Below are 561,112 nucleotides of genomic sequence, written 5' to 3'. Positions count from 1 at the left end.
TTTTGGTTCTGGCCTGGACAGTAGAACATCCACCTCAGTGACCACCAGTGAGATGTTTGTCCATGTGTCTCTCAGGACGTTCTGTAGTTTCTCCTTGAGCTCTGACACAGCTGCTGTCACATCCTCAAAGTGTCTAACAGGATGGATGTTGATGCTGTATGAGTGTGTAGACTCACTGAGTGATGGCAGTGAGGGGTAGTTGAGGAGAAACTGGTTGTGATCCATCTCAGCGTCTTTCCTCTTCAGCTCAGTGATCTCCAGCTTCTCCTGAAGATCTTTGACACGCATCACTTCAGTTTCCTGGTGGGATCTGATCTGCTGCTTCACCTCAGCGGTTCTTTTCTGGAGGAGACGGATCAGCTCGGCGTCTCCACTGTTTTATCAGCAGAGCGGTTGATGGCCACCTGTTGAAGCAGCTTCACATCTTCCTCCCTGTCCTGGATCATCTGCTGGATTTTTTTTCTCATCTCTGTGGAGTGCAAAATTCACAGTCCACATCTTCAAGTCCAGCATAGTGAGGATCAGCTTGCAGTCCAGTCTTCTTCGGCTTTTTTTCGTAAAACAAACGAGTTGCCAAAACTCGGCTGTCTAAAATGTAATTTCTCCACAATATCAGATGATGAAATAAAAGAATTAGTTCCCCCCAAGTACAAAATACATTTCATTTTCATGACATAATATGCTCATAGAAACATACTCGAGAAGATTGACAAAAATCAGTGAAATGGTTGAGTGTGTTTAGTACGGTAGCTTTTTTTTCCTTCCACATTCTGAACTTTGAGTTGATCCATTACATAAAATCCACTACAATAATTACAAATGCTTTTATTTGTGGTTGTAGTGTGTTTTGTACATGGCAGCTTCAAACATATCCACATTGTTCGATGGGGGAAGTGTCACACCCAGGTTAAAAGCTACCTAACTGGATCTTTTTCTGCAACAATGTAAATATGACGAACCAACGTGTCCACATTCCATCATCTGAGGAAAACACAAGCAGTCAGGCACCCTCATCATGCTGTGTGTATATATAAATAGCTTCTAATCAGGCCTGGGTGTCAGATTAGTTCCCATAACCTTTTGCTCATCTCACGGTTATTGTGGCAGTCTTCACATGGGTCAGCTCTGTCTGGGATTTCCTCTGCGACACATGTGTTGCTTTCAATTGTCTGAGAAAAACACAAACATTTGTAAAATAAATAAAATAAATGGATGGACAGACTCATTCAATAAATTAGATTATTATTGAAAAGTCCATTTCCGGAACTTTATTACTAAGAGAAACACGTGATATCGATTAATTACACACAAATGGATGTTTGAAAATCTTAATTTCTGTTCATTTGGATTTTCCACTTACAGTTAATGAAAACATGACATTTAAAATTAGTGTACATCAAACCAAAAAAAAACAACAACTAGCTGTTTAAAGTCTGTTATTTTCAACATGCACTTTTAATCTGACGAACGAGACATATATTCTAATTTATTGAATAAGAAATGTTTTTGTCCTCATATTTTCCGGGTAGTAGCTTCTTATAAGATGCTACCACTTGCTGCTTAATTAAGGATTTACAGGTTAAATTGCCGTGTCTTCTAGATTGTTAAGTTCCACACAGTAAGAAAAAACAACAGGAAATCCGTATAAAATGATGAGCTTTCAACATAAAAGCTTACAATTTCATTGCACAAAACACACATAGATTTTAGCTTAAAATGACCACAAACGACAGGTTATGTTTTTGTCTCTGAGTGAAACGCGTGTATGAGGCTTTTTCTTTGCTATTTTAGATGAGTTACATCTGAACCAAGCGTAAACACTTTTATTTTGAAAGCCCAGATAGAAAACGACGTAACTGTCAGATTCTTATCGAGCTAGCTTGACAGCCACGTCACCTCCTCTTCCCAGCTTTTCTCTGGAACCATCATTGCTCTCTCATGCTAGAAGTGTGTTCTGGAAATAGCGGACCTTTTTACCTGTTTACATTCGCATATTTCAGACAAGCGGCCAACAGAGCCGTCTAACGTCAACTGCGAAGCTGCTAGCTTGTTTTTTTCCTCTCTTAATCTGCTCCGAGCTTATTTTCCCTTTGTGGGTCAACAACTCAGAAGTCAGTGTTGTGGGAGTTTGAAGGCCTGTGAAGACTTTAGGTGTAACAGTATGAATATCTTTCGGCTGGCAGGTGACGTGTCCCATTTGGTGGCTATTCTCATCCTGTTGATGAAGATATGGAGGTCCAAATCTTGTGCTGGTGAGCTACCTCAGGCATAACTGATTTCTTGCTGTATAACTGTATGTGTGTTTGCAGTGTAAATGCTTCATTTCCTCTTGATTTGCATGCTCACCATAAAGCCTTTTGTAGTCATTAAAAATACTAATTTTATGGTTGCCGTTTGCACAGTTACGGTTGCAGTTACGTTTACTTGTACGTGTGTGTAAAGGCTACGTGGCAGTGTCAACAAACCACAGTGATCCGCCTACTTTTGCACGCTGGGGTTATCATTAAACTCAATTACATCGACTGTTAATGCAAATAATTAGCATGACGGTGCTATTATCCACTGCTGCTCATAATCGACCTTCCTCTGTCTCGCAGGCATCTCTGGGAAGTCTCAGGTGCTGTTTGCGCTTGTTTTTACCACCAGGTACCTTGACCTATTCACAATCTACATTTCAGCCTACAACACAGTCATGAAGGTATGTTGGAGAACTCACACTGTTTAGGTGTGGGGGGGAAAAAGTAACAGTGTTGTTCTCCTTTAGGTGAGCCAACATCTCACCAAACGTCTACATGTACAGGTTCATTTTTTATATATTAGAGTAACATGACTCATTACACGCACTGTGATGTATTCCAAGCATTTATTTGTGTTCATTTAACAAAAATCTGCATGAGACCAGTGGGGGGAAAAAAAAAATACAGAAAATAAAACGTTAAGGTCTTCACCGTCACAGGGAAGAGTATCGTCCAGCAGGCACTCAACAAAATGAGACTAAAGAGGTCTTTGCTAAAGAAGCAGGCTGTTTATAGAGTGTTGAATCCAAGCATGTGAAGCTAAGTGGATGGAGAAAGAGTGTGACTGAGGTGTGCATAAGAAGTGGGGATGACTGCAGCCTTGAGGGGACTGTGAAGCAAAGTCCATACATAGGTTTGGTGGGGAGAAGATGCACACGACGTGTTACAAGAGTTCATCCCACACATACACACACACACGCACACACACCCACACACACACACACACACACACACACACACACACTCACATCTCCATCAACATATTGATGCAACGTCTAAAACATCAAATAGCCCAACATTTAGTGCTTCAGAAGATGTCCTTACTGTGATTGCAGTTCTCTGGCCGATCAGTGATCGTTAAAATGGCTGGCCTGCTGATTCCGATTTCCAATTTTTGGCCGATACTGATTTTATTTTGAAAGGTTGCTAAATGTAACGACTGAGTTGTGGGGTGACTGTTGTTACCAATGCATATGCAGATGTGAGCTGGTGAACGCGACTGTCCCCTTTCACTCTCACGGCAGAGCGAAAGGGGACAGTGGCCGACTTTCGGACCTTTGTGGAGGTAGATAAGATCAATAGAGAAGATCGGTTTCTTATGCAAGTATTGGGCAATTTCCCACAGTTGGGGAACTGTCTTAATAAATGATTGACACACAGAGTGGAAATGGATGGAACTTGAATTATCAGCTACCACATGTGTTAGCAATTCAATGAGTTGAGCAGCTCTTTTCTGTAGTAGTGATGCGAAGCAGGTAGCTTTTGCAAAGCAGCAAGTGATGAATTGAAGGCCGCATCTGTACTCATCGTTTGACTCTGTTCTCAGGTGGTGTTTCTGGCTCTGTCCTATGCTACGGTGTATTTGATCTACATGCGCTTCAGGAACTCGTACGACTCAGAGAATGACACGTTCAGAGTGGAGTTCTTGCTGGTTCCGGTGATCGGCCTGTCCTTCCTGGAGAACTATGCCTTCACTCCACTAGAGGTAAACGAATACGAGTCCGTAGATCCTGGAAACTCTTTTTTTGTTGTTGTTTTTTTTGGGGGGGGGGTTTACATGGTGAAGGTAGAAACAGACATGTGTCCCTCTCCTCGATCTTTCCTCCAGATCCTGTGGACCTTCTCCATCTTCCTGGAGTCCGTCGCCATAATGCCCCAGCTCTTCATGATCACCAAGACGGGCGAGGCGGAGTCCATCACCACCCACTACCTGTTCTTCCTCGGCCTCTACAGGGCCCTGTACATAGCCAACTGGGTGTGGCGCTACCACACTGAGGGCTTCTATGACCAGATCGCCATCGTGTCCGGAGTCGTTCAGACCATTTTCTACTGCGACTTCTTTTACCTTTACGTCACGAGGGGTGAGGAAATCGCACGCCGAGTTCAGTCGCCTGTCTCCCGAGGGAAAAAAAAAAAGAGTGCGTTCTCACAGCTTGTTGTCTCTTTTTGCAGTTCTCCGAGGAAGAGGGAAGATGAGCCTGCCGATGCCGGTTTAGGTTTTACGTCAGTGCCTGCCACAGTTCAGCGTCGCGGCAGAATCCTTACGCCTTTCCCTGTAGCTCTACTTTAGGAAAAGGGACTAAAGGTCTTATATTTGTAGACCAAAATTAAATCGATTTTTTTTGTTTTGTTCTGTTTGTTTGACTGGTACTTTAAGTCTGTGTTCGTGCATAATCGTATAAGTGCGTATGCAACAATGCGCTACGGATGTGTCGTTCTGCTTTGTCTTGAGATGCAAATAGGACGCGAGATGCTCATTGCCGGTGAGCGCCATGGTTCTCTACAGATTACAGCGAAGAGAGAGTGTATTTTTTTTTTTATTTGTCCCAACATTTCCTTTTCAGAAACTGCTTTTGACTCTGGAGCTCTTTGAAATAACCAGCCTGGTTTTTGTACTAATGACCTTGAATGTCGAATGCATGTAAACAAACTTTTAGGTTGTTCCAGCTGGTGTTTTGAGCACTCAGGTAGACCGTAGCTTTAAACTAAACATCACCAAATGTCCAGTCGTTACATGTGAGAACCCAATGTTTTATTTCCTCACAGATTGTATCCATAGGCACTCCCTGAATAACTTACTGAATTTACTATTGCCAAGTTTGTTACAGTTATGGTATTTCTTGTTTACCTTGTCTTGTGTAATTTTGTTGTTGTTGTTGTTGGGGAGAAGGGGTTAAAAAAAACGGGCTTAAAATCATATTGTGTTATGAAAAGCCAAAGAAGCTGCAGTGTTTTACTTTAGCTAAACTTTCTCGTTTCTATTTTAATTTCAAAAGTGTTAGTCAAAGAAATCAGAAATCCAAATTTTCTTTCTTTTATTACGCAAGGAATTGTCTTTACTCAAAGATCTGGTCGTGTTTTGTTTTCAGAAACATTTGCACTGCTTCCCAGCCTTCAAGTGCTCTTAAGATGAAAGTGTTTGATGTGATCAACAGAACGCTGTTGTGGGTTTTTCCTCTCAACACGTCGCATCTCTGCAATAAAGGTTATCCATCTTGATTCAAAGACTCAAACCAACATGTTGTCGGCGAGTCTGTCAGTGCAGCAGAGTTTTTTTGTGTTTCTGCAGTACCTTGCTGCCTTCTTTCACCGCTCCTTCCAGCACTTTCGCAGCTGATTTGATGGAGAGCGGCGACGCCGCCAGACCCATCGCCTTCTCCACCACCTTCGCCTTCTTCACTGGTTTGCTTTTGTCCTTTCCCATGATGCCTGCGCCCTCTGCTGCTCCTCTGCCCAGGGCAGTCACCAGCTCGCACCAGAATAGCCGTTCGGCTCTCTTCCTGGCTTCCTCTGCCTCTTTCCTCGCTCTCTCCAAGTCTTCTGCGTTCTCCTTTCCTTCAGCCTCCTTGAGAGACGACTGAAGTTTGGCTCCTCTTTCCTCCAGTATCCTCTCCCATGCCTCCCTTATTGTACTCTCAGCCTCCATGTACATCACATTGCTGTAGCAGATGCCTGCGTTGTTTGAAACAATCTCGTCCATCTTTTTAAGAAGGTTTAAGACTTGCTCAGGGCACTCCGATGTCCCTTCTTGCCTGCTGTTGTCAAAGACGTGATACCCCCCGTGGCAGCTGCTGACAAACCCTGACAGCTCCGGACTCTCATCCAGGAAGGACTCGACCGATTTGCCTCGGAGCTGGTCGCCCCAGGTGAATAGCACCATGGTGAATCTGGATACCTCAGCCCCAAACATCGCCTTGATCCACTCTAAGGTCTCTCGCTCCTCCTGGGTGTACCTGCCTAGCTGCAGGGTCACCAAAAACACGTGGGGTCCTGGGGAGTACAAGCCGACACTCTGACCCACCTCGGCCATGACTTCCTGTGGGGACAGGTCTGTATGGAAGAACCCTGGGGTGTCGATTACCGAGACACTCCTACCGCCTGCTGTCCCGGTCTGTCTCCTGCACCTTGCGGTGACGGAAGAGGGGGACATCTCAACCCAGAAGGCCGGTCTACCCAGGATGGTGTTTCCTGAGGAGCTTCTGCCCGTCCCAGTCCTGCCCAGCAGTACAATCCTCAAAGGTTCGGTCTTTGATTCGAGAGATGGCCGACTGGCTGAAAAGGAAGGAAACACACAAACTTTGTTGATGCTTTCTTGCATAGTGTCCCCTATCCTGCATAGCTATTAAAAAGCCATTACACAAGTTGTTCTATGCAGTAGCGGTAGGTTCTGCACTGCACGGTAATATGAGCTGCTGTGCAGCGAGCATCCAAACCTCCAGAGCTCTGGTGGAAGATAAGCAAGCAAAACAATGTCGCAAAAAAGGAACTTCTCCTTCAGGGAGAGAGGATAGAATAAAGACAAGATAAAGATATGTTGTTTTTCTTGGTAGATTAATGTTTATGAGAAAGATTTATGGAGCTGCTAATAGAAACTTGATAGCGACCTGGAGCGGTCCGGTTCAAGCAGCCAAACATTTATGCTACAATGTTTGTATTTGTGTGAAACCGAGTTTTAACTTTAAATGAGTTGATTCTTGTGGTTGGTTTTGTATAGTTCTGAGGCGTGATTGATAAAGTTTGGTAATTATTAAAACTTTTCAATGTCTGACATTGTGTAGCTAAATATTTTTACATCAGGCTACATGGCTGCTGCACTAATACATCAAATGAGCTACTCTATCTGTAGTTGGCAATATATGTTAGTTTGCTGCTGGGCAGGATTATTTACATATCTAAAACAAACTTTATTCTTACACCAGCTTCTAAGTTATGTGAGAAAGACTCCTGGTATAAATTACATTTTTAACTATTGTAATTACACCTAAGAAACATGAATTTAATCAAAGAATGCCGTGAATGTGTGTGCATGTAATTCCATCTTAGGTTGGGCTGCACCGACTGCAGTTTTCTGGCCGATCCCTGGTTACCGATCTTCTAAAAGCCTGACATACACGTCCAGTGTAATTTAACGTCACAGTCAGAGCTGCAGTAAGTTTAGCAGGTTTTTGAATGATTTAATAATCTGATGTGTTTATTGCAGCCGGTCCACATTGTTAGCAGAACAAGAGGGCCCCCAGGAGGCTTGGTCTTTCCACAGATACTTTGAATCAAAGCAAAAGTTTAAAAAGATTAGATATGCAAGTTGCAGTGGGTGTCTTTGTAATTTATAAGGCTTGTGTAGCAAGTAGTCCTGTAGAAGTGCTTCTTCCGGGTTGTTTTTTGGGCGGGGAGGGGTGAGCTCAGCTCTCTCAAATCCTGACTGGGTAACGGCAGATGGCTGGAAGCAGTGATCCAGGTTTTGCGGGGAGGTTTGTTCCTGCTAAAGGGGAGTTGTCCTTCCTTCTGTTACCATATGCATGCTCAGTTTGAAGGACTGCTGCAAAGTTAACGTGTCAATGCAATCATTGAGTCAGTCAGTCAGTTGAATCAGTCAGGCCCTTTAGAACATATTTAAGTTATGGGTATAATAAACTGAACTGACAATTTATTTCTGTGTATAAGCTAGATATAATGTTAACAGTGTTTTGTAAAGTGCATTGACGTTACATTTGTTGGAAATAGGTGTAAGAAAAACCCCAATCAAACCGACTGAAAGACTTACAAGTAGAGTCCTGAAGCCAACATCTTAGTTCAATATGGCAAAATGCATAATGATTAGGAAAGTATCTCAAAACAGGAAGGGCTGATGTTGACGTTGGAATTGTTGAAATTGCGCAGAAATGGTTAAATATCCCGAGGTTGAGAAGTAACCTGTGCCAGTGTGGGGCGGGAGGCTTGTTTTTATATTTCTGTTTCATTGAGCAAATTAACGACTCAATTTAATAAAATAAAAATAAAAAATTAACATTTAGTTAGTAATAACGTTTAATAGACTGAAATGGGGAGGGTGTGAAGTCTAGAGAACAAAGAGCTCACCTGGGGAGCATGTTTTATTTACTAAATTTTATGAAGCATTACTGAAAAATATTTTTTTATATTTATACCACATTACCTAAGCAGCAGTGTTTGAACCACACTTCCAGTAGGACAGAGCGAGATTCTGCCTTGGTGCAGTACGGAGGAGGACACTTACCTTCTTGTGACGCAGCATTTTCAGATGACATCCTGTCAGGACAATGCAATGCAATGCAAAACCTTGACTGTGATTATTATTCCTGAGCGGATAGTGAAGAAAAAAACGTCAGGTTGCCCGTTTTCTTGCAGTGACTCTGACGTCCTCCTGGATGTAAAGAAAAAAAAGAAAAAAAAAAAAAAAGGTTACATTTTCATCCGGCGTCAGAGCGCAGATGCAGCAAGGGGGAGCGGATCTCCACACTGACGCACAATTTGAGGAAGTTATTGTATGCACTAAATACTTACCGATGGTGGAAAATGCTAGAATAATTAAGCAAAAGTCTATTAAAGCGACGGAAAGCAATACGATATTTAAAAACAATTTTTTGGAAAAATTGGAGACGGTCTGTAGTTTACTTATTTGACCACTAGGAGGCACTGATCACTCACCGTCGGAATTCCCCGGGAATCGTCGAGATAGGCCACAAGCCATGTTGGTGATCCCAAATCCTCACTTGACAAACATTACTCACAGGATATTGGTCATATAAGACCAATAACCCTAACTATATCTAGTTGGTGTCGTTTTTCTTCACACACCAGCTGACCTCTTCCACACTAGGTCAACATCAAAGACGCTCATATCCCATTTTACGTTTTCCTTTGGGATCTGTGTAGTAAAAAATAAATAACTAAACAACACAACTTTGGAACCATTACTGATGCGGTTAATCAGCCTCGGCGGGTGAAATATCCCCTCAGAGACACTGTTTTGTTTGGTGAATATCGCCCTCCTATTGAATATAAATGATCATTAAAATACCAGAACAACAAAAGTAACACTGCGAGCCCGTAATGCCTAAACCTTACACATGAAATTCAAAGGAAATGCTTTTATTTGACTGAATTGAACACAGCTCAGACAAGCACCAACAGAGCTTTGTCCTGTAGTGAGCAAGGAATATTCAAGTCAGGATTGCTACTGTAGCGTATTATTATTGCTTTTTGTACATTTGACATGTAGCTCAAGAGAACTGAAGTTGTGCTCATAGGTTTACAAACACTGACAAAATATGGATGACAATACAAAAACTTTTTCCAACACTCGTGGTCTTGCCCAATAATAGACAGATTTCTAGATTCATAACCAGAAAAGAAGTTGTATTAAGGTATCCGTGCTAGAAGGTAACTGAACTGTATAAAACAGAAACGGGACATGAAAAGTGGAAAAATTAGGCATTCAGTTGAAAGTAATCCAAGGTCAGGCAGACCAACAAGTTATCCGACATGCAAAAAATGAAAAAAAAAAAAAAAAAAATTATAATCTGTGCCAAACTATTACTGTATTTATATTTTTTTAAATAAAAACTTTGTTTTCTCTTTTTAAAAAACGTATCAGTATAACCAATACCTGTTTAAATCAGGATCTGTTTTAACACACACACACACGCGCACACGCACACACACATACACACGCACACACACACACACACCACTTTGCCTGATGTAAAAAAGGCTGCAGGGTTGAGTCACCAGAAGGAAAAGGTACCACTGCAACAAAACAGCCTGAGGGCAGAACCCGGAGCAAAAGCCAGAACTGGTGCTGGTTCCATGAGGGTGCAACACATGGCATGAAATGTGTTCTGTAAACTTTTTTATCAGGGTCACTTGGTTAGTTCCTGTTGTTCTAATGATTTAAAAAAAGAGCAAACACAATTGTCTGATACCAAATGACTTCGTCAACCACTAAGCAACACATGGTTTTGTATTTTTTTGTCATATTCAGAATGGAAATGTATGAGTACAAGTTCACATGCTAGAAAAATGCAAAATGAAAGTTTGAGAAATGTGCAAAAACAAGACCAACTTTCTGTTTATACTCATCAAACTGGGTGCAACATATATCACAGAGACTAAATCTTACAATATATACTCAAGTTAGGGCTGGATAATCAATCAATAACAAAATAGATAGATATAGACACGTGATCAGTATCTATAGACGTGATGTCTGATAGAATGTTCAATAATTTCACTGAACTCCAATCCAGAACCGCACAGCATTCTGGGGGATGTAGGCAGAGGAAAAGCTTTAGTTGCTCAACCTCTCACGGCCGGCTAAGCAAGGTCGGTGGCATCAACTAACTCCCTCACTCATTCGTTACCTAGCAACTCACTCACTCTTTTGTCGCCTAGCAACAACCTGTTGAGTAACTTGCGCAGCAGCAGTTTCAGGTTTTGCCACCGTGCCTCATAACTGCATAAAAATAAAAAAATGGCGTAGAATGAAAACTGTGGATAAAACAGGAAAGGCCATGACAACAGTTTGGGAGCATTACAGATATTTAAAACAAAAGACTAATCAGTAATTCTCGATTACTGATATGAGCCCTAACATCATCCAGCCCTAACTCAAGTTTTTATATACTGTGAATAAATACAATGATCACAAAAAGAATAAGTGAGGTTTTTCACTTCTTTATCGAGTGCTGGAGCGCAACTGCAACTTCAAGCTGATAAAGTTTAATATCAGGATGAACTGGTGGATGGTCTGTCCCACTCCACCAGGTTTCTCACTGGAAGTGATGCTCCCTTACTTGGAGCCTCCATCGTCTGTCTATCGTCCCGAGGCGAGGCGCGCCCTGAAAAAGGCGTGGCGCTCTCTGAACCATTTACAGTGGCACAAGAAGGTGTGACTCCCGCTCCGTTTAACACAATACCCTCACAGTGCGTCTCGCTCTCAGTGTTCGCCTTCGACCGACTCTTGTCGTCAATCTCAAAGAGAAAGTGGGCGTTTTCCTCCCCGATCCCAAGTCCAAAGTTCTCCAGGATGTCCATTACAGACGGCGCGGATGGAGCACAGGGGTTCTCTTCCTCAATAAGACTCAGCGCCGGCAAGATGTCCACCAGCTCCGCCGCCTCCATCGGCCGGATGACGTCCGTGATTCTGGGGTTGAAGTCTGCGGTGTCCAACACCGTGGCCTCTAGCTGTGCCACAGCAGCAGAGTTACGTCCACTGTCCATTAAAGCGCTGGTGAATCCGTCCTCCGGCAGGCCGATGCCGGACAGGTCCGCCGTCGACCGAGAGCTGATGTCAACAGGATACCCTCCCTTCACGACGCCTTCCATCACCCTGAGTGCAGCGTCCTCCAGGACCGCCGGGATTCTTTGTGGAGCGCAGACCTCGGCGGTAACTGGTATGGGGACAGCGGAAGAACTTCCTGAAAAGTGAAGAAAGAATCAGAAAGGCGTTAGGAGTGAGGACGGATCTCTAGACATTCGCCCAGGTTTCAATCGTTTGCCTCAAAAAAACAAAAAGAAGATTTTTCAAGACTTAAAATATCTGAAGGTTTTCAACTTAGTTCATATGCTAGTCATGCTAACATTTTAGTTTATCTTCTTAGAAAGTCCCACAAAGACCAACAGCTGATTAAAAAGAGAAGTAAGGGACAAAGATGCTTGAATAGGACCTTTACTACAGAATTTTTTACTGTGATGAAACTCTTGTGCAACATCTTCAATCTTTAATCCTAAAAACGGTGCTAAAAAGATTAAATGAGGCATGCTAACCACCCGTGGTGGTGCCATTACCTGCTACAGATCTTTGTGTTTGGATCCGGCTGGGCCACTTCAACCTTGCAGTCAAGCCGTCTTCCTCTTCCTCACCATCAGGACAAGGCGGTGGGTCCCCCCCCATCACCAGGCCCAAAGGCACTGCCCCAACCCACTGCTTGGAGCGGACACACTGCAGACAGTCCATTATCCATCGGGCGTCCCTCCACACCATCTCCAAACGCTGCAGGAAAAAAATATTTCAATAAATTTTACCGTTGGCCGACATCCAGGGAGTCGGTTTCCTTCGGTAAATGCTCATCAATTACACAACAAAGATATTTAAGACAATAATTAATTTTTGATTGACTTGGCTTTTATCCAGCTAGTAATATAAAAAGGTTGCTTTTTTATGCTCTTACACGAGAAAGGTCGGTGAGGTTGTTGAGGCGCTCCCGGGCTTCCTGCACCTCCTTGGTGTCCAGCGCTTCACGCAGAGCCTGCTGGGCCAGGTGAGTGTCCAGCTCCAGCCTCACCCAGGCCTGGCAGTACTGACTCAGGAAGTCCCGCTCGTAGGTCCAGAAGTGAACTGGATGATGAGTCACACAGCAAACAGAAGATTTGATATTACGTTTACCTGAAAGCTTGAATAGTCAGATTCTTTCCCACAGTAATTTGACTTTTCTTTTTTTGTTGTTGTTTACTGGAAATATTTTTCCATTTCTGTTCTTTAGTTCGTTTGGATATGGCACAAACTGATCTTGAAGTGGCATTTCCATAAAACGAATGACTGCCTTTTGTTTCATCAAACGCAACAACACACTCATGCAGAGGACACAACGCTTTTCTTGCAAGATTTCCTTTGTAGCTCCATAGCTACAAATAGAAGTCCCACTTGAGACATTTATATTGCAAAAAAAAAAAAAATTAAATTAAAAAATCAAGCTTCTCTTTATTATCCCTGTAGTTTTACAGCCATCTGCAGAAATACACAACTCAGTCAGAAACAACCAATCAGAACCAGGAGGAGGTTCTTAGCGCTGTCAATCATACCATGAACGCTAAGGCTGGTTAGCATGTTCACAGATGATGGCTGATAAACTGTTTTCCTGGAACATTAAGTCGTTTCTCCACCTTTTAGCACATTGAGCAGCGAGTACAATTGGGGTTGATTGACAGCGATAAAACCCAACTCCCGGTAACAAGCATAGACTTTTAAAAAAAATAAAAGTTACACACCGCAGCTTTAAATAAGAAGCGAATCACCTAGTCTGCTCTACCTCATTCAAAACAGCTCCAAGCCAAATGGGTTTCCCCTCTTACCCAGTTCAAAGATCTGCAGGGGCAGAGTGACGCCGGGCTCTTTGGTTCCCACCAGAGGCCAGTAACTGGAGCTGAAGTCCTCACTGGGAGGCAGGAGAAGAAGCATGGAGACCTTCCCACCGAACTGCAGCAGCTCCCGTGTGTACACGCCATACTGGTAGGCCTGTGAGAACCACGGTTGCATAAGCAAAGATGAGGAATGTGTCTTATTTGTCAAATTAGAAAGGAAACATATTAAATCCTGGGTTAAAAGTATATAATATTACTACAATGGGATACACAAGAACCCTAATACATGTGTGTAACTGTGAAGCGACAGGACAATTAACTGTTTCGCAAGTAAAACTCTAAAATGTTTTTACAGCCCCTAAATAAATAAATTGTAACTGTCTCCCTACAAAGAGGACATAAGTTGCAGAGTTCATTGGTTGTAGATATAAATACAGATTTTCTGTGGCGTTTCACCTTTATGGTTCACCTTTCTGCAGAACAAAAGTTCAGAACTACAGCTATAATGTAACACTTAACAATGGCCTAGTCAAAGTTCAGTTTTTTTTTTTTCTCCCCACCAGGGGGTCTTTTTGTGGGCTCTAGTGTCCCTTATATGACAGTAGGCTGACAGGAAAGGGGGAGGGAGAGGGGGGAAGACATGCGGCAAATGTCGGCGGGTCCAGGAATCGAACCCGCGACGAGTTCCAAACGTGGCCTCCAAACGTGGGTCGCGCTATCCCCCACGCCACCACAGCACGCCCCGTCAAAGTTCAGATTTAAATCCAACGGATAATCTGTGGCAAGATTTAACATTTCATATCTTTAGATGCGCTCCGTCCAATCCCACTGAGTTTGATCCGTTTCGTAATGAGAAATAAAAAATAAAAATAAAGTAAATTTCTCGGTGTGTGAAGCTGGAGGGACACGTCCCAAAAAGCTGCAACAAAGGTTGGTTCTATACAGAGTTGGCCACTTTATCTATCACATAAAACCCCATCAACATTCACACCTGCATCCACCTGGCTAATCTTAGCATGTTTACTAGAAATGAATGCTGTTGCGAGGCAGTGCAAGGCTTTAAGAAAGTCATTTTTCGATGAACGTTTTTGTCCGGTTTTACCCTGTAGAGGGGGATGTTGAGCTTCGTCAGGAGATGTGTGACTGCGGCTCTCAGAGACCTGACAAACTCCTCCACTCCGCTGCTCTCCGCCGAGCTCTCGTCCTCGCCGCTCGGCGGGCTCTGAGCGCCGCCGCTGTGTGCAGCGTAAACATGACTCTGGAGCCAGGCCCACTCCTCTCTGTGGCCCGGCGACAAAAGGAGAAGAAGAAAACAGTGGTTAAATAACTTCCGAGTATTGTTTCGCTGTGAACTTTAACAGCACGTCCCTCGGCGTCGACGGCGTCACCTGGTCACGTGGGGATTCTGTCGGACCCGCGTGTGGCAGAGGAGGTTCGGCAGCCGCTGCGGCACCAGGACCCTGATCTGGTCCACCGAGCTGCACAGTTTTAGGATGCCCACATACAGGCCGGGCTGGATCCACTGGATGCTGTGCCTATGGAAGGACAGCTTGTCCTGGAGAGCGGGACGTGTTCGATTTCCAGCAACTTAACACCGTTCGTCTCCGTTTTGGCCAAACACAAACTCACCTTCAATTGCTCAAAGAGCGTATCCATGGCAGTGGGCTCGGGCAGCAGAGGGGTTCTGCTGCGGTTCCTCTCCAGCCGGTCCAGAGGAATCCAGTGGAATGGAGGGTCAGGAGGGCTAACATACAGAAACAGAGCAAAACACTTGGATGTTTCAGCGAAACCCTTGTCATTTTCTTCCAGGAACAACAGAAATGTACGGCAAGCAGAGTGAGAATAAAATCAGACTTTGTTGCAGAGTCAAATATCTTGCTTTCAGCAAATGTCCTACACTGAAGTGTCAAACACTTTTCCATTTTGGGCCATGTAGAGATCATGAAGTGATAAAACTACCCAATGAAAAACCGCTACAAAAAAACTATAAAAACTCATCTCTTTACTCGAAGAGTACCTCTTGAAATTTCATAATATTTAACATCTTTTCACATCAATATAATGTGGCAGTATACAGAGAACAAAAATGGTGTAATTTGACTGATAAGACTGATAAGATTTATAAATAGAGTTCATATAGACATGACTGGCATCCGAGTGAGAACTGTTGTTGAATGAAATATGCAGATTTAGCTTTGTCCCAAAAATAGTTCCAAAAAGTAGACGTGAGGTACACAGAGTTTGTCTTGTCGACGTTCCGTCCTTTACATTTAAGCACTCAGTTATAATCTTGTGTCCTTGAAGAGTCTAGAGGGCCACGTGAAACCTTATAGCGGGCTGGATTAGGCCCGCGTGCCTTCAGTTTGGCACGCATTTTAATACAGGCTGCATGAAAAGACTCTGTCTCACCTTGATGGAGGATTTGGGAACTCCCTCAACGTCACTATTAGCACATTGCCCTGCCTGTCTTTCAGTGGCTCGTAGTACACCTGACCCAAATCCATTGTTCCTAGAGAAGACTGACAGCAGACACAAGAGCAAAAGGTAAAACTGGGGATGTTAAGGATTAGTGTGCGGTAAAACTCAGCCTCGGTGCTTGTGTAGATTGGACGAGCTCGGCAAAGAGACGACAAGGAGAAAGAAGGGGGGAGGAGGAGATGTAAAGGAGGTAATTAAAATTGCAATTAAGCCAACATGACGGCGCTTATCTGGAGAATAAGAGGCTTAACTTCCTACCTGCAGCTGAGAAACAGCTTTTAAGATGTTGTGCCGGTTCTGAAGGAGGGAGGAGGGAGAGGAGTGAGCAGACGACAGGCCCTGCTGAAGCCAGGGCACCTGCTGCCACGCGCAGGACAGCTACGATAGAAAATGGAGGGATAAGCTGGTTGTTTTAGGCATTCAAGTTGCAAAAAATGGCATGTGCAGTTTTCTACGGCCATCATGGGCGTGGACATAGATGTTTATGTTCATATCTTGTGAGCCTGTTATGAATTCAGTCTTTTGCACACTTGTTGTTTGTTTGAGATCCGCTCACCTTGGCAAACCACAGGAAGTCCTGGGTGATGGAGGTGGAGCAGCACTGGATCTCCACCAGTGGGATCTGATCCTCAGCGGCCACCAGGACGTTGTCCTTGTGGTAGAAAACGGTCGCCAAGTACACACCCCTGGTAACGTGGAGGACCACAGTTAAGACCTTCACACATCACTCACATGAAAGTGGAAATAAATGAAAGTAATTTCACAGAAAAAGTGAGTTTTGATTTGTCCGGTCTTCTGGTTGTTTTAGGGGGGAAAATAAGCTCATTTCTGAGCTACAGAAGCCTTAATCTGTCAGGGTTCCCCACAGTGTAACATAAGCCTGGCGGGCCACCAGGCTTTACTTGTGTCCCCACCAGGCTTGGCATTGCTCATTTATTTACAAATCTGGAATAAACGTCCAGAAAACTGCAAAACAGCTGAAACACTGACTTCCTTTAAATCTCAACCAAAAACCCACTTGTTTAGAGTCGTATTTGAAACGTAATCAATTACAAATTTATTGATGGAATCTGACTTGGTGTTGTGTTTTGATTGTTGATTCTATGTTGCATTGTGTTTTTTGTGTTTGATTTGATGTAAAGCACTTTGAAATGCCTTGCTGCTGAAATGTGCTGCACAAATAAAATTTGATTGATTGATTTGATTTATTTTATTAATGCCTTTTTTTTAAGACTCTTTAGTTGGTGTTTAGTGATCATTTCAAATTTCTTCCCAACATTTTTTATCTCAAAAACATGGTGGCCGGCTGGATGAACAGCTGCCCCCGAGCTTAGAAAGTCCTCTGGCGGAAACCCTTTTGTGACAATTGCTCTTTTCAAGCGTTTGGGTTCAGCCGGTGCAATCTCTCTGCACGGCTCTAATTACATCCCAATTTAACCGCTGTGCCTCGTTACTCTCAAGGTGAGCCGGGAGAGGCCAGACGGACGGGGCCCACCTTTGCAGGAGACGAACAAACTTGGTGGCAGAGTGGAAAAGCTGCTTGATGCCCCGAGACATCAACAGGCGCTTGCTGGGACTCGCCGACTTCGAGCTGTCTGTCGAAAATAACAAGAGGAGGGAAATGGATGTTTAGCCAGGTGGCGATTGAGTTGTTTCTGAGACACGTTGCGCTAAATACAACGGGTCTGAAAAGGACGAGTGACGGCTGCCGACTAAACGCAGCCAGTGTTGGTTGTTAAATAGAGAATAACCAGGTTATATGGATCGGAGCCAATGTCGTTGACCGTTAGCTGGAGGATGGGCAGCAACAGTTCATTGCTAATGTGTTTATGTGTGTGTGCTCCATGGCAACAAGCCAGTGTCATTGCCTACAACAGAGAGCTGCAGCCTTTATAACCCAAACAGACATTATTGCCCTCGGACTGGCTAAATAGAAATTGTTTAGAGCTGCAAATGTCGCATGAGCAAATGTTATCATTTTTCATAAATGTCTATTCAAGAAAAACTGTTCTAGCATTTAAATAGCCGCAATTTTGTTTCTGTTTTGAGATTTTAAAGGCAACAATTTTGCAAGAAAGTGTGTGGATACATTTCCATCAAAGTCCAATGTTCTGCTTTTGCTCTTTAAAGTCGAGCCTGATTCTGAAGTCGTACATCCTTTCCCAACCCTAAAAACACAAAGAAATATGTAAAATATTTTCTTAAGAGTTACTTTATTGTTAAAATGTATGGCAATCATTCTGTCAGAAAAACTGAAAAATCCCTCAAACCTGAGAGGAAGATCCATTTTTAAAAACATTAGCTGGTTCTTTATTACTTTTTGACAAAGTTGTTCTCCACATCCGCTCTGACCTGCTTCTCCTCCCTCCTACTGCAGAAAAACCTCCCCACAGGATGATGCTGCCGCCCACGTGTGTCCCTGTGAGAATTGGTGTGTTTAGGCCGACGTGCAGCGTTAGTTTTCCACCACACGGTGCTTTTCATGCAGGCCATTAGCGCATCTCTTTCCACTTTGCGATGGTTAGTCACGTAAAACACAATAACGTTTGTGGTCCTAACATAAAAACATGTGAAGATTAAAGGGATATGAAAACTTTTGAAAAGCCTGGCGGTCTACCGGTTATGTGTTTTTGCCAGCTTTAACAATTTGCATGATTGAGTGCCCATTGTTACCTATATAATATCCTCTGTACTGGGATTCTTTGGCATCTTCCAGCAGTTTCCTCACAAGGCCCTCGTGGTTCCTGAGCGGCGTCTTCACACCAACACACTCTCTCCAGCCTGCATGTAGAAAAAAATAAAACAAATCATCTCTTTCATGCAGCTGGGGTGGGAAAAAAAAAATCATTCAAAAAGCAAGAATTAATTTGCTGCCAAGTCCTGAATGCTGCTTTTTTTCCCCCTTCAAAGATAAGGAAGCGTTAGCGCTTGCATGACAAAACACCTGCATGCTCTGAAAGTTTCTATGCTTTTATTTTTTTTTTTTTAATCCTGAACTTCTCTGTAAGTTGGATGCGAATGAAACTTATCTACCGAACAGCTTGGCGCTGTTAAACACTTTAACTTTTCAACTCAATTTGGGGGGGGAAAAATAAGACTGTGCAGCGATCCTGGAGGCGTAAATTGGAAAGAAAAAAGCGAGTATAAGGAGCAAGAAGGTTGGAGAGAGGGGAGGAAAAGATTAACTCCAACTCAAGGGAGCGCGGCTACAGGGTCCACTGATTCACAGTGACGTCCTCGATTCTCTGTGTTTTAATAATTCACGCCATCTGCCAAACTTCACTTGTTTCACCCGGAGCTGGAAGTCAGAAAAACCGAACATTTTAAAAGCACTGCTCCGTAGGGGCGTGCTCCGGTGGCGTAGAGGATAGCGCGCCCCACGTTTGGAGGCCTTCAGTCCTCGACGCGGCTGTTGCGGGTTCGATTCCCGGACCCGACGACATTTGCCGCATGTCTTCTCCCCTCTCCTTCCCCCTTTCCTGTCAGCCCACTGTTGTTTAAGGGACACTAGAGCCCACAAAAAGACCCCCTGGTGGGGAAAAAAAAAAAAAAAAGCACTGCTCCAAGGTCAGAGGCGATGGCGGTCCTTCGGCCTCGTCCTGCGTACTCACTTGACGGCGCGGCGCTGACCGGAGCCGAGCTCTGAGGCGGGCCCCATCCTTTCACGTTGTAGGCGCTCGCTCTCACGTAGTAGTGCGTTCCCTGTGTTTGGAAGAAGCAGCAGAGCGCCAAGTTATCGCCGTGCATAAACCTGGCGAATCAGGACAGAAAGCTCTCTTTGCCATTAATTCATCTCGTCGAGCAAATGTGAGGCTGCGGGGAAAACGTTCTCCATGTGAGACCGGCTTCAATGAGTCGCTGCATATTTTTATCAGTATGCTGTGTGTGTGTGTGTGTGTGTGTGTGTGTGTGTGTGTGTGTGTGTGTGTGCTGCTTAACTCACTGCTGTCAGTCCGTTGATGATGTAGGAGGGGTTCCTCGTTTCTGTGACCTGGGCCGTACCGAGGACACGTTTGAAGCTGACCGAGGTGCTCCACTCCACTGTGGAGGGAAAAAAAAATAATAAAAAAAGAAAGAAAGAAAGAGTCTCACTAACAAAATTCTCTCTGGCTTTGCTCAGAGCTCCAATGAGGGAGAACAAAGGATTTGAGTATTTACAGTTCAAAGAACATGGGCTTAATCTACTCTTGGCAGGAGGATAGAAAGCAGCTGCAAAAGTAACGCCTGCTCTAGATGAACGAATAAAAAGGTTTTTTATCTTTCTTCTTTTTCTTTTTTTTTCTCCTTCTTCCACGCCAGCTTGGCAGTGTGTGAGATTCTGATTTTATTGAACTGATGTAAGACTCCATGAAAAGCTTTTTTAGTTTCTTTTATTATGTCCCATTGCAAATGATTTACCGTCCCTCTCGCAATCATCCGTCTGTATCCAGTAGTGGTGGAAAGATGGGACGCAACACATCCGCTCTGGTCTAAAAGGACTTAAAACAAACCTGGATTATAAACGGATTTCACAATATCATTATTTATGTTAAGAAAAAAAGATGAAGGCCTTAAGCCCACCCTTGTTGTGAACAAGAATTTAGGAGGAAAAGTAGCAGTCGAGTGCTGTGAATCAAATCAGTGATCACTGATCATGAATGAGCGTGACGACCGCTACAAAGTCAGGTTTTGTTTTTTTTTCTTCTCCTGAACATACAGTGTTTTTCTAAATCAATGCCAAGGCAGAAAGACACCAGAAATTATCTAAGGAACACAAACGCTGTTATCCATCAATCTGGGAAGAGTCATGCAGTCGTTCCCAACGTGTTTGAACTTCAAGCAGCAAACATTGGAAAATGTTGCCAATCTTCCCAGGAGTTAAAAAAAACATCTAAGCAAATTCACCCCAAAGTAGCACTGTTCAAAAAAAGAAAAAAGACCAACTAACTCCACAGACATCTTAAAGTTTATTAGAAAACACTAAATCCTTGTTTTACAAAATTTCTGCAAAATGTAGGGTGGCAAAGTTGAACCTGTGTTATCATCCGTTTTCTGGAACATGCCGAAAGCGGATGATAAGGTACGACTTTGTCGCAATAACTATGTGCAGTAGTAGCATTAGCAACACCGAAGGGCTCATTTTTACCAAGATGCCCAGCAACGGTGGCTCGTGAGGTCCAAGAAGACGCACATTTCCCGTAGTTTGTATTCACACCAGACGCGAAGCACAGTTACAGCCTGAGAAACACGAACGCTGCTCTTGAAAAACATTCCCTTGCTTTGATTTGTACCATTAAACTGCGGCACACGGTATCTGTATTTTTACACTTATTGGTGCTTGTTGATGCTTTCAGTGAATGAATGGTGGGGAAAACAAAGCTATCAATAATGACAATAAGGACAAGTTTGAGGCGTTTTAAACCTCATTAACTGGAATTGATTGTGACAACAATACATCTAAATTCCTGTCATGAGAAGAAACTTATCACAAGAATTGATAAAAGATATAATAAATGACCCTGACCAAGCACTGCAGCATAATTATGAAAGCCATGTACAACATATCCGTTCACACCCGTCCTGCCAGTTGTCCAGCACGGCGGTGGCAGGGTGAGGATGTGGGCTTGTGTTCTAGGTACCTTGAGGTCATCGAGTCTACCACAGCGTAGAAAAATACTGTTACCAGCAGATTTGAGAAGGATGAACGGCCTGTTGCCACGGCGACCGCCTCTGGCAGTTTGCTGCAGTGGAGCAATGTGTTAACACGCTGCTAAGGTGGAGAGACATCAAGAGGTTTAGGAAAAGCAATTCCCGAAAGACAGTCGCGAGGTTGTACCCGGACAATTTGACGTCCATCTTTCTACAGTGAGAAACATTTATTCAAGAGTGGGAAAAACATTTAAGACCGTTGGCAAGTTTCCCAGAACTTCACATCACCAGCAAATTCACCTCAAGGTCGGACACAGAGAGCTTAGAGAAGCTGCGAAACGCCCGGGGGGGGGGAAATATTAGAGCCTCTGTTAGCATCTTAAATGTTAAAAGTTCAAGATGTCACAGTTATAAAAATAACTTCTTCTTTTTTTTCCGAACGACTGAAGGAGAACGCCTCTTCTCTCTAAAGGATATGGCAGCACAACCTAGATTTGCAAATCAGTGTTGGAACGAACCAGAGGGCTGAAGTACAGATGTAGGTGTTGTGAATCAGCATGTCAGCTCAGAGCACGGTGGTAGAGTGGTGATGACGCGGGCCTGTTTTTGCCTGCAGTCTTCGAGTTCACCATGAATGCGTTGAAAGTTTTATGTCAAGAGCATTTAAGATAAAACGTTGCGGCCAGATTCTGCTAATAAAATGGAACTGAATCCACGAACCATCATCAGCTGAGTCGTTTATGAACAGCAGATATTTTAGGAGTTGTTATTATCCGAACGCTAAATAATGACTACTAATGAATGAAGTATGTTATTTTTCCCCACACACAGCTTCTCCGTTTCGGCTTTGTTTTGCCAAATAAGTTATGACTATGGGAAAATGCGCTGTGTGTTCATCAGGGGTGCGCCGATTGCAGTTTTCTGGTCGATCAGCGATTACCGATCTTTTAAAAAGCCCAACTTACCGATACCGATTTTGGCCGATACCAGTTTTTTTTCTCTGAAATGTTGCTCAATATTTCAAGATAGTTGCTGAATCGACAACAATGTTGTTAACGGTCAATGTGTAGACATGACCTGGTCGGCCAGTTTGTCGGTCAAACTTCTGTCACGGGAAAAAAGAAAAGCACGGTGGTGGATCTTTAGACCTTTGCCCAGGTTGTAAAAATCGGCCCATCACCGATCTCCCAAAATTAAGGAAATCGGCACCGATAAATCGGCTGGCCGATAAATTGTTACACCCCTAGCGTTTATGAACATTTTGAGTTAAAGCAACTTAATTTGCTTCGATAAACTCCCACAGCTATCACCACCTACCTTTGTAGCGGGTGATGAGCCCCATGCTGTTACCGTCCGGCTCCCTGATCACCACGCACAGAGAGGAACTGCTGGTCACCAGTAAGGACACATGGCTGGGCGGGGCTGGGAGCTCTGGGTGGGGCAAGATTACACAAGGTCAATCAACATGCATGGAAAACAGAAAACAGAACTATGACGATTGACTTTGCGTGTCCTTCCCATGCTCCGGCTTCACGGTCCAAAAACATGGCTGGAGATGGGAACCGGCACGCCCCGTTGTGTGTTCATGTTAAAGTCAACGGCTCGCTTCGGATGAGGCGTTTTAGTAACACATTGTTGGAGTTTTATTAACTGAATCTACAGTCAAGTGAAAATTATTATATTTTTGCCATATGTTTTAAGCCAACCGTCCATCAATTCATCTAGAAATGTATAGAAGAATTACACACCTACCTATTAATATAAATGTTCTGTAATATTCAAGAGTAAAAGATTTTTCTTTGCAGGGTTTGGGGCCTGGAAGGGCACCGAATTCTCCAGCCCAGGGGCCATTATGCGTCTAAATCCGGCCCTGGATAGTAAAATTCATGATGGACGATTATGGCCACGCTAAATACAATAGACACAATAAAGTAACAAAATTAAGCTAATAAAGTTGAAATAACATGAGAATAAAGTCATAACTATTCTATTCCGACTTCATTCTATTTTCTTCTTTTCTCTCAATGCGGCCCCAACGCTCTGCCGCATAAATCCGTCTCAAATTTAAATGAATAATTTCACATTATTACCTCCAACTAACGCAAAAACAAATCTTCCTCCGAGGCTCCCTGCGGTTCTGAAACACAGCGGGAGCCGTTTGTTATCGTCTCACCTGTAGCAGTGGCTCAGACTTTCTGCTTTGCGATCAAACGTAGCCGCGCTCTCCCCGCCGAGTCTAGACAAAGAGATTTATATTTCGCTCACACTCGGCGGCGACCTGGAATTGAATGGATTCCCACTATGTCAAGCACCTTGGGCCACATTTCATGTATATTTTAGATTTTAAACATTCTGCCAACGTTCTCTTCCCCCGGAGATTTGCGATGAGAGTTCGCTTAGTTTCACCGCGCACAGAAATAAGACCCGGGGCCCTAAAGGCGGCAATAAAGAGATCTGGAGATCCTTAAAAGAGAAACGAATCGAGCTCTAACTGAAAGCGTTAGAGTCGGTAATAAATAGACATAATGACAAAACAACCCCCGCAACCATTCGCGCCGCTGAAGGGGAAACAGAATTAAGACATAAATGGGTTTGTGTGAGAAGCAAAAAAAGCGCAGGAGCCTTGAGAAACTTCTCTTTGCAGACTCCTTGCTCATAAATCCCCAGGCATCAAGGTTTTATTTGATCCACGGAGCCGGTGGAGGGAGAGCAGGGGCATGGCAACGAGAATCTGGACAGGCTGATGACGAGGGGCTCGCTTGGACGTTTAGGTGAGATTACAGAGGGAGACTATCAGAGAAAACTTAGCAAAAGAGCTGAAGGAAAGAAAAAAAATACATATATATATATATATATATATATATATATATATATATATATATATATATATATATATATATATATATAACTTGAGCAAGACAGTGGGCTGACTAATTGATCTCAGCAGCATAGTCAGCAGTCGTGGAGGGCTTTGTAGATTAGAACTGGAGTAAAAAGACAATTCAACATAAAGATTTCAAGCCTCGTCAAAATATCTGGCGGGAGATTTCATACGACGCATTTTTAAAAACTTCGCATCCATCCCCTTCAAAGACGAGCCATGCAGAACTAATGCAGCGGTGCACAATGTACATCCCAGCTTCTCCACTGTTCACAGGGAGGGCATTCATGGCTGTTTTGGAGCCGTCTTCCTTCCTTCCTTTCTTCCTTCCTTCCTTCCTTCCTTTTTTCGCACTTCTGTCACACACCGCCTCGCTGGAAAGACTTTGTGGCACTCACGTTAGCGTCGCCTTGAACGAAAGGCCGGCGAGTTAAAGGTCGTCTGCTTTAGCGAAGGCGGTCCCATCACCTTGCTTAATAATTACAGCAAGATACCGAGGCACTCCAACTGATTCACGTTTCGTGGGGCGGCAACAACAAACCGGAGTTTCATTCATTGGGGTTTTATTTCATTTATACGATCGATCATCACAAAGTAGAGAGAAACTGTAAAGTAGACTGGAAATATAGTTGTTCCAGTGGATATTAAGGAACTGTTTACTTTAAACGACCTCTTAAATGTCACTGAAAAGTGACTTGTAAGTTAGTTTCGTCTCATTTCAAATGTACTGTAATGTAAAGGATTATAAAACAGACAAAAAATACTCAGTTAAATGTGTTTTTCCAGTGCGGTTGTCCCGTACTCCGTTATTAGAACTAGATGAAATGTTCAACGCTTAGGATGTTGTTTCATAACCCAACCCTGTTTCAAACGTCACCACAGTTGTTATTCTGACCGATGCAACACTGAGTTTGAGTTTGGACAGAGTTTGTTCACTGCTGTTCTCTAACAAACCTCTGAGGCCTTCGTAAGAGAAAAGCTTCGTCTATATTGAGATCAAGCTACACAGATCAGAAGCCAATTAGTTGCAATAGATTAAGGAAGGGTGCATTTTTCTTCTGTTTATATTCAGTCCCTTATTTTTAATACCAGTAATCGACAGCAAAAATATGCATAAAAAAACAACAACAGAAGAATCTCTGTAAGTCGCATCGAGTCATTTTTTCAAGTTTGAAGCCAGTTACGATTTTCCGGTCTCTTTCTTTTGCTCAATCGGAACACTTTGTCTGTTGTTACATGTCTTCATTTGCGAAGTAAGCATGGCGTTTCAGCCTCCTGTTCAATAAAACACGACCATCCCGGGCATGGCGCTCGGGAGCAGCAAGGGCGTACCGTAGAAAGGCGACGACGATTGATTTGCAACAGCAAAACTAAATGAAGCAGAAATGTCAAACTTTAAACGGAGTCCTCTGTAAGGCATGAAGGGAGCGTTTGAAATCAACAAATCACGGAGGAAAACAGGACAACGTTTTACGGATGCAGATCCTAAACGTGAGACAACGTAAAGCAGAAGCGTCAAACTCATTTGACTCGTTCTCACCGTATCAAAATTATGAATGCTCTCAAAGGGCCGGTGGCGACAGAATATATGAATAAAATCAATTATCAAGCTGTTAAAATATTAATAAACAGCTGTCTCTGCATTCGATAAGCACTTCCTAAAATAAATAATACTGAACATGTTTTCACACTGATGTCTTTTGGCGGCATACAGATGAAAACTGCTTAAATTGATAAAATACTAACGAGGCACTGTTTTCTTGAAGATAACTTGAAGAATTTTTTGCAATCGCTGCGTTTCCTTTAAGTAAGAAACGCAAATAAAGTCACACGTTCAATCTTGTGCACACAATAAGTCATTAAAAAACACGCCAGCCCTTCATCTACTTCCTGTCATCTTCTTCTTCGTGGTTTGCGCCAGCGGCAACCTCATCCCAGTGCCACGGCATTTTATTGAAAAAAACTAGATTTTTTTTTTTGAAATTGCCGCGGTTCTATTGAGCAAACTTATTCTCGAAATGTCAAACTGCACAATTGCATGGTGAATGAAAACTGATGTTTGTCGATCTCACAAGAAGAGTCCTATAAAAACACACTGAGGTCTGCGGTCACAACATAACAAAAATGTCAAAAGGCTCAAGGGGTTGGGAGAACTTCACAGCTGATGAAGAACCACGACAGCACTGACCCGTGTTCTGGAAGTTCTCTCTCATCCGGCAGTACAGCTGCAGCCGCAGTCTCCAGAGGCGGCTCTGTCCCTGGACCTCCGCCTGCGCCTGGGGGCCCGCTCCTGTTTTCCTGGCCAACTCCGACTTCCTCTCCTCCATCCGTCTGCTCGCCAGATCCACCAGGGCGTCCAGCTTGAGCCCCCAGTCTGCTGGCCGGCACACTGGGAAGTAAGGCAGCCGTTAATCCGGGCCATCCGCATAATTTAGTAGGGTGAGAAATCAACCCTTGCGGAGGTTTTTCGTTTTTCGTGCTCGTTCTGATCAGTTAAAGAGTAAAACTTACAAATAGGGTTATGCCTGGCGCCTGCCTTCGTCAGCACGTGAAGAAGAGGTGAGTTGTGGGTAAGCGCGGCCACATCCAGAGGAACCAACCCCTGCTCGCTCACTCGGTTCACCCCTTTTTCTTTATCTCTCTCCCAGTCCGTCTCTTTCTTCTCTCCTCGCTCCCACAAGCTCGATCCTCCTCCTCCACAGCTGGCATGATCTTTGGACAAGAGGCTCTGCACGGCCAAAGTGTCCTCGTTTTCCACTGCCTCCCACAGGGTCTTGTACTAATGGGGCAGAGGGAAGAAGGGTGCCCCACGGAAGAAGGCGCGAGAAAGAGAAAGAGAAAGAGGGTTCAGATGTCGAAGGAGATTTATTTGGCGAGGTGGAGGGAAGGGAGTTGCAAAGAAAGAGGAAAAAGAACACAAGATCCATAAATCAAAGCGGCCAAGGACGACAAACTCATACGCCAGCCTCATGAGATAAAGAAAGCCGGGGAAATTGAGTTATTACTGAATAAAAGCTGGAGCTGTGGATGAAAGAAAAAGTGGTGGTGATTTGTTCAGGAATATTTCTCTCTTTAGAGAGAGAATAACTCTGCAAAAAAACATAAAGTCTTACCAGGGATGTTTGTTTTTTTTTGGTCGTGTTTCAACCTAAAACATTTTAGTAGATTTGAAGTGAGACAAAATTAACTTAAAAGTAACTTTTCAGCACAATACTGAAGCTTATTTCCTATATACAAGCTAAAATGTCTTGTTCCACTGGCAGATTATTCCACTCACAACTAGAACGTTTTCATGAATATTAAGAATTTATTTACTCAAATAAAATCTCCCATATCTTGCCGTCACTTGTTAGTTTTGTCTTACTGCAGTGTATTTGCACTAGAAACTTAGACCAAAATCACTTAGTAAGATTTTGTGTTCGTGCAGTGAACGCACCGACTGCATGTTCCTAAGCAACTGCTTACCGAAAACAAACTGAAACGCAGCGGAAAGACACAAATGCAGCAGGCGCAGTCATAACTCTTCACCGTATAACTGGTGGAAACCACAACGCCTCCTGCGAGCTCCTCTGCACACAGTCGACTTAGTCAAAGTGCAGCGGCCGCTTGTCTCGTCTGAGCGACAGGAGGATTAGCTTTGTGCTTCAAAACAAATCTCCAATCAGCTATTCCACCTGAAAGCACCTTAATTATGGTGTTGCAGTGAGAGGTTAACAGTTTCATTTTAATTTGAGGTGTAGGTGGGGAAAGACTCATTAACACGGTTCGAGCATAATCCTGGCTCAATAACGCTCCTCCTGACAAATACACAGTCTAGTGAGGAGTTCATTCATTAAAGGGGCAGTGTTGTGAGTTTTCCATTCTATAGCACAATCAGGTTACAATGTTACCCTGATTTGTTATAAAAATGCTACATCGGGCGTGCTGTGGTGGCGTAGGGGATAGCGCGACCCACATTTGGAGGCCTTCAGTCCTCGACGCGGCCGTCGCGGGTTCCATTCCCGGACCTGGCCGACGTTTGCCGCATGTCTTCCCCCCTCTCCTTCCCTGTTCCTGTCAGCCTACTGTCATATAAGGGACACTAGAGCCCACAAAAAGACCCCCTGGTGGGGAGAAAAAAAATAAAATAAAATGTTACATCAAATATGACTTGCAAGAACATTGACTTTGTAATTTAATACTTTGAAATTGGGCCTCTGTCTCTTTAAAAACTCCGGCCCTTTCTGAAACTCCACCTTCAGGAAGTCACCACAACATGGCTACTTTATTAACCCTTTAGCAACGTTTTTAGCAGCGTTGCACTGAGATGTAGCTCCTGCAATGAGCTCAGCTGATGAGCAGTTCCATCAGGTGTTTGCTAATTGCTGCTGGCTAGTCTGAAGGAGCGGAGTGGGGCGGGGCAGAGCTGCTCTGTGAGACAGAAGCTTGGAAGCTGCAGCTTCAAGGAGGAGCTTTGTCCTTGAAGGTAGATCCACCTGAGCTTTTTGCACGGCTGAATGGTTGCCACGGAAGATTAAAGGAGGTACACATTCGTGTCGCCAAATGCAGCACAACCAATCATTAGATTTGGGGGGAAATTACTTTTTCACCCAGTTGAACTGCTTATATGCTCCCCATAGTTAAGTAAAAAGCAGATCGTTTTTCTACAAAAGGTACAAAACAGTTTCAGCTCTTTGCCGATGCTAAATATGGTGTGGTGGGGTAGAAGAGAGTGCTAGCATCTTACAGCTTCTGCAGGCTTGCTGGTGTGTTTGGGTGCATGCACCTCGGCGGCGACGGACGACTCTCCTCCCCTCAGTCTGACAGAGAGATTCCTGTAGATTCGCTTGGGTGAGACGGGACCCAGGGACCGCCGGCGTTGAGGTGGGTTCCTCATGGATACGGACATGACAGAGGAAACCAAGAGATAAGAGGAGCCGTTGGGGAGGGGGGAGGTTGCAGGAAAAGATACAAGCAGAAGAAAAGGAGCTTAGTTGTCAAAAATGTAGGAAAATAAAGACGGGAGTTGTTGGGGAATTGCAAGGAGGATTAGAAACTCTGAGAGGAGCAATGGGGGAGATTGACAAAAAAAAAAAAAAAAAAGCCAGGAAAATGGTGAAACGCAGGAGTGAAAAAGATGGGAAACACAAAGAGAAGAAAATAAAACAGAACACTCAGTGAGGCCAACTGATTCTCTTCTCAATGAAGACAATTTTCTGCTAACTTGAGTGCTGAGTATCGGCTGAGAGCTGTTATCCGAGCGGGATAAATGGGCGCGAATAATGCCTGTTCAAAGCAAATGAAAATAGCTTGAAGGATTCAGCCTCTCTGCCTGTTCTGTCGTTTGTTCTCCTCTTACCCTGTTATGTGACAGGGCTTTTCTTGTTTTGTTTTTCTGGAGGAAATCTTCCCAAAGCGACAGGCTCGTCGTTTTAATTAGCAAAGATTTGCAAACTCCCGTAAACACATAATTCCCTCTTGTTGCTACGAATTTAAATCTCCTTTATCTCCTAGGCGTCTCAGCAAATCGTGCGGTGCAAAAACTTTCTTAAACTTGTCCATGTTTTGTCACAGTGCAGCCGCAAACCTTAGGGAATTGATGAGACGAATCAAATCGAAGTGGAAGGAACATTGTGAGTTTTGGTACTCACTCCCCTTTATTCTGATCTCCAGATATAACTAAATGCCTTCAGAGTCTAATTAGTAGTCAACTTCTGTGTGTTTCTATCTCAGTTTGAAGTTCTCTGGAGGCTTTGGAAGCAGTTTTCTTTTACACTTTATTTAACCAGAAAAGACTCAGTTTAATTTAAAATTTCTTTTGCAGGCGGTGTCCTTGCAATCCTTATGAGAGAACACAATGTTTCTTTTTAATCTATTCTCAAAAAGAATATATATCTTTATATATCTGCAGTGAAACTCAGTGATGGCAGCATCATGCTGAGTGAGGCAGTCAGTTTAAAATGGAGGTGAAGACGGATGAGGCTAAATAAAGACTTGACACATAAAACAACAATGAAATGGTTTAGATTCTATGTGCAATGATGGCCTAGTCAAAGTCCAGAACAAAATTTTTGAAATTTACCATTTCTTTTCTTAGATGATGTTCTTTAAATCCAGTTCAATTCAATAATACTTTAATAATCCCAAAGGGAAAAGTAATGTTGCTGAAACTCATACTAAATCCAGATCCTTCGAGTATTTATTGTAACAATTTAATGTGTCGTAAATCTGACTGAACTTCAGCTTTTACTAAATTCCCACCTGGAATTGTTAATTCGTTTGCAAAACGTCTTCAAAGCAGCGTGTCGACGATCCCATACCATCTTCTGTTTCGATCTGCAGCTTTCGGTCCTTATGAAACACGCTGAAGTTGAACGTGGCGAAGTGACAAAATGTGAGACGCTAATGACGGCGCGAGTCTGCAAACCATATTATTATCATCCTCGAGTTCTGGTGCCATTTTCCCTCTCCACCTCCCAGACCCCTCTCTTTTTCAGTCTCCTTTTGTCACGCCGTTCCTCCTTTCATCCTCTCTCCAGTTTGGAACCATTTTCGCGTCGCCTCGACTCCGTTTCAAAAGCACGCCGACTCTGAAGAGCATCTGTCTGACGGCGAGACAGTCGCGGGATGTCAGACGTGAATAAGTGGATCTTGTCACCGTCGCCATATCTCGTCTCCCTGATGAACCAAGTCTTTATCCACCAAGTGGGGAACCGTCCTTGGGAGGAATCAGATACTCCCGTGGTGAAATCTAATTCAGCCAGAATGACACCACATCATCGTCAGGCCCGTCTGGGGCCTGGAGTGTGAGGGCCTTATCGGGTGTTACTGGAAGACTCTTCCTCTGTTTGTTTACTGTGTCCTCCAGAACTCACCAAAAGTGCTGATGAGACGTTTGTGAGAGGAGATAAGCTCCTGTTTAGTGTTTGTCTCCCAGATAAAACAAGACAAAGTAGGGCTCTTAGAAGCTGGAAGTTGCCCTTTTAGAGAATACGAGAGGAGGTTGGCGTGAAACACTGACCTGCTTAGAGAAATGCACCACTGACTCACTGCGGGCTTGTTGTTTTTTTTTCTTGTCAACCTCTCAACTTGAGGGGATGTGGTTTTTCTTTTGCTTTGCTTTTTTCTTTAACCTCTCACAGCTCTCTGACGCAGACCTGAGAGCGCGGCGTGTTCGCGGGTGGCCTTTCCGGTTTGTCAGACTGCGAAAGTGGCACTCGAGTTCAGCGATGCGTGGAAACGTGACGAATAATGTTTCTCCTCCCGCAGGAAGTGATGCTGCGCAGTCGGCTGTCTGAATAAACCACAGACTAGCCTTGAACAACGTCAAAAGCGTCAGGATGTAATTGACTTATTGAGGCCTGAAAGTGAGCTTTCAGAATCAGTGGCATGTCTGTGTCAGAGGTCATAAAAGGGCACAAAACAGTGGAAAAAAAAAACAAAAAAACAGAGAAACAAAACCACACCAACTCCTATCTACAGAGTGGTAAACCCAGGGCCGCAGGATGTAAAGGGTGGTAAGAGTGCTAGAAAAAAAATCTAAAAATAAATATACTGGATCTTATGAAGTCTGAAGTTACTTATTGTGATCTCCAGTCAGCAGGGTGTGAGCATCAACCATGTTCTCCACTGTCAAGGAAATACGGCCAACATGTAAGTGATACGGACTGTTTGACTTCACACAAATTGGCATTTTCAAAGACTACATTAGACTGATGCAGTAATGGAAAATACATGCAGCAGTCCAACAATAAATTATTTATTCTACATTGACTCTTGTGCAGTTTGAGTTTGTGAAAGCTATGTGCAAAAACAAAGAAAAGAAATTAAGATTCTTACCTTTACCTAAAATGTTGTTTGAATTTCATCTTGTCTGACTCTTGTGAACCAAATATTGTGTATTTTTCACTGAACACAAAAGAAGAAGAAGAAGCTGGCAATACGGGAGGCAGTCATTCAAGAGAGAACAGCCAAAAACATTAAATCTAGACATTTAAAGTAAGTTCCTGTTAAAATGTCAGCTTAAGACACAATGCTCTGCTGGTTATTAAATTAAAGGTTTTTTACAGACAAGTCACAAAATTATCGGGTCTTAATTTCCTGAAGACAAAATAGTGGAGTTGATAATGACTTGATTCACTGGAAGATTATTTCACTTGTAACAAGATATTTCTCCCTTTTTATAAGTGAAATAATCCGTCAACGAAACAGAATTATGTTGTTTTCATCAACAGTAGGAAGTTACTGACTTAAAACAAGCTCCTATGTTTTTTTTTGAAAAGTGACTTGAAAGTGGTTTTATTTCAAGTGGGTGGAGATATTTGCACAAGAAGCTAACTTGATTTTGTGTTTTTGCAGTGTATTGTACAGCTCTGCTGTCAGGGGTCGTAATCTGTCTTATTTTATAGAATCAACGGGTCCAACTGTGGATCTCAATCCAATCCAAAATCAGTAGAAGAGTCTCATTACTTTTAATGTCCGTGTCTTCTGTAACTCATTATAGTATTTAAGTACAGCTAAAAACTCAGAAAGAAATGGTTTGTTAACAGATGCAAAACAGATTTAGAAGGGGATAAAAAGGTAACCGAAGGTTCAAAGGTGGGTCAGCGTGAATTTTAGTCAACTACTCTGCATGCAATATTCAAAACATCAGTTTACAAATTTCAAGATGGCACCGACTCAATGTAATGTTTTGATTGTTGATTCTATGTTGCATGACTTTGTGTTTTTGTGTTTGTTATGATGGAAAGCACTTTGAAATGCCTTGCTGCTGAAAGGTGCTACAAACTCAAATTGAATTTGAATATTTTGCATGAATTGGTCACTTCAGGCTGCTTTTGACAAAAAGAAAAAAGAAAATCCAACACCGTCATGGACCTCTGTTGACTTTTTCAGCTATTCCTGCTCAGAATCCCTTGTCACCACTGAGAAAACCAAGGTGAAAGATATTTGTCAAACACTGGTAAATCGTGACAACAAGCTTCATCTCACAGGCAAACACCATGCTATATTTTTTTACTTTAGGACACAGTGAAGTCCTTAATTCATTGTTCCATGAACGAGAGCGAGATGTTCCAGTTAACACGCATCATAACATAATTATGTTGCTACAATTTCTGGCATGAAATGAGACTCTGATCAGCTACTGGAACCTTCTGTCTCTCTTTAACTTTAAACTGAAAATCGGGGGATTTCTTTTTTTTTTTTTTTTTTTTTAGATCAGCCCTCTGGTTTATAGGTCATCTGCAGCAGATCTCATCTAAGCAGTAATAGTTTTCTCAGAAAGGAATTGATTTATTTGCGTTGGAGCTGCTTCCTTGTGAACACTGTGCTTCATTGTTCCAGCATATTGTTAAATTATAAGGATTTAAATGCCTAGAAGTTGCCATGGATACCACATTAAGACCTGACAAAATGTCTTGGAATGATGGTTGTTGATGAAGAGGACAAAAGTGTAATTTAACCCACTTGTTCACGATTGGATAATAATCAGCCATTTAAACACAAATAAAGTTTTGGACTTTCATACTGATTACTTTTTTTTTCAAAGCTCTTTGAATCTTTTTTTTTTTTTTTTTTTTTATCGTACACATTTACAAGAGCTCTTAACTTTCTTTCAGGACCATGTAAATAAATATTTACATTACTTTTCGGTCAGACAAATTACATATTGTGGTGCAACGTCCAACACTGGGTGCTCCTTGAGCCAAGAATGAAGTCCTAACACTGTTTTAGAAACTTTCATGAAACTCTTGAGCCAACCAGGTCAGAGGAGTCTGCCGGTGAGGGAGTTTCACCCTCGCATAATATCCTGTTCAACGCTCCAAACGCGTCTCTTACCGTAAGCGAATATCTCCACTTCGCTTTGTCTTCCGTCCGACGCCGCAGCGACGCTACGACATAGTTTTCGTTGTTTTCTCAGAAACGTCCGCCAGCTGACCGGATAAAATCCATCGTTTCTCTGAGTTTGCCCAGCGGTCTGAGAGGCGCACCTGACTCGTTCCCCGAGTGTGAGACTGAATATTACGCGACGCCCCTCACGCGCGCACGTTTCTCCTCGTTCCCGCCCACTTCCTCGAGACATACCTTAAAAGTTTTGCCCAAAACAAATACTTTGAGGTCGTCTTAGTCTCTTGTTATCTGATTTTGTAACACCGCGACGAAGTCCCGAGCGTTACTTTTTAATATTTAGTAAGTTGATGCGGCTTCTGTTGAGATGTGGTGTTGATGCAGCGCTCCCCTCTGGCGTGGGGGTGGGCGGCATGTCTGAATCCTTTTATTTATAGACCAAAAACTGCAACGACACAAGGAGGCAGCCTACGTCTTCTTACGGTACGTCTGAAGGCCCAGAGGAGAAACCGTGAAAAGTCCAACACAGCCTTAAGCCTGTAAAGTTAGTCGGAAGGATAACGACTGTGAGCAATATTTTAATTTCATTTATCTTGCCAGAGATTCTCAATTATGCTTATGAACTTTGACTGGACCATTGTAAGACATGACTTTATTTTGGTGAAGACTAAATTTTTTATCAAAATATAGATAAATAATAATAATAATAATAATAATAATAATAATAATAATAATAATAATAATAATAATAATAATTGGGCTGCACAGTGGCGCAGTTGGTAGAGCTGTTGCCTTGCAGCAAGAAGGTCCTGGGTTCAATTCCTGGCCTGGGGTCTTTCTGCATGGAGTTTGCATGTTCTCCCTGTGCATGGTGGGTTCTCTCCGGGTTCTCCGGGTTCCTCCCACAGTCCAAAAACATGACTGTCAAGTTAATTGGTTTCTCTAAATTCTCCCTAGGTGTGAGTGTGTGTGTGAATGGTTGTGTGTCCTTTGCGAACTATGCGCTCTTGTCGATGTCATTTTCTATAACAAAAAAATTTGAAAGTCCCTCTGAAGAGAATGCATTAAAATGAGAAACAAAAGTAAAACAGTTCTTTAATTGAAACAGATTTCTTCCAGAAGGTGTTAACAAATTAGAGTAAAGTTGCTTGTGTGGAAATAAGCAGATTTTGTTTAGCTGGTCCAAAGGCAAAACGACTCTTAGGGTTGTAGAGATCACTGATCCTTGTCTTTGAATCATCTTTGACCAGCTTCTCTGTTCCAGATGAAGAAATGGATCCCCACAGCATGATGCTGACACCACCACTAAGTTTTACCGTGGCGATATTCTTTGTCTGATTCTTGGTGTTGATGATGCTCTAATGTTCAGCACTAACCACCTGAGGTAGAACAGCTGCGTTTTCAGTGAAGCCAAATTACCCACAGGTGTACTATTTGTACCAGGTTTGTGATTTCTGAAGGCAATTTGTTTAATTTTATTTGGGTGCATTTGAATTTGGGTGAACAAAGTGGGCTGAATAAAAACAAAAATAAAAAATACATGACACACTTTAAGATTTTTATGTGTCAAGAGTTTCGAGACCCTTGCTCTATGGTTCTTTAATGACTCTTGTAGCGACTGTCAGGAAACTTCATGGTATTTCAGCCTGAGCTCAATAAATGTGCAACATGACCGCATTTAATGGGAAACGGTAAAGGAGCTATTTTAGGATTTTTCGCAGAGCCCCTACATCTGCATATGTGGTGGTACTTTCTGACTGTTTCACACTACAGACCGAGACACGTGTGGGCGTCTGGGGGCTCAAAGGAAGCGGTTGAAAGCAAGTGTTTTTGGAGACAAAGGTTAATGAGTGACACGGAAACTGTCTCCATTTTAAGTCCTTCAAAAGAAGTGAGATTTTTTTTGCGTTCTTTTCTCTGACGACCTCCCTGAATGCTGACAAATAAAATTGACAGACGTGACTCACGCTGCCTCATTCTCTCCTTCAAGAGTCAGTAGCTGGCCCGACTCGTAGCTCTGGTCCTTGCTAAAATGGAGGCTTTAAAACCAATTACCTTCCAACTTCTTGTCAGGAGTTTAATACTCCTCTCAGTCATGGACTTCTTTGACCTCCTAATTTAATTTGAGGCCCAACACGGCCCACTTTTTGCCTCCAATATGTTTGCTGGAGCACATCACATTTGCTGAATTTAACAGACTGAAAAACAATTAGGAATGAGCTTCCTGCTAGACCATTTGTGCGTGTGCTCATTTGCTAGGCTGACACAAACACACACACACACACACACACACTGGGCTGCGTGTTTCCCCACACTGACGTGCCGAGCAGTCTGCTAACAGAGTGGGGGATGGACAGAACTGGTCGTAGCTCATTCTCGCCCCCACACACCTATCAGCAGTTTTCCGCTTTGCTGCTGAGAGGATTCTGTTGTCATGGCGATGACCAAACGGTGGGCTTCATGGGTAATGCAAAAAAAAAAAACAAAAAGAAAAAAAAAACCCTCACACCTCATTTCCTGAAACTCAATGGCCGATATTTAACAACAGATGACAGAAGAGACTAAATAAATAAAAAATTAGAAACGTCAGTGGTGATGTCAGAATTTGAAGGCACTGCTATCGGCTTTTTTTATTGTTTTTTTGCCTCATTTACCTTAAAAGTTAGAGCAAAAATATGCAAAAGGCATTGTTTGTGCTTTTTGTAATGCATAAATTAAGTCCAATGGCAAATATGCCCGCAACATGTACAAAGTAATTGAAAATCAGTCGTGAGTTGGTTTTCTTCCCAGAGGAAAATTAATACCACACATTTAAAAAGATCAGCCTGCCGAGTTAATGTCTCAGTGGTAGGTTTCCTCTCTTTAATCGAAGATAAGTGCATGTCATCCAAAAATTGAGAAAATCACTCTGAGCTTCAGATCAATTCAAAGCATAGATACCATTTTTTTTATATGTTAATAAAATATTTCTAATATATTTTACATTTTAAATGCATTCCAGGCCATATCAGACTTTTATAAAATCCTGGAAGCAAAGACCTTCCCTTCATTTGACCTTCTTATCTCATGGGAAGAATAAAAGGGACAGAGGGATTTAATGTTCCCTTTTTCACATGTGTTGTTTCCCGTTGCATAACAGGATAGCAACACAGAATTTCCCCCACTTTTCTCTTTGTTGGAATGAAAACATTACTCGCCTCCTGCATCCCTGGTTCTTAGGTAGCTGAAAAAATACAAATCTAGCTTTCCATTCCCCCCTTTCTCTCTCTCTCTCTCTCTCACTCTCTTTTTCCAAAGGAGTCTCAGGGCTCTGTCAGGCAAACTTGGATATTTGGGCTCTAGAGCCGCCTGGATCCCGGCCCAGGCTACATCTCAGTATAACAGCAGACAAAAGAAAGATGTTGCTTGCCAGGTTCAATTGGGTTCTCCAGGGGAGGATAATAGAACAGTTTCTTTAGGCTTTCTCTCAACAATGTTCACAGAGGGGGGGAAAAAAAAGAGGGGGTCGAGAAAGTTGCAGGCGGACAAACAGGTGATGCTGATGAAAACGAAACTGGCTTTTCCAGGTCTTACATGCACTGCTGATCGGAGTGTGGGTTGGAGGAAACAGCGCAGGTTGAAGAAAAATGAACTTCACATTCCTGGAATGCTGCAGAGATAACCAGATTTTAGACCTTCTTATACCTCTGAGTTGGCCAGCTGACATCCAGTATGTGTGCTACTTCATTAAGGTGGAGGCAATGTGAAATGTCAGCCAGGGTGAAGATGTGAAAATTAAGAGAAAACCACTGACTGAACTATAAAAAGGAGTCTGTTTTCAAATGAAGCATCAGAAAATCTTCTAAAGTCTACAATCCTCAAAATATATAATGCAAGTGGAATTTAATACACTTTAAGCATAAAAATGAGCAAAATTGGCATAAAATGAATAACTATTTGCTTTTTTCCTCTGGTCAAGCATTGTTGACCAGAGGAGAAAATGACAAGTTATGGCACATGTTTACCTTTGCCTCATAGGGTCCTCCTTTGACGATCCTATGAGAGGAAAGAGATGTGTTGCATTAGGTTACAAAAACTGTTAGCTGATGCAATCATCTTCCCTCATAATTCATTCACTCTGGTAACAGGGTCGCCCATGTGGTGAGAGAAGATACTTTTGGCAAACAACTCATGCAATGTTTTTGCAACCTCTGTGCTGCCTGCTCAGCACTCCTCTCTCCTGGTTTCGGCTCTGGCTCAGCAGCAAGCCCAGCTCCTGTTGCTTCCTGTGTGAAAGCAGCCAAATAGGCCTCAAAAGCGTTGCCAGGTTGTCTGATTATGATATCAAACCACTGCTTGTATTTTACCTCCTTGGTCCTCAAGTGAATTTGTTCCTTTGATGGAATAATGACAACTTGAATGAGTGATCAATGCTAGTACGCTGTGGGGGAAACAAAACAGCTTAAAAAGGCTTACCTGCCATGTTCTGCCTTCTACATTTTGTTTTTTACAACCACCATCTTTAAGCTAAGCAATATATCATAGCATGGCTCACTACCAACTTCTAAACCTTCTCTTTCTCTCTTTTGTCAAAATTCCTCCAAGCACTCTAACTTTATTTGATGCACCTTACTTGTCCAAAGCCAATTGTTTTGGATTTCTTACTGCTGGTACTTGAACTCATCCACTTTATAGCTTGACTATTCCACCTGTCTTCCTCCCATTCAAACCAAATTAATCTGTCTTGCTTTCATTCTCCACTCCTGGCTTTCCTGCATATGCCCCTTAATCTCATTGTAGGTCACAACATCATCTGCAAACAACATAATCCATGGTTTTTCCCGGCTGATGTCATCTGTTACCCTGTGGACTACTGTTGCAAACAAGACGGGGTACACGGTTTGTTCCCATTGTATTTGGGTAATTTATATTCTCCACTGTGTTTTCAAGCATTATGTTGGACTACTTAACGATTCATGACACTACGTTGTAATATAGTTAAAGTTCATAGGGTGTAAGATATCACAACAGATTGTCAAAACTAAAAGTGTCCTTTACATCAATGCAACAAGAAAAGGAGTGGAAACTATTTATACAAGAGTTTCTTAAACTTTATTGAATAAGACCCACTTACTTTACTGCTTGTTTTTTCATTGGTACCATTGTGGTAGACATTTTAAAGCAGCAGTAGCACAGGGCCTGGGCACTTCTTGTCATGTAATGTCATGAAAAATGATTAGCATTCATTGGAAAAATGTTCGATTAAAAAAAACTTAATAGAAGTTGGAATTCAAAGTGGAAAATTCTGAGGTTTACCATTATTCTTGACGGTAATGTCCAACATGGCTACCTTGTAAACTGCAATAGGTGCTGTGAAAAGTATTATATTTGCACTTCATATTATCTTGATATTTCACAGACACATTATTTTATGATCTCATTTCGCAGACATTTTGCTAGTGTACTTGAATGTGCAAGATAAAGAAACATGCCATGCTAACAACTTGTATTGCTAACAGTTAGACTGATGACCATTAACAAATCTCATAGAGTTTGGAAAGTTGAACTGGAAGATGATCAAGATGGGTTTGACATCATCCTGAATATTCAAGCTCCAACTTAGCAGAACAGCATGATTAGGCACAAGCATTTGTCTGTGGTTTGCTCTTGTCCACCTCAGTTCATACAAACTCTTTTTAGGTTTTTATGAAAATATTATTTGCAACTTGTTAAACACAAAACGTCTTTTTGGCTCCACCAGTGGAAGTTGTACGACAGAACGGTGGTCTTAAACATTTCTTCTTTTAACAATTGCCTTATGCTTTGAAACACCAGTTCATTTCCGGTGAGCAATAAAAAATGCAGTACATAAAAACAGAGTTAAATGGAAACTCAAACAAAATAGACTGTCTTTTTTTTCTCTCCAGCTTACAGTCTTTTAATTTGGTGCTTCCAACTTGTTATTGTTATCTGACACTGAATCAGAATAAACATTTCCTGTTTAGGTCATATCTGTTCACCTAAACCTATGTTAACAAGTGAGATTTTCATATATATATATTTTAAAGACTTTCTTCATATTCAGAACAGTATATTTTCTCAGAACTTTGCAGAAATGCCTTTTATGACTTAGAGCAAAAAAATTTAATATCAATTCATAAACTTCTACTAATAGTTTGTGTAATTTTGGCATATTCCTCCTGACTGAAAAGGAGTAAATCAATCAGGTGTGTAGGCTGCCTTGCTCAGAAACATCTTTCAAATGATGTCACAGTTGTCTACCTGACATGCTGGCCAATATAAGCCATGTGTTTGTGTGCATTAAAATAAATTGTGTTGGCTCCCAAGTGGCGTACCAACAGCGTCCTCTACATGGAATGGAGGTTATTAGTATTAGAGAGAGTGGTCCAGAGTAGATCTCTCAGGTCCTTTTCTACATGCCTTATGACTTTCTCTCTCTGCCCCTTTTATATGTGAATGCTGTAATTAAACGTCCATTGTGTCATAAAACCCTTACAGATACACCTATTTCATCAACTCAAATTAATTAAAATCATGTGGGCATCCTATTCAGTAATCTTCCTGTATACACTTCTGAATTTAGAGATAATAAAAGATATGTCACTTGTTATTCTGACATTTAAAGAGTGAAAATAAAGTTTATGATCCTAACTGACCTAAAACAGGAAAAGTTTAGTCTGAGAAACTGATAAAGAAAAACAAATGGTCTGTCATTGTCTGCTGCTGTCAATAAAGTTTTGATTTTCCCGCCATTGTGTTGACAGTTTAAGCTAGCGCGCGAGTGGTGCGTTAGTTTAAGCTAGCTTATTAATTGATGCGTCATTCACTAATTTAACAGGTGTTGGTCGTTTGTAGCGATTTGTTAATAAAACTGAGTGCAAAGAAAAGTGAGCGGGAGTAATTTTGTGTTTGAGAGGCATAATTAACACGAATATTACTTGGTATTAACATTATAGTCTGCGGAGACAACAAACGAGTCTCTTGTTTGTTTCGTCAATCTACCCCTTCTTTTAACATGAGTCATGTAAATTGGTAGGTGAAACAACAACAATGGCGAGCACGGATATTGTTTATGAGCAGGTTCACTTTAGACATGATCCAAAGTGGAGCGTCCGCCTGCGGTCTGCTGAGGGTGGCGAGCTGGTGCTCTGTGTGGCCTGTGCTATTGAAATGATGGAGACCGAAGAAATGGCCGTAAGTATCACGCCGAAACTGACATTTAGCGATATTATGATTTTGTATTCAACTTTTAAGATGCTGATTGCATTTCCACTGGCACGCTGAGCATTTACACGTCCATAGTTGTCTATTTAATGCACTCTACGTGTTTGTTGCAGTCGGTGAGGAAATGTTTTGCCTTGTCGAGTATAAGTGGCATCCTGAAGAGCTCTGCGGGGGCTTTGAGAGAGCTGTTTCGACAGGACCACAGAGTCACTCTGCATTTTATTACCAAGTTATTAGGTGAGGAAAATATGCATCAGCACATTAGAGGGTGAAGAAAGGTATTGGAAGATTGTTCAAGAAACTTAGAATTTATATTTTAAAGGGAGATACGATGATGTAACCCAGTTTATTTCTCACAAGTGGGAAATTTAAGCACTCTACATAACACGAGTAGCAGAAATAAAACGCAGCAGAATTAAAAAAAAAACAGCACCATGTAGATAAAAATATATTTGTCATCTCTCTGAATGACAAGTTGTTTATTCACCTTTGGTGCTTTTTTATTTTGAGTATTCTTAAGCTACAGAACAATACAGTGCCTTGCAAAAGTTTTTATGCCACTTGAACATTTTCATCACACTGCAGCCCACACATCTCAATTGGCTTTTATGTTTTCTTGTGATAGAGAAGTGCTTTCACAGTTAAAGTTTTAAGCACATACATTTTGAAAGGTTGATATTCGACTTCTTAAATATAGTCTATCTGGGCAATCTCATTATGAATACAGTTGACAGTTGTTTTTTTTAAACCTTTGTCCCTTTCATGGGGAAAAATTAGTGAACATGTCAGACCTAAAGTTGTGGAGAAGTGTAAAGCAAGATATGGTTCTAAAATAATATTACAGTTTTATTTATTATTATAAGACTCTCTTTAAATTCTCGGGAATCCATCTGTGAAAAAACATAAAGAAGATGCTCTGGAAAGATTACAGGAAACATTTTGGCCTACATGGGAAATACTAAAGGTGATAGAAAATAACATGGCACATCCCCCTCCTTGAACACACCACGTCCATGGTGAAACACAGTGGTGGTAGAATCATGTTGTGGGTTGTTTTTTTTTCAGCATGGACATGGAGACTGTTTTGAGTTGTTGGGGACGTGGGGGAGAGGTTGAAGCTAAATATACGACAATCCCAGAAGAAAACCTGCTAAAGGTGGTAACACACTTGACACCAATCCTAAAAAAATTATGGTTTCATCAGAGTTTATTAAGGTGTTTTAGAATAGCCTTAAATTATTCCAGAATCTGCATCAAGACTTGAAAGTAGTTGACAGTTATTGAACTTTACCAAGTGGGTCTGGAAAGTCTGGAAAGACTCAATAGATTTACTCAGTAATGCATGTCTCTTCCACTTCCAGTTATGGGAAATATGGGGGGAAAAAAATCAAAGGATATTAATATTTTTGCAAGGTTCTGTTAGAATAAACACTGACTGTTGTGAGCTTTGTACAGAACCTCCCATTGCCACTCACCATCAGTAAGCAGACCTGCTTGTTTTGGACAGCCTAAAGGCTTGTGTGTCTCTGCGTCTCTGGAAATGTCGCTATCACTTCCTGTTAGGTCTTATAACATGAATCAGTTTTTTTGGGGGGGGGGATTTTTTTGTTTTATATTTACTATGCAGACGTCCCCTGTTCTGCACACTCACAGCCAGCTGTTTAATAACACAATGTGTGTGAAAAAATTCACTCTGAGCTTTATTGCGATACTAGAAAAGAAAACTTGTGGCTTTGTTGTGCATTTTGCTGAACGTTGCTGAGCACAATCTTATGTTTTTTTTTTTTTTTCCTGACAGGTGTATTAAATACGAGATCGGAGAAGTGTAGTTGTCTTGTTTTTGGTTTAGATTAAAAATAATTATAACCAGGTTCTCCTTTTCTTGTTTCTTTTGCATATGAATTCAAGTTGTGAGATTTTTACTGAACTTCTAACAGTAATAATGTAAAAATCACACACTAATGTAAGAAGTCCTACTCTAAAACGTAACCAGCTCACTGGTTTAAGTTTTAGGGTTGTTTTTGTGTAGTTTTCTCATGCATACATGATCTCTTGCCTCACACAATCCAAACATGCTGCATGATTTATTAGATTTGAACTGACTGTAAGAGCATTGCTACACTACACCCACACCCACGTAGACTACAGTAAAGTATGGCAAAACTAAAATGACTGAGAAATATTAACATGAAAATAAAATAGAAAAATTATTAATCATAACTGAACGGATAAAATGTGGTACACTTTGTTAAAATAAGATACAGACTTGGAAATTTGTGGACAGCCACCCAGTCCATGTGCAGTTTAAATGATCATCTTCAAATAGTAATCTAAATAACAATTATAAATTGCTAACGAAGGTTAAAAGCAAGCCTGCTTCATTGTGCAAAAGATTACAATGATGGGAAATTATTGTGATTCTCTTTGTAATACTTGTGGAGTTTTGGTTACATTTTTTATGCCCGTCCTGTTTCCCAGGTATGCTTCAGACTGAGGACCCAGTCACGGTGGAAAAGGTTGACCAAGGTGAAGGGATTCCTGTTTATGCTTTGGTTAATATTTTTGTGTGTTTCTCCACATGCACTCGCATACAAACACATCAATATTGCATGTGGACATACACGTTGCACCCACATCTAAACCCCCATAAACATAAGGACAGACTTTATGTCCCACCATGCAGGGTCACCGGCAGTAAATAAGGTGACCTGGCTCTGCTTTTGAATACTTGTTAGAACAATCTGCAGGTAGATATTTGTTCATTTTTGTTTTCGAGAGAGTTGAAGTACATTTTTTCCTTTAAATTCAGTGATTTATGTTGACAGCAGTGTTCACACTTCTCCATACCCGTAAAACCTTTTGAAGATATAGTATTAAAACGACAGATTTTTGCAGTATGAAAATGTTTTTGTAAGAACTAATGCATGAATAATTTCATGGCTGCTGTCCCAGAATGCCTCAGGGACCACTTTATTATAAAAGCTAGTAAAACCGTAATGACTTGATGTTCATTCCCTCTTTCCTCTGACATTTTTAAATTCATTTAACTGAAGACAGCCATGACTGTAACATTAGACGTATTGTTAATGAAATGCTCCAAGCAGATCGAACATCTTGGTGACAGCTGGAAATGTGCAAAAATGTTTAAAGGTCTCTTCACTGCTGTTTATTGAATGAATTCCTCTCTGATTCATGTCCGTGCGTTTGCATGTGTGTGTCAATCAGTGCTGGTTCAGCTGCTCCTTGAGTTTCGGAATGAGCTGCCACTTCACTTTGTTCTGGATGAGCTCCACAAGCAGGTAAGCCAAACACATTTATATTCTTCCAACAATGCGCTGCTACTTATACAGTAAGTGTAAAATATGCAGGGACAGGAACACGCGTCCTAAAGTTTTACACGACACTTCTGGAACTGATATCACATCCACACCAGGCTGCTTAGCAAGCAGAGTTCTTGTCTTCGTCTCGCTGCTGTTGTGTCACCTCAGGGTTGAGGAGATAGTTGAGCAGCATCATTGTGCAAATAGTTAAGTTATTTGTGCTGCTGACGACAGGAAGGTTTAACACCTGGCAGTGTTGGCAGGTCCCATAAATCTTAGGAAAATACATCTTATTAGAAAAATGTTTCACGCGAAGAGCTCCCTCCTTGGACTAGGAATTAGACAATTGTTTCCTTTCTGTCTTATCTGCACTTGATGTAATGTCCTGCCACTCTTGTGTAAAGATTAGCACTTTCAATAAAACAAATGTTTAAATGGAATATGTTTTTCTACTTTAGTGTTGAGGGAATAGAAAAAAAAATGCTCATTAAGGAGATGTAGAGATTTAATGAAAATTTAATATCAGAGAAAAGTAACCAACATAAATGCAAAAGATAATACTTTTTTTTTTTTTTTTTTTAAGGAAAAATCTATCCAAACCCACCTGACCATATCTGAGACATTTAATTGTCCCCCAAACTGCTGGGTGTCACTTTCTGGATGAACTTTCCTCCTTTTGTTTTTGCGGATGTGTTTTATCCAGCCACATTAATGTTTTTAGCAAGAAGAGATTGTTTAAGGCCAGATTAAAGTTGCTATAAATTTGGTGTTATGTTTTTTTCGTTTTCTTATTTTACGTAGCTGAATGGCCAGCTCAGTGCAAAGAGTCTCCTGCCGACGTTCAACTTCCTGGGGAACCTTGTGAAGACGGTGCCCAACGTGGCGCACAGCTTTATTACTCAGTACGGTAAGGCCCTGCAGCTCAATTAGATTGTCCATTTAAAAAAAGGCAAAGGGTTGCAGATAAGAAATTAGTTTTAATAAGATTTTTTGTTCATACTCAAGACTTTAGAATCAATATAGTGAATGACAGAAGTGTAATTATTCCTATTTTTAAAAAACCAATTTGCTGTTAAGGTTGTTGTTTGGTGATAAGATACCAGATGTTGGAGTAAGAATGTGTCAAAGATCTGTCTAATCATAGCATAATGTCTTTACTTTAGCTTTATATGAAAGCTGAAGTAATAAATAAAGTAAAAGCTTTTACTCTATAAGCTACTGTATAAAAGCTACTAGATAAAGTAGTAGCTTTATCTAGCTATCTAGCTACTTTATCTGCCACAACACAAGCTCCCGTTCTGCATCATCAGTGATGCTCAGCAGACCAATAACAGTTCTACATTTGTTTGTTTAATATTCAGCCGTTGTTGGATTATTTGTTTGTATTTCTATGCTAGCAGTAAAACTTTAATCCTTTGGACAAATGTCTCCTGCAGTAGGCTGATGATTTTTTTTCCCCCCGCTAGATTTTCTTTCTGTCTTTAAAAATGCACATGCATGTTGTGCTGATTTAAATTCTGCTCCGCTGTTTCCATGAGTTAATGTTTTACCATTTTACCTTTACTTATCCATGATGCTTTATTTTAATTGAAAACAGACAGGATATATCAAAGACATTCTTGTTGATGATATTATGATGTAATGAAAAATATTCTAATATTTATGCTTCAGGAAAACCAAATAATGCTGCTGTTTCCACATTTGTTACTATCATGTGATATAATGAAAACAACTTAGATACTTGCAACAGAATGTTCTCATACTTGAAGCCCATCTCTCTCTTTATCTTTTTTATCATCATCACTGTCCTGGAGCTTTAGCTTCCTGACCACTGCTGTGAATTAGGTGTAAAAACTGGTCAAATATAGTATTGGCAAACATAATGTGAATGCATAACACCTGAAATATATAGCCTACCCAATATTGATCCCGAGCTCTCCGTTTGCAATATTGCACACTTTGAAATTGCTGTGATGGCTCAATATATTGTCTGGCTCTAAATAATCTCAGGAGATTAAAAAAACGTCTTGGTCTCATTGGTGATGTTCTTATTACTATTATAATTTAAAAAATATTGACCTATCTTCATTTTCTCTGTCTGGTTCAAACTAGAAATTAGATGAAGCCATGAATTGGTTAGACGTGTTTATTTACCACGGTGTCCAAAAGTAGGAAATATCCTCAAGATAATGTACTTTTTGTTTCCAGTGATAAATTATAATTAGCCCCATTTTTCTCAAAACAAAAACTAAGTGAGAGTGGAAAACTAAATTTATCTAACTCTTTTCCTTGCACCTGATTTTGACCACTGACCTCCTGTTGTGGCAAAGAGAAATTTCTCCAACCAGGGTTGTGTAGAGCAGTGGTTCCCCAACCTTTTTATTACAGCGGACCGGGGTGCATGCGCGTTGTGAGGATCGTCGAACGGGGGGGGGGGGGGGGCGCGCGCGCTGTGAGCTGGCGCAAGACTCAACCCTCGGCATCCGGTGTACGACTTTTCAAAATAAAAGCTCCTCCAGACTCCATACATAGAACGGACATATTTTATTAGTTCTTGCGCGGCCCGGTACCAATTGGTCCACGGACCGGTACCGGTCCACGGCCCGGTGGTTGGGGACCACTGGTGTAGAGTATCAACAAACAATGATAACACAATAGTGTTAGGCTTGTAACAGTGGATTTGATGACTCAAGGTTTACTCAACAGGATGCACAATTAAATCACAGAATTACAGAACGGATACACAATTAAATCATTTCTTGCTTTAATGACCTCATAAACTGACCTTTGCAGCTGTTTGGAGTGTGATGATATGAACATTTAGTATTATAATCACTATGTACAAATCTCAATATTATATCAATTTTGTTTAAATTATGCAAAAGTGTTATTACAGGCAGACGTCATTCACTCAATGAAGTCAGCAGGCAAGAAATGCAGGGCAAAGATCAGTGCGACATAGAAACAGGGTACCAAGAGCCAGGCTGAAGAATCCAGCAAGGAGTGAAGGAGAAAAATGTTAAATACTAGGATCTTGATTATGAGGCAAATTAGGAGATAATGGGCCAGTGCTAATTAGAAAGAGGGTGCAGCTGTGAGGAGAGAGCAGAAGGCAGACTGAGGGAGAGAGAGAGATGGTACAGAGAAGCTAGGACATAAATTGAAAAGGCATAAAGAATAATTAAACACAACAGATTAAACCTAAATGAATAAACAACTAAGAAAAAGTAAAGAGAGAAACTAAGAACAAGAAAGTGAAAAAGCAAACACCGAAGAACCAAAACAACAACTTATTTTATTTTCCATTGGTTGCTAAGCAGCCACAAGTTATCAACCACTCATCTCCTCCTGTGTACAGTACAGACATGTTCAAAAAGCCTTCCTTGAGAAACTTTAAAGTCTGGATTATAGCCACTCATCTGTGATTACTTTATTACTAAACCTCGGAAATGTTATTATGGTAATCAGTAACATTTTGCTGCCAAAATGTAAAAAAAAAAAAAAAAAAAGCTACATTTTATTCATCTAACTTTCCTATGCGATACATTGTTAGATCCAGAGCTAGAAGATAGAGTACAGTATTGAGAGCGAGAGAGAAAGTATTGCACCTGGCCACCCTTGCCTGACATAACAGTGATTAAATCTCTGATTCAACCAGTTACACAACCTCTGTCTGCTAATGGATCAGTTGTCAGGGGGCATTGTTAGCCGGGTTCAGGCTTGTGGATGTTGTGAGGTGTTTCGTCATGGCCGACTGCTCGTCTTTACACTTACGAACAAAAGTAAGACCTATTCCAAAACACTGGCATTAGAGCCATTATGTTTTCCGTTTTGTGACCACCTTCTGTCTGTATTCCTAAGCAGACACAGGTAGGACTGCTTTGCTAAGTTGCTGATGTTAGATGTGGGCTGCCATTATTGACTGTGTGTATCTGTCTGCGGCCTGTCACTCAACACGTCTCTGTGGGCCTGTTTGGGCTAACGACAGCAGCGAGGCAACGACAACAGAAGCCCAGCGCTCCCAGCAGATTTCATCCTTTTTCCGACGCTCCGTCTGCCTCCCAGCCTGTAAAATTAACTCTGTCTTCTGGCTCTGATGTCGTTCCTCTTCTGTGTAGCTGGTGGAGTCGTTTGAGATTGAGGAAAATAAACAGAGATCCTACAGAAAGAACAAAAATTGATTTCAGGATATATTTGAATACAGACCCACAAATATAGAAAGTGCATATATCCTTTCCTACAGTCTCTTGTTATTCCAGATGACACATTAGAAGCCAGCCCTCCTTAAGGATGTCTTCAATAACTCTCTCTATTTATTCCTAAAAATAAGCTAAAGGGACTGCAAAAAAAAAAAAAAAAATGGACTATTGAAGTGCACATAATTGAATGGAGATTAATAAAAAACTGATTAAAGCTGTAAAAAGATGAAGGGAAAATGAGATGGAAGAGAACAGACGAGATCAAGATGAGCTTTTTATTTTTTTTCTTTCTTGGAGCTACGGATTATCAAAGATTCAAATTTCACAGGCTTGTGGATGAAATACTCCAGATCAGTGAAGGACACACAAGCACAAATATCAAATATGGTTTTAATTGAGAAGAGCAACAAAAGGGGGTTCAAAATTATATTACATTTAAAATGTGTGTTTTATACAGTAGATTTGCGCTGCTCACAGAGCTCTTATCTAAATGAGGATTTCTCTCAATTTCCCTTAAACATCTCAGCAAATACTTATTTGTTTTTGGACGTATTGAAAACCGAATAACCTCAACAATAACATTTTTACATCGACATAAAACACTGCAACAGTGCAAAACTTCAAATCTACATACACTTAAATCTGTTTCTTTGCTCCATAAATATTCGCTTAGCAGCTCTGTTTGATGCAGCTTATTCAGAGGGGTGAAATGAGTTTACTTTGTAGTTTTGCTTGTGTCATCAGCCCTCCTCCCCTACAGTAAGATCATTAAGGCACATTCTAAAAGAGCAAGCCCTCCAGCTTGGGAATTGCTGGTATTTACACTAGAAGTTGAGAGTTCAAAAGCCTCGTGGAGCGTCAGAGAAGGGTCCAATTAAATATTCTGCGGTGATTTGTACACAACAATAAAGCGGCACCTTTGAAAGTGGCTCTCTAGGGTAATGGAGTGATATTTCAGAGCACAGCTTGGCAGCAAAGCATGGAAATTAACCTTTGCTTCCTCTGTTGACAAAGGCAAAATAAAGTCATTTGTTTATCCTTTCATGTTGTGCCGACAGCTGTTTATTTGTTGTGGAGCGTACTTTTTGAACAGCAGTGTATTACTGTCCTCTTTCTAAAGGTTTCACCCGCTCTGTCTATATACTCCCTCTTCCTCCCTCTTAATGCCTGGCTCTCATCTTTGCTGCCTCATATTTCTTAGTTTAATCAAACATGTCCTCTCCAGGCTCACTTGGAGTTTGATCTTCTTGACAGAGCAGCTGGCTTTCAGCTCCGCTCTTTGGCTCTGTCATCTCTTTCTTTCTTGTTTGCTACTTGCAGAGTCTGTGTTGACGTCTTCCACCTCTCTCTGCGCCTGCATGGATGATGTCTCTGTCCGCTGCCTTTGCTTGTTCTTTTTGGGAGTCTGAAAGGCTGCCTTTTCTGGCAGCCAGCATACCTGGAAGTTGTGATCCGAAAAGACTCCCAGTCTGGTAGAGATGGAGGGCTTCATACCTGTTCTACCCTCTCTCTCTATCCTGTCTGCTTTTTCAGTTTGTCTTTAAGAGAAGTTTTATTCCCGGTATTTGATCCTTGCCTTTTTGTAGTAATATTAAAAGTATTATTATAGTTCCTCCTTCATGCTGGAGTCTTTACACAATGTCCAAGACTCGGTATTAAGACCTACATACAACAAATGGTTGAGAAAACGGTAACTTGGAAGCTCTGCTTTGTGACTGGTGCATCCTCAGTCTGAGTGTTGGCCGTAAATGTTGTTAGAGAGGCAGCGCATGCAGTCACAGCCACATGCTCTGTCAGCACTATCACTAATCTCCTAAAGAGTTTTCTGCAGATAGCCAAAGGAAGCAGCACTAAAGCAGATGGCTTGTGTGTTAACTGTGGGACAGCGTAAAGATCATCAAGCTAATCTACTTTGAAACATAATATTTACAAGCGTTTCTCTCAGTTTTCTGATTCGTATCTGTGAACCACTCTTCAACAGGCACGTTTTGTACCGTAAAATATTATGTAACTTGTTCGTTACATTTGTAACACAACAAATGCAAATCTGATGCACAACTCTGTAGTATGGTGTAGATTTTCATCAGGACAGGTCATTAGCAATAACAGAATATGCGGTGAAATCAGAACTAAAAGACAAAGTATAGAAGCTGGTTTTTAAGAAATCTATAAAATGATTACCAGTCTGTCTAGCTTAGCAAAGACAGGTTGTTCTACAGGTTAGCGCTACCATTGAGAAAGCTTGGAAATACAACTACGAGATTTGACTGACTTCACTCTTTTTGCAGTTTTGTCAATTACTTTTAACAGTTTTTTTCCGTTGTTCATTAGTTCCCCTGCTGGATCACCTGTGCTCAGCTTTGGCATATCCGGACGAAGCACTGAAGACTTCAGTAGTGCATGTTTGGCTGCAGCTGATGCAGACATCAGGAGACGCCGGGGCACAGGACCTGCCCATTGCCACTAGGGACAGATTATGCACCCTGCTGCTGCAGACGTTTAGCAATGCTAGCTCAGCGCAGCTCATTAAAAACTGTGCAGGTGAGAAAATATTCACACTTCTTGAACACACGTTAGTAGTTCTCTGAGGTTTACGTTCACACATGTTGGACATTATTTTTAGGGTAGAATGCTGATAATTACTCCTAATAATTGTTTTAATAATATTCAGAAACAATAATTAGATGCTTGAGGTTATTGTGAATTCTCTGTTTTTTTATTGCCTTCAACAACCTTCTAAGCTTAAAGGACTTGGTAGAGTAATTTTAATCGGTTTGTGTATCAGGATGGGTCAGGGTTTAGAGCGTATTTAACAAGCTTTTATAGGGTAAAGGTATAGCTTTAGGGGCTGCACAGTGGTGCAGTTGGTAGAGCTGTTGCCTTGCAGCAAGAAGGTCCTGGGTTCGATTCCCGGCCCGGGGTCTTTCTGCATGGAGTTTGCATGTTCTCCCTGTGCATGGTGGGTTCTCTCCGGGTTCTCCGGCTTCCTCCCACAGTTCAAAAACATGACTGTCAGGTTAATTGGTCTCTCTAAATTCTCCCTAGGTGTGAGTGTGTGTGTGTGAATGGTTGTGTGTCCTGTGTGTCTCTGTGTTGCCCTGCAACAGACTGGCAACCTGTCCAGGGTGAACCCCACCTCTCGCCCAGAACGTGGCTGGGGATTGAAACCAGCAACCCTCCCGACCCCATTAGGGACAAGGGTGAATAGAAAATAGATTTTCCAGTTTTCCAGCGATTAGTCAGCGACAAAGTTCAATGGTGGAGGGTAGGAATTGTAAATCTGGCCTGACACCTGCTGAAGGAGAAGGATTTTTATCTTCTGATGCTCAAGGTAAGACCCAGAAAAGTTTAGTCCAGGACCCAACGGGACCTCAGGTAAGCAATCTGGATTATCTGAGGACATTACACAACGAGAGCTTGATTATCGCAACAAAGGCGAACAATCAGGCGCCAGGGGAGACCTGCTGCGGTTTTGATGGGATGATTAGACTGAGGTGAGTTAAAAGCACAGCCTGGCTCTTCTAGAGAATTAGAAACACAGGAGTAGGAGCCAGGAAGAGAGAAAGAGGTGAGCACAGAAAACACAAGATCATGATAAGCAGCTGGCTTGTCATGATCTTCAAACAAAAAGTTAGAATTTTGAATTGTTCATCATTCATTCTGTTTGAATGATCTTCAAACAAAAAATCGACATCTTCAAACTCCACTGAAATCTGGGTCCTTCATATGGACACACTATACGCCTTCTGGGGAAAAAAAAGCTTTGAGATCGGACAAGACTTAAGTTGAGCAATTTAGTTGCTATGGTAGAAATGCTAGGTAGGGGGAGGAATGTGTAGCAGCAGGCTAACACCAGGCCTCTGGAATGAACTTCATAAATTCAATCCAATTACAAATTGCTTTGCCTAAAAGCTATTTCATGGCAAGCAAATCATCCAATTTAATGAACTCGGATCAAATATCCAGACAAAAAGACCTTCTGGGTGGCAACAAAAAGCTTCAAGTCAAGGTCTAATTTGCTCATGGATATTTAACCAGACCTACGCTTATATTCAGTAAATTAGAGTATCATTGAAATGTTAATTAATTTCAGCAACTCTGTCCACTCAGTGAAACATATAGATTTATTACACACAGACTGATGTTTTCAAACCTTTATTTCTGTTAGTTATGCTTTCCCTCTTATACCTAATGAAAACATGACATTTAATATACGTCAGATCAATAAAAAATGAACGGAAATTTGAGCTTAGTGAAAAGTAGGTTTAATACCTGCTTTAATGTCATTTTCAAATGCTATTATTTATCTGACAATCAAGCCACATGGAAATGCATATTCTGATGTAAGTGCACTCAAGTTTTGTTCCCATAAGACAAAAAAAAAACACAAAGTGAAGTCAATTCTTGTATCAAAATCAATGCAGCCGTTTGCATTATGGAAAACTCAGGATTTAAACTTTGAATTAAAACTCTATTTATGGATCTGGTCACAGCAGATGATGCAATAATTTTTCTTCAGAGTTCATGAGCATTCCTCTAGTTTGAAGTGTTAATGCTAACTCTTTAGTTTCAGGGTTAGGAATGTGTTCGTCATCAGTCCAACTGAGATGCTTTGATTTATATGTCTAACATGGCCTGTTTGTGAAATGGTGTGTAGATTAAATAGTTTATCAGAGTTTACGGACTTTGGGATGTGTTTTGAGTGATAATTTCTCATACTTTTGAAGCATGTCGTCAGAGTCCGTTGTATCCTTCGTCTGTTAGGCCTGCTCTGGCAGCTGGTCAAGTATGAAGAAGCCGTGTCGGTTCTGATGAGCAGCTCAGGCGGTCCGCTCATGTGCGACGCGAATGAGGACATCCTCGCCAACAACAGCCAGTCCCTCATCCAAGACCAAGAGCAACAGCCTGCTGACCACAGCCTACTGCCTCTCCTGTTGAAAAAGGTCTGTCTAAACATCCTGCTCCCACTCCCAAGACCTGAGCTCTAACACTGACTATCGTCATAACAACAAGCTCTAATCCTGGATTAATGCTCCTTTGACCAGGGGTTCAGTTTGGGCTTTAGCCTACACAAATATTTGTGCTTCACGTCTGGGAAATCGATGTGTAGATTATATTTGGGTGGATGTTCTCAGTGGTCGCTCACAGTTCATGTCGTCAGCCGGTAACCTTCAACCACCATTGTTTTGTACGTTTCGTGTAAATCATGTCTCTCATATTAAATGAATATTCCTATAACAACACAAGTAATCCTACTAAATATACTGTGACTTCATTCTTCCACCTCCTACGTCAGCAGCGGTCAGATAATAAACTGTGTAAAACTAATGGGATGAACCCTACATGTCATCCCCCCCCTTCAAATCGGCTTGTGAGCTGCTGTTTGGAAACCTTCATTTCAGCATTTATGACTATAAAAATCACCAAAAGTCGCAAAATGAAAAGCTGACTCATCAGAAGTGAATGGTTTCTGCAGCTATGCCACGTTGTTGATTCATTTTCAAACTACCAGGAGACTCGGGGCTTCTGTGCAGCTTTACAAAGTGTATAAATGGAGTTTGCTTTCATATTCTCCAGATGACTCTCCAGGGTGAATGTGTAAGAAGAAAAACGAGTTGATTCTATTTTCTGAAGGATATAAAATTTCTTAACGTAAACTCTGTAAGTGATGAGTCATTTTCACTCTAATTATAAGTAATTAATGCAGTAATAAACACTTATTACTTAAGAACTTCTTTTTTAATTAATGGAATATGCTAAGGAGGGGGTCATTTCCTCCTTAGCTGGACATGTTTTTTAATGTTAGTCAATGTTTTACAGCTGGCATTAAAACGCTGAATCTGGTTTAATGTTGATTTATTTAATCTACAGCAACTCAAAATGTACATGTAAAAAAAAAAAAGGTCATACCTGATGGATCCCAATGAAAACATTTCACTTTCCAGTTGCTGCTGAGCGGTGACGAGGCGCTGCAAGTGACCAGTGCGAAGTGCATCGCTGCCATTTTGGTTCATTCTCCCAGTCAGTACTGCGCTCTCTTCATCAAGGCTGATTTACCAGGTGACACACAGCCACACTAGACATGAAACCAGCCATTCGGATGTTTTAGATATTCAGTCCTTCTTGCGAAAGGTTCACGCTGATCTCGTGTTTATTTTATCAAAGATGAAGAAAATCAAATTTAAGGTTGATTTAAGGAAAGTAAACCTTGTTTGTTTTACTTATGGAAAAGCAAATAAAGCAAACATCATATGCTTGCTACTGATGACATTTGAAGCTATTTTCAGAAACTTGTGATCTGCTTTTGGGACAAACTTGATTGGACGACTCGACCTGTGCAAGTTTGCAGGGGTTTTGAATGTCCTTCTCCATGAACTGGTTTCCATACAGTTGAATTGATCGTTTTATATTAAAATTTAAGCCAGACTCTAAAGTTGCTAGGTTTTTCTTTCCGAAGACCTTAGGCAGCTCTTTTGATCTCCACATTGCGCTCACCGTCACCTCAGCTGATAAGAGCAAACAGAACCAAATGTCAGAGTTGAACCTGTAGGAGGTCTCAGTTAAAGCGCTGAGTAAGGCTTTTCCTGTCACTTGCATCCTTATGAGCTTTTAGCCACTGAAGAAAAATGTAGCGGGGTTCTAATGTTACATTTAGCAAAATGTTTTGAAAATTATTCAACTTTATTTGTTTAGTTATATTGAAACGGACATTAAATATCTGTAGGTCCAAACAAGCAAATTTTGAAGCTGTATGCTTTTTGATTTGTCTCCCAATTCGTTCTTGTTTTTCTTTTACTTTTCCAGGTATGTTTTGCTAAATAGGCTGGTTAAGATTGCAGCTTTTTATTTATTTTTTGCATACCTTACATACAAACATTGTCGGAAGACGTCTTTATGAACTCAGTCGGGTGAACGGTTTTACAGAGTCGCAGAGTGACTGTACGTTTGGTTTATTGTGCCTCCGTCTCTCTCAGGTTTTCTCTTTGACCGTCTGGCCAGCAGCAGCAGTGAGATGCTGCTGTGGTCCATCTACAGCTGTTTGGTGTTGCTGACTGAGGAGCCGCTTTTCTTCTCCCAGTGCCACTCCGTATACGGTGAGACCCCAGACTCAGAACTGTGGAAACCCCAAGTTTACATACACAGAATAAAATAAAAATAAAAAAAAACACATCTACTTTTTTTCCTCACTGTCTGAAGTTGAATCGGAACAAACTTTTCTTGTTGTGGTATTTAGCAAATAGAAATAATTTTGGTCATTTTAAATGGCTTAAAACAAGATGTGTGGTTTGATTTAACTTCAAATTGTAAGAATAAAATATGGATGTGTCTTTTTATTCCATGTATGCAAACTAATGATTCCAGCTGCGTACATATTTACTATGAACACGTTTTTCTCCCACAGAAGTGAAGCTCGGCGCGCTTTGAAATTTGATCCCTTTTCTTTGCACTGATTCATGACCTCATTAAAACGAGATGACAGGGCTTTTTCATATTTTAGCTTCACTTCTGATCATTGTTCTTTTGTCTGTCGGATGAGAGAGAGTTTAAACGGATTAAAAACCAGTTTTCAGTTTTGTGTTTAATCACTATGTTTGCATATCTAAAAATAACTGACGATTGATCACTGACGGAGATACGGGCCATTAAAAGCTCGTGCAGAATCGTGTCGCTTTGTGAATTTTTTTTTTGATTGACAAAAAGTTTTAGTAAATTCCCCAATGTGGGGAATTGTGTCTATTCAGACGGATGTTGTTAAAATATTTTAAAAAATGTGTCTTAAATGTAGCTTTGCAGTGAAAAGAAACTGTTATTAAGTGTATCTTTGCAAAAATGGTAACACAGTTGATTGATTTAATTATTCTATTCGTTTCCAAACTTGTTTTGAAGTTGAGTTTTATGATTTTCCCATATTTTTATCACACCTGCTTTCATCTTACAAACAAGACCCCACCTCAGAGTTAGCTTTATTCTTCCCTTTTTAGCCATCAGGTAATTACATCTGTAATTTTAGCACATCTGTAGTTTCACTTAATTGTACTTTAAATAATCTTATTTATGTATTCTGTTTTATTCCCATTTAAAAGGAGTGTTTATTCTAATTATTCGATTTAAATACCAATTTTTGTATTTATTTTTTCCTTTTTTGATTGTGATGTCTGTTGTAAGCTTCTTATCAGATTGTAGGATCTGTGGCTTCTTAAAATTTTGAAGTCTATCTCTTGTGTTTCCTTATCAACACAACTGCCTTTCCTTTGTCCTTCAGAGAATCATGACAGACCTGTGAAGTTGACAGGTTTGTCCTTCAGTGCGACCTTTGTTATCTTGCCTGAAGCTCTTTGAGTTGATTGACTGGAACAGTTTACCAGCCACTTGCAACTGTAAAATGCAACCTGTTGCAATTTAAGAAAACCTAATTTCTTAGCAGCAGTGACCAGCATCCATCCATTTGTCCATTTTCATGAATCCTACATTGTATGAAAGTGTAAATTCGATGATTACATTAGATCTAGTCCAGTGGAGTGTAAACATCGGCAAATTTAAGCTATAGGCGGGCCATAAAATTCATTACATTCAAAATTAGTTTGTGATTATTTTTTATTTTATTTTATTTTTGTATTTATTTCACCAGGTGAGTTATTAAAAACAAAGGTCAGAATAGTGACGTTCTTATAACGGCACGCAAAGTATCTTCAAGTTCAGCTGTTGTGTGTTTCTTAATGTTACATATGTGTATGTTCATGACCTTTTGTGCTCTTCATGGGGAATTAAAGTAGAAAAAGAGCATTGGCATTGCATGAAACCATACAATGCCCTTGGCAGGTAGATTTCAACACTTGCATTGCTGAAAGCATATGTTAAACATTGAAGTGTGAAAAGTAATCATTTTAAGAGCAGCTTATTACATAATGCATATATAACACTTTGTACTTTTTGTGCTGTGACAGGGGTAGGAAAGGATTTCCCTCTTAGTTTGGCCCTTTGTGCTTTTGCATCTCTTTAGTGTCTTCCAGAGGGCAAAGTTTAAAACATACAAGGGTGAGAGGTTCTTTAATAATGTTTTTTTTTTTTGCCCTCATTATGTTGTGTGATAGTAAGAAAGCAGAGGACAATCAGTTCCTATAGCTCTACTTTTCGTACAGAGGGTCTGGGCACTCTGCTATTGAGAAACAATTTCTTCCTGGAGGCGTAGCCTCTCTGCCCATGACGTATGTGATGCTCATACATTACATACTGTGAAATTTCCTGCACTGTGAACAACCATCCTCCACTGCGAAGAGAGAATTGGCAAGCAGAACAAAATGGCTGTTGATGTTAATTCAGTATTTGGAAGCACGGTGAACTTGGACCGAACGGCTTTGTTCATTTCCTCTGCTGGCATTGCTAAAACTTCAGGCAGACTAGAATTTTAAAACGGTGAAGATCAAGGTCATCTATAACAACTTCTCCTGTTCGCCCAGTAGAACTTCCACCGGAGAGAATCAGAGTGAATGGGAGAAATCTCAAACTGAGCTTTGAAGGGAGATGAGAATCGAGCGCAGGAAAGCTAGCGGACATACAGATACTTTTTCTTCATGTGACCCTTTCAAACAAAGTGTCATCTCCACTCATGGAAAAAAAAAATCCCTGCATGCGTAATATCTGCCTATCCACTTCTTGATATTATACTGATATTAGATTCTGTTGCTAGATCAGTAAGAAAATGAGCTCATTACTGCAGCGTCCATGTAGCAGTAAATTAGAAACACGGCTCATTGCCGCTGTGTAAAACGAAAGAAAACGAGGGTCGCTTTCTGGGTGCATAATTTCTGCTATTATTTAAGGCTTTGTCACATATTTTAATGTAGGAAGTTATTGTAGTTGATGGTGTGTAACATGTACAATGTCAAAACACTTGAGCAAGATGCTGCTGTTGTTTGGTTTGTGTTTGTGTGCTAGGCATCGAGTCCCTGGTGCGCAGTCTTAAGGAGGCTTTGCAGCTGAGCAATCTGGAAGCACCGAAACAAGGTTTTCTGCTCCTCACTGAAATACTTGAAAGGTGCGCCTTTTACGTTATTGTGACATGAATTTTGGATTTTGGTTACCAAAAATACAGCTCCAAAAGTTATTGATGTGTTTAACTGTAGTTAAATCAGTATGTTTTATCACATAACAATATGTTATCCATTTAATTAGGTGTCTTTTTATTGCCTGAATCAATTCAAGGTAGGTCAAAAAAATTTTTTTAGCTAAAAATAGGAAAGTATAGAAGCTTGGTAGTAAATCAGCAAAAGAGAAACTTTTCAATCACCTCACAATGAAAGTAGCGACTTGGAGACTAAATCAAAAGAGTAAAAGGCAAATTTGGAGTAAGATTGAATTTCTATCCTTTCATATGAACTTATAACTTTAAATATCGGTACAAAACAAAATTTGGTTAAAATGACTGATTGTAGTAAAGCACAGGATGTAGAACAGCACACCCAGTGCTTCATGTACAAATATTGTGTGTTTAAACTCAGAAAACGACATTTACAAACAATTTCAGCTGAATAAATTCTCATGAGGGAAGCATTGGCAATGTCTCATAGAGTCTTAAGTTCACATATCTAAAATTAAGGCCTTGAAATGTCTTAAATTCACCTGACCGCCTTTCCAAAAATGCTTTGTTGTATTTATGCATCACTTATAGTTTATGCATTTATTGAAGGAAAAAGCTTCCTGTTGACACAAACAGGTTCACCATGTACCGTGTGTGCAGTCAGTAATTGCTGTTTCATTTGGGAAACCAGCTCTTGCTTCATATTGCAGCTTAATATTGGACTCTTCAGCTTCATACAATTGGAGCTTGATGAGACTGGACGATATCCAGATAATTGCATCCACAGAGTTGGCATTGCTCAGCTCAGGGTTGATTGGCAGCGTCCCGACAGGTCGGGCACATCCCCCCCGAAATGCCCCAGTTGCCAGTTAAACCAGATTACTAATCATTTCCTCTGCTACTGATTATATAGTTTCTCTCAATCGGGCAGCAGCTCAGGACCGCTGTTGAGTTCACATTGAATGCTATCTTGTTCAAATTGCTTCTGGGTTGATGAAGTTGACCCATATTTTGCCAATGGGCAAGTACTAATTTCCACCTTTGGTTAACATTTGCATAAAAACTGTCTAGTCCATTATTGGTCTGGTTAATAAAAATATCCTTTTATGTACATGCAATGACTTTCCAGTGTTCTTATGTCTTTGCATAATGTTATGTTTTGAGTGATTTCTTACAGACTTACTTATATTTTTCACTTTTGACAGTATGTGAATTACTCTTGGATTACTTGCCCAAAAAGTAACCATGAGCTGTAACTCCAGCTGCTCCAACCGGCATAGTGAAGCGACTTCTTGTAAAACATGTTAAGTACGGTGCACTGTTGAGTCTAATTGGATTTAAATGAACTGTCTGGTGTCCGCATGATGAAAATGTGTCACTGACTAATAAAACAGCGTCCTATTTTTGCAAGGTTGACATAATTTTAATGGAATGCCACCGGTCACATGGTAATGATAGAGGAGATAAAAGATTTAATAATCCAAGAGTGAAATTTGTCCTTTAAGAGCTACGTTTAAGCACTGAAGTGCTGAGCAAGCCAAAACGAGTGTGTATATGGGTGGATGAGGGTGTGTGTGTGTGGTTTTTAACAGAGTTTGAATTTAACAGCTCGATGTGAAGTTTTTGGTGTGTTTGTACACGACATTGTACATGCCTGTGTTATTTAGAATGTTCTATGTGACACTTATCGTGGCAACAGTCCACAGATGTCATGGTAGACAAACTTTGGTGATATTTGTAACGTTAAGAGGTCAATGCCGTTTATTTATTATGTGTACTCTGCTTAGCCTAGAGGAAAGAAGACAGTGCGCATGGATAAGTGGGCGCTAGAGACAGAAAAATGCTGCTGATGTCCACACCGCAAACCTTTGAGCAACACTCCAGAAAGGAGATAAACGGGATGTCCGTGGATCCTTAAAGAGACAGTGTCATGTGTTTTCCAGGCACATGGTGTTGTTTTGTAGCGTAGTCCATTACATTGCTTTCATTTGTTTGAAAAATGCTAAATGTATTTCAAATATGACTTGAGAGAAATGTGACTTCATAATTGAACGCCTTGAAATTGGGCCTCTGTCTCTTTAAAAACTCCTGCTCTTTCTGAAATTCAAGATTTCGGAAGTCATCATACTGAAAAACTGTAACTTCAAGGAGCTCAAAAAGTCTATTTTACATAAAATAACTTAAAATGTCTCATAGAGTCTTAAGTTCACATATCTAAAATTAAGGCCTTGAAATGTCTTAAGTTAAAGACAGTAAGTTAGTCTTAAATAGGTTTATCACATGTCTTAAATTTTGACGTAGCAGGACTATTTAATTTCATATATACTGTGTAGTTAATTTTTTCTCAAATAACTTTTCTGTAAAGGGAATGTGCAAGTCGTGTGCACATATATTAATTGTGTTCTGTAACTTGTGGCGGTTGAGGCTACCACTGACTAGCTAATAATAAAACCTAGCTAGCAACGTAGCTGGCATTTTTTGTGTCTATTATGGAAAAATGAAAGTTTATCTTAGTCTTTTCCACTATCTCATGTCCATTCTATGCAAAAAAGCTTGGCACTACTACATTATAAGATAAGCAGAATTCTTTAGTCATGTAATAGATATTAAATGTTATTTATAATGGTCTTAAAAGGTCTTAAAAAGCCTTAAATTTGAGTTGGTAATACCTGTAGGAGCCTTGGACAAATACATCCTCCCTTTTCTGTAACTAGACTGCAATGGAAAATTATGTCCAAAATAAAAAGAAATACCAACCAAAATGTACTGTCTTTTGCTATACTCTTTTATTACGCTGATGTTCTAAACGTAGGCAGCACCACAAGCTGTACCGACAGTCTTGTTGTGTGTTTATGTGTGCGAACAGACAGCCACCAGGCGTACATCTGTTCCCCAGTGCTCCAGGGTTCGTGGCGGTGTCAGAGGCGGTGAAGGCCGGCGTCTCCTCCTCCTGCCTGCTGGTCGCCGCACAGGCTGTCAAAGCTGCAACCGCTTTGTTCAGGTATAAACACCCAAAATGTGGACATGCGTAGAAATGACACGCATTTTGTCAAGGAGGTTCATATCGCTACATCTACCCTTGAAATACTGTTGTATTTTTTCTTTTTCTTTTTTTTCTGCCTTGCTTTTTTAGAGCATGCGTTATATTTTTAGTTAGTTCTAACTTGCTTATGGTTAAGATATGCATGAATAATGATAGTCCTGACTATAAATCTGTGTCCTTAAAATCTCAACAAAGCCAGTTGATAAAAGTGCTGCAAATTAGCGTCTCCCCTCAGCTGCAACGTATCCACAGTCAGAACTGAGACAAAACAATAGAAACAAGGACCAACAAGGCGGAAGGAGGAAGGACCAAAGTTTATTTTGCCTGCGCTCAAAATAAGTAGGATGGAAAGAAAGTTAAATATCTCCAAAGCTCACCTTTAGAGGCATGCAACAAAAAGTGGCATCTTGGGGATGCACACTCTAAGTAATAATTTATTTTAAGGCTTTTGTTCGTATCTCTCCCAGTAATAGTGGAGAGCGCTGTAATTTGTCTCTTTTTGGCAAGTTCAGAGGGAGTTAAAGTAAAATATGCTGTACCTAATTAAATTGTATTTCCAGGGTATAAATATGCGTGTTCTGCTAAGACCTGCACGTTTTCTTTTTCTTAATTTGACTCATTATACAGGCAAATAATCCCTCACCAAAGAATCGGCCCTCAGAAACGTCAGATTTTGAGATTTTATCTGGAGTCATTTTACAGCACATCCAAAACTACATTGAAAGTAAAATGGATATTTTTTTCTTTATTGTTTTTGTAATTCTTTCTCACTTTTGCCAAGGTGAAATCTTTTTAATCCACCAAGACCTCAGGAAAACATTCTGCTTGGAACCATTTGGTGTGAATCTGTTACATCTGGTATAACAAAAACCATTTCAGATAATAATAATAATAATAATAATAATAATAATAATAATAATAATAATAATAATAATAATAATAATAATAATAATATTAATAAAAACCAATTTGTGAGCTTAAGATCAAACCAACTCGAGTTTTACAGCAAAACAGGAAACAGACAGTAAATCGTAGCGTTGTCTGTTTTCTATAGTCTGCCAAGAACTTTTACAGCCCACATAAATCATAGCTAATGCGCGGTGAAGAGGCTGTTCATTAGTTTTCATCTGGCTTTATCTTTGCAATCCATCTTCTTAAAGAATCAGAAGTTGCTTCCTTAATCAAAGGAATGTCTCTGCCTTCTTTAGACTCAACCATCAGTCCAGACCAGTCCAGTACCAAGAGCTGGAGGAACTGGTAGAGGCCATCACCAGCAGGTTCCCTGAGCTGATTCTGACTCCCCCTTCTCTTCGACGCGGCATGGCAAGTCACACTTTGTTTTTACCTGCAAATGTAGAAAAGGAAAAGCCACAAATCCAATCTTTGGATAATAATTGCACAAACTGTTTATCTGTTTTGTTATTATCCGACTCGTTATTGAGTCTTCGACATTGATATAGCAAAATAACTTGATTCAGAGGGAAGTAAACTTGTATTTTTTATTTTTTTTTTACAAGTCTGTTCAAACTATTAAGGTGCCTGTCTGTTCTGCTCATAAATCTCTACATCATTATGTTTATCAAGCACAGTCAAGGTCGCTGTAGGTACTGTAATGATTAATTTGGTAAGTCGGTATGTTTTGAGTCTCTCTGTGAGCGCGTTAATGGCAACAGATGTGAAAGAATATATAATTGTGTAAAATAATGTAATAAGTAAATCTTTTAAAAGAGTCTGCTAAATAATTCCTTACTGGTGTATTTTTATCTCTGTTCTACTATCAACATAAATGCAGCACAAAACAATATTAAAGCAAAGATAACGATAATAGTAATTGACTCAACAACAGAGATTAATTAACTAAATAATTACCAATACAGATTGCAAATACAACAAAAGAGAAACATGCCAGATTGTCAAGCCATGTTTCTTTTTTTTTCTTTTGAAGAAGATACTTGATCAAATTAAACTGTCTCCATTACCTTCACATTTAAAAATGCACCAGCAAGTGTTTTTGGTTGGCTAGTCGTCTGTGTTTGCCCCTGCAAGGTTTATGTATTATTTAAATTTTTTTTTTACTTACCAGAAAAACCCCCCCAAAAAAACATATAAAAATATAATTTTACCAACTGCTAGGCATTTTACATGCCTCAAAGCTTGTTAGGTAGCAAGTACGTGTTGCCGTGGTTACTTACCTTATTAGGAAGTAAAACATCTGTTTAAATTAATAGTTTTATCGCTACATTGCCAACCCATAACACATCACACTTTTTTATCGAATACAAGCCTTACTGTGGTAGAAGTTGTATTGAATTATTTTCGAGGACGCTAAAGGATAAATCACATTTCCTTACACGAGCAAGAGTTTGTTCAACTGGGTAGAAATAAGCTCTGCAAAAACAACACACTGCACAAATACAAATTTGGCATAAATACAACTTTGAGATTTTACGCTTCTAAATGCAGTCAGGGGGGAAACGTATTGTACGACATCCAGAAACGAGGAGACGGGAATAAAAAGGAAAGTTGTGCAAAAAGTCCTCATTAGGGATCTGGAGTCAGGCGAGGTGGGCGTGGCAGGCACAGAGGAGGCAGTGAGGACGTCTGCTGGTTGTGAGGAGCCTTACAAGTGAAGCTGCAGAGATAAGTAAAACCTTCTGGCGTCTGAATATCGCAAACGGACAAAGCAAAGTTTTCCCAGTTTGTACTTCTGCAAACTGCAGCCTTGTATTCAGTTACAGCCCTTTTACTTCGAGGTTTGACTTATTGCGTATTCATTCAACTGTACTCCTCATTCTTCGGTTGTATTTAGTGGATATTTAAGCTACTGCTGAATTTCTCTCAACCTTGAACCGGTTTGCCCTTTGACCTCTGAACCATCAAGGTTTTTTTTTCTTTCCTTCAGAACATTTTCTGTGAACCTGATAAACGGTTGTTTCAGGTTAGGAGATGAAAAACTCACATCTGATGAACGGATTTTCAATCAGAACTCTGTTAAAAAAGTTTTTCTTTTTTACTAATACAGGAGTAAATAACCTAGAATATCAACATTCCTTGCTTATAAGCAACACGGTTAGACATAATAATAATTATTAATATTGTTTGAAGCTCTTTTTTGTTTTTTTTTGTTTTACGGTGTCTCTGTTACTTTGGTTTTGACCCACCTCTGTTTTATGTTGCAGGGAAACAAACAGAGTTCAGATTCCGGCAGCCAGACCTTTCGGTCCAAAGGATTTCTGCTCCAGGCTCTGATCTGTTTCCAGGCAGCCTGCAGGTAGCAAACTGCTCAATGAACTCAATAAAAATAATTAGTGCAGACCTCTGATAGTAATTTAACAAATTGGCAGCAGTTTGTTCACATAAAACTCTCTAATGAATGTTTCTAATTTAGAAATGACGAGTGAAACGTGTTATTAGATTTTATATTGAATTAGATCAGATAGTTCTCTGTGTAAAAATAAAATACTCTGGCATTTTTCTGTGCATCATTTGCGTTTTCTGAGTCTCAGCCTCTCCTTCGTTCCCCGTGTGCAAGCTGTGCTTTGTGTCTGCGTTTAAACAAAAGTCCTGTTTACATCGAAGGCTCGCTGAGGAGTGTGCGTCAGAGCCGGCGCTGATGAAGAACCCGTTCACAGCCCCTTATAAACACAGCGGCGCTCAGGACTCGCTGGAGTCCGTCTGTCAGTGTCTGCTGCGCTGCTGCGACTCTGTGTGGATACCAACCGTTCTCGTAAGGCGCAAAAACACGATTACAGAGCTGATGTCTGAATGATGGAGCCCAAACTTTGTGACAGTTTGTAAAAAAAAATTTAAAAAAATGTGCGCAATACTGCAGATTTGGAAATGTGCACGGAAATTGTGAAAAGTGGCATGGCAAAAAAAACACAACACCACATGCACCGGTTTATCTGCAGGAGATTTCCCTTGTTTGGATTTGATAATCAGCTGGTTTTCCCCCCAGTTCATCCAACTGCATCATCACTAAAAACTCTCGTCTAGGCCTGTCACAATATACAATAAATCAACTAATTGCACGATAAATTAAAGCGAACTCAATAATTTTCATTTGCATAATGTAGCGTTTCTCTCTTTCTTTCTACCAAAAACTGGACGATAAAAGTCTTCACTCTGGTGCATTGGTTTCCTCTAAGAGACAATAAAGTATATTCTATTTTTATTTCAGCTAAAACCTTCTTTTTTTGGTTGAAGGACAATTTTGTTAATGGAGACTCCGTTGTTTCTGTTTTGTTTATTTATTTTGATATTCAAAATGTCTTCCCGTTCCAGTGTTAAATATTAATTTGCTGTTTTTTAAGTTTTGAGAGTGAACTTGCATTATAGTGCCATTGCCATTATATTACTTTAAAATGGTCTCAAAATGACAATCGTTTATTGCAATAACTTCTTGGACAATTTATTAATCTGTTATTATGACCGGACTACTCTCATTACTTTCTATCTAAATGCAGCCCCTTTTTTAGTTGAAAAAAAAAGAATATAAAGGTCAGGAAGATGATTATAAATACAAAAGAAGTTGCAATTCCTTATTGTTGGTTTGAAATTTAATACCCAATCAAAGGAATGTGGCGCTCTGCTTTACATTTATGTTTTATAGTTCTTATAAAAATGAATCAGAATTGGAAACGGCGGGTAAAATATTAAAGGTCATGGCAGCAGCAGCCTAATTGGTTCATTTCTGGATCTCGGTCTTGTTAATAAAACATGGCAGCTTGTGAATGTTTTTCAATGTCTGTGTCGTAACTAATTCTGTTCTTAGAGCCTTTTTGTGTTTCACCCCACAGAAAACATGCGATGGTCCGCCTAGCGCCCAGATTCTGGAGTCGCTCTACTCCATCCTTTGTTCGCAGTTTGTCCTCCTTCCATCTCTAATGCCGCAGTTTGCAAAAAAACTGGGTGAGCTTTAATAACTCTGTGTGGTAAATGTAAGATGTAGCTGTTTTTCAGACAAATATTTTGTTTTCAAGTAGCTGTAAAAGTCCACTCTGTAATGTGAAGGACGTTAAAGGTGTGCTGACCTTTGACATGTAATATGATTTATATTAATGCCTATTTAGAAGTATTCACCACCGTGGATGTTTTATCCTTTTCATTGCTTTTACAAACAAATCATGATCAACTCAATTTGGCTGTTTTGACAAAAGAAATTGCAACAAAAACCCTTTAATTTAAAGGCGAAAAATCTAATTTCTGCAAAATAATAATTAAATAAAAATACATAACATACAATAGTTGAATACTTCTTGCATGTTTTTAAGGTTGTCAGATGTAAAGTCTAACACAACGTCTTACAGTCAAGTCAAAAAACATTTGCCTAAATAATACTATTTATAACCAGATTTACTTTAATTCTGGTTCTGAATATCATATGTGATGTACGATCACTTAATAAATCTTAGTTTCTGCTAGTTTGTGTATTTATTCATCTTGAAAGTTTTGCTTCTTCAAACTGAAAGTTCCTCTGTGACACACACTGGCCACTTTATTAGGTTCACTTTGCTGTTACTAGTTTAACCCTTTATGCTCCAGACCTGCCGTAATTCTTTGCTACATAAATTCAACAAGGTGTCAGAAGTGTCACAAACCGTCACGGACCTTTTTTGGCACAAATGTCCCCCGTTCCTTCTTCAATACGACTCTGTATTGGATGGAGATCAGCTCACTGTGGAGGAAACTGTAACTTATTGTCATGGTTAGGAGCCCATTTTTAAATGTTCTGCATTTTATCACGCGGTGCGTTATGTGAACTCCATCAAGTTGTATTTGCCGTGTCTAGACGGCTGAACGAATCGAGTTGCTGCGCTGTGATTGGCTGCTTGGGGGTTTTTGATAAACAACTGAACAATTGCAGCTAATAACGTGGCTTTTCAGTGTTCATATCAAAGTATTGAATTAATATAATTTACTTTTCTTCTTATGGTGACCCCTTACTGTCTGACAGAGGCGTATTTTTAAATTAAACTTTAAAAAATGCTAAACTTGTTACAGAGCTTTAAATATAAGATTAAATCATGCATATGAAAGCAGACGCAAAATGTTTAAGTTTGATCTTAATTGTTATGCAATCTAATATTAACTTCTAATATTGGCGTTTATTGTTGTGCCTGTGTAAATGGCAGCAGAAACCTTAGTACTTACTGCTGACCTGCTTTCATCAAAAACTAAAAAGAAATTCAAACTGAACTGTCAATGAATACAATCAGACTTAATTATTAAAAAAGACGTTGGTCACCAGAAAGGCAGCATTGAATGCAGAGAAGAACCAGCCGTGTTCTGCAGGATTGATGTAGAACATTTCCATAAAACAGAAGGAAAAAAAAGAAGAAAAAAACCCTTAGCAGAGCGTTTTTTCACCACCATGTAGCATTTTTAGTGGACCGCTGTGGCCATGTTTCACTCTGACCATTCAAAATGCTTTCAACTTCAAAACAGCGTTTATATGTAAAGTATGAATGCTACATGTACTACAAACCTAGTTGGATTTATCCTACGCATTACTAATGCAACAGATGTCTCTCTTCATGTTTTTAGATGTTTTTCTTTGTAAGTTTCACTCACGAAGTTTGGTTTGGAGTAATATAAACTGGTCCTTTTTAATTTTACTGTCTTTCTGAAGGCGTTTGTCATTTTGATATTGCGAGTCTGTTGGGTACGTCTCTATAAATGTAAATATAAATATACAGATGCAGTTCAATTATGAAACCCAGAGCAGTTTTACCCAGAGCCTTCAGGGCTTTCAAAAGTGTCAAATTTAATCATCCCAATTTTAGACATCAGGAAATTGTAAATAAGCTCAGATTTCTCACACAAGGTCTCAAATTGATTCTCTTTACATGTCAAATTTAGTTCATTATTGCTTCTACCATTGACTTTTATTTCTGGCGTCTGCGTATGCTGGCCGCAGTATTACATTTACAGGAAGCAAACAAGATCGTCAGAAGGAATTTCAGCTTCATACTGAAACTATTTAAACTGGCCTGTTATAATTCTGTTAAGAAAATAAAACTGAAACATTCCTGTAAGGTATTTATGATTAAGTACTTCAGAGAAGGCATATACTGAACAAGGTTTGGCTTGGAGGAACAATTGACTAAAACTCAACAGCCCTCTTGATAGTTTATCGGGGTAAGGAACTATTCAAATCCCACTTTAAAAACAAGCGTTAGTGGATAAACTTGTTTTCTTGTTTGCAAGTTAAATACAACAAAGTGGAAGACATTCTGTCTCACAGGAAGTAAAACGTAAAGACACAAGCTGTCCTAGAAGTCATCCTGGAGTCCCTGGAATAATTACCGTTGTGGGATAATTGCTCTCCTCCTCACCTTCTCACCCCTCCAGTGTCTTCTGGTTTCTATCGGCTGGCGGTGGAGCACAAAGCCCTCCTCTGTGCAGGAAACAGGTACACCCACAGAATACACAGAGACGGGGGACGCTCATAAACAGCAATTAACAAAATGACTCCGTTTAGACGTGGAGGTGTTCATGTTCTGTGTCTTCAGTCAGAACACAATTGCAAAAAAAAAAACGACTGTGAAACCCGACTACGGATTCTGAAGTAGCTTTTTCAAAAATGTGTTGCACCTGCAGTTTTAATGTTCCCCGTCTCATATGTCAGGATATTGACTGTTATTTGCACGTGTCTGGGGCTGCACGTTTGTGCTGCTGTGTGCGACGGCGGTTGTGGATGAAGACGGCTTCAGGCCCCCCTGCTCTGAGCTGTAATGAAAGTGAACGACACTCTGTCTGTCTTTCATGGCGTGAAAGCACATCCTGTCCTTTGTCTCACAGTTCTGTCTTCCATACACCAGCATTTCATGGGGTATTTCTTAGCTGCCCTAAAAAGAGACAATGTTTCTGCTGTTGTTTTCTGCTATGATTGTCATGGTTGTTGCATACATGGTTGCACCACTGGGGCTGCACGTTTGTGCTGCTGTGCGACGGTACTGAGAATGAATGTGGTTTTCAGGCCCCCTGCTCTGAGCTGTAATGAAAGTGAACGACACTCTGTCTGTCTTTCATGGCGTGAAAGCACATCCTGTCCTTTGTCTCACAGTTCTGTCTTCCATACACCAGCATTTCATGGGGTATTTTAGCTGCCCTAAAAGAGACAATGTTTCTGCTGTTGTATATATTGCTATGATTGTCATGGTTGTTTTCTGAGTTTTGTCAACATATATATATGTATATTGTATATATATATATTCTGAACATAATATATATATATATATATATATATATGTATATATATATATATATATATATATATATATATATATATGTATATATATATATATGTATATATATATATATATATATATGTATATATATATATATATATATATATATATATATATATATATATGTATATATATATATATGTATATATATATGTATATATATATATGTATATATATATATATATATATGTATATGTATATATATATATACATATATATATATACATATATATATATATATATGTATATGTATATATATATATATATATATATATATATATATATGTTTTAAGAAAAGTGTAAAGTAAATGTAGATGATACTGACTGTCACTTATGTGGCTGCTGGTGGTGTGCAGCGCCTTGCAAAAAATATTCACACCCCTCGAACTTTGCCATGGTGTGCCAGCCTGCAACCACAAATTTAAAAGTGTTTTATTGAGATTTTCTGTGGTAGATCAAAGCAAAATGGCGCCTAACTTTGAGGTGGAAGGAAAATGACTTATTTTTTTCTACAAATAAAAGAATTTAAAAGCATGGCGTGCACTTTACCTCCACGGGATAAGTGGTTTGTAGAGCCATTTCTAACTTTATTTATCTTTTTTTAAATCTTTTGTGGGCTCTAGTGTCCTTTATTTGAAAGTAGACTGAGAGGAAAGGGGGAAGACATGTGGCAAACGTCTGCTGGGTCCTGGAATCGAACTTGCAACCGCCGCGTCGAGGACTGAAGGCCTCCAAAATGTGGGTCGCGCTATCCCCTACGCCACCACAGCACGCCCAGGGTGTTTGTTTTTATTTGGCCGTGCTGCTTTAAACACACTTTCACTTCTTCTTTTATGTTATTTTTTATGAAGCACTATTACTGTTACACAAATCAACACTGCTTGCCTTTTTCTCAAATCGTGGATTTTCCTTTTTGTTAAACTCTGTGGCTGTTCCAGTCGATTTATTCGCTCATATATTTCTGCAGGTTTGTTCTGCATTTATCCTTCTGCCTCTGAAAGCTTAAACCCCTTTAAGTAAAATATTTGTTGTGAACTGTGAACAGTTTAAGGTAGGATAGGCATACGTTACCAAAATCTTATATTCTAGATTTGTTTCTTTTTTCAAACCTGTTGTATAAATAACAAAAAGCCCTTCTGTTACCGTCCCATAAAACCTCCACTTCTTACATGTTTCACGGAAGGAATAATATATATATTTTAAATATAACAATATGGTCATATGTGTGGATTTGGTCTCTATTTCAAGCGGTAAACGACCCAATAATCAGCTAAAAGGATCTGATAAAAAGCAAGAATATTTTAATATTATTATTGTGGCTCTTGGTAAATCTTTTCAACACTTCTTTAACACTAAATGTGACGTTTACTATGTACAGTTCAACAGAAAAACAAAAAATCTTTTTAGACTTGAACTTCCTTTGTCTCACTGAGAAAGAAAACTTGGCAGTGAATTGTCGCTTCTTTGCTACCGGAGTAAACAAAGAATACAGAAGACTATAAGTGTGACTGTATATATGTATAAGTACATTCAGGTTTTACTGGTGTAGGTGTAGAAAAAAAATAGAATAGATATAACATAAATAACATAATGCTATGTATATACAAGAGGCAATAAGAAAAACAATATTGAACTATTTAGATGTTCAGTAAAGATATTGAACTTGGCTTAGAAGAAACTATTTCTGCGTCTGGCTGAAATTATTATGCTGAAAATGAGAAAATAAATGGTGGCATCGATGTTCACTCCCTCTAAACTAAAACTCTGGATTCGGTCTTTCTGGTCTCACATCGGACAGTTTTATTAGTTTAACTTTCATGACATTCCCTCATTTAGACCCTTCTGCTAATGCCGCAGTATTTAGGTAAATCTCATCTGATCTGTTTTTTATGTCTTTTTTTTTTTTATGTCTACTTTGTTGATTTATTGGAGTTTGAAGCTCGGTTTACTTTGTAAATAGAGGTTTCCACAGACTGCGTGAATCCTGCGTGTTTTGCAGCTGTCTGATCTGAGCAGTGTGCAGGCTACATCTGAAAATACAACCTCTTTCCTGTCAGCCTGCTGTCATATATGGGACACTAGAGCCCACAAAAAGACCCCCTGGAGGGGAAGGAAAAAAAAAAGGTGTTCACATTTATGCTACCTGACTTCTGCTGCTTGTTGAAAAATGGAAAGCTTGGAGAAATTCTGATTGTAAAACCGTCTTTTCATAGTTTCTTTAAGGAATGAAACTCAAAACATTTCTGTCGGTAATCCAAAAAGTGTTCACTGGTCATAAAAAAGCAAATATTTGCACGTTTGTCTCCAGTAGTTGACTGAAGCCTCACAAAAGGTTAGGTAGGGTGACTGGAATCACATGTCAGATGATTTCATTACCTAGATGTTGATACCTTATGTTTCTTTTTAATCAGTTTAAGATCTAGATCTTAATTGTCTTAAATTGAACGTAGCAAATCTTGCCGCAATCCATTTTGAGTGTCAATAGATGGATGTAGCCACAGCAACAAAGATTGGGTGAAAGTGTTTAAAAGAATTTAAAAAGCTGTCAAATGTTTACATTTACATCTTTCCGCCGTGTGTTACCTTTATTGAAGCACCTGTTGTTGGCTGCTCTTTCAACTCTTGTCAACCGACTCTCCAGGGACCAACACTGACTGCTCACATTACGGTTCCTCTGCGATACAGATATTGATTCCACACATCCATGACAGCATTGTTCTCTAAAGAGACAGATATTGACCTAATTTATGGTTTCGCCAGAAAATATTGGAAAAGTGACAAATCAGCACAACCTCACGGGTTTTCCTATCCAGGACTTTAGTGGTGCCAGTCGTCGTGGCAATAAGCCGCGCTGCATCTGCAGGAAATAGGCCCTCAAAGGTGTTTCTGCTGCACTCATAAAAAAACATTTTTTTCCTTTTTTTTGTTTTGTTTTTGGTCATAAGAATTCTTTGTGGTATTTTATTTCTCATCCCCAGATTTTGAGGAGGTGGAAACTCTTCTGCAGTGCAACCTGTCCTCTCTGTGCTGTCACCTGTCAGACTGGCCGTCTCTGCTGTGTGAATATCAAGAACCCAGGGCTGTCCAGTACTGCCTGGTGATGATGCTCTTCCTGGCTCTAAAGCAAGGAGACAGGTAAAATTATTCATGGTATCGACTGCAGCAAATAACTGTAAAAGAAACTAAACCATTTATGGCTTTAATCGTGTTTTGGAGACACTTTGGGGATGTGTAATAGCATTTTTTTTTTAGGAGCGCTTTCTTCTTCCCTGTCCTTGCGGCGTGCAGGATTAAAGAAACATATTACGTTTTCCTGTAAATCTATTGAGCAATATCTTCTTCTACATGGTGGGAGAGTTTTTATTTTCAATAGAAAATCTTTTTTTCTTGCATCACAAAGCTTTTCTCTCCTTGAAAATGGTCGCCAAGGAGAAGAGTGAGTCCACGTTGGCGCTCCTTTAGCCATTCCTACCACATGCTGCAAACTGCTTCTGCGAGTCGCTCTACTGTTGCCACACCAGGACGTAATCCACACACAATCTGCAGCGCAAACCGCCTCGTGTTTTATTTAAATGTCACGAACAAATAATTATTTCAGCGTAACGTGACAACCGCCTTTCTTATCCAGTCTCTTGTGGAGAGTAGTTTGATAAGAAAAGCAATGGAAGTTCAGACTGGCCGCCTATAGCCACATGCAGTGTATCTGCACTGCTACAAAAGGAGCCTTTGATCAGGAAAGTCATTTACTGGCTGCCGAGTTTCTCTGGGGAGAACTATATAAACTGTGCTGCGGGAATCAATTGCAAAAGTACAGTGTCACCAAACTTTGTTCTGCTCACTGCCAGTGGAAAAACATTCATCTTCGCTGTAGTTTATTGCCAGAACTTCTAAGTTACACAAACCTTAATGTTGCTGAATGTGCCCCAGAAATTAGAACTTGGGCCTTTATTATTTATCTCCACAAATACCTTTTGGGAAGTTTCCACATGATTTTCTATTTTACAAGTTTTTCTGTTTTAAAAAAAAAAATCTTTTTTTATGGGACTCTGCTGCTTCTGGTTCAAGATGTTTTTCTCCACATGTGAGATACCGCATAATGTTTTATAACCTAACCAACTTCTCCAACACTTTCTCCCTGACCTTTGGTCTTCATGATGCTGTTTATTGACTAATGTTCGCTAGCAAATAGCTTCATAGAGCAGCTATTTTTAAATTGAAGTTAAATTATGCCCCGATTGACTCTATTTACAGTTTAGGTCAATTTTTTTAAGGCAATTGTTGGTGCTGGATTTTATTTTGAGGTACCGGAGTCAAGCAGAGGTGAGTTCAACTGGACACTGAACATCTCAGACATTTTAATTATTAAAGAAAAAAAACAAGAAATTTGAATTTTTCTCGCAAGCTATGTTTCCAATGACCATATATTTGCACAGTTTGAGGTTTCAAAAATAAATTTGCTTCAAGGAGAAAGGCCAATTTCGAAAAATCTCCTATATTGATAAAAAGTTTTTTGGGGTTTTTTGTTTTTTTTGGCCAAATCAAAATTGGTTTATTTCGTAAAAGTGCAAAGGAGACAATTTTTTTATCACACGAGTGACATGATCAACAACTGAATGTTCCCAAACTATAAAAAAGACAACAGGAAGTAGTTGGATTTTCGTGGATACGGCTTGTCTCATCACGTGAACAAACTTAATCACATATGATTCTAATTGTGTTTCTTATTTAACGGAAACACCACACATTGCAATTTATTTATTTTTGTATTTTTTCCAGCATTTCAGCATGTATCAAAGTTTTGCATGACATCAGATACGGAAACGCAGCTACATTCAAACACTACTTCATGTCACCTCAGGTTTCTTTACAATATTCCTCTTAATGTGACGAAATTTTTAAAAAGGTACAGAGTGCAGATAGGCTTGTAAGGGAGTGTAAAAAGTGTAAATGTTGTTTATCCACCTTGCTTCAGTTGTAATTCAGTGTTGCCGTATCTGTGAAACGTTATATGCATGGTTGACATTCTCAAGGTGGAGTTTAACAGTGCAGGGTGAGATGCACTGCTACGTTGCGTCAGATCAGGTTTTTATTTCTGCCACACTGCTACAGCACACTCACTGTGTTTTTAAGTAGATATTTTATGCCCCTCAGAAATGTTTGTTTGTCCTCTTAAAAGTTTTATCTGTCTTTCTGTTGATCTGTGGGTTAGCTTTACCTCCAGGGTAGGGCAATAAAAGCCTCTCCTTGCCTTTTTTTTGTGATCTCACCAAGATTTACAAGTAGGAGATCCACATTTTATTCTGTCTCTGCTTACAGATCAGAGTGTCTGAAATCGTCCTGCCTGGATCTGTTTTTGTGTGTTTCTGTCTGACAGAAACCAGTAGAGGAGGACGTTTGTAGCCTTTTCACACACCTGTGTGTGCCAGCTGCCTGTAATCTCACAAAAGTCCAAATGGAGGCTGTAAATGTGATCCTGTGAGTTGGTAGGTCGTGGCATTGCTGTGTGTTTGTGTTTGCGACACCCAGGCTGCTCCCGGACCAGGCCGTGTTCTCCAGTGTGGTGGTGCTGCTGCAGTCGGTGCAGGAGCAGGGCGACTGCGTCCTTCCCCGCTCTGTTCTCCGCTCTGCCCTCTACTTGCTGGCAGTGACCCAAGACAGGAGCCCGAGTCTCAACGGGGTAAGTCCGATCAGCTCACCAAACAGAGAAGGACACGCGGTTGCTCTGCGACAGCTGCAATGCACAACTTCATCAACCTCACTGTTTGGCGTTGTTGCACCCTTTTTAATAATGCCCTCACTGCTGAGGAAACGAGGCTTCAAGCTCTCGGACGTACACAATTCAAATGTCCGGGTCCGTAAGACGTGAAAAAATATTTATATTTTGCTGAATTATTTAAAATATGTTTATACATGTAATGTGTTCAGATGAAAACATTGCATGTATTTTTAAAAATTTAAATGTGCAATAAGTTGGTTTCATAAATTTGCCCTCCCTGAAACTGATTTTTAGACGCAAAGTTTGAGTTTTGAGTTGAGTGTTTCACCTTCTACCAGCAGTGTAGCATTAAACCCAATTCAGCTGTTCTGGTAGGATTTGTTTTGTTTTGTTACAATAATTTATTTGTGTCCTTGAGCTGAAGTCAGGGTGCAGAGGATCAAAAGTATCTCACTATCCTTTGTTGCCAGTGATGATACAATTGCGCAAATTGGAATCGTAAAAATAAATTTGCCTCCGCTGCGCCCCGAAACACAATCAATTAAAAAAAATTAAAAATTATATTTTTCAATTAAAGGGTTTTGCGCCAGGATGAGATTGTTTTTTTTAGCCATATTTAAATTTGTGTATTTTGCAAAACTGAAACGTAAACACTTCTAAACAGTACTAACAAGCTTATTTACATGTACCAGAGCCCTCACAGGTATTGCTCAGTTAATGAAAATTTAAGTTTGTCATTCGAGTTGAGTCCAAAACTCTTCTCTAAAATCACCAACTACAATTCCTGCTTCTATATTCTTCGCTCCCCAGTATAAGAGACAAGTCGCTACAACCCCTGAGAAGATGCTGACGTCGCCTCTGACCACCAGCTTGTGGGTTTTTTTGCCAAAAAGAAAAATCCTAGCGCCGCTAAAATCTGATGATAAAACATCCAAAGGTGTAAATACTTTTTAAAGGCACTGTAAATGCAAATTTGCTGAAGAGGCTAGATTTCTTCTGTTGTGAATTTGAGAATAACAGTTTATGAACAGTTTATTCAAACGTAGGAACGATAGAGCTGTCAACTTGAGTTGATTCACACATTCAAATGTGTTATCAACCAAAGTAGTAAAGATTTCCACAACGCGCTCTCTTTAAGCCACTACAGAATCTAATTAATTATTAGTAATTATTTCCAGTATTTTTTATCTGCTAAGCCATTATTCCACTCCAACAATTGCATTTTCTAGCCATGTCAAATAGTCTAAGCTATAAATAGACTCCCGTTTTTTTGTTTTGTTTTGTTTGGTTTTTTTCACCAACTCAGCTCTCACATTCTAAGGAAAATATTTAATCACTCTGCTTTCTTTATGAAAGCTTCAATGGCAGCCAGCGCTGTTTCGTTGTGTCCAGGTTTTATCAGAACGACAGTACCCAGACTGACGGATTTCCTGCGCACAGAGGCAAAGCTCAGCAGAAGCTCGATCTCTCTCTCCGAGATTTAATGTAAAAATCATTAAAGTGGAAGTCACGGGACGCTCATAATCCAAGATTAACCAGCGTTATCCATCTTTATGCACAAAAATCTCCCCGTGCTCTCCATGATCCGGCACCCGTCTTAATCTTTAATATATTTTATCTAATGCTAAGCAGAACAAATAACATTATCTGGAAATGTGTGCTGCTTTATTTCAAAGAGCATTAAACAGCTTTTCTGAAAGTGCTCAGAGGTAAATATTTTCTGAAAGATTAGATTATGTCATATCAACAGGGTCGATATTAAATTAGGCTGTTCTGACTCAGCTTGGTTTAAAAGCAGTCTCTCCCTGCTTTGTATATTTTTCTCGAAGAAAGCCCTGTGCCTTCATCATGCTTCTTTTCGCTGATCTTTTTTTTTAGGCTCATTTGAAGACGGTTAGCAAAGCGCTGTTGTCCTGCCAGAGCTTCGCCTCCCTCTACAGCCACCACCCTGCGCTGCTCCACTTCATCTGGCGCTATCCAGAGCTAGCGCAGAACTATGGAGCCCTGGTCCTGGAGCTCTGGTTGGCCAAGAAATCGCAGACAGCAGCAAGGCAGGACACGGTACATACACGATGCTACAGCTGCATCTAATGATTGTTTTAGTTAGTGCTTAACCTATCAATTAGTCACGCGATTAATCAGATTTTTTTTAAAAATCAGTACACTCTGCAGATTTTTCATTTAAGCCTTTAAACCTTTAAGTCCTAAACGTAGCGCCGGCGGTTCAGCCACCGTAATTCCGCCACATTTTTCGCTATCTGAACATTTTCAGCTGGACCACTTTATGAGTTTTGGGTACAACATATTTACAAAGGTTTTATTTTCATCTCGAATCGAAAATGTGACTTATTTTTTTGGTACAGATTTGGCTTAATTACTTATCTGAGTGTTATTTTTTTTTATTGTGTATACTTCAGTCATCAATTAATCGATTGCGAAATTAGTTGACGATTATTTTGAATAACTTATTAATCACGATTAATCCAATTAATCGTTCCAGCCATACTCTATATTGTAATTAATAATAAAACAACCTTAATAGTGAACCTTAATTTCTTTCCGGATCTTGCGATCGGAATAATGAAAAGTTTTTTGGGATATTACTCCTGTTTGCAGGCAGGTGTGCAGCAGAGTAATGTAAACACAGGAAGCCAAACACATCAGCAGGAGCAGAATCAGGAGCCAGACTGGGAAACCTCAGAGCTGCTGGCTCTTATGGAGAAATACCCAAATGTGATGCTGACCCTTTTGGTGAGACTAAGAAATTATTGTTACAGTTTAGAAATTTGTAAACCTTAAAATTAGCATTTAAAATCTATCCCGTTTTCCGCAGGTGCTATTGTAACTTCTTTTCTTTACTGCAGTTATTTATTTTTTTTAAAGGTGATGCTTCTGCTGTTTTGCCTGTGTTCATACAGGACATGGTTGTTGTCGGCGGAGAAGCTCCTGTTGCAGAACATGTCCTGCATGTGCTAAAGGTTCTTTTGCTTGGACAAAGAGAGTTTGCGACAGATTTGTGCACAAGTCTTAGGCCAGCCCTGCTGCAGGCTTTGCAGTGGATCAGCGTGGACAACGTGGCTAATGGGCCGGGACAAGGTCACGCTGCAGCAGGTACAAAACGTAATCCAAAATCACGGGTATAAAGATTTGCACAGCCATTATAGAAATAGAAAGATGGCTATTACATCACAATAAAAGACCATTTACTAGCTTGAACAGAATATTGTAAAATATATTGGATTAAATCTATAAAACAAAGCAGTCAAATGAAATTGAATTATCCCTGCAGAAATAAAGTTGTCCTTGCTTGTAGGGCACTGATAAACCCAACAGATTAGTTCATTTGAAATTTATCCGCCTCAGTTCTAGATTCTCTCTTTCTGTGTTTCTTTTAGAATGTACACACGTTGGTAAAATTTCATCACTGATTCAAGTTTGCAAGATAATTTCATATTTTACTCAGACAAACTCCAATTCATCTTCATATATGCGTCAGATAAACAACTCCGGACTGGACTGACACGCATAATACTCACACTGTCAGGTTTAATTAGTGGGTTTCTTCCTACAGGGGATATTTATTGCTGTAGATAAAATGTATTCATCGCTCCACCACTCAACGAACACGAAAGGATTTCACTCATTGCTTCAGGGGGAGGTTTAAATCCATTCATCGTAAGCGAGAATGTAATATTAAATATCGACTTGAATGATTTTTTTGTTGTTTTTTTTTTTGCTGTGGTCTGATTATGCAGCATACATAACACATAGCAAATTATTAGGTCAAGTGTTTGTGCACTGATGCAACCAGATTGTTGGTTTTCCAGTCGATGTGTCCATAAAGTGACATTTTCATGTAGAAATAGTTCTGAAAATGTTTCATTCTTGAATTTTAAGTCACACAAAGCCGACATCTTGTAGTGATTTGAATTTTTCTGTGTGTTTGTTTTGGTTTCTGTGTTTTGGTGGAGTCTCTGTGTTGTCCCGTCTGCCCCTTGATTAGTGACACCTGTCTCTTGTTTCCCCTGATTGTCTCCCTGTGTATTTAAACCCACCTGTGTTCCTTGTTCCTCGTCGGGTCCTTGTCAGGTTTTGTGTCTCGGTTTGTTGTTCTCATGTCTATTGGACTGCCAGTCATGAGCTTTCAGCCTTCAGCTCTTTCTGTGCTGCCTGGACAATGGATTGTGTATTTCTTCATTAAATTCATCATTTCTTCACTTCAACCTGGATCCACCGAGTCTGCCTCACCGCAGTTCATGACGGATCTGTTTATTTAGTTTGATTTCTTCAGTTAGTTTGTTGGATGAATTGTTTGTTTTTGTTTCAAACATCTCGTCCTTAATGACGCTCTACCTCGTGTCTCTATAACCTTTATTTAAAGAAGTGTGTAATAATGAAAATGGTTAATTGGGGAGTGTTAACTTTCTGAATCCACTCCGTATTTTGACATATTAAATCGTCCTAACTACTAGCATTAGCATAGGTTTTGTCACACTGTGGCAAACTTGAGTAATCTTACTATGGTTCTATCTGGAAATATACATGACGTTGGCACTAAAATTGGTGATCATTTTTTCCCCATGTATTTATTGGGCCGATAAAAGTGGACCTATAATAACAAACAATATTTCTGTGTTTTCAAAATTTATTTCTTTTTTTAACGCAATTAAAATCACAGGTGAATAAGTTGTTCACGCGAGAAACGATTAAGAAACATGCTGCGCCTTCTTCGTCCTACCACTTCCTGTCGTCTTCTTCGTTGTTTCTTCCAGTAGCAACTGCCGGTCGTTGATCATGTGATTCTCGTGGTGCGGAAAAAGTGCCTCCATTGCAGTTTAAAAACCACTTCATCCCGGCGACAATTTTTTTCTGTCGATATACGGGAGTGGCCATGTTTCTGTTAAGCAAATTTGTTTTTATAATTCAATTGAATTTGCACAATTATATGGCCAATAAAACACAACCTTTATAGCAGGGGTGTCAAACTCCAGTCCTCAAGGGCCGGTGTCCTGCAACTTTTAGATGTGCCTCTGCTGCACCACAGCTGTTTAGAATAATTAGGTAATTAGCAAGGCTCTGGAGAACTGATCTACACAAGGAGGAGGTAATTAAGCCATTTCATTCGGGTGTTTTGTACCTGTGGCACATCTAAAAACTGCAGGACACCGCTCTTGGGGACTGGAGTTTGACACCCCTGTTTTATAGGAAAACATCACATTTAAGACAGAAAAACAAAGGTGGGTGTGAGAGCATTTGGGTTGCCATACAGAAATGTGACCCCAAAGACACACAGGTCACAAAACGTTCTGAAATAATTATAAGGGTGGCATGAAGTGCATGTGAGAATAAAACCTGGAAAGGTGTCTGTAAGGTCAGAAATGAAAATAAAAACTTTACTCCAGCTCCGACAAACCTGATCCAAATGGTTCAAGTTCAAACGTCCAAGCTCTGCAGAGTAACGCTTAATGAACCAGCATTGGATTCAGGTGTTGAGTCAGAGAAAGGACTAAAACATTGACTCTTGATCACCGACTGTAGAACACCACTGAGCTTTGACTTATCAGATATTCTGTGAACTTGAGCTGCAGTTTTAAAGCACTATGCCAGTCGTGTAATGAAAAGTAGAGAGGCGGCTGCTGGAGGGAAAAACACACACACACACACACACACACACTACAACTTACTACTGAGCCCTGCCGAGACAGCAGCAGAGCTGTTAAGTGATCTCGAAGGTAGTTTGGCACGGCGTGTTTTTGCAAAGCTTAATGGAAAGCACTTAGTTTAATTATTTTCAAATCTAAAAGAAAAGTCTTTGAAAAAAAAAAAAGTAGCTGCGCTGAGTTATGTTTATGGGATCATTTTCCCTGGCTCCAGTTTTCTTTACAAATAGTGGCTAATTATTAGATACAATGTTTCTTAAGGTGTTTTCAGGTATATTTATGCTGCGTTCTCTCCTGTATCTTTTAAATAGGTCATTAGAAAACATTTAAAATAGATGTACACAGAGTTAAGATTAATTTAAGTCCTAATGCTTTACTAAAATATTATGTTGCAGGTGTTTACGGCTGTTTTAAAATAAAGTTTGTAACAAATATTCTTCCATAACGCTTTGAAGAGCATTGGAGTGTAATTAAGAACAAAGCTATTGAACATTAATGAAAACGTAGAATCATACATTTTAACCTGCTGCCATCATCTCAGTAATCTCAAGTTTAGTCTGATTTAATGTCACAGTAAAATACCAAACATTTTGTCTTTGCAGTGTATGTAACTATGGAAAGAACATTATTGAGCTCCTCAGACACACTCGTTGATATTTTTAGTATTAACAAATAACGCTGGGGAAAAAGCAGATTGTGTAAAGTAAACATTTAAATTCTGTTTCGCTTTTATTCAAGCCTCTGCTGTTAGAAGGGGGGGGAGGCAGAAGTCTCTTCTGAAAAGGTGAATAAATTCATTAAAATGATTTTCCTGAAGTCTTTCTTGACTACCGTCGGACCAGACGATCATCAATTTCATTTATGTAGCATGGATTCCCCTCTGACAGCAAAGCCAGTGTGATGTAACGCACTTGTTTACCTAGATAGAACTGCCATATTGATTTAGTTTCTTCAATTTCAGTATTGCTCTGCCTTCAGGGCGGAGATTAAAATTTTTTGTGCACATTGTTTATTTGGAAAAATAGCTTCAGATTCACTGTTTAAACAGCATAACCTCGTCGTTAGGTAGACAACAGTGGATCAGATCTGGTTAATATGAGACGGCTCATATTTTCATCGCATTACCGACAGAGGCCGTGTGTTTTCTCTGAATTACTGATTTCCAAATACAGAAAACAAACTTTGTGGAGGCAAACTGATGCTGCGGAGAAGGCAGTTCTTTTTTTTTTTTTTTTTTTTTTAATTAATAGTTCTCACTTTTTTTCTTTTTCCCCTCCAGGGGGTCTTTTTGTGGGCTCTAGTGTCCCTTATATGAGAGTAGACTGACAGGAAAGTGGGAAGGAGAGGGGGGAAGACATGCAGCAAACGTCGGCTGTGTCCGGGAATCGAACCCGCGACGGCTGCGTCGAGGACTGAAGGCCTCCAAATGTGGGTCGCGCTATCCCCTACGCCACCACAGCACGCCCGAGAAGGCAGTTCTAATTAGGCGCACACCTCCGTGACATTTTCAGCGAGCCTCCGCAACTGGCCTCTGCATCACTGGAGCAGGAATCTCCTCATGTTGTTTTGTGAACAACAAAATAACAAAACACGGTTTGAATCTTAATGAGGTATCAATTAGAAATTCAAGCAAAAACCATCACATAGGAGGCGCTTACGAAACGCTAATGTTTATTCAAGCAAAAAACAGCACTATTTTTTTTCCCATCGTTTAAGCTTCGGTTGTGTGGAAGTTGGACAGATACGTACTGCGCCCTGAGAGGATTTCACTGCAGAGTTTATTTGACCAGGTTAATGAGAACAGCTGAAGGGCAGAAACAGCAGCAGGCCAGCCGAGGCTTCAGCAACTGTTGCTGCTGTTAGCCTCTGACTGCTCTCTGCTCGTTTAGCGTCTGCGGGGAATTAAAGATAGCTATCTTTGCACATGTTCAAGTACAGTTCAATGTAATTTGCATTAATACACGCTCTATATTAGCTCCCATGTGGCAGCATCTCCAGGGGAGATATTTTAGTGCAATGCTCTCCAGCAATAAAAAAGAAGAAAAGACTGCTGGCCTTTTCTGTGTAACCGCTTCGTTTTCTCATCTCTTCGATTCCTTCTTCCTCCCCGGATTGGGACGCAAAGTATTCACTTTGCTCGATTGCAAACCGAAACGTGATTAGATCCAGATGTGAATTTAGGAGTTTTCTCCAAACTAAACTGTTAGTTTAAAGCCATATTCTGTCCTTTTGGCTTTGACAAATGCTCTGAGAACATCCTTTGGGCTAAAGAATGAGTTTATGCTAATTCTAGATGAGAAGTGGAAGTCTTTAAGCTTCGCTGGTCTCTTGTCTTCCTCACACAGTACTCCGCTTTCTCATTATTTGTATGCCTTGTGTTTTATTTTCCCCCGTCTGTGTCAAGCGGCCAGCTCGCTCCCCGTGGTTCTGAAGCTGCTTTGTCTGACGCAGGCCAGTGACCCGCCTTCATCCTCCATCTACAGCAACATGGAGGGAGTGTGTTTCAAGCTGCTCTATCACGGTGAGATGGAAATGTAGCGTTAATAACTCCCTTTGTCACATTTACCTAGACCGTCTGCGTCGTCGTCTAACTCCCCGCTTTTGACGTAACGCTTCATGAAAGCGCAGAAAAACATTTTGGGTTTCAGAGGAACGTTCCCAGAAATACAGCAGAAGAGATACTAAACTAGTTTGTTTTTGTAGATTATGGAAGCATAAGTGTACAGTACATCAACAAGTAAAGTTTATGATGTTCCTCTTTTGCTTTCTCGCATTTTGCTGTGTCATAATCACAATTTTTACAGTAGTTTGTTAGGATTTTATGGAATTGATTGGATTTTCTGTACTTTGTTAGAATAAAACCTTTCCTTTCGAAGGAGGTTGCCACGGTTACAAGAATGTTGACGATTATCGCATCGATGTTAATTCTCAGTGCTGTGAGAACCCTACTTTGAACACAAATGCATCTCCGTCTGAATGCAAAATTCAAAAGCGCGTTCTAGTTGGTGTTGCCGTGTTACAAAAGCCAAGAGCAAATGTTTTCCGCGTATCCTTCTCGTTTAGCTCACTTCTTTAGTTTCAGTGAGTTCATGAAACGAGTTCATTTCCCGATGGTTTTCTCGAGGTAGCCTGCACAACGGCATGCGCTTGAAGAATGAAATCGAGATTAACACACACCAATCATCGCAGAATCTCGAGAAAGCAACGTTTGTTTTCTCGAGACTGACTCGTTGTCTCGAGGAAACCATCGGGGAAAAAGGAAAGTTTGTGGTTGTCGCATGACAACATGTGACCAAAGGGGCGTAGTCAGTTTTTAAACACTGGTGCTAACACGGCCATCTTTGCCACAAAGTATGTTTCACATGGTGTGTTTTATTGTTTTTATTATTCATTGACACATGTTTAATTGTTGTGTTTGTGTAACAAATATGATTACTTTTAAAATTGCAGATTTTGTTACAGAGGATTAACACACTCATTAAGTTACTCGGCCTATGAGAACGTAATTAATTTTGTTGATGGGCGTGTGTGTGTGTGTGTGTGTGTTTTGTGTCAGTGAGTAGCCTAGCTGGGATGCTGAAGCCTACTAACACAGAGAGCCTGCTGCCTGCCTTCAACTTCTTGCAGTGCTGCCTGAGTCTGTCCCCAGCACACAGCAGTGACCGAGGTGAGGCACCTTTCTGTCTGAGTCGGCTCCCGTTTATTTCTGTTGCTGTTTCTCTTGACGTCGCTTCGTTTATAAGCGGTGCCTGTTTTTTTGTTATTGTTTTTTTTGTTTGTTTTTTTTACCCCTGATCAAAACGTCAAGACTGAGGAAGGAATTATTCGCATTCTGTACTGGTGGCGTCTAACCAGGTTAATGGTTAGAGTTCCAAAAACAAAATGGCAGCAAGAGAAAAAAAAATAAAAATAGAGTAGATACATTTTGGCGTTAAACTCGTTAGGGATTCACACTGTCGTGAATCCCCGATGAGAATGTGGAAAAAAGACTTTCTGTCTTTAAACACGGAAGGATTGTTGCACTGACAATCATTTTAATCTTCTTAGCTGTTTCAAGGGGTTGTTATGGTATGTAAAAGTGATGTAGCAATGTGAATAAATGTTGCAGTTTAAGCAATGGCTTGTGATAAATGATAATAATTAATGTAATAATTAAAAAGTCTCGCTGTTTTTCCTGTTTGCAGCAAAACAGTTGCTTCTGGTCAGTTTCTGCTGTTTGATAGTAAAACTTAGTTATAGTTTAAAACCGAAACCACATTACCACCTCTTTACCTTATGAAACTGTTCATGCTGCATTAAACAAATGTCACTGAATATATTACAGGTGTAGACCATGAATGCATAGTAAATAGTAATTAGTTTATTCTTATTGCAGTACAGCAGGGGTCACCAACACGGTGCCCGCGGGGACCTTGTCAGTCGAACCGTTCTACAAATACCCACTGTCATTAGGCAGCACTGCCAAAGAAATTATTTAATTTAATCTTTTTACATCGACGTGATAACATTTGTTTATATTTAGAGTTTAAAAAAAAGGAAATGATAAAAATGTTTAAGATAAGTTGCTTTATGTATAAAACTCTTTCCTACGGTTGAAGTTCAGAACTACGCGAAGACGCCTGCAGGATTTTATCGGAGGGCAACAGCGCCTGCAGCTGTACAGCTGTACGAACTCTGTGAACCTTGAGATCTTTCTTCAAGTAAAAAAAGAAAAGAATAATTTCTGGAATTTTTATTATTTAACCCTCTTTACAATTAACAAAATTGTGGAGGAAAAAAAAGCTCTATTGTGCCAAAACATCTTGTACGAAGCGCACATCTGTGTGAGTCTTTTTAACGCTTTAAATTCTCTCTATATATATTTTTTGTTTGCTTTTTTGTTTAATGGTTGACCAAAAACCATTAAACAATGAATTAATCTCCCTGCTGTTTTTTTTTTTATACCTGCTCTTTTTTCTTCATCTTGCATTTTGAAGCTTAATGTCCAACATGGTTTTAATTCAAAGTTATGAAACGTTAAAGCTTTTTCCCCCGATTTTAATATTCATATCAAGAATCCAAACCCTACTTAATAAATTTCTCCGTCCTCTGCGATAGGGTTTCATCGTTTCATTATTACACCTCAAAAAATTTGAAGATGGAGAAAAATTTCAAATTTTTAAGATCTCATTTATTATATAGATTCATTAAGCATTAAATACTTTTTTTTTTTTTTTTTTTTTTAATTTTGACGACTACAGCTTCCAGATAATGAAAACCAGAAATTGTGTTTTCAGAACATTGCATAGGATCAATAAAGAAATGACACTATATACAGAAATGTTTAAATTATTATTTAACTTATCAAACATGCCGCTATGTGATTGATAAACTCTTACTGCATTGCATGACTGCATTAGACACAAATGTTACAAAAGACTAAATGGTGAAAATGCTGGGTTTTTTTGCCGTGTTACCTGCGTCCTTAACTCTGATACTGACTTTTTCTTTTTTCTTTTCTTTTTTTTTTTTTTTTTTGCTAGTCATCCAGAGTGATGTTGATAAAGTTGCACCAAAACCTGCCTGCCTCTACTTGTCATGAACAGCAAGAACATTTTTACCTGCTCACACAGAATCATGTTGATTAATTTCCGGCTTTCCACAGGAACTGAAAAAAGCTCCTGTTAAAATTGAAATGGATAAATAAAAATGTGGCTTATCTCCCAAAAACAGATAAACTGAAAATTTACATATCACAATTTGATTGGGCTCATGCATTATTTAACAGAAATAAAAATTTGGATGGTTTTTATTTTATGCTGAATATTCTACATCCCAACCCTTTCTGACAAACGGTCCAGCGGAAATAAACATCAAATTAGACAAAACAAGCTTTATGGATTATCATCAATCTCTGCATGATGATTATGGAACAAAAACATTTTAGCAATTTCCCAAAACTCAGTCAGACAAAAAGTAATTAGTGCCTCAGCTCTGAATATTTTTTTAGTTTTTATTTGATTTGCAGATGAACTGCAAAACTTTGTTTGCAGTTTTGTGCTCTGCTCAGACTCGCACGGGAATCCAAACAACCCAAATAAAAAAATAAAAAAAAGTCTTCACTGAAATCAAAGACAAAACAAATATGTGAACAAAATTCCACGTACACACACACACACACACCCACGCACACGCACACACACACACACACACACACACACACCATTTGATGTGATTGGTTACACAAGTTGAATTTCCCTGCTCATGCCCCCACGGAAAAGAAAAACCTCAGCAGAGGTCAGCAATGAGCTGCATTGTGGTTAATAAGGTGGTGCTTGGTAGCAAGAGAGCAGGGATCCAGATGGGAGGGAAAGTCTTATTATGCCAGGAGTATTTTTTCTGTATTAGTGCTTCTGCTGCTGCAGCCTGTCGGTTTTCTCTCTCTGCTGCTGCTTCATGTGTGGTGAGTTCAGTTGTTTCAGCCTGAGGCCAGTGAGTGTTTGAGCCGATGGTGTGGCGCGCTGGGATCTTACCAGATTCCTGTTTGTGAAATGGAAATCTTCTGCCAGGATGAAGCTAACCCACACACACACACACCACGGTACTGCTGGGCCATGTTTTCTATGACTACAGCACAGATTTGCTGCGGCATCATTTTTGATAAGCTTAGGCGATGTAAAAACTACGACTGGGTCAGCTGTCCGTATCGATGTACGCTGCAAAAAGATGTCGTCATAACTTTTCAAGGATTCAAAGTCCTATTGATGAGATTCCAGAAAAACAGCAGGAGTAAGTCTTTTGTTTTAGAGAAACTGCTCTCTCTCCGTTAACGTAACACTATTTTGAAATTACTCTTAGCTCAACCAGCCTTCTACAATCAGCTTGTTACACTTTATAAAGAACAGAACTATAAAATGGTTCATTGTACAGGGGCATCACAATAACAATAAGAAAATAGTTCAGATAACTAGGGATGCACAATATTATCGGCATGGTATCGGTATCGACTAACATTAGATGTAAAATTTAATTTAAATTCTGCCATTCCATCAAAAATAACCAGTATAAATGGTGGTGGTTTTTATACGAGAAACCAGTGACGATGAAGCCTGCAGCACAGCACAGCGTCTTGACTAAGTGTCCAGGTGAAAATGTCAGCAGTGTGGAAGTTTTTTTTAAAGTGTCAGAAGCTGACAGCAGAACTGCTATTTGTAATGACTGCACAGCATCACTGATGAGAGGAGGAGCAACAACAAAGTCCTCCAGCACTTCGAACCTAATTAACCATTTCAAGAACCACCATTCAGATCATTGCGATGAGTTTACGATGGCCAAAAGGGAAAGTAAGAGATTAGTTAAAAACCTCACCAGCAGTCCATTCTACAAGCTCTGGATCAATATCGGTATTGGTATCAATTATTAGCCAAAAGAGTTTTAGGATATCGGCATATCGGATATCAACCAAAAGTCTTATATTGTGCATCCCTACAGAAAACAATACTTTTATAACATCAATCAGTGTGTTTTCTTTCAGCAGTTATTGTACAAATTGCTACTGTTATGTTTCTAATCCACTGCATTATGTTAAGCATTTTAGTTTTCAAAATTTGTCCTATTATTAAAATCCATATATTAGGGGTTAACAGATTGCAGTTTTTTTGGCCAATCATAATCTTTGAAAAATCTGACCTGCCGATTCTGAGCTTGACTGATGTTATTGTTGGGCTCTGGGGTTGTTTGAGTTTGGTTTTGGATTTTTGTCTTTTTTGCTGTCCCTTAGATTTTTCTATTTAGTTTGCCCTGTTTTCCACTCCTGTTCTTCCTTTGTGATTCTAGTTATGTTCCTTGTTTCTAGTTATTCTAGTTTATCATCTTTCTTTAGTCTAACTATTCTTTAGTTAGAATTAATTCCTATTTCCCTGTATTCTCTCCCTTGCTCTCCTGTGTCACTTTCTCTTTCCCCCTCCTCAGCCTGGCTCCTGCTTTTGCTGCTCACACCTGCAATTAATTAGCTCATCAGCCCACAACCTTCCTAGTATTTAAGCTCCTCTTTGTCAGTCACTACTTGCCTGTTCATCTCGTTACTTTCTTTACTTCACCACTCCTCATGGTCCTCTGTGATCTCCTCGCGTCTGATTTTTCTTTTTGCAATTTGGTTTCTGGTTTTTGTTTTATTAACCTCTAGAACCCGACAGACCCACCGGTGGGTCCAGCTGCCATGTGACCTCGGCTCGCTTAGGGTGTAAGAGGTTAAGTATTCTCAACTATACTTCGTCTGTCGCCTGTTGCATTTGGGTCAACAATACACCACGACAGCTATAAGGTCACAATACACCTTCAATCATTGTGTTGGTCTCACAACACAATGAAAAGTTGCTAAGTTGGCAACAGTGGGGTGACTATTGTTGACCACATGCATGCAGACGTGACCTGATTTGAACAGTGGCTGATTTTTAGACCTTTGCGGAGGTAGATATGATCAGTTTCATGTGTAAGTATCACCCAGTCGGACAAAATGTACTGAAGGTTGTCGAGATCAGCCTACAAAGGCACAACTTTCCTTTCACATCTGCATTAATTTCGTTCTAGCGTCTTCTTTTCTCATCTCTGAAAGTTCACATTTTACATACAAAAAATGATTCTTCACTGTACTCAAAGCTGTATTTTTTTTTGCATTACATAACTCTCCCCTCACAGCCATGAGTGGCTGAGATTAGAAACGATCACTGCATCGCCTCATCTGGCGCCAAAGAAAATTCATCACCTTTTTTCACCGTCGGTAGATTGAAATCTTAATGCTGTCTAGTAGTTTGAAGGCAGAGAGGTTACATTGTAGGAATATCTGCAATAAATTGAAAGTGAAGTTTTGTGTTTACTCTGTAAAAATGGCTGAAAATGATCGGAAACTAAGCTTGAGCCTGGAAAAGTATGAAGGAGCCATGATTATGCTTTTAGATCTGCTTTCAGTGCCGTCTGCACGAAAAAGAAAAAGGCCCTGCTGGTCTGGCTGCGTGAAATTGGTGTCATAGAATTTGTCAAGTGAGCGAGGAAATCAAAAGATTGTCCTAAAAGGTCTCTACTTATAACTCTGGTGCCCAAATGGTCCAAACAGGTGGCCTGTTGGTTTTTATTCATGTTCTTGGGGATTAAATGTCTTATCGCAAAGTCCCCATTGCTCTTCTTTGGGAAAATTAAAGAATGATTTGTGCTGGTTTTTCTTTTCCATCAATACAAAAGGCCACAAACTGAAAAATATTCAGTTGACATGACCTCTGTGTGCAGCTGCATAACATAAAATGACAAATCCCCTGAATGGTCTTCTTTCCAGCGGTCTCCGTGTTGCTCTCCAACGGTGCACTGATGGACCAGCTGCAGACAGTCGTCTCTTCCTCCTCCTCTTCGTCTTCCTCCTCCGCTCCGTCCCCCCTTCCGCCCTCCTGTCCTCCTTTGGCTCTGCTGTGCTGCAGCCATCTTCTCCTATCCTCCCTCATTACCTTGCAGCGCGTTCACTCCACTCAGGTACACACCGCCGCTCGACTCAGCCCGGCTCTTGTCACAACTCCGGGGCTGAACTTCACACAAAACACAAACAGTCAAGGGCGAGACACACAGCACTCGAAAAGTGACTAAAGAGCCGTCTGTGGCTGTGGAGCAGGGAACAATTGCATTCATTTGATATGTACCGCTCTGCAAATCTGCGCCGCTTCATTCTGTTCACCATGGAGATGTAATACATTCTTGAATACGACAATTTTAACCTTAATCCTTAACTCTCTGATTGCCTCACACTTACATTTTTTCCCGTCTTTCCTCTCTCTCATATTTATCTCTTTTTTTTTAAGGTTCATAAGAGTGTTATTTGGAGTCTGGACACGGCTGTGCACCGACTGTTTTGCCAAAAACGAAACACAGACAATCTCCTGCTGGGTAACGACGATGTTTTTAATGTTTTAAGACTAATGTTTTTAACCCTTTTTTCTTTTCTTGCAGACAAAAAGGTTTATCTAAGTGTGATTTTCTGGAGAATTTACTCATTTTTGATTGACTCGTGTGTTATTTTTGTTTTTGTTTCTGTTCATGTGTGCAACCTGCCACTCATCAGCTGCGTTTCAATAGATTTTGAAATTACGCAAATTGGGATTATGAAAATAAATTCACTAAATCGAGACGAGTCAAACTCAGGTTTTTGATTAAAAAGGAAGGAAAAAAAAAATTGCGCTACAATGATGTGGTTTTTCCTTCTGCATCAGAGTTGGTGCAATGGAAACTTATTTTTTTTCCAGACCTTTTCACACGAACAAGCTTATTCACGTGTGATTTTAATTTAATCTCTTTTTAAATGAAAATATTGTGGGGGGGTTTTCAACAACAGCAGAATGTCAAGAATGTTTTGCGCACATTTGTAATGGAGACACAGCTAATGACACACACTTTAGTGTTTTCCCATACAGTCTGGTTAGCACAAGTTCTCCCAGAGTGTGAAACATTTTTACATACTGCCTGAATCACAGGATGCTAATCTGGCTCTCTTACCTCCAGTTTGCACAAAGTTCTGCAAACTTCCTGTCAAAACTTCATCTTTAGCGGAGTCTCCTAACCCCATGCTTGTTTTTCACAATCACTCATCATATTAAGTGTCCCACAAACCACTGTAGCGCTGGTAGACGGATCATCCCTGCTGCTCCTGTGTCTCTGTCTGTCAGCTGAATAAGTAGCCTGTCAGGGTCACTGTGATTTATTGGCTCCCGCCTTCTGCGCACCGATCTCTCTTCCCCTCCCTCTCCGCTCGCTCAGCCTCCTCTTCGTCTCACCATCTCAGTTTTTAGCTCCCCAATGTTTGCCGTTCCAGCACTGGTTTTTTTTAAAATCTCTGTCTTAGTTTCCTCTTTTGTGCGCACTAATTAGGGCTCCTTCCTCAGGGCAATTAGATCTGGGTGTTCATGGCGTCAGTGTGTTTCAGATGGTTGGCCCCTTTTAGTTTGGATTCTTCTCTTTTAGTAGCAGTTTTTGGGCTTTTTATGCTCTTTATCCTCCTGAAGATTTGGTTATGTCTCTCTCTGTCTCTCTTTCTCTCTCTGCACTCAGACATCTTCAACTCGATGCCTGAGCTCTCCGACACATGTCAGTTCAAAAATAGCTTTGATTTGCCTTTACTTGTTTCCACTCTGCCTCAGTTTCTGCTGCTGTTACGTTTTTCCAATCCTCCAGTCAGTCAAGAACCACTCTGCGCTTTTACAACTTATGTTTGCTGTTTTCTTTTCATGTCTGTCTTGTCTTTGTTCATCAGTTTATTCATCAGATCTTCTGGAACAAACAGTGAATGAAATGGTAAAAATAAAATTTCTGGCAATACTGTCAGTTTTTTATTTTTATTTTATTTTATTTAACATCATTAGGTGAAATTTATTCGTGCTACAATAAATCGAAATTCCTATCATTAGTCGTTTTTCACAATAAATGATAAACGATACGATTACCGAGGCGATTCATAAGGTGTGGACGGCGGCTCAAGTCAGAACTTGATGAGTTTTCACACAGAGATTTAGCCACAATATGGCCTCCAAATATGTTCACCCTCTTCTAAAACAGAGACTATATTAGAATACTGCACTGATGCTGTAATTCATGCAAAAGGATCCCCAGCCTGTCATGAATTATTGTGATGAGGTGGTGAGGCAGACACGATGGAACCAGGTTGCAGTGAATAAATGAAGATTTAATAATGAAAAAACAAGTCAAAAGTCCAAAACTCCTGGCAGCACAGCTGAGCGGAAGCAAACGGCTCAATACTGGTAGCAAACAGGATAAACGAATGGACACAATGACAGCACGAGCAAACATCAGACGTAAACTAGACGTACACTGGACGAGGGACCCGGACGAAGACAGACACACACAGGTGACACTAAATACACAAGAGGAAATCAGGGAACGAGATACACCTGGGGACTAATCACGGGGAGACAGGACAACACAGAGACTCAGACACACAGGAAACTAGAAATAAATACACAGAAAAACACAGAACACGACAGTACCCCCCCCTTAACGGGCGGCTCCCAGACGCCCAAAAATGGGAAAACCCAACGAGGGTGGGCGGAGGGGAGCTGGATGGGGGGTCCAGAGTCCATAAAACAACGAAAAACTACCCAACATAATTGGGCGGAAAACACAAGGGTCCAGAGTCCAAAACAAACAAAACAAACCCAACTGGGTAGGCGGAAGCACCGGGAGGCGGGAACCACGGAGACGGTCCGGCGGCCGTCCGCGGCGCAGGAGGCGGGAACCACGGAGACGGTCCGGCGGCCGTCCGCGGCGCAGGAGGCGGGAACCACGGAGGCGGTCCGGCGGCCGTCCGCGGCGCAGGAGGCGGGAACCACGGAGGCGGTCCGGCCGCCGCAAGGGCGCAGGAGGCGGGAACCCTGGGCGGCGGTCCGGGCGGCCGCTCAGCGCAGGAGGCGGGAACCACGGAGGCTGTCCGGCGGCCGTCCGTGGCGACGAGGAGTCTCTAAAGCCACACGGGGGCGGCGACGAGGAGCACAAGGAGTCTCTGGGGCCGCACGGGGGCGGCGACGGGGAGCACAAGGAGTCTCTGGGGCCGCACGGGGGCGGCGACGGGGAGCACAGGGAGTCTCGGGGGAAGCACAGGGAGTCTCGGGGGAAGCACAGGGAGTCTCGGGGGAAGCACAGGGAGTCTCGGGGGAAGCACAGGGAGTCTCGGGGGAAGCACAGGGAGTCTCGGGGGAAGCACAGGGAGTCTCGGGGGAAGCACAGGGAGTCTCGGGGGAAGCACAGGGAGTCTCGGGGGAAGCACAGGGAGTCTCGGGGGAAGCACAGGGAGTCTCGGGGGAAGCACAGGGAGTACCAGGAGCTGGGGGCTCGGGGAACTCACTAGGCGGCTCGGGTGCGCCGGCAGGAGCGGCGGCAGAAACGGGAGCTAGGTGGCGCTGCTGGAGCGGGCGGCAGAATGGAGCTGAGCGGTGCGCCCGGCTGGAGCGGGCAGAATCGGGCTGGTCACGCTGCTGGAGCGGGCGGCAGAATCGGGCTGGTGCGCCGCTGGAGCGCGGCGTAGAATCGGAGCTCGGGTGCGCGCCTGGAGCGCGGCGGCAGAATCGGTTTCGGTGGCTGCCGGAGCTGGGCGGCAGAATCGGGAGCTGAGGCTGGGCTGGCGGAAAGATTGTCCGGCTTGGGAGGCAGAGGTTCGCCGGCCATGACGGCCAGAGCTGCCTCACGCTCCCACTCTACCTCCCTTTGCAGTTCCACCAGCTGCGGGTGCGGAAAGCGTGGAACCCAGTACTCCAGCAATAATCCCAAGCGAATAGCAAGACCAAGCCGTCTACAGTCGGCGTTGGGCTTAGCTTTAACCTCGACATATTCCTTAATGGTGTCTGTTAGCTCCTGTAGCTCATCTGCTTCCATGATGGAGGAAAAAAAAATAAATAAATGTCTGCCTCACCGTTCAGCTTGGTCGGGTCCTTCTGTCATGAATTATTGTGATGAGGTGGTGAGGCAGACACGATGGAACCAGGTTGCAGTGAATAAATGAAGATTTAATAATGAAAAAACAAGTCAAAAGTCCAAAACTCCTGGCAGCACAGCTGAGCGGAAGCAAACGGCTCAATACTGGTAGCAAACAGGATAAACGAATGGACACAATGACAGCACGAGCAAACATCAGACGTAAACTAGACGTACACTGACGTAGGACCCGACGAAGACAGACACACACAGGTGACACTAAATACACAAGAGGAAATCAGGGAACGAGATACACCTGGGGACTAATCACGGGGAGACAGGACAACACAGAGACTCAGACACACAGGAAACTAGAAATAAATACACAGAAAAACACAGAACACGACACAGCCAAGTCTTGAATGCACACACTGAACAGTACACGGAGATGCTTTTCATCCGCTGTGAGCTATATCCATTGATCTATAAACAATGCATGAGTCTCACTTTCTAAATTAACCTGCTGAAATTATTTATTGAAATGCACCATTTTTATTTATTTATTTATTTATTTTTTATCATACCACTTTCTCATTTTCCTCTGTAGTCAGCTACCTTCGGATGCTGCAGGCTTTGCTTGATGCTGACCTGGCGTCACCAGTGGTGTGTCTGAGCACCGGTCCTGGACTAGTCGGGCCCCGGCCTCTGGAGCCTGACGATGGAGCGCTGTACCCGCTTGGCTCGACGGGGGCCCAGTGCCTCCTAATCACTCTCAGCGGTCTTCTTATGCAGGTGCTGCACAAACATGTGGAATCACATTCATACTTGCAATATTCATGTTAGCAATATCACAATCGCAAATGAGTGCTTGAATGCTATTATTATGCTGTAATTCAAATTCTATATGCAAACTGTTCATGCCAACACTAAATATGACCTGCTGTCTCCTAGTACAGAGCTGTACAATATGTCTTGGATATATCATCATTGCAATGCAATGTCACCGTGGGCTGCATGAATCTCAAACAGTAAAAGTGTCACACTTTGCATACCAACGTTCTAGCATGTTCTAAGTTTATTTATTTTGCACCTTTCATAGATTAGGATCCTCAAGTGCTTCACAGAGAACATGATTAAATTAAAACATTAATAAAAAGACAAAGGGCAAATTAAATGATGCAAATGATGAACCTGCTAATAGTTTAGGACCCGCTGCATTTGATCCAAGTGATAAGTGTGTTACTGTAGTTTAGACGAGAGGAAATATAAGCATCAATAACCATCTCCATTGTTTAGAAATGGGTCTAAAATCATAAACTGTTATGAACAAGTCGTTTTAAGAGACATTGATTGGTTGAAAATAAAAGATTATTTTTCAAGTTCAGTTTAAAGGAGTTATTTTGTAACAAGTTTCTAATTAGTTTTTGCCATTCAAGCAATTTAGTTTGAAGATTTTCAATTTTTTTGAAGTAGCAGTACAGCTTAAATCAAAGAGACAGGAGATGATATGAAATGTTAAATAGATGTGTATCTATTCACCCAGTTGAACAGATCATAAAATGAAAACAAAAGAAAAATGGAACCAACACATGGCCTTGGAGAACCCCACAAATTATATTACTATAGTTATTACAGTCTGGTGTGTTCTGGTTTATATACTGAAGTTTATGTAAAAAAAAAAAAATATCTAAACCACTATAAAGCATTTCCACAGATGACCACCAAACATCAACTAACTAACTAACAGTCCTGTAGTCAAGCTGGTGTTATTAATAATGTCAAAGGTCACTGACCGAATTGGACATCAGCTGGTTGGCCGCAGCTTTTCCCAGCATTTTTTAAGTAAGAGGTCATTTAGAAATCAGCTTGTTTTCATTTGTTGAGACGAGTCCAAGCTGCGTTTCTTCAGCATGTTTAGAAGTGAAGGGAACAGAGCCGGTTTGGGAGGGGCAGATTAATAACATCCACAATGCCGGAGCCAGTTAGACCAAACACTTTCAGGAACAAAGAGTTTGAGGGGATATCGACTGGCCTTGAAGAGGTCTTCATTTTGTTTTAGGATGATGCCGATGTTGTGAAAATGCATTGAACGTCTGAACAGTAAAGAACATGCAGCTAGAGCTGTAGTGGAATAGATCAGATTAAACTATGTGTATGCAGGGTTTCCTCCAGAGTTTTATAAGCCTGGCAGGCCACCAGGCTTGAATTGTGCCCCCACCAGGCTAAGGATTGTTTGTTTATTTGTTGTACGTTTTCTTTTTAAACACCAGCTCCTGTAACCACTGTGTCTTCGCTTCAAATTGCAAGCGAAGACACAGAAGACCCATTTCTCATGCAAGCTCTAGAAACGCAAAGATGATAGAAGCTATAAATGCACATCACAGTTTTTAGATTTTTAAGCACCACAAATACTTTTGCAAGGCCTGTATGTGTCGTGTAATACTGTGTCTGTGCTGCAGCGCACCAACTATTGGCTCCTTATCTCCCCTTTGTGTAAAAGAATAAATAAATAAATAAAAGCGGTAGCGCGATGGTTCAGTGCTCTGTGGTCTGCTGCTCTGCAGCTGATATGAGTAACAGTTCCCAAACCTCTCCTCTGCTATTTTGCTCTCTTTACTCTTGGGTCTTTGGTTCAGCTGCAGAAGGGAAGCGCCGCAGCTCCTCTCTTCTCCCTCCGTTCATGTTTGCATCCTCATCTGGCTGAAGGATTTGCTCCAGGCCCTTTCCCTTCACTGACTTTCGTCTCCTTCTGCCCGACCCGTTGACTCCTGTCTCTCTCCCTCTCTGACTGTAGCTTAGGTTATAACTCCATCTTCCTGGCCTACTTCTGTAATTTTGGACACCATGCAGCGCTCCCTGTCAGCCTCTGTACTGTGGGAGAAGCATGCATTATTAAAACCTTGCTCAATCACTGTCACCCATGTCATCTTGTTGCCCCTTCTCTGTCCATCTGCGAGCATGTGTCTGCGTTTATGTTTTTTCTTCTTCCCCTTCTGCGTCTGTTGCTCTATTTTCTTCCAAGTGAGCTCTCATTACTGGTATTGCTGTGACAAAATGATTTTATTTCTTTCAAAATTTGCAAGAGCTGCCTTGCTTTACCTGCTTGAAGGATAAAATAAAGTCCTCTCTACTGTTTTGTCCAGTAAACATTTGCGTTTTCCAGGATGCGACTGCTTAAATACCCAAGACCGTCTGAGCTATTTGTTAAAAATCTGCCGATTCAGTTTTTACAGCAACGCGGTCTCTCAGGAGAGCTGGCGAAACGGAGAGATTGAACAACTCGCACCTTTCTGCATCCGCCAGACGGCTTATCACAGCAATCTAATGACAAATGTAACTGCTGAAGACACATCAGGCCGTCACAGCTTGCAATTTGTCATTGTCGCCTCACTTTCTTACTGTTGTCAAGATGACATATGAGCGTCGTGACGGAGCGCTCCCGACTCCCTTATGCGTTTCCTTTTGTGTAGAAGAACCCTTTCATCAGTCCAGACCGGTGCTGTGATTAAGAAGTGGTGCTGAGCGCGGCCGTTCCTCACCTCCGCAGTTTCCTTAAAGAACTGTGGAAACAAAAATATTTTTGTTGGGTTCAGAAAAGATTTTCGAGTCAGTTTGTTTCCACAAAACAAGAAGAAATGTAGCTTGTACTTCTTTTCTTTTTTGTTTTTATAGTGCCTCAAAATACAGGCACAAACTTCAGGATATTTAATTTGGATTTTAATTGATTGATCAAAAAACTAAGAGACTTAAGTTAATGGACATTGATGTGTTGGTACAATCAAAGTCCTGATGTCTGTTGCAGGACATTGAAATTAATGTTCATAGATGCATTTGACTGAGGTTTAGGTGTTTTGCAAAGCAGAATAAGGAGGAAAGATATGTCTTCAAGACTTAGCACAAAAGATTTGTAACGAAAGCTGGTTCTTTAAAGTACGAACACAGAAAGGCTGCAAGAAATTCACAGATTATGTCAGATATTTTGGTAATTTGCATAATTTTCTTTGCACTTCACAGTGACCTCGATATCGGTCCGTCAATCTCATAAAATCCCCAAAAGACAACTTGAAGTCTCTGGTTCGCAGCAGTTTTTTGTAAACATGAGCTGTTGATATTTTCACATGAGTTTTCTCAGTAGATAAGTCATAATTTCAGCTCTCTAGTTCTGTATTGTTGGATGTTTTCCTTCTCAGAAACACGAGTTGCTGCTGAGAGCGTCGGTCAACTGTCTGAGCTCCCTCCTGGGCTTCCTGAAAAGAAAGAATCCTGATTTAGGTACAAAACAGCTGAAATAGTTTATTAATAAGTCATTGCATTGAACTTATGACATGCAGCCCTCAAGTTCTTCTATTCAAATCAATATATATGTATATATATTATTCCTGTTGTAGACACTGCAGCACAACCATGTTTTACAATCTTTGATGTTTTAGAACATTTTAGGCTTTTAGTTTTCTGTGTTTGGACTGTGAATTTTCATTTTCCTCTTTTTTTGGTTTGTCTCCTGTTCTAATTAGCCAAGCAGGCGGTGTGTCAGCCTTGGTCTCAGTTCCTCCTCTACTGCAATTTCAGCTCAGGAGAGAAATGCCTTCTGCACCCCGCTCTTCTCAGACTCCTCACACTTGTAAGATATTTCCCACAAACGCTTCTCTGATCATATAAATTTAATGTGCATCGTAATGTAAACGTGTTTACATAACCAGAGTAAATGACATCGTGTTACGTAGGTTAATGCAAGAGAACTACAGAAAAACTCTTGAATGTTTGATTCAGATATTGGTGGGAAGGAATAGTTGGAACTACTAGATATCTCTAGTCCTAAAACAAACCAACACATCTGAGATTTCTGTCATGATTTAATTGTCTTGGGAAAATAAAGTGCCACCTTAATTGTTCACTTTGCAGACTCTCCAAGACATTGCAAAGTTTTTTTGTGCGATTGTAATCACACAAAAAAACTTTGTTGTGCTTCAAAATTACTGATTTTGCAGCACATTTTTCAAAAAGCTGTGGCCACTGTTGAATATTTTTATAAGCTTTATTTTTGCAATAACATGTTTTCAGTATATTTAAAGTCCGAAAAACAATTTCAAGTACTTTCTTGAAATAGCACGTGTATCCTTCCCCTGGTCTTAAGAGACAGGGTCATTTTGGACCCCAGAAGTTTGTTAGTCTGTACACTGTTCTGCTTTTACAAGATTTTTTTGTGTGTGGTTTTGGGTACTGACGGTCTGACGGGACAGTCCCCAACTTTGCCACTGTCTGACCGTGACATTTGCCGTGTTCCTTCTGAGCGTTACCCTTGCAACGCAGGAGGAATGATACAAATAAAATCATGACCCGAGTAGTGATCAATGTGCGAAAGAAGAATTCCATATTTGTCATTTAAGTTAACATGAATAATATAAGATAATCCTACAGATTAGACTCAAGACGGCTCATGCAAATAAAAGAAAAAGGCGAATGTTACCGCTTGGTGTAACACGTGCTTTCAGACCCAACAGGCTCAGTAGCTGAGATAACTCACCGTTTTTATGGTTACTATCTTGAATAAATAGTATGCAACACTGCAAAAATGTCAGTTTTGTTCAGGATTGTTTAGGTGTTTCAGTCCTTATGTTGTTAATTAGTGACACATTCAGTCTGCTGCACGGAACCATGACCAGTTTCAAAGAACTTTGTGCTGTGGTGAAAGAAACAAGAACCTAATTTAATGCATTTTGTGTTGCATTAAATTAACGCAACACAATGCAAATAGTGGCCATTTGCAAGACAAGATGGCCACTATTTTTAAATCCCACCCTAATGTACATTTCATAAAATATTAACTAACCTATGGTTGCCTGTATGTTTCAGAGACGACTCAGTTCTTCACAATTCGAAACCTCGTTCTCTTGCTGTGCCTGCGGAGGGTTCTGTTTTTCTGGGGGGGGGTTTCTGATTGTGTGCCTTGTTTGCAGTTGTTGCAGTACGGCAGCACAGCGGTCCTGTGGGAGCCGGACCTGCTCCGTGTGATTGATACTGTGGAGAGGAGTGGGATAAAGGAGCTCAACCACGAGGCGGCACAGGCGCTAAGGTTGCTTCTTGCACAGGTGAGCTGTGTGCACAAATATTGTGAGGATTCTGACAGAATCCAAACAGGTGGAACCGTTATAGACCGCCATTTTCTCGCCGTGGAACCTCAAAGCAGCGGCGCGTCGTCGGCCAGCAGAAATATGCCATTTATTGCCTCGGGGTGTTTCACGTTATTTATGAGCGCAGATTTATGGAAAGATCAAAACTAGTCTGAGGGCAGTGATTACGGGTTAATGTTTGTGCAATCTAATTGCAAAACCGAATTATCACAATGGGGCGGTAATTACCTGAGCAGCGTGTCGCAGGTGATCAGCTTTTCAGAATAACTCTGTCAATACCGACGCAAACAAATAAAGAAACCAAATGATGTTGAAAAGGGTCTTCTCAAGTATGATTACATTTATTAAAGATAATGATGCGGTTATGTCCACAGCAGGCGAGATAGAGATGTGTGCCGTGACACTGGAAACTGAGTAAATTTGCAAAGGAATAAGTTACGTTTCCTTTTTCTTCCTGTATAAAATCAGTTAGAGCCTTTGTTTGGCTCTTTGTGCATATTTTGTTGCAAACAAAAGAAGATGCACAACAAGTACATTATTCTGGTCACTAGCCAATTTTCCCAGTGCATGTTTAGTTAACATAAAAGCCTCACACTTTATGATTTCAATCTGAATAAATATAAATCAGTTGGGGATGCCCCTGTCCACTTTTTCAACTTCTGGTACTGATATAGATTTATGAGCTTTTGTGCTGATCCGATACAGAAAAATAGAGCTGAAATGTCTTAAAACGTTTGTTGTTTTTAAAAAAAATAAAATAAAAATACAGACATAAATGTACTGGTTGGTTGTACAAATGTATTTGATAACTCTGCACCGGTAGAGCACATGCACCATTAGCTTCATACTCTTGGTCAAACATGTGAAAACAATACAACTTTGATTTGTTCAGTCAGTTCAGATAGGAGTATAACAGTAAAATAACGACGAAACTCAGACATCAGGTTAACTAACTTGGGCAAAAATGTAAAAAAATAAACTGCAACAAACCTTCTTTTAAATGATTCAGAAAGAGCACTTAGGTTATCTAAATATAATGTAAAATAAACCATAAATCCTGACGTCGCTGAGAGCACAAAGGACAGAATTAGACTGAATTTTGTTCAGTATTGGTACAGATAGAGATATTGGCATCATATCGGTGCAACTGTAATTTTTGGGAGACATAACCAATTTAATTGTGTCATTTTCCTATATTCATCCCGGTTCTGACACGAACGTCCACCGCAGCTGGCGTCGTTTTGCCACGTCACTCAGATTATCCTCGCTAAAAAAACGTGCCGCCTAAACAGCATCCTCGTTGTCATCCTTGTCAGCTTCACAGCAAGGCCTGCTGGGATCGCTTGAGCACGTTGCAAAATGCAGACGGCGTCAGGTCGAATAGATTGAATCTGAATCAGAAATGACCAGAACTGCATTTGGTATTCAGTAAAGAGCTCAGAGTACAAGAGTGACAGAATGATGGCATGACGGCACATTCACTGGAGCAGCTCCCAGTGAGTCATGAACTATGTGATTGCATGCAAATGCGTCAGGCTGTCTGTGCCTTCGCGTACTGTTCCTTTAAATACATGTTTATATTTCCAAAAGCTTTGATTGATCAGATTCTGCAACTCACAGCTTGTTTTATGTTTTCCGCTGCTATCTCCATTAGTTAAAACCGACACACCTTAAGCTTCACAGTCGAACGTGTTCACAAATGATTGCTTCGAGCCGTGGCATATCAGTCACCTGTGTGTCTGCGTGCTTTGAGGACATTGACCAGTTTAACTCTGGTTTGTTTACCAGTCTTCACTGGAAGACTACAGAGCCTCACAGTCAGTGTGTTTCCATATGACTAATTGATTGGTCCAATGCCTCGTCTTTGGCAGCACATTTGGCTTTATCAACGTGATGGCGCTTGAAAGATTTTCACTCACGTCTCTGTTTGTTTCATTTGTTGGATACATTTGGTGATTTTTCACCTTCTTGCCTTTACTTCTACTCTGATTCCCTTTGCTTCCTCCATCTGTTTCACATTCAAAATGATATTATGTAGCTTTAATCTTCCTTTCTTTTTCGTCCGTGCCTTTGAACATCTGACCAGATTAAAACCCAGAACATGTGATTTAAAAAATCGTTTCCCCTCTAATTGGACAAAAGAGCCGTTATATAAGCAGCGGTTTTTTTATTCCTGCTAACCTACGATGGAGTAATCAGTTTTTGTTTTATGAAAGGTTTAATATTTAATGAGTGCAGACAGTTTAGGAAGGCAGTCTGTTATTCCAAGTGATGTTCAAAAGCCTCAGTTCTGTTTTCAGCAACTAGTACAAAACACACAAAGCAGTTTGTTACATCAGCTTCGTGTTGGGAGGTGGAGAACCTGAGTGACGTTGGCCCCGCACCTTCTTCAAATCAGACAAAATTGGTGTCAAACGTTTGTGCTGCAAACTTTTTTGTTTGTGCCGCTATCATGAAAGGTCAACCAACCTCCCCCCCCGTTCTTCAAATCAAGTAATTTGGCATCAATCAACTCGACTGCATTTGTGCCGCTTTGGCTTTGAAGAAATTGATAAAACTTTAAAGGTAATCTTGATTTTGTAAAAGTGTGGGGGCTGGTCAACTTTTTGACCTTTTAAACTTTCATTAATATCTTCAAAGCCAAAGCGGCACAAACAAAAACCTTTGCTGCACAAACCGCCACAAACGTAGTCGAGTTGACTGACGCCAATTTTATCTGATTTGAAGAAGGGGCTGGTTGATCTTTCATGACCTCTGGAAACATTTCTTACTATCTTTAAAATGATAGCGGCACAAATAAAACATTTTGCTGCACAAACATTTGACACCAATTTTGTGCCACACAACGTTCCCACATCCTCTCAGGTTACAGCAACAAACCGACACCAAGGGGTGGATAATAGTGAAAGAAAAGAATATGTGGTTTCCCAACTAATTTTTGAGTTAAAATGTGAAAGAATCAATTTTCAAGTGAACTTTGACTGGGCCATTCTGGCATATTACCATGCTTTGATCAGTGTAGCTCTGGCCGTGTCGGGTCGTTGTCCTCCTCTAAGCTCAGTTCAACTTTCCTGTCCTCAATGAATCCCCGAGTTAAAGAGGATCCCAGTCTTCAAAGGTCTGTTGGTGTCACTGGTCTCACCTGGCTTTAAACTTAAGATCTTGTCGATCTTTTAGATCCAGAGCAGCGTTCCACTTCCTACGGAGGACCACAAGCTGAGAGTGAGAAAAATGGCGGAGTCGCTCGGACCACAGGCATCTGCTGAGAACCGCAGCGTGTCCAACATTTTGTATCCTGAAGTGAATCGAACTCGTTCACATCAAATACTGTCGGACAATCCAGTAGGTGGTAAACGCTTCCTTACACAGAACCTGCAGAACTCCTAAACGAGACCCTGATTATTTCTGTAAAATGTGAGTTAAAACATTTCATTTCATTTTGGGATCAAGAAAGTATTTTTGAGTTGAATAAAGAGCATATATACCAGTTATATGCTCAAATTAAACAGGCCCATACTGCAGTTTATGTCTAAACACTTCCTTTTAGTGGATTTTTCTTGAAGTTTCTTTAACGTTTGTTGAATTTTTCAACATAATCGGCTATGTTATCCCGTTCGTCAGCACTTTTTCTAACACATACCATCACAGATCTGATGTTTATTCTTTTTTTGACTATTATTCTGAGACAGCTTACAGCTCCAAAAATGTGAATGTCATGAAAAGCTTCAATGTTTTCAGAAAGTAAAACTCGTGCTATATAAATTCGATACCTCTGGTGATGAGCCATTCGTTTGATTCAGGTGTGTTGGAAAAGAAATTCATCTAAAATCTGAAGGCCAGCAGCTTTTGAGGAGGTTTTTTTTGTTTTTTTTCACTTTTGAATTTTTTTTTGACATTGAATTTTGGCTTTTGAGTATCTGTAGGCTATAACTACAAAATTTACAAATACAAAAAATGAAGGCTGGAAATATTTGACTTTGTGTGATAAGTCTGTAATATGAGTTTCACTTTCTGAAATGAGAGACAAGAAATATTTAACCTTTTCATAATTTGTTTTAGCTGTACCTCTACAGACTTGCTAATACAGATTTTAATCTCATGACTCTTTTTGCTGCTGTGCTAAAGAAATCTGACCTGCGATAAAAGAATGCAAATGATTCACAATAAGTTAAACTCTGTGATCTGTGACAGAATATCTACGTAAATAAGTGTTTGTGGGCTCATTTTGGAGAAAGTTGTTTCTTGTTTAAAGCGTTTGCTGCTAAATTATTCACATCCAAGCCTTCGACCTCTTCATTGACCCTTAACTCATCCCGTCAGAAACGTCGGTGATGTGTCCCTCTGTATGTCAGCGTTCTCTCTGAAAACAGCCTGATTTTCTGTTATCTTTTTTATTTCTAAATCTCTTTTTTTTCTTCTTTCCGGCTGTGTTCCTCGCCGTACCTCATTTGTCCAACAGTCGCTCAGCAGATGACGATGAGGGGTTTTTTTTGTTGAAGGGAGAAGAAAAAATAACAAAACGATCTGACATTGTCTGTGCAGAGACGAAGGCCTTCGCTGCCAAAAAGGAGCAGATGTTGGTGTCGCTCCTGAGAGCAAGAAATGTCATTTTAGAACAGAAAATATCCTTGGTGACATTTTTCTGCAACAATTTGCTGTATTTGCTGCTCGTGGATTGTTGTTTGGGTGAAATAAACCATCGCTGCTGTTGTTCATGACTGACTGCTAATACCGGCTTTATTCTTTTTTTTGTTTTTTTGTTTACTGTACATCTTCAGCGACTCACGGAGGCATTTATAAACTTTCTTACTGTTGTGCACTAAAAATGAACGTCACGTGAATGCAAAAGCATTCATTCCTCAAACGTTTTCACATTTTGTGTCACATCTAGGGACGGATGATACGGAGCAAATATTTTATCAAAAATATTGTTGTGGCATTAAAAAATAGTTTAGCAAAAGTAATATAGTTTTGCAAACACTTGTTTATAACAATAAACCACAACTCCTATCTTATTTTTTTTTCTTCAATAATGATAAACAATGCAGTAATTATCTCACCCTTAATTACAACCTTCTACTTATTTTATTGGGATTTTATGTGAAACGGAGGGAAACTGATTCACAGTTTTCCTTTTTCCCAAAGAAGTGGGGTTCATTCGGATTCAGCCCCCTGGTGGCAGCATTTGGTGGCTGCCTTCTTGATGGGATTACACCTGCATGTTTTTGGGACATGTCTCTACCAACTTCACACTTCTAATGACAAAGATTTCTGCCTTTGCTTCTTTGTAAACAAAGTGAAGTTCCATCTTCAATTGAGATTTATTCGTGACAATAGACTTTCCAAATGTCTCTTCTCAATTGGATTTAGGTCTGAACTTTGAGCTGAAAGGTGCAACTCTTTCCCAGTCCGAAGCCTTTTCCGACTTCTAATCATCCCTGTCCATCTCCTCATCGACTCTTACCAGTTTCCTCATTCCTGCTGAAGAGCAGCATCCCCACATCATGACCCTACTACCACCATTTTTCACCTTTGCGAGGGTGCGATCAGGGTAGCAATTTTCTAGCTTTGCCCACTTCTCCCGCGCTTTAGATTATTTACTAAAGCAGACGAAATCATCTCAGAAACCGCCTGAAGCCTGGCTCAGTGGAAAAGTTTTTTTTTAATCTTTAAGCAAGAATAAATAAAGTGTTGCCCTAGTGCCATAAACACAGTTAGAAATTAAAACAAGCACATTCATGTAACAGCCCTCTCTGCTTTCCCTTTGATGCAGCTGTTGCGTAATAAAGACTAAGGCTATGATTAGGATCATATTCAAAATGTATGTGCTGGCCTCACAACATATTTTTTTATTTACTCAGTTTAAAGATTCCTACACCAAAATCTCATCCTAACTCATTATTATTCTGCCTGCAATAGGTCTTTTTGTCCACTTGATGGCAGTGCAGCAAACCAGCTCTACTGTGCCAATGAAGCTTCAGCTCATGAGTGGACCGATAGGAGGAAAAAACTTCATTTATCAGCCAAAAGGCATGCTCAGTGTTAGTAAACATGGATACTAATGATGAAGCATATCTTGAGGATTTTAAAGTTGTCCAATTATGGCTGGCACAATAAATAAAAAAATTAAGCCTCATTATTATCGCTACGGTTGTTGTTTTTCCTCCCTCTTCCACATACGGAGAACAGAGACGTTTTGACGAGCATCAATGGCGTACAGGTCGGATCGATGCAACCTGGCCATATTTGAACAGATCCGATGCATATAAGATTTAGGACCACATGTTTACGTGCCCTCGTCACATTTGTTAAAATCTGATCTGTTTTGTTCATATAGTGATGAAAATATTAGATATATGATTGGGGCATAAGGGCAAAAAATAAAAAATAAAAAAATCAGATTTGGATCACTTTGTGACCTGCTAAGGTTTGTTCACTAATCATGTTCTCTAACAAGACGCATTCACAAAACAGCTGAATGTAATCAATTCATTGGAGCAGGGTTTTTTTTAATTTATTTATTTTAGAGATATTAAAAGAAACCAAATACAAAAACACACCGCACTTTTCAGATTTTTATATGTGAAAAAAAAAAACTTTAGCATTTAAAATTCATTAAAGATTTAGCGAACTGTAATATGATAAAGCAGGAAAAAGTTCGCCTACTTTAGCATGGTGGCAATAATTTCTACGTGGCAGATAACAGCCAGAACTCATCCCTGTTGTGCTACAGTTTCCCCAAACCGGTTTTAAATTTACTTTAACTCTCTCTTGATCTTTTGTCGATCCTGTCTTTAAATATATGCCTCTCATTTTTGTATATTTTATTATTATTTTTAACTTGACTAATTGAGACGTCAACATGGAATGAGGAAACTGTGAGCCTCTTTCGGTGCGTCTGTGTAAACCCGCCGTGTGGAAACCTTCTCCTCCTCCTCCTCCGCGTTCAGCGCCCGCCCGCCTGCCCGGCCGCTGTCATTCGTCCAAGTCAAGCCAGCCGGTGCGATCGTGGCGCTGGTGGAGTGGAGCGTCGAGAGCCGCATGTAAATGAACCGCCTCCGCTGCTGTCACCTGAGGATCGAGTCGGGCGAACCGCATGTCCCGTCTTCCGCGGCGGCTCCCCGGACGGACTCCTTTGACGCTTTGTGCGGGGGATCCGAAGAGATTAAACTGCGCTGCCGTGGAGCAAAACGCTGCCCGCTAATCGCTGCTTGTCCTCGGCGCTCGCCGTGCCTCGCTACAACACGGTGAGTGGACCTCGGGCTGCGTGGCTGCAACGTCCGGAGCTCGATCCCTTCTTCGTCTGCTTTGATAATGTTGCTTCGAAAAGCCGCTTAAATCCTTCATAAAGTCCTATTTGAATATTTGTCACTATAATCGCATTTTTTTTCCTTTCGTTGTTGTATTTTTGTTGAGATTGAAACTAATGAATATGTGCCCCTAGAGTTGGGTCAGAAAAGGGGACCGTGTAATCAATTAAGCAATCTAATTAATGGTCCGCGTGACACTGTTTATTCAGACACCATCATCACGCATGTCCGTGGATTTGCATGATTGATGACGAGATGAGGCGTCTTGGATGTGATGAAGAGAGAGAGAGAGAGAGAGAAAGATGAAGTGTCAGTCCTTGAGCCTCATGCCTCCCACAGCAGGCACGCAGCCTGAGGGGGAGCAGCAGCATCTCCTCCTGCTGCACATCCAGCTGTCTGTCTGATGAGCGTCTTGCTTCTCCATTCACCTCAAGGGTCAGCGAGCCTCATGAGATAGATGCTGGAGAGTCCTTGTCAAAGTGCATCAGAGCGTAGCCGTGTGTTGGATATTGTTGTATGCATTTCCACAGCGCAGAGCAGAAGCACGTTTTTACAGGCTGGTTATGCCTAATTGACAAAGCAGAACTCTTGAGTCTCCCACACACGAAACCCAAACTTGAGTCTGTCAGCCCCGGGAGGCTGTTGTTTGGCAGAGAAGGAAATCTACAGCCAGGGAGGGAGATTCATGTGGGCTTACATGACTTTGGCGAGCTCTCCGCCGTCTTTAGCCCTCCACATTGCCGGGGCACCTTGCCAACTTCAGAGCAAATCTGAAACAAGCCCACCTGGATGCTTGAACATCAGGAAAAACCATTGAATTCTGCACTTTGCACAGGAATGTGTGTTAGACAACCTGGATTGGACCCAGCGAACATCAGCCATCCTGTATAGTTTGTGTGCCGGGCGTCTGTTTTAAACCGTAAAGAATGAAAGGCGAATCACGCCGCAGGACACGTTTATGGAGCTAGAAGTGCCGAAACCAATCATCATTTTCGAGAGGCACAGTGTGTGGTGTGTCACAATCTCTGTTATATTGGTCTGGGTAGATCCAATAACCCCCACCAGTAGATTTCCTGATGACTTGGATAGTGTAAAACTATCATCCTGTGTAATTAGAGTTTCCTGCTAACAGCTAATGGCTGCGTTTGTACTCTGTTTCTGTGCGACCCGCGCCACATTAGAGATGATTGATCTGGTGTTAATGTCCTGCTTACGCTACTTATTAATGTCTCAGCACTTTGTTCTGGCTCTGATAGGCTGGGAGCCCGTGGACGCACATTACCAGGATTCCTGCACAAACTCAAAGTATGTGAAGAAGAATGATTTTATGTTTTCAAAGTCTGGTTTGAAAATGGAAAATTACAAAAACTGTTTGTTTTTCCAAATCCTTCTCAAAGTGTAATAGAGTAATTTTTGAAATATTTTAAATATAAATAGAGTTTATAAATATATGATCCTTTACTTCCTGCTGTGATACATTTATGTAGCTTTTTCTAGGTTGGTCATCTTAAAATAATAACACACTCAAACCTTCATTATTAGAAAATTAATTGGAGATCTTTAATCAACCATGTTCTCCAGAGAGTTCAGTGATATAATGAAACCAAATGTACTTGACTAGTTTATTATCTTGCGATAATGAACGAGCCAAACTGTTATCACTACATTTGCATCAAATGGTCCAATATATTACTCTAAATCAAGATGAAATATTGAAATGAATTATGACAAAACGAGCTTGAGTCCTTGCTGTCTTAAGAGAATGACACGATGAAACTGTAATCACAACAAGATTTAGAAATAAGGAAACAGAGATTGTATTTGTGGAAAGTCAACTCATTAATATCACAGCAAAGTTCTCTTTAATACTTGTTTCTCAGTAAAAAAAAAAAAAAAAAAAAAAAACAGTAAACATGAGATAAATATTGCATTACTGCAACTTATCCCGTCTCAAGATTATGACCTAATCAAAATATTCTCATCACATAACTGTCTTCATCTTATTATCTTGAAATAATGAGACTGGAAATATAAGGTCACCATGAAAATGAAACTATTATGGTAACAAAAACAAAGATAATACAACAGTACAGCTACATTTGGAACCAAGAGTTGCACATCTCGTTATATTGAGATGATGTAATAAAAAGGTAATGAGTTAAAAGCTTGAGACCTTACTTTGAGAAAATGACCTAATTGAACTGGTTTTGTGATCTTAAGATATGGAAATTTGTCAAACTTAAGAGATCCTGATCTCAATGTAGTGGGATAAAAAAAAAAGAGAAAAGAATCTCAAAAATGTCAGAAGAATAAAATGCTTATTCTTAATTATAGTTTAAAATTGTTGATTGAGAATCAAACAATCCGCAAATTCTTACAAAGTTGCGTCTCTTATGAGAGGCTGTGGGTTAGGAGGTGAAATATCTCTCAAGGTTTCCCCAGAACATTTGTTAAGCCTGGTGGTTAGGGCGCTGAGACAGTCATTCATGCAGCATCCCACAGTTTTTTGTTTTTTTTTTGTAGCTAAAAGCTTTTTTAAGTTGACAGGAAATGTGAAAATATCAATTGATAATTGTGTGCTATTGAAATATTGGAAGATTAATATCTGAACGCCAACTGTAAAGTCTTTAAAAAACTTAACTAAGCCGTGCTTAGCCTGGTGAGGGCACAAGTAAAGCCTGGTGGCCCGCCAGGCTTATAAAACCCTGACCATTTGTACGCAATGTGTGGTGCTTTTGGACGCTGACGGCACACTCATACTAAACCCCAATCGCTATAAAATAATACAACATATGACATTAAACGTTTTTATTTTTAATGGTCTGAAATTTGAGTAAAATGTTTGGAAGTTGATAATTAAAAATGTGTAGGAATCATGCAGGATTTCCTGATTGTGCCAGTAACCGTCCTGGTTTTGGTCAGAGGTGAAGGCGAAATATTGAAGCTTCCTCTCAGCACTTTGGGTCGTTTAGAGGAGCTTTTCTCAAAAAGCTTGGAGGCTGTCCAAATAATAGTCCCTAAATGAGCAATTGTCTTCACTCAGCTTTCTTCAGGAACTCTTGTTTCTGCTGACTGCGAAATAAAAAACCTTCTCCTGCTCTTTCATCTTCGGATGAGACACTCGAACGACGCAGAAATAGCTGCTAAAAAATGAAATTCTCACACTCGCATCTCTAGAAATAATATCTTGAGACCTTCTTCAGAGTTGGAGCGTTTGAGCAGCTGCCAAGCAGCTGTCAGGATGCGTCAGGAGCCTCCTGTTTAACAGAAGGCAGCTGTAGGGGAGGAAATGATTACCGTTTGTCTGTGTGATCAGCTCTCCGAAGACGGAAAGTGTGACTTTTTCCTCATTGGTCTCAAGTGAGACTCTCAAGGGGCATTGCTAAGTCTGAATTAACATTCACACCCCGAGACATTTGCTTACTTCCTAGTGCTTCAGATTTGAGAACAGGCACCCGAGCTTGTAGAGGTTAACTCAGTTAGAGCAGAAATCAAGTCCCACTTGCTCATTATCTTCTTCCACTGATCCATGTTGCACTTGCTCTGCTCTCCGTGTCTTAGAGGAGGATGAAATATTCACCAGGAAAGCTGTTGTTTTCCCGGAGGAGCCCCCATCTTTACCTCTCATGCCCTGTACCGCTTCCCGTCCGCTCAACCTTTCCGAGCCCTCTCGCCGTCCTCCTCACGGTCTCGGCGCCCTTGCTAAATTATGCATGCGTTATGTGAATTATATCCTGTAGTTTTTCATCGAGCATTGTTCAGTCCTCCTTCAGTTTTCTGCTAATGGTGTCTAAAAATGAGCTTCGGGATGTTTCCATTTATTGGTTTCTATTTTTAGCGCTCCTTCTCGTCTTTATCTGTCCCTTTCAAATGTTTTTAAAAAGCTCCAGAGGAGGAAAGGAAAGTAGGAGTGGCAGACGAATGAAAGTGTTATATAGACCCCGTGTTTTCAGTGGGGCTTGAGCCGAGCAGGAGTCCGGTGCAGAGATTGTAAAAGTTCCTCTGGGGATTAAGCGAGCGACAGACATCAAATGTGTCTTAAAAGGAACATAAGGGACCCCGTTTACGAACGCCGGCTGCCCTCTGCTCCTCCATATTGACCGTATATCCCCTGTGTGTCTCTCTATTACATGTTGTACAAGTATCAGAGGAGTTAGGGGGATGGGCCAAGTGCTTTGGGAAAAGGAACGAGATATCATATCATCGTCTGTCATTTCAGTGACGTTTCCAGCATGTTTAGAGGGTCCAGGACTTGAGAGATGATGAAATGAACTAACGGTGGGTTGTGGTAACCTGTGAATGTTTTACCTGCAGAGACAACAGAGTTGACGTCGGTTTTTGTGTAGCTTCAAGGTGCACTGCGCAGGAGAGTCGAGGCTGCATTGACTTTTTCTAGTTTAAAGAGAACAAAAAGCTTGAAAACTTAAAAACATTTCCTTTCTAGTGCTTCTGCACATAGTGAAAATGATTTGGTCCTCATCAGCCTGAATCTAATCACATGTATATGATTCCAGTTAGTCGTCAATTTCTAAACAAAACCGAGGAACGTTGTGTGAAAAATGAATTATATCCTGCTTGTTTCCACTAGATTTAGAAGGGAAAGTTTATGGATGCACTTTTTCTTTTGGTCATAGCAGATTTGTTGCCACCTCTGTAGAAGCACTTGCTGTTCTGGATCAGGTGGAAATACTAAAACACATCAGCTAGTAGTTTAAGGAAACAATTTTTAATCTGGCAACAGTCACAAGGCCATTTCCAACCAACCTGAAGTTCCTCATGCTACAACGACAATAGTCATTCACCAGTGGGAAACATTTTAGGCAGCTAGCAGCCTTCCCTGGAGTGGATTTTCCAGCACATTCACACCCTGTTCAGGCTATGCGGAGCGTAGAGAAACTGTAAAACACCCAGGAGATGCGAAGGCCTTGAGAATTTTTCAGTTTTCAGGCTGAAAACTGGTCCAAGTTTCCAAATTTTTGGCCAGTGCTTAGATGAAAAACCAATCTTATCCACCAACCTCCTTAAAGGTCTGAAAATCAGCCACTGTCCCTTTTTGCTCTTTTGTGACACGGACCCGCCCACCAGGTCCGGCTTTTTACTAGGACGAAAGCCTCTTTTTCTCTCAAAAGAATATGACGGCGCAATTTCATTTTGCATCTGAATTAGTTATAAGCAGAGGAGAGAAGAAACCAAAGTAGAGATGTTCAATGTTTCATGAAAACCAAAGTTTCCAGGCACAGTGGTGGAGCGGTGATGATTAATTAACTCTGGAGATAAACGTGATAAACTTTTGACCCATCCAAAAGTCAAGATTTTCATTTCCACAGTTAACAAAGCAATGTCGTAACAGAAAGCTTTTTCACAAATGGCTTTTCTATTTGAGCTTGTTCTGTGTTTAGTAAATAATGACAGTTGTAGTACGCCTTAATGTGTAAGGAAGGTGTGAGACTAAAGCTGGACTGAGGGTTTTTCCCGGCTGCCTCTGGTTCCACGGAGAATTTTAAAGTTGCTACATTATGCGAAGGAGCGAGAAAAGCCATTCCAGTTAAAGTGGAAAAACATCCGAGGCAGATTCCTGTCCTGTGGTTTAAACTGGGTTGGCTGGTCATGTGACTTAAGGTGAGGTCTTTGTGCTAAACTTACTGAAACAACCCTTAAAGTGAGAGATGCAGCCGTTGCTCAACAGCTCCTTCTCCTCCATAGGAGCGCTTCTCTGCTGCCCCCTGGTGACCATGAGGAGCGTGAGCGCTGTGGTCCTGGCCCTGGCCGCCTTCGCCCTCGGCTCGGCAGACCCCGACGTGCAGAGACCGCGACACGACTCCAACTTGGAGATCTGTATCCTTCTGATCGGTGTGCAGGGGAGGTGGGGGGGGGGGGGGGAGAGAATCCGTGCTGCTTCTGATTCTCCCTGACCTCCTCCTGTCAGACAAGCGGCTGTTTGAGACGAAGAGGAAGGATCAGCTGAACGCCCTGAAGAACCTCGTGGAGCTGAACGACATCAACCAGCAGTACAAGATCATAGACATCATGCTCAAGGGGCTTTTCAAGGTGGGACCTCTTGCGTTTTCCTCCGGCGTAAGAATGCACCTTTTCTAAGAGTTCAGATGTCTTCTTTTTTGTTTTTGTTCGGACAATGCAAACGCCTTCCACACAGTCTTTTCATTTGAATGGTAATTCAGAGTCCTTGCGGCACGATTTCACTCCGGGAGCTTTTTTGATTTACAAGTCTACTTCCTCCTCCTCGTCCTCTTCCTCCTCCTCCTCCTCCTCCCAGCAGACAGTTATCTGTGCATCCGCACAAGGACACCAGGCGCAGGCAACCTTCGGTGGCAGGAAAACCATTGTCAGCACTTTCACACCACTCCATGTTAGCGTGATGGAGTGTTTCGCTGATGCCAGTCGGTGGATAGAAAGTATCACGTAGAAATACCAAGAGGGGGGAGAATTAGCATTAGATTAAAGCGGCACTGTTTGTGACGTGGAAATTATAGGAGACTCAATTTGTATATTGTTTTACGTTAAAACTCTTTAGCTCCTTTCGTACAATCACCTACTTTAGCAACTAAGATCTGTGGGTCTTTTTAGATATTTTTTTTCTACCATCTTCAAACTAAATTGTTGCCCATTCTTCTCAATCTCAGTCAGATTGAATAGAGAGCATCTCTGTTCAAGGATTTTCCATCCTTCCCAATTGACTTTAGGCCTGGACTTTGACTGAGCCATTCTGTCAACTAAAAAACTGCAGCTCTGGCTAGATTTAGGGTTGTTCTCTAGCTGGATGATGAACCCTTTTTCTCACCGACTCTGATCAGCTTCCCAAACACTGTTACACAACGGCATGATGCTGCCACCACTTTATTTTAACCTCGTATTTGTGGTTAATCGTTATTGCCGTTATTTTTAAATAAATCATACGCTTATCGCAGGACTTGCCTTCATTGCTGCATGTTTTTCCTCATATTGTTTTGCTCGGAGTGCATGATTAGCAGTTATCCATTAAGTGTGCCGCACTTTTCAGACTCTAGTTACCGGAACGTCTGGAAAACGATTCCCTTTTCCTTCCTCTCAACAGTTTTGCTGAACTGTCACATAAAATCCCAGTGCAGCACGTTGGAGGTTGTGTTATGTTAATCATCCATCCACCCATTTTCTGTTCACCCTTATCCCTGATGGGGTCGGGAGTAACGTTACTCAAATGTGGGAAAACTGGAGGGCGTCTGAGCTGACTCTGATCTGGGTCTCTTGTCGTTAACCTGCAGGTGTTGGAGGACTCCAGACAAATCCTAGTGGCGGCTAACATGCAGCCTGATGACCCCTTCCCTCTGGATGATAAGATCAAAGAAGGTCTGACTCACTTTTTTTTAGTTATTATTATTATATCCGGCCTACGTTTTTTTTTTTTTTATGCTGCAGCTTAACATCCCACGTTGCGTCAGCGCGTTTAGCAACCTGGGTTTTTCCTCTTGCAGCTTACTCCCATGTGGTGGAGAACACGGCGTTCTTCGGCGACGTGGCGCTGCGCTTCCCACGCATCGTCCACCACTACTACGACCGCAACGCCGACTGGGGAGGGCTGCTGCGCTGGGGGCTGAATTTCTGCAACCAGACCGGAGTTTTCACAGGAGGAGCCCACCAGCATGTCCTCACACTCGTACGACACATTCACACACACACACACACACACATTCACACACACACACACACTCCCCGTTCTGTCACACACTGTGTCTGGCAGTGGCACTCCTGTCAGAATTTGCTAACGTTCTGGAAACTTGTCCGTGTTTCAGTTTGTGGCTTGTTTTTGCTTTGTTTTCATTTTGAAGTTTCTATTTTTTTTTTTTTTTAAACGTACTTAACTTGTTAGACGTTCCCGGGGGACATTTTGAAATGAAGCGCGCCTTTTTGTCGCTAAAAGAAACACCGGCATTAACTTTGACTTGTTCCCATGATGCGCATAAGACTGGCCTTTGAAGCAGAGACGAGCGCCGCTGATTGAAACGGTGCCCCTCTGATTTTATGTTAATTAACTCAACTCTTTCAGCAATTTGAATAATCTACCGAGAGGATTACAGAGTAGATTAATTGGGTCAAAGCGGCAGTTTGCTCCCTGAAAGTGTGAGTTCCACCCCACAGTGGTGCAACAGTAATCCCACGTTCAGTCTCTTCAGTGAAGAAGTGTTTCATCTCCTGATTCTCCTGCATCATCACGTCTTTTCTGTTCGTCTCTCAGATGTCGCAGGAGCTGGGAATCACGGAGAAATCCCCAGATTTTATAAATCCATACCGCACAGAGAGAGACGATGTGAGTATGATGCAGATATTTTGCCCTACATTTATCATTTTTGGTTTGCTCTTGATTCTGACACACTAACGTCTATTTTCAATATAAAAATTTCTTTCCTTTTTATTACAACAATATTTGTTTGTAGGGATGTGCTTCATTATTTTTAAAAGGATATATATCTATATATATATATAGATATATACTTTTTTTTTTCTTTTATCAGTTGCAAAACTGTATTTTTGGCCTCCCAGATCAGTTTATTCAGCTGATAAATCTTGGTTGACCCTAAAAATTCTGAGTTTTTGCGACTTTTCAATGATGTTGAGATTGGAAGCGGGACTGAATGAACTGCTTCAGCTCCTGTTTCCTTTGAAGCACTTACTAAAACATTTCATATGAAGTTTAAGGAGGAGAAAAAGAGCCAAATTATCAACGAGTCAAATCAAAACAGAGAGCAATCACGCTAGCGTTAAGCTAGCGCTGCACCAGAGAGATTTTCATGAAACATTGTCTGTAGGACTAAAGAAATATACACAAAAAAATTACTTAGTTTTCAAACCTTTGACTGTTAGTTTCTTTTTTCCCCTAATTGAAACAATAATTGTCCTGTGTGCATTTTTTTTGTGCATTGAATTCTTGTGAAAATTAATGTTTTGAAGTCATTTCAATTGTAACTTCATTACATTTTTCCCTCATTCCCTGACGCTGAAATCCCTTTACAGTTCGATATTTTATTGTTTTTCACGATGTGAAGATATTCTTTGCTTGCTGTAAATGTAAGCACAGAATTACATTTACAGCAATGTAATTCTGTAACATAACATTGCTGTAGTGTTACAGCAATGTTATGTTATTTGCATAAATGTGACATGGAAACATTAAGTGTATTATCTACAAAAGAAATCATTTAATTGCCAAAACTGGCTGGTTAAAATAAATTTAAAAAAAAAACAACAACATGCAATATTTGTTTTCTATTTTTGAGAGCTAGTGCTTTAATAATGGCATTCATATTAATGTATTGATGCGTAATATTTTTATGGCAAGTAGAGGAGTTTATTTCAGTGCTTCAAGTTTGTAATTATTTTTAATCGAAGACTTAATTTCTCTAAATTACATTAACATTTCTTTAATTCATGGAATTTTACGTTTTAGACTGCAAGTGCGTCATTGCATTAATTTTCTTTTTTTTTTTTTTTTAGAAAAAATATTTTTTACACATTTTTTTAATAACAAAACCTAAAAGAATATTTTTTGAATGTCGGATGAAATCAATCTGACTCGATGCCCCCGTGACGATCTGTTTTAGCACAACGTTTCTCAAGAATAAAACAAAAAGCTGCACCTTTCATACCAACACGGACCCCCTCTCGTCCGCCCCCAGGTTCTTCACACGGCCGAAGCTTTCCAGAAGATCCTGAGGGAGGAGGAGAAGAGGAGGAGGAAGGAGGAGAAGAGGAAAGAAATCCGGAAAGGGCCCCGCATCTCCCGCTCTCGCTCCGAACTATAGCGCCACCCCTCGGCGGTGGCGAGGAGCCAGAGAACCGGAGCGGGAGGATCTGGAGGAGCGAACACAGGAGTCCACACGGAGTGACCCGACATGCAGACTGCGGCGACGGTGAAGGAAACAAACGCTGCCGTCCATTGTACCATACAGAAGTGAAGGCGCTCCGACGTAAAGGACGGAGGAGCCGTCGCTGTGAAACACGATAACGCGTTTATTCAGAGGTTAGTCGGGTTCTGATCGAGGCTTGAACATCAGCGCCGATGTCTAATTGGAGAATCTAACTTTGTACTCCAGGAGGATTCTGGGAAAACAACGGAAAGTCAAACTTACAGAGGCGGACGGATTTATTGGCACGCCTGGTAACGATGTGGAAATGCACCTTTTATCCGACACTAGAAAAACCTAGTTCATGCTCAAACCTGCTTCCAATGAAAATCCCGAACTCAGTTTCCAGTTAAAGTCCGGGCATTTTTACATTTTTGATGTTAGAACCTTAAAAAGGCGTTTTCTTATTCACTCCCAAACAATTGAAAACAGTTAATTGAAGTTAATTGAAATTGATCAATTTTTTAAAAAAATCAAAGTGTAAGAAATTCTTTGTGTTCTTGTTTTGAAGAGATCACTACAAGCACCAATATCTGTCCTCTGTTGGTTTTGTTAAATAATTATAAACTGAATAATAATATTTAGCAACATTTTCTTAGTGCTAGATCATACTGCTGCATTGAAAAATATAAATTTAGAGCAATATACACATCTTTACCAGGTGAGCCAACAGATTTTCCAGTTTCCTGCACTGTATTGGGTTATATGGCAACTGAACTTTGGCATATTATTCATTTAAAAAGTTTACTTCAGAACTTTACAAACCCCTAAATGTATTGTCTGGTCCAGATCTAATGTGTGTAAAACCCCATATGCTTTAAATATGTGTCGTTATTTAAACAATTATAAATTTGACCTCATTTAACCTTGGCCTGTTTTGTAGTGGGAGATGAGCTCAACTACTTTGTCATTTTTTTTTTTTCTAAAAATGAAAAATCTCCCTGTAATTGCTGCTTAAAGTTGTGGGGACGGCTCTTATTTTGCTTGCCTGAAAAAGAAACCTTTATGATGTTTTTATTATTTTGAAGGGGATCGCCTACATTTGCATTTTTTTAATTATTTACCTTGTATTTGTTTATGCTTAAAAGATTATTAACATTTCTTTCTTTCTGTTTCATCAGAATATAAATTTTGGGCCTTCACCTTGTCTCTGTTAAACATGTTTCTTGTTATCTTACCTGAGAGTTTTCCATAATTTAATGCTTTATATCTATGAAACTGAAGGTCGGTGTGATTTTTAAAGTAGTAGAGCGACTGTTATAAAAAGTTATATGTATATTCAGAGAAACGATATCATTGCTGCAAGACCAACAAGCCATTTTGTTAAAGACATATGAAATAAAGTGATTCTGATATGTTCTAATGGAGAAGTCGACAGGCCTGTGTTGTGTCAGATTTCAGAGAGCAGCCAACAGAGGGCAGACAGCTAACAGCCTTCTGAAGCGAACAAAGTCCAAATGTTGGTGTTTCAGACTCAGGCTGACCTCTGACGGGATTCCCTTAAAGGTTGGAAGCCAAATAATAAACTACAGGAGGAAATAACACTGCTGTTAGCCTGGGAAATGTTTCCGCTGGAACATGGAGCGAGGTAAGATGATAGCCTTCTATGTTAGCAAGATGCTAACAGTAGCGCGAAGATAATCTGATCCGATGATAAATGTTTCCTCTTTTGGTTAAACGTGATTACTGCTTTTTGATTCGTGACGTTTCGCTTTTGTAAGAGTGTTGGCCGTGATTATAAATCGGCGCTGACGGTTTTACATGACGCTTCTCGACATTTCTGTGCAGAAAGTTCCTGAAGAGCCAGAAACATGTCACTGTTTACAAACAACTCTGCTAAATTGAAGTAGAAGGTGATTTTCGACATATTTACCGGGCTACATACATCGTAGAGAGATGAACGCATTTACAAATCCAGGGCATGTATTGCTACGTCGTAATCAGGTTATAAATTTATAAATGTAATCCAGGCCCGGCTCGAGTTAGAAGCAAACTTTGCGTCTGAGAAAGTTGCACAGATACTAGAGAAATCCTTCCAGCACTGAATGTTACTTAACTAGAGCAATAAATCAAGGCTAATTTAATAAACCTTCTTGTGTATATAGTCTAAGCCATTTTCAGACACCCTACACTCAATGAAAATGTTTTAGAACTGCCTATTTTAAGAGCAATTAAGATATTTATTTCCAGCCTTTAAGCTGCGACCAGTCATTAATTATTTGTATTTGGAGCAATGGCTCAATCACTCCACTACGTGAGAAAACAAGTCACTGCAAAGCAATTATGTAAACATTTTTAACCGTTTTCAGCGCCATCAGCGGCCAGCATGTATAACAGGGTGTTACTTTAAAAATTATTACACATGTGAAACTTGTCAAAATTGGTTTATTTATTCTTTAAATTCAATTTGGTCGGTCAAAAAAAAATATTTTCTTCTGAAAATAACTTATATTTGCTATGTTAGTTATGCTATGTTGCGATGAACAGTTGGTGGTTACCACAGCAACCAGTAATGGCTTTTTCTGTTGCTAAGTGTGGTTTGTATTAAGTTCAGCTCTATATTTTAGACAAATTTGACTATATTCAGGGTTTTATGTGTAATTTTGCTGTGTTTTGTGCATGTTTTTTACTGTTACCACATTTAATGTGCTTTTTAGCTGGTTGTAATTTTACAGCTCTTAACCGCTGTCAACTGTTCACTCAGAGCTATTGCTTGGTTTATTTAGGGTTATTCATTGTATTTTGTTTAATGTATAGGTGCTGAAGCTTCTGGACTGATGTTAATCACCAACTTGATGTTTTTTTATTATTAGGTATGTTTTAATTTTAGATACAAAGTAATATTTCAGGTAAAAAAAATTGTGTGATAGTCTTTGGATGTTATATGTGTGATTTCACATATTTTTCCAGAATAGACAAAGGGTATAAAACAGAGCAACAAACACTGCTGTAATATGTTCATTCTTACTGTTATCTGCTGAAGTCTTGCTCTTTCTCACTGCCTTGCAGCCAAAATGAACCACAGACATGTCTTTGCATATCAGTCCAGTGTTCTTTAAAATTGTTTCTTACATAACTCAGCTTCTTTTAACACTTAGTGATATTGAAAATACCTCACTCAGTCTTCTTCATTCAGTAAGAGTCTTCGCACTGAAGAGTGTGGTTGATAACAACTAAGTCATGATAATATGGGATTTTTTTTTATCACCATTTATGGTGATCCAAAAAACTTAGGGTTTTTGAGTTTCCTGTAACCGTTTGAGGCAGAGCAAACTGAAAATTGTCTAATTCTCGTCGCCACCCAAAATCTTAGCGCACTTTTGGGTTGAGAGATGGAGATGTATTCTTCATTGCTGCTCAAATTCTACATTACCCAAGGCAGTTGTTGTTAAATGAGTAATGTTAATAAATAGTAATTTAGTGTAATTACCCTTCCTGTTACAGTATTCCCACCTGACAACAAGAACAGAGAGACCGGTGAAATGGAGGAGGACGTTGAAGGTACCTGGGGCGAAGAGCTCCGACTAGTCCTTGTCGGAAAGACCGGGTCTGGAAAAAGTGCGTCTGGAAACACCATCCTGGGCTGCAGGCAGTTCCTGTCGCAGATCAGTGCCAGCTCTGTCACCCAGATCTGTGAGCTGGGCATTGCTTCAATGGAAGAAGACGCAGAGCAGGAAGGCAACACTGTCCCGCGGAGGAGGAAGATAATGGTGGTTGACATGCCAGGGTTTGGTGACACTCACCTGAGTGTGGAGCAGACCCACGCAGAGATAGCCAAATGTGTGTCTCTGTCAGCTCCCGGTCCACACGCATTCCTCCTCGTGGTCCCAGTCGGACGCTACACAGACAATGAGAACCAGGCGGTCTGCCAGTTGGGTGACATATTTGGAGCCGACGCGGTCTCAAACCACACTGTAGTTCTGTTTACCAGGGGGGACGATCTGGACGGGGTTGGGATCGAAAAGTACCTCAGAGAGACGGCACCTGATGGACTTAAAGCCCTCATTGAGAGGTGTGGGGGTAGATACCATGTACTCAACAACAGAGAGCCAAATAACTCGGAGCAGGTTAGAGAGCTGGTGAGGAAGGTGGATGAAATGGTCAAGCAGAACAACGGAGGGTTTTATACCAGTGCGGTGTTTCTAGAGGCAGAGGCTGCTATCACAGAGGAGCAGAACAGGATGTTGAGGGAGCGAGGGCAAGCAGAGGGGGAAGAGGGATTGGAGGGATTGAACAGTAGCAAAGTTGCAAAACGAAGAAAGTGTGAGTTGCAGTCGGATGGGGGTGATAAGGATTTTAGGGTTGAGAGATGGACGGAGGAAAGCAGGAGGAACCCCTTCCGACTCCTCAGAGACCGGTTCAGAGGCAGGAATCAGGGCATGGGCAGGATGAGACAGGCTAAACATTCATCCTTGAGCCGCCTGAGGAGGGAAGCCGCTCTGTCTGCTAAAGTGCTGGACAGGCTGAAGATCCTGGTGGCTGCCGGGGCAACAGGCATGGCGGTGGGGGCCATGTTTGGGGCGGCTGCACCTCTGGCGGCGGCAGCAGGGGCCTCTCTCGTAGGGAACTCTGTTGGTTTTGCCGCGGGACAGATGGCAGGGATGTCTGTAGCTGGAGGTACCAGTGTTGGGAAAGCGGTTGGGGCCATAGTGGCGGCGGCCTCTGGAAAAACAGCAGTGGCTCTTGGGGCGGCGACGGGAGGGGTCCTGGGCGGCTCAGTGGGAATTGTCGCTGGCGGCGAGGCCACGAGTTCCCAGGAGGGCGTTTTAGATGCCCTGGGCCAGGTGAGCGTGATAGGAGCCTCTGCTGTGGGAGTGGCAGCTGGAGTGGGGTGTGCCATGGGAGCTGGAGCCGCTTTGGGTGCAGCTGTGGAGGGAGCAGCGGCCCTCGGTGGAGCAGAAACTGCGGTGGCTTCTGCAGGAGGCGGAGCTGCAGGAGCTCTTCTGTGCTCCGCAGCCTTAGCTCCAAGTGTCCCACCGGGGGCTGTGTGTGAAGTAGCGGGGCCTGCGTCGGCGCACTGGGGTACTGTGGCAGCAACCACTCGGATCTTAAACGCAGTGGCTGAGATCGGAAAAGCGGCAGCAGGTATTGCTCTGGCTGGTGGTTTGGTAGTGAAGGTGGTGAAGGAGAAAGTGAGATCTGGTACCAGCACTCAAGAGGCCAGTTATTCAGAGAGAAAGTCATATGAAGTCTACTGGAACAAATAAACTGGGACTTAATCTAGAGTGCAAAGCCTGTAAATTAGATCATCTTCATGTAACTGTCCATTGTGATGCAGTGGGATATAGTGTAGCCTCATATTTCATACGAATTAAAAGATCCAGCATTTCATTGAAAAGATAAAAAAAGGGAAACGGAAAATCTCGACTGCAGTCCTGAAATCCGCTTTTCTGTTTTTTGCACCATTTCTTGTGCCTCTGCTCCTTCCACTGGAACCAAAAGCAATTACATTATTTTTAGTAGTAGTAGTAGAGGTGACATCACACCCGCTGTAGTAAATGATGAAATAATTACACAGTTGGTGTAATAAACCAGCTTTTGCAACCTATATTAGCAAAGAGCGCTGCTAGCAGTAAAAACAGCTTACATACTTTTCTTAACTCTGAGATATCCAAAAGGCTGCCACCATTTCTGCATCCAGAATTGTTAATAATACAGGGTACAAAAGCCAAAAAGAAAATAAAAGGTTTGCAGGTAATATCCTTTCTATTACATGTGAAGGCCTTGCTCTCCTATAAGACATGTTGTAAAAAGTACAGTTTTTACTTAAAGCTTTCTTTGACAGAGTTTTGAGCATATTTCTAATCCTGAAAATATTTAATTTTTCATTGGTCTCCAACAACTTCTACACTGAAGAGTGGGATTGATACTGAAACCAAAAGCACTTGGGTACAGTGGTTTGATTTAAAAAAAAATAAAATAAAATGTTGGTGCATTTCGACCTTTGACAGTGCCGGAAGAAAAGAAAGTTTTATTTTATTTACTGATGTGTAGTTTTCAGTAGTGTGTAGCTTGAAATGAAACAGAAGCACTGAAGGTTCATAAGCGTTTTAATAACTGAGGATTCCTCACTTCTAGAAAGCAGTGGATGTTTATTTTGTGTGAGATTTCAACTGGTCCTCATTTCATAATAAAGTGTTTCAAATACCACAAATGTTATTTTTCATTAATGTGTGTATTGATTGTGTTGTTTTGTTTGATTAAATAATTATAATCTTTTTATTCAACTTTCTTGAGCTTATTACAGGTTGAGAGTTTCTGTCGTACCGATGGTATTAAACAGTAAGGATTTTTCTAATTTTAAAATTCAGCAAATGTTTTTCAGTGCATTAATCGTTTTTCTTTTTCTGCTTTGTGTACGGTTTTATGTGGCGAAGAAAAATGATGCGTGGAGTTCAAAAGTTGTTTATTTAAAAAAGAATAAAGATCTGAAAAGCATAACATGCATTTCTTTTCTGCTACCCAGTCAACTTTTCAAAAAGCTTTGCACATTCAAACTGAATTTAATTTTATGTCTTTGCTCTTTCAGTTTGGGTGAAGAGCACTTCTTAACATCAGTTGCTACTGGTTGCCAATTCCATTAAGTCTGGCTTTAACTGGGCCATTTTGACACTTTAAAATGCTTGGATCTAAAGCGCTTCCATAGTAACTCTGGACGGATGTTTTGGTTACTGTCCTGCTGGAAGCTGAATCTTCTTCTCAGTGTCGAATTATATTTTGCAGCAATTTTTGGATTTAGTTGTTGCAATCTCCATTTCAAGGCAGTTAAATACACGAGGACACTATACTCGCACTCACACAGGTTTGTATTGTGATGTTTTTATTGCCTTTATATAGATAGATAATTCGTAAACACGGGATATGGAGTACTAATAAAATCCTCAGATTGTCAGTTGAACCAAGCTAGATGTTTATTTACTCCCCTTCGTTATTTCCAGGGTGGTGGGTTTGACTCATGCGCCGGGTTTCTTTATAATAAGAAGATAGGGGGCGCGGTTTATTCAAATGACACACAAGCTTCTGATGCTTGACGTACTATCAGACCACAGTGAATGCGAGCCTTTCATTGGCCGAGGACGGCTGGTCTCATGACAAGAACGGCTGATGCCTAGCCAATCAGGCCTCGCTCTGGGCCACCGAGTGTGTTTGTGAATGACGTAATTAGCGTAAAACAAGATGGCGTCGCCTTGGAAATAATTAGCTGTTGACGAGTTTGTAGGCGGTAAAGTCTGCCTGCCGTCGGGCTCCGGTACCGTATAGAGGTTTCTTTTGATAAAGTACGTGTCGTCAGATTAGATAAGACCGCGGAAGGCGTTGTGAAGCGTCCAGGTGGAGCCCACCAATCTCTTGTTTGTTTTGTCCTCCGACCCTCCGGTGACAGCCGGAGAGGTGAGCCGCTGACAAACAGGATGGATCCTGGAGAGTTCATCTCTCCCATGGAGACCATGGACTCGACTTTAGCAGAATTAGGGGACGAATTCACTTTGGGAGACATTGACGGTGAGTAGACCCACCGCTGTCAACACTGTTCACGGTTGTTTACTAAACATTGGCCCGTTTCCATAAAGTCTGCCCGCTGTGGACATCCTGACGACCCACCAGTCTGATTCATGACAACCATGATTTATTGTCAGAAGTATTAGTTTTTAGTCCTAAAGTTGGAGTTATTTTAGAATATATACATATATATTTGTGAACTTTATTATTATAGAATATATTGGCTGCATTTTTGTACTTCCTGTAATTATTCACTGTCTTGAAGATATTTATACACTGGTGTCAGTTTTCACTCTAGAAATGAATACAAGATCAACACATACCTGGGTTTATTGTATTATTACATTTTTTAAAATTTTATTTAATGTAAGAAAAAAAATCTGGGGGAACACGAGATTAATTTAAGAGCTTTTGAAAATAAGAATTTAAAATTAAAGGCCACATCTAAGAAAACAATGCCGTATGAAATGTTCTGGATTGTTGTTTCTTTCCTGTTTTCTGCACATCTGCAACCCTTTAGTTTTCCCCTCTTCCCTTCGCCAAGCTTGTTCTGCAGTGATAACGCTGAACTCTGCAAGCTTGCACCCACTGAGCAAATTTGGCAAAGAGGAAAAGGTCTGAGCAAATGGTGGAATGCTGATCGGTGCAGCGTCAATAGATTTCCCATTAGGATGGGCAGGTTCTTGTCTGCCGTTGTTTGGAGTCAACTATTTCTATTCTAGCAATGGGAGTTTTAGTTTTCAAAAGTAACTGAATATTACTTTTGTAAGATTTGCCTGTATTGTTTTTTGTTTTTTCCTCAAATGCTTCAGTAAACAGTATGCATTAATAACATTCTTGTTGTGTTATAAACATGTGACAAAAATAATACTGAAGGGAGGTCGAATCTAGTCATATTTATTTCAGTCTTGACAAGAGAAATGTGATGCAAACATGTTCAGTGAGACTTTGTCTAAAGATCTTTCAAATAAAGTAAACCTGTTCCTTTAACTCTGTTCTATCCAAAGTTAAGTATGTCGTGTGGGTGAAGAGAAATAATTTTTTATAATTATCATTATAATTCATAAATCAGTGGCCATAAAAATACGTTCCTCATCTTTCTTTCTTTTTTATTTTATCTTTATTGATTCTGAAGGAAGTGTCATTTACATGACCTTAGGCCTCTACATCACAAAACTAGCGTCAACATTTGAAGTAAGGTGGACAAGTAGACCATTGCATTATAACAGTCAAAACAGAAATGCATCTTCACTTCCCAGAGAAAAGATCTCATTATAAAACTTATTTTCCCAGTCCTTTCTGAGGTAATCCACTGAGCCGCAGAAGGGCGTGTCTTTATTTATTTGCAGAAAAAAATAATATAATAAATGCAGACGTTAAGCAATAGTGCCCTCCTTCAGCATTTCAAGCCTTTAGATAAGGCGCCCTCCTGATCTTGTCTTGAATGTGCTTTATTTGTTGTTCATGGAGCTCAAGCTAACACAGCGTCACCAACGTCTGTCTAGTAGAAGGCCACTACAGTTTTCCTTTACTTGCAAAAAAAATGCATTTTGTTATTTGGAATAAGGCCGAAACAATTAATCGGGTTCATTTTGATGAATTGATTATTGAAAAAAACCCTGAACTTCTTTAGTTAATGATAAATTGGTAACTGCAGACTCAAAAAAAGGCCCTTTGCCGAAACCCTCCCCAATATATTCAGAGCAGTAGTTTACCCATTACAGCTCGTTGGTACAGTTATGGGCGACATGAACCCATTTACCTTTGTCTGTTTTACCCAAAGCTTCTCAAGTGACGTAGGTTTATGTTTACTTGATTCAAATCCACTAAAAGAATGCATTTCTGGCAGTAAGATGCTTATTTACTTATTGATAAAGCAATTGAATTATTTATTTTCATCTTTTTAATTTACTTCCTATATTGTATTTTTTTAAAAAAGCTTGAGTGGTTAAATGAAAAATGTGTAGAATTTCTTTTCTTTTATCAAATTAATCAATGACTAAAATAATTTTTAGTTTTCGCCCTAGTTTGGAAATATTTCCACCCATTAAAACCACTGATATGTCACAAAGCTGAAGAGTCACTCATATGACGTTGATGCTGTTTCAAACTACTGTTGGCAAACAACGAGTGACGTGTTTGTCAAACGATTACAGGTTGGCTACCAGAGCAGATAGCCCTGCTAAGCTTAGCTACTAGCTTAACCAGGTTGCTATACTTGTTAGACTCTTTGCTGTGCTTTAAACTACTACTCCTTTTATCAGGTGTTTCTATTTCTCCTTAGGCTTACCAATGGCAGTAAAAATAAATGAATAAATCATACAGGAAACATTCTTGCATCTTTAATGAGCAGTGTCACTATGGCAACACGGTCATTGTTCAAAATGGGATTCAACATCAACTTGTTTTGCCTCATCAAAAATAGCTTGATGAAGAAGGAGGATATCCACCATCTAAACAAGTCACTTCCTGTTTTGAGGGGAGGGGGGCGGAGCTAAAGTGATGTCAGCAAATGACCGTGTTAATGCTGTTCTTATTTTGACTACTATTTCCACCATAGGGATAAGTACTGCCAATCTGCTGCCTACATGGCATCTATGCCGTCTATTCCATGGCGACAGATGCCATGGAAACAGAAGGGGGTAAATAATGGATGCAACCTTTGGTGTAGTGCGTTCAGATTCTGAATGCCCAAACTACACCAGGCCATCTGGATGGACATTTACTGCCCTTATGCTCACATCTCATCTAGATGCTAAAGCGGTTTTGACTTGAAGAGCGAGAAAAATATCTGTTCATCACCGTTAATCGATACCAATATTAATCATCGTCAGTGTGGCAGTAAAACCTCTCTCCAAGGAGTGTGAAGCGCGCCTGACGGTTTTACAGATTCCAAAAATCAACAAAATGCTACAAAAGCCAGAGAGTTTAGCTCCCACCATGATGGGAAAGCTTATTTTTCTGCATGCAGAAACATCTTTAAGGGTTATTATATATTATATTTTCAAACTCTGTCCTCTGAATTTACCCTGCTTATGGTCTTAAATCATAAACTTGCATGGCTTTGCAAGTGTGCAGCAGCACAATAGCTAACATAAAGAAGTCGGTCTTCATTTGATCCCTTTCAGCTGCAGATGCACAGCAGAGTTGGAGGTTTGGGGTGAGACAGGATGTCTGCTGCTTTACTGACACACTTGAGAGCATTGAAAGTAGGCCTGTCGCGATAAACGAGAAATCGATTAATCGTGCGATAAATTAAAACTATCTACGTCATTTTAATTATCGCCGTTATCGTCTCTTCCAGCCTTTTTCTCTTTCTGTTGATGACGCTAAATGAAAAAAGGCTCAACTCCGCTGCTCTCCACTGACCCTCCCTTCCTCATTTCCTTAGTGTAATGCCCAGTGCACACTACACCATCTTAGTGCTGTCGGTCGATTGTCGGCCCATTTTCAAAATCTGAGATCACACATTAGCCGACAGAAATCCTAGGTATAACGGTTCCAATGGCTGGCTACAAGTCCAGCTAACTAATTTTAAAACCAGGCATTAATCAATGCTTTACTACAATCTATCAGCAACGCATGTGGCTCTAGTGTCAGCGTAACGTCCTGACTGAATGAAAATCATTAGAACCTTTTTATGTCACGTTAACGAAGAACAGCTGAAAAGTTACCGGGTTCATCAACGTAGCGATTTCGCTCCAACTCCTCCCCTCGTTGTTTCTATATTCTTTGTACAAAATGTTTTATAAACATTAATGTTGTTTCCACATATCATCTCCAATGTCCGCTGGACTTCGGGTTGCGCCGTTTCAGCTGTTTGGGATTCCCCTCGGTAATTTCCCCTCAGAAAGCAGGAGGAGAATCTGCGCTTTCTGATTGGCTACCTGTCACATTCAACAGGCTGCGGTAACGATCCCAGTGGGGAAAACCCCTGATTTAGATCGGAGGGACCACAACGATCTACCTTAACACACCACACACTACAGGATGATAACAAGAGACAATCTTAGTACGATAAAAGTTCTAAGGTTGTCATAAGGGGAAAATGTTGGTGTGAACTAACGTGTAGTGTGAACTATTGCATCAGGTAGTCGCTGTTCCATCTTCTCTATTTAAATCTAATGATTACTGAAGGACAATATGGTAAACAGACTTTATAATCTGAACTCTTTTGGTTGAATGCAGTATTTATTTACACTTTGGCTTTATGTTATTTCTTTTTTATTCAAGTACATTTTTGCTAATGGAGACTGAGAATCAATTTTATCTTTGGTTGTTTTGTTTATTTTGTTTATAAGTTCCAGTGTTGGGTGTTCTTTTTAAAATAAAGTGCATCCATCTTTGGCAGGAAATCACATGCATTATTACGTCATTTCCATTAAATCTGTGTAAAAAGGTCTTCAAACAATACTATCGTCTATCGCAATAGTTTTTTGAGACAATTAATTGTTCAGCAAAATTTGCTATTGTGACAGGCCTAATTGAAAGTTATTTTTAGCTTGGTTTTTCTCGGTTCATGGAGTAAGCACAGGTTTTATAACCTTTTCTTGTTTTCTAGACGAGTTTCTCATTTCTAATCAAATCAGCTGCACAAATAAAACGAGGAGAACATCTAGAGGTTTTACAGAATCCGAGTTTATATCGCAAATCTAGGTTATATGTGTGTGAAACTTTAAAAAAAAAACAAAAAAAAAACTACCAAACAATCAGCAGGACAAAGGATCCAGCTGATTGTAAATTAATAACAGTCCGGAGATCGGCTCTCTGTCTGCTGGACCGAGTTCAAGGTTAGAGAATGCTGGTGACCCTGACATCCTACCCATCAGCCTTCAGTCAGGGAATCTTCACATGACCTGCATAAAGCTGCAGGTCCATAAAGGCAACCTGTTGCAATAACAGCGCGTCTAATCCAGTTCCTTCAGGGCTCGGAGGAAAACTCCAGATATTTAACTGTAAAGGGAATCCAAGATGTTCACAATTAGTCCCGTCACTGCAAATGGTTTTATCAGAGAAATAAATCGTCCCGGAGAATATTGCGACAAACGACAATATCGTATTTTCAAGTAATCTAGTGATGACGGCACAATAACGCGAGCTTGTGCTCTGACAGACCAGTGAATTTGAATTATGCGGAGAACGTGTAAGACTGGAAGTGGAAGAGATTTTAAATATCCAAATTTAAACACACAACCAAAACCATAAATAAAATGGTTTACAAACTCTCTAAACAAAATAGACCTTTAAAAAAAAAAAGTTAATCAAAATGGAAGCTATTGAGGTCGTTTTAATTCATCAGGTCCATTCGGTGGGTTTTCTTGCTTTCTTCTTGAATTCTCATCACCCTGTTGTTTTGGCATTTTAAGCGTGACACGTCCCCATTTTTGACCCATCAGAAGTCGTTTGTCAAATCTCTCATCACACAATTTAATAATGAGTTTCACCTGAAACTATTCAGTGAGTTGTGTCGTATTAGCAAATGTCTAAATGCAGATCTATATTCTTTCAAATAGCATGTTGTCTTGTCTTTCCCATTTTCAGGAGTAGCAAATAGATAGGATATTGCATCTTGTGTTTTTGCAACAAGGAATCAGATATAGTTATGGGTTACTACTAGGTAAACGTTCTTAAGCACAAAAATGTATAGTGTAAAAAAAATAAATAATAATAATTTCAAATAAATTCAGGGTTTCCTTGATGAGCCCTGTAGCAGGGAGCCCAGCAGTTCACCATGTTTTTGAGTTTAAAAAAATGTTTAAAGTAACTGAAAATATAGATATTAAAGTGTCATTGGAAGACAATATTAACAATACTTCAACACAAAGTAAAAATAAATTACAATAAAAAATAAGCATGTAATTTTTCACTTCAATGTCTAAATTTATTTATTTTTGACTTGTCAATTTATTTGCTGGAGTTGTTGGCGTAGAGACGGTGAACGACGTTTAGCCTGGCGGCGGCTCAAGTCCCCGCCAGACTTATAATGACAGCCTGTAGGTCATTTTGCATAAATAAATAAAACTAAATTTTTTTTTACTGCATAATGTTTTTTTATCCCATTGAATAAATGAGGTTAGATATATCGTTATGTACTATCAGATATGTGGATTATTTCTGGCATGCGTTCACATATTATAGTTACACAACAGTCTCTATCTGCCATCTGTAAGGGCCATCTAGATTAGCAGCGTTTTTCAAGGCTGATTGTTTGAAGGCTACTTTCGTATGGATTTATGAGCTGAACAGTAGCGACGCTTGCAGAAAGGTGCAGATTCAAGGTCACCGCTGACTCTTCATCTGCCTGCAGGAATTAGAGATCTTAATAAGACGTTTTATTATGTCCATGACATCCATTTATACGCATGGTTTCCCCCAGAAAGCTTGCTAATCCTGCTGGTTGAGCGCCAAGGCAGTCATTCATCCCGCGGCTCGTCGAGTTTTTGAGTTACTTTTTTTTTTTTTTTTTTTTTAAGTTGACAGGAAATGAGTTATTGGAAGATTAATATCTGAACAGCAACAATAAAGTTAAAAAAATGCAAACATTTTAAAAATACTTAAATAAATAAGAAATGCTTAGCCTGCTGGCGGCACCAGTAAAGCCCGGTGGCCCGCCAGGCTTATAGAACACTGGGGGGTGGAAACCCTGATGCAATTAAAATTCAACTGTGGTGGATTTTTATTCTTTCTTTAAAATCTGGGACATTCCCTCATTTGTGTCCCCACAGAGATGCTGCAGTTCGTCAGCAACCAGGTGGGGGACTTCCAGGACATGTTTGAGGACCAAATGTCCGTGGGAGTCTCTGTCGTCGGCGCCCCCCAGCAGCCGGCCGTCCAGGCCCCGCCCACTCCCCAGGCCCCAAGCGCCGCAGCTTTCCAGACCTCCACCATGAGCCTCGTCTCATCCCAGACGCTGTCTCCTCAGACTGTACCCCTCACGCCCCCCCTGACCCCGGCACAGACCCCGTCCCCCACCACCACCCCGCCGGTGCAGCAGCAGCAGCAGCAGCTGACCCGCAACCCGCCGCTGCTTCAGCCGCGGCCCCAGGTGGTCCAGCCCATCCAGCCTCAGCCTCAGCAGACGGCCCAGGCGGCCATCCAGGTATTTAAACATCCACCTTTTATTAGTTCTCCAGCTTGAAAACAATGTTGAAATGTTACGATTTTATGTTTTTCGTGACTATAGATGCACACCCAGGGGGTTCCCCTCCAGACCCAGAACTTCCCGGTCCAGACTTTGGTTCAGACCCACACCCAGACGCCGCTGCCCATCCAGACGCAGGCAGCCCAGACCGTGATGATCGCCTCCAGCGGGTGCCAGTCTCGTTTCATCCAGAACCCAGTCATCTGCCATCAGAGTCCCGCTCCCAGTTTCCAAGGTGATCACACAGCGTTTGTTTTTTTTATTTTCTTTCTTCTTCATGGTTCTCTCCCTCCCTGCATATTTTGAAAGCGTCTTTGTTTTTCCTCCAGTCCTCCAGCCACAAATGCAGAGCATCATGACATCACCACAGCTGCAGCCAGTCACCATTCAGCATCAGCGTGTTCTGACCCCAACGGGTCAGACCATCCAGACTCTCTCCACAGCGCCCACTACAGTCCACACCATGCAGCAGCAGATGCAACAAGTACCGGTCAGTGAGACCTCACATCTACTTGGGTGTTTTCAATCCATTGTTTGTTTTTTTGGCCTTTTCCTCTTTCTTCCAGTTTTTACTTTTAATTTCTTTCTTTTCTTTCTCTTCTTTTTCCCATTTATTTGTGTTCTATTACTTTGTACTTTTTGTGTTTTTATGATATAAAGCACTTTGAAATGCCTTGTTTCTGAAATGTGCTCCACAAATACAATTTGATTTGATTTTGATTTCCTTTTTTTCATTTTTTATTTTCTTCCTTTCTTGCTTTTTTTCCCCTTACTTTCTCTTTTCTTTTTCTCTCTTTTGCTTTATGTTACTTCATTTTAGTTCTTTTTGTCATTTTTTTTTGCTTTTTCCAATTTTACCCATTTTATTTTCTCGTTCTTTTTTTCTCCCTTTTTCTCTTTTTTAATTTTTTTCCTTTTTCTTTTTTCCCTTACTTTTCCTTTATCCTTTCTAAAGTCTCCATTTTTTTCTTCTTGTCCGTTTTTGCTTTTAATTTTTTTTTGTCCTTTTTTCCTTCCTCTTGTCCTTTATTTTTTTATTTTTTTCCCTTCTTTCTTCACTCTTTCACATTTTTTCTTTTTCCTTTCATTTTTTTCCCTTTCCTCCTTTGTTCATGAAATCAATGTAGAAACCCTGCATGGAAGCGAATGTTAAATCTTCTTCTCCTCTTCTTAGGTTCTGGTCCAGCAGCCTCAGATTCTTAAGACGGACTCACTGGTCCTCACGACGCTCAAACCAGACGGGACTCAGGTCCTGTCCACCATGCAGAGCCCCGCAGGAATCACCACCCTGACCACGCCCATCCAGAACACGACGCTACAAGTGCCGGTACGTGGAGCGGCCAAAAATCCTCCCACGTTCTCTCCGATCGGTGATGATCGCTCCAGCATCATGTCTGATTTCTGTTCCCAGACTCTGATGGGCAGCAACATTCTGACCACAGTTCCAGTCATGATGGGAGGAGGAGACAAGCTGCCCATCAAGCAGCTCCAGCCAGGCTCCGCCCCCTGCGCTACCGCCGCCCGACAAAGTATGGAGCAGAGCCCGGTGTCGGCAGGAGCGGCAGGGCAAGGAGTCGTGGTGAAGGAGGGCGAGAGGAGAACAACCCACAACATCATCGAGAAGAGATACAGATCCTCCATCAACGATAAGATCGTGGAGCTCAGAGACCTGGTGATGGGCAGCGACGCCAAGGTGGGATCATAAAGCAAAGCATCTAGAAAACACGTTTCAGTTCATGCAAGCTTATTTTGCCTTTTACCCCCAACAGATGCACAAATCAGGCGTGCTGAGGAAAGCTATTGACTACATAAAGTACCTGCAGCAGGTCAACCACAAACTACGACAGGAGAACCTCTCCCTCAAGATGGCCAACCAGAAGAACAGTAAGGCTTGGTTTATGTTTCCGAGTGTGTTTGACCATCTGCTTGACAGGGAAGCTCATGTCACCATCTGGACCTTCTTATCTGTACGGTAAATTCACAGGACTTTAGAGTAGGAACAGAGACAAAATGAAGCACCTCGGTCCATCCAATAGTCAAACGAAGCATTTCATAAAAATGCGAGACATAAAAGATACAACAAAATGACACATCATAAGCAAATCCATACCTAGTCATAATAAACGAGCTTGTATGTGGTTAGGAAGCCTTTGGCATCACACAATCTTTCCTGTCTAACAGCTGGTCAAACCCTGAATCATGTATTAACCCACGTTTTGTTGACATTTGGACCAGTCGTGTCCTGTTCCAGTACTCGTGAGTCGCTTTTCCGTCCGTTTTAGACGATTTCCTCTTTCAATTGGTGCTTCATTTGAATTGTCTATTCAAATGAAGCACCAATGAGAGACTGGTGGCACATCTCGGTTGTTTAATAAAAGTTCTGACTGGTTTTATCCAGTTCAGATTTTTTTTTAAGAACTACAAACAACATTGTTCAAAATGTTTTTCCTAGCCTTTGTTCCTTGAGAGGCGGCTGTTTAATTTTATTAAGAGCAGAGGTGATGTTACACTGTGTGTGAGGGGAAAAAACTAGTTTTACTAGGTTAAAGCAAAGAAAGCATGATGAGGAGCTTACTTCTCGAGCTGCTAACATGTTAGCGATTAGCAATCATCAAAAAAAGTTACGCCTGATTGTCTTCTGTCAGTTTTGTAGACCAGAAATCTTTACTCAGACATTTCTATAAGTCTCAAAATTTGCAACATCTGCTACAAAAGACAGAGATTTCAAAAAAAAAAATAAAGATTGTCCTTCCTTTTACCAGCTCAATCCTTAATTAGCCTACATAGTTTAAGGCTTATAGCATCTTGAGGATCAATGCTTTGTGCCCCAGAGCCTGTGATCCTGTCCGAAGACGTCGATCTCAAACAGGAGGGAGTGATGATGTCTCCTCCGGCCTCGGATTCCGGCTCCGGCTCCCCGCACCAGTTCTCTCCATACTGCGTCGACTCTGAGCCGGGCAGCCCCTTACTGGATCACCATGAGGTAAAGCACGTGAGAGCAGGATTAGTGGAACGCTGAGTTGTTATCAGGACCGGTTTCATTCAGAGTTTCGTCGTTTTTTGTTGCGTCTCCAAGGTGAAGAGCGAGCCGGACTCTCCCTCCACGGTGGGAGTGATGGACCGTTCTCGGCTGCTGCTGTGCGCGCTGACCTTCTTCTGCCTGTCTCTAAACCCACTGCCCTCTCTGCTGGGCTCAGAGGACCCGGGTCGCCACGGCCTGGCGGCGGCCCACGTCCCAACCAGGACGCTCGTCTGGTTTCCAATTCACACACAGGACTTCGGTGAGCAGCAGTCGCTCCCGCGAGCGTCAAGAGTTTGTGGCATAAGCTAAAACAACTTCATTAAATCTTCTTGTTCTGCAGCTTCTTGGCTGCGCTGCCTGTTGCCATGGGTGATTGTGTGGGTCCTGAGTGGGGTGGGGGCGCTGTGGGGCTGTGTCAGGGTGTTGTACCTGTGGGAGCCTGTCACACCCCTTCACTCGCCCAAATCAGTGTCCTTCTGGAGGCACCGCAAACAAGCAGACCTACATCTCAACAGGGTGAGTAGAGAAGGCAGAAGGAATGAGTTTTTAACAGAGCAATATTATAGAAATTCAACTTTTTTGAGCTTTACATCATGTTATAATGTTATTCCCTCTTCAAAAACGTACCTGGAGTGTGGCCTTGATTCTTTCATGCATGCTTGAGAAATCCTTTGGTCTCCCGTGGCAACCAATCAGCTGGGCAAAACGCCTGGATGGACTCACAGAGCAGCCCTCCCCTCAAACTCCCATCTCCCACTCAGTTCCTTCAGACTAGCCAGCAGCAATTAGCAAACACACAGTGGAACTGCACATCGGCTGAGCTCATTATAGCAGCTACTTTTCAGAGCAACGCTGCTAAAACGTTGTTGAAGGGTTAACAGAGGAGCCATGCTGCAATGACGTCCTGAAGGCGGAGTTTCAGAAAGAGCAGATGTTTCTTAAAGAGACAGAGGCTCAATTTCAATGCGGTAAATTAATTTTCTTTGAAGTCATATTTGACATACAGTCTTTTTTATAACAAATGAAGTCAGCATAGTTAGTTGAATGGTATAAAATGGCACTATGTGACTGAAAAATACATAATTTGGCCCCTTTAATAATAAAAAAGAGCACCAGTATTCAAATTTCTTGAACTTTTTCTCTTGTTAACACGAACTGTGTTACTATTGGGGTTTACGTGATAGAGCAAAACAAAGTAGTGAGTTTTTGTGACGTGGAAGAAAACCAATATGTGACTCTCAACATTTCTGTGATTTCTGTGCAGCATTAGTTTTTATTCGGTTCCATTGTGTCAATATTGATTTTCCTGCAATTGCAGCTGCAAGTCTTTTGGCTAGAGCCGCAGTGTTTGCTCATTCTTCTTTGCACAATAGCTCAACTTCATTGGGTTTGGACCAGTATCATGTGTAGACATCAGTTTTCAAGTTATGCCACAGACAGGTTATTGGATTTAGGTGTGAACTTCAACACAATATGCTTCAATGTATAAATAAATTAATTAAATACTTCTTTTTTTTAATGAAGCAATATGAAGTCTTTGCACTTCACAATTATGCGCTACTTTGTGTTTGCCTGTCCCAAAAAGATGTTTGTGTTTGTATTGTGAAAACATGTAGAAAAGTCGGGTTTATTTATTCCACCTACTGCTTCTTCTCGTTTTCTGTCGCTTGTTTCTGTTTTAATGTCTCGACTTGGCGTCCCAACCCACATAAGGAGGCCTTAGTCCTCAACGCGGCCGTCGCGGGTTCGATTCCCGGCCTGGCGACCTTTGCCGCATGTCTTCCCCCTTCTCTCATTACCCACTTTCCTGTCAATTAACTATCAAATAAAGGCCACTAGAGCTAATAAAACCTTAAAAAAAAAAACAAAAAAAAAAAAACACTAAGCGTCTCCTTTTTCCGCTTGTTCTCCGTTGCAGGGAGATTACACAGCGGCAATGGCCAGCTTGGAGACGTGCCTCTCCGTCTTGACGAGAGCTCTGCCCTCCAGCGGTCTGGACCTGCTTTGCTCCCTGTCCTGGAATTTGATCCGCTACTGTCTGCATCGTCCGGTGCCTTTCGGCTGGCTGGTCCACCAGGTCGGGGGGAAGCACGAGGGGGAAGAGGCGAGGACGAGCGCGAGAGACGCGGCGTTGGTTTATCACCAGCTGAGCCAGCTGCAGCTCACAGGTCAGGGAACAAAGTGAAGCGCAGAATCGAATTCGGCCGATAAGAGTTCATTCCCGACTATCAGCAGGGAGTTCTCAAAAAGTCTTACACTCGCGTATCTAAAATTAAGGCCTTGAAATGTCTTAAATTCATTCAGTAAAAAAAAACAAAACAGAATCTTAAGTTGGCCTTAAGTACGTCAATCACAAGTCTTGAATTTTGTAGTGGCAGGACTGTTTACTCAGAGACTGTGGTCGAAATGTTTAGCATTAGCTTCAGCTAATTTTTTTGTATGTGCTTAGGGGTTTACTTCAGTTTCAGCTCATTTTTTAAACATCTTTAGCACTTTAGCTTCTGCTAATTTGGTTACATGCTTAGCAGTTTAGCTTTAGCTTCCTAACTAGCTGTTAATAGAGCTTTGTTAGCTAGCTAGCCTTTTTGCGTCTGTCATTGGTAAGTGTAAATTGTCGCCAGTTGGTCAGACAATGTTCTAGTACAGCATATAACTGTGAAAAGGCGTCTTCGTTGTGTTCTGTGACTCTGGCTGAAATTGTGAGACAGTTGTCTTAATTTTTACCTCCAGTTTCTGCATATTTTTTTCTGCATTTAGCAGTTTATTGTTAACAGAGCTAAGAGTCCTGTTTAGCGGCAGAGTGGCTAAACTGACAAATATTCTCTGTTGCCAACTCTTGGCAAAAAAAAGTTTGACACTACTTCATGAAATGTGCGATATTCCGTTGTGCAATTCTGTCATGTTACAGGTCTTAAATTTCAGTCATCATGGTCTTGAAAAAATGTCTTAAATGTGAGTTTATGAAGCCTGCAGAGACCGTGGTCAGCAGCGTCCAGAGGGGATAAGTGTTTGTTTTTCTTCTCGCCTCTGTAGGGAAGCTGCCTCAGCGCAGCAGCCTGTGGGCTTTGTCTCTGTCTCTGAGCGCCGTCAACCTCAGCGAGAGCGCCCACGGCAAGATGGCGCCGGCTCAGTTCGCTCAGATCTATGTCACTGCAGCGACGGCCCTGCGCTGCGTCCTGGGACACCATCTCACGTTCCTGCCGGTACGTCTCTTCTTCTTCTGTCTTCCGACCCAAAAACAAAATGTCAGACAGGAACACCATTCTGTCGTCCGTCTCCCAGGGTTACCTCCTCGGTTGCGCAGAAAGCGTGGCCAACCAGTCAGAGACCAAGCAGATCCCCGACTGCCTGCGCTGGCTCTTCACGCCGCTCGGCCGGCAGTTTTTCCTGAGCTGTGATTGGTCGGTGAAGTCGGGCAGCAGCGATGAAGTGTTTACTTCTCAAAGAGACCCAGGTTCGATTCTTTGTGCCTTGTTTTTCCGCCTCTCTGACGTCATGTTTCTCTACTCACCTGTTTTCCGTTTTTGTTTCGTTTCTTCTTCGCTTTGCAGCCGACCCCATCGCCCAGCTGCACCGCTGCTTCTGCAGGAAGCTTCTGGAAAGAGCCGTTCACACCCTCATCCAGCCGCAGAGCGACGCCGACGCAGGCAGCTGCAAGAACAACTTGGGGTGAGAAAGAGAGAGCTGCCGTCTCTCCGCCAGGAGGCTCTAATCATGTGATTTATTCGTTGTGTATAATTGCGTCATCTCATTTTTTATTTTATTTTTTTTCCAGGGAATTCTCAAATGCCCTGGAGTTCCTGGAGTTGCTGAACAGCTGCACAGAGGACTCTCCTTCCCCACCCACCCCCTTCTCGACTCCTCCCACTTACACCGCCATTCCAGGTTTGAACGACATCCAACCAAACTGCACATAAAGAATCGCGCTGAATATGTACTTGGACGACACAGCAGGAACATGACCGTGTTTACCGTGTGCTTCCTTTAATATTCCTCCGTCGGTTTCCTCGTGGCCAGTGGGCGACCCGGTGAGCCGCTGGTGGGCTCTGGTGCTGAAGGCGGCTGTTCATTGGCTGCAGGGCGACGATGTCGCAGTGAGGTCCCTGTTGGCAGAAGCAGAGCGGATGCCAAGAGCTCTGCTCATTCTTGAGTGAGTATTAGAAACCGGCAGGATGTGTCGATTTTTATCAGAGTAATCGTTACTGAAATAATCAGTAGTTGCAGCCTCAAACTGTGTAATTTTACTGTTTGGTTTTGTGGTTTAAATATTTTGGATATTTAATGTGCCTTCCAATTCCAGCCTTGAATGCTCTTTGGAAGGTTTCTTGATCCTTGAGGGGCTTTTACTTGCATTTGAAAATTGTCCCCAGTCAACATTCTCGTTCCTAACGTGTCGGTCTCCGCCGTTCCAGCCACCCGCTGCCCAAAGCCGTGCTGCTGCTCTGCAAGGTGGTCCAGATGAGCCTGTCTCCTCTGAAGGGGGACGGCGTGGCGGCCTGCCTGTCTCACTGCGACCGCTCCAGCAGCTACCTGCGCTCCAGCATCTCCGTGCCGCTCGGCCCATCTGGGAACTGGCTCAGCAAGGTGCGGCGGACCAGACCCGTCAGAAGCTCTCCACCCTCTCCTCCGCTTTCAGATTTAAGCTGCCGCTCGCCTGGTTTTCGCTTGTTTTTTTTTGTTTCTGATTATTACGACACAAACGCACTGCATGCTGGGGGGGTGGAGAGGACAGGCCCGTCTGGGGCTGTGGGTGTATGGGTGTATGGGGGTGTGTGTGTGTGTGCACAGTGTGGGTGGAAGGAGGTGGCTGTGGTGCATTGTAGTTGCATTGCATGATCCTCTGAGTGCAATGTCTCTGCAGTGCAGTACAGAGGCCTCTCCGATCCGCGCCACGCCCCGCCGCCCCAACGCTGACAATCAGTGACACAATGGCTGCTTGATTTCTGCCGCGCATGCCGGGGTTTGGTTGCAGGAGCTTCTGGTGATCTGGTTTTCTCTATTGTTTTTCTTTTTCTTTTTTTTCCTCCCCAAATTTCAATCAAACTTCTTTATATGTATTTTTTTTTCCTGATGTGGATGTTTGTGGTTTTATTTAAGGGGGTGGAGCTTCTTGTTTGTGATCTGCTGCTGACGTTACGGACCAGTTTATGGCAGCGTGGAGGCAGCAGCAACGGAGAGCCGGGTCCGGCCCCCGGATCCCAGCTGGCAGGTTTCCAGAGGGACCTGAGCGCACTCAGGCGGCTCACACAGTGCTACAGACAGGCACAACACAAGGTACACACACACACACACACACTGCTAGCTCCACCTCCATATGCACGCTACTCCCTGGATTAAAAAGGACTCAAAGCAGTTTGATGCTTTTACGTCTTCAATGAAGTAAAACTGACTATGATTTTATTTTTTTTATTTTTTGTTCCGGTTGTTCTGTTCAGGTTTTTCTTCATGAGACCACGGTGCGGCTCATAGCTGGAGCCAGTCCCACCAGGACGCACCAGCTGCTGCAGCACAACCTGCGGCGCAGGACAAACGGCTCTTACTCGGCCGGTGCGCTCACTCACTCACGCACACACACACTCACACACACGTTGGCTACAAGACTAGTGACGTACGACGGTGTGTTTGTGGAAATTGTAGAAAGTGGAAAAAAAGAGGAGTAAATTTGCAAAAATTTTCAGCTTTTAAAACTCAGTAGTTTTCTTTTTTTTTTTTTTTTTCTAGAAAATTTCAGATTGACCTCAAAATCTCAGAGTCTTTTTTTTCTTCAAAATGTTCAACTTTATGAGTTCAGAAATTTCCTACTTTTTTTTTTTTTTTTTTTTTTACAGAAAATTTGAAATTTTCTCAATTCTTTCTCACAAATTTACTTCTTTTTTTTTCTATCAATGGTATGCTGTCGTAAACTGAATTATATTTTAGCACCTAGAAACATATAAAACAAATGTATTATTATTATTCATGACCTAATTTAGCAGAAAAGTTTCCAAACTTCACGTTTATACTTAAGTACTTTTGAAAGCACCTGTAGTTTATCAGTAATTGACACAGCTTTTTTTTTTTTTTTTTTTTTTTTTGACCAGCAAAAAAAAAGATTTAAACTGATTCCTGTTTAAATCTAAAGCCAAACTAATTATTTCTCTTTTTCCTCCTCTCTGCCCTCGTGCTCGCCGTCAGATGGCGAGTGCGTCGTCGGGGAGCGGGAGCGAGCTCACGCCATCCTCCTGGCCTGCCGCCACCTGCCCATGCCCCTGCTGACCCCGCCGGGCCACCGGGCCCGCCTGCTGGCCGAGGCCAAGCGGACGCTGGAGCGGGTGGGCGACCGTCGGTCGGTCCAGGACTGCCAGCAGATCCTGCTGCGCCTCAGCGGGGGAACCACCATCGCTGCTTCCTGAGAGCAAAAAGAAAGAAAGAAAGAAACAGGGCTGAAACTTTTGTTTTCATGCTGAACAACAACAAAAAACAAAACAAAACAAAAAAAAACACGGAATAGGGAAAACGGCTGATAATGTAGGGGGTGAAATGAATGATCCCTAAACATTTTCTAATTTATTGTTACAGTGCTACGGCTCCACCGTCTGGACAGCAGTGGTACTGGCAGCCTCCTTTTTAAACCATCGAAACTCAACTTTAATCCAAAAACAATCAGGAGCTACATCAGAATTTAGCTTCTTTATTCGCAAACAAGCCCACAAATGGATCCAGAGGAACAATCTGGATCCAGAAAAAAAAAAAACAGGATAATGCATCACAGCTGATGCCATGCAGATCAGCTTTAGGAGATGAAGTCTTTCAGTCATTATCGGCGCACGTTGATGAGTGGTTAAGTCGCTGCCTCCTTTTTAATTTGCAAGCTCCCAGAGAGCGGAGGAGGCGCACAGACCGGCTTGTTTTAACTGTGCAGTGCCGCGTGTCGCGTCGTCTTAATCTACCTCAAAACACTGTGCAGTGGCAGCACCGTTTCATGCAGCAACATAGGAAAATGAAGCACACGAGTTGGGCTGAAATTCGACTCTTTACTTAACTCAGCGGACCCGTTGAACTCGGATCGTGGGATTCGGCAGAACGAATTCCTGTGACGTCTGCAGATGTCGAGAAAACGAATTCCGTTTCGATAAAACACAATTGAGCAGATTATTACATTCGATGTGGTAGTTGTATATAAGTTGTACATAGAAGTAGATTCTGGAAGACAAAGTTCTTTGCTTGAGGCGACGCACGTTGACGCGTCGGTGAGGTGAGGTCAACCGTCTGAGCCTTCCGGCGAATCGCGTCGCCGCGTTCTCTGGAAGCGAGGACCATCTGAGGCTCTCAAGCAAAACAGCCTTTATGTTCTGTACAAAGCAAATATTTTCTTATGTTGTATCAATTTAAAAAACAAATCGACGAGTTGTATCTTTTTAATTTCTTTTATTGTTGTTGTTTGATTAGCTTTTTACTTGTAATTATCGACGTTTTTAGTTGTTGTTGTTTCTTCGCTCTGGATATCTTATTTAATGGTTGTGTGAGATAAATGCTTTTGGGCGGTCGGTTGTTATTGTTTTTGTATCTGTGAAAGCAGCATAGGGGCCAGAAACTGTAAAATCAAGACATTTCTATTGTTTTTATACAAATGGAACCCCTTGTTTAGTCATGGAAGGGTTACTTCTTTCAAGCAGATGTTTTTGGGGGTTTTTTTTAAAGATGTGCAAGAATAAGGATAGGAAATTCTCCCTCTATTGAAAACAAGCTAACATTTAATTAATACTGAAAATATTTTTGTGTATATTTAGTTAACTTTGCCTGGTAAATGGATTAAGCGAAAGGCAATGGCTCAGCTGAGAGTTTTCTATTGATGTAATTGTTACTTCCCCCCACACCCCTCAAGATGTTTTATTGTTTGAACAGTTTTTGTTTCATTTTATTCTTTTCTAATAAAACAGCAGAACGTTGTACAGCCAGTGTGGTTATATTTTTATTTTGGTGCCTAAATATAAATGTATGAAACGCACTTTAAAAATCTTTTTTCTGTGATCCACGCATCATTTTCCTTCCACTTCAGCTATTTCCTGCTGAGCAATAACATAAAAATCACTATGAAGCATTGGGCTTTGAGGATGTAATGGAGAAAATTATTAATTGGGTTATGAAAGCTCTTTGCAATGCGCTAAAGAGAGGAAACATTGTCACTCGGTTTGACACTGTGGTGGGTGTTGGTAGGTGTTACTCTCGTAACAGTCGCTGTGTAAAGTTCAACATTTTTTTTCTCTCTGTTTCGGATTATTATTGTGGACCAACCTCATTAGCATTTCTAAGACATTTTAATTTCCTGACCCAATATGAGCCAGGCTTCAGCTGTTTAAAATGCAAGCCACAGCTTATGACTGAGAGACGAAAATAAACCCTAATCATCAAACCTCTAACAACGTGCCAAACAGTTGGTATGAAGTGTTTGCACATAACCTGTTGTTGAGTTAAACCAAATGCGCTTGAGTGCATTTTGGCCAAATATGTCGGGCGTGTAACTGTTTAGATGACGTTTTAACCAGGTGATTGGTTTTGCTCATCAAATATAAAATTTCAACAACAAAAAAGACACCAATCATGGGCTAGACCATGTTTCCAGTAAAGTATCAAAACTTGAATTTAGCTCAAATAGTTTCAAAAAGTATTTTTGTAGTACTGTTTTACAGTGCTACTACAAGTATGACGGTACTTGTTGCGAAAAGTTTGACAACCATTAATCTATACTTATTACAGAAATGTAATTTTTCGTCGTTGTTTGATGACGTGTCGCGACTTGGCGGACCACAGACTTACATGCGCGTGTTCCTTACCGGACATATTTTAAGGACGGAACCGTGAACTCACGTGTACAACATGAAAAACCCAAAACACAACAACACTGCGTCAAAAAAGGCTAAATTCAAGCCTGGCTCAAAGAAAAGAGAAAACAAATGCGTCGTGATGTTTGACGACAAGGACAGACAGTGAGTAAATATGACGTCAATACCTGCAAATTTTGGATTTGTTAGCCAGCTGGCTAGCATGTTAGCTTAGCATGATAGCAAGAATGTTCTTTTTTTGTTCTTATTAACTCTGCCAGCGGGAACGCTGTGATAAAATTAAAGGGAATAATGTACATGTGGGTGAATACCATGGACAGATGTGACGCTAAAACCCACAAGCTATCTTTAGCAAGTTTGACTACTAACCAGCGTTATTTTCTGTTTTTGTTCTCTCATCAGGGACTATCTGACTGGATTCCACAAGCGAAAAATAGAAAGGAGAAAAGCAGCGGTGCAAGAAATGAAGAATAAAATAAAGGAGGAGCAAAGCAGAGTTAGAGAAGAAGTAAGTGTAATTAAAGAAAGAAAAACAGAAAAAACGTTGGGTTGCAGCTTTTCAGCTCTTATTGTTCTCTTTCAGCGTCATAAGGAATATATAAAGATGTTGAAGGAGAGGGAAGAAGCTCTCGGTGAGTTTTAATGGAAGTATAATGTAACTTGTAATGTTTATTCTTTTATTTTATGTTTTTGTTTCAGTCACTTGATTTTCTTCTTCTCTGTGTCTCCTGCAGCGGACGCAGAGGACGAGCTTGAAGACGCGGTGATCAGCACCACAGAGTCTGTTCAGTATGACCACCCGAACCACACCGTTACCGTGACAACCATTAGTGATCTGGACCTCTCCGTAGCTCACCTGTTCAGACCTGCGACAAGTGATGTAAGTGTTTTACGTACTTCTCTGTGCATGACATGATTTATTTAGCTTATCGTTGGGACTCTAAAGTGTGTTTGTTTGTGATTTGAAGGCTGACGAACAGAGAGAGGACGACAACAAGGAGGAAGAGAAAAGACTTGCAATGCCAAAAAAACCGAGGGACTTGATCATGAACAAAAAGTAAGTTGAGCTTATTGAAGTTGGTCAAAATTGGTGGGACAATGGTTAGAATTGTTTCTGCATTTACCAGATTTAGGTGTAACCTAAACATTTTTAAAACATGTTATTGATTTGAATCTAGAGGAGGCTTGGAGATCATCACCAAAGATAATTATCAAAAATGCAAAAAGATGTTCAGCAATAAGAAAAATTCAAAAGTAAAAACATTTCCCCATTGTTTATGAAAAAGTGAAAAGCTTTTGTTGTTGTACTTTTGTAATTTAATACAAGTAAAACCATATATATATATATAAATAAATAAATATATATATATGTATATGTATATAATTATTATTTATTTACTGAAATGTTACATTTGTCTTCTTTTGAGAAGTTGAGTTTATTACCTATCAGAAATAAGCTTCTTAGTTGGATTAAAACAATTTATCAAATACTCCTTTCACAGTATTTACTCCCAAAAAAAAATGTAAGCAGAAAAGCTGCAATTGTGAAAATAAAATTACATATTTTTAATCGTAGTTTACTATTTTCTATTTGGTTTCAGGCTTAAGGGGGGAAAATGGATTAAAAACCAGTTTTATAGCCTAATGAGTAGATTTCAAGTGGTAATTACGCATCATATCATTTTTTAATTGTCCTACTATTTACAATGTGACAGAAATATAACACTGATAATTGGTAAAAGTTTTTTACATTTTTTGTTAATAGCCTTCTTTCAGGTTGCTGACCGGCAACTGGGTGATGGACACAACTTTGTCCAGCACTTTAGCATCTGCTGAGGAATTTAAATGTAGGAATGACATGATTTAACATTTTAGTGGTTTTAAAACAAACTTTTCCTTTCTCTTGTGGTGGGGAAAATGTTTCACTGCTTTATACCTCTGCCTTTATAGCATTGTTTATGTATGCTCAGAGAAATTTTCTGTATTTCTTTGTTCCCTATAACAACACACCCATTATGTAATCTGCTAAAGTCATACCTGCTGACCCTCTCTCTCTCTTTTTTTTTTTTTTTTTTTTTTTGCTCGCTGCAGGATCCGCTCCCTTACGACGGCGCTCAGCGTGTGCACCAGCAAGCGGAGGAGGAAAGGGAAGCAGGAAGGCCGAGACAGACGAGGACGCCGGCCAGACAAGAGACCTGGTGTCACGGAGGGTGTACACAGAGGCGGGAGGACCAGCAAGAAACAGAGGCGGAGACAAACGGGGAAGAAGACGGACCATCTGGACTAAATGTTGTTTGTGTGTGTGTGTGTGTGTGGGGTGGGGGGGCATTTTATGTCAGAATCAGCTTGAGAGTCTGTGTTTTAAACTGATGTCCAGCTGAATTCTCCATTTTGAATTCTCTGGAAATATCTTGTATATTTTTCAACAGTTTTGGGTTTATATATATATATATATATATATATATATAGTTCACAACAGTTGCTGTATATGCTTAAAGTTTTGTCAAATAAAGTCGGTTTGTTCCGCTTGGGATTTGGTTCCTCTGCGTACTATTGTTTAATTAGGAAACCCGATGCTGTAGTCAACATCCTCTGCGGTGCATCAGGAAACAGAGCCTCGGCCGTGTATTTCCTTCAAGCTCACTAACACCTTTTTGTATGTGAGCGTAGTTTAAAATATCGCCATGTTTAGGCGACATTTACTGCTCAACGTGGCTCTGTAATGTACGTTAAACGCCCCCTAACTCACTTGTGTTTACTTATTTACGTTAACCCGAGCCGGGCGCGTGCCAGCTGTCACTCGCCCGCGCGTGTCATTTCGCTTTCTAAAGCCCATGATATTTAATACAGCTGAACGCCCTAGTGCGGGGAACCGGCGGGGGCCCACTGGTACCATGTTGGTTCTGGGCTCGTGGGCGCTTCGGGGTCAGTGGTGCGATAAGCGAGATCCACCATGGATGCTCCAGTGTCAACCTCCGTCAGAGCAGCCAATCGGGTGGATCCGATGTTAGCTTGCCCCGCAGTTTCAGGCGGGGGTCCGAGGTGCATTTCATCCTCAAATTCAAACCGCACGAACCCCTCTCCTCTGGTAATTAAAAACATTTTTTCGTGTCTTCTTCGTTGGAGGAAACGTTTCTAGCAACCTAAGTTTTAAATTTGTTAAAAACTGCTCAGGTATGTAAACATTAACTGCATGACTGTGTCATTGTTTGTGCATTGTGGTTCGAGAGCAACATCTATTGTTATATTTTATGTCCATTTACCCATTCTTGTAACTTGTCAAGGGACTGCAGATGCAAATTAGCTTTTGCAGTAATCTGGTACAGCTCATCAAATTGTAGCATTTTTTTAGTTGTACAATGTCGCCTTTTTAAATAAAGTTAATTATCATTAATTAAATTTTTTGTCACCAGAGACTGGAGGCTTCGGTGTGTAAATTAATTTTAATTTAAATGTAGTGTCAGTTCATTTTGAACTGAATGTTCAAAATGAACATTCAGTCTCATTTTGAGAGACTGAATGTTCTCTCAAAATGTACAGGTCTATCCTTATGTTGTGGATGAACAATGAAATTAATCATTCTTTTTATTTTATTTTCTTTATTATTATTATGAGCTTTTGCTCTTTGCTCAGCCACTACCGAAAAGTAGTTACAGTCCTGTAAGAAGATATGAATTGAAAATAACCGATGGAATGTACCAGATGATTTCTGTTTATCTTCTATAGATTTTTCACTTTTTTGTTTTCAATTGGACCATATTTTTCTTTTTGAGAACACCTGGAATGCAACGATCGAGCAGGCCCCCCTCACCTCCTCCGGACTCAGCATGTCCCACTCCAGCGATGAGCCCACATGCCCCAAGTTCCAACCCAATATCTTTGACCCCTCCCGCTGCCACGAGTGCCTGCGCCAGAGGCACCTGCACACAAGCGCAGGGGAAAGAACCGAGCTCGAGCCTCAACAGAAACCCCTGCCTGAGGATGGGGATGCAACTGGGAAAAGCTCTGGACTTGGAGGTGGGATCAGGCTGAGCAGAGCCGCGCTTCTGACGCCAATCTCTTCCCAGACAGAGGAAAGAGACACCAGCAGCAGCAAGGTAGGGAAGGACTCTGGGTAACCTGGAGAAGAGATGCTTTGTGTAAAACCAGAGTACAACGGGTGCTGACTGATGAGATTAGTCTAGATTGGAGGAAAGCCGGGCAGGGGAGGCTCTTTTCAGGTCAGAGGTCAAGGCGGCAGAAGGGTAAAAGTGCAGTTAGATGAAAATCAACATAGTGGATTGTTATGTCTAAGATCTAACACATAACAAAATATTCTTGTTTTTTTTGTTGAGCTTAAAGGGATGTTTTGTTAACTGAGAAAGTGTGAAAGTACACTGACAAATATGAAAATAGATTATGGGCTCACGCAGCAATCTGTTGCTTTTTAGCAAATTAAGAAAAATTTGACTCATTATAGAAGAGTTAATAATGTGGAGGAAGGCAGCAGCTGCGGCTCCTATTATAAATGAATGAAGTTGGATCACTTACTGGCCTCCAGGGAAACTGTAGCCTTTTAGAAAGAGGCGCAACGTACAGTAAGCAGGAGCAGGATGAGCCGGACTGAAGCTGTAAAACTGCCTGTTTACTTCTACTGCTGGCATTCGCAGCAAAAATTACATCTGTGGTTGGTTTTCATTAAATCAGGATATTATTATTTTTAAATAGTGCCAGCTTCTCGGTTTTAATAGCGGTTTCCTAAAAGACAGCACTGTGACAAATGTGATAAATGGGTCTATTTTTTATCCCTTTTAACAGAAGGCAGTTGGAGGAACCGGTTTTAGTGTAAAAACGTTGGATGTTGAAAAATTAATGAGGAAAGCCACAAGTCTGATCAAGTTACAGTGTAACCCTGATCAGACAGCAGCGTGAACATGTGAGTGTCTGACAGAGAGGACTGAGAGGAGAATCTCTACCACATTCTAGGAGATGGAGTCAGTCAAAAATATGTGGAGCTGCTAACTTCGAACTCATCTATACTTCCACATCTATCATCTTCATCACATGTGTGGGGTTTTGTTTTACCCTTTGCTTGAAGACCCAGCCTCAAAGATCAATGTCTTTGTGAGTGGGAGCTAGGTTTCGACTTTGTGATTGGTCCATTTCTTCCAATCAGGAAGACTCTGACAGTGTTTCAGTGGTGAGCAGCTGCTGTGATGTCAATGGAGGCCAGGCGCGTAATGGGGAGACCTCTCTGTGCATCCTGAGCCCCGACTGCAAGTTCTACATCTGCGAGGACGACAACACCACAGACAGGTGAGAAACCTTTACAACCGGAACATTTGGATGAGCCAGAAATGTTAATTTTGGTTCTATATGTGTAATTTTAGTGCTCTACTGAATTAGGTTTAGCAGCTAGTCATATGTAATAAAACACTAATTCCACATTCAAACATTACATTGCAACATTTTTGGTGTGTCTTGGTTGTGTTGATGTTGAAGTCTCGCCATCCCACGTCTACATATGTCGGTCTTCCAAACAGCTGTCGTGACCAGAGTGAAGAGGTCAGTTGCTCTGTTAGTACCGACGAGGAGTACTTGCCGATTCGACGTCACCCCACCAAACTCAGGATGACCCGTCTGGACCCTCCACCTCACCGCCCCAACCCTCGGCAGGCCTGGATGGAAGAAACACGAGGTGGTGGCAGCTTTAGTCGAGGCTCAGGTGCTTTCAAAACTGCTGACATAATTCTTTAACAAGTCGATTTCATAAAAAAGAGCTGTGTGTTATGTATGAGTGACAAGACACTTGAACGTCAGAGAAAAGGATCACTTGATCGTTGATGTAATGTAGTTGTGGATATTATGTGAAGCAGCACACCGAGTCCTTAGTACACCTATGACTTACCTCACTTCTTAATCTATATCCAGTTACAACCAGAGGTGTCTTTTTCTTGCCATCCCCTATTGGAGTCACCAGCTGAGGTGTCGGGGAGTAATTATCAGTAATGGAATGCAATACACACTCAGTGGCAACTTTATCAAGTAGACCTGTTGAATGTATGGAATCCAGCCAATCACATAATAGCAACTCAATATATATAGTCATCTAGCATGGGGAAGGCAACACATATGCCTTGTTAATGGGAGAAAAGGGCAGAGTGGTCCAAGATGGTGTCTACGCCTTTATGGCTGTAGTGTAACCATTCTCAAGTGAGTTCCTTTACTCCAGTGGCCTTTACAGTAGTAAAAGGTAAAGAAGTGGTATGATGGTAAAGTCATCAAGAAACTACAACTAAGTTGTTTCAGTGTGAAAACAACAAACCTTGTCTGGAAGCAACATTTTCAATAAAAGCTTGTTGTTTTCTTTCATTAGCTGGATACTCATAATCTGAAGTCTGTATTTGTTATAAACCGAAAGTAGATTCCTCATGGTTGCAAGTCACTGATATCGCTGCACGGCATGTTTTCTTAACATTGTGTGGCCTTGCTTTACATACAACCACCAGATCTCTGTAAAACAGCCGCTATTGATAAGCGGTCCAACAGCCACAACAATATGGGGCAGTTACGAAAGTTAAACTGCAGATAATAAATTAGCCATGAGGTATATATGGATGTAGGTTTATGTTCAGAAAACCCTGGTGCCTGCACTTTGTTTGAACTTTATTTCATTCTTGTCTCTTTCTCATGACTTCTCCTCATTTCCAGTTCTCTCAAACTGCAAATGCAGTAATCACCAATTTTTGTGTTTCTTCCAGAATTAAAAAAAGACAGAGAGAAGCGTGAAAGTGGCTACTACTCCCTTGGGAAGGCAGCTGGTGCCCGTTTTACTGAAAAAAGCCCACCCACTCCTTTCCGGCATTTTGAAAGAGGTCATCCCATCTTTAGTCACAGAAACATTGAGCCAAAAGATAGTATCCCCTTCAGAAATCCCAATCTAGGTGTTGCCTCAGAAAGGCCGATACCAGAAGTGCTCAATGAGGACCTTACTGTGGAAATCCCTCCCCCAGACCCTTATGAAGTTGCAGTTGAAGTTGAAGCACAAGTTGGGCCTCGATCTCCCAGTCCTACTCCTTTTAAGATTGCGGAGTCCCTGGCTTCAACTAGTCGAAAGGGTTTAAGTCGAACAAATCCTCTGAGTAACATCTCTTCCTATCAACAGTCAGGGCGATATGATTCCTCAAGGCAAGGCTCAACTCTCCAATCTCGCTCTTCATCCCCCTCACGTGAAAACTTGCAGTTGAGACGCAGCGAGTCTAGCAGCATTCGCAGCAGAACAACCTTTGATGGTGGTGGTTGGTCTCAAGGACCAATGCAAGGATCACAAAACCCCTTACAAGGAGCCCAAGCTCGACGTTTTGAGTCGGGAACTCTACCAAAAGACTTCAAATCATTTGCTTCTTCTTTCAAGTCCCAGTCTAGTACTGTTTCTGATTTTCGGAGTGCCTTAAAGAAGACAGAAGCAAATAGTTCTTCAGCAGGACTAGTTAGTGACAAAAGCAGCTCATCACCTTCGAGGAGGGTATATAATTCTTCTGTCCAAATGTCTCGCAGCACTGATGCAACCGCTAGTTCAACACATAATACTTTCTCCCCATCTAGAACTTATGATCGTTTTCAGGAGAGTCGTGCTTCCTCGCCGCCTAGGAGAAACTTCAACTCCTCAAGCCAGTCCCTACGAAAATCTGAATCAATCACATCCCTAAATGATCGTAGTCACCATCGAAATAATGGTTCTCCACTATCTTCCCCACCACCAAGGGGAAATTTCAACTCCTTGAGCCAGTCCCTCCTTCATAAATCTGAGTCAATCACATCCCTGAATGAGCGTAGTCACAGGAGACACAGTGGCTCTCCAGTATCTTCCCCACCGCCAAGGAGAAATTTAAACTCCTCAAACCAGTCCTTACGAAAATCTGAATCAATTACATCCCTAAATGACCGTAGACACCATCGAAGTAATGGTTCCCCAGTATCTTCCCCACCACCAAGGGGAAATTTCAACTCCTTGAGCCAGTCCCTCCTTCATAAATCTGAATCAATCATATCCCTGAATGAGCGCAGTCACAGGAGACACAGTGGCTCTCCAGTATCTTCCCCACCGCCAAGGAGAAATTTAAACTCCTCAAACCAGTCCTTACGAAAATCTGAATCAATTACATCCCTAAATGACCGTAGACACCATCGAAGTAATGGTTCCCCAGTATCTTCCCCACCACCAAGGGGAAATTTCAACTCCATGAGCCAGTCCCTCCTTCATAAATCTGAGTCAATCACATCCCTGAATGAGCGCAGTCACAGGAGACGCAGTGGCTCTCCAGTATCTGCATCGCAACCAGGGAGAAATTTCAACTACTCAAACCGGTCTTTACGTAAATCTGAATCAGTCACATCTCTAAATGATCGTAGCCACCATCAACGTAATAGTTCCCCAGTTACTTCTATGCCACAGAGGAAAAATGTTACCTCACCAAACCAGTCCTTCCTTCGTAAATCTGAATCCATTACATCTCTCAATGATCGTCATCACCATGGGCGCTGTGGCTCCCCAGTAAGAGAAGGCTATGGGATAGAAGGACAGGCTCAGCTGCGCAACCTAATGACTAGAAATGAACTGGATGGTCAAGAGTGTGATGTCGCCATTGTGTCTTCGTCTAGACATGATTCCGACAGACCAAGACAGTCCATACTTCGAAAGACTGAGACAAGCGGCAGTCGGGGTTTAGGCAGCCACTCTTCATCTCCTTCTAGGAGAGGTCACGAAACTTTTGCTCAAGGAAGGGGACACAGTGGTGGGTCATTAAATGACCATGTTCTTAAAAATCTGAACTCCTCACCTTCAAGGCAAAACCTTCATACTCCTTCTCAGTCTCAACGACATAAAACTGAGTTTACCAGCTCTGTCAGAAGCCGTGATACCAACAGTTCTTTGGCTTTGAGGGGAAACTATGATGCTTCTGACTATCACTCATCTGGACATATGCGAACTGGCAGCTCATTTAACAGCAAGAATCTACACTCCAGCCGCTCCCCCTCTCCTTCAAGAAAAGGCAATATTGACCCCCCAGGCTACTCAATCCTCAGAAGTGCCACCAAAGGAGACCCCAGTGTTTCATTTCAGAGCAAAAACACAAATAATGAAACAAAGTATGACTCCCATTCTTCATCAAACTCATGGCGTGGATCTACACATTCAGTTACACATTCAGTCCGCAGCTCCTCTGTTTCTCGACCTGCCTCACCATCTAGACAAATCACAAGTAACAACAGAGCTGCCTACGTTACTTTGGAATCATCTGGAACCTCTAGCAGCATGAGATCTAGGGCTGGTAGACATGGCCATGATGATCACCATCCACCTCCTCATGACAAGAGGTCCTCTCACCGTGCACGGAGCCCTTCTCCTCCACCGCAGATACACATTCAGACCCACACCTCCTCGCAAAGCTCCATAGAGTCTTCTGAGTCAGGCCGGCTCTCTGTGGGATCAACAGGACGAAACAGGGAGGAGTACGCTGCGATAGCTGACCTGCCAAAGGTCAAAATAATCCATCAGAAGGAAGGACCGGGCCACATGGGACGGCCACAGAGTCAACAGCCTGTCCGAAGACAGGAACTGTTTAAACCAGCCAGGTCAGACTCACACTGCACACACAGAGATGAAAGATAAACAGTTTGTGTTTAATTCTTGTAAGGGGTAAGAGCACTACATTTTTGAGCCAAACTGCAGCTATACTTTCACTCTATCTTTCATATCTTATGTGTTTGTGCCATTTCAGTCACTCCCTGAGCAGGCATCCCTCCATAGAGTGGGATGATCCTGGCGATACAGATAAAGACTGGCACTATGGGGGCAGTGGATATCTATCTCGAGCTCACTCCACCACATCACTGCAGGTAGGCTGCTTGAGGGCGTTGTGAGTTATATTAAGGGATGAAAAGACTAGTTTGTTACAGTAGCTTACAAAAGTATCCATGTCTCTTGTACATATTAACATGGGTCATGTTACAAACGCAAACTGAAATGTATTTTATTGGGATTTTATGGCATAACCAACACAAAGCAGGACATAGATCCAATCTAGAAGGAAAATTAGATATAATTCAGGAGTTTTACATGCTGAAATCTCTAAAGTGTTTTGTACATTTGTATTCAGCCCCCTTTTGTAACCTAGAAACAGTCCATTGTTATTTCTAGGTCATAAAACAATATCCCAAATTGGAAAAGTTTGCCAATTACAGAAAAGTAGTGAGAAGGGTTACTACCTGCCATGTAAGGGACGCATGCAAATATGTGGGGTATTGAAAACTAACCCTGCACATCACTCTGAACACACCAACCTCTCAGTGACAAATCATGCTGTGGGGATGTATTTCTTCGGTGGTGACAGTAAAAGCTGGTTAGAGTTAATGATAAGCTGAATGGACCTAAATAAAGAGCAATCCTGGAAGAAAACTTGCTAGAGAATTCAAAAGACTTTGGACTAGTGTTATAGTCAAGACCACATAACTCAAAATCGAACAAAGGCTAGACCATTGTCATAACCATTACTGTAATCATAATAATGGAGTTGTTACTGCAAACATTTTAAAGTTTTAAGCTAACCATTGGGAAGGCTCCAGACTCATTGGTTGCACTGCTACAACCCAAACTTTCATGTTAGCAAACCGTCAACTACATACCTTTTGTCCAGGTAACCTGACAAGCTAGTAATAAGTTAAACAGACAAACCAGATGACTCAGAAGAGTGTACATGTTTAGCTGAACGTTACTGATTTGGAATTGGCTGCAGGCAGAGTGAGTGGGGACGATAAGTGAACACCTGTCGTTCTTTCTTTCTGTGTGTTGTACAAAGGAACGTACATTTAAACTGGAGTATATCTGTCTCTTCTTTCTTCATCCCAGTGTAGGCACATGGGATGACACTTTCAAAGTAAAAAACTTTACTGGCTGCATTTGAATGCAGGCGGTAATATCACCTTTAGTCGCTTTGAAAAAATTATGCTACAGCCAGTGTCTATGGCTGGTCAGAAGGAATTCATAGCACAACATGTCCAATCTGTAATAGGGCGTATGAATACTTTAGCGAGCCTCAGTCCAGCAGGAGAACAGTGGATGCGATTGGTTTTGGAATAAGTTTTTGAGTCCCACTGTGTAATGCGTCCTTCCTTTTGCTCAAGGTAATCCACAGCAGTGCAACTGAGTTTGAGCATTGTTATTTCCACCCCCCACACTCATACTCCCCAAAGTGTGTTAATGCTTAACCCACATCTTTCCCGTATGCCTGAGAACGTGGAGCTCTGTGATGACTTTCTGTGTTTGTTTGGTCAGACATTGATTATTTTTGTAACTCCAAGCCGCTCTTATCCAGAGATCAGGCAGTCCCACGGCAGATGAGGGCTGTTTGTGGAAAAGTAATCATCACAGGTCGGAAGAAATGCAGGTAGGTGCTACAGCCCGCATATTGAAAGTTAATGTCTGTGAGTCACCTCTGTTGAGCCATACTAACAGTTAAGTTTTTTCTTTTTGTCTATCTCTAATTGTTATTATGCATGAAATAATCCTGCACTCTCTAGAACATTATTTTGTCTCCTAGCTTGTTTAATTTTTCTGCAATATTCACTCATGGTCTTACATATTTCTATTTAGTTTTAGATATAATTGTAGGTTCATGTTATGCTCCTGTTTAGCAGCTATTTGTTGTGTGTCTGTAGGCCTTACCTACACCCTACAGTCATTTCATAAGACTGACTGAGTTTTGTCAGTTGTGGTCTGCTGGGGCATGTGTTGAAATTCCTGAAATTAAACCAGTAGCTACAGAGGGTGGATTTTAGAGGGGGGGAATGCCACTTCAATTCCAAGCTTAGGCTATCAGGAAAATGTGGCTTGGTCTGTTCTGTGCGTGTGAAAAGAGATGATTACTGATTTTCCTTGTCAAGAAGATGTATTGCTGTTGTGAAGACTGCTAGTTGAACACTTTTTCTTGCAGTGATAATGGGTTTTTTAGTAGGCTTCATCTGGATTAAAACATTATTACAAGGCTTGGTCACCCCCTCAAACTCTCTCCTCCCTCCCCACCTCCACATGATGGGTCCCTCTAATCCATTTCTCACAGATACAACACTGGGGTCTGCATGTTTTCTTAAACGAGCATTGCGGATCCGCCCAGGAAGTGGCAGACAGGGCAGAGACAGAGAGCAGCGAGTAACGACGCATTGAGCTGAAGGAAGGATCTTTCCCCCGCTTATCGGAAAGTTTAGACATGGTTCCATCTGAACTGGAGCATTTAATCCACATTTAGCGCGACAAATTCGCCCCTTTCTCTCAGACCACGGCCAGTGTCGTCGTGGGAAGATTACGGCACTTTGACTGGAGTTAAAAATGTGGATGAATGGCGGGGTTTTATCTGAATTTGCGTAACGTGCGCGAGACCGAAAGGTGCTTTCTGCACGAGACTTAGCTGAGACGAAAAAGAAAGTTTTTCTTGTGAGGAATTAATACATTTCCGTTTTTATTTCTATTTTTTTAACTTTCTGGATCCTGTTATCATGACGGTAAGTTGTACCCTCCTAAAACAAGTCTATGCTTAAAGAAGTTTGTGTTTTCCTGTCTATCTTTCCTTCCTGAATTAATATAAATGAAATAAACGTTTGCTGCGAAGTTAGCCGTGTTTAGCTAACTTTTATAAAACGTTGGTGCTCTTTTAGCTTCTTGTAGCTAGCTGCTTTTTCTGTTAAGCATTGGTTTAACACAGAGGGGTGTGTTAAAAGTTTATCGAAGTGGCTTTTATTTTCTCACTGCTCAACTTGAGTGGCGGGGGCGAAATAGTTTTATGTTTCTCTTTCCTCTATTTACCCTCCATTTGTTTACAGTAGCAGGACGTTTTATTAGCCGTCAGCACGTACAGTCTGACAGGATTCACGACCAGCTGTGACACATGCTCTGTGTTTTCCTCTGGCCTTTAGGAGTGGGTGGTAGGCACTTCGTCCCTTCGCCGTTTCGTACCTCTGTAGCTTTGAGCGTTACGAACCCAACAGTTTTGTGTATGAAATGAAGCCGTCTGCCGCGGATCGTTTATGCTAGATATGTCAGTACGATTTTTAACAGACTTGTAGGTCAAATCAAATCAAGAGCATATATTTGATAAGCTAACAGCATCTTTGAAATCAAATATTTTTCGGTAAATTAGTATCAATATACATTACAATAATTTTAAAGGAGTGACTCAAATCTGAATGTTCATCGGAAACATATTCCCAATTCCCAGACGTTCCTTTGCAGCCCTGAACACAAAATCCAACATGGCGGCTGCATGTTTAAATGCAGTAAATAAAAGTCTATTTCCACTTCTGAGAGTTTGCGTTTTATGAAATGTTCACAGGCATGAATATATCTGTTTGTGAACATACTCCTTTTGGTCTTGTAGAAACAGGAGAATTTTTTTTTGTGATTTAAAATAAATACCACCTTTGTACAGCTTTATACTTGTTTGGAAAATAAATCCTTTAGTTATCTGTTAGCCGTTGGTCCTCGATTATTATGATTGTGGTTAGCATTACTAATATCTGTCTCCATCTGTAGTTAGCAGTCTTAACTGTGAGATTTTCAAAAGCCTGACAACATTTCATAATCCCTTCAAAAAGATAAAATAGAGCAAATTTATTTTAATACTCTGACTTCCTGTTATCAGCTGTCATCTTCTCTTGTAGTTCGCCACAGTAGAAAATAGTTTCCTTCTAATAACCGTCTTGCACATTTAAAACCGAAAAAGCTAACTTTTAAGTCTTCTTAGTGTAGCAGCTTCCACATGAAACTTTTGACATCCATCAGTGCGACCTGGATGATTTCTTAGATGATTTCTTAGTAGATCTCTTAAAAGAAATTCACTAATACTTCTTGACCTACTGGCAAACATTGACACAGTTCATGAAAAGTGTTCCCAACTTTGAAAAGAAAATATGCAAATTTGACAGTAAAACATCACACTTATAATCAACCACCCTGACCAGGCGCCTGTCACAATAACAAATTTTGCTGAACGATGAATTGGCCCTAAAGTTATTGCGATAAATTATAATAATGTTGTTCTTGCACGTCTTTCCAAGTAACAGAATGACAATGGCATAATAATGCAAAAACACAACATCATTAAAGATCAACAAACTTTAAATTCTAATTAATATTTCACACTGGTACTGGAAGACATTTTAAATATCCAAGATTGAATATTTAAAAAAAAAACCTAATTCCCTGGAACAATGAAGTTTTTAGAAATCAATTTAAAATTAAATTAAGTGACAAACTTGCTTGGTTGTGAATTCGCAAAGGGGCAAATTGACCTGGAAGTAAAACATGACAGGAATCATGTAAAAACAACAGACCAACGTAACAATTTAGAGAAATCCAGAATGATTGTTATGATGATTTGTTGTTTCTCTATTACCAATATGTTTTCCACACAGTCATGGAAACCCGATAACCTAAAACTAATCAAGAAGTATTGGCTCTCCGACCCGCAGTAATCCAGGAACTGTCATCACAATGAGCGTTCATTTGGATCCTCCTGTTCTCATTGTGCGCAGAGGTAACCTATTTAGCCGAGCCTTCAGGACAAAACGGCCGAGACAATACTCCTTTATGGTGACAGGATGGAGGGGTCAGGAAGAGTGCATGACGTCTCTGTAAGCTGGAGTTATTTTTCCGACCCGTTTTCCTCCTATGCGAGCAGAACCTGCACGCACACGGGGTTATTCCTAAAATATGCTTCCTCTGCCATCTGCTTCCTGACCCTGCATATAGGCAAGTGTGGACTAGTCGTGAAATAAATTTATGACGAGCGTTGACACGTCATGAGTTGCACGTTTTGGTAGTTTCACTTTATTGCCGAGAGCGAGAACGCGCACAAAAACGTTAAGTTTGTGCAGCTCAGGTTTTCGTCAGCATTTTTTTTGCCATGCAGCCATTGTGCTGCCATTGTGGCTCACTCAAAGTGTAGGAGTAGTCTTAAAGGTTCGCAAATATTATGAGGGCGTATGATAATGAGGAAAACATTGTATTTGTTCTATGCAGGCTGTTTGCAGTCGTTGAATGGTGAAATTTGTTGAATGAAAGAGAATCGGTTGGACGGATGGCTAGGTGGCGCTGTGGTGTGTAGGAATATTAAAAGGAATTGTGAACAAGAAATCTTAATTTATAGACGACAAAGCTGAGGAGTTGGTGCTTTACTTTTTCACATTTTGCCACAATACAGCTACAAACATTAGTGTACGCTTTCTTTAATTAAACCAACACAAACCAAAGCATAATAGTGAACTGTAGTTTTTTTTTTTTTTCTCTTTCTTTACCAGTAAATAGGCCTGTGACGATAACCAATCTTGCCGGGTGATAAATTGTCCCAGAAGTTATTGTAATAAATGATATTACGGTTGTTTTGAGACCATTTTTCTCGTTGTAATGGTGTAATAATGCAGGAACGCATTCTCAAAGGTCTAGTGAACGTTTAACGCCTGAACTGGAAAATATTTTAAATATCCCAAATAAATAAACGGAACAACAGAAACAACAAAGAAAGTAAATTATGAAGTCTTTGTAAACAAAGCAGAGACTAATATGCCAGACTGAAGACTTTTGTCATCCAGTTTTTGGCAGAAAGAAAGAGAAACGACAAATCATGCAAATTGAAATTATTGAGTTTGTTTTAATTTATCGTGCGATTAACTGATTTATCGGAGGCTTACCAGTAAAATTCTAAGAATGTGAAGCATAAATTTGTATCCAGATCCTCTTACTCTGATTCCTTTAAGCCAACTGACCAAAGTCGTGACTTAATGGTGGAAGAGGTCTCGTCTGATGAGATTCCTCTTTTCAATACTTTGTAGAACTAAGAAAGTCTTTTGGGATATATATTTTTTTTAGTAGCTTTACACATCTAAAGTTTGTTTTCTTAATCATATCTAACTTTAAAGTTATCTTGCAGAGTATCTGTCTGACCACAGATTCTTAGTTTGATTTGATCATTTTAACTGTGCCGTTTCATTGTGGGGATTGTTTGTTCATGTGCATTGTTAGTTTTTCTCCACTGATAGCATTTGTTGATCAATAAATGTAATTTTAGTCGCGTCTGAGCGGGGTTTAACTTGATGACTTTTGAAAGTTGTGCTGGTTTTTATTTCGGGTGCTGGAGTAAAAGAGGCTGAATTCAAAGTAATTATAGAATCCAATTGTTGTTTATGTAAAATCCATGTATTATAATGTTTCCACATCATTAATACGCACTTCTTTCTCTTGGACTATCAAATAAAGTACACTAAAGTAAAAAAAAAAAAAAGCACTTAAAAAGGTTTGTGAATACCTTTGCGAGGCGCAGTGGTTTAACAGCAGGAGGCCAAACAAATCGAACAAAAGCTTAAGTGTAACAAGATAAGCAGACGGCCTGGAGTGTAAGTTCTGCAGAAAACGGCGTGAGTAATCCGAGGAGATTTGAACTGAGGAATGTTGATAAGGAGCGGAATGAATGGATGTTGCCTAATCCTAATCTGGGACCATCGCTGCTCTGAGGCCTCCTGCACATGTTTTCTTGTCCTGCGCTTTGGGGGTGGAAAGCAAAAGCGGAGGCTGCTGCTCTGCTGCGGCGCGCTGCAGCAGAGCAGCAGTGTGTTTAGTAAACAACACGCTGACGTGAAACCACTCAAGCGGAGCAATGTGTGTGTGCAGCAGCAGCAGCATCAGGCTGTCTGGCTCACACTGGTTTTACCACCATGTCAATGCTCAAAGGACAGTTAGACAAGAACTATTTTTGATTAAAAGGTGAACTCCTCTCCTGGAAACTAGCTGACGTCCTTTGTGGCTGCATAAGTCTGCAGCGTGGCACGCTATTATGTTTTACTACAATAATGGAGTAAACCTGCGGAGGTGTGGACGCAGGTTTACGCACCGTCCTTTGACACGGGCTTGTGTTTTTCTTTGTGTCGTCCTCTCTCTTTCTTCTGTTCCCTTTTTGTTTCCTTACGTGTGAAATCTACTCTGACTTGCTCTTTTAATGCGCGGCTGTTCACATGAATGGCGCTGACACACAAAGACGTCCGTGTTTCCTTCCTGTAAACTGCTGCGTTCAGACGAAGGGTAACGAAACTGACGCTCCGCCCTCCTGTTTGCAGCCCGACCTCTTGAACTTCAAAAAGGGATGGATGTCAAAACTGGACGACTGCGGAGAGGTGAGATATTCCTCCTAGTGTCACTTCATTTTTCTTTTCTTGCTTTCTTTAACTTGCTTTGCTTTTTCTGTCCTTAGTGGAAGAAGCACTGGTTTGTTTTGACAGACGCTGGGCTGAAATATTACAGAGACTCGACTGCAGAGGAGGCATGTTCTGTTGTTCTTAGTCGAAAATGTTAGCAGTAGCATGTTGGAGTGAATAAATGTGGTTTTGGTTGGACAAACCGAATTGTTTCCCTGCACAGAAAGACGACGTGGATGGAGAAATTGACCTGAAATCTTGCCTGAAGGTGTCTGAGTTCAACGTGGAGAAGAACTATGGCTTTCAGATTCAGGTAAAAGTCCACCGGTGGCCAAGCGCTCTTTAAGACAGCATGCTTCTGTTTTCTTCTTCTTCTTCCTCTTCAAACTGTCCTCATCAACTTTAGCCACTTATTTCTTCCGTTTCCTACGTTGCACTTCTTGTCCTGTCTGTCATCTCCATCTCACCCGTATCTTTTCATGTCTCGTCGTGCCGCAGACTCGGGAGGCTGTCTTCACTCTGTCGGCCATGACGGCCGGGATCAGACGAAACTGGATCGAGGTTTTAAAGAAATCCATCCGGCCCAGCAGCTCTCCTGACCTCACGCAGTAAGTTCCAGCAGATCTGGTGAATACAACATCTCATTTGTTTTACGTTTGGTTTGTGGTCATCATTTCTAACATTTCAAAAGAATGCAGTAAGTAAGAAGAGATAAAATCAGGGTACAAACGGGCAGGATGTGCCGAATTGACCAGTACCTTTTGTTCAGTAAGCAATTATGGCCTTTGGGGAATTCGGGTCAGAGGAGAGCTGGCTTTAAGAGAAAGTTGTGCGAAGTTTTGTTCGTAGTTGTGGGGTGATGCAGCGTTTAAATGTGAAATGAATGTGGCTAAATGCAGAGCAGGCATGAAACTTGTTAGAGATAAAAAGAGCAAACAAATCTAAACGTACATATGCATGCATATTTATGTGTTGGGCCTAAATCCAACTGAACTGAGTCAAACACCACAATTCACCTCCAGATCCTCTCTGTCCTGTCAGACGGAGTTATTTTCAAAAAGGTTCAGGCAAAAAGACTTGCAGCTGTAATAGCAGCAAAAGTTGATTCTATAAGTCAGAGGTGTCAAACAAATTTTCATTTTGGGCCAAATGAAAAAAATCACAACGTTCTTAAAGGGCCGGTTGTGTCAGAATGTGGAATGTGTAAACTGTGTAAATGTGTAAACCTTATTCTAAAATTTTAACATTCTAGTAAAAAAAAATCAAAGACTTCTAATCTTAGTTCTGTCATTTGTTTTTTAATTAGATTACCCGACAACAACAGCGACAAGGAGAACTCCCATAAACGCTTCCCGTCGTCTTCTCGCCGCCCCTCGTCGCGCCACGCCGACTCCCAGTCAGAGACCCCGAGCTCGGCCCATTCTGCCGAGCGAAGGTTCGACTACGTAGAACTGTCTCCTGTTCCCGCCTCCTCCTCCGCCCCTCTCCCATCCAGTCAGCGGGAAGCAGGGGAGGGGCAGGGCCGAGAGCACAGCCAATGGCAGGAGGAGAGGAGCACGTGCAGCCAATGGGAAGCCGTTCTGTCGCGGAAGGGCTCGGGGCTGGGATCGAACCAGAAGTCCCACCTGGACGACGAGATTGAGAGGAAGTGGTCCGAGTTGGAGCGAATGCCGCCGAAGGACATGAGCTCCTTGTCGTCGATGGGATCGCGGACGTCTAGCCAGTCGGCCAACGAGGCGCTGCAGAGGGAGGTAGTGTGTGGAGAGGATTCTGTAATTTGCAAAGTTACTAAAATGCAAATTAACCCTTCATCTGCGTCGATGAAGCAAAGCGATTCTTTTTCAAGCGTTTTGTGCGTTGTACAACTTTCTGACTGGTGTGTTACTTTCAGGAGAATTTTCCACCTTAAATAATGTGCATAGGATGTTCAAGTACATGATTGGTCTCAGGAGTATTAATGAACTGATGTGGAAGATGCTTCTGAAAAGCCAGGCTGCTCTGTGTTTGCGTGTTGTGATGTGCTTCTTAGCATGAATATATATATATATATATATATATATATATATATATATATATATATATATATAGATATATATATATATTTTTTTTTATGCGACCATCAGGTGTCAAATCAGCTGGCTTTACCTCCGTTTTCATCTCTCTCGCTCTCTCAGGTGGCGTCACTGAGGCAACAGCTGGATAAACTACAACAGGGGGGACGGGAAGGGAGGAGGGGTGGAAGTGTGAGCGGCGACTGCGGCCCTGAGGCGCCGTGCAGCCGCAGCCTGGCGGCCATGGAGCGCGCTCACAGACACGCGCTGGAGGAGCTGCAGAGGCAGCATGACCGCCAGATGAGGGAGCTGGAGACGGAGAAGGAGCGGCTGCTGCTGGAGGAGACTCGGGACACGGCGCGAGGTCGGTCGCTCGGTCAGGACGCTTCAGAGAGAACGCTGCCATGTTGGCTACGGTCTCTGACTGTTTTATAGGTTTATTTGGATGATATTTACATCACAACGATCAACTGGTCATCACAGCCAGCTAGCGATTGTAACATTTAACACAATCGTATAGGGCTGAAACGACTAATTGGATTGACTTGCGATTATTGAAATAAAAGCCAACTAATTTAGTAATCAATTAATCGTCAACTAGAGTATGCAAACTCAAAAAATGTTTTTTCTCAATAGAACAACACATTCAGAGCAGTAATTAAGGCAAAACTGTCCAAAAATGTATATATTTTGCAATTAATGTGGCATAAGTGGCATATCTTTTAGCTTCACCTGGATCAAACTGTAAAAAAATTTCCAATTGAACACCTTTAACTATCTATTTATTAATTGGTAAGGAATCTATAACTGATCATACACAAAAGGAATGTAATGTTATTGCATTTTAGGCACAAAACCCCCCCCGATTTTCCTATTTAAAATGGAAATTAAACATTTGCTTATTTGTATCTTTTAACCTATTCCTAACATTGTGTAAAAACTACACTCAAAACATCTGCAGAAGCTTCTCGCGCTTTAATCCGATTAATCGTCCGATTAATCGGTTTCTAAAACCAATCGTTTGTCACAGATTCTGTTTAAACTATTTGTGAAACCTTTTGTTTTTGTGAGTTGTCACTTCTGGCAACTGACAGCTTCAGTATGTTATACATTTTAATAATGGTAAACACAAAAATTTCTTTGAAAACGTATTTTGCTGCGGTGCAGCCCAACGTGAGATCTGACATTTTGATATTTTGTTTGCTCGTTCAACCGAAGCCAGAACACAGACGCTTCCAGAAGCGACTGGATCTTTTCTCCCCAGGCGTCTGGAGACTCAACAGGTTCCGGTTGATACAGTTGCTACTGCTGGCATCGTGTTTAATTTAGTTTCTCTGGCGGGGACAATGCATATTTAACATCTTGTGAATTTTTATTTCTTGTTTGTTGAGTCCTCAGCTGGTACCTGTCCCTTTAAAAGATTTTAACTCACTGACCTTTGCAGGCACTTGGTTGCAGTAGATTTATTTGACATGCATCCGTTATCCAACACAACTCGGTCAAATGACTAAATTCCCTCCTCGGCAGTTTTGTAATTGATTCAGACGTCGTGGAAATGAAACGTTTGGAAGAATTTGACTTGGTCACCAAGGAAAGAGCATCCCATTAAAACGCAATAAAGTTAGTAGTTGCACAGTGACGTGAAAAAGCTCAAGAGGCATGAATAGTTTTTCAAGGCACTGGACAATTTTGCTGGTGAAAGTAGAAAGTAAGAGCGTCAAAATACGAGCAAAGTGTCTCATAATATTGGAAAACATGCCACATTTCTGTTTTAAAAACATGTTCACGACCATGTCAGATAACTAGACTCAAACTGTTGGCGGCCATGGTGAGAGATGTAGTCAGTGTTGCTCTAGCTCATGGCAAAAGTGGATTTCCAGTGGCTTTATAGCGAATGTTAAGCCTGTGTTTGTGTTTCAGTGATGGAGGCTTTGAAGAAGAAACACAAGGAGGAGCTGGAGAGAGAGGTGGAGAAGGTCAGGAGGCTGAGCAGCGGGAAGTTGGACTCTCTCACTCTGCAGACACAACAACAGTAAGACACTTGAATTAACACCCATTTTCCCACTATAATCTGCTTCTGTTTTATCTCATTTCTGCAGAACTAGATCATAAATGTACATTCACTCCTGGCAAAATATTCAGTTGCAGTTTGCTGTAGTTGTACTAAGAGGCTGGATTTGTGGCGAGCGCGACACTCCCTGCTTGTTGAAAGAAATCCATTAGTAAAGTGGACCCTGCTGGACGCTGCCGGGCTCCAAAGGAGTGTAGAAAAAATTTGGCCATGGATGAGTTCCTCTTAGCCGTCTTCATGAAGGGCGTTCAGTGGCGGTTTCTGCATTTTTGCAGCTAATCTTGTCTTAACTGCTGGCCATTTTCAGCTTCCTCCTTTTGAGGTTATTGGTTGCGAGATGCAAAGCTTTACGTCTTCTACAGGAAGTGCTTGAGGGACGGAGAGAGTGTTGCTGCTGTTAACTCATCGATGGGGTTAGTGGAGTCTCTCAGAAAGCAAGATTTTGGTTCATACGTAAACAATAACGTCTTACTTAAGGAGAATCAGTTTCCCGTGTGTATAATAGATGAGCAGCTTTACATTTTCACATTTCTTTTTTTTATCTTTTTATTTAATTTCTCCTACTTGCCGCTGCAGGGCTGAGATGCTGGCCTTGCAGAGAGAGCTGGCCGGTCTGTCGGAGCGCTACTCTCAGAAGTGTCTGGAGCTGAACAAAGCGGACCAGAGAAACGCCGAGAGAGAAAGGGAAGTCAGCCACAGAGAGAGAGACATGGAGCAGCTGAAGAAAGAAAACGTGGTGAGTTAGCAGCTGGGCGTGCGAAAGTGATCAGCCGTACGAAAGTGATCAGCCATACAGCAAGGCTGGAAAAAAAAAAACCAACCCTTCATTTGTGAAGAACTGAAACACAAAGAGGAAAACTGATAGCACGGAGCAATGTGATGCAATAATGGTCATACTCCCTGAACACATCTGTTTTTTTATGGAATAGTTCAGCACAACATAGTGTGTAACTGTGAAGTTGACGGAATGGTACGTGGTTTTCAAACTGTTTGTTTCATCCAGTCTGCTTTGAGGACGTCCTTTGGATTCGTAAAAAGTCTTAAATTGACGCATCTAAAATTCAGTCCTTCAAAATGTCTTAAATTTATTGAAAAATGTAAGTTGGGCTAAAATATGTCTTAACATTTTGTAGTGGCAGCGAAACTATTTCGTCTTTTATATTCTATGTCATTTTCTTTTTTTCTTGTGCGAAAGTTTGAGTCACGCTCAGACATCTTCATTGCGTTTTGATACTCAAGGCAGTTGTGGCTATGGGTGACTAGCTGCTGCTAACACCCTAGCTAGCAAGCTAGCCTGGGTAAAGCCAGCTAATTGTTTTGTGTTTTTTTTTGTTGTTGTTTACATCCACAGATGCCACCAGTTGTCTGGTTGATGTTTGGTTTCACCTTAGACTCATTTCTGCTGCCGACCTGTACAATTTTTTTATTTTTTTATTTTTTTTTACGATTTTCTTTCGTACATTTCTATCATAGTACGAGTTTTAAGTTTAATATCGTGGTCTTTAAAAATCTGAGTTGGTGAAACCTGCAGAGACCGTGCCCTTTGACCTCTAATCCAGTAAGACCTGCTGCCTTCATCCAAAGAGCGGCGAGAGTCCAAAGTTGTTTGGAGTTGGAGCTACGCAATATAGTGAATTTTTTTGGAATATCACAATCGCACAAAACTGCTTGAATAAAGTATTTGGTGGAATATTGTATTTCAAGGAGCAGGTTTTGATGGTGGATGGACTCTACCAGCCTTCATGTTCACGCTTTTGTGCACTTAGCGGTTTGGGAAGCTAAAGCTAATGCAGAGAGAGCGGAGGACAAACGGGGATTAATTGTAACTTATATTTTTAGCAATAATATCATAGAAATTAAATATTTTTTCTAATATTTTGCCCAATTAAGAGTAAAAATAATTTTTCAGATGTATATTAGTCAGGTTTTTATTTACAATAAAATAGAAAACCGTGTATCATTGTCTTCCAATTCACAACTATGCACCACTTTGTGTTGGTCTATCACATAACATTATATTAAAAGCCAACTTTAATTTGAATCCCTGATGGATATGAATGTGTTTTTAACACCATGTGCTGCAGCTCCGTTCCTGCACCAAAGAAACAAAGTCGGGTGTTTTGTGTTGAAAACCTGACCACGCCTTTTTCGTTCTCCAGGAGTTGAAGGGCCGCTTGACGGACGAGATGAGCCGAACGCGATCCGCGGACAGAGGCTCAGCGGACCACAAAGACAAGACGTCCTGCGAACTGGAGGTACTGTTGTTTTGGAAACCGAAAGTGGACTGCTGTCTGTGTGCATCCTCCTCACGCTGCCAGTCGAACTCTTCATGTGGTCTGCAGGTGTGAAGAGATGCGAGCTTTCACACAAACACCCAGCTGCATCTGCTCTGTGTTTTGTGTTTTTGTGGGTGAACGTCAGAGGCGTTCTGTGTGGCTTTAAGTTGCTTTAAAAGGGAGTTTTGAAACATCTTCCCTGACCAGTCCATGCTGGTTTTGTTTTACTCTCCAGCATCTGTGGTGGATTGAGCTCCGCTTCTTTCCTCCCAAACAATTTCTTTTTATCAGAGAGACGGAGGGAAATTTTAAACAATTGGCTACAGCTGGGTGATGGAGCTTAAAAAAAAAAAAACTGAATCTGTTTTTCCCCTCACTTTCTTCTCTAAAAAAAGAAATGACAGAAAAGTAGCTTTTACTGTGTGGCTCTGGGAGTTTTTGTTATTTTCTGAAATAAAGATCCAATTTTACTAGAACACCAACTTAAAATTGCGGAAATATTTTTTTTAGTAAGAAAAACCTTTGATAATTATTATTTTGTTATGTTTTTGTCTTGGAGTTTCTATAAATTACTACTTAATTTTCCTAATCTCAAGACTGTATTCTGGTGATATTAAGACTTTATTCATATATTGTCTCATACGACTTTACTCTTGTATTGCTATGAGTGTATTCTTGTAATATCATGACTGTATTTTAGTAAAGAAAAAAAGTAACTAATCTTTGCCTGGCCTTAATATTTCATCATAGAGTTGACCTGCATTCAAAGTCCAAATAAACAGGAGCTGTAAAAAAAAAGCGCTTGTCAAACAAGATGGCCGCCCTGGGCGTCACTGACGTCCCTCTGAACTGTGGAAATGTAAGGAGCGCTTTGGCGGGACGGAGGGGGTGGATTCCAAATTTTCCAAAAATTACTTTTTCAAAAATATCAATAAAATTGATTAATCGCTCAGCCCTACCACGACGTGTTCCACACGGTTTAGAAAGAAAAGTGCTTTAAAAATTGAGCATGCGCATCCAGGTTTGGAAAGTTCTATATCTAGTATGACCATTTCAGTCAAAAAAAAAAAAAATAACAACAACAAAGGTTTCAAATGAATCATAAAAAGCCCCAAATTAATAACGCTCATGCTGGTTCTTTTATGTAAACTTCTGACCAGAACTGTTATATTTTTCCTGTCTGTTTTTTTGGGGGTTTTTTGTATGTGGGAAAAATAAAAAGCACACTCCTCTCTGTCTTCCAGGTTCTCCTCAGAATGAAAGATAACGAGATAGAGTATCTGCACAAGGAGATCAGCTGTCTGAGGAATGAGCTTCAGTTTCTCAACATGGTACCGTCACTCGATTTACCTCTGAAAAATACTGCACAACGTTAAACTTGATGCAGACATCAAACCGCTCAGACAGAGGAACCCTGTAATTTAAAAAAGCACAGCTCTGTTTTTTTTGTTGTTTTTTTTCTGAATGCTTCGCTGTCGCAGCCTGAGGCCTCTCTGAAGATGACGCCATTTTCTTTCTCCTTCCCCCCTCCTCTGCTCATTGTTGTGCAGGAAAAGCATCTGGCCTGTGAGCGATATGCAGAGCTGCACGGAGAGCTGAACGGGATGAGAGGCCGCACGGAGCGCGAGATCCAGAGTCTGAAGGAGCACCTGAGGCTGGCCATGGCCGCCCTGCAGGAGGGGCAGAAGCTGGGCAACAGCCTGGACCACTGACTAGCCGCCGGGCTGGAGTCGGACCGCAATTTTTATTTTTTATATTATTATTATTTCAACCTTTCTTTGTTCCCGGACTTTAGTTTTTCAGCCTGCAGGGCGGCTGGATCCAAAGGAAGTACCCGCGCAGAACTTTTACAGCCGTGCGTCGGAACTCGAACGCGTCTTCCAAGCCGATTTGCCAACGAGTCGTTTTGTCGGCTTCATCACACTGGGCCTTAATTTGTACTTCACAAAACAAAATAAAAAATGAAAAAATGAAAAGTGCACTTTTCACTTTTGGTTTTGCTCTTGGGAGTGCTAGCTTGTACCGATGTGCATTTGGTCTTACAACTGGAATATGTGAGTTTTTTTTTTTTTTTTTTTTTTTTATATTTCGTTGTCCTCTGTAGATGGTTTGTACCGTCTTCATTTTGAAAGCGGAGGTCAGACTCTTACTGGGGTTTTTTTTTTCTTCTGTTTTTACGAGGGTGGTGCACTTTCTCAAGAAACGAGCTTTTTCATATTCGCTGTTCTTTTTATTCCTGTTTTGTTTGTAAAAGCGAGTTTCTGGAGAACACATTGGGATTCTAATATGGGGGGAAAAAAATAAATAAATTTCTAACTCTTGCAGACTACATGGGAGAATTTGATCTGATTGTTGAGGAAAACTCAGGCTTCTTTACACAAAGTTGACTGTAATCTGTAATTTCCACAAAATATTGATAAGCCATGGAGGAGAAATCCCAAACTTTTCTGTCTCCGTTTATCATTTATGAGCATTTTCTGCTTTGTGCCACCACAGCAACAAATAGCAGGTGTTGCATCAATGAGCCATTTTTATTTTTTATTATTTTTTTTTTTTATAAATATGTATATGCTTTTCTTATTGAAAAGAACTATTGTGAAAAGAGCAACTACCTAATTTTTGAAAGCATTTTCTTATTTAAGGCCTCCAGGGTTTTTGTAAATTATGCTCATTTTTGGAATCAATAAAGTTGCTTTCATGGAAATCCATTAAAACGTTGCAATTTTTTAAAAAAGGGAATCGGTACCTGCAGTGCCTTCCAAAAGGGTTCACCTTTTCCAACTTTCTTTTATTTCCTTGGGATTTTATGAAATGGACTAGCACAAAAAGTACTGCAAAATTGTGAAGTGAAATTAAAAATTATACTTTTTGTTTTTTTTTGTTGGTATTTTTGGAAATAAAAATCTAAAGTATTTTGTGTTGTTGCGTTCAGCCTTCTTCATTCTGATGAGCCTAAATACCTCATGACCCTAAAACACACCGACTTCAGGGTAAAATGTGGAAGCATCATGCTGTGGGAATGCTTCTCCAAGTAGGTGTACAAACGCAACAAGTTCCATTGTCATTATTTATTGAACAAAATCAAAAATAGCAAAACAAAGTTCACTCCATGAACCACAAATCGTTGCAATACCTTGTAGATTTTTCTGTATTTTCTGTCCAGTTTTCTCTGTTTTTAAGTCCTTGCCACGGCACTAAAACTGAACTTAAAGGTCCAGACTTTGACGAGGCCATCACAAGTCCTTGATGGTTTCCTTTGTCAACTTTTATATTGTAGATATTTATATACATTTATGTAGATTTTATATTTTCACATTTGTTTGTGAAAAGCATCATCTGTTGGACAGATGGGCTTATGGTTGACTTTAGAAAAGGTTAGTAGAGGATTTTGCAGATGACTTAAGAACCCGGGCTGCGAATAAGTCCTAACCATCACCCCTCCACCTCCATGTCTTTACACTAAATTTCTGCTTGGTTTTTGCCAAATATCAGACTGTATTATCGACAAACATCTCTACTTTAGTCTCGTCAAAGTAGGGATACAGAATATACCAGCATTTACATTGGTATTTGTCGTTTTATGACACTACAACTGGAGCCAAAACCAACCTGACATTCAATTGACTTACGATACTGAATAAGTCTTTCAGTACTTCCTGCTATGATGCATCAAAACGTTTTGATAATCCTCTTGTAAAATTCTGCAGGGAATAAATGCTGTTCCGTGAACCTTTTGAGTATCTAAGTATTCATTTGTTTTAATAAATACAAATTATTTATACAGTATTGGAGAGTTTCATAACTAAAATTACTTTTATTCGTTTTCTTTCCAATTCATCTCGACAGTCAACTGGCCGTGTCATGTAATTAGCCGTCTGACCACTAGAGGGCAGCTGCGCTCTTTTCCTCAACCTATGAGAGCGGAAACGCCTTCAACTTCAGCAACTGTCATGGCGTCCACCGCTGCGGCCCGAGCAGCAGCTGGTGCTGCCAAAGTGGTGAAACCCATTCTTAGTCGTGACTTGAACGAGGCGAAGCGCAGAGTTCGGGAGCTGTACCGGGCCTGGTACCGTGAGGTACCTAATACAGGTACGTGGGCCCCGTCGTGGAGGCTGAAAGCCGGGTGTTGAAACGGCGGCGGTAGCGTCAAGGTCGTACCTCTGTGGAGCTTTAGATTATTGTCGAGGTTAACTGGACCTAAACCAGGACGCGGTGTTTTCTAAAGCTTTGGAGACATGTCGGCAGTATCTCATTTTAATCTGAATAAACAAGAGCTGCATGCCACTACTTACACGCATGTAATACTGCTAAAACAATAGAAAGTAGAGCAGGAATGCCAAGTGGAATTTTGCACACCAAAATGCTACGTAGAGAACAAAGCAAACATGCTAAACTCTGTGTGGCATAAAACTATCCGTCACCTGTCACACACCATCCCCATGATGAGACACGGTGGCAGCATCATACTGTGGAGATTATTTTTTGTCAGCAAAAAACTTGTTGGAGCCTAGAGCAAGACGTAAAGGGGCAGTATTTTATATTCTCCAGGCACATAGTGCCATTTTATAGCATAATTAAATAACTGTTACATTAGGTTGTTTATATGACTTAAAAAAATGTGACTTCCTGATTTAATGCCTTGAAAATTGGCCTCTGTCTCTTTAAAAACTCTTCTTCTTATTATTAATAATGACTTTGATGGTAAACTTTGTTGATTACAGCATCCTGACGTATGCTGACTCTGTGTGTCTGCAGTGTCACTGTTTCAGCTGGACATCACGACTCGCCAGGGCAGAGACAAAGTGCGGGAGATGTTTGACAAAAACAAGCACGTCACGGACCCCCGCGTGATCGACATGCTGGTCATTAAGGTAAATGTGACACTTCATCAGCCCAACATGGTGCCAGTGCGCAGTCTTGACTCGAAAGTGGATATTGGTGACATTTGAGTCGGTGTAGATGTTCGCCCCATTGAACTGTCTCTCATTCACGCCGCAGGGCAAAATGGAACTGCAAGAAACCATCCACGTCTGGAAGCAGAAGACCCACGTGATGCGTTATTTCCACGAGAGCGAAGAGCCTCGAGCGACAGACTTCCTGTCCAAATTCTACAAAGGACACGACCCTTGAACTGTGTAGCTCACCTCTGACCCGTCTTTGCTCGTTTCCAATGTGAAAGATGTTCCCCTTTATTGTAAATACACACTTTAACTCTCACATGCTTCCACCTGTTTTGTTTCAGACTTGCTGAGTCATATGAGATCCAGGTAAATTAAAACGCGAGTGTTGTTTTGGTCTTGTGATCAAATTGGTGCGTACTAGGGGTGCACCAATAAATTGGCCCCATTTCCTTAATTTTGTGTGGTCAGGTGATACTTGTAGGAGAAAACCGATCTCTTCCACCTTCCCAAAGGTTTGCAAATCTATGAAAAATTGCCGTCAGGCCAAATTAGCTTTTTAAAGATCGGTAAAGGACCAGAAAACTCCAATCGGTGCACCGCTAATGCATAATACTTGAATAGGTTTCTCTTAGCAAGTTGAAAGGAAACAAGAGTCGGCCTGATTTAAGGGCAGTTAAGATTTTCCCTTTGATTATTGAGAAGGGTAAAAATAATTGAAGTTTTGCCTATTCAATTGAATACCTGTTGGTTTTGGAGCAGGGGCTTCTTGGTTGATAACTCACTACTAGTTGGAGTATAAACTTGCATTTTGAAAGTGGCATTGCTCCAAAATGGCCAACTTTTTTTTTTAATCCTCTAAAAAGGCAAATGTTCAACATTATTAAGTGTGACAGCTTAAAAACTGGCACTTGAATGAAGACGAACGATTGGGCAGGCCTAAAGTTATAATCTAGAGGAAATGGATATGGAGACGATTCCAAGTACGACCCGACTCTGGACCTTGGCTGTGCTTCTGGGACTAGTGGATCCAAACCATCAACAGAAATAGTTTTATTGAAAAGGTTGTACGTTAATTAGAAAACTAGAGGAACTACCTGGAGTTAAAAGGTTTGATTCAGTTTTCCATTAACTCTAACAGGACATTGGGGGTGAAGTACAACAGCTGGCGTTCATAAAGAATCTACTAATCACAGAGGAGTTGGTTGTGGTTTTAAGATCTAGTTGGAAATGGTTGAATAGTGACTTTGGGATACAAGCACAGTTCTGTTAACACGGTCTTACTAACAAATTAATTTTGAACATGTCAGTAATTGACGTTACTCAAGAGTGGCAATGTCCCAGGAACGATTAGGCCTTACTTTTGCCTTTGCGCTAAAACGTTTGGACACCACATGTCTCTGTAGGCCGCACTCATCCTTTCAATCTTTCATCGTGGTTCTAATTTCTAGAAGGTAACTGCAATCGAATCAATTGAGTTTTGCTAGATTTTTCTTTTTATTAAGACTCTTGTAGTGCATGCAAATACAGTACGATAGGAAAGTGTAGCGGCAGTCTCGTGTATGTGAAATAGGAGCAAAATCCCTGAAACGAGTGCAGGCGGAGGTGATTTAGGGTGACGGCAACAGGACCTCCAGGAAGGCATTTCTCTACGTTGGTGATCACTGACACTTGGTAGCGATAAAAACGTCAATCATCTGCAGAGAAAATGAGACGTAAGAGGTTAACTTAGGATCTTCACATCGGACTGAACATGAGCAGAGAGGAACCCAGAGTTACCCGATCAGTCATCGTCGTCGTCGTCCTCCGGGACGAATATGTCGTGCTCCTCCAGCAGCGCCGCAAAGCTCTTGCTGATCTGAGTCCCCACATACAAGAAGGGAACCACTACCAGAACGATCCGGATAAGGCCGAAGGGGGTCTGCCACACGACCCCACCATAAAAACACTCTCATTAGTTTAAATGGCAGCTGTGAGACAGACCTCATTACAGACTCATTCCTCCCTTCAAGGATTCACAGTTGTCTCTCTCTCTCTCTCTCTCTCTCTTTTCCTCCTGTGTTAATTTCATAACCGGGCTTCTTTCTTTTATGGCACGCCATGTTCTCAACAACAACCGCTGCTCTCACCTTCTTGGGTTTGGGCAGAAGGGCGCCGCTTGACGTGCACACGGCCGTCCGGCTCGGCGTCCCGGTCCGCCCCGGCACGGTGGAGGGACTCGGCGGTGAGAGGGGGCCGTTTCTGACAGCTGACAGCCTGAGCAGGCGACCGAGGACAGCCGAGGACATGTTCACAGCTTTTTGGCAGGTGATGCGGCAGCAATGCGGAAAAAGACCAGAAAAATCGTTCTGCAGATTTCGCTTTGCAACACCGCCATCTGGCGTCGATAGGTGAGAACTGCACCCTCCTGTTTAACAAAATATGTGGTTTAAGCGAGCCGTAATCGTAGCACCTTTTAAGAGTAGTTTAACTGCACCGTAAATGTCACTTTTAAGTGAGGAATATTTAAGAGGGACAGTAATGTTACTGGAACACAATTTTTGGTTAAACAACCAAAACATTTTATAGTAAAAAGAGACTTTAATGGACTCAAGCTTCCTTGTTCTTGTGTTATTTTCTGTCTTCAGATTCTGCTTCGCCTAAGAGCTTTCCCCTAGTACTTTTTACCCTTCCTTTGTAATTAATTTGATGTTTACATTTTATTTCAACTCCATGTTGTAAGATAACAATAGTCCTATATGAGAGAAACGTTTTACTACTACACACTTCTGGGTTTTAGCAACTTTGTACAAGACACTTCACCCCTATAAAGCTTAAAAAACACAAAACAGAATTTCTCTCTTAAATATTCACAAAAACAAATAGCAGTTTCAACATACTTTTGCATGTCCAAAAACAACTTTGTAATAAATTTGACTTCCTGCTATAAGTCTCTTTCAGCTGCAAACGGCTTTTTGTTCTGCTTGTACTCTGCAGATACTCAGTTTCTGTCCCTATGATTTCCCATATCCATTTTCAGAAGTCCATGTCTTTCTCTATTAAAAAAAATAAATAAAAAATCTCAAAATTAGTAAATTTCAGTACCACTTTTATTCAGTGTACCATTTCCATGCATACAGAATTTGATGTTTGTTGCTAATAATGCCTTAGCAACGCCCATACAACAAGTATTTTGTCAGTCACCGGAATGTCAGGCGTTTTTGTCCCCTTTGGGCTTCCATGTAACAGTTGCAAATGCCTCCTCCATTTTGTGTACAAACTAGTAGCTTAACTGTGCGTGCAGGTAGGATTGACTTCCAGTTGCGTTTTTGTAAAACCCCCAGCTTATTCCAGCATGTACTAAAACATCGCTCCATTGAACAATCCTTAGAAGATAGATAAAAGAAAATAAATAATCTGCATTAATAAATATTTACAGACTCCCGCTAGTAAAACTCGGTGTTGAGGAGAAGGCGAATGATAGAAGCTGCGTGACAACAAGTTATTGGTAGACATGACCAGTAAATATGGAAGATCTATAAACAGAATGTCAATGCATTCAAATGTTCTGGCAGCAAAAAATATCAAGTTTTAACTACAGAATAGAGTTGTTCTGCTTCAGTTAAATGAACACTAAGAGGAAAATAAGTTAATTCCGACATCAAGAACAAAACAAATCAACACAAAGACACATTTTTACGCAGAAAAGAAAGATTCACAGTAACGTATAACTTCTTATTAGAGCTAACAGAATGTAAACGGCTTTCAATGTATTGTGACCCTTTAGTGCAGAAGAAGAAGTAGTGCTGACGACTCATGACGTTCCAGCTCTATATCACTACACACACACACACACAAAAAAAGCATCCAGTTATCATTCAGTGTCAGTATATAGATGAAAATGTAAAAAAACAACAAATATCATTACAGCAAAGTTACCTGAGGTTTGAAGGAGAGGCGCCTGAAAAACGCGTTCACCTCGTGGGCGGTGACTTTCCCGGCCGCCTCGCTTTTCTGGTTTTCGCCCAGCTGGACGATTTGTCCCGTCTTGATGGCGGCTCTGAGGCTGGTGCTCTCCACTATCTGAGCGCTGGTCTCCGAGCCGGTGGAGGGCCGGGAGGACACGGTGATGTAGGTGGCGTCTTTCAGATACTCCAGGTAGCTCACTGCCAGGGAGAGTGATGGATGTCGCATACTGGAAACATTTTCCCCCCCCCTCCAAGTTTCTACTGAACAACTTCAACTGGTTTCACGTTCTCAACCGACAAAAATAAACCCGAGTGTGAACTGTGAAGCAAAACTCGGTTAAATTGGATTGAAGGCATTTTTTTTATTTTGAAAAGCAGTTTTGTCCAAGTCTTGTCAATTTTCCTCAGATCTGAACTTTGACTGGACCGTTGTAACTTGGTTAAGTGTTTTATTCAAACAAATGTGGTTTCAATGCACCAAATGTTCAGCTCTGGTTGTTTTAATTGTTTAAGTTTTCCCACAGCATGATGCAGCCACCGCCATGTATTCCAGTGGAGGTTGGTGTGTTTAATGTGATATAATATATTAATTTTATAAGCACACACAGCATTTGTGTATACAGACAGACAGACTCTACTTGGTAATTATTTAACTTGAAATGGATGTTAAAGGAATCAAAGCAAAGGAGCATGCCACACTTTTAAGACTTTTATTTATTTTTTTAAAGTAAACATCCATTTCAGATTTATGTTCGACTTTGTGTTGGTCCATTACATAAAATCCCAATAAAATACATTGAGGTTTATGACTATAGTGCAGGGGTCTGCAGCCTGCGGCTCTGGAGCCACGAGTGGTTTTTAATGGTTCTTAACATCTTTCAACTAAAAATGATAAAACAGTTTTAGAAATGGATATATAGAACAAATGCAGGTTTCAGCTATTTTACACAGAATAATTGCAATTTCTACAATAGAATGACACTGAAAAAAATACCAGTAATTTTTCTTCATCTATTTTTATTATTCGGATGGAAACTATGTTTAAGAACGTGAAACTGTTTAGAAAACGTTTAAAACCTAAAAATAGGAGCAAAAAAATAGTTATTCTTTAACAAATAAACTTCCTGCAGTGGACATTTATCAAAATGCGTAAAATGTCTTTTCTTTTTTTGAGAAGGGTTATGTAATATTTGCAGCTCAAAGTGGGTTTCATTTAGTTAGACTGAGGATAAAAACGCCTCTTTGGGCTGTGAATCTTGCTGACCACTGCTACAATGTGACAGAAAGATTTTAACCGGAGCATGAACGCTTCTGCAAATTTGTAAATGACTCCATTGTAAAACATGAGGTGAAATGGTGAGCCACCTCGCTTCGTCTCACCTGCAGATGTCACCGCTGTGTCCGTGGTGCTGCTGAGCTGCAGCAGCGCTGCAGGATGCGCGGGATGCAGCAGGAAGAGCTTCCTGATGAGCGGCTCCGCTGCCGCCACGCCCGGCGCCATCTGGACACAGTTTGGCACAAAGTCACGCGACACCGTTTTTATTAGTCCTCCAGCAGACGCTCGGTCTCGGCCGCAGAGGCTCACCGTCGTCCTGGGAACGTTCCTCTGGGCTCTGATTGGCTCGCTGGCCCAGAACAGGAAGACCGATTGGCCGGTCGAGGTCGATATGGCGGACGCTCCCAAAACGAGACGAGGGCACACAAACTCAGCCTTCCAGAGGGGCGTCCCGCTCGCCCCGCTGATGATCAGCGCCTAGCGGAGGGAGAGCAGGGCGGGACAACTGTGGGTCTGAGTCGAAAAAGAAAACGCCTGACATTACCGAAGAGTCACATAAGCAGATATTTACCGTCATGATGCCGTTTGCCGAATGCTGGACAAAAAGGTCCAGGATTCCATCGCTGTTGAAGTGACCCAAAGCTGGCTCGCTGTGGGGAAACATTAAATTTTTTTTTTCCCCTCTTATTACATTCGTACTGAAGCTATTCAGCACATTGATTAAGATTCAATAACTTCAGAATAATTTGCATCGACAGAAGCGGAAATGTTTCATCATTTTTACGCTGCTCAGACACTCGGAGGTGTGCGACCTGTGAATCGAAGCGTTGCTGAAAGTCCACTGCTTGTGTAAGTCGCGCTGCCTGAGCACGGACAGCGTGCTGGCTCCGTAGAACAGCACCCAGTCGCTTCTGGTCGAGTTCAGGTTGGAGACTGCGTCCAGACTGTTGCGGTTGTTCCCAAAACCGGCCACCAGGGGGAGCAGGAACTCCACACGCTCTGATCCACTAAAAAGAAGAAGAAGAAGGAGGATTTAGGACATGAGATTACTCCATTATCTTGAACATGGATTATGGTGCATTAAGGACATTTTGGATAGAAAAAAAAAAGGTAATTTAAGCAGAAATAGACTCTGAAATTTTGAGATTAATTTCAGAGATTTTCTAGAAAAAAAACTTGGAAATGTCTGAGTTTCAACAGTTGACAATTTTAGACTTTTGAAACTCAGAAATGTCCCATTTTTAAAAAAATCTAAGATTAATCTCAAAATTTCTGCGTTTCACTTCTTTTTTGTTTATTCTATCTGCGATGGCCATAATACGCCGTCGTAAATACAAGACTCCCGTGTCACTAAATATCACACGTCATGTTTCTCAAACATACATTTTTTTTCCCTCTCAATATGTAAATGCACTCAAATTAGAGCTGGGATTTTTTTTCCTTTCTCTTTTAGGAGAGTTTATCTTAAAACCTTAAGAGCTCTGAGAAGCAATAACTGAACGTCGTACCTGTAAATGGAGATAAAGGAGGAGGAGGAAGTGGCGTTCTTCATGTTCTCCCAGCTCATGTCCTTCCTCAAAACAAAACGCGTTTCGGGCATTTTGTCCAGCGCACGAACGTAGATGTCTTGCAAAGAGATGGCCTGGATGTTACCTGGAGACAAGAATCACATAGATGATGAAGGTGGAACTCAATCGGTTTCAGTCGGTGTAGCTGTGGTTGAGAGTCCGGTCTCGCTCTGCCTCACCCAGTCCAAACAGGATGTAGTACGCTCCTTGCTGGGTCTCGTGCAGCAGCGGGCCAATGAGCTTTCCCTGGCCTTTAAGGTTGAAGGGGACGGGATGTCCGATTTTCTTTCCCGTCTGTCCGGAGATCAAAGTCAGCGACAAATCCAAAGCCTGAAAATGAATATTAAAAACGCACGTCAATACAGAAATAAGTCGAAACAAATCGTCATGATTCAGGTCCGTTTAGCTACACGGTGATTGAGAATCGGGGAAAATGGCAGGAAGAAATAGGGGGGGAAAAAAAAAAATAAAATCTCTTACAGTTGCACTCATTTTTAAATGAAATGAAAGCTGAATGTGAAAACGTCAAACAGTTGGCGTGTTTTTACCTCATCAGCAGGTAGAGTAGCTAGAAGCAGATCTGGGACGGAGTCACCCTGGATGTCAGGAAGCAACACTGCCTGGGATTCAATGTTTCTAAGGGCGACCGACCACAACTTCCTTCCTAAAGAGAGAGAGAGAGAGAGAGAGAGAAAAAAAAACCCCATCTTTGATCACATATTAGGAGCTTGAGCACTATTTCTTTTTTTATTATTAACAATTTTTATTGAGAAGGCACATTACAATACAATTATATAATTGCGCCGAATACATTCACATTGTTACATGCTTCCTCTATTTTCTAAGTTTAGACAAGAGAGAAAGAAAGAAAAAAAAAAAAAGGAAGAAGAAAAAAAAAACAAAAAAAACAAAAACAAAACAAAAACAAAACAAACTTAAATGGGAGCGGCGGGGCAACCCGAGTACCGACCAATAATGGACATATCAAGTTAGAGCATAAATCTGAATGACAGCAAGGTTTACGAAAAATCAGACACAACAGGTTTAACATATTCTGTCCACTTTGACCATATCTTGTAGAAAGCATCTCTCTGCACATTAATGGAAAAAGATAGTCTCTCCAGTATATAGATCTCTTTCACTACATTTATCCAGTCTTCAGTTGTTGGAGGTTCCCGTTTAAGCCATTTTCTTGTGAGGGCCTTTTTGCTCCCGGCCAGTAAAATGAACAGAAGTTTTTGATCGTTGTAGTTCAGTTTGTCAACCGGTATGTTACATAAAAATATGCATTCAAAAGTTAAAGGAAAATTAGCCGTGAAGATGTTCTGTAAATGATTATGGATTTGAGACCAATATTGCTGAATGGTTTGGCAATCCCAGAAAATATGGAAATGATTGGCGTCATCCCTTCCACATCTCCAGCAGGTAGAACCCCTTCCCTGGTATCGTTTCTGCTTTGGGGTTATAAAAAATCTTATAATATTTTTCCAGCAGAATTCACGCCAAACCTTCGATCTTGTTGTTGTCCATGGAATCTTACAGATGTGGCCCCAATCTTCTTCTGAAATTGTCAGGCTGGCTTCTTTTTCCCACTTCATTTTAATGTAAACAGTGCTGTCCTTCTTACATCGCAGGATGGCGTCCATATAACCTGGAAATTGTTTTACCTGGTTTTGATTTAGTTAGTAATATAAACGTTTCCACAAATCTCAAATTATGTAAATGTACTTTTAGCTCTTTATTAAAATAATTTCTGACCTGTAAAAATCTAAAAAAGTCATCTGCACATAAATCATGTTTTCTTTTCAGGGTCTCAAAGCATTGGAACGTCCTTTATGGAGAAAGGAATAGTAATTAGTTAGGCCTTTTGAAATCCACTTCTTGAATCTATCGTCCTGTTGATTTGGGGAAATCCGAATAAATGGCGCACCATCTTAAGAGTTTAGAGGCATTTTCTAAATCACAAATTCTAATTGCGTTCCATGCAGATATCATTACTTGTGATATTGGTTCATCTGCCAAATTAATTTTACTCTGTAATTTTGTGTCAGCTATTATGGCTTTAATCGGCATTGTTTTGACCGTTTCCCCTTCCACATTTTTCCATCCTGCAGTGTAATCCGGACAACACAAACATATCAAAGGTCTCAACTGAGCTGCACAGAAATATTCTCGTAAACATGGAAGCCCACAACCCCCTTTTTCCTTTTTTAATTGTAGAGTTTTGTATTTGACTCTGGCTTTTTTCCCTTTCCAAATGTATTTGGACAGCATCTTATCCCATTCTACAAATTGTTTTGACGGTATCGGAACTGGTAGGATTGAAATAAATACAAAAGTCGGGGGAGAATGTTTAAATTAACTGACTCAATCCTGGAGTGTAGGTCTAAAAAAGGTATGGCATTCCATCTTTGGATATCTGACTTTATGGCTGTGTTCAAGGGGGCATAATTGGCTTCAAACATTTCATTAGGGTCACGGTGGATCACCACCCCCAGGTACCTAATACTATCTGCCTCCCATTTCCATTTATAGCAATTTTTAATTTCAGCTGGTGGATCATAATTCACCGTTAGAGCCTGTGTTTTGTTCACATTAACCTTGTACCCTGAGTATAGACCGAAATCTGATAAGATTTTCATTAACTTGGGGAGAGCCTGAGTAGGATGAGATATAACAAGCAACAAGTCATCAGCAAACAATGCCAATTTTTGCTCTCCTCCAATGGTCCTTATTCCAGTTATATCCCGTCTTTGTCTGATCCATTGGCTCAATGGTTCTATAAACAAGGCGAAGAGGAGTGGCGACAGACAGCAGCCCTGTCGAGTACCTCGCTCGAGTATGAATGATTCAGTAAGGTCTCCATTAATTTTAATTCTGGCTGTTGGTTTATCATACAACCCAGATATAGTATCTATTATAGATTTATCAAATCCAAATCTCTCAAGGACCTGGTATAAAAAGGGCCACCTCACGGAATCGAATGCCTTTTCGGCGTCTAAACTTAACACTAAAGTCTCTATTTTTTGTCTGTGAACCTGGTTCATAATTGAGCACTATTTCTATTTATTAAATAACAAATATTTAATATTTATTATATATTATATAGATCTCAGTAGTTAATTAAAAATTTCCAGATTTTTTTTTATCTTCAGTTGTCTGCAGAGTCCTTAAATTAAATTTTAAAGGCTAAAGTCAAATTTTATCTTCCTTCAAAGATTACAACCACTGAGCGTCAAATTAATTTACATATTCTATAATTCATATGGCATTTATATTTTTATCTTGTTCTCGACTGCGGATTTTTTATTTTAAATAAACTTATGTGGGGAGGATGGAAAACGTGAGGGGAGAAAATGACTTCAAAATAAAAGCACGGATATAAACAGCTAACAAGTGGAAGAATTCTTCAAGTTGAAAACCAAAACTTCAACACAGAGTGTCAAAGTTTATTAAACTGAAAGTCTACAAAGCAGCCAAGTAAATTACCGTTTTAGAATTTCTATGGAAAATGTAATTTAGGCGACGTCAAGTCCGCTAGACGTTTTCAAAGTTTTCAAACACTGACGCGCTAAGCTAAAAAGTAGCTGCACTGTTGGCGCATTAGCAAGATTAGGAGAAGTGTGCCCACCAAAATCTGAAGATCTTACATCCAAGTTAAACAATGTAAGTTTGTGGGATCCATAAAATGACAAAATACAAAAATAGCTTCTTTTTTTTTCTTAGGTGATTCGTCGGTGCTTCATGAAGGCGATCCTAACCTGTGGCGCCGTTGACCGCCATGAGGTTGGACTTTCCGATAATGAGGCAAACAGGCGACGGTTGCGTGCTCAGCTGCAGACCGCACTGGAGGTACATGACGGGCTCGTTCAGAACCTCCCTCCACAGCACCCGGCCGCTGGCGGCACAGACGGCCACCGCGCTGTAAACTGGAACGATAAAATCCTTTTTAGAGGGGGGAGAAATAAAACAAACCCAAAACATCCTTTTCACAGAGCTTACCTTTGCTCCTTTGCGTTGCATGCGTGCCGTTGGTCCATTCAGTAACGCCCAAAAGCACGTCCTCCACCGAGTCGCCGTCAACGTCCCATAAAGCCAGCGCGGGCGGAGTGACGCCTGAACAGCGAGCAAGGAGAAATGTTAGCCTACTCCCGCTAAGTCCACCAGATGCTCTAGCTGAAGCTGGTTTTATTTTTATTTGAAGCCTTTTTAAGTGTCGGGATGCAGAGAAACACAAACCATGCTGTATAGTCACAAGTGACTAAATATAAAAAGAGACGTGGCAGTCTAGACAGCAGGACTCCTCAGTAAGTCTTAAGTGCTGCTTTAGGTGTTTATTTCGCCCTGATTTGCCGACCTGCTATTAAGTGCATGTGTATGTTTGACTGTACACTACAGCTTCCTGAGTCATCTATACCTCCTGCGTCTCCCAGCGCTCGTTCCCACCGCAGCTTCTTCTCCAGCTCTGCCTTCTGGCAGGGAACCAGGAACGCACACAGCAGTACAATCAACATGGCACAGGCAAGAGGCACCAGGAAAAACGCGCTCCGGATCGCATTTTTCGCTCTCTTCCTCTTCTCCTCTGCCTGAGAGCTGTGGGAGCCCAGCCCGGCGGCCCCAGACGGCCCGGCTCCTCCTCCCCGGTCCTCCGCGTTCCCCAGCTCCCCGCGGCTCCAGTACTGGCCGCCCCTCAGGTCGTCTCGGCTCCTTCTGGGCTTGCCGGAAACCTGGTCCGTCCACTGGTCGTCGTCTTCTTCTTCCTCCTCCTCCTCGACCCGCGCCCCGTCGGTGGCGCCGACGAGCCTCCCCAACCTCCCATTGCGCAGCTTGGAGGAGCCCGGGGCCAGGCAGCCGTCCCTGCCCAGGCCGTTTCTGGGGTAGTTGAGCACGAGGTCATCCTCTTCGCTCTCGTCGTCGCTGTCCGCCTGGGTGAGAGGGTCGTACTCCCCGAGCTCTGAGCCCTTCTTCCCTGCGGGAACAAGAACAAAACTGGATTGGTTGCTATGACAACACAGAGCACTCATAAAACCAAGGAAGTATGCTCTTCAGGGTTACCATGGCCACTCGTACAATGCTAGCAGATGTTCTTAGTAGGTCAGCGGTCTTCCATTTCACTTTTTTGCATAATCGATTGGATATTGCATTGAGAATTGATCAAAGTTTGTTGGGGGTTTTTTTTATAACCAACTCTTGCCTTAAAGGCTCCACAACCTCCTGTCTGTGTTGTTGCTTGGCCTTCATGATGAGGTTTGTTCACGAGCAAACCTTTGACGGCTTCAGAGGTTTCTTTGTTTTTCAACAAACAAAGAAATTCATACTGAGATTAAGTTAAACAGATTCAACTGTTTACTTACTAGGCGGCTTCTGGAGTTGGCTTTTATTTAGGAAAGCAAAGGAAGACTGAATATGAATTTCATTTGTAAAAAAAAACTAATAATAATAATAATACATATACATAGATATATGTCTATATATCTATCCACTACCTTACTGGTGGTGGAGAAGGAATGTTTGGAATTAGCACCTTCAGGTGTAGAAACTCTGTTTTTTTCCAAATTGCAGGAATGTGCCTCCAAGTAGTCTGTCACCACCGTCCTCATGCAAATTCTGTTCATTTTTAGCATTACTGGCATATTTGTTTATTTTTCACGCGTCTATATTTGACTTTAAATACTTTATTTATGCTGATGAAGAAGCTAAACATAGTCTGAGACTATCTTAACCATAGAGCCATAGCACAATAATAATTAAAACAACAATAAAGTTATATATATTGAATGAATGGTAATTACATATATTAACACACACACACACACACACACACACACACACACACACACACACACACACACACACATATGAATATATATATAAAAAAAATTATATATAAATGTATTTTGGTAGCACACCGTCTGTAAAATTTCATCTTCTTCATCCGCTGTCTTATTTTCTATTTCTGCACGTAGCTGCAGGTTTTTCGCCGGGTAAACATTAGCTTACATTAGCTCGCTGTCAGCTAAATGTAGGACTGAAAAATAAACTGGTTTCCGCCATATGTAGCATCGTCATTATTCACAAAAATGTGATGATACAAGCCAGTTTACGCTTAACAAAACCAGTGAATGAACCAAACATTCGTCGTGCCTATAATTATAGGAGAATACACCAAACCGTTTACAGTGTTACCATTAGCGACCTGTCGCTTTCTCTTTTTTTTCTCTGTCACTCTATGAAATAAGGAGGAATAACTGTCGCACATCTCACCAGGCAGTTTGAGGGCACGGGACAGAGCTGCAGCCATTGCTTCTCCTCTCCCTCTCGACATCGACGCAGAGCAGCGAGCACGATAAGCAAGCGCTGGGACCAACCAGCTGTGCTCAAATGCATTCTGGGAGTTGGGGTTTTTCCTCTGAGGCTGGTGTGGCGCGTTTTGTCCTGCAAATAACCCAGGGGAAAGTAAGACAGACTGAATAATTAGTGGGGTTTTTCCATTCAAATTATATAACTAAAGTATGTAAATCCTTTTATAGTTATTACAAAATCCATGTAAAAAATACAGTCATATTGTTATATAGCTTTTATGTGTTCATTTTCCCCTTTGAAATCAGAAAACTGAATGATCAAAGTTAAAGTAATATAGATAGTTTATTTGAAATGTCTAACAACAACTCACAGCTACTGGTATGGCTTCTGGGTCCTGATGCCCAGCTGCATTATCGGACTTGTCATTCTAGCAAAATGAGATATAAGAGTTGCATGATTTATATAACCATTAAATCTCTAAGATTTTATTTTCAATATTTCGCTTTTCACATAGATTTGGTGGCGGGGAAGGTCCTGGTCCCGCAAGGCATCTCGCAAAGTAGGCGAGTCACCTAAACGGGCAGACCTATGCCCTTTCAAAAATTCCTCTCGTATTGTGAACGAGGATACGGGCGTCACCCCGCATCGTTATTTTCCTTACTCATCAGTTTAAGGCATAACCAATGGAGCGTCGATTAGCAGCTCTAGACATCTTGCCATGGCGTTCTCAGTCAGGGTGCGGAATGAAGGCGACCGATTGGAGAGTAATTATGTTTGCACGAATATCTTGCAATAGGCGAAGTAATATTATTCAAAAGCAATGTACTCTGATAAACATAAAGCAATCTATTTGCCTAAAAAACGTATAAATGCATAAAAAGGGGGCGCAAAGCCTTGTGGGTAATTCGAATTCTTTTGGATTTCGTTGAGAGTAACCAATAACAGATTATAAAATAATAAAACGGTCAATTTTAATAATTAAAGGTACGGTATCCTTAATGTTAAAGTCCATGATGGTAAAATGAATAAAACTGCCAAGTCTAAACAAGAATTTAGTTTAGAGACTAAATTCAGAGACTCATTTTCGTCCTTTTTGGTCTAAAGCGGTGTCCATAATGATTGTCAAAAGCTTCTGTGACGCGCACGCTCAGAGGTTTTAGTGTATGAGAAAATGGCTGACGTCTCGTTGGATGAAGTTATACGGCGGCGCCGTATTAACCAAAAGCCTCCACCTAATCGGTACGTAAAATGCAGTTGAATTTTAAATTCAACTAATGAAGGATTTATGTAGCTTTTTGGTGCAAATGTGAAAGAATACCGTGAAAATAAAGGTGCAGTTCGCTAGCTGTTACGTGTGGCAACTACGGTATGCTACATGCTAAGCTAATTAGCAACCACTAGCAGGAGGCCTTTAGAAATTAAGCGTTTACGTTTGAAAAACACGACGTAGTCCAACGTGTTAACACCTAAATCTATTGGTGAGTGCAATAATAGCCCACTAGCTCATTATTGTGTCACGCCTACTTCGTGTTCTGCTTTTATCTTCTCTCCTTTCGGTTAGCTCTGCTAATATTTATTCCTTACGTCGAATTGTGATTATTCTACCACTTCTTGAACAAATGTGGCTCCCACAGGTTCTGCTCTGTTTGTATACGAGCTATATCAACAGTAATCGCTTTCTACAACGTAACCACTGTACACTGTTAATTTAAACAAAATCAAACTTAAATTACATCCAAACATTGCAGAAGTCAAGCAACCTGAATGTACATTACTAGCGCTGTTTTAGAAGGTAAAGTTAAGTACAAGAAAATTACGCTATATTTCAAAACGACATTTTTTTTTTTAACTTCTTATTTTTGCTGTTTTGGAAATATACATACATTCGACATTCACACTCCCTCCAGAAAAAATGTGCAGAGCATCTAATTGGACAAGAGCAATTAAATTAAAATGACAAATTTGGATAAGAAAATCTAAAACTTGAGTGGCGTGATTTGGTCTGGAGAAAATCTTGAATTAAAAGTATTTTTCCATGTCTGGATAAGCGATTGGTGTAGAGCAATATTTGTACTTGCAGATTTTATTCTTTATGTGATTGACCACGTAAATAAAATCACAACCTATGAACCTAAGCATACTTTATGTGTTGAACCAGACCTTTCATTTATTTGTCTTTTTGTCCGTTTTTTTATAATCTGTAAAGTCAAGACTGCAAAAAACCAGAAAAATATGTAATCACAGTTCTATTGCCGATCAGTGAGTTGATGTCGATTCCATCTGTCCCACATGCTTTCTTTTTTCTTTTCTTTGTTTTTGATTAGTAAATTGTCCCAACCACCCCCTTTGTCAGTCAGTGCATCTCTTTGTTTTTCTTTCCAGCTGCTAGTTTTTCTCTTAGATTTACATAATGTTTGTGTCCATTAGGCCCGTGTTCGGACGGCTTGGGACGGGAGATGGAAAAAATTTCGACGCCAGGCAAAAAATCGGGCAGAACGATGCAAGGCAACGCCTAGGAGGAGGACTTGGAGGAGGAGGAGCAGGTAAGGGGTTATCGTGCCTCCGAGTCTAAACAACAAGGCGAACAGCCAAAGATTTAAGATTTCCATCTCTGCCCAGGTTTCCAAGTGAAGGACGCCAGAGAGAAGCTGGTCCAGAAAGACGCTCGGTTCAAAATCCGCGGCAGGGGAGGGGCGGCGGCGGCGGCGGGAGGCGTGCAGGACGCCCGGCAAATGATCAACTCGCGCAAGCAGGGGCAGAGTCAGAGTCAGTTCGGCTCCTTTGCGCAGACCACACTAAAGGCGGCGATCACGCAACAGCTGCAAAGCAAGACCGCCGTACCGCAGATCCAAATCCAAACCGGCAACAACCTCGCCAGTGCAAACGCCAGGCAGTTCACAACTACCATACAAGGACTGATTCCCCACGTCAGCGCGACACCGCAGCTGAGCAATAGCGTTCGGGTAATGGACGCCCGCGACAGGCTGAGCCTCAAGAGGAGCATCGGAGGAACACAGACACAAACAGCTGCAGAGCCACCTCTAAAAATAACTAAGACCATCCAGGTGAGGATGCAGAAAGTTGTTTTTCTTTTTTTTTTCTGTCTTGTTTTGATTAATCCTAAAAGTGCACGATCAAGCTCTTTTAACGATCACCGACTCGCTTTTCAGCAACGTCCAGCTGTGACTTTAGGGGGAATCCGTGCGATGACGCAGGTACGTCTGTTTTCATTTTTCGACAATACAAGATTTTCTTTATCTCCAGCGTCGGTTACGGCTGTAAAATGTGCTGCTTAACGAATAAATCTGTTCCTCTCAGCCGGCCGTAAGTAACCTCGACAGCATCGCCAGCAAACAAATAAAGATAACGACCGCCAACAACATGCTGCAGTCCCGGGTGAGACGGTCTTGCAGTTCCTTAAACTTTTCAATGAAGCGTTTTGATACGTCACCTGGTTCCCACAGAAGCAATAATCACAGAAACCCCTTCACACAGGCTGGCCCTGCAGGGTCCATGTTCTCCATGACGGCCCCCATCACTAAGGTGGTTAAAAATGATGCCTACACGGCCCCGCGGCCCCCGGTCCCCGTGGCCCCCACCCGGCCCACCACCAGCACGGCGGCCGCTCGTTCCTCTGCTGCAGCGTTGCAGCCCGTGTCCAGGACTCTGCAGCAGAGCGCGGCGGAGACCAGCACCGCAGCACCAACTCCTCCTCAGGTACCAACTGCAGCTGGCGTCCACATGACTGTTCTCATCCTCCTCTGACTTGTCTTCACTTTACCAATTTAAGTTTCCTTTGGGGGAGAAAAATCTGTGTATAATGATTAAGTTGCAACAAACATTGCATCAAGTGTGTTTTGTTTCCTCTATAACAAAGTGGATCCCTGCAAGTCTAGCTAGATTACCACGGTAACAGAGGCGGTTTTTATTTTACATCTCCCTAAGAATGAGGAAGAAAAAAAAAACCCTAGACATTTGTTCAAAAGTTATTGAATTATCCCGATTGATTAAATATCTTGTTACAGTGAAATCATTCCTTGACTGCTGCACATTCAGATTTGGATCTTAATAGAATTTAATTTTTCTTTTATTCACAAACCTTTGCAGTCCAGTGTCTAATGGACATCTTGCTTACTTATTGTCGTTCTTTAACAGTGTTATCTTTTGAGAGTGGTGGCTGCCGCTTATTTCGTGTACAAACAGCAACAGAAGGAGGAAGGACGGTGCTGTGATTCCTAATTCAACTTGCAGTTTAATAAAACTCTCTCTCTCTACAACTCTATGTTAAGGTCGCATAAACTTAGGGAGTAGGTAAGTTGTAAACAGTTTTTTTTCTGTCTTTTTAGCCTGCATTCAGCCCCTTGGAGGGGACTAAAATAACGGTGAGCAACCTTCATCCGCGGGTTAGCGAGGAGGACATAATGGTGAGTCCATCCCTCTTGTTTGTTTTTCCCTGCGGTCTCTTCTGTTTGTTGTCCTCTAACGTGCTCAGCGCGGCTCTCCTGCTCGTTTTGTCCAAAAAGGAACTGTTCTGCGTGTGCGGCGCTTTGAAGCGAGCGCGCCTGGTAAAGGTGGGCGTGGCCGAGGTGGTGTTTGTCCGTAAAGAGGACGCTGTCAGCGCATACAGGAAGTACAACACTCGCTGCTTGGATGGTGAGTGTAATAGAAACCCGTTGGTTCTAGAACTACTGCAGCCGGGATATTTGGGTTGAGTGGTTTTGTTTGTTCTCCTCTGCCAGGCCAACCCATGAAGTGCAACCTTCATATTCAAGGAACCGTCATCACCTCCGATCAGCCGATCCTGCTGTGAGTCGTCCACTTTACTAGAACTCTTCCTCTGCTGCATTCAGTCAGCAGTTTGACGTTTTCATGAGGTCCATTTTATCTGAAGTTAACATTTGTATTTGAGATCCTATTAAATTGATGTGTGTCAGACCTAAGGACGATTGGGTCTGTCACACCAACAAACTTTGCTGGACGATAAATTGCCCCAGAAGTTATTGCAATAAATGACGTTGTTGTTTCGAGGCACGTTTTCAAGTAATATAATAGCGATGGCATAATAATGCATAAACACTATTTCAAAGATCAATAAATAAAATAAAGATCTCATCAACTTTTAACACCGTTATTGGAAGGCATCTTAAATATCCAAATAAATGGAAAAACAACAAATAAAATAAATTATGAATTATCTGTAAACCACAAAGAGACTAAACTAATGGGCCAGACTGAAGACGTTTCTCGTACAGTTGTTGGTTAGAAGAAGAGAAAACCAAAAAACAAGTCATTTTTGAGCTTGCATTAACATATAGTGTGATTTATAATACTCCTAGAGAGTATTTGCTCAACCAACTAGGGGCTTCTTAACACAGCCATTCATTTTTAATTCAGGGTGTCAGAGTAAATGGAGTGAAATCAAAAGACAAGCCAAACTATTCAGATTAAAAAATTTAGAAACTGTCGTATATCACAAAATTCCTGAACTAGCTCCTAAGTTTTCTCTAGAATTAAATGTGAATGTGTTGCTCCTGCTGAAAACAATCAAGTCGATGTAAATAGTCGTGCAGGTGGACGAAGACAAAGGGTCTGTTTTCTTTTTTTGTCCTACAGGAGACTCAGCGACACCCCGGGCGCTGGCAGCAGCAGCGGCGGCAGCGGCACGAAGAAAGACGGCCTGCCTCCCTCTCTGTCCCGTCCCAGCGGCCAGCGCGCCTCCTCTCAGCCCACGGCCGAAGTGGACCCCCAGACCATCCTAAAAGCTCTGTTCAAGTCCACCACACAGTCCACCTCCACCACCGAGGCGCCCAGCTCACAGACCACCGCCTTCCGCATCAAGATATAGAAGCGTCAAGATACAGGCAGCCTGCAGTCTCTGATGAAACTGGTTTTTACACATTTCATTTCATTTGAGTACTCGGAACAAGGGGGCAGCAGCGGGGGGGAATAAACGGCTGATCAGCATATTCTTCTGTTTTTGGTTTTGTGCAATCAGACGTTACCTGGACCAGAAGAAGAAGCTTCGATATTGTGAGTCGGCATAAAGAGGGAGTGTGGGCTGCGTTCTTTCTTGAAATCAATTATTCTAATTTTTTTTTTTTTTTTTTTTTTTTTTTTAACTCTGCAGTAACCTGCAGTTTCCAAAAGAGAATAATTGATTACCGAAGTTATTTTAAAGAATCAGCGCCATTTAAAGAAACGCACGCATATACTGGGTGTGTTTAGATATTAGGACGTCCGTCGCAGTTGGATCTATCCACTACAGGATATTTCTGGTTTCTTTAGCAGTCCCTCCCCACCCTCCCCTCCCCTCTCTGGGACCTATTGAATCCATAACAGTTCTGCTTGTAAAAACATAATTGCTACATGTAACACAGAAGCAGGAAGTAACCAGTACCATGTTTCCATTGGATTTCCAGTTTGTGTGGAATTCAGTGCTGTTTGTAACAAGTTTTTGTCCTGCTTGTTTAAGTTTTGGAGCAGAATTAAAAATAAATTTGTGGTAGTACGCGCTACATTCTGTTTATCAAATGACTGTAAATTACTTTTAGGTTGCTCTGTCAGTTGGGGTTGTCGTATCCGTTTGTGAAATGTTTCCATTAAATATTTAGCTTTGTAGATCTAGTCTGAAGGGTAACTTCTTTTTTGTTCTGTCGATTTGATCACAAAAAAAAAGCATGAAAATCTTCTAAAAACATGGAAAGAGGTTGCAGTTGAGTAGAAATATTCTAATATTGTACACTTATGCTTTTTAATATCTTTACATTTATAACCAGATGTCACAAAGATATGTATACAGTGCACCAGGGACACTTCCCATAAATATCCTCGCGTCATTTGACGTTTTATGTTGCACTCAAACACACGTGAATCAAAATCATTTTCGTTTTGGGCCGTATCAAAAGTCTCAATGTTCTCAGAATCTATCGATAGAAGCCATTAAACTGTTAAAATATCAATAAATATCTGCTGGTTTCAGCCTTCAATAAGTGTTCCTTAAAATGAAATAATAGAACACCTTTCCAGTTTATCCTGAATGGTTTTTGTTTCTTATCTTTAATCAAAATCACAGATTTTGTGGTGTTCAGAAATATTTGTAAGGATTTTTTTATCATATTGTATGACCTTAGACGTGACTTCTTATTAATCGCCGCATCGATCACAGACTGCGACTTTACAAAAAGTAAAGCCGACGCAGCAGTCAACTTTAAATACTTTTGGACAGTTTTTAGAAAAAAATTGCAGTAATACATGGGGGTGGGGGGCAAACTCAAATTTGGCCCCCGGGCCTTGAGTTTGACACATGAAGCATAAAGCGACAAAAGCTGAATTATGTGATGTCATCGTACCACATCCATGGTTTTAACAACTTACAACATTGAGGAGTGCTATTTAAACTCCCCTCACCCCCATTTTATAAGTTTTGTTACATCAGAAATATATATCTAACCCACAGAAGTCACACCAACACCTCAGGACAATTTAGAGAGCCCAATTAGCCTAGCAATCATGTTTTTGGGCTGAAGAAGGAAGCTGGAGTGTCCAGAGAGAACCGTGAGGTAAGAAAACATCCCAAAAAAAACTCCTTGCTGCATTTTGACAGTTCTTCCAACTGTGCAACCCCACTTAGCATATTTGTCATCCAGAAAAGTAACAGAGTTTTTTCTTTTGAAATATTGAAAGAAATCCATCACAAAGTTTTTATGGTGTAACAGGAAGTCCAAAGTAAAAGTGAGGGATAGGAATAATATGAAACTGAAGAAACAATGTTTTGTTCTCATCATTTCTCACTCTAGATGGTTGGTGGAGGAATGTGCTCTAATTTCAAACCAAAAATGCCTCTTACGAGATGGCGGATAGGAGAAATGGACTCAAAATTACCAGGATGTCTCATTTTTTCAAACTTTAATCATCATCTCCAATTAGCACCGCCAAACAAGAGTCAATAAAAGAAGGAGATTATTGGCAGTGAGAATCTGACAAGGTCAGCGGTGTCAAAAGACATTTTCAGTTTACGCCACATCAAAAAATCTGAATGTTTTCAGATTTTTTAAAGGGCCGGTTGCTCCATATTGATAAAACCCATCAAATTGGTAGGATATCAATAAATAGCTTTTTCAGCAGTCGGTTCATTTCTTAAAATGAAATTATATTGAACATCTTTTCACACTGATCAGTTCATCCAGGTCTGTGCGGTTGTTTTCGTGTTTATATTTTTGGCAATCAAAATCACAGTTTGTTGTGATAATTTAGAAATATTTGTACGGAATTTTTGCAATATTTGCGCTAATATATGATGTTAAATGTGACCTTTTTTTTTGGACATCAAGTGAGCAGCAGCACTTAAACCCAAATTTTTTTGGGCTAATTTTGAGCAAAAAGATGAGGGTAAAATCAGAAAAAAAATATGGGGATTTCTTGATTTTCTGTGAATTTTGTGGAGTTTTGTTGAATTTCCCTAAAAATGTGGCACCATTTAAAGGAAATAAACAAGATTTCAAATGGTATAAAATTTGTTACTATTAATCTTACGAGAGTCTTAATGTCACAAAATATAGCTGTTAATGTTTGAGTATATCTGGACAAACGACACCTCATACATTTAACAATAAGTAAAACAAAACAACACAAAAAAAAACAGTTCAAGGCGAAACGTTGATGCGCTTCCGGTTGAAAGGTCACACAACATGGCGCCGTCTCAGAAGAAACATGCTACAAAACAGGCGTGTGTTACTCCTGAAGGATTTGCGGGTAACTATCGTTAATTTATTCACAGTTATCGAGTCCAGAAGGACAGTATTTAGATGTCTTCTTTAACCAATCCGTGTCTTGTTGTTTGAGTCAGTGTTTACGGACCAGTTTGATGGGAGTTGGTGCTTCCAGTTGCTGATTGTTTTGGTTCTCCTCCCGTCTCTCTGCAGTTCTGCCCTTACAGTTTAGCCCCGACAGCGCAGCGCGACATTCTCTGTACGTGAAGGAGCACAAAGTCCGAGCAGAGAAGACTTCCTACAGGCCGCTGGATCGGACTTTATTTGTGCTCAACATCCCTCCATACTGCTCACAGGTGAGGTGTTCCAGCTCCCAGCATTCAGTCTGGAGCAAAAACAGGCCTAGGGTTTTAGATATAACCAGAAAGGCTAACATTTTCCACTCCCCGTTTTTTTTTTTTTTTTTTTTTTTTTGTTTTGTTTTGTTCTTTAGAGTGTCACCAAAGATTTGTTCTCCCAGTTTGGCGATGTTGCTTCAGTAGAGCTGAGGGATGTCCCGGGTCCTTCTCAGGAGTCTGGACCCAAACTGCCCACGATCTTCAGACCAGCAGCCAAACAGGTCAGCCTGCAAGTTTTTCTATCTCTTCAGCTTCTGAGATTAAGAGCAGCCGAGTTCATTGTGTCTCCATTCATGTCCTCCAGGGTTTCAAAGTCGGCTACATTGTGTTTGAAAGCTCCTCCAGCATAACGGCAGCTAAATCCCATCCGCATGATGAACCTTTGGTGGTCAGCACAGAGCAGAAACCAGTGAAAACTGGAGTACAGAGTGAGCTGTCCTTCACATTTCACATTACGAACACACGCTGAATAGTTTCAACAGATTTTATGCGATGGGCGAATCCAAAACGGAAATGTGTTTGACTGTGAATGCAACAAAAAATTGTCATTTTAGGAGTTTTTCTGTAATATCCACAACAGGCTTTTGAAAGCAGCCAGCTTTAAATCATGCCACACATATTTCTTCACTTTCCTCATTTATAGATTCATTTTGTTCTCGAATTTTATTTATATATTTTTTTTTTCAGTTATCCTTTATTTAAGCAGGTAAGTTGTTTGAGAACAAGTTGTAATTCTGACACTACCCAGCCAGAAGAGCTCACTGTTGCCTTGGTGAAACGTGGGGATGCATTTCTGGTACACGTGACACGCGTGTGTTGATTGGTGCGTCTCCCCCATGACAGAATGGATCCAGCAGTACACAAAGTCCATCATCCACCCCGACAAACTGCAGCAGACGGTCGACTCGTTCATGCAGGACTACGACAAGCGGCAAGAAAAGGTAAAAGCGGCACAGCTCCTCCAATCGCCGTCCGAGCGACTTAAAAACCTGACGCTTCGTTTTTGTCGCAGGAGGCAGAGCGGCAGAGGCAGGAGGCTGAGAAGCGGCAGGAGGACGAGGAGGGCTGGGTGAAAGTCACGAGAGGCCACAAGGGCGCCAAGGCCCGCCCCCACAGCGAGGCCGCCAACCAGAGGACCCTGCAGAGGGAGGCGAGGAAGAAGAGGAGGAAGGAGCTGATGAACTTCTACACCTGGCAGCACAAGAACACGCAGAAAGAACGTGAGTCCGTCGTATTTTAATGGCGCCGAACTAAGGAAGCGCGTTGAGGTGGAGGAGTTGTTGAATCGTTTCTCCTTTAATCCGTTCCCAGATATCGCCGAGCTGAGGAGGAAGTTTGAGGAGGATAAACAGCGAATCGCTCTGATGAGAGCACAGAGGAAGTTCAAACCGTACTGAAGCAAACCGCTTTTGACTCAGTTCACTGCTTTTCTGTTCTTAGGTGAACCATATTCTTGGAATTTCATTAAATAAACCCGTTTGTATTTTCATGGCTGTCAAACTATCAGTAAGCAAGACTTTTGGGGATTTTTTTTTTTTAAATGAAGGATCGCAGCAAGTTGAAGAAACAGTAAAGCTTGTTATAGTGCGCAATCCTTGAATCACCCGTGGCAACCACTCAGCTGTGGACCCCCCCTTAAAACAAAAAAACACCTAGGTGGACCTAACTCCGCCTTTGAGGCACAACTCCTCCTCAGAGCTGCAGTTTCTGATCTCTTAATATACTTTTACAAAGTGTAGTAAAAGGAAAATGATGCAGTTCAATATGATGATCAAAAACCTGCATGTTTAGGATGAGTTCTATTAATTTTATGAATCCTGCTTCTTTACATAATTATTTCTAGAGGCTCCTCACCATGTGTTTGACATTCTGCTGGAGCTCGCTCTCTGATCTTAACTTTGACTTGCTTTTATCAACTCCAAACAACTCTTTATAGATGCCACATTTCTAAACCAATCCTTCTTGTTGTCAAGGAAACACATTAGCAGAAGAGTGCAGTGATGCAATTTGCTCACCCGTGGCAGGCTAGTGGATGTAGTGCCGAATCATGTTTGCATAAATCTATAAATCAGAGAAAAAGGAAAACTATATACACAGTTTTTCTATTCTAAAAGCTGTTTTTATCTTAAGCATTTTAGTTATGTCCTGCGTAATTGCAAATGGTACTTTATCTACGCCCAGATTGATTTATCCAGTTCATAACTGCCTTCGTACAACAATGGACACAATTAAGGTTCTTTGGATCAGATGCCTTTGAGATCTTAAACCCATTGCGTCAGAGTTTCTCACAAACCAGAAACCGTGTAAAATCTCATAACTGTAATTTTACGATTTTCATAATTGAAAACAAAATAGAAGCCCCAAGGCTGAAATAGTGTACAAAGCAAGAATGGAAATGTACTTTATTTTTAGACAAGCTGCAGAAGTTCATTTCCTCTTCTTCCCTAAATCCTCAAAAAACACGATTCAGAAGAGAAACTTAAACTTGGAGTGAAGTAACAAAAACAAACTCATTGCAAATAATAATGCAGATAAACGTATTCGGCTTATTTAAGGTCTCGCGCGTTGGCCCTCTGCTTGCAGCCGCATCTTTGGATGCTTGACCAAAGCGCAAACGGCAGGATCAGCAGCAGGGCAGCTCCAACGCCAGACAGAACATACGCCATCACTCTGAACACTAGGAAAGGAGGAGAAGAGCTGCATTATGATGCAATCATAAATAACATGCGGAGCGTTTTATTTGAAATATTTACCCTTGCTCAGTTTTCCACACTGAAGGTCATCCAGTTCTGCGTCTTCGTGGACCAGTTGAAGCGGGCCTACGGATACGAACTGGACCTGACGGGATGCAGGAGTGGTCTGCCTTCTCCGTCGCTCCGCATCCGATGCTGCGGAGGTACAACACAGTTAAAGAACAGAATATATATATATATATATATATATATATATATGAAAGTCATACTTACAGATGATAGTACAACGCTGGGCACAGTCAACATCTTCTGTGCAGATTTCCACCCAACAGTAGAAGTACATCTAAAAAGAGCCACATTCATTAGCATCGCTCGTATAGATGTGTAAAATAAGCTTATTGCAGTAACATTATCCCTCTCTAAATGTCCTTTAAAAGTGTATTTATATTTAGAGGGAATTAAATGATGTCAATTCAGCAGCGATGCACCTCATTCATCCTCTTAAAAAATTTTATTTACACTTTAGTATTTTTAACACTTCTAAAGGAAATTGACGATTTTCAACTAACATGACTAAGACTCACTTATTGTAGCCACGGGCCGCTAGTCTGGGCTAGCCATAGTTATCAAAATTAGGTGTCCGCACATCCTTAAAAAGCCTCACATTTGTGCCTCTAAAATTAAGGCCTTAAAAACATACAACAAAGTTGGCTTTAAATATACTAATTAAGACCTTAAGTTTTGTTGTGACAGTATTATTTAATCTCGCAGTTTGTTGTTTTTTCTTTTTTTGCTGGCCTATTCTCTCAGGCTAATATTTGAGTAGCAAACAGACATCTTCACTGTGTTCTGGCGGCTGAGGCTAACAACAACTAGCTGCTAAAATACCCTCAATAACCTTCTAGCTTGCCGGCTTTTTTTGCATCCATTACGGATAGGTGAAAATCTTTCCCCCGTTAGCTTTGACGACGATCATTGTTGGTTTATTTGCGTTGAAAAGCCATATGAGGCTAAGCGCACTCTGTGCTTGGACAATCAAAAGACCCCAAAATCTTTTAAGCTAGGCCATGTCGGGGTTAGGAGAGCTGAAACAGACCTCCGAAATTTCAGGATTTGCTATGTTTGATTGCAAAATCTCCCAATAATCCCCTGTATTGTGTTAAATTTAGTTTAAGGCAGCATCAAAAAGGTCTTATAGAGTTTTGTAAAGGCTAAGAGCATGCTAAAGCCAGTTTTAAAACAAAAATATCCAAAACTAAATGCGAGATTAGATTAGGGTACCTGTTCCACACTTGGTTTGCCGGTATCAGGGTCGAAGAAGGCAAAAGTCTTCACATCAAAGCGCCTGACCTGAGAGTAGGTGGTGGTCTTCCCCTGGTTGTCCACAGGGACAGAGCTTCTCATGGTGTCTAGAGGGTTAGGACATCTGTCCAGGGGAAAGAAAAAAACCCATTAACCATTCCACTTTGACATTCCAGCATGATTGTCAGATTGACACATTGTAGGCCCTACTAACCCATCATGGAGGAGGGTCCACACAGAGTGCTTAGACACGGGGTAGGCAAAGCAGTCTCGCACACGCAGCGAGAGCACAGGATCAGGGGACGGTGGGACGATGGAAATCTCCACATTCACCGTCTGACGCAGCGGAAGTTTTAGGGGAAGCCGATCTTCTGGGATAAAGTTGGTAAAGGAAGAATCTAGAAAGAAACCAAAGTAGGTCAGAAATGGGTTTTCAGCTGCTGAATCTGCAAAAAAAAATAAAAAATACAAATAAAGATTCTGGTACCTGTAGCCAATCTCATCTGCACCCTCATGGCTCCCCGTGCCACTACCGCCGGTGGATTGGTAACGGTATACCAAGACCTCAAGTCTTTTGCATGTTTCAGATCCGATTCTTCATATTCACATTCAACCTGCAGACTTAAAAACGACTCCAACATCTCATCAGCTCATTTATACCACCAGAAGAGAAGGAAAGGGTAAGCAATACCTGAAGGGTGAATGTCTTTTCCTCTTTTTGTTCTGCTCCTCCACTTCTACCTCATAAATCACCAGATTGCCAACTTTCTAGAAGAAAAAGCAAATACTATAGCCTCCATAAAAGGAGTCAGTTTGGACATTTAAAGTGAGAAACTATTTTAAACTAAAGCCAACATAAGTAGTGCTGAATTTTAAAGTGGAAGGAACAGGGTACATAGGAAAAGTCTGGCATTCAGTGCCACGGAAGCACATATGGCTGCAATATTAGCTGCCGATCTTGTGGGTTATGTCTAATAGCTTTACACAAATTGGATGGAGAGAATCTGAGCAACAGTTTTTTTTTTTTTTTTAGATCTGGACTCAATGTTTAGGGACATAGTCCTATTGGAAGATTTTTTTTTTTCCTGGAGCCTCTACCAGATTTTCCTCCAGGACCGTCCAGCATTTAGCTCCATCCATCCTTCCCATACAGTTCAACAGAGACGTTGGAGTTTGCGGATTACATATGATTGTTGTCCATTAAGACTGACGGGAGAAACGGTTTGAACTTCCTCCTTCTACATCGTTGGAAATGAACGTTGGGTATGAAATGAAACCAGGTTGAGGCGTGATGGGTTACCCTCATCTTCGCGCCGCAGTCCATGACTCCCATCTTGAAGACGGCAGTATCTGAAGTTGAGATTGCGGGCAAACAGTGAGGCTGATCCTTGACCACAAGGCTGCTGGGGTTGATGGGTGGATGGGTGTCCGTAGCCTTTACCGTGAACACAAAGTGTCCGTCCAGAGAACACGCTAAACAACAACAACAAAAAAACGCAACTCAGGGAAATAGTTTGGTAAAATATTACAATGGGGGGTTGTTTCTCTTTTGTATGCGCTACAATCTATTAGAGGTGAAATGTTCCTTGTACCGTCAAGTCTGTAGTAGCAGGCGGTAGACTGAGCGTCGTAGCAGCAACCCAAGTTTTGGCAGGCGCTGCTGGTGATGCGTTGGTGACCACAGTTTAAACGCAGGGACTCATCAGCGTGGCATTCACCCAGGGAAGCTGGAGAAGAAGCTAATAATAATCAAGCATTCAATGTTAAGATTTAATTTGCCTTTTTTTCCCCTTTTTTTAGAGCTTGCTTTTTCACATTTTTAAAAACACAAAAAATTCCAAGACATACAATATTAATTGCACTTTATCAGGTATTTATGGCACAGACTAACTCAAAGTGTGAGGAAGAAAAGAGCTGGGTTACTCCTAAGTACAACCGATCCAGTTTGTCGGGGAAAACTGTTCGCTTGAACACTAAACAGATTAGAGTGCGACAAGAAGAAAGTCATGTGGGAAGAATTTAACAGTATCCATTGGATCCTGTTGATGATTAGGTCAGAGGTCACTCACACGACATTGGCTGGGTTTTCTGACTGCTTCTCTTGATCAGAGGACAGCTGATGTTTACTCTGATCCACTGGTTCTCTCCTGTCAACTGGACCAGCAGTGGGATCACCACTTTGTTGCCCTGCAGAGGGAAAGGAGTCAAATATGCAATGCACAGAGGTTTTGGATTATACTTTCTTTACGTTTTATTTTTATAAATTAAAGTTTTACCTCTATCCTTGCATAGCAGCTGTCATATCTGCTGAAAAACGAGAGGTTCTGGTTCTTCTCTTTGCCCACCTTCACTCCACAGGACCCCTTAGAATGAATTAAAGGGACTCGAGCACCTGATACGTCTAAACGTCAACAAAGTAAACGCAATTAAGAGAGAGTATTTCCGGGGGGTGAAATAAAAGATGAATTAGAAATAACTTTGAGATATTTTAAACTAAATGACTGAAATGGGCAACAGTCGTGATCTCACCTCTGACATGCAGTTTATTCGTGACCAGCGGACCAAACACCGCTTTAATCCCACGGACTGAGCAGGTGACTGCAGGTAAAGCCATCTGTGCGTTTTGCACCCGCTTTTCCTTCCCCTGAGAGCTGGAGACGCAGCAACAGCGCTGCGCCATCAATATCAAAACTAAAGAAACCAGTCCGCCTTTCATGTAGTTGTAACTCATCTCCTTTTAATTTGTATAGTTGTTTTTATCTTTCTTTCTTGTCTCCGAGGTTCCCATGTGTTTGTGTGACTCTAAGTAAAGGTTACGCAACTCGTGGTAATTAGCGTTAATTAGTCCAGCGCTTGTTTCCTCCTCAATCAGAGGAGCAAAGAGCTTTATGTTTCCATCCTACCGACGTTTATTTGATGAAGTTCAGCCCGTCACGATTAATTATGTTTACCATCAGAACTGTAAAATGATATACTGAATAAATTCAGTATATTCCGTGGCGGAACGTTTTAAACGGCGCACAAACCTGCTAAGAAAAGAGGTTTACCAACTACTAAGTATTAAAACAGAAAGCTAACATGTCTGTGAAAATGAAGAAAAATAAAATAATAATTGTTATAATCATTTTTATTTGAATCAAAATTGGCAACTGTAGGCTACATCTAACACGTAGCATATGAAGATAAAAAAATTAGCACGAAAATTAGAACATTTACAATACAAAGCAAAAAGATAAGAAAAAATACACAAAGGATGGATATTTCAAAATGTGTCTTTCAGTATCAAAATAGCTTATTTGAACCAGCTTCGTGGACCAAATTTAGCTCCATACAATGTCGTACGTTTTAAGGAAAAAGGATCACTAAAAAAAATCCAAACAACTTATTTTCATCATTAACAGATAATATTGTCATGTGAAAACTTAATTACTTAATCTTAATGCCACGACACAGTTGGATCAAGTGTTCCGTCTAAGTCCCAAATTATTTACAAATACATTCAGAGAGAAGCTGTGAAATTATTTCCTTAGTTATTTTACAAAATGTCCTAGATTCATTTAAGTTATTTCTATATTTTTTTAATTAATTGGTTATATATATAAATATATTTGATTATTTAGAAGTAAACTTCCTTTTTGGCAACCAAGCACTTTGTTTTTAGTCCAGATCAATGGTCATTTAATATTTATAAAGACATCATTCCAATGAAACTGACAACAATTAACTACAGGACAATAAATTACATTTCTATTTTTTCTAGAATGTACATTTTATTACCTTTTTCATCCAAACTATTAATGCCAATACAATATCTTTTCTTAGTGGTGCATATATGACCCATTTCCGTTTGTTGCAACTTAACAAAACTGTGAATCATATTGAACTGTACAATATGATCAATATGATTCAAATTAAACCGCAATATACAAATTAATATACAGTCTGTACTGTATTCTCGCACAGATGTTGGAACATTAAACATCCTCAAAAACTCAACATGTTTATGAACTCACTTTTTCATCCACAATAGTTGGGGTACAAAGTTAATATTATTTTTAATCAAGTGTTCAACAGATATTTGAAGAACATATCTGTTATTCACGGATAAGTAAAAAACAAACAAGAAACACCCACAAAAAAACAAACAAAAAAGAAGCAAGAAAACTTCCAGAATCAGGTCACGAGTTTCCAGATGGTGTGATGACGTAAGCGTTGTGTCATCCGTGAACGTTCCTCTGTGACGATTCCAGGCTTTAGCATTGACCACAGGCAACAGGAGAAGTTTCACACGGCTCCTGAACATGGCTCTAAATCGGAACCATTCGCAGAACGGCGGAGTTTTGATCAATAACGGAGAAAGGTACGTGTTTTATGGGGTTTCTTCTGGGTTTATGTAATAAACTCAGCAGCTGTCGCCTCGTCTTGAAGCTTGTTGACATCTCTTCAGGTGGAGCTAGCTCACGGGACAACATTAGCAAAGCTAGCCCGCTAGCCAGTTGCGCTTTCTTTTAACAGCGCGAATTTCTGTGACTTAAACTTTACCTTTTTTAACAATATACCGAAAATATAATGCTGTCTCTTTTTTTGCCCCTACGTTTTTGTGAAATTTAGTTTTGCTTTTGGCTAACTCATTTCGTTAGCCCGGTCTGTCATAACAGGAAGTAATGGCTGCTTTTCTCATGTTGACATTTTGTTACATCAATAACAAACTTGATGTAAGGCACCAACTTGACGCAACCTCGGGTTACAAACCGCAAGTACCGAATATCGAAAATACCGAAGTTACATAAAATGTCACAGAACTTTAGCTTTATTTATTTATTTATTTATTTATTTATTTATTTATTTATTTATTTATTTATTTATTTAATCAATCTCTAAAAATACTCAAAAGCAATCTCTACCACAGACTTTACCAAAATGAAACCAAAACTCCGCATTTTTTGAAGGGAATATAAATTGACACTTTAAAAGTCATAGTTCAAGCTGGCTTACTTGCTTTATATTGAGATGTTAACTACTGTGAAATTTTGCTGAATTTAATTTATTGTTTTATCGATTTATTTATTTTTTGTTCTCTGTAAGATGTCTTTTGGTTTTAGAAAGGTATCATCAAATAAAAGTTATTATTGAATATTCAAAGTAAAGGAAGATTGGTATTCACTCTAAAAAAAATCATAGCTGTGCATCTCTAATCAATCTGAATGTGTTAAAACAACAAAAAAGAAACCGCATTGAAGTATACAGCCCTGACGTTTATCTAACTATTATGCTAAAAAGTTGCATCAATGTACATCTTGTTGGATGATGTGGTTACAGTCCAGTTTGGGCTAATTAGCCGGTGCATCTGTGGAGATTAGTTCAGTCTAGTAATATTCTAGAATACATTATATATGGAAAAAATATCATATTGTTTTCTACAACTCCAACGATTCACAGTAAGGATATTCACTGTGTTTGAAAGTTGTTGTTTTTTTTGGTTTGGTAATTTGTTTAAAACCTTTTATATCTTCTTTTTCCTGTTAGTGTCTTAAGACAATGTAAGAATGTGGAGCTGTCATTCAGTGATGTCTCCTGCAAGACTGATCTGCTGAAGGGGACCAAGAAAGGCACCATTTATCTAACTCCATACAGGGTAACTCACTTTTGTATAGTTAACATGCTTAGGATGCTGCTGTGATCCTCATGTTTTTCACACAATTTTATTTGTTGTTATTCACCTTCTCAGCTGATGTTCGTGTCGAGCAACAACAAGGACTGCTTAGGCTCAGCCATGTTCCCCTACTATCTGATGAAGGGCTGCAGCATTGAGCAACCAGTGTTTGGCGCCAACTACATAAAAGGCACCGTGTCGGCTGAGCCTGGTGGTGAGTGTCTTTTTTTTAGCAGATAGGAAACCAATGATAAATTGGATTAATGTTGTGGTTAAGGGCTTCTCTAATCAAAACTGTTTATTCAGGCGGCTGGGAAGGTCAGGCTCATTTCAAGATGTCATTTCCCAGCGGAGGAGCCATTGAAGTGGGGCAGCATATTTTCAAACTGGCCACAAATGGTTTGTATTCACGTAAATGTTCTTTTTAGTTGTTTTATTCCATTTTGGATGATTTCAAGCTCATAAATAAAAAGTGCACACAGTTTAAACCTTTGTTTGTTTTTGTGTTCTAGCATCCCGTGCTGCTCCGGCCCAGAACGGGGCTCCTGCCTATGGTTACCCCTCACCCGGAATGGTGAACGGGTACGGTCCTCCTCCACCGGCTCCTAACGGCTATCCTTATCCGCCCCCTCCCCAGCAGAATGGATTCTACCAGGGTCCTCCACCTCCCACTGCTCCTGGCAATATGGGCTACCCCTATCCAACAGCAGCAGCAGGTACAGATTTTAGTGTAAATATTGTACAAAATTGGTAAAGTTGTTTCTAAATGCTTTATAGCTTATGAACATAAGTGGTGGGCGTGCATCTGTTGCCATGCTCATGGTGGAGGAAATTTTTGGTTTAGCACTTTAGCGTTTATGCTAACTTTGAAAACATTTAGTGCAGTTAGCTATTGTTAAACAGTAACCAGTTTAAAATCTTTTAATTGAAGCCCTTCTGGGGTAAATTGGGGAAAACTAGCAACAGAATTGGCAATACTCAAAAAAAAAAAAATAAAATTGAAGCATAAACCATACAGGTGCATGTGCCTGTAGCAAATTTGAGATGGTTGGAATCAGTGTACCGTATTTTCTGCACTATAAGGTGCACCTGAAAACCTTAAATTTTCTCAAAAGCCCACAGTGCGCCTTATAATCCGGTGTGCTTTATATATAGACCAATATTGAGCCACAAGAGGTCTCGCAACTACGGTAACCAGCCGCCGACTTCATTTTATCCCGTAGAAGAAAAAGGTGCATGCTGGGATATATGACTGTGCGAAGTGTATCGTTTCATTTCCATTTGTGTGTTTGTGTAAAGACCCCAAAATGGCTCCTATTAAGAGATACGCTTACGATGCAGAGTTTAAACTCGATCAGTCACGCAGTAGAACACAGGAATAGAGCAGCAGCGAGTTGTCAGAACACGGTTTGTCATCTTTTACGGTAATAAAGTTTGACTGACCTATCTGACTGTTTTGTTGACATTCCCTTTAGCGCAGCTCCATCTAATTGATGCATAACGTAACCCCAGCCTCTACTGTGGCATCTATTCTATGCGCCTTATAATGTGGTGCGTCTTATAGTGCGGAAAATACGGTAGTTAAATTTAGTGCTTTAGCATTAGCTTCTGCTACATAACATGTTGGTATAGTGCTTTAGCGGAACTGAGGTTCACAATTGGTGCTTTAAGGTTACCAAAGCTAGCTTTTTAGTTGGCTGCGCCTACCACTGAATTTAACGATATTTCTGCCTTTTTTGTGTCAGTTTGGTCTGCCGTGCCTTGAGAAAAGATATTCACACTCCTTCAACCTTTTCACATTTTGTGAGGTTACAGCAACAAACTTTGACGCATTTTAATGGGCTCCTGTGTGGTAGACTTCTACAAAGTAGCACACAAAGTGGAATGAAAATTACACATAAAATTAGGATTTTTTTTGCGATGAATTGATTTTTTTAAACTAATTATCAACTAGTTTAGTGATAGATTAATTGCTAACTGGGGTTAATCCAAAAAAAAAGAAAAGTCAACAGATTGGCCAAGCAGAAATGGCTGAGCTTTTCACACATTGATGTAAGTAATATGTTTTTTAAATGCAGGTGCATCCTTTGCTACAAATGATCAAGCATACACCAAAGGGTTTTATTTTCCTATTCTAAAAAAGGAATTGAATTATTTGTTTATTTGCATATTTTAATGTATTTTATTTCAGCACAAAAAGGGCTCAAGCAAAATGCAAAATTTGCCAAATATTTTAATCTGATAAATTGATTAATCATCAGAATAACTGATTAATCGATAACTTAAATAATCATTAGATACAGCCCTTGATACATCTTGTCAAATTTGTGTGCTGTATAATCTGGGTCTCACAATTGTACACATCTTTATCTTTTTCCTTTTTTTTGTTCCTTCCGTTGACCTTCTTGTCTTTTTTCTGTTCCAGGAATGTACCCGTCAGGATTCGACTACATGGCCCCGCCCCCTCCTTACCCTGGGCCACCTCAGAACTGGACTCCAACCCCTCAGAACTGGACCGCCCCCACACCTCCTGCAGGTCTGTTGGTCTCTCTCTCTTTCTCTCGTTTTAAGCCTGTGCCACTGCACCCATCAGATCTCATCTGTCTTTTTCAAGATGAATCATTTTGGGGAAAAAATAAAAAGAAGGGCCGTTAGTGTCTCATGTGTTGAACATCATAATTACAAAGGTTAAACAATCCTCACATGCAGAGCTCTCAGCAAACGCTCCCCTCCCGTGCTCAAACGCAAGGACCCATTGTTCCAGGGTGACACGTCCTTTCGTTTTCGGTGGACGTTCAGTCGGACGTTTCCCGTCCTGCTCCTTGGGGACTGCGGCTTGATTCTGTCTGGAGGATTTTCCGGAGCTGTCATTTAAGATTCGTGTGACTAACCGTGCGCTCCCCGCGTACAGTGTTTTGAGCTGTAGCGTCTGTACCCTGAACGCGTTCTGTGTTCACGACTGTCAGCATTAATCTTCTTGTCTCTGTCACGTCTCGTTTCATGCACAGGTAACTCGAAGGCGGCCGAAGCGGCAGGCAGCGCGTATTATAATCCCAGCAATCCGCACGCCGTCTACATGCCCGCGGTAAGCTTCCGTAGCAGCGCGGACGTAGTCAGTCGTCCGTTTTTTTTTTCAGGGACGCCACTGAACTGTTTTTAAAATTTATTTTTTTTTTACGTCCACCACAGGAGCGGCCTCCACCGTACGCACCTTACCCGAACTCCCCCGACAAGAAGAAAGACTGAACACCTTTATGGCACTCCTATTAATTCCCCAAATTAGATTCCGAGGCGAGTGAAGTTGATGGGAAAACTGCTTGGTTGATTAAAAACTGAAGGCTACCGGCACAATCAGTGATCTCTCGGCGTAACTGTGTCTTTGATATTCTGTCATTATTAAAACCGACCATCTTAACTTTTACTTACATTCTCAGATAGGAAATGCATTATTTCCTTAATCATTTCCAAACACCAAAACAGCCGCTGTTTTATAAAATGTAAAGTAAACTTATAAACGAAACATTTTCTGCCGATTTGATTACGGTTCCTGGAGAAACTTCCACACCACAAACCCTCTTTTTATAGCATCACAGCAAATACTGAGTTTTCCTTTCTTTTTGTGTGTGTGTGTGTGTATTAACATATAGCAAATATCAACAACTTAATCTATTATGAATGTGTCCTTTGTACTCATTTAAATAAGATAAAATAGCTTAATTTTCAGCTCTTGTTCTCATAATGTTGTGTTTCTTTAAGATGGTTTAAGTTGATAAAAAGCAGTGCAATGTTTGGGCTAAAGAGGATTCTTAAAGATTTTGTATGTGTGTGCAATCTCTGCTAATCCAAGCTAACACCAGAACTCCAGTAATTACACTAGTGCAGGTCTATGTGGCCTAGTTCAAGGCTGATGAGTGATTGCTGCTGTTGATTCTTCTGAATGCAAAGCGTTTGTTGCTGGTTAAGAGTGTTATGGGGCCAGCAGGCTATATATCTTACTTAGTGTGCGACAGTTGCAGTTTGTTTGATGGATTATTTGCACACAGATGTAGTAAGTAGATACTTTACCCAATTTAACCAAATGTCTGTATTTTAATACCTTTTTGCAGTTCCCTTTCTTTCTGCTGAATTTTGTTCCAATTAAAATCTAATAAATGATTCATTTATTAAAGTTAATGGTTTTTGGTTTTTTTATTCTTACACCATCTTAATTTAAAATAATCTTGAGTTTTTGAACATCTTTCAGAATAGTTGCATTTTTTTTTGTCACCCTCTGCTTTTCTTTTTGGTTGTTGTATTTTAAGTATGAACTTGCAGCCCTTAGGTCTTTTGCAACCTCTAATATATTTTCTTCCAGTATATCCTCAGCATGATGGCGCCACCATCATGGTGTTGCAATGTTTTGTTTTCTTTTTTTGAAAATGGGCCTAAAAGTAGGAATCCAAACAATTAATTGACTTGTGAATAATTTCCGATTAATGCTGTACTAGATTCAAATCAGTTTCAATCGATTAACTATTAAAAGTGCGCTTAGACATTTTTTCTAGTGTTGTGGCCGCCATCCAGCAGAGGGCGCCGTTTAAGCGGAGACGGTTGGTGCAGGATTAAACATGGCGGAGCCCTACCAGAACGGGAAAGAGACGCTTGGGTAAGTATTTAATACAGCTGACATAAAATGTTAAAATGTAATGGTGTTTTTTTTTTTTTTTAAATTCAGCATATTGTGAAAAATGTAGCCCTTCGTGTTATGCAAAGACGGTTAGCCTTCTTGCTACAACAGAAACCTCGGGTTTTCAAGAAAATGGCCGCAAATCAATTAGTCGTAAGCCGTTCGACAAGATCGATCAACTTTAGATTAACTCATTACTGTATAACCTAAACGTTAAATGTTTGTCTTAATTTACCACAGCACTTGCTGTCTTCCCCAAAAGGCTTATGTCAAAATGCAGACAGGATTTATCCTTGCCATTTTCTCCTAAATACGAGTTTCCCTATTTTTAGTAATCAAACAATAAGAGATTTCGACTGGCTTTGTGTCGCACAAATGAAAAGACAAGAACAGCAAATACAGACTATAACTGAACAGTGCTTTTATTTATGCAATTAAACACTGCAAAGCCTTAAAAATGAAATTCACATCGACCACAAAACCCCTACATGCACAGATGGATCACAAAACAGTAGAGTTTCACGAAGTAAAAATTAGCTTATATCTCATGCACTAAAACACAAAACTCTTCACTGAAAACACAGGATATTTTTAGACAAATATATCAAAGTATTGTGGCACAACCAAAGGTCTCCTCACAGCTGCCATTCCTCTGATTCAAAATGTTTAATTCCACTTAATCGTTAAACTTTACAGTATGTTAATCAAATATAAGAAGCTTGCTTTTGCAACAACTTTTCTTTATGTTTCCAGTTGTTACTGTCATTTAAAGATGTGCAAATTAGTACTCAAACACATGGGAACTCTGTTGGGATTTATCACCTTCAAGAAACAAATACAAGTCTCAAACTATATGTATGTTAGTGGAAGCTAATTTAGTTTCCAATATTTTTTTCTTTCCTTTCTTTTGGTCATTCTTATGGTAAATACTGTTTTTTTTAAATGTAGGAAGCGTAGATACAGAAAGTGTCGCTTCTTCCAGCTTCATCTTGAGCCCTTTCTCTGTTTACAGCTGTAGGTGAAGATTCATTTTTTTTTCCTTTTTTGGAGGACTAAGCATCAGATGGGACTGAGTGGCCTTTCACGGGTCCTCCTGTAGAAACCAAACTTCATTTCTACGTCCGTAAGGCTTGAGCGGAGGGTCGTAGCTGCAGCAGAAGTACTGCTTGCGCTGAAAGGGCGTGGTCTCGCCCAGGGCGCGCGTCAGGCGGGAGGCCTCGGTCCGATACTCGCTCTCCCCAGCGAAGCCGCCAAACTGTCTGCAAAAACGGAACAGAACGGGTAAATTTCAACTCGCAGTCACTTATAATGTCTTCACAGTTGCGGCGGATTCAATGGGAGTCAAAAGTGTAGTATTTTGCGTTGCCTCTGTGTAAGAACTGCAGCTTCTTTGTTGCTGTTACTGTACTCAGTCCTGAACATGAGCTGGGAGGTATTTCAGTCCAGTTCACTGTACAGAACAGCTTTGTCTCTGGGGCGTTGGTGCATTTCCTCAGTTGACCCGCTCATGTCATCTCTTTTAGCTTGAAGTCAAAGACTTTGACTTGGCCTTTCCCAACATTGTCCTTAAGCATTTTGGAAGAGTGACTCGTGCAAATCTCTATTTTTTTTCGTCTTTTAGAGTGACCCGTGGTCCTTACAAGGTTGCATTCATAGCATCGACTCTAAATAAAAAGTGAATAAAGTAGACAACATTGGATCACCTTCCATACTAAATAGGTTAAACATAATGTATCAGCTCTTGTGTGTTGGATTGAGCTTTCTTAATCCAGTTTACCAGCTTTTACAAATATGTCTTGCAAGCCTTTACAAACAACTTGATTTTGTCAAAAATAATAAACATTATTATAAGACATACTGTCACAAATGGCACATACAGCGTGTATACAGTCATGCCGGGCCGCTCCTCCACCACGATGGCGCTGTCGGTGGGAGCTGGGGGTTCTTGCTGGTAGGCGTTGGGGATCCGGATGCCCACCGTCAGACGTCGGGAGAAAACGCCATCGTTCCGGGGGTACACCGTGATGACGATGGGAAATGCGATGCCCATGGCCTCACCTTAGAAAACGAAATGTAGATTTGAAATATACGACTTTATTTTAGCAAGATGCATTGATGTTTCGTTAATGTAAAGAGGGGTTTGGTTGGTTTCAAGTGTTTCCTTTTCTAACCTTGCTCATTGTTTCCACCGATGTACGTCAGCAGTTTCCGGACCAGCTCCCCAATTACTTGCTCATAGGTCCTTCCTTCTGAGTAGACGGCAGCGTACTTTGCCGCATCGTACCGTCTCACCTCAAAGCCCACTCCGTTCTGTGGAACAAAGACAAACAGGAGAATGCTAATAGTTTGTGGAGCAAACAAAGTGGTGCCCTTCTGAAACACAGACGATTGTGACACAAATTTTTGTTTGTTTTTGCCATATATTCCTCCAAGTCTGGGATGTATGGAAGGGTGGTGAGAAGAAAGCCTTAAAAAAACGTTCTGTTTGTACTTTTCTCTACAGGAGACACAGCAAATATGTGGTGGAAGGGACTTTTGGTCTGTTTTGACCAAAAGTATAAGCTGTTTGATTGACATGTAAACATTTTTTCTGGGTAGAAAAGTATCGGTGTACGTCAGTCGTGTCCAATACATTTTGTCCTGGGGGCCATGATTGGCAATTTTAAACTACTGGCGAGCTGCAAAGTTAATCGAATTAAAAATGCAAAAACTTTATTTGTTTTGTTTTACCAGCTCAACAAAGAACAGTTTTTGTGAAATTTGTTTATCATTAAAAATCCAAAACATAAAAAGGGATCCGGACTGTTGCCTTATTAAAAGAAAAAGAGGCAATTTCCAAACTTTATGGTTAGCAATGGTTTTTTTATTTTTATTTGTTGGCCAAAATTGTTACCACTTTTGGCTTGTGGTCAGGGGCCAAACAAAATCATTTGAAGGGCCACAAATGGCCCCCGGGCCATGCTTTGGACACCATCGACGAACATCATAATGAGCACACAATCCTCATGTTGAAACCTGAGCAGGACTATTTTCTTAGATACACTGGAATAGATTAGATGTGATCATATTTACGCCTTAGAGTGGCCTAGTCAAAGTCCATATCAAAATCTAATTGAGAATCTGAAGTAAAACCTCAGATTGATGTCCAGTCTGACTGATCTGTTTGTGTCAAGACGTGCGAAGCTGGTAGAAACACACACCTAAAGTATTGTAGAAATACAGCGTGTAGCAGGAGCCTAACAACAAAAGCACTCCACACTTTTCAGATACATAGTTATTTGTTTTAACAAAAAAAACGGAGCGCAAGCATCTGTTTCCTTCGAGTTCACAGCCACGCTCGACTTGCGCTGGTTAATTCCCAACGAATTACTTCGAAATTTGAGGTGACAAAATACGCAAAAAGCTCAAGGAGTGGGAATACTCTGCGCAAAGGCCACACAAAACCCTCAGTGGGCAGACCCACGTGAACCGTATTCGCCGCGATCCGATGAAATGTCCCGTTCTGCTCTGCAGGGTTCAGTGAGCTCACGGGGGCTTCTGGGCCAGAGATGTGTGTGCTCTTACGTAACGGCGCGGCGCCGACATTAAGGAGACACACAAACATGTGCTTTAAAAGCAGGCCACTATGTTGGGTCAACGTGGAGCGCGGCTCCTGCTACACGCTGTCGTTTTCGAAGTATTCCACATTGTGTCCGCTTGGAATTTAATCGCGTCATGTTGCAGTTTAATTTCTCCAACGCTTCGAAAATGAACTGCCGGCTGCTGCGGATGATTGTTGGTTCGCAGTGTGACACCTGTAGCACAAAATGAAAACAGAGAAATTATGTCTTATGTTTTTACTCGTGCGTGAGACGTTTGGGATTATTTTCCTCCCCCATGAGCAACCTGCGATGCTAAGAGGTATTATTCAGATAATGGGATCTTCATGCCATAAAATAAATGTGTAACTTTCAATCCTCTTTCCCAGTCTCAAGCAGTTTCTTTTTTAATGAAGCGCTTCACCAAATGTTCCTCCAGAGGTATTAATTCCAGTTCTGAGGCAAAAAAGGGTAGCACTGTGCTGTATCTCGTGTCAGATCCACATGCTCCTGCATTGCAATTAAAGAGTTAGCTTTGAAGAAGTTGTCACTTGGGCCGATGTTAAAAGTTGTGCGTGGCTGACACGAGAGCACCGGCCTCTCTTCTGTGCAACAGTGCAATTAATTTGTCGTGTGCATGCAGGCTGTGTGAGCTTGTGCATTGTAATTAGCCTCTGCCTAAAAAAAAGAAAAAAAAGTGCTTACACCAAAATAAAATAAAAAATAAGAAGAAAAGCTCCATGACTCTGCTGTTTTGGTTTTAAAATCGTGCTCTGTGCTCATTAGCTGAGCTCAGTTTCACCCACTGGTGCTGCTGTTGTTCAGCCTGTGAGTGTGTGAACGTGCCCCACCTGGCGTCTCCTCTGGAGCTGTCGGTTTTAATTAAAGGTGTCAGACAGATGCTGCTTTATGCAGCAGAAGCCAGATCTTGACACGGAGCGTACAAAAAAGGCGTAAAAATTAACTTTGCGTCAAAGTTTGTGTAAATATATGCACACTTTTCCGCTGACGTGAAAATGTGCGGCAGCCACGCAAACTTTTTCTGTGGACAGTATAAAACGACAAAGTGTCGAAACTCACCTAAGTGCACTAAACTCTGACTGCATTCAGTGTTATTTAGACCAAGAAGAATCGAACCCAATATTTTAGGGGTTTTAAAAAAAATGTTTTTAATATTTTATTGTTTAAACAAAACAATGGAACTGTACTGCATTTATCCTCAGACAATAACCTAACACACACAAAATAAAGAAAGCAAAAAGAAAAGGATGCGAAAACCTCACTAAAAAAATACATTTCCTCAGTTTTGTCTCATAAATATGTCTTTAATCTTTAAATCCCGGCTGAACTCTCTGCTGTTCAAACAGGCATTTGCACAATCTCTTTATTTTCTTTTAATTATTATTATTTGGATTTTTTTACTTTCTTTAAAACGTATTATTTCTATTTTTGTGAAGTTACCTTATGTTCCCTGAAAGCACCTTTTAAATAATATATATAATTACTACTATTATAAATACATATACTGCTACTAACAAGGACGTTGCCATGGTTACTGCTTCATGTGGCGGCAGACTTCCGGGTATTTATACTAATTTACATATGTACTTATGGAGGCGACAGGGCGGCCACGTGCGTTCGCATGGCTTTATACATTCAAATTTTTTTGTGTGCCGCGCTTTTCAAAATTTTTCCATACGGCAAATTTTAGTCACTCTTTTATGCAGGAGGCCCCTGGAGTTTGAAGATGTCGGTTTCTGGAACAAGATTTGTGCCAACATCTTCTTGTGTGCTTGAGTTTTGATTGTTCCTGATAATCCAGACCAATTTCCTTTCATCAGAGGAGAACAATTTGGGTAAGATGATTTAAACTCGGACACTATTAGTCGTTCCAACAGGACAATGATCCCAAACACTCATCAGTACTGGTCTTAAAGTGGGTAAAGCTGGCTGATATTAAGTTTCTACAAGGATCCCGACCTCAACTCTACTCAGAGATGATGTGCTTTGCTTAAAAAGCAACATCAGATCAATGAAATAAAACTCCGGTGATAATAAAAGTCAGCTATCCACATGACGTTCATCTCCTTGAGTTGTGTATGTAAACTTTTAACAGGCATTGTGTTTATGTCTAATTTTGACGACCACCAATTAACCTCCTCCTCTTTGGACTGTGGATGTTCACACGTGCCATGTGTTGCTGAGTTTTCAAAGTCCCTTTGTTCATTTATCTTGCGAACAAAAGACAACTTCTGAGTGGGAGACGAAGAGATAAAAGCGGATTCCCGTTCCACATGAGAGAACACGGCCCGTACTGACACACACACTCACTGACAGACAGATCTGTTTTGACACTTGTTTCATGCTGCAAAGCAGCATGAAAACAAATATCAACTATTGGGCAAAAAATAACATTGATGTTTGTAAGAAAAGCATAGGGATAAAAGCTGTCAAATACTGTACAGGGCTTCTTAAGCAATTAGGATTCAAGCAGCTTGTTTGCTGCTTGAAAAGAATATTTTTCTTCACAGCTGTCAAGTGGTTGTTGGTTTTTATTTCGATTTCTTATACATCCATCCATCCATCCATTTTCTTACACCCTTCGTCCCTAATGGGGTCGGGAGGGTTGCTGGTGCCTATCTCCAGCTGCGCCCCGGGCGAGAGGCGGGGTTCACCCTGGACAGGTCGCCAGTCTGTCGCAGGGCAACACAAAGACATACGATTTCTTATACAGTAGGTAGAATATAAAGTCTGCATTGAGAATGTTAAGGTTCTGCGTTTAGAATACACTTACATTAGTTTGCCTTACAACCTAACCAGATATTTATCTAGTGTGTTAAAATTAACATTTTTTTTAATTCACTATCTAAGATTGCATCAAACATTTGCTCAGCTCCTTCAGACTAGCCAGCAGCAATTAGCAAACTCCTGCATGAAACCGATCGATCTGCTGAGCTCATTATAGGAGCTCCTTCTCAGTGCAATGCTGGTAAAAATGTTGTTCAAGGGCTAATAGAGGAGAGATGTGGTTACTTCTTGAAGGCGGAGTTTCAGAATGAGCAGGAGTTTTTAAAGAGACAGAGGCCCAATTTCAACGTGTCAAAATTCCTTTTAAGTCATGTTTGCATTTTGGTAACAGCGGAAGTTAACATTGCTACTTGACTTTGCTACAAAATGTGACTGTTGCTGGAGAACATACATCCTGCCCCTTTAAAGCTTTTTTGTTCAACGTCGTCGGATCAACTCTCAATGAGCTGCGTTGAGTCGCTAACATATTAGCATATTTTTTATGGCAATTCAATAACTCTAACCATCTTTCTCACACATACTGGAAAAATATTCATCTCCACAGCGTGACGCTGCCACCACAATGTTTCAGGGTGGGGATAGTGTGTTAAAAATGACATCCAGAATAATCAGTTAAGCATAACGATCAAAGTAAACCAGTTCACAATTGTGAAATGCAAGGGAAATTATGCATAGTTGTAACAAAAAATAAAATAAAAATGAGAAAAACGTACGTTTGTTTGTTGTTAAAGCTGGGATGCTGTCGAGGCATGTCCTTTTTCCCAGATCCTCAAATGAATTAGGTTTGGACTTTGATTAGGCCAACATAACACATGGTCCTGGCCGTATGCTTAGAGTATTTTCCCCTTCTGTGAGGTGAGCATGTTCTCTCTGAATTTATCTCCAACCAGCTCTGACCCCTGAGCAGCCTGACAAAACAGATTCACCCAGCATGGTGCTGCCATGACGTGCAGCCACCTGACTCACTCGCTCACTCGTTTCCATCATTATTCGTTTCTGCCTTGTGGAGCCACACGGGGCTCTCGGGGCTCCCTTCTTTGCGTGCGCTGTGGGTCAGCGGGCATCCTCGCAGGTCACAGGCAATTAGCCTTACTGCCAAGGTCACAGGGCGAGTGAGAGACTTGCGTTTTAAAAATAAATTCTGCTGCATGTGTCTGACGTTAGAGTTGGGAGTTTGATGAGAGAAATGAACAGGGCAGCAGAAAATCTGTGCGTAAAATTGCGCGAAAACAAGCAAAACCTAAGCCACCGTCCAGAAGGCGGCACAGATGTCCCTCTGCTTACCTTGGTCTCGCTGCTGAGCACTTTGTACTCGGTCTCCTCTGAATTCCCAAAGAGCGAATTTCTGATCATGCCAAACATCGCTCCGTTGGTCACTTCCACTCCCGTCGCTCCGTGCGCTTTTTTTTTTTATTTTTTTTTCCTGCTAACGCCTTTGCTTTCCCTTCCTCCAGCAACCTGCTTCCCCGGAGAGACGATCTGCGGTTTGCAAATCAAAAACAACTAAGCACCTCGTCTTTGTGAACTCCCTCAACAGCTGTTTCCCTGCCCCCGCCCCTCCTCTTCTTCTCGAGGAGGAAGATGATGCTGCTGAGCTGTCCGCACCTTCTGACTAACCAATAACCGAAGCAGCCTCCGCGCTTTCCCCGCCTCCCGCTCTTCTCCTCCAAGCTCGGCGCGCATCACCACCACCTAAAGTGACTCATTGCCCCTCTCCCTCTCTCCTTCCCCGGAATAGTTAAAGTTGCGCCGACTTGATTAAAACGTTGTTTTTTTTTTTTTGTTTGTTTTTGATGTTATTATTATTTTCTTTTTACTCGCACCACTTCCACGTCTCTGGAAGCTACAAACCTTCAGCGCCGCTTTTGGTCATCTAGTTTCTGTTCCAGGATGGCAGGACCAGGAGACGCGCATTCGCGAAATTAATTTTGACACTACAGTTGTTTCTTTGTCACCACGCATTTGTGCGCTTGATTTGCCCGGCTGCGTTTGCGCATGTTAAGTTTGGGGTTTGTAACATGAGCAGCGCACGTCTTGCTCTCTGCCTCCCCTGTGCCACCGTGAGCATGCTTTGCTGCAGGGTTAGTCTATTTTAATTCACACTGAAGGCAACGTTAGTCACTGCTGCACACTAAGAGCAAAAAATAAATAGATAAAAAGATGGGGAAAAGGGTGGAATTATATGATGGTGGTTGGCGTGATTTTTGAGAGAGCAGGTCTGGGAACAGAGGCACTTCCAGCATCATGACACACAGGGGTGCCAACTCTTCCTGCACATCCATAAAAACAGGCTGTAAAAGTTACATTATAATGTCTCATGTTCAGCCTCTCATCTGTAATGCCGCCCTGGACAACCGCCCATTTGGTCCACGTAAAAAGCCCTGGCTGTCTGGAAAGGGTGTGGCAAAAATTTATAATCTCTTTTTGTTGTTTTTGCTCCAACAATTTGCAAATGAGGGCTTCTTTGAAAAACAAACAAATAAAAAAAAAAAAAAAAAAAGCTTTTTCAATTACATCAAAGCAACCAGTCACACTCAGCTCCAAAATAAACAGTAACAGAAATCAAATAAATCCAGTCCTCTACATTTATTTACAGCTGCAGATCTTTTTGGGTATGCCTCTTCTAATTTTGGACTTTGACTGGACCATTCTGACACATAAATATGTTCTGATCTAAACCATTCGATTGCAGCTCTGGGTGTATCTTTAGTGTCCACCTTTCAATCAGCTTCACTCATTTTTCCTGTCCATGCTAGAAAGAAAGCATGATGCAGCCACCACCATGCTTCATTATACTTGGGTTTGGAGCCAACTCTCTTAAAAAGCAGAGATGAACAGAAAGTGTTTTTTTGTAGGTTTTTCTTGGTCAACCTTTACTTTATTAGGTCTTCACTTTTAGTGTTGAATTATCAATTTAACATTTCTTGTTTTGAATGTAATTTAATTATCTGTTCCTTTATTTTTCTTGGAAGAAATGTGTGTAAGTGAATACCAATATACAAATCAAATAGCCTTCGCTAGCTAGTGAGGTTTCTACAGTTTTACCATCTCAAGCTTCATTTTCAGGATTTTTCATCAGTTTTTAGAAAATTCTTTACATTTGAGTCCAAAATAACTACCTACATGGGCTTTGACTGTTGTCTAGTGAAACCTAAGAAACATTTCCTTCAGTAATGCATGGATACACTTTTGCAGGCACAGGATAGTTAAAAAAGGAGTTTGTATGAAGATTTAGACAAATACTTTCCAAGAGACATATTGGATACAAATAAGAAATTGCATTTTCTGAATGACTAAAATATGCATATTTTTATTTTTGTTGACAAAAAACAAAAACAAAGGTTTGAGGTCATTTCCAAAAGCTCGATTTTACATTCAGACAAATAATAAATTGGACAATTAGCTAAATATTGATGGTCATTTATTTTAGCCTGTTTGTTCATGCGCACATTTACACACAACTTCAAAAAACAAACAAAAGTTTTATTTGCATACAGTCAAGTATTAATCACAGTCTATAGGATTAACTTTAAATGAGTAGACATACACCACATAACGCTTCAGTGTTTTTGGGGTGCTGCTATCGAATACAAAGGTTTTAAGTTTTATATTTTAGCTGACGTTTTTATTTGTCATTTTCTGAGTTCACATTTTTTTTCCCCCTCGTTTTGAACGGCGGTTGCTCAGGAGAATGAAGAACAAGTTCCCTCAGTCCACAATGCCACTACAAGCAAACTCCTAGAGTTTAAGTTACACGAAGGCAGCCGATCCATCCACTTTCCACATAGATGTTATTCCAGGAGAGTTTCCCGATTTTCTCCCGCAGACTGACTTTCCGCTGTCCCTACTTTTTCTCCCAGCCTTTCCCTCCTGGCTGCGTGGGCAGCCTGAGCCCCACCAGGCCGGCCACTTCTTCTGAGCTGAGCTCTCCCTTGCCATGGTAGAGGTTGTAGAGGGCCAGGTGGTTCCTGGTGGACGTCAGCAAACACAGGTATGTGAGCGAGGCGTGGTGCGCCTCCTGCTGGGCTCTGCAGTACCTTTCCCCTGTAACCTGCGATCAGGAAAAAGAAAGAAACACATCGTTTCTTCGTAAAATGATTAAATGACAGTAATTTCTATCACTGGCATGAAACCATCACTGACTTGTGACTGAGTTGTTATTCCAACTCATGAGGTTCTAAAAATGCAAAAACTTCCAAGTTTACGAATAAATGAGTGAACACACTTCAGGCAAATAAGGGAAGCGCAATGAAGAGCTTTCTGACATTCATCCACCACTGCAAGTACAATAGCACAGAGTGCGGTCCATTTAGATACTTTAATGTACACTGTAAAGCCTAGAGAGTAATGCACAGTTTGACATGACTAGCAAGAGTTGCTTTAAGCTGTTTTACTTCAGTGACAAGACATGCATTCAGTATTCCTGCTGTGCCATGTTCTCCCAAGCATTAATAATGGAAGCTCTAAGCCTACATGGCAAACAACACACACACTGATGCATTCTTGGACAATGTGGAGTGATTTTTAAAATCACATGTGAAATAGAGCAGCGGTAAAAGCAGAGCCAAACATGTAATTACAAGCTCAGAATTATTATTTTGTTATAAACTATCAAATCATCATTTTATTTAACATTAAGCAGCACAAAAATAGGTATCTACTTTTTACTGGTGGCCTCACCAGGCTTAGCATTGCTTATTTAAGTTTTTTTTTTTAATATATATATATTTGTATTTTTTAAGACTTTATAGTTGGTGCTCACATATTAATCTTCCAAACCATATCATTATCAAGTGATATTTTCAAGTTTCTTGTCAACTTTAAACATTTTTAACTCAAAAACCCAGCAGATCACTGGATCAATGATTGCTGATCCCCTAACCACTAGGCTTAGCAAATTTTCTTGGGGAAACCTTGTTTTATTAATTATGCGTTATTATTACTATTAAAGCGTCGTTAAAGTTTTACATGACATAAAATGTCCAAAATAATGTCTTTTATATTTGTCTCTCTATTTACCGCTAAAGCAGGTATCTACAGTTGTTATAAATTGTTAGAACTGAATTAACAAGCAAATAACCTATCAAGAAAGATGCACTGCAGTCATTAACAAAGTTAATTCAACGGGTAGCCAGTGGTCTCAAACTTCATTTTTGAAGGGCCAGTGTCCTGCAACCTTTACGTCTCTGCTTCATCACACCTGTCTCCAATATTAGCTAGTTAGCATAGCATGCTAGCGAAGCAGTTTAGTCATTTTATTCAAGCATGCACGAAGGGACACATCGAAAAAGTTACAGGACTGTGGCGCTCGAGGATTGCAGTTGGCTAATGTTAGCATGCCCTTCACAACAACTCACCTTGCTTTTTAAAAATGTTTTATTATTTGACGGCAACCGCCTGAGAGTGTCAGGTTCTGTTTTCCTTGCTTGTAAGCGATTCAAGAGCATGTAATTTACTATTTTGACAACTAGCATATGCTTTATACGATTTATTAGGAATATGCTATGAGACTGAAGGATGCTGGTAGCAGCCTAGCTAATATTAGCCTTTTGCTAAGCTGGGGCTAAACTCACCTTATTCTTGCGAAACTGATCTATGACGTAGTTATAAACCAGCGACTGTTTGTAACTCGGTCCTTGAATGGCACGTAACTCTTTAAAAATTCCTCTACAGACTCTGAGAGGAGATGACAGCGACGCCATCTCTCCACGATGTACCGAAGTCGAGCAGCTCAAGGCAGCCAGACATTCCCAATCAAACCCAGCGCTGCCATTCTGTCTGCAAACCACAAGATGGCGGCATCTTACGTATAATGAGCACAACGGCACTTTGGCTTCTGCAACAGGTAATTTCTTCCTTTGATAACTTTACTCCTAATTAGCTGTACAGCCTCTCAAATAAATAAATAAATAAATAAATAAATAAATAAAAATAATCAAGAATGAAATGAATGTTGATATGAAAAAAAAGAAGAAAATGCAACAAAATATTTAGCATCAAAGAAAACCGTTTGGCCCTCCTTTTTCACTCTTATTAATAATATATATAATATAATTACAAATGTTATATAAACTTTTATATCTATAATAAGCTGAGCAACTCCAATAATTAATAATCAAGTCAGCTGGAGCTGTTTTATTTTGACTAGGTGTTATGATAATTCATAAAGTAGTGTGTAGATGTATGTAAATATCAAAGTACAATAAATAGATAAATAAAATACCATGGAAAAGAAAAACAATTTTTTGCCTTGTCTCCATAGATGTTACATGACATTAAACCATTTAAAATAAGACAAATCACACGTTTTGATATCTACTGTGATGCTCATCCTTATAGAGCCACCATGTTATTTGAAATTTTAGGTTTTGAAATTAAGAAAAACATTTAAAAAGAGGATACATTTTCTCATGGGGGCTGTTCATATTTGTGTAAAAGGATGTTTAAAGAAAAAAAGTTCACCCAATGGCAAGAAAAATAGAACTAAGACACTGCCACTGGTACTTTTAGTATCCTTCTGAAAATTTAATGCAATTATTTCATGATAAAATTTAAAAACAGATAAAACCTCCATTCATTATATCTGTATTAAAAAAAAACGTCTTAGTTGGTTCCTCATCGTTTTAGCCAAAGTTATGAGCCACAACATGCGGACACAAAAGTGAATTGAAAAATAAGAATGATATAGACATGCAGGCAGGCTTGTGGTTTGGGATGTGTGCCATGTGACATGATCATTTGCTTAAAAAAATGTCAGAAACTGAAAGAAAAACCACGCACAGCGATCTGTTGAGAGCCATTACAGGCGTGGAGACGAATTTATCGGCATGGCAACAGTGGGTTTGGGTGAGGGCGAAATGCAAACGAGACAGTTTGCTTTCACAGACATACAAACATGAACCAGAAGTCCTTTAATGCTTTCGAGTTCAGCAAGGTTGAGTTTGTGGAAACCTGAAAACTAATTACACGAGTTTGTTTTATACCGAGCAGTAAATTGTTTTGAACGTCACCTTGACGTCAAGTAATCATACAATTCCTTGCTAAAGTATTGACACTTCTTGTTCTTTTTCACATTATGTTACACGCCAAGTATAAATGTAGTTTATTAGGATTTTACTTGATAGTCCAACAGAACGTAGTGAATAATTTTGGAGTGGAAGGAAAATGATGCATGATTTTCTAATAGTAGTAAAAAAAAAAAGAATCTGAACTGCACACACTTGTCTTCAGCCAGCATATAGAAATACTTAGCAGTAGCAGCTGTAAGTCTATTGGCTGATGCCTTTAGCAACATTGCACATCTAGATCTTAGTTTCTCCATTCAAGCTTGGTCAGACATCAACGTTCATTTCTCGCCACAGCATGACGCTGCCACCACCGAACAATCTGAAAGCACAAAACACTTTAAATTGTTCCACTGGTGAACGTTCTTGATAAATGAATTTTTCCCAAAACTCGTGTATTGATGATGGACTCTAGGGGGAGCCAGTCTCTTATTAGTTTCACGCCGGTTTGGTTCCTCGACATTTATTGGAAGGCCCCCTTTTACCTTCCCCATATCACTCTCTCTCTCTCACACACACACACACACTCTCTTTCAATGAATACTAATGCAACGAGTGGGCTCACCTCCCTTCCTCCTATCTTTTTTTTTTTTTTTTTTTTTGCAGGGATGGGCGAGCGAGGAGAGGGGGGGAGAGACAGAGCAATTCCAGCTCAGTATCTTTCCTCATGAGGTAGGCTGTGCTTGACTAGCAGCAGCAGCAGCATCAACTTCCCCTCCCCGAACCTCCCCCCCCCCTCCAACGATGCCTTTTTTTTTTTTTCCTTTTTCTTTTTTCTTTCTCACACTGAGCAATATTGGTAACGCCGTCCGTTGCCACTGCAACAATGGCTCGCCTGCGCATGGGGCGTGCGGCGTCTGAGCAGAGTTGAGTGGGGAAAAAAGCGGAGAGGACATCTGTGCCTGGTTTTTCGTCATCTGGATGGGAAGTGCTTTTTGTCAGGGGAGACAGAGAGAGAAGAAAGCGGAAGGCAAGCCGGGGAAGGGGAACAACTGGCACCAGCCAATCCCCCCCCGTCCATTGTCAGACTGGAGACGACGGAGGCCACCGGAGTATTTGCTTTTATCTTTCGTTTTTTGTTCTTTTTTTTCCTCATTGCGCTGCTGGGAGGTGCTTTGCCTTTTCATTTGCTCGCTCTTTCGGTCCTCTGCCTCCTCATCTATTTTGCCATTTACCTGGTCAACAATTTCGTCCATTTATGAGCCAGACAAGGAGGGAGAGGGAGAGAGAGAGAGAAGCAGAAAGACAGAGAAAAGGAGAAAGAGACAGAGGAGGGGGATTTTTGTTCCCCCCTCTTTATCCTCTTTTATCCCCTCCATTCATTCTTCCTTCCCTTTCCATTGCTTTCCTTCCCTGTGCAGCCCACGCTCCCTCCTTCCTACCTTCCTTCCTCCCTGCCTCTTCCTCCTCCCCCTCCACCCCTAACTTTGGCTACTTTTTTTTTTTTTTTGACTCCACCTGTCGTTTTATTTATTTTCTTTAAGCAGCTCTAATAGAGTCTTTTAATTAGTTTTTGTTGTCTTTTCTATTTATGCCTTTTTCACTTTTATACCTATTTCCCTCCTTCTTTTTTCCTCCTTATGCATCTTATCTGGCCGATCCCTAACTCTGACCATAGGTAGGTCTGATTAGTGTTTAGTGTCTGTCTCTGTTTCCTTCCTGTGTGTGTGAGACGTTTTGTGTTTGTAGCACACCTTGACTATGATCCACACACACATTTAGCAGATCCGTGGCTCTCCTCCCATTTCGCTCTCAGCTGATTCCTGCCCTCCTTACGTCACTCTTCCTTCTTTCATCCTTTTTTTCTGACTTCATTTCTTCTTTTTTTAGCCCCCCCCTTCCTAAAGTGACTCATCGTGCGAGCACCTTCTCCAGGCATCATCACGAACGTGAACCGTTCGACTGCCTTGTCACATTTTAAAAAGTGTGTTGTATCCATTAAAGCGGCTTCATCACGTCTACATGTTTGTTCCTTTCTGTTTTCTCGTCTCTCACGCGTACACACAAAAAGTCACACGAAACTTCCTCATCTACTCAAAAGCGCCAGTTTTACAGTCCCCCCTCTCCCCCTCCCCCCGTTTGATCAGGTGAAGGTCAGACCGAGCAGGAAGGGTCCGTTTCACGCGGTCGCTTCAAAGCCCGTTCTGCCAGGGCGTCATCTGTGTTTGCACAGTCCTCTGGCTCCGTTTTCGATGCCCTCTTTTCCTCTCTCCTCCCCTCTGCCTCCTCCCTCTTTCTGTCTCGTGTCTTTCCCAAACTGAACTGACTCCCATTCCTGCAGACAGACGCACACAAGCACCTACAGAGAATGGACTAGGAAAAAACAACTGGATAAAAAAAAAAAAAAAAAAAATCTTCCAGGAGTTTATTTTTTATTTTTTATATTTTACTTTTTTTGGCTTCACATTTACCTACTTTACTCATTTCTCTTCCTTTGCTAACATCCAATCATCATCTCTTTCACACTGATCCCACTTATTGATTTGTTATTCCTTATTTCATTTTTCTTCGCTGTGGAAAAAGAATCAAAGGAAGATTTTTGTAATTTTTTTTTGCAAATTAAACTTTACTATTTGAATTACAAGACGGCAAAATATCTTTTTGACCGCAAGGCAACAGAACAATCTGGAGTAGTGAGGCATAGCAAAAAGCACATAGGCATACACATGAATAGCAAAAAAAAAAATACATATACATTGGAGGAAGATCACACAACTCATCTCATTTTCAGTTTCTTTAAACGTTCTTTAATATTTCCATTCTGTTTCTGAAGGAGATTTAAAACCGAATGAAGATGTCGGAAAAGTGGGACTTTGGATATAGATGTCTTTTTTTTTTTTTTTTTTCTGTGGAATTACCCTTTAATCCTGGATTAGATATTGAATGACCAAAAAAAATATATATTTAAAAGTAAAACAAATAAAATTCTGGACTTTTACGTATTCAGTTTGATTTATATATTTTTCTCTCTCTCTTTTTTTTTTTTGTACAATTTTCAAAGGACCGAAGCTGATCCGTCTCTCGGCTTTTAAATCTTAAGTGGATTTCACAACTATGGATTAAAGACTGAAACAGCATCTTTGTCGGTTGACCTTGATTTTTAGTTCTCCATTCTTCAAAAACTCAACACATTTCACATATTTCATAGTTTAGAACTGAGTAGGTGAGTATGTTTCTCTGGATCCACATATTGCTGCTTTTGGATAGTGAAGAGCTGATTTTGTCTTCAAGTCGACGTTTTTCCATATCCATGCGTGGATGTGTGTGTTTGTGTGTTTGTGTGGGTCTAAGTGCTAAATGCTGGTGGATTATTTACATCGTTAATAGATCTCAAACTTCACCTCCTCCATCTTTTTATAATTTTTTTTTTTTTACTTTTCCTCCACTAATTTTGCCTTTCGTTCTCCTTTTTTAATTTATGAGAATCGAAATGAAAGAATAATGAGTGTCTGGCCATGTAAAAAATTAACTTCAAATGTCAAAAATAATTTCCATCTCAAATTCCTGCTCTGTATAGCTACTTGCTCTGGACAAGAAGGAGAGAAAAAAAACTTACTTGGTGCGGGAAGATGTTGTATTTGTAGATCAATAAAGCAATCTACATGAAGAAAAAAAAAAAACCTACACTTCCCCTTTCTGAGAGCAATTTGTCTTGTCTGACGTTTTTCCACCAAAACCCAAATTGCTTTAGCAGTACGGACGTGATGATGATGTTACTCCAGAGTCAAATTCCTACTCCACATCTGCAACACAATACACATACAAACCCATTCTATTCATCTCTCTCTCTCTCTCTCTCATCGCAGACACACAGACCCCGTTGTCCATCTATCTACCACAAGTGCAGCAGTGATTGACCCTGTTTCTCTGATTAACTTTCCAGTCATTTGTCTGACAGCGTGATTTGGATTTACACCACAAGTGTGTGTGTGTGTTTGTGTTTGTGTGAGTGCTTTTGCTCAGTCAAGGTTGTGGCGTCACACCTGTAAAACCCACCTGGGACCTGCTCTCATAAACTCAGGGTCTATTACCCATTCTGCTAGCTGCTCCCTGGCACACATGTGACCCTCCGTAGCCTTTCCGCAGATGGGTACTTGCGCTCAGGTAGTCTGTCAGAGCTGTCACCGCCGCTGCCTCGCTGCAAAGCGGACGTCTCGGGGCGCAAGCTCTGCGGCCTGACACCTGGCCCGCCGCCGTAATAATTACAGAGACTGTCCGTGGTAGTCTTTTATGGTCAAGCGTAATGTTTGTCGTGCGGTCTTGAGAATAGGCAGTGGAGTCAAAATGGATGTTGATGTGGGCTTTCTAGAACGCGTAGCTGGAAAAAGGCATTTCGTGCCCCTGCTTTAGCTGATCCACCAGTTCTATAGAGCACATCGGTGGTGTGAAGTAAGCAGATGTAAATACAGGAATAGAGGGGGTTGGACACCATGGATGGAACATGTTTTCTCTGCGAATTGTAATCATGCTCATATGTATCAAATTACATCACTTACCTTGATGTCACTGTCAAGAGTAACTGCTGCCTCCAGTTTCCAATGAATAACCTTTAACGAGTATTGCCAACGATTAAATTGAACAATGACTCGTTTGAATAACTTCACCACTAAGCTGGACTTCCAGGAATTTTCAGCTCCTCACAATTGAAGACAAGACATCATCTTATTGTTTCTAATCACAGATCAGATCAAAGGGACAGTAATATCTTTATGAGTATTAGTATCTTTATTTTGTTTAAATCCAGATTAGTTCTTGTCCCAGGCCCTTAATCTAACACCATTTCTGACAGGGACTTAGACAAAGCAGACTTGTACCACTTTTAAAAGTTTCAATCTTAAAAGGAAAAAGTCAGATATTATCGCAAGTATTTTTTGTAGATTTTTACCTTACAATACTTTTCTACCAAATTGTTAGACGGACGGGAAAAGCATAACACTGTCCTTTCTTGATGCATGTTTTATAGTGATGCACAACCTACTTTCTGGTGTAATTAACCATCTAATCCAAATGTCATGAAAACTAAAACTGTTCACCAAATTGCATTTGCAGGAACCCTTATGAAGTTTGAGATTGGATTTTTGTAAGATGTTTAGATTTGGCCCATAGCTGTCTAGCAAACAGCTAGCTAAATGCTAAGTTTCCGGGTCAAAAACTAGTCTTGATTTATAGAAAACAAAGATGCTAGCTGCTAATTTGAAACTACAGTAATTGTTTTTCCCAGTTTGGATTTTATTTCAAATGAATACCATCTATAATATATTGGCGTTAATTTGACTAACCAATAAATCTGTGGTGTTCCAACAACTGAGCCACTCTGATACATCTATTAGATGAAAACGATAGAAATTAGTGTGGTTCTGTTAAAAGGTTTGACGCGTTTATATTGTTTTCTGTATCTCTTCTTGCGTCTTAATTTAGCATGAAACAGATTGGTTTTATTAGAAACAAAGATGGAAAATATTTTTCATGTTTTTTTTTTGTTTTTTTTTCCTGAACTTTCATTCATTATCTGCATCGAAGTTCCCCATTAGAACATAATTAGAAGTATATGGACAGGTTCTTTTCTTTTCTTTTTTCAGTTGTTGAATTTTTTTGTTTTTTTGTTTTTTATCAGTAGATCACATAGCATGGGGTTCATTCTGCATAACTTTAAAATGTCCTGTTAAAAGAACTTATTAAGTCAGTTGCTATGAAGGTTTAATATGTGTCCTGTAATGTACCTGTAGTCGGTTCAAACCCCATGTCAGACTGTTTTGCTTGTGGCTTACTACCATCAGTGTGTAAATGTGTGCATGAATGGATGACTGAATGTAACAAAAAGTACTTTTGACTCATCTGGACCTGACATTTAACTTTAAAGCAAACACTTCTTTAATCTATACTAGCAAATCTTGCAAAGCGGTTGCATTTTGGAAGGGTTGTGTAGTTTTTACTGATCTTGACTATTTTGATTTAGTAGGAGTGAACCCAAAAAGGTTCACGACTAAACCCAACAGACAGTTGAAGGAGCTATATCAAAGTACACTTCTATCTTAAAAATGGTCAAAGCAGTTCAAGCAAACCTTGTTGTCTTGATCTCTACTCTGCATATTTTACTTTTCTTTGGGCAGAAAAGCTCGACATGTTCAATTTTGAACTAGTGTTTCACAGGGAAAGTCATTGGTGGCGCACTACGACTTAGCTTCCTGTCAACTGTGAATAACTGTCCAATTCCAAGTCTAAAGGTTTTGAAACGATATTTGCAAAAACTGCAACAACGTTGTTGAAATTGCAGTTTGTTACAGGGATTTATGCACTTTAGTCTTGGGCTCAGTTGGACTAGCTAACTGTTAGCTAGAAAGAAGCTGGCCTCAGCATCTGGGGGAAAAAAAACAACTAATCGGAATTCATGCAAGATAAAGATGCAAGAGAGTCATTGTCTGCAGGCAAAAATATGAACTGCTTCCAACCTTTAACCTTGAGCAACTCCAAACTCTCCCTTTGAGAGATTTTAAAGGCGCCACGTTTGCAGTCTTCATCGATAAACAGGATGGAGAGAAGACAGCAGGGGCTAAAGAGATTCATAATCCTATCCCCTCTTCCTACTGATTTTCACTCTGCCTCTCTGCTGCTTAATGAGACAACAAAGCAACTCCTGTTTGTGGCTCCGAGCGCTGCGCCCGCCTCGACAGAGCCAGCAGTAACCCCTCCGCTTTAGGTGTTTTGTATTCCACTGACTTCCACTCTGTGCCATCTAGGGATCACAGGATCCTAATTCGCCGCCGCTTCTGACAGTGCGCAGCAGAACCGTCGGCGTAGAGCGAGCTTCAAACCCCCAACACCTCGGATTCACTTTGTGTGCGGTGCTGCAAGACGACCCCATCCATCATCTTGTTCTAAATGAGAAAATCAGTCCGCAGAGCTCCTTCTGAAGCTCGTAACGGGCCCGCTCGCGTCTCAATCCCGTTCACCCGTTACAGAGCTGCTAACCTGTGTGGGACAACTCCAAAAAGGACAAAAAAAAATGTCCATTTGGATTTTATCGGCTGTATATTCACTACAAGAAAACAGAATATGGGTCATGATCTGATATAAAAAGGCTGTTCAATAATTCATCTGAGCTGATTAAGAGGAGTCGCATCGACAGAGATGCTGTCCATGAGAAACGATGCACACAGAGTGAACAGAAATGCAGTTAGGCCTCTTTACAAGATTAGGACTGAGCAAAGAACGAATGTTCAACAAATGCCTCTGAGCTTCAAGTGGCCGCTGAAAATCGTTCTGCTTTAATACGCTTTAAAACAACCATGCTCGTTGTGAGGCGACATGTTTGTGATCGTGTGCGTTTCGTCTGTTGTGTGTGTGTGTGAGTGTGAGTGTGAGGCCCATCAATCTATTAAATATGAAAAGAACAATCTGTTACCCCGCAGAGACTGGTTCATTATTCATTAACATTTTTCACTTAATCATTTATTCACCTAAAGTACGGCTCAAACACGCCTCTAAAACTTGGTTAAATATATCTTAACAAACAAAATATGTACTCATATTTTATTAAATATGAGATGTGTATTGGCTTTATTCGATTCTTTCTTTTTTCTTTCTTTCAGTTTTCTTTAACCCGCCAACTTGTACCAAATTTTGGGGATACTAATTTAAAATGATTGACATTTTGGCTTTCTTTCAAAATAGCAATGTAGAAAGTGATCTGAAGCTCCTACAAGATTCGCAGTTCACCGCTTCATACTTTCTAAATTGTTTTTATTTTGGTCATCAGTTTTTATAACATACTGAATATTTCAGTACAAACCATTCTCCTAGTTGGGCTTTATTTTGTTGGGGTTTTTTTTTTCACAAAAACGTATGAAACAGCATGCAACTATTTTCCAGATTTTTCTTTTTTCTTTCAGGTCAAACTTTAACAAGGTGAAATCTGCAATATTTAACAACAACAACAAAAAAAAGTTAATAAGGTTGTTTTAGATGAAATACAGATCCTTTTTTTTTTGTTACAATTTGTGATAAGTGATATCTTTGTGCCACAAAATGAGTAACTATTTCAATTACTCGTAGTATCTAAACCAAACCCAGTTCAAAAACCTGGTAGCCACTATAAAGTACATAAAGGCAAAAGGAAACCCAAAACAGCGAAATCTCCCTATCTTCTTCTTCAATGGGTTTGTTTTGCTGTAATCAGAAACGATCAGTGAGTTGGATAAAAACACATAAATAACCACCAAGATCTAAAAATATATTGCAACAAAGCGATCAGTTTCTAGGTTGTTGATTCTTGTCTAAAGAAAAAGAGAATACAATTAAGCTCATGGTTTTCCATACTCATATTTTATTTTCCCCACACATATCCAGCTTTAGCAAAAGAACGACTCTCAAACCTTGTCAAAACTGCGCAGGAACCCAGTTCAACTAACTCAACCATTTAACTTCTCAGCTGTACGTTTTAACCCGTCCCACCCGTTTAACCAGATTTATTCATTCTGAGGAGAGCCGATCGGAGACTGCACACCACGCCAAAGCACACCGCAGCTTTATTAGAGTCTTAAATGAGCGGGGCCTGCTCCTAAACCCCTGTCCTCCTTGTTCCCTTTGCAATAACAGAGTGGCAGACGTAAGAAAAACAAGATTCTACGAGCATCTATTTTCCGAGGAAGAGAAGTGACGCCGGTCCAGTGGAGTGCAATTACCTCAACATTGATGCTTTGCTCCATTGACCGTCTGAGGATTTTACCTAAAACGGCTGTAAGTTCTTTGTGAGTAGCTCCTTATTTACGGTCAAAATAAAAAAAGGTGGAATTTGGAGGGGAAAAAATAGAAGAGTGAAGCAGTTGTGCTTCATTTTTAAACTTAGTGATTGGTGAATATCTTGATTTGCTTCATATGAACTCCATTTATACCAGGGATGAAAACATTACAAAGCTGGTTAAAGCAAACACCAAAAGCAGAACAGAAAAGAGGAGTTTTCTTTATAAACCGTAGTCATTACTTTTCACAAATAAAAAAACCTGTACTCTGTTAACAATAGTCGCCGCGTTGCCTATATTCAGTCAGCGTTATTAAGCAAAAATCTATAAATCTGAACGTTTTTAAAAAATCCAGAAGCTGCTCCCGGTCGATACTCATCTTGTCTTTTGGTTCCTGTTGATCTCCCCCCCCAGCCTCCCTCAGTCTGAGGCTATGAAAGGGAGAGAGGAGTCCCAGGCCGCACCACCATGCTACTTCTGAGAAGCTGGGATGAGACTTTGGCTGGCAAAACACGAGGTAAGACAATATTGATGCATGGGGCCTCCTTCCATCGTTTTCTCATCCCCGTAGAGACGTGCTGTAACAACCCATCTTATCTCTGCTGCGTGGTGTGTTTGTGCGTCTGCAGCTTCCCAGAAACTGTGCGCCTCTCCTATAAGCTTTGTGATGGATGTTCTGAAACTCCTCAGAGGCACTTTTTTTTTTTTTTTTTTTTTGCTTTGTGTCTCACGCCAGGTTTGCTTGAGGGTCAGGATAAGAGTTCAAGGTAGAGCCTGCAGATAGATGGTTTAATCCTTGGTTTGTAGAGTGGCGCGCACCTTGATCAATGGCGGTCGGCGGACGTTTGGCCTGACCCCAGGCCAGATCGACTATCTGCCTCATTTCCATAACTCTACAGGCGCTGATCAGACAATTAAAGATTAGTTGGATGTGATTTCGTGGTCAAAGTTTGAAAGTATTGGGACAGGAACTCATAATAGATATGTTCATGTGCGCAGTGTGTGCAGTGTCTTGCTAAAGTAGTCATTTGCTTTGAACCTTTCCACATTTTGACACATGCAAATCGTAAACTTTAATGTGTTGTGTTTGGATTTTATGTGGTAGACCAACTCAAAAGGATACAGAACTGTGAAGCAGAGGGGAAATTTATTTATTTTCCAAATTGGTATCTTAAAAACTTAGCATGCATTGTATTTGCCACTATTGCTTTAGCTTTACACCTTTAGACACTACATTTTGCCTGTTTTTCTTTGCAAAAAACTTTAAAGCTGCATTGTGTAATTTTTATAGCATCTCCTCTGCTCAGTGAACATCAGATTTTAAGTCTCGCCGCAGATTCTTAACTGGCTTTCGTTCTGGATTTTGACTGTAATCCCATTGTTGCTATGGTTGCATATTAAGAGTTGCTCTCCTGCTGGACGGTGAACCTCAGTCTGAACCCTTTAGGACCCTCCGACATGTTTTCTTCCAGTATTGCGCTCCGTTTATCTTGATTCATCTTCCCATCAGTTCTGACCACCTTCCCTGTCCCTGCTAAGGAAAAGCGTTCCCATAGCAACCGTGTCGCGTTGTATGGTTGTAATGTTAGTTTTCCATCAACCAAAGCGTTTTGTTTCATAATTAAACACCATTCCACATAAAACCCCAGTAAGACATTGAAGTTCGTGGTTGTAACATGTCAAAGGTCGTGTACAACATGGATGAAACAGGGCAACTGCATGTTTTGTTTGATAAGATAAAAGAAGGATATTTTTCATGATGTTGGATTACAAAGGGCAAACGCATTTGCAACAAGTTCTCACGAGAGGTCTTCGTCATTTTTCTCTCTCTTCTTCTCCAACATGAAGCTTTATTAAACACTCCATTTAAGTTGTTCGCCGGCTACTTATCTAACACCCCGCACCTTTTTAGCCCACCCTCTTCCCCCTCCCTCCGGGTCCCTGCTTCTCCTCTCACACGCTATTAATCAGCGGTGACGTTAAGAGAGCCATGAGTCTTGTTTCAAAGGTGCAGGAGGAAGGAATGAGTGTTTTTTTTTTTTTTTTTTTTTGTGTTTGTTAGTAAGATATGGGAGCCAGCGATTGTGGGAGAAGCAGGAACTTGTGGGGGTAATGAAGTATGCAGGCAGTGTGTGTGCCTGTGTGTGTGTGTGTGTGAGAAAGAGCAGTGCCAGGACACAGTCTCTCCCATTACTTTAAGTAGCCGCCTCGGCCAGCGGCGTAGCAGCTTTGTAATGAAGTGCCTCGGCATCGGCCACTACGTCGTTAGCTGAAAGTCACACCGCGACTTCAGCTGCTGCTGCTGCTGCTGCTGCTGCTGCTGCTGCTGACGCGGCGCTTTTCCTACTACCACCTTACGTCAGAAAACATTACCATATAGATGCTGTGTCTTGTTCATATTTTTGTTTTGCAATAATGAAAAATTAATTAAGGTCGCTGCCATGGCCGGCCCAAGGCAATGCGTGCTAAGCGGCTCCTTAGGGCCCCCAAGAGCACCAAACTAGCATGATAGACAAATGTACACATATTTTAAGTAACACTGAATATTGCAAACTAAATGCTATTATACGTAGAAAAACAACTTCTGTCTTGTTTTTTATAACTATTGATGATTCATCTCTTACTGTTGATGACTGCTGCCACTGGGGAAATATAAGATGTTAAATTTAGTGTTTATCAACTGATGTTACTTTCAGATAGTTAAAATAAAATGGCACTTAAAATTTAACTAAAACTCTGCATTTCAAAATCCTGATAATTATTTTTATTTTTTTACTTCGTTACTCCTGTAAGGTTAGAATTAACAGTAATAATGGCACTAGTATAACGTGTGCTATTTACAAATGATTCTTATGATAGTAGGTGTGTTGCACACATACACTTGCTTAGGAATGATAAATCATTTAGTGCTGACATGTTGTTATGGCCCCCACCCTCAAAAAAAAAGCTGCTTAGGGCCCCAAAAAGGCTTGGACCGGCCCTGGTCGCGGCTTTAGACTCGCTGTCTAAAGCTTTAACTGATGTATATTGACATATAAAATAGTTTCATTTATAATTTTTATATCTTCGTGTCGTGTGGCAGATCTCAACCGGCTGCTGAGAAAAAAAGTAGATCTTGGTCTCAAAGTTTGGCCACTCCTATTCTACTGTTAGTAAAGACATGCACTTTTAAAAAGAGAAAAGGTCTTTAAAAAATAACTGTAATGCAGAATGTTATTGGATTGAAGCAGTAATTGGCTCCAGAGTGGTTCGAATTTCAGGTCAATTTTAAGCTATTTCAGTTTGTGCAAATTATATAACATAACTTGCTAGAATAAAACAAAATTAAGTTCATGGCCGATGCTGTACCTACTTTGTCAAGATGTTGTTCCTAGTCTAACTTTATACAAACTGAATCTGAATTTGTAAAGAACCACATGGGTTTTATTGCCTCTTTAAAAAATAAAAATACTAACAAAACCGATTTATGTCCGTTTTTATGCCTTTGACGCGGCCGTCACAGGTCCGAGTCTCAGCCCGGTCCGTCCTGTCAGACAACTGTCAGATAAAGGCCATTAGAGCCTACAAAACCTTTTTTTAAAAAACATTCTGTCACATTTACTCTTACAGATCACTAATTTTCTTCTAATTATTAAAAGTGTCATTGAAGTCCATGAAGCTGGTAGTTTTTCTAGAAAAAACGATGGGTTAAAATAAATGAGAACATACTATAATAATAATGGCTCATGAGTTTTTTTTCCCCTTCTAAAAGCCTCTATATCCAACCCTTGTGTACCTTCAGCTTAATAGGATTCCGGCCCTGTCGTTATATCAGCACAGCCCAGTGCCATTAATTAACTGCAGTGTGGCTTTTCAATCATTTTTCAGTCGAGTCCATTCAACACGAGTCTCCCATTCAGACTGTAGGAAGCCGTGTCATCAGTCAGAGATAATATAAACTGGTGAAATATACAGAGGCTGCGATCTTTGATGTGTGAAAGATATGTTGTTGTTGTTGTTGTTGTTGTTGTTGTTTTTTCCAGGGTCGCCCTTCCTCTCTGTCTCTCACTGCCGACACATTTCTGCATTAAGGTGTAGCAGTGAGATAAATGAGCACCTTCCCTTTTCTCCTCTACTGTAGTGTCACAGAAAAAAAAACTGTTGTTGTTTTCACTTTTCTTTCATATTTTCAATTTTTTTTTAATGGAATAATTCGTCTTTAATTAGAGCACTGGGGGAGGGAAAAAATCAGCAAGTTAAGAGGGAGGAAAGAAATTCAATTTTGTGGCACACATCACGGTTTTGCATTTGTTTCTAAACATAAGGATATATATTTTCAGTATGTATCGAGAACCCGTCTCTGTGGATGCCACGTAAACAGTCGAACCGTTTTGACCTGATGACCTTTGATATGTTTGTTCTGCTGCACATCCTCCAAATAATCCAAAGTGGTTGTTGTTTTCCCCCGCAGCAGTGTGTGGGCAAATCTCATTAATCTAACAGTTCAGATTTTTCTAAAACATTCAGGCCTGCCTCAGTTTAATGACCTCCAGTCACGCCGAGCACGTTGGGCATCTACGATGCTACGTTTCTTCACAGAATAATCTTGGAAAAACGTTGACATCCAGTAAGATGGAGGAGGTCCCAGGCGGTTGTTTATTTTAGTCCAGTGCTCATTAGCATTAATTAAATTCGAACCCACATGCTTCGGCGTGGCCTATATACGACTGCCAGGATGCGTGTGGTAGGATCGATGGGGTTGCAAAACACCGGATCGATAGGGCTTCGCTCATCCCTGCCCCCCGGCTGAGACGCAGCAACATAAGTCACCTGGAAAACGGCCTGCAGATCCCGTCATCATCCGAGCTGCACTCCCAACATTTGCTTTGGTGGCATCTGTTGTTTTCTGGCACATGCTCAGACGCTGCTGCGAGGAGGCTTCAGGTGCTGTCAATGTTTGTGCTCCAGTTGTTGGATAGATCTAGTGCCTAAATGAGTTCTTGATTATGTGAACTGAGCCGCGAAGAACTGGATCATTTCTGGTTGCTCTACCTGATTTGGCGTCGGTGTCGACATGTGAAGGAGCGAGGTTTGTTTTTGTTTTAGATTTTTATTGTAAATACATACTGAAAGTCTTGTAAGCTTGATTGGAACAAGCTGCAATTATCTGAAATGAAAGCGTCTTTTTTTCTTCCCAGCGTTTGTTTTTATTCACATTTCCATTCTTTTATTCATATGTGTGGCTGTGTGTGCTGCAAGATTCTGTGTCTTTTGTTTTTTGTTCATGTTCTCCCAACTCCTCACTTTTAAGTGCGCTCCATCATTTTTCTGAGCTTCGCCGGTTTCCGTTCTCGCCTAAAGGTTGGGCCGCGGAGGCAGGTGAACGATTTGTTTTTGCTGCATGAATGCCAGGGGTCAGCATCTTTATGCAGCCGTGATTGACAGGAAACACTTGTACTTGCGCCTCGAGGAGTAACGGTGCAGAGTGTTGATTGTTTTGCTGTGGAGGTGAGGCAATGCATGATTGCAAAGCAAACACACTTTTACATGCGTGTGCCGCAGCACCGCTTGGAGTGGCGGTGAAAAATAATGCCACTTAAGATGATGTTCTGGGTTTCTTGCCCTACAGGGATAGGCTGTTATTTTTACGGTAAGATTCTGTTACAACCTTATAAGCAGTTAATATTTTTCTTAAAGGAAGGTGTAACTTTCTAAAAATGGCATTTTCATAATTTTATGGTGTTAACGTATATATTTAAAATAAAAAAACCATGATTATATTAAAAATGACAAAGCAACAATATGGAATATTCACTTATTAAAATTTGTGCAAGCACTAGTTCCTAAATTCCTACTTTATGAACTATTTGACCCCTTTTGGTATTTAAATTATTCAAGATCTTTGCTCAAAATGCCAGTCAGGGGATTGTAAAAGTGATTAAAGTGTAGCCAGCTGATTGACAGTGTGCAGCATCAGGGTGGGGACAGGCACTCTGGGCTCCATACAGATGAAAACAAAAAACTCGTAAACGTTCTCTGAGATCTCAAGAAATAGAATTTGACATGTGAAGATGGTTTATTGAAAGATTCAGTCTGCTTGGCCAAGATAACTTTTTTAAATACGTTATACCTTGATCCTGGCAGCAGACTCATGGCTAAATGACTATTTGGGACTTCATTTAGTACAACTCCTTATTAGAAGATTAGTTTGAAACAGGCAAAAACAAGATAGGACTTTTTGCATTCTGCATTCTCAACAACATAGTGGACCAGAGCTGCTCAAGGATAGCTAAAACCTGCTAACACCGGAGACCCCCTCTAAAAACACTGACTGCCTGTTTTAATAGTTCAGACATAATTTATCCCTTCATATGCATTAGTATACACAGTGGAAATTGTTTTAGCACGACTGCAGAACTAATATCAAACACGTAAAACAGCTGGAAGAGCATCTACAGACTTCCTGGTCTCCACTCTTGGGGGTCCAGCCAATCAGTGCCAAGGACAGTGATTGGTGCGCCGTTGCATTTATACGTTGGTTATTGACGTAGGAGGTGGTGCACCCCCAACGACCTCCATCAGAATGTAACATATAGATGTTTCTGTTCAGAATTAGAAATGTAAGGCAGTGTAAAATCTGTAATAGTTCAATGCTTTACTTCTAGATCAGTTTCTCTGACTTGAAGCTCTTCAGGAAACTCTTTTGTCAGTATCAGACATGATCTGTTTTCCTCATAAATTGCTCTAAACAGAGCTTAAAGGGATTGTTTATAATTTTTCTTGATCTACCCATCACCTTCCGCCTCCAGGACAAACCAATGTTAGATCCCCCTTTTCAAACATCCTGAATTATCTTCTCAAAGGTGCTTCCTTGAATCCAGTACTATTCTGGAATAGTCCTGCTGGGTCATTAATACTGGACAATTAGACTTGATTATGTTGTTATACAGAAGCTGCAACTAATTAATTCTATTTAAATCTCTTTTTCTACATAAGCTGTGCCAGATTATAATTCACTGTATAGCAGGAACAAAAGACCCCTGCTGCTACAGTGTTGTACTGATAGAAGTCAGTTACAATCCCTGCCTCGCTATGAGAGACTAGACAGCAGTGTATCATCTGTCTTCTTGCCACTCTTAAAATCTTTAACAGACTGCCTCTAAAGCTGCGAAGATAAAACGGTGAGGCAGTGCCAGTGACCCTAAACCATCCCTGAATACGCTTTCTTCTGTTAGCGGAGCCGAATGTCAGGCGGCATCTCTCAGCTCCGCTTCAGCTGAAATGTCAAGGCTAATGTTCACCCTATATCTGTGGGCTCACCACACTATGATCTGCCCCCACTTCAGTCTCTCAACCTCGGCCTGGCCCCAAACCTCCTGCAGCAGGAGGTTTTCGCCGGGACTCTATATTAAAAGTTATTGATTATGTTGTGTCAAAGAGTGGGGAGGGGGAGATGGCCGCTAGGAGTATAGCAGAAGAACTCCCAATAGGGAGCTAATACCTCCCTGAGGGACCCCATTCACATCCTGTCAAAAGCTGTGATATGTGGGAGATGAGGCTGGAGAGAGGAGCAGCATCGGATGGGAAAATGCTGGAAAAAATCGGGCTCATAGACAAAAGGAAGGAGAGGAGATGTCACATGGGCTATTCTAAAGCACACAAACATAATGGGTTTGTCAAAGTGTGACGGATTAAACAAAATGCACCTGAACACAATGCAGCGCTCCTGTAGCTATTTAACGTCGTCTGTGTGCTCAGTCGATTGTTCCTGTTTGCATCTCACATCGATTTCTGGGAGCCGGCAAGGAGTATCACAACTATTGAAAACAGTATAAGATTGCTCAGTTGGAAAATCGCCACCGGCAGTTTCATCCGCACCAGGGGTTTGTTCCTATCTGCTTTTTCTGCCAAAGATCACGAAGAAAGATAATGTTGGCCAAACGTTTTCCATCTTAATCATTTTTTTTGTTTCAGGATAGTTGTTCCTTTTCTCCACTTTAAAACTCAGGTATTAAAAATGCTTTTTTTTTTCCTGAAAATATGCACACAGGTGCTTTCATTTGTTAAAGATTCATGTCTTTATTTATTTGTGTAATTTGTAGCAGTATTAATAGAATCTCTAAAGAGAGGATTAAACCAGTGTGCCGATCTGTGTTGAATTGGTACTTCACTGTTGTCCGTTTTGGCTGTTCCTGCCTGGTCATGTTGTACTCAAAGTAAACAATTTGTCTAAAATGATTTACTTTGTTGGTGTTTTTGTTTTTGGTAGCGATATCCATCTAGTTCAATGACTGATATTTGATTATGGTCGTCTTTATTCATATAATCTCTATGTATGTAACACTAATTGACTGTAAAGCTCACAACTAGAGATTCATTCGACAAAGGATTTTATCTAAGACATCCGATTATCACGTAGTACAGACAAGGAGTCTGCATTAATTACTATTGCGATAAATTTAAATTTTGATTCATCACTGTCAACATAAATTCCAGTTGTTTAAAACCACCCAAAGCTCTACGTATTGTTGCAATTGTTAGTTTTACCATTTTCTCCACCGTTTTTCCATCGAGAAACGGTGAAATATTTGAAACAATGGCTAAATGCAGCTAATGTGTGCAGCGTGGTGGTGCAAATCACATTTCTTTGTGACTAGTATCCTAAAGTAGCGTGTCATAAAGTCTTTCAAGCGCTGCATTTGTGGAGCTGTTTGCAGCGTTATGTAGTCACAGCCATACTTCAAGTCAGCTAAAGAAGTAACAAATATTTCTTACCGTCACAATAGTACCACAAAATATTGTGATAAACCTTTAAGTCCAAATCACCCAGCCACAGTACAAACCTTTAGTGTTTGAGAGAAATTCAGCCTCATGTTGCTAGCACTAGCATTAGCATAATCCACTGGTTTTGTGACTTTAAAGCGCCGCATGCTAAGCTTGTCTGCTGCATCCCTCCCAGATCTAAGCTGTAATTAGTTGTGACTTAATTCTCTCAGGTAGTTAAACGCAGTTCTTCTTAGAACAATGATTAATGGGTAGTCGATGTGATGTTAATGCAATCTGACTGCGGTTTGTCTGATTCGCAGAGGACTCCGTCTAATTGGAGTCTTTGTGTTTTGGCTGGAAAGTGAGTTTTCCTGTACTCTTGTTTCCTAACGCAGGTGGTATGCAAAACGGTAGCTTGTCGGTTCATCTACCGTGAGCTCATCGGTATGGGACGGCACATAGCGAGTGGTATGACTCATTGGGGTGATGGCGAGGGTACAGGGCTACTTTTGGAGAGTAGAATCCCTGGAGTCGATGTACTACTTACGTGCGTGGGGGTGTGTGTGAGTGTGAGATGTTTTGCTGGAGGTGGAGTGTAAATAAGAAGCAAGGCTAGAGGTGGATCAGGTGTGAAATTAAACCCCAGTCCAACAATGTGCCACCTTCAAAAGATGAGATAATTAGAACATGCACACACGGCCAGACCTTGATGGCAACCTTATTAAGAATGTGTGTTTCTGTAGAAACTAAAGATAAAAAAGAAAAAAAACAACAACACACACACCTACACGCACACACACACACTGGCCAATCCAGGAGAGACTTGTGAAACGTTGCACAATGCACGCGCCAGGCTGCTGAGTCATCTATATGTTCTATTAAATTCATCTATGATAAAAGCTGGAGCTGGATTATCTGTTTTAAATTGTCCCAGGCTGGTATAGGGCTCCGGGACATTCATATTAATAGTGAAAACTGACAGCTTATCTCAAGATTCAAGCTGTTTCTGCTTCAGGGCTCTCGCATAATGTGCCTATTTGTCTTTCTAAGGCTTTGGCTGCACTGCTAATACGTGATGCAGTTTTGGTCACAATGCGGAGGGAGTAAAATACACGTCTAAAGGAAAATGAAAGAGCGAATTGAAGAGGTAAGAAATGCATGTTTCATTGACTACAACATACCATCAGTGGGCAAAGTACAAACAATGCAGACTTGTTGGGAAGAACTTTACATGCTGAAGCTGCTTGCAATATTCTGATAGTGTCCTTACTATAAACATAGTCCGAAAGACGCTGAAAAGAATCGTGTTTCCTCTCATGTCTAAAAACAAGTGCAGCATCTTTTCTGCCTGTATGGGCACATTCTGGATAATAGATTTCTGTCCAGGCCCACTGGAATAACATTGTCAGTCATGACAAAACTACCCTTTGACATAATTTGTAACTGCCGCCCAGGAGTCTGATGTCCTTTATAATGCAAGGAAACCCTCGGGGTGACAAGAGATGGCACCTTCTCTATTGCTCTGAATCCTCAAAAAAGCAAGAGTGTGTGCATATAAAGCGATGAGAGAGCATCACGACTGGAAGATATTACCGATGAGCATCACCGTACAGACGTGTTAAAACCTTTAGTATAAATGGCATATCTATTTTCTATTCACCCTTTGTCCCTAATGGGGTCAGGAGGGTTGCTGGTTTCTATCTCCAGCTGCGTTCAGGGCGAGAGGCGGGGTTCGCCAGTCTGTCGCAGGGCAACACAGAGACATACAGGACACACAACCATTCACACACACACTCACACCTAGGGAGAATTTAGAGAGACCAATTAACCTGACAGTCATGTTTTTGGACTGTGGGAGGAAGCCGGAGAAACCGGAGAGAACCCACCATACACAGGGAGAACATGCAAACTCCATGCAGAAAGATCCCCGGCCGGGAATCAAACCCAGGACCTTCTTTCTGCAAAGCAACAGCTCTACCAACTGCGCCACTGTGCAGCCCACGCTTTTAGTGCAGTGAAAATTTTAGGCCAGTGACACAAATACAGCTTGAGACATTGAGTTATTCAGTTTCTACTTTTGCATTTCTGAAAACTTCTAATTGACCTTTAAAAAGTCACTTTAAAGTAAACATTTCACAAATTTCAAGTTTTAGCTGCAAAGTGTCTTCTTCTGTCACTTATTTATTTTGTAACATTTTGAAAAGCTGAGTACAAAACATTCAACTAATTGGGTTTCATTTACTTATTTTAATCATGAAGGAACACAAGCCCCATGTTTGTGCAATTGTTTGCACTGTTGCCATGTTACATCACGACCTTTTTCTGCATGGTATTTGCAAGTCTCCTTGTGCATGTATAGGTTCCCTCCAGGTACTCCAGTCTAAAATCATGATTTTGGTGTATCTGGCCTCAAAGTGTCTGGTATGTTGGTGCTCGGTTCTCAGAGCCGTCCATCTCCGTGTTGCCACTTTAGTCCGGGATGCATGCAGTTTCTCGTCCACCAGCCCAAACATGACACTACAGTTTGTTGTAGAGTTAGACAATGGATGGATGAACAGATGACACAAGAAAGTGGCTCTTCAAGTTGGCTTAACTTTCAGGTGGATAGTAGATTTGGAAAAGTTGGACGTTACTATTCAGAGTCTCTCAACCACTATTTTGTATCTTTGATTCCTTAAGTCTGTTTATGACTGTTTTATCAGTCATAAAATGTAATTTTTTAAATTTTTTTTCAAATAAAAGTAACATATTTCAAACCCAAAAGGACCGGATTAGATTAGCATTTTCTTATCCTTCAAATCACAAAATGATAGTCTGGAAACTAGCATTTTTCCAAACACGGTTTTCGTTCTTCCATATTTATCCAGAGTTGGAAAACCATTAAGAGAACGTTTCAGACTTTTGGAGGCTGTGCATGTGCCAAACTATTGTTTGGGGATGATGCCAGGTAAGAGTTTTTACTCCTACCATCATAAACATGAGCACAACTATAACAACAAGATTCACAAAACATCAGCCTTCTTCCCTCAGACCTGAAATTCTCTTGCTGGTTGAGCTGAATAGAAAAGAACCTAAAACAAGGTCCAGGACTCTGGATGATATAAAGAGTTTGTACAAAACATAACAACCAGTTAGAAACAACAACAAAATAAAACTTGGATTATGCCCTCTTGTCGAATTAAAGTCTTGCAGTAATGAGTCTGCATATGCAAGATCTCTTCTAGTTCCTTCATTAAATATAAGTACAGAAAGTTACCTTCCTGTAGTGTCTGAGATTTATTCATAGGAAGTGTAAATGGGCAACATCGTAGAGTATTTTTGGACTAGTTTCTAGCGCAAATATTTTGGTAAACTTGAAACAAGACTAAACTAACTTGCAAGTAACTTTTTAGCATGATACACAAACTTGTTTTAATGTAATAATTCCCTAATATTAATTTAAAAATACTAGTTATAAATGAAATAATCTGCCAGTGGAACAAGACCGGATTTTAACTTATAATATGGTAAAAATGGCTTGTTTCACTGGCAGATTATTTCACTTATAGCTAGTACTTTTTTCAATCAATATTAAGGAATCATTATTGCAGTTTTTTTGCTTTGCTTTATATATATACAATATATATATATATATATACTTCGGGCAACATAAATGGATTATTTCACACTGTGTGTGCGCATCATTCAGATTGATAGAGCCGTGAATTTTGTGCACATGTGGTGGGAGGAGGGTCAGGGTGCGGCTCTGGCGCATGTTTGCATGTGATTCAGCGGTTTTACATGTGCGCACTTTGGTTTCTGTCATAATTGTGATGGAACTAGCCCTTAAAAATAAAATCAATCTGTGTGAGTGATCTGTGTGAGAGAGCGAGAGAGAGCGAGAGAGCGAGCGAGCGAGAGAGAGAGCACATAGAGCACAGAGGCAGAGACACATGCACACACCCTGTGAAAGCCCTGTAAGCCGTTGAAAATAAGTGCAGAGGAAGGACAATATTGCAGAGACGGAGATGTTCCGTTTTCACTTCTCTGCAGAATAAGTTGCCACTTATCTCGCTCATGTAATCACTCTCGCCGTTTTTTCCCCCCATCATTCTCGTCTTCTCTCCTGTTTTCCATCTCACTTCAGAACTCCTCCGCGCTCTCGCTGTCGTCTTTTTTTTTTTCTCTCTCTCTCTTCTTTCCTGCATTTATCTCTCCTGTCTTCCTCACTGCCTTTTAATTAAAATTTGACCATATCAAGGGATTCAGTTTCATTGGTGATTTAAATGGAGGGTCTGACATAAACGCAACATTATTGTCAGACCAAAGCAAATTTCATCAGCCCTGGTTAAATTTGTGGTGCTAGCTTCTTTCTACACCACCACCACCTGCCTTTCTATTATATCCTCTCATGCTATCCATTTAGCCAACTTATTTTGTTCATTGAGTTAAAAATCTTGAGACAGGAGGTTAATAACTTTAAGCTTGTCAGACTGGATGTTTGTGTAGAAATGAGATGAAAAGGTGACCAAAGTTGAACCAGTCTTAGAAATGTAGGCTCATATTCTGGATTTTCTTTGTAAGCATCATAAAAAGCTGTGAATATTTCAATAAATGTCAATTTCTACCAACATAAGCTAATCAAAATAAGTGTTCAGAATGCACTGGGAGATGTTAATCATTAATTAAATTAAATTATTTTTTAAATTCAGAGCACTCCATCCCTACCCAGTAATTCCTTCCACTTCAACTCTGCACCCGTCTTGATGAGTAAAGGTCACCACCCACAGAAAATCATTTGCAAATTTTGTCTTTGGCTTTTTGCTGGCAGTGTGTGAGTGTTTGCTGAAGGAACTTCAATCATGGTGGATTCTCACTGGCTCCGTTTCCTTTACAGATGTGCACAAAACCATGTCGATATTAATGTAGAAAAAACACAAATGAACGATTGCAGTGTTTCCGTTGAGTGACGCCATTAAATCACACAAGTCATTAAAAAACATGCGGCGCCGTCATCCTCGAACCACTTCCTGTTGTCTTCTTCCTGGTTTGCACCAATGGCAATATCCAGTTGTTGATCATATGAGTCGTGATGTGAAAAGAAGTGCTTCCTTTGCACTTTTGAAAAAGAAACCAATTTCGATACAGCCTAAGAACCTCCTCATCCTAGCGCTAAAACCTTTTTTTGAAAAACTGGAGTGTTTTCTAAATTTGTGTTTCCATTAAGCGAATTTATTTTCAAAATGTCAAATTGCGCAATTCTATACAGTCAATGGAAACAGCTACTGTGATGATCCACAGGTCTTTGTATTGTTTGGTTCTCACTTTTTGTATGTTTTTTTTCTACATTTTGATTGGGCACTGTTGCCTTGCAGCAAGAAGGTCTTGGGTTTGAATCCCCACCAGTCGTCTTTCTGCAAAAAACATGGCTGTCGGGTTAATTGGTCCGTCTAAAATCCTCAGTGTGTGTGGATGGTTGTTTGACGATTATTGTCACTAACTCATTCCTCTGTGTTTCTTAGCACTTCTTGTGCTCTGCTCTTTGTGTCTTGGTTAAGAATGTTTGAAGCTTTTGGATGGTAAGATCATCTTGTGTTTTATTCCCTCTGTGTTCATGTCTTTATTAGTCTGCATTCTTCTCATTTGTCCTAGATTGCTCTCGTCCTCCCACTCATTCACTTTCCCAGTTTTTAAAAGGCATCTTTACCTCTCTGACAGATTCTCCATCATTCATTACATGTAATCCCTTTGTGTCTTGGTTTTTATAGAAGTTGTTATATAATGTCTGATCACAACCTGAGACTTAAGTTGTGTCAGTGCTACAACATCCTCAGCAACGCCACAGAATACACCTTCTACATTAAAAATTTGCATAATGGTTACCTCACTATATTGTTAAGCTGTAGCTTGCTGTGCCGTAGCGCTCATGCCAACATGTATGCAAACAAGACCTCCGTTCACAGTTACTGTTTTTTTTTTTTTTTAATCTTGACTGGATGCTGAATGTCCACAAATATCTTTTTATGGCTACTTAACATTGGGAAGTCTTTGTCTTCATTTAGAGTAAGATGAACCTGAACTTTTTCGCCCATTGACGCTTTAGAAATTAGCCTTGATTCGCTTTTGTTTTCTCCCCAAATGCTTGTCAGTCTCATTTGGACACCAATGTACATAATGTTTTCACTTTTCACCCAGACTTTCACATTGTTTTTGAATTGGAAATGAGCACAGCAGAGAGAAGTGAAGAGAATAGGCTTGATTAACTTAAGTTGATCTTGTATAGTTTCTAAATAGGCAAGCATCATAAGAAGTAGAGAACATTTGATTTAAAAAAAAAAAGGTACAAAAAAAAGACATTATTAGAGAATATAACCAGGAAATGCTTTATAAATAGAATTTGACATAACAGTAGAAATGTAGGGGTGTCCAGTTATGCCCTACATGTTTTCGATGTACTCCTAGTTTGGCACATTTGACCTAATTCAGTGAGCCTTTAACAGGACCTGATGAAATGTTTAGGCAGTAATTTAATAATCTAAATCAGCTGTGTTGGGGTAGGGACAAATCTCTAATAAGTAGGGCATTTTCCTTTAAGGACTGGAATTTGACACACGTGTCTTAAATGGGCGATTAACAGGCTTCTGCAGCACTTAACGGCATAGTGAGGCAGTAATGCAATCATTTGAATCAGGTGCAGAGACCTCTAAACATAAAGGACAGCAAACCCAGAGGAACCTAAATATACCTTCCTGACAACCAAAGTCAGGAAAATGATGTGAAAAGGCACTTTAGCCTCTTTTGTCACTTCAGTATTTCACATCCTTGAGCGAATTTTAATGTTAGACGGCTGAGTAAATGGAACAAGTTGTGTAGTTTTCAAATGAAAAGGGAACAAAGATGCCATCCTTGGGGGCAACAAATTTAAAAAGAAACCAAAAGGAAAAATAAAATAAAAAGACATGTGTCACCTTCCGAAAATAAAGGTCTGTCATCTTTTGCTAAAGGAGATTTAGACAAAAAAACAAAACAAAACAAAACAAAAAAAATATCTTTTCTTGGGCAAAAAATTTCTTGGGACATAATTTTAGGAAAGTGATGTATATATCGGTTATTTGCCATAAAAGCAATATTAATATCTGGTATCAACATTGGCCCAAATTTTCAAATCAGTGCACCACTAATCCCAAAGCCTGAAAAAGGCTTTCCAGACTGATAGATGCCAATGCCTTGATTTGTTATCTATTTTTAATTTGTGTTGCGTTTGGAAGTCTTTGTGTTGTTACTTGACTCTACCAGACTGCAAGAATCTACCTTGGTGTGCAAATGAACAAAAAGTAGGGCTAATAATCAAGTGAAGAATTAAAGGAAACCGTTAATAGTTTTAATAGTGCCAGATTGGCTTGGATAGATTTTTCTGCTTTTATTAGACAAGGATAACTCAGATTAGTGCGATATAAAAACATTTGCTTGATGACATCTACGTTAGACAAAGAAATCACGAACGGAGGAAATCCATTTCATTATTCCACTGCAGTAGTATCAGTCAGGCTCATACACAGACAGACCTGCACACAGCCAGTCTGACGCTCTCACACAGAGACACCCACAGAGCCTACCACCTTGCTGTGAGGAATGAGATGCCTCCCCTCCCTCAGCCTTGGCACCCCCTGCTCCTCACCCTGCCCATCCTCTCCCCCAGTGAACTCACTCTCGATGGTGATGGAAGCCTGCGGTTGGGTCTACATAAATCAAGATGTTACCACTGGCAATATAAGGCTACTTTTTAATTAAAACTGTGAATCAGTCTGGCCTGATTATGAATTGTACTCCGCTGCCACTGAATAAAATATACAGGGCTCACTTCTTCTTCTTCTTCTTCTTCTTCCTCCTCCTCTCTCTCTCTGTCTCAGTTTAGTCTGCTCCTCCTCCCATCCCTCTTTCTCAGGTCCTCTCTTGTTGCTTGCAACTCAATTTTCAACGATAAATTGAGAACGTCCACGGCAATCCTCGTCCATGCTCAGCTGACAGCGTTGTGAAATAGTTCAGGAGCTTAGCGGTTGCATAAATATAATAACTTGATATGGAGGGCCTGGCGCCACTGGGGTCAACACCATTATATCACATGAAACAGCCAGGAGGGCAAAAACAGCACCGGAGGCAGCTGTAAGGCCAGAGCGTTGTCTTGCGTTTATTGCCACTGCTTTAATTGTGTTGCATCGAGAGTGAAATGTGTTGTTGTTGGTCCTATCAGAGAGAGAACGGTTAGTGTTGCGATCATAACAATGGAGATTTTGCTGCCCTCTGGCAATGCAGGATGAGAAGTAAGTGCACAACATGTCGGCTGATTTTCTGCTCCTTGTGCAGATTTAGCAGGCGGAAAGAGCTGCTCTTTTGACTGTAAATGTTAATAGCGGCAACATATTGGAAAATAATAAATAGCGTTTAAATTGATATGTAAGATGGCTTCTCTCAAAAGCTCTTCTCAGAGGTTAAAGCTTCCTTAAATCTGCTGAGTGCAACTTTATAAAGATTTTTTTTTTCCATATTGGGTAAAACTGTCACCAAAGATTGATCTCCTCCACCTCCTCCCTGAGCTACTATTGCTGTCTGAAGAAATACACCGCTCCCAAAACCAACCAATCAGAGCCAGGAGGAGGGTCTCAGCGCTGGCAATCATCCTTATGTACTCGCTGTTAAAAGTGCTAATGACAGAGAAACAACTTGGAGAAACAGTTTTCCTACCGTCATCGTCACCCTAGCTGCAGTGTACCAGAGGTCAAAGGCTAAAAGATATTGTGATTGACAGCGCTAAGACCCGCCTCCTGGCTCTGATTGGGTGTTTCTAGTTTGCACGGAAGAATGCGGAGGAGCTCAGTTTTGTCTCTAATACAGTATTGTCACAATATAGTTACAGTTCCAACAAATATGCAAAAAATATTTTTCAGAAGTTACATGCTGCAGCTTTAAGTAGCTATTTTGCTAAATTGTGAACTTTGATCATCTTGGGAGTTCCAACTGACTCTGTGCCAAGGAGAAAGGAGGATGAACTGAGAGCCCTGTGCTGGAACTCAACGCTGCTGCGGCAGAATCCGCGGCTGCGTGCTTCACCGTTATTTCACCCGGGGAGTGTGTGTGTGGGGAGAAAAGAGCTAACAAGAATTCAATCTCGCAGCCTTGCACAAACAAACTCATGAATGATAATGGGTTGCTAATTGAAGGTACTGGAGCGATTCACCCTACCGACTGTCTCTCTGCAAATGGACTCCGCCGGGTAGCCATGGCGACAGGCACAGAAAGGCTCTGGAGGTCTCCTGACCTGAGCTGGCATCAGATCTTTTTTTTTTTTTTTTTTTTTTACACATGCCCCCCTTATTTGCTGCCACCGTTTGGGTTTATTTGCATCCATAAATATGGATAAGCGGACACTTTGCATTTGGTACACCAGTAATTGTTCAAAACATTATTTTACACGTCGTCCCCAGCTGTGACAGCCATTTTAGTCACCACTTACAGAGAACGCTAACTTTTCAGTCAGATTTTAAAAAGCACTTTGCTATTTGTTTCTAAAGCCCCTTTAAATTTCTTTACTGTCTAAACTTTTTTTAGTTATTTAAAAATAAATCTTGTTTTTGCTCCCAAGCAGATGCTAAATTAACTCAATTATTCATATGAACGCATGCACAAACAATAGATATTTAGGTAAAATGCAAATTAGTGACATTAGGCATAATTGGGTGCAACAGTAATTACACAAATTTCCGGATCAATGTTAATTATTTTATGAATGCTGCTGCAGATAAATAGGATGTTAAAATTGTGACACTAGTTTCTGTACTGTCCATTCTAGTCCAAATTAAAATGATTTTACAAAACAGCCTGATACTGTAAAAATCAAACTCTGACCCGTAAGTGTCAGCGAAGCGCTTACAATTTGATCCTTGGTATGTATGCAACGTGCAATAATTTTAATTTTTGGTTGTATTATGAATGAAATCAGTATTCTGCCATTGAGACAAGATTCTGGAAGATATGAGCTCATACGAATAGTGCCAGCATTGCAGGAAGACTAGAATGATAATATCACTGTCGGGTATGAGGGAGAGGTGCCTGTGCAGCCACTTACTTCTCTTGCTAACAGGGTAATCTGTCAAAATTATTGACTAAGTCAGCGTCCACCTGTCATTTCTCTTTGGTCGTTTCATATATAGCAGAATGTCAGTCCGTCTTTCATGCTTTTCTTTAAGATAGTCTCTTTGGGTGGACTCACATCTGATAGTCCAGTGGACTCGGTTCGATTGGGGAACAAAGTTGCAACTTTTGTTGCATTTTCAACTGCTGCGGTTTGCTTTCACACCACATGTCAAATGATCCAAGCTAATTGAAAAAGCTGTTCTCCCTCCTCGCCTGTGGAGGCAAACTACTGAAGAAAGCAACACAAAAACCTCGGAAGACATGAGTGCAACTTCCTCCTTTACTAAAAGTAAACAAAGATGGAGAAGAGACAGATGTTAGTGGTTGTAAGATTTCTCTTTTGTCTTTGGTAAGAGATCACAGGACATTTCTCCTTCAAACCTTAAGACTTTTGGGTTCGTTTTGGTTCCATTTACCCAGAATGCCCTGCACTGTAGTTCGCTTCTTGCTTTTGGAACCGTCTGGTCCGCTTTAATTCACATTTGCATTTGAACTGCGCCAGAGTTAATTTCAATTGAACCGGTACCTAGGTTTTAAGCCAGACCAGATTTTTGTTTTTTCGTCCTCATCAGAGTTCGATTTAATATCCACACCTTTCTAAATGAACAAGAGTTTGATCAAAGCAGATTAAGCAAGAATGATGTGAAATCACCCAAAGTGTCTCTGTGCTGCTCTTGTTGCTCTTGCCAGTAACTGAAACTCTGTCCTTAAAGTTCCTGCTGATTAAATAACTATTGGATTCGGGTGCAATATTAATAGCAGCAGTATCTTTACCCGTGAAGCCATTTTGATGGAAAGTAATGATGACAGCACGTGTTTCTTTGGAGGTAACCTCGGCTGACAAAAGAAGAATGATTTAAAGCAGCTCTCCTTTTTGAAGCGATCATTCTGCTTCTCTGATTCGATAAAAATGAGAACGGTAGCGGCTGCCCCTTCCTCGTTACCAGTTTCTCCTGAGATCATTGAAATGATGCCAGCAAGTTGTTTTGCTTAAGGGCTGAGCACGGTGCGTATGGGTTTTTAGTGAGGTGGCTAAGTTTCATTTATTTTTCGGTAATTGCATTTCATGCCATCAATTGTTGTAGCAGCCCAGACTCAATGCAATTTGCCACCTTTAAAATAAAAAAAATAAAATTAGCTAAAATCTTCGTCCCACTACACCACATTCAGTTATATGCCCTGTCTTTGCGGTGTTTACCTCTAAGAAAAAGCTATTTTGAACAGATCTTTTACATCATAGGTTGAGCGAGTTAGCTGATAGGATGTATAACCTCCTCAAGCTAGTTTTATATACACAGCAGTAGATATCCTGTACTCGTGGTGGATTAGAAAAGCTCTTAGCTTTGTGGAGACTGGTCTTCCTGTGATGCCACCCACCTCATGTAGTTGTTCACCTGTGTCAGTGTGTTTGTTTCTGTCTGCTTCTATTCCTGCCAGATGTCTGCCGGTTAGCCGGCCAGTCTGACTAACTGTCTCTTTGTGTATCTCAACGAGCGGCTGCCTGTCGAACTGGCAGAACCGGCTGTCCGCGCGCGTTTGTGTGTTGTGCCGCTGTCTCGGGAGCGCACATCTCTCTTGGGTTAAGCGTTGAATGGCATTAAATCCAGGGGACATCCGTTGCAGAGACACTCTTAGATGTCATTATCCCTGTGGGGAGTCTCATCATCATCCTCCAGCAGAGCAGTGCTCGACACAGCGGCCCGGGGAAGGCTGCAAGAGAGAGAGTGAAAGAGTCATGACAGCTTTGGGTAGGCAAGAAAATTTTAACGATCAAGTGAGAAAAAAAAAAAAAAATCACACGAAAGAAGGTTGCAGATGAAAAGTGGCCGTGTGGGTTCGTATATTAAAAAACAAGGGGAATAGCCGTGCTGACGTCTAAAAGGGTAAAAACCTTAACCCTTCTGCAGCTTCTTATCAGAGTGAGTCTTCTCCAAGAATACTCAGGAGTTAATTAAAAAATATGTAAAATTAGCAACGTGGCCGATAACTGAAAATGAAAGTCATCAGTCAGTATTCAGCCCAGGGTGGTAACGAGGAGATAGCTCTTTTTGTGTGCTTTCCAAGGTTGATATGAATTAGAGGGGCCTACAAAAGATTAAAGGTGGGTGAATTTACATAACCTTTTTTTTCTGTTTAATGTGTTCACAAGGCTTTCTTGAATTTGTGCCTTTATTTAAACAATGATACATTGGAAACCAAAAGTAATTTGGATTTCCTATATGTGTACTTGTGTCCTTAAAGCTGCTGTGATGTTGCCGTTGGCTATGTGGGTTCAAGTGTGGGGAAATGAAGAGCGTTTCTGAGCATCAGCTTCGGTCACATCTTTGAATTGTTCATGATTTTATTTTTTTCCATACCTAATGCTCTGGAAATTAACAGACCATTAAGCCCAATTGGTCAAATTATTTGTTGAGTAACCAGAAAGAATGTCATAGTATGTCGAATGGAGCATCTCTGACCATTCAGCATTGCAAAACATGACGAAACTTCATCAATGCAGAGAGAGGGTCTGCATAATGCAGCATGAGATCACTCAATTGCTGCAATACACGAGTAGCACTTGGATCGATAAGTGGAATATCTACACTGGAGTGTTATTTACTAGGTTCAAACACCACTTAAATGCCAAGTAGATGCACAAAAATGGGATAGAGGTATATGAGATTTATACACAAGTAGCATCGGATGCTACTTCTCTACTGACATACAGCTGCAGGTTTTTATGCACAAAATGAGATTTTTTTTTTAAAACAAAGAATAAAAATTTTTTAAAAGCATTTGAGACCCATTTACAATTTTAAAGTAGCCTTAGTGACGGTTAAAAAGCACTAAAAAACAGGTGATAAAAGCTAATGCAGCATTTTTATATGAATGTAAAGCAGAACTGTATTCTGATCAGTCAGGACAGATGTAAATGGCAGGAATAAATAGTACTTAGGCTACACACACACACACACACACACGCACGCAAACACGCACACACACACAGGTCGGTCAGGAAGGCTCCTGATGTGTCATTTAATAAAGAATGACCCCACACATTCAAAAACGTTCATTCATTTTGGTGCTAATCACTATAAGAAATGCAATAAGAATATTTTTTCTCTATTTTTTGCGTTCTAACACATGGGAAGTGTTCAGCATTAGATATTTCATCATATGTGTCACTAGTCTATTGGGATGCAGTGCTAAGTTATATAGCTTAAGTCGGGAATGTACTCTGCATTGTATGGAGAGGGGACATAATATAACATACTGACCCCTAGTTTGTTGGATGAAATCTGACTTTCCAGGGAGGATTTCTGAACTTCAATCCTCCTGTTGTTGTTTTTCTGGGAAGCCGGACAATACGACCTCTGAGTATGAAGACGACATGCAATAAAACCAGCCCTGAACAAAGTCATAGACTTCACTTTAACACCAGTTTTTTGTGACATTATTATTACAAGATCTCATGACATAAGGTGTAGTTACACCTCTATACAGTACAGCCTTCCATGTAATCCGGCAAATATCGAGTTAGGAGCCACATTATCTTCTGCTTTGAAACAAATCGGTCCAAAAATCAACTTGGAAATATTTCCTCGAAAATAGTGGCAGAAAAAGTAGTCTTTTTGTATCGTTCAGTTACACACATAAACTCACTTAGCCTGAGAGGGAGAGAGGGGGGAAAAAAACACTTGCACACCTACTAATCCAAAAAAGCAGAATATCCTGGTGCCAAAAATAACAGCTTGGAATGAGATGGAGGGAGGAGGACAGATTACTGTGGGTCTAATCTGTGAAAAAGATGACAATAAAACACATTAAAAGTGATTACAGGACAGTTATTGGAGGTTTGGGGGGATTTCAATGCACTGGGCTCTTTTCTGTCCCAAACCCTACCTTTGAACTGACTGCCGCATGACTCCACATAAAAGCATCTGAAGTGATGGACTGTAAGAGATGAAAAAAGGAAAGGAAAGTAATGCAAGAAAGGAGGAGGAGAAGAAGAACAGAGTGAGGGGATTTTGGCAGTGAAGCCACAAATCACAGAGAGGATTAAGCATCCCTTCTGCGTAGTAGAGGAGGTGTAAATAGAAAAATATGTCCCAGAGTGAGATTCCAGAGACCTGCCTCTTATCTCTCCGAGTGTTGTCAAAACACATTTTTCAGTCTCGAGTATCTCAGTGTCTTTGTGTCTGTAAGATACCCGATACTCAACCGTCGCCGTCAACCGCAGATGCTCACGCGGACAGCAAACGCAGTCAGCCAGTAATCAGACAAAGCTGCGTCCACTATGGCGTGTAGCCCCTGGCATGATGGACCCAGTAAGAACCAGCAAGTTAATCGTACATCATCCATGTGTCTGTCTCTCCGTGGCAGAACCAGCCATCACCATCATCAAACAGCTGCGGGCAATTGTACCCATTCAACAGCTGCTGCGTTTCACAAAATGATGACAAAATGGCTCGCATTGCTACTGTCTCTGCCCAGTAAATTAGCCGAGGGAGTCTGGGGCCCTGGCCACACCACGTTCTTCCCAACGCAATGCTCCGTTTCCTTTGGGAGCATCTTCGGCCCGTCTTGTGGAGGACTTGCACGGCTTTCCGGCATAAGCTCTGCCAGGAGTGGCTGCTGGGATTGCGGCTGCATATCTACATTACAGTTAATCTATGGGGATCAATATTTAATATCAAAGTGGCCATCTCGTTGAATTCAATTCATGCAAGACGAGTCCCTCTCTCTTCACCCCCCAAGCAACTAAAATCTCATCAAAGAAGAGCCCGTTACTTTTACAGCTGTCGATGTCGAAGCGTAGGCAATCAAACGAGATTGCTCAGTTTTTACCTCTATAATGGACACTGAGAGAACAATAGGGACCTTTACAAATACAGAACATCACACAGCAGCAGTTATTGATACTTTTATATGCACAAATATGATCAGGTGTGACAATGAGAAAAAGAATGAGAAAAAGCAGTTGGAAAAATCTGTCAAACTGTTAAGATTGACCAAATTCAAAGTAGACGAAAGCTAAAATGTATTATCCAGATGCAAAAACACCTAATTTACAGTTTGGTATCAACCTTTGTCTTTTGGGTGTTGGTTATGAAATGCAGTACAACAGGAAGGGGAGTCAAGTTAATGCTATAACCTGGTGTTTCTTTTGACACAAAACAACACCCAAAGAAATAGACAGAAACAGAATCCACTCTTGAAACCGAGAGCTTCCACATACAGCAATAAAAGCTTTGTATATCGAGAAAGGCTCTTTAAAATCTAAAATTTTTTCCTCCAATTTGAACTAAAAAGTGTCCTCTAAATCAAACAGAAAGTTTGATTTAGAGCAAAACTAACTGAGGATGTTCTGATAAAAATGGAACAAAAATAACTGTGTAAGTATTAAGTATTTAATGTTTTGCAACACGACTGCTGTATACAACTGAATAACTTCTCTAAAGGTGAAAACAAAAAGTAAACGGGCTTCAAAATCTTTGGCACTTTCTCCCATTGGGCTTCTTTTGTTAATTGTCTGCTGGCACCTGCAGCCGTATCAGGCCCAGCAGAATCTGTATGGAAAACCACAAACTAATAAGCAAAATGACACGTGTTGTCAAAGATGTCAAATTAATGCGCAGACTGTCTTGCCATAAGTGAGCTACTCTCCAGTCACACAAACGGTATCGCTGTTATATCACAGTGAACTTAACATTCTATGATCTACTGATTTAAAAACAAGTAGGCGGATCATCAGGACCACTTATTCCTGCATTGCTTTGGTGTGGATTGCTTTACACAGTATCTTAATCGAATTATTGTTTTTTGTGCTTTAAAAAACAAAACAAAACAAAAATAGAAGATTCAGAGTGGAGATGTATTCCTTGAGTGACTACATGCGTCCACTGAGGTATGAAATGTCCGTTAGGACTTTTCGTGTGTTTTTGGTACTTTCTTTATGCTTACTAAGCTAACATGTATTTAACACATTAGCAATGTAAAAACATCCATCTATCCATTGCTTCGCATGTGTTAGTACGGCTACATGTACCAGCGTGCAAACTCGACCTGGTTGAATCACAATCCAGCTTTTTCTGCCAGTTTGCAAATTATCCAGCACCACAAAGATGTTTTGAGCACTTACTGCAATTACCTCAAGAAAGGAGAGGCTTGAACAAAGTCTAACATCAGCTTAGGAGGCGATGCTTTGTCTTGTTTATTGCACAGAATCCTATACTAAGGGGTATTAAGGATTGTAAGTTCATAAAACCTTATCCTCAGAGAGAATAATTGACCAAGTGGTGCACTTATGTGCATTAAAGCTGGGACGCTCACAAACTGTTAACAGTCTTGTTAAGATGTTTTTTTTTTTTTTTTAAAACAGCTGAATATTTACAAGTTTTTATCCTGTCTTCCTCTTTGCATTGAAGAGATTTCTGGCGGCAGGCCAGAATGAATTTATAACCTCGTAATCTTATCAATTCATTATGGAGAGCCACTTCATGCTGTCTTGTAATTGAGGAGGGCAGCGTTGTTTGTCTAAGGGCTGGTGTTACGTTGCATCCATCACATCAGAATCACTACCATCAGGAAACACTTGGGCTGTATGCCAGTGAGGATGGGTCAACGTCAGCTTTTGCATTTAGTCCTAAAAAGGTTCCAGGAATTTTTGAGTCATGACTTATTAAGGAGTGGATGAAACGAGGAGAAGCGGCATTTAGCATCTATGCACCAAAAATCTGCAACAAACTTCCAGAAAACTATAAAACAGCTGAAACACTGACTTCCTTTAAATCTCAACTACAAACCCACTTGTTTAGAGTCGTATTTGAAACGTAATCAATTACAAATTCAATGATGGAACTTGACTTAATGTAACGTTTTGATCGTTGATTCTATGTGACTCTGTGTTTTTGTGTTTGTTATGATTTAAAGCACTTTGAAATACCTTGCTGCTGACATGAACTATACAAATAACATTTGATTGATTGAGAGCAGCAAAACTTTCAAAGGAACTTTTGTGGATGAAAAAAAATGCTAAAAAACATATATATATATATCTAATTTCAAATTAGAAATGTGCTCTAAAAGATCACCTCTCACAGATGACCTCTAGATAAAAAAAAAAAAAATCTGCTAAACAAATCATGAAGGGGCTTTCTGAATGGGGAAGGAAATCACTCTGTTCTCCCTGGACTTTTCCTGTAAGTCATGGCTGTAAGGCGGAGGTGGTGACAGACAGGGGAGCTGTACACCTGCAGGATTGAACACAGCAGGTTACACACACACACACGCACACACACACACACACACACGCGCACACACGCACACCCACACCCACACCCACACACACACACACACACGCACCCATGCACACTCTTATAAATAAGGTATAAAATGTATGCAGAGGTGTAATCACAGAGCTTTCATATGGGAAGTGATTGTGTCCCTGCTGTTTTTATCCTTGGATAATTGTCCCATATGTAAAAAAAAATCTGTGTTTATAATTATTCATATCATTCACATGCAAAAATACAACATAAATGGCAAAACGTGTCGACTTTCTATTCTTCGCATCCATCTCGACGTGGGTTTAAGAATACAAAGACGCACTGATCAGAATCTTCCAGACAATAATTAGGAAAGTCAGCATTACTAAAAAAAGACATTATTAAAAGGTAAACTGCATTTCATTCCTCGCAGAAGACAATTAGCTCTTAGCAAAGTTAGCATTAGTTAGACAAAAGGCATTACCAAAAGGTAAACTGCATTTCTTTCACACCGAAGAGAGCTGTTACCACCACATCATCATCTTAAGAAAGGGTGTGTTCACTTACTGGAATAAAGATTTTATTTTTTGTCTTCCACCGGGCTAGTCACGGGTCAGGGCCAATCAAGCTAAAAACTGGCACAAATCTGGATGGCATCCCAGGTTCTTTACATTTTAGTTGCAGGATTTTATATCCAGCAACATCCAGTCCAAACACTATAAAATGAATCGCATTTCAAGCTACATTTAATATTTAAACCTAAAGATACGAACCAAGGTTTGAGTTTAGAGCTTTTGTGGGCCCTCTTTTTTTTCTTCCTCTCTACCCACCACTGTGCCACAGACTGTGTGAATGTGTGTGTGTGTGTGCGTGTGCGTGTGGGTGTGTGTGTGTGTGTGTGTGAGACTTATCAAGCGCCCCCATGTCTGGCTGTTGTGTAGCCAAAGAGGTTGTCCAGGTAACGTTTTCTTTCCTCTCCTGTCAGCGGTTGTTCTCTGGGTCAGAACAAAGTGTCGCCTGAGGATTTTGTCCTTGAGTCCCACTGAACACAACAGCAAAGAAATTCAGGATTTGGACAGCATGTTCAAACAAATTAGTCACTTTTCACAGTCTCACTCAAGACGGAGGCTTAAAGGGATACTCCAGGATTTTTTAAAGTAGCTTATGTGAAAAGGCTATGAGGAGGTAATATCTTAATTGGACCAGATAACTCTCATGACATCTTCATCCCCAAATTCAACTGGAGACCTTCTTTTAAATTTGGATTTTTGAAAAGTAATGCCATCTTTCCTGCGCCCACGTCAAATTTAAATTTGGTGGCCAGACACCTTACAGGAAGTGCCTGCTGCAGCGATAGGATCCACCTGGTGATGGAGAGAATAGATCTGGATCTCTTATGCACACAATTTGTTGTACAACCTTTATCCATTAATCAATAGTTAACCTGCTCACTCACAAAAATAAATTGTTAGTTTTACTGGTTTTCCAACTTTACCACAGGATGTTTGTCACAAGGTTCATTTAAAGTTAATGTCTAATATGCAAAAATGACTCTCCTGGTGTCGTCATGTTGTTTGCACCCCAGTTGATTAGTTGATCCCAGATTGAAGTTATATTAATGCTATTTTTGAAACTTGAAAATGTCTGTTATGTGGTTATTAAACGCACATTTATTTACAGTGGGTATTTAAATGGGAAACTGTCAAAGGAAGTGGTGCGCCACCAATCATTGTCCTGTTTAAAGCAGGTTTTGAGAATGCAACGTGTAAGAGTTTTCCGTAACAGTAATTAAACTTACTGTCACATAAAAGTAAGGTGCTGTAAAACCTAGTGAAAAATAAATAAATTAAAGCGTTGTAATATTTCTGGGTTTTTTTTAGGTTGCTTTACTTTATATCGGTGATTGTATCCAGGAAATGTTCAGCGCCTGCCGAAGTCGGTCAAATTTCTTATTGGACGATTCTGAAATTTTTGAGTGGGGTTCTGTTCATATATTATAAGCTTAAATATCCTCGCTGCAGTGGATAACTCTCCTAGCATCTTTTATATGAATCCAGGTGATGCGTTATGCACATGATGCATTAGTACACACAGTGAAAGCCGTCCTAGAACTCCTTCAGAAGCTAATATCTAAAATCTACTGTTTTTCCTGTCTTAGCTCTTAGGCTTGCAGCCAGTCATGAATAGTGCTCCTTAATTGGCTGCTTTGTAAATGCCAGACAGTAGCGTGTTCAGGAGCATTGTCGCTAGGTGTTTCATCTTCCCAAGCTGCATTTTCTTCTGAGTATTTTAGACATTCGCTACAGAAAAATGTAGCAAATAGACTGATTTTCCACAAATAATTTGGAGAGGCGTTCCCCAAACAAATATGCAAATGTCCCTGGGAATACTGAATATTCGGGGTCCAATGTACTAGCTCTCTATCAGGAAGTCACTTTGACATAAGAATCTAAAGATATTCAGTTTTCAGTATGTGGCACACCAACTCCAACCTTCATGTCCTCTGCAAATTAAATAATCATTAGCTTGAGTGTAAAAAAAAAAATGAGCTGTTATCATCAGCCAGCTGATATAGCTTTATGCTAAAGGAGAATTATCAGGTAAGATAATAGCTGCTAATAATCTTTTAAATAGCTGCTTAACAATCACCTACCGCTTTGATGCCCTTCAGTCCGGTTCTGTGCTCACCACCGTGCTAAGACAGCCCTTGTCTAAATGTTCGGTGAATTTAAAATACTTATTTTAGTTTATAAATCACTAAAAGGTTTAGTAGAAAAATGCATTAAAGACCTGTTGTATTTACAATCAGACCTCTTCAGCAGTCAGCTTTTATGCGCCACAAATCTGGACCAAACTTTCAGAAAACGAGGCTGTAACACTGAGGAGCTTTAAATTAAGGCTAAAAACTCGCCTGTTTACTGTGTAATGTTCGAACTGCCCATACAAGTAAACTTAACTTGTAACAGAATCCACATTTTGAAATACACTTTAAAGCAGTGCTTCTCCATTCCAGTCCTCAGGCCCCCTGCTCTGCATGTTTTAGATCAGGGTTGTCAAACTCCAGTCCTCGAGGGCCACAGTCCTGCAGTTTTTAGATGTGCCACAGGTACAAAACGCTGGAATGAAACGGCTTAATTACCTCCACCTTGTGTAGATCAGTTCTTCAGAGCCTTAATTATTCTATTCAGGTGTGGTGCAGCAGAGGCACATCTAAAAGTTGCAGGACTGCGGCCCTCGAGGACTGGAGTTTGAGACCCCTGTTTTAGATGTACCTCTACTCCAGAGCAGCTGATTCAAATGATTGCATGTCCATCAAGTGCTGCAGCAGGCTGTTAATCACCCACATATTCAATCCAGGTGTGTGACAGAAGGGAAACACCTAAAACATGCAGGGCAGGGGGGGGGGGGTTGAGGACCGGAATTGAGAAACGCTGCTTTAAAGGTACGTTTGAGGTTTCTGCTCGTTCTTCAAAATTCCTGACGACAAAGTAGTGGTGACAAAAGAGTCAGACTTCTAAGTAGGCTCAAGTGTGCGTGGGTTTGACAGAAGGCCTGGTCCTTACTCTGCTGCTGCAGTAGCTGGCATGTCAGCCTCTCATCGACACATGGTCGTTTGAATTAAAAGGGGGAAAACTGTCAGCTTAGCACAACTGACTTAGAAATATTCGGGAGAGGTGTGGGAAGGCCGTCGCGACGTCGTCCTCTGCTGTTTTCCGAAATATCAAACCAGACAATAAGCATGAAGAATTAACAGTCTCCTTTGTCCTGCAAATAACTCCATCGACAAACCTGACACTTACCACATAATGAGAAGAGGGTGATGAGAGAGTGCGAGCACAAGAGAGATAAGTGGGAAAACTGAGTGCTAACATTGTTCAGGCGCAAAATGATGCAGGAGTGAAAGAAAGGGCTTGAAAGTGTGGAGCAAGAAAGAAAGGGAGGGAGGAAGGAAGAGAGGACAAATTTTATGGGGCGGACAGGGACGTCCTCCTCAGTGGTCCCTTTTTTCTGGAAACGGTGACCATCGTACCTGCCGATTAGCCCTGGAGACCCGGCGAACATGTGACTGCAAACCTTGGCTGGCACTGCGCTGGTGTGGAGGGGAGGCGGGGGTGGCGAGTGGCTGCATCAGAACACCGTGTACAGACACATGTCCAAACTCGCAATCACACACACACACACACGCACGCACACGCACCCACACACACACACCACCTTCCACCTCCACATCAGACTGCACAGTCAGTCCTACATGAATATTTATCCGAACACTTCACGGACTCGCTCCTCAGACCAATGCAGCTTTCATAATCTCGAGTATCGCAGGTCTGGCAACGGGCCTGGCAGCGGGCCTGGCGTCCAGCTGATTTCTGTCTCCGTCTGTACGCTGCGCGGTGACCCGAGATGTTGCCCGGTCAAGTCTCCACGGGGGCCGGGGCTTCCCCATGGGTTAAAGTCATTCCTCACTCGGATGAATGTTTAAAACTGACACAACCTGCTAAGAAAATGTTTACATTGGTAAAGATTAAAGTCAGAAGTGTTCCAATGACACAGGAGTATTTTGAGAAAAATCTTGTTTTTAAAATTGTAGTAAAGATGTTATAACGCACAGGTTGTGCTTGAATAAAATCTGCATATAGTTTATAGTGATCTAGTCCAGGTTTGACCTTTTCATATATTGTCTTTTGGTTGCGTCTTGTGTTAGAAAGCTCCAAAAGTACATGCTAACTTTAGCGTCCTTACCGGCTAATTGTTAGCCAGTTTCTGTATTCTCACAGTGCTTACAAAATCATTGACATCTGGTCAGCCAGAGTGCTTAGAAGATACAATGCAAGCAATTTGGACATGGTGCTAGCTTCATCAATGCCTTTATCACCGAGTGTTACTCTCTTCCACCGATTCCTCTATGCAAAGCTAAAAAGATTCAAATAGTTTCGGGCAGGAAAATGGGAAGAGTTGCTCAGCTTAAAATTACAATTCTCAACATATCTTCTACTTTATTCTCATCTAATTTCAAATTTTCTCTCCCCTCTACATTTCAGTGCATGCTAGAATCACCACAGATTATATAAGTGCTCAAGCTCCATGTTTCTGTTTGCTTTCATGTGAGCAAAACGGAAGAATAAAAAACAACAACATAAATTTGGTCTCTGAAAGGTGTTAGAGACAGCAGACTGCTTTTGGCACTGGTCACTTACTTTCAGACTGAATTCATCAACTATAAACACACATTTACATGGCACCACGAGGGCACAAACCTTTCAGGCTGTAAAGCTTCCTGTGCAGTGTAGATTAATCACAGCGAGAGCAGAATATGTTGTAATTGGAAAGGAGTTGCGTTGGGCCCCATATATTAAATACGAAGCTCAAACAAAAGGCCTGTTTGTTCACCTGTAATTCGAGGCGCTGTTTTTGATTTACTGGAAAGCCGATTTTCAGCCACTCTTTTTCAAACAGGAGAGAAAAAAAAAAATGATCTGTGAAAAACACGGCAAAGGAGTTGTTTGTGTGCCATGCTTCATATCCTAATTTCCGCTCCAGCAGTATGACCCATATTGTCTCTGAAGTAAATTAATTACTATTGCCTTCTTTATAGTGCATTTAGGCTTATTTGGACCCCTTTTGTTTGCTAGGCCTGCCAAGCTTCCCAAATCACCATCTTTTAACCTAATTGGCTTACGGCATGTTACATCTGGTCATTCCCTCGAGTAGGTCATACAAAGGCAGCAGATCTATTAATATCTAACAAGGAAATAATCCTGCAGGATTATTTTCCCCTTCCACCATCAAATTAAAATAGGAATTCCTACTGTAGTCTGCAACATCATAAAACTCCTGTCAGGAAACATGAGTAATACTGATTAGCCGTTTGTGAGATATTACCCCGACAAGTGCCACTTACCTGAACGCTGCTTCAGAGCGAGCATGCTCACTCCATGGTAACAGCAGAGTGGCAGCCGCATCCGCCCCCAGCAGGGACAAAGCGCTCAGACACAATTAAAATCCTGGTCCTTTGACACATATTGACATTTGCTCTATGGCCACGTACTGTATTGTAATACACTTGGATTTTTTTTTGTTCCAGTTTAAAGGTGCTCACTTCCCGAAGCTCAATCTTTTGGGTGTTTTCAGTTGTCTGAAAGTTTAAAAGCACGTGTAATAATTTGTTTCCAGCTTTTTCCCTTTAATTATGTTCCGAGCTTGCTTGCGGTTCACGATAGCTAAAATCATTTCAATGTGCAAAATCAAACATTTGTTAAGAAAATAACAAAAGATTGGGGGGAAATAACGGCGTAGTTGAGAATAAGGCATAGAGAATGCTAAGATTAAGCATCACAGATGAAGTGATGAAGTGATGCTAAAATCTCCAATATATAATTCAAATAGTTTGATTCGAATTTGTCCAGTGAGGAGTTACAATGACAGAGAAATGTTGTCTGAAAGTACCACCTTGGAGAACTAACAAACCGTTCTTGTAACTCACTACATGTGACAGTAACTATGAATAGTAATAATTTTTAAAATTCTGGCAATAATCTTTGACATTGCCATGCAAGAGCACTCCCTTTCCTCCAGTGTTTCTTAAAAGCATTAATATATTCCATCCATATGTGAATGGAAAGAGCCAAAAGATTCATTTTTCTACTCATAATTTTTAATTGGTGATGGTTTAGCTTTGTTTTAGAAATGTAGCTGTCAAAACACTCTGACCAGGCCACCATCTATCACACAGAACATTCTGTAAGTCTTTCTTCTGTTTTTACTCAAACATGTCACTTTAAAGCAGTGCTTCTCCATTCCAGTCCTCAGGCCCCCCTGCTCTGCATGTTTTAGATGTACCTCTACTCCAGAGCAGCTGATTCAAATGATTGCATGACCATCAAGTGCTGCAGACGCCTGTTAATCACCCACATATTCAATCCAGGTGTGTGGCAGAAGGGAAACACCTAAAACATGCAGGGCAGGGGGGCCTGAGGACTGGAATTGAGAAACACTGCTTTAAGCTATTGCTACAAATGTGGAGGTTGGAAAGGAAGAGGAAATTATCTGCGTAATCTTTTTGGCTCAGAAACTGAAGTAACACATTTTTAGTGCAGCTAATTATATAGTAAACATGTAAATTTAAAAACCAAAATTAAAGCATTTTCTTATTGAGTGTGAGAAATTTTATGCTCACAAACAACACTTTGCTGGCCTCCCTGTGGCATAAATAATGTTGTGTCCCATCTTCACTCCATATTTACTATGTTGCCAATACACAATATGTGTCAAGAAAACAATTGTTTATTCATTTGTAACATCGAGTAGCCATGATGTGCAGTTCCTGATGACATAGCCCATATTTGGTAGTTCCTTTCAGAGGGTTATATCTCATATATTGTGTCCTCTAAGACATTATTTTTTTCTCCCATTTACTAACAAATATTCCTCTGGGTTCTTTTTCTGCTGGCATGGCGCTAATTTCTGCTCCTGTCGTATATTTGTTTGGTGTAGCTCATAGGGAAATAGTGCCAATGGCACCAAGATGACATTAGGGTAGGTTGGTAATTTCAATTCTGACGAGTGAAAATTGTACTTTGACTAGAGGGAATGTTATCAATCACCTCCAAATGGCACGAGACACAGGGCTACAGTTTAATAATGTCACAACAACCTCTCTGGAAGTACAATAAAATACAATCACTTATAAAGTGGGTGAAAGTCAAATAAGGTGAGTTATTTTTCATTCAGTTTATTTATATAGCGCCAATTCACAATACTTTTAATTTCCTGGTATTTTTTAAAGAAGTAATTTCAATTCAATCACATACATTCCAGTTCATCCCAGCTATCAAACAGTGTAATGCAAGTTCAATTCATTATTCAGATTGGTTAAAAACCATTTTCTTAGGAAATCCATCAGTTTGAATCGAATCATTGAGTTGCAGCATTTGCGCTTCCTGAACTCATCCTGACTTCGCAGCAATCCCTCGTACCAAGCATGCATGTAGCGACAGTGTAGAGGAATGCTCCCTGTTAGCAAGCAGAAACCTCAAGCAGCACCTGGCTCAGTGTGAACGGGCATCTGGAGGCTCAGAATAGAGAGCATACACAGAAAAACAAAACAGAAGCACTGATCTAGGAGTACTTTCTATGTTAGAGAAAAGGAAGACGTTATTGGCAATACACCTTTTAGGCTTTGGCAGCTTCATCTAGGAGAGAATGCTGAATATATATATATATATATATATATATATATATATATATATATATATATATATATATATATATATATATATGTATATAATATGACTTAAAAGAAATGTGACTTGTAATCTATCACCTCGAAATTGCCCCTCTGTCTCTTAAAAACTCCTGATCTTTGTGAAACTCCACCTTCAAGAAGTCATCACAAGATCACTCCTCCATTAACACTATAGCAATGTTTTTAACTGCGTTTCATCAAAAAGCAGCTCCTGTAATGAGCCCAGCCAATGCGCAGTTCCTCAGGGTATTTGCTAATTGCTGTTGGCTAGTCTGAAGGAGCTGAGTCAGGGAGTCACGGGGCAGGGCTGCTCTGTGAGGCAGATGCTTGGAAACTCCAGCTCTGAGGAGGAGCTGTGCCTCGAAGGCGGGGCTAGGTCCACCCAGGCGTTTTGTACAGCTGAATGGTTGCCATGGGAGATGTAAGGATTTCTCAAACATGCATGAAAGAATCAAGGCAACATAATAGGCATGTTTCTGAAGAGGGAATACCATGATAACATGTAAAACTCAAAAACGTAAATTTTACATAATACCGGCCCTTTAAGAACATGATTATCTGTATTTCATCATTAAGTTGTGCTATTTATGATAAGCTGGGGTGGGCCTCTACCAGCATCTACCAGTGTCAGACGCTGACTGTATTCAGGAAAACTAACCTCAACATCTATAAGCATCTATAGTACCTTAAGAGGACTTAAGGTACTATAAATCAAGAACTTCAAGATCTCTTTGCTCTTATAGAGATTTTGAGATAGCAGATGTGAGTTAAACTAGATAAACTTCTTACTTGCATCAGTAAGAAACAATCAGCTGAAAGTAGGTCTTAGAGAAATAGCGGTTAAAAAATAATGACAAAATAGGGAACCGGAGGGCCGGAAGCCTATATCTCGCCCTGGGCTCCAATACGACAGAATCTGCCTCTGGCCTCCACAGTAGCCGCAGTGAGAGGTACTCACTGTTCTACATCAATTCACAGTGCTTTCAAAACTCCTCCTTCATAATAAATTAACTGCTTTGTTTTTACATCGTTTCTTATTTTAGATTAGTTTTTGACAAAACAATGTTTTGACTTGTGCTTAAAAGTTTTTTTTTTTTTTTACGTTTACTGATGGCGTCGGTCTCTTGGCAGGAATGCTGCCTTTTGTTCCCAATATGTTTGTGTAAAAAGTGGTAAGTGCTCAATGCGTTAGGCCCACGTCAGTTCTTAAAGGAAAACTGCTGTCTTGGTGTTTGTGAAAGGTGTGAAATTGTCAGCCTTTCCTAACAGTGGTGTTAGTTTAACAAAAGGATTTATTATCGAACATTGAGGAACAAGGCTTCTTTTTGTTGGATATCACTAACTCCATATCGAATCTTCTGTAACTAGATCCCACTGACTTGGAAAATTTAGAAAAGAAATTAATGTTTTAAGTAGGACTAGCCCCAGTAAGGTGGTCTGGCTCTAACTACTCTTCTTCCCCTCATGTAAATAGGACACACATACATTCTGAAAGCTGAAGGGAAAAAAATCAGCTCATTTGGGTTATTTTGCTAAGCTTTTCTTGGGTCAAACATGGACTGATCTAACCTATTTCTACAGCTGGTTTAATGTTGCACGATAAATAACCATGCACAAAGTCACACGCAGGGGCAAATTGCAGTAGCCAATGAACCAAACTTTCATGTTTTGGTACTGTGGGAGACACCCACAATGCAAACACCACACAGGAACGATGGGATTTAAACTTTCTGTTTCAATATAAAACATTGCACAAAATATTGCTTGAAAAAAACTGACTTGTTGACATGTTCTTTGGTATAAGTGTGAATAATTAACAAAGCTTGTAGTAACTACTTAGCAGATTAAAGGCTAATGGGTGAATGTTATTTTAAGTGAATCAAACTCGATCTCAAGACTAAAGTAAAGTCATTTGCACAACTCACTGATATAAACGTTATTATACAGCATTTCACCATCTTACCTCCTTTCCTCCTAAGAGGAATCTCTTCCTTCATGTGGAAGACAAGTCTATATATATAAATATATGTATATATGGCTGTTACCTGATGTTTGGGTAAAACTTCTCAACTTCTCTTCCAGCAGTATAAACCCAGTACTTATGTTGAAAATAAGGTGTGCAATATTTATCCTTGTTGCACCAGTGTTATCGATTTAAGTTGTTTTCTTTTTCAAGGCAGAAAATGTCGCATAACGGTCTTAAGTCTGAAGAAACTGCAGTGCACATTTGTGTAACTGATATGGCTGCTATGTTCCCTGTGTGGGTAATGGGGCAAATGGTAGGTTCCCTGATGGGAAATGGGGTTGTTTTAGTGTCATAACATCAACTGTGCAATGTACAGGTGAATAAATGCCCTTTGTGTTCCTTCATGAGACATTCTTCCAGTCACTGTGGGACCTTTTTAACGGCTGCATCTCTCTGAGTGATCATTGAAATCACACAGTATTTTGGCTAATATAATCTGTTAGGGGGTGGCGAGTTTGTGTTGAGTGCCAGCGAGTGTGTGTGTGTGTGGGTGTGTGTGTGTGTGTGGCTGCCGGGTGCTGAGTACTTGTGTTAGAGGCAGCGAAAGGGAGAACAAGATGGTAACTTTGCTGTTAGAGGATGCATGAAAAGCAGCATTTCTGTGTGTGTTTATTTGTCAAAATCTGTCCAAAATCTTTGTGTGTGCGGCGGGAACTTTGGTTTAAGTACATCCACTTCAGCGATGCACAGCAGAGTGAGTGCACTCTAGACTATATTGCCGCATTTACGTGATCAGTTCTTATTACAAAACGCCGGTGCATGCTGGTAGGTATGTGTATATCTCAGTGTCCATCAACTGTGTCTGTATGTGTAGGCCTATTTTAATTGTTGCCATGGAAACAGAGTGTTGCCAGTGAAGTCCAGATTCAAAGAGGCCAAATGTTTCTCTCTCTGTAATTCTCCTTGCTGTCTTTCTCGTTCCCTCCATCCTTCTCGTTGAATTTCTCTTCCCCTTTCTCTCCCATCCTCCAGTCTGCACTGCCTATCTCTTGTTGCTTTTTTCTCCCCACTTCATGTCCTTGTGCCTCCTATTATCTATCCCTCCTCCATTCCCTCCCACCTCTCCACCCTTCCTGCGGAGTGGTGTGCAATTGAATATTAACACAGGGACCTGTAATTAGAGCTGACGAACCTCCAGCAATTAGTTTTTCCCCTAAGAAGTTGTTCTGTCATCTCCGCATGCATCCCTTTATCCCTCCCTCAATCTTCTTCCTGATTTTTCCTCCCTCTTTGTCATTCCCCGTCTTATCAGCTGTCAGCTTCACGCGGTGGATATTGTCTGAGTGTTTTTGTTTGCCATTGTAACTTCCCTCTGCCTCGTTAGCTGCTCGTTAGACTCACGATGCGCCGCTCAAGTTTATGAGCAGCTACATCCACATCTTCCCTGGTATCATCTGCCCACGAAAGTGAGGCAAACATCTATTCCACCTACACCCACTCTGACTATATGCGAACAAACTCAGGAGGACGAACGCCCTCCCACTCAGCCACATGTAAACATACAGTAACAAACAGTCTTCTAAGAGAGCTTCTACTTCATGTGCAGCTTTTTGTCTCTTTTTCCTGCCAATATTTCCGACCTTTGCACACAACCGTTTTCCCAGCAGCACTTTCCAGCTCATTTAGGAAAATACCAAGTATACAAAGTATAGGATGTATATAGAGTACCTCTAGTTTCTTCTTGGTTTGCCCCTGGGTCTCTTCCCAGTGACATGCCTTGCAAATCTCCCATGGGTTCTCGGAGGTATCCAGATCGGATGGTAGAATCACCTCCAGTGGACCTTTTGACGGGGCAGAGCAGTGACTCGAATTAGTTTTTCATGGATGAGGGAGATCTGAGTCCACCTTCCCCACAAGCAAAACTGCTTTTATTCAGCTTGTCAATCTTCCAATCACATCTCTTGAAAATGGGTGGGAGTTTGAAGATAGACAGAAGAGTAAAAAAGCTGTTCTTCTTAGTTTTATTCTTTCTTTACCATGAAAAACCAGAGCTGGAATCATATTGTTGCTGACAACTCTGCAATCTCTGTCCATTGGCAGATCTATCCTACCATCACTCATAGAGAAGAGTGATGGTAGGATAGACCATAAAGACACTTAAGACCGAAATTACCCTCAACTTTGTAGGACCAGGCGACCTTTTTCCAGATCAATCCTCTGATGTCTGATACGGAGGCTCTGCTTCTTCTTCTTGTCCCTTCACGCTCGTTTGGGAACCGTTCCAGTTCTTGACATAGATTATGACTTGAAGATGCCAACAGGAAGACATCATCATCTAACCAAACCAGACATTTCTTCTCCACAGCTATGCTGAGATGCTGGCCTTAAACAACACAAATCGGACTCGGAGAACAACCTTGAATATTGATTGGGAATGTCAACAGAGTTCTTCTCTGGCTATACAAGGATTGCATAGCTCCCACATGCATTCCTGCCACCCTGTGGTCCAACAAGACTTCCTCAAAATGACCATGAAAGATTCTTCCTTCTTTATTCTTTCTTTACCATGACAAACCAGAAGCTGGAATCATAGCAAGAAAGATCACAGTGTTTCTCTTGAATCTGACGTTTCATTGCCATTTTCCATTTTGCTCTGCCCACTGTTCATCGTCTCGTCAGGCCCCCCTTCCCATCTGCATTCCCATTATTAAGAAACTCTATAAATAAGCACTGAAAAAGAGGGAGTCAGTCAGTGAGAGCAAGGTACGGTCAAGTAGAACAAGTGGAGTGTAAGGATGAAGGGAGGGGTGGACAGCAGAAGAGTGTTAAACTAGGCCAACAGGGGCTGATGGAGGAAGAGGGCGGGTTTCATTTCAAAGTCTTGTGAATTGTCCAGAGCGCCTCTACCGTCAATCACTTAATTAGGTTCAGCATCAGTCAGTTTGTCTGTGTCTCGGGTTGGTGTGTCACTCATCTTGCTCCAGACAGTTTGTCAGTCAGCCTGCGTTGGCGTTTAGTCGTCTTTCCCTCCATCTGCCCTTTCTGTCATTTGCATTTACTTGCTTCATTTTTTCCCTTACATCCCCTCTCTCTGCTGCTCTCTCCTTTGCTCCTTTCCTTGTGTCCCTCTGTTCTCCCATCCAATCAAGAAATCAGCATCTTATCTGTTACATGCACTGTAACTTTCATTCTCCAGATTCTGCATACATCATTGATTCATGCTTGACATTGTTTTCTGTATTGTCACTTTAACTTTTAAGCGTCAAGCATGACTTCTTTGATGTACAAAGATGCTTTAGAACAAGGGTTTCCCTTTTTTTCCCATTACTCCAATTCTCCAAATCTTTGAGCATATCGATATGATCTGAAACTTATGATTTATGTAACATTTGAGCTTTTTGTTGAAATCAATTGATTTACAACTCTATGCTAACTTCTGATTCTTTCTCTTCACCGCCTTCCTCTCTCCCTTACTCCCTGCTCATTTCTTGTCTTTCCAGGTATTTCTCTCCCACTCCTACATTATGCCTCTTCGTGGACCCTGCAGCTCCTCCCTGCCTCACCAACATGCTGGGGCTCACTTCTCCCACCGAATGGTTGCTCAGATGCAACATGGGGCTCGGACCCTTCATCCACCTCCACCTCCATCGGTTCACCGCACCACAGGCACGTCTTTATGCCTGCCTCTCCTTTTTCTGCTGCTCTGTCTTCTCCACCTACCCCCAGCCTGTCACTCAAGGAGAGAAAAGGGTGGAGGAGGCGGTGGCGGCCATTACATGCCCATCCCACAGCCCCCTCCGCACCACATGGCCCTGCCTAACATCCTGCGGGGCCTAAGCATCGCTGTCGTACTGGTGGGGAACTCCAGCGAGGTGGCATTGGCAGGGGCCAGAGAGAAGGAGGACTTTCTCCACATTGCTCCGAACGTGGAGGTGCTGACCATGAATGAAACGGACCCCAAAAGCATTATAAAGAGCATCTGTGACCTGATGACAGAGCACTGGCTGCAGGGCGTCGTCTTTGGGGACGACACAGACCAGGAAGCCATCGCTCAGATCCTGGACTTCATTTCAGCCCAAACCCACATTCCCATCCTTGGAGTACGTGGAGGCTCTTCGATGATCATGGCCGCCAAGGTAGGACTCAAGATAGGTTGCAGAAAACCAAAAGCTTCTAGAATTTGCAGAAACCTTTTAAGGAATAATGGGCGGGTAATTTGAACATTGGAAAATGAATAACTGTAAACTTCAGTTCTCCAATGATTCTGTCCTGCTTTTATGCAAAAATGTCCTGCAGAGTTCACTTTTCACAGACTGCTGTTAGTCCAGCATAACCTTAATAGATCTGATTGCCCTACCAACCTCTGCATCCACAGCTCTGAAAGTCCAGTTTAAGCACATTTACCACTGGTGGTACTTTGGCTGCCTTTGTTGGTTCATTGGTATAAATTATTTTCTAAGGTAAATACAAATTTTCTACTGTGATTAAATGTATACCAGTGAACCAAAACAGAGTGTTCATCTGTGTATTTGCAGATTACTTCTGTTTTTGGTTTTTCATTAAACAAATGCAAATTTAACTGGCGTGCGGTCTACGGTTCCTTTGCTGTTTGTTTGTTTATTTGTGGACTCATGGAGTAATTTTTGGCAGGTCAGCCACTTCAAGGAAGATTCACTAATGTTTCATCATGATAATGGCTCCCACTGTGGTTTGCTGCAATCCCAAAGCCTCAGAAAATTATAGACTTGTTAATGAGCATTTGTCATCTCTTAGCCTGCTTTGTGCTATCTGACAGGCTCTATTTAAGTGATCTGTTACCTCTACCTGTCTCACAGTAATAAATCTCGAGTGTGGCTTGTAAAATTGCACCCCCCACACCCCCCAAAAAAATCTGGTCAATCACAAAATATTTTAAAGGAAAAGTTGTGCGTTTTTCTCAAGAAATAAAATCATCTGATGTTAAAATTTCATTAAATATCTGAAACATTTAGGTAAATGCAAATACGTTTAATCCGGTGGTGAAACACAGGGTATTAACTAATTTTGCTCTCATAATTCACTTTTCCTCAGTCTTGATTTTAATGCTCTTCACCATTATTAGCCTCAGCATGCCTCTTTTGCACTATTGTGACTTCATGACCGTTTCCTGCAAACAGAAAAATGCCTCAGTTTATGCTCTCTTGGTGTGAAAGTGAACCGCGCTGGTTCATATTATCTCCATGTGCATAAAGACAGACAGGCGGGCTTAGCTGGGGGCCCTGACTTGAAAGACAAACTGCCAACAGAGCTGATGCCAGCGACAGGATCAGCTGGAGATTGCACCAGCGCTAGATCTCTGCCTATTTACTAGGCCTTGCCTAATGGGATAAAGCAATCTGCTGCTGCTTTATCTGTGGCCCATTGAGATCTGGATTGGAGCAAAATCGGCTCATTCAGTTTGCGCTGTCTTGTCACCGAACTGAAAAATGACCAGTTAAGAAAACAAAATCTCTATTTTGGAGAGATTTTGAAAGTGAAACCTCATGCACCCATTAGAGTTTCTTCAGCTGCTGACAACATGTTGGCTTTTCTGATGTACTTAAGTGTTATATTCATTTTAAAGACGGAGTAAAAGGCACAACCGAGCTGAACTTGCTACGCTCATGCTGTTCGTGTTGGGGAAAGTGAGACTCATTTTCAAGTGGCAGTGTAAAGCCCACTCTCGAGTACGCGCTGGCTCATCCGTCCTATCGGTGTCTCTGTCATCTCTGCATTTGTCTGGTGACCCTCTGGTGTCAACAGGTTGCTGTAGCTGCAGAGACATGAGCTGGAGTGACATGGCAAGAGCAGCAGCCGCCACTGTAGCTCTACTATCTGTTGCTTCTCATTACTGCTGGAAGTGAAGATATGGCAGGGAACCGTCAGCTTCCATTTAAAAATGCACTCCTTCATACACACTGTTGTGGACTGCTGTGTGACACCCACATTTGGCAGTACGACTCCTGGTAGACGATATACAAATTAAGCTCAAAATTGTTTATACCCCATCAAACCCATATGTTTTTTTGTTGTTTTTTTAACAGTAAATACAAATGTACTTTAGAAATTTACTCAAATGTTTCTACATTTGGCTTGATGGATGGAAAGATGGATGATACACAGATGGATGTGCTTTATTTGTGTAGTTCATTTACTACTAAGTTGGAGATTTGGCAGTTTTTAATCCCAAACTCAAGAATCAATATGGCTGCCACGTGATTTAAACAGCGTATTGGCTGCCTTGATAAACTCTATTAATGCTTTTGACCAATATCTTAAATATTTCACCTCTGAAAGTGAACAATTACTTTAGTATTTGCCGTTATCAACTTGTATTTGCTAACAGTTGTTAGCTTGTCATCGATCATAGCGATTAGCGTCTCCCAATCGTTTTCTGTTAGCTGTAAATCACAGTTGACTAATTTTGTTGACCGTTTACCTAGTAGCTGGTAGATACTAACATTTCTTATGAGTACCTCCATCTTGGTCTTCCTGTCGTCTGCCTATCGAATGAATGTTTTGACGTTGCACTGAAAGTTCGAGGCATGCAGGAGAATAAAAGGGCAGCTGGGAAGTGAAGGGAGTCACAGACCTCTTCGCGGGCTTGTATGTGTGTGCAGGGACAGCATTCCCTATTAAGGTTTAAATGGATTTCCCAGGCCACGAGGCAGAGTTTGCCTCCCCTGAGAGCTTTCTCCTGGCTGCACTGGGGCCCTGGAGAGTGAGGACGGGGTTGCGCTCAGGCTCTGTCTCCAAACGGATTTGTGTCTGCCTAATGGACTGAGACAATGGAGTGGCAAAAAATACGATAGAGAAGGATCAGAGAGAAGGAGGGAGGAGGGGGGGAAAAAAAGCGAGACGTGGGAAAGTAGAGTAATTGAGATTGTGAGCAGAGAATGAGATTGGGTGGAAGAAATTGTGCTTTTAAAGAGAAGCAGCTGGGAGAGGAGAGGTAGGACTTGGGTGAAGTGGGTTTCGCTTGATCAAAGTGTGCTTGTGAAGGTGCTGGAGAGGTGATCGACAAATTCAGACTGGGAGGCAAAAGAGAAGAGGGCAGAGAAAAAAAAAAAAAAACTTCCCAAGAGACTCTGCTTTCCTGCCACTTCAAGAAATTGAATTTTATTATTTAGTCTCACTAAACGCTTGGTACTGAAGCTTTCTCACAATTTTTCTGGTCTCTCAAAACAGTTATGTCTTTCTGACACTCCACACTATTTGTTGTGGTGTTTGTTTACTTAAAGCCACCTGGCCATCGGGAGCACTGGGACATTTCCTGCTGGCCTGGACCGCTCAGGATCGCTGAAGGGCAGGACCAAAGATTTGGTTCCGGTCGCACTAAATAACAAAACAATTCCTGCAGCTTGAGTATTTGCCGGGCTAAAACTTCCACAAGTTTGATGGGGATAAGACAGACGTATCCTCTTCGTTTTCTGAGGCTGCCTGTTACTGTAACACAGACACACACACCACGCTCCATGCAGGTGTTATGTTAAAAAGCGCATGCTCAAGTTACTTGCACACCCTTTTGCTGGAAAACGTAGTGCTAAAAACTTCCGCATATTGATGAGGAAACAGAAATATGACTGACAAAGCAACTTTGGAAAATATGTATAATAGGTTTCTTGTCTGATATTAAACATTTCCATTTGTTTCAATATAAAGTTCACTGCTAGTGCAGACAGACAACTGTTTGTCCCAAACCTGCTTACATTTAGTTTGCATTAATTCACTGGAATGGTTTCAAATTCCCGGCCTGGATTATTGTACTAGGCCTGCCTACAGCTAACTTATCAGAGACAAAATAGTTGACATCCTGAATGTCAATGGCCAGAGAAAGAAAAAAAGCTTCCACTGAGCCATGAAGCCGAATCAGTCGTGTCAAAAAGGGTCAATCGCCCCACGGACAGCAGGGGTTTACGATCATGTGCTACGCTAGGTTTGGGCAGGTTTCCGCTACAGGAACCACAAGCAGGTGGAACCAAGAAGGATGGATTCTGAACCAAACATGGCGCTTCATGATAGAAGTAGGCTAAACAATTCCCACTAACTAAATATCCCCAGCACTTTGTTTCAGTCGTCTCCTCCTCTGTTGGGGATTTTTCTGTTTTACACGGCAGGAGTTTTACGTTATTACTTACAAACACAACGTTAAGACCCATCCACCCTGGCTCAATGTCACAGTTTCTAACACTGACTCAACTTCATGGATCCCATTTATGTCCATTCCCTTTCTCATCGTTGAATCATGAACACTGAGCTTCACCGTAGTGATGAGGCTAGCCGTGCGTCGGATGTTATTGTGGGTTCCTTGGTGACCTGTCGGATGAGCTCTCAGTTGATGTGTTTCCGTTGCAAATGTACATGAGACTTTTCCGATATTCTACTAATGTCTGAAAAACGCAATTTTGCTGTTGCGGTGTTAACATTAGACACGAAATGCATGTGAATAAGCTTGTTCACAAGGTAAGTCATTGGAGATCATGCCAGTGATGGGCGTACATATAATTCTGCCACAGCACTAGCGCTCATCAGAGGAGACGTTGGCGTGACAAGTTGCTTATACTTGGAAGCCGCGTTTTGGTGAACTTGTAGTCACAGTTTTTTTCTTATCATTTCTTGATGAATTATATGACACTGAGCTTCCTGTACTGCAGCCAGCTGCATTATCCAAGGAGGCCACTGCCTACAAATAACTGCAGTTTGCAGTTTTCTTAGCGATGAAAACTGCAAACTGTTTTGCCAAATGCATTAATTTTGGCAGGGCTGAAAAATCACCCCATCATACTGCAAAAAAGTTGCATAAAATGCTTTTTCCCTGAAATTGCTGTGTTTCCATTAAGCCAATTAATTTTTTATAATTCCAATTTGCACAATTTTGAGACGAATGGAAATTCAGCTAACGAGCTCTTTGAGTAAATGTGGTCGTTCAGGCAACTCTTGGGAGGTTTCACCACGGACACACGTTCTCGTCACCTGTGGAAAATGTGTGATTCACGCTCAATATAAAAGTAATTCCCTCTATAAGCCGTGAGTGCTGTTTGAGTTATGAGGCTGATGGTTCCCTACAGTGTCTAGAGACGGCAGAAGACAGAGGGCTGTTGTTCTTGCTGTTGTCTTTTGGCCAGCTGAGATCAAGTGAAAAAGGAGGAAGTAAATGTAAAAGACAAAGTTTGAGACATTGTGGCAGAGTTTAAGAAAAATAGCGCTTTGGCCATTTGTCTTTTCCTTTTCTGACTGAGCATCTGAAGGAAATGGAAAAGGTGCTGTTTATTTCTGGCCTTGTGCCACACACCCACCCACACACACTCACACACTCACACACGTAGGGGTGCACCCATCACAGGAGAAGGCCAAATACTACCATTACAGCTGACAAGACCACCCCTTCTTTTTCATTATACATCCAAGAAAAAGAGGGTAACAGGGAGCGACACGGCAGGCAGAAAACACAGCATTTAGGTTTTTAGTGAGAGCGGCGAGAATCTGGAGGACTAATACAAGATAATTCCATAAAATCTACTCTCTGGAGAGGCCTACTGTCGTGCTGCATGATGTGTCGCGTTGAATTATGATCAGGAATGTACGTTTCTTGCTCTCACATGCAAACAGAGTCTCTAGGTGTTCAGAGATAAAACACAAAGCTAAGCCCACTGTTGCGTGCCGCTGGGAGACACAGACACTCATTTAAGTCCGGTAAGATTAAACATCGCTCGCAGAGTTGAGGCATGCAACGCATCCTTCGCTCAGTAAGCCCCGTTCTCCGCTCTGAGCCTTCCGGGATCCATAATGAGTACAAAACTGGATATTTTAGACGGTTTCCTCCGGAGGATGGAGCGGAAGTGCAGCAGCGGCTCAGCAATAACAAAAGTGGGACTCCAGCTGCCACGCCTGTTACACGTCCGCACACCGTATGCCAACGGGAAGTTCTTCTGTAGCCGGTGTGAAAGAGGGAAAAGCTCTGAAAGAGCTGAAAAGATGGAAGTTGAACGGGGAATGTAGGGGTAAATGAAGGAAGGCAAAGGGCACTCGCATCTATATCAATAAATGAGATTGGTGAGGGAGGGCCGGGCGGTAAGTAAGAGGATGAGTGCACTGAGTGCAGGGCCTCATGACTGGGAGAGGAGGAGAGGGGGGAAGTCAGAGTGACACAGGGGGGAGGGTGTTTGCAGCAGGTGTGATGCCGTCTATCCATGGAAGGAAAACAGAAGCTGCCTCTTTGCTCTGGAAATCAGAGCCGGAATGGAGGAGGGCCGAGGAAGAAGAGGGATGGATGCAGCACAGCTGTGCCCGCGTCTGTGAAAGACGTGGCGTGATAAAGGAGGAGGAAGAGACGGAGAAGGCAAAGGGACTCTTCCAGAGGTTTAGCCAATGACTTGCAAAAGTATTCTCTTCTTCACATTTTGTCACATCACAGCCACAACTCCCAGCCTGTTTTACTGGGATCCACAGAGCAGTGCACAAATTATGAACTGGACTGAAATTTATAAATGGTTGGAATTTTTATTTGGCATGAAAATTTATAAAAATGTGGCATTCATTTGCAATTAGCTGCCTTTACTTGAATAACAGTAGATCAGTAGTCTCAAACTCCAGTCCTCATCGGCTGGCATCCTGCAACTTTAAGACGTCTCTCTACTTTAACTCATGTGGCTGCAATATTTGCTCATTAGCAGAGCTCTGTAGAGCTTCACCGGATGTTTGTGAGGCAGTTCAGCCATTTAATTCAAGTGTTTAGGACAGCAGTGTGTCACGATGTGTTGAGGATGAGTAGTGAGGCAGACGCTGTGGACCCAGGTTGAGGTGAAAGGAAATGATTTTAATGATGAATAATCCACGAAACAGAGCACAACGGTGAATAAACCAGTCCAAATCCCTGGCAGCACTGCTGAGCGGAAGCTGAGGCTCACACAGGTAGCAACAGAGAACGTGAAAGGACTAACCCGACACACGGCAGAACAGACGCCAAATGAGACGAAGACCCGACAAAGACACAGAGACACAGGTGACATTAAATACACAGGAGGTAATCTGGGAACAATCAAGGGGGACGAGACACAGAAACTCGAAATCAATACGCAGAAAAGCACAGAACATGACACGGAGACATGTAAAGGTGGCAGGGCTCTGGCCATCGAGGACCCCAATTTCATCTAGTTTGGTAAAAACCAGCCCTTTGTTTTACGCTTTGCTTGGTACAGTCTGGAAAGTCGGCTGTTGAGAAACGATTCCTACCCTGAGGCATGGACTTTGTTGAGGTTTTTGATTTTACCCAATCGCTAAAATGAATTCAATATTTGGAAGTGTGGCCAACATGGACTGAACGGCTGCGTTCACTTCCTCTGCTGCCTTTACGAAAACTACAGACAGTATAATCCTAAAACAACACAGAAAATCAACATCATCATTCACAAATTCTTCTTCTTTGATTGAAGTCGTACCAGAGGAAATACAAGTCAATTGGAGACTCCAATTAAAAATCCATAGACTGAAGTTCATTGATGCTTTCCATACAACCTGACTGTGCTTGAGCAATTTTTCAGAAAAGAATGTAGAAACATTTCAGTGCAAATGGGAGGAGACGTATCTCAACAGAGTAGTGGTTCTACAAGGCATTGACACGGACCTGATGAATACAAAGTGCATGTCAATTTATTTTTTAATTCGTAAAAAAGATTTTAAAAAATCTCCAGTCATTTTTCAGGCTTTATGGTGTTTGTTTACATCACGCCTGAAGGTAGCATGTCTGATTTTCCTGGGGTCTTTGTGCACGGAGTTAGCATGTTCTCCTTGTGCATGCGCGGATTGTTTCTGGTTACTCCGGTTGCCTCCATTGGTCCAAAAACATGACTGTTTGGTTAACTGGTTAGTTTAGTTGGTTTTGGTTGAACTCTGACACAATGTGACAGAGTTCGAGAGTACGAATGCCTTTGCGTGGAGCCTTTGGGGTTGTTACTGCCAGTCTTTTTACGCGGGTCGCCCAGCTCTCTGCTGCGCCACAGAGTTTGTTGGACTGCAGCAATCACTGCCATCTAAAGCTGTGGCTAATGGTCATATTATCAAGACATGTTGAGCTATTTTTTTCCAGCTTGTCTAGAAGCTTCGGCTTTTGTAGCGGTACAAATAGCTGCAGTTGTCATTGATCACCCCAGAGCCACAGCACAATAAGTACACAGAGCTAATCCATGAGAGTTGGCTGCTGCGGCAGATCTGGAGCGATAACCTCCACTTGTACATAGGATTTAAATTCAAGATGGTTTGCAACTAATGAAAAGGAGCAAGGCAGCCAATTTAGATGACCTGAGAGGAACAGAGATAATGTCTAGTGTTTTCACATTAAAAGCATAAACAGGGCGACACACGGGGGGGAAAGCAGGAAAACTGTTTTTCATGAATGTACTGTTAACTTTTGGCCAACTAATTTGAGCTTTTCATCGTTTCCAGTGTGGTCATTTGCCTGTTGTTGTGCTTCTCGTCTCTCTGTGAGAAGAAAGGCAGCAATTTAGTCTGAGAACAGCTGGATCCGCGCGCCTGTCCTCGTGACGTTTCTTCAGAGGAAACGGGTCCGATCATAGTGCAGAACCGGCGTTGCACTGCGTCTGGGGGTAATTGCTGTGTCCGCGCGTGTGAAGCGTTTAATCACAGCTCATGGGTGAACTCAGCAAAGCAGTTACCGCCCGTACTGTTTTCGTTCCCCCTTGCTTCCAGTATTTACCGCATCGTTGGAGAAAGCCGTCCCTCGATTTTATTCACCCCCCCCACCCAAAAAAACAAACACAAAACAACGACTCCCGTCAACACTGCTTCCTCTTTGGAGTGCACTGCCTCAGTCCGTCTGAGGTTCAACAAAGTCTCTCTGCATTTATATCGGCAATTAACGTTGCACAATAGAGGCTATTGTTGTAGTAATCACTGAGGTCCTGTACTCTATTAATGTAATGTGCTGCTCAGCTTGGCAGCGCCATGTCCTTGCTAAAACAGTCGCAATTAGGAGCATTTGTAAACGATAAGACAATTAAAAGTGAGTGTTCCTTTGCACCTCTTGGTGTGCCAGTTTTTATTTTCCTGCTTCTTTTTATTTGTTCCCTTCATTCATTCTATGCCCAGTAAAACACCCTACCTGCAGCTCCTCACCCCAGATTCACATCTCTTTCATCATGTGATAGCATTGCCGTTTTGAGTTTCCCGAGCAGTGACCTGGAATTTTCTTTGTGTGAAACTTTTGCACATATGTGGAGATTGCACCTTCTTCCTTTTATTGGGACACAGAGTGTCACCGGGGAGTACGGACCGAAACACAGGTAGGTTAAAACTTCTAAAAAAAGAGCAGGGGATCCATGAAGCAAACGGAAAAAGTACCTGAGCTAAACGCACATATATTGATCTGACAAAAAAGGTAGTTGACTCTAGATTGGTAGGGGCAGCTGACAAAGTGAACACGCAAAAATAATGAAGGACGAATTGAAAGCGCAGGGGAACTGTCATTAGAAAACAAAACGGGAAGCAAATTTAACTGCAGTCTGGGAAAAACCTGGAGGGGAAGCTTTTTTTTTTTAAAGTTGAATGAACAGTTGCACAAAAAAATTAAATAACAAATAGAGTCACTTGGTTAGTGATGCAAAGTCACTTAAAATACGACGTAGCAGCTGACCGCGAGTGTTGAACAAAAATATGAAACCAAAGAAATACAGTGAACAAAAAATAAGACAACTATAAGAAAATAGAACTCAACATTAGATGCTAACTCTCTCTGGGTTAAAAGCCAAAGAGAAAAAATGTTATATAATGAGATTTCAAAACCTCTTTATATATGATTCCAGCTGCGACACAGTACAAGCAAATTTAGTTTATGTTACCAACTAATAAAGTTGTTTGTCTCAGTAGATTTCACCGAGTCACTGCGTTTGCACCAATCCCTCTGCCTAAGCAAGCATGTGGTGACTGTGGAAAGAAATGACTCCCTTTCAACGGGAAGAAAGTCTATCGATCAAATAAATTATAACTAAATGAATCAGAAAAGTAGTGTAAGATGCATCGAAAGGTGATACTTGAAGCACCGTAGTGTCACACCGTTGAGACACATAGCAGAGACACAACAGCGCCGCCGGATTACGAGTTAACGTAACTGAAACTTAGAAGAAATGATAAAGTTGTCCTTAGCTGCACAAGCCATAATTAAACCGTAGTTTGACCACAGATTTATGACAAAATAGTAAAAGTCAAACATTTTATTTTGCACAAGAGATAAAGAAATTGTAGAAAATGTTTGTTTGTTTTTTTGTTATGGTTGTGCTGACTTTATGGTCACTCCTGACCTACCAACCATTCAGGCTCACACGCTAAATCCCTCATATTTTCTGTCTCTTCCTACTTTCTCATTGTCCTGGTTTAGTTCGTGTTGCGGCCCACTGTGTGTGTGTTCCACTATTCTACAGAGAGAGAGAGAGCGAGACGGGAAGACGTGGGGAAAAATATGGCGAGTCCTAAATTTATGTGTCCTATTTTCCAACCCTGTTGGTCTCAATTTACCCAGGCCATTTAGCTCCCTCCATAACTTTCTCATCCACACCTCAGCCTCCCTGAGCTGCCTTCCTCTCACCTCCTCCATTTCATCTTCATGGAATAGAAGATGAAATAGAAAAATTGGGATGTGTAGATTACACATATTCTGACAATATGAAGCTGAAATGTTTGTAGGATTTCATCGTCTGTTTTTTTTTAAGTGACGTGTACGGGTCTGGTCAAAAATTAACACACATTTATCATGAGAAGAATGCAAAGCTCTTTTCAGTGATGGATTTTATTTAATTTTATTTTCTCAAATCCACACAGGGTCAAAATTATACATTCAAGCTCAAACACATATTTAAGTCTCCACTGATACTTGCTTTCAGGTCTAATGCAACTTTGAAAGGCTACTTCTGTAGTGGCCAATCAAGTTCTGGCATAATTGTGAAAAATCTTTTTTTTTTCTTCCAGTGGCACTCTAGAATGTTTTTCTAAAAGGGTGGTGAGACCAGACTAGTAAAAATGTTTTTAGTTTTTTTCTTTTTTCTTTTTTTTTCATTTTACCAGTTAACAAACTGATTCAGAATAACATAAAGCAACTACAGGTGAGGGAACACCCTGCATTTTCATGTTCCTGTTGAGATACCCATGTTTATCCAGGCTAGTTAGTTGGGCAAAGTGTTCTTTAAAAACTTAATTTAAACCCTCTAAGCATAGATCATTCATATGCAAGTTTATTTGCTTATTTTTAATCTTATGTGGATATGGAAAATTCACATTAGAATCAAATTTGTGCAGCCAAATCATAAAAATAAAAAAATCAGAGTTGTTGGTTGTATGATCACTCTATCTTAATGCCCTCAATGAATGTATGTATATTTCTAACATGAACTTTATTTCTATATATTATTTAACTCATCAATGCAGGCATGTCAAGCTCTTGCCGAAAATACTAGAGCGACAAAATTACTCACAGATATATTAATAAGCAGAATCCGGAGATGTGACCAATCAGGTTTATTAAAATCCCACAGAAACATGCTGAACTGGAAGCCATTATTATCCTCTGCATCAAGTTCCCAACACTTCCCAGAGGCACAAGGCATCACCCCACCTGATCAGCAGGTCAAAGGTCGACAAATCCCACTGCGGCAGTCTGATGAAGAACTACTGGCAGATAGATTGCAACAGTTTGCCGGACATATTTGCTTGGTCGCTGATCAGACGTCGCTTTAGTCAGACTCCACGAAGCCAGAAGACGCACGCCAGTCCGGGCTGCTACGCTGTGACTGACAACGAGCCGCCGCAGACGGACCTGTTCCTGTTTGAGAACAAACTAAAACCGGCTGCCCACCCGTAAAAAGCAATTCTTAAAAACAGTGCTGGAGGAGACGACGCCATCATTTAGGGCCTTTATCTTTACGCTGGGCAACGCCGTGTCTCGTCTCTCCCTGTTCTCCACCACTTCTCAACCAGAGAAGGCATCAGACGTGAAAGAGTGGTGACTCGCTCGCTCACCTCGCTCACCTGAGTCCAGACCGTCGAGAACTCGTGTTTCTGTCACAAAACTAGTGCAGAAAAGGAAGACTTTGAGTAGCTTTTCAAGTGCTTTGGTTGTTGTTTCGGAAAGAAGATGTAAAAAATTTCAGAGCCCTAAAGACTCCACAATGAGTGAGAATTTGGGTCATATAATATTTCTGTAATATTCATGAAGTCATTTTTCACTCCTGCAAAATGATATTCAATCATATTCAGTAAATTAGAATATAATTTAAAATGTATTGTATATCAAACTTAATATACTAAGCGAAACACACAGACGTTTCCCTTTGTTTCTTGTCCTGTCGCTGCAGGTTTGTTTACAGTGATGGACATTATTTCTACTCAGTTATGTGGAAATGCCAGCTGAATTTTGGGAATTTGTTTAGTGGAGTAACTCATAAACCTGGAAGTCATTCTCCAGTACTCCACAAGTCTGTGTTGTTGCTGTAATGTCAGCCACTTTTTCTCTCCCTTGCTTTCTCCTTTACTATTTACATTGATCATGACCTTCATATTTGCACAAAATTTCCTCCTCTGACCTCCAGCCATTTTCCTTTCACCTTGCACCCACCTTTACCCATATTTACCTCATCTTTGCCTGTCTCCTCTCTGATTTAGTGCAGAGGCAGTGGGGCTCCATATTTGCATAATTGAGAGTTTCCATATCGGACAGCAGAAGAAAGACGTTAATAATTAGGACTAGTTAATTACCAAAGCTTTGTGACGCTTCACAATGTTTCACCTCACATCCTCCTCTCTAACCTTTACCACCCCTCCGCCCCCCTTTAGTTGCCACCACCCGTCCCTTCTGTCCACTTTCAAACCTCTGCCGCTCTCGTTCCCGCTGACGGACATTGACGCCGCGGCTAACAGGCTGCCACAGATTCTGGCCCAGCAACACCCACTGTGTTCCTGTGAGGAAAACAACCAAGCGAGATTTCACCGCGTCCTCGCTGTGGGGAACGTGTGGCTCAGAGCGGCGATCAGAGGTGATGACAGAAGCATCTTAACGTCCGGCGTTTTCTTTATTTTGTTGTTTTTTTACATTTTTGATGCATCGTCTTTCACTTTGGAAACGATTCGAAAGACTTTTCTGAAAATATCCTATGGACCGACGAGGCAAAAGGGAGAATTTTCCAGAAAGTTTACTTCTGACAAAGAATATCATCAGCATATTGAGAAGCTTTTTCTTCCAGTATAAAATAAATGGCACAGTATCTCCTTCACCTACCCATACAATAGAGGCGGAAACTATCGTGTTCATGAAAAGTCGCAGAATTTTTATTCTTTGTTTGTTTTTTTTGTGTCCAAGTCATTTTTACTTTCGTTTCAATCATGTGCCTCGACTCTTTCGGCTTTTGTTTCATTTTTTTCCACGTAGACTACATTGCATCACTAAACAAGATTTACACTCGTTGCATCTCAAACCTCTCAGCCTTCATGTGTAGTAGACTAATGGTTTCTAATTGCTGCCCCTGCATTTGTTTTAACAGTGTCCATTCTCTGTCTTGACTTTCTGTGTTGTGAAACTATCTCTTAAGTCTGTCCACAAGAGAGAGAAAAGAAAAAAACAAAAAAAACAAGAGAGCAGCCAGAAAGAGAGAGAACATATAAAAAAAAAGAGAAGGAAAAAGGACAAGTGGAGGGGCATGTAAAGAAGACAGAATGGCAGATGGAAGAGGATGAGATGTAGACGAAGGAAACCGCAAGACTGTGATGTGCTCACTAATTATTCACCGGTGTTCAGTCAAGCTGGCCACATCAGAGCTGCTGGCAGAGAGACTCGGAGAGGCAGCCGACACGCATGGACCTGCAGGTTGCCGTAGCAGCCTGCAGGCTAAAATCATCGAAAGATGTTTTCAGGATATGTTTATGAAAATCGTACCTATATGTCGGCCTGAACTGACGAGGAGAGGATTATTCAGAGCAGCTGCGGAGACGCACAGGTCAGGTGGGAGAATATAACACAAAATCCCCAGCCATGGTAGTGGCAGCATCATGCTGGGAAGTTGTCCAAGGGTGCTGGGGTGATGTATGGAGCTAAATACAGGGCAATCCTGAAAAAGAAAAAAGATTAGACAAATATGGAAGATGATTAGGAGCACTGAAAAAAATTTTTCTCAGAATTTTCTCAGAATTGAGACTTTAATCACAAAATTCTGGCTTTTTTCCTCGTAAGTCTGATAAATGATTTGTTTTTTTTAATGTAATGATTTCTTTTTTTCAATGTCTCTATTCCTCTTCCGTAAACACAATCTGATCTGCCATGTTACGGTTTAGATCAAAACGTATTAGAACTAAATCCCACTGGGTGTCTGTTTTAAAATGAATGTTCCACCAGGCATTATTTTCCTTCCACTTCCCTGTTGTGGTCTACTTTGTTTGGCCTACGTCCCAAAATCCTATTAAAATGCTTGGAAAGTAACAAAGTTCAAGAGATATTAATACTTTTACGAGGGCACTGTGTCGTTTTCTTTCTCAGGCCTCATTCTAATCCAAGCACCTACAGGTAGGATAATATATCTTAAATGCAAGGCCTCGGTTTTTACTTTTTTTCGTGCATTCTAACATAAACATAATGAAGCCACAGGAGGAACATTCCCAGAGGTTTATATTCTTCTAGAGCCGTGCGCTTAAAAAAAACAAAACAAAACAAAACAGAAAAAGCTCAACCTGGAAACTGCATTGTGAGTTTATTCCTGGTATAATGGCAAATAAAACAGCTCTCATATTTGCTCACTTATTTTTTTAATCTTAGCACCTTGTCTTTTTAGGTTCTTAACACAGCAAGCACTCCTTAAGGTTCAAGAAAAAAACCAAAACACAAAACAGAGCAAAGATCTCTTTGCTCAACCCCATTCTGTCTGGTTGCATCTCTCCCGCTGTATATATATATATATATATTGTTTTATCTCAGCTGCTCCGCTCTCCTTTCTTTCTCGCGTCCTGCGAGTCGAGGCTTTTGTGATGAAAGTAAACGCCCACCCCTCCCCTCGTTTCTTCTTCCCAAATTACAGCGAGCGCCGTCGCGTCTTAGGCCTTCAGTCCCGTCTCCGTCTGTGGCGTGGTCGACGGGGCGGCCTGCCCGGCCTCCAGCGCCGCAGACACAGACATCTGAGTCACACACGGGACAGTATTGAGAAAGGAAGAAAGCCACCTCCGGGATGTATGGCGTCTTATTCTGAGTCCAGGATGGAAACCTGGACTCCAATCCTGGACTCGTCTGGCTCAATATGCTTGTCGTCGCATCACACACGGTTTTGTTACCCGATTCGTGGCAGTTTTGTGGGATAAAATGTTTTTGTTAAATCGGTTTTTACAAAACTGAAAATAAAGAAACGCTTATTTCATTCTCCACATATGAATCTCTCCCTTTCACATGTGAAGATAACAAGCAGAATCACTCATATGGCCCTTTCAAGTGCCAACCCAGACATACAGGGCACATGATGTGCTCTGCAGCAGGAAGTAAGCAAGGATGCACTCAAGATTTTGTTTCAGCTGCCGTTTTATTAGTTTTTTTCTTATCATATTCTGCACCAGCGTATCCATATTGATCAGTTGTTATAAATCAATCTGACACAACAGAGAATTGCAAAGAATGTTCTTTCACCTTGTCCGTGGCCAAATGGTTTAAACTGGGAGGCAAAGTGAGCTTTGAGGCAGGAAGTTTGTAGATATTAAAGAAATTTGAGAAAATACAAATATGACTTTGCGGACTTGGTAGAAGAAGAATCTACCAAGTTGGTATTCTTCTTGCTCTGAAGAAGAATACCAACAATTGTTATGTAATGATCCCACCTACAACAGAGTTATTGGCTTTACATGAATATGGTAACATCTTTATATACACAGAATCTCTGACTAAAGTTTTTTTCTTTTTCACATTTTGGAAATGTGTTCGTGTACATGAAGAATGTGATGCACTGTAGATTCATCCCCGTTTTGGACAATCTGTGTGTATTTGGATAAAGGATTTAGGAAGTTTCCTTCAGGTCTCGTTTCTTTTCTGTCAGTTTCTCATCATTCATTTTGTATTTCATAATATCAGCAAATGAAGGTTAAAGGGTCGACATACAGTTCTCCTAACGGGTCAAATATGTATCAGCTGTACTGATCAGAAAATAGGTCAGGCTGCCATCAGTTGGAGCTGGTCCAAGCAGCGAATCTTCAACAGTGCAGACAGAGAGTCTGCATCGTGTAGCACAAGTTTCAGTAACATTATCATTATATTGTTGCTGTAATATTTTTTTAGCTTTATTTTCTTGATTTTTTTGTTACTATGTGTGCTACATATATTTTACCTGGAGCCATCTTTTATTAATTTTACTTAAATATGTAATAACTCTAAGCCTGAATCCTTTCTGTTTTCTACAACCTAAAGATGAAAATAAAATCTATTTTGCCTTTTTTTTAAATAAAAATTAAATTAAATTTATATATATATTTATCTAAATATATATATATATATATATATATATATATATATATATATATATATATATATATATATATATATATATATATATATATATATATATATATATATATATATATATATTTCAGTGACATTTCAGAAGCTTGACAAGTCATTCTTTTTCACTGTGCCTAGTAAGTTTTGTTGCTCTATGGATGAATTTTAGTTAGTGTTCGAAAGGTTGCAAACACTTTAACCTAAAGAGCCTGTCTTAAAGACATTTTGAAAAATGTTGGAAAAACAATTAGCACTTTCTGGAGATACACACACAAATAATCACATAGCAGTTATATTTTTGTCTTTGGAGACAGACTATGACATGTCCAAAGGTCTGTTTTAGTAACTCAAATGAAGGATAGAAAGTATAAATGACCTAAAATAGGCTCTTAATCACTTAATGATAAAAGTGAATACATTTTTTATGAGTTTTACATAATCGTGGAAGTCATTTAGCCTGTTTATTTTTTGTTAATTCCCTTTATCGTCCTCGTAATAAGAGATCATAATTAGTGATTGTGATAAGTATTCATCACAATCGCTGATCGTTGTTTCGGTCATATCAGGCTTCTGTCAGGCTCTTCTCTATCTTCCAGTTTTGTTTTTTTTCTCCTCTAAAGGCTAATTTGCATCAGCAAAGTCAAACTGGCTTAATAGACTTTTATTGGCAGGAGGCATTGGTGGGGCGGGCTTTCCACACAATGCAACAGGCTAATGAACAGAACTCTTTGTACCAGGACATCATCTGCGGCCGTGCAATCCTGCGCCTTATTAACCGACATCAATAAGCGTTACCTTTGGGTTTGTGGCATTTCTGGGTCACATCTCACACCGTCGCAGCAGTCCCCCCTCCCCTCCTGATTTATGGTTATTTTGGTAGACATGGGTGAATATGGAGCATGAAGCCAGTGCTGTATTATTACCTTGTTTGCCATTAGGAGTAATTGACTGCTGAAGGGAAGCGGGCATCATGCTATACTGCATTCTGCACTTTTATATCGGTAAGTGAACTATACGACATGCAGCAGCTACCAAAAACCACAGCTAAATTTGGATCCTTTTGGCACCTGAGCCCCATGCGATGACAAAGCAGCACTAGTTTAAAGACCTGAAATGAGATGCTGAGTGTATATTATGTATGGCACCATGCAGTGAAAGAGATATCGAGAATGGTTAGTATGATGCACGGGGGTAAAAAGAAAAAAAAGGTGCAAAATAAAGTGCCCCGGTGGATTTCGACGAGAACAAATCTATCGCTCCTCTTCGGCTGAAAGGGGCGTAAATCCACATTTCCGTGTGCACCCGAAGGTTTCGGCGAGGAGCGCGGAAAGATTTCATCCCCGTTTTATGAAAGTATAAAAGCCATTATCAAGATGACATGTGACCACGATGTGAAATATGTTTTTCAGCACGCGGAGCGGAACAGCAGCCATGAAGCCGTTGGCTGTTACTTAACTGAGGGGAGTAATCGCTCCTATAGGAAGAGTCAGCAGTAAATCTTTGACATTGTTTTCAGGAATTACGCATGCAGAGCCAAATATGATCCTTCTCTGTGGGAATACCATAAATATTGGATAAATATATTTGTGTTATTTATGAATAGAGGAGTAGATGTACTGTGCAGGACAGTTAGCACTGGAGCATGCTACCTTTTTTGTCTGCAAAACTAGCATACATTCTCTTATAAGTATTCACTGTGAAATTTTTGTGACTCTCCTTTCGGTCTCGTAACGTGAACGCCTCTACACGACTCGTGGCAAACGCTCACTGTGAGGCGTAACATTAAAGCTTTTGCAAGGCACATAAACCCAATGATCTCAACACTTTGTAGATGGCCGTTGTTTTCGTTGCAGCGACGGACACAAATGGAAAAAAGCGTCAGAGGTGGCCTGTGTTTCCACTCCCTCATCAAAATGAGCTTTCATTGTCAGAATGCTCTTGGCTGCACACCATCTTGCTGCCTGCTGCATAGTATGTGCTTCCATAAGCAGTGCTGCTGACATAAGTGGTTTTGCTGACGCTGGATGTAGTTGCTTTGTGAAATATGCGTTTCAGATAGAGATATACACACAGAGGAACAAGCGTGTCGCCTTCTCTGCCATTCTGCGTGCCAGAACTACAGCGTTTCTTCACATTGCGTTTTGTTACTTGGATTGCATGGAACGAAATGACAAAATGACTCCGAGACACAAGCCGCAGATGCACAGAGTTCACGTTGACATGAATATTTTACCTTTTTTGGGGGGGGGAAATAGTGAAGAAGTGAGCTTGTGGAGATTTTAAGCCTTTTTGAACAATAAAGCATGTTTGTGACAGCTGCAGGTCAGCCATCTGTGAGAAACGTAGCATATTGTCCCTAAAAAAAAAAAAAAGACCAAAAAACGTCCTGCTTATTTTTAGAAAGTCTGCAGTTAACTCTCTGTTAATCCACAGCAAGCACTTTTCTGTGGAAACAGAAGACATTGCAAAGAACCTTTGAAAATAATTTATTTTTCCCGTGTAAGCATGACACTCGATTTGCTGTATTTCCCAAATGGATCCTCTTTGTTTCACAATGCAAAGTTAAATCCCTGGGTCCATATGGTTGTTAATCAATATCAGAACCGTAATAAAGATTTATTTGTATTTTTTTTGGATAAATGAAATACAGTCTTAGAAAATATCTAAGACTGTAGAGATGTTTTGTGACATTTGTTTCAAATCACAAAACAGTTTTTTTTGTCAAGACAATAATAGAAAAATCTGATTTCAAACAACGATTTTTACGTAGGGGAAAAAAAAATCTAACGAAGTCAACCTGACCGTATGTGAAAAAGTTTCTAAACCTAATAATTAGTTGAGCTATTGTTGATGTTGCTGTGAAATTATTTTTGAATTAAGTCGCATTGGATAGCTTTTGAGCATTTGGCTCATGCCACAATATCTTTATCTGATTTAAGTCAAGGCATTGACTAGGCCGCTTCAAAAAACAGATTTTCTTTTTAGAATCATTATCCAAGAACATTTGTACCTAAAGTTATGAACCAATTGCCGGACTCTTTCCTTCGAGGTTTTCTGGCCGAGAGCAGAACGTATCGTTCTGTTTGTCACAAATTATCGAGGTTCCCAAACCCCACACCATCACACCACCACCACCATGTTGAATTGATGGTTTAACATCCTGTTTGTCTGAGTTACTGTGTTGGTTTTACACCAGATGTAGCAGGACTCACAGCTTCCATAAACTTTTGCTTTTGTCTTTTCCCTCTACAGAGTTTTTCTCCAATAGTCTTGGTAATCATCCAGATGTTTTGGCAAATGAGTCTTTAATGGTCAACAGTGGTTTTGCCTTAGAACAGGTTCTCAAAAATGAACAATAACAGTAGGGAAAGAATAGAGTTTGTACAGTAGTGCTGAATACATTAGAGAGGCGAGAAAAGACACACATATGAGTTAAAGATTGAGCAAACGATACTTTTGTATATATGTGTTTAATTTTGTTCTACAGGACAGACAGTAATCAGGTGTGTTCATGTAGCTATTGAAATTTATCTTCACAATCCAAATGAGTGTGGTTCACTACAGTCAATTCATGATTTAACAACATTGCTGATTACTTTTCCCACATAGGGTCTATAAGGAGCAAATATATATATATATATTTTTGTAAAAATCAGTATATCAATTGCACAAGTAAATTATTTTTTCAATCATTTTAGTTGAAAATGCATCACTTCCTTGTGTTACCGAGCCGTTCTGTATTTCCTCTTCTCAGAATAACCCCAGAGGTTGAGCATGTTCCACTTCCAGGACCAGTATCAGCATCATAATCTTTAATATCGCACAAGTGATTAGATTAAGTCCAGTGCAGATGAGCCTATAGCCGGTTAAGTCCTCACTCAGCTGAAGTAGATTTTCACGTATAATTCAGGATTTAGTGGTTGAGTCTGGGTCCTCAACCACTTGTGTTTTTTTTGTTTTTGTTTTTCCACCATTGGCTCGGAGGATGCGTGATTAAATGTAAATGTAATAGCGAAGCAAGATTTACAGGGCAGGGCATTCATTTTGGAATACTCTAATAAATGACTGTAACCCTTGACATGTTTCATTTCCTGTGCTATTACTATAAAAGCACTTTCCAAGGTTGTTTCTTTTTTTTTTTCTCTTTCTTTTTTTTTGGAGAATTTCATTTAGGAATGAATCTGCTTTAAACATGTGTTTGTTTGAACTCTTTTGGCCACAAGGACCAAAAAAAAAAAAACCAGAACATGCTTTAAGTGGAGATGAATTTTCTGTTACGCTCGATGGATTATGAACAAGCTCTGTTTGGCTCTACGACCCTGCCGTGGAAACTGGGTTGCTGTCTCGGGTTGCCCGGAGCGAAGCGGCGAGCGACCAACATGCCCGCTGCCTACAGTGATGTCCACATGCTGTCTTGTGTCAGGACTTGGAGAAAGTGTCTTACAGGGAAATGTGCTCACGCTGTCAGACGTTTTACAGCCTTTTTAACGTTTGAACCGCCGACTATGGCTACCGTTTGTTTTAGCTGCCCATCATGACACCTAGATAACAAGGTCCACGGGTATCACGTTTTACAGGTCAGAAGGAAGTTTTAATTTGAAAAAAATAGCAAAGGAATGCTAGCTTGACTTTGCTAACCTTAACGTGTAAATGTGCTGCTGAATTCAGTAGGAAGAGAAAGAAAAAAAAAGGTGGTCCACACACCATCTCTGCCAGCTCATCAGTGGCGAGTGTTTAAATTAGCTAATCTACTGCCGCTGTGTTCAGATGATCTATTATTAATAATCGCAAAACAAACATATGAAAACATAAAACTGTAACGGACTGAATGTTCTGGGTTTGTTTTTTTTTTGTGGGAAATATTTGTGTGTTTCTTTTTGGTGTTGAATCATAACACACTGGTGGAGCGGTTCTCAGTGGGTTGCTATAGCAACCGGTCTGCGTGTAGCGTAGTCAACACAAAGAGCCAGGACAAAATAAGACTAAGAGTGATTTTGAATTGTGTTTTTGAATCCGTGTTATTTTTCCCTTTGTTGTGGCGCACTGCAAAAAATTAATAACAGCGACATCTTCAGGTTTCATTTAACTAACGGGATTGTTTTACTGCAGCAGCGCAGCAAGTGAAGGAGTCGTCTTTTTGCCCTCCAGTGTTGCGAGAACTGCAAGATTTCTGGATGTAAACAATAACGTGTAATGCATCTGTAGAGTTTTAGGGCAAAGGTCACTTTTGAATAAAAGCCACAGGATAGGCGAGGTCCTTGCAAGAGAAAGCAAAAAGATTTGAATTGTAATGAAGAGTAGAAAAACATTTAACAATCTAGAAGTCATGACTTTTCTGATTTTTATTTGAGTCATTTTCTTTCCACTTTCCATTAAAATACAATCAAAATACACCGTAGTTTCATTCGTGATGAAGTGAAATGTTAACATTTTTAAGATGTATGAACACTTTTGCAAGTACAGCAGATTACCAGTTTCTGAGTAAACCTCTTCAAAAGTCACATTGTGAAGTCAAACATACCAGAATTGCTGTTTTTAAATGGAAGCCAAATGTTTCCTCTAGTTTTAAGAAAACCTCTCTAATGCCCTCCATCTCTTGACTCATCAAGGCTGGTCGCCGAATGGGGATGCTAAATGTGACAAACTATCGACATCTCTCCAGAATACCAACAGGAAGCGTTCTCTCTGCAGTCTCCACGGTCGGGTTGTGCTGCGTTGACCCTCTTGGGGCGAAGTGGCGCGCCGTGGGTCTGTGTTTTTTACAGTTGGAGAACGAGAGGAAGGAGAAATGGGTGTCAGAAAAACCTTTGGGTTGTTTCCAGTAAAGTGCAGCATGCTGAATCCGTCTCCCCGCCCCACAAAGACCTCTGAGGAGTCTTGATGAGCCGAGACTTGCACGGCTTAAAAAGACGGAATGATTGGATGCTTTTATTACCCAGAAGCCCCAGCAGGACTGATTGCAGGTGAGAGGTAGATTAGTATATGTCTGCATTTGTTTGAGTTCCTGTGTGGGCAGTGGGGAAGTGGCAGCAGCAGTACTGAGTTGCGAGGTGAAATGGGTGTAAGGGGGGGGGTGCAGAATGCTGTGTGGGTGGCTTCATGCATGTGTGTGTGTGTGTGTGTGTGTGTGTCGGAGTAGTAGGATGTAGAAATGCATGTAGGAGACGGTTGTGTGTAATATTGTGTTCTTCATACAAGCGTTGAGTGGCGTTCTCTTTTAGTTCCCGACTAATGGCATCCTTAGCAGGGGCTGTAACGATGGCAACCACGTTGCTGTGGAAACGCTGGCTGTCCCTGTGAATTAGAAGTATTTCGCTCCCTCTCTCTGTCTCTTTCTCTCTCAGCCCTTTCCCACCCTGTTTCTGTTCCTCATCCAGCTCTCCTTTTTTTCCCCCCATCTTCCTGTCTCTTCATCTCCACTTCTTGTCTTCACCTGGCTCCCCATAATCCTGACGGGGGGGAGGGGGAGCAGCTGACACTTGAAGACAGGTGTGCGTGTACATCAAAGAGCGAGGGGACTGGCTGACAAGGGAAAAAGATGATGAGTAAGAATGGAATATTTTTTTCGAGGTTAAAATAACAAACAAAAAACCCGCCTTTTTTTGAGGCGTGAAGGAAAAGTTGGTGACGGTTCAGGCAGGTGCATATAAATGAAAGAGTCAGCAATGGTAAATGGAGCGGCATTTCTATGAGAGGACCGGGAGAGAAAGACGAGTGTCGAACACGATGCTCACGTTCACAATCGGCTTGTTTGAGCTCGACATTGTCACAATGTTACTCCCTCATGAAAAACGTACCTGGACTGTTCATTCTTTCATGCATGATTGGGAAGTCATCTAATCTCCATGGCAACTTCTGCAAAGTGAATTTAGCAAATTCTTAATTATTTACAATGTTATGATATTTACCATGTTGATTCTCCAAACGTAATGTTCTTATTCACTGTAAACAACAACAACAACAACAAATAGAGATGTATTTAAGTCTAAGCAATTACTACAAACCCCTCATTGTCTGGGGGCCCAAGCAGTGGCTTAGTTCTCATATCCCTGGGGCCGGCACTGTTACAGCCATTAAATATGATTCAAATAAGCCAACAGTTTCTAATTGATAAACACACTTTATGGCCACTTTATTGATAGTCTACCTAATAATTCCACCCTTTGCCTAAAGAACTGCTCTAATTCTTAATCGATCAGATTCAACGAGGTGTCCGGAAGGTTGCTCAGAGATTTTGCCCCGTGTTGACCGAACCACACAGCATGGAGTGAATCTCCTCTTCACCCACATCCCAAACTTGCTCTGTTGGACTTGACTTTGGAGGAAATTGGTGAACGGTGAAATCAAGCGTTCAGGAAAGCGATTTTAGACGAGATTTTAGGTCTTGACTAAACCAACTAGACTGTTGGTTCCAAGTCAACCAGGCCATGCCTTTCAAAATTAGCTGTGTTTTACAAATGTACTTTGTTGATATTTTGCTCATTTCCATTAGATACGTAATTAAAATCACATGAATAAGTTTGTTCACCCGATAAAGTTTTTAAAAAACATTCCATGCCATGATCCTCCCACCACTTCCTGTCGACTTCTCCGTCGTTTCCACCAGTAGTAGCATCCGGTTGTTGATCACATGACTGGTGTGATGTGAAAAAGTGTTTCTGTTTCAGTTTTATGAAATGCGTCATTTTCAATACGGAAGATTGAAATTGGTGTTTTAGTAAAGAAACGTGAGTGGTTTTGTTTTTGTTTTTGTTTTTTTCAAAATTGGCATGTTTCCACTAAGAGAATTTATTTTCTTAATTTCAATTTGTGTAGTTCTATAATCAATGGAAACACAGCTATTGTGACCTTTACCTGTATGACTATCAGTGGGCTTGGCGACCTCTGGTCGGCGTCCAGCTCTCCATTTTATATTTAACCTTTCATAACAAAACTCATCAAGATCCCTAAGCATCTTCTGAAAGAGAAAGTGTTTCAGAAATTTTGATACTTTTCAGTCTCTGCCCCCACTAAATGCCTCGTGACCCTAATAGCCAACCTAATTATAAAACAAATTAGGTTGTTTTATAACAACCGGAGCCATTATGCAGGTTTCTGCCCAATCATGACTTCTGCTTTCGTCTCTTGGACCAATTATTGTGAAAATATGCTTTCAACAATCTTTTTTTAATTTATTTAATATGTTTCCTGGACATATTAAATTGTCCAGGAAATGGACAATTTTCCTGGACAATTACCATAGGTACCATAGGTGGCGCCTTTGGTACAGCGCCACCATAGGCGAGGAGGGGAACAGGTTTTTTTGGGAAGTGAAATTAACACCTGCCACTCATTGTTTTGTAACCCACACTGAACACCTCACCTCATCTTCAGAAGTAATTGCTGTTGGATGGCTTGTTTTCTAGTTAAATCTCCTTTTTAAACTCTTTCCACCCAGCTGTAACTTGCTTCTAATGTCAAACAGAAAAGGTATTCAGAGCCAGAACCAGGCATACACAAACTAAGCCACTGCTTGGGACATTTACACCAGCAGGGGGCAACCAAGAACTCTTGAACACTCACACTTAATATGTATCAATCTGTTTGTTGAGATTCTCCTCATTTCGTTTCCCCAGTTAAGGTTCACAATCGTTTTCTATTTTATTTATTTCAGTTTTGTATTAACTTAGAAAATACACTAATAAATATGTAAAGAAAACAAGAACAACCAATTAAATTTAAAGACGTTTTCTTGACTCGAAATTGAACAAACCTGTGATTTTCTTTTCATAAGTGAAACATTTTGTTTATGTATGTAGCTAACGACGATACAGAAGAAATATCGGTAGTGTTTTAGTAGCAGTGGGTAGAGAGCACCGAAAAATTTAACTCAAGTGAGAGTAGCAGTACTTCAACTTATTTTACTTCAAGTAAACATAAAAAGTAGCCGTCCAAGAAATTACCAAAAGTATTTAGTCAAGTACGAACAAAACAATCATTTTATATTTAAAAATGACATCATCAGACTGGCCAAATATAAAGTTACGTGGAAATTTGGGTATTTTAAGCACAAAATGAAAATAATTCATAGAAGACGATTACAAACTAACAAAATAAGGCAGAAGAAAATCTTTTCAATGTCAGTGTCTTTCAATATAAATGAACAGGTATGTCTGGTTAAAACAAACTTGTTCATCGCTCAGTGAAGTTACTCACAGTGAATATACAGAAATGTTATTCCTGTAAGAGTAGCAATACTTCATAATAAAACGACTCAAGTAAAAATACAGCCTATAGTCCATAGTAAAAAATACTCCTAAAAGTACATTTTTATAAAAAAAATAAAAATGTAACCCTTCTCATTGGGTTCTGCTCAAGCCCCATCAAACTTAGACCCCACACTGAAAAATAACTCACATTTTTTAATTACTATTGTTTTTGACACTGTCGCTGTCTTTCCTACTGCCACGTCTCCATTATTTCAGTTTTACTGCGTGAATCCCTCGTCTCTCTGCATGTTGGAACCACCTCAACTCCTCAATTCCCCTTCAAGACGAACAGAACTCCGAAATTACGGGAAAGGTATTGAAACTGGCAGACAGAGAGCGGGTAAGAAAAGGAAGATTACAACCAAGAGCCGAAGGAGAGAAGGGGAACGATTCCTGCCGCACACATGGAGGGAATACAAGATGGGGTGTGAAAATGGAGAGAAAGGAACAAGTGGAGGAACGGAGTGAAAGAGAGCAAGATTGATTATGTTCTCTTAAGTGCTTCTGCATTATTGGAACTATACTCTCTTTCCAAACCAGGCAATTTGAATTAACATCGCGGGGGAGAGTGATTGAGGAAGGAGAAAGAGTAGAGCGTAGAGCGAAGTATGCCGGGCGGCGGGAGGACTAGAGGACGAATGGCAGGGAGAGTGAGGTTCTGGCGGGTGGACAGAGAGATGGAGAGAATAACTGGGTTCAAAAGTAGGACAAAGGGAGGCGAGGGACAAAGAGAGGAAGGAGGAGCGCAGAGTCAAGCCAAGATGAGCCAAATTAAAAAAGTAAATAAATATATATGAAAAACACACTTCCAGCTGGGTCCTGCATAATAACTCATCTTGGAGGATGATGGCTTTCGAAATTCCCCTTTAAATATTCATTCAAAAGGCTGCATTGTCAGGACAAAAAAATCCATTTGCGAGAATAATAGTAATCCAATCAGAAGGGCGTGCAGCGAACAAGAAGACGGACTGATGGCTTCGGGATGAGGAGGGCGAACGGGAATTATCAGGCGTCGGGAGGAGGACAGCCGGGGACGCGGGGAGGGAAGATTGAGCGTGGGAAAACGGGAACAGGGTGTGTCGAGGATGCGCACGCCGCAGATAAGGAGTTGTTGGGAAGATAGCGGCAGAGAGGAGAAGAATAATGTATGTTCGGGACGAGAATGGATGAAAACGAAGCTGCAGGAGCAAAAAGGGAGGAAGCGAAAGAACTGATTTTTTGTTTTGTTTTGTTTTTTTCCTGCTTTGACTCTCTGGTTCCTCCTGGGTTACAGTTTCACCCATCATCAGTTTTTTTTGACTCTTCCTCCCCCTTTTCAACACCTGGGCAGTCAAATAAAGCAAAGCACTAAGTCACGCTTTACGCTGTACATGTGTCTCTGTAAGTAGAGGGCCTGATGGAAATGAAATGCCGGCGATGGGGCACCTGCCCCTTTAGACTAATGAGAATCCCGGTCAGGTGGTCATTTAATTTCCCTGAGAAGAAAGAGGGGTGGGCGGAGCCCGGATGCTGTGCTCAGTGTGGGATTTTTCAGATTATTTGGATTATAAAAGCTTGTAAAAGTATTCAAACCCGCTTTTATCACATCACAACCACACATTTCAGTTCATTTATGGACTTTATGCGGTAGACCAAGATAAATTAGTGCATAATGGTGAAGTATCTTCTAAGTCGATACTTAAGGTGCTTTCACATCAGCTCTGTTCAGTTCAATTTAATCAAACTGTAGTCCATTTGTCCAGAAAGTCTGGTTTGTTTGGGGAGCTGCGATTGAACTCTGATGCAAACCAAAAAAGCCTAAAACCCAAAGTCTTCGCCTGATTAAAATGAGCAACGGTGGGATTCGAATGCATATGTGTAATATTTGCCGTGAAAATAGCTAATAAAGCCTCCAAGTAGTTGTGAAGGGTTTTTGCGCTTACGTCACTATGACGTCACCGCGACTAGTCGACATCGACTCGACTATTATCATGATGTAGTCGACCTAAAAAAATATGTAGTCGTTCAACCCCTAGTCTCAAGATGGTTAAGTAGAAAAAAAGACAACCTCACTTTACAATTCGCAGGACAGAACTATTCTTTTAATGGTACACGTAGTTCTATGAAAAGAAGTCAAAACATAATAATACCAACAAAATAAAACATTTGCACAAGAAATAATTAACCAACAGACAAACGGTATAAAAATAGGACACATTATAAGACATTATAACTAGCTTGCTTTCCACCAATGCTTGAGTTTCTTTTCTTTGTCTCCGATTTATTCTAGTAGTATTTTGGAAACCTGCATTTCTTTGTACATAAATGCACAAAGAACTCCGTTACAGTGAACAAACACAGCTGTGGTATCGTGACATATTTTTACCACCGACTTTTTCAACTTTTATTCACTATTTTTAATTTTGACTGACTTTTATTGCCGTTTCATTTTATAGATTCATGGTTTTGTAAAATCCTTTTAGAGAAAATTTAGAGGGGGGAACCTTTTTTTGTTTTTTTGTTTGCATGGCAGACATTTATGACGGAGCAGCATGTGTCATAGAATAATTTCCTAATTAGCAAATAATTAACTTGTGTAATGACCCCAGTATTGTACAGAGATGGGCTGTGTTTAATAAAACGTGCCGGGACAGCAGGCAGGCGGCTCCGGTTCTCCGATGCTGCTTTTTAACGACGGGTTTAATGAAATGCGTGCTGCCTGTGCGTGTTATTGTTGCTCCGTCGCCCTATTTACTGGACTGAAGCCCAGCATGCCTGCTCAGTAACTAAGCTACGCGACCTACCCTCTGCCAGTCATTGTGCAATACATTATGTCTGCTTTTAGAGTTCATACCCTGAAAGTACTCTCTGAGGCGCGGTAGCTTGGCTCTCGGGCTCGCTGTAAAAGCACGCACCCTCACCGCGCCTCCTCTTCCTGTGGAGGAATTTGTCTGGTGAATGCGGTCGGCCTCTCACTTTAATTCATGCTGCAGGTGCTGCTGTGCTTTTCTCACCTGCGTTTCAGTTTCACACCTTTTTTGAGTTTTTTTCCCCCCCTGTTACTTCCAGTTCTGTCATTGATCTCTTTTACCTGTTTGTGGGAGCTCAGGCACGGCTGTGATGCGACAATTCAGCGACTCTTTGTTCCAATTAATACGGTTTGATTATGACTTCAGGTTCGATCGTGGAAAACGAAGGAAATGAGTAGCACGATGAAGCAGAAAAGGTTGACTAATTAGCAGGAAAAAGATGGCTTGAAAAAAACAAACAGATTAGTTTAGCAGAGAAGCTCACGGAAAATCACATTTTTTGGTGTTGAGAACCAAAGTTTAGGTCTGGCCTTTATGGAAGAATGGAAAGCAGCACAACGTCACTTTGAACTCAACAAGCAGCATCGTGTTGTGGGGATGCTGTTCTTCACCAAGTCAGACTTCAATCTGCAGTATGTAATTTTTATAAAAAATATATTTTTTGCATATTTGTTCAAACTGTCCGTATGTTCTGACAGCGTAATACAAGACAGATAATCTGTAAAAAGTAAAAAATTGAGCTCCTCTGCCTTCTCCCAGTGCTAACTAGGACCAACCAATCAGAGCCAGGAGGCGGGTCTTCGCAGCCTTATTTGTTTGTTTGTATTTTTTACATAAAACAGAATTTATTGTGAATGCTAAGGCTAGGTTAGCATGGCCACCAATGACGGTTGATAAACAGTTTTCCTTTTAACGGGAAGTTATACTCCACCATTAGCACATTGAACAGTGCATACCTGAGGTTGATTGACAGCGCTAAGACCTTCCTCCGGTCTCTGATTGGTTATTTTTGGTGGGGGCGGTGAATTTCTTCAGAGTGCAATAGTAGCCCAGGGAGAAGGTGAAGAAGTTTGATATTTTTACAGATCATCTGTCTCATATTATACTGCCACAACATAGTGGCAGTTTTAACAAATATGTAAAAAGCTTCTTTTTTTAAAAAATAAAAGTTACATACTGCAGATTTAATGATATGACAAAGCTTAATATAGGGAAATTATGCAAATAAAATAACTTGTTACCAGCTATGAAAGACTTGAGACTGGGACGGAGTTTCACCTTCCAGCAGAACAATTCATACAAACATCTTAAATTGCAGAGGAATGGTTTAGATCAACTCAAAATGTTTGTCAGAATGGTCCAGTCAAAGGCCACAGGTCTTTGATGATATGATTGACGTGCTGCTTACATCTAATCTAAATCATCAGAAACTGTTTTACAGAGACGAATAGACAAAAATATGAGTCTGTATATGAGCAAAACTGATGAAAACAAAGTATTCAGGGAACGCACAGCAAAACTCTGAGGGTTTTTCATTTTTGTGTTTTAGACAGAGATGGAGAGCGCCACAGTCAAAAGCTCCAGATGCAGAATTCGAGTTCTAATCTATGGCACAGCATGCAGGGAAGCAAGGAGAAAAATGGATATGTCTGCCAAAAGAGAGAAAAAAAAGACAGGCTTCAGTGTGTGCTCGCGTGTGTGTGTGTGTGTGTGTGTGGCTGAAAATACAACACTGCACCTCCCATATCTTCTGCATTGAGAGGTAGATTTCAGGCGCCGGGGGTTCGCACATTTAACAAGCACAAAAGTCATACATGTGCACCACTGCGTGTATGCGGGCACACAGACGCTCAGCGAGGGAGAGGAAGAGGAGCTCACACCTTCGCTGTGTGTATTCAGCGGCTGCTGCCGCAACCAACTGTCAGCCACCGACAAGAGAAGAGCAGAGGAGAAGAGAGGGGAGGAGGAAAGAGGAGAGGAGAGGAGATGAAGAGGGGGGATGGGAGCACGGTGTGAAATCCTAACCAGCTCGTGTGAATGTCAGAAACCATTCATCAGGGCTGTTTATGCTTATTGTCAGGTTTATGCAGCTAGAACATTAAATAGAGACACAAGGAAAGACAAGAGAGTTAGATTCTTTTTACTTGCGAGGAGAAACGGACAGAGACGTCCTCGGGTCCAATCTCGACCCGCTCTGAAAGTACGTCCTGCCGCACCCTCTCTTTCTGTTTCATTCATTCCCCAGTCACATGCACGTTGCATCTCTAAGGTCACACAGCTGCAACGTGATTCAGAGCTACACAGCATATCTTCTGGAACACATGTCCATGTTCGATTAAACAAAAACAAGTTATGCAGCTTCACACAATCTTTTGTGTCAAGGGCACAGGAACTTCCTGCCGAGCGATTATCTGCTGAAACCGACTCAAAACATTCATGTCGACCGCTTCCGTCAGTGAGGCCTCCTTAAATATAATGATTAGTATTTATATAGGTTATTATTTTAATTCTATTGCTTGTGAAATCACAGCCAAAGGGTTAACAGGTCGTTCCGTGTGTGTGTGTGTGTGTGTTTTGGTCTCCAGCTTGTCTTCTGTGTAAACCCAGGTGTCAATCAACGGCTTCACAGAGGTGCATGTGTTGAATATTTTACCTGACATCAGTTCAGAGGATCAAAACGCTCCTTTTGAAAGGCTTCAATGCCATAACACAATCTGTGGATAAAGCGCTCATCCTCTGAGTACGGAGGGATAAAAGTACAACATTACATTTTATTTATTTATTTTTTTTTTTTATGTTTAAACTAATTCTCTTTGTAAGTTGAAGCCTTGGATCAAACAGGTACTGGGTGTTTTTTTTTTTTTTTTTTGTAGTTGTAAACTCTGTAGCTTCATATTTACTGGCCTAATTATCCATTTTTTAAAAGTGTTTCTGCTGTTTTACTTACAAATGTTAAATCGATGGAGGAATTCTGCAATCGTTCTGAAGGTTAGGATTTAAAAGCTGCTCCTTTCATTATTAAATCAACGACATATTAGGCCTGTCCCTGTTATTGGCTTACACAAGCTCCTAAATCTTGCAGAGAGGTTCCCTGTAGGATATTTTTCTTATTACTACGATATTTGCACTAGAAACTAAACCAGAATAGTTGGTAAGATTTTGTGTTTTTGCAGTGTAAGCCCCCTTGTGGCCACCCTTTCAGCTTTCGTGACCATTTGGTCTGATTTTTAAACCGTAACATCGACGAATTTTCAGAAAATGGAAGTGAAGTGTCTCTGCAGTATCTGTGAGGCAAAAGGTCGGTTGTTTAAACTGCAGTTTTTGCAGGGTGTTGAGAATTAATGATGAGGCTGTAGACTTACCAAAGGTGGGGGGGGAACCTGTCCTGGCATTGATAATGCATGCACTTTGACATCTCTAATGGAAAGAAAGAAGAACGAGTATTTACAAAACGCTCCGTGTAAATGCTCCAGAACATTACCGTCTCCACTCTCGTTTATGCTTGCTTTCCAGAGTTATTGCAGTAGGAGTCGGCTGAGCAGCATCAGAAAGAAAAGGACGAGGAGAGGATATTTGGGAGGGCTTTTTCTTATTCTCTACAGCATCTCTTGACATTAACAATCCATGAAAGTGACAAACCACACAAAATGCGTGTAAAACCAAACGAGTGTCAATAACTTTTTGTTGAGGGTTTTTACTCTCCAGATGTCGTTCAATCCCTGTTTTCTTTTTCCTTTGTACCCAAGCTTTTTTTTTTTTCTTTTTTTTTTTTTTCACTTCCACAGCTGCTTCCCTTTCCCTTCGTTCTACATCGTCTCTGGAAGCTGGTCTGGTTCTGTGCCGACTGTTTCCATGACCACTAAACCTTTTTCCATATCCTCCTGATTACTGCGCACAGCGCTCCGTGAAGCGCCTCATCCAGCGGTTTCAAATCTGTTAATCGATCCTGACATTGATTGCCGGCACCGTAGTGAGGTGGCGACGGCCGTGGCGAGAGAGAGAGAGACAAATGAAGAGAGAGGGGACGTGAGACGGTATGCGCACATGCAAAGAACAGGATGAAATGGGAGCAGAGGGAAGAGATGAAAGCGAGAGAGAGGGAGCACATGCAGGAGAGACAGGAGGAGTGTGTGTGCTGGTGTGTGTGTGTGTGTGTGTGTGTGTGCGTGTGTGCGCAGGGCTGTGAGAGTGAATCAAATATATGTAATTGCCAAGTTGAAGGTTGCCGAATGCTGGTGTAATGGTTTGATGACTCTAATGGGCCTTTGTGTGCCATTTAGATATTGTGGCTTATAAAGCTTTGGCAGACGCACAGGACTCCTTCCTCCTGCTGAGAGACGACAAGCCACAGCTCTCATGTGTCCGCTACAGCGACAAGACCTTCGTGTGTGTACAGACACACAAATATTTCATTTTTTCATCATGAAAATATTAAATATTACATTTTAATAATATAAAAAGATTTTTCCCGCTGTTTTTTGATCAAATATGACTTATTGATCGCGGCACAGTGTTTCTCCCCTGGCGGGCCACCAGGCTAAGCATTGCTTATTTATTTAATTCTTTTTAAACTTTGTATTTTTAAGACTTTATAGTTGGTGTTCAGGTGTTTGTCTTCAAATAACACATAATCATCAAGTGCTATTTCCAACTTTCCTGTCAACTTTAAACAGCTTTAACTCTAAAACACGGCGGGCCGCCGGATGAGTCGCCCAACCACCAGACGTGGCAAGTTTTCCTGGGGAAACCTTGACGGCAGCAGGTGGTGGACAGGTTTTAGAGGAAAGTTTTGACTTTTCTGTTTTTGTCGTAAAAGTGCTAAGTCAGCAGTTTTTCTTTGACACCGGAGGATTATGGGCTCAGACGTCTTTCACAACAAAGGATTTGGTTTAAGGAGGGAGATAATCGCAAAATCTGACTGAGTAGATCTGACTTTAAATAAACGATTCTTGATTTTGTATAATTTCTCTCTACATTACTATCCCACTGCTTACCCGTTTGTCCATCCATACTATTAAACTTATCGAGGATCCTTGCAAACGCGCCACTGCCTGATTAAAAGCACAAACATTTTCCGCCTTAATGGAATCTGAACAAATTCTTTATCTTTAATCTCTTCTATAATTTGAACCCCCCCCTTTTTTTTTAAATTGGTGGACGACATGAGCAGTTACAATGTCGCTTGTACATTAGCGAGAACTTGGTAGGGCTCCGATTTACTTTGGCAGGCTGAATTGCGATGGCTGACGGCAGATAGCAAGGCTCAATTACACGCCTGGGTTATTCTCTGCTGTGAACGTGCTGGTCGGTGTGCTGCAGTCGGGATCCTGCGCATCAATTAACAGCAATTACATGGCGATGAAAAGCCAAGCAAAGAGAGCGAAACAGAAAACCAGCATCATAAACCAAAACAAAAATTTTAGCTTGGACCGTTGAAGCTAGCTCGCAAACATTTTCCTGCAACTGTAAATACAAGAAGGAAAGGTGTGGAAAACAATCAATCCCCGGACTGAAACTTCCCTCCAACTTCCCTCCAGTTGTCCCAACTAACGCTGGAACGCTACTCCACCTGCTAGCAATAGCATTCCACCATGTTGGCGTCTTTGAAAGAGCTGCGAACAACAAAGCAGGGTGGCATGCAGGGGGACACGAGGGTTTTATGTGACGGATTTTCAAAGCCAAAACAAGGTTCGTTAGACATGCAGGGAAGAGTGGAGAAAAGAGGAGCATGCAAATTGGCTTATTGTCTCAGCCTTTCTCCCAACATGTTGCGTCGTGGAGGCATCCCTCTGCCGCCGTCACGCATATGAAACAGATTAGAATTTGAATTTGAAGACACACTAAATGCCCGCAGCTCTCCCAAGAGGAGGTTTGTAGCGAGAGATCACGTTGCTCTTGGATAGACGGTGGTCCGCGTGAGACCATGACGGAGGAGAAATCAGTGGACAGACGCTCCTCAGGTTTACGTAGCATTTGTAAAAACCTTAGAGCTTCTTCTGTTGACCTCTGGTTCCCCGGTGGTGCTGGGAGAGTAGAACTACATGCTCATTGTGAAGTTACGTTGGAGATGAAGCTGCCACCTAAATGCGGGAAATTTAGCTAAAAGTGCAGGCCACTAAAAGAGAGCGAACGCTCAGAAGATGAAAGAGGAAGGAAGGCTGTTTCTTCCCTTTTTTCCCCTCCTCTTTTGGAGAGGATTGTTCTGCAGGTGGAGAAGTTTCACCTCTGACCAGTGAACACTTTTAGTGTTGCTCTGAAAACATCACAGAATCCAACACCTCCAATTTTATGATCTCTAAACTTTTTTTTTCCGCACTTTTTTAGCATCTTCTACAGGAAGAGCTGGAAAATCTGGAAAAAGTTTAATTTCTTGTTCCTAATTTCAGAAATTAGGAACAAGAATTTGTTCCTAATTTGAAACTCGTATTGCATTGATTCATTACACGAGGAGCGAAATATTGTAATTTTGACTATTATGGGTAACCGGTAATGAAAACTTATATACCTGCTCCACATTGCTTGGTTACTCCAGATAACCAATCAAAATCCGAGAAATCATCTCAGAAGAGAAAAATGATCCCTCACAAATAAACACTTTAAGACAGTTTTCTAATTCAGCAGAGATATTGACTACTCATAGCTACTCGACAGAAGCTAAACAGTATCATAACTATCTCCTTAATGGCTGCCTCCAGATCCTCACCTTGTTTAATTTGCACCTGTGTTGCAGATAAACTGTAGAATCAGGTGGGAGGGTGGATGAGACTGCCTGGATGTACAAAGATGCCAGCGGGTGTGTGTGTGCGTGTTTGTGGGACTGAATCCGTCTTTTTCCTTTCTTTCTTTTTTTTTTTTGTGGAGTGTGAAGTGGTGAGAAACAGCCTCAGCACGATGATGGCTTTGTGCCTGCGACTGACGGCGAGACAGAGCCGGGAGAGGAAGACAAAAAGAAAAGGAGAGAAAGAAAAAGAAGAGGATGACGGGCTGAGATGATATGAGTAGAGGCGAAAGAGCCGAGATATAAGATTTCTGGGAAAGCGAGAGCGAGAGATTGCGATCAGACGATATGACCAGAGCGCTGGAGATGGCAGTGGACAGACGCAGAGATCGGAGGGAAATAAATGGATTAATAACACCCCTGATTTGGTTGGATGTCCCTCCACCACTCACTCCTTTACGCAGCTCGTCTCTTTTTCTCTGATGCTCAGCACAAGCACCACCTTTCCCTGCCTCCTTTTCGCTTGCATCGGGGGACAAGAAGAAAGATGTCTGCCCGCGTAAGCGTGCTCACCTCCCTGACTCCCTGAACCACTTTGTGTTCGCCTTGGGATCCTGTGGTGAACCTCAGCGTCCACATAGCTTCCACCCAAATGCAACCTGTTCTCCCCTTACTGCTGCGGCACTCATTTGGTCTGATTTCATTTTGGCTAGTTTAATCTGTGTCCTGTAGTGGGATTGTGGAAAGTTGTTCTATGAAGCAAATGGGATGTTTATTGGTTTGAACTGAAGAAAATATCCTTTCCCAAGTTGAATTTCTGCTTTGTTTTTGAATTGACAAGCAGGCAAAGTTTCTCTTTTAAGCCATAGCCAGTCTGGACTAGGTTTTCTCCATGCATTTCCATTTTGTGCTGGAAAAGAGACCCCCCCAAAAGCAGGCGGTGGACTGAAGCGCAGAGCATTCTGGGTACATAGAACCAAAACAAACATTTCACCAAGGAAATTTTTACCAACGACAAAGAGAAATCCTACAAACGCTAACATCTGACGCTACTTAATTCTTGTTTCCATTTTACAAAGAAAGAAGTTGCGCTCAGTTTCTTCTTCAGTGGTTTTTGTGTCGTTTCCTAAAAGGGTTCTTTGTGCAGCGCCACCTCAGGTGAGGAGGTGAACGGTTTTCCAAAGGGTTTGAACCGTTTGACTCACTGTAGTGTGAAAGCGAACCGCACCAGCTGAAAATGTAACACATGATGGTCCCCAAGCAAACCGAGTCTACCGAACTATCAGGTGCCACAATGTGTGGTTCACTATCCGGTCAAACATTTTTGAAAGGTACTTGAAAGGTGCCTTAAATCAAAATGACACCAAGTTTTGGGCGTGCTGTGGTGGCGTAGGGGATAGCGCAACCCACATTCAGAGGCCTTTAGTCCTCGACGCGGCCGTCGCGGGTTCGATTCCCGGACCCGGCGACGTTTGCCGCATGTCTTCCCCCCTTTCCTGTCAGCCTACTGTTGTATAAGGGACACTAGAGCCCACAAAAAGACCCCCTGGTGGGGAGTAAAAAAATAAAAAACTGACACCAAGTTTTATCAGTTGTGTAGTCGAGGCTAACTACCCAGCTTGCTTCCAGTGTGCATACCTACTTTTTGACACTTTTCTCAAGTAATAACCACACGTCAATCTATTCCATTAGAATTTTATGTGACAGACCAAAAATAAGTGGAAAGGAGCTTTCAAAATGATTTATAAATATAAATTAGAACAGTTTGGCATTCTTCAGAGGCAACTGCATCACACCGTGGGGAGACGTTACATATTTGTCATTTTAAATGGTTATATACTTTACATTTTACACTTTCTATAAACTTTTTTTTATTTTTTATTTTTTGCATGCCACATTCAATATTTTGAACAAAATCCACACGGCACTGTCGAGCCCTGCATTTGGGTTCAACCATTCGATGAGGCGTTAATCTGTAACATCCTACAGAATTCACTCGTCCATCCGTCATTCCATCTTGCCTAATATTCATTTAGCGTCTCTCAGCGGCAGAAACGCACACAAAACGCGAACAGCTGTGCGTTTCACTCGCTCACCTTCGAGCCTCATTCGCCTGGTTGTACAAGGCTCAGCCAGACTCGCTCTGTGACAGACCCATTAGCGGCCTACAAGGACCAGAGGACAAACAGGAGCAGCGGCACCAGACTGCCTCATTAGGTCCTCAGCTAAACTTGGAGCAGAAATGGGCCACAGAGAAACACTTGCTTGATTCTTTTTTTTTTTTTTTGCATTTGTGCTTCAAGTTGAACCTCATCTGACACTTGATTTGATCCCCACCACTTCTCTCCTTTCCGTCTTTCTAAGCTTCAACGCTCGTCCCTTTGCTTTTCCGAGCTAGTTTGGGGCGGATCCAGCCCAACGCTTTAATGAAGACACGTCCGTTTTTAATTGAGACTCCAAAAGCACTTAAATAAGGTCACCGCTAATTAGATGACGCTCCGACAAATGTTCGAGCCAATTAAGCTTGTATGCGTTTGATTAAAGATAAGTAGGCTTGCTTGATAAGAGATGTGACGATGGGGCACGAGGAGAGGGAAACAGAAGGAGACGAGGAGGCTGGGAGTGAGCTCAGATTTAATTGAGGTAGAGATAATAATTGTGTGTGTGTGTGTGTGTGTGTATGTGTGTGAAGTGCGGGGAGGGCGGGGGCTTGTTATCAATAATTTTGGCGCATGTGGTATCAGAGCTGAACGTCGGCGGTGTTCGTATCATTTGTTGCTGCCGTTCTGCCGGTGAATGCCTGTGGCTGTGGCGAGTTTCTGCCTCCTTCCCACCGTCTTTTCAGTTCATATATTGAAGCGAAGGCCAGCTGTTCCTTCTCTCCTCGCCTCCCACTCCAGCACTCTCTTTTATCATCCCTCCATCCTCTCTCTCTCTCTGTCTCCCTATTCCACGCTAGCTTTACTCTCCATCAGGAAGTGCAGCAGCAGTCAATAGCAACACCCCCCTGTTCAAGTTCAAAGGATCCTTTATAGGCAGGACAGAAATATGCATTGCCAAAAACCCTCCCAGCGACAGACTCCATTGGCTCTATGGCTTACATTTTCTTATCTCTGTTTCTATCTCGTTTCCTCTTACAGAGGAAGAAAAATAAAACAAACGATGTGCGAACAACTCCTGAACGTAATCCAAGATTATGTGCCAAAACCACAGTTTGAATTGCCTTGCAAAAGTATTCATGTGTCTTGACCCTCTTCGCATTCACAAAGTACAATGGATGTTATTAGCATTTCTTGTGATTGACCAACACAAAGTACTGTATAACCGTTAGGAGGAGCTTTATTTTACAAATAAACATTTTAAGAAGGCGGTATTTTCCTGTGACCTTTGTCTGTCTTAGTCCATCCATCAGGGGCGTTGGTAGCATTTTGTGATGTCGGCACATTGACTAGAGCAGAGTTGTGGATCTCTGCAGCTCCTCCAGAGTTAACGGGACCTTTTTGGCTGCTTTGCTGGGTAATGGTCCTCCTGCCTGGTCTGTCAAGACTGTATATTGGTAGGTTTACCGTACTGCTGTCATTTTCAGATGATTGATTGTAGCGTGCGCCATTAGATCTCCAAAGAGCATTTAGTGCATAAAACTTTTCAGCGCATTGATTCCTTTCTTTGGGGGTATCACAGTATGCTGATGCATGAGACATTTTAAAGGGGCAGTATTAAGTGTTTTCCAGGCACACGTTGCCATTATACAGCACAATCAAGTAACTGTTACCTTCAGTTATTATATATCAAATGTGACTAATTTAACGCCTTGCAATTGGGCGTCTGTCTCTTTAAGAAATCTCTGCTCTTCCTGAAACGCCTTCTTCAGGAAGTTTTCACAGCATCGATCTTCTATTATCCCTTTATCAACGTTTTTACGAGTGTTTCATTGAGAAGTGGCCCGTGTAATGAGCTGAGCAGAAACGCTGTTCCACCAGACGTTTGCTAATTGCTGCTGGCTAGTCTGAAGGAGCTGAGTGGTGGAGGGCTGCTCTGTGAGGCAGAAGCTCAGGAGCCGCAGCTCCGAGGAGAACCCCTCTGTCCACCCAGGCGTTTTGCACAGCTGAATGGTTGCTATGGGAGATTAACGGATTTCTCAAGAATCAGAGCAACATTCCTGGTATGTTTTGATAAAGAGAATGACATTATAACATGATGTAAAGCTAAAAAAAATTAAAATAAAAAGTGGGCTTTACATAAAACTGCCCCTTAAAGGTTTTTATTTGTGTGAAAAACTACCTAACCTCATGTTCTTGTCCTTCTCCATTGCTTCAAGCATCATTTGTCATTTGGAGACGTCCTACTTCATTACATCGCGTGAACGTGAACTGATCGCGGCTAACAGATCACACAGACTTTTTTTTTCCTTCATTGATTTTTAACTTTGACGCACACTGTCTTCCAGCCAGGGTCAAGTGAAAATGAAGTGCTCACTCTTTATACTTAGCCTCACCTCTCACAGCTTGACCTCTATATATTGTAACCATAACATTGCTGCTCACTTTCTTCTGGCAACCAGCGCATGAGCAAAGCAATAAAGCCTTCATCCGCTGAAACAACGTCCCATTCTCTGATGTGACATTTAGGCACATCTGCACACAGCGCTGTAGACGGAGGAGTGAATGTTGACCCTCGACCCGTACTGTCCCGCCCTTCCCTCTCGCCTTCGCTACGCGCTCGTTGTACGGCGCACTCTCCCGTTAAGCAGCTCCTCTCATGGCATTTTACTGCACCGTTACAAGCAGGTAAAGGCGTCCTGGCCATCTTCCTGAGGCTCATCCGGATTCGTCATTCACGGCGCGTTTCGGTCGCGCTGCACCTTTTGTAGCTGCGTTTGTGCACGTGCTCGCACTCCGCTGGCAGTGTGCAGGTGTCTAAGTTTGAGACTGCTCAAATGTGTGTTTGTGTGTTTTTTTTTTGTGCATATTTTAGAGGAAGAGCGCAGCAGCCAATCTGGTTCTTTCGTAGCCAGTGATGTGCTCCTGTGTGTGTAATTGAAGTACCTGAGCTATCGACTTTCTCTAGCCTGCAAGTCGAATAAGTGCTTCAGGAGTGTGTGAGTGCGCTCATTTGAAGGCTGTGGGGCTGAGACAGCAACTACAGCGCACCATGACCCATCAACCATGGACACCCGCCACACACACACTCACACACACACACACGCCTACACACACAAAAGGACACCCCCACACACCAAACTGCCTGAGTGAAGTTGTCCGCCCCCGTCTGCCACGTTCTTCAAATTAAACAAAATTGGTGTCAAACATTTATGCTATTTTTGTATGTGCAGTGAGGACACTTTAAAGATATTAAGTGTCATCAAACATGCTGCGATCCATTTTTGTTGATTTTGTTAATGTGGGCGGAGGGCGGAAGGCAAGTTGATGTCTAGTGACCTCTGGAACCTTTTTCCTTTTGTAAATCTTAAACATTATAACGGCCGAAATCAAAATTTTTGCTGCACAGACTTAGCTCAGTTGGTTGACACCAGATTTTGTTTGACTTTGTGAATGTGGACCGATTGGTTGAACTTTTGATGACCTCTGAAAACATTTACTAACGTTTTTTTTTTTAAACGATAGCGGCACAAATAAAAAAACACAATTATTTATGTCAATTTTGTCAGTGTTATCTTGGAGAACACGTTGATCTCTGGTGAGATCAACCTTCTTCACAAACCACAACCCCATATTTTGTTTTGTTTTGCTTCACCAACGTAGCACAACTGATTACCACCACATTTTGCATTTTGCTTGATTTTGTAAATGTGAGCTGGCTGGCTGACCTTTGACGACCTCTGGAAACATTTACTAATATCTTTAAAATTACAGCGGCACAAATAATTAGTACTTTTTGCTGCACTAACGCAGCAAAATTAATTCATGCCAATTTCATTTGATTTTATTAGTGTAGAGAGAGTCGGATGGCAAGTTGACATGTGGCGACGTCTGGAATGTTTTTTGGTAAATCTTGAAAATGATAGCAGCACAAACCAAAACTTTTTGCTGCGCAGTTGATTAACACCATATTTAGTGTGATTTTATAAATGTGGGAATGCATTGATTGGCATTTTTAAAACGATAGCGGCACAAACGAAAACTTTTGCAGCACAAACGTTTGACGGCAACTTCACTCGTCAATACACTTGGCGTCTTTGACACAAAGTTGTGACTTGTGAATGAAAACACACCTGTGTTCAGGATCAGAGAGCTTGCACGCGGATCAGTGGAGACACGGAAACCTTTCTGTCTTGCAGCACACCCAGGTTTCCCCACAGAGGATGGACACCCGCGTCCCGCTTCTGTGACCCCCCCCAGTCTGACAGCGGCTGTCCTCCGCGGTCGGGCGGCTCGGGCGAAGTCGCCATCCCTCTCTGTGTAGACGCCTGGCCGACTGCCTGACACACACACACACACACACTTCCTCCAGCGATTCCTGGCTCTCTGCCGCTCGCCCCGCTCCATCCAGGACCACAGCCATCTGCCGGCACGCCCCCCCCCGCTCTCCTCCATTCATCCCATTGTCACCTCATTGTCCTCTGCTCCTGTCACATCTCTGCCGCTCCCCCTTTTTTTTTTTTTGGGATGTTTCTATCTTTTTATTCTTGCTTTAGTTTATTTCCTCTCTCTCTTTTTATTGCTTGCACCGAGCATCCACTCTGCTGCATCGTGCGTATTGTTTTCTGTGTACAGTAGCCAGCGCTGACGTCAGGAGGCGGCCCGATTAAAGGCGTCCTGGCCGGCTTCCTGCGTCTGGCCGGGCGGCTCTCTGGCCTTTCTGCCCCTCTGGGAGCTTTAATACTCGCTAATCGATCACTTTGTGCCAGCAGAGGTGATAATGTGGCCAAAGCCTAATTGGTGTAGCTGTAAATGAAGAGCAGCGTTGTGCAGGACTTAATTTCCGTCGACTGACTCGCAGCCTCGTCCTCACAGTTCCTGTGCAGTTTGGAGGAAAGACTGGAATTGGTTTCAGTATTTTCCTACTCTGGATGCGTTTGGGGAAAGATTTGACTAGAAGTATGATAAAAACAATAAATAAATTGGTATTTACTTCCTGTTCCACTGTTTAAATGTTGTGTCCTTCCTCACTTGTGAACTACCTCATCTGTCTTACTGTTCTCCCTCCCTTCTTCTTTCTTTCCTTCCCTGCTTCCTATCTTCCACACCCTTCATTCTTTCCCTCCTTTCTTCCTTTTCTCCTCCTTTCATACTTCCTTATTATTTGCCTCCTTCCTTCTTTCCATTCTTCAAACCTTCCTCTCTTCTTTTATACTTCTTCCCTTCTTTCTTTCTGTCCTTTCCTTCCTGATATACTTGCTCTTGTCCTTCCCTTCCTGTGTCCCTGCCTTTTCTGTTTTATTTTTATAAATTGTGTCCGTATTTATTTTCTTTTTCTCTCCTGTATACGTTTTCCTTTTTCTTTCCTTCCTTCTTTGGTCAGTCCTTGTATTCTCCTCTCCTCTCCTTCCTTCCTTTCCTTCTTCCGGTTTTCTGTTTTTGCGGCTCTTCTCGTGGCGTGCGCTCCTCCCCAGCCTAATATAAATTCCTCAGACCTCTGGTCTCAGTGTGTTAGGCGGCGCTTTAATACCGCTCTTATGAAGAGAGATACGACGAGAGGAACCCAGGGGAACCGGCGAAGCGGGGGTGCGTGGCGACGAGGGCGCTCTGTGGAGTATAAAAGACGGGGTGGGGGAACGGGCGTGCGGTGCAAGTCTGGAAATTCAATTATGAGTGTGCTATGGCCGTGATTCCAGTGGTATTAATGGGTACGGCAGAGCAGGAAAAGAGATAGAGATGGATGAAAAATGAGGGGCGGGGGAGGGGAAAGAGGATGAACAGAGAGAAATGGAGGAATGCATTGAAGTGAAAATGGGAAGATGATGCAAGGTCAGTGCTTGTGTGTCATTATATCTTCATCTTAAGAAAGCTGCCAGTGAAGCAAGCTGCCAGATAAAACACAATCACCTTATCATGAGACTGTGTATTCTTATTTAAACGTTCAAACTACCTGACTTGAAACTCAATTGAATTGAAATGTGTCAAATCGATGCTGAAGCCCTGATAAGAGTGAACCCGAGTCGATGTAAATCTACCTCTGTGATCAGGGAGGTCCAGGTTATGTCAGAGCTTTTAAAGTGGAAATATGTTATGAAGAAATGACCAGACCTGTTTTAGATAACCCTCACCATTTCTTCACTATACTCAAACAGCGATTACTTCCTTAGATAAAGCTTATTCAATGTAGCTTTAAGAGCAAAGGAGGCTAGTACCGTTTTAGAAACCCTTTAAATCAGTGGTCCCGGACCGCGGACCAATTGGTACCGGGCCGCGCAAGAAATAATTAAATATGTCCGTTCTATGTATTGAGTCTGGAGGAGCTTTTATTTTGAAAATCGTACACCGGATGCCGAGGGTTGAGTCCTGTGCCAGCTCACAACGCACCCCCACCCCCCCGGTCCGCAGGAAGTTTACGAAGGCTTGAGTCGGTCCGCTGTACTAAACAGGTTGGAGACCACTGCTTTAAATGACTTAAAGTTTGTTAAAATGACCAAATTCCATATTTGAAACTCTTGATGTAAAATGGGGAGTGTGAACCGTTGGGGGTTGTGCTTCGTTTTTCCACATACTTCTTCAGTTTCGGTGGAATTTGAATCATTGAATCATTTAAAACCCAGATTAGCAGATTGTGTACTTTTAATTTACCATGTTTGTACATAAATCCTTAAATACATTTAAAAAAAATGGTTTGAAGGGCACACATTGTCATTTTTACAACCTTTTCTTTACAGTTTTATTTGTGCTTGTAGCTCCAGATAGTAATATTCATTTTCAAGTTGTGTGAGAAAAGCCTCCAGCTCAAATCAAGTGTTTGCTCATGTTTGCTCAGAGACGGAAGAAAGTCAGGAGAGTTGGTGCTCGAGACCTAAAAAACCGGCACCCTACCTAGAAGTTAAAACACTGTTTGGTAAGTCTGGTCGGATTGTGATTCCACAACAGTAAACACACAGCAGACAGGCACGTGTAGCAGTTCGCTCTTTTTGTCCAAAGAACAGGAAGGCTATTTTATATTATTTAGCATGCACAGTTTTATAAAACATAGCATTAGTAAATGGAAGCTGCTGAAAGTCTCATTTTATTTTACTTGTTGCAGTTTTCATTAATGTAGCGGTCAGAACGTTGTGGTGGGGACACGGTCTACCACAACATTTCATTCCTGTGTCTATCTATACTTAATTCTCTTCAAGCTCCATATGTGGTGATTTGAAGGAAAGTCATTCATTTGGCTCAGACACTGAGAAAAATAGAGGAATATTTGGAGAGGACAATAATGTGAGCCACAGAGGTTTAAAAGACTTCAGAAGACAAAGGATTTTTTTTTGTTTGTTTTCTTTTTTGCTTGGAAACTTTATGCTCACAAACAAGACCCATTCTTACCTCAACAGTTTGGCAGCTAACAGTGTTACATGTGGGGCATGAACTGAGTTATGCCCTCATCTCTCAGAACTGGGTCGTTTCTTATCTTTTATTCAACAAAAAAAATGTAGTTGCTTCATAACTCTGGAGCAAAACTCTGTTTTGTTGGGTGTGGAGAAAAATGTCCCTCTGACTCTGTTACTTTCATAAACCTTGCCGCTTTTTCTTGGCTGGGTAATATTTATATATTTATTTTTGGGTAAAGTAAGAATGCTCACTCAATGGTTTTCTGTGTTCTGAAAACCTCCACTGGACATATTCCTGCTAGGTTTTTTGTTGTTTTTTTTTTTTTCTCAAGAAAATAATAAATTTTTTGTGGTCATACCAATTCTTTGAATGATAATGAAGATCCAAAAGATTGTTCATGCCAAGAAAGTGTTTAAAAATGACTCAGCTGCTTTAAAAATCATAAGAATTTCTCATTGCAGTTAATGTTTCACACTTTGTTTTACTTTTAATGTAAATCTGAAGCATTTGTCTATGAAGAATGCGCTTCATGCTCGACTCTTCTTTATTCAGCCAGTGACACGTTCCTCTCTAGTGGTGCCTGGTGTTTAGGAGGGGAACTGCAGTGACAGGTGAATCAGTCACTGCAGTTCGCGTTGAGCATTTGATTCTGAAAGGACCTCCAAGATGGTTCATCGCCTCATTCGAATGCACAATACAATGAAAGAACTTCGTTCACGTGAATTGGCCCGTTTGCAGCATGGCTTTCCAGGAAAACGAACATGCTCCTGTACATGGAGTTTGACTCTTAACACAGTGACTCACGTACACAACAGCAACCTGGTGATGCAGAACTGCAGGATCGCGTCTAGACTAGTAGTTCTCACCTCCTCCTCTTCTTCTGTCTGGCTCAGCGATCAGGTGCCAACACCAGTCGCAACGTGCAGGCCTGAAAAGAAGTGTTTAAGAAATGTTTGCTGAAGAGTCTGTTAGGTGGCACAGCTTATTTATTTGGTGCCTGTTCTCTATCTGTCAAACTGAGATTTAACACTTCCTGTGCGAGGGGATGCGGCCGGTGAACGTTTTGAATTTCCTTTGCAGCTTCTGCCGTGTTTGCTCATTCACTTTCTCGAAGCTCGCATCTTTTTTCCCGGCTAGAGGATATTTGGGCGAGGTACAATCGCTCACTCGACGTGTGCGATTTCTAATATATTATCTAATCTAACATTAAACGGACTTGTTGGTTGTAATAAAACAAACTGATGAAAGCGGCTGACAAGATTAAAGACAGCAGCTTTGAGTCCACAGAATTCGTTCCAGCCACAAACTCATTAAAGGCGTCATAAAGGGAACTAATGAAAATCATGACCGGTATCATTACAAGTCCACAGGAGTCCTCTTGTCGCTCTCCTCTGTGAGCCAGAGAAAAAAGGCGGCTAAATTAATGTTCGCTCCAATAATGTCACAAAACCCGCCACTGTCCTTTAAGTCGTGGCCGCTCTCCTCTGTGTGCAATGCCAGCTAAATTAAAGTCCAGGCCAGCGCCGTACGACGTTGCGTAACCGTTTACACTCTGTCTTTGTTTTTCTGCTGTTGCCAGGACGACAACTCCATGTTCTTTCAGTTTGGCCCCTCCATCGAGCAGCAGGCTTCTGTCATCCTGAACATCATGGAGGAGTACGACTGGTACATCTTCTCCATCGTCACAACGTACTACCCTGGTTACCAGGACTTCGTCACCAAGGTAAGGCTGAGGATCATGAATGTACAGTGTTAACACCCCCTTGATTATTACTTTGTTATATATATAACGAGTGATAGGTATTTTATTGAGGCGATATGTCACACATGTGAAACTCAAGGCCCACTGGTCAAATTTAGCTTTTTCTGTGGCCTTCCATATTCCAGATGCTAAATTATTTCAACCAGTCTCTCCGGTTCTTCACGATTCCCTGGAAATTCACGGCAAATAAACAGATTCTCTCATTTTTTCGAGCTATTTGTGAGCTAACTTAGAGTTTATTGAAAAATTTCCCCAAAAGCGTTGGGTTTAGGGGACTGACTCCCACCTGCAGGTGGCAGTGTTTCTTACTTTTACGACACATTTTCCTCATCCTTGCTTGAGGTCCAGCTACAGTTTGTGATCGATATGGTGAGTAACAATAAGAATTTTTTTTTTAAAAATCACATTTTACAATATACATGAGTGCAAATATTGCAAAATTCCTTACAAATATTTCTAAATTAGTGCCACAAAATCTGCAATTTTGACTGTAAAATAGAATCGCTAAAAATACAAAATTCTGGAGGGGCAGTAAAATATTATTTAATTGATAAAACAAAGCAAAACATCATTGACATTTTGGTTTTGGTACTTTTGTCCCTTTTCAGATCTCATTTTGCACCTCCCTACTTCTGTTTGCTACACATAAATGTCTTTTCATTAAATATGGATGATTAGAAAAGTCCTAAAATTTCATGTGGATTCTAATGTCATTGCATGTAATTATATTAAATGCTGTTTATTTGGGCTCTGATCTGGTCCAGCTCACTCGTGTGAAAATATGGTGAATTAAAACACCTAATCAAACTGAAGGAGCCCCTCAGGGAGATTCTGCTGGCAGATATTATTTATTGGAGTTTATTATAACCATAATTTCTTACAGCAGACTCAGTAGATTATAGAAAATGGAAGAAAAATGTGTGTCGACCAAAAACTATTGATTTTCTTCCTTCCACTTTTCAATTATGCCCTACTTTGTTTTGATCATTTACACAAAATACAAAATGTTTGTTGTGTCTTTTGTGGGAAAATGTGAAAAAGGTCGAAGTTTTTGCGACGTACTCCCAGATTTAAAAATAAAATAGATCTTCAAAGCAGCCAGATGTTTGTTTGGCGCCTGCCGGCTGTGATTGTCACCTGGAAGACTTTTCAACCCTCATGTTTGCCATAGGTCTGCACAGTGGAGTAGTTGTAGAGCTGTTGCCTTGCAGCAAGAAGGTTCTGGGTTCGATTCCCGGCCCGGGGTCTTTCTGCATGGAGTTTGCATGTTCTCCCTGTGCATGGTGGGTTCTCTCCGGGTTCTCCGGCTTCCTCCCACAGTCCAAAAACATGACTGTCAGGTTAATTGGTCTCTCTAAATTCTCCCTAGGTGTGAGTGTGTGTGTGAATGGTTGTGTGTCCTGTGTGTCTCTGTGTTGCCCTGCGACAGACTGGCGACCTGTCCAGGGTGAACCCGCCTCTCGCCCGGGACGCAGCTGGAGAGGAACCAGCAACCCTCCCGACCCCACTAAGGGAAGAAGGGTGTAAGAAAATGGATGGATGGATGGATGGATGTATGGATGTTTGCCCTATAGAAATTTAATTAGCATCATTTCTCACTTTCTTAATGGATCTAACACATTTATTATTGTGGCTTCAAAGTGTTGACATGCATTAAATCCGCCTGCTTAAAAATGAGACATTACCAAAATGATGTCTCAAAGTAACAAGAAGGTTACAAACACAAAATAAGAAAACTATCTAAATTTTACCCCCACAGAGTCAGAAGTTCAATCAGATGAAACTTTTCTTATGAGCTTTCACTCGTTCCTTAAAGAGATAGTAATCATTCTGTATGTAAGTTTCTCATTTTGAAGGCATTAATAATGAGATCTCATTATTGTCGCATTTAGAAAATCGAAATAATTGTGGTGATCCTAAAAGGAGAGAAGTTTGGTCTGATTTGACTTCAGACAGTGGTGTGGGTGTTTTGTTTGTTTGGCGCATGTAAAATTCTGTCTTCAACTATAAGACATAAAACCAATCCAGGAAAGAATCACGAAAATGTAACACTGGAACTATTTTCTGCTTTCACATAAGTAGAAAATAACTTCTGTCAAATTAACTTAATGTGCAAAACAAATATTTTTGACCAGTTTTCAAGTTATATTCAGCTTTGACTGTTCTGAGGAGACTGAATGGTTCAGGAATCATTGTGGTGCCAATAACGTGAAAGATTTTATTTTATTTTTTTCACAACCTGAATTTTAAAACACACAAAAGTTTGATGATGTCACATTTGGGAATTTTTTATTTTTATTTTTTCTTCAGGCTGAAACTGGAGTCACGTTTTCCTCATTTAGCAACATCTCAGTTTGGCTGCATTGTGTTACAGCCATGTTTGAATTAAAATGCAAACAAGGGAATTTTAATTTGTACATACGGCGGCCTAACACTGGCTTTGATGGTATATTAATGAAGCTCTTCCTCATAACCCATCTTTGTTCTCCGCGTCCGTCTCAGATCCGAAACACCATCGAGAACAGCTTCGTCGGCTGGGAGTTGGAGGAAGTTCTTCTGCTCGACATGTCCGTGGACGACGGCGATTCAAAGATCCAGAACCAGCTGAAGAAACTCCAGAGTCCCGTGATTCTTCTCTACTGCACAAAGGAGGAGGCCAACACCATCTTCGAGGTGGCCCACTCCGTAGGGATCACCGGCTACGGTTACACGTGGATCGTCCCTTCGCTGGTCGCTGGAGACACTGACGTAGTGCCTGCAGAGTTTCCCACAGGTAGGCAAAAAAAATGGCTCCTTTTCTATGAATTTAATAAAATTTTATCCTATTTAGGGATGCAAACAATTAATCCACTTATTGCCAATTAATTTGCTCCTATCGATTAACTGATGACATTCTCTTAGACCTTTTTTCATTGTATTGGAGGGCGCCATTGGTCACTCTGAAACTGACCCAGTTGATGCCAAAATAAAGATGGCAGGACCTTACCAGAATGGAAAAGAGAAACGGTGCAAACAGAGTTCGGTCTGGGATGGGAAATGCACTTTATGCGGTACCGTTTTTAAATATAAACGTCATTCAGCCGAGTTGTGTGGTGGAGCAGCGTCAACTTCTCAACCAAACGTTACAGATGTGCTATGAAGGCAAGGATGTGTTGACAGAAAAGCGGAGGGCGTTACGCAGAAAAGGTGTAACAGGATGGAAAAAATTGACACCAATAAGCGCGGTTGACTTTTGAGAGCTGTCACATTTCATGAAGCAAAACTTTAACATCCCTTCAAGCACAGCCACGGATGATACTTCTGTGTCCACATTTCTCTGTTCATGGGGAATTAAGTGTTTCACATATTTTATTCTTTTAATCTTTTTTTCTATTTTCTCCTGTCTATTCAGTCAGTGTTTAATACAGCTTACCCAAAATAATGTTGAAACGCAGTGTGTTGGGATTTAGGCATATTATAAAAAGAATGCATCCCTTTACATTATGGAAAGACAGTTAGCGCTCTTAATACAAGAGAAAGCTCGGTTTTTTGAGGAAATGACAGCTTATCAATTAATTATTAGTTGACGAGAGCAATCATCTTTAGATAGTCAATAACTTGTGTTCCTAACCCTTAATGTTAGCTTTTTATTTTAATATGAGAAGAGTTACAAAGCATTCCCTCCTCTTGTTCCACCAAGTGTACATCCGTTCTGCAGCCAGAATCTAAATAAATCAAGCTGAGTGAACCACGACCCACTTTTTAGTTGGGGCCCATTAGTTAAGAAAGAGTGATCTGTTCCATTTTATGACATGATGAAATAAAAAGAAACCAGCTTTCAGCACCGATCGTAAACCGAACTTGACCTGCTTCTACGTCCAAAGAAAAGGAGCTGATTTCATCTACCTAAAGTCGTCATTCTCTCCCTTCCGGACTGCTGAGAACTTACTTCTTCTCTGCAGATTTTAAGTCTGGATGTTAGGGACTTTTCCTCAGAATAAAAAAAGAAAAGAAAAAAAAAGGAACAAAGAGACCTTTTGTAATGATAAGTTAGGAGCCTCTTCGTCTTGGTCTCCGCCCACATCACCGCCGGAGTCGCTCTAACCTTTGAAGGTCAAGCCAGGTGACTTCTGAGTTGGGGCGCATTAAGCACTCAACCCGCACGCGCGGCCTGTCGGGCCCACCTGTCAGGCTGCCACATGTAACACGAGGTGCAGCACTCTGAGGTGGACAGGGTGTTTGAGGAAGGCCAGCTCCCAGCGGGAAGCCAAACCTTTCAGTGTTGGGCCTGGAGCTTCCGTTCCCGCCATCAGAACGTCACTTTATTTCTGTCTGCTCCCCTCGCCGTGACGCAGTCAGCTTGTTGGTGTTTGACTTACAGTGATGATTAAACCACTGCCTGTCCTCAGCCTGTCCTCAGTTTCCGGGGGAAACTTCTTACCTCAAAAGACCAAAATGTCTTTTGGACATTTTTGACAGAAATTGAGCCTCTTAGAGCACCAGGGGAAAAATAACGCAGCCCAGTGTGTTGCATGGTATCGGTCAGTGTGTTCAGTAGCTGATTTCTGATATAGGCGAAGTGGACAGACGCCCAGGGCGACTCCACCTCTAGGACGGCATCAGCTGCCACACTAGTAAAAAATTTTTCAGTAAAATCTTTTGCCTATTTCTTGTATGAAAAGTAATTATTTCACAAATAGAATTTTTTTTTAAATTTTTTTTTTTTTTTTTTACAATAGTTGTCAAACTTAATTTGTTTCTTGAAGAATAATAGTTTAAACTGTCTGTAAAAAACAACTTTAGATGTTAACTGACAGTTGTGCAATGAAGTTTGTGTCTTGATCAAAATGCAACTGTGGTGCACATAATTATATAAATGTTTGACTAATGGTACAGTTAGTCGGCTTCACTTATTTTACCTTTCATTGCATGGTATGTATTTGTGCCTTGCTGTGTGTTTATAGTATTACTCTTTCTCCCACATTTTTTCAACTTAAATACATGATAGAGATTTTAAGTGTGTCGGTGACGTTACATTGTGATCTAAATGATGCATGCTGGCCAAGGGCACCAAACAGGCCTGGACCCCCCTGCGTGTGTTTTCATGTCGGCCTAGGGAGCCAAAATGCTGGGTTCACGCGCCGAACGAGAGTTCCACTTTGTGAAGTTTGATCCATCACCGTATTGGTTATTTAAATCACATAATGACTTTCCGCTTGATTTATGCGGCCAAAGAGATAATTGTGTTGTTTGTGTGCTGCCTGACTGATTGCTACGTGGAACTGTAGAGTGGTTGCACACAGAAACCTTGTTTTTTGTTTCGTTTTGTCGTTGTTGAAGCTGAATTATCATGGCACAAATCAAATGGGACGTAAGGACAAATAGTAGGCATAATGTCAACCTCTCGTTTTATGCGTGATGAATAAGGTACAGAATGTGCCAGAACACGTTAGCCGAAGCAGGCCCGGATTTTGAACAGCATCAAATGGAAAGGAAAGCGTATAATTTATGGTGAATTAAATATGCTGAAACACAAGTCAGATTTGTAGATGGCCCTGCTGTTGCGGGATCCAGGCAACTGTGTTGATATTGCTCAAAGTTTACCACATTTTGTCACAGCCACACATATAAATATCTTTCAGTAGGGCTTCTAGGTGGTAGAAGTAGTGTTTAATTGTGACGTGGGAGAGAAATGATAAATGGTTTTCAATTGCATTTGTATTCGCTCCCCACTAGTCGATACTGTAAGTCTTTTTGAGTGGTATTTTTCAGAAAGATGAAAAAAAAAGTGAAGATTTAATCCAAAAATGTATGAAATCTAATCTTTTAAAGTTAAAATAACTGATTGAGATGTAATTTGCCTTGCTCCTCTTTCTGACCAAAGGAACCGTGGAGGAGTCTGCTGCAAAAAACCACTAAGACCTGTACTGGAACTGTGTGGATACAATAAAATTAAATGTATGGTTTGCATTAGAGCCACGGTTCTCAAACTGTGGTTTGCCTTTAGGCGTATTCAGAAGCAAAGTGTGTATCAATTGTTTGGATGATAGATCCAAAAATATCAACAATGATGGAAACGACAACAATGGCCGCTGGTTTTCAGTATCAGGCTAGCTACTGTTAGCAGTACAAGCTACTGCCTTCCTTTTGTACTTTTAAACTCTCTGGCAACATAGTCACTGAGTGTGAAAGACTGAACCAGAAACTAGATGTGTAATAAAACCTTTTTAGTTTTTTTAATTTTGACTTTTACTAGGGTTACATGTCAGGCGGCCATATTGGATTTAGAGTTTTAGTTTGGTGGAGTCCTTTGATTTTTCTTTTAACTTTTCCAATTTCAGACCTGCAAATTTGAACTTGTGGGTAAAGCTGTCATAAAGCGTGTTTGGTGAGGTGGTGAGGCAGCAACGGGAACCCAGGGTATGGTGAAAAAATGATATTTAATTAAGGAAATAAAGCAAAAACACAGTCCAAAAACAATCCTAGATGCCGGGCAGCACGGCCGAGCGGAAGCCTGGGCTCGTCACCGGCAGCAACCGGAACACTCACAGAAAGACGGACTGGGCGACAAGACGTAACTCGACGTTAGAAGACGTTAGCAGAACGTAGCAAGACGTAGGACCCGACGAAGACAGACACACACAGGTGACACTAAATACACAAGAGGGTAATCAGGGAACGAGACACACCTGGGAACTAATCAAGGGAAGACAGGACAACACGGAGACTCAGACACACAGGAAACTTCAAAATAAACCAAAAAACACAGATCACGACAAAAGCTGCAACACATACAGCAATTAAACTGCATCATTCAGCAAAACACCAATGTATAAAATCTGTTTTATTTTTCTTGTCTTGTACAACTGCTTCAAAACGTTCAAAAGGTAGTCAAAACTTTGTATTTACTTCAGTAGTAGCTGTGACAACAGGTTTGAGAACCATTGTGTAGAAGACTCTGAAAAACCTGCTGAAGTGGAGAAATGCTCACATCCAGACAAAAACCAATTCTCTTCCAAAAACATTGTCATGAAAAAGATAATAGTCCTCTTCGCCCAGCATACAAATTCTCCTGTAATAAAAGAGGACACATAATATTTGCCCCGTAAATTCATTCAGCAAGCTTTTATCTCTTCTCTCAACTTGAACATTAAAGGAGCCACATGATGCCTTCAGGGGCAGTCAAGCGCACCAACTCCTAAACAAACATGGGGTGAGACGACACTGTGGCGTAGCATGCAACTGATGATTTGTGGTTCAGAGTTCAGCAGAAGGTGCTTGCTGGCTGTGGGGATAATTTGCTTGGTTGGTACGCTTAATAATTTGCACGGTGTGTGATGAAGTGCTTCCAAACATCGGGGGTTATTCCAGTAATGACTTCGCCAAGTCGTTCTCTGGGGAACCAGCTCACTGCTCTGTCAACATGAGCATTTCCATTTTCTTCATTTCATTGTACTTTTGTAATTTCTGTAAAGCTTCTGTCTTACTCTAGCCTGCTCCTTGTTCATTCTGTTCACATTTCTCTTTTTGCTTGTACTCCTATGCGCTAGCACAATCACTCAAATGGTATTCATTATTATTCATCAAGCTAAGAATCCTAGATTTGAAATTTAAACCGATAAATGCAAACCAGACTTTGTCATAAAGTAAAAATAGAAATAAAAAAACCATTAACAGAGTTTTAGTTTAATCCAGAGACTAGGCCTTTAGCATTGTTATTGCTAATGGATAGCCAGTTGTCATGTTCCCACATTGCTTACAAATCATTCAGATCTTCACTGTTAACATGTTATTTTTCCATAAAGTACCAAAAACGTCACCGCTAGTGTTGCATGGATTGTACATTTCGCTTTAGTTTCAGTCTAGACAGGTCAGGAAAAAATCTGTGGATACATTTAGAGCAGTGGTCCCCAACCTTTTTATTACAGCGGACCGGCCAAAGCCTTCGTAAATTTCCGCGGACCGGGGCTGGCGGGGGGCTGTCGGCTCAGAGCTGGCGCAAGACTCAACCCTCGGCATCCGGTGTACGATTTTCAAAATAAAAGCTCCTCCAGACTCAATACATAGAACGGACATATTTTATTATTTCTTGCGCGGCCCGGTACCAATTGGTCCACGGACCGGTACCGGTCCGCGGCCCGGTGGTTGGGGACCACTGATTTAGAGCATGCTCAGGCTATGAACACCCGGTGTTGATCTTTCACATAAAATTCAAGCATTTACGTTTGAATGCTTGAATTCAAATGTAGTGTGACAAAATATGAAAAGTTAAACGGGTATGAATAGTTCTGCAAGCCACTGCACATGCAGGACTCATAGCAATGGACTTCTTCTGAAATAAAGTTTGGGTTTCGTAAAGACAGTCATAAAGAATAATACAGTACAACTTTAATTCTGCCCTTGGTACAACACTTAACACAAAGTAATCTGTTATGAAACCAGACTCCTCAAAAAATCTGGAGAATTTAATTCCTCTGACTGTAGATATGAGAAGATATAGGCTGTGTTTTTGAAGTCGCTTCCTGTTTTATGAAGTTCAAAACACACTTCTGCCTTACCTGAATGACATGTTCCCTTACCTTTCCCATTTTGAGGAGCTGCAAAATGATATAGGACACCATACTAGGAAACAAACAAACAAAAACATGACTTGTTAATTAAAGTTAGACGAAGTTTGAATTACTAAAATTACACATCTACATTTTTATAGGAATTGTTATGAATTGTTATTCATGCTGCTAGTTGTAGGAGTTTTGTAACAACAAATATTTTCTTACTTCTTCTTGGAGGGGATTTTTTTTTCCGCCCTCACAAGAACATAAATGTATGTGAACTAAAGATTGCCTTTTTGAAAAGCTGCAATATTACAGCAAGATCCAGATTTTAATCAGCAGTCGCTTTTTCTAGCTGGTGAAACATTCCACAGACGTGGTGGCGTTGAGCTCGTACGTCACCCGTTTACGTGGCCGTGTTATGACATTTCAACAAGTCCTGAGAGACGAATGAATCCATAAGCGTCAGGCGGCATGCTCCCAAAGTGCAGAGGAACCCACCTCAGAGCACACGTCGCTTACTCGCAACACACACATTCCCACGGCTTCCTTCCCATAAGATACAGGCAGAGACTTTGTGTTTAAATAAAAAAAGAAAAAAAAGGAACAAGCTATGGGAGCGAGTGTGAAGAAAGTGTCAAAACTGTGAGATTTTTAGATGTGGTCCTGAAGGGCCGGAGCTGTCAGCGCTAAGGCCCCGTGAGGAGGGCAGGTTGCCAGGCCGCCTGTCTATTTATGCCCACTGACATGGTAGTGGACTGGCTGACATGTGGTCATACACTGTCAGATGGACGCAGATCAGCTGAAAGACACAGGGAAAGGACGGAGCGATGGATGGCGAGATGAACGGGGCCGAAGACCGAAACGGCGACAGAAATCCAGTTGATTTTTAACTGGATTTCTGTCCAGTTAAAAAATCCAGTTAACTGGATTAACTGGTTAATCCCTGAAATATGAACCAGTGATTTAAGGCGATAGACACTCAGTCTGAGGGATCTCTGTCCATTAACGTACCGAAATGGACAGCTGGCGGAAATGTGCATTTTTGATTAAAATGAATTTGAGGGAAACAATTCGCTCTGGCTTTCTTAAATGGCACCCCACTTTGAGGCAAAATGTTATGAATAGTTGCTAGGAAACTCGAGTAACTTCAGTGAACTACAATAACACAGCTTTGTATTGTGTAAAGCCTCCTGGTTGCTGAATTTAGTTTTTTCACACGGATTAAAAGAACTATTGATTTGGCTGATAAAATTGCTCAGTATTCTTTTTTTTTCATGTTTTTATCATATAAAGAACTCTGAACTGCCTTGTTCAAACCTGCTATACAAACAAGCAGGTGAACTGATTTTTTTTGTTTGTGCGAATAAATCCATGTCCTAAATGACAGGCAAAGATTTAAAGGATTGTAGCTCTATCAAAGTAACATGTTGAGATTAGCTGTGCACCTTTCACTCAACACCAAAGTGGAGCTCAGCAGGGAATAGTTTGAATTATTTGTATAAGAAGTACCCTAACCCTACCCTTTTGCTAAGCTAGTCACCTACCTGGATAACCTTCTTGCTCTTCTGTCCATTAGCATGGATCGGCTAGTGCAGGAGCACAGCTACATACTTTGGGTAGTGTTTGTTGACACATTATAATATCACCCATCTACATCTGTGAGCTGCAGCACACATTTGCAAAACAACAGTTTTGCAAAACTTGCCATTTTGCTAGTAATTTAAGCTAACGTGAATATTTACTGAAATTACTTACTTACTTTCTGTAAACCAATTTGTTTTCTGCCCCCAAAGTTTTATTCTGTGCCTCTCCACTTATAGCTCCCCGTCATCAGACAACACGACTCAAATGAAAAGAAAAAAACCCGTCCTCGACGAAGAATAACTTTCCGCCATTGCTTTGGTGGCTTCTCTAGCACAGCGCTCCTATGTGTTGCATATAGTGAAATACCAAAAGTTTGCGCTTTGGGCTAGCGTTAGCATTGGTTGGCTTAAAGCACCTCCCACCTTCTGTGTATACGTCTCCATTACATTTGAAAAAACCCCAACGAAGTGTCAAATGAAGTTTTAGGTAAAGTAGAGCATCATGGCGAAAGCCGTAATGCTCCACCTGTGAAAGTAAATCGGTTGGGTCTCACCTTGACAGCTGGCCAACAATTCTGAGGACACATTAATGCAAAATTTTAAAAGGTTTGTGTATTCAGACTTGTAACTGATTTAAACGTACAAATACACAAACCTGCTTCCCAAAGAGGAATGAATGAGCTCCTAAATGATATCCCAAACTGATTCCTGATGGAATCGGACTTGATGTGAGTCCGGTCTGAGGAGAGTGATTAGATCCAAACGAGATGAAACCATGACACCAGTTTGTCATTAAAAGAGAGAAACATTTTTTCACAAGGCAACACACACTGCATCTCATCTCTTAATGCTGATGCTTTGTCATTAGTTAATTACATTCTGAATGAAAAATATAGATTTAAATCTCAAATGACAGATGCACAATTGGATGATTTTCAAAATAAATCAACAGTCATCATACTTTAGTCTGCTCCCTTTTTCTTCGTTCCTCTCAGCAGACTAATATTGTTCCAAAATAGGATAACGAGCAAAAACGAAGTGCCAGCTGTGACCCCAGCTTTACAGAAAAACACAAAAGAATCCCCAGCGCTTCCGACAATTATGTTGAATGCTTTAAACAATTGGATACAAGACAATGTAATGAAGAATGAGTTTTCTCAAGGTCACCCTCAGAAATGGGCTTTGAGAAAAATAAACACACCGAGACATATAAATGAAAGTACATGTTTGTAAAGATCTGAAACTTTTTAAAAAAAAAAAAAGACAAGAGGAAAGGTTACAGGCAGAACAAAGGCCAGCAGACACAAAGTTTTGGACAGATGGACGAACTCTTTAAGGCAGTGGTTCCCAAAGATGTTCTGGGCCCCCCTATGGATTACAATAAGACCCCCCCCCCCAAAAAAAAAATTATAAAAAAAAAGTCACCTGGTCACCTGTGATGGCATAATTACTTTGAAAAAGTAACTTTTATCAGATTACTGATTACTCCTCGAAAAAGTAACTTGGTTAAATTACTGGTTACTTAATTTGGAAAGTAACTAAGTTACATTAAAAGTAACTTTTTTAGGTATTGTCAGCAGTTGCTGACAGCCACCCTCTGCCATGTTTCATTCATCTTTGCCAAAACTTAATTGCAAGTTATTTCATTATGGTAACAACAGCAATATGTCTCCACTTATAAGGTTGAGCTGTATGGGAGATTATTTAATGGTTATAATAGACAAAAAAAAAGAGAGAGAGAGTCTGACTAAAACTAACTGGATGTCAGATAAATTCTGGGGCTGATTATCTGTCCCTTCTTATGTCCCAAGCCCAAATGAGCAACTTTCAAAAACGAGCCCAAAAATCTGCAACCCACGACTCAATAAATTTGCAAGCGACTTTAGTAAAATGAAGCCCAAAGTCGTTTATATTAGTCAGACTTAGCGACAGAAACTCTAAATAGTTGCTGTTTTTTCCAGCAACAAAACGCACGTCTCTCTCCTCCTTCCATTGTTAATATTTCTGTGACGGCGAGCGATCGGCTGCTGTAGCATAGGAACGACGGTCACTCTCCAAGACGTGTGGAGGAAACAAAATAAAATTCCAAAAGAAAACAGTAACGCGCAGTAAGCCACAGTGATTTGGATAAGTGACTTTAATCTGATTACTGGATTTGAAATAGTATGCGTTATAGTTTGGCGTTGAAATAGTTTGGCGTTAAGATAACTCGTTACTGAAACAAAGTGATTCAACGTCCCACTGCTGTTCACACACATCGTTCAACCAGACATAAACCTAAACACATATTTTGTTTTCAAACTCCACTGAAGTTTATTCCACACTTCAGGTTGCAACAAAACACACTACAAACCACTTTTGCACTGAAACACTTTCGTGTTTTTTTTTTCCTTCATCCATACCTCTTCCTGCCGCTCCCACACCCCTGCATTGGCACTGCGCCCCCTGTAGGGGGCGTGCTCCACACTTTGGGAACCAGTGATTTAAGGCGATCTCTGAATCATCACACTCTGTACCCATTTTCTTGAATTGTATGAACTCTAACAGAATAGCGTCTCCCTTCCTGCCTCTCTTCTCTATAAGAGCATTTTGTCTTTTTTGTTTGTTTTATTCGGCAGCCATCACAGATTTCTTCTGTCTGTGTTTTTGACTCGGTTTAATGTTTTGGATAACCAGACAAACAGCTCATTCCCCACTAAATCTAAGAACTGGGTGCAACAGCAGCTGTCAAGCATCTGTGATAGCGATCAATAAGTCTTTTTGGTGTTGAGGATTGTTGGCTCATTCATATCTGCAGGTCATGTCGCAGTATCCAGTACGATTTAGGCCCAGACTTTGGCTTGGCTAAAGTCTTAATTTTTAAGCACTTTCCCAAATATATTGGTATGTTTGGCTAGTAGTGGTTTCCATGGAAGCTATTTTTTTTTGCACAATCTCTTACAATCATTTTATAGCCCAATCAAGTTGCCTTCACTTGGTATAAAAATGCTAACAATGTCAAATATGACTCAAAAGAAATTTGATGTTGCAATTCGATGCCTTGAAATTGTGCCTTTGTCCCTTTAAGAAGCTCCTGCTCTTTCACAACAACGCTCCTCCATTATTCCTTTTTACAACCATTTTTAGGAGTGTTAAACTACAAAGTAGCAGGGAGAATGAGAAGCACATTGTTCACAACAGTGTGGGAATAATCATAACTGATATGTAATGCATAAATAATGTTTCTATTTAGGATAGGAAATCTAGTTATGTCATATTATGGACTAACCCACTGTTGTAATCTTGTTGACGCGTCAATTGTATTGGGCAAAACTGAGTCGGACTTGTGAAACAGGTTGTTTTTTTTTACTGATTTATTTGCTCTGCTGGTCTGACAGTAATCACCTGTGGGTGTAGTTAGTGATGTCACCAAGGTGAATATGTGATTTCATAAGAGGGGGCAGAAGTCAGGTTTATTAGGTTGTCTTTGAATTTGGACAATATTTGATAAGCTTAACATTTAAATCTGACAAAAGAGAAAAACCAAAAGGGCATAAATTGCATAAATTGTCAGTACTCTGAATCTCACCCCGTCGTCCTGCCTTCGTCGTCGCAGGTCTGCTCTCCGTATCCTACGACGAGTGGGACTACGGTCTGGAAGCCCGTGTTCGGGACGGTGTGGCGATCATCACCATGGCGACGTCCACCATGATGATGGACCGTGGACCCCACACCCTGCTGAAATCTGAATGCCATGGAGCGCCGGAAAAGAAGACCCCAATCTCAGGCAACCCCAATGAAGTCCTCAGGTAAGACGGAGGACACAGCAAACCGTATTTAAACTTTCTACTGGGAAGACACCTGCAGTCATGCGGTACATCAATTAGGGAACAATGTTCCACACATCAGGGTAAAGTTTAATTTGGGGATCAAGAATCTTTGTCCCAAATGCTGAGACATTTAGCAATAGGAATTCACAGAAACCAAGTCCAAGTCTGATGTGTTTACATACATTCATCATGGTCTTTAATTTATTCAACATATCTAGTCCGAGCATTTTTATTGCTCCTTTTTTATTGACGTGTCATCAGATAGTAAATAACTTTAATTTTGAACTTAAAAAAAGTTTTAAAAAATAGGATTTTAATGGCAGTTTTTGAACATACAGGCTCAAAAGTAAACTCAAATATTTTCATACACATCTACTAACATTAGAATAGGTGTGTAAGTCGTAACTTACACCTCAACCACACACGTTTTGTAGCAATTGAAAATCTTCTGACTTTCCACTCCATAACTTTTAAATCAGCCTGATTTATACTTTACAAAACCAGTTTTGTTGTATTTTTGCCATCCTTGACATGTGGGGAAAACAGAGTTTTATGTACATTTCAAACTTCAAGCAGATGACTTGAAGCGAAGTTGAATAATTCGACAATTATTTTCAAGGCACTTTCTGCAATCCTCCTCCTCCTCTGGAAGCTTAGCATAATACTACCACCGCCATGCTTGACAGCTGGCCCTGTCTTAAAAAAGCCTAACTTTAATTCATTCAAAGGTTTTTCTTCTAGCGCTATATTTGTTCTGTTTGACTATCAAATCTTTCTCCAATTTGGCCGTTTCATGTGGGTAGCTGGAAAATTTTTTTCCTTTTAATGTTCTGGACCAAGCAGATTTTTGCTTAACAACTTATCTTTGCAGGAAAGCTGTTTGTCTGCCATCATCGGTGGCCATGCTAACTAGCCTTAACATTCACGACAGACTGGCTCTGCTTTCAGGAAGCGCAGCACAGCAGAGAGGAAAGTGTGGGGTGGAAATCAGGAGGTAGTACACACGCATGATTGGCAGCTCTATGACCCTCCTTCTGGCTTTATTGGTTGTTTCCAGTTAGTACTGGGAGAAGACAGAGGAGCTCATATATATTTTTTCTCAGATTGTCTATTTCATACAATAATATCACAACATAGTGTCATTTTAAGCAAATAAGTAAAACGATATATTTGTAGTAAAAGTTACATATTGTAGTTTTAAGATCTAAAATAAATCTTTCTGGGTTTAAAAACTACACTTTTTCCCTTAACCTTCACCAAATTATCACACATTTGTTATCTTAAAATGTAATCGAGTGCAAGACTGGTGCTGGGGCGGACAAACATTAGATACTCTTAGATACTTTTATTATGTATTTTTATTTTTTTCCCACCAGGGGGTCCTTTTTGTGGGCTCTAGTGTCCCTTTTTTCATAGTAGGCTGACAGGAAAGGGGGAAGGAGAGGGGGGAAGACATGCGGCAAATGTCGTTGGGTCCGGGAATCGAACCCACGACGACCGCGTCAAGGACTGAAGGCCTCCAAACGTGGGGCGCGCTAACCTCTACGCCACCGGAGCACGCCCCAACATTAGATACTTTTAAGTTTTAAGCATTCACTTTCCTTTAAATTGACACAGATTAATATGGCATTGATTAATTAAAGGGAAAATGCTTAATGCTTAAAATACAGCTGCTTCATAAAAGGACACATTCAGGTGATTCAGCGTCTCGGTCTGGTGTGGATCAGCACATTTGCAAAAGAACACAGATGCTGGTCCACACTCCTGAACGCCAATCCCACACCTTCCCTACACAGAGATCAGATCCCCTTGTTGTAAGCCCGCCCCTCCAGCCGTCCGTTCCAGCAGCAGGCCTCTTGAACGGGTCTCGAGGCGCGCGTCCGGCCGCGCCGCGCTCCGCCTAATTGGTCCCAGTGGCGTTTCAGTCGGCGAACGCCGTCCCCTGTTGCTTTGTGCTCCGGAGCACAGCGCCGGAGAGTGCTTTCAGGAGCAGTCTCACCTTCCCGCCGCTGTCCACTCACAGCGTGGGGGTTTAATGCTGAGGAACAGGCTGTCAGGACCGAACAGGTGTGTCTGTCTGTGCAGGAGAAGCAGCGCCGCCGTCTGAGGCGTGTTTACTGAAGAGGTTGTCAGTGATTCAGTGAGGACACCGCTCGGGTTGCTGTTGTGACAAAATTGGCTTCCTGCCCATGTCTTCTAACAATGCTGCTTTGAAATGGAGCTGAAGGGACACGCACAGACACACACACGCACGCGCACGCCTCCCCCCCCCCGACACACACACACACTATAAAAGAATTTTAGACCCCTGTGCCTTTTCTGTTTTCACTTTTAGATATTCCTTATGAAAAACACCTCAATTTTGGCAGAGCAACACAAAGCAGTGCATAATATGAAGTGGGAGAAAAATAATGCAAGTTTTCTGACAAGTTTTTAGAAAAAGATCTGACAAGAGTTCTGTTCATATGTAACGCTTAGAAACAGTTTTTGCTGCAGTCACAGCTGCAAAGCTTTGGGGGTAAGCCTCTACCCAAAAACCTTGATCTTCTTTGAGAATGGATGGTTATGGTTTGGCACTTTTCCTCAGTCAGATTTAATCCGGACATTGACTTGGGCATTCCTTTAAATGGCTTTAATCTGAACTATTCCATTTGGGATTTGGTTGTATGTTTAGGATTGTTGCCATTAGGCTGCCTGTATATCCGCTAGCACTGCTAGCTAGTAGGTGTGTAGCTGGTAAATATATATATATATATATATATATATACATATATATATATATATATATATATATATATATATATATATATATATATATATATATATATATATATATATATATATATATAGTTTATTTTCATATTCAGACGACTTCTGAAGTACTTTAATTTTAATTTGGGTGTATGTATATTGGCTTGAACAGAAATAATCTCCTTTTAAAAGTATGATCATATTGGTTATAATGGGACAAAGTAAAAAGATTTGCTTAAAAGGCTTAGAAACACTTTGTGCACAACATTTTCTGCCATGCTGGTGTCAGCTGCTCACCAGAAGCTTAAGTTAATATAAAAATACCACTTTTTTTGTCTTTTTTCTTTTTAAATCACACTCTAACATCCCACTTTGGTATCAGCAGAAACACACGCTCACCTCTGTGGCTGATTGCATGTGAACCCCAGCAGCCCTCACCAAAACCTCAGAGCTTAGCCGTGTTCTCCTCTGATATCACTTCACCCCCAGTCTGCGCTCGACTCCTTTCTGAGGCTTTTGCTCGTTTCACCACTGCTTCCTGCTTTGAACCAGTAGTGGAGTTCATGGCAGCTGCTGCTGCCCCTGGAATATTATTCCCCTACTCTGTTAGCGTGTGCCTGAACTGCTTTGTTCAACTCTCCTGCGCCGCTCCCTGCTCTGTTGAACCTTATCCTAACCCCGTTCCTGTTTGCCTTTGTCCGCCTTGCCCCCACGGTCTTCTCCTTTCTTCTTCTCTGGTGCCTCCCCCCCCACATCTGTTTTCATCTATTCTGCTTTCGACTCTCACCTCTGTGCATTGGTGCTCACACCTCCTGTCCTCTCTTCTCTCCTCCTAGTGATTTTCCTCTCATCTACACTGCTCTGCTCCTCCCCGGCCATTGTCTGCACTTCAGACCTGCAGTTTTATAATCAACTTAGCTGTGTAGTTGATTAGATCAGTTGCGAGTGCTGCTGAGATCCTTCGCCTCTCGCTGCCTTAACTAAATTTGTTTGGCGATAACCTTTGTCTTCAAGTGTTCAATCAGGAGATTAGCAATTGGCTAAGAGTTTATCTGCTCTGAACTGAATGAAGCGCTTAGTTGGCTGGAAGGATGCTCCACTTCATGGACAGTTCACAGCTGAGTCTATTTTGTTTGGCGAGGAAGAAGAAGTCTGGTTCGTTTGGGGAGGTGTGAATTGGACTCTGACGCGGAGCAAAAAAAGCAAACTGTGGTCCGCCAGAAAACCTGCGTTTCGGTTCGGTTCAATGTATATGTGAACATCAAGCGGACCGGAAACCGCCCCAAAAGGAGGAGGTTGACTATAATGCAAGGCATTCTGGGTAAATACAACCAAAACAAACGCGTGAGTCTAGCTCTAGCGGGAGAAATGGCTCATGGTCTTTTATCAGAGGCCAAATAGAAATCCTACAACTGGAAAAATCTGACATACTCAGTGTCTTCTTCAGAGGTTTTTGTGTCGTTTCCTTCTGTAGTTCTTGGTGCAGCCAGTTTTGGTCCCCAGGCCAACCGAGTCCACCGGACTACCTGGTGTGAAAACAGCCTTAGAGAATCAAAACAACAGATGAGGAGAGAGTGACTAGATATGCAGGGTATTTGTGAGAAATATGTTCCACATTTCTGTCAATGTTGTGTAGCATATTAATGAAAGGTAATATTTTTCTCAATAAATGTAAATGGGTAATAACCAATATCAATGAGTTAGGTTTAGAAATTCTCAGAATAGGTGCGACTCATGAAGGAGGAGACAGTAGAAATTTTGCAGTTTGCAGGTGTCTTGAATTTATATTGTGGGTATTTATACATATTTACAAGATCTAATTGGCCATAGCAAAAGAAATGCACAAAAAAGAAAAGAAAAGAAAAACAAAAGAAACAAGAATAATCAGTTCCACAGTTCCACATGAACCTCCACCCTTTAGTTCATCTACCCCAGCTGGGTTTGGTTAGAGGTCCCAATCAATCGTTGAGGTGCTTGGTGCAGGTCCGAACTGACAAAAAGTCAGATCAAAATGGAATTTAAAATTGTTCATTTGCTGCAGGAGCCTCCTACCACCAGGCAGGAGAAGCAGAAGTCCTTCAGCACAACGTGCAGTCTTTCCTTCCAGACGTTCTAGCTCGCCATCCTTCGATTCCACACTTTTACAGTGGACAGTTTCCACCCACACAATGGGCTTTTTTTCCCCCACCTCCTTCGGGGTACATGTAGTCGGCTCCTGCAGCTCTGCTCCTCCCAGCGCGTCCTAATCTCACTCTTCCCTGCTCCAACTAATATACCTAGCCGAATGGGCGGTGTTGGTACATGTGATACAGAGCCCAACAGCGATTGGCTATGGACAATCTCGCGAGAATCGCTGGTATTATATTAGCGGTATCGCGAGATTTAAAATCGGGGGGAAATGGGAGTCAAAATCTACACCCGGGTTACAGTAACTTTAGTTATTCATCATGATGGCATAGATATCATTGGTGATTAAATAGTTCCCTTACTTTTCTTTTTAGGAATTTCAAACCTCACGAACTGTCAGTTATTTTACTCTAATAGCTTATGGTTCTTTTAGGCGTCGAAGAAAGTCTAAAGCCACATGGATGATAGAGTAACTGATCCATATTTCTCCTGTCATGTTGGTGCTGTGCACTGCTAGTCAACTGGATGAAACAAGACCCCCACACTTCTCCACAGTGCATCCCTATGAATGATGAAATACTTTAAAAAACAAGGAAAGACCATAAGAAACCAATGACAACCTTTTCCTTTTTCACATGACGTTTTGATGCTCCTTTCTTTTGCGATTTATTTTTAATAAAAGGAAAAGCGTAGTCATTTGTGCACCAGTAAACCACTCTGAAAACATCACACTAGGAGACAAAACCTTTTTTTTTTTTTTTTGATAAATTTCTCCTATTTATTTGCTAATGAAAAGCACAAATTTTAGAGTTATGCATTCCTTTGTGTTGGTCTATCCCATAACACATAATACACTAAAGTGTATTATATGTTATATGTATTATATGCAAGAAAAACAGAAAACAGAGTGCTGTGAATGTTTTTGTTTTCACACTCTTATTGCTAAGCGCTCCAGCTTAGCAATAAAAGGACACCTTTGAAAACACATGGTGTCCTTTTATTTCTAATGGTGCTATGAATTTTCCACACTCATTGGCTACTCATCTTAGAAAGACACAGTTGTTAGACATCTCCGGTTTGGAGAAGATCTTAAGCCCTCCTGTTTCATTGAGACCTCTAAATTAAAATGGACCGTCTGTTTGACCTGGTTCTGTTCCTACATCTAATATGCAGCTTATGTTGTGGAGAAACATTCATGTATTGTCTGTCACATTTAATGATTTCTCTGGTGAAGGATGCATGAAAAGACGTAAATGTATATTAATCTTTTGCTGCAGCACCATAATCTCACACAGGAAGGCTGAATCCATTAAGCAGAGAGTGACGAAGGTTTGAACTTTAGCTTGGTATTTTGATTCCGACGTGGTTCTGGTTTTGTCACATTTGGTATTCTGTATATAGTTTTTTGGGTAGGTGTGTTCTTTTAACGTTTCTAGGTTCTGATTTGTGTTGTGGCTTGTAGTCACCGATTCTCCATTCACACAACAAAATCTGAAGAAGAGTTTGGCAAACTCTACAATCAGTTGGCCTGTAGATGCTGGCGGTTGCTATGGAGACTTTGTCGTCTCATGATGCTGCACTTCTCCAACTGGGAGCTCTGGAGATGTGTTTGACATATTTTCTTTCTTGTCATCCTGCAGATCTTTTGTGGTGACAGAATAAATAGTGATTCCCAATCACTATTGGAATATAGTGATTGGGATTTAAACCTTTAATCTTAATTTAGGTTTAAATTTGACTTTTCCAGTGTTTTAAATGTTATTTTATTTTATTTTATTTTATTTTAAAGAAATATCCTTTAAAATGATATTAATAGTGATTGGGAATCACTATATTCCTAATGGACACAACAATCAGAGTTGTGTCCATTGTCCAATAGAAACGGGCCCATTAAACTCCATGGAAACAGGAAGTCATGGGTTACCTTTAAGTGGTTTGTTGCAACTCAAATTAACATGAATAAGTAAAGAATAATTTAAGAATGATGGAGTAATAGGGCGAGATGAAAGAAAAAACGTCTGAACCCAGATTGATGCATAAAAGAGATTAATAAATTTCAACATTAATTTGTATATGTAGAAAAATAAGTTGATATTATCTGATACTCCAAGAAAACTTTTCCCGATTAATGGAGTAAATGTACAATATTAAATCTCTGATATTCTCTGACATTGTCAAGTTAGACATTTGTATAAAACAAAACAAAATAAAACGACAACAAAAAAAAAAGATAAGTATTTGAGATTATTATAATGTCAGACATTTTAGAAAAAAGAGCCAGAAGTCCTCTAGGGTTTTATGCATCCGGATATTTTTGAGAGCCTAACGGGTTCTTTTCCTAAGATCTAAGTTAATATCATAAATTTATACCTTTAATCATGAAAAATGATCAGGTTGTCCAGATTTTTTTCCTGCAAATATGTTAAATAAATCTAGAGTTTTTTGATAGAAATGAACTCCTTTTTTAGCTTTTATCTGCTTGTTTCAGTGATGATGCTGCAGCAATTAAAGCTACATTTATTTTAAGCCTTTTCATAATAAGCTCAAGTCACTAATCAACATCTTGCATGGCTTTACAGTCCGTTTCCCATTTGGATTATGCATCATTTTTATCACAACACTGCTGATTGAATATGTTCTTTGAGTTATCGATGCTCCGGATTTGTAAACCTCACCCAGTGTGAGTCCCTGTCTTACGTTGAACGATCTGCCGGGGGGGGGGGGGTTGTCATCTGGTCGACTTACACCGATGGCACGCTCTCTGCCTTGCTCAGCATTTACGAGAGAAGGACACATGACTGCACTAAGTAAATGAAGTCCTTCGTAGCCAGCGCCGTGACATTCCAGCTAACGCCACAGCACCCGCCTGACAAAAGAAGATAGCAGCTAGGAAGAAGAAAAAGAAAGGCGAAAGCTCGCGGAGACAGAAAAAGATGGTGGCGGAAATCACTTGTGAGCAATACACAACAGCGCGAGAATCATGAGTTTGACAACGGCGGCCCTGACCTTGCCAGGCGTGGACAGGTTCCAGATGAGCTCGGAGTTGGAAAGGTGTCAAGTGCTTTTAAGCTCTGTGGACGGGTTTGAACTCGCGTGGCCCCCGGTAAGCTTTCAGCGGAGCATCTGGGTGTGTGTGTGTGTGTGTGTGTGTGTGTGTTTGTGTTTGTGGGTGCAGAACGCTCCGAGGCAGCATGTTGACCCTCGGCAGAGCAGAGGGATGAGTGTGCGCCTCCGTTTCCTCAGATGTCTTTCTGTGCGTTTGTTTGTCTTGGCTTTTTTGTTTTCCCCCATGTGTGAGTCTGGATCAGAACATTTGGCTGTGTTTTTATGGAGCAGATCAGAGGGAGGAGTTTGAAAGGTGGCATTTCTTTTTTTGAGGGGGGTTGAGGAGAATGATTGGAACTAGGTCTGTCTTTTCCCCCTATCATCCATCCTCATGTCTTTTTTATCTGAACTTTAATATTTTAATCTGTCTGTCCCTAAATGTCCTTCACACAGTCATTTCCTCCAAGCTCTACGTAGACATGTTAAAAAGTCGAGCACTTCTCTTGCTTTGTAATTTCTCAGTTTTACCTGTTGTACAGCTGGCAGCTGGCTCTCAGTCCTGTTGTGCAATCCAATCATGAATAATAAAACTCTTACTCATCAATAAGTGTGAACCACCGCGGTCTGTCAGACCTCTTCAGACCTGCGTCTTCCTGGTTTCACACGTCTCCTGATTAAATCATAGGTGAACGTGTTGAGTTATTTTTTGAAATCCCAGCTATTACTCAGTTTTATTCATCTAAAAATCAGAAATTTTTACCAATTGGATTTTACAAACTACTTTTTTGAGCATGGATGGACATTGACGCATGACTCCATTTAATAACCCTATTAGTTTGCTACTTGCTATGATACTTGCCTGGTGTTTGTAAAGCAGCCAATCCAGGAGCGCCATTCATTACCCTTGGCACTGATTGTCTGAACCCCGAAGAGCGGAGATGAGGAAATCTATAGATCAGGAGTGCCCAAACCTTTTGAGACAAAGATGGCTTCCTCCCATAGTCCAAAAAGATGACTGTTGGGTTAATTGGTTTCTCTAAATTTTCCTGAGGTGTGAATAAATAATACATTTTGTGAGTCACACACAGATATATGTATACATACATACATATTTTTCAGATTGATTGATTACCTGCTGGCCACCAACTGTCAAAGGCCTTGGCAGTTGGTGGTTACCATAGCAACCAGTAACTGACAGCACTCCCCCAACCCCCCTTTTTCTGTTGCTATAGGATCAGCTCTGTGTTTTCTTTACAAGTATTATATCTTAACATATATTTTAGTCAAATTTAATCAGGAGTTGTTTTACTATGTTTTGTATAGAGGGATTATCAGCAGGCGTAATGTTCCGTCAGCAGGCGCACCACTGCGCATGTCGAAAACATTATTCTAACTATTTAAACTATTTATCTGAGATTTGGGTTGAGGACCTCAATATGAGAAATTGCAGGAACCAAAGAGCTCTGTTAAGAAAACAGCACATCTTGTGAAGTTGGGATATGTTTCCTCCAGCAGGATCCAGAGGAATCACCCCTGGATCTGGTTATTTTAAAAAGTAAAATAACTTTTTAGAATCAGATAATCACAGCTACTGCTCATTGGTCATGCCTGCTTAATTAAACGGGTAAAAGGCTGACGAGACCTGAACTATTGTTTGGTCCAATTGTACACACCCCAAAACTTGGCCTTAAAGTCATGTTTTGCACAAGTTGTATTAAAGTAATCTGAGAGAAGTATTAGGAACATTCTGCAAAAACCGCCTTTCTCCTAAAGTTCTTCTATAAAATAACGAGATTCTTGACCTTCCTGTACACTAATGTGCTCTCACGGTCACCAAACGAAAGTATCCCTGGAAATATTTGTTTATGTAAATTGAGCAGTTATTTACAAAAGACCACTTAGCTTGTTGCAGCCAGGTCAGATCACAGACGACACGTAAAAATGAAAAATGAAAAATGAATGTCTCCAAGTATTTTGCTGAGAGGCTTTTCTCCAGGGATGGAGCGGTTCTGGTTTGATTTGTTTCTCCTCCGCTCTCTTTACAGAACATCTGTATTTACACTCAGACTAAATTACATGCAGGTGGACTCTGTTTACTAGTTAGCTGAATTTTGAAGGCAGTATGTTAAATTCCCATGGAGCATTGAGAGAAAGTCCATACCACCAAAAAAAAAAACAAACTCCAGTCAGCTTTCTTTACAGGGCATAATACAGTTTGAAAACTTTGTTTGTGCGTTTGTCTTGGAAAAAATAGTCATTTTCTTGCACAGCCCTACTTTTTCTGAGCTGCATTATTTAGTTGTCTCTGCTGTGGGCTTTAAAAAGTTTCTCATTTGTTTTCCTGTGCATATGTTATGCAGGTTTCATTCCAAAATACTCTGAAATAGGAGTTTAAAAAGACAAGCATTGCCTCAGGTGTCTCTCCCCTTTTCAAGGATGTTAAACCAATCTGTTTAATAGGTCTCGTTTTCGGGTAGTTTGTGGCTGTAATGAATTTTAATTTAGCACGACGCATCATTTTCCAAAAATAAATCAAATCAAAGCCGCCTGTCTCGGTTCTAGTAGCTGCTCAGTCTTTTTTGGCTCTACCTGTTAAAATTAAGAACAAAACAAAATAGAAGTATGGTTTTCTTTTGGGTTGTAAATGTAGCCATGACTAATGCCTTACAAAAGTATTTATACCATATTTTTCACATCATGCCACTAGGGGCGCAACTACATACTTTCTGAGGTGCATGCGAACATATTATCCCCATAACATAAACGTGCACAACTCAGACCAAAAGTTTGGACACACTTTCTAATTGAAGAACTAACTTTAGAAAGTGTGTACAAAATTTTGGTCTTTATTGTATATATATATATATATATATAGATATATATATATATATATACACAGAACGGACCAAAGGTTTGGGCACGTTTTCTAATTGAATTCTAATTCAATTAGAAAGTGTGTCCAAACTTTTGGTCTGTATTGTATATGTGAATAAATTGCTGCCTACGGGGCAAGTAAAAAAGAATTAAAAAAAAATCAGGGCAATGTTTCATAATTTAATATATAAGTGAGCCAAAGAGAACCGCCTGTGGGCTGCAGGTCTGAGACTTTTTGTTAGCATGTTTTCTATCATTCTTATAGCTTGATAGGAAGCCTGATCCAAACTGGCAACCCACGTTAATAAAATGGTCAAATAATATTGACCACAAAACACTATTTATAAAAGATATCAACATTTTTTCTACACAATCCTAACAAACGTTTTTAATGTTCTCTTCACAATATTTATTTACTATTAACCTATCAGTATGATTTGTTCTTTAAATTGTCATTTATATTATTTTTCAGTCTCAGGAAATGACTGAGGGATGAAGAGTCTGATGTCTGGTTCTTTAGGTTCTGACGGGTCTGCGTTTCCTCTCCTGATCCATTCAGTCTGATATCAAACCCACTGGGTGCCACTGAATGTCGCCGACACATTTATTTTAATGCCCCTATTAAACGTCACTGTGTTTGTTTGGCCTGTGTCTTCCCACTACCGTCTGTATTTTTGCCAGAGGTTTTATTTCTAAGGACGGTGTAGTATCGGGTGGACATTTTAAAAAGACACTGGTTGATAGCAGCTCACTGCGGCCGCGTAGCAACAGTCTCTAAGCAACCATGACAACAGCGGCAGTTGGTGGGGTCCTATTTAGGTGCCGCAACGACAATTTAGCTGACCCTAATATTTACCGTGTTTTGTTTTGGTCATTATTATTACACTTATTGTTGAGATGTGTGTGTTAGGTGTGTCTATCAGACATTTATTACAATACGAAATAAATCGCGTCCCGTATTGGACAACAACAACCACCTGTCGTTTTAGGCTAGCTTAAGCTAACCTGAATCTTTACAACTCTCTTGTTGATACACTGACATTACTTACCTACTGTTTTCAACCACTTTGAAAAGCTTTTTTTTGTCTCTCCAACATCTTTATCTTTCCCCCTCTTCCGTTTTCTGTTTTGTGCCCCGGAGTTTTTTTCTGCCACCTCATCTTTAGCATCATGTTGTTGGGATGCTTTTTTTTAATCAAGGACAATTAACATGATCAGTGTTGGTGGGAAGATGGATGGAGCTAAACACCGGCCAGAGAGAAGTTCAAATTCCAGCAGGACATTTTCATATGTCAGAATGGCCCAGTCAAAGCACAGATCTAGATCCAATTGAGAGTCTATATCAAGTCCTAAACCCTGATTAACAACCGGAGTCAACTTGAGTTACTTTGCAAATAATGGATAAAAACCTGAGAAAACCTGGTGAAAGTTTTCTTTTCAGATTTTTACTTGCAAAAGCATTTTAAATGTACCCTTTTTGATTATGCACTACTTTCTGTTGCTCTCTCACATCGAATCCTAACAGAAATACTTTGGAAGCTTGTGGTCGTGACATGACATAAAAGTGGAAAAGTTCAGTATGTGAATTATCCGTCACTCAGCTTCAAGTTAAATTAACTTTGTGTTTTTAGAGTGTTTATGCATCTAGTCTGAGTGCACACTTGAGAGTACAGCCCCGTTCACACATGAAACAACTTCACACCTCGTCTCCCATGCGCTCTGTACTCCCAACATGTGTGTACACTGCCCAGCCACAATATGCCACAACACCATATGGGTAATTTTATCGTCCCTCACGTTGGATTTTATGACCCCACCTCCTCCTTTCTCTTCGCAAATCCGATACTACAATAATTGCTAAGGAGTGTAATTCATGACTAATTGATGCTGCGGTTAATTTATTTAAACTGACTTATCAATATTTCACTTGACTCCTCCATTATTCACGGCAGAACATGTGCTGAAACCTATCTGTGTCAGGCCCGCGCGGCGAGCACCGGAAACGTTTGCGTCGCTCGCGTTGTCGGACGAGTTCTTATCGGTTTTTTTATTACTATTTTTATTTGGGGTTGCGAGTTTTGCTCAAGAATTTATTGGGATGAATTGCCGCTGGCTTTGAGCGAGCCAGGTGGGGACGGCACAGCCGAGACGCGTTCTCCGCTGGACCGGAGGGAGAGCCGTCGGGCTCAGCCGGGTTTGAAAACAGCAGGTCTCGTTAGTGGGAGGACGTGTGGCTTCCTCTTATTATCTCATCGACACACAGCGGGAACATGGGATTCAACACATTCTCACACCCGACTCGTCATATATTGACGAGTTGGGACGCCGTCTGACCATGCGTCACATATTGACGCGAAGGGTAGCCCCTTCGCGTCAATATGTGACGACTTGGGCAGGTTCCTTCACCGTAAAATGTTGACGAATTTGACGATTTCGGAAGGTCGCATGTTTTACATGGATTATTCATGCGAAGGGTCCTCGCAAACACTGCTGAAACTTCAAAACCCCGCAAATTGGTTAGGTTTAGGGAAAAAATTACGGTAAGGCATAAGGTAAAACCCCTCGCGTCACATATTGACGCGAAAGGGGTACCCCGCGCGTCAATATGTGACGCGGAAGGACGTCCCACGCGTCAATATATGACGAGTTGGGAGTGAGAACGGGTTGTGGGATTGGCAGCGAGCTCGTAGCTCAGGCAAATGAAGGCGGTAGGAATGCTTTCGCAGGACCTTTCGTTCTGCGTTTTTCTTCTGGCGAAGTTGACAGACTTTGTTTCAGGCCCTCTGTTCAGGTCGTGCTGTACTGTGAAGTCTGTAGCCACACGCAGGCCTGTCGCTATAAACAATAAATCAGTTAAACACCCGATAAATTGACACAAACTCAATGATTTCCATTTGTATGATTTATTGTTTTCTTCTTTTCTTGTCTAGCTTTCAACCAAAACTGGATGGTAACAGTCTTCAGTCATTGGTCTCAACTTGCTCCTTGTTTTGAAGAACTTCATAATTCATTTTCTTTATTGTTTCTGTTGTCTTTCTTTATTTTTGATACTTAAAATGTCTTCCATTTCCAGTGTTAAATGTTCATTAGAACTTAAGGTTTATTGATCTCGATGTGTTCTTGCGTTATTATGAAATTACCATTACATGACTTGAAAATGGTCTGAAAACAACAATGTTATTGTTATCGCAGTAATTTTTGGGTCAGTTTTGTCGTCCAGCAAAATTTTGTTATCATGACTGGCCCAGTCGCACAACGAGAGGCGGATGAGGTGCATATATTATTTATTATGCTAAATTTATCATTATATTCTAATAAGCGTCACTAAATTAAAATAAGTGATGCTTAAAACTCCCCAAATGTGTCTGCATTTTCAGGATTTTCTCCACTGTTTGTTCAATGAAAGTATCAATAAATGTCAATGAAGTTAAAAAATATGATTAAATGCAGTTACCGTGGGCAGTTTAGCGATACAAATCACACTTCTTTACGCGACTGGTGTCCTAAAGAGGCAAAGAGGAATGTTTTCCAAGAGAGATATTTGTGTTTGTGGGGCTATGATGCAGCCACAACCACACAGTCACCTAAAAAGAGCTAATAAATAGTTCCTATTGTCACTTTGATGGTTTCACAATGGAACAACAAAATATCATAATGAAACTTTAAGCCCATAATTCCCACCTCTACTGCGTTACAGTGTAGTAAGCACCCGTCCACTTCCTCTTTTTCCCCCTCCGGATCCCACCTCTCACTTAGTCTCATTCCCTCCCTCTGTGAGATTACCGTTGCCACAGCAACGGCCGCATATTGGCTCAGAAATCACAGTGGTTGTGGGTGCCATGGCAACACATTTATGCTTGTGTTTCACTGCTATCAGAAAAGTACACACACACACACACGGAAGCTGAAATGTAGGGCCTGAATGACCGTGTATTGATTGTTTCTTTTTCTCTCTATTCCCCCCCCCAGTAAAGATTAAAGTTGCCGTGGTGTCGAGTCATTTTGTAAATGGCTTATGATTTATGCAGTAGATTCTGTGCACTTTGTACGGGTGCCAGGACTCTACAGGACGGGGCTCTTAGCCGGACACATGGGGCTGCATGAGATGAGGAAGATTCGGATCATAAGAGCCCATTGGAAAATATCAATATTTAATACAGGAAGTCGAATTACAGAGACGCATTGTACGAGACACCAAGTTACAGACCGACCGATTAGCATTACAAATAGTCACTTTAAAGTCATGTTCACTCGTTTTACTTTTTTTTTTTTTTTCCATATCATATGTAACTTGTGCATGGTTTTGATGCAAGGTTACCATGGAAACAGTCACAGGGAAAGCGAGGAGGAGATGGCAGAGTGAGCGATTGAAAGCGTTGAGATGTTTTGCATGTGTGTGTGTGTGCGTTTGTGTGAAAGAGATGATTTCACCTGACATGAAAATTCTTGGTTTTCTCTGCACACACTCCTACACACGCGGCAACCGTAATCACCGTGAGGCTGCGAGCGAGGCGCAGCGTTCACTCGAAGACGGATCAAACGATCTGGTTTGGCAGAAGCAATAAGGTTTTCTTATTTTCCCTTTTACAAACCCAGATATGCACACGCCAAAACGCGAGCTGCTTTGTCTCCACAGGCGCACCGTCTTCCACCAGGCCTGTCGGTGAATGTTTGCCTTGTTGAAATTGCCGCTCCATTGCTTTAGATGACGAGTGTAGAATGCAGCGTCCGTAAAGTAATGGCATTCGTTACACTGCTCTCTTTTTCTACCTGTAGGAATCCGTAAGAGTCGCACTGTAAGGGCAATATTAAAATGAAAATCAAGTGTGACGTCTTTAAACTAACTAAAAAGTCACACAACAACAAGCAGTAGCGGTTCTGGCACAAATGACTCCCGGGACAGTATTTAGGCGCCCTAGTTTGGTCAATGGTAGTTTCCTGTTTTTCTGTATCAAACTGGTCAGCTCCTCTGTTTTCAGTATCATCATTGGGGTTGTATTGGCCTGGCTACTCCATAATTCTACTCTAATTGATTCTAACTGGAATCAAGATGCTTTTCACTTATTGGTATATTCGGGGATCGTTATCATCTCGAAAATAATATTTCAAGAATAATTCCTCTTTCGCATAAGCTATGCAAGTATTGTGATTCTTGTGTGCGATAAATCAGCCTGAAACTGTGGTATGACAAAAGGGGGTGCAATGACTCCCATTTTGGCCAAATGGGAGTCATTGCACACGCACGGGTGTTGACCGCAGTGACCATGAACCTCGAATATACGTGTTTATTTTGTAGCATTTTAGAATCGAAGGAGAAATAAAAATGAGAAGAATAGTGTTTGACATTGTCTAAATATTACGCTTTTGAGCAAAGATGTATAAGATGTCAAAAAAAAAAAAAAGACTCTTCACTGTTTAAAAGCAACCACACCATTCAACACGATATACTTAGACATCTATTGCAAATGTAGGACATATGCAAATTGGCACCGACAACAATGTTTTTCAGCAAGTGATGCTCTGTCCCTCTCCTCCTTGTTTCTCTCTGCAGGTACCTGATGAATGTGACATTTGAGGGCCGCAATCTGTCGTTCAGCGAAGACGGGTACCAGATGCACCCCAAGCTTGTCATTATTCTGCTCAACAAAGAGAGACAGTGGGACCGGGTAAGACGGAGCGAGACGTGGCAGCGTCTGGTTGTCTGTTTGCATATTCAAGTTTCAGATATCTGGAGGTAGAGCTGTACCTGCTCCATGCATTTCAGTTTTAAATATATTTTAAGCTACACTTGCAAGCTAATTGTTGGCTTACCCAACGGGCGGATTGAGGGGGAGGTCTAGGTATTTGTCTCCCTCCGAACCTTTTGTCGGATTTTTACTGCTTAAGCATTTAAACGGTGTTAGGCTTCTGAAGCGCTGCTCTGATTAGATATCATCAACTCGGTGAAGGTGCCTTTGAGCCATTCAGTTCAGCAGAAGCCTTTGACTTCGGATGTGCAGAGACTGCTGATCTAAAAGTAGATATTCAACAGTTTAATGCTGCTGTTTATTGGCGCTAGTTTGTTTAGTTTAACTTTGTTTTACTGTAAAATAGTGTCACTTTTTTGAAGAAGAAGCAGAATCAGGTTGACTAAAAACGACATGCTAAAGGGATGTAAACAGTACATGCTATACGTTTTGTGTGCTACAGCCTGTGAAATCCAGTTGTTCACGTTACTTTCAGGTGACTTTATTTGTTGTTTCCTGACATTTGCCCTTAGAAAGGTGTTCTGGAAATGATTCAAATCACTTTGAAAAACAATTACCTAATATCCAGTGCCATGTTAATACTATTGTTACAATTATAGTTGGTATTTTTACGTGATACACTTTGTACCAGCTCAATTATGAAGTGCTAAGAAAATGCCAAATGTTGTGACATTTAAAAAACTAAAACTAAATGTTAAATGTGTGTTAATTTATACATTGAAGAGTCAGCCTTTGCTACAATTACTGCAGCAACATTTTTATGGAAGAACAAAAGGGACAAAATTAAATATATAAATCATGAAATTGTTGATTAATTGTCTTTGAGTGCCCTAAAAAGCGCAATATTAGTTTGATGTGTTGTTATTATTAAATGTACCATGAAATAAGCAAATATTTTAATTTAATATGTGATTAAATTGTGAAAATCCAAGCTTATTAGCCAATGCAGATAAGTAAATGCAGATATATATTTAATTATTTCCTGGTTGCTGTTCCTGCAGGGTCAACCTGGACAGGTTGCCAGTCTGCCGCAGTCATTGCAACCAATTGTCTATTACATAAATTATATAAACATTTATTTCATGGTGCATTTAATTAATGAATTAGCGATGAATTTATTTTTTACCCTTCTGGCTCCGTATCGCTCCCTAACTTAACAGTATTGAAGTTTCAATGCAGATCCTCAAGTGGATTTAGGTTTGGACTTTGACTGAGCCATTCCAACAAACAAATATGCCTTTATTTGAACTATTTATCACTCTAACCAGTGCTGAAGAAAAGCTTGCCCACAGCATGACGCCACAACCGCTGTGTGTTGCCATGGGATTGCCCTCTGGTGAACTTTTTAATGTTTTCTCTCTACAGTTGGTTTATTCCTCACACCCATCCACAAGCTCATATTTCTGTAGTGAATTAAATGACTATGGTTGGTTCAGAACCAACCATAGAACTATATGGTTCAGAATCAGTGTCAATACTTGAACACTGATGATTTTCGTAACACTCTATTCCATTTAACTGAACTTGAAATGATAAACTGGTAAAAAAAAAAAAAAAAAAAGTCATGATGGGTAGAAAGATGGTTCTGAAAATAAATCTCCAACATATTCTTTAGATTTTTCTTTGTAAAAACTGATAATGTTGCATAATTTTCTTTACACTTTATGATCGTGAACTACCTTGTGTTGCTTTACCACATCAAATCGGGATAAAAAACACACAAAAAAAAAAAACCTAAGTGCGTCTTGACAAAACATGATAAAGTAAAATGTGAAACTGTAAACTTGGACAGAAACTGCGCAGATATAGTAGTTGTACATCTGTGTATCTAATCAGTTTCCACTGTATGTTACAGTGAAGCTCCGTTATTTTTATGCGGTTCACAAACACTTGGAAAAAGTCTGGAACTTCGACTCGAAAGCTTTTTATGAGCATTAACAACAACAGCATTCCTGTCTGCCGAACTTCAGTCCGTTCATGGAGACTCTTGAGACTCGGCTCCACAACATATGTTCCCTCATCCTCGGGGTTGGAACCTGCAGGCTCGCTGTGCGGTGCTTCTGTGTGCAGCGTGCATAATTTCCCCGAGTGTGCCTCAGGTTATCTCTGCAGACTCCATTTTCCTCCCACTGCACAAAGACTTGCAGGTTAGGCTTAATTGCTGACTTCAGAATTCCCGTAGGTGTGGATGTGCCTGCCGATAATTGCCTGTCTTTTCAAGTCGACCCTGTGATTGACTGGCAGTCCGTCCGGAGGGCGCCGCCTGCCTCTCGAGCTATTATAGAAACCCCCACCTTAGCACAGCAGCAGCTATAGATCCAGGAGGAAGCGGACTAAACAGAGCATCTATTGTTCATAAGCATGGAGGCCTTTGAACTGGAGAAGTGGGATACTGTTAGCAGTAAGGGAAAAAAAAAAAAAAAAAAACTTCAGGTAAACTTTGCGTGCTGATTCAGCTTGTTTTGAACAAAACCTGGCTTTAAAAATCCGTTTTATGATATGATATAAACAGAATAAAAAGTTACGGAGTACGGCGGAGCAGAGAAGCCAGCGGTGTACATATGGCATCGATAATTCAAGCCGCTCAAAATGAACCTGTCGCCGGCCGCCACCTGCCGAGTCAGCACGCATCTGTTTTGGAAATGATCCCGCGCCTTCTGACTCCCTCACCTCTCTTTCTCTCTGTTTCTCTCTTCTCTTTCTCCCCCACTGCTTTCCATTCTCCGTACATCTCTCCGTCTTCTGCCTCTCTAATCTATATTCTGTCCTCTGATCAGAGAACAAGGTGAGTCGTTCCCCCCTGGTCTCCCTCTTCTTTCTCCTCCACCTCAACCTCCCCACTTTATCGCTCTTGTTTAATTCCCAACTTGACTTCCAAATTTTCTCCACTCTCACCCCGCACCCCCGTCTCCGATGACCTCCGGCTCCTTCTTCCCTCCACCGCCTCTTCAAAGTGGTGCGGTAACGTCCGCTTCCCGTCCCTCCCGTCTTTCTCCTGTCGTTTCTCCCACCGTTTCGGTCCAGACAGGGAAAAAAAGGAGCTGTGTTGTGCTCCAGGGATACTTTCCAGGCTGCGTTGCCAGGTTTGTGTTGCATCCCCCCTCCCAGGAGAGAGCGATGTGTTTGAACACATTTCCACCATTTCCATATTTAATGAGTGTGCAAACTGGACTTTACACACTTGACCGCAGTTCCCTGCTCTTGGAATTAAGCTGTGGCGAATCGTCTGATCCGTTTCTACTTCAGTCCCCCTCCGTTCCCCTTGATGAAGGGGGACTGGCATGTCCAGGTAGCTTTTTGTTTTTTTCCAGAGTGGCATTGTGGGGAAATTGACTAATTGATGATGCTTGTTGAGTGGAGTAGAGCTCCAGGGGCTGGAGGGCCCTCCAGACGTACAGCTGGACACTCTTCTACTCCAGATCCAGCATTTTGCATTTGAATGAGCTCCGTGTAAACTCTCTTACCACCCTCGTTTACTTCAGGTTCCACTTTTTATTCAGCAGAAATATCTGTTTTTATAGCTTGTTTTCTTTAAATCTTCCTGTTGTTGTTGGGTTTTTTTTCCTTGTGATCTAAATTCTGCCTGATCCTCTGCATCAGCCTCGTCCTTCTGGTTAACCTTGTTCTCATTCTCTACTACCAGCCTCAGTCCTGCCCCTCCCTCTCCTGCTCCTCTCTTTTCCTTTCCGTATTTAAACAACGCTTTCACGCAAGCATGTTTGGACGCGAGCGCAGTCACTCAAAGGCAGGAGCATCTCGATGAATTTGACTTTTAAATGTCGGTTTGTTGTAGTTTTCAGATCAAAATGTAAGCACTGAGTTGAGAAGAAGCAAAAAGTGCGTTGGAAAAAGTTGCTTGACGTCCAGTGTGACATTTCCACAGCGCACAGCTGTTTCCATTAAAATCCTTGTCTGCATTTTTGTCGAAATAACACAATTTCACACTTGTAGGGTTTCTGTTAAATAAGAAATGAAACTAAAATCCCATGTAAATAAGCTTGTTCACATGATAAGTACTTAAAAATCATGGCAGCGACAGATGTAAACAGTCAGTCAGAGGAGACGTCGGCCGTTGGAGCAACAAGCTCCTAGGACTTTGGAGCAGCTGCATTTGCGATTTGGGGAAATTGTACTCGATGATTTTACAGAAGAGTTTTATTAGCTTTTTATGAACTGTGTTGTGCTGTGAGAGCTCAGCTGCACTTTGTCCGAAAAAATAAAAACAAAAAGAAATTATCATCCTCCTACTACTTCCTGTCACCTTCTTTGTCGTTTTCACCAGTAGTAACATCCTACTGTTGACGATGTGACTCATGTGATGCAAAAAAAAGTGTTTTTATTGCAGTTTTACAAAAAGTTTTACAAAATCATTTTTGATATAACTGAAAAATCACCACAATCCAGCGCGACAACTTTTTAGCGTAAAAGCCAAGGTTTTTTTTTTGTTTTTTTCTTCCAAACTGGCTTGTTTCCGTTAAGCAAATTTCTTTTCGTACTTTCAGTTTGCATAATTTTATGATCAATGTGAACTCACCCGGTGACAATTTTAGATGCCTTGTCATCTGCTGGTGTTGCTTTGCTGCGGTTCATTTGGTCCATAATCCAAAGGACTCATGCTTCTCTCTGCTGACAAGCTTAATGGTGATGCTGAATAAATTTTCCAGCAGGACTTGGCACCTGCCTGTACTCACAAAGACACCAACGCCTGCTTTAATGAGCACGCCATCGCCGTGACTGATAGGTTAACAAAATGGTCGGACCAGAACCCCACACAGAATCCATCAGGCACTGTCAGGACCAAGACGAGAGACACCAAACTAAATAATGCTGATTGCCTGAAGGTCACTGTTAAAGCAACTTATACTAGACATGTTGCACTCAGGACTCAGACGTTTTTGTATTAAAATCCTTCCTTTGTGGGTTATTATATAAGTTAATGTGTGTGTAATGAATCTTTTGAAAATACGAGTTTCACTTCTTTAATCAAATGACTGAATTGAATTCACTTTTTGATGATATTCTAAGTTTTGACATGCACCCGTGCTTCCGCACAATAGTTTTCAGAATTGCATTTGCAACTTGAATGCCTGTGGGTTCTGTGGATGCGCTCACTTCATTGTCTTTGATTTCCTTTTATTTTTTTTTTCTCTTTTCATTATCTTGGTTTCCTACCTTTCTTTTGTTCCGTTTGTCACCGTCATGGTGATCCGGTTATCATTTCCCCGGCTTAACCCACCATCTTTGTCTCCTTTTCATTGACGTGGCCTCTTCACTTCGACCCGCTTGAATCAGATACAGTCTATCGTTCCGTTTGGTCAATCATGTCAATTATTCAACAGGAGAATGTGACCTGACACCGCAAGCCAACCAGACCCACCGCATTGTTTGCCTGAGCTGCCGGGTTGAGAAACCGAAAAAAATTGAGTTTTTTTGTCTGTTTTTGCCAACTTTCAGTAAGGATAAACAGTCATTCTTTAGATTCTTTTCACCCGATCTAACCTGTGTTTTACACGGGCAGATGGCCCACCTGCAATAAAATGCAGGACGCTCAACTCGAGGCTTTAAAATCCCAACTGGGTGAAGATGTTTTTGCTGTAAGGCATTCATACTCCATATTCCTCTTTGATGATATGCCTCCGAACTGTTTGTAGCTGCAGAGCAGTCGTTATTTTTTCATGAACTGAAGCTACTGTACTGTGAAATGCGATCTGATTTTCTTTTTTAACTTTGATTCCTGCCAGGTGAGGCGTTGAAGTGGAGCCGGTGGGGGGGGACACTTAAAAAAAATCAAACAACAATAATAAAAGAATAAATGTTATATCTGTGTTTTACTTACAGTTTCATACAAAGGGATTCGTACCACATTTCACCTCAGCAGAGCCACAATTGTTATAGGCCAACATAAAGCAGAGCATAACTGAAAATGATGCACGGGTTTTCTACAAAATTAAATTTTTTAAAAGCGTTTTCTTGTATTTGTATTTCATCTCTTTTACTTTAACAGCATCAAACTCCAGTACTGTATTTAGCCACCCAAAAATCACCTAAAAGGTGACAAATTGCTCATGCGTGTTTGAGAAATCCTTTAATCACCCGTGGCAACCATACTGGGCGCAGAAAAAGAGCGGTGTAACCAAACAGCCTTTTTCACAAAGCTCATCTGAGAGTCCACTGAGGTGATCGTATGAGCTACGTCTCCATGAAATGGTGGTAAAAACTTTGCTAAAGGGTTAATAGAGGAATGTTGCTGGTAGGACTTCCTGAAGGCGGAGTTCCAGGTAAAGCAGGAGCTTCTGAAAGAGACAGAGGCCCAATTTCAAAGTTGCTAAATTTCAAAGTCAAATTTTCTTTAAGCTATGTTTAATGTACATAGTCATTTTATAATAACTGAAGGTAATATAGTTAAATGTGCTACAAAATAGCACTTTGTGCATGGAATATACATATTACTTCCCCTTTAAGGGGCATGAATGCCTTTGGATGGAACTCCATGTGAGAAAAACAGGAAACACAGTTGAGTTTGTTTCCTGCATGTCTCTGCAGGTGGGTAAATGGGAGAACGGCTCCTTGTCCATGAAGTACCATGTGTGGCCTCGCTACGAGCTGTATGGTGGGGCGGCAACCAGGGAAGACGACCACCTGTCCATCGTGACGCTGGAAGAGGCTCCGTTCGTCATCGTGGAAGACGTGGACCCGCTGAGTGGGACCTGCATGAGGAATACCGTCCCCTGCAGAAAACAGATCAAAACGCTGTGAGTCTATGATCCAAGTTGTGCCAAATCATGTTTGACAGAGTCGAGACTAACAAAGCGTGACGTATTTATCTTCACACATGTTGCTGCGGATTGTTGCGTTTTTTTTGTTTCTTTTCTTCGTTCTTCATCCCCAGCCCATCTGTCACAGTAGCTGAAACTGACCGTAGCAAAAACGGCATCCACACCAAAAAGCAAAAACTGGCAGCCGAGTCAATTATGGAGGTTTCCCACGGTTGCTTTACAGCACCGGCGGTAGAATAATTTCACACTTCAGCAGTGTGAGAACGACAAAGCCAGAAACGCTAAACAGCATTCACGAGTGAAATCGCTAATTCAGACAGATGCACTTTTTGGATTAAACACTGTTTATCTCTCTGTTTATGCAGCAATCAGACCAAGGAGACGGGGATCTACATCAAGCGTTGCTGTAAGGGCTTCTGCATCGACATCCTGAAGAAGATCGCCAAATCGGTCAAGTTTACGTACGACCTGTACCTGGTCACAAATGGGAAGCATGGCAAAAAGATCAACGGGACCTGGAACGGCATGGTGGGAGAGGTGAGGGGAAAAGTCTAGAAGTTTTATAACCCCCCCTCCCCATTGCTTACTTCTATTTACTCTGCTTGTTGTTGCTTTGGCTTTCCACTTCCAGTGTTTAAACAGCACAGATCCAACAGATTTCACAGGTCAACAAATTCAACTCTGTTGTATCCCTGAAAATTGTCCGGCCATGTCATTTATCATTTGTCGTGCGAAAGTTGCGAATGAAGATTGCACCTAATTCACTGTTTGTGACACTGTTAATAACGTTACCGAGGTTTCTGGTGTTGTGAGAACCTGTGCAGTCAGAGTGTGTGCTGTATTTGGCTCCGTGTCAAGTGAAGACAGGAAGAGAGCCATGAAGTGTTTGAGGTCAGCACGGAAAATGCTCCATTACCAAACAGCCTTTGGTACACACAGATCTGAAGTCAATTTTAGTCAGTAAATAATTGCAAATACAACAAATGATGCAGAGGGGGAACAATGTAGTCGTCATTTGAGTCCAAACTTCAGCTGTTTTCCATTAGTGCCCTTGATTTAATGCAATTCTGCAAAGCTCCTTTAATTTTTTTTAAGCAATTGCTCTATATTTGGTTGGGTTTCTGTCAAGACTAAATTAATCTACATATATTTTGATCTGTAAATGACCTAATACCAAAACTATGCCCAGTATGTGAATCATTTTCCAGTCCAGTCCAAAGTTTATTCATGCCAAGTATTTTAAAAAAGGCCTTCAGAATGTCACTTGTTGGACAGAGAACATATAGAAGAATTGTACTTTTATTCTGCAGTGTTAAGGTGACCTTTCTGTCTTTAAAAACATGGCAGTACTGGATTAACTTCCCTTACTGTTGAGGAATTAAAGAGGGCTAAATTAAAGTCCTTAAGGAAAATAAACTACTTCATTAACTACCTGAACAGAGTCTATCCCTTATTTGAATTGTAATAGCTATATTTTTAGTTCCATTCAGATTTTGGGGTTTTTGGATCCAAAACCTTGGCCCTTGCCAAACTACCTCTTATGTGTATTACATCATCTTGTTTTCAGTCTGCCGAAACCAATCGCTTTGGTGTTGACAACATTTCTAATGACCATTGGTCCCATGGCAAGGTTACTGTCAGTTTTCATACTTAAGTCTGTAGGTGCCAGCTGTGTTTCTGTTGACTGATCTTGGCGTTTTGTTAATGAGGGAACCTGTAAGCTAATCGATTGTACCCTAAAGGTCATCCGTTGGAAACATGCTGTGTGGCTCAATGTCTGAACGTTTACACGAAAGACCTTCAGAAGTCAAGGACATCATGTGTCCACCCCCACCCCACTACAACTATTTCTATTTAATTTACATTAAAACCGACCCATTTAATGTCTCACGTAGAGCCATTATTGTCATCATGCCAGCGTCTTTAGTGGGTACTGAGCTGTAAATGTGGTCACCTGAAATAAACTCTGTCAGCCAGGCTAAAAGCACGGTAATGCGTCCTGTCCCACAGAGGAGCGGTCATTAGGAAGACAAAGAGCTGCGTTCAAGAACCTCTCTAAGTCACAGACACCGAAGTGCACACAGACAAAAACATTTAGAAAAGATTAAAGAAAGAAGAGAGTAAGACTCGAGAGGAATTTCTCTCTATTATCTATTTATCTACTTATTGGTGTAGCTAGCTAGTTACCATTTCAAGAAGCTAGCTATGTAGTTATCTAGTAGTTATTTATCTATGTAGCTATCTAGCTAGCTAGATATCTACCTAGTAAGCTAGGTATAGTTATCTAGCTAGATATCTAACTATATAGCTTGCTAGGTAGCTAGCTAGCTATATAGATTGTAGATAGCTAAAGCAATTATATACTCACCTTGCAACTAAAATGGACCAAAACAACCCAGAACCTGCAGCTACCAGTTAAGACTGCAGCTACAGTGATTATGGTAAAATAAAGGTAGACTGAGCCTAAGCTTTAGACAGTTTGGGACTGATGGCTGAAAAACAAAACTGGTTTTGGAACGAATAAAGCTGCTTTAGATCATGATTCTGAAATGGTCCAGATCTTAAACCTTTTATATGAACTGCCAAGAAAAGTGGAGTAATAGCCAGCCATAGTAGTGTGTGTTTTTGTTTTCCTCATATTGCTATGGAACATTTATCCAAAGATTTGTGGAATTTTATTATTATATACTTGATCCTTATCGTCTAATTTTGATACTTTACAGTTTAGGGAAATTCGACAATAAATTCCTTCATGACATGCTTTCTAAGAATCTTTGAATCACTGGGTAAAGACTTTCAGATTTGTTATTGTTAAATAAGTTTTATGGTGTTGTTGTCAACATATTTCTGTCTACCTACTGTTTCAACGCTGCCAAAACAGAGTATGTGTCAAACTGTCAACGGTCTGATTTACAGACTGACTGACACAGAGATGCTGAGCAGATCTCTATGCTTTTACCACTCGTCAGACTTCAAAAGATGAAAAACAAATTTAAAAAAAAAGGAAATCATCAAATGCTTTGAGAGGCCCCATACCTTTTTCCTGACTTTGTTGTGGCAGCCAGAATCTGTGTTCATGAGCCGCACCGACTCGTGCTCCAAACCTGTAATATTAGACTTTACACTTTGAATTTTGCCTCGCTGAGAGAGTCGCAGAAGACACTGGTCAACACGCGCACACAAACCGAGGCACACAAACGCACACAGAGCCTCGCTCAATCATTCTCAATAACACCCACATGGGTCACTTTCATAACACGGCGAGAACAAGCCGTAGGAGGGAGATGGAGAGAGCGAATGGTGAAAGGGGAAGTGAGCACACTGCTGGATCCACTCGTTCGCCTCCCTAGGGAGATGTTCGCGCATTCAGGCGTACACATACAAGCTCCGATGCACGTTTAGATCCATACTTGCATACTCTCTGCATAAATATGACTGAAAACTTAGAAACGCACACAAGCAACGGAATGGCAGATAATCTGCAAGGCCGACGTGTCACATTTTCCCCTGCCTGAAAAGGTCCACTTCACAGGTAGACGAACAAAGCTTTTCCCGCGTCTCTTTCTCTTTTTCCCTTTATGACTCACACGGAAGTGCACAGTGTTGAAGTGCACAGTGTTGAAGCTTTGACTCACCCAGTCTCACACACACACACCTTATTAACTCAGGGAGACAATCTCGTCCCACTTTACCCCAATGCGTTAAGGCTCTGAAATTTGGGTCTAAATATACCACCTGTGCAGGAGAACTGAAGGGAGTTAGGCAGGTAGCGAGAGCCACTGAACCGGCTATTTCCAGCAGCCATGACCCACTGTGGTAACCCACTTTCTTCCTCTCTCCTTCTCTTTCTCCCTCTTTCTGTGGCCTGGTGGGCATCACGAGTGTCCACTCTAGAGCTCTGCGAGGAAAGTAGTTTTGCCTCCTGTCGCTACATGCCATACTACGTCTTTGTCTCCACTGTCTCCAGTTTTAGGCTTCACTTTCCATGGATTTGTAACTTTTTTTCTTGTTTTTGCTGAAGTATGCCATTGCGCCCTCTTACTATAGTCTTCATTTCAACAGGTTATGACATCTAACACAGTGATTTCATCACCTATTGGACTAATACAAGTTCATGTTGGGAAAAAGAAAACTGTCTGTAACCACATTTACAACATGGTTTCATCATAACATAGCAAAGAGAAGCTCCTCTCTGATGATGTATGAGGCAATGCAAACAAGTCGGTGATGTCCTACTCACATGAACTTTGAAAAATCAAGCCGGCATTGCGGAAACAAACTCTTCAGAATCGATGTAAAGTGTCACATGTAAAATAAACAACAGACATTTCCCTATGCTAAAGGGCTACACATCAATGGTGATGAAAATGTATCAGTTTGGTTCACTGAAAAAACTACCGTAGGTTGAAGTTCCCCAGTCTGTTCAGATGAACCTGTCCAATGTGCATTAATGGTAAGAGATTGTGTTTGTGAAGTCCTGCTGTGCTTGGGCCTCAAATATGCCGGCCACCTGCTTTCAAAAACTGTAATTGCTTCATCCCACCATAAAGCCATGAGGCTAGAACATCCTCACACAAGTCATTGTATAAAGAGACACGCAAAGGGAAATAAAAGGCAAAAGTCAAGAGGTCATCGATTCTTCTGTTCCCTTCATCAAAACCAGAATTAGCGTCCACCTCCGTCTTTGAGGTTGAGGCTTTAACTAGGCCAGTCTAACACGTTAAGATCACCTCCCATCAGGAACTCTTAAGATTCTCTGCTGAATTGAAAAGCTAAAGTGATTTTTCTTTCATTTACTTCGCTTTCTTGATTTAATACTGCTCTAGTAGTGGATTCATTCCCAATGTTTGCTTAAGCAATGGATGCCGTTTTCTTTCTTTTGCCCAGGTTGTGTTAAAAAATGCCCACATGGCTGTCGGATCCCTAACCATCAACGAGGAGAGGTCAGAGGTCATCGATTTTTCTGTTCCCTTCATCGAAACCGGAATTAGCGTCATGGTTTCCCGCAGTAACGGCACAGTTTCACCTTCCGCATTTCTAGGTGAGTAGCAATGATCAGCCGCCATCTTTAAAAGATGAATGACACCCCTTCGGTTGCCGTGTTAATCTAGAGGAGAGGTGTCCAATGTCAATCCTTGAGGGCCGGGTTTCCTGAATGTTTCATGTTTTCCTGGTTCAACCCACCCGAATCAAATAAGTGGTTCATTACCAGGCGTACGCAGAGCTCGATGACATGCTGAGGAAGTAATTGTACCATTTGAAAAGGCTCGATTGGTGGATGGACACATCAGAAACTCGCAGCGCACTGGCCATCGACCACCAGGATGCTCAACCGATGCTCAGAATAAATGCAGGATATGGAAAGGTTGTTACCGATGTGCAAAAGCAAATATAAAAGCAACTGTCTTTATCCAAGAATGCAACTGGCAATACTTTGTACTTGTTGGGCAGCAATAATAGATGTTTTGTTTAAGTCAGATGAGATTCATTTCACTATCCTACCTGGTTTCCTGGAAATAAAAAAATAATTATTCAATGACTTAGTGAGGTGTGGTAGCTGATGAATACACAGCACATCATTGCTTCTCTAAATTACCTAATAGTTAGCACTTATGTCTCTTTTAAAGATGAGGAAATAATGATGGTTATCTGCTCTTGTCATTTGTATAGTACATTTAAGCAACAAGGCATTTCAAAGGGCTTTACATCAAAAAATGTAAAAATAAAAAGTAAAAAATAATAGGATACAGTGACCAATTTCAGAAACCAGTAGCAAAAATTACATTTTTTCAAGCGCCATCATCAAAATCATCAATACACATCAAATATGCTGGTAAGAGTTTCATTTATTATGGTTCAAGGGCCGCTCTACACAAGTGGGCCTTTAGCCCTGATTTAAAGGACCTCAGTGTTTCAGCTGCTTTGCAGTTTTCTGGAAGTTTGTTTAATTCGACGTTGTTCTCTTGTTTAGCAGGTGTTTTAGTTAAATCTAAGTGTTTTTGTTTACTTCTCCTTCATAAACAGAAGGAATTAAAAGTGATTTAGCAGGTGGAAATGCATTAAAATTAGTTTCAGTAAACTTTCCCTGACAAGGTGTTCTAAGCTGCATGATAATTCAGCTAACTGCTCCTTTCTCTCTCTTTCTCTTTGCCCTCTTATGTTTCCCACTCCTACTCAATTTCTCTGACGCTCCCTTCCTCTTTTCAATATGACATCCCGTATTTGCATATCTCTCTCTCGCTTCATTTTCTCTTTCTCTCTGCTGCCCTTGCTCAAGGGAAACTTTTCCTCCCTCCTGATGTTCCTCCTTTCTTCACCACTTCCCTCCTCCTGATGACTCCTTTCTGAAATATTCTTTCTGCTGCATTTCTTTCCAACCATGATTCCTTCTTTTATTAATCCATTGTCTTCCTCCTTCATCTTCCTCGTCCTCTGCACCCTTTCAGAGCCCTTTAGTGCAGATGTGTGGGTGATGATGTTCGTGATGCTGCTGCTGGTGTCAGCAGTGGCTGTGTTCGTGTTCGAGTACATCAGCCCTGTGGGCTACAACCGCTGTCTGGCTGATGGCAGAGGTGAGAGTTCCCAATTCACCCCCCACACACACACGCACACACACACATGTTTGCACGGCTATCTTTGCAGGGACTTTCCATTGACTTCCTTTCATTTCTATAGCCTAAACCTCACCCTTACCCTTATCCTAACTCTAACCCATACATAACTAACCCTAACTCAATTCACACCTTAGTCCTAAATCTGACCCTTGACCCAAAAACAGTTCTTCCCCTTGTGGGGACCAGGCTTCAGTCCCCACAAAAAGTAGTGGGTCCCCACAACAATGTATATGTCAGGAAAATGGACCCCACAAGCTATTAGAAACAAACACACACACACCCACACAGATGTTTGTGGGACTGTCTTTGTGGGGACTTTCCATTGACTTCCATTAACTTCTACAGCCTAAATCTTATCCTAACTCTAACCATGACATACCTAACTCTAACCAAAACTCAATTCACACTTTAGTCCTGAATCTGACCCCTGACCCAAAAACAGCGTTTCCCCTGGTGGGGACCAGGCTTCGGTCCCCACAACGTAGTATGTTGTGGGGACCCACAACAGGAAAAGTCAGGAAAAGGGTCCCTACAAGGTATTAGGAACAAACGCACACACACTCAAACACACACAAAATCATAGCCAGCCCAAGGCTTATATGCAAGTTAAGGGCCTTCACACCACCAGGGGGTCCCCAAGAGCACTAACCTAACAGGAGAAAGAAAAGAAAAGAAAAAAATTATATATATATATATATATATATATATATATATATATATATATATATATATAGCATTGAATAATACAAACTAAATGGAATTACACATGGCCAAATGATTTCTACAGACATGTTGCGTGTTTTGCATGCTGGACAAAAAGACGATTCTTGTACCTCCCAACCATAGCCGCGCTGTCGCAGTAGAACAACTCAATTAACTAAATGAAACCTGGAGATGTAGGTGTTATTAATTTAGCAAAGGGGAAAACAACGCAGAACAACCATAGAAGAACAACCACTCGCATTCTCGCTCTCTGTGTCTGCTGTGCTACACACAGACTCGCTACCATAGCAACTGACGACAACGTCACTAATGCATCAGGATCCAACACCAAAAAACGTAAACATTTCCCACACAACGAACAGAACATTCAGTCCGTTACATTATTACGCTTTATGGCTTGATGTTTATGTTCCTATTGGTAAGAAGTGATCGCGGTGGTACATTAGCTACCGCTGCTATTAGCTAATAGCTACCACACCAGTGGTTGATTAGCTAATTTAAAAACCTGTGCTACTGATGATTTGTTAGAGTTGGTGTGTAGGCTAGTTTTTAATTTTTTTTTTTTTTTTTTACTGAAACAAAACACGTCGAATTCTGCAGCACATCTACATGTTACAGCTTGACTTGACATGTCAAAGTCAAACTAGCATAACTGACATCCTTCGCTCTTTTCCCTCTTCCTTGCTTTTTTTCTTCTTTTTTTTTTATAAATACCCCTTCACCTGATTACTAGAAAGACATTAACACTGTTGATTTCATCGCATCGTTTTCATGATATTCTCCTGAATTAACGCATATCAGTTTTGAGAATCTTGTTCAGCTCTAGTAATGGATATTTTAAAAACTTAATAAGCTTGCCTCATTCAAAAGGGTTGTGTAGACTTTCTGGCTCCAGGCAAAATGTATTCAGCAGGAGAGAAGGTAAAAATAGTCTCTTTGGACGGTGGAGCGTACAAGCCTCTGGTCTAGACGTAATCCAATTGAGAAATCTGTGATAAGACGTTAAAAATCGACGTTCATGGACACTCCCTGTTCACTCAGACTGGGCTTGAAGAAGAAAAGAGGATAAAATATTATCTAGAGGTATAACACTAGCAGAGACGTACCTCAAATGACCTGCAGCTGTAATTGAAGAAAAAAAGGGGAACTGAGGTGAAATGCAGATTTTAGGCATCTGCAGAGATTAACTGTTTGGTTTCTCAGTCCTTTCTGGGTTTTTGCAAGTTTTCTAAAAAACAAACAAACATGCTAACATTTAACTCAAGATGTCAATCAACCTTTACAGAAGGGGGAGAAAAATGGTAAAAAAAAAAAAAAAAAAAAAAAAAACAACCCAGAAATTTGGAGTGAATGTGGAGAAAATGAGAGTCTAAACCTCATTAAACAAAGAGGTTTAGATGAGTAGTGCTCCAACTAGCCATTTTCTCCCAGCGATGGTACAGATGCTTCACAGACGATGCTCCTCTTCTCTGCAATAACACACACACACACACAGCTGCGTGTGTGTGTGTGTGTGTGTTAGCTGCGCACAAAGACTGACAGGCACAGAAACACACTGCCCCCGCACGCAAACCAGCCGTTCTCACTGACCCAATGCCTTTATTCCTACATCCTCCTCCTCTTCGTCCTCCTTCTCCTCACCTCTCCGCTCCCTTTTCATCATATGGAGCTGGATCTAAACACAGGTTTCAGCAGAACTCTGCCGCTGCTTCCCTTCACACTGGACCGGCCATTTGCATAAATTTCCATATTTCCAAAAAAACAAACGAAAAAAAACTCATGACACCATGAGGCTAGTTTCGTCTTAGATCTTACCATCTGAACAGATGAGAGACAAAAAAAGAAGAAGAGGAATATCAATCTCCCTCTAGTCTATCTCTGATGTGTCTATATATAGACAGTGGTTATCTTTTTTTTTTAAATCCCTCTCATCCTTCATCATCTGCTGGAGAAGATGAACTTCTCCCCACAGCCCTGTTCTCTTTCCTAGGACTCCTTGTGTTTTGTTTTGTGTGTGTGTGTTTTGTTGTTGTTGTTGTTGTTGTTGTTGTTGTTGTGGGAGTTTGGTGTCATGAAGAGTTCAGATCGAAGTTTGCTGTCAAAGGACCTGATGCAATAATGTATCAATGAGTACGTGGACGAGTTGTGAAGACTTTTCTGGGTGCGTTTAGGCAGCTCTCCGGCTGGCAGACTTAACAGAGGAACGTTTGGCGCCGTATGAAGTCAGTTTGTCCAAGAACATAAAAAAAAAACACAACACTTTGCAACAAAATACACACCCACGCACTCGCACACTCACCCCTTCCTGCTCACACACACCCACACAAATATAAAAAAAAAACCGCACAGTGATCGCTTATTGCAGTATAATAGCAGCTCACAGACAAACTGAACAATTTCATTAAGGTTTGATTTGTGTCTTAGTTACTTCTATGAATGAAGTGAAGCGATGAGGAAGCGACTTTTCCCTGTTTGTCACGGTGCAGCCACAAAGTCTGATGGATTTATTGGATTTTGTGTGACAAGTCTGAAGTGGAAGCAAAATAACACACGGTTTTGTTTTTATTTTCAAAAAAATCCTAAAAGGTGTAGATTCAAGTTTTCTGCTGGGTTTTTTTCTCTGTTAGTTTTCCACATTTTTGATCATTCTTCTTCCTGAACCAGAGGTTGGTGAGATGGACCTAAAAGTTTTATCACCATATTTTGTGGTAGTATATTTTTGATAATGATAAGTGAAAATTATTACTATTTATTTGTTGTTTTTTATGATAATAGTTTGGTTGTGACACAAATATTGCTCTTAAAAACATTCCCATTTGTAATGATCTTCTTTAGGACACCAGTCACATAAAGAAGAGTGTTTTGTATCACTAAAACACTCAAGGTAATTGCATTTAATCATATTTTTAAATTTATTGATATGTATTGATGCACCACTGTGTAGTGTAGAAAAATAGTCAAAATAATCCAGACAAAACTGACAGTTTTAGTTTTGTTTGTTTTTTAACATCATTAATTGGAATTTATTGCGTCAACAATAAATCGCAATCTTATCATGATAAAAAACTTATCACCACAAACAAGACAATAAATGCCCATCCGTAATCCCAATTGTAATTTTCAGATTTCAACATATTTTCATTTATATTATGGCCTGAACTTTAACTAGGCCACTCTAACTCATGAATTGGCCTGGATTTAAACCTTTTGCTGTCGCTCTCTGCCCTTTAAGGGTCATCATTCTGCTGGAAGGTGATCAAAATCGTGCAGTTTCCTTTCACAAATATTTGCACTTTTAATCTTCGGTCATTCAGCTGGAGTCTTTTTAAAACTTAGTAGAGTTCTGAAGGCGAAAGCTTGTACTGGAGTTTATTTATGTGAACCATAGTAAAGACTTTGCTGGATAATGTGAGTGACAACAGATATAAAAATGAAAGGCCCCACAATCTTGTGTCTCCTTGTTGATTGATCATTTTAATTCCCATCTCTCCCCCCCCCCATAAAAACTCCCATCAATTTTTAAATTGTAACATAGCAAAATCAAAACAAAAACAATTGTAAATTCAGAAAGTCATTAAAATGTTTAATTATTTTTTTACCACACCTTGCCTGTTTCTTTCAGAGCCTCACGGCCCGTCTTTCACCATCGGTAAGGCCATCTGGCTGCTTTGGGGTCTCGTCTTCAACAACTCCGTGCCAGTCCAGAACCCCAAAGGCACCACCAGTAAAATCATGGTGTCAGTGTGGGCCTTCTTCGCTGTCATCTTCCTGGCCTCGTACACTGCCAACCTGGCTGCTTTCATGATCCAAGAGGAATATGTGGATCAAGTCACGGGTCTCTCAGACAAGAAGGTAAGGTTGAGGGTTTCTAACCCAGAGTTGTCCTGTTGTATCACTTTAAGAAAAAGAAAAAAGCTGTGAAGATTTTTTTATTTATTTATTTTTTTCACAATTCTTTTCCTGTAATTAGTTCCAGAGTCCCAATGACTTCTCTCCCCCGTTCCGGTTTGGCACGGTCCCGAATGGGAGCACGGAGAGAAACATCAGGAACAACTACCCAGAGATGCACACCTACATGACCGCGTTCCATCAGAGGAACGTCAACGAAGCTCTGCAGAGTCTGAAGGCCGGGTAAAGACCTCAACATGGTTTAGACATGTTTACAACCAGGTTGAAAAGCATTGTTCCCAGCAGAGATCAGGCCAGTTCTCCCAGAAGCTTTTGTTCAACATTAATTTGACGTGCCAGTGAACTGGGTAAGCTGAGAGACGTTTGATGAATCTTACTTTTTTTAGAGGGAAAGTTGCTGAATATTTTCCTGCAGAGGGAACTGTCTTTGTGAAAGTTTGAGGTTCAGGTTGTCGCCATGCTGTTTCTTAACTTTCCACGTGCTTTGGTGTGTCTAGCTGCGTTCAAAACCCATTTTTAAGCATTTTTCTAGAAAGAAAAGTAAATCAAAAAGAAAAGTTCGACATCATGTCCTGCCATGTTTACAAAATATTTTTCTCATTTTTGACGCCCCCCCTGTTTGCATAGTGCATGTTTATTTGGATAAAAGGTGTAAAGTTTTGTGTACCAATAGAGTAAGTTGATATGACTATCAGCAATTTATTGTTTTGCTTTTCTTTGTGTGCCTGATGATCGCTTTACCACCTGGAGTTGAAAGTTTAACACCTTACACAAAGTCTTTGACTGCTATGAAGTGGTAAAACGATTATTAGATGCATTATGTTGAAGAGAAAGTAAGTCGGACTGCCATGCTGTTGGAGCCACTTCAAGCATTTGACATGCTGATGTGAGTCTTCACCAGCTGAACATCTACATATTATGAGATTATGTAGGGTTGTTGGGTCATTGCTGAAAAATACATTGATTCTGGAGCGCTATTTAAATGATTTTATGCACCATCGAAACATAAGGCAATAGTGTGACAAAGATATTTAAAGCTATGGACTTTTTAATCATCAAAGCTAAAGTTGTGCCTATACCTGCTTACTTTTGCTTGGATGTTACAGGAATTTAAGCCAGGAACAAAGAGTCTTGATCTTAATATCTAGGCCCAGAAGAGAGGGAAGAAAATGTCTTGATTTGAACTTACGGCAAACTTACAGAAATCTGAATCTTATTAGAGAAAAATAGCATTTTCTGCCATTTAAAAAAAACTAAATTTTTTGACAGAGAGCAGCAATTTTTTACCGCAGTAAAATACATGAATATACGGAATAGAAGATAAGTGAACTAGATGTGAAGGACTGGATGAAGGACGACAAATGATGCAATGGAAATATTAATTATCAAATGGCGTTGAAAACCAAAATTTGATGCGTTTTTAAAAGATCATTTTTCAACACTTTGCCTGAATTAACGTATATTAGTTTTTTTGTGAACTCTCAGCTCTTGCAAAAGAAACAAGAAGCTCATTGCCAAACAGTAGAAATGACAAAAAAAAATAAATCATTTTCTTTGTTACTGCGTCTAAACGTGAATAGGACTGTAATATGACCTTAATAATACCTTCACTCCCCCTCATCAATTTCCTCCGCGCCTTCCTTTTCGCCAGCCTGCGTGCCAGACTCAGCCACTGGCAAAACCAAGTGAAAGTCTATTACTCTTATCGGAGGCTTAGTGCTATTTAGCAGGTTAATTGGAGTGTTGTAGCCGTAGCTGTCTGACTTCTAAGTGTTAATTAATTGCCACCTATCTGTCTCTCTCCCTGACATTCTCTCTGTTTCTTTCCCCTCCTTCCTCAGCAAACTGGATGCCTTCATTTACGATGCCGCCGTCCTGAACTACATGGCTGGCAGGGACGAGGGCTGCAAGCTGGTGACCATTGGCAGCGGCTACATCTTCGCCACCACGGGATACGGCATCGCCATCCAGAAGGAGTCTGGGTGGAAGAGACACGTGGACCTGGCCATCCTGCAGCTTTTTGGCGACGGTGAGCACAGCTCGCCGCTTCCTGCACCGTTTTTGTTCATGGATGCCGCTCGGCTTAGCGCTGCCTGCAACTGCATCGTGCGGGGAGGCTGCACTGATTAGCGGTTTAGTAGCGTGCGAATGCATCAGATACGCGACCGTATTTTAACTGAACCCAAATTCTCAACGCCCTTGACGCGAGCGGGAAAGGATGAAGCCAACTTGTTATCTGTTTTAACGCTGATAACGCCGTCCTCGCAAGGGGAATTGCTTGTAGCTGGGGGCTTGAAGACACTGCTGAAGTAAAGCTTGATGGAGGAAGAAATTGGAAAAAGAGCATATTGACAAGTTGGCCGCAAATCTATTCTAGGGATAAATCTGCTAACATCAACAAAAAAAGGTGTTTAAAATCACTAAAAAGATCTTCTTGCAAAGAAAAATGCAAAAAGCAGAACAATAACGAACCCACACATTGCTGTTTCTCTGCTCCATGCGTAAGCTAGCTTCTACTCATCTAATAATTGTATTAATCAGATTTAAAAGAAGTTGAAGGAGGTAGATAGCAGAAAGTAGCAGAGGTATACAGCAGAAGACACACAGGCAATATTCAGGTTGGCAAAAAATACCGGAACATCTGCGTCAACTTTTAAAGCAACAACATGGGATCCTTCCACGTTAAGCTTTTGCCAGTGTGATCGAAAATGCTGCCTCCAAAAAAGTTGACATTTCCTCAAATTGATTATGATCCATTTAGCTAAGACTAAACAGAGCTCGGCTCTAAAAGGACGCCATGACTGTTTGAAGTCAGGAGCCTTACAGCAGTCAATCTCTGGTGAAAGATTCAGAGAAAATATCTGATCTGAGACAATATCTCATCCAGGAGAGGCACCAAAAATAGCTCTGTTTCTGTTTGTCAAGCAAAACACCTCCAAACTCAAAATATCACATCGGTCAAAACTTAAAAGTTTTGTTAAGAAGTGTAAAGCTGCTGTCATGCTCTTTTCTATTGTGTCGTACATGCGGCCATTTTGAAAAACCCCTGTTAGTTGAGTCTGAGCGTGAGGGCATGAATTAGATTTATAGAACATAGAGTCCTGTCTTTAAAGTATCACTTTTACTATTGTTTATACTGAGAGAAGAGAGACGGAGTTCACAGCATTCTGCTGCGTCAGGACCGGGTGTGTTGCTTTTTGTAAGGTTTCATTGTTTCCTTCAACTGGGAATGAAGCTTAAATGAACTTTACGTGACCCCATTTGACCACTGAATAAATCCAAGTAAGGAGTGTCTTAAGTTGCTCTTTCAGTTTCAACCGTCCGAGGAGGCATCTGTGTAGTGCAGAGGAAGATTAAGGGACGTTATTATTGGGCCGCCGCTGGATTATTTGACTCACAGCTGCTTTGTTTCTGCAGCAGTGATGTATGTGCGCGCCTTGAGATACCAGCGCTGTGGCGCTCATGGGGGGGGGGAATTTTTCAACATGTCCAGAAATATATATATTTTATGACGAAACTAAGTATCCTACATTTTTAAATGTGAAGGAAGGGGATGTGGAAGAATTATTTCCAATCATCTTCAGATGCGTATTTTAATCCTCCATTGTTGTTGCTTTTTTTTAATAAGAAAAACAAAAAGTCGGAGAATGTCAGAGAAAGTCCTCTGAGGTTTCAAAGATCAGAGGTTTTCGTTCACTATGCTCACATCAATCAGTGCTTCAGACAGGAAAACGGTTTGAGCTGCTTTCCCTTTAAACCTGTAGGGGACGGATACATAAAGCTGAAGAAACTCAAAGCCACGCGGTGTATTTCCAACACACTTTAGTTCTCTTTATTTCTGGTCTCCATTTCTGAATTTGCCGCTGTATTTCTATAAAGTCCAGTGCCTTAAGGGTGCAACAACGCTGTTTCCAGGACAATAAGTTATCGTGTTTTAAGCCGTTATCCATCTGATTAGCATGTTTGAGAAAAGAAATCTGGCTTTTCTAAGGAACTGGTCTCTGATTGGCTTTGCGACTTAAATGTAAAGTAGATTCAGACAAGGAAAGATAAGGCCGAGTTTTAATGCAACCTGTGATTTAGCTCCGCCTTGGGGATCCTGGGCTTTATGACCGCGCTTGGCTTTCATAAGACTTTGCCCAAACTCTCCAGGGTTTCTGCTTTTGAAACGCTGCTTTATTCCAGCTCCAACTTGAGCATTATTGGGTGTCTGCAAGTGGCGATTAAGAGATACCTGAAAGTCGCTCTTTGTACAGATTGAAGCGGTAGAGTACAACTAATCATTTTCATACAGGTCTGAACCACAAAGTGCTACTAAAATATCACTGCACATGTACGTATTTTACCTGTTATTATGGTATATTTAAGTTTAAATCATTTGTTTGATAAAATTCTCATCAGTCTTTGTTCTCTTGTGCTTATTAGGCCAAATATTTGGCATTTTTCTGCTGTTCATCGATTAAATTTCAACAAACTTTTCATAATAACAGCTCTTTATATGAAATAGAATGTTTGTGTCGATTGGCCAGGTGAACCAGTTCTCCCAGTATGTGTTTCCCCTTTTTGCTCTGGGAGTCTAGAAGCCTGTATTAGCTTAAAAACAAGCCTCCTCAATAAGTCCACACGAATGTTCAACCTGTTTTAAGTTTATTTAAACCAGAACTTTCTACTCTATACATTTTTAAAACAGAGTCAAAGGGGCACATTTAAATATAGTTTGCCTAGAAATAAAAGAAGAAGAAACTTTGAAGTATTTTATATTGAGAATATTAATATAGGTTTTGTATTCTGCTTCCTCAGAGGTTAACTTATCCAGATAGGAAACAGCTGACGTTTCCTTGTTGTATTTCTCTAAAAAAACAAAACAAACAAACAAAAAAAACACCATTGTTGTTTTCTTTCTTCTTCTGCTTGTGATCTGACTCACCATTTTCTTCAACAACACTGACTGGGAGCATCATTCTCCCTGTTGGTTCACTCAACCGCCATGTTCCTGAAAATCCCGGCTGCTTCTTGTTGTTTGCCAACTGCAACTTTAACACGGAGAGTAAAAGTGTTGGGCAATCGTCTTTCAGCCGATGACTGTGTTTACGCAGCTGCAGGTGGGGGCAGGGGCAGCACTGTGTCCACCTACTCCAAGGTTTGAACATCTGGAGAAAACTCTGTTTAATCTGTTGCCTTTTCTGACATCTCATTAAAAAGAGTTTAAACAGTAGGAACGGTCTGACAGACATTCTTAAATTGCAGCAGTCTGTGTTTTCCAGGCATATAGTGTCTTTTTACAGCACAATCAAGTAACTATGGTAACTTCAGTTGTTACAAAAATGCTGTATGAATCAAATATCACTTAAAAGAAATTTGACTTTGTAATTAAACACCTTGAAATTGGGCCTCTGTGTCTTTAAGAAACTCCTGCTCTTTCTGAAGCTCCGCCTACAGGAAGTCATCAGCTCTATTAACCCTTCAACGTTTTTACCAGCGTTGCACTGAGAAGCAGCTCGTATAATGAGCTCAGCTGATGCGCAGCTCCACCAGGTGGTTGCTAATTGCTACTGGCTAGTCTGAAGGAGTTGAATGGGGGAGATCAAGGGGAGAGGTGGAAGCAAGAGGAAACTGCAGGTCCAAGGAGGAACTGTGTCTCGAAGGTGGAGCTAGGTCCAACCAGGCGTTTTGGACAGTCCAATGGTTGCCATGGAGATCTTCTCAAACATGCATGAAAGAACCAAAGCAAAACTCCTGGCATGTTTTTGATGAGGGAATAACATTACAACATGATGTAAAGGTCAAAGAAGTTGATTTTTACATTATACTGCCCATTTAAGTTGATTCGAAACATCTTTCAAACCTTGTCGTACCGAACGCCAGGCCATGCCAAACTCAGCAGCTGCACCCGCTTTATAATCAGACTGACCCGTTTTGATACGCAGTTAAACGCAGAACGGAAAATGTAAGAGAAGTTTAATGTGTCTGGAGGTTTTCTCGCGTCTCGGAGCCAACTCGGCTGGACGCGCTCCAGCACATTGTGAGCCTCCTGAAACGAGGGCCGTCCGGAGGCCCGCTTCATTGTGTCCCAGTTAGGGGTGCCAGCGTAGCTCCTGGTGTATTTCGACACTGGGTGCTGTGTGAATATGGGTCAGCCCCCTGAAAATGAGCCGATGTGTGTGAAACGAGTGAGAAAGTGTCGAGATTCTGCGTATTTTAAGAGAGATGTTTGTTTTCGTCAGCCTACATCCAAAGAGTGTAATAAGTGTTCTCCATTTACCGATTCTTACTTATCGATCACCAGTACCAACAGTTTCTGATCTAGATACACGCGTCCCAACTTTTAGAGTCACTTGTGTATGTTTGCACGTGAATGTGGGTCGGCTCGCTGTAGCTCTCCCCCTCCGTCCCGTGCCACTGCAGGAACCGAGTGGCCCCTATCTCACAACCTCTGAGGATTTCAATGTCACTTTGCCACGCCTCGCCGTCCACTCGGCTCCCGGTGGCCTAGAAAGGAATCCGGCTCACGCGGAAAGCCCCGTGGTTCGCTGTGGGTTGTTCGACGCAGGCGGGAGCAAAACGTATATACAAGAGTTGTCCTACAAAAACAGAAACCACACATTTAATGTCAGTTTTTTTCTATAAAATAGAAAGTTTTCACGTGGCTTGCCCTTTTTCTGAGCAACCAAGATTTGCTGCACAACATCAGAAGATCTCAAAAAAGTTCAACTTGTTCATTGAGTGTTTTTATTATGCTTGTCTAAATCTGAAGTGATTCCAATTCCCCAAATTATTGTTGAAGAGGCTCCTTATGTTCTCATCGGTAAAAAGGTTTGATCAGCTTGAAATAGGCCAGTCACGACAGCAAGTTCTGCTGAACGATACATTTTCCCAAATGATATTACGATAAATGATAATATTGTTGTTTTGAGACCATTTTCAAGTGATACAAAGGTAGTGGAATAATAATGCTAGTAAGTGTGTAAAAGATCAATAAACTTTAATTTTTAACAAACATTTAACACTGGAACTGGAAAACATTTAATGAATCAAATGAATCATGAATCAAATGAATCATGAATCAAATGAATCATGAATCAAATGAATCATGAAGTCTCTGTGAACAGAATTGTCTTTTAAAAAGGAGCTTGTGGAGACCAATGGACCAAACTGAAGACTTTTGTCATCCAGTCTTTGGTAGAAACAGAGAGACAAGAGAAAAATGAACAGTCACGCAAATGGAAATTACCGAGTGCATTTTAATTTGTCACGCGATTAATTCAGTTATTGCAGCAGGCTTAGTCTGAAGCTTTAAATACTCTGTGTATTTTTCATCCATTCAAGTTTGATCAGTCTCAGTATTTAACAAAAAAAGGCAGATGGCAATCTACATCTGGTGGTGAATTTGTCCTTTAACTTGTGCCGTCCTCCTGATCACTCCAGCCTTTTTGGTATAAACTCGTACATTACTCACATTGCAGTGTTCAAAGCAGCGGCTCGTAGTGCGGAAATTACGGTACAAATCAGATACTGACTTTGATGTTGTTAGCTAGTTTTAGTATTCCCACAAAAAAAAAATTGCATTTGGAGAACTGTTCTTTCCACCAGAGCAGGTTGAGAACTACTTACTTTCTTATTTCGATACACAAGACAGACTAGTTTATTTTTTCGAAATGAAATCCTTTGCTACAAAATCTTGTTACACCAACAAATCAGGGTTGCTAATTCTCACTCTTGAGAGACTAAAATTTTTTCCTCTATTCCTCCCACTGTCCCCAGTTAAATCTCTGCATTCGAAGAATCTACCTCACTTGATTCATATCACCTTTTATCCTACTGTTCAAAACATCTCTTAGGTTTTGTCAGTGAAAAAGAGAGAGAGGGGTTCACACCATATCACCAAACTTCCTGTGTCCCTCTGTCTCTTTATTTACAAGATGTGAAGCATCGAATGCACAGCTTCCTTTTTATACTTCCTGCATCTCGACTTACTTCCAGCTCTACTTAAAAGCAGAAAACCCTAAAAAAAAAGATGTGGTTTTTATTTTTTGGTATTGTTTGGACAGACAGAAACTGTAACATTTTTCCATCGTCTTTTACAGAGCTCGACCTGGAAATGCACTGTAGTATTGTGAAGAGATTATCAGGAAAATCCATATTTTTAAACATAATTACCCTTTCAAAATGAGAAAATGAAAACAAAAGTAATCTCTAATTGTGTAATTCGTCGATAGAGCCACAGAGGAGGTGTGCCATGCGTTTTCTGTATCTCTACTTTCTCCTGACGGTGCAGCCACCGCCGCTGACTGTATGATTAATTAAGCGATTCCCGCCATGCCTCTCTCTGCTCTGATTGAGAGCAGCTTGTGATGAAACAGAAGGTGACCCACAAACGGGACCTCGAGCTGACGGAGCGTCATCATACGCACCTGTGAACATATGCTGGGACCGAAGCGTTTGATGTCATCGACATGCGCCAGTGTGTGTGTGTGTGTGTTTGTGTGTGTGTGTTTCTGCTTTGAAGGCCTCTACCCTCGTCCCTGGCATACCCTCGAACCGTTTATGAAACCCTCATTTTGTCTGCTACGTCATCGTCCAGGCCGTCCCACGCCATTTCTTTACGACGTCACATCCATCCTCTCAGCTGTGTGTTTTATGTCCATTCCCACCACTTCCCAACCTTTCATTGTACGCCTCTACTGCCTGGTTTAGTGCTCCATCAACTCCTTATGCCTCTCCCTCTCCCCCCCCCCGTCCATCTCTCCCCGCTTCCTTCCCCCATCATACCATCTGTTGCAGTCCTCACCTTCTCCCTGCCTTCGTCCTTCCCCTAATATTCCCTCTCTACAATGTCATTCCCCCTCCTCCAGGTGAGATGGAGGAGCTGGAGTCCCTGTGGCTGACGGGGATCTGCCACCACGAGAAGAACGAGGTGATGTCCAGCCAGCTGGACGTGGACAACATGGCCGGGGTCTTCTACATGCTGGGCGCCGCCATGGCTCTCTCCCTCATCACCTTCATCTGCGAGCACTGGTTCTACTGGCAGCTGCGCTTCTGCTTCATGGGCGTCTGCTCCGGCCAGCCCGGCTTCGTCTTCAGCGTCAGCAGGGTGAGAGGCGACAGAGGGAAAAGGGGTTGGGAGGCCAAGAGGGAGCGAGGACTGCACGACATCTCGAATATACACTGTAAAAAAAAATAATTAAACAAAATCTGCATATTTAACGGCCATAAACTGTAAGATTGTGACAGGAAAAATTCGTGAGCTAAAAAACAATTTAAAACTGTGTGATTTGTCGTGAAGTTTCCGCAAATAAATTAATGTACATTTTGTATTTGTGCATTAATTTTATAGGTTCGTGTTCATGTTAGGGATTTGCAATTTTTTTTCTGTAAGTTAAATTATTTACAGTAAAGCATCGACTCCAGCACCATTTTTAACCACAACACCAACAATGACGGTGCCATCTAACGCTGAAAGAAAGAAGGAAAAAGAGAAAGAAAGAAATGTTTTACCTCAGATTTTATGATGAAGTTCGGGCAACAACTGCAGCCGACAATTTACTATAGAAATTTTATTTTTATTTTTTTTACAGTGTAAGACGGTCCAGATGAGTTGAGTAGTATTCATGTCCTTACATATTAAATATCATGCACTAAAGACACTAATAGCATCATTTTAAAACATTAAACTTTGAATACAAAAGCATTTTTTCAACCATCTACTCCTATAACAAATACTCCCAGAATTTGTTCCACTGATCCTTATTTGGAAGAGTTAATGCATATCCATATGATTGAATGGCCTAGTCAAAGTGCAGGTTTAAATCCAGCTAAGAGTTGGAAAAAGTTGGAATATATTCAACACAAGTTTTTGTTTTTTCCCTTTTACAAAATAGTTTCCTTTCCGATTACAGTTACCAAATGTAGAAAAGTACAAACGGATTAAATGGGTTTTTTTAAGGCACTGTATTTATTTTCCATTTTCCGATGGCCACAGGTTGGCAGACGTTCCCTTCCGTCGCTTACAGAAAACAACAAGCTCTCCTCTTTAGTTTTTGTTGTGATTCATAGGCGGTCCTGGAGCCCATGAGGTAAACATTTACAAAATGCTGAGCTGAAATCAATAATTCACTCAAGGAAGAAAGAAAAGGAAATCAGCCTCTGAACCAGTGAGGGTGGATTCCCGCGTCCCGGGAGACCAAAGTCACCTCCAGGTGTTGGATTTGCATCCCAATTGTTTTGACTTGGCTGTGGTGTAATTCAGTGCATGCCTCTGAAGGTGAACCTGTGCAGGCTGAACCACATGGCTAATTTACAGCAGAGGAGCCACATGTTGCTGCTCTCCCTCTCTCTCTCCATTCGGTGTGGCGTTACCTTGACGGAGCCGTGCAGCCAGAAAGCAAAGCCAAAATCGTCTCCATGCTCTCTGATAATGCTTGAGTGCCCAGCTTTCATTACTCTCTCCATAATGGTCGTTTTGTTTTGGTGATGTGTGTTTGCGTGTAACCGTGTCCGTTTACCAGAGCTCCTAGGCAGTCTGGAATAATACAGAGCTTTATTATTGTTTTGTTTTTTTTTGGTCTGAAATGGAAAAATATTTGAACTTCCAAACTTTATTAGCTGACAAAATGTTGTCCTCATTTCTGTCCTTCCTTATTTGTCTGGTCTTTCATATGCATATTTGTCTCTGTTCTTACCTACTTAACCTTTGTGTTCCCTCCTCCTTCTATACCTCCCTTGTGTCTATCATTCCTTTCGTCTTTGCGTCCTTCCTCCCTTCTTGATTTCAGGCTTCTTTGTGTCTCTTTAACCTCCCTTGTTTCGCTGGATCATTCTGTTCTTTTGTCCTTCGCTCTTTATTTACTTCTTAAGTTGATTCATTCATTCTTTCTTTCTTTCCTTCTTCTGTCATACATTTGTTTGTCCTTTCACCGTTTTTCTTCCTTCCTTGTATCCATACTTATTTCCTTCTACCCTTTCTGTGTTGAATCCTCCATTTTTCCATAGCTTCCATTTTTTCTTGATTCTTTGTTTTGCTTCTCTCTTTCCATGCGTCTTCCCTCCATTGCATCTTTCTGTCCATTTGCATGTCCTCGGTTCCTTCTGCACTTTCTTGGTTCCTTCCAGTCTCTCTTCCATACTTTGAGTCTGGTTATAGCAGACGTATCGGTCATAAATTCACCGTGAATATTTGGTCATTTATATTTTAAAACGATCGTAAAGTTACCGGGGATCCGGGGTGGCCGAATCTGGAAAAGTATTGAATTTTTCATGAAAAATGTGGAGCAACCCGTGATTTCCATTTGCCTCCCTAATGCCATTTGACTTCTCATTTTCAAAGCCGAGCTGCTCGCTTATGGTTTTTTTTTTTTTTTTCCTTTTCTATCATTACTGTTATTGCATCATTACAATTTGTATGGGTGGCTGGAACAGAGACCAATTAAGCTTTGTGTAACATTCAGCGATCGTCCTTAATGGCAGAAATTATGCCCATCCTTAACGCAGCCTGGTAAAATGAATGAGCTGCGCGTGTCCACGATTCAGGATAATAAAATATTCTGGGCAAACAGTCATAGAAAGAAGTGATTTGCATTTAGAGCAGTGGGCAGAAAAGCATCAACAGGAGTTATGACTCTCCATCATCTCAGCACAACCCGACGTCCAAAGCATCGGGACATATGTCCATGTCTCATTTTCTAGAACATTGTCTCCTCAGCAGCAGCCATTTCTTCCTTTTTCCCTTCTTTCTTTTCCTCTCTCTCTTGTTCTACTCCTCAGACAGATCTGTTTTCTTTAATTTCATAGCCTAATCTAATAAAGCTTATTGCTATTGCCGCAATTAACATTTATGCCCGGCGCCGTGAGAAATGATATCCGTCACGGTTGGCGTGAGTCACGCTGTCACGTCGGCGCGCTCGCTTTAGTTTCCCCTCCCTCTGCAGGCCTTGTGAGCGGCTCTCCTCAGACTCACCTGGTCCTTCAGGTCCCACCTGAAAACAAATGTATTGATTTAAAAAAGCCTCCGATGACTTCAGTACTGTAAACGTATCGGAGGTTTTAATCGCTGCACTCTGCACAGCACTCTCAACAAATTATTTGGCAGTTCATTTGCGCGTCGCAGCGTAAACATGTGCAACGTTTGGACCGGGATAAATTAGGAGGCGCTACACGATCTACAGTTTTGTTCCTCTCTAACTTATCCATGCTGATGGTGTTCTTTATCGGATATGGAAGGAGAGTTATGCTGAAGTAAAGGAAGAGCAAAAGTATTCCCACTTCTTAATCTATTGTCATCCCATCATGTTACCGCCACAAACAGGAGTTTTATTAGATTTTATGATAGACCGACACAGTGGCTCACTGCAGTTACAGCTACAAGTCTTTTAGGGCGTAGCTCTACCAGGTTTGCACATCTAATTTATTTATTTTTTTCAGTGTAGGTAAGTATGGCTGGGATGTTCAGTTTCCAAGTTTTGCCACTGATTCTCAACAAGATTAGGACTTTGACTGGACCATTCTAACACATAATTATTGTTTCATCTTAACTGTTTCATTTCATTCTGCGTGTTTGGGATCATTGTTCTGCTGGAAGGTCAATCTGTCCTTTAGTATGAAAGTTATAAAGATTTTGCTTTTTAATTATTTCTAACAGTGTTATCCTCTACACTGCAAAAACACAAAGTCTTACCAACTATTTTTGGTGTAGATCCTAGTAAAAATATCTTTGTAGAGTTGAAATAAGACAAAACTAACATAAAGGTAACTTTAAGTTAGAGATATAGGAGTTTGTTTTAAGTCTTTAATGTTGATGGAAAAGTTCTAGCTCCGCTGCCAGATTATTTTACTCAGAACATGGGAAGAATGTCTTATGATGAGTGACGTAATATGCCAGTGGAACTAGTACTTCTTTAAAAATCAAGATTAACAAAGTATTTCCTTAAAACAAGCGTCTGTATCTTGCTGGAAAGTCACTTGTAAGTTAGTCTTGTCTTATTTCAAACGTACTGAGATGTTTGCATTAAAAGCTTGACAAAAATATCGAGTAGTATTTAGTGTTTTTTGCCGTGTATGATTGTCCCATATTTAGCTAAATCCTTATCAACTCTGATCCACTTCCTTGCTGAGAAAAAACCCACCAAAATGGTTTCCACTTTAGGGTATTCTGACTGATGTGGAATGTTAGATTCTCTCCGCATGGAGAAAAATGGACTCTACATTTTCGTCTCATCTGACCAGAAGACCATCTTCGTGTCTTTCTTTAGAAATTGGTCTTTTTCAGGCGTGTACGACTAATAGTTGTCTTGTTGACAGATTTCCCCCACCTGTGGATCTCTGCAGCTTGTCCAGATGGCCACTAATGCTGTCTAACACACCTCTTAGGCCTTTAATGCACTTATGCCAAGATTCAAATTCACACAAGTGGACTCTATTTACTAATTTGGTAATATTTGAAGACAGTTTGTTACCCTCAACATTGCAGGAGTCTAGTTTCACTATGAATTACTGTAAATAACCTGCTACAGTTTTGGTTTTAAAATTACAATAGATGAGGGAATAAGTCCAGCACTGTTATCTGAACAAGATATTACATGTCTGTGGAATAAATACAATATGCAAGAGTTTGACAAGAATGAAAAATCAGCCTTACAGTTAAACATGTTATTCAAGAAACTCACTAAGTTAGTAACAGTTAAACTACTGTAAGAAAAAGTTGAACGATTAAACTGATGAACTGCTGGAGGCAAAAACAGTAAAAATAGATCTAATCAAATTATGCATCGATGTCACTGTTCAATGTTGAGAAAAAAGGTTTATCTAAGAGGAATTTGGAAATTGGGCAAATTTAATTCTTGTTTTTAGTAACTCTTGTTAGAGTAACAAAATGTGAAAAAAATAAAATTGACCAGAAAATACATTTTGAGAAACCTTTTTTTTTTTTTTTTTTTTTTTTTTTTGGAAAAATGTGACAAATTCAGTAATCAGGACAAGACACTTCTGTGTGGAAAAAGCCAAAAATATCATCAAACCAGGTGAACGGGTTTGTTTTCTCCAGCTTCACCTACTTTCCCAACAGCTCTTGCTATTAACAGACTGTGAAATTAAAGCAATACCACTGCTTGTAAAATAAATATTAGAACAAAGCCTTTTCTGCGCCATTGCAGCAGTCCGATCACCAGAAATGAGTGAACTGTGGAAGAACTACGAGGGTCTCGAGGAGAAGACGCCAAACAGTAAAAGATTTCTGATCTGAGATCAGCTGAGTTCATCAGTTGCCGTTACATTACCCAGAGCAACCTCCTGTGAAGAATCAGTCTTAGCCATTGATCTGCTCCTTTAAGGTTCTCATCTGTCACGCCTGCTTTGCCCTCTGTTCAACATCCATTTTTATCTGAATATTGTAACGTACATCACTGGATGCAAATGGAGCCGTTTGTCTTTCTGTCTCTGAGGGGCTCAGCTTGTCTCCCCCTTAGTGTGGCCTTTGTCTTATAGTAGGAATTGTGTTGCTGCCAGCGGCGCCAAGAGGCTTGTGAAACTGAGGGTTTTAATAACTGCCAGAGGAAATAGTTGAGCTGGATTCTAATTGCATTGATTGAAGGTATTGACCAGTGGATCTGAAAGGGTTTTATAATCCCTCCGCCCGTATCAATCACCTAGCGACAAGTCGCTCCGTTCTCTCTCCAGGGTTGTGCTGTTTGATCAATTGCACTCTGTTTCACAGCAGCAAACATGCCGCATCACATTGCAATTAATTTTCTCCCTTATCCTTTTAAATGTAGGTTCATTTATAGATATTTACTCACAATATATGACTGTTCTCACTTTTTGTCCTCTACACTCTAAGCATTTGTCAGGATGCAGTTTTAAGCATTTTTTTTAATACAGTCTAATAAAACGTAGAAGGATTAATTAATGTTTATTCATTAGGTTGATAACCAAACTTTTATTGCCTGACATATTTATTTTTTCAACACCAGTCTTGAAATATTTCTTTAAGTGCTCCTGGTACTTTAAGAAATAGCTACTTAACATTTGTGTTATCCTCAGCTATGAGTCTAAGGAATGACTGGAGTGCTAATTAAAGAAGCGTATCATTGTTAGAAAAGACAGAAAATCTGAACCAAAGTAGGCAGGAAAATACAATTATTTCATTCTTATGTTTAAACACTCTCATACCTCATAAGATAAAATGAATATATTTTAAAGAGAATAAATGAGAAGAAGTTTTAGCGATGAAAAATTACTTTATAGTTTTTAAATGTATTTCCTTCTTCTGTAGCAGATTTAGGATGGCACTAACAGGGCAGTGCTGGAAGAAAACCTATTTAGGGGCCTCTAATGACTTGATATTGGGGTTGAGGTTCATATTCCAGCAGGACAGACCTTGAACATACAGCGTGTTTATGTTTCAGAATGATCCAGTCAAAGTCCAGACCTAAATCCAGCGAAAATACTTTTGCAAGACATTGTACATGCAAAAATGGTAATTATGCAGATGGTGGCCGGAAGCATTGTTTCATAGCTGTGCAAGAATCGTCAATCGGTGAGTTGGTGATTCAATCCCGGCTCCGTCCGCCTCTGGCTTTATATCCTTGGGAAAGACAGCTCACTGCTGGTGGTGGTCAAACTGTCCGGTGGTACCTTGCCTCTGTCAGACTGCCCCAGGGTTACTGTGGCCACTATCCATTGAATGGTTGAAAGACTGAAAGTAGTGTGAAGTGCTTTGAGGTCTTCTGGACTTGATAAAACACTATAGAAGAACAGGCCATTTACCATTAAAGTGCAGCACTGACAATGCTTCTCCTTCTCCATATCTCTTTTCTACAGGGAATATACAGCTGCATACATGGGGTCCAAATCGAAGAGAAGAGCAGCTCCGCATTGAACTCCCCGTCAGCCACCATGAACAACACCCACTCAAACATCATGCGCCTCCTACGCACTGCCAAGAATATGGCCTCCCTGTCAGGGGTGAACGGCTCGCCGCACAGCGCCCTGGACTTCATCCGTCGAGACTCTTCTGTTTATGACATCTCTGAGCATCGCCGCAGCTTGGCTGGCCATTCCGACTGCAAACCTCCTTACATGCCTGAAGACAACATGTTTAGTGACTACATCAGTGAAGTGGAGAGGACGTTTGGCAACCTTCATCTCAAGGACAGCAATTTGTACCAAGATCACTATCTACACCACCATGGTTCAACCCCAGGGCTCACTGGTCTTCCTCCCGACAGACCCCACAGTTTGGGCAGTGCTAGTTCTCTGGAGGGTGGCATGTTTGACTGTGACAGCTTGGGCGGGGTAGTGGCTCCCATCTTCACCACCCAACCTTGCTCAGCTCTGACTCACAGGAACATGAGCAAGTTTGACCTGTTGTCTGGACAGACTCCTCCCTCAGGCCAGAGCTTTAAGGGAGGACTGCCTGACGTCTACGGGAAGTTCTCCTTTAAAGGTGGTGCCTCAAGCTCCACTTACATTCCGGGACCTAGCTACTGTGGGGGGAGAGGAGACGATGATGGAAATATACGTTCAGATGTTTCAGACATTTCCACACACACTGTAACGTACGGAAACTTGGAGGGTAATGCAAAGAAGCGCAAACAGTACCGAGACAGCTTAAAAAAGAGGCCGGCCTCTGCAAAGTCCAGGCGGGAGCTGGATGAAATTGAGCTGGGTTACAGGAGGAAACCCTACCACATCAGCCACCACCACTACCACAGCCAACGCTCTGCCTCCCCGCCACTATTGCCCTCTGAACGTAAGCGAGGGGGTGGAGGAGGAAACAACAATGGGAACTCTTACCTCTTCAGGGAAAAGGAGAGTGTTCGGGACTTTTATCTCGACCAGTTTCGTCCCAAAGAGGGAGTCCCTCAGTGGGAGCATGTGGACTTGACAGAGGGCCCTGGAAACAGAGATGGAGGAGTGCCAACATGCACCTCCTTGGTACCAGTTGAAGACCTTCTGAAAAGCAAGCCCAAAAAGTCTGACTCAAAGGGTGGACCAGGGTCTGGATTGGCAGGTGGAGAATGGGAGTGCAGGAACTGTCGAGCTAGTGGGGGCAAGCAGATATCCATTCATGGAGGAGGTGGTGGGTATTCAAGTGGCATGGGCTGTGGGTCCTCAGCTGGTGGCAGCCGCCCCAGCTCTGCAACCTGCATGCGTTGTGAGGGTTGTAAAAAAACAGGAAACCTTTACGATATCAGTGAGGACAATAACCACCCCTTGGAACAAATGGGGGGAGGGAAAGGCGGGGGAGGAGTGGGATGTATGGCCGCAGGCCCTCAGGCTCAATCTCAGGCCCAGCAGAGGAGAAAGAGTGGAGGATTTGGGAAGCAGCTAAGGCGTCAACATTCGTACGACACATTTGTTGACCTTCAGAAAGAGGAATCGGGTGGAATGGGAAGTCTGATGGGAGGCTTAGGGGGAGGCATGGGAGGACCTGGGATGGGAGGAATGCTGCCCCCACCAAGGAGTGTTAGTTTGAAGGAGAAAGAACGCTACATGGAAGAAAACAGCCCCTTTGCACATATATTTGAACGCCATGGGGGCTCAGAAAGGGAAAGGGACAGAGACCCATTGTTTTATGGAGGTGAGAGCCAAAAAGGCTCTGGTTCCCCATTCGGACTGTTCAGAGGTGGTGAGGGCCTCCATCGCCGCTCCATTGGAGAGAGAGACATGAGAGACAGATCTTTGATGGAAGGTGGAGGTGGGGCAGCATTCTCTTTATCCAAATCTCTTTACCCCGACCGGGTAAACCAAAACCCCTTTATACCCACCTTCGGCGATGACCAATGTCTGATGCATGGAGCCAAACAATATTACCTGACAAAGCAACAGCAGCAGCAACAACAAGTTGCCCAGAACAGCAGAGGTGACTTCAGGAGTCAATTGAGTACAACGTCATATCTGCCAGCATCTGCCACAGCTGGGGTGATGTCCAACGTGCCCCCCCGTTTCCCAAAAGAGCTCAGCCTTGGTGGGATGAACCATCACGGGTCTATGTTGGCGGTCGGACCCCCACGTCCCTTCAATGGAAGCAATGGCCATGTGTACGAGAAACTCTCTAGCATTGAGTCTGACGTGTAAGAGACAAAGAGGAAGAAGGAGAGCAACAGAGGTTCAAAGTGTTTGGAGATCAGGGGTATTTCTTAGAACTATATAGACACAAAGCAGCTTGAGTTCATAGTGACACAAAGAGATGACTGAAAGAGGGGTCAAATGAGTGGCAGAGGCAAAACAGGTAGAGACTGTTGAACAAGATAGAAATTGAAAATGGGAATAAAAAATCAGGACATCCTTAGGGGGTAAAGGATGCTAAACCTCTCAAAATGGCCAAAGCTACTCTACTTTTACATCCACATACAATCAATCAACATTGTCTTTAATCTCACAAAAGCCCTACACTTCAACAAGTTCCATCCTCATAGCCACCAGTGTGCTAGAAGTCACTGTGCGTGATTGATATCTTAACAAAGCATCATCTTGTTTTAGTTTAGTTTTCTACAGGGGCCACAATTTGAGGGCTCCTGTTGGGTCCTTGTGAGGAACCACAGCAAGAGCGGCAACGGAAGAGAACTGCCCTTGTGCCCCTATGACAATTTAGAAATTAGACATCGTCACAATCGCTAGATCCACAACACAGCCTGTCTTGGACATCTCTCCCTGAACCCTTACCCACTCCTCTTCTTCTCTGCCCCCACTTCTCTATATCTTTGACACCTAAAGAGCTGTTTGCTGATGAGAAATACAATCATGAATGATAATAAGATATTCTTATAGAAAAACAGGGTATAAAAACAACAATAACGTTGTGAATAACAAAGACATTCATGCTGTTTATGGTAACTTTGCTTGTGAGACCAGACATTTTGTTTTGTATTCTGTTGGTATAGTATTTGACTATTCTCTAAGTATCTGTAGTAGTTGTGTTCCATATGCTCCTGGTGATGCCAGGAAGATTGTTCTTGGTTCAACCAACAAGCCAGAAAGACTGAGTCTTTTACTCCTGTGTTTTCTTCTGTTTTCTGTAGAATATTTTACTCCATGGCCATTAGTGTATCTGCTCCAGGATTTTAAAGACACATTTGGAGCTGGGAAATTCTTGATATTTTAAGACATTCCTAATAATCAAGCACGCACATGCTTAAAAACAAACACAGATTCTTTTGTTTTTCTTCAGTTTTTTTTGTCAGTCTGAACTCGTGTTACTGTGAAGAACAACGTTTTCACCAGAAGCTACGGAGAGGAAGGACGTGCCTTAAAGGTCTCCAGTGGAAGTGTCCTCCAGTTCACACGCAGCTGCACCAGAACAGACCAGCGCTCATTCAGGCTGCCCAGTGTTGCCGTCACATGAGCCAAACCCGCTGTAGAAATTTGACAGCAGGCTGCAGATGATGATGGTTTCCATACAAGACGCTGTTTAAGATCTTTTATACCTTCGTAAAAATATTTCATATGTCAGGTATGGATGGTGTTTTATGAACCAGTCGTAATCAGGATGTCCCACTGTTACTAATAAGCTGATGTGTCTCAGTTTATAGCAACGGAAGCCTATAGACCACCTGTTTTGTCCATCCTACACAACACCTGTCACTTGGTTCTTGCTATCATTACTTCACATCACACCAACAGTCTGGAAGGCTCGCACAGAAAGCTTTGCTTGGACATTGTGTAAAACCAACATTATGCACTGTCACTTATGCAGACCTGCTACAACAAAGTTGTAGAAGAAGCTGATAAAAGGCAGGGTTGAGGAACTGGCTAGGCAACGGGAAGGCAGCTGTCTTGTGAAAGATTGTTTTTTCTTTTTTACTTAGACTGTTGTAGATAGTCTTTAGCTAAAGAGGCCTCATTTATTGCACAGGACATTTTACTCAGTGTAGGTTCAGGCACTCAGTAGACATGCCTTATGATCCCTCTCCACCAAGTTGATGACTCATCATGTACAGACTTCAGAGGCTTCTATTAGTTATTTGAGGGTCCGATCTATGATTGGTTGGTGTCACAAGTTAAAGGGCTGAGAGATATCACACAGGAGTACTGGCCACAGAGAGGACCTACCGGACTGTGTGTTAAAAGATTTTTGTAATTATGTCACACCCCAATATAAAAGCACTCATGCAATAGGTTGATATGTGTGTTTGTGTGTTTGAAGAGAAGCAGACCATTATTCAACAGTAAGTGCTTTTTTTCCCCCTAATCACGCTGTTAAATATTCATTACTTCAACAGCCTGTACTCCCTAACTCCTCGGATAACACTGAGACTGATCGAGTTAGCCTTAAATCAAATGCACCCTCCCTCCCACACACACACCCCAAGACACTCCTAATAAATAACTTGGGATCTCTGGAATTTTTATACACGTTTTGAAAGTTCAGGTGAACCAAACTCGGCAAGGAGGAAGAAGGGTTTGACGCAGAAATAAATGGCTAGTTACAATTTTTGAAGCGAGGCTCTGTGATATTATCAAGAGTAGTTTCTTTAGCTGTACTAGAAAGATCCGTTATTGCAATGAGTTAAGTAGAAAAGTGAAACAGTTGTTATTCATAAATCACACTATAAAGTTTCAACAAAGTCTTCCTGCAGATTTGACAGTACAGCTGCTAGTTAAGCCAGATTGCATCGCCTATTTTCAACATACGGAAAAATCGTGGCATGAGCCTTTACAGCTAAAGACGCCATAAACAGCACACTTACGCATCACTGCTACAAAATGAATGTTGGTGCTACAAAAATGCCACGGCAGTGATCCGATAATAACATTACTTAATTTCATGCGACATCATGCAAAGGCTCTGTTTGCTTGGAAAATTCACTCGTGCTAAATACTTGGAGTGGCTCCAACAGATGGGCAGTCTGACCTACTTTTTGCTTATTTCAGCTTGGGATTGTTTAACCTCTCGGAGACGCACTTATATACACTTATTGCGGATTAAATTTTAACCCCAAGATGCCCAAAAAGAAGGTTAACACAACATATTATTATACTCTATCCCAATATAGGATGACATAAAATGTGTTTATTTCATCTGTGTTAAACACATGTAACATACATTTCTTTTGATAAACCAACATAATAGCAGCCTTTAATTAGTGGAAGACTAGCAGCTAATAATATGCAGTTACATTGGTTGCACGTTATTTGGCTGTGAAAACAACAGCAGCCCCTGCACAAACAGGTAAGATCTGCTGATCTAGTGTTTTGTTTTATTTATTGGAATGTTTTCTAGACATGTTTCTGTCTGAAATCAGATAATTTCTTATCCTTTCTATAAACCGACTGCAACATGACATTTTACTGTCACAGCTAGGGCAGTTGTCGCTAGTAATAACTTTAGAGAGCCTCACTTCAAAAACTCAGAACTGCCCCTTTAAGAACCTGAGAGACTTTGGTTTGGGCATCAGTGTCAGCATTAGTATGGTCGATCTTTTTCATGTAAATAAATATATATTTAAGAATCTTTTCACTTTGTACAGTAAACAGACAGACAGGATGTAACTTTCAGTATGTTTTACAATTTAAGAAATAAAACTGTGATAAAAACTCATAAAATCAAAAAAATATGAATAAAAATATGCAAAATATAGAATAAGACACAAATATTACTAATCATAAGTGATATAATTGAACCTTTTTTCTTTTTCTTTAAATCTCATGTTTACTTGATTATAATAGTTTTACCAATACGGATTATGTTAAGAGTTCTGAATTTTTTTTCTTATTTTCTCTAAATTGTTGGAAACTGAGGATAATTTACTGTAGGTGTAGACGTTTAGTGATTAAAAAGGGAAAGCTTAGTTTTAGGAGTCTATGTTAAGTTTCCCTTGGATTGTGTTAGACTATCTTTTTAAGATAAGCTCTTTCTCCATGCTTTTCAGCATAGATTCAATTATCTAAACATTTATAATATGATATTACATGTATACAGAGGTGATATTTGCATATAGAGGCAGCAGTATATTGTGATCCTTCATTTCGAAGCAGCCATTCTTGTTTAAAAGTTTTGGAGGCGTTTGTGTTTTTGTTGCCCATTTTTTTTGGACTTGGGCTCTAAACGGTAATTGCACACAGAATTTAGAGCCATCATCGGCCCGGCCTATCCTGCTCCCTCTCTTTGTTTGGGATAGACATCACTGTGGTAATGGAAGATTACACACACGCACACACACACACTTAGGCACACTGGGCGTTTTTCCAGTGTCGATGTTGCTGAGAGTTTCAGCAAAAATATTGTGGAGAAACCAACCAAGCTGAAGTGCAGATTCATCTCCGTGAGAGTGCGGCTGAAATGCATTTGTGCAACCCCTTATTAAAAGGTGAAACATTAGTTCCGTCGTGTTTCATTTTGTGCAGCCTTTTTTCCGCTGCTTTATTTAAACTCGTATTGCTAAACTGTGTTTCTTGACAGCCGAATAGCCCTAAAATGTTCCGTATTCTCACTCATTTTATTCTTATTTTATTTATCTCAGCTCTTTTGTGTGTTCCTCTGCATTAGAGAGAAGGAAACAGCTTTATTAATTTGCAGCAGGCGCATGTGGGACGCCATGCATTCGGAAATGATTTTCCTCCTCCTTATTTTTGCGTGGTTCTAATTCCAATAAGTCTGTGTAATCTTCTCCAACACCCTGAGAGAAGAAATTCATCTCTCCACTGTTTTTTTTCTTTTCTTTCTTTCTTTTCTCTCTAACTGCTTTCGTGTCCACGGGCTTGATTGAAAAGTGAAAAATGTATCAGTGTGCACATAAACTCTGTTAGCGGTCCATTTTTCCCCCTCTACAAGGCACTGAAATAATTCAAGTCATTTGCAATAAACAGCACAACCAAACAAATAATGTTCATATTGTACTCTAAATGTGCTAATTTATCAGCTCTTGTTTTACAGGCATCAGGGTGGTTAGCTAAGGCTAGCTAACTCCGTAGAGGTGTACCTGATAATGTTAAAAAAAAAAACAAAAACAAAAACAATAACATACCGACCGTCAGATTTTCGCCCCTACAGCTCAGGTCCGGCTGTGCAACAGATTAAGTTGGGCTTGTCAGGAGTCTTTAGTCCCCCTTAAGGCCAAATTGGTCCCAGTTTCCGGTTTCTGCAAACGAGCATGTCACAACGTATTTGGTTCACAAAGGGCAAAACACTGTGTCTCCTCTTTCCCCGGTGTTAACACACGAAGAAGTGGCTGTAACACGCACCAGGGCTACAACACGGTGGAAGATGATTTTCTTTTCTTTCAGGAACACCGACCCGAACTAGGGCAGAAAAGAAAAGCAGGTGTGTGATGACACTCACTTCCCAGACTTTGAAACTGCTTGTGTTTATTTGAAAAAAGAAATAATAAAGAAATGAGTCAGTCGTGTGATGTCATCCCATGCAGACAGGAAGAATTAAACTGTGATATTACATAACTGATTGTTCTGAACCTTTATGTAACTAAGCAGCAGTTCACACTCTATTCACTGAAAACATTTTTCCCCCTTCATATTTTAGTTACAGACCTCTGTGTGTGTTTGTCTGTGTATACAGTGCCTTGCAAAAGAATTCACGGCTCTTAAATTTTGTCACATGAAACTGCAATACCTTTTACTGGGATTTTATCTGATAGAGCGAGTTGAAGTTGAACTGGGGGATCTGCCAAATTTTTACGAAAAATCATCCATAGTTTTGGCCTCTATTCAATAACTACGCCTGATTAATTTTGTTTATTTAGGCATATCAAAGTAAGGGCGGTTAAAGGAAAATGGTTTTCAAATATTTCTGTTTATATTTAATCACACAATTTGGCTGTGCTTACTAATTAGGTAAGCCATTTTCATTTAGGTGTATCAAAGGAAACATGGTTGAATGCAGTGTACTGTAAAGAATTTCTTTTTTTAGAAGTAAAGCTCGGAAATTTTGACATAATTGCTTTGGCCCACATCTACTCTGACACCCCTAAATAACATAATTTGTCTTTGTTTTTCAGAGATGGGATCAAATTACTCTCTGGGGATGCTACTGGTTTTCATTTGAAACTAAGTGGTTCTGTTATTTTTCTTTAGGGGTATCAAAGAAAAGGGGTCTGAATTCAAATTTATACCACATCTATTCTTGGGGTGTTTTTTTTTTTTTGTTGTTTGTTTGTTTTTAAGCTATATATAAATTCCCTTCCATTTTGACAATTATACCCTTCTTTGTGTCGATTTAACACATAAAACCCCAAAATGTGTTAGAGTTTAAGGGGTTGGACCACTTTTCAATGTGCTGTATGTGTACTATCTCTTGATACTGCTTCATATTGATGCACACCAACTTTTCTACTCAATTGTGTACAGTTCTGTTTAATATTCCTGTTTTCCATCTTCACCCGCTGTCATTGCTGAGGTATTTCCTCAGTGTTGCATAAGGGGTTGCAACCCAATGTATTTCCCAAAGCGAGACGAAGTCGCCGAAAACCACTGAGACTGCATAACTTGACCACAGTAACCGTGGCTGGCGGAAGTGTAACGTACGAGTAGTGACCACTTGTATGCGCAATCAGACACAGAACATTGCTCCTGGCCATCGTTTTTCTCTTCTCTTGGCCATTTTCTTTGAAATAATGCCAAAATTTTTACAGCAGAAAAACCACACAAAAACAGCTAATTGTACAGCTTCTGTATATACCAAATACTGGGGGAAAAGTATTTACCTTCACCTTTTTTTGTATTCAAAATGATTGACGTATTCTCAATAGCAAATTTAACCATGTCATGACAAAACTGCAAAAAAAGAAAAAAAAAAGAAAACATCATTAAGGTACTTCTAATAAGGATAATGCCGATATCTACCATTATAAGTGCTGAAATAAGACTATTCTTTCTCTTTGTACATGATGAACAAAATGAAGTGTTGAGTATTAATAATAAAAAGTATAAGTTTCAGATGGATGGCTGTGAGTTTTTTTATTTATTTTTATTTAAACCTTGGCTTGTTTGACTTTGCATGTCATTTGAAATGATTAATGATGTCTTTCATCACGTGTCTTGATGCGTTCCTCCTTGGGACGGTTGAATTGTGATGCTAGCATGGACATTCTGCTGCCACACACAGGTTGGCGCTCTGCCTCTCCAGGCCCGCAGGAATTCCTGCAGGAGCAGAACGCGATTGGAGAGGGCTGCCTGAGAAACCGCAGCCATATGGTGACTGTATGGAGGGGTAGCTGGGTCGGGGTCTGTCCCCCTCCGTGACCCACACTGCTGCTGGCGCTCCACACAAGCTCATCTCAGGCCGTCCATCTCCTCCGGGTTCTCCCGGGCTGCTCTCTCTCCTCCTATCGCTGCTAAGGCTTTTGAATGGCGCCCATCGCCGGTACAACAACAACCCTTTTTCGAAACGTCAAAGCTTTTATTAATTTTGTAAAATTTTTACATATTTGTTATTGTCGGAACTATATGAGACGTGTAGTCTGTGAAAAAACTTTTTATCTCCTCCGCTTTATCCCAGTGCTAACTAGAAACAACCAATCAGAGCCAGCATTATTGCTGTCAATCAAGCTCATATCCATGCTGCTCACAATCCTTTATCCTTCAAACGTCTCTCTTTTTCTTTGCTGCGGCTGGTTCACCACAACAAAGCCTGCAATGAATGCTGAAGCTAGTTAGCTTTAGCAATGAATGCCATCATTGGTGGATAAAAACTATCCACCAATGATAGTTTTTATCATTGGTGGATAAGAACTATTTATCCACCAATGATGGTGGATAAATAGTTTTCTTTTATTATTATTATTGGTCATTTTAATCTTTTCTGCAAACAAGTAAAAGAAGAAAAAAAGCAACAGTTTCTCTGCTGTCAGTACAATGAACAGGAAGTGTACGCTGAAACGCTCCTCCTGATTGGTTGTTTTTGACTAGTGGTGCATTTCTTCACAGGACTGGGAGAACTTTGAGGATCTCAATCTTTTCACAGATCTTTTTTCTCACACCATACCGTCACGACATGGTGACACTTTAAAAAAATTTATAAAAAACTACTTGTGTGTGTGTGTGTATATATATATATATATATATATATATATATATATATATATATATATATATATATATATATATATATATATATATATATATATATATATATATATATATATATATATATATATATATATAAGTTGCACTGCAGTTTTAACATTTTATTGGAATTTTCTGTGATAGACCACCACAAAGTAGTGGAAGTAAGGTGATGCATGCTTTTCAGATTTCTTAAAGCATAGATTAAAAAAGTGGGGAGTATGCTTGGATCTTTTGGGAGGAAACCTTCATTATTTTCTGACTACAGTGGATTTAGGTCAATGATGGTGAAGGAAAGAGGAGCGTCGTCCCGTCTCTACACTTAACGTCCAACCGAAACAAAGAAGGCCATTTGTCTTCCACTTGACACTGCTGCTAATAAGTGTTTTTCACATGCATAAATATTATTCAGGACATTCTCTAAATGAGTAGGTAGACAAAATGTCCCAAAGGAAATCATCTGCGAAAACATGCTGTTACCTTGGGTGCTAATGATTGGAGATGAAGGCGTAATGTCCTTAAAATCAGAAATGAAGGATAAACTCAAGTTTAACGCGGTGGTTTGGGAAGATGATTCACCCTATAAACGCAGACCTGTTTTTCACTCCTCTGCTGAGCGGAGTGATGTGGGTTGTCGAAGTGACGTTCTGGCATTTAGTCCAGCATCTTTTCCAGACTGACTCAAAGATGCATTAAAGTTTTTACAGCCCCTCAGTTACATCAAACTGAGTACGTTGTATCTGCCGGGGCTTGATGGGGCTGTTTATCAGTGGCTGGGACTCAACATTTACTTTGCCAGGTACAGTGATAAAATATTAATCGCTCCTTTTTCTGTTCAGTCTCTACTGCCCACGTTTTCAATTGGTCAACGGCAGGTTGGGTGCCGTGTGGGTAGAAAGACAGACATTACCCCATGAGTTATGATGTTTTTAAATCAGTCTGCAGTTCACAGTTTCTGAAGCTTTTCTGGGGTTTTTTCATTGTTTAGAAAGTTTCCAATCTGCTTTACACCCAGTTAAGTCTCTGTTTATACGTTTATTTTTTCTTTATTCTTGACCTTTACTGATATTTCGTTTAAAACCAACTAATCCTAAAATCTTCTGGCTCTAAAGAGCCACAGGGCTGCACCATCTCAGCTATTCGTTGTTTCCCCCCTAGTTAAGGACATTTCTTAAAAAAAAAAAAAATTAGCCCTAGGACAGGTTACTTAAGATTAGCCATTAGCCAATATTGAGTTCCAGTCGGACACGGCATGTCAGAAAAATTGTAAGTATTATGATCCAACTCAAAGGCCTTAGCAAAAAGGGAGACACAACCTTTATTTTAGTCTTCATTCGATATGGGCAATTTCCCAGGGTGGCATCAGAAGACGGGGCGCACAAGCACCATATTTTAACGAACTAACATATTGATCTGTCATTTGCACCATGGAAATGTTTTATATAGTTTTGATCCAAGTTTATCTTTACTGGCACTGAAAAGCTATCCTGCATCAACACATCTAAATAAAATAATAATAATTAAGAAAAAGCTTAAAGTTTTGAATTGACCAAGTAAACATCTTAGATTGAGATGCTGTAAACAGGCTATTCTTGCACCCCTGGCGTGTGAATTAATTAAATTATTTTCTCACCCAAGTCCGCTTTATCTGATATTAAACGAAGCAATGCACAATGGGCATCTAGGGTCCTAAGTCCAAATCCTGTTGAACAAAATGTGAAGTGAGCTACAGAGAAGAGAGAGCTCTGAACTCTGAGCAACCCAGAGAGAGTGTGAAACCTTATGAAGTTTCCTGGGAGAAGAATAATTGTTACATGGGTGGTACAATGTCTTATATAACGTCTTAACATGACGTTTTATTTCTTCCTTCCTGAATTTGCCCGGCAAAAACAATGGCTAGGATCTAAAACTTGAAGGTTTCGCAGGACGAAACCCTCACTCAGTTTCTGTCTTTTGCAGTGTTTTGCTCCTTTGCTGTTGTACGGATGGCAGGCCTGGACAAATGACAGTAAAATATTGGCAATTATTTCCTGAAGAAAGATAAATGACAAAGACAACACGGGTGTTGGTTCTGTCAAACTAGGGGGAGGCAAATATGAAGATCAGAAAAACGTAGATATCCTGTTTCAACAACAACTCCTTTTACTGAAAATCTGTTGAAACCCCAACCAAACGGATGCTTCCCGCCATCCATCCCTCCTCTTCCTACTCTACTCTTCCTCCCGGCTCTTGAGCTAAGAAGTCCTTGTAGTGTTCATCAGCCTGAGTTATTGGGACGATGGGGACGATACTAAAAGCTGGAGGGGGCCTGTGAGTTATGACGAAGAGTTCACTGGCTTCTGGAGGAAGAGGACGGTAGACATCCTAGGAAAGAGAACTGTTGTTTCATTGTAAGTCCTTAGAGGAGCTTTTAGCAAAATGTTGCTTCTGTTATGTATAATCTCTCACTTTCTTGCTCTTTCTCACATTTTTACTATACTACCTCAACTTTCTTTTTTTTTATCTCCTCTAAACATTAACTATTAACAGTTACCTAGCAACAAGATATGTCGAAAAATAGAGAACAAGCTCTAAAGCTGCTGTGAGTGTAGTGTCCATATGTTTCTACAGTAACATTTCTATGTCAATAATGCATTTCAAGCTGAGGTGATGTAAAGGAAAACATGTAAAAGGCAGAACAGGAACACCTAATTTGACTCAATTCTTGGATTTAAACAAATGGCAGTCAGATTCTCCATGTTTGACACCTGCTGATTGAGCACATTCACACTGCAGATGGTGAACCAAGGATTGCTTAAGCTTTCTTTCGGCTGAAAGCTGTGTTTGCCACGCATCGTGCTCCTTGCGAAGCAACATCGGGTGCTCATTTCAGAACAGCGCCTGAATTGCGGCGACGTAAAAACAGTGGCGACGGCACAGTTTTAATAACGACGACAGCATAATTTAATGGAAACCATACAAGCTGAAGATCCGACACTAACTCCTTTCGAGCTGAAATCGAGCTGAACTGACAGAGTGATACAAGATATACCAGAATACCAATCTCAGCAAAACTTTATTTGAAGGTCAGATTCAAATAATCCGACCTCTAAACCAGCTGAAAATGTGGTTTAGAAGTAAAATGTTCACATGGAGACACTGCACATGCCCTAACCAGGGGTTCCCAGACTTTTCCCCTTAAACAGCAGTAGCTTCTAGCCGGGGAATGTAAACCCACAGACAATTCTACAAAATACGTAAAGAAACATCAATTGTTAGAATGATTTTTCTCACTTTTATTCTCCATTCCCAACATTTATTGTACGAGATTAGCATAAATGCTGCCTCATACCTCGTGACTTTAGTTAGCCATGCTAAGCTAGCTTGAGGAGAAAAGCAGTTTGATTGATTTGACTGGCACTCAATTTTAATAAATCATTTCAAGTTATATATTTGCAAAAATAATTGAAAATAGATTAGACTTGATGAATAAAAACACATCAACATCTGTATTTTAGCTTTATTTATCAATCCTAAATACTCACTACTTAATGCGCTAATGGCGAAGAAACAACTTAACATTAAGGACAACTGTTTACCTGTGGCCATGCTAGCCAGCTTTAGCATTCAGAACAGGATCCGGTGTGGTGAACCAGCTGCAGCATAGCAGAGAGGAAGGGGTAGGATGTCAGCAGCGTGTATATGGATATGATTGACAGCGCTAAGGCCCGCCTTCTGGCTGTTTATGACAGAGCAGTGTATTTCTGCAGATGGCAGAGGAGCTTGATTTTTTTCACAGATTATCTGTCTCGTAATTGAGATATTCTGAGCGAATATCTATATTATATATATATATATATATATATATATATATATATATATATATATATATATATATATATATATATATATATATATATAAAATATATATATATATATATAAAATATATATATTATATATATATTCATTTAATATTCATTTAACGTTAAAAATAGTTTCAAATGTAACTTTTTGTTTTAAAAGTGACTAATTGTGAGTGGCACCACTTCTAAGGACATTTGAATAAATACTTGAGACAATGATAATTTAGCTTTCATCCATTTAGTAAAATTTCCAAATCAGCAATTTTCCCAAGTTCTGTTCCTGCTTCAGATTTGCTAATTGCTTTCCTTCATGGCAGAAGTAAGAAAAAGAAAGAAAAAAAAAAGTTCCTCTATGTCTTCAAGTTTCCGGAATCATCACAATCTGGAGTGAAACAATGACTTCCTGATGCTCAACACGGTTCGGCACAAACTGTCGCTGTTCTGTTGCACCGAGTGATTCACGGCTAACAAAGCACACGCGCGCCGCCAACATGATGAATAATCAAGATGAAGATAAGAGCGCGCGGAGATCTCGCGAACGGAGGTCGCGCAGCGCCGCGAGCCGACGTGAAGGCACGCGCAGATGGCGCGACAGAACATCAACAAGTGAGAGATCGCCGCGATGCTAAAACCACAGAAGGTGAAAAAAGGAAGTGGTGAGGAGAAAGGGTTAAAGAGGAGAAGGAAGAGAGAGAGAGAGTCGCCTTGGCAACAGCAGCCAGCGTTTGCTCTGTTATTAACAGTCTCTCTCTCACACAGATGAACACAGAACGTTCGCATCCTCTCCTCCTCATTCATTCATCTCTAGTTCACCAGGTGTTGGGCGTTTTGCGACATTTTTGGTGGCAAGAGCATTCAGTACGTCTAAAAGAACTGAATGGTCTTTTAGAAGTGGGACTCTGCACTGCATATTTTTAAATTATTATTACTATTATCATTATTGGGTTCCGTCCCTGCCGTCACACATCACCGATCCTGACGTGATGTGACGTGAGATATGGAAGAGCACACGAAATGTTGTGCACAAATATCAGTAAACACGTCTCATCATTTTACATTTACGCCACATGTGTTGCCACTACATTTTAAGATGTATTAAGAACCTGTGTACTAAACATAACACATACACACAGCGCCATGCTGAAGTATTCATATCACTTGTAGTTTTTCCACATTTCGTCAAATCTGTGATCTACTAAGATTTCATCATGAGACAGACCAACATAAAGTGGATTTAAAAATTATTTTTAAGAGAGAATCAATCAGACAGCTAATCAGGACAACAATTAATCATGCACTCCAACCAGAGTGACAGAAGAAAGAAAGATAGATTTCATTTAAATTTTAAACTAATGGCCGTCCAACAGTGATGAGCTTCCATATAGCTTTGCTGCTTCCACAGGATTTTGGAGATAAAGTAGCAGCTAGGTGTCCTTACAGAAAGCACTTTTTTAAGAGATAATTGTCAATAAAGCACCTCTTCAGAGGCAAAGGTTATAGCAGTCTATTGATGTGTGTTATTTCAACCCCAAGATCAGACATCAGTAATCACCTTCAACATCCATCCAATTGTGTCTGACCTTCAATTTGGGAAGGGTTATAGTTCAGTTTCAAGTCCATTATGGAATTATTTTTACAATATTACAAGTTGAAAGTACCGTAAATCAGACAGTTCATAAGTTAAATGTACAATGAGAGCCAAATACCTCAACACGGTCGTTTCAGAGTCGTGTCGCCGTTAAAACGGTGTCATCTTTCAGTCGAACTGCTCGTTTTCTGCACCGGCGTGACCCCGATGGCAGCTCTGTCATGCATGCCTTTGTGTGGCACCTCCTCTCATGACAGCCGCCTTGGGGCGTCTGACCATCGTTGTGTAAGGTCAGCGCAAGGAGTGTGGTAAACCTTGTGCAAATTTGTGAGGAAAGTGTGTCTCCTTTGTGACTTTTGAATGTGTACCACTTCCTGGTCTCTGTTTACTGATCAGGTGACGTCTAAAGACAATGGATTGCACTGGATAGTGGTATCTTGTATCACTTTCCTTACATTTCACCTTTCTACTTGGTACAACTGCAACGCATTACATATGACATCTGTATGATGTTTGATCAGACATTTTGCAGGGCATGCACATTTTGTCATTGTGCACGAACAGCTCCACTCCCCGTGTGAACCATATATCAAACCTTGAGGTTGGGGATGAAGTACGTACCTCCAAGGAGGAGCGAAGTCGTAAAGAACAGAGGCCCGTCATGAGTCACAAGGACAGAACAGAGACGATGATGGCGCCATCAAAAGTTACAGGCAGGACTCTGTAGTTGAGCAGAAGAGACAACAGGAGGAGATGTTAAGACGAAAGGGACCCTCAAGACAAGCTGGCTTAAATTCAGGCAATCACTCTCCTGCACTTCACATTATCTGGAATCGCTGACTCCTATTGTGACCTAAGTGTGGCCCTGAAAAACTTGATCTCTGCCATGATCATCCCCGATAAACCGATGCGACAACTAGTTACTGAGGTTTCCATCCAATCACATCCACCGGTCGGGATGCCAAGTCAGCCCATCGTCCTCCTCCTCTTTCACAAGTCTGAGACCCTCCCTTCCTCCATCCATCTCTCCTGGTATCCGTAGTGACTGGAGGTAGGGTTGGGAGGTTGCTAGGAGACGGGCAGAATGTGACAGCAGGCCTCAGTGTGAGGGAGCGCTGTGGAGAGTGGTGAGGGACATTAGGAGAGAGCGCTCTCTCCTGGTCTCTCCTTGCTACTGGCGGTGCTTTGCTTCAGTTAAATGCCTTAAACCAGCCCTCATCTTTTTTGGTGAGCACACAAATGATCAGACAGAGGTAAGTGCGTGTGTGTCTGTGTGTGCTTAAGAGAGTGAGAGAGATCTTTTTCGACGGCTGTGATTTTGAGGAATCAACTTGCTTGATTGGATCTGGTAGAGAGAGAGGACCAGTGTGTGTGTGTGTGCGTGTGTGTCATGTTCCTCTGAGGAGGATCCATCTTTGCATCACCAACCTCTGTTCAAGACACAGTGAGAGACTTCCTGAAGCCAGGGCATTTCATCTGAGCACCGTTATGTTCTTTGATCTCCAGCAGTTTCACCAAGACTGCCGTGGGGGTCAACGCACCTTCATAACAATCGCCTCCGCAACTCATTTCATTTCACCGCTGCCTCAGACAACTGTTTACAGTAATTTAGCATCAAAGCGGTGCTCTTTACACCGACATGATGCCTAATGTCCATTCCACACTAATTGTGAGACTGTGAGGCACTCCGGAGGAAGAAGGATCAAAGATGGAAAAATTGCACAGAGCATAACTTGAGACACGTACACTTCAAAGGCACTGACACGTTTTAGGAGGGTTATTTGTCATCTTGTTCAGTGTAATGCTACATCACAAGGCCAATGGGTTTTGAGCAACAACACATTTCCCATGGCTGTTTATAGTGTGAAGCTGCCTCCTGGTGGTCGTCTGAAAAACTGCAGATTGATGCAGTTTATAGTTCAAACCTTGAACAGATCAGAGTGCTGTTGTTGTCTGAGGCTGTAAGGTGTGGTGTGTGTGTTTGAAGTATCAAACACACACTCAAATTAGGCATAAGTTTATGACCACTTGTCTAGCAATGTGTTGATCCCATCACCCTCTTCTTACCAGTTAGGTCACCAGTGAATTCTGGGCTTCAGTGACCCTTGACAGCACATGTTTGTTGTTCATTTTTCCTTCCTTGAACTTCTTCTAACATTTTTCACTGCAGACCTGGAAGACCAAACCAGGGTTGCAGTTTTGGAGATCATCTGGTTCAGAAATTAAAATGTGGTACTCATCCAACTTGCTCCGTTCCTGCCAACAAGATGCTTATATTCAGCCAAACATTTTCATCTCACCCACTAATACTGGGTCATCTAAGCCCGGGGGCCAGTTGTGGCCCTTCGTATTGTCCTGTGTGACCCTCAACTGAACAATTGTAAAAATCTGGCCAGCCCCTAGATGCTTCTTAAAATATTTTAATTTCACTTAAATTTCACATTAAATAGGACCAAACCCATCCGGTGACTTTTACTCAAAGCCAAACGTATTGAAAAATAAAATTTGAGTAAACTGTGTTTTCAAAGAAAGTGGAAGCCATATACAGTCTTGGTTGAGAAGATTTTCTGCGTTTAGTGAGAAATACAAGCAAGTCTCTCTTTTTCCATTTTGAATCTTCATATAAAAAAAAAGAAAAAAGAAAAAGAAGTTGCTTTGTTCTTTTTATTAGGCGACTCTGGCTGTATGGTAGAGTAGTCGTCTTGCGAACGGTAGGTTGTAGGTTCGATTCCAGCTTCCTCCTGCCACATGTTAATGTACCTCTGGGCAAGGCACTTAACCCCAAATTGCCTACCGATCTGCGTATCGGTGTATAAATGTGTGTGTGTTTGTGAATGTGACTCTAGAGTGGTCAAAATGACTGGAAGAGCGCTATATAAGTTCAGTCCATTTAACATTTATTAAAAATATTGCATGTTTAATTGATTTGCTTGGCTGTTAAAAGTTTCAAAAAAATGCTATAAAATGAGTTGTGCTAAGTAGTAAAACAAAAACAGCATCTGTGAGTGCTCTTATCGTCTTTCCTGATCATTTTATGTACTTCTGTCTGCTGTTGTCAGAAAGAAATTAGATTTAAAAACTTAAACTATTATGTATGTGCAAATGTTCACTTGTAAATAGAACTAGTGCTTTAGAAAAGTGGTGTTCATGTCTCATTTTTGTTTTATTTATCTTTAAGCCTGACAATTATTAGCTCATTTAAAGTGATATTATAATATTGTAATATTTCTTTGAACTTTTTCATTTGGACCCTGTCTCCCCTTGCTCTTACTTTGCTTGCTCCTCAAATAATTCCCAGACAATGTGTTTGTTTGTTTTTTTTAATTAATGGACGAATCTGTGTTGTCTCTAGACAGACAATTTGACAAAATAAAATAAAATAAAATCCCATCATTGGACATTGTGAAGCCAACAACCTGTCACAAAGTAAAATAAATGTTCCTTAAATGCCACAGATACTATTTATATGCTCTGGGTATTTTATTAAGACTTTATTGTTATTTTTAGCTGTTTACTTGTCCACTCTGCTCATTTTATAAAAGCAAACATCCAAGTATGTTAGAGGTTGTGTTCTGGAACTGGATGGAAAATGAGCTTTTAGCAGCCAAAGTCCAAAATCGAAACCTTAAAATAGCCTGGCGAACAATCGATCAACACAGTTCTAAAAGACTACAAACAAGCACGTTTTTAAAACTACTCCGCAACGTTACAGCATTAGATAAAAATCTAAAGTATTCTTTGCTTAACAATGGTTTACAATATGAAAAATATTAGTTTTGTTTGTTTTACAATGTTCTTATTCCCTGACAGACTGCGTGACTTAAGTTTCCAAAAAACGTCAGCAATCAGCACCGGTTGGAAAAATACCTCTCTGAGTAGCATCACACTTTACCATTAGCGTGACGCAGAAAAACTAGATTGCATTCAGGTTGAGCGGTGAGCACAAAGTGCAGGGCCATTGTTCCATCTCCGCAGGTGCTGTGCTCCAGCTGAGATTTACATACAATTTTACAGCCTTTTACTCCACTGAACCCTTTGTATGAAAACAGACATAAAGCTTTCGATTTGAGATGATGGACTTGGTTTAAACTTGTCAAGAGATTTTTTTTTTTCCTTCTCTCTTCTGAGTGCAGATATTGGCTTGGATCTTTATAAAGGTTGTGAGAAATTGGTGCAAAGAGACAGTGGCTTATGTGTTACTGTTTTAGTTTTTTTGGGGGGGGGGGGTTTCTACAGCAGTTGCTGCAAACCCACTTGGAAAATTAGTCTATGCAAAAAACATTTTATTTATTTTTTTACATATTTCTGTGAATCAGTGAATACAAGCTACTTGGACGTAGCCAACGAAAACATGCGGTAATTTTTAATATTTATGGTCATGTTTGCAGTACAGTATAATAAGGGGCAATAATGGACCCATTTGTATGTTGTCTATTCAGATTAGAAGAACTTAAAAATAAAATGAAAATATTTCTTGCAATATCACTTTTATATGTATATATATCTTTGATGTTCTTGACTCCATAGTTTTCAAAAACAAATACAAACCTTCTTGTTGCAAGCAGTTTTTAATTATTAGTATAAAAAAGGAGGAGCAATATCTGACCATTGTAAAAGAGCAGTCACTGCAAAGAAGGGTTTTACTGTTTTAGAACAAACATAAAACAATTACAAACTGTCTTTAACATTGTGCTAGTGATTAGGGCAGTTAGCATGCTTAGCACAGCTAGCTTTGCTAAAACGTGAGTTGCTTTTCCGTGTCGGAGGAGCTTGAAAGTTTAAGAGAACCTTCTCTTGCATCAAAACAAGGTTGGAGGATGTGCATCACTGCTAATCTTCCTGAGTGAAACACATACTGAGATGAAAACTTGCTTAGTATTTCCAGGCGGATTCATTAGCCTACCTAACAGAAACGTAAAGCACAGCAGCTATTAATGGACATTGTGTCTGCCTACGACAATATCTTTTTATTCTTTATGCTGCATTTCTGTTATTTCAGTACACAACTGTGCAGGATCTTTATAGATAACCACCAAATGCAAAAGGTAAAAAATAAAAAAAAGTTTAAAGGAGGGGGAAAAAATCTGTAAACTGCAGTTGCTTAGATTGATGTTAAGACAGATATAGAGCATGTGAGTCTTCGCTCATCTCTTGACTAGTTGGTCTGGGACCAAGTAACTAATCAGGATTCATGGATCAAAATATGCTGAAGTCGCTTGCTAATGGTGGAAGCGCTAACAACAGTAAACACACCCACAACATTTGTTAGCACCAACCAACCTACAGATGCAAGGCACGAGTTTTCAGATCAGAATTTTGATCCATACAAAAGAAAGGTAACCATGAGTGTCGTCCACTGCATATTAACTGCTTGTTACTTCACCTCAAAAGTCCTGACTTGTTCCCTTTTTATGGGAGCTGTGATGCAGTTTTTACTCTCCTGTCTGTTCTCCATGTCTATTTCTTTTTTTGTATTCGCTAGATGTCTTAAACCTTATGTTCCTGTACTCCAAACTGGCTGCTTTTTTTTTTTTCCCACATCTGTGCGCTTCAAGCTTCCTCTGTGGAAGATTTTCTGACCTTGCCTGTGAGGGAGAGAGTCTGAGTGTTTCTCAGCAGGCGTTCCTGTTGATTGGACAGGCCTGGCTGCCTGGCTTGTTGGCCCTGAGTATCGCGGCCCTCTTCATCTGGCCCCCTCTGCACCCTCCCGTCCACTTTAAAAAAATAAAATGATTTATTTTTTTGTTGTTGTTGTTGTGGCTACCACGAGCCGCTCACGATGGGTTTGCTTGCGCCGACAAAGAGGGAAAGGGAGCCTGCGTGAAATCGTCAATGAAAAATAAAAGGCGGCGTAAAAATTATCCTCCGTTAAGGCGCTGTGATGCAGTTGCTATGGCAACCATGATAGAAATAGACGTGCATCTGCAAGGGAATGAAATGTATTGAACTGTTGGTTGGGAAGATGTTAGTCCGTGATTGACGGGTTAAGTGTTTGGCTGAATGCGGACAGCGGGCGCCAACTGTTTGCGAATAAAAAGATGGAGTCCGCCTTTCATCCGTATGCCGGTTCCACGTATGGACGCGTGTTGTGGCTGTAAGAGCCTGCATGTATGACACACTGCAGTGTATTAAAAGTGCAGCACCACGGATTGGGGGGGGGGCCACAGGGCACATCATTACGTTGGCTGGAGACTGTGCCTCGCTCGCGGGCCCTGTGTGAGTGCAGATAAGCCAGGCTAGAGACAACACAATAAATTTAACCAGGAGAAAGGTTCCTGTTTGTTGCGCCTCCGCTGTTGCGGTGGCAGTGGTAATGGACTGGGGAGTTAATACATCTTAGAGTTTCCTTTGATTTGAGTGAACAAACATTTTACATCCTCTGATGTAAATGAGGCTTGCTAACTTAAAGCTACGACCTTTATATATGCTTTTAAATTCACTCTGCTGAGACCTTCCCCCTTTTCTCTGTAGTGACCACAGCTGGTTCACCACAACATAAGCCTGCATTGAATGCTAAGGCTAATTAGCATGGCCATAGATGCTAACTAGCCAGTAAGTTGTTTCTCTGATATTTGCACATTAAGCAGTGCTAACGAAGACCTTCCTCCTGGCTCTGATTGGTTGTTTCTGACCAGGAGCCCTCACGACATTGAACAAATATGTAAAAAAAACATTATTTCGTCTAAGTTGCAAACTGTAGCATAATTATAGGATGGCCCAGGTGCTTTTTTACTATGTTGTATTTTGTGAAATCCTGCTGTCTAAATTAATTTTTTATTTGATTTTTGGATTTGAGACCAGTCAGTCAATGGTTATAGTCAATTATACCCAATATCTCTCTACTTGTGGGCCATCAGAGCCTAACTCTGGGTCGGTCGAGTAGGGTTAGCGCTAATGAAACCCGAAAGCTTTTAAGCAGTTGAAATCTGTCAGATTCTCATCTGCTATAATATTTACAAGCATCAGCTGATCAGCTCCATTCTCTCCTGCCTCTTGTGATGTCATTGACTCAAATACAAAGCAGAGTCTTTCTTCTTCATCTGTTAGCTTTCTATATGAAACGTGTCGGTGGAAATCCATTCCTTTTGCTTTTTATCGTCTCTGAAATGTGTTAGATTTTCTCTTTTTGCTATCTTTAAAACCTCAAACCGGTACGCCTACCCCTCACAAACGTTCTTCCGTCTGTTGCCCTGCTCATTACAGACATAACCTTCTCTTATTGCTTTCAGTCCTGACTCCTCTCCATATTGCCGTTGTACCCTGGTGCCTTCATCAGGCTAATTCACTTTCACTTGACATGAAATATGAACAAAGAAGCAGAGGAAGCAGCATGCTTATGCAAAAAAAAAAGAGAGAAGAGAAGAAAAAAAATCCATCTGTAAGCACTGATATAATCTTTAGATTTTGTGGCAGAATTACGCCAAGATCAATGAAAAAGCCAAAGCTTCACAGAAGGAGGGGATGTGATGGAGAGAGATGAGGGAGGGGGGTGTGGAGGAATATGAGTGTGTATGCATTTTCAAGGCGGTCTTTCTGTTGCAAGAAGAAGAAGAAGAAGAAGAAGAAACAGGAAAGCGAATATCTGGAGCTGCTGATGGAGGAATGGAAGTGCATTTTCAGTGACGGGAAAGCACGTCTGAAAAGTCTTGGCGCGTTGAAGGAGGCTAGAGGGAAGAGAAAGCGATGTGTTTCATTTTAGTTGGACATAGGTGGAAGCACCTCAGCGGTGTGTGAAAGGAGAGGGAGAGAGAGAGGGGAACAAGAGAGGGGAGGAGGCGGGGGTGTATGGACCTCGCTGGTTACGGGACCCACAGGCACCCCGATTGTGCTCCGCTCTCATCATTTCTGGAGGTGTAAGGACAAAAGGAAAAAGAAGAAGAAAAGGCCCGGGTTCTGGGTGTCGTGACGGGGCCCCCGACTTCGCCGCCGCCGCTTGGTTCGGGGTAGTCTGGGCTCGGAAGGCTGAGGGGGGAAAGCGGCGGAGCGGTCGACTCTAGGCTGGGGTTTCCTGCCACAGCAGCGGGATTGTCACAAAACAGCCTTTCACTCTTCGAGGGGCCTTGTATTGCTGCGTTTCCAGGTATGCCTTCAGAGTGTTAGCTAGCCCCGTCTCTCCGGCTGACTTGCCTCTCCTCCTGGGAATGTTTGCTGTGTTTATTTAGGGAAAAAATGTCAGACTGCGAGACGGCAGTTTTGTTGTTTTTTTATTTTTTATTTTGTAAGGCAGTAGTCACGGCAGGTCTCCTGTTGGGAGACGTTATTTCTGCTGCTAGCTAACCCATTTACTGAGAGGCTCTGGTGATTTCCGAGGGAGTAACATCTGCACCTAATCACCTCTCCTCAGTAGCTGCTCCATTTTAGCCTGCTTTAACTATACGTTTGTGTACAGTGGCCTTGTAATAACGTAATAAACACAAACAGACCGACTCAGAGATGCTATCGAGTGTTTCCATCTTAGCTAGCTCACAGTTTACGTGGCTAGCTCGCATATTTAATTGGAGATATCTGAGGTGTTTTAGCTAGGGCTAACCTGACAAGGCTAAAAGAAGCAGCAGCACTACAAAGCTAATTGTAATGCGTATTCTTTGCTACCGGCTAATGTGTAGCTGCTACATCTGCAGTGCAAGAAGCCCCCCAATGTGGTATTGATGGCAGTATGACAAACCTTACAAACAAACCAGAGCTAACGCTGGCTCATTCTCTGCAATAACACTGCGTCTGCTTGCATCAATTAGGCAGCTCTGCTGATGATTGACTGGCTGACAGGCTGCACTGAGACAGGCAGATTTTTTAAATATATTTTTTTATTGCTGCTGCACTGTTTTGTGGGTTGGAAATGCTGCTGCCTGGTAGTACACAATGAGATGTTTAGGGTTCCTAAACAGGAAGGGGAAACATGAACACGATTTGATTGTTTTCCAATTCTAGAAATTTGGGAAAACGGGAACAGGAAATGGGGAGGGGGGTAAAAAATTACAGATTGTTGGATGTTCCATTGCCTTATTTGACTCATAAAGGTACAAAGTAGATTGGTCTAAGAAGTGTACTTGATTTAGTCATCCACCATCATCAAACAGTTGATCCTCCATCCACATCCATATGTTTATTATTTATCCCCTAAATCATCAGTTATCTGGGATTTTTTTAGCCAGAAATTTGAGTTCATCCTGCTGCCATTTATCTATTAGTTTGCCATCCATGAAGTTGTTTCTCAATCATTTTTTATGTAGATATTAAACAGCCATCTATCAGTTTTATCCATTTTCTTTTGTTATCCATCCGTCCTTCTGTTCATCAGTCTGTCAATCCATCCATTCAGCCATCACTCACATGCCAGTTTCTTGTTTTTGAAGGTTTTTGCCCAAAATGAAGGGAAAACCTTTAAGTTTGAAAAGCTACGTAGTTTCAACGCAGGGTTTGAATAAATTAGTATAAACCCTGGATGTTGTGATCAATGAATAACTCCCCCTGAACTGCTGTCCTTCAGATTTGCGCTCCGAAAATCAAACGCAATCAAAACGAAGCGGTCCAAGTCGCAGCGCCGCTTTGATTGATTGGCTGTTGTCGCTCGGGCTTGCAGGCCTTCCTGGCCCTGTTTTACCACATGCTTTGCATTCAGCAGGACACTCGTTATAGGGTGGCCTTTGTTTCAGAAGCCACACGCAGTTGTATTGGGGGACTACTAACACTTTTTACAATGCAATTGAAGCAGAGAAAGAGGCCTGTTCTCACAAATGGCAATTAAAGATACTGACCCCGCCCCCCCCATGAAAGCTGGCGTGATCCTGCCTCCAGCTATCTCCCAAAACAAGTCCCACTATTGGACATGTGATAAGGACTTTAGTTTGTCTCGGATCTTTCGCGAGGTTATTTGTTTACATAATAAAAGCGAGTGTTGTGGATGTGTTACTCTGTCGGCTAAAATGAATCCTCGGCTTTTTAAAAAAAAATTTAATTAAATTTTTTCTTCCAACAAGTCTGTTTGCTATAGGCCACAGGAGACGGCGAGAGCATGTATTGTTAAAGCAAGAACAGATGCAACGCTCTCACAGTGCATATTAAAATACGAGCAGGAATTTAATGCAGTGCTCATATTAAATTAAAATCCAGTGATGACTTGAATGGGTAATATAAGTGCCATGTGGTAATGCTCATATCATTGTTGCTTCAGTAAACACTGCGTCCTGTTATTGAGCTGAAATTATGTGTAGTTGCAACATCTTTAGGTATGTTTGATTGTTTATATTAAATAGGTAAAGCTTCAGCAATAAAAAAACATCCCAAGTTCAAGAGGGCTAAAAAACCCCATAAATATTAATATAAATAAATACTTTATTAAATGCATTATTGATACCTGTGGAGACGCTCAAACCTTTTGGCCAGAGATTGGAATTGGCAAAAATTCCCAGAACAACTGGCTCTGATTGGGTGATTGTTGTTACATGTCAGATAAAGGTCTGGGACTGATGTTTTTATGCAATAATGGGGTTCATTGTTGAATTCACACGTTTTCTGTTGCATTACAATAGCAAACCTCGATCAGTGAGCGAACAACACCTCATGTGTTATGGTTCACAATCAGCAGGTCAGAACTCAACGAAGTCCAAAAATCTGAATCGGACAAAAATGATCAAAGTGATAGCTAAAATCTCTTGTTTTATAATGCATATTAGAATATTCCTCAAGTTCTGTTTAATTGAAAATTAAAAATGTTACACTTCCTTAGTCCTTTGACGTTTCTTTTTCCATTTGTTTTCCAGGCCAACATCTGATGGAAACGTGAGTGCCGTATTGTGTGTGGATTTACTGATAACCCAAACCGGGATTGATGGAATCTGAAGTGGAATAAATGGATTACCCTGTTTTGGAAAACGGTTGCCGTGGAACTATTTGAAGTTAAATGACGATTGACAAAGAACGGCAAATTGAATGCTGAAGAGGAGTCTGAGGAGTTCAGAGGAGTCTGAACACACGCAAAAAGAAAAAAAAAAAAAAAGGGACCAAATGCATCGACTGGTCAAATGAGTGCAAAAATAATTTCATCTGGCACCCAACAGCTGACTAGGCTATCCATGGAGACTTTGCTTTTTGGAATGATTAATGAGGATCACTGTTTAGACTTCTTGATTCTCTCCGGGTGGGTTTTGTGTCACACAGGTGTGAGTCAAATCCACAGACAGTCACACACAAGAAGGAGCTAAAGGATCACTGCAACAGAGCAACTTGCAGAGCAACAAACTTTTGTTTCTGAAGTTTTGAATTTTTACTTTTGGATTAGATCGTCTGTGGAGTTTATCCGTATGAAGAAAATCCCTGCGGGCCATGTGGAAGTCCATGATACTTCTTTCACTGTGCCAAACAAATTCCGCTTTTTGGAAATGAACTAATGCATCTCTGCATATCTCCTGAAAACTTTGGAGATTAGCAAACAATCAACAGTCACGCTGAACATGAACTGTTTTTTGGGGTTTCGGAGCTTGACTGGTCACTGATAAACCTACAAAGAGTTCCACAAATAACTCCAGAGGAGGATATTTCGATATCTGTGATATAAATGTATAGTTTTTACCATTTCTTGTTTTCCTGCCAGGCTGTTGACTCTCTTCATGGTTACTGCCATAAGCCTGCCAGTTTTTCAGTCTGAAGCATTCCCTTCTATTTACACTCACAGATTTTTTTCCTTTTTTAAATCTGAATTCGGGGGGAAAAAATGCAGAATTTCTCCAACAGCCCGGCTCCACCCTCAATCCCTCCTGGATTCAGCGGGAGGAGCGTGGGCGGACCGCCATATCCCCCTCAGCCAGTGGAGCCACAGATCTCTCCGAGGATGATGGAAGATTACGTCGGGATGCAGCAGCAGAGCATTCACAGAGGCCACCACCACCCGAGCCAAGCCAGCCACATGCTTGCGTACGGCGTGAGGAACAGAGGAGCTTTGGAGCCTCCACCAACACAGGGTAACGTCCACGCCGGCAACAATAACAACCCCTACAGGAAGGAGGCTATGGAGTTTTATTTTTCAATGGGTGGAAAAGACAGACATAGGAGGGGAGGGATGGGCTATGGGGGAAGTTTTGGGTATCCCGGTATCGATGGACATATACCTCACCAGTATCGACATCCTGGATCCAGTTCTGTTACATCGTCTGGCCTGATGTCGCCATACCCAGTGGATTATGGCTCTAGCGCCAGTTCAGGGGGCGCTGCTGGAGCCTTCTCTCCTTCCCATCAGTACAATATGAATCAGAACCCTGTGATGCAGTCAGTTCCAGGCTCTCAAATGCAACAGCGCCAACATGGGCAGAGCTTTCCTCCTGTCCACCAGGCACAGCAGCAAAGAAGCTACCCACACTCCGGGCACAGGATGACCCCACAGTACCATTACTCTCCACAGGGGGGAGCATCCACAGGGTCATCTGGAATGTACAGCCCACCTCTGCAGAGATATCTGGATGGAGCTGCAAACAGCAGCTTTGATCCTAAAGTCAACAGTTCCCCAAGTGTCAACACTAGTTCCAATTCAGTCTCCAATACAGGCACTGCTAATAATGTGGGGCCTGTGGAGAATGTTCAGCAGAGCTATCCAGCTTCAAATTATTCCGGATATCTCCCACAGTCTCATTCACTTCACAAGCAAGCCACACTACAGCACAGAAACTCGCAGCACAGTTTAGGGGTTGGTTTTGACGGTTCTCTGAAAATGCCTCACCAGGGTCCGTCTGCAGGCGGCATTTTTGCAAAACATCATCAAACCTCCAACCCAAGTATAGCTCAGCCATCCTCCCAAGAAATAGCCAAATCCCCTATGCATTCTAATGCGCAGCAAACTCAAATGAACCAAAACTTTAGCCCGATATCAAACCCCTCCCCTGCTGCCTCTGCAGTTCATTCCCCCAGCTGTAGCTCTTCTCCTTCCCCTCTAATGGGGGTCTCTGAGGCACTTGGGAACGCCTCAAATCACGGCCCTCCCATGTCGAGCACCCGTAGCGGCCATGGCCACAGTCGGCTACTGCAGACCGCACCTCAGTTGAGTCCCACGCCCAACTCGAATAGCAGCGTCAGTAGTTGCGGCAGCAGCGGCAGCCACAAAGCTCACAGCCTGAGCGCAGTTGGGGGGAGCAGCCTACCTCCAGTGGGTCGAAATAAAATGAGCCAGGGATCCCGAGAGGAAGGCTCCTCTGTTTATTCCACTTCCTCTCTTGACAGAATGCAGGATGCCGGCCTGAACAGTCTCAATGCCTTGAGCTCCCAAGTAGCCAATTTACCGAACACAGTTCAGCACATGCTCCTCACTGACACGGTGTTCTCGCACAAGAAGAGAGACGGCGGGCAAGCGCCACACGCGGCGCACTGCGTGCCCCCATCGCAACCCAGGAGCCGGAATTTAAGTGCAGCCTCGAGCGGCAGCACAGTCAAAGACGCCAGAGCTGGTGACGGGGCAGAGGAAGACTCAACTCTGCTGCCTGTTGGAGTGCCGTCTGGGACCAAAGTGGAGCCAGAGGAGCAGCTGGCCGAGGGGGATCGGGGGAGAGCAAGGCAGGTGAGTGGTGCGAGCACTGGGTCTGAAGTTATGAGCTATAATCCAACCCAAACGCAACCTGGACAGGCATGTAATGTTAAAATACTCGTCCCCGAATCACAGTCAAAAGAAGCAGCAGAAACTAAAACAAAAGAAACTAACATTCCTTCATCAGCAGCATCTCCATCCTCTGAAGGTAGTCTAACTGTACATTCAGCACCACCAGTTTCCTCATCCCCCTCCTCCTCTTCCAATATTCCTCCTGCCACAACACAGAATTGTGTCCCAGAAACTGGTTTGGCATATAATGACCATAGAGGTGGGGAAATTAAAAAGGAAAGTGAAGCAACAGCTGAGAAAATACAGAAGGTCAGCAGCCAAATGCAACAAGATGGAGGAGTGAGTGCAAAAAATGGCCAGGAAAAGAAAAGCATGTTGCACTCAGAGTCCAAGTCGCAAAGTAAAAAGGAAGAAGAAAAGCAGGCCTTAGAGGAACAGCAAAACATCAGTAGCGTTGGTGTGATTGTTTCAAGTCACACTGACAAAAGTAAGCATCCCCAAGACAACTGTGTGGAAGAGAGAATGCCACTCTCTTATTCAAAAGAAGCAACCAGTCATAATGGGGACGAAGGTGTAGATCTTAGTCTGTATTCGTCCCATCATCAAAAGTCAAACAGTGGTAGGTCTCCGAATCCTCCCCAGACTGCTTCGCATAAATACAGCTACCCAGAATCCACATATGGCTCAGATTTGTCTATGAAAAACAGAGTGAGGGCCGGCACAGGCTCTGTAATGGAAACAAACCCCAGATTATTTGGGTACCAGCTCTCGCAGGTCGGTTACAGTCATGTGCATCCAAAAGATGGGTCCAGTTCCGGGGTCGAGATGCTAGTGAAGAGAGGTCATGGGGCGGGGTCTAAAGCTCAGGATGAGAACTCACAGATGCAGCAATTCCCCAGTCTCCTGCAAGAAGTTCTTCAGGGTTACAATTTAGACAAACGCTATGGTAGACCGGAGCAGACGTTCCCTGCACGTCATCAAGCCCCACAACAGTTTCCATCTAGACATCCACTTGACATCCCTGAGGGTTTGTCTTACTCGGCTCAAATTGTAAAGACCACAAATCAGAAACATGGAAGTGATCCGGATTTTGCCACAGATACTCAGTCCTTAGTAAAGTCAGAGGTCTCTAATGCTAAGATTCTTCAAAATGCTGAAAAACCTGACATGGGTGTGTCCCAGAGCCATTTAGTACAGACTGTAGATTCCCAGCAGCCCCCAGCTAAACACATCAACTTATCTGACTACTCTATGCCGCAGAGAAAAACATTATCTAATGTACAAGAGCTCCTTTTGCAAGAGCCAGAACCGTTAACTCTCACGTCTCAAACCGAGCCCCAGAAATCAGGATCCACATTAGCCCCGTCGGAACGGCGATCCGTCATCTGCGACGTGTCGCCGAACCGACGTAGCACACCAGAGCGAGAAAGGGAGGGGGGGAAACAAAAGGAACGGGAGAAAAGTCAGAGTGCAGCCTCTGTAATCCAACAACCATTTTCTTCTCCAGCTGCACCAAGTGATCTCAGTAAAAAGGATGTTATAGAAAAACAAGTGAAAATGGAAATGGTGCACAAAGAGTCTGGAAATTCACAAAATGAGAATAATGGCAGTCAATCTGAGGCGGAGTATCATTCTAAACCTCCTCATTTGTCAAGTGGGGTAAGTGCTGACCCCTACAGGCGTGGCACTGTCGATATAACCCCCATGCCCTCACACCCTGTGAGCATGACTGCTTTGACCTCACCAACAAGGCATCACTCATATCTTCATGGAGTCGATCTTTCGTCCGGCAGCAGTGCTACATTTCCGTACCAATATGGAGACTCAAGAGAAGACAACGTGATGTCACGGAGTAATCTGCAGTTTTCCTCTCACCATCCTTTTCACCACTTACCTCCTCAGTCTCAATCCACCAGTAAACTTCAAATGTATCCGCACGCACGTGGCCCCCCACACCCTCCTCACGACATGAGTGAGTGGGTAAAAGCCATAAACAGGCCTCCGAAGGATATGATGATGATGCAGCATGGATCTTCTCCTGGGAGACACAAGGTTAACCAGTCAGAGCAGAGACAGCGATTAATCCCACCGACTGACATCCAAGTTGAACACACAAGCAAAACTCAGTCAGTGCATCATCAAAATCCTTACTATGATATGAAAATATGGGAGTCTACACATCCTAGGAGAGAGGGCGCTCGGATGATGGAGGGAGACACCTACTATAGAGCCCAACCTCCTCCTCCTCCTCTTCCTGGCCCTCCTCCTCTAGCTTCACACAGTCACGTTCCGACACAACTGACTCACAGCCACAATGCTGTCAAATCCGAAGTATCCAGAGGAGCTACAGAGGAGGCCAGACACACCTGTCCACCTCCCCCATCCATCTCCTCTAAGCCTCCTTCAGACACAAACACCGCTCAGCCACAGCGTCCAACAAAAACCGGAGGTTCCGGAGACACAAATCCCCTGATTTTAAGAAGAAGGGTTCGCTCTTTCATATCTCCCATTCCTGCAAAAAGACTGCTCCAGGACGCACCTCAGCAGAGAGCCACTACAAACTCTCATCACTCCCCTGGAGCTCAGTCTGAGCCCAGCCATCACAACGACGATGATTCATCCACCACAGAGGTGCCATGTCCGCGGCTCTCCTCCCCACAGCCAGGTGAGAACAGCTTCCTACAACCGCTGTCTCCTTCAGGTGGTAACACCAAGGTTTTGGCTGCCAGAAAAGGACGGGGCTTGAAACTGGAGGCAATAGTGCAGAAAATTACCCCAAATATTAAAAAGCCAGCAGCACCTACCGATGATGAGTCAAATCATTACCCTGGTTTCTTGCACTCAGACATCCCAGTATTTAATGAGTCACAGGATCAAGACTTGGCAAATTTCCCCAGGGTTGCAGGAGGGGAGGATAGTTACATGGATGAAAGTCACTCATTAAACAACATGATTCCATTTAGAGGAGTTGATGAAACCGGGCCTTTACCCACATCCTCCTTCCCATGTGAATCCCATCAATCGTCTCAAGTCAAGCAGCAAGACTTTGACTTTGGTTTAGGGGCCACCGTGGCATCTGCATCAGGTGATAAGGAAGACTTTGCTTTGCTCGGCCCATTACCTCCTCCCCCACCTCTTCCCCGCCCGGTCCAGGGTTCTCCACCTCCGTCTTCATCCGCCCTTTCGGACATTCAGCATTTTACAAACACATACCAGCAGCTTGAGACTCGAAGGGGAGAGCAGTCTGCTGCTAACCTCCTTCGACAGAAACTCCAAGAATCTGGCATGGGATTTGAGGATTACCCTGGCAGCGACTACTACGGGACCACCCCGCCCCACCAAGGCCACATGCTGAACAGACAACATCAGATGTCCTCTGGAAGGTCCAGTCTGTCGCCGACAGACTCAAAGCCGTTGGAGAATGTTGTGCCCAAGGGCTATTTCCCATCTGGCAAGAAGAAGGGCAGGCCCGTTGGAAGCGTGAATAAGCAAAAACGGGCTCAAACCCAAGTCCCGGTGCAGGCCCAGGCTCAAATCCAACCACAGAGCACAGCTCTAAGTGTTCCTCCAGTTCCAACCACTCCACCCCCTCCAACCCCAGCGCCTGCCTCCACCCCACCAGCAACACAAACTCCCAGCAGCACATCAACCCCTACCATACCCACTCTGTCAGAAAACACAAACACTCCCCCAACAGCCCCCTCTGTTCTGACCCAAGTGGTGAAAGCTGACGTCGAGAGTGAGGACACGCAGCCAGAAACTGAGGCAAAACAGGTGCGATGCAGACGCAGAGGTGTGAAAGTCGACGGCGAGGCACTGGAGGCGAGGGGGCGGCAGAGGAGGAGGAGAAGAGCACCGGTACCTGCGGCGCCACCCATATCTAAAGATGAGCCAGATGCACCTTTGGGGGCAATGGGGAGTTTTAGCACAAACAGAGGTTGCCCAGATCCAAATAGAAAAGGCCTGTTTATTCCTCACATCCACGTGGAGAAAAAAATACCTGAGATCGGAGCTGTGTGCACTATTGTTAACGCCGAGGACGACAAAATGAAAGGAGAGCGCAGTGCAGCAGGAGGAAAAGCAGGAGGTGTTGGAATTGATTCGCTCCTGACCTCAGCGCTTTCCTCCCAGTTATCTCGGAGAGACAGAGAGTTGGAGAAGAGGGAGACGGATGAGGTGGAAACCACACTTCAGTCGGGCAAAGCACTTCCTTCATCTGGCTATGTCGTTACAGGGTCTGTGATCACAGAAACCAATCACTCCGGGCGCCTGCTATGCTGTCTGTGCCAGAAATGGGCAAACTACAAACATCTTGGAGATCTCTACGGGCCATACTATCCGGCTGAATACGCCGCAAAGCTCCCCAAGAACCAGCCCCAGATCAGACAGTGTCAGCCCGCTACAGGCCCAAACAAAACCGGACCAAATTTAGACACGAACGCTTTGAGTACACCTCAGGTCACACCAACACAGTTCGCTCAGTTCAACAGACCCTCATCTGAGAACGACAATTTCTGCTCAAACCCAGCAGAGAGAACTGCCTTCACAGCCCCAACAGAAGAGATGATGATGATGATGTATATGCCCGGAAAGCTCAGCAACAAAACGCCTTTAATCTGGGAGAAAAACCCCGATCTGCGACCTATCCCTGAGCTTAAAAGAGAGCCGGACCTGGAAGACGACCAGCAGCAGCAACAGGCACAGAAGCAGCAGCCGCAGCAGCTGACAGACGACACTCAGCAGCGACCTCAGCACAGAAAGCTGACCTCACATCCCCGCTTTAAAAGGCGACACAAATCCAGCGAGGACTCCCCTCGGATGGTTCCATCCAACAGTAAGGCTTCCCTGCCTTTTCAGCCCCCTCCGCCTGCCTTGGACTCCCTGGGGCCCTTGGCACAACTCGCACAGCTGCCACAGATGCCCATGGACCCAGAGGAGCTGTGGGTGCATGAAGGATGTATAGTGTGGACAAGTGGAGTGTACCTCGTCAATGGGAGACTGTACGGCCTGCAGGAGGCACTAGATGGAGCCAGAGAAACTGTGAGTATCAGCTGTATTTGTCCTTTTTACTGTATTTCACAAGTCGAGTCAAAGTTTGCTTGCAACAGTCTCAAGTGAGCAAAATGCTTCATAACAATCACATCATCATAGGTAGATAAAGGATAAAACGAAAATATAAAATATGCAATAATATTTTAGTCAAACTTGTAGCTAAATTGTATCTTTTTCTCTGTTTTTCCTCTTGAAAGGTAGGTTTATGTCCAAGTCAATCGTTTTGCTTTTGAAGATGGGGTCAATATTGTATTTCTTTTTTTTTTTTTTTTACTACATTTTTGGCCCCTAGGTAATTTAAAATATATATATTTTTAATTACATTTAAATTCCAAATAAACAAATCAGTGATACAGTTTATATATATGTGTATATATATATATATATATATATATATATATATATATATATATATATATATATATATATATATATATATATAAAATTATTTTATTATTTTTAAAGTGTGTGTTAACAAAAACAAGCAAAAAATAAATAAATAAAAGAATCAATTTGCAAACAGTAGTTTAAAGAAGCTGTATTTTCTGGTGTGAATACCAGACATGGCTAACAATAGTCACTCCTCTGTTCCCAATGTAGCGAATGTGCCACTACATTTAGCAACTTTTCAAACAACAATAACAACAAAAAAAAATGGTATCGGCAAATCAGATGTTTTAAAGATTGTGATCGGCCATAAAACGGCAATCGGTGCGCCCCTATTTAGAACCAACGGCAAATGTCAGAACTTCAGGCTGGAAAAGTAACAAAGCATATTTATAGCAACCCTAATTTTATATCTAGTCTGAGCTTTGTTAAAAGCTGTTGGTCACTTGCCAGTTTTGACATTATCGTTTATTCACCAGAGCTGCTCGTTCTGCGAGATGGTTGGCTCGACGCTGGGCTGCTACAGTAAAGGCTGCACTCTCCGCTACCACTACCTGTGTGCTATTGAAGCAGGTGAGGAGGTGCATGAAATACAGCTAGTCTGTTGTTTCCTTTGGCACTATTGGTTTTTTTTTTTCCCCATTCATTTTTGGCATCCCTTTGTCTTTTACTCAGACTGTTCTCTGAATGAAGATAACTTCTCGCTGAGGTGTCCGAAGCACAAGGTAAAGAAGGAGAGGTTCGTTTTTTTTTTTTCCTCTGCCTTGTTCACTAATCCGTTTATTAGAATATTCCCACACTTGGGAAAACTGATATAACCTTTTCTTTTTTTTTCTCTTCTCCCCATTAATCCAGTTTACCCAGAGCATCCGGCCAGCCAAGCCAGTGTATGTGGAGCAGTCAGAGAGAGGCTGAGGGAAACTGGGAGAAGGAAGAGCCGGATTTGGGGAGCTGTAAGTCAACACTAACTTGGTACCAGATTTATTTATATTTTTTATTGAATGGCAGAACGTGGCTCAGATCTAAACCCAAACAGAAAGTTATTCATCTCCAATAAGTTGTATTTAAAAAGATAAATTCTCTGTTTTCTCAGATTTTTGCATGATTTACTTAAAGGCTCAGCTTAGCCCTCTAAGGTCGATGTCCGCTCGCTGACGTGACGCATTCAATAGGCTACTGCAACCAAAATGGCAGCATGCCGAGTGTCCATTTCAACTTGGTTGGACAGCACAGACTTTAAACTTTATAAAAGTAGTGTTTTTATACTGTTTTTTTTTTTTTATCTACTTCCAAATAAAACCAGATTTGTGATCAGTCATTTTCACCATAATTTATTTTTTATTTTTTTGCGCATTTTTCACATTTGCTGCTCATTCAGTGAACGTTTTGTGATCAGGAAGAACTTCAAATGCAATATGACACCAATTTTTTTGATTTCCTCAAATGCACCACATTTCTAAAACAACCAATGAAACGGTTTGTGTCGGCATGCTGGCACGGTAGAGTGACAGACGTGGTGAGAGAGGGGCTCTGGAGAGAGTTTCGGAAACGGGAAGAGCGCAGTGACGTTTTGGATTTTACTAGGAAAGTTTTCGGTGAGTTTTTTGGACTGTAAGTGTGTTAGAGTTTGTGTAAGTTTGTTAGAAGTTTAGCTTGCCTTTGTGACAGTCACAGTAGGGTAATCTGACAGAAAGACAGAAATCCGAGGAAACAATTATCCTTCCTGAAACTTGGAAAGTAAAAAAAATTCACCTTCCTCAGTCTGAAAAAACAAAGCAGTTTTTTGCTTTCATCCAACCTTTAATTTGAATGCATCCATTCTATGGGAAATTAAGAAATACTTGTTCCGCACATTTGTTATGTGTAATAATCCCTTTAAAATCATGTAACTTCTGATTAGGAATCCATGACTTCCTGTTGCTCTGGGGTACAGACATAACGTGACACTTTAACCAGCGACCACTTGGATGTTTATCTCATCGCCATGCAGAGTGAGGAATGTACAGCAGTTAAAGAAACCTCCAAAGTGGCATCTTGGAGTCACCACGTCTCCATAGCAGCGATCGGATGATATCTAAATACCAATCAGATGAGTGTGTTACGAGGAAAAATCCTTTTCCGTCTCAAACATAAACATGGGGAGTTCGAGTGGAACAATCCAAAAATATGGAAATCACTTCATGCCTAGTGTTGAGCATGGTGGAAGATTTCTGATGTTGTTGGCCTGTTTCTCTTCAAGGCTTCAAAGACATCTTTTTCCATCTTTTTCAATAAATATGGCTGTATTTCCTCATTGTCGCCAATTTATTTCATTATTTTAGACTGGTTCATACTGGATATGCACTGAGCACTGTTGTTATCGGGCCGATATTGAAACAAATTCTATATTGGGTATTGGTGACAATGTGCCTGATCCACAAGGGCAAATCTGTTGAGCGGTTTGTGCTCTGAGCAATTCTTATTCCTATTCCTAATTACACTTTCCGAACCATTTGAAAGAAGGTTTGTTGCAGTTTATTGCCTGAATGTTTGACCAAGGTCGTCAGCCAGTTTATCAGTTTCTTTATTCATTTTACTTTGGTTGCTCTGCTCCTAATTGGACTGACTGAACAAATTAAAGTTCTTTTGTTTTTACATGTTTGACCACCAATTGGTGTATTTAAATGTGCTGGTACTGGTGCAGAGTGAGCAAATAAATGAATAAATTCAGGACATTTCTGTCTGTGTTTAAAAAGAAAAATACGTCTTTTGTCAATTCAGCACTGTTTTTCTGTATCGGATTGGTTTCAGCCGATAGTGAGCCTCAGATATCTGTATTGGTATCGGAAGTGAAAAAAGTGGATCGGTGCGTCCCTCGTTCATACCGCATGCTCCCAAACTATGTCATTTAGCTCATTGCTGCACGAGCCACGCTCTTATTCATCCTCCTGCTCCCCTCACCTTTGTAACGGTACTCCTGTCGCTCGCTGCCACTTCCTCCCCCTCACATTCAAACCAACCAGTCTCCATGGAAACCAATCCACACACAGCATAGCTCATATTTCTGTCTGTTTACGTAAGTTTCATGAAGCCGATGTACAGCTCAGGCTTCGTCATCTGGGCGCATCCCTTTCCGTTTCTTTCAGTTTTACCTCTGGGAGTTTTAAAAGTATTGATTCCTCTCATGAATGTTTTCATGAATGCTTTCCAAAGATGGAAATGTTTGCCTTTTCCTTTTTATGTAGATCTCAAGCTCAGTCAGGTTCAGTGGAAAACATCTATCGAAAATCAGTTTTCTTTTAAAGTCTTGCAGTGAGTCCTGGTTGGATTCAGGGGTAGATTTTAACTGTCCCACTTTTAACATCAACCTGAATTTTCTTAGATCTAAACAAGTGTTTCCCAACGCTTTTTTTCCCTATGTGCTCCCCATCTGCAACCTAAAAAAAAAAAGAAGTAAATTCTGTTCAAAACAGTTGAGATAGTTTCTTTATACACTACTTTGAGCTTTCATCTGTCTGTGTAGGGATCAGATGTCAGGATGTACCAGTTGTTAAAGGCTTGTTTTTCTTTTTCTGTAGCAAACAGCTAACTTTATCTTTCTGAATAAAGTAGAAATCAAGTTTTTTTTTTGTTATTATTGCTGTTTTCCATCTTGAGAGCGATGGTTCTAATTCCACAAACTCATTCGGACACTTCTTACTAAGATCACTGTATGATTCAATTGAAGGGTGTAATTGGGTTTAGTTCATGCTGAGATTCTGAGAATGGTCAAATCAAATGAAACAATACTTGATTGATCAGCTCTTCTACTATAACAGTGACCAGTGACATTAACAATGCATCGGACAGGAAGCAGAAATCTTTTACTGCCATGTTTGGGTTTCGTTAAGCAGATGGAAGATTTTCAAATTCTAATTTTATCAACAACGTTAGGAGGAATGAATTCTCCTAAAGTGCATCTTTATGCAGATGACGCCATGCTTCACACCAGTTTGAGGCAGGCTGTTGATGAGCTTCCAACTCACTTTAAGCTGCCGCAGCGATTCATGTTTGACGTAAAGCTGGCGCCGAATGTGAAGGAAACCGAACATGTTGTTTTTAAAAAAAAACAAAAAAAAAACATGCTTAATGTTGGCATTTCCAACCTAGGAGTAGTACTTATTTATCCAGAGATTATCCTCCTCCACATATTTAGTAATTTAACTGAGTGATGTATTATTTGTTTGTTTGTTTGGGTTCATATTGAGCACTTATTCAACAGGTTTAGTTTCTCAGCCATTTATGAACGTTGTTGATTGTTGATGACATCACACAGATCATGCCAATCTGTTTTTTTTTTGGCCCTCTTGAGTTTGGCCCTATACTATATAGTCTTATGCACAAATTGTATTATTAAATGTCTTCCCACCTCATAATTCCGCCATCTTTTACTTAAGTTCCCAATAGAATACGTTCAGATTTATTTTTGCAGCATGGCGACATGTGTGCGAATACTTTTGGGAGGCGCTGCGTAGAAACTTTGCGATTGATAATTATTGTTTCTCTTCGCAGGGTACCTTGGACAGTAGGCCTCGGGTGGGCGGGGAAATGTGAAGAGACCGGAGTCGTCGAGGAGAACGGCTAAAGGGAATGTACAATTTCTCAAACTGAATCAGCATTACTTACTTTTACAGGACAACGGAGAAAACAAACCATTTTTACCAGAATCATCGCTCTTTACTCAAAAGCAGAAACAACACAGAGGAACTTAGTTGAGAAAAAAAAAACACAACCGTAAAAAAAAAAGAAAAACAAAAAAACCCCCAACAAACTACAGCGATCGAAGCGGGGACGAAATGGGACGTCGAGACCGACGGAGGGATTTCGCTGTAAAGAACAAAAAGAGACAAGCTTCTTGTCTAGGCTCTCTTTGATTTTCCAGACAACCTAAACTGTTAAACTCTTGCTTATCATTTTCTGCATCATCATTTACCTTTTTTAATCCTTCTGTTTGCGTTGAAGAGATGTAGCGGGAGCAAGTTGGGTGTCGAAACCCAAACAAACAAACAAACAAACAAACAAAAAAAAGATGTTCTGGGAGAGTTGGTGTCATTTTACCAGTTTGGTGTTTTTATGTTATGGTATTAGGATGATCGCAGTTATTACTTTAATCCTCATTATTTTGTATCCTCATCAGTATTTACTTATGACAACGAAATGGATGTATGCCGCTTTATATTCAATCAACGCCTGAGTTGGAATTTTTATTTTTTTATACTTTTCTGTCGCTTTTCCTGGAGAGGGAAAGAGCCGGAGCGTCTGATGTCTGGAATGTCAGGGTCGAGTTTGCCACAAAGACATTATTGCCTTGGAGAATGGACATCTGTTGCCTTTAAGAAAAAGAAAAAAAAAAAGAAGAAGAAGTTGTGGATGAGCGAGCGATGTGTATGTGTGTGTGTCTGTGTGCGTGTGTGTGCGTGTGCGTGGGATGGGGTGGGTGGGGGAAAATGCCGATATCTGGGTCTTTTGATTCCATTTTCTTTGGTCCTTTTTGAAAAGTGTTCTTATTTTTCATCACAGGGGTTTTTACGGTACAGATAGTATTCATTAAAAAGAGAAAAAGAAAATCAGATGGACAGTCTTATTTTTCAAGAGCAGAACGTTCATAATGTGCAAAGAGAGAGAGAGAGACTTGTAAGAGGACGAGATAACACTATGGACTGAGGCCTGTTTGCCGTCTCTAACCGGGAGGACGCATGAAGGACAAACAGGGAGCTTTTTCCTCGTACGCTGGCGAAACGATGGAAGTCGAGACGGACCCCAGGCTTTCTGGACGCCGCGTTGCCACGCGACCGGCCGTTTCTGTCCTGGTCAAAGTGAGCCTGGACCAAGTACTTTCGAGAGAGAGGTTTCCCCCCCACCTTCAGTGGAGCAGCGGCAAATGAAGCGGAAGATCCAAAATCCATTGCCATCAGATTTCAAAGTGAGTCATACATGGTGTTGTCTTTGTTACTTTTTATTGTTATTCTTGTACAAAACAAACAACCGGAAAAAAAAAAAAAGGTCAAACTGAAAGACAGTTACACTATCAGAACCATGCTGTATTAGAAACCTGTCGATATGTATATGAATTATGAATACACTTAAAAAATGCTTCAACTTTGTTTCAGCCTTCTTCATCAGATTTGCGCGGGGGTTTCTTTGGTTTTTTTTCCTCTCTCTCTTTATTTTTTGTTTCCCCTCCATGTCTTTCAATGTTTCCAGCTGACAGGGAGGGTCTGTTTCACACGGTTACACCCTCCATAGAAGACCTGACAGACGCACCGCTGAGTCCAAAAACCTGTTGCGGCAAGCCTAGGACGGGCATTCACCGCAGGCTTCAGGCAATAATCCAACAGCCCTGCGCTGACAGATTTGCTCAAAGAAAGAAAGCAATCGTACTTAATGGGGCTCAAGTTTAACGCTCATTTTATTGTTTCACCAAACTGGCAGGATGATGCAGATAATCCGGAAACAATGCTGCAGGGACGGCGTATCAGATGCAGCAGAAAAGCCGTGTTTCCTTTTTTATCTTTTTTTGTTGTTGTTGTTTTTGTTACATACTATAAAACCTGTTTTATGTGATTCGTCTAAAACGGATTAAGCTGTTTTTTAATCTGATTAGCTAATACTTTGCACCGTCTCTTCCGAGTGGAACAGCTTCGGGTTTTCTGTGACTTTTCATTAGATCAGGCAGCTGACCGGTGAACCCTTTTTTCTTTATTGATTTGTTGTAGATCGAAGGTCTCAAACTTGTTCTATTTTTCTCATTTTCGGCCAGTTTCAAAATCACAAGTGCACTCAAAAGGCCGCCTGTGCCAGAATGTATCGATAAAACCCGTAAAAAAAAAAGAAAACGCCTGATAAAACAATAATAAATAGCTGTCTCTGCATTCGAGAAATACTTCTTAAAATGAAATATCCTCCCTCTTTTCATTGATTGATTCACTGATCAGTCCCTCCAGGATTCACAATTGGGTTTTTTGTGATTTATTCTTTTTTTTTTTTTTTTCTGCAATCATAATCACAGATTTTGTGCCGCCAAGCAGACATTTATGTAAGTAATGTTTTAGTTTGGCACGTGTTTTAGTTCACTTCTCTTCTGGAAGACCCAGAGACGACTCTTTCTATTTCTAGTAGAGTCCATCTGATTCCTGATGGAAATCTCATTTTACAAGGAGCTGGGGACGCCGCGCTCTCTGTTAAAGTTTCATAAGTCATTTGAAGAAAAACACCCCCCACGGAATGACAGATCCTCCACCAGAATTATCGTGAACCTTGACCTCTCTTGACCAAAGCACACAGTTCCGGTTGAGGCGCCAGCAGACTTTGTCAGTTGCCACTTTGTTGCATTTATCTGGAACAAAATGTGAGGTCGTGTTCGCCTCACTTTAGAACTGCCATGCAGGGAGCCGCAAAAAAAGCACTTTGGACGCCGCGGCCTTAATACATGGAGTTGTCATTTGAAAACTTTTTAAATTCACACAGGTTCTCTGATATTTACGGCAGCATATTAGGGCCATTGTAGATAGGGGAGGGAAATGCATTTCTGTCAAAAAAATAAATAAATAAAAAGTTTTAAAAATCTTCGACTAATTGAGTATTCTCAAACCTGAGGGGGGAAATGTATACTTTCCAAGCTCGGAAATATATATGTACATATTTATTTATTTTTTTTTCTTGAAAAGTTCATAGATTAATCGCGAAACTTCTGAGTTTTGTGGCGGAAAGGTACGGTTAGGTCTGGAATGTTAAAATGTAACAAAAAAAAGTATAAAACAGAAACTCGTGGGGGTGGGGCGGCAGACTCTATTTAACGGAGCTGCACATGCAGTTCAATGCTTTGCACCCATCAGGTCTTAGTAAATGAATTTCGTGTGATTGCTGTTGGTCAGTATCCCGACTAAGACTTCTCTCTCCAAAGGTCCTACTGCTCTTCAATATACAGTTTCTCTCTCCAAATTTAAAGTTGTGTGTGTGTGTGTGTAGCTTTGGTCAGTGTGTCGAGGTTAAATCAGATCTGAAAAGCCTCGGCTGGAGATTCGGGGATGGAAGGGAGGAAGGGAATGAAATGGATCAAGATGAGTCTAGGAATGAAATTGAAACAGATGGACCTGAGCTGTCTGTTTTGGATTTATTTATACGGCTGGATTAAAGGCGTGTGTGTGTGTGTGTGTGTGTGTGTGATTGAGAGATACTCTCCTGCTTGTGTCGGAGTGACAGTCACACCCCCCACGTAGAGGTCACCGTGGTGACCAAAATCCTCCCGTCATCAGTGGAGCGGAGTGGGGAGCCATCACTCCTTTTCCACTTTTCCTCTCCAAGAGGAGGCTGAGGGAAAACGCACAGCAGGTAAGAATCCTCCCTTTGTCTCCAACACACAGTTTGGCTCGGATGTGTCGCGTCCGTCCCCTGGACGGTTTCCAAGGCGATGCCAGATTTCCTCTCCAGTTAATATAGTACGTCTTCGTCGGGGCTGTGTGAGTTTCTGTCTGTCCGCAACAGTTGGCAGCGATTGCCGTTTCGAAAGATTGATTCGTAGCCCTTTGCAACTTCTGTGAATGTTATTGGGAGTTTTCGTGACCGACCAACACAAGCGGCACAACGTTGGGAAGTGGGGCTAAAAATGATGCGTTGTTAGAAGTTTTTTTCTTATTTATTTAATTTTTTTTTTCAGCAGAAAGAAAAACATTAAAAAAAAGAAAAAAGTCTTGACAGTGTGATGTGTAGTTTCGTTCAGGCCTCTGAATCAGTGCTTTGAAGACCGGCTTCTGTCTGGTAAATTCCTTTGGGTTTTTCTCTACTGGCCGTGTGCAGCCAGAGCAGGGGTCAACGACCTTTACAGCGCTGACAGCAGGTTTCGTCTTCGCTCCAGCTAGACAACGTCGAAGACCCATAAAAGATACAAGACGCTTCAAAACAAAATAGCCACTTTTATCAATATCTGTCGTAGGAATTTAATTTTTAGATTCGAGAAAAGCTTCTTTTTTTTCCGTTAAAGGGAAATAAATACATCTTTCTTACCAGGATGTTTACGTTTTGTGTATCTTTTTTTTTTAGCAGGCAGTTTGCAGCCTAAAGGCAAAGAAATATTCTTAATACTATTAGTTAATAAAAAAAATTTAAAAACTGTATGTATTTATTACATCAACTTTTTATATATATATATCTTGCTGTGATTTTTTTCATTTTTGGCCATAGTTACAGCCACAATGGATGGTCTAGGGAGGTTGCAGATCTCTAGAAAGTGAAATTGTTTATTTTTTTTTAATTTATTTTGCAAAATAATTCAAACCCAGATTTGGATGAATATCAATTTTCATGTCTTGCCACGGATTCTCAATGGGGCTGGACTGTCACTGAGCCGTTCAAACATGCTGTGATCCAAATCCGTGGTGAAAGAAGTAATTTCAATTTTCTTTATTGTCATTAAAATAATTGTTTTGTGAATGTGACTTATTTAGAAGATGTAATATTTGAAAGAACCAATGTTGTAGAAAGGGAAATCTGTAGTTCATTGCAGAGTTGAAACATGAGGAGGTTCTCGCACTTTTGCGACATTAAAAGAAAATCAAAAAAAAGTTTCTGATTTTTTTTCTTTTTCTTCTGTGTCTACATTTAGAAAACAGTCCATGCTCAGCATCTAAAATGAGATGCAGCTGAGCAGATCACTCACCGTCTTCCACTTTGGCCCTGGCTGTTTACGGTCAAGGGTGAACCTCCAGCCTTTCTCCTTTCCTGTCCGCCATTTTGTATTGGTCTGTCACACAAAAATCACAACAAAACGCAGACGTTTTAGGAGTATATTGCACAGAATTCACATGCACTCATCTGTTGCATCTCCTCGGAGATTTAGTTAGAAAAAGTGTACGTCATCTCAACAAGGCTTTTCTAACAAAGACAAAAAGAAAAGGATCAGACGTCTTTATTTTAACTGTTGTTTCCCTCCACCACCCTCCTCTTCCTCCTCCTCACAGGATGGCCTTCCTCAAGAGGGTGCGCTCCCCTTCCCTGTCCTTCTTCCAGACAGTCGTGTCCCTCCTGCTGAGCACCGTGGCCCTCACCTCCTCCTTCTGGTGCACGGGCCAGCAGAAGGTACCCAAGCCTCTCTGCACGGCCACCAAGTTCACGCGGTGCATCCCTGTGCCGGGCTTGTCCAACACCTCCAACATCCAGTTCTTCTGGGAGACGGGCGACGACCGCTTCGTCTTCCCGTACTTTCACACCGGCCTGTTCATCATCTGCGAGGAGAACATCTACGTGGACGAATGGGGTGAGAGAGCGAGGGTTTCGTCGGTTGACCCTAAAGGAAAAAAAATAAAAAAATAAGTAAATAAAATGAAGAGACAATGCTCTCTGCAAGAGACAAAAGCAAAGTCCTAAAGAGGACTGGCTGGTTCCGGCAGCAGAAATCGCCAGAAACCGTCTTCAGTGACTGCTTGAAAAAACTATGAAAATATGAAGTTAAAAGTACAATTTATTTGTCTTAAGGCCAGTTAGGGTGAGAATATAGTTTTTTAAATTCTATATTCGTCAATATAAAACTGTTTTGTTTTTAACTACTTATGTAAGTTTCACGTTACTTTAGTAACAAAGGCCAATTTTGTTTTTAATGTGATGAAAGATATCAACATTTAGCCCACCCCTAAACGTCTCAGAAAAATCACTACCGTTGGAGTGACTTATGTTGATGCTCTTATTTTGAAATATGACAGGATGTTCTATCACTACCGTCGGAGTGACTTATGTTGATGCTCTTATTTTGAAATATGACAGGATGTTCTATCACTACCGTCGGGGTGACTTATGTTGATGCTCTTATTTTGAAATATGACCGGATGTTCTATCACTACCGTCGGAGTGACTTATGTTGATGCTCTTATTTTGAAAAGTGACCGGACGCTCTCTGTTGAGAGGCGGGGAGAGAAATGGAGACGCCGCTAATGTCAAAACCGGTGTTCTGTCAGATAGCCATACATGTCAGAATAGCATACATATGCTAAGAGCGCATGCGCACGCATGCGCATTGTGCAGGAGGTCCGCCATATTGAGAGGAGTCGTCAGCTTGTCATACGCGAGAAGCGACACAATAAAAAGTAACTAAATAAATTAAATTTAATGCTGCTGCAGCTGCAGTAAACTACAAAACACGTCCTAAAACACGCCCTGTTTAAATTCACGTCCCCCACTTCCTTAATATTTTTGGGTTGGATAACATGTCTGCTAACTTGGATAGCATGTCGTGTATGAAAACGCAATTTTTACCCACACTGAAACTGGGGCAAAACCAGTGTTTCACTTTTGAAAAAAATCCTTATCTACGTCATGATTCTATGTTGCTGATTAAATAAAATCATATGGTAATGACAACGTATACATGTCTGAGCTAAGCGTATGACTATCTGACAACGTATGCTGAAACGTATGCAAACGTATGCTGATCTGACAGATATAGCCATCAGTTTGTCATACGCGTATGACGATCTGACAATGTATGGCTATCTGACAGAACATCGGCTAACGCAATTTGCGTGCCGTTATTACATCAATGTCTACTGATGTTGTGTTACAACAGCAAGCTCGTGAAATGAAAAAGGTAAAGGACAGTCCAATGCAAGAGAAGAAAGATACCAATATTTAAAAAATAAAAACTAAAGTCAAATGACGGACGTTAATTTTGTCCAATCTGGTGTGGTCAGTTAGTGGTCTGTGGACATATCAAAATGAAAATAAATAAATCTCAGATAGGTTGTTAGCTTTAACCAGTTCCTACTTCTACCCCTTGCTCCCTGCAAGGTTGTTTCCTGAGAGCGTGGACTCTGTTGAGGTTTTAAATTTTACCCAATTTCCAACGTTAGGGTGACCAAACGTATTTCCCGGGACATGTCCGTATTTCACGTCCTGTCCCAGGCGTCCCGGGATATTTTTAGAAAGTGAGGAAATGTCCTGTTTTTTGCAGGACCCGGTCCAACGTGTCGCTGTTTCTCTCTCCCCCCGTCCATCGCGGTTTCTTCCCTCCCTCCATCGCCCACCCCACAACCTCTCCTTCTGTTCGCTGATTGGCCCCGTTGAAATTCTACCGAAGAAATCGAGTTCAATTGGAGAAAATCAGATGGAGCTCCGACAAGAAGTAAGAATTGAGAAGAATTGCATAGGAAATCAATGGCTGGATGTAAAAGGGCATGTAAATGCTTGTTTTCTTTTGTTGTTGTTGTTGTTTGATGCAAAAGCCTGAACATGTCACTAGAAGCTCTGACAGGGATTACATAGGTTGAAGAAAATTAATAAATGAAAGAACAACGGATTTCTAAGGACATCTAAAGATGCTAATCCATTTTTTACATGTGGCGCTTAGAATATTAAAACAATCTCATCCTGAGGGATTGCAATAACATGCTGTTTACTGGAAATGCTAATTGGACTTCATGTAGCAAAACCACTACTGGTCCCACTTTGGAGCAGGGGCACAGAACGGTAGCTTGGATGAGCCAGGATCTCCTTGGCTCTCATGTAGATGTGCGACTGTGAGCCTGCGGTGCTATGTGCTCGGCCCAAAGAGGATTATCACCATGGCGAGTTCTGCTCACAGAGATTTAGACTTCAACAGCACGACTCAATTATGGATTAAAAGCCAGAGAGGTGAAAGGTTAACAGGATTCACAAACATGGGCCGAGTTACCATCGTCTCGTTTGCAGCTGATTAGACGAACCGAGCAAGAACGACGTAGGGAGTTGAACCGTCGGCCTCTTAACTTCTGCGCAGCAGGAGCAACTGCTCGCCTCTTTAGAATGAAAGGACAAGAAGTTCAAATGCAAAGACTAAAGCGTACGTCCAGGATTCAGTGTGCTAGATCAACAAGAAGTAACTCGTAATTCTAAGGTTTTCTTCAGGGTTATGTGTGGCGTTGACTTTAAACAGTTTGAATGTAGGCCAAAAAGTTTTGTGACAGAAGACAGAAGACAGATAATCTGTGATGTTGTTTTTTTTTCTCCACTTCAAATCAGAACTACCTTACGTTGCTTTGACACATAAGTTACGTTGAAGTTTGTGTTTGAGACTGGAAAAAATGTGAGTGTATGACGACTGTATGAAGTCTGTAGAGTTAGAAAAGACGTCTGACAGCACAAAATGGCGTCTGGTCCGTTCCATTTCCCAACTGTGCATGTCGTTGATGCATGCTTGATTTTCTCCTGCCGTCCCTAGTTGCACCTGTTTCTTTAAGACTCATCCTTTTGTGAGTTCGGAGGCAGATTATTGGAGCTATCATTTAAACAGTTTGGCAATCAAGCCGCAAAGAAGCTTAACTAAAAACTGAGACAGGATGATGCTGCTGCTGCTGCTGCTGCTGCTTTGCTCTCTGTTCATGTGCCTGGAGCCAATCGAGATTCTTCTGAGAGCAATAATTGCTTTCTGATTGATATCTTGGGGAAATTATTCTATTTAAATGATTGTTTTCAACGTCTTAGGAAAAAAAAAAAATCCCCACTAGCCTGTGTTTCAGCTTTTGGTGCGGCTAATATTTTTCTTCCCGCTGCCATCCTGGCAGATTTACACCAAACAAATCCTATAATCCCCCCATCAGGTTATGCCCGGCATTAGAAGCGCTTTATGCAAAACGGTCTTGCCACATAATAGTTGATGGATGTGCTTAATTAAACTTGGGGTTTCCTCTAGAAGAAGAAAAAAAAGAAGGTTTCTGATGTGATTCTGGGTGTTTAATGTGAGGACTTCGGATGTTTATCACGTTTTCTGTCCATACAGATTGGTGAGTTTATTTTATAACCCCTTGTTTTTTGTCTTTTTAGAAGAGAAATGTCGATGGTTTTACAATTTGACTCCCGAATCAGAGGAAGGTAAATACTCCCTCTTCCCGCTGGATGATTGTTTGACATCTGTGTTTGTTCTTTCGGCTCTGAGCCTCCGTTTCTTCCTCTGCAGCAATGATTTGGCTGTGTCTCACGTTGGAGTTCATGTACATCGGTCTGCTGCTGGTCAGCTGTCTGCTGCTGTCCGCCCAGCTGTGCATCACGGCCTGGTTTCCCTCCACGCTGCGCTGTGGCCAGATGCTCAACGCCTTTGCAGCTGTCTTCACGGTCCTGGGAGGTACAGCTGTTGCCACCTCAGATCTATATTTGGGTTGCTGGTTTTAACTGAAATCATTGATTTTTTTTTTTTTTTCTGGGGGTGTTTTGTGCATTGCAGGTCTTCTTGGGATGGTGGGTCACATGATGTTCATGCAGGTGTTTCAGACCACGGTTTCAATGGGACCAGAAGACTTTAAACCTCACAGCTACGGCTACTCCTGGGCGTTCTAGTGAGTTTGTTGGACCTTTCTGTTCAATCGGAACATTTTAAAGGCGCACTTGTAAGCAGAAACAGCATGTGCTGAAACTCAAAGCGTATGAATATGATATTAACCATAAAATCTTATGGAAAAGTAAAGCAGTACTAAAACTAGACAGGAGAGGTTCGTCCCAATACTCTTAAATAATGTTCAGATTTCAACTTTAAAATAATAATGAACTTGTAATCACTTATTAATTTATTTTAGTTTATGTTTTTGTCAAAGCTGCAGGTATACTTACTATTCCAAATATTGTAATGGCTCATTTCTGTTTCAATTAATTTATTTTTAAAAAAGTCTTTTCTGCTCTTAAATTTCCCTCGCTACCCTTCCGGTGTGTAGGAAGGGTAAATTGAATCCAAGACTTGTCTCAGTTTTGTTGACCACACCTATCTAACTAGTTAACTAACTAGTTAGTTAGCTAGCAGTAGTTCCACAAGCTAGCTAGACAGCTAGCTAGCTAGTTAACAAGTCTAGCAGGAGAACCTACTATATATCCCTTTCCCATCACTCTCTAGCTAGTTAGCTAGCAGGAGTCCCTCAAGATAGCTAGCTAGCTAATAGGCCTATAAAGGGAAGTTACTGTCTCTCTCCCATCACTCTCCAGTTTCGGAGGATTGCTAATTGTTGTCTGGCCAGATGGCATATAAAGTTCCTCCAGCGAGTTGGGGTTTCTCCTTTCAGAAGGACATAACTGGAAGTTCTCCAATGATAGAGGTCTGGAATAGACACCTTAACCACCTAAATGGAATATTTTTGGTCCAGAGGAGCGTTATCCCAAATAAGGCCAGCCATCACTTGTTTGAGGCAGTGATTGACCCCCTACCCAGAGGGGGGCAGTTTACCACTCCTGACATTTGGTTACAGTCCTCCATGGGCCAGCAATGATAATACCATGGTATCCATATCCTTCAGCTCCCAGGACAGAAGTCATCCACTCCTGCCACTGTTCTTGGGGAGCTTTTTAACTATTGAAACAACCTCTGTAAAGGTGATGCATTTACTTGTTCCCTGCTCTCATGACCATGTCTAATACATGGTGAACGCTTTAAGGATATTTGAAAGAACTTGTTCTACCAGTCAACCATCAGAGGAGTCAAGGTTCCCAAATCAAACACATCCTGTGTCCCGTTGGAGTCGCTTGCCTTAGGACAAGGAAATGTCGATCTCCATAGCCTCCCTGAATTTCTCTCGTACCCGAGTTTTTAGTGGGGTTTGGGTAGGGTTAGGGTTTTGGGTCACTTGGTACCTGTCTGTTATTTCAGAAGTCCCTACAAACAAGCAAGCCCTACAGGACTCCTTCACTTTTGGCGTTTACCAATGGTTGCTCTGGTCACCGGACAACAAATAAACCAAACCGTATTTCTACGAACACATGCAGTCAATTAAAAGAACAAAAGAAAAAAATCCTGCGGTGATTTAGCTGTTCTTGCTCTCACTTTAAGTCTGATTGAAACAGACTCAGAAACCGTCATGAACAGCCTCTTTCTTCTTGTCTCTGTCAGTTTGGTGTGGCTTGCCTTCACCGTGTGCATGGTGGCGGGCGTCTCCACCCTGAACAACTACACCAAGAAGGTCCTGATGGTGGGGCCCAGGAGTAGCTCCAGCCTCAACCCCTGCAGCTTTAACTTCATGGGCCTCCTGCCACCCGCTCCCTGCTACACCCCCCCAAACCTGCCCGTCACCCTGTCCGCCCCTCTGCCTGCCCCCGTGATCTCCCACCTGTCTCCCTACTACGAGCCTCCGCCGCCCGCTTCGCCGAGGCTCACCCACTCCCACTCGCTTCCCCTGACTCACTCGGACTCGTTCCCTCCTCCCCCGCCCCACCCGGCACCCGCGTCCCCGTTCCACCGCCTCTCCCTGTCCTCCCCGTCTCTCTCGCCCTCCATCTCCGTTCACAGGATGCTTCCGGGACGCAAGGAGCATCCCTTCGATCGGGACGAGGACTACAGCCCGCTTTGAACTCTCACAGGCGCATCTCAGCGAATGAGAATATCGTCAAATTTATTTCAGTGAATTTGTTCAAAAAGCGAAACGCAAATCATCACACGTCAACACTTTTGGTCGAAAACGACTTTATGTTTAACAAGGAGGGTAGGTCAGGTTTTGGTTGAAGACTATTGAGTTGACCAGCAGATGGTCACTAACTCAACAACAACCTCTCTGTTCACAGAGCACTCTGTCCAAGGATTTTGATGGAAAATTGAGTGGAAGAAAAAGGTCTGAAACAGCGAACCTGAATAAAATCAGCTGCTGTTCTTTTAACCCTTTAGAGTCCATGTGAAAGTAAATCTGGTCTCTTTGTGAAGATATTGATCAAAAATGTACTTCTATGCAGTTAAACATAACCTATTTGCAATAAGCACACAGTTATGAAGTTTGAAACACCAAACAAATTAAAAGATGTTTTATTTATTATTTTTATGCAGCTGCTTATGAAGTGTTGAAGGTATGGACTGGAAAATGCAATGAAACTGCAACATGTAACTGTCTGCTTCTATTACAAATCTGATTTAAAAGGAGAATATCTCAAAAATAACTTTCTGCGGACAGGTTTTTGTCCGTTGCTGTCCTGCGGTTATTTTCTTTCAACATGCAGTCATCATCAGCGAGGACTCAAATAACACAGCAATCCTCCATTATATACTGAAGTGTAATTATTGCCATATAAATAGAATAAAATAGTAAGTTACCTTGCAGAATTTGAGATTTTAGACAATAATTTTCTTCACGTATCCTCTCTCCAATCAACTTTTAAAGTTTTAGTTCTTTGAACAATTTTTTGATTTTTTTCTTCTTTTCTTAGAAAAGAGCGCAACATTTTCAGCATTCATCCTTGAATAAGGGTCACCTGTCTGAACACAGAATGATTGACCTCATCTCTGTTTGAAACTCAAATGAATATCTTGTTGTGAACCATCGATCCTGTACGTTTGTTTCACTTTTGAGTCAAAAATCGTTGAACTGCACCAGTTGGCATCCGTTTACTGCAACGCTGGGGGATAAAAAAAAACAAAAAAAACAGACAAGTCACCACTGAATGAAAATGAAAAGTTTTATTATTTCAAAAATCACTGTAATGACCATTCGTGTAGCAAAAATAAACATCAGACACATGGGGCTTTGTTGGGAAGAAATCCTATTTACACATCATGTCTCGCGCTTCAGTACTCAAACGGTTGCCTTTGTGGAAAGATTTTAACCGTGTTTCCGTACAAAGTTTGGATTTTTCTCAAATTGACATAAATCTGTGGCGCCGATAACTTCACTCCAGAATATTTAGTCTCTCCTAATTACAAATATTTTTTATTCCTATATCTATGATGTTTTTAGAGGAGCATAAATTCATCTTTCGATCGTATTAGTTCAGCATTATAAAGTAAGAGAACATCTTTTTATTAGAGATAGAAATAAATTGATAAACTAACAATAAAATAATGCAAAAACATCAAAGAATATAACAAAATACCCTTTTTTTAAAAATCTACTGCAACATACATATTCAAAATGTAAAAGTACATTTAAAAAAAAAAAACACACTTGATTATTTATTGATCATCGTTATACTGCTGCCAGTCGAACGCTTAATGATCTCTTTGAAAATAGTGACTTACTCGAAGAAAAACTAAGAATTAAGTTTTAATTTATTGTAAACCTGAAGGATTTCTCTGTTCAGCTTGAACAAAATAATAATGATAAAAAAAAAAAAACGTATCCTTAGATGCCCTGAAGAAAGCCAGCCAGACTCCGGGCTGAAAACACACTTGGATACGACCGCGGTCGACTGAGTTCGACTCCTGCTTCATTAGTCGAAGGAACCGTCTGAAGGCAAACTCGGTCAAACATTAAGTGTGTGTGAAAATATCCACAGGTCTGTTGTGTTTACACTAGCAGCTTAAATTTAATGAAGGAACAACAAAAAAAAACAAAACAACAAAAAACAGGATTGTAGCTAAAAAAGTAGATCATTTCCACAAAAAAATAAACAACGTGGAGTGTGATCCAGTGTCCAACTTGCTCCACGCTACTTCTTGCGTAGCACAAAGTAAACGATGGAGGAGATGAACGTCAAAGCGAAGGCGATCCACGCCAGGATGAAGCTGTGGCCGTAGTTACCGATGCTGTGCTCGTTGACGTGGAAACGGTCCGTGTAGATGGACGCTGCGATCATGATGAACAGACCTGAAGAGGATGACGAAGGGGGAAGAGGGGGGACAGGGGAGAGGGAAGAAAATAACGGTGACGATTTAGACCCGTCGGGAAGCGTGCAGGAACGTTCTTCAGAAGCGTGACTTACAGGCGAGGATTTGAAAGACGCCGGAGATGGTGAACCTGTTCCCGTTCGCGAGGGTGAAGAGCTGAGTGATAAACACGAAGAGGCCGATGATGGAGAAAATGCAGGCGAGCACGGCGGTGGCCTGCACTGCATGGAGGTAGTCTGCAGGGGGAGCCAGAGAGAGCAACAGACATCAGAGGGCTCAAATGAGGCGGCGGCGTGTGTGACATCATAACAGATGATTTTTTTATACTAAACAAGACCCCAATCTTCACTTTTGGAAGAAAAAAAATTTATTAGTTAATTTATTAGAAACATGTATATAATTTTCAGGTTGATTCCTTTTTTCATCCCAAATCACAATCTATAAACTATATGTAAATATATATATTTACAATTTCCACGTTCAGCCAATGGAAGATTGTCCTAATTTCAATTAATTTATATATAAAAAAAAGTATTTTCTGCTCCTGACAGTGCTCTTGTTTTTTTGTTTTTTCAGGCAGGATAAATGTTTCTTTCGATTATATCTCTGTTTTAAAATCAATAACCAACCAGCGCTAATTTGATCAGTTGAGTATTTTATAAGTTAAAGAATAGATGAACAAATCCAGTTGAGATTCATTAAAAAAAACCCAAAAAACTGTGAAATTAGTGGTGAGACATTTTTTCCTATGCTAACAATCAATATGTGAGCAAAGTGATAATGCATGGTTGGGAATCGAGGTGAAATCAGTGTTTTGGGAAGACGGTCTATGCTTACCTTCTGGATAGCCGGCTGGGAGATCGGTCAAGTTCCACTTGTTGCCGGTCAACATCCACCGCCCCCACACATCGGTGCTGGTGGTAGAAGTTACCCACCAGGCCTGATGGGAAGAGCAGCGAAATCAAATCGAATCCTTTGACATAATCCGTTTTGTTATTGCATTACATCAATGGCTGAGTTAGCCTTAGCGAAGAGGCAACGTCAAGCGTTATTAGGAGGTGTGTCGATCGAAAGGACAGATGCCACATAGCCGTGGTGTCACTCAACACTCATTCCTCACCGCTCAGAGGAATCTTAGATGTTTGAATGTAACATGAGCAGCATGTGCAGGTCGGCTCGTTAAACTAACTGTGATCTGTCTGTGTTGAAGAGAAATGACGGGTATGTGGCCTGGAACGGAAGAGTGAAACTCTAACAGGAAAGGAATGAAAGTCTAGAGAGACGACACACAGGTGAGCAGACTTAAAGACCTGAGGGTCTGTTAGATTAGGTCATATGCTGTCAATATCTTCCCTGCAGTAGATTACTCTCTTGGTCGTTGACGTTCACGACTTAAAACAACTAAAATCTCTAAGTTTATTGTGCTGATGCCATTTCATGAACCTTTAAAACCGTGGTCATGTTTGTATTGGGTGGTTAGTTCCAGACAATTTGATTTACATGGGAAATAAATGGTGCGCCCCCAGTGATTTTCCAGTGAGGACCTGGATATTTAAAGTGTTTGTTTGACAGTAAGCAGAAAAAATATTTAGTTTTAATTTGTTATTTTTGTAATACCTTCTCTTTTAGCTAGTTACTCTATCTGGAAGACTTTATATTTTTCCATTACTGGTATGTGTTTCACATAGGAAGGTCAGAAGTGGTGCACCGCCTCCAACCTCTATTCTCTATGTCAATGATTTCATGTAAATAATCAGCCAAATGAAATGTTTTTGATGGTTGAAAGTAAATTATAAAATAGCTTTAGCATGAACTAGTATGATGTTTTGACTGAAGTTGTTTTGAGATACTAGAAGTCAACTTCAGACCCCGCCCATCTTTGAACAAGCAGTTAGCTTAGCTTTAGCCAGTTCTGGATTTAAGACTCCGTTCATATTAACCTGAATATTTAGCAAAATGCATATTATCTGCTACGTTTGTATCTCAAGTCAGATATTTTTAAAAGCGCTTTACAATGTTCTCAAGCATGTGGAAATCCTGAGATAATTACAAGAACAATTGAAAGTGATGATGTAGAGACTCGCTTCTCACTTTTTGTGTTAAAAAAAATCACAACAATAATATAGCATCTTTCATACCCCCACCCACCCACATCTGTCTCATCTGCTTGATTATGCTAATCGCAACGTTATCGCCCCCTGCTGGCAAAACACATTTTGGAAGAGTAGAGGCCAAAACTTCAGTCTTAGCATGATGCTCAGGAGGAGCGTGGCAGATGTCACGGATGGACATCTGCCACGGGAATCGGGGTTGTCTTGTCAGACAGTCAGTTCCCGAATTCATATCTTTTTCTCTTTGCGCCTAGTTCTCCGTTACAGGTAAGCTATTAAATGAATTTGCTAAGCTACCTTTTTCACTCTTCTTGAGCAATCTTTACTGAGCAAGTCTGCGTGACGCAACACGGAGCCTTCACTTACATTGTCAATGGTCGCCACCAGCAGCAGGATGATGGCTGCGATGTGCAGAACTGAGAGAGCGACGAGAACCAGCATGATGACTTTCCTGCAGGGACGAACAGAAAGAAAACGGGGTTTGAAGTTGACGCTACAAGTAAAACATCATGAAAGACGTCAACACGCTCACTCTAAAAGGCTTTGAAGCCAAAAGGCGCCACGCCCACTCAGGGCGTTTCTACTCGATTTCTAATTTGGGTTTTTGAGAGAGAGAGCCAGTGGACTCTCATGAACCAAACTCAAGTTAATGTCTATAAAAGAGGTTCTGCTGGGGAAAGAGGTGGAGGGCGGTCAGTAAACACAGAAGCTGTTGGCAGGGAGGGCCTGAAAGATTTCCTGGTGGGTAGATGAGTATGGGCTTGTCTAATGCTTGAAGGATACCTGCCACTCCCTGAAATAACTGTAGTGCTCACGCCCAGTTCTCTCACCAAGATGCTGATCCCTCCACACTCTAGCACACAATGCAGCCCTGCCTGCCCTAAAAAACAAAACAAAAAAAGGCCTAAAAAACCCCGCAGAAGCCATTTTACAAACTGCTTCATGCTTTCATTGTAAAACTGTAATTACAGTTTTAGTCTCTCGTAAAGAGCCTCGTGTGTACACGAGCCGCGTTTGGGTTAAATCCGGTCGCGCGGAGCCACGCTGGGGTGGCTCCGACATCAGAGGTTCTTGGAATGTGCCGGTTCGGTAAATGAGCGGTCAAGGGTTGGGCCCTCCAAAAAAACAAAACAAAAAAAACATTCTGGCGTGTTCCGTGTCATCATCCCACCAAAAAAAAGGAAAACCTCCTGAAGGCACGGGGCATCGAGTTGGCAGACATGTGACCAGATCCCCGGGCATCGTTTCGACTTTTCCGCCTTCCGTTTCACCACGAGATTCACTTTTTAAATTTTTTTATTTTGAGCTACCTGCGCCGTTTCAGCTTACAGCGCTGAGAAGCTAAAAAAAAAAAAAAAAAAATCCAACAACAAAAACATTCTTTCGAGAAATGAAACAGATTGTAAAATCGAACTGAGATTAAAATTATAATAATAATAATAATAATAATAATAATAATAATAATAATAATAATAATAATAATAATAATAACAATAATTAATAAATAAAAGATTCAGAAAGGTTCTTGCAACATTCACTCAAAAAGGCCAAACTTGTCAAATGTAGGGACTTTAACTTCTGGCCTCCATGTGTTGCTGAGTTTCCAATCCCGGAAAAAATGAGATAAAAATAAAACAAAATCTCATTTGCAATTTTAGAAGTTGGAAATTTAAATTGCTTAAATTCACCCGCGTTCTTGAGCCAAATTTCAGTTTATCCCACCATGCCTGGAAAGTTAAACCAGCAGTGAAAGAGTAAGTGAAAAACAGGATCAGGCTAAGGTGGACCACTGAGTGTGCACCTTTCTTTCTCTGAATTTGAATTAAAGCATCCAAAAGCAAACCTTCAGAAGAAAACATAATCAAACGTGGTTTCTCTGAGACTTTGCCTCGGCCCTGAGGGCCACCGGGGATAAACTCTGACTTACTGTTAGACGGCTGCGTGTCTCTTCCACGTCCTTTTCCTCCTGCTGTCAGTGATCTTAGTTCCAAGCTGCGAGTCTAAACGCACAAACATAAGAAACAACTCCTACGCCCACTTATACCCAGCCCTCTTTTATGTCCACACCCAGACAAGCCTCTTGTTTGCCTTTCACACAATCTCTGCCTCCTTCTCCTGTCTGTTCTGCCCATATGTTTCTCTCTCGCTCTCTCTCTCTCTTACACACACACACACACACACACACCCACACACACACGCAAACCCAAGCAAGTCACTTTTTCCCCACTTTGTGTTCATTCTCATGTCTTTGCCAATCAGCTGTTGATTTTACTCTCATGAGGGCCGCTGGTGACTCACCGGCCATGTTGAGGGGGGAACTCCTAAAACTCTGACTGGACGCACGCTGCCATGGCAACAGACTGCAAACCAGCTAAGCACAAAAACAATGCCGTTGCCACGGGCGAAACGCACGTGTATATTTAGGCATGTAAACGATTGTAGCTTCTTCCTCCCGATGTGTGTAGTGTTTTCCCAGGGTGTTTCAGGATGAAGGCATGTCGCCGGTGGCAACCGGTGCAAGTCGTTGCCTAAGTGCAAACCCGAGGAGGAACGCATTGGTATGCAAAGGGTGGAGCGGTCGGGAGACATTTCGCACGGCTGTGACATCAATTGTTACTCATGGTCACCGTTTAATTCTCAGTGATTTGCTCCAAATGAGCGCGGTGACAGATTGTCATTTGCCTCTGAGACACGTTGTACCATTTAGTTTAAGGTGAGCTACGGAAGTAAGGCGAGGCTGTAGTTTATGTGGTGTCTCCTTTGTTATCATCTGCATATTGAGGCACTTCTCAGCGTTTTTTTTAGAGGTGGTGTCGAGCATTTGCGGAGTTGTGGTTCCCTAAACATCCAACTGGAGCACGGTTGAGGTTCCCAGATCTAAGTTGGGTATTATGAGAGAGGAGGACTTAGCATTAAGCAGCTAACAGCACTTGTTTCCTGTCTAATATTGACTGTCACAACATAGTTACTAGATTCATATCTACCTCGACACCAGTTGATACCAGGAGTTCTTGTGACTGGCATGAAAAGGCAGCCCAAGTACAACCAGTAAGTTCTTGTCCCGCGTTTTGAGAATCCTGGGTTTGAAAAATTGAATATTTGTGTTTTAGAATCGGCCGACCAGTTTCAGACTTAAATGTAATTGGGAATTTATGGCAAAACTGGAAAATTGATGTGAGCAGATGTTCTCCAGGAAGTCCATTTGACCCAGAGATATTTTCCAAATCTGAACAGTCAAAACGGTACTTTGTGTTGGTAAAAAATAAAAAATTCCCAGAAATTTGTGGTTGTACTTTTGCAAGAAACAGGACACTGAGGGGGAAACTCTTTGAACTGCAGTAAACCTTCTATCCGTAAAAAAAATAAAAAGTAATAGAAAACAAACATCTCCTTGTTCATCGTCGGCCTGCAGAGCCGTGAGCGGATTCCTGCGTTTCAAATCCGACACAACTGAGGCGGTGGAGCAGAAGCCAGGACGCGTAGCATCATTTTTTAATAGGTCAGACGGCTCGACATGTGGCAGCGTCTGAGGGGAAGAGAGCAGCAACACGGCGAAACCGGTCTCATCCTTCCCCTCCGGATGAGGGGGGGAAAGGAAAGCTGCGTAGGAATGGCATCGATGTTCATGTCGGTGAAGTGCTTTGTTCTGAAAGCCGAACTATCTACACACTTGGCATCATCTCTGAAGCAGAACTGCGTAGATGGCTTGCGACGTTAGCACACTTTAATGTGCTGTTGACAAGCGTCAAGGTAATCACATCGGGAATCAAACGAGCGAGCCCACTGATGGCGCTGACAGCTACTTCTGCTACCGCCACACGACGGCGGGCAAAACGTTTACCTCTCGTCGTTTTTCCTCCCCACAAATCTTCGCAAAAGACGGGGAAGAAGTTGGAGGAGCTCTGGTACGTTAGGGAGAACAGAACTCAAAACTCTCACTGCAAACACACAGCGATGGCAGCATCATGCTCTGGGTGCACGCTTCTTCAGCAGGGACTGTTAGTAGATGTTAGGTAGATGGAGATACATTTCTGATGATCTTGTTGGCGGTTTTCCTTCCATCAGACCGAAAGGATACTCATGTGTTAGAATGGTCTAGTCAAAGTCCAGGCCGAAATTTTTATACAAATCTTTAGGAAGTTTGAGTTCAGTTAAATGAACTCAAACTCTTTAGTTTTAATTTAATCCCAACACAAATTACGATCAACTACACTGTAAAAACGTGTCGTTGTGTCTACTAACTTCTAATCTTTAAGTCGAAGAAATATTGCAGGTTGAAGATTTTGAACTCAATTGTGTGAGTTCTGAAAGACAAACTTACAGCTGTGAGTTGTGTTGAACTTTTTCTTCATTTTGTCACACCTCCAAAAGTTGAGAGAGAGCTCAGGTTTTTTAAGTGAGCATTTAAAAACAAACAAACCAAAAAAAAAAAAAAAACTGAATGAGGGAGTGGGATCTATTTCCCAGAGTGCTTTGCATCACGTGTTTGCGTCTTGTGTTGTGAGTGAGATGGACGAGTGTCACACCGACCCGCCTCTTGTGTGTTATCAAGGCAGATGATTGTTCAATCCAACTAAAATTCAATAAAATGCATTTTGGACATTTTTCTTAATTTTCACATGCAAAACGTCTGAAAGAGGAAAAAGATAAAATAAAACCTTGGGACATACGGAGAGTCTGAGCTCATCATGAGGGGAAACGTGACACCAACTGGACCCTTGGTCAGGAGAAAAACACGCAGCCGGTTCACACTTCAGACGGCTGCCTGCGTGTGGCTGCATTCTGACCGGGTCGAAGGTCAAACGCAGAAGCCGGAGTGGGAGGGAGAGGAGCTGGAACGGATCATTCTGTGTTCCAGACGTACCCACCTTCAAAACAATCCTCTCAACATGCCAGCTTCATTTTTTGGGAAGCAATTTTGAAGATGCGCAGCCTGGAAAACCTCAGACAAACACACCAAATCGAGATGAGTAACTCGGCCTCTGATGCATGGAAACAACACCAGTCCCACTTCGCAACGTGACTCAGGATGCAGTTGGGGGGGGCGGGAGGAGGAAAAATAACCAAATAGCTAAGCGGTGAGGCGTCTGGAGACCCGAACTGCTTCCAGGATGGGATGTGAGGCGGACGGCAGAAGACTGAGGACAAAAAGGACAAACCAGAATGCGGTTGGACCTGCTTTTGTTCTGGGTGTGGGCTACCCCACCCTGCAGGTGAGATGAGGCAAGGTTAGCAACGTTCACTTTAGGAGAAGTGCGCCACTCCCAGCCGCTTAATCTGCGCAGCAAACAGTATGAGCAGAGAGCGTCTGCTATTCAGCGTCTGAATAATAAATAAAAAAAACCCAATGGGAAATGCCTGAGGGACGGCAACAACAACAAAAAACTAAGCAAAGAATGTTCTTTTATAGCTTTCCTTCAAATCTTAGTTTATTTTAAGAAGAGGAAACGCCATGAGTCACACATCAGTCTGCTATGATTTAGTTTTTTTCTTTTTTTCCCCCTAGAGCGGAAAGCTATTGGATGTTGAGCCATGCCACGGCAAAGAAAGAAAGGGGGCAGGAGTTTGGTCACAACATGTCTTTAAAATCCCAACAGAAGAAACGGACCAATCGCGTGCCTGTAAAAGCCCTGGAGGGAGACCAATAGGAGAGGCCAGTGGATCAGTTACCTGAAAAACCAGAGCGGTGATGAAGTATGACTTGCAGCCTTGCAGAGGTATTACAGTCCCATGAAGTCACTTTATCTCACTTCTTACAACCAACTTCATTGTATTTAATGGCTATTTTATGCCAGACTGACTTGAAATTTTTCATTTTTTTAAATTTATTGTTTATTACAAAGGCACAAGTCTAAACCGACATATGTCATAGTAAATTACTGAAAATAACCCAATTAAAGTGAAACATGGATTCAACATCATTTGTTAGCACAGCTTAGCATAGCACTAAAGGAATTATCACTTTTCACTGCATGTGATTTTCTTAAAGCAACTGAATTGACGACACGTTTTCAGAAAGGTAAAACTCCCTTCTTGTGATTTAAAATGCCACACGTTTTTATTCTCAGCTTCCAAGTCTTGCTGCAGATTTTCAGAAGGAGTTGAACCGCCACGCCCGGATGCACCGATCCACTTTCTTCACTTCTGATACCGATATCTGATTCTTAGTATCTGCCCACCCCGATCCGATACAGAAAAACTGAATTGACTGAACACTTTTCTTTGTAAAAAGACAAACAAGCAAAAAAAAACAAAAAAAAAAACAGCAGACATAAATGTATAGAATTATAAATTTATTTGATAACTGCACCGGTGCAACACACTTGCATACATTGATAGATTCACAAACTGGGTCAAACAAGTTAAAACAACTTTAATTTTGTTCAGTCAGTGCAATTAGGAGTAACATAAATAATAAACTGAGACAAACAAAAACAATAAGTTGGACTATCTTGGCCCAACATGCAAAAAATAAACCGAAAAAAAAGTAGTAAAGTTTTGAACAAAAAAAATTTATGTTCTTTAGCTTTTTGTCCCCCATGTTTCCACTGAGCCGCTCTGAAACAATATCATTACTTCCATGTAAAAAAAAAATCATGTTAGTCAAATTCAAAGGTCAGTTCAAACCTAAATTTGTCAAACTCTCATCAGTGTGCCTATTTCGGAAAAGCATTCCCACAGAATGATGCTGCCATCAGTACGGCCGTCTTCTTTAGATTCTTAGAGCGCAGGATTAATAGTTGAGCTGTCCACAGGTTTACTTCAACCCTCTGCGACCCAATTGGGTGATTTTGCGGCAGCAGTTTTGTCGCGCTGGATTTCATCCACTGGTTCGAGAGGAAAAGGGCGGAACACAAATGCACGCCGCACTTATCAGGTCACTATTTGCAGAAAACAAATTAAGAGGCATAAATCGTGTCGGTCGACCGCAAAAAATAAACCAAACAGATTGATTTTTTTTATTATTATTTTTTTTGTGGTTGCAAGGTGACAGAATGTGGGAAAGAGGCGGGGAAACTTTGTCAAGCCTTTTGTACGCTGTCCCATCTGACAGCAGCTGCGTTAAAAAATGGCTTCTCCTCGCAGGGTGGAAGGACTAGTTTTGGTTTTAAACCCGCCGCCAGAAAGCTGGATTTGCTCTTCAAACATCAACCCACCCTGCACTTTGGCATTTTATCACCTTTATTTTATTTCATACAGTGGGAACATGATTTAAGAGGTGGCCGCTTTCGAACAAGGACTCCGCTGTCGTGGCGTGGAGTCAGCTGAGTCACGCATTGCCAAATTAGCGGCCGCCTGTTTGTCTCACTGGTGATGCTAACCACTGATGCCGGCATTCAGTCATCCTGAGAAGTGTGAGGCATTTGATCTGAAGAGATGGCTCTGAACAAACGCAGCGCTCTGCTCCCTATGGTTGAGTAACGCCCAAATCCCCCTCCACCTCCCAAAATGAAAGGTGTGTGTAAGAGAGGAGTCTGGAGAATTTCAAAACAAAAGCCAGAAGCCGGCCCGACCGCTGCCAAGTCACTGCTGGCCTTTTCTTTTTGCACAATCACAAATCTCTGTAGTCTGTGGTCGGCGGTCTCATTCCTTCGTCGTTTTGCACAACGTCGTACCCTGCCCTGAGATTTCTTCACTTTTTTTTTTTTTAAGAAAACAGCCCTCAGGCTCGTTCACAGGATTTACAGGGAGGAGGAGGGACTGTAGGTGAAATACTTCTCTGAATGAGGCAGATCACACAAAAGGACGGGAGGTAAGAGTTAGTGTTGCAAAAAAAAAAAAAAAAAAGAGTTAGTGTTGCAACTCCCACCTGACATGAGGCTGTTGAGCAACTGAGAACCTAAAAAAAAAAAAAAAAAAAAAAAGTCAGACTCTTTCCTCCTGGCGTCACCAGGCTGGTTTTGGTGATAAACGTCTTGGTGGTGGGCAAACATCTTAAAAAAAAAGGAAAAGAAAACGCCTTGAATTTTTTTTCACATCCTCTCTCTTTATCTGTAAACTCTGATGTGTTTTATGGATCACAAAACAGTGCATGACTACAACAAAACTACAGCATAGCAATCTGAAAAGTGTGGCGTGCATTTGCATTCAGTCCCAGTGAGTCGGTGCTCTGTAAAACCAATTACGGCTGCTAGTTTTTTTTCATATGGTTTTACATTTATGTCCTCGTTGAAGAAGTTGGCTGTGTGCCTTTTGGTGACATGAACATGATTGGCCAGCACTTTTCCAGTGGGGGATGTGTGGCCCCTCGAACCCCCACTCTTACGAGCCCCCCTGTCTCCACTTCTTCTAGAAATAGTCCAAGTGCTAAAAAACACCCATTCATGTACTTTCTAGTAATCGTTTACTGTTATTTGGTGTCAGAAACCTCTTAATACCGACATCCCAATCATCGCCTAGCAACCCAAACAGAGCTCCGCCCACTTTGTTACTAGAACATGAGCTGGGTTTTTATTATGGACTGGAAGGAACAACATGTAACCGCAGGGCCAAAGATGTCGGGTTGCACAGTTGCTCATGTGTTTGAGGCTATTTTCACGTGTGTAACGTGTTGGTGAACAGTTTCAGGCCGCTGCCAGAAGCAACTCATTTGCATAAAAGCGACAGAGTCCTAAAACAAAAAGGCTAAAGATGGAAAGAACAGCGTCTATTTTGTAAAAGAAATTTAGTAAGCATCTTTTGTGTATCCAACAGACTTATTCGGACTTCTTATTGACAGATCTCCTTTAAGTTCTGGGCTTTGACTGGGCCATTCTAACATTTTAAAGTAAATTGATCTGAACAATTCCACTGTAGTTCTGGCTGGACGTTGAGGATTGTTGTATTTTCTAATTATTTCAGATGTTTTTTTAGACAAAAATGCACATCCCATTTTATTTACTCTATTTTATTCATTTTCTATGTGGTCACTTCACCAAGCCACCATATCAGCTTTATCTTCTCTGTACAAGTCGCCATAGTTATTGAAGAAAAACACAAACTTCACAGTTTCCATTCCTTATTTTCTCTGTTTCCGTTGCTTAGCAGTGCGGTTATTACCAGCTTCCTTTTCCCAGACAATGGATGCATAGTTTCGGATTCTACGCCTCACACTGCTCGACAGGCAGGGAGTCATTTCTCACTCCTAACCAGTCGGGGATTATTGAGACGCAGTGACGTGCGGTGAGGTTCATAGCTGGTGAGGCACTGACGTCATCAGAATCAGATTTGCAAATAGATGCATAGATTGACAGCAGTTTACAGGTTATGTTTCACTTCTGCATCCTTACACATACAAACTGTAGCTCACAAAACACACATTTCCTTAAAAAACAAAACAAAAAATCACTATCTCTATTATAATCTATCGCTGCACTTGACTTGCTTCCCGAATCGTTTAGCCTAGCTCGCTGTCACTTACTCGGCAGTTGAGGAGTGAACAAGACGAACGTCTGGGATCTTGAGCGCCCCCTGCCATGAGGCAAGAGAACTGCCTGCCTCACCTCGAACCTGTTCTCTGCCGTTTATAATCGCTCATTACACGAAACACGTTACACAAACACAGTTGGTGACAAAAAGCACTGTACATTATATACATAAGCTAAATTATTGGAAATAAGTTCACATATTAAATTTGTTTAAACCATTTTATTGACGCCGTACAGCAACATGCTCTCTCCGCTTAGCAGCCAGCGCAGAGCCAGGGGTTGCGCAATCCAAGGTGAGGCAGAGCTCGCTGCTGCCTCACCGGCATCGCTTCCAAGCATTTGAATGGGAAAATCAGAAAATTCAGCGATTTTGAACAAATAAAAATCGAAATTGGTGAAGCTACATGAAAAATAAATATTTTTTAGTACAAACCACCGGATGAATATAACAATTTAAATTACTTTATGATTATATATTTTCTTTCTTTCCATGATGGCAGGTGAGGCACTGCCTCCCCTGACCGCACGTCACTGTTGAGACGTGGCTCCGGTTCTGGTACAAACACATTGCTGACCGCTGGACCTGCACAGCAAAACAGCCTTTTTCCACCACACCTCCAATGAGCTCATGCCTGTGAAGGTAACAGCAGGTCTGCGAGTCTTTCTTAAAGGTTTATCACCCAAAATAAAAGGACTTCTAGTAGCATCAAGGGATGGAGTGACAAACTGTGTGGGTTGATGACGGGTTTAAGGAGATTCTTTATATAGTAGAGTCAGGTTAGACCCCAACAAGAGAAGCTTAAGATGCTGGTTTCTTAGTAAACACTAAAATACTCATGCTTTTTATATATATATATATATATATATATATATATATATATATATATATATATATATATATATATATATATATATATATATATATATATATATATATATATATATATATATATAATTTTTTTTTTTAAATAGTATAAGTGAACGGCTGCCATGTTTAAACTGGTGACCAATTTGTTGCAGTCATCATGTCCAAAAACATCCTGTTAATTCTGCTCTTTTTGGAGTCGACTGTACATGAAAATGTACTGGACTCGGTTACAGAAACTCTTAAATTATGCATATGGGCTCAAATGTATACATGCACCCAGCGGCGGATCTTGCAGGACTGGTGCCCTGGGCGAGCCCCTCCTTCTGCTGCCCCCCAACCAATTAAAACATCAAAAATTATCAAAATTTTTATTTTATTAATTTTTTTTCTGTAAACTGGAATCCCAGCACTTAGCAGGAAACAAAAAGTAGCAGAGAACCACTGACAGATAAGTTGTACTTTGTTTTCTAGTTCTTGGTCACCCTGCCCCTTTCTAATGCCGCCCCGGGCAACCGCCCATATCAAACACAGCCGCTGCTCCCACCACTTATAGTTAGATAAATGTCCTTCAACGAGTTGCAGATATTTTCTTTTTTTTTTAACAATCAACAAATTTCTGAAGTTTAGCAGAGCTATCCTAAATTGTTTGATTTCTACGTCTCCTGCTTGATGGTAGGCTTCCCCTTCAGTGGCTGCTGGGTTGTGACCGTTTGGGTGAGACAATTGAAAGCTGGAGAAAAATTGGGTGTTTCAGTGTCAAACACAGATTAAAGATAGTTTTAGGAAGGACAAAGCAGGCTAGCGTCAAGTTTCTAAAGCCACGTCTGTGTGAAGGAACCAACCAAATTAAATGAGAACCAAGAAGAATGGTAAAAAAAAACAACACACACAGTCAAACATGGACCTATACTTCCACCTTTGATTGGCTCAAATAAATGCAAAATTAAGGTTTTTTTATATGCCTTAGTCAAATTTGAGAATAAATCTGAAAGGTGTTACTTTTATCTAGTTGTTTATATGAACAGAAATAGTTTGATGATCTGGACCATTTAAAAGTAACAAAAAAGCAAAAATAAATCTTCCTCACTTTTTCCCAGCATTGTATCTCCATGCTCGGAGACACGGGTGGTGGAAAATGTACTTAAATATTTCCTACTCTTACTTTCTACTCAGTTTATGAGAAAAATGAAACGAGTGAACACCAGCGTAAAGCCAAACGAAGAGGGTATGCCAAGCAAGCAAGCTAATAAAACCTGTTAGGGATCTGTTTCACGCATCTGTAAAGCGGAAACTCTAGTTGTATTGTACAGTAAACATTTCTAGCGATTTTCTAAAGGTTAAATATCATCTGAGCCACAGTTTTCACTCGACAACAACTATTTCCTCATGTATTTAGCTGAGCTAGCATGTTTCCACGATTACCAACCGCAGAGGTTTCAGTCACTTTGACACTTTTCCCCCTCAAATCACAACATCTAACTCTACTGCAGTCCTTATGTCATCACTTCTTGTCGTTGCAAAGCATTTCTGCTTCCTCCTGCTCCCAGTAAAGTGACACCCATTGCTTTTTTTTTTTTTTTACATTTTCTTTTTATTTCATCCAGCTCACACACACACAAAGCCTTCCTCTCTCAATGAAAACCAGACACACACGCTGTCCTCACACTCCGAGCCAAAAGAAAACAACTCCCGGCCGTAGCTAGGCAACTCCAAATATGAGTCATCCCGCTGCCGCGCCCTTCATCAACGGATCGGCCGCCCGCCTGTGCTGCGAGGTTCTGTTTGAGGAGCGACGTGAGAATAATTCGACTAGCGACCGGATGTCTGCGTGTTTCATCTGGCAGAGCGAAGTGAGTTCGTTTCTGAGCCGCTTCAGGAGGACAGACGTGCAGACGAGGACGGTTTTATTTATTACTCTGTTCCTTGACATCATAAAAAAAATAACTTACTGAAGAAGTTGTGAAATGAAATTTACGACAATGGTTGCATTTGAAATGACATTTTATGTGTAAACAATGAAATAAAAGTGTGTTTTAACAACGAAGCTAAACATTCTCTGTGGGTTTTTGGAAGGAATTTACTGGCTCAGTCTGAAACGTCACGGGAATTATTTATATGAAGGGCAAAGGTCAATTTACTAGAATCCCTTCACTGTCATCGTGTCAGTAATCTAATGTGGCGCACTGTCGCCCTCTAGTGGAGGACGCTATTCGGTGAGGAGGTCATGTAGAGCTGCACAATACTGGAAATAATTAACATTTTCTAAATGATCCAATAAATATTGAGATACAATTTTTTATATATATACATATATATATATATTTGATTTTTAACCCAGTTGTGTCACTTCCAGTCAGAAAAAATAATTATTGGTGCAAATAACTAAATTTCCACCACGCTGTTGAGATTTTTATTTATAAAAAGAAGTTCTGAAAATCATGTATCCAGTATTTATCATTGCTCTGTAAAAAATTCTAACGTACTGAAGTTTCTGGTTGCAATATTGTAAACAGCAGTGTAGATTATTGTTTTACTCTTTTGTAAGCAAATAGTTCTTTAAGATGCCGGTCTGAGTTTATGTGAGTATTAAAGTTCTCACATGTTGTGAATGTTGCTTTGAGATTTATTACATTATAGCGGTGCCATTTAAAACCTTTTTCCCCAGCACTCAACTTTTTATTATTATGTTTGGATACAGCCTTCTAGGAACAGCCAACTTCGTTAGTAATGGCCTTTGGCAGCTTACCCTCCTTATGCCGGGAGTCCAGGCCATAACTGTTGCAAGCTTAAATTTATTTATTTTTATTAGTCTTATGTCATACTCTAATTAGCGGAGAAACTGAATTTGAATATTTTATTAATTGGGAACCACAATAAGCAAAATGGACAGAAATGAACGCTTAAAATGTATCACTGTGTGTGAGGAATCTATCAAATTCTGCTGAATTAATTAAATAAATTCACCTTTTCATTATGTCTATATTTACTGGGACGCAGACGGAGTTGTAGTCCAGAACCTAGTGAGCATGCGCCATTAATTTGTGCCAATTAATGAGCAGGTGTGTTAACAGGATGTCTACAAATCAAACAGCCGCTCTTCACTCGGTCCTAGTGTCTTGGTGCGTAGAGAAAAAAAAATCGTATCTGCAATGTATTTGAAACTAAAAGCATACTGCTTGGGTGTTCCACTTTTATACACCTTGTCGACAATAAACCTATCTTCATTAGTCCGGTGTGAGCACACAGCTCACTCCTTCCAGCCAACCTCTCGTTCGGCTCCTCACAATGTCCGGAGCGGTGTTTTAACGACCAGAGTCCCCAGCGACCCCTCCGCCAGCGCGGCGGGGCACTTGGCCCACTTCAGCGGCCCAAGGCGCCAGAACCTTGAAGACTGGACAACGACGAAGCTCCCCGGACTCGGGTCAAAGCGGGGAATTGGGGCCAAGATGGCGTCGTCTTCAAGTTTAGCACACCGCTACAAACGCTGGCAAACGGAGGGAGAAAGGTTGCTTACTTTTCACGAGGTTCTGGATGGGAACTGCAGCAGGGGAACCATCAGGCGTATAGTCTCCGGGAAGTTTTACATCGCCGGTCAGCTGGAAGCAAACCCCCGACACGGAGGCCGTCAGTCAGATTCTGCTGCTACAGGTGAGACTCCTGGATTCTGCTGCTACAAGTTGTTGAACACAGAAAGGTGCTGGCATAGTTCTACCGCAATATATGTGACAGTTTTATCAGCAGGGCCGGAGGTAGAAGGGTACGGGCCCTTGGGCTACAGCCAGTTTGGTGCCCTGCTCACACAAGTTTCTTTCTCTGACATCATTTGCTGTAAACTGAGGTTTTTAAGCTGTGTGCACATCAAAGCTGAGGTTTCCCTTAACGGCTTTTGCAATTTTTATTTTTTTAAAAGCTTCTCACAAACATGCAATGTTTCTAAAAACGCCTAATGAATACATTTGTTGGCCTTGTATACGGCATTGAAGTGTAATCATTGGAAACGCGCCATTAAATTCAGAATCGGCCAAAGCGTTTAAATATGGGTTTCTAACAGTGCTGAAAGTCTAAATTTTGCTTTAATCAGTTTCCATGTTTGGTGAAATGTTTTTAAAAAAACAACACATTTTGTTGCTTGATTATTTAGTACCCATAGTGCCATCTGCTGGTGGACATTTTTCTGCATTGACTTTTGTTTTTATAGTCAGTCATTGTGCGGTATAGCTGAGGAACGCATGTTGAGGAGTTCAGACTAAAGTATTATTATTTTTATTAATGTGACAGTATTTCCGAACAATGCTTTCGTGTTTGCTTCATTGGCTAGACAGAGTTGCACATGTTTTTGTTGGGCGTTTAATTTATTTTATTGATTCAAATTAGCTGTTTTATGAATATTAAAAATTTAAAAAAACTTTCTCCAATGTATTTAGTTGGACTTTTTGAACTCTAGTCAATTCCCAGAAGAAATGATTGAAATAAAAGCAACTCTTTGAAAATACTTTGTCTTCAGTGTTTTTATTTTGTTTTGTTTTAAGGAAAGGGAAAGAAAAAAATCTCTTAAATGAATTTTTATTTTTAAGCCATCTCACCCAATCCTAGTTCTTGTCTGTACTCACCAGCTTTACCAAGTTTTAAACTTGAAAACTTCTGTTTGTATTGATTGTGATATAATTATTTTTTTACTACCTTTTTGATAACTCTAATCTCCAGATGTTTCTATTGTAGTATTATTACTGTGTCTTTGCCTAATGACGCCATAAACTCATTGTTTTCATCCCAGCAAACACTTTGTCTTCTATTTAAGATTGAAAACTTGGCTAGCCTTATTTTATTTTTATTTTTTAGAAGTTGTTTATCCTGACTTGTGTTTAGGTTTTTCCACATGTTGCCAGCAAACAACCTGTCTCTGTGTATTTATTTTTCAATTTCATTTTTCAACTTTAAGGCACATTGGGAGGCCGATGTCTGTCTTGTATGTTTGCTTCTGCAACCTCTCCTTTTTGTTTGTACTTTAAATTTCCAACTCAGCTGAGTGCGATTAGCCGCCATGTTTCCTGTCAGTCAGGCCCAACGCGCTCCTTCATGTCTGCGACCTCTCTTGTTTCATGTTTACATAACTTTTCTTACCAGTCTAACAAGGGGACGTACAGTTGCCTTCCCGTTCCACCCCAGACATATTCAGATGTCTTGTGTATCCCAGTCCAGACTCGGGACAGCCGGGCGAGCGGCACCGGTCAGCATGCTGGCAGCTTTGAGGAGAGCTGGCGGAAGCTGGAGCCGTCGGTGGAGTGTGGAGACGACGCCATGACCCTGACTGTGAGGAGGAAACGAGCCACACAGCTGCTGCTGGACCGAGGTGAGGCTCGCTCTTCACCCAATCCCTCGTCTTTGACAGGTTCTGTTCGATTCTTCCAGCGTTGGTGCAAGCATAATGCTGCAGCATTAGGTCCGCTCATATGGGAAGCTGTGTAAATAAATATATTTCTCTCTGTATCCTGACACTAATCTAGAATAATAAAAAAAAATCACAAACAACATCAGAGATCTACGGGGAAACATTTTTCTTCAGTGTTTCTTTGCAATAAGTTTTGCATTCCCGATTAATAAGCTATTTTGTATACAGTCACAAATGTCAATTTACATTTTATGCACATTTAAAGAGCCTCTGATTATTATTTACTCTTTAGTGCAAAAAATTGAAACTCTATTTCATGTTCATGTCAGTCTGTGTAAGGCTGAGATGGAAGCATCTCTTTAAACCATTCAGACCAACACAATCAACACTGTCTGATTACTCATTACCCAGTGATAATAACTCAGAAATGCCAGTGATAATAACTCAGAAATGCCAGTGATAATAACTCAGAAATAGCCCAAATAGTTTGGATGTATTTTTTTCTTTCTTTCCTACTTGTGAAAAGTTTCTGTTTATATCTTAGGTTTGCGGTGCATTTCTATCCTAAAGAAAAAGATGTAAAACTTCAGATATTTCACGAGATATTAACATACAGGGAAAAACCTTATAGCAGAGTACAATGGCCACTGTAAGAAAGTTTTTCAGTATGAAATTATGCTGCATGAACTGATCAGTACATTATTGCAAGGGAATGCAAAAGAAAACTAAAAATCCTCCATGTCCCCTAGGGGCCTCCGTAGAGATCTTTCAGCATTTTGATAAAAATTTAGTCGACTGATTTTGATGAAAATGAACAAACGTACGATGGGGGTAAGGAAGCAGCCGCCACTAGGGGCAGCATAACCTGAGCGCTGCTGTTCCTATTGAAGCACAGTAACTCTCTGTGCTTTGTAAGGATCTCTCAAAGGGTTTTGTTGGTTAAAAAAGAGGTGAAAATGTCTGTTTAACCTCGTCTTTCTGTCTGGCGAAACCATTTGGGCATTAAGGTGGATCATTTCTATGCAGGGCTGACAAATTGTTATCAATACCAGTTTCAAGATGGTTTTTCTTTAAACTTTGTGACAGAAATGCCATTTTTCCAGATTTCCTTACAAGGATATTTGATGTTAAACATTAACATTAGAAGGATTAAATCCACAGCTAAAGTACCGGTACAACTTTATGGAGATGACCTTTATTCACTTGGCTCTGCTCCAAAGCAGGACGCTGGTGACCTCTGAAGTGAAATTGTTTCATTCATTAGGGTTGGTGCTGAATGTACAGAGGATTAAAACATTCCAGGTTTATAGATGAGGATGAATTACTCTGTTTTCAAGGCTTTGAAGGTCTTTGTCAACATTTTAATGAAGCATTACAATACTGAGCTGTGCCAGAAATGTTGTTTCCCAGACTCCCTATGAGAAAACTCGTAAGTAGTGACTGTCTGCTTGGAGGAGAGCCGACTGAACAGACGAGGAGTTTCCAGGGACCGTCGCTCTTTCAAGAACAAGCAGACGCACCTCCTTTATGTCTCTATTTTATTCCATTACCAACACTCTAAGCAAACAATGTTATTGTTTTAATCAAAACCAGATATTCAATGTTCTGGTCAGACTGATGGGAGTCTTAAGTTGGGTTTCTTAAAAACGTGTTTAAAGCGGGGAACAGACTCAGTTTGGAGGGAAAGTTTAATAACGCCTGCTGGTATTTACTCTCAGTGAAGTCTAGATCAATTATGGACATAAAAGATTGTGGAAGTCGTCAAACTGTCCAAACATATACTGGTAGACCAGTGAAACACCCTGCTCTTCATTGCAACCGGAGGGTTTGAGTTTGATTTATTGTCGCCATTGATTTTGTGACAACTGCTTAAAGCTTGTAAAAAGACTTTTGTGTAGCTGGAGGGTGTAACAGCTGTTTGGCTAACAACGCAGTTACAAGCAATAACTCTATCCAAATGCAATAAATTGGAGATAATGCAAGTGTAAGCTTCAGCCTAACATGTAATGTGTTCTTAAAAAGGATTCCCTGGCTACGTGAAGGATCACGTTTCCAGTGTTGGGAAACCAAAATAGTGACTAGAAAGTTGAGATTAACCAAATGCGCTTGGATTGTCGTTTTTCTTGATTGCTTCGACCTGCTGGCGAAACGGGGATCGACTCCGTTCTTCAGCTCTGTCTCACTGATTCCACTGCAGCGATCAGTCTGCAGGCCTTCAAACGTCTGTTGTTGTTCACCACAATCTGTGAAAGATGAGTCATTACTGGGCATTTCTAATTCTTGAATTTTTTTAAATTCTCTCTCTATAAGTTTAATGGCACCACAAAAAATGTAATCTTTATGAGACTTGAATCCAATTTGCATTATACTTTGGAACTCTGTGTATAATGGGGTACAATGACAAGCTGAGGACTCTGTTGTTGTCCACTAAGCAATTATTGAGAGGAATGTCTCATCCACTTGGCTGCAAGCTGTGTAGTTTTAGGGTAATGTTTGTTTTTTTGCTTTATATTTTAAATGTTTTGCCACAGTTGGTCCCCTTTCTAACAACATGTACCAGTTTTACCAGGATGAGGCTTCTGTAACCATTTTGAAAAGGTGTAGTTTGAGTCAACAGCAATCTGGAAAAACTGTAAACTTTGTCCGTCATTTATTTGAACTATGTTGCAGTGAACGGCTCATCGGTGCCCCTGCTCCATCTGCCTCAGCAGTGCGGCTACTCCGTTCGAAGCTCCTGGAAAGACCTCACTCTGATGGCTCAGTATGACGCCTGCCACGTCGTTCGAGAGGTGTGCTGTTGATTTTTAATTCCTACACGAATCCCATCATCTCATGTATTTTAGAGTCATTAAACCAAAAGTTTCACTTCACTGCTTTTAGCTGGAGTCTTTCTCTGATGCATTAACTGCTAGATTCTTCTCTAATGGGTGTGAAATCCTGTGTTTGGACATATTATTAAAATGCTTCCCCTCAGGATGATGGCTATGTGTTGCCTCTGCTGTGGAGGGGGATTCCCGTCAAGGTCTCCTGCCCGGTCTCCCAGCTCCACCTTCCAGATGAGGGGCCGTCCTCGCTCTGCTGCTCCCCCAACGGCATGACGGTGAAACTGAGAGGACCGTCTGCTGTGGAGAACCCGCATGTAAACGGTACTGTTTCTTTAAGAATCAGGAAGCACTCACTAAAAGCATCACCTTTTATTCTAATACCAGGTTACCCTTCTGCCCCACTACAGTTCGGGGTGAATGGACTCGTCTGGGGCTGTTGGCTGAACAGTGTGGTTATACTGTGTCCAGACTGGCTGCAGAGACGGTCATCGCCGTGCCGTTCCTCACTTGTGGTATAACGGTGAAGGTAAAATAAAAAATAAAAAAACAGTTTACCAGTTAGTCTCTCCAGGTTTTTTGCAAAGTCGCGATGACAAAAATTGACGTAAAATCAACAGATGCCGTCATTTAAATGCAAATTTTCCACAAAAATAGTCAAGTATTGGATTTAAGGGACTAGCTCCCACCTGGAGGTGGCAGTATTTATTTTCTGAATGTGTACAATGCATATTTACAGAAAACTCAAAGGATTAACTAATGTACTGTGGTAATTTGGCAGTAGCAGGAATAATTGTTGCGTTGCAACAAAACTGAACCATTTTTATTTTTTTAACCTGCAATAAATTCTCTTTCAGGATGTAAAAAACACACTTCTGCTTAAATTAGGGGAGGAGATTTTCATGTTGGCTTGTCCTAACTCTGCTTTTGGAGAAGCCTCAGCCGCCCATCGGCCTCTGGCTGACAGCCCCACAGATTTCACCACAAAGCTGCCAAAACGAAACCTTGAATCCCTCAGGCATTTACTGTTTATGCCGCCTTTCTACTTGGCTCCACCTTTCTATCCTCACCCAACATATCACCGTAGTTACTCTAAAAATGAAGAACGGGACGCCCAGAGTCCTCCTACTCCTTTTTCTGTGGCTCCGATGGCCGACTTTAGTTCCCAGCTGAACTCTCAAGACCATTACTCTCAGTCTCTTAAAGATGTACATGAAAACATTCGTATCCAAAAGCCTCTTTCATCCAAAGAAAAGTTGTCTACGTTGGGCTCATTTCATAAAGACCATATAGCTCCTCTCTTGGATGTCTCAACGAATAGTTTCTCCCCTAAAGCTCTGCCGGTTCAGGTGGCAGCTCCTCATTTCCACCATCCCAGCCATGATTTTAGCTCCCATTTCCACTACTACCATCATCCAAAGATGCCTGTTCTTGGCACACCTCCGGGCCCACGTCCGGGTCTTCCTGGATCACAAACCTCTTCCGATTCTCCGAACCATCAACATCCATCCGAGCAGTTTGAGAGTCGGAAAGAGGGACCAACCTGGATTTCGTCGCCTGAAGACGCCCAAACGAAGAACAAAGTAACAGCAGTTCATTCACCTTACTTTACTCATCTGTTTCCTTTCTATTACCCACATGTTACAAAGGGTGACGTGAAAAGACTGGGGCTTCTCTATCTAGATTGGACTGCAAAAACAAACATGTCTTCGGTACCCTTAAATCCTGAAATGCAGAGCATTAATCCCGAGCCAGAGAAGGAGAAATCCGATTTTCAGCCCAGTTCGAAACCAAAGCGACAAGACAAAGACGACAAACGTTCGGCCTCTGTGTCTCCAGCCCCGGAAAGACCAGATCCCGTCGCAGTTCCTCCTGACAAACCAGTGTTCCCCACTCCAGGATTCACCGATAACGCAGATCCCTACAAGTACTACTACCATCCGTACTATAACTACTACCTGAAGTATTGCGCACCAGAAGCGTTGCGTGGCGTCTACAACCGTCTGGGTCAAGAATCCTTGTCAGTACAACAACCTTCCCACTTGAGATATCAAACCAATACTCCTCTCTCTGAACCAGGGTACGACATTCTCAGCAGACTGACGTTCCCCTACTACTATTACTATCACTACTATCTGCCTCAGCTGTTCAGGTACTACCAGCAGCTCCATCTTCCAGGAGGTAAAGACTCGGAAAAAGACTCTACATCTCTGCTTTCCCCAAATGTGGATTACAGTGACCTGCAGAGGCTTCCTCTTGCTTCTGAGGGCCGTCGTTCCAGCACCTTCAATCCAGGTTACTCCAACTATATTGCTTGGCACCGCAGCGGGTTTAATGAGAAGCTGGGCAACTACATGAGAGGTAAATGATTATTTTAGGAATTGTTTGTTTATGGTCGCAGTACTTGTTTTTTTTTTGGGGGTTTTTTTGACAGTAAAATTCTGTAGAGATGTGCTGAGGAATCAGTTTGACTGGAGCTGATTCAGGAAAGGCAACATGTATAACCAGGAAATGTTTTCTAGGTGTTGGTTCGGTTGACGTGAACTCTGGTGCGTGGAAGAGAAATCCTGCAACCACTAAAATCTGACTTCTCTCCCGATTATGTTTTGTGAAGAAGGACGTTGTGCTCATGTTTTCTTCAGAGGTTTTCGTGTCGTTTTGTTCAGTAGTTCTTGGTGCAGCGCCGCCACAGGTGAGGAGGGGAACAGGCTTTTCTAAGGCTTTGGTTCATTTGACAGTGCAGTGTAAAAGTGAACCATACCAGCTGAAATGTAACAGACATTACAACCGTCGTCCCAATTTGAACTGAGTTTACTAATTTTATTGGTGTGAAGACGCCCATAAAATAAATTTTCCTTTTACCACAGCCATATGACGCCTTGAAAATTAGCCTCTGTCTCTTTAAGAACTCTATACACTTTCTGACAGTCCCCCTTCAGCAGGTCATTACAACAAGGCTTCTCATCATGGCGTTACAGCCGTTCTGTATTCTGTATGATGAGCTCAGCAGACCTGCAGCTCCACCAGGTTTTTGCTAATTGCTGCTGCCGCTAGTCTGGAGGGAACTGAAGCTCCGAGGCGGCGCTTTGGGATAATGGGCGATGCATTTTATGAGCAACCCTGAACGGTTGCCATTGAAAATGAAAGGATTCCTGAAACGTGTATAAATGGCTCAACACAACGCTCCGAGTTTGTTTTCGATGAGGGAATATAAAGCAAAAAAAAAAAAAAAATCTAGCCTAAAACATTAAAAGCTGACATCTGGGTAACATGTTTGTGTCCTGAAGCGATGAGGCATCATGTTTAGCTGTTACTCATCCCACAGGGATTTATGAGGATGTTTTTATCAAAGCAAACAAAATGAATCAATTAAAATCATTCCTGTTTTCTTCCCCCTCCACATATGTGATCAGAGGATGAGTAATCCAAACGGGCCGCCCCACCCTGCTGCCTTGGATCCGTTTCAGACGTACTGCAGTAACTGTTTTTGGCCGCCGTTCACACATTCTGCCTCTACCGTCTTTCTAAGGAGGAAAATAAAAAAAGCTACCTTGTTGGTACTTGTCCCAAAAGCCGAGTTAGTCTGAGGGTTGTTTCAAACACAAATGTTGAAGTTAATTTGCAGTGACTCTGTGTAGTTTGAGGCTTCATGCTAAGCTACGTCTCACAGGTACGACCTTGGTGTGTGTTCGAGTCAACAGATGGCTGCGCTTTTTTGTCTTTGCTGTGCCTTGACTCTTTGTTGAATCCCTCAGCGGCCCCACCTGCTGAGGACAGGAAGGCTCCCTGCATGTTGCTGAAGCTTTCCTCCGATCCAGACGTCCACGCTGCTCCCCTGGACGGCTGCAAACATGTAAGAAGCACTTCTGTTGATCTGGAATTCATTCATTCATAAATTGCTGATTATGATTTTTTTTTGTTTTGTTTGTTTTGTCTGTTGGCGTAGATGAGTGGCTTGCAGTTAATGAAAATCAGTATTGCGTAAGAGCAGTAAAACAGGATTAATAAAAGAAAAAGGATGTAGTCTGGTTTATGCAATCAGAGAAGAATGCTGACTTGGCATTTGTCCTCTCGTACAGCTGGATATCGTGAATAAGGGAGAAATGCTACAATAGGTCAGAGTTGAGGAAGATGGTGGATCAGAGTGCATGTTGTCAAATTGAGTGGAAGGAAAAAGTGTGGTTCAGGAAATGTGCACAAGCAACAGGGGTAACTGTGACCTTCAGCACCAGAAGTGAAAATGTTGATGGATTAGATTTTTTTAAATTATTATTATTATTCCCAGGTGAAATGATGGCTAAACAAATGTGAAGACTGATTTATACTGCACTACTTTTGTTGTGAAGAATTAGTTCTCTAATGTTTATTTTCATGCATGTTAAGTGACAAGGATTCTGTGTGTGTGTGGGAATCTTTAATTTAAGAAAAATAATTTCCAGTCAAGAACTGGGTTTGCAAATTAACCCAGCTAGAAAACCCATGTACGAAAGGATTGCTTTAGTTTTAATATTTAACTCTTAAAGGCGGTTAAAGTAGATTAAATAAACTTGAATTGCACCGTAGGAGGAGTCGGTGCTTCAGGAACTACCACACAGATGTTTTCAGCGCCAAGTGTTGCTTTCCTTGTATTGAGCCACTCCTGAAATAATGATTTATTTATTTTTTTTGAGGATTTGAAATGGGTAAAATAGAGGAAAGGAAAAATCTTATTAATCTGAGTTTACCTTTAGAAATAAACAACCATTTTCATGTTGGTCTAATTTCAGGTGCATTTGTAAATTGAAAGAAATGACACATGACCACAGGGTGGGCTAGAAGGACATTCAGCCTCAAACTTTAAAATTGATTAATTTTCCATCTGAGTCCAAACTCAGAAACTGACACCAGAGACGAAATGAATTATTATTCTGTATTTGTTTTTTGCTCTTTTCTTAGAGGCCTGGTCAGAGGATGGTCCGTCAGACACAAGTTCACGGTCTCCTATCAGAGAGAGGTTTCTTCCCTGTAAGGTTAGCAGTCGCTCTCCAAGTGCATTTTTAGTTGATTCTGTTCTGAATAATATCGCTTTTGTGTCTGTGTTTAAGTTTTCATTCACAGTCGGGTTGCTTTAGGTTTATTTTTGCATAGCAAATAATCCTATATTGTTGCATGTTTTAGCCACATCCTGCTGGAATGCTTCATGGGGAAATTTTTGCATTTCTGATGACATAAAAATGCTTTTATTGTTTATTTCAAGCCAGGAAAATCTGATGCGATCTAGTACGTAATCTCTTTACACTTTGAGAATAAAAGCATAATATAGTGTAATGCAAAAAGAAAAATCAAATGATTGTCTTACCGTCCACTCCTAATAGATTCTGCAGTTGCTGGCACACATTATGAAAACCTAAAAGTGGTTAATTTTGTCACTATGATGTTAGCTAAAGCATTAGCATACTGCTTTTCCTCTTGTTGAACTTTTTCCAAATCTAGTCATGTTAATGTTACTATGTTAATTTCATTGGGATTAAAATGTTGAGAAATTTCACAATTTCAACATTGGAATTTTTTTTTTCTTTGGTTTTTAGATGTTTGTTAAAGCTGAAAGGTGTTACTTGGATTTGCATTCAGCCTCCCTGGGTCGGTACATTTGTGGGGTCACTGACTCCAGCTACAGTACAAGTCTTGCATGTTCTTCTACCAGCTTTGCATACTGAGGTCATTTATTTATTTTTATGTCCAGTTGGTGCTGCAAAATGGTTCAGTCTTGAACAGTGAACATCCAGGAGGCAGTTTTCAAGTCTTTATCTCTGAACTCTGACTTGAGAAGTATGTAAATCGGCGATGCCCAAGTCCAGTCCTAGAGGACTACCATTCTGCTATTGTTTTACAAGATGTCTGTATATTTACGAGTTTAAGTCTTAAACTCGTGTATAAAACTAACCTGGGCTCCACTGATCCAAACTATTCCATTGTGACTCTGTTGAATGTTTCCTTGTTGGTAGATCTTCCAAGAACTCTTATTTATTCTTATTTACCGTATCTTTAGTACTATAAGCCTTTTCTGTACTTTTTTTTTCCACGCTTTGAACTTTGTGGCTGACAGCCCTGTGCGGCTTTTCTCTGGATTTTTCTTCAACCACCAGGGGGGGCTCTTTAGCGGGACGTGAATCATTGGAAGTCAAAATTGGAAATCAAAGAAGAGAGCGCTAATTTTCATTTAGAACAAAGACATGCTAGCTGCAGGTACGACGGAGAAATGTTTTAAAACTCAAACCCCCTCATCATGTAAACAACACGAAGACATTCATATGATGCAGCTTTTAAATTGAAGGCTATCGATCTGGCAATACAGATCGATAGCCGCTGCACATAAACTCGGCGTCCTTAATATATCCAGCAGATTTATTAAGGACGCTCCCTCTGCTGCATCCTTGTGGAAAACCAAGAGCGGCGGAAATACCAGCGACTTTTCCAGTTGTTTTTTTAAAAATTATTATTATTATTTTATAACTTTATGGGTGCGGCTTATAGTGAGGTGCGCTCTACAGTCCGTAAAATCTGGTATTTGATTTCTACTGCCACCATGTTTCACTGTCAATATAGAGCGGATGTTATGCAGTGCTCATTTTCACCCACACAATGTTGCACTTCCTGTTCACTGGCTGCACAAACCACTTCCTGTGACCTTTTTAAACCCGTTTTTTTTTTTTTTTGTTGTTTTTTTTTTTTTGCTCCACTCCTCTGTGAGGCAGAGATCCAAATAGTTCAGTGTCACGTTCACTTGGTTCCAGTGAATTTCCTACTTATTTATTTTTTTATTCACGGGAGTGAAGGGAGATAAACAAAAAAAAAAAATCTAATTGTCAAAGTGAAAATGATGTGTAATTTTGCATTCGCTCCACATTTCTGCTCTGCTTTGTTTGAATAATAATAAATTGTGACCAGACGTTTTCTCTCTGGTTAACTTTGACCTCCAGCAGGTTGGTGGTGGGATGCGGCGCCCCCTCTGATCCAGGTGAAGTCAGGCCCTCCGCTGAGCCGCCACCGTCTGCCGTCACCGTGGCTCTGAGGATAGCAACCGGTGACGCCTCTATTGCTCCATCTGACCCATGAAAAGTCCCATTACTGCTCCTGCACATCTTGACTTTTTTTTTTTGCTTTACAATAAAAATCACACAAACTTGCTGTTCTCACATTGCTGAGGTAGCAATTTAATATCTGTAGTAGACTTGTGATTTTCAGAGTAACTTTTTATTTGAGTAAATTTGCATTCCATAAAGAAAACTAAATTAAAAATCTTATTTTACAAACCAATGATTTAGCAAACAAATTGATAGGCTACCTAATCATAGATTAAGTGAATAATGAAAGATATCTACTATCTATATATACACATAAATTGTTCTTTAAAATGAATATATTTGTTACACAATACATACACAGGACATGATGGTGTAAGCCTTTTATAATTTGTCATATTAAGCTCCCCCAAAACATTAATTAATTCCAGTTTCACACCAATAACTGAAACACATCTACATTTAACTTTTTCTCTTTAGCATGTTAAATATAATTTACAAGGTTTGTCAATGATATTTACTCTCAACTTCATGTCTGAATTCCAGAAGGAAAAACGTTTAATGTTGTACATACATTTCCAGTGTTTTTACATGTGCAATGTCTTTAAATGTTAAAGTATTATTTTGAATAAAAGCTTTATTAGTTAGCTCAAGTTAATAAATTTTGCTATTTTGCTTTGTTTTTGCAACCAATATGCCAATAATTTAGTTGTTTTTTTGTTTTGTTTTTCATTTAGCATTTCCTCATATTTCTGCGCATTGTGACAAATGGATCAGAACCAGAAACGAGTACATAACATGCGAGCCGTGTGCGTCTCTTAAACCTCTCCCCTCCTGTCTCGCAGATGCGTCCTTCTCCAGCTTCCACCCTGACGCTCAGCTGCCCATCAGCCTCCTGCAGGGTGAATCTGTCCATGTGGAGCTCAGCCTGCTGCAGCCTGCAGACGCCACCCTGCAGCTCCTTCTTCACTCCTGCCTGGCTTACACTTTGACCCCGCATGTCTACTGGATGCTGTTTTATGACCGGTACGGCGTTCACACACGCTGGACGTCCTCCTGTGTGACCTCTGGTTGGTTACTGCTGCATGTCTGCGCAGCAGCCACACATTGGAAAGCCCTGCTCCAAACTATGAACGGCTCTTATTTTAGCTCGATCAGGAATGGGTTGTGGCTGCTTGTACATGTTTGACATCTTGCAGAATAATAAAAGAGCTCGGCTGGAACGATAATAATCGTGGCTCTGTGTTCAGCTGCAGCAGCCAGAGTGCGTCGCAGCTGCTTCCTTCCCCTGACCCTCGGCACATCTGGAGGATTAAAGTTTCCAGCTTCCCCTCCCTGCCTCCAGCAGGCTACACCTACAGGACTCCTGGGGGGCCAGCTGCACCGGAGGACCCAGAGGTAGGGAGAGAACCGGCTCCTCTTCTTCTGGGCCTCGTCCACACCAGAGTAAGACTGTGCTGCTAAGACGGAAATCAGCCGGAAGGCCACGTTTGGTTTTAGTGGCGGAGTGGAGCCGCGTTTCCATTAATTATAGAATTGCGCGACTTGAAATGACGAAAAATAAACTCGCTTACTGGAAACGATTTCCAAAAAACTCCGGTTTTTCAGTAAAGTTTTTGCACTAGGACGAAGAATCAAAATGGCTTTATTTTGCAATGAAACACTTTTTTTTTTTTTTTTTTCTTCCTCTGGCGTCACACGAGTCACATGATCAACAGATGTTTGAAACACAAACTTGCAACAAAAGGTATAAAAAAAATAGAAAATGGTTAGTTGGTCATGCTAATCATCCTAAATGCTAATCCTGCAGACAACTAAACAGAAAATAGTAAGTTGTTGTTTTTAAAGATTACGTTGTGCTACGTTGACTACACTTGTTAATTTTGACCCTGAAGAACAAAGTCAGTATTATGATGTAGAACTTTTAGATGAGCAATAATAAATATATTTACATATACTGTATATAACTATTATACAATTGCAGAAACTTTTACGTTGGTCTTATATAGTTGCATCTGTACCAGATTCCATAGGATTTTTATTGTATTTGTAGGTTTTCAGTTTCTCAGAGAAAAGCTCCCCGACTTTGGATCAATTAGAGAAAGTCAGTTTTTTTTATTTTATGAAAAACGACTCCTAAGATTGTTGCCCTTTGAACTTCTGCTTGTTTTGCTGAAATTCATCAGTGAAAGTTGAGATGAGATCCGTCTAATTGGTTCATCTCTCTAGTGGGGTAAAACCTCACGCACAATCCTGTGTTGGGTGCAACCAGGTCAGCTTCGCCTCACGGTTGCTATGGACGCTCAGTCCCATGCAGAGCTCCGTCACCTGGATCCTGTAATGCTGCTCTTGGTGGAAACTGTTGGATAAAATCAGAGCAACCTGTTGATGCTGTGGTGACGTTTCCCAGATCTGCTGCCATCAAGTCACAGTAAACCGTTCAGGTCCCGGAGGATGTTTGTAAAGTCTTACTCTGGTGTGAAAGGCAGGCCTCAGAATATGTTGCAACACCGTGAGAAGATGATCGTACTGTAAAATCTTTTCTCCTCCCATCAGGTTTACTTCCTGTGCCACACAGAACTGTGCTCAACCGTTTGTGAGGACTGTGGTGTGAGCTGCAACAGCGGTAAGAGATAAAGTTGTAGCTTTAGGTTTAATCTATGAAGATCCGTCAAGATTTGTCCTTACAAATCTATTTTTATTTTATTTTTTTCCAATCACTATAAAATCCGACATAAAACACATTTTTCCCTGCAGATTACAACCTTCCTCCATATCCGTTTGTTTTTACTCCTGGTAGTTTAATTTGCTTGCGCATCATTTAAAAAAGCTAATTCAGCCTTTTTTTCTTTAACCATTTAAATGTCTCTTTATTAACTACTGGTGCCAAGGAATGAAATGCAAATGAAGACGATCCAATCTTTTGGCTTGCCTCACCAAAAAAGAAAAACTGCTTCAAAACTGCAGAAATTACAGCAGCTCCAACCTTGAGGACCTTTATGTAGTCTGGTCCTTCAGTGTGTCTCACAAGGTCAAAGGTTGTTGCACGTAGCGACTTCTTAACCTGGAGGGTTTGATGGTTTCAGTTGAATGAGGATTTTCTTTTTTTAAAGATTCACACCAGCTCTGATTCTTGGTCAGTTGTTATGTTCTGGTCTGAATGTGTCTTCATTCCAGTTGAAACTAACTGTATTTATATAAACTTCATATATTTGTATAAACGCGACTCGCTAAATGTTTTAAATCACCGTTGCAGTACTTCCTTACTCAAACACGTCTTCTGAAAAAGCTCAGACATGAAAGTGTTTTTATTTTTGCACCATTTTCACCTTTTTATTTGTTTTCATGTATTCAGCATGGCTTTTTTTTTTTTTATCTTTGCAGGTCCCAACACTGTAACTGGATGAAATAAAGACACTTTTACACATTTGACTTATTTCTGTGTTTTATCAAAAAAATGTGTACAAATTGTCTATTTTGAGGGGGTGGGGGGAAATAAATTTGGACATAATTCAACTTTCCTCGACAGTCGTGTTAGCCTTGAAACAAAAATTAAACTTAAAATATAATTATCATTATTTTTTATTTTTTTGAAAAGCCTTAAGTTTAGTGTAGAAACAAAGTTTGTGTATATAGAAATGCCCTCGGTTATTACACTAAACTAATTAAACTAAACTGTGGTTTACAAAGTGAGCATTCGGTTTGTAATTGGATGAAATTAACATTTTTGAACAACATGGAAGAAAAGCTTCGACTCCAGCAGAGGCTGGTGAAGGTAAAATTTGTCGCCCTCAATATTTAGGTTTTAGGGCTCTAAGTATTGAGGGTCTTCCAATATTTCTTTCTCTTTAATACATGGCAGAGTATTCAAAGAACTTCCTTTGCTGAAGCAGACCAGGAGTCTCGTGCATCAGTGTGAAACTTTCACACTAAAGGTTTGCAGTACGTAGAAATTAATTTGATCTCTGCCCCTAAATTCTTAGGAAGTTTCATAGAAATAACCAGGTGTCCAAACTGCCATGGAAACGGCCGCCGTTTGTAGTTTACCTACATTTACATATGAACAAAATACATTTTGTTTTAAATGTGCCTTTCAGGTCATCTGAACACGGCTGACTCGTAAAACGTTGGAGTAAAATGATCAAATTAAAAATGCTTTTAAACAGATGAGTTCTCAGCCCTGATTTTTATACCGGCCTGCCAGAGTGGTTGGTTTGTTCCAGTATGAACATGCCACTACATTTATAGAAAGGAAGGGCTTTTTTATCCACACAGACTTGTTCATTTCCAGACTTTACCGTTGCAGCAAAATGGCTCTGATCGTGTTCTGAAATCGGCTAATTACTTCAAATCACAATTTAATTTCTGCCTGTTCTGCCACAGTGTAGGGAGAACCTCATGCTGACATTTAAATGAACCGTTTTTGGAGAGTACAGCTCCAAATAGATGACCGTTTTCCACAGCTCTCCGCATCTGTCCTCGCTTTCTGTCTCCTGGTTTGGCCGTTTCAGAGACGAGAACGGGATCAAGCAAATTGTAAAAGTAGCCAACAAAATTACAGGCCTTTGATTACCTGATTTAGTAGAAACCTTTTTGAAGACTTCTACAAAAAGAAGAGATTGCCCTACTCTCCAAATCTCCCACTTCATGGTGAATTTCAGCTTCTACCATCTGGGAAGAGATTCAGGCAGCACAAATCGAGAACCAATAGGTGGAAAAGACCTTATTAGCTATTGTTAGGATTTTAAATGTAATCAGGCTTTTCTTTATTTGTACATAAACTTTTAGCTGTTTTGCCAATGTTTCTTCTCTTTTTCTCTCGCCTTGCTGCAAGGAAACTTCCCTAAGTGGACAATAATGATGACATGCTGATGTATGACATAATGTACAACGCAAACTTTCAAAAGCACGACTAACTCGGCCTGAATCCCTTTGTTGTAACTCCATGGTGAACTTCATATTTTAAATAAACACAAAGCACTGAGAACTCCAGAGAGGCGGTCCTCTGTTGGATGCCTTGTGGTTCAGAAAACTGCAGAGTTTCAGCATTACCTTTTAGTTTTAGTGGGAGAACGTTCAAGGAAGCTGCTGCAATTGTGCAGTCGGATGAAAACCTATCGGAGGATTGTGCAGTAAAGATGAGAACTGCCAGCTGTCTGCAGCTCAGAGGGGGCGACATGAAGAGAGTCTGAAGAATTCACTGAGGCGCTTCAGTCCCGGAGGATCTTTGAGCTGAACAGGGCGGCGCAGACGACTTGTGTGATCTGTGAGGGAAACCAGGGTTTAAAACGCTTTGGCCCCGCTGAGGTCACTGGGACACTTTTTGTCTGCTTTGCAAATTGAAAATAAGTTCCACACTTGTTTACTTTTGCATGAGTCGAACAGTCGACTATTCATGGCCGTATCTCTGGGGAAATGTTTTTCCCTAAACAAACGGGCAGAATTTGCCTACCAAAAGAGCTCCGGTTCCAACGAAGACGCCAGTCACCAACGGCGCCTGTTGGTCCATGAAGCGTTTGATGCTCTCTTGGCATGTCGGCTGAAAAGGAGAAGATAACGCTTAACGTTTTAAATTTAGGAGTTTCCAGGATTAGGTGCTCAGAGGTGTCTCCCTGCTGATGCGTGGTAAAAACCTGGGACTTCCTCAGGTTTTTTTTTTGTTTTGGTTTTTTTTTTACCCCCACTTCCTCCCATGGTCGGAAATGAGATTATGGAAAACATTTTCCCCTCCACCGGTGTGGAGGGGAAAATGTTTGAGGAACATTTTCCCCTCCACACCAGTGGAGGGGAAAATGTTCCTCAAATCAACATGAAATCTTTTAAATGGACTATTCAGAGTTGTGAAAACATTTGCTTCCCTTCAAATTTCCTCTGCTTTTGAAAGTGAGATGATTTGTATCCCTCTGTACTTAACAGAAATGCTTTATTTAAGCCACGTTAGGTTAAACAGCCTGTTTTTGGCCCTTTCACAGCATCTTAATCAGATTTAGGTTTGTAATTTGGCTAAGAATCTAAAACCTCAGGACAGAAAATGTGATTTAGGGTATCTAGCAGTAGACCTGTCGCATTGAATCAGTGGCACACATTTGTGATTTATCTTTTTTTTTTGTTCTTTTTGTCTTCTACCAAAAACTCAATGATAAAAGTCTTCAGTCTAGTGCTTTGGTCTCAACATTTTTTTATTTTTTGAAGGACGATTTTGTTTAGAGACGTCATAATTCGTTTTGTTTCAGTTTCTGCTTATTTGGGATATTTAAAATGTCCTTTTGCAATTTAAAGTTTATTGGACTTTGAGAATGTGTTGTTGCATTATTTCACCTTTACCTTTGAAAACGTTCTCAAAACAACAATGTTACCTTTTATCACAATAACCTGTGTGACAATTTATTGTCCATCTGAAATTCATCGTGACATTTCTACCTGGTAGGTATTTTTATTTTCTGTTGAAAACAGAAGTAGAAACCAGTCGGGCTTTTCTTGGACTTAATCTCTGGATTACTTGCCCTGGTGATGAAGGTCTGTCTGAACCAAGCATGATGGATTATTTTTGATGAAATCCCAACTTACATGCGTCATCGCATCATCCGCCTTCGGGCAAGTCTTCTGAACCAACTCGGTTAGTTGGACTCCGGCCGATCCGCAGCACTGGAGCTGTAGAGAACATGGAGGAAAACAAGAGGAGATCAAAATTGATTCAACTCAATAAATTGAAATTTTAACAACTATCGGTTGATTTGACTCCTGAATTATAATCTGAGTTCCTCCCTGTGCTCTTTTCTCTTCTTCTCCCCTCTACAGTTTATATGTTTGTTCTTTGAGTTCTTGAAACTCAAAGGTTGTGGCCATTAAGCGACAAATGCAACCAGTTTAGAGCTACGGAAGTTCTTAAAAGGCAAAATGCTAAATGAATGAAATTAAATGACCGTTTCGGTTTTTCTACCGTTGCAGCGAGTGCTTACCAAATCATGGACGTATTTGAGAGTAGCCGCCACCGTTTCGTCTTTATTCTTCTCGTAGAGTTTATATACGTCGCCGTACAACTCTCCAAGCTTCTTTCCGACCTTATCGATTAAATTCAGCGATTAGAAAGTGTCGCATCTTTACCAACATCTGAAGATGTGTGATGTTTTCTTCTTTTCCTGCTTACCGTGTCCTTGCTGGTATAAGCAAGCGCTCCTACGGCGATTGCAGCCGCGGCCAGGAGGAAGAGGAAGACGCAGAACTGAAGAGAAATAAAGGATAAAATGAACGATTTGAAGCCTGACGAGTCCGAAAATGATATGGTTTAGAAATGAACCTGTCGATACAGCAGATTCTACAGGAAAACTAGCAAACAGTTGGAGTCAGTTGAATCCTCTGTGATATTTGATCTCAACCTTCGTTCATCAAAATGTCTTTTTCTATTCTAGTGACACGAAACGTCAGAAATCTGAGTACTTGATACTTTCTGACCAAGACGGTGGAGGAGTGAGGGCCTCCACCATGACGTTAAACCGGGCAGAAGACAAACCATCCACTCTTTTAGTCTGAGGCCGTTAGGAAATTTTGTTGATTTGTTGGACTCCCCAGCCAACCTGTTGTTTCAGGAGCCCATTTCTGAGGTCAGACACTGACGTTGGACAAGAAGCTTGGAGGTTTATTTCAGTTATAGTAGTAGCGTTTGTTAATTTGTTAATGTATTGCGTATACATCAATCGGGTAACGAATACTCAACATTTGAGTATATACATTTTCAAAAATATACATTCAATTGTTGAACAACTGTTTTGTTTTCTCCCAACTTTTGCTGTCGCCATTTAGCATAAGTGCCGCCCTGCACGTCATGCGGTGCCGTACTTTGCCGACAGTTGACGTAAACCTTTTAGTTTTAGAAACACAATATAACTCCAGTTTTAGTTTTCACCCATTAATTAGATTTTATTTTCGCTTAACAAAAATGTCCAATTTCAGTTTTCATTAGTTTATTGAAAACTCTTAGTGTATAGATTTCATGTCTGAGTTTAATTGCTAAATAAGGTAAATCTTAATTTTACCAGGAAATGGTGATTAATTAACTCCCATGTGAAGAAGATATTTTTAAAATGTAAACCTCCTTTTGTAGCATAAAATAACATTTCTTTCTGATTCAGGAAGAGTTCACCCTTCAGACCGAACGCCGACTTTAACCAAAACAAGAAATCTCACCACTTGGAGAGCAATTTTACTGTCATTGCAGGCGGCATGCTCTCCAAAAATCCCCAAAGCCACCATTACAGAGCCGAGGATTACCAGGATGTAGACGACTGGTGAGGTAGAAAACAGGACATGACGTCAAGTCCAATGCAAAAAGAGGCAGACGGCTTTACGGTAAATGCTCATTTACTTGCTGACCTATGTGAAAGACATCTGAGTCGATGCTTTCTTTGTCGTCATCGTTTACACTGAACATGTCTCTGGCGTTGTCTTGGAAATTCAGCCACAGGCCAAACACTAAAGACGCGAACCCCAAAACCTACAAAAGAGAGAAGACATTGTTGAAACCTGTTAGCTCAGGTGCATTTCAGGATATTAGTCTACTTTTTGTCAGTAGTGCATCTTACAAGGTAAAACATGCATTTATCCAGAGAGATAAATTTTAAGCAGCATATATAGTTATAGTTTTGGCTCGGGGAAACCCAAAACTGTTTCCAAGAATGATTTCATTTTAAATTCAGAAAGGTGCTACGCAACCGAGACAGCTGACGCACAAAGGTCATCGCAAAGGAAGCTGGCTGCTCACAAAGTTGTACAACCACACGCAAGTCTAATAAAAGCTGTGGTTTTAAAATAAGATGTAAATTAACCCAGACTGACTATTTCAGGCTCAGGAAGCCCTTGTACGTGTTTAGATTTAATAAGCCTGTTAGGTGGAGACATCAATGTTTTTAAGTCTTGAATAATGTTTGTTTTTTGAGGCATTTAATGACCTGTAAGCCATAGCCATCAAAATGACAAAAAAAAAAAAAAAAGGCTTGAAATATTTCACTCTGTGTGCTGAATCGCGATTACACAGGAATGAACAGGGAGATGAATTTATGCAGGAATTAAAGCACTGTGGACGGCTTGGGGATTTTGTGTGTAGGTGTGTTTATGTACATCTTATGTACGTAAATATATGATTATACAAGCCAAACTTCGTCATACGCTTTTTCAGACACTGTAACCAAACATGTGGTGTATTTGAGTATGTATAGCTGGTAACAGGGTATCGTATTTTGCTGGTGAAATGTCTGAAATAAAAATTTATCATGACGTACAAACTCCACATTTTGAAGCGAGTTACAAAATGCTGAAATTTTCTTTCTTTTTTTTTTTTTTTTTTACCTGTATTTAAACACATCACTCTTTAGTAAATCGGAACTTTTGATCATTTACTTTAAGAAATTCATGTTTTCTTTCTCTTATTCTATGTAACTGTAACTGTAATGATTCACACGTTTAAGCCTTTTATTTATGTTTATATAAGCCAGACTTACCGTAAGGATTATGTTGAAAACGATGAGGATGTATTTGCACACGACCCCGCATCTATCCATAACGAGGTCAATTTGAAAGCTGTTTTCTGTCAATGGCTTCATGGCTGTGAGACTCAATGGACAAATAATAATAATAATAATAATAATAATTAAAAAAAAAATTAAAACTAAGCTAGCAGTTACTAGTTAAGTTGCTGGTCTCGTCCTCCTGAAACGTGAAGACTGTAAATGTTTTAGCTGTGTGTGAAATGGTTAATGTAGAGTCGCTTATTCAGCTGCTAGAAGCGACAGGTTGAGTTTTCTAATAACTGTTGGCTCATTTTTACCCAAACATATGGAGGCTCCGCCCCTCAGCTCCAAACCGGACTTCTCATTGGCCAGGAGGTGTGGCTCGCGCAAGCAGGAGGTTTCATGACAGGAAGTGATTGGGCGTGCAGGAGCATCAAGCCGTCACGCTCTTAAAAGGGTATTCAAATATGTTTTTATGGAGTTAAGTTATGCATTATTTTTTTTTTTTTATTATTATTATTTTTTTAAATAATCTCAAGCAAAAGTCAGTGAGTTTAATAATAAAAAGAGTTTTTTAAAAAACTTTTTTTTGTTTTAAAAAATTAATTACAATCAAAAAGTTTTAACCATATTATTTTTTAGAATTGAGAAGTATTTTTTTGTTTGAAGTAATAAATTTGTTACAATTCCAAAAGTTTCGACCAATTAGATTTTTTGTATTATTTGAGATTAGCCTTTTTTATTGATTATTTGTAAATCAACTCCATTAATATTTCACAGGAATATAATGGCAATAAGAGACACTAAATAAAAATAAATCGTCCTGCATTTACTTTGGCAAATAATAAAAAAAAATTAAATACCCCCCCTTAAATATCTGGTCCCTGAAATCACCGATTTAGTTTTGTTTCATCAGACTTTCTAAATGTTGTTATGGCTCGCAGCTAATCAAAACATAGAAATTTCAACACTAGATGAGACTAATAAAATGAGTACCAGTAGAAAAGTGAGACGATTTAACAGACGGCAAGAGGAGCAGGAACTTGAAAGAAGTTTCCTGTAAAATAGTAGACACCATTGAGCACCATTAAATTGTTTAGTTATTCATTAAAATTTATTTTGTATAATCAAGAAGTTGTTTCTCCAGGCAACTCAGGCGGTTGCCACGGCAACGGTGCGCTTGAACAACGGCGGAAGAGAGCAGGTTCGAGTGGTTTTGGGTTGATCACCTGTTCAGGTTATTTTACCTTTTGCTTACTTTCGCTACAGTCGCTATGGTTTCTGAACGTTCAATAAACAACAAAATTGGACTAGTGAGGTTGTTCGTTTCGCGAGTGTACGCTGTTCACAGCCAACATCAAATAGGACATGAAGTAGTTAAACAATTGGCTAGTGCCGTGATAATTATGCGAAATTAGATTAATTGGAAGAAACTGCATTAGGTTTTCTGTCACTTTAATATGTCTGCTTTAACTGATGTATATTGACATATAAAATAGTTTCATTTATAATTTTTATATCTTCGTGTCGTGTGGCAGATCTCAGCCGGCTGCTGAGAAAAAAAAGTAGATCTTGGTCTCAAAGTTTGGCCACTCCTGTTCTACAGTTAGTAAAGACATGCACTTTTAAAAAGAGAAAACATCTTTAAAAAATAACTGTAATGCAGAATGTTATTGGATTGAAGCAGTAATTGGCTCCAGAGTGGTTCGAATTTCAGGTCAATTTTAAGCTTTTTCAATTCGTGCAAATGATCAAATGTCTTCGAGTTTTAGAACCATAACTCGCTAGAACAAAACAAAATTAAGTTCATGGCCGATGCTGTACCTACTTTGTCAAGATGTTGTTCCTAGTCTAACTTTAGACAAACTGAATCTGAATTTGTAAAGAACCACATGGGTTTTATTGCCTCTTTAAAAAATAAAAATACTAACAAAACCGATTTATGGAGAACAGGGGTTATTATGTTCAAAACGACTGCATTGTTCAGCAGAGACTAATGAAAACAACAGATGGTGCTTCATGGTGCCATCCCTGTTCTTTACAAGCTGGTGGTTCAGAGTAACTTTGACCCACATCTTTATCCCTATGGAATATCTTAACTTTGAACTGCAGACTCATGTGACTTTAGCCTCATTAGGGGGATCTTCCTTTAAAAAACTGGCCAAGTACAATGAACATGACCTCATTTAAATTTGTCCTTTGTGTAGTCCAGAGCCATATATTTATTTTTTCCCAGCTTTTGAAATACTTAGGAAGGCATCTCTGTATCAGACTTAGAATTTAACTGAAGATCGTCGTTTCCACTTAAGAGTTATGCGTAACTACTACTTTCATTTACTTCTTCAGGTCTCGGCAGTGTGGTGAAAAGGAAATAACGACACATTCACACGTGCAATTTTTTCTGTTACTTTTATGGAAACATGCAAAGCCACAACTCTTAAGAGAATATTTAGCTCTAACATAATACAATGCAGTAGTCAGAATTACATGATAAAGTGTGAAGAAAAATAAGGCATTCTGCTTTTAAACATATCACTTAAATTTTGTCTCTCTTTTTCCCCCCAATATAGTAATTTATACAAAGGCAACAGTTTTAAGTTACAGCTTTAAAGACACCATTTAAATGTTGCAAAGTTTTTTTTTATTATTATTTGGTACTCAACTTCTTGGCTATTGCTGTGGCTCTTAAAATATCAATAAGAACAAAATGAAAAGTAGAAACAACAAAAAAAGTTTTTCTTTACCTTAAAATCTGTAAATATATATAAAAATGTTAAAAAAGTGAACAAATCAAATAAATTTCGAGCATTCCCCATGAGGGACACATGATTGGACACGAAAAGAAACAAACAGTAAGATTAAAGTTTTCAAATGTGTAATCGGACCTAAATACAATCAAAGCTTCTAAAAGTTAATCATCCCTTTTTTCTCCTTTTTACATTTCCGACAGTGATGTTCACCAGTGTTGCAACAACAAAGGAGCTAAAGCAAATCTCACTAAAACGCAGAAAACATCGTAATCACAGAGCAGAGAAGAAAAGAGCTAACGCGTATTGAGGCTGCATGCGGTTTGTTAAAAAAAGGCTCAGTGTGGTTCGGCTACCAACGTTTGCAGATAAATCATCGAGTTGTGTTTGGCATCGCCGGATTCATTTTCGCTCAGCTGGTCTGGTGTACCTTTTCTTTTTTTGGAGTTGGTTCATCTAGTTGGTATGCGACAACATTTTCAGCAGCCTCCCAACTGGCACTGCAGTCAGTAGTTCACACACGTACATATATATACACACACACACATTGGAAAAGGCTGTAAACACTGATCTGCTGGCTGACTGTCCAGCGATGGTCACTGAAGACGAACCTTTAGTACACAGACGAATAGTAAGCCGTGATGTCCTGCTGCACTTTCTTGACCTGTTTCAGGAGGACAATGGCGCAGACCAGGGCAGTAATCTGTCATGCAGACAAAGAAGGAGGGAAGTAAAGAACAGCGAAGGGGAGAGAAACCGTCCCCCCTCTCACACCTGGCACTGACATCCAACCTAAACGCCGAATGGGGTAACGGGTGACCGAGGTCGGCGTACATTCAAAGCGGCTAACGGAGATCCGATCGTTCAGGATGGATTTTAGTGCCGGGCTCCTACATTTGTGCTTAAAAAGGCCAGAATGTCCTGCTCCCACCCCCACCACGCTTTCACAAATTTCAACCAACCACCTGGAAGATTTACACACTAAACCCCCCCCCCCCACACACACACACAAAAAGCATTTGTGAAATCAGAAAATGAGTTTGTCTAATAAAACATTTGAAGGACAAAAATCCAACCCTGTTACATCAACATCTGTTAGATTAAAGAACAAGATTTAGTTGGAGAATTAATGGTGAGTGTTGCTCCAATTAGTGGAGCAGAAATCATTCGTTTCTACTTGGTGATTGACCAACCCGGTTCTGGTCAGAAGTTTACATCCGGTCAATTGTCACGGCCATGAATGTTGCAGTGAGGCAATCCATCGGAATACTTTGACAACGTTTCTCATCAGAAATGGCTCAGCTCTCCTGGCGCAAATTTGTTTTTGTTTTTTTTTACTCCACAAACGTTCAGCAGTGTCTTAATGTCGACCTTCTTTTGCCCACTAATGGATAACCCACAAAGCTCAAGTTGACGCCAAGTAATTTTGATTCTGAAATATCTCTGAATGGACAAGTTGTAATTATCAGTTATTGTTTTGAAACAATACAGAAGTTCTACGTTGAAGCCGTTCCTGAAAAATAACACATTAGCTAGTTCGGCAACACTTTATTTGACAGGATGTGCATGAGACTGACATGCCACTGTCATAAATATGACATAACGCCTGTCATGAACATGAATTAGTCTTTATGAATGTCTATGTCTGTCATGAAGTGTCATTCGGTAAATAATGCAAAGTTGCTCTAAATGTTGCTTTGCAAGTCCATTAAAAGTGCCAACTTTGCATTAGTGTCATTGTTTACAAAATAATACAAAGTTGGCACTTTTAATGGACTTTTAATGCAACTTTACATTAAGTGTCATTATTTACTGAATGAGACTTCATGACAACAGTCAGAGACATTCATAAAGACTCCTTCATGTTCATGACACTGTCATATATTTATGACAGTGTCATGTCAGTCTTATGCACACAGTGTCAAATAAAGTGTCACTGTTTGTTTTAAAGTCTTAAATTATCGTGAAATTCATGTCCATGCTGGGTGTATGTAAACTTCTGACCAACAGAAACCCATCGGCTGCGTGTCCCAATTTCTTGGAGAATGATCTTCCCAAAAGTACGGTTTAGATATCTGAGGAGGGGATTTTTTTCCTTCTAAACAGTATGAAGCTCAAGCGTGACCATGCCGAGTGAAGCAAAGGGTTTGTCACGTCAAGACGCTGTGGAACAACACAAATCCACAAAAGCGAGATCAGACTCTGTCGAGAAGCTTCCTAAGCCTGAGCCACAGGGACGTTGACCACAGAGAGGGGCGTGAAGACGACGGGGTCCTGGTTGGGGAAGGAGTTGTTGGAGGCGGTGACATGCTGGGGGTACGACTGAGGGGCAGCCGGGGAGGGGATGCTGGAGTTCAGGATAATGTACTGAGGAGATGAGGAGGCCCGGTGAATCTGTGAACTGAGCACTCCGCTGCAAATCAGAGCTACGATCTTTAGGAAGCAACGATGGAGGAAATGAGGGACAGAAAATAAAATAAAACGACAAACAAAAAGGTGGGAGGGGGAGGAGAGAAAGATGGTCAAGCTTAAAAACGTGAGCAAAACACAAACTTGTTTAGGGCTCTCCTTATTTCATTAAACCTGCCCCTTCAGATCTACAATCATAATGTAGGCTACACTTCACTAAAACGTCAAATTAGGAAAGAATTACGGAACGAGACGTTTTGTTAGTGTGAAAATTTTAATTTTTTTATCTTTTTAGACTGCTTTTAAGCAAACACAAATATGCAGAGTTTTCCTACCAGAAGAGCTCCAGTTCCAACGAAGATGCCCATCACCAGCGAGGCCCGGCTGTCAAAGACGGTGACGATGGTAGAGGGACAGTTCTGGTGGAGGACAGAAGACTCTGTGAGCGCCTGAAGATTCAACACCCAATCAAGAGTTTACAGAGCGAAGCCGCCAGCAGGAAACCAACTGGTTTTCCACGACTTCCTTCTCTACCAGCGTCTCAGCTCTGAATCAGGGACCACAACCACCTAGAATAGCTAAACCCTGTGAACCCTTGAAGGAATGGCCAAAAGCTCATTTATAACTGCCTATTTTAATGCTTCAAATACCAAATATAGGGACTAAGATGAAAAGTGTCAAACTCGAGGCCCGTGGGCCAAATCTGGCCCACCGTAGCTTTTTATGTGGCCCTCTAGATTCTAGACTAAACCCTAAGTGTGCTTAAATATTATTTACAAGTCAAATCAATGCAGTTTTTATCTATTTGCTGCCAAATTATTTCAATCGGTCCCTCCAGTTTCTTGAGAATTATCATGGTAATTCAGGCTAAATCAACAGATCCAGACTTCCTGTTTCCTCGGACTATAAATATGACACAAAGCTTTCCTTCCTCATTTTCTTGCATCAGGAAATACTGATAAAAAAAACTACTCCTTTTAAACAAGCCTATACCTATAGTCAGAGTGATGCAGTCCCTTGGAAGGTATTTGTATTTAAAATATTTAAACTTTTCACTTTTTGTCCAGATGTATTTTATTGGTATTTTATGTGCCAAACCAAAGCTAGGTAGAGAATAATTTGGAGTCGATACTTTATAGAACTAATTTTCACTCCAACTCCTGCTTCAGATCTTTGCATTTCTAGAAACCAAATATCCGAAGCTCAGTCTGATTGGATCTCACCACAGACTCTCAATAGAATTTAGACATGGACTTTGACTGGGCCGTGGTACTAGACAATAGTTTGAATCTAAACTTTTCCAGTGAAGGTAAGCCTTCGATAATCTCCTCTCCTCTGTGTTGAAGTAGATTCATGTACCGTGTTTCACCAAGGGGTGGGAATGTAGGCCAAACGGTGATCATGATGATAAAAACAATTCCCACAGTAAGAAAGCCACTTACAGGCATGACGAGGTGCTCCATAATACCGTTTGGTTTAGGACAGGTCTGCTTCACTAGCTCCACCAGGCCGACTCCAGTCATTCCACAGCAGTGCAGCTGAAGCACAGGAAGTGGAAGTCAGCAAGAGCACTCAGGAAAATGAACATGTATGTCAACATATAAACCCACAAGATTTTTCTATTAAAGCAAGAAAATGGTGCACACTCACCGAGTTGTGGATGAATGCGAGTGTGACGCCAATTGCTGGATCTTGGCTGCTCACATAGAGGCTGTATAAAGTGGTATAAAACTCTCCTAGTCTCAGTCCAACCTTGGGGAGGAAAACCCAAAAACACAGTAAAGAACCCTCCACTATCAGGAGGGTTTGGTTTGGGACAGATGGCTGTGGCTTTTACCGTGTTCCTGTTGGAATAAGCAAGTCCTCCGATGACAAACTCAGCCACGGCCAGAAAGAAGAGCAGGATGGAGAACTGGAGGGAGAAGAAGAAGTAGATTAATGGAGTTCCTGCGAGTCGTTCTGCAGCAAAAACAACAAAAAGGCAATCAAAAGAGTTCAGTTCATTTGCAATAAAATCTGCTTTTTGGATCGTTTCAAAAGAAGCTACAGAATAATGTTGGAAACATTGTTTTCACTTTGAGTCGGAGTCAAAAAGACAGAATTCCAGAAATACTCTCTTCTAAGCCACACATTTCATTCTGACTTTTTGTTTTTGTGCGCCATGTAGACGTGATCATCCAGAGTGTAATTCAATGACAAAAATCCAAACACTACCTAAGTGACAATACTTAATTTGTATAACACCTTTTGAAAAAAATTTTACAAAATGCTTTTGCATTTTTAAAAAAGTCAATTAAAACATCATGAATGATGTCAAGAAATGCAAAACAAAACAAAAAACACCAAATCAATTACATAATCCAAGACAAAATGGAACAATAAAAATATTTAATCTGTTTTTAATTATCGTTCTCTGCTGTTTTGACGCATCGCCATCACCTCTGAGCTACCACTTCAGAAATTATTTTATGTTTCTGTATTGTCCCAGTGTTAGTGCATTCAATTGTAATATTGTTGTTTTAAGGCTATTTTCAAGTAGTATATTAATAATGGCATCATAATGCATGTTTGCCATCTTGAGGAACAATAAACTTCAATGTTGCTAACAACATTTAACCCTTGGACCTGGAGGAGATTTTAAAGACAGAAAAAAAAAACACAGCAAGCAATAAAATATGCATAAAGCAGAAATAAAGCCCACACAGAACCATAACCATTAATAAAATAGATTATGATGTCTTTGTGAACAAGATTGCCCTGATATTAATAGCAAGACACCCACAGTTTCTCAACAGAAAGGAAGTGTGTGCACACACACTAACCCTGAGGAAGGCTGTGTGCATTGCCTTACCACTTCCAGGGCACATTTTTTCTCATTGCAGGCGCCGTAGTCTCCGAACACCACCACAATCAGCATGATCGAACCAAGAATGATCAGTATGGTCACACCTGACGGAGCAGAAAACAGGAACAGTTTGCCATAAGAAGTAATCTGAAACCGACCTGTTATCCGACCGACGCGTTTGTGACAAACCTATGACGAAAGCGCTGGAGTTGAGCGCGTCGATATCAAAGATCCTTCTGGTGTTCTCGCCGAATCTGAGCCACAAGCCGAGGCCCAAAAACGCCAACCCAACCACCTGTTACGAAAGAGGAAGCGAAACTAGGTGATGAGTGCAACTGTGGTTGCACGAAGAATAACGAAAAGCAGCCGCAGCTGCAGAGATCACAAAATCGACACCAACAGTAGAGCCCTACAAAAACTAAACCAAAAACCGTCAGCGTGGTTTCAATCTGTGCGATATCACAAATGACTGCAGTACTTGGTAGGAAGTGAAGCAGGCCTGGGCGATAGACCAAATACTAACCGACACAAATTTATGACAATGACCAAAGTCATTTTACCCATGACTGTAATTTTGGGGTTTAAAAAAAAAAAAAGAAAAGAAAAGTTGTTTTTGGCTGGTTATAATAGGTAGACTACGCTCCTGTCCCTTTAAGACAGGAAATTTCACACGTTGACGCGGTCCCAGTTGTGTTTACATGAAAGTTATTTTATACTTCTAAGCTTGCTGAGTTGTGTTTATTCATTCAAGAATTTGTTTTTTTTATTTTTAGCTCTTATTTTGTTGTTTTTAGTTGAAATTTTGTATTTTTCTTCAATAGCTTCTGGGATGTGTGACATATCGACTCAGAATCAGCGTGAAACTGTTCTACCAAAGTGTGTAGATGAAGCACATTAATTTTTACTCCATTTTATCCCCCCACCCTTTTTTTTTTTTTTTTTACCATTTTGTCAAAATTTAGTATATTTTTTCGTAATTTTTTGTCAAAATTTTCTAGATTTGTACAAAATTTTGACAAAAATTACAAAAAGATATTTACTAAATTTTGACAAAAAATTGCTAGAAAATACTTGTACTAGATTATTGACAAGACAATTGCTAAAATAAATAAATAAAATGGTTAAAAGGGAATAGAAATGAGTGTGCCTCATCTAAACACTTTAGTAGAACAATTTCACACTCATTTTGAGTCAAGAGGCCACATAACTTGGAAGCTATTGAAGAAAACATATTATTTAGTATTAAAATTATTTGAAATATTGAATATGACTTAAAAACTCAACAGAGGAAAGTGTGTAACCCAGATTACCACTTTTCTGTGTCAGTTGGTCACAAGGCAAGGCATTTATTTACATTTGTTTGTCAGGAGTGTTTTTTGTTCGGACATTTGTTGACAGTCCCTAAGTGAACCTTCAAGTGCTTGAGGAGGAAGCGGTAGATTAACGCTGCCTCTAAGCAGTTTGAAACTACTGATATTGAAAGACCAATACTTTTGTAATATCTAATACACTCTACAATCAGACATGACCTACTTCAAAACTTATTAATGACGAAGAGAAGAGGCAACAGCAACAATGACCAACGACAAGGACTAACAGCATGGACCAACGTCACTGACCAATCACAGAAGTTATTGTGATTGGTCAATAATAACTTCTGTGATTGTGACTTCTGTAACTTCTGTTATCTGTTACTGTCACAATAACAGGGCAGTTATTGCAATAAGTTACTGCAATTGCAGATATTTTTTACATCTGCAAGGGGTTCACTGCTTTACTGCAATTGACAAGATGACAGTTAGTAATAACCAGAGACATAACATATGCAACATCTATATACAACATCGACATAGCCATAAAGCACTAAGACCACAGTCTTAGACCTACATTGACCAACAACATCTACACATATGACTACTACTTATTTTTGACACAAATGGGACCCCATAAATGGTAGGTTAATTGGTCTGTGATAATGCATATACATTGACTTTTGCAGAAAGAAGGGACTGCCTTCTAAAGTCATGGCTACAGTATTAGTTAGTAATGTTAATAATAAAAGTTGTTTTGAATCACACAGAAAAGTCCCAAAATACAACAGAAAAAAATCATCGAAACATAGCTAAACGGCTGTTTGTGCAGAGACTGCATCTTCAATTACTTTTTATCACACACGCAAACAGTAAAATACAAAAACTTCCTCATTTTAGTATTATTCTCGTAATTATGCTCCTAAAGAAAAAGCTGTTACTCGCAACAAGATAAGTTTCTGTTCTCGGTGTGTCAGGGACTAATCTTGATCTTATAAACCAACGGAAGAAAAATCAAGTTTGTAAAAAACCCCGAAAAACAATCAAACGGGAATTAAACCTAAATATTGCCCGGTTATAAACCCTCTCTAACAATGAAGGTAATATTTAAAAGAGAGCATTGGCATTTCTGGAAAAACGAAACCTCCAACACCATAACTGTGACCCGCACGCATAACAGCAGCGCTCCCCGTGTCTTGCAAAAATAAACACTTAATACGGCGCCTTTTTTCTGGTAGCTTTGTAATCAAATTCACTTACAGCAAAGATGATGTTGAAAAGGATGAGAATATATTTGCACACGAGTCCACATCCGTCGACAGCCATGATGAGCAGCGGTTTGTTAAACTGCGCACTTCGGAAGTCTGGAGAAGAACAAATGGGAATGATGGAGCTCTTCCAGCAGCACGGGCCTGTTCGGGTGCAGCATATAGAAAGAAAAATGCGTTAAGTCAAAGTCAGCAAACGTCGTAATAATTTTTTTTTAACGTCAAATATTTCACACGGAAAATATGAACTACTAACACAATTGTTCTGAAATCACCCACATGGCAAACACGGATATAAGAAAAACATCTTCAAATGGATTAAATACCTTTTTCAGCTGTGACTTGATTAAGCAGCACGCGCCTTTCGCTACAGCATCCGATTAAACTGCGTGTAAATTTTCTTACCTCAACGTGCGACAAGCCCCGCCTCCTCGACTTCTTCCAATTCTCTGATTGGTCGAAAGGTTTGACCGATGAAGTATGGCCCCAATGAGAAGGAGGAAGGGGAACTGCTGCCCACTTAGAAAGATATCAAAGGGGGGGAAAGGAAACTTAAGGAAACGAGACTGCGTCAGGACGTCTTTGTTTAGGTTGTTACTGCAAGAATAGACGTTCAACTACGCTGGTGTTAAATTATTACTGGGGTCTATGGATGTAGTTGGTACAAAACAACGCTGTTGTCATCAGCGTTCAAGTGCTTGAAAATACAAAAGCACGTTTTAATTTGGCTCTTAAGCTCCAAAGGCAACAGAAGAAACGAAATGAAAAGGAAACGACTTTGCCATCTCTCTCCTCCCTCATACATACAACCAGCCCAAACGATACTGACATTTTCCAAGATTACACTTTCACGCCATTACTTCAAATAAAGGAAGAGCAGCAGAGAAATTACTCACAATGATAAGGTTAAATAAGGCTTATATATCTGAGTAAAAGTAGTCCAAACTTGGAAAAGAAAACCAAAACCACTTGGATCTGGTAGGAAATTATTGTGTAATAAGATCTGAAATGAAACAAAAAGAGCTCAGCTGAACAGATGGGCTTAGAAGAGAAACTGTGCATGTAGTCTTACCAGTCTTATGTGATTGATTATATTGCTATTCTGTTTGACTTATCTAAAAAACAAAGCTTTTGTCAAACCAGACTGTTAAAAAACACTGCACAATAGAGATAGTAAATGACCTACACACTTAAACATAACCTTTAAAACCTGATTATCAATAACATTCAGATGTATAGAAAATCCAAAAACATCAGCGTCCATGCAGCTTTGTTGTGAATTACATTGTACTAACATAACTTGCGTGAACAGGGAACCAGAAAATAACTGGGAATTGATTCACCTAGAAACGGTGATCCACCATGATTCAATGTTTTATTTGAGGAAACATTAAAAATACTAAAATAAGCACTGAAACAGTTCTCACGGGATTTCCACAACACTAGGGAAATCAAATGTGAAACGTTTTTATGTAGAAAACATTTGAGTTTCCTTTTTGTTGTTGCTACAGTGCATTTTAAATGGGATTTTATGTGCACAAAGTAGAGGATAATTATGAAGCGGAAGGTAGAAAAGAAGAACACACACACACACACACACAGACCCCTGGCTGAGTTTTAATTAATCAGAAGCAGCCAAAGAGGCTGGTGGGTAACTCTGCAGGATCTGTGGAGAATCTGAGCTCATGTGGGGGAAATCCAAGCGACAGGATAACTACCAGCTGCGAAACGTCGCAAATCTTTCCTTTCATGGAAGCAAAACGAAAGCCATTGTTGAAACGAAGCCTGTTTGCTTCAATTCACATTAGTCTCACCGTACAGCGATAAATAATGCATTCTAATAAATGCGCAAGTCAGCTAAGGCAAAAACCTGAAACGTGTTTGTGTCAGACTACTAACACTGCACATTCCCCTAAGACAAGGCAAGTTTATTTGCACAGCACCATTCATACACAAGGCAAAAAGTGAATGAAGAGCATAAAAGTACCAAATGTTTGTCAGTCAGATTGTTTAATCAAAAGCTGCTGAAAACAAAGAAATATATAGAGATATATACAGTATATATATATATATACACATTTTGAATTCAAAACATGGCAGTTTCTACACATCTCAGGTTTTCAGGGAGTTTGTTTCAGAGCTGATGGACATGCTGTTTAGTTTCGGACAGGACTCTGAAAACAGGCACACCATGTATACGTACTGCAGAACACGGTGGTGGCAGCATCATGGTGCAGTGAGGCTTTTCTTCAACTATAATCAGAAAATGAACAGACATATAAAAAAAAGAGAAAACAACAAAAAACACCAGCAATTTGAAGAAAACCACTGAGAGGCTTTCTCGGAAAGGCTTTATCTTCCAGTGAGGAAATAACTGTTAGGATTCGTGTTCTGTCCTGTCCACGCTGTGTTTAAACACTCATTCAGCTCACCTGCCACGCCTGGGCCCCGCCCTACTCAAACACCTCTCAGCCTCCTTGCCAGATTACCAACAGCCACGAGCCAGTAGAGATCCAGCGTTTCCTTCCAAGCCTTCAGTGTTTCTGCGACCCTTTTCCATCCACGGATTGACCTTCCCTGCCAAGCCCTTCACGGGTCCCATCTGTTCTGGATTTCTGGACCCTGACCCAAGCTTTGCCTCACAACCACCGAGTATTGCCTGCCCCTCAAGCTAAGTTTGCTCTCTCTGTCCTGTGTATGACCTCTGCCTGATTATCGTCAAAGTCCCTGGGTGTTGCCTCTTGGATCTCCTTGTGGAGAGTTTCATTGCTTCCACAGTAGCCTGTTCTACCTGGTTTCCTGCACCTCCCTGTTGTCAGACCCTTGGTTTCTCATTTCCCCCCTGTCTGCTGCTCTACAGGTCAGTTAATCTGAACATGTCTAGATACCCCTCCTTTATCAGTGCATCACCAGCCTTCTTCCCTCTTGACTTCATCCTGAGCAGCAACCAGTCTGAAAATTTAACTATACTTGTTTTTTTCTTTGCTAACTCCTGTGTGTGTGTGTGTGTGTGTGTGTGTGTGTGTGTGTGTGTGTGTGTGTGTGTGTGTGTGTGTGTGTGTGTGTGTGTGTGCGTGTGTGTGTGTGTGTGTGTGGTTGAATGTCCAGTTGAATTTTTGGTTATTGTGACTGTCCTTACAATAACCAAAACTTTGCAACCAAAGCTACAATAAATGGGTCAGTTCAAAGTTTTACTGGTGTGTTAGAATGGCCCGGTCAAAGTCCAGACCTCATTAGAATTGAGAATATGAAGCTGGAAGAGTCTGAGCTATTTTTCCAAGTCAGAAAGTACAAGAACAACTAGATGTGCATAGATGTGCAGAAATTTGTCACTCAAACTATTGACTCAGGTGGGAAGGTGGAATACAAAAGCATGCCGCACCTTTTAGATATTTATTTGTTAAACATGAAAATAAAAGTAAACCCATTCATCATTTCTTTTTTTTTTCTTCCCCTAGCCAGTGCTGCTTTATGAAAGATGTATTCATATGTTTCTCAGCTTTTATTTTTAATTGTGTCACTCCGCACATCGTTGCATTTGTCACATAAAATCTGTCTAAAATACATTGAAGTTAGTGGTTATCATGTGACAGAATGTGGAAAAAAGAACAGCCATCAAAAGCACATTTGCAAGGCGCCGCGTCACACAGGGCGTGACTCTGTATCCCGACCACATGAAACGGACGTTCCTCCTTGTGGCGGATCTTTTCGGAGGCGATGCCATTTCTCGGCCTGTGAGGTCTGCCGCCGCGTCGAGAGAGTGATGGCTTCATCTGCCTCTCACCGGCCTTGTCAGGGAGAACTGGCTGCAGCGTGGAGTTACGCGACCCCTCTGCCATCCATCATTGCAGGTTCAGTGGGTGACACGGAGAGAGAGAGAGAGAGGGAGAGGAGGAGGGTGACGGAGTGAGTCACAGAGAAAAGAGAGCCTAAGTCTCTCTCCGTTTCTCCTATGCATACAGGCTGTCGTGTCGAAGAGCTGGAACTTTGCACTTAAAAAGCTTGAACTCACTGTGATCCCGACGGGTACGTTTAGGAAAGGAGTTTATCTCAGAGTCTGAGAAGCGGCAAACCTGAGTCATGTAAATACTACTGAGTCGGGTGGGGGGGAGTTGGGCAGCCACTAGTTACATTTTACTTGAGTAACCATTTGGAGAGAAAAAAACTATAAGTGTATCACTCTTATGCTTTCAGTGTGATATCTCCTCACTGGAAGTGTAAATAATACAGAAGGGCTGGATTTCTGCATTACGACAGTCTGGGGATGTGTGAGAGTCACGCTGATCAAGTCAAGTGAAGTCAATTTGTGCAGCACATTTGAGCAACAAGGCAGTTCAACATGGTGTACTTCCTAAAAACTAGTGTGAAGCAACAGCTAAACATCACATTTTGTCAAATGCTACCATCACAATTGCCGATAAGCATCAAAAGTGTCAATCAAGGGCAACTCGAAACGGTGAGTATTTTTTTAAAAATAAATAAAATTTTCAAGCCTTGCTTTCAAGGATGTCAGTGTTTCGGCTGTTTTGCAGTTTTCCGGAAGTTTGCTGAAGATTTGTGGTGAATGCTGCTTCTCCATGTTTGGTTCTGGATCTGGTGGATGCAGAGCAGAACCAGAACCAGAAGACCTGAGAGGTTCTGGAAGGCTGATACAACAGCAGCAGATCCATCCATCCATTTTCTGTTCACCCTTGTCCCTAATGGGGTCGAGAGGGTTGCTGGTTCCTCTCCAGCTGCATTCCGGGCGAAAGGCGGGTTACACCCTGGACAGGTCGCCAGTCTGTCGCAGGGCAGCACAGAGACAGAGAGGACAAACAACCATTCACACACACACTCACACCTAGGGAGAATTTAGAGAAACCATTTAACCTAACAGTCATGTTTTTGGACCGTGGGAGGAAGCCGGAGAACCCGGAGAGAACTCACCATGCACAGGGAGAACATGCAAACTCCATGCAGAAAGATCCCGGGCCGGGAATCGAACCCAGAACCTTCTTGCTGCAAGGCAACAGCTCTACCAACTGAGCCACTGTGCAGCCCACAGCAGCAGATCTATAATGTATTTTATTTTTATTTATTTATTTGGTGCTAAGCCATTCAGTGATTTATAAACTAACAACAGTATTTTAAAGTCTATTCCCTCAGCTACTGGGAGCCAGTGGAAGGACTTTAAAACTGGTGTGATGTGCTCTATCTTCCTGGTTTTAGTCAGAACTCCAGCTGCAGCATTCTGGATGACCAGCACAGCAGAGACAGCCCTACCCTTGCAAAAGATTAGCACCACAGAAAGGGAGGGGGCCTTTATAGGGAGAAAGAGAAAACAAAATGGAACAACCCACACAAACACTCACAATAACCTGAATTCAAACATTTTCTTCGAATGCAGCTGAAACTGAAATTGGTAAAACTTTTTCAAAGTGTTTTTTTTGGTTGTTTTTTTTTACAAGGAGATTCCAAAAGAACAATTACTTCCCCAGTTTTCGGTTAATCTGTTAACCTTGCTACATTTAACGTCTGTAGCAGAAAGCAGACCTTCTGACAGAAGTGAAACTAGACTAGTAAACGCAGACAATAATACCCCACACAGGTTTGCGTAGCATGCTTCAGCTGTGTTTTTCCTCACACCAGCGTTTATGACGTTAAGTAGCCGAGGAAACTCCTGAACTCTAAGTCAAATTTAAATGGAAACTAAACAAAACAAACAAACAAAAAATAATGTCAAGAAAATTATGCGATTTCTGCAAAGAAAATAATTTGCTAGCTTGCCTTTGGAGTCAAGTAACTTGTTATTTGCAAACATAGCAGTGCTGCTAATCCTTTTATCTATCATTGTTTATCATTATTTCTAACTACGTTGGGTTTTGTGTACATATTGACAAGACAAACGGCACACAGTTGCAATGACCGAACTAAAATGGAGTTTCATTTTGAAGGTTGTAATTTTACTTCCCACTAGGGGGCGCAAAAGTATTAAAAACATCAAAGATTATGTAAAGGATTCGGTGAGAAATCCTGTTACGACACGATGTCTCCAAATATTTATACACATTTACATAATAAATGCACTATACATATATTAAGACCTGTAGAGTGAGTCTAGCTTATATAGTGTCTGCAATAAAAGAATGTAAGGCCGATTTAAAGCCACCTTACTGTATCTTTATAGATGAATTTTTTCTGTTTTATTTTCTTTTGGTCCGTTGTTTATGACAAACACAGAACGAATATCAGAGATTCGTTTAATTAATTTACAGTAATACAACAGAAAACAATTATCTGTTTTATTTTCTTGCATATTTTTAAAGAAACTCTACAGTGCTGCATTGTTTTTCACAAAGAAATGTACGGTTGTAATAAAAACACAGCTGGGTATAATGAGCTATAGATTTCCACTGCTGGATTGAACAAAAATGCATTATTTAAAAATTGCACATAGGAAATAAGAACCCATTTCGTTTTGCTTTGTGTTTACTTTGGTCGATGACATCACAGGAGGCAAGAAGATTGAGAGGATCAACTGATTTTCATAGATATTAGCATAGATGTCCTAGATTTTAATATAGATTCTCAAGAATGCAACCTTTAGTTTTGTTGCTAATGGTTCAAGCTAATGAATTTAGCCAGATTTTTACTCCAATGACCTAAAAACTATTTCAGATACTCTTGCGCCTGAAGCTAAAGATGATTTTTACCATAGTCAACTTAGCAACTTTAGCTAGCATGATTCTGTTTATTTTCCTACTTGAATGTTTACTTGGATTTTTGTGCATTTTTGCTTTACCATAAAAGAGTATGGGGCATATTAATGTGTTTTGGCACAAAATGTGAACATCAACCCTAAAACAAATTCAAAAAACCTTGAGAGGAACCTACCAACCAAGTCTGCTAGGAGTGTTATTATCTGCATTTTCAAAAGTCCTGGTTATGGCCTTAAACATCACACACTGAGGAAGAAGCTATTGTTCAAAAATAAACACAAGAAGCCTAAATACAGTTTGTGAATGCTAAGTGACAAAGACCCTATAATGATTGGCCATAAGGACCATTACTACATTTGGAAGAAAAAGGAAAAAAGGAGATGCTAATCTGACAACACCTTCCCAATTGGGAAGTACAGGGGTTTGCAGCATCATGTTGCATGAAAAATTAGCAAGAGTGACTGTTGTGCTTCACTAATTAGGAAAGAACAATAAGTATACATACTGAAGCAACTCAAAGCAACAATCAGGGAGTTAAAACCTGGGCGCAAATGAGTCCTTCAAATGAACAATGATCCTAAGATTAGTTACAAAGTGGCTGAAACACAATAGAATCAATGTTTTGGAGGATAACAAAACATACAATCTCTGATCAAACAAGAGGCAAGAGTTGTTTTATTTTCCCCGGGCAGAATAAATGGCTTTATGAGCAGTCTTCGGCAGAAAGCCTTTCTGTTAAATCGTTTATTTCGGTATGTTGTCATTTTACCACCACCAGGAGGCGCAAGAACATTAAAAACCTATAAAATGTATACTAATCGTATGGAGGTCATGAAGTCACTGATCAATCTGGCTTATTTATTTTTATTTATTGTGTTTATGATTGAAGTTATCTTAAGTACACAAAAAATAAGTAAATAATGCAATTGAAAGTAAAGAGTAGGGGCCTGTCTGGTTCATTAATTTTTTTAGAATACACTTAGAAAAATTAAACATATAAAAAAGATTTAAATAGATTAAAATAAAGCAATACCTGGGCTAATTATTAAGTGATTTATTAAACTGAGTTAAATTTGAGTAGGATAAACATGAAATAACAGTAATGTGGCGGATTTTTGTTAAATGTTTAATTTAATGTGTGTACATATTAAAATAACAGCATAAAACATTTTAAAGAGCATCGACCAGTCGGATTAATTAGAAATATTAAAGGTTTAAATTTTTGTCTAAAAAGCAGACACAACAGCTAATTTGTGTACGTATTTATGTTTGATATTTTTATTCGAGCACATATTAAAATTTATTTATGTAAACTATATATGAATTTGATTTGAGTAAATGAAAAAAATAGTGATTATAGGTATATTTATAAAGCGTGTTATAGATATGGAGAATATGATGAATGAATGCATCTATTAGCCTACATAAATTTTAAAAATGTGGCTATATAGAGTAGCTCTAATACTTCAACCACACCAATATTATTGTAGATATAAAATGATAGCTCATTTATAGTTACATGTAAACATTCTAAAGTATATAATTTTCTATATATTTTATTGTGTTATTTATGATATTTTAAACATATTTTTGTGGGTTTCATGTCATAAAAATGTAAAGAAAACACAAATGTGTTCGGATTTTATTTTTATTTTTCGCCCTTATAACAATTTATACCAATCATAGAGGAGGAGGGAGCAGTGGAGGAGGTATCGGTGGGGAGCTGTGGGAGGGGAGGTGGAGGTTTAGGGAAAAAGGAGAAGGAGACTCGGGGAAAAACGCAGACCTCAGACCAGCCCATCTCGCCTCTCAGTCCCCGCTCCCTTATCCCGGTGTCAGCGGAGAAATCTGATCCCAGGTCGGCGGACCGCGTCTCGCCCTCCACACTACGAGCTGGGACTCAGACCAGAGGAAATCGTGTACCGTCGGCAGCCAGGTCGGCACGCCAAGACTCATCCACGGCAGAGCACGGCGAGGGAACGGACAAGGAGGCTGCGAAGGCGAAGGGAAGGCTTGTAGGACCCACGGAGGAGTTTAATGCAGAAGCACATCCAGCGGAGGGGAAGAGCAGAGAGGACTGAGTGGCGGCGCATACGGAGTAGTATTACGCTCAGCTAATTTCCAACATTTTCCATTCTTGGCAGCGACAGTGTGCTCTCAGAGCCACATTTAAAAGGAGAGCTAGCGGAATGTAATGCTAGCGGGCTAGCTAATGGTAGCTAGCTAATTAGCTTGTCAGGCACCCGAGAGTCGGACGTGTGATCTTTATTAAAATAGGTCACTGTTTGGCGTCATTTCACTTTTAACCCCCTCTCCGATAAAGGCTGGGCTTTCTGTTGTTGTTTGGACAAGATTTTAATATGGCCATTATGGTCTGTCTGTAATAACCAACGCCAAGTTAGACAATAAACAGAGCGAGCTTTCCATATTGATGAAAATCTGTTCAATATCATCCGTCCGAAGCTTTTAGTGAATATCAAGCTGTGGAGGAGAAAACAAAGGAATAAAAGAGGAAAGAAAGCAGGAGGGGGAAAAAAGAGGAGCAGACTTTTAATCAGTGACTGTCCCCCGTCCAATGTTAATGTCGACCGACGTTGCATCCATAATGCTGCCCGTTAATCGGGGAATAATGGAGCGCGACAGGGATCTCGAGACGGCGGCCGGCGGAGCGCATCTGAACGCGGCCGCCGGAGCCGCGGTTGTCCGGGGGATGAAGCGCGGAGACCCGGAGCCCGACGCTCAGACCGCCGCTGCCCTGACTGACCTGACCGGGGCGGAATGCAAGAGACCGAGGATAGACGGCTCCGGTGAGATCGGACAGGTATGTAAACACAAAGAAACAGTTAGTCACATGTGTAGCTATTTTTTATTATATGTATTTTTGTTCTTTTGGCATTTTGTGCAATATTTTTTATACTTGGCATCTACTGAGCAACGCTAAAATATATTTATATATATATATATATACCTCAAAAAGGCCGCTTCTTTCTCACCAATAATGTGATTAGCCCTTTCAGCAAATTACACTTTCAACAAAATGAAAGTGTCGAGTGAAAGCGACACATTTTATCAAGGAATAGCTAGATGTTCTTTGTTGAGATCCTGAGCCTGAGCTCTGTGAGGGAGCAAACCCAGACAAAGGTAATATGATACAGGCTCCATTGCTATGACAGACAGCAGCCCAGCAAAGATCAGAGCCGTTCATCATGCCTGCCTCACAGTCACCCAAGGCTTTATCACATGTTGCAAGGCACCGTAAATACATTTTTCTTTCTATTCACAAAGAAAATAAACACCTGGAATGATGATCCTGATAGGAACGCAATTAATCACTCCTTCCTCCCCTGTCTCCACCCCAATGCCCCACCATCACCTCCTGCTTTAATGTGGCTAGGTGTTAAGAGAGAGGGAGAGACAGACAGGATTGGGGGAGGGGTCAACCCGAGCGAAAGACAAAGAGCAGAGTCTTTTTGCTGGAGGCTTGAAGGAGAAAAAGGGGGCTCCAGGGTGGTGGAAGGGGTGGCGGGGGGCCTCCTTAACACGGTCTTCCCTGCTTTCATGACTCCACAGCTGAGACAGCAGAGCATCAGGCGCCTCGCTGGAATAATCTGTGGCTGCGGCGAGCCAGGGGGCTTCAGGATGCGCCGCTCACTCGCTCTATCTAGATCTGTTGCTATTCAGTACTAATGCGCGGTGTATGTATTTTTACATTTAAAAAAAATAAATAAATAAAAAAATGTTATTCTTACACCTGACGTTCTTGCTCTAATCCAGTAGTTACAGGAACGTGCTGTGTTTTTTTTAGAGCCAAAGGAGCGAAGTCGAGAGTAGTGGAAGGTCAGAGGTCATCCCCTCGTGAGGGAATCCGAAGAAGACGCTGGTGAAGTTCCTTAGCGCGAGAGCAGCAAGCTAGGATTGCAGATAAAGTTGGAGAGTTCACACTGCTGCGCACTGCTGGTCAGCTGTTTGAAAGAAACTGTGACTTTCTTAGCCTTAACAAATATGGCTGCCTGGAAACATTTGTAGGTTTTGAAAAGTAGATGTCACACAGTTGCGTGGAAATTGTTTTTATTTTTTTTAAATCTATATTTATTTATTTATTTTTAAATTTTTTTTAGAGATGACATGCAGAAGATTTCAGTCCGGATTTGACTGTTCTGTTCTGTTCCACAGACTGGGTTTTAATTATTCAGTATACCAAAAACGAATGGAGAAGAAGTAGTGGTGCACCGATTGCAGTTTTCTGGCCGATCACAGAACTTTAAAATTCCCATTTTAAAATTTGGCATCAGACTTGCTTAGTTGGCATGACTGGGAGATTAGTTTGAATTCGCATATAAATATTGACCAATTCCTGATCAGCCAAAAGGAGAATGAAGTTAGCCAGCTGAATAGAGTCTGGATGCCTGAACTAAAAGCCTTAAGAATTCAACATCTAATGTCTCCTTTTTCTCTTTTGGAGAGAAGAAAAGGATAAAGTTTAATTACTCTAATTGAAAGCTGCTGCAACATTTCACATCCTTTTTTCTCTAAATCTAAATTGAGTCAACATGTAAAAAAAACCCAACTAGTCAATGTAGAGATGATCACATAACCAGTCGGCCAATTTTGCCCCCAATCGATGGTTGGCTAAATAACAAATCAGATTTTTTTCTTAGCAATTAAATGCATCAAAACTGAGAAGTACAACACAATAAGATGTTCTTCAATGCACTTGTTTGACTTTAGTAAGTCATATAGAAGGTCTTGCCAAATCTTTTACATTTTTCTTTCATTTCATTCACATCTGCTGTATTTATTTCTGGACCTGAAGCTCAGTTATTTTCACTTTTATGGGTTATCCTGTTCAGAATAATAATAATAATAATAAAATAAAAACAGAGTTAGTGCTGGCCAATCAGATGGCGAAAAAAAATCGGTAGCGGTCTGAAACGGGAATCTGTGCGTTTCTAGTCGCCTCAGACTGCGGCCGCGTTGAGGCAGACCAAAGGAGAAACGACTGAATGAACGGGTGGAGGAATGAAATGGAACAACCTGCGCAGACGAAGGACGAAATGATCTGTAGATGGATAAAGTTTCAGAGATGGATGAAAGTCTGAGGCGTGGGGTTGGTGGGGGGGGAGAAGTGTCGCGTGCGGTCGAAATGCACCAAATATGGAGAGGAAAGCAGAGTGTGTTTGGGAACCGGTGGACCAAATAAAGGCCTGGAGAAAGAAGGAAAACCGGAGATAAAAATGAGAAGCACTTTACGGAGGATAAAAAAAAGAAACAACAACTTTTGAGACGTAGGTCAGGACGGAGGTGACGAGCTCGGCGTGGGGGTTCACCGCAGGATCCCCACTGCTGAGGCTGCTGACCTTTCAGTTTTTCTGTAATAATAAATGAGAATGCAGCCTCCTCCATTTGTTCCACCCTCTTCTTCCTGCATGTCCTCTTGACTTGTCCCTCCTCTCTTCCTCCCTTCAGGCTTGTTTCCAGATTGCTAATTGACTCCTGATTCGCAGCCTTTCAGTCCACCAATGAGGTGGAGCTTTCCCCTCCTCCCCTCCCCTGCCATTTTTGATTATCTTTCCATTTCTCAGTCCATCCAGCTCCATGATGGCCGTATTGATGTTTACCCTTGAGGCGGTGCTGCGGACGGACTACGGTTCCCCCCCCCCCATCCAACTCTCCCTCTCTGGGCGCGCCGTGCTCTCTCCGATCCAGAGAGCCGATTTGTCCTATCGCTGGCAGTAAAGAGGCTTTGTGTCGCGCTAACGAGATCAAAGCTTATTTAGGCGAGGGCATTAGCCAGACTGATCGCTGTGACGGGCCAAAGCGAGAAGCGGGCGGCTGGACGGAGTAATATTAGGTAGCGAATGTTAAAGGTTACTCGGCATGCAGTTTCGGATTCACGCTCTGGGCTTGGAATGCAAAATGTAGCTGAATATTCTAGGTTTTGATGTTGAGAGTGGAACATCAGGTTGTTTTTTTTTTGTTTTTTTTTTAAAGTGGCTTTTTGAGCAAAACTTCAAACCATAAAGGAGTCCGTAGATGCGCCATTTAAGTGCCAGGCATTGAAAATCTGCACTTGGCCTACAGGATGGAAGCTTTCCTACCATTAGCTGAACGCTTTTAGCTACCTTAGTGCTACATCGTGGAGGCTCGGCCTGTCAGAACAGAAACAGTAAACCAAGTAATCGCATGATAAAGTAAAACCAACTCAGATTTCCATTTTTATCTTCAACCAAAACTGGATGATAATAAGTAACTTGCCCTTTTCTTTTTTCTTTTTTTTTTCCAAGGATAATTTTGTTTACAGAGACTTGTTCATTCATTTTATTTGTTGTTTTTGTTTATTTATTTTGGATATTTAAAGCGTCCAGTTTGAAATATTCATTATAATTTTAAGTTTATTAATCTCTGAGAATGTGTTCTTGCATTATTCTTGCATTATTCTTGAAAATGGTCTCAAAACAACAATAATTATCGTTTATCGCAGTAACTTCCGAGACATTGTATCGTCCAGCAGCATTTGTTATTGTGACAGGCCTAATCATGGCAATTCCTTGTGAAAATATTACACTTGTACACAGCCCTTTTTAAAGGTGCAATAATGAACATTTGGTACAAAAATGAAACGATGTAAAGTTTTGAATGCGAAGGTTTTGCGTCATGATTTTTGTTTGGAGGCTTTACTTTATTGTGCCTTTGAAAGTAGCCTAACCTCCAGTCCAAAGCAACACGTTTGAGTAATTCAGGCCTAAACGGGCAATATTATCCCCATCTATAGCCTCCAGAAGCCTGACCAGCTGGAAGACATTCAATACCAGAATGAGTGGATGTGATAGAATATATATTACGGACACACCAATCTAAAAATTTGGGCCAATATGCTTCTTTGCTTTAGTTAAAAACTAAGCACTACGCTGTGCTGCATCGCCATGGCTGCCACATGACCGCACAAATGCTACATGGCTAACTCCCTCTGAAACGCATACAGAAACGGCAATAAGATGGGGGGGAAAGAAAAAATCCTTAATATCAGCTCGGTATCGGACTGATACCGAAATGTTTAAAATTGCATCCAAAGAATCGTTTGTGATTGCAATATTTCGCATTGCAGATGTTCATGTTGTGCACCTGTAATTTTGACTTAACTATGAAGCTAGTATTTATTCCGCCAGATGAAAAATCTACAAAAATCATACATGGTAGTTTTTTTTATTGCGATGGTTCTTGACAAAAATGCAAAGAATAAAAAAAATTGGAGTGAATAAAAACCATTGAAGGACATTTCAACACCCTATGGTTAGAAATGTGATTTATTTATTGATTATCTTTACGTAGCGCTTAGCAACAACCAGCTAAGGTGACCAAAGCGCCTTACAGTAAAAATCACATCACGAGAAAAAGAAAACACAAACCCAACAATAAAAATAAGGGAAACCGCCACTAGGTTTTTAATTAATAAAGTATGCGATTAGTGATTATTGCACTGGACGAACAGTCGGCCATCTTGGTATCTGAACTACATGTGTGAACTGGAGGGAAAAATTACACAGTTTTGTTTTTATAACAATTTGAACTTCTGTTACATAATTCTCTCTCTCTCTAAAAAAAACAAAACAACAAAATAGCCCAAGTGCCCCATTGTGTTACATTGATCTGGTTTGCTGCAGCATAATTCATATCAAAATTAGAGCAGATTATTGATAACAAAACCGACAACTGTTTTTGTAGGTGCCTAACTTTCTATTTGAGACACTTTCTCTTCCTTTCTTAATGATCATTAAAATTCTTAACAATAATAGAGGTTTGTCCACTTCATTTGAAATGGTTGGAAGGTAACCTGCAGATTTTTGTCCTTTAGCTTTTCCCTTTCGCTCACAGAGCATAAGCTCAACATACCCCCGGGTTGAGCTGGTGGTGTGGAGCTGTGCTAATTGTGCGCTAAGAGTGTGCTGCTTTGACTTGCAGGAGGTCAAATCCAGTCCCGCCGCCGTCCGACTTCAGGTTCCCCGCCGCCGTTTAATGATTGCTGTTAAACATTGAGCCGCGGCGCAGCAGAGTCACCCTTGACTTTTGCACCGGCAGCGATAAGCTAAAAAATTTCGCCCAGACTAAAGTTGCTCAACTCATATTGTCTCTCTCTCTCTCTTCGTTCATCTCATTTTGGTGCTGCTTTGTTTACGTAAGTGCAGCAGTTGTATTGCCAAAGTGTGGAGGAAGAAGTGGATATAAAAAAAAAAGAGGGAGGAGAAAAGGGAGAGTTTGCATGAATACAAGAATAGCTCAGCATGTCTGCGTTCGCTCCTGTAAAACGACGCTCTGTTATGCTCCTTAGCGTGCCGCTTGCATGTTCAGCCTCCCTTTATGGTCATCATGTCACAGCTTCCCCCCCCCCCAGCCGCACAACTCCCCGTTTTCTCCTCCCCAAGGCTGCCCCCAAACTGTCACATGTGCTCCCATCTCCACCCACCCACACAGCCAAATGTCAATTTAGTGTTTCCCTTACATGGGGGTCATCTGTGATGCACTGCCGGTGCTTTGTCTTTGTAGCCCGAGTGTCACGAGTGATGCATAATCTGTCATGCAACAACACTTTTAATCAGAGGAGATTGTGAGAAGTGCATGAAATGCAAATGCACCGATGAAAACTTCAGAGTGCAACTTTAAGATTTAAGCCGCCACACACCTTTAAACTTTGGACACGTTCCAGAATCTGAGCTTCATAAATTACTGCTGCTGTTTTGAAGCTTTTCTCTGCCAGGATGCTAATTTTAGCTGGATTGTTTCCCCTGCAAAAGCTATAATGTAACAAAATATGACATCAGTATTCAAATTCTTTATTTACGCCCATCTAGTCGGGGATTCACAGATTTGCACGGTTTTCTGTGGAACAGATTTCTCTCTTAGACCACATCTAAAATATTAAAAAGAAAATGCTGCTTGGGAAGTTGAAATAATCAGGTGCAATGCTACCTGACGTGCTGTTGGCTGGCGTTTGTATGTCATCCAATCTAGTAATGCCATCTATTTTTCTTGATTCTGATTGGCTGTTCTCCAAGAGCAGTACTAAGGAAGACTATAGATGCTAACCTTTGTATCTATGGTTTCCACTCTGCGTACTAATACAAGTTAAAAGGAAGCAGGCTATTTGGACTTCAAGGTTTATCATATTTTGTGGTTCTGTTCTGATAACAATAAAAGTGAGTACATGGACTATGACTTCTTTTTTAGCTAACTGTATGTTGGCAACTGTGGGTCAGAACAATTATAGCCCCACAAAAAACAATATGATAAATGCTCAGCTGTAATCTTTAGGTCTGTTTGGTTTTTGAACTATTAAAATTGGCAGTTCTACACATTTTGAGAGGGGATCTTAAATATTTGTGGATTTGAGCTGTTTGTGGTTCCTCAAGCTTGATCCTGATCCAATGACATCATGGTCAAATGATGTCATTTCAGCAACCACGCTGCCCAAATTTTCTGCACCGGTTGCCGTCGGTGCTCTATACTGCCCTCTAGAGCAGGGGTGGGCAATCCTGGTCCTCGAGGGCCGGTCTCCTGCAACTTTAGGTGTATCTCTACTTCAACACACCTGAGTCAAATAATGAGGTCATTAGCAGGACTCTGGAGAACCTGACTGCACTTGGGAGGTGATTCAGCTGTTGGATTCAGGTGTGTTGGATCAGGGAGACATCTAAGAGTTGCAGGACACCGGCCCTCGAGGACCAGGAGTGCCCACCCCTGCTCTAGAGTCTATCAGAATATGGGCTACGGTGGGAACGAGCCACATCCGGTATAAATGCTGCAAAAGTTATTGGCCTGATTCCTTGGTTTACTGTAAAGACAAAATAATTGAGTTGACATTTTTTTTCTGAGTGTCCAGTTAAAACAGGCGTCTCATTTTGGTAAATTAGTGTGATTAGCACAGCTAGCATTACTAAAACCAGAGAATCTAGACCCTTACCGTCACACTGACTTGTATGATGTCACATAACTGAGATTAAAGACTTAAAAGGATAAGGAATCAACAATGCTGTAATACGTTAATCCTTCCTGTTAGCACCTGAAAGTGTTGCTCTCTCTCACAGCTGGAATGAGCTGCAGAAATGTATGAGCTCGTTCTTGAAAACACGGCTTGAGTGCTTTTCCTATTATTTTGTTGGAGCAAAAGAGACAAATGGTGAGACAAAGTGAGCACTGAGAAGAGGTGGGAGGTCACTGTGTTATGTGTGGGAAACTGTTCGATGATCTAGAGAGCACAGCATTTATTGATGGTGCAAAATGGGCTAATCATTGACAGCTCAACAAGGCTGACACCTCATTCTTAAATGTTCTGCTGAAAATGTGCTTTTAGTTACTATGCAACTAAACTCTCACTTGACTGACATGACATGGGTTTCATTCAGTTTTATATATTAAAAATACAAATAAATGAATATAAAATAAGATTGTGCAAATAGCCAAAGCGCCAGCTCGGACTTCTGTCGCACTACAGTTTTAATCAATCAGTCTGCTACCTGTAGAAACAGGCAGTCTGCTTCCACAGGAACCTGTTTACAGGTACGTTCAAAGATCTGCTCTTCGCAGGCCACACAGGCAGCGGAGAAGTAAACAGTCATCAATAAGTCCATCTTGCGAATGCCCTAAAGCTACATCCTGTTGTTCAGTCATGTCTAGGACTCCCACTCTCTTAGAAAGCGCATTAACTGAAGCTTCAAAGAAAGCGACCTGTGAGGCTCTGACTGTCTCGTTCTGTGAATACATTTTGTTTTCTCAAGGCCGGATCCAGGCATGAAGATAATCCTCAAGTACTTGAAGAATCTAGTTCCTTTGGGCTTGTTTATGCCATTGTTTTTGCACATCGAAAAGTTGTACCCCTTGACCTAATTGCTTGACTTTAAAACGGGAAAAGTAACTTGTTAAACCGTGCTGAAACTTTTAAAAATCTGGCTATGCCTTCATTTAGCACTGGTGAAATGGTGTATGTATATTGTAGGGTGAATGAAATCGTCTTGATGGATGTACCAACTCTGCAAGATTCTTCCCTTTGCCAGAAAACAAAATTGCATTGATTTAATTATTTGGCTTTGGTTTCCTTTTAGTAAGAATGACAATTCAATCTTACTCTGGATGGCTACAGTAGAGGAAGAATCTCTGCAGTTGTAGCTTGTTGACTTTGGATGATCTTTCTGATGATATGTAGTCGGGTGCAGTTCCTGAGATCTCTTATTGAATGATTGACATCTAGGCAGTGCGCACTTGGTGGGATCTACATCTCAGATACAGCTTAAAATCAATAGTGTAGAGTTGGGAAAGCATATCTTATACGATTTTTGAAGGAAAACGCAGCTGAAAATCTGAAACTCTCTCCCTTTGTGTTTGTTGTAGTTTGTAACATCTGGTTTCAAGGATTGACCTTTTCCTCTTACGTCTACGCAGAAGCGTAATTTTGATAGCAATTCTCGTTCAAATTCAGTTGATGGGAATAAGAATGGGCAATTCGGAGCTTACCTTGAAGAAGGTTTGTGAAAGAGAAATGTTTCTGAGTTAGCCTGATGTAATCTCATTGATATCTCCAAAGGCAACAGTTGCATTTTTGTTGAACTCCACAGACCTTTCCCTCCAGAAAACTTGCTGAGCCTGTTGGTAGGGGCGCTAGGGCAGTCCACCAGAGACCCGCAGTGTTTTTGTGTTTAATAAAATGTTAAAAGTTACAAAGATTCAGAGGCAAGTGCAGGGACGATGCAATTGGTGCACAAGCCCTTGTGCCCAAGTTCAATGCATCAACTATAAGCCCAGCTTAATCTATTCTTAGGGTCACTGTTGTATAAAAAACCCTATCTAAACTAAACAATGCTTAGCCTGGTGGCACGCCAGGCTTAAAATATAGTGGGGGAAACCCTGGACCGTTGTGTCAACTGAGGCAATGTTGCTAGTGTTTTTAGCTTGGGATGATACTTGGTAGTTGATCAAAGTCCTGTTATCAGAGTCCTGTTATCAGACTGTTGCTAGGCTACTGTCTGAGATTAATCTCCTCCACTGGAAATTTACCAACATAACCTACAGAACAATATTTAAGGCTTTACACAATGGTTTACTTTAAGAAATCTTGAATTTGCTCTAGAAGATTTCTGAGATTTACTGTAAAAGCTTGTAGTGTTTTCAAGCAAATTATTTACATTTCAAACTCATAAATGTCCTCACATTTTCTATTAATTTTCTTAGATTTTTCAGCAGAAATGTTCTCCTTTTTTTTTCTTTTTTAATCTGCAGTGGTCCTGACACGCCGCCGCTCAGTGCCAAACTTGGTCGCTGCTCATCCGAGAATTATTTAACTTAAATCAGTTTTTTTTGTTGTTGTTTGTTTTGCAACTTTCTTTGCAAATTTCTCCTCATTTGCTGTGCCCTGTGCCCGGTGGTTGCTGCCCCTTAACTCTCCTCCATATTGCATATTATCGTGAGCAGCCTTCGTTTTCGTAGCTCTAAGAAGTCCTTCTCGAAGGGTTTAAAAACTCCAGAATGCATGAAACAGCGTCTGCGCCACGTCAGTTGAACGTGGGCACGTTTTAGCTTGGCCTCGAGCTGAAAACTCGAGTCTTTTCTTTAAGTATCTGTTAGCGGCAGCAGGTGGAGCTTCCTTAGATCCGGCGTCGTTCCCAACACCACCAAGGCAGCCTCGGGTGGCAGAGTCTCACTCCGCTCCGCGGGCTGTTCTGTTCGGTACCTCCGGATGCCTGCAGCAGCCTGCCTAATTACACCCTCTTGCCCCACCACCACCCCGCTCTCCTGCCCCTCTCTCACCATCTGTTGACCTCATGTCACTCCGCCTTCCTTCACCACCGCTGCTCCCTTTTTCTCCCCTTCTCCTTCCCTCCACGTCCAACCCCGCTCCTTGCAGTTTGCTCCAGCTAACTCCCAACTTTTTTTTTTCTTCGTTCTCTCCCTCCTAAAATAGCTGGCGGGAGATAAAGAAAATAAATAAAGCCAGGCGCCCTCTTTCAGGGCTGCCCTCGCGTCGAGTTAAGAGACGGGGACCGAGAGAGTGGGCGGCCGTGTTCATAAGCGTGTGACTGGTTGTCTGTGCGTTCTTCTGATCTCTGCCAGTGGAGTCTGAAACCAACGCCTTCGAAAAGTTGCAGGGAAAAAAAATTGTTTAAAGCCATGTGGTTTTGTAGAAGTGAGAGTTTAGTTTTTGTTTTCCATCCTAAAAAATGCCTGTGCTTATTTAATATACTTCAAAGTCTTTGAATCAAAGGCATAATGTGTGTGTGTGTGTGTGTGTGCGTGTGTGTGTGTGTGTGTGTGCGTGAATAAAGAAGGCAGAGATCAAGTACAGACCCCCGGCCCCTTCCCCCATCCTTTAAGAAAATATAAGTCACATGACATTTTTTACTTGTGACTCATTGTCTCCGTTTCGCTCGTGTTTTTTTTGTAATATTTTACTCCCCTTTCTTTACTTTGGCCATCTTTTCACCCACATTCTTTCGTCTGTTTTCATCTGCTCCTTTTCTTTTCTTCCGTTCTCAGCCGTCCTCCCCCCGTTGCTCCCTCCTCTTCCACCAGCAGATTGATTCCAGATGTTGCTAAACTCACCCACCCCTCCTTCTCTCCCTCCTTGTGTTTTTCTTTCCTCCATAAACTCCTCCCTTCTTTTTGCCTTTTTCTTTCCTTTTTTTCACCGTGGAGCCTCCAGAGACTCTACAATTTGGTGGTTTAGGATCATTTCTGCGGCGCGGCAAGGTTTCCTCTCACTCTTCATCACCAGTGCGTCAAACGAACCCCCTCACGTTGACCGAGAAAGTCGCATTCAGGGCCTTTTGGTTAACGAAGACGAGTTAATTGCGGGTAAATGCAGAAGAAACGCCGCAGATGTTTTAGAGTGTCTCTGGAAAACGTGCCTCGGGATTCGTAGGTCCGAGGTTCTCGGCCCCTCGCGTCATCACCAGCGGTTCGTCCTCGGCTCAATGCGAGCCTGTGAAGGAGAGCGTTCCCCGTGGGGACGAGGCACGAGGGGGAAATTGGTTCCAGATGAAACAGGAACTGGAGGGAAAAGACAAAGAGGGAGCTGTTTCAGGCGGGGAAAAGGGAGGACGGGCCCCAACTCCCGCTTCTCTGACAGTCTGAGTTTACAGCTCATATAACAAATGTTATTTTTTGTTTATTTTTTCGTTTATTTCCTTCAAGTTTGGCTCATTTTATGAAAACCATCTTGTTTCTATTCTCCTTTGGCTTTCATTAAGCTCACACCGTCCAGACACGTCTTTATTGGTCCACACATTAGCATTACAGTGCCCTACGGTATTCAGCACAATTGAAGCTTTAAAAATTTTTTGTCAGAATTCAAAGTATTTAGTTGAGATTTTGTGAAAATAGCCCAAAATTGTGAAATGTAAAGAGACATAAAAATCTGGTGAGAATAGACGTCCCGGTACCTTTACTCTTTCCCAATAAGGTCGCACAATAAGTAGAAGGGATGTGCGAGGGTTGCATTTACAACAACCCCACTTAGTCCGCTTTAATCGAACTGTAGTCTGTTTTCCTAGAAAGTCTTTTGGGGATGTGTGAACGCACAATCCGACTCTGATGCGGACCAAAAAAAAAGCAAACTCTGGTCCGCCTACAAACCTACGTTCAAGTGAACTCTGGTGCAGTTCGAATGTATGTGTGAACGCTAGAAACAGGAAGCGGACTGTGGCGCAGGGCATTTTGGGTAAATGCAACCAAAACGAAGATGCGTGTGTCTAGCGCCAGCTGGAGGAATTGCTTGAGGTTTTCTGGCAAAGACAAAAGAGAAAACCTACAACTTCTAATATCCGACATTTGACACAGGGCAGTGTGAAAGCGAACCGCAGCAGGTGAAAGTGCAACAAATGTTTCAAATTTGATAAAGTCAAGTTTGTTTGTGTAGCACGTTTCAGCAACGAGGCAGTTCAAAGTGCTCTACACCATAAAGTGTCACACAGTAGCCAACTATGAAACAAGCAATAAATGTTGCATTTTGTTAAATTCCATCATCAAACAACTAAACATCACATATATTGATCAACGTTCCCGTTATTCTGAATCAAATTAATCTCTAAACAAATGGGTTCCTAGCCTTGATTCTACGGATGTCAAAGTTTCAGCAAGTGTTCTGGTTTTCTGGGACTCAGTGCTGCTTCTCCGTGTTTGGTTCTGGTTCTGGAGATTGACCTGAACCAGACGACCTGAGGGGCCTGCTAAGTTGATACCATGGCGACAGGTCTGTAATGACCCAGTCGAACCAAGTTTACCGGACTGTCTGTTGTGAAAACACCATCAAGATTTGCAACACCTCCCATCTAGTCTGAACTTGGGCTATTTTTACGAAGAAGAATGGTCATAAGTGTATCTTTACACGTTCAAAAATGATAAAGAAAACCCCTAAAGACTCTCAGCTTTAATTGGAGTGAACGTCGGTTTAACAAAGCTTTGACTCGGTGGGCCTCAGTACTGTACAGATTCCTCTACACAGCTCTGTCTGTACATCTGTGTTTCCCATTAGCCCCTCTCTCTCTCCCTCTCTCTCTCTCTCTCTCTGCCAGTCCCAGTTTTACAGAGAGCTCTTCTGGATTAATAGCCTTTTCTCCGTCTGTTTATATAAACTTTGTGTCATCACGGCCCTCCGTCTCGTACACTTGGCCTTGATTGGCTGGCTGAAAGCAATTAGGAAGCGATTCCTGCGGCGGGCAGCTCGAGGTCGAGGCTAGGAGGTTAACTCTGTTGACAGTCCTCGGAGTCTAAATCTGCTTCTTTTTTTTTTTTTTCGGTTAGCACAGCCCGCAAGCTCATGGATTTCAAATATTTCCTGATTAAATTTACCCAACGCTGGGGTGTATAGTTATTCTCAGACACGTTCGTGTTTCTTTCTGTTAACCCTCCAGGCCTTCCCCTCTCACCCTCCTCCTTTTTGCTCCGCCAGACTCGCGCCTCGGCTCCTTTGCGAGTGCAGAGACATGAAACTCACCAGGCGGTCGTGTTTTTTCTGCGAGACGTACCAGTAGGCCCAGAGTCATTTCTCTCTCACTCTCCCTCTCCATCTCACTGCTGTCAAAATATCATCGTTTAGTTAACTTTCCCCATTGTTCCAGACCCAAAGCCCCCACCTCCTCAAACCTACTGTAGCGCCGAGGCAAACAATGGATCCTCTTGGCGGGTCGGACACGGCACGGAGTAGGAACATAAAAAGAGCAAGAGAGACAGAAATAATCTAATTAAAAGTAATTATAGAGCAATTAACCACAACAGTGGGTTTCTGAGTTGCGGGCGTGGGGGTCGTCGAGGAACCCGGTGCTGCCGGTGGCTTCCGATTGGTTGGGTCGGCTGGATCACAGTTCTTGGGAAAGTTGACTTGCTGTACAGAGCAGGATACTCAGTTTGGGTGTGAATGGTGCTTAACATTAATTTTAGCGTTTTAAAGAACCTGTTGTTCTTTTTTTTTTAGGGTGGAATAATTTTACAACAGCCAAGTTTGATGTTCACTGAGAAATAAGAACTGGGTGCACACTTTTCAATTTATTCCTAAAGTAGTGCATGCAAACTCAAACATAAGCATAGACCTCCAGAAGCAATTGGACGAATGTCCTTCAGCAAGTTTCAGAGAAACCGCACCACTTTTTTTTTTTTTTTTTTTTTTTAAAGCTGTCAACAAGCAATATGTGTTTTTATTGTTTATTATTTTATTGTGATGTACTAAACTCTGGGAGCAGCTTTGTTTGACATACGATGTCCAAGACAGACTTCCCTTTGGGGACAATACAGCAGCTGTCTGGCTATCTATTTAGCTGACCATTTTAAAGCTCGATAGCTTCCTAGCTAGAACTACCTACCTAGCTGACAAATTTAAAGCAAGCTGGCTAGCTTTTAAATTAATCAGTTTTCTGAAACTTGATGTTTACCCATTTCAAAACCAGAGTAGCTGTATGTTTGGAATCATTGTCCTGTTAGAATTGAAAGGCCTTATTGAAAGACGTTGTTTGAAATCAGAGTGTAAGTGTTTGTTTTGTTCCCTCTGCATAGTTTATTTCACTTTTGACTTTAAAGGACTCTGTTTATCAGAATTGGTTGGCCTCATTAAAACTGGTCAAGTATTGAGCCAGAATTTTCCCTGACCGTTGTTGATTACGACAAAAAGTGGGACAATGTGCAGGTAAAGATGTATATATTAGCTTTGATTTATAATTTAGACTCTTTGTGAGTTGGAGAACATTCAACAAATTCATTCACAAAGGTCAAAAATCCCTGAAGTCGGAGAAAAACAGCTGATAAAATGCATCTTTAAAATCCCCTATAATGTTCAACTTTCAGTAACAACAATGTAACGGTTCGTTTTTGTTAGTTATTTATTTGGGAACGTTTCACGTTTTGCTCCGTCGCGCTGCTTTCCACTCATTTGTAGAAGCCTAGCAACTTAACGCCGCTCTCATCCCTCCTGTTGTCTCTTTTCAGAACAATGAGCCTTTAAACCCCGGTTTCCATGGATACGCACCTCACAGTCAGGTAAGAGATTATTATTTGCTTGCAAATCTCAGCAACGATAAACTTCGAGAATCCTTGACTCAGTCGAACGCTGTTGGTTTCGTCATCCGGCTGCTTTGAAAGCTGGGAGGAAAAAAAACCAGACGTCACGTCTGCTGTGTGTTTACCGCTTCGTCATTGGATGATCAAGGTTGCTGAAAAATGTTTTATGCATCTCTGTTTATACTCGGGGTACTATTTAAAATATAAATATATATATATATATATATATATATATATATATATATATATATATATATATATATATATATATATATATATATATATTTATATGTTTACAGATTTAGTCCGTTTTTGCTTTTTTTTTCCCAGCTCAGATCATCAAAGAAATTATTATTGGATATAAAAAGAAAGGGCCAAGCTGGAGAGCAACACGGGCTGATTGTGCATCCTTTAAATGTCTTAAAATGAAGGCCTTTAAAATTTATTTAAAAAAAATAAGCTGATGACGGTTCTTTAATTTTATTGCAGCAGGACTGTTTAATCCTGCAATATACCCTTGCTAGCTTTTCTTCATCTACCGTGAATAAGTGCAAATTTATCGTCAATTGGCTGGATGACGTTCGGTTTTTGCCGCCGCCACTTCTGTTGACAACTCGCACAAAGCTAAGTGCATTTTGTGCCAAAGAATAAAGCTAGGCTCTTTGGGATTTAAGACTGTAGAGAGTCATATGCAGTGTGAGAAGCACAACACCGCGACAAGCGGACCCCAGAAACTTCACAGTTCTTGCTATGATTGATTGTTATACAGCAGGACGCTCCAGTCATCCTCCTGTATTTTTTGTTTTTTGGTCTTAAATTTGATTCAAGCTGCCATTAAAGAGGTGGAAAACATTCCCTAGACTGAAAGGAAGGTGTCTATCCTGTTATATTTAACATAAAACTAATAGCATTGTGATGGCCTGGTGCTACTTTGTTACTACAAATTGCCATAAATAATGGAAACATAAATTTTGTTCTGTAGAAGAAAATTCTGACGGAGAATCTTGGGCCACAAGTTTGTAAGTCTCAAGGAAATAGATAAAATCCTGAACTGGATGTTTTATTTCCTCATCTTATTTCTACGTGATTATATAATCGGTTTTAACATCTAAAACTTTATGACAAAGCACATGTTCAAAGCACTGTGTAAAAGAACACTTTTGCCTCTTTCCCTCGCCTGATTTCACTTGGCAATTTCATTTTGGGAAATCGGTAAATGTCTCCGTCCCTCCCTGCCGCACCCCCTCGTTTGTTCCGCCTGCCAGATCGGAGACACGCCTCGTTACCTCCACGGCGTTTGCGACGTGCAACGCGCCGCGAACGCTGAATGGAAAGCGGAGCAGCTTGTGACTAAGCTTCCCTTTCAAACACTCGAACCTCGGAAAGTGGGGCGAAATTATCCCATCACCGGCTCGGAGCCGCGCTCCGTACTCGTGCTGGTGGGGAGTTGGGGGGTCCACACGGATGTTCCCGTCCTTTCACTCCTCGGCTCCGCTCTCGCTCATTTTTTTTTCTCTGTTTCTCTCCACACGCATTGCTCTCGGTAATCACTGCCTTATGTGTGCAGAGGAGAGGAGAGGAAGAGGAGTCGAGTATTTTGTTATCTGCCTTCCAGCAGCAGCAGCAGCACACACTCAGTGGTTCAAATGGTCTCAGGACTCTTATGTGTGTGTGTTTAGTTATTCTAATGTGGTTTTGAGTGCTGCAATATGTGAGTATTTGTGCTCATGTCTGTGTGTGTGTGTCTGCAGTCTGTGTTTGGGATGTGCAGCTCTCTGGCAGTGCCACAGGAGGGGGGTATTGGTCTGTGTGCCTGTATGCCCCCCCCCCCCCTTCCACACAAGATGGAAGATCCTCCCAAACCTCAGCTCTGTCTTTAGTATCGTGCTCTTCTTCTCTTCTTTTCGTTTTTGGTTTTAGAAATACAGTTCTACGATGCGACAGACCATGAGGTTTAGAATCAAATTTTATTCAGATTCCTTGTTCCTGTCCCCGCTCACCAACCGTTCAGTTATTTTTAGTTGGATGCTCAGTTGACAAGAGAAAAAAGAGGAATAAAAGGTGTAAAAAAAAAAAAGAAAAGTAAAAAAGATGACGAGACAGAGCTGGAAGAGACACAGAAGCGAGTTATTTAAAGTAGAGCTTGCAGTACTTTTCAAATCTGTTCAATCTTTTGATATTGTGTCACTTTATAACCAAAAAGTGGGTTTTTGTTTAGAAATAAAATCCCTTAACACTGACTTCCCTAAATAAAATAAAGTCCAACCAATGGCATGAACTCGCCATCCCCTTGCTCAAATATGGTGGTGGCAGCATCAGGCTGTGGGAATGCTTTTTTTCAGAATTGATAGGAATGCAGTTGAGACAGTACCACTTTACAATAAGGCTCCCCTTACAGATGGCTAATACTTAGTGCATAGAGAAATGATCTTTGAATACTTTATAAATCATTAATACCTGCTTATTATGCATTAATTAAAGAGGAGAGAGCGACTGTATGCTAAGAAAATTGCATTTACAAGTGCTTACTATGTTTACAATGTTTAGTGTAACAACTTTAGATAAAAATATGTAGGTGAACACATTTGCCTCACTATTTGGCAAGAATCAAGTCGATTTTGCCTCCTCAGCCTTTACTAATGGTTTACAAAGCTCTTGGAGATTAATTAATAACATATCTATGAACTATTTATTATCCATCTTTGATGATAGCCGTATTGTAAAGTTTAGGCTAAATGCAGAACAATTCTGGCGTGAAACTAAGAGTGCACCAATTGCACTTTTCAATGTAGCGACAAAGTCACTAAGTATCAACCCCGATCTCCCAATATTAAGGAAATCAGGGCCGATTTATTGGTGTACCCATACATGAAACTTCGGAAAAGGTTTGACACCAGAGTGAAGGTTCACCCTAAACAGGATGACAGTCCTAACCATACAGGCAGAGCTACAGTGGACAAGTTTAGATCAAAGAATAGTCATGAGTTAGAATGGCCCACTCGAAGTCCAGACCTAAATCCAATATTCACTCTGTGGCAAAATACTGTTCAGATGACCTCCAACCATCAAAAAGGCAAACAAATTGACCTAAAGACGTGTAAATCTGACCGAGCCAAACCCCAGGAGACTTCCAGATTCAAAACGTGGCTCTGCAAAGTCCAAGCTCTGAAGGGCGCCGAATAAAAACACACACCATATTTTTCCAGACTTTATTTTATTTATTTTTTGCCAAAAAAAACCTTAAAAACCATGACTCCCTCCCTCCACTTCACAATTAAACACATTATGTTGGTCACATAAAATCTCAAAAGCACATTTTTGGTTTATTGCAAAGTGCCACAAACGCACCAACGAAGCACCTGGAGCTTCATCTGCTTGCGAAACAAGCACCCAGCCTGACGACCCCAGCCAATCCGAAGCACATTCAGAACCCCGTTAGTCATCTTTTACATTGAGAACCAACACACACCTCTAAAATTGCACTATTAAGGATTTAGAAAGTAACTCCTGTTAATATATTCTACCCTCGAGCACGCTGGCTGCCGGTTATCATGCAAATGGAGTTAGCCGAGCCTAGCTTGCGAACGTTGGGCCTCTCGTGCCGCGGTGGCAGTACATTTATATGTATGCTTGTTTGAACTGCCTGCAGGTCTGCCTGTGTCAATATCAAAGTGTTAAACGGTGACAAGCTCGCGTGGGTCCCTGCTGCTTGCCTCTCTGTGTGTTGTGCATTCATTTAGGCGGCCCATTGCAATGTTTTACGATTTGAAGTCATTACTGTTGCGGTGCTTCAAAAAGCATGTTGATTTTTACCTCAGAATGGTCAACATCGTAGGGTTTATGTGCACAAATATTTTCCCCCTTAGAGATTTGTTTTATGTGATGCGAAAATCTTGGCCGATACCGATACCCGATGTTAATATTGCTGTTAATAACCAATATGTGCTGATTTACGCACATTTGCCTACCCTGAGAAAACAATCGCACTTCTCAGCTTCAGTTAAACACCCTGCTATCCCATGATGCATCACTATCACATGACCAACCCCCAACATCAATGGCAACAAAATGGAAATAAACATTAGTTATTAACATCGACCAACTTTTACTTATCGGACCAATACCACTACCTAAAAAAAACATTCTGTTATACCAATGTGCAGCTATATGAAATCCCTAATTTTTGCTTATGACAAAGCACATGTTCAAAGCACTGTGTAAAAGAACACTTTTGCCTCACCCATCAAACCAATTTTAATGTCAAAGATGATCTGCATACATTAATAAAAGGCTGCTTTCAATGGACCGAAGCTTTCCAGGCTCACCTGATCCAATGCCAAAAATAATCATAATAAAACAAAGAGTCCCTGAACCTGATAGCTGGTTGTGTTGCTCTTGCAGAAGCAACTGCTATCAAATGTTTGAGATAACATACACTGTGGAAAAGTCTTGGCCCTCTTTTCTTCGCTTAATTATTTTATGTCAACCATATTGGAGGATTTTCAAGCACACAAAGTCTGTTTAAGGTCACGTCACAGTGTCTCGCTCTTATTTAAGCTCGGACTTTGACTAGGACACATAGAAATCTTTGTTTTTTTTGTCGAGGTTGACTCGGGTGTGCTTTTTGATCCGACTGCATAACCCAAGTCTGCTTCAGCCTGAGGTCACACACCGATGACCGGACACTTCCTTCTGCACACAGAACCAAGTTGGTCCAAATAGCTTGTTTCTCTTTATCTTTTATTAAATCTTAATCAGAAAATTTCACTTTGTGTCTACTAACTTTTCGTCTCGTAGCCTAATTGGTTTGAGGACCTGAAATATTGGGACAAAGTCAAAAGCTGTAATGGGGAACGTTTTGCGTTCTTCGCTCTAATTGACTGATGGTCGTAGCCTTTGTTTTGCCAGCCAAGGTGCACCAGCCTGAATCCAGTCAAAGCACATCTGTGTGTACACTGTACGTCTGTGTTTATTGCTGCGTCCAGCCTGTCGACTTAATCCCAGGATCATCCCCCCATTCATCCTCTCATCCTCCTCACTTACAGCCCTAATCCTGTCATCCCTCGCTCTTTTTCTCCACCCAGCCCTTTATCCACTTATCTCCCTATCCTGTTATCTCTCGGTCGCATCCAGCTAACCTTTTTTTAAAAAATAAGTAAATAAAAATGACGTCCTCTACATCTCTAGCACCACGTATCTTTCCCTTCCCTTTCATCCCTCCGGACTCAGTTTCTAGCCAGACTCAGCAGATGCCTGAATGCTTGGCATCAGGGCTTTTTTTTTTTCTTTCTCCGCAGAGTTCAGTCCCTCCCATATGAAAGTGCAGCGCAAGGAACTGCACTCCCGTCTCTGCAAATTAAGCGCCTCCTAACAATGCAGTGTTGGAAAGTGGCGGACCCGAGCCAGAAGGGGGTGAAAAAAGGCGCAATGCAGCGAAATACAGATTCACGTTCAGCTTGGAAGCTCCAGGTTCTGGAATTGGAGCTCAGTTGGACAGCTGCAGGAGAGAGAAAGAGAGGGAGAGATGGTGATCTAGGAGCCTACCCACGCAGCTTAGCTTTTCTTCTGGCCTACCTACCATTGCTTTTTTGCAGCTGACAGCCTGCCATGCAATAAATAAATCATCAAAAAAAAAAAAAAAAAAAAAAAAGCTGCAATGCAGTGGGGGTCGCATTCTGTTCTCTCAGGCAGCCACTGCGTGGATGGAAGACAACATCTTCTTCCTTTCCCGTTTCTTCTCCCCGCAGAGGCTTGAAGAGGCACCAACAACAGCGTACTGACTCCATCCGGAGACGGGAGTGTTTGGGGGGGTTTAGGTGACTGCATGGAGGTGATGGACGCTTTGATGGATAGGAGGCACTGAGACGGAAAGGGAGGGAAAGTTTTTAAAAAGAGGGGCGGGAACAAGAGGGAGGCAAAGGGGGGGAGCAGCAAGACGTGTAACGCGAGCATGTGAATGACAGCCTCGGAGCGAAGAGAAGAGAGAGAGAGGAGGAGAGAAGAGACTCAGCCTGGCAGGAGGAGAGAGACAGAAAGGCCCAAGGGGGATCAGAGCGGCCGGGCCGCCGAGACGAGGAGAAGAGAGGTTGAGAGTGACAGGCAGACGGAGCTTGCGCGCCGGAGAAGTGGGAAGAAGGGACGCCGGTTTAAGACGAAGAGGGAGCAGGGGAGGTGGAGAGTGAGCTAGGGAGAATTTAAACGTGCGAGACAGACGTGGACTGAAGCCATCCTCAGCTCATGGTCCTGGGGCACAGGCGCAGGAGAGGTGGAGGAATACGAGGAGGAGGAGAAGAGACGCAAAGGGAAGGAGAGGGAGGAAGCGCCGGGATAGTGGAGAGCTGGTCAGCGGTTCTTCCTGTAGATCAGACGATGATGGGGCTGTACTACCCAGCTCTGCTCCCGGTAAGTTCACTCCTTTGGCAGAGCGTGTTTTCGTAAACTACCTCGCGCACGTGTCCGTCGATGCAAGGCTGAGGGGGAGAGACGCTAACGGTTATTTCCTCTGAGTTTGGGTTGGCTTCGTGTTGAGGTAATTGGCTGTACTGTTTATGGTACTGCCCCGCTCTGCTTTGCTGTGTCTTGGCCCAGGTGAGGCCTCTGTCAGATAGTTGGCAGAGTTTCAGACCAACAGCAGGGCTTGTCCCTGCAGCTCTGCTGTTCTCTCCTTGTATAACACCCTGCAACCGATTATTGCTGATTGCTCTGCTTGTTTTGCTATAGTTCAGGATGCAGTGTTCAGAATTTTGCAGGCAATTTGTGACACTTTTTTTTTTTTGTAAAGCATTGACCTGCCTATGAAGGTTTTAACTGATTCAGATTTCTCTTTAAGAATTAGCACTTTGGAATAAATCTGAATAGAACAAAATGTTTTTATAGCGTTCTTGCTGAGTGGTCATTTATGTTGGACACAAATGGCATGTTGCATCAGTCACAATGAAACGGTGACTAATTTACCTTCAGCATAATAAATTAGTGGTCACAGTGGATCCCAAGGATCAGTCGCACTTCTACTGTCCACAAATAGCTTAACTCTGGAAATACTTAAAAGCCCCATCTAAAGACACGTAAACATTTTTATTTTAATTCTTAAAACACCAAAAAATACTTTAAATACACAGAGTGGAAACCATCTCAGCACTAACATTGAAGCCAATACGTATAGTCTGCCTTATCTCTAGTCTTGGGGATACAGCTAATCAGCTCCAAGGAAAATGAACGGCACTCCAGAATTGGCTGCTTTGCCAACGCCAACCAGTAGCATATCATGTAGCATTGGGCCTAGGTATTTCAACTTCCTAAGCTTAAATTTCTTTAAATGTTAGAGATGCTATACGAAACATCTGTGACTAGTGCAGTTTCTGCAAATAATTTGGAGAAACTATTAAATTTGGAGAATACCAAACTGTGAATAAGCGGGGATCCACTGCCGTCACTGCACCTGGCATTGCTAAAGCGGCCAAAATTTGTTTGTAGCAGCTTATATTAGCTTTTACCACGGTTCGCAGAGATAGTAGCGCTAGCTAAACTTAAGAAGCCATCTGCTGTGAATGTAAATGCATCTTCCGTGTCGTATCAAAAGGATAAAGCTGACCAGCTTTGTAGTTAATTCAGACTTCCCACTAGCTGCTCAAAATCGTTCTCATTCTCTTGAAAACCAGAATGAACCTCCAACATGTCGTGGCTTGTTGAAACATAAAGTTTCTTGCTGTCTGCTTTGACTGCCCCAGAGCGTATTTTAAAAGTAGTCGTCTTGCCTGAGAAATGGCGTCCCACCTTGAAGAGTGACGTGAGCAGCTGGTATGGTGCATTCAGTGACTGGAAAAATATTAGATTTTTTGAGTTTCGCCTCTGATCAAGCTGAAAATTGGCCAAGTCCTGTTCATTACGCGTTCCAAGTTCTTGTTTTTGTTTCGTCTTTTTACGCTTTTATTGTAATATAAATCTTTTTTGTGTTGGGTCACTGCAGTGGAGGCGAAACAAGGGCAAAAGCTGAAATATCTGCATTGAGCTGGCAGAGTAAAAACACTGTGTTGCACTAAAACCCACTCAAAATACTAGATTGTAATGCAGTTGATGTTGCGTACTGGGGGTGTTCTCAGCATATGGCGGGTGTGTCTGTGCTACTTTAGCTGAGAGACAGCCCGAGGATGAGAGCTGCATTCTGGCCCTGTTGTAGCACGTCCCGCTCTCCGCTCGTGGTTTCCTCTGGGCCCGAGGGCGGGCGGCTGTTGGGATCGCATGGAGATGGTAGAAGAGGGGGAATGCGCACGGACGCGAGGCAGCGACAGCTGAAAACCGCATGTGTTGACATGCACGTTTACATTTGATACTGCGGGCTTTCTCCGTGCTGACTGCACACAGTGTCACGTTGTGTTTCGCGCGAAGGTTTCATCCAGCATTTTTCATTTTTTACCGTCGTCATCCAAGCTGTCCGACCAGCTTAAACTTAATCTGTGCACTGGATTGAGAGACGCAGGTACCGAGGCACGCTGGTTTCTGTGCACAAAAATGCCACTATTGAAGAACTTCACTCCAACATTTACACCTATCTTTGATTTAAGCCTGATTTTCAGCCAATCAACAGAATTTAGCTGATTCCTGTTCTTTGTCCCTTTCCTGCTTTTATTGGTCGTTAATTAATAATTCAATCTACAGAAAGAAACGACGTCACACTGTGTGCAAGCTTGTAAAACAAGAGTTTTGCTAAGGCTGTGACAAGATCTATCCATGCTAAAGTACCAGGATATTTTTCTTCCATCTTAAATTTGTCTCCCAAAGTGTTGACTTGGAGCTGTCAGCTTGTGTCTTCCTCACTATAGAACCTCTTTAACAAAAATAAACCTTTCTAAACACAAGTTGAAACAGGCAAAAGGCAGGCCAGCAATTATGAAAAAGGTTTGTTCTAAATCATCCGATAATATGAGTAATTGTTGCCTTAACTGTGTGATTGAGACTCTTATTGTGATGTTTTAAAGAAGACGGAGCTCAAGTTTCTCATGTGGCTAGTTAGCATCGCTCCAAACTTTATATGCTAATAGAGCTGAAGTCGGTATCTGCTGTGGAGCTTTCAACGACATTAGCTACAGGATTATTTCACGATTTACCGTATGCCTAGGCTGGATTTGATCATCTTTAGTACAGAATCTAAAAATATGTACACCAATCAATCTTTTTCTGGATTATTCGATATTATGAGTTCATCTGATTTCCTTCATTTTTAGGAGGTCGCAGTCGACAGATATTTGAATGAGTGACCGATCTTATCCAGGGATCTACGGACCAGGTCAGGTCTGCACATGTGTGTTTAACAAAAATCCCCCAACTGTTGCCAACTTTGTGACTTTGTCACTATATTTAGCGACATTTAAGACAAAAGAAATCTTTATCGGCCGGGATCGTAATCGGCAGGTCAGGCTTTTGAAAGATGGGTGATTGACCAGAACACTGCACCCATGTTCAATGTTTAAAACAGTTTAAAATGTACTAAATCTTTCACTCATTGGTAAACCCACAGCAAGGGAGCGTGATTGAATTTTTTTTTAGAGTTACACATGTAGCATAAAACTATGACTCAAACCTATGGTTAAATACTGATTACAGTTTCTTTACAACTCGGGTTGTGATTTGTGAAACCTTAATCTGCGTACCCAAAGGTAATGAGCTTTAATTTTACCACAAATAATGCTTTTGTGACCCGGAAACATCGTCATACCTCGCGGACTTCGGATCTCACCTTAAATCTTAAGGGTTTCTAAAGACTGCCAATATTCTTGAGTCCCGTTGACAGCGAGTGTTCCTACAGTAACAGCTTCCACACTGAAGGGTGGCGGTGTCGCTTGTGTACCCCAGCTGTGTTGCATTAACTGATGGGAAAAGGATTGGAGTTTTGACATCACATCAGTGCTGGCCAAGACACCCGGTGCGTGTTTTTATTGGAGCTTTTGTTTAGATTCGAGCGCTTCGTCAGCTTGACGGCGATCCTGCAGTTGAACGGCTGGAGGTCGCCGTTCAGTTGTAAAGGTATACTGAACATAGAGTGTTGCGTAAGTATTGAACAAACACCTCTTCATCCTTACACACCACTTATGCGTTTTTATATATTCATCAGCACACATACTGGTATAGCCTCACAATTTAAATGCCTCTCTTGCAGAAGAGGTTTTCTTCTCTATTTTCTTCTGCCCTTGTTTGTTTCTCCAGTTTTATTTTTTATTTTTTAATATCCCTGCGAGCATGTGCAGCTCTAAGCTAAACACATTATTCATCTCCGACAAGAATGACGGCAAATGGAGGATGGCGCTCGTAATGAGGGGTAGAGGAGGTAGTTCGGCGTGGGAATGCGCTGTGAAGGTGACACTCCACCTGCCACGCCGGTGCTCTGCAAAATTTCCTCCCTCTATTTTTGGCAGCCCGTCTCCAGAAGGCTTGGAGACGACCAGAGTTATTTAGAGAGTAGAAGTAACCGTGGGTTTATCTGAGGACGATTGAAGTCACAGTTTTACCAGTTGGGTTGGGGGTTGAGGAAAAAAAAGAAATCAAAGAGCAAATAAAGGGAACATTTCATGATTCACTGCTTTTTATGAGAAAGGTTGAAGCCTTCAGACTTCACTCTGGTATCCTGCTTTGTCTGGAAAAAGTATTTGCTCTGTCTGCATTAGTACGGAAAGATGTGAAGGGATATTTCTTTTCAGGCTTCGGTCCCAATTCATTTGATTGTCCAAGGATTGTCCATTCGGCCATTTATGTATCTATTCATACTTCCGTTTATCATCAGTTCATCTACTTATGCATCCATCCATCCATCCATCTCTTCCTTTCTTTCTCTATTTCTGTCTTTTCTCTCCATCTTTCTTCTCAGTTGTACGAAGGAAAATAAGTTACATTAACTTTTGATTAATTAATATTAATCAGACGTTAATTTAAATGCACACCAAATTTATTTATTTATTTGTAGAACAGTTTAAAAATCATACGTCTTACTTCCTTTCGACTTTGTGTTGCTCTTTCCTAATACACACTGAAGTGAAACTGCATTCAGACATTTCAAGCCCGACCGCTGTGAAAATATCTGCCATACACAAATGGATCTCTTGTGTCACGTGAAGTCAGTCAGTTCACGTGAAAGACGCACGGCCATTCTCTGGTCTCATCAGGCCGGTGGGTGTAACTTTGTGCTCCCGTCCGTCCCTGCTGGGCTGTAATGGCTACCTGCCCCGCTGTCGGCACAAATCAGGCTGATGCCAGCAAACGCAAACTGCAGGCAGCACACGAATTCGACAGCACCGCTCTGAAGGCCGAGCCTGGATGTCCGTATATTGGCAGTGGCCATCAAAACGTGGATGTGCCTAGCTTTAAAAAGAAATAAAGAAATCACAAGTAGACCAAAAACCTCCATTCTGAGCTCGTTTTCTTTCTTTCTGAAAATGAGAAACTACATTAAAATAACCCCTCTCATGGCGATTTAGATTTCTGAGCCAGCACATTTGTCAAAGTGACAAATCAGTTTAGCCAGAGATTTAATCAGGAGCACTTAATGCCGAGCCAAATCATCTACCTACCACATCGGACAGAGTCACAGGAGGAGATTAATGGGAGTCGTGGCGTCTAACCCTGGAAGTCCCAGTTAAAGCAGAGCTGTCTGCACCGCTGGCCTAATGTAGTGTGTGAAGCCTCTCCACCTCTGGGTCAACCGCTTCCCTGCCGTCCGACGCTAGCGGCGCTCTGAGCGCCCGCCGTCTCAGGCTCCCGGGCTGTGTGCAGTCGGAGGTGAGGTGTGAAAGTCCCTCCACGTGTCGCCTCGCACCGCGCGTTGATGTGGAACACAGAGGTGAGTCCAAACATGTTAACACCGTAGAGGAGCGACCAGGATGAGGATAAAGGCCCCTGGGCAGGAGCCAGATTTGGTACCCTATCTGCTACAGAACATTTTCTTCCACAAATGCAAATTACAATACATTCATGGGTAGTGACGTACATGAATTGATGTATTGATTTAGGACATATCCTGATCAGTAGCTCCATGTTGTCTCCCTCCTGTCCCCTATTTAAATTCATAATTTTTAAATACTTCTGTGTTGTTTATAGGGCTGTCACAGTAACGGATGTTCTGAAATAATGAATTCTCCCAGATGTTATTGCGACAAACAATATTGTTGTTTTGAGACTATTTTCGTGTAACATAACAGTAATAGCATAATGACGCAATAATACACTCCCAAAGATCAATAAACTTACTTAAATTCTGATTGGCATTTAACACTGGAACTGGAAGACATTTTAAATATCCAAAATAAATAAACACAACAGAATCAACAAATAAAATGCATTGTTAAGTGTATGTAAACAAAATTGTCCTTCAAATAAAAGGGCCTAGTTTAGACCGAAGCACGAGACTGAAGACTTTTGTCATCTAGCTTTTGGTAGAAAGAAAGGATTGAGAAAAGAGGAAAAAACAAATCAATAAATCATCCATCCATTTTCTATTCACCCTTTGTCCCTAATGGGGTCAGGAGGGTTGCTGGTTCCTCTCCAGCTACGTTCTGGGCGAGAGGCGGGTTCACCCTGGACAGGTCGCCAGTCTGTCGCAGGGCAACACAGAGACATAAAGGACACACAACACACTCACACACACACTCACACCTAGGGAGAATTTAGAGAGACCAATTAACCTGACAGTCATGTTTTTGGACTGTGGGAGGAAGCCGGAGAACCCGGAGAGAACCCACCATGCACAGGGAGAACATGCAAACTCCATGCAGAAAGACCCCGGGCCGGAAATCGAACCCAGGACTTTCTTGCTGCAAGGCAACAGCTCTACCAACTGCACCACTGTGCAGCCCCAATAAATCATATATGTGGAAACTATTCCGATTTTGACCAATACTGTTTTTGTTGTTGTTTTTTTTTCTCCACTAAATCCAGCTAAAAAGTCGCTAAGTTGATATTGATAACTGCGCATTTTCAGGCCTTTGGAGAGGCAAGTAAGATTGGTGTATAAGATCGGTTTCAGACACAAGTATTGGCCAAAATTAAGGAAATTGAGGTTTCGATTTATTACTGCATCTCTAACTGATACATCAATTAATATTAACCCTATTCATTTATTTGGACAACCTGGTTTCTGTCCATCCAAACAATCTTGCAGCTTCATATATAAAGCCTGACCCCTCTTAATTTATCTACCAATAATTTATATTAAACTTTCCTTTTTATACTTTTAAAATATCTTGGATTATTGTTCAATACCTTCTATTTAACAAAACGTCTCAGCTATAACAGGTTAAGACAGAAACAGGATAATGTAAATATCGGCCCAGGTTTGTATTTTTAGGCTTCATTGCTCAGAGTGGCATAAAGAAAAGCCCCGTCCCTCCGATTATGATAATGACGCTGACGATGATCAGAACAGTCAATAACCGATGAGCCGCGTGTGACAGATCTCAGCAGGCCCACAAAGGCCGCTGGCGCCGAGCGACGGCGGCCGGGTTGCTTGAGTCGTGGGGTTCCCGTTTCACACGTCACGGCAGAACGTCTCCGATTCACGCGTAAGCTTTATGCTTCTTTCAGTCGGGTTCTCAAGCTCAGACGAAATCTTAAATAAAGATAAAATTAAATAAAAAAAGTCCCAGAGGCTGTGTGAAGCCTGTGTGTGAGACTATGTGAATTTGCGGGACTCCTGGGGGCCCCCAGAGGGAGAACACAAGTCTTGAAATGAGCAGTTCTAATGAGAACAAATGCGGGGGTCGCAGTGTGCGACTAAGTGTACTGTAAAGTGTCTCAAAACCCTGACTCTGCATTTTTGACTTTTCATTGTCCAGTGTATTGTAGTGAAAGTTTTATTTTTTATTATACCATCTGTGCTATGCTGCTGTAAAGCTACATAAAATACGTTTACAGTGCCTCACAGAAGTGTTCACGCCTCTCGGATTCGTTCGAGACTTGTTGGGGAAACTACCACAAAGCTTAATGGGCTTTATTTGGATTTATGGCAGACTAACCTAAAAATAAAGAAGTTAGGAAGTGAAAAAGATAAGATTTTAAAATCTGCAGCTCTTTTTCGGTGTTTTATTGTCCACCAGCTTTGCACGTCCAGAGAACAAAGTGTTTTCTTATCCTCCACAGGAAATGATCTCAGGCTCCATCAGATGAGACGTAAACACGACCTCGAGTTTTGACTCAGATTTCCAGTTGGATTCGTGTCATTTAGTCGTTGCAGCATCAATGTGTGCTAAATTAAATCTCTAGTCGCTTGGATTAGAGATTTAATGGAGGATTATATTTCAAGTGCCATACGTTTACTCTCTGCACACAGATGAGAACTTTGACCATTTTCTCTCTTTTTCTTTTTATCTTCCTTTCTTTCATTCTCTCTTTATTTCTTTCTTTCCCTCGCTCTTTCTTTCTTTGTTTGGTCTTTGATTTGTTCTTTTATTTGTTTGTTCATTCTTTTGTTTTTGTTTTTTCATTTGTTCTTTCAATTATTTGTTCATTCTTTAGTTTGTTTCATTTGTTTAATTCTTTTCTTTCTTTTTGGTTTTGTCTTTTTATTCTTTGGGTGTTTTCTTCCTCTCTTTTTTCTTTCTTTCTTTCTTCTCTCTTTCTTTTGTTCCTTCTTTCTTTCTCTCTTTTTCTTTCTTCCTTTCTTTTGTTCTTTCTTTCTCTTTTTTCTTTCTCTCTTTCTTTCTTCCTTTCTTTTGTTCTTTCTTTCTCTTTTTTCTTTCTCTCTTTCTTTCTTCCTTTCTTTTGTTCCTTCTTTCTCTCTCCCTCCTTCTTTCTTTCTTTCTTTCTTTCTTTCTTTCTTTCTTTCTCTCTCTTTCTTTCATTTTTTCTTTTGTTCTTTCTTTCTCTCTCTTTCTCTCTTTCTTTCTTCCTTTCTTTTGTTCCTTCTTTCTCTCTCCCTCCTTCTTTCTTTCTTTCTCTCTCTTTCTTTCATTTTTTCTTTTGTTCTTTCTTTCTCTCTCTTTCTCTCTTTCTTTCTTTCTTTCTTTCTCTGCTCAGATGTGATCAGAGGTGAATGTAAAAGCGCACCACACTTGTCTTATTTGTATTTATTTATTTTATGTGTAAAGCAGTTTTTAAAAAGTCATGTGTTTTCCTTCCTTTTGACAAATATTCACTACATTATGTTGGTCTGTCCCACTAAGGCTTGTGGTTCAATTACGACAAATTTCAGAGGGTATCAAAGGTTTTTCCAAATACTCACAGACGCATCCGATTAATAAATTTGGTTCGTTTTGAATGGAACAACTGGTGTGGCGAAAGGCCCACACGTACACGACCATATAAGGAAATAGGCTGTGGCCTGTCCTTTGATGGACATGGCAGTGCAGACAGAGCTGTAAGCTGTAATGGTGTCTGCTGGTGGTTTACAGGAGAAATTACCGCCTGGGTTTCATCGAGCAAAGGGAGTCGAGGTGGTTGGGTCGGGGGGGAACCTTGGGAGGTTTTGTTAGGAAGATGGGAGATGAAGGTAAACACCACTTACTGGAACCGCAGAGAAAGAAACGAGACGGTTCGCAGGACCCGAACCTATAAGTGGAGCGCCTTTCTCTCTGCAGACGGCAGTCGGTTCCACTAGTCTAATTATCATGTATTACTGTGATTGATGAGCTTCAGCAGCTTCACTACGTGGCTGTCAGTTCTGTCTGCGCTTTAGGAGGCTGGCGTTGGAGGCTGGAGAAGGCTCCTCCTCCCCCCACATCGCCTCGCTCTGTGTGTGCGGAAACCCATATGGTGTCACAGGTAGCTGAGCTGCTGCGCGTTTGTGTGTGTGCATGAGCGGAGCGCTTTAACGACTGTGCTTTCCCCCTCCATTTTATTTATTTATTTTAACTTTTTGTTACGGCCGTGTCGTGTTGCCAGAAAATAACCTCTCGCCTGATAACGTGATCTTCTCTGTCACGTCGGCTCAGCTTGGTTTGGTTGCCGTCTGTTTAAATCACATCTCGGTGTCAGAATTCACAGCGGAAAGATTTTTTTTTTTAATGTTGTTGTTGATGTTTTCAGGCCAGCTATAACTCCAAAAAGGAATTCCTCATCATTTCCTACATGGCCCCACTCTCAGGCCTCACTTTTATTATTCCCATTATACTTTTCTTTTCCCTTTTTCCATTTTCTCCCTCTCTCTGTTAGACCATATGATCGTGCCATGTGGAAGCGAGCAGCTCCTTCGTCAGCAACTCTTGTGCTGATTTCACAAGAGTGATGTCTCATTATTATTATTGATATTATTATTACACCATCAGGCTATTTAGACACCTATTTGTGAACAATAAAGTTTCCATATTTTGTATTTTGGGTGTAGAGACATTAAGATATTTCAGCATTAACAGAAATGTTTGGATCAGCAATACAGTGCCTACAGAGATTTCTGGTGTTATATTTTCTCTGGAATTTATATAATTAAACCAACACAAAGTTTTGTATAACTATAATTATGAAGTGAAAACAAGAATATGCTTTTTTTTAATGCATTTGTATTTAGCTGTCTTTACTTTGGTTCTTAAATAAATAGGTAAATATGAACTTGTAATTTAAATTTTTTTGCCATCTTTTGTGCAATTATTATAGCAATAATAATAAAAGTGATAAGAATTATTTTTATTACTACTTTCTTTTGGGTAGTAGCTGTGGCGGCATCATAGTCACACAAACACAAACGCAGCTCAACATTCCCATTTGCATCTTTACTACACCAGTCACATGAAAAATTGTGATTAGTATCACTAGCCTGCACATACTCTCACTGAACAAACATCGTAGAAAAGCGTTTTAAAACCCCCCCCAACAAATCCTGACGAAACCGACCACTTAAAAAGAAAAAAAAAAAGTCGCTCATTGGAATTTATTGAGACGGCGATAAATCAAAGTTCTCATCACAATACGGAATTTATCACGATACATGACAAATGTCCCTCCCTGTCGCCTATTTGGTAAAAAGGTATGTAATTGAATCTCCAGCTAACTCTGGAGGAGCTGCTGAGATCCGCACCTCCGGTGGGAGAATCGGTGGGAGAGTGGCATGCCGTCGTAGCTACAGGTACGACGGCATGCCACTGTTTCAAGCACTCTAAAATATTCAGTCGAACAATTTCTACGTCTAAAGTCTTTTAAAGACGATTCTAGAGAAGGATTCGTAGGGAACGGAGTGTTCCTGCCCGGCGCACTACAATCAGTCTGATTTCTGTTGGCCCAAAGCAACACAGTCGGCTGTTTGGAAAGTCACGGCATGGAAACTAAAGGAGCACAGCTCGTTACTGCAATAAAGATGGAACTGTTTCCTAGCTCAGCTTTTTAGGCGGCTAATATCAGCTCATTGAGACTTAATCTGTTCCTCCATAAAGAGCAAAACACCAAGAAGCAATCTCATCTCCAGCTCCACAACTCTCATGTCTTGGTTTAGTCCTCTAGCATTGTATTTGCTTTAAAATAAATCTTCCAAAACTCTTGAAAGAAGTATCACTTTCTTTTAACAGATTTTCTACGCTTGTCTTAAACAAAATAGTAGGAATTAACGTCGTTTGCAACATTATTGTAGCCAGTGGTGGGCACTGTTAACTTAGTTAAAGCACTAATTATAAACTTTAATTACACTAAAGTGCTACACCAACTGAGCTAATGCTAGAGCGCTAACTTCAAATCAAATTATATCTGCCCTTGAAAGACTATAACCAATTTAATTTTTAAATAACTCACATGTTCTCAAATGACCCTACATATTGTGTTTATGTTTACATGTTGTTCTCTACTGTTTTTTTTTTTTGGTTTTTTTTTTTTGGTATAAAATTGTTGGTGAAAAAAGAGAGAAAATGGGACCGAATTCTCCCACTTCAAAATAAGAGCATGAATATAAACGCCCATCTACTTGAAGAATTCTTAGCGGTCGATAACCAAAACTTATCCGTAAAAATTTATTCAGGAACAAATTCATATAGGGAAATCGAAGTGCGCCAATTGTTTTAACAAGTTATCAAAATCACAATACGGAAATTTAGCTCGGCATTAGCAGAAGAGCGCCCACCACTGACCGTAACTGCAATATTAGCAGCGCAAATATAATAATCGCTACGTGTTATTTGCTTTAAGTAATGACACGTAGTTTAGTCAACTCAGCAAAACTGTAGCATTTTTACTCAAGGGTAAAATCTTACGTAAACATTAGAACTATTAGTTATGCAATCCTCAGATTTGGCCATTATGTGAGAGTGGAACGAAGACTTGAGACCCTCCAAATGGACAGCCGGAGCTCCAACAAAAATGATTTGTATCAAAATATAGTCATGTCACAATGACCCAGTCAAAGTGTGGTTCTGAATCAGATTTTGCAAGAGTTTAAAAAATGAGGCATTCTCCATCCCGTTTGACTTAATTTTTACTATTTTACTTTTCAATCGTGGGATAAAATCGCAACAATATATGTTTAAGGGAAGAAAAGGTGGGTAAAAAAGTTCAAGGGGTGTAAATACTTCTTTAAGGCGGTGTAGAAAATGAACCCCACGCTACTAAGTCAGCCTCAGGATACAAGTAGATAACCAGCGTCTAGATTGCAGCATCGCAGTCAATAAAGACCTCTCTCCCTGCACTCAGCCTCCTCTTTTTTCTGTTTTTTTTTTTCCCACCACTCAATATTTCATTCATCCTGTCTTCCTTCCTTCTGCCCGGCACTTTGTGTGCCGTATGAAATGAAGCCCCGAGCTAGGCTGTGCCTGTAAGACGCTCCCTTTTGGGTCGCTTCGTACAGGCCACCGCACGCTCACGAGCTCGCATGCCTTAACAAGTGCACTCATCCAGGGAATTACAGAAGCCTGGTCTTCTGACTAGTCTGAGTCGCGCTCAGCGAATTACTTTTGTATTTATCTCTTTGAACAGATTTATTGTTTTCGTTTCCATCAGTTGGTGACAATAAGCACGTACACTAAGAAGGAGGTTTTCCCCCAGCGCTCCCTATCTCTCGCTCGTCCGGATTGTGCGACATCCCCTATCTGTCGCGCTCAGGCCCCAGAAGCCGCCTGTTCTGCAGATGGGCCTTTTAGCCTCGGCTGCCTGCTTACTGCCAGAGCGCCCATCACTGCAGCAGAGCGGCGAGCTGTCAGGCTATAGGATTAGAGGGAGAGCCCAGTCGCGTTGCGGCATCTTAGTTACTCCCGCTAATTAAAAAGGCTGTCTGGAGACGGAGTGTCTCCGGGCGTCAGCCAGCCCAGATACAACTCGTGGCAGAGGGCCACTCGCTGGTTCACATGACATTACCATGGGATCATCGGGAATGGACCAGAATTTGATTCCTTATAAATACTATTATGATTAGTTAGCAAAATTCTATTTATAATGCACTGTGTGATATAAACACAGTAGGCATATGCACAGTCTCTGAACATCCATAAAAAGTCTTAAATTCATGTATCTAAAACTATAGCCCTGAATGTCTTGAATTCATGACAGAAAATAAGTTGCCCTTAAATGCAATGTCAGGACACTCTTGTAAAAGAGATCGTTGATCTAAAGGACTTTTATCCTGCTTGACCGTCTCGCAATCTTAGCGCAACGCATAGGAGGAGCGTGGGGAAACGAGGGGTTGTTCGTCAGACTGTCAGTACCCGAAACTACACACACACACACAAAAAAAAACAAATCTTAGGGGTTGCTGTAGTGGCACAGGGGTAAAGCATAACCCATGTATGGAGGACTTGGTCCTTGACTTGGCTGTCACAGGTTTGACATGGACTGTTGACCTTCCTCATGTCTTCCCCCTCTGGTTACCCGAAGGACCTTTAAAAAAAAAAATCTAAACCTCGCAAAAACGCACGCCGGGTAATTGTGATTCCGCCAGACTGCAAACAGAGTAAAAAACTTGTGGGGTTCAAATAAGGAGGGCTAAATAAACTGAAGAAAAAGAAATGTGTTAATCACAGGTCTGACATTTTAGTTGTGATTATTTAATCTCATATAATCTATGTAATTTTTCTCACGGGACTTTAATGTTACACAAAAGTTTGAGTCGCGCTCAGACATCTTTTCTGCATTCTCTGACTCACAGCAATTGTTGCTACCTGTAACCAGCTGCTAACATGTTCTTGCTGGCTAGCAAGCTAGGCTAGCTAGCTTGCTAGCTAGATATTTTACATCTACAGAGGGTAAGTGCAAATCGATCGCCAGTTGGCCGGACAATGTTATCGTTTTCTGTTGGCTCTCCAACTCGTACATTTCATTTATTTGCAATTTTATTTTTGCACATTTCGGTCATGATGCAAGTCTTAAACTCCATCCATAATTCATAATCACAATTCATGTCTGACTACTGTGAAGGCTGTTGGCTCCTAAAGTTGCTCTTTATTGGTATGATTGTGTAACACACAGTTGACTCTTAACTATTAAGAAAAAAAAAAAAAAGGGTTTTTTTTTCTGGTTAAAATGCTTTTTTCCCTCTTCTTTTTGTTCTCTATTAACATTTCTTTCTATTTCTTTACTGTAAAGCTCTTTCTCATGCAGCTCAGTCCGAGATGCCCTTGGGTGTGAAAAATGATTTCGTCTAGCAGCGGTGCAGAGTCACCACACGCTGGTAAATTGGTTTGGCTGTAATCTGCAGCTCATCCAGCTGCAGATTCAGAGGCAGTTCTGCTGACAGGATACACGTATATTTAGCCCGCGGTGTTATTTTCTACTTTAAAAGTCAAGCGGGAAAACGCAGAAACAAGAGCATATCAGCGGCTTTGAACATGTCACAGTTAACGCGTTGCTGTATTTTATTATGTATATATAATTTACTTTTTATCCCCCTCCTCACCTCCATCCACCCTGAAGACATCTTTGTATTTCAGACTGTATCAAATTTTGTGACTCTTAATAATAGATGGGTTTGCTGTAAATATTTCATGGTTGGCTGACTGAAAACACATGCCTGTCAGAGATATGGAGGTGTAGACACAGGGTGGGGGAGGGGATTATTCACATGGAATCAAGGGAAGGGACGGAGAGCGAGTGTGAAATTTGATGCCAAGAGTTTTACCCCTCCTCGTTTTGCCTACACTCTGTAAACGGAGAATAATTGTTAATTTCTCTCAATCTCCCCTCTTACCCCCTCACCCTCTTCCCTGATCCTACAGGGCTCCCAGGACTCAACCGGAGGGCAGGAGGGTTTAGTAGCCCCGCCCTTTACGACCTTCCCCCCACCACCCCCTCCTCAAAACGGCCTACCGGGGACGGAGTTTGATCCGGGGGCCATGTTTGCCGCCGCGGGCCAAAGTGCAGTGGAGGTCGGAGCGGGTGCTAACGGAGCCACGACTACAGCCAACAGCAACAACAACGTAAGAACTCCTCCGTTGATAATATGTGAGATTGGACAGCAAATGTTTTCATAATCCCCTTACAAGTACAACCCCCAAAACTAATATCACCTTGAAAGAGTTGAACACCTTTAGCCACTCATTTGAGACACTGAAACTCGTATATTATATAGATTAGGGCGGAGACGATTAATCGGATGAATCATGATTCATCGGTTATTAAAATAATCGTCAACTAATATAGTGATCGATTAATTACTAACTGGAGTATGCTGCAAAAACATAATCAGAGCATGAATTAACCCGAAACTGTACAAATATATGTACATACACGTTTTGCATTTACGATAAATGCACTTTTGTCTCTAAATATGTTTCACACAAAACTCCTCAAGTTTCCCTGTTTTAGCTTCACTGAGTTCAAATGCACTAAAGGATAGCTATGTTTTTGCATTTTAGGCAACAAATTGTTTATTTTCTTACTTAAAAAAGGAATAGATTATTCATCTTTTAATGCATTTCTAATATTGTCTAGAAAAGACTACAGTGACTAAGTGAAACTTCTTCTGATTAATTGATTAATCGTCAGAATAATAATTTAATTGTTTGATAAAGACTTTTTCACAATGTTTGATTTTTTTAAAATTATTATTATTTTGGATGTACTTTAATATACCTTAGTGCGTTTTGTCACATTATCACCCAAAGTATTTGACTGGAAGGATATTTGATTTTTAAACTGCGGGAGTTAAATCTGTACTTTGACTGGGCCATTCTAGTGCATGAATACACTTCGATCTGTTGGCGCTCTGGCTGGATGTTTAGGCTTGTTACTCTGCTGAAACATGAACCTCCTTTCTTCCAGCGTCCCCCACAGCATGATGCCGCCACCACTGTGTTTCACCAGCGGATAAGTGGTTGTTTGTTCAGGGCTCGTCCCTTTATCCCATATCTGTGTAGGTTAAATGAATGGAAATGTCATTTTATGGCATTACAGTGGAATTACTTACAGCGGCATGCAGTGAGGGTTTTATCTTTTATTACCAAAGAAGCTAAGATCTAATAACCCTTCCCATCAGCTGGAGCCGAGTTTGGCTTTAATGATATAAATGAGCTTTTAGGAAGCGAACAGCAGATGACAGTAATATGGTGAAACAGGTTCAGGTTACATCAGCAGCGTTTCAGCATCATATCAACATGCCGACATCAGCAAATAACTCAGATGTGCTGCTTGGCAGGAGGAATCTGAACCATTTTCCTCAAGTCATTATTATTATTATTATTATTATTATTATTATTATTATTATTATTATTATTATTATTATTAGTCAAGCTGTCTACCACTTTAAATTGGAGAGATGCAGTTTGCATGACGCCAGTGTTCATTTGATATCGTTTTGTTTTTTTTAATTTGTTTATGGAGCACAGCACACTGCTTTTCAACCTGTACACACACACACACACACACACACACACACACACACATAAAGATCTAAAGCCGCTCCGGTTTGTGCTGCGTTTCAGTGTCAGAATTGTTTCCACGGTGTGAAGATTTTCAGTTTCTTGACATGTCGAACAAGATCTCCAGCGAGACGCAGAACTCTGCTGAGTTTTTGGTTTTTTATTAATTTAAATTTTTTATGTAGTGAATGGTGAGCATTCATATCTAACCTCTTTTACTCTGTTGCCCCTAAATTAAATCCAGTGCAATCAGTTGCTTCCAGCAGTCACCTACGATAGGTAATAAAATCGACCTGCGTGCAGTTTCCCTTTGGGATCAATAAAGTAGTTTTGAACATAAATTTGAATTCATCAGAGGTTTTGTTAGAGAACGTTACAGAGACCAGAGGTGCACCGATAAATCGGCCGATCTATTAGCCACAACTTAAAGTTGAAAAACACAAGTGTTAAACAGAAAGGCATGGTTGTGACATTTTCCTTTATTTCTTATTTTAAAAAATACAAATTTATTTTTAAAGAATGTAAGAAAAAAAAAAAGTTTTTCTAGTTTTTCCCCTATGTTCTACAAACTAAAAGAAAAATAAGCAGATATTTCTTTTTAAGGGATGTACTGATTGATCCCATCAGCTCCAAATTTCTGGATTTTGGGAAATCTGTGATTTTACAATATTTACATGAGAAACCTACGTTTCCACCAATATTACCTCCCGCCACAAAGGTCTGAAAATCAACCACCATCTTCCTGTTGCTCTACCATGACAAACCCAAACAATAGTCATCCTGTCGTTATCAACTGATTGACTTTTTTCCTATAATTAGAGACTTTTTGTTTTTTACAAATAAAAGACAAAACAAAAATCACTCTCTAAATATTGGTGTTTGGCCAGAAGACAATCAGTGCAGCACTGTCAGAAATGTCCTCATGAAGCCCAAAGAAAAGATTACGGCACTGTCAGCTGAGTGAGGACAGCAGGTATCAGAGTTAATGGTAACTCTGGAGGAGCTGCTGGGATTCACTGTCGACACCACGGCTAATCATCTTTCCTTTTAGGCACAAGTGCCATAAAGAAAGGCCATCACTGAAAGAAAGTCCTGCTTATTTTCACCACCAGGCATGTGGAGGATGTGAGGAACATGTGGCAGAAGGTTCTTTGTTCAGGCGAGAACAAAATATTCGTGTTTCGCCCAACATGGAAAGCTATCATTGTATTAATGGTACTGGCAGATTTATATTAAAAACCCTTCCTCATTCATCTATAAAATTTAATGACAGAAAATGAGATGGGTCTTTTAATTTGTAATGGAAGAATAAAAATGGGCATTTGATTTGGGTTGGGTGGAGGGATAGGTTTTAATTTGCATCTTAATAAAAATGGCATGCTGGAATCGATTTATACTTGGTCGTCATTTTGGGACCCAGACCTTTCTGATAACTGCAGAGCGTCTTTTTGATGATGAGCTAAAAGCCCAATGTTGGAAAGCCTCCTCGCCATCACACTAATATTTAACTCATTTAGCTTCTGTGATCAGATTCAAGTCAGAAGAAACAAGTTAGTAAAATTAAAAGACTATTTAGAATATAAAATGCCTGTTAGAGGCTGACAAATACCTCAGCCTCAATCCAGCAAAAAGGAAAAAAAAGGTGTTTAAAGGGCCAGTGTTGCATAAAATTGACCTTTTTTTAGCTTTACATCATGTCATGATGTTATTCCCTCATCAAAAACACACCTGGAGTGTTGCTTTGATTCTCTTATGCATGTTTGAGAAATCCTTTTATCTCCCATGGTAACCAATCAGCTGTTCAAAACACCTGGGTGGACCTAGCTCCGCCTTCAAGGATGAAGCTCCTCCCCAAGAGCTGAACTTTCCAAGCTTCCGAGCTTCCACGACTCCGCCACTCAGCTCCTTCAGACTAGCCAGCAGCAATTAGCAAACACCTGGTGGAGCTGCGCATCAGCCGAGCTCATTATACAAACTACTTCTCAGTGAAACGCTTGTAAAAAAAACTTTTAAAGGTTAATAGAACTGCCATGTTGTGATGACTTCCTGAATGCAGTTTCAGAAAGAGCAGAATTTTTTTTTTAAAGAGACAGAGGTGTTCAATTTTAAGGTGTTAAATTAGGAAATAAAATTTCTTTTTAAGTCATTTTTGATAAACACAGCATTTTTATAACAACTGAAGGTAACATAGTTACTTGAGTGTGCTGTAAAATTACATTATGTAGCTAGAAAACGCATCATACCACCCCGTTAAGACAGAAACATCTGGAGTTTGCAGACACTGTCCATCCAGTCTGCCTGAATTTAAGCTATTTTGGAATTAATTTCCGGATGTTGTTTGTGTAAAGTTTCCTTCTGCTTCACTTTTATTCTCTGCTTTTCGTCAATTTTCCATGTTAAATCTCAATTAAAAAAAAATAAATGAATAAATGCTGTCTCGCTCCTCAGGGGAAGACGGAGGAGACGTCTCAGGGCGAGGCGGGTGCGCAGTGTTCCGCAGGAGGCACAGGAGCGGGCGGCTCAATGGGAGACTCCGCGGAGGCCAAGGGGACCCCCAAGCGCCTCCACGTGTCCAACATCCCCTTCCGCTTCCGGGACCCGGACCTCAGGCAGATGTTTGGGGTACGGACCGCTCCGGGCGGGATCAATAAATCAGTCTAGACGGGTGGCGGAGAGCTCTGGCGAAACGAACGCTTTCTGAGTGGGCAAAAGAGTCAAAGTGGGACACAGGGGAAGGCGACCATGGGGGTCCTGCTAATGCGTTCAGGGGGGAAGCTTCTAACGGTGTCAGTGTGTTAGTGTGAGTCGCAAAACCTGGGGAGGGAATTGGGACAGAGCAAGCAACAGATAAACACTAGTTTAATGCTGAAAATTGTCTTTGGTGTAATAGTGACCCCTAGTGTACATTGACTAAAAGCCTTTTTCTTCCAAACAGGCTTCAATGAGGCTTTACTGTGTAATTAGGCTCAATTATTTGTTTATATATTTACTGAACTCTGCCTTCTGGTGTTTTTGCAGCAATTTGGGAAGATTCTGGATGTAGAGATTATTTTCAATGAGAGAGGGTCGAAGGTGAGTCGTTTCTTTTTCTGGTTTGTCTTTGTTTGAGTGAGATCACTTCTGATGTGAACACGATGCCAAAACGCAGTCAGAGCTCTGATTGACAGATTTGATTTTCTCCCGAGGTTCTCACTGTGTGATTTATGAAAAAAGAAAAAAAAAAAAAAAAAAGAACAAAACACTTCAGTAGAGTTCACACTCAATGAAAAAATTAACAAAATGTGTTGCATCATCTGCCTGCCTTTCTTTAAAACAGAAAGGCGACGATAAACTCTCCTGCTCCAAGAATAATAAGATGCATCGAGCAATAGTTTCTTTGCCTGACCTTTGAACTCCGGTTAGAAAGTCACTCTGTGTACACGTGCAAAGATGAAATTTAGCTGCTTCTTTCTGTTTGATTGTGCTTTCTGGAGCATCTACATCTATATCTCCAAACTAACGATATTGTCAACAGATGTTATGTTTTTCAGTGATCCATTTCAGAGAGGAAAATATTCTTAAGTCATGCCATACACAATCATGAGGAAAACTGCTGAGTTGGCAGATTTAAGAAGGCATTGCTAACATTGAAGGAAAGTTTGGTGGAAGGAAAAAGTGTACAAGTAAAAGTTGCAGAAGCAGCAGATTCTCACCGTTTGATTTTTAAAAAAACCACAAAAAAAAACCAACACGTCAGCAGTATTCACACTCAGAAAAATGAATAAAGTGTGTTGCATCATCGGCCTGCTTTCATTTCATCTTTGACAATTTCGGCTCATATTACAAAACGTTTGGACACTTTAAACCTTAAGACCGCAACACTTCAGCTGTAAAAAAAACAAAAAAAAACGGCAATAATATGAGTTTTTTTATTGCTGAAATACAGACTCAGTCCGTTCTGCCGTCGCCCTTCCTCTCCCCTCCTCCTCCTCCTCTTCTCTAACCTCGCTGTGTGCCGCAGGGTTTCGGCTTTGTGACATTTGAAAACAGCGCCGACGCGGAGAAAGCCAGAGAAAAGCTCCATGGCACGCTGGTGGAGGGCCGTAAAATTGAGGTAATTTCCCCTCTTTCTTTCTTTCTCTCTCTGTCTCTCTCTCTCTCTCTCTCTCTCTCCTCTTCTCTCTTCTCTCCTCCATCAGTTCTGCCTATCTGTCTCCATCCCATCATCCCTTATGTGATATGCTCTGATGCAGCCCACTGGTATCCTACTTCCCCCAGTCCTCTGCAATCTGTTTCCTGTTTGTTTAAAATCCAAAGAGACCTCCCCTTCTTTTGTTTTTTTTTTTGTTTGTTTTGCAATGTTTTGGGGGGTTTTGTTGTTTTTTTTTGGGGGGGGGGGTTTCTTTAAATGTGCTGGGATTAATTTTTTTTGTTTTGTTTTTGGGAGGGGGTGCAAGAACGTGAGCAAAAGCATGCCTTGTTTTCACGTCAACCTGTCGGCCTCCTTGGCTTCGTTTCCCCGACGACGCTCCCCTCGTTAGCCACGCCGATGTTTCGATTTTCCACACAGCAGCTGGAATGATGTTTGTGTAGCTGCCACCGGAGGGCATGAGAGAGGAGCCCGGTGAAAGTGAAAGTATGATGCATGGCAGATTGCAGTCGGATGCTCTTTTGTTTCTCCTCTGTGGCATTGGGTTCACCCCTCTCTCTCTCTCTCTCTCTCTTTCTTTCTGGTAGTAATGGGTAATTGCAGCAGCAGCATGCTGGCGTTCGCATGCTCACTGTTACGGAACGCTGGATTCTTTTCCAATGGATATAATGTGTGTGTTGTTGTTTTTTAATTTGGGGTTTTGTTTGGATACAATTACACGTTTTCTGTTTTACTGAAGCATGTGCTGAGTGTTTGAATGCAGATTTTGGTTTTCTAATCAGGGAATTTCTTCCAGCCCGTCTTACTTGATCCACCACTTTCAGCTGGGATTTCTGCATGGGCTTACAACGGGGATTTCTCTCCCCCCCCCCCACACACACACACACACTTCCTGCATGATGGATGAGGCTGGATGCTTTTTTTATTTAAATTTTTTTTTAAACTTCTGCTGCAGTACAGTTGAGAAAGAGAGGCAGCCCACCTGCATCCTGCGGTGCAACATGATTCCCTTCCCCCTCCCTCCCTTTATCCTGCCCCCCCCCCCCCACCCTCTCCACCTTCAGCCAATCAGCAAGCAGAGCGGATGCCACCGGAGCCAGTTCATCCTGCATCAGTCTCACCCATGTTCAGAGTGTCTTTGTTTGACTCGTGGGGTTCTGCATGAAATCTGCAAAAAATAAAAGAAAAGAGTGTGTGCGTGCTTGTGTTTCAGTCGTCTCGTCGCATGCGTCCCCGTGGTGATGGTCTGTAGCGTTGCCGGGCGATCGGCAGCATGAGAGAGAGGAGAAACTGTGGACCTTTTCTGTTTTCCCGCTGCCTCTCGCTTGGATTCGGTCACGATTTCAGAGTTTTATTGAAGCGCGTTTTGGACGGAACAAGTGGGATATTTGTCTTGCAGTTCAGAAGCTCTGAAACGCAGGCCTCAAGTTACGGTGTCTTGCAATAGGACTCGGACCTATTCACTGTGTTTTATTCAGATTTTATGTGAAAGGTCAAGGCAAAGTATTGCGTGACCTCAGCAACTTTAAGTCAGTCCAAAGAACCCTTTGATGTTACGACATAAACTTCGTTTTGAGTGGTAAAATAATATTCCTTGATAAAAAACAAAACGGCTGTAAAATACGGCAAAAAATTAAGACTGCACCCATTGTAGTTTTCAGATTTTATGCCGATACCAGTTTTCTTTTTCTTCATACTTTTTCGTCTGAAAAGTTGCTTAATAGGGAACAGTAGTTGATTTTCAAACGGTTGCGGAGGTTAATGAGGTTAGTGGTTAAGATGGATTTCCTGTGTAAATATCGGTCCAAAACTTGGGGATTCAGGCCTGATTGGTCGGCCCATCAATCGGTTCACACCTTAAAAAAAAAAAGATCTTTCTCATTTGGTTTTAGAATAAAGAAAATGTTATTACATTCAAAAAAAAAAAAGTTTTATAATTACAAAAATATGGGTTTTTTTTATAAAAGATTTCTATATTTCATTTTCTATATTTTTCCATGTAATAGTTTTCAGTATCATTTAAACTATTTAGAGCTGAGATGACATCCAGTGCCTTTTAATAGTCACCCGTTCACTTAAACCAGGTGTTTTCAAATTTGTAGATGCAAGAAGAAAAAAAAAAGTTTGCAAAGCTAAATCAGTATGAATCCTTTTGCAAGACACTGTATGGTGATATCTACATGTGGCCTTTTGCCATTTCTGTGTCTTAACTGTCCACTGGCATGCGGTTAGCTGAAGAGGCCTTGCTGTGCATGGTTCACGTTTTAACATGGCTAGCTGTGCGCTAATGGAGCCCGTAGTGTCGACGCAGATGCTTTCCTTGCATGTTTGTTTTGTTCTGGCGGATTAGCTTTAGTAATGAGGTGTCACTATAAGTTTCTTTGTTTAGTCAGCATGACCGCGGTTGCCTCCAGACGGCCTCAGACCCTTTCACAGAGGCCGAACAAACCTGGTGACTGAGAAAGGAATGCTGCACTCGATCACTCGGTGCATGTCGGTGGAGTTTTTTCCCCCCGAAGCTCTTTTGTCGCGGCTTCCCATTTTGTGCATGTGACGAAAACGAGAGAAGAAATGGATTTGCTGTGTTCAAAGTTATAACGTACTTTTCTTTGTCTGGGGTAAAACTCTGCGCTTTGAAGAAGTCAGTTTCCTGTATGCTTCCAATGTGTCCATGTAAGTGGCCCAACTACAGTTCACTACCTGCTTTTCTGCCATCCCATCACGTCATAGTCATCATAAATTACATACATATATATATAAATATACACATACACACACAAAGCATGGTTCAGTGTCTCATAGGATGCACACGCGGTTCATTCCTCTCATCCCATCCATGGCTGTTTCTGTTATCATGTGTATGCCTAAGGATACGCCATTGATAGTCACATTGCTTTTCTTTTCTTGTCCAAGATAATTGTTAATATATAATTTCTTCAGATTTTCCTCATTTGACCCCTACTTCACTCTTACGTGGCCTGAAAGCATCGTCTCTAGGTACGGGCTTTACTGAAACCATTTGTGTTACAGCAGAGAAAATAACCTTGGCGAGATGATCAATTCAGCTAATGGCAGACAAATACATTTCAGAGTTTCTCTGACATCTTGAACAATTTGGAGTGGGAACGTATTAAATGGAAGAAAACGCAAATTGGACTCAGACGTGGATCTACAGTCTTGTAGTTTGATAATCTGATCAGCAGTGGAGCGATCACACAGCCCTGAGGGACCCCAGTGTTCAGTGTTATTATTATTATTATTATTATTGTTATTATTATTATTTTCCCAGGTGGGCTAGCTGTAGAGAATCCAGCTGGGTCAATTAAATGATTCGTTTTTCCTCAAGGAAACCTAGATATTTTACTAAACGGTGTTGCGTTAGTATTTCATGTCTGCATTTTGGCCGCACCAATAAATCGGCTCTGATTGCCTTAATTTTGGGAGTTCTGCAAAGATCTGAAAACCAGCCACCAAGTCACATCTATACGCGCATTGTTAGCAGTAGTCAACCCACGGATGCCAACTTATCAATTTCGTTGTTATATTTAGCAACGTTTCAGATTTTAAAAAAAAAATAATTGAATTTAAAAAAAACTCTTTTTAACCTCTTAACTGGCTGCACCAAAATCACCAAAGACAGCTGAAAAGGTATACCCAAATTAAATCAGCTGCTGCTCTTGAACAATTTAGACTACATGCAAGTGTCTTTATGAAGAAGACAAGCAAAGTTTTGTATGTATCCACTCAAAAATGCTTTAACTGTAAGTAGTTTATAGCTACTACGTTTGTAGGAAATTGAAACATTTTGCTTCACCCAGATTTTTCATTTTTATTTTTTGCAAATGCACATTGCGTGTTGAATGTGTGGACTGGAAAATACAATAAATCTGTAGAAAAAAAGTCTTCTGCCTGTGGATTTCGAGACTGATCAGATTAGCACAAAGAAGAAACGTCATTTTGGACATGTTTATTTCTGAGAATGTACAGGTGTTGTCCAAGTGGTGCTATCTGGAGTCTCCATTTGGCGTCTCCAAATGGCACACTTGGACAACACTCGACATACAAACTTCAAATGAGTGCAACTCCTCTGTGCTTCAACATACAGTCATCATAACCCCCCAGCGGTATGATGACCTCCCTCCATCTCTGGATATTATTGGCTCGGGAAAAGCCATTTCATAACATTATTGGTCGACTGCGGTGTCAATCCAGAGGGGCTCTAGGCTGCCCAATAAAAGCGTCATAATGGACACCGGCAGAGTTTAAAGAGGAGAAAAAGGCGGAGAATTCAGACAACCTAGATTTGTCCCGTGGATGGGATGCCGCCAGTTAAGGGGTTAAAGATCACTGATCAGCCTGAGAACTGCAATCAGTACATTCCAGTCAGTACATATAGTAGGTATCAATCGGTTTAATGTTATTGTAGTTTAACCTTTTTTGTACCACTTATGAGACAGTAAGTAAACCAAAACAGAAGTTTGATTTCGGGAATGTTGAGGGAGAAAAAAAAACAAAACAAAAAACAGCAACTACCAGAGGAGAGAACGTCCCCGTTGACCCAGAAGGCCGGCTCCTGTTCCAAGCCGATCCGTTGTTGTCGGAGTGTTGAGGGAAGTGACGGTTTCTCCGCAGCGCAGAGTTTTAGTCGGATATCACAGCAGTAGAGGGTGGAAAGGCCGAGTTCTGTGTGTGTGTGCAGAAGTGGTGTTGCAGCTCTGCATGCAAGCTGATGGTTGTGCTGTGGGGCATCGGTGAACACCAACAGTCAGTCCTCACTGCATGGATGTTAGTTGTGGAAGTGGATGGGAGGCGATTGTGCATGCCCGACCCTGCGGACCCGGTCCAGTCCAAAGCATTCCAAACTCCTGAACGGGACGCATTCGGTTAAACTTGACCGAGTGTTTTGGTACGCTGCACCTCTTGCTTTTGTCCCATTTTGGCAGATGAGCTCCATCTGAATCCGACTAAATCAGTCTGAATTTTTGTTCCTGCATGACTTTTTATTTTTTGTCCCCCCCTCCTGGAATGATAAATGACTGAAGTGTGAACTTGTTTTTGTGTTCTTTGTACATGTGTAAAATTGTAGAAAAGTTTGATAAGAGTGCGACCTTTGTCCTCTTCAACCCTCTCTCTCTCTCTCTCTCTCTCTTTTTTTTCTCTGTTTTGACTCATTCTGTCTCTTTCACATAAACCTCTGTGATCTTCTTGCCAGTCATGTTTGTCTTTTTTTATTTTTATTTTATCTGACATTAACATGTAGCTTTTTAAATTTATTTTCTCCTCTTATCTTCGCCAAACTCTACTTCCATATTTTATTTTTAGCTTCTTTCTTTCTTTCTTTTTTTTTTAAACTGTAGCGACTGCCTTCGTGGTGACTGATAAAAGACGGTAAATTTAGCCCAATGTCCCAACACACACTTTCCCCTTTATGTCGTAACTTCGCCGCTAGACTGAGAATCATTTCCTCATCTAACTAAAACTCTTCTCGCTTAAAACCGATAGCAACAAACTAATTTTGCTGTTCTTGTTTTGTGGTGGACGATATTTGTTTTAATCAACTGCAAATTTTACAACGCCTTACAAAAGATATTCACAGCCTGCGAACCACTTAAATGCTTATTTTGGGGGGGATTTATTCGATACACCAGTAACAAGTAGTGCACAATTGTGAAGTGGAACAAAAAGCGTACATGGAATAATTATTTTTTTCCCCCCTTTTTGTAGAATATGCTCTGAGATGGTTAATATTAGGGCTGCTTATTGAATGTTTGTAAAGTTACAATGATTCAACTTGCAATCAATAACATGCTTTACTGAATAGTGTTTTAATGCTTTTTATTCATTATAAATTTACACTTACCTACAATGGATGCAAAAAAAAAAAAAAAAAAAAGAGTTGTTGCTGGAAAATAATTACATGTGTGACTTCTATTTCAAAGCAAGATTTTATTTTGTTTATGAAGTAGCATTAGGCCAAAGTGTGCTGAAACAATTAATTTAAAACACTTTTTTTTGTTTTATCTTCAAAAACAACATAAAGAGCAATAAACACATATTGCTTTAGAAATGGAACAAGCAAGTTCAAGTGTTATCAGAATCCCTAAGAGCCATTTGGAAACAGTCTGGCAGCGTGTGGAGCGAGTGTTTGTAGCTTGTTTTTAGACTTTTGCCATTCCATGGCAGCTCAGGTTGTTTGTGTAGAGTCATTGTTTTCCTTTAAGGTGAACCCCGGTGCCACGCTACAGTCTTATACCTAATCCAGGGTTCTGCAGGGTTCACCATCTCTAATTTAAGACTTTTTAAGACCACTATGAATAAAATTTAAGACCTATCTCACAACTGAAATGTACAACAACAACAAAAACATTGGAAATTTGCAGATGTCATCCATCCAACTGCCAATAAATTTACAATTACCAACAAAAAACTACAGTTTTTTACAAAAACAGCTGTTTTGTATGTTTGTTATTTTTTGTTGGTTTTTTTGTGAACGTCGTCTAGCCGACTGCTAAGTTCACACTTTCCCATGGAAAATGCAAGAAAGCTAGCTAGCTACCAGTAATAGCAGCTTGTTACTCGTAGCCTTTACCACCTCGAGACACAGAGTGTAGTGAGCGAATATGTCTGCAACTCAGGCATTTGCCTGATACAAAAGTCCCTTAAGAAAATCGGGACTTTTACATCCCGTGTCATAATCTTGTCTTGTTGTAACCACGACAAGATTTTACTTACCAACTTACCTTCTCGTTAATGACTTTTTAAGGTATTGATTTTAGCGTTCAGGGCGTTTGAAGGATGCACAGACACCACGAAATCTAACCCTGGACTGGAGTTAAAGATAAGGGTGAAAGAGTTTTAAGACGTTTGTGGAAAACATGTTTAAGACCCTGTGCCGTTTTCCTTCCACTCAACAAAAGTGCGCTACTTTTTGTTGGTTTATTTGCCACATAAATTCCATGAAAGCTGAAAGGGTGTGAATACGTTTGCATGGCACCGTAGTCTTAAAGGTGGTTTAGGCTGTTATGTACCACACGGCCCTCTCCAGTGAACTACTGGTCAGACTGGTGGTTTGAGCGTTGAGAGTTAGCACCCCCCCCCTCTTCCTTTTCTCTCCTCTCTCCTCCTCTACCTCAGTCTGCTCTAAGCTGACACTGCTGCACTCAGGTTTTCTTTTTTAAATTTTTGTTTGTTTGTTTTTATTTGAAATGTTGGCAATCAGGGGGACATCTAGGTTTCTTTTATTCCTAGGATGATTTGTTCCTTTATTTATTATATTTTTTCTGTTTCCCTGACGACTTCTGTGTGTTGTTGTCAGTCTCCACGGTAACCACTCGCTGTTTCCTCGGCAACGGTAAGTTGTGTACAAACATCTATCACTGAACTGATCCCTTGAAAAGAGGCATTTGACAGCATTCTTTCCAGTCTAGCGCAGTTAGAGCGAGCGCCATGACATCTCCACGTGTGATTTGTTTATTCTTTGATTTTCTTTAATTGTGTCTGGCCCCTTTAAGGATAAACACAACACATATCTATATCTATATATTTCTATCTACACAGACAGGTGGACATGACATGTTTTTAACTAAGTGTAATACCCTGTTCACACTACGTCATTAACACCTCACTGGGAATGACTGAATGTAATCACCTCCTTCTATGCAATGACACATTAATTCTCCATTGGACTCGATATGTGCAGCATTCATCTTCTCGTGTAACGAAACCCCATCAGAAAGGATGTGAAGCTTTGCTCCCTGTTGCTGCCCACAGTTTCTTTCAGCGAATGCAAAGCTGCAGGGCAAATAAGGCTGCTCTTATTTCCTTTGTTTTTCTTTCCTTTTTTCTTCGTTATTTTTTTATTTTTATATATTTAACCGACCTGTTTGCTTTAGGGAAAGATATTTCGAATGCTTAGCCATTTGAGATTCTAGAGTCTGCTGATAACGGGAAGGATTTCATGCAGGCGCGTGATTGATGTCCAAACATGAGGCACACCGTGTTGGCAGACGAGGCCGTGACGCCCCTGCCTGACTTTTTTTTTTTTTTTTTATAGGAGTTTATAAATGTACAACATGATCTCACCGAGAGGAAAACTTTGAATAGCTACAGTGCCTGGTGAAAGAATTCAAACCTCTTGAACTTTTTGTTTTGTTTTTTTGTTGGTTTTTTTTGCATGAGAACCGCAAACTTTATTGTGCTTTTATTAGATTTCATGTGGAGTAGTCGGAAAATTATGAGTGAAATTATGAAATAAACAATATGTGGCAAAGACGTGACGGCAAAATGTAGCCAGCAAATTGAGGCCAAAAAAAAAAAAAAGACGTGTTTTTAAGGTAACCTTTTGTGGAATATTTCATTTGTTCTGGCTGCTTTTGCGAGGCACTGTAAATTTTAATCATTTTAATTTCACTTTGTATGAGCATTTAAATTAGATTGCTCCAAATCTGGGCTGAGTTGCACCAGTTCTTCGTAAATTTGTTCATACCACTTGCCAGATTTTTTTGATTTTGTTTTTACTGGGTTGCTCCACTAAAGACTAATTTCCTTTAGCTGCCAGTTATTTCTAAGTCGTCTACTGTTTTGCCCGACAGCAGACTAAGAGGAGCTTCAGTTCCATCAACAGGCTAAAGCAGTTTTATCAAACGCAAATCTGTTTTCACAGTTAGCTTAGTTACACCAAATATTTTTTTATATTGATTGTCAAACTTAGTCAGCACTTTCAGACGAAATGTAAATGACTTTTTATTGCTTTAAATAGTATTAAGCTAAAAACTTTTACAGACAGCAAAGCGAGTTTTGTGTTCAAAATCTGTAAATAACATCCCAGGAGATATTTGTGTCCATGTTTGCCTAGTCCATAAATGTAAAAATATTTGGTTGTCTTGTTCTGAATTAATGCAACAAAATGGTGCAAAGCTTCTTGTGTTTTTGTCTATTTCATATTTGAACATTTTAAGTTAATATGGTCAAAAGCTGTTCAGACTTGTGAAAAAACTTCTTAAATAGCCCTCTGATTAAGCACCCAGGCTAGCTTTAGCATCATTAGCGGCTAATGGTTAGCCAGACGTGCTACTCTCTGTGCTTAGCAGTCATTCATAGGTTTTTCTGGCATTGTTTTTATTTTACACCAAGTACCAAACTGAATTGAAGTTCAGACTCTCAGCCCCCCTTAGCTTAACGCTGACAGCATTTGTTCTGGTGCTTCCCAACTTTACCGTTAGCCAGGTGCTATATTCTCGCATCGTTTAAAAATCATTTACATTGTATGTCATTGTTTTTTATTTTTTGCACCTGCTACTGAAAATGCTTCCACACAAATAATTTAAAGTGGTCAAAGCTTCTTTAGCACTTCTGTAGCGTGGTGTTCTTTAATATCTAGGGCTCATTGTGTTAGCTTACAACAACTTTGTTAGATTAAGTCACATCCTGACAACAACTTGATTTTACTTGGGGTTTTTTCCACAAAATGGCGTCACAACTCTTGTTTTTGGTTTTATCCAAAGTGGACTAATTTAAAGCAACTCAGATTGTTAAACATCAAAAATATTCAGAGAATGAAGAGCTGGTGCAACTGACTTCTGGTCGCTCACTCGATCAAGCTAGTTTTTTCTTTTTGTTTTTTTTCTAACCATATGCATCTCTAAACCGATATGGGGTTTACCTTTGCTGTTTTGGGTCTTTCTTATGCTGCCATTTTCTTTTCTTTTTGGTTTGGTTTTCTTGTAGTGGATTGTCTGTGTATTAGTAGTCGTAGTAGTAGTTACAGTGTACTGGTCCTAAGTTTGTGACACAAAATTTTAATGCCTGGCAAAGCGTCTCATGTTTGTTTGTTTGTTTGTTTTTTTTGCTTTCCTCCTTTTTTGGGAATGAGAATTGCTCTCTCTCTCTTTCTCGCTCTCTCTCTTTCTTTCTACCTTTGCTACCTTTACCTCTCCCTCTGTTTCTCGCTGTCTCTCTGTTCCCTCCATCCTTTGGTGCTCTGTTTCTCAACCCACCACATATGATGAGATTTTTTGCAGGAGAATGGTCACCAAATGTAATTGCTTTATTTGAATGATGCACTTTGGTATATATACGTTTTCAACAGTAATTTATTGATTATTTTATTTCCTTGTGTTGCTTGTGTAAACTTATTTTCCCTCTTTTTTTTTTCTTTTTTTTTTTCATCTTTATGTTTCCCTGTTTCTGAATACGGACTGGCTCTGTCTCTTTACCTCTCACCTGCATCCCTCACCCCTAACGTTCCCGTCTCATCTTTGTCTCATGTGTTTGACGTGGGAGTGCTCCGACTGTTTTGATTGGTCTCTATTCTGCATCCGAAGCTTGCTGATTGGCTAAGAATTATTATTATTTTTTCCCCTTTTCTTTTTGGTTGATTTAGTTTGTAACTCACTCTGGGTCATGTGATGCGCCTGTATATGGCTGTGTGTAATTTTTTTGTTTAGATGATTATTAATTTTGTCAAACAAATGTTTTTTGCACCCTCCTCTTTCTCTCCCTCTCTTTTTGTATTTCATTTAAAACTGCATTTATTCTTTTAGGTACGTAAACCCCACAAGTTTGGTTTCATATGGAAATGTGATTTGTTTTTTTTTTGTTTGTTTTGTTGTTTTTTTTTCTCCGGATTTATCGGCCAGGCTGGACTGGGAGGGCAAAAGTGGGATGAGAAAGGATGAATGTTTTGGAAATCACAAACACTTTGCCTTCCATATTGGTCTCTGTTGATTTGCATGTGTTCATGTCCCATTTCATTGATTATGCATGACCTAAATGCACTTATCACTGTGTCCACATGCAGTGCCTTGGGACAGTATTCATACGTCACTGGATTTTGCTCCAATCTCAAACTTCAATACATTTCACTGGGATTTTATGTGATGGACCAACTCAAAGGAGCGTAAGACCACGATGCGAAAACTATACGTTGCTTTCAAAGTATATTTTACCGTCTTTAGTTGTTTTGATTACACCTGATTAAACCTGTTCAGGTTTTTGAAACATTGGTGATCTGACAGAAACTTGCAGTCTGGGCACTCCAAGACCAACGGCATCAGATCCAGTGACTTAAAAAAAACTCAAGCTGAAAAATAAAAATAAAAATGAAGGACATTTCCCGCCCACAGCCATCAGTATCTACAACTCTTTGAAGAAATGTGTGCAGTTGGAGCTACAGCATCATTTAACCAATTTCAGTAAAGTATAAAGCCCAGTTTGTCAGTTTTAGCACAATCTTAAAGCGATTGTACGGAGCTAAATTGTAAATTTGTTAAAAATAAAAAGTGAAAAACAAAATTCAAGTTGTTTAAAAAAAAACAAAAAACTTTGGAAGTGGAAAAAAAAAATTTTAATTGAAAAATAAAAGTGAGTTTACTTTTCAGAGTCAAAGTTTTCTTTTAAGTTTCCGATTTTATTTTTCTTTAGTTTCAGGGGGTTTTTTTTGTTTTAAATCGACTTTTTTTTTGTTTGTTTACTTTGTTTAAAAAAATTTTTTGGCAAACTTTATCACTCCTATTTAGCTCCATACAATTGGCAGCAGTGGATTTTTTTTTTCAGGAGTTTCACCTTAAATGGACTGAATACAAATGCCCACGACACTTTCCAGATAATTTTTTTTAATTTTTTTTATTTTAATATCCATTCATCATTTTTGTTTTACTACATTTCGTTGGTCTGCCACATAAAATCCAGATAAAATACACTACAAATAGTAGTCGCAATGTCACAAAATGAGTAAAAAGTTCATGGGGTGTAAATACTTTTGCAAGGCGCCGTACACAGACCACCATTTACATCCACTAAACTGAACTGGTAGCGCCGTCTGATCACATATCGACCTAACGCTCCTCCATTTGAAGGGATTTCTTGATTCCCCTTTCCATTCTGCAACATCTGGACAGCTGTGTGAGACAGGCTAGCTAGGCTAGGCTAATTGAGTCATTCGCCCCTGACCTTGACATCTGCGATGAGGGGAAAAATGAGGCAAACCTCATTTCCATTTGAATGAAGCTCTGCAGATAAAGAACGTGACTCACCAGGCGAGGCAATGCGAACGGCAGCCGAGGCTTTAAATGGGAGTGTGTGTGCGTGTGTGTGTGTGCTCGAACGCGCTCATTCCTCGACCCCATCTCTCTGCTCCATTTGTCGCATGCTAGCACTCCCTCTGTGTGAGTTCTGCCTAAAGGTCGTTAATCTTTGGCTTCCCAAACAGTGGAACCTGCAACTTGGGCAGCGCGCTCTCAGACAGGACGGCTCATTACGGAGAGCCAGAGTCTCCCTCTCTTAAAGCTCATCAAAGGGAAGACGAGGATACATCAAGGGGACCGAAAGTGTGAGCCTTTGAAGCTCAGAAAGGAGATTATCAGCCATCTTTGATAGAAAGCCTTCTAAAAAGAAGCAGGAAGCATGCACAGAACATGCACACACCATCAATAAAAGCCCCATTTTGTTCGTCTGCGCATGATGAAAAATAAACAGCTGGGTTTTACTTTGCTGCGCACGCATCCCTTCAGAGCCAACCACCGAACGAAACTCCACTGCACAGCTTGCTTTTTGTTGCATGACTGAAAGCCACCTTAACGACCTCCATCCACTTTTACCCTCAAACACAGACACAGAGTCAAGTCGTCACTGGCGATGCGTAGTTTTACTGCACGTCGGTGACATTTTCATGTGTGCAGAGGTAGATTATAACTCCTAAAGTCCTGCTCAGACATGATCTCAGAAATGTAGAGATTTACTCTTGTTTCGAGTTTCTTTTGATAATTCAATGGCGATCTTATACGTCTCATGTTAAACCAGCCGAACGGCAGACGTAATCTTCTGTTGTCTTAAACCCAGGGCTTCACTTTTAGTGCCTTCGTCAGTGTTTAACTTGTCCTTTTAATGTTGCTATGTGGGCAAATTTTAAAGATTTTTTTTATTGGTTATGGACCAAACATGCTCTCGTTCTGTAATAAAGCAGATTTTATTTATTTTTATTACTGATGCTGAAGACTAAATAACAATGAGGTCCTGTTCAGGATCTAAAACAGTAGAGAATAGAGTATTACTTACTTACTACTTTCTACAGCTCTCTGAGCTACATGTGTATTATATCGTCACCATCCTAAAAAAAAGACCCAAGTCATTTTTTGCGATTTATTTACTTATTTTTTGTCACAAAATGACTTGGGCCATTATTTTTGTAAGGTGATGTATACCAATCAAAAATTTGTGATCTATTCCCAGTTTACAGTTTTTATGTTTTGACCTACTTACACAAATTGTAGCTAGCTTGTATTTAAGAACCATAACTTGCAGCTAATTTTTCTAGCCTTTCCAGTCATGATGAATTAGCAAATTAAAAATTTTTAGAATGACGTGTAAAAAATTACAAATTAGAGGAAGAGACAGAAATGAACCACATAGAGTCTATAGCTTTTTTTTTAGGATATAGAACTAGTAGCATGGTTAGCATCGCTATCTGTACACTTCAGCCTCTGTTAATTTCTTGTAGAATACATATCTTTTAACTCTACGTTTTCCAAAAATTATCAACATTTGCAGAACCAGAATTGTCCATGGCAGATGGACGCTAAAAACTCAAAGGTTTAAGAGAAAATAAGCTATAAAATGTTTAGCATTTCTGCTGAAAGTCATACTTTCTCTCCTTTTTTTGAGCAGCCATAATCCAGATTTGTATTGAATACAGCTTCTTTTCCAGAAGCTTCTTTTGCTTTTACAGATTACTCTGATTTCACGTATATCTAACTTTGAGTTTTCTTCCATCAGTAAAACATCTATCGAGAAAATTATTGCTGTTAGCTGGAACCATTATAGGTTTGGTGATTTCATGGCGAAAACCATCAGATTTCCAAACAGCTTAGTCACACACAAAAAAAAAAGTGTTTATATATTTCTCAATTTGTGATATTCCTCCCGTTAAAAAGAGGAAATATTGTAATGTTTTCCTTAGAAACGTCCCTCATGGCATCATTAAGGTTCAAAACAAACTTCAGAGTGCAATGGCTACACATGAAAAGTAGATGTTTACACAAGGAAATCAACCAGCACTATAAATGTTCTATATAATCATTTTTAATAGCACACCAAATAAAATTGTCAGAGGGAGGCATCATAATAAGCAATATGCACGTTAATTATCTTCACAGTGTTAAAAGCAAGCTACACATCAGCCTTGGCCTAAATTTTGAGTTTGTGTGCTAATTTTCTCTTCCTCTGTTGTCTGTGCGCTTGACTGTCTGCTCCTCCGCCCCTCCCCCCCCAGGTGAATAATGCCACCGCCAGGGTGATGACTAACAAGAAAATCGTCAGCCCTTACCCTAATGGAGAGGCTCTCAGCACGCTGCCCTATGGTAACAACCGCAGTGACGCACGCCAACACCGAACCTAAAAAAAACCCAAAGGGAGAGGCGGTTGGACTGACATTTCCACCTTGTCCTCTCTGCTTCCTTCAAAATGTTTAATTACGCTCGTACACATGCTATCATGTTAGAACAATTGGTGCATAGAAAAAACTATCACAGCATCATAAACTGTATAATAAAAGGCATTTCTTCGGAAAATGCTAGGATGCTAAAACTAACTGGTAAAGCGGCTGAACTGAAAGCAGTAGTCTTTGGTAAAGAGCACAAAGTTGTAAAAATATAAGAGCAGAAATATGATTGTAGTCGATTATTTATTCATTTTTTTTAGAGGTGTTTTTAAAACTGTAGAGCCGGCAGACCAGCATGGAAGAAGATAGCACAATTATCTGGTTAAATCACAATTTATAACATATTTCTAATAGCATGTTAGCTAACAGTAGCTAATGTTCTCTTCAGTGCTGGAATTTAGCATTATGCAACAATTGGTAATTATCTAGCTAACATGCTAACAGTGACCTTCTCGCTAAACACTAAGCACTATAATTTAGCACACTATCATCAGGTAATATGCCGCCATTAGCTAACATGCTACTAACATCATTTTTATTATAAAAGCTAGCACTGTATTTTGTGATGAATGTAGATAGTATGCTAGCTAGCATTAGCAAACTTGCTACTAATCGCCTATTGGCGAACAGCAGTCAACAGGTTTTGCTGAGTTGGAATTGAGTAGTTACCACTTGTTGCTACATTAGCCACAATGCTAGTAACATCTGCTATGTTAATGTGTGGAAGTATGCTAGCCACAGCTGGAATAGAGCCGTGGTGAATCATGTTTGCAGTAAACAAATAGCACAAAGTGAAAGTGGTGTATTGGAGTACTTAGGCAAATTGTACAGTGAATAATATTTTCTATTTATTGAACGTAAAGGTAAAAGTTTTTTAAAGTGCTTCTTTTATTGCTTGCCTTTGCCCGTCTCTGTTACCAATCAGCAGGGTGGAAGCTAAGTCCCATGGTGGGAGCGGTGTACGGGCCAGAGATCTACGCAGGTAAGGGCGTCCGCCGTCTGCCACGTGACCTCAGCGACGTTCTCACCTTCATCACCAGAGTCCTCAATAAACCCATGTTATTTCCTTCCAGTCCCTGGGTTTCCCTACCCAACCGCAGCGGCGGCAGCGGCAGCCACGACGGCGGCGGCGGCGTTCCGCGGCGCCCATCTCAGAGGCCGAGGCCGGCCCGTTTACAGCGCCGTCAGGGCGGCCGTGCCTCAGCCCGCCATCCCTGCGTACCCTGGGTAATGGAAATCTTCCTGTTTGGTCTACAGCAGCTGTTGACTTTATATGCGCAGCAACACGGGACATGTGGAATTAAATCTCAGTCGGTTTTTAAATCTGGTCGGCTTTGTGTGGTGCTTGAACGAATCTGCTCGCCCAGGTCTCTGACTGACTCAAACGCTCAGTCAGCGGTCACCCTCGGCTTCTTTTCAGTCTGTTCACAAGCAGTCGAAAACGCGGCGCTGCGCTCTGATTGGATTGCACCACTGCGGGTTGATTTGAGTAAACAGACGCCGCTCGTCAGCAGATTTGCATAAGCACACACAAGATGCAAAACGCAGTCACCTTGTACACGGGTTTAGCTACAGACGAACCAGCTTTGCCTCGGTCTACTTTCTGTGTACCGTGCATGTCGTTGTGCTGTGATGACGGGGCTAATCGGGGGGGGAAGAGTCCGCTGCTGCATTTCCACTGCGATCAAAGCAGATTTGAATTATTTACTGCCTAGCTGTTACTTGCTGTGATATGATTGAACTCGGCTCGGGAAACTGGAGGATGCAGGAAATACCCTCTCCAAACCGCCTCCACCTCCAGGCGTAATTGTCTCTAAAACGACCCAATCAGAGAGGCCATTTATTGCATTTCTCCGAGCAGGGGAACAGTTGCCCTTTATGATCACATTTTAGTTCATTAAACTTGGCATATTGGCCCCGGGAGCAGAGCCGGCCCAAGGCAGATGCGAGTTAAGCCCCCACAGTACCACAAGGACCAAAATAACAACAAGCCAGCATGATAAAATACATATATTTAAAATAATATTGAACAATATAAACTATATGGAAAAAATGTCTGTATTGTTGTATAATTGCTACTCAAAAAAATATATATATATTAATCTCTTCTCTGTTGTTTGCTGCTGCTGCTACTGTTGGGAAAATATGATATATCAAACTTTTTAACTTGTAAATTTGGTGTTTATGAGCTGATGTTACTTTAAAAATAATTTAAATAGTACGCAATGCTTTCATGCTACTCTGCATCTCAAAAGCCAATGTGTTTTGGTTTTTTTTTTTGGTTGCTACTCCTGCATGGTTAAAATTAAAGCTGCAGTGTGAAACTTTTTTCCATATTCATTAAAACTGTCATATGGTGACAGAATCACATGAAACAGATAATCTGAAAAAAAAACAAAAAACTATGTTGTCATTTGTCTACCTGTGACGTTGTTTGTTGTGAAGCACTTTGGTCACCTGAGGAAGCTGTAAATGTGCTTTATAAATAAACTTTGACTTGACTTGAGCAGTTTGAAAGTGCTAAGATCCTCCTCCTGGCTCTGATTGGTTGTTTCTGCGGTTAGTACTGGGAGCACTGGGAGAAGATAGAGGAGCTAGATTTTATTTTTTTATTTTCTTTCAGATCGTCTGTCTTATCCTTATGCCGTGACGGTAAGATATAACTTTTAACAAATATGTAAAAAAAAAAAAAAAAAAAGATTATAAAGTTTACACGCTGCAGCTTTAATAGCCATGATAACACCGACATTATGTAAGATAATTACAAACTATGCTGATGATAAAGGGTATGGTACAAACATAGAGTAGCTTAGGAATGATAAATCATTTGGTTTTGACTTGTTGGTATTGATGGGGCCCTCAAATGAAAACCTGCTTAGGGCCCTAAAAATGTTTGGACCGGCCCTGCCCTGGGAGTGAAACGTATACATTTTTCCAGTGGAAGTTGTATTTCCTCTGCATGCTGCATGGGTGTGAAATAACACTTTTTTTTGTCTCTGTTTTTTCTCCTCTCTGTTCCCTCTCTTTATTTATGCTGTGTTGTGATCCTCATCCACCTTGGGGTTTTTTTGGGGACTGTGCACCACTCCGTTTGCACCCCTCCCTCCACTCCACCACACCTTCCCCTCCTGCACCTTCCCCCTCCGCTTCCCTCGTCCTCTCTGTACATCTGCCATGTCCGCCCCCCTCTTCATCCCCCCTGCTCTCAGCGTGGTGTATCAGGATGGGTTTTACGGAGCTGCAGACTTATATGTAAGTAAACTCACTTCCGAAACAACACGTCATCTCTGTCCCTGCCTTCTTTCTGCTCTGTTGTTTTTTTTTTTGTTTTGTTTTTTTGTCCTTTTCTCTCTTGGGGTGATTCTGCATGTGCATTCAGTCATGCGCCGCACAGAGCTGCCTGTATGATGGTGAAACGGCTGAAACGCATCAATAATTTGCGAGATACTTCATGCTGCAGGGCTTTTGTTATCTGAAGTAAAAAAAAGAATAGTGACACACACACACAGATCTGTCTGGGTTTAAAAATAACACAAGCTGATTAAGAAAAAAAGAAGAGATCTTAATCATAGTAGGGAGGATCTGAAACACCACTACAAAGGCTGCTTTGTGGGCGGATGCTGCGGTGTGCATCAGTGTTTGAGAGCGTGTGTTGGCGTGTGAGTGTGTGTGTGTGTCTGTGTATCCAGGTTGACAACGGCTGTTTCTGTTCTCTCTATAGACTAGTGTTACAGGACTCAGTCCTTAGTCCCAGATTGCCTCAGGTAGGGTCACCTCACCATCGAACCTCCAGTGTGCATTGTTTGACTTTACTACCTCCTCTTATCTAAAGAATCATCCTCTGATCTGATCTGGAACATGTCGTCTTCTAGTTGATGAGAAAAATGCTTTGGAGTTTTGCTTTATTTTTTTATTTTTTGTTGTTTTTCTTCTACTAACTCACTGAATCTTTCCAGTTGTGGAAAAAGGGAAACTTTTTGTTTGTTCACTAAACTACTACTACTAAATATATATATATATATATATCGCTTGTAGTCTTTGTCACAATCTGTTCAAAAGAGAAGATTGAATTTTAACTATTCGACTTCCAGTTGGCAAAAACTTGATTTTAATCCTTCATTTGCAGTCGGAGTTTTTTTTTATACCTGCATTAGAGTTTCAGTGCTGGTCTCAATTTTTGTAAAAGAAATTTTACTGCAAATAGTTTTATTTGAGTTCTTTTTAATCAGCGGTAAATAAATAAGCCCCAAAAAAAAATAAAAAATCCATATTACAAAAAATAATTTTGACAAAATCACCAGTAGTACGATTATTGGTGGCCCTACTGAGTACGTCTAGCACGGCGGTTTCCAAACTGGCAACTTATTTCATTTTATTTTATTTGTCTGTTTAGATCCAGTTGCTCAACAATAAATACCATTTTTAGGAAAGCAGTATAGCATTAAAGGGCTTTCAACTGTTGCCTTATTTGCTTCAACCTTTTCATTTCGTTGGCCAAATTTTTGCTTTTCTTGACTTGTGATAAAGAGGTCAAGCAACGTAATTTGAAGGGCCAGAGGCCACAAATGGTCCCTGGGCCACACACTTTGGACACGCCTGACCTGGCACTAACGGGTCAAACCCAAGCTGAACTGTTGACATGCAATTTTCGTCACGAAGCAGCAACAATGTGACGTAAACTCAGCAGTTGGGCTCCACCATGCAGAGCGCTTCAGTCTCCTTTCAGCACCTTTGAGCCAGGAGCGTCCTGATCCCATATTCATATCGGAAATCGGTCCGATACCAGACGAAAAATGAGTATCACACTATATTGGTCTGTATCTGAAATCTGCGATGAAGCTACTCGACACAGAATTTGCAAAGCCGCCAATCCAGGAGCTGCACTTATTTTCCTGGATGCTGATTGGCCGAACCCCCAAGAGCGAAAATAAGGGAAACTGTAGACATTAGCTTCTGCGGCGGTGCTAAGACGGCTTCCGCTGTGCGCATTAATGCATACTAATACACATTTGTTGTTTTAACTATTAAAATACAAGCATTTTTTAGAGTTGAGTCTCAACCATTTTCTTAATTTAACTCCTCGTGGGCTTTCCTAGCGGTCCACTTCATGCTGCATCCGTAACTCCAGCCTCTGTGCAACAACTGTGACTAAGAACTGTTCACCGTTTTTTTTTTTGTTTTTTTTTTCTCCCCCCAAAACAATTATAGCTGTGCTACAAACACAGCTCAGGCATCTTTTGTTCTTTTTTTTTTTTTTTTTTCCATTTAACCAGTGGCGTCTGTCCAGCTAGAGATCTGTGGTTTGGTTTAGCGGTGTTAGCTAGCGAGATTCTCTTTTAGCCTTCTGCCTCCCGGTTGGAGCGGAGAGCATGCGTTCTTCCTGAACTGACCCCCTCCCAGGATAACAAGCCAAGCATGCGCTGATCAGCTGGTGCATGCGGGCCTACTACATCGCTGCCACCCCTTCCTCCTGCTCCCTCCACCCGCCTCCAGAGCCCCGCTCCCTCCCATTAATAACCCCACCCTCCTCCTCCTGCTCTTGCTGCTGCTGCTTTTTGTCCTACAGGAGCCTCACAGAACGAGCCGGTGTTTCTTTTCGGCTTTGCTGATCTCACATTCACATCAGGTTCAAATGCAGTGGGGGTGTTTGTTGTTGTTTGTTTTTTTGTTTTTTTTTCTTGTTACGCTCTGAATTGTAATTCTGGGTCATGCATGGAGTCTCGGTGCAGAGGGATGATTTTGTCTGTCTGGGACTGTGTGAGTGTGTTCTCACTTTGTTTTCCATCTTTTCTTTTATCTCTTTATTTGTTTTAAATCCCTCTGACAGAACACAGTTTGTAACATGAATCTGAGCCACATCATCATCAGCGTAATGTTTAGCCACCGTTAGACTATTTTTCTCTTCATCATTCGAGTCTTTTGTCTCCTCAGCTCAGAGTTTTGCTTTGTTCCCTGAACAGAACGTTCTGTCTTCCACCTTTTTTCCCTCCTTCACTTTAGTGGTAATACAGTAATCCTGACACTCCACTGTCCTCTGTCTCCTCCTCTGTCTCACACTGACACATTTTGCTCTTGGTTTTTTTTCTTTTCTAAGTTTTGATGTAGATAGTTATTTTTAGGATACAGTGAGGCTTTTATGTGATAAAATCTTTTTGTTTAGTTTGTTTTTTTTTTTCTCAAATGATTACACCTGTTCACAATAGCTGTTTCCTCCATGGAGCCATGCCAGTTAGTTGTGCATGTGTGTGTGTCTGTGTGTGTGTGTGTGTGTCTCCAGGGAGGCTACCCTGCTGCTGCTGCCGCCGCCGCCGCCGCCGCATATCGCTACGCCCAGCCTGCTGCCGTAACCGGAGCAACAGCCGCAGCTGCCGCCTACAGTGACAGGTGAGGCCGGCCCTGACGGCTGCACTGCATGACCGAGGACTGGCTGATCCTCAGATGAAGATAGAAAATTATTAACGTTCTAACCTTTGTTTTGTTTTTTATTATTGTTATTTAGTTATGGGCGGGTATACACTACAGATCCGTACCACGCTTTAACTCCAGCTGCTGCTGCTTACGGAGTGGGAGCCATGGTAAGGGTTACGTCTCCAAGATGAGAAAATCAGAGATTTATTGCCACTTTCTGGTACCCAGTTTTTGTAAAGTTTGGATTTGCCAATACAAATTTCTCTTCAAGAACTTTTTCTTGTTTCCCGTCCTGCTGTGAGTGATTCTTTGTCATACAGTGTGAGCCAACAGTCCTACAAACAACATAGGATTTTCTCCCATTACCTTCTTAGGTTAGCAGTTAGCATAGATAGCATGATTGTGCTGTAAACAGCAGCTTCACTGCACATTCTCCAGAATGTTGATCGCTTCCTAACTAATAGATAATAGGTGTGGAGGGCACACTTCTGCTAATGCGCTAATAGCGAAGCTAAATTTTAACGTAAAGCTTTTACTAACTTTGAAAACGAAAGCTCATTTCTCAGGATTTGTTCGAAAGCGCTAATTTACTTGGCTATTTCGAAAGCTTTTAGCTTACGAAAGCTTTCATAAAGTTTGATATTTGTGTCCAAGTTTTGTTCATCTACTGTCAGGATTTCTTTAAATAGTTAGTTGTTTATATCCATGCTCTTACTCTGAAGTGGGTGAAGAATGTCTCGTTTTCCCCTTTCCCCCTCGTCCCCCTACAATTTATTTCAAAGAGAACAAAATGAAACATGGACAGTAGAGAAGATAGAAACATGAATACAATATCTAAGGCCGCCGTAGAACATGTAAATTGGTTCTCTAGTGTTGTAGTTTTTCCAAGGCCCTGAGTTATCTGTTCAGGATTAGCTTCCACTGCATATCATGTTGGTGGAACGCTTTAGCATTAGCGGTGCCCACCACAACTAAAGTGTTGACGATGTTTCCAAATCCATCGTGGTCCGAAACAGACAGGAGTGGAGAATTCAAAAGAACAAAAACTAATTTGCTATATTACGTTCAATCTTATTGGTTTCAACTGAAGTCTGGCCCATCTCGATTTGCTCCTTCATCAGTGCGATGAAATGTCTCTGTAGTGACGGACGATTTCTTGTAAGACACGAAACAACCAAAACTGGGAAAGGACAAAATGACAAGAACCTCTAGCAGCAACATAATGTTATTCAAAAATTAAACAACAAAGGACCATTTTGAAATTAGTTTTGGTATGGTTTTTCGTATGGTTTTGCTGCTGGAACTAAACTAAAACTCAAGGCTATATCAAATAGGTATAGTTTATTTAATAGGTATGAAATCTAACAGAATAGTGGAACAAATCGACTCTGGAATTTTGAAGCAGAACATTTTCAGGAACCTGTAAAGATTCAAATAAATGTAGACATTCCTATGAGGGTCTAATTGTGTTGTTTTTGTCTGTCCCCTGTCTTCCAGGCTAGTTTATACCGGGCGGGATACAGTAGGTTTGCTCCTTACTAAAGCCACACAAAAAAAAAATCCCATCCAAGGAATTCCGCTTCTCTCCAAAACTCCCTCTGAAGCTCCGTGTTTTTGGCAGGAGCCTCCTCTCCATTTTATCTGCAGGCAGACTATAATAGTGACAGCTCATTTCTTACTATTTTTTTTCCCTCTCTCTCTTTTTTTCTTTGCTTTCTTTCTTTCTTTTCTTTTTTTCTTTTTTTTTTTGTCTGTGGTCGTTGCCACATCACCAAAACCAAACTCTGCCTGTAATTTTTTTTTCTGTCGCCGACATGAAACCAGTAAAGGTAAAAGACAGGAAAACAAAAAAAAACAAAAAACCTGCCATGATGAGCGTCTCCCACGAATGAAGCCGGAGCCTGCTGCTGGTTTGAACTTGGGATTGTTTTCAAGAGGAAAAAAACAACAACTCTGGGACCCAGGCGGAGAGGGACCTCTGAAACACTACAAATCTTCTTTTTCCTCCCCGTATGAGCTGCCCTGTAAGACCTAACCCGACCCACTTAAACCCTCAGCTACATCCAGCAGCACCAAGTGTAATGTTTTTGTCTCCCGGTGTTGGGCTGAACTGTGACTCTGAACTGCCACAGCATTACTGTGCAAAGGTACTTTTCTGTTTTTAAACACTACATGTGCAGTTACACACAGCATAGATCTCCTGCAATCATCTTTTCTGGCTTAATAGTTAAAACAATAATGAGAACGAAAAATGGATGAAACCAAGTACCTGATTCAGGATATAGGATTTTCTTTCGTTCTTCATTTCATTTCAATAATGGAAACCACTGCTTCGAACTATGTCCCACTGCCTTCTTTGTCATTTCAATTCAGCATACTTGACTAAACTCAAAAAGACGAGATAATCAGTCCTCCGATACGTTTGAACGTGACAAGGAAAGAAACGTTTTTCTGCATTACCTCACTTGTTTGGTTTACAACTCAAACAGAGATGATTATTTTCTTCAGCGGACCTGATTCCAGTTCGTCATGAAAGTTTGGCGCCTCACTCTTGATACTTTGTTTTGCTTCTTCCAAAAAGTCAAAAAACAACAACAACAAAAAAACGGACTCTGTACATTTTTGTGTCCCAAACCGTCAAGACATTCCAGCTGCGGCGAACGCGCGGATCGGACAGACATGAGCGCGACGGGGACTCAAAGGAAAAGCGGGAGCAGCTACGAGGGAAACATTTCAGTTCTGTTCCTTCTTTTTTCTTTCTTTCTTTCTTTTTTTTTACTACACTGCAGTTCCAATCCAGCAGCATGTAGAGATCACAGTAATATAATGAAGTAGGAAAAACAACACGAAAAAAATAGGATTTCATCAACTAGTTTAGTTTAAAATTCATCATGTTGTGGTTTTACTTCCGGTGACTCTGAAGGCGACTGACTTACCACTTCCACACCCCACTCGATGAATCTCGCTATTACTTGCCTTTCCTTTTTTGGGGTTCCAAAGATTTCTTTCTTTTTATGTTGGTTTTTTTTTTTGTTAAAGACAGCACATTTGATTTTTTTATCCTGATGTATTTCTTCTGTGTTTTTTTTTTTTCCTGTAGTTGTTTTTTAAAGGCTTTTACTTTTGCAATATTTTACCCAGCGGTTTGCAGCTGTACCTGGGGAGGGGAGAAACCATCGAGGCAAAAACGACAAAAGTGTTAAAAGGTTGCAGTGAACATGGTTTGAATTTGCTTCTCACCCTTAATTTATTGAGGTTTATGTTTTTTTTGGGGGGGGGGGTTGTTTCTTTTTTTTGGGGGGGGGGGGCGGCACACGAACACGGCGCTAGACCTGTAGACGAAGGAAATCGAAGCAGGTAGAAATGGGTCCAATGCCGTCCGTGTTTGGTGGCCGATGAAACGGCACGTGGGCGGTGAAGGTGAGAAGTCCCGTCAATCATCAGGTGACAGAATAACAGCGTGGGGATACGGAACGTCAGGAGGGTCGTATACGTCTGAACAGTCCGCATCCCTTCGACGCCTAAACGTAGAACGTACGCAATGTCCCAAAAGTATGTGTTGACATCACATCGACAACACAATGTGTTGTTTACGTGACTTTTTGACGCGTATTCGACGCATGTACGTCATTTACTTTACACATTGTTTCCACGTTGCATACGCGTCAAAGTAACGCAACATGTTAACGCGTATTTGACCCTGCTGGCGATCCATAGGATTGGTACCACCGCGAGGCGTGATGTGCCGCGTTTTCTGTTTTTCTCGTATGATTGTGAAAACCATGTGCAGTAGGTCCAACGAGTATTTCTTGACGAGCATTACCTCTTTTGTGGGGGGGGGTCTTTCTGTTCCTTACAAGTATTATCAGAAGTGTTGCTATGCATGCTCTTGCGAGAGAGGAAAGGTGTCAGTCTTGTTTTTTTGTTTGTTTGTTTTGTTTTGCTTTTATTTTGTGCATGAATTCAAATCCTAGTGCTGGAGGAGGAGGATGGGAGTGTTTATGACGCAGGAAGCGGGGGGAGCTTTTGCGATGTGCTGCGCTGCGACGTGACTGGCGAGGAATGTTGGGGAAGGTGTGGGGTGAAGTGTTTAAGGCTCAGCGGGAGGCGACAGGAGCACTCCGCGTTAATCTGGTGGGGAGGATCTCTCGCCTGTGCCTCCGTCGTCATGGTGAACGTCCAGTCGTTTTGGATGAATAGTTAAATTCGGTTCCAACTCATCCGAGGTCGGATTCTGGCACGGCGGAGGGATCCCCTCCCCCCCAGCCGACGGGTGCTTGTTTCGGGGGCATGAGGTGTTTTGCTTGTTCTCATATCTGCTGATTGGGGCAAATTGTATTTGGAAAGCGTTTAAAAAAATGAAACGGATTGATGCGAAGGAAACAGAAGTTCTCCTATCCAGCCAGCCAGCTCAGTGGGAGTCTGTGTACAGCAGTTAATAAACGGGTTTGAATTGCATGTGAAGGTTTTTTTCTATGTCACATGCTCTTAAAAGCTCATTTATCCAAGTGATTTTTTTTTAAATAAGTGAAAGTAAATAAGTGTATTTTCTCATGATGTTTTATTTTGCCAGCCTTGTGTCTGCCTTCTGTTTATTCTCTTCATTATTATTGAATGTATATAATAAATAAACTGTTTGGTTTTTATGCTGGTCTTCGGATGCCCTCATGTCTTCTCTCACGTGTAGTTTTAGTTGTCCCTCGCATCGCCTTGCAGACATATTCACACATCTCGAGGTTTTTGTTGCATTTCGTCAAATCGCAATTGAAAACTTCAATATAGCTATATTGTGATTTTACAAGGGGTGCACCGATTGATCGGCACAGATTTCCTTCATTTTGGTAGATCGGCCAA

General features: G+C 41.1%; 28 protein-coding genes, 2 long non-coding RNA genes and 1 other non-coding gene across 56 annotated transcripts; 20 read left to right on the top strand and 11 right to left on the bottom strand.

Moving 5' to 3' along the window:
• The first annotated feature begins 1,845 nt into the window (after positions 1-1,845).
• Positions 1,846-5,530, top strand: kdelr3 (KDEL endoplasmic reticulum protein retention receptor 3). The gene is made up of 5 exons (XM_044100614.1): positions 1,846-2,252; positions 2,598-2,698; positions 3,844-4,002; positions 4,126-4,378; positions 4,470-5,530. Exons 1-5 carry the CDS (start codon positions 2,162-2,164, stop codon positions 4,511-4,513), a joined length of 648 nt encoding a protein of 215 aa, XP_043956549.1. The 5' UTR covers positions 1,846-2,161; the 3' UTR covers positions 4,514-5,530.
• Positions 5,183-8,714, bottom strand: LOC122822161 (GTPase IMAP family member 9-like). Its single transcript, XM_044100613.1, has 2 exons — positions 8,530-8,714; positions 5,183-6,569 (listed from the first exon to the last, which is right to left on the bottom strand). The coding sequence occupies exons 1-2, from the start codon at positions 8,558-8,560 to the stop codon at positions 5,554-5,556; spliced, it is 1,047 nt and encodes a 348-aa protein (XP_043956548.1). The 5' UTR covers positions 8,561-8,714; the 3' UTR covers positions 5,183-5,553.
• A 674-nt stretch (positions 8,715-9,388) lies between these two features.
• Positions 9,389-34,572, bottom strand: LOC122822159 (ankyrin repeat and fibronectin type-III domain-containing protein 1-like). 5 transcript variants are annotated; one of them, XM_044100609.1, is made up of 20 exons: positions 34,201-34,572; positions 31,941-31,989; positions 29,147-29,252; positions 26,893-27,160; positions 26,570-26,770; positions 22,818-22,931; positions 19,816-19,913; positions 19,484-19,574; positions 18,546-18,653; positions 17,368-17,467; positions 16,429-16,558; positions 16,131-16,250; positions 15,804-15,913; positions 15,024-15,138; positions 14,783-14,949; positions 14,497-14,674; positions 13,386-13,548; positions 12,485-12,651; positions 12,102-12,306; positions 9,389-11,731 (listed from the first exon to the last, which is right to left on the bottom strand). In XM_044100609.1, exons 1-20 carry the CDS (start codon positions 34,442-34,444, stop codon positions 11,040-11,042), a joined length of 3,426 nt encoding a protein of 1,141 aa, XP_043956544.1. In that variant the 5' UTR covers positions 34,445-34,572; the 3' UTR covers positions 9,389-11,039. The 5 variants fall into 5 exon arrangements, with proteins under 5 accessions (XP_043956544.1, XP_043956543.1, XP_043956545.1 ...); XM_044100608.1 differs by having other exon boundaries at positions 29,108-29,252; positions 34,201-34,571; XM_044100610.1 differs by having other exon boundaries at positions 29,108-29,252; positions 32,200-34,339.
• A 6,407-nt stretch (positions 34,573-40,979) lies between these two features.
• Positions 40,980-69,527, top strand: LOC122821957 (meiosis inhibitor protein 1-like). The gene is made up of 16 exons (XM_044100290.1): positions 40,980-41,403; positions 41,547-41,670; positions 43,912-43,959; positions 44,659-44,732; positions 45,555-45,660; positions 51,284-51,493; positions 53,717-53,895; positions 54,898-55,012; positions 55,927-56,046; positions 58,889-58,988; positions 61,897-62,031; positions 63,282-63,396; positions 65,253-65,344; positions 65,653-65,800; positions 66,873-66,984; positions 69,427-69,527. Exons 1-16 carry the CDS (start codon positions 41,260-41,262, stop codon positions 69,525-69,527), a joined length of 1,923 nt encoding a protein of 640 aa, XP_043956225.1. The 5' UTR covers positions 40,980-41,259.
• Positions 69,528-71,538: 2,011 nt separating this feature from the next.
• Positions 71,539-105,987, top strand: LOC122821954 (meiosis inhibitor protein 1). Its single transcript, XM_044100289.1, has 17 exons — positions 71,539-71,575; positions 73,304-73,460; positions 75,852-76,002; positions 77,920-78,102; positions 78,658-78,792; positions 78,960-79,152; positions 84,106-84,222; positions 85,258-85,368; positions 91,009-91,199; positions 91,523-91,607; positions 95,746-95,930; positions 99,329-99,410; positions 99,653-99,759; positions 101,096-101,227; positions 104,447-104,559; positions 105,590-105,612; positions 105,729-105,987. The coding sequence occupies exons 1-17, from the start codon at positions 71,539-71,541 to the stop codon at positions 105,764-105,766; spliced, it is 2,040 nt and encodes a 679-aa protein (XP_043956224.1). The 3' UTR covers positions 105,767-105,987.
• A 1,898-nt stretch (positions 105,988-107,885) lies between these two features.
• LOC122822158 (coiled-coil domain-containing protein 134-like) lies at positions 107,886-118,937 on the top strand. 2 transcript variants are annotated; one of them, XM_044100606.1, is made up of 7 exons: positions 107,886-108,516; positions 114,283-114,414; positions 114,506-114,627; positions 115,839-115,923; positions 116,049-116,230; positions 116,810-116,881; positions 118,248-118,937. In XM_044100606.1, the coding sequence occupies exons 2-7, from the start codon at positions 114,312-114,314 to the stop codon at positions 118,371-118,373; spliced, it is 690 nt and encodes a 229-aa protein (XP_043956541.1). In that variant the 5' UTR covers positions 107,886-108,516; positions 114,283-114,311; the 3' UTR covers positions 118,374-118,937. The 2 variants fall into 2 exon arrangements, with proteins under 2 accessions (XP_043956541.1, XP_043956542.1); XM_044100607.1 differs by lacking the exon at positions 107,886-108,516 and adding an exon at positions 111,400-114,198.
• Positions 118,938-119,833: 896 nt separating this feature from the next.
• Positions 119,834-124,142, top strand: LOC122822157 (immune-associated nucleotide-binding protein 9-like). 2 transcript variants are annotated; one of them, XM_044100605.1, is made up of 3 exons: positions 120,971-121,012; positions 121,233-121,288; positions 121,920-124,142. In XM_044100605.1, exon 3 carries the CDS (start codon positions 121,958-121,960, stop codon positions 123,680-123,682), a length of 1,725 nt encoding a protein of 574 aa, XP_043956540.1. In that variant the 5' UTR covers positions 120,971-121,012; positions 121,233-121,288; positions 121,920-121,957; the 3' UTR covers positions 123,683-124,142. The 2 variants fall into 2 exon arrangements, with proteins under 2 accessions (XP_043956539.1, XP_043956540.1); XM_044100604.1 differs by lacking the exons at positions 120,971-121,012; positions 121,233-121,288 and adding an exon at positions 119,834-120,063.
• A 1,468-nt stretch (positions 124,143-125,610) lies between these two features.
• On the top strand, positions 125,611-144,066 carry srebf2 (sterol regulatory element binding transcription factor 2). The gene is made up of 20 exons (XM_044100603.1): positions 125,611-125,975; positions 132,698-133,071; positions 133,156-133,348; positions 133,443-133,603; positions 134,288-134,440; positions 134,525-134,806; positions 134,883-134,997; positions 135,945-136,096; positions 136,190-136,394; positions 136,476-136,651; positions 138,054-138,303; positions 139,169-139,338; positions 139,418-139,589; positions 139,687-139,804; positions 139,911-140,020; positions 140,153-140,285; positions 140,548-140,719; positions 141,233-141,409; positions 141,571-141,682; positions 142,310-144,066. The coding sequence occupies exons 1-20, from the start codon at positions 125,885-125,887 to the stop codon at positions 142,525-142,527; spliced, it is 3,534 nt and encodes a 1,177-aa protein (XP_043956538.1). The 5' UTR covers positions 125,611-125,884; the 3' UTR covers positions 142,528-144,066.
• An 843-nt stretch (positions 144,067-144,909) lies between these two features.
• Positions 144,910-147,484, top strand: nol12 (nucleolar protein 12). 2 transcript variants are annotated; one of them, XM_044100601.1, is made up of 6 exons: positions 144,910-145,101; positions 145,360-145,465; positions 145,541-145,589; positions 145,701-145,837; positions 145,926-146,014; positions 147,049-147,484. In XM_044100601.1, exons 1-6 carry the CDS (start codon positions 144,992-144,994, stop codon positions 147,242-147,244), a joined length of 687 nt encoding a protein of 228 aa, XP_043956536.1. In that variant the 5' UTR covers positions 144,910-144,991; the 3' UTR covers positions 147,245-147,484. The 2 variants fall into 2 exon arrangements, with proteins under 2 accessions (XP_043956536.1, XP_043956535.1); XM_044100600.1 differs by having other exon boundaries at positions 144,912-145,101; positions 145,692-145,837.
• A 1,300-nt stretch (positions 147,485-148,784) lies between these two features.
• LOC122821953 lies at positions 148,785-152,586 on the top strand. The gene is made up of 5 exons (XM_044100288.1): positions 148,785-149,054; positions 150,113-150,252; positions 150,480-150,661; positions 151,698-152,078; positions 152,561-152,586. The coding sequence occupies exons 1-5, from the start codon at positions 148,785-148,787 to the stop codon at positions 152,584-152,586; spliced, it is 999 nt and encodes a 332-aa protein (XP_043956223.1).
• Positions 152,587-154,237: 1,651 nt separating this feature from the next.
• triobpb (TRIO and F-actin binding protein b) lies at positions 154,238-170,666 on the top strand. 2 transcript variants are annotated; one of them, XM_044100595.1, is made up of 14 exons: positions 154,238-154,572; positions 154,719-154,836; positions 156,312-156,383; positions 162,097-162,153; positions 162,231-162,299; positions 162,398-162,487; positions 162,673-162,782; positions 163,481-163,925; positions 164,349-164,589; positions 166,146-166,257; positions 166,873-167,032; positions 168,456-168,551; positions 169,817-169,903; positions 170,123-170,666. In XM_044100595.1, the coding sequence occupies exons 1-14, from the start codon at positions 154,253-154,255 to the stop codon at positions 170,282-170,284; spliced, it is 2,139 nt and encodes a 712-aa protein (XP_043956530.1). In that variant the 5' UTR covers positions 154,238-154,252; the 3' UTR covers positions 170,285-170,666. The 2 variants fall into 2 exon arrangements, with proteins under 2 accessions (XP_043956530.1, XP_043956531.1); XM_044100596.1 differs by lacking the exons at positions 154,238-154,572; positions 154,719-154,836; positions 156,312-156,383 and adding an exon at positions 157,058-157,494.
• Positions 170,667-172,485: 1,819 nt separating this feature from the next.
• Positions 172,486-173,789, top strand: ndufa6 (NADH:ubiquinone oxidoreductase subunit A6). Its single transcript, XM_044100598.1, has 3 exons — positions 172,486-172,661; positions 173,328-173,443; positions 173,571-173,789. Exons 1-3 carry the CDS (start codon positions 172,487-172,489, stop codon positions 173,700-173,702), a joined length of 423 nt encoding a protein of 140 aa, XP_043956533.1. The 5' UTR covers position 172,486; the 3' UTR covers positions 173,703-173,789.
• Positions 173,790-174,943: 1,154 nt separating this feature from the next.
• Positions 174,944-176,424, bottom strand: LOC122822152 (essential MCU regulator, mitochondrial-like). Its single transcript, XM_044100599.1, has 3 exons — positions 175,600-176,424; positions 175,250-175,391; positions 174,944-175,167 (listed from the first exon to the last, which is right to left on the bottom strand). The coding sequence occupies exons 1-2, from the start codon at positions 175,756-175,758 to the stop codon at positions 175,254-175,256; spliced, it is 297 nt and encodes a 98-aa protein (XP_043956534.1). The 5' UTR covers positions 175,759-176,424; the 3' UTR covers positions 174,944-175,167; positions 175,250-175,253.
• Positions 175,560-186,037, top strand: LOC122822154. The gene is made up of 3 exons (XR_006369107.1): positions 175,560-175,860; positions 183,988-184,568; positions 184,660-186,037. It is a non-coding gene; the product is annotated as an uncharacterized LOC122822154 (long non-coding RNA).
• On the bottom strand, positions 176,542-186,650 carry fam234b (family with sequence similarity 234 member B). The gene is made up of 13 exons (XM_044100597.1): positions 186,526-186,650; positions 184,679-185,230; positions 184,264-184,377; positions 184,023-184,190; positions 180,810-180,925; positions 180,441-180,591; positions 180,202-180,346; positions 179,506-179,700; positions 179,265-179,343; positions 179,003-179,170; positions 178,798-178,918; positions 177,389-177,615; positions 176,542-177,287 (listed from the first exon to the last, which is right to left on the bottom strand). Exons 1-13 carry the CDS (start codon positions 186,584-186,586, stop codon positions 177,285-177,287), a joined length of 2,100 nt encoding a protein of 699 aa, XP_043956532.1. The 5' UTR covers positions 186,587-186,650; the 3' UTR covers positions 176,542-177,284.
• A 438-nt stretch (positions 186,651-187,088) lies between these two features.
• LOC122822647 lies at positions 187,089-187,242 on the bottom strand. Its single transcript, XR_006369179.1, has one exon. It is a non-coding gene; the product is annotated as a U12 minor spliceosomal RNA (small nuclear RNA).
• Positions 187,243-187,686: 444 nt separating this feature from the next.
• Positions 187,687-193,182, top strand: poldip3 (polymerase (DNA-directed), delta interacting protein 3). The gene is made up of 10 exons (XM_044100594.1): positions 187,687-187,803; positions 188,992-189,107; positions 189,184-189,629; positions 189,735-189,779; positions 189,883-189,960; positions 190,060-190,281; positions 190,911-190,988; positions 191,088-191,217; positions 191,304-191,370; positions 192,178-193,182. Exons 1-10 carry the CDS (start codon positions 187,736-187,738, stop codon positions 192,407-192,409), a joined length of 1,482 nt encoding a protein of 493 aa, XP_043956529.1. The 5' UTR covers positions 187,687-187,735; the 3' UTR covers positions 192,410-193,182.
• Positions 193,183-195,208: 2,026 nt separating this feature from the next.
• Positions 195,209-197,159, top strand: rrp7a (ribosomal RNA processing 7 homolog A). Its single transcript, XM_044100593.1, has 7 exons — positions 195,209-195,315; positions 195,486-195,628; positions 195,766-195,891; positions 195,975-196,098; positions 196,514-196,611; positions 196,683-196,890; positions 196,982-197,159. The coding sequence occupies exons 1-7, from the start codon at positions 195,252-195,254 to the stop codon at positions 197,065-197,067; spliced, it is 849 nt and encodes a 282-aa protein (XP_043956528.1). The 5' UTR covers positions 195,209-195,251; the 3' UTR covers positions 197,068-197,159.
• Positions 197,160-198,042: 883 nt separating this feature from the next.
• LOC122822146 (zona pellucida sperm-binding protein 4-like) lies at positions 198,043-202,524 on the bottom strand. Of its 2 annotated transcripts, none has more exons than XM_044100590.1 (12): positions 202,195-202,524; positions 201,942-202,066; positions 201,735-201,852; positions 201,258-201,404; positions 200,966-201,138; positions 200,357-200,433; positions 200,153-200,286; positions 199,880-200,063; positions 199,645-199,789; positions 198,637-198,706; positions 198,424-198,558; positions 198,043-198,347 (listed from the first exon to the last, which is right to left on the bottom strand). In XM_044100590.1, exons 1-12 carry the CDS (start codon positions 202,394-202,396, stop codon positions 198,217-198,219), a joined length of 1,641 nt encoding a protein of 546 aa, XP_043956525.1. In that variant the 5' UTR covers positions 202,397-202,524; the 3' UTR covers positions 198,043-198,216. The 2 variants fall into 2 exon arrangements, with proteins under 2 accessions (XP_043956525.1, XP_043956527.1); XM_044100592.1 differs by having other exon boundaries at positions 201,258-201,392.
• Positions 202,525-203,850: 1,326 nt separating this feature from the next.
• wbp2nl (WBP2 N-terminal like) lies at positions 203,851-209,491 on the top strand. Its single transcript, XM_044100589.1, has 8 exons — positions 203,851-204,025; positions 205,192-205,300; positions 205,394-205,532; positions 205,625-205,717; positions 205,831-206,034; positions 207,744-207,854; positions 208,327-208,403; positions 208,508-209,491. The coding sequence occupies exons 1-8, from the start codon at positions 203,967-203,969 to the stop codon at positions 208,562-208,564; spliced, it is 849 nt and encodes a 282-aa protein (XP_043956524.1). The 5' UTR covers positions 203,851-203,966; the 3' UTR covers positions 208,565-209,491.
• A 416-nt stretch (positions 209,492-209,907) lies between these two features.
• Positions 209,908-218,146, top strand: LOC122822144. Its single transcript, XR_006369106.1, has 2 exons — positions 209,908-209,963; positions 217,825-218,146. It is a non-coding gene; the product is annotated as an uncharacterized LOC122822144 (long non-coding RNA).
• On the bottom strand, positions 210,387-217,884 carry LOC122822142 (heme-binding protein 1-like). Of its 2 annotated transcripts, none has more exons than XM_044100587.1 (4): positions 217,655-217,884; positions 212,156-212,294; positions 211,862-212,042; positions 210,387-211,243 (listed from the first exon to the last, which is right to left on the bottom strand). In XM_044100587.1, the coding sequence occupies exons 1-4, from the start codon at positions 217,730-217,732 to the stop codon at positions 211,066-211,068; spliced, it is 576 nt and encodes a 191-aa protein (XP_043956522.1). In that variant the 5' UTR covers positions 217,733-217,884; the 3' UTR covers positions 210,387-211,065. The 2 variants fall into 2 exon arrangements, with proteins under 2 accessions (XP_043956522.1, XP_043956523.1); XM_044100588.1 differs by having other exon boundaries at positions 210,444-211,243; positions 211,843-212,042; positions 217,655-217,830.
• A 1,505-nt stretch (positions 218,147-219,651) lies between the features above and the next one.
• fmc1 (formation of mitochondrial complex V assembly factor 1 homolog) lies at positions 219,652-222,151 on the bottom strand. Its single transcript, XM_044100586.1, has 2 exons — positions 221,944-222,151; positions 219,652-220,421 (listed from the first exon to the last, which is right to left on the bottom strand). The coding sequence occupies exons 1-2, from the start codon at positions 222,070-222,072 to the stop codon at positions 220,215-220,217; spliced, it is 336 nt and encodes a 111-aa protein (XP_043956521.1). The 5' UTR covers positions 222,073-222,151; the 3' UTR covers positions 219,652-220,214.
• On the top strand, positions 222,129-392,460 carry LOC122822140 (glutamate receptor ionotropic, NMDA 2B). Of its 4 annotated transcripts, XM_044100581.1 has the most exons (19): positions 222,129-222,215; positions 224,041-225,052; positions 232,030-232,170; positions 232,587-232,689; positions 272,049-272,684; positions 318,904-319,047; positions 321,589-321,859; positions 332,799-332,991; positions 333,884-334,006; positions 349,361-349,475; positions 356,100-356,308; positions 356,698-356,869; positions 361,220-361,373; positions 362,779-362,904; positions 367,292-367,521; positions 367,640-367,800; positions 369,420-369,607; positions 376,431-376,669; positions 383,389-392,460. In XM_044100581.1, the coding sequence occupies exons 4-19, from the start codon at positions 232,663-232,665 to the stop codon at positions 385,645-385,647; spliced, it is 5,247 nt and encodes a 1,748-aa protein (XP_043956516.1). In that variant the 5' UTR covers positions 222,129-222,215; positions 224,041-225,052; positions 232,030-232,170; positions 232,587-232,662; the 3' UTR covers positions 385,648-392,460. The 4 variants fall into 4 exon arrangements, with proteins under 4 accessions (XP_043956516.1, XP_043956519.1, XP_043956517.1 ...); XM_044100584.1 differs by lacking the exon at positions 333,884-334,006 and having other exon boundaries at positions 224,041-224,486; XM_044100582.1 differs by lacking the exon at positions 333,884-334,006.
• Positions 392,461-406,560: 14,100 nt separating this feature from the next.
• Positions 406,561-423,415, top strand: tcf20 (transcription factor 20). 4 transcript variants are annotated; one of them, XM_044100576.1, is made up of 6 exons: positions 406,561-407,099; positions 409,780-417,638; positions 418,517-418,610; positions 418,713-418,762; positions 418,893-418,990; positions 422,568-423,415. In XM_044100576.1, exons 2-5 carry the CDS (start codon positions 410,730-410,732, stop codon positions 418,950-418,952), a joined length of 7,113 nt encoding a protein of 2,370 aa, XP_043956511.1. In that variant the 5' UTR covers positions 406,561-407,099; positions 409,780-410,729; the 3' UTR covers positions 418,953-418,990; positions 422,568-423,415. The 4 variants fall into 4 exon arrangements, with proteins under 4 accessions (XP_043956511.1, XP_043956510.1, XP_043956509.1 ...); XM_044100575.1 differs by having other exon boundaries at positions 418,713-418,776; XM_044100574.1 differs by lacking the exon at positions 422,568-423,415 and adding an exon at positions 419,131-422,558 and having other exon boundaries at positions 418,713-418,776.
• A 1,470-nt stretch (positions 423,416-424,885) lies between these two features.
• On the top strand, positions 424,886-435,306 carry LOC122822137 (germ cell-specific gene 1-like protein). 2 transcript variants are annotated; one of them, XM_044100579.1, is made up of 6 exons: positions 424,886-426,386; positions 428,012-428,307; positions 431,841-431,888; positions 431,974-432,138; positions 432,238-432,349; positions 433,885-435,306. In XM_044100579.1, the coding sequence occupies exons 2-6, from the start codon at positions 428,013-428,015 to the stop codon at positions 434,339-434,341; spliced, it is 1,077 nt and encodes a 358-aa protein (XP_043956514.1). In that variant the 5' UTR covers positions 424,886-426,386; position 428,012; the 3' UTR covers positions 434,342-435,306. The 2 variants fall into 2 exon arrangements, with proteins under 2 accessions (XP_043956514.1, XP_043956513.1); XM_044100578.1 differs by having other exon boundaries at positions 424,886-428,307.
• A 114-nt stretch (positions 435,307-435,420) lies between these two features.
• On the bottom strand, positions 435,421-440,847 carry LOC122822139 (epithelial membrane protein 2-like). The gene is made up of 5 exons (XM_044100580.1): positions 440,620-440,847; positions 439,059-439,143; positions 437,419-437,521; positions 436,677-436,817; positions 435,421-436,561 (listed from the first exon to the last, which is right to left on the bottom strand). The coding sequence occupies exons 2-5, from the start codon at positions 439,131-439,133 to the stop codon at positions 436,404-436,406; spliced, it is 477 nt and encodes a 158-aa protein (XP_043956515.1). The 5' UTR covers positions 439,134-439,143; positions 440,620-440,847; the 3' UTR covers positions 435,421-436,403.
• An 11,131-nt stretch (positions 440,848-451,978) lies between these two features.
• LOC122822134 lies at positions 451,979-467,671 on the top strand. 2 transcript variants are annotated; one of them, XM_044100572.1, is made up of 13 exons: positions 451,979-452,615; positions 454,162-454,317; positions 457,027-457,145; positions 457,331-457,502; positions 457,589-457,707; positions 458,036-459,539; positions 460,934-461,031; positions 462,114-462,187; positions 464,138-464,241; positions 465,085-465,265; positions 465,490-465,637; positions 466,796-466,865; positions 467,624-467,671. In XM_044100572.1, the coding sequence occupies exons 1-13, from the start codon at positions 452,117-452,119 to the stop codon at positions 467,644-467,646; spliced, it is 3,267 nt and encodes a 1,088-aa protein (XP_043956507.1). In that variant the 5' UTR covers positions 451,979-452,116; the 3' UTR covers positions 467,647-467,671. The 2 variants fall into 2 exon arrangements, with proteins under 2 accessions (XP_043956507.1, XP_043956506.1); XM_044100571.1 differs by having other exon boundaries at positions 452,032-452,615; positions 464,141-464,241.
• Positions 467,672-467,797: 126 nt separating this feature from the next.
• On the bottom strand, positions 467,798-474,003 carry LOC122822135 (CD9 antigen-like). Its single transcript, XM_044100573.1, has 8 exons — positions 473,734-474,003; positions 472,610-472,730; positions 472,424-472,521; positions 471,387-471,461; positions 471,199-471,300; positions 470,807-470,890; positions 469,692-469,778; positions 467,798-469,503 (listed from the first exon to the last, which is right to left on the bottom strand). The coding sequence occupies exons 1-8, from the start codon at positions 473,833-473,835 to the stop codon at positions 469,450-469,452; spliced, it is 723 nt and encodes a 240-aa protein (XP_043956508.1). The 5' UTR covers positions 473,836-474,003; the 3' UTR covers positions 467,798-469,449.
• A 2,132-nt stretch (positions 474,004-476,135) lies between these two features.
• zgc:65811 (uncharacterized protein LOC393524 homolog) lies at positions 476,136-484,734 on the bottom strand. 2 transcript variants are annotated; one of them, XM_044100568.1, is made up of 9 exons: positions 484,648-484,734; positions 484,314-484,465; positions 481,933-482,038; positions 481,750-481,847; positions 480,736-480,810; positions 480,549-480,650; positions 480,341-480,436; positions 479,234-479,317; positions 476,136-478,922 (listed from the first exon to the last, which is right to left on the bottom strand). In XM_044100568.1, exons 2-9 carry the CDS (start codon positions 484,377-484,379, stop codon positions 478,707-478,709), a joined length of 843 nt encoding a protein of 280 aa, XP_043956503.1. In that variant the 5' UTR covers positions 484,380-484,465; positions 484,648-484,734; the 3' UTR covers positions 476,136-478,706. The 2 variants fall into 2 exon arrangements, with proteins under 2 accessions (XP_043956503.1, XP_043956504.1); XM_044100569.1 differs by having other exon boundaries at positions 476,136-477,192; positions 484,648-484,733.
• Positions 484,735-492,774: 8,040 nt separating this feature from the next.
• LOC122822132 (RNA binding protein fox-1 homolog 2-like) lies at positions 492,775-560,904 on the top strand. 7 transcript variants are annotated; one of them, XM_044100563.1, is made up of 13 exons: positions 492,775-493,840; positions 508,477-508,527; positions 529,647-529,847; positions 533,736-533,909; positions 534,306-534,359; positions 535,288-535,380; positions 549,683-549,770; positions 550,779-550,832; positions 550,924-551,077; positions 553,060-553,102; positions 556,128-556,234; positions 556,350-556,425; positions 557,756-560,904. In XM_044100563.1, exons 1-13 carry the CDS (start codon positions 493,595-493,597, stop codon positions 557,798-557,800), a joined length of 1,386 nt encoding a protein of 461 aa, XP_043956498.1. In that variant the 5' UTR covers positions 492,775-493,594; the 3' UTR covers positions 557,801-560,904. The 7 variants fall into 7 exon arrangements, with proteins under 7 accessions (XP_043956498.1, XP_043956497.1, XP_043956499.1 ...); XM_044100562.1 differs by lacking the exon at positions 553,060-553,102 and adding an exon at positions 553,572-553,614 and having other exon boundaries at positions 550,776-550,832; XM_044100561.1 differs by having other exon boundaries at positions 492,776-493,840; positions 550,776-550,832.
• The last annotated feature ends 208 nt before the right edge of the window (positions 560,905-561,112 follow it).

Source organism: Gambusia affinis, linkage group LG19, assembly GCF_019740435.1.
Source record: "Gambusia affinis linkage group LG19, SWU_Gaff_1.0, whole genome shotgun sequence".
Classification (NCBI taxonomy): Eukaryota; Metazoa; Chordata; class Actinopteri; order Cyprinodontiformes; family Poeciliidae; genus Gambusia; species Gambusia affinis.
This window is presented reverse-complemented; position numbering and strand designations above follow the sequence as displayed.

Coding starts and splice junctions, on each gene's coding strand:
- kdelr3 (XM_044100614.1), top strand. CDS start 2,162: ATGAATATCTTTCGGCTGGCAGGTGACGTGTCCCATTTGGTGGCTATT. Junction 2,699..3,843: donor CCTACAACACAGTCATGAAG/GTATGTTGGAGA, acceptor CTCTGTTCTCAG/GTGGTGTTTCTGGCTCTGTC. Junction 4,003..4,125: donor ATGCCTTCACTCCACTAGAG/GTAAACGAATAC, acceptor TCTTTCCTCCAG/ATCCTGTGGACCTTCTCCAT.
- LOC122822161 (XM_044100613.1), bottom strand. CDS start 8,560: ATGTCATCTGAAAATGCTGCGTCACAAGAAG. Junction 6,570..8,529: donor AAATGCTGCGTCACAAGAAG/GTAAGTGTCCTC, acceptor CTTCCTTTTCAG/CCAGTCGGCCATCTCTCGAA.
- LOC122822159 (XM_044100608.1), bottom strand. CDS start 34,444: ATGTCTCGAGGAAGTGGGCGGGAACGAGGAGAAACGTGCGCGCGTGAG. Junction 31,990..34,200: donor AGTGGAGATATTCGCTTACG/GTAAGAGACGCG, acceptor TTTCCTTGACAG/TGGAGAACATGGTTGATGCT. Junction 19,575..19,815: donor TCATCAACGGACTGACAGCA/GTGAGTTAAGCA, acceptor TTCCAAACACAG/GGAACGCACTACTACGTGAG.
- LOC122821957 (XM_044100290.1), top strand. CDS start 41,260: ATGGCGAGCACGGATATTGTTTATGAGCAGGTTCACTTTAGACATGAT. Junction 53,896..54,897: donor TGCCTCTCCTGTTGAAAAAG/GTCTGTCTAAAC, acceptor TTCACTTTCCAG/TTGCTGCTGAGCGGTGACGA. Junction 56,047..58,888: donor CCAGTGCCACTCCGTATACG/GTGAGACCCCAG, acceptor TTTGTGTGCTAG/GCATCGAGTCCCTGGTGCGC.
- LOC122821954 (XM_044100289.1), top strand. CDS start 71,539: ATGGTCATATGTGTGGATTTGGTCTCTATTTCAAGCG. Junction 78,793..78,959: donor ATGTGATGCTGACCCTTTTG/GTGAGACTAAGA, acceptor GTGTTCATACAG/GACATGGTTGTTGTCGGCGG. Junction 104,560..105,589: donor CGCAGCGTGTCCAACATTTT/GTATCCTGAAGT, acceptor TCATCCCGTCAG/AAACGTCGGTGATGTGTCCC.
- LOC122822158 (XM_044100606.1), top strand. CDS start 114,312: ATGAGGAGCGTGAGCGCTGTGGTCCTGGCCCTGGCCGCCTTCGCCCTC. Junction 114,628..115,838: donor TGCTCAAGGGGCTTTTCAAG/GTGGGACCTCTT, acceptor GTTAACCTGCAG/GTGTTGGAGGACTCCAGACA. Junction 116,231..116,809: donor ACCAGCATGTCCTCACACTC/GTACGACACATT, acceptor TTCGTCTCTCAG/ATGTCGCAGGAGCTGGGAAT.
- srebf2 (XM_044100603.1), top strand. CDS start 125,885: ATGGATCCTGGAGAGTTCATCTCTCCCATGGAGACCATGGACTCGACT. Junction 133,604..134,287: donor AGCAGATGCAACAAGTACCG/GTCAGTGAGACC, acceptor TCCTCTTCTTAG/GTTCTGGTCCAGCAGCCTCA. Junction 140,286..140,547: donor AGAGCTCTGCTCATTCTTGA/GTGAGTATTAGA, acceptor CCGCCGTTCCAG/CCACCCGCTGCCCAAAGCCG.
- nol12 (XM_044100600.1), top strand. CDS start 144,992: ATGAAAAACCCAAAACACAACAACACTGCGTCAAAAAAGGCTAAATTC. Junction 145,102..145,359: donor TTTGACGACAAGGACAGACA/GTGAGTAAATAT, acceptor TTCTCTCATCAG/GGACTATCTGACTGGATTCC. Junction 145,590..145,691: donor GGAGAGGGAAGAAGCTCTCG/GTGAGTTTTAAT, acceptor TGTCTCCTGCAG/CGGACGCAGAGGACGAGCTT.
- LOC122821953 (XM_044100288.1), top strand. CDS start 148,785: ATGTCCCACTCCAGCGATGAGCCCACATGCCCCAAGTTCCAACCCAAT. Junction 150,662..151,697: donor CAGCTTTAGTCGAGGCTCAG/GTGCTTTCAAAA, acceptor TGTTTCTTCCAG/AATTAAAAAAAGACAGAGAG. Junction 152,079..152,560: donor AAGTCGAACAAATCCTCTGA/GTAACATCTCTT, acceptor GATCGTTTTCAG/GAGAGTCGTGCTTCCTCGCC.
- triobpb (XM_044100595.1), top strand. CDS start 154,253: ATGAGATCTAGGGCTGGTAGACATGGCCATGATGATCACCATCCACCT. Junction 164,590..166,145: donor GACTCGGGACACGGCGCGAG/GTCGGTCGCTCG, acceptor TTTGTGTTTCAG/TGATGGAGGCTTTGAAGAAG. Junction 169,904..170,122: donor AGCTTCAGTTTCTCAACATG/GTACCGTCACTC, acceptor ATTGTTGTGCAG/GAAAAGCATCTGGCCTGTGA.
- ndufa6 (XM_044100598.1), top strand. CDS start 172,487: ATGAGAGCGGAAACGCCTTCAACTTCAGCAACTGTCATGGCGTCCACC. Junction 172,662..173,327: donor CCGTGAGGTACCTAATACAG/GTACGTGGGCCC, acceptor GTGTGTCTGCAG/TGTCACTGTTTCAGCTGGAC. Junction 173,444..173,570: donor TCGACATGCTGGTCATTAAG/GTAAATGTGACA, acceptor TTCACGCCGCAG/GGCAAAATGGAACTGCAAGA.
- LOC122822152 (XM_044100599.1), bottom strand. CDS start 175,758: ATGTCCTCGGCTGTCCTCGGTCGCCTGCTCAGGCTGTCAGCTGTCAGA. Junction 175,392..175,599: donor TTCTGCCCAAACCCAAGAAG/GTGAGAGCAGCG, acceptor GTCGTGTGGCAG/ACCCCCTTCGGCCTTATCCG.
- fam234b (XM_044100597.1), bottom strand. CDS start 186,586: ATGTCGAGAGGGAGAGGAGAAGCAATGGCTGCAGCTCTGTCCCGTGCC. Junction 185,231..186,525: donor CCGTGCCCTCAAACTGCCTG/GTGAGATGTGCG, acceptor TTGTTCCCGCAG/GGAAGAAGGGCTCAGAGCTC. Junction 179,171..179,264: donor CGGCAAACGGCATCATGACG/GTAAATATCTGC, acceptor TCCCTCCGCTAG/GCGCTGATCATCAGCGGGGC.
- poldip3 (XM_044100594.1), top strand. CDS start 187,736: ATGGCTGACGTCTCGTTGGATGAAGTTATACGGCGGCGCCGTATTAAC. Junction 189,780..189,882: donor GAATCCGTGCGATGACGCAG/GTACGTCTGTTT, acceptor TGTTCCTCTCAG/CCGGCCGTAAGTAACCTCGA. Junction 189,961..190,059: donor ACAACATGCTGCAGTCCCGG/GTGAGACGGTCT, acceptor CCCTTCACACAG/GCTGGCCCTGCAGGGTCCAT.
- rrp7a (XM_044100593.1), top strand. CDS start 195,252: ATGGCGCCGTCTCAGAAGAAACATGCTACAAAACAGGCGTGTGTTACT. Junction 195,892..195,974: donor TCAGACCAGCAGCCAAACAG/GTCAGCCTGCAA, acceptor CATGTCCTCCAG/GGTTTCAAAGTCGGCTACAT. Junction 196,099..196,513: donor AGTGAAAACTGGAGTACAGA/GTGAGCTGTCCT, acceptor CCCCCATGACAG/AATGGATCCAGCAGTACACA.
- LOC122822146 (XM_044100590.1), bottom strand. CDS start 202,396: ATGAGTTACAACTACATGAAAGGCGGACTGGTTTCTTTAGTTTTGATA. Junction 201,853..201,941: donor GCTGCTATGCAAGGATAGAG/GTAAAACTTTAA, acceptor TTCCCTCTGCAG/GGCAACAAAGTGGTGATCCC. Junction 200,064..200,152: donor GCAGATGAGATTGGCTACAG/GTACCAGAATCT, acceptor GTTTCTTTCTAG/ATTCTTCCTTTACCAACTTT.
- wbp2nl (XM_044100589.1), top strand. CDS start 203,967: ATGGCTCTAAATCGGAACCATTCGCAGAACGGCGGAGTTTTGATCAAT. Junction 204,026..205,191: donor TTGATCAATAACGGAGAAAG/GTACGTGTTTTA, acceptor TTTTCCTGTTAG/TGTCTTAAGACAATGTAAGA. Junction 205,533..205,624: donor CGTGTCGGCTGAGCCTGGTG/GTGAGTGTCTTT, acceptor CTGTTTATTCAG/GCGGCTGGGAAGGTCAGGCT.
- LOC122822142 (XM_044100587.1), bottom strand. CDS start 217,732: ATGTTTGGCATGATCAGAAATTCGCTCTTTGGGAATTCAGAGGAGACC. Junction 212,295..217,654: donor TGCTCAGCAGCGAGACCAAG/GTAAGCAGAGGG, acceptor TTTGTTCCACAG/AACGGAGTGGGCTTTGAGGT. Junction 211,244..211,861: donor GGCATGACTGTATACACGCT/GTATGTGCCATT, acceptor CCGTTTTTGCAG/ACAGTTTGGCGGCTTCGCTG.
- fmc1 (XM_044100586.1), bottom strand. CDS start 222,072: ATGGCGTCGCTGTCATCTCCTCTCAGAGTCTGTAGAGGAATTTTTAAA. Junction 220,422..221,943: donor ATCAGTTTCGCAAGAATAAG/GTGAGTTTAGCC, acceptor TCCTGATCGCAG/GTTACAGGGGAAAGGTACTG.
- LOC122822140 (XM_044100581.1), top strand. CDS start 232,663: ATGAGACTTTGGCTGGCAAAACACGAG. Junction 369,608..376,430: donor CCTGCAGCTTTTTGGCGACG/GTGAGCACAGCT, acceptor CCCCTCCTCCAG/GTGAGATGGAGGAGCTGGAG. Junction 376,670..383,388: donor TCGTCTTCAGCGTCAGCAGG/GTGAGAGGCGAC, acceptor TCTTTTCTACAG/GGAATATACAGCTGCATACA.
- tcf20 (XM_044100574.1), top strand. CDS start 410,730: ATGCAGAATTTCTCCAACAGCCCGGCTCCACCCTCAATCCCTCCTGGA. Junction 418,611..418,712: donor CCTGTGTGCTATTGAAGCAG/GTGAGGAGGTGC, acceptor TCTTTTACTCAG/ACTGTTCTCTGAATGAAGAT. Junction 418,991..419,130: donor AGAGCCGGATTTGGGGAGCT/GTAAGTCAACAC, acceptor CTGTTTTCTCAG/ATTTTTGCATGATTTACTTA.
- LOC122822137 (XM_044100579.1), top strand. CDS start 428,013: ATGGCCTTCCTCAAGAGGGTGCGCTCCCCTTCCCTGTCCTTCTTCCAG. Junction 428,308..431,840: donor CATCTACGTGGACGAATGGG/GTGAGAGAGCGA, acceptor TTGTCTTTTTAG/AAGAGAAATGTCGATGGTTT. Junction 431,889..431,973: donor GACTCCCGAATCAGAGGAAG/GTAAATACTCCC, acceptor CTTCCTCTGCAG/CAATGATTTGGCTGTGTCTC.
- LOC122822139 (XM_044100580.1), bottom strand. CDS start 439,133: ATGCTGGTTCTCGTCGCTCTCTCAGTTCTGCACATCGCAGCCATCATC. Junction 437,522..439,058: donor TGGTGGCGACCATTGACAAT/GTAAGTGAAGGC, acceptor TCTTCCCATCAG/GCCTGGTGGGTAACTTCTAC. Junction 436,562..436,676: donor CGTCTTTCAAATCCTCGCCT/GTAAGTCACGCT, acceptor CATCCTCTTCAG/GTCTGTTCATCATGATCGCA.
- LOC122822134 (XM_044100572.1), top strand. CDS start 452,117: ATGTATTTGAAACTAAAAGCATACTGCTTGGGTGTTCCACTTTTATAC. Junction 457,708..458,035: donor CTTGTGGTATAACGGTGAAG/GTAAAATAAAAA, acceptor ATTCTCTTTCAG/GATGTAAAAAACACACTTCT. Junction 464,242..465,084: donor GGCTCTGAGGATAGCAACCG/GTGACGCCTCTA, acceptor CCTGTCTCGCAG/ATGCGTCCTTCTCCAGCTTC.
- LOC122822135 (XM_044100573.1), bottom strand. CDS start 473,835: ATGAAGCCATTGACAGAAAACAGCTTTCAAATTGACCTCGTTATGGAT. Junction 472,522..472,609: donor CTCAGATGTCTTTCACATAG/GTCAGCAAGTAA, acceptor CTACCTCACCAG/TCGTCTACATCCTGGTAATC. Junction 469,504..469,691: donor TTGGAACCGGAGCTCTTTTG/GTAGGCAAATTC, acceptor TTTCCCTCACAG/ATCACACAAGTCGTCTGCGC.
- zgc:65811 (XM_044100568.1), bottom strand. CDS start 484,379: ATGGCTGTCGACGGATGTGGACTCGTGTGCAAATATATTCTCATCCTT. Junction 480,811..481,749: donor AAAAATGTGCCCTGGAAGTG/GTAAGGCAATGC, acceptor TTCTCCCTCCAG/TTCTCCATCCTGCTCTTCTT. Junction 479,318..480,340: donor TGGAGCACCTCGTCATGCCT/GTAAGTGGCTTT, acceptor GTCCTCCACCAG/AACTGTCCCTCTACCATCGT.
- LOC122822132 (XM_044100562.1), top strand. CDS start 493,595: ATGTTAATGTCGACCGACGTTGCATCCATAATGCTGCCCGTTAATCGG. Junction 550,833..550,923: donor CGGGCCAGAGATCTACGCAG/GTAAGGGCGTCC, acceptor ATTTCCTTCCAG/TCCCTGGGTTTCCCTACCCA. Junction 556,235..556,349: donor GCTGCCGCCTACAGTGACAG/GTGAGGCCGGCC, acceptor ATTGTTATTTAG/TTATGGGCGGGTATACACTA.